General features: G+C 41.0%; 14 protein-coding genes, 3 long non-coding RNA genes and 1 other non-coding gene across 60 annotated transcripts in view; 8 read left to right on the forward strand and 10 right to left on the reverse strand.

The window, feature by feature from the left end:
- Window positions 1-11,805: 11,805 nt before the first annotated feature.
- LOC128313211 (uncharacterized) lies at window positions 11,806-51,182 on the reverse strand. Of its 2 annotated transcripts, none has more exons than XR_008293576.1 (3): window positions 50,774-51,173; window positions 46,539-46,609; window positions 11,806-12,098 (listed from the first exon to the last, which is right to left on the reverse strand). It is a non-coding gene; the product is annotated as an uncharacterized LOC128313211 (long non-coding RNA). The 2 variants fall into 2 exon arrangements; XR_008293577.1 differs by lacking the exon at window positions 11,806-12,098 and adding an exon at window positions 33,623-35,686 and having other exon boundaries at window positions 50,774-51,182.
- Window positions 18,084-29,351, forward strand: CHST4 (carbohydrate sulfotransferase 4). 4 transcript variants are annotated; one of them, XM_053210346.1, is made up of 3 exons: window positions 18,084-18,270; window positions 22,155-22,298; window positions 27,451-29,351. In XM_053210346.1, exon 3 carries the CDS (start codon window positions 27,466-27,468, stop codon window positions 28,600-28,602), a length of 1,137 nt encoding a protein of 378 aa, XP_053066321.1. In that variant the 5' UTR covers window positions 18,084-18,270; window positions 22,155-22,298; window positions 27,451-27,465; the 3' UTR covers window positions 28,603-29,351. The 4 variants fall into 4 exon arrangements, with proteins under 4 accessions (XP_053066321.1, XP_053066320.1, XP_053066319.1 ...); XM_053210344.1 differs by lacking the exon at window positions 18,084-18,270 and adding an exon at window positions 18,277-18,452; XM_053210345.1 differs by lacking the exon at window positions 22,155-22,298 and having other exon boundaries at window positions 18,085-18,270.
- Window positions 51,183-52,783: 1,601 nt separating the features above from the next.
- On the reverse strand, window positions 52,784-63,421 carry TAT (tyrosine aminotransferase). The gene is made up of 12 exons (XM_015085881.3): window positions 63,264-63,421; window positions 62,428-62,674; window positions 62,170-62,274; window positions 59,853-59,920; window positions 58,577-58,735; window positions 58,238-58,376; window positions 57,619-57,671; window positions 56,673-56,825; window positions 55,934-56,062; window positions 55,509-55,592; window positions 54,834-54,932; window positions 52,784-53,978 (listed from the first exon to the last, which is right to left on the reverse strand). Exons 2-12 carry the CDS (start codon window positions 62,660-62,662, stop codon window positions 53,838-53,840), a joined length of 1,365 nt encoding a protein of 454 aa, XP_014941367.1. The 5' UTR covers window positions 62,663-62,674; window positions 63,264-63,421; the 3' UTR covers window positions 52,784-53,837.
- A 20,258-nt stretch (window positions 63,422-83,679) lies between these two features.
- On the reverse strand, window positions 83,680-98,316 carry LOC128313305 (uncharacterized). The gene is made up of 3 exons (XR_008293817.1): window positions 97,977-98,316; window positions 97,104-97,270; window positions 83,680-83,840 (listed from the first exon to the last, which is right to left on the reverse strand). It is a non-coding gene; the product is annotated as an uncharacterized LOC128313305 (long non-coding RNA).
- Window positions 98,317-101,755: 3,439 nt separating this feature from the next.
- MARVELD3 (MARVEL domain containing 3) lies at window positions 101,756-117,755 on the forward strand. Of its 2 annotated transcripts, none has more exons than XM_015085976.3 (3): window positions 101,756-102,232; window positions 105,147-105,274; window positions 116,106-117,755. In XM_015085976.3, exons 1-3 carry the CDS (start codon window positions 101,847-101,849, stop codon window positions 116,741-116,743), a joined length of 1,152 nt encoding a protein of 383 aa, XP_014941462.2. In that variant the 5' UTR covers window positions 101,756-101,846; the 3' UTR covers window positions 116,744-117,755. The 2 variants fall into 2 exon arrangements, with proteins under 2 accessions (XP_014941462.2, XP_014941536.1); XM_015086050.3 differs by lacking the exon at window positions 116,106-117,755 and adding an exon at window positions 110,162-112,035.
- Window positions 117,756-119,889: 2,134 nt separating this feature from the next.
- Window positions 119,890-198,403, reverse strand: PHLPP2 (PH domain and leucine rich repeat protein phosphatase 2). 7 transcript variants are annotated; one of them, XM_027076132.2, is made up of 19 exons: window positions 198,246-198,403; window positions 191,242-191,504; window positions 179,867-180,000; window positions 164,906-165,096; window positions 155,717-155,842; window positions 154,245-154,399; window positions 151,540-151,686; window positions 150,931-151,161; window positions 149,045-149,247; window positions 145,823-145,883; window positions 142,284-142,379; window positions 140,158-140,313; window positions 136,970-137,170; window positions 132,975-133,137; window positions 132,623-132,753; window positions 131,880-131,990; window positions 130,854-131,048; window positions 127,735-127,966; window positions 119,890-124,728 (listed from the first exon to the last, which is right to left on the reverse strand). In XM_027076132.2, exons 1-19 carry the CDS (start codon window positions 198,342-198,344, stop codon window positions 123,574-123,576), a joined length of 4,050 nt encoding a protein of 1,349 aa, XP_026931933.1. In that variant the 5' UTR covers window positions 198,345-198,403; the 3' UTR covers window positions 119,890-123,573. The 7 variants fall into 7 exon arrangements, with proteins under 7 accessions (XP_026931933.1, XP_026931934.1, XP_053067084.1 ...); XM_027076133.2 differs by lacking the exon at window positions 198,246-198,403 and adding an exon at window positions 197,391-198,191; XM_053211109.1 differs by lacking the exon at window positions 140,158-140,313.
- Window positions 198,404-202,522: 4,119 nt separating this feature from the next.
- On the reverse strand, window positions 202,523-281,652 carry AP1G1 (adaptor related protein complex 1 subunit gamma 1). Of its 2 annotated transcripts, none has more exons than XM_015086470.3 (23): window positions 281,512-281,652; window positions 260,202-260,405; window positions 248,213-248,337; window positions 239,217-239,358; window positions 237,584-237,680; window positions 236,301-236,377; window positions 232,997-233,092; window positions 232,448-232,528; window positions 232,144-232,242; window positions 229,572-229,627; window positions 227,904-228,017; window positions 224,714-224,854; window positions 223,865-223,919; window positions 219,988-220,110; window positions 219,733-219,822; window positions 219,007-219,134; window positions 217,993-218,097; window positions 217,201-217,342; window positions 216,876-217,002; window positions 213,098-213,205; window positions 212,830-212,990; window positions 208,104-208,202; window positions 202,523-206,665 (listed from the first exon to the last, which is right to left on the reverse strand). In XM_015086470.3, the coding sequence occupies exons 2-23, from the start codon at window positions 260,400-260,402 to the stop codon at window positions 206,564-206,566; spliced, it is 2,469 nt and encodes an 822-aa protein (XP_014941956.1). In that variant the 5' UTR covers window positions 260,403-260,405; window positions 281,512-281,652; the 3' UTR covers window positions 202,523-206,563. The 2 variants fall into 2 exon arrangements, with proteins under 2 accessions (XP_014941956.1, XP_053066855.1); XM_053210880.1 differs by lacking the exon at window positions 281,512-281,652 and adding an exon at window positions 267,450-269,915.
- Window positions 227,533-227,618, reverse strand: LOC113604445 (small nucleolar RNA SNORD71). Its single transcript, XR_003426387.1, has one exon. It is a non-coding gene; the product is annotated as a small nucleolar RNA SNORD71 (small nucleolar RNA).
- Window positions 281,653-281,882: 230 nt separating the features above from the next.
- Window positions 281,883-309,408, forward strand: LOC128313274 (uncharacterized). Its single transcript, XR_008293749.1, has 3 exons — window positions 281,883-282,021; window positions 298,136-298,443; window positions 307,268-309,408. It is a non-coding gene; the product is annotated as an uncharacterized LOC128313274 (long non-coding RNA).
- A 1,831-nt stretch (window positions 309,409-311,239) lies between these two features.
- On the forward strand, window positions 311,240-322,128 carry ATXN1L (ataxin 1 like). 2 transcript variants are annotated; one of them, XM_027076119.2, is made up of 3 exons: window positions 311,240-311,384; window positions 313,261-313,328; window positions 314,481-322,128. In XM_027076119.2, the coding sequence occupies exon 3, from the start codon at window positions 314,601-314,603 to the stop codon at window positions 316,665-316,667; it is 2,067 nt and encodes a 688-aa protein (XP_026931920.1). In that variant the 5' UTR covers window positions 311,240-311,384; window positions 313,261-313,328; window positions 314,481-314,600; the 3' UTR covers window positions 316,668-322,128. The 2 variants fall into 2 exon arrangements, with proteins under 2 accessions (XP_026931920.1, XP_026931919.1); XM_027076118.2 differs by having other exon boundaries at window positions 314,484-322,128.
- Window positions 322,129-325,082: 2,954 nt separating this feature from the next.
- ZNF821 (zinc finger protein 821) lies at window positions 325,083-343,497 on the reverse strand. 11 transcript variants are annotated; one of them, XM_027076124.2, is made up of 10 exons: window positions 343,198-343,497; window positions 342,471-342,533; window positions 341,171-341,255; window positions 339,365-339,481; window positions 333,924-334,044; window positions 331,509-331,634; window positions 328,697-328,842; window positions 327,956-328,060; window positions 326,819-326,985; window positions 325,083-326,042 (listed from the first exon to the last, which is right to left on the reverse strand). In XM_027076124.2, the coding sequence occupies exons 6-10, from the start codon at window positions 331,588-331,590 to the stop codon at window positions 325,388-325,390; spliced, it is 1,155 nt and encodes a 384-aa protein (XP_026931925.1). In that variant the 5' UTR covers window positions 331,591-331,634; window positions 333,924-334,044; window positions 339,365-339,481; window positions 341,171-341,255; window positions 342,471-342,533; window positions 343,198-343,497; the 3' UTR covers window positions 325,083-325,387. The 11 variants fall into 11 exon arrangements, with proteins under 11 accessions (XP_026931925.1, XP_053066753.1, XP_026931922.1 ...); XM_053210778.1 differs by lacking the exon at window positions 341,171-341,255; XM_027076121.2 differs by lacking the exon at window positions 333,924-334,044 and having other exon boundaries at window positions 343,198-343,496.
- Window positions 343,498-353,075: 9,578 nt separating this feature from the next.
- On the forward strand, window positions 353,076-384,495 carry IST1 (IST1 factor associated with ESCRT-III). Of its 5 annotated transcripts, XM_053210780.1 has the most exons (11): window positions 353,076-353,204; window positions 353,624-353,780; window positions 373,637-373,739; window positions 374,150-374,330; window positions 375,542-375,629; window positions 378,206-378,289; window positions 378,797-378,907; window positions 379,799-380,005; window positions 380,645-380,737; window positions 381,844-381,892; window positions 383,089-384,495. In XM_053210780.1, the coding sequence occupies exons 3-11, from the start codon at window positions 373,652-373,654 to the stop codon at window positions 383,286-383,288; spliced, it is 1,101 nt and encodes a 366-aa protein (XP_053066755.1). In that variant the 5' UTR covers window positions 353,076-353,204; window positions 353,624-353,780; window positions 373,637-373,651; the 3' UTR covers window positions 383,289-384,495. The 5 variants fall into 5 exon arrangements, with proteins under 5 accessions (XP_053066755.1, XP_014942659.1, XP_026931932.1 ...); XM_015087173.3 differs by lacking the exons at window positions 353,076-353,204; window positions 353,624-353,780 and adding an exon at window positions 353,807-353,960; XM_027076131.2 differs by lacking the exons at window positions 353,076-353,204; window positions 353,624-353,780 and having other exon boundaries at window positions 381,830-381,892.
- On the reverse strand, window positions 383,088-459,337 carry PKD1L3 (polycystin 1 like 3, transient receptor potential channel interacting). The gene is given in 39 exon segments (XM_053211061.1): window positions 383,088-385,984; window positions 385,986-386,049; window positions 386,052-386,070; window positions 387,948-388,049; window positions 388,552-388,753; window positions 389,955-390,032; window positions 390,034-390,113; window positions 390,723-390,787; window positions 390,790-390,816; window positions 390,819-390,990; window positions 411,223-411,266; window positions 411,269-411,415; window positions 412,369-412,506; window positions 414,760-414,859; window positions 416,562-416,796; window positions 416,899-417,116; window positions 417,736-417,909; window positions 419,140-419,299; window positions 419,621-419,758; window positions 419,760-419,816; window positions 424,539-424,685; window positions 427,597-427,703; window positions 427,705-427,779; window positions 428,031-428,106; window positions 428,108-428,145; window positions 429,122-429,313; window positions 429,316-429,363; window positions 432,176-432,369; window positions 434,093-434,324; window positions 434,634-434,826; window positions 435,561-435,761; window positions 435,857-435,984; window positions 437,525-437,598; window positions 437,657-437,831; window positions 441,407-441,538; window positions 445,544-445,697; window positions 457,142-457,261; window positions 458,758-458,858; window positions 458,860-459,337. Coding segments are annotated over 39 exon segments (4,845 nt in total). The 5' UTR covers window positions 459,055-459,337; the 3' UTR covers window positions 383,088-385,941.
- Window positions 459,338-460,902: 1,565 nt separating this feature from the next.
- On the forward strand, window positions 460,903-470,986 carry DHODH (dihydroorotate dehydrogenase (quinone)). 2 transcript variants are annotated; one of them, XM_015087525.3, is made up of 9 exons: window positions 460,903-461,012; window positions 463,103-463,315; window positions 463,436-463,635; window positions 465,365-465,447; window positions 467,832-468,019; window positions 468,689-468,802; window positions 469,691-469,844; window positions 470,018-470,177; window positions 470,674-470,986. In XM_015087525.3, exons 1-9 carry the CDS (start codon window positions 460,992-460,994, stop codon window positions 470,726-470,728), a joined length of 1,188 nt encoding a protein of 395 aa, XP_014943011.2. In that variant the 5' UTR covers window positions 460,903-460,991; the 3' UTR covers window positions 470,729-470,986. The 2 variants fall into 2 exon arrangements, with proteins under 2 accessions (XP_014943011.2, XP_026931918.1); XM_027076117.2 differs by lacking the exon at window positions 470,018-470,177.
- Window positions 470,987-472,477: 1,491 nt separating this feature from the next.
- Window positions 472,478-518,195, reverse strand: TXNL4B (thioredoxin like 4B). Of its 8 annotated transcripts, none has more exons than XM_053211201.1 (5): window positions 517,863-518,052; window positions 514,729-514,897; window positions 513,324-513,475; window positions 476,651-476,791; window positions 472,478-474,665 (listed from the first exon to the last, which is right to left on the reverse strand). In XM_053211201.1, the coding sequence occupies exons 2-4, from the start codon at window positions 514,858-514,860 to the stop codon at window positions 476,686-476,688; spliced, it is 390 nt and encodes a 129-aa protein (XP_053067176.1). In that variant the 5' UTR covers window positions 514,861-514,897; window positions 517,863-518,052; the 3' UTR covers window positions 472,478-474,665; window positions 476,651-476,685. The 8 variants fall into 8 exon arrangements, with proteins under 8 accessions (XP_053067176.1, XP_026931917.1, XP_053067174.1 ...); XM_053211199.1 differs by lacking the exons at window positions 472,478-474,665; window positions 476,651-476,791; window positions 517,863-518,052 and adding exons at window positions 485,206-485,401; window positions 515,854-515,914; window positions 518,060-518,188; XM_053211197.1 differs by lacking the exons at window positions 472,478-474,665; window positions 476,651-476,791 and adding exons at window positions 485,206-485,401; window positions 515,854-515,914 and having other exon boundaries at window positions 517,863-518,053.
- On the forward strand, window positions 503,447-507,797 carry LOC106989536 (haptoglobin). The gene is made up of 5 exons (XM_015088063.3): window positions 503,447-503,521; window positions 504,669-504,751; window positions 505,058-505,159; window positions 505,897-505,971; window positions 506,884-507,797. The coding sequence occupies exons 1-5, from the start codon at window positions 503,517-503,519 to the stop codon at window positions 507,660-507,662; spliced, it is 1,044 nt and encodes a 347-aa protein (XP_014943549.1). The 5' UTR covers window positions 503,447-503,516; the 3' UTR covers window positions 507,663-507,797.
- A 201-nt stretch (window positions 518,196-518,396) lies between the features above and the next one.
- DHX38 (DEAH-box helicase 38) lies at window positions 518,397-537,693 on the forward strand. Its single transcript, XM_015087614.3, has 27 exons — window positions 518,397-518,551; window positions 520,556-520,895; window positions 521,244-521,431; window positions 522,083-522,184; window positions 522,986-523,133; window positions 523,288-523,406; window positions 523,557-523,633; window positions 524,100-524,255; window positions 524,769-524,930; window positions 525,123-525,230; window positions 525,578-525,690; window positions 527,251-527,388; window positions 527,995-528,181; window positions 528,317-528,502; window positions 528,888-529,028; window positions 529,378-529,488; window positions 529,584-529,700; window positions 529,884-529,991; window positions 530,535-530,647; window positions 531,375-531,583; window positions 531,707-531,861; window positions 532,291-532,446; window positions 532,543-532,677; window positions 532,879-533,004; window positions 533,748-533,843; window positions 535,266-535,387; window positions 537,217-537,693. The coding sequence occupies exons 2-27, from the start codon at window positions 520,573-520,575 to the stop codon at window positions 537,299-537,301; spliced, it is 3,681 nt and encodes a 1,226-aa protein (XP_014943100.2). The 5' UTR covers window positions 518,397-518,551; window positions 520,556-520,572; the 3' UTR covers window positions 537,302-537,693.
- PMFBP1 (polyamine modulated factor 1 binding protein 1) overlaps window positions 536,169-576,716 on the reverse strand; it is a 51,373-nt gene continuing 10,825 nt past the window's right edge. For 2 of the 8 annotated variants that reach the window (XM_053211192.1, XM_053211191.1), the window contains 18 exons: window positions 569,878-570,120; window positions 567,090-567,311; window positions 564,120-564,290; window positions 563,011-563,121; window positions 558,961-559,087; window positions 558,712-558,869; window positions 556,475-556,715; window positions 554,306-554,495; window positions 553,990-554,143; window positions 552,963-553,130; window positions 552,553-552,690; window positions 547,517-547,681; window positions 546,801-546,968; window positions 546,321-546,488; window positions 545,376-545,482; window positions 544,813-544,887; window positions 542,535-542,773; window positions 537,700-539,592 (listed from right to left, as the gene is read on the reverse strand). In XM_053211192.1, coding sequence (XP_053067167.1) covers window positions 539,489-539,592; window positions 542,535-542,773; window positions 544,813-544,887; window positions 545,376-545,482; window positions 546,321-546,488; window positions 546,801-546,968; window positions 547,517-547,681; window positions 552,553-552,690; window positions 552,963-553,130; window positions 553,990-554,143; window positions 554,306-554,495; window positions 556,475-556,715; window positions 558,712-558,869; window positions 558,961-559,087; window positions 563,011-563,121; window positions 564,120-564,290; window positions 567,090-567,311; window positions 569,878-570,120 — 2,949 coding nt within the window. In that variant the 3' untranslated portion in view covers window positions 537,700-539,488. The other 6 variants (XM_015087776.3, XM_053211193.1, XM_015087701.3 and 3 more) reach the window with 6 other exon arrangements.

Genomic DNA, 576,716 nt, shown 5'->3' on the forward strand with positions numbered 1-576,716 from the left:
TTGGGCTCTGTACTGACAGCTTGCTCACAGCCTGGAGCTCACTTCGGCTTCTGTGTCTCCTTCTCTCTCTGCCCCTCCCCTGCTTGCACTCTGTCTCTCTCTGTCTTTCAAAAATAAATAAATGCTAAAAAAAAATTTTTTTAAGAAGCTAAATCCAGAAAATAAAAAAGTAAAATTAAAACTTAAAAAATATATATATATCTATATTAAAAAATAGGTGGCTCAGTTGGTTGAGTGTCTGACTCTTGACTTCAGCTCAGGTTACCATCTCATGGTTCATGAGTTCAAGTCCTGCATCTGGCTCTGTGCTGACAGTGTGGAGCCTGTTTAGGATGCTCTCTCTTCCTCTCTCTCTGCCCCTCCCCTGCTTGCTCTCTCTCTCTCAAAATAAATAAACTTTAAGTTTAAAAGCAAACTTTTAGTTTAATAGTTTAATTTAAAAGTTTAAAAGTAAGAGAAACAATAAAACTCTATTTTTAAAAAAATTTTTTTTTCAACGTTTTTTATTTATTTTTGGGACAGGGAGAGACAGAGCATGAACGGGGGAGGGGCAGAGAGAGAGGGAGACACAGAATCGGAAACAGGCTCCAGGCTCTGAGCCATCAGCCCAGAGCCTGACGCGGGGCTCGAACTCACGAACCGCGAGATTGTGACCTGGTTGAAGTCGGACGCTTAACCGACTGCGTCACCCAGGCGCCCCGTAAAACTCTATTTTAAAAAAAAGAAGGAAAGCTAGATCCTAGATGTGTTTTGGTCTGCTTGTTAAAAGAGTATAGATCCAAAAAATAAAAATAAATTACAAAATAAGAAATAGAAAAATTAAAATTAAAAGTATATATATGTATATATGTACATATATGTATATACATATGTATATATGTGCATATATGCACACATATATGTATATACATGTGTGTACATGTACACACATGTGTACATGCATGTACATATGTATGTGTATATGTACATGTGTGTATGTACATGTGTGTGTATGTATGTATATATATGTATATATATATCTATACATACATACATATATATAGGGGCACTTGGGTGGCTCTGTTGGTTAAGTATCTGACTTCAGCTCAGGTCATGATCTCATGGTTCATGAGTTCAAGCCCCATATCAGGCTCCCTGCTGACAGCACAGAGCCTACTTCAGATCCTCTGTCTCCCTCTCTCTCTCTCTCTTTCTCTGCCCCTCCCCCACTTGCTCTTTCCCTCTCAAAAATAAACATTAAAACAATTTTAATGATAAAATAAAAATAAAAAGGAAGCTAGATCCATCCAATTTCAGCTCAGGTCATGATCTCATAGTTCATGAGCTTGAGCCCCACATCAGGCTCTGTGCTGACAGTTCAGAGCCTGGAGACTGCATCAGATTCTTTGTCTCTCTCTCTCTCTCTGCCCCTCCCCTGCTCACGCTCTGTCTCTCTCTCTCAAAAAAATAAATATTAAAAAGAAAAAATTTTTAAAAAGGAAGCTAGATCCTATTTCTCCTAGAAATGAAGCTTTGCAACACTCTATGATCAGTAGACTTGGGGCCCTGGAGCGGTTTGTGCTGGTTTTCTGGGGTGAGGCCTGTTGTGCACATTCTCAGGTGGACTTGCCCTAGTGGAGATGAGCCTGCAGTGTGCAGGGAGGCGGGGCTTGGTGTAAGCAGCTCCAGCCTCCACTAGGTGGCACTGTTTTGCTCTCTGAAGTCAGTCAGTGCTGCTGGGTGAGGTGAAAATGGTGTGTGGCTCCACTTGCTCATCCCCAGAGCTGAGAGCTCACACTGGCCACCCTTCAGGAAGCCCTCACAGAAGAGCAAACAATCACTTCTGTGTCCCTGGACTTCATCAGATCCTTCCTTCATCCTGTCTACCTCTGAGCTGTCTGCCTGCCAGGCAGCACAGCACTCCTAGGCTTTATCTCAGGTGATGGCTGGGTTCTAAAACTCCAGATTTTAGAGATCCCCACAGTGCAGTCCCACACCAATCCCCTGAGGGAGGGTCTTGCTGCGCTGGGGCCATCCACCAGTTCATCCCAGAAATCGGCTGCACACATGCGAGTTTAAGGCAAAGCACAGCAGAAAGCCAGCACCAAGGCTCACTGCCCTCAGCCAGCGCCCCCATTCCTATGCTACCATACAGGGCAGCTCAAAGGTACCAGCTCGATCCTTCGCCCCCAGAGAGGTCATGCTGTCTCTCCCGAATGCACTCCAAGCGGGGGAATGCCTCTTCTTGTGCAACCCAGGGGATCCTCAGACCATGCTGCCCACTCAGGGTTTCTGCCCTCCTCCACCAGGGCACTGCCAAGCCCACCGGGCACAACGCTGGCGATGGCGCAAACTTTCACAACTTCAGACTCTGTGCTCTGCTGTGTTTTTTTTTTAAATGTTTGTTTGTTTGTTTGTTTAGAGAGAATGTCAGCAGGGGAGGGGCAGAGAGAGAGGGAGAGAGAGAGAATCCCAAACAGGCTCTGCACTGTCAGTGCAGAGTGCAAAGTGGGGCTCGATTCTGACTAGGCTACTAGATAGATTTTCCTCTGCAGACTTTCTGTCTATATCACCTGGGAAAATATTTGGAAAAAAATGACCCTAAAGCTAGAGTCATGGAGCCACCTGGGCCCTGGTTTGTTACACATTTGAGGAATTCAAGGGGATAACAACACACCTGTCCCTCACAGTCCACCCTCAACCTCCCCTAACTGGTCCCTTGAACCTAGCCTGCTCCTTTCCTGGTTCTTTTGGCATCCTGAGAACTGGGATGTGTTTGGAGCTTCGTGACTTGGTGTCCCTAAGACCAACATGCCAGATTCAAGCCAGGGGTACCAGTGATTTTATCAGTAGGAAGCTAGAAGAAGCCGGAAGAGCCAACCTGCTAGTGTAGACTTCCTCCTCTCCCCCTAAATAAATTGTGCTCATGTTCATTTAGTCCTCATTGCCTAATGATTACAATTCATGCCTATCTGATTACAGTTTTGAAAAACTGGAAGGAATATACATTAAGCAAAAGGCCCTTTAAGAAAAGGGCCCAGAGGATACCCCCTCTTGTCTGCTCTTCAGGGAGGCAGTGGGTGGAAGAAGATGTGGTGGGGAGGGCAGATCTCCTCAAGAGAGTGAAAAAAGTTACTGTACAGAGGAAACATGAGAAAACCAAGACAAAGTGGAGTTAGCATCCACAATAGAGATGCAGCCAGGCAGAAAAAGTAATCACACTCTGCAGGGCTCCTGAGAGGGGTCAAAGTGTCATGGGAACTGACCAGCACACAACTGCAGGGAGTCCCCGGGGGAAGCCCTGAAGGGAACACCACAAAGGGGCAGCATTAACACTTCCTTGATGGCTACAGGAGGGCTGGGAAATGTCCTTTCCCAAACATTCTAAAGAAGAAAAACATGAATCTAAGTGAAGATGGCTTTAGGTGCTGTCCCTTAATCTTTTTTTTCTTTTGGTCCCTTATTCTTTTGCTTAGATTGTTGGAAGAGTTTAGAATTTTCCTTTTTGCTTTTCAATTCTTTCACTTTGGATTTGACATTAACCAAGCACCTAGTGTGTACCCCAGCTTGGTGCTGGGGACATAGAAGAGAGGAACCTCAAGGCTCTTAAAATCCAACAGGGGAGACAGACATGTAAAGGAATATGCATAATTACAGAAGTTTGTACATCCCAGAGAATGCTCACTTCTATGAGGGAAGGAGCGTGGATGGGAGGAGACAGAACTGTCCTTGGGAACAAGACAAGGTTGCACAGACAAGGCATGTCTAAGCAGTTTTGAAAGCTGAATCGGAGTTTGTAAAGTGGAATTGGGAGGAAGGTGGAGAGGAGAACATGCCAAAGAAAACAGGTATAGAGGAATGGAACACGAAAAGGCTTCTATCATTAACATGACAAAGGATTTGAGGTAAGATATTTACCTTCCTGACTCTAAGTTCCACTTGAATTAAAAGAAATAGTGACACCTATGTAGCAAATTCAATTAGTGGATTATGAATCATTTTTCAAGAACACAATGATACCCTCACACCCAAAAGGTAAATGCTACCAAAACTCAAGTGAAATGCATTCTTGGAAAAGGCACTTAGAAAAGTTTATACCAATATTGATTCTGGTTTTGGTTACATGGAGTCCCATTCATTCTGACTTCTGACTTTCACACCCGTCTGTAACTAGATTTTTTTTAAGTTTTATTAAAACTTTGTTTTAAATTTGAGAGAGAGCAAGAGAGAGAGATTGAGTGGGGGAGGGGCAGAGAGAGAGGGAAAGAATCCCAGGCAGGCTCCATGCTGTCAGTGCAGAGCCCAGTATGTGGCTTAATCCCACAAACTGTGACGTTATGACATGAGCCCAGATCAAGAGTCAGACACTTAACCAACTGAGCCACCCAGGTGTCCAGGTGCCCCCCATAAATAGTTTTTTTATAGAACCAGACAAGCAGAGCCAGGGGACTATATCAAAAGCACAATAGAAGAAAATGAGACAACCCAATAACCTGAGGGGGAAAAAAGTCATTCATGGACTCCTAATAGACAACAGGCCAAATGACTATCAGGAAGAGAAAAGCAAACCTTCCAAAATTTCAAAATAATTCCTTGGTCATTTACATCCAGTATGAACCTAGACTTCAATGAGACATGTGATTTTACAACAAATGGGAACATCATCTGCATAACAGTATTTTGGTATTAAATTATTTAATATAACTATGAAATACATTCCTGCAAAAACCATCCCACATAGTATTGCTAGAATCCAGCAGCTAACATTGACCCAACCCTTCATGATGTCACTTCTTTGCTCAAAAGCTGTTTATCCTCTGCTCAGTAAAAGGTGATGTTGAAATGTCCCTAACCTTATATTCAAGGATTTTCACAATTGGGATCCATCCTGCCCTGCCACTTCCAGCCTTTTATAAAAAATTTATATGTAATTGACATTTAACGTTAGTTACTGCCAATCTTACTTACAATTTCTCTGCAGAAATGCACTTCTTTGGTAAAATTACTTTCTGTGTCCCCAATACATGCCATACCATGTGACTGCTGACACATATAATAATATGTTTCATATGAAATATAAATATATATAAATAAAACATATATGTGTTTATATATAAAACATACACATATAAAACATATAATAATATGTTTTATAATAATGATATTCTCTAGCTAAAATAAAAAACATAAGAAATAAGTGTTGGCGGGGCACCTGGGTGGCTCAGTCACTTGAGCATCTGACTTTGGCTCAGGTCATGATCCCACAGTTCATGGGTTCAGGCCCTGCGTTGGGCTCTGTGCTGACAGCTCAGAGCCTAGAGCCTGCTTTGGATTCCATGTCTCCTTCTCTCTCTCTGTCCCTCCCCTGCTTGTGGTCTCCCCCCCCCCAAATAAATAAATAAACATTTTTTAAAAAGAAGAAATAAGTGTTGGCAAGGATATGGAGAAAAGGAGCCCTCAAACACTGTTGGTGGGAATGCAAACCGGTGCATCCACTGCAGAAAAGAGTATGGAGGTTCCTCAAAAAATTAAAAACAGGATTACCATATGACCCACTAATTCTACTACAGGGTATCTACCCAAAGAATATGAAAACACTAATTTGAAAAGATACATGCACCCCTATGTTTATTGCAGCATTGCTTATAATAGCCAAATTATGGAAGCAACCCAAGTGTCCATAGATAGATGAATGGATTAAGAAGAGGTCACACACACACACACACACACACACACACACACACACACACACAGGAATATTACTCAGCCATAAAAAGGAAGGAAATCTTGTCATTTGCAATAACATGGATGGATCTAGAGGGCATAATGTTAAGTGAAATAAGTCAGAGAAAGACAAATACTATATGATTTCACTAATATGTGGAATTTAAGAAACAAACAAGTGAACAAATAAGAGACAAACAGGAAAACAGACTATTAACTACAGAGAACAAACTAACAGTTACCAGAGGAGAGGTAAGTGAGGGCATGGGTGAAATAGGTGGAGAATTGAGAGCACACTTACCGTGATGAGAACTAAGTAATGTATAGAGTTGTTGAATCACTATATTGTATACCTGAAACTAATATAATACTGTATGTTAATTATACTGGAAAAAATAAAAGAACTATATTCTCACCTTCCCACTTCTCATACCTGACTAGGCCACTAGATGTATTATCCTTTACAGACCCCTAGAAGAAGTTATCTTTTTTTATGTTAATACAAATAATGTTTTTTTAAGTTTATTCATTTATTTTGAGAGAGAGAGAGAGAGAGAGAGAAGGGGAGGGGAGGGGAGGAGCAGAGAGGGAGAGCGGGAGAGAGGAAGAGAGAGAGAATCTGTGCTGTCAACGCAGAGCCTGACATGGGGCTCAAACCCACGAACTGTGAGATCATGACCTGAAGTCAGACACTTAACCAACTGAGCCACGTAGATGCTCCAAAATAATGTTTGTTTGTTTTTTTAAGGCAGTGCAAGTTTCTCAACATTATTTAGGAAATGTCAGTAATTACAATGGTTTGGTATTGTGTACTGAAGATCATAGTAAGAATATGTACACTGAGTCATATCCACTTACACTCTACCCTTTAAAGTGTATTTTGTGAACTGAGAACAAACTGAGGGTTGATGGGGGGTGGGAGGGAGGGGAGGGTGGGTGATGGGTATTGAGGAGGGCACCTTTTGGGATGAGCACTGGGTGTTGTATGGAAACCAATTTAACAATAAATTTCATATATTGAAAAAAAATAAAGTGTATTTTTTGGGATTTAGATTATCTTTAAACTGACTACACAATATAATAAACTATTAAATTGAGTGCCAATGTTTAAGAAATGACCACTGTACTTGAGGTAGAAAAGCACTTGAATCTGTGATGAGAGTTTTTTTTAATTACTAAAAAATATTTTTTTAGAGAGAGAGAGTGCAAGTGGGAGAGAGTGGCAGAGGGAGAGAGATACTGTTTTTTTTTATGCTTATTTTTTAGAGAGAGAGAGTGCAAGTGGGGGAGAGTGGCAGAGGGAGAGAGAGAGAGATACTCTTTTTTTTAATGCTTATTTTTGAGAGAGAGAGAGACAGAGTGCAAGTGGGGGGAGGGGCAAAGAGAGAGATGGAGACACAGAATCTGAAGCAGGCTCCAGGCTCTGAACTGTCAGCACAGAGCCCAACGCGGGGTCAAACTCACGAGCCGTGAGATCATGACCCGAGCTGAAGTCAGACACTTAACCGACTGAGCTACCCAGGTGTCCTGAGAGAGAGATAATCTTAAGCAGGCTCCACTTGGAACCCAGTGTGGGGCTTGATCCTACAACCCTGGGATCATGACCTGAGCCAAAATCAAAATCGGACACTCAACTAACTGAGCCACCCAGGAGCCCCGAGCTTATTTTTTATTGTAGTTTCATGCACCTTGTTGAATTCAACAAGTTCAACCTTGTGGTTGAATTCATTTCATCACATTGTTTAGTTATGGGGAATTTTGCACTTGTTGTGCACAAAGCAGAAAGTCCCTTTATAAAGCTTGAACAAAGGTTCATTCATTCATTCCTTTTGCAAGTTTCACAGCACTCTCAGTGTGCCAGGCACTATGCTAGGTGCTAGGTATACACAGATAAGAGGTGATCATGTTCTAAAGGAGATCCCCAACATTAGCTGGGGAGATAGAGCTAAGGCTTGTGACAGAGCTATGCTCAAGAGATTCTGTATCAATGATCCAATGGCACCATAATGCTGAGTAACAACCAACCATAAAACTTGAGCAATATAGGACAATAACTGTTTATTTCTCATACATCTGGGGTGGTTGCCTAAGCAGTTCTGCTGATCTTGGTTGGGCACCCTGGAGTGCATGGCTGCTGTTGGCTGATCTAGGATGCTCTCATCAGAATGATTCATCTTTGCTCATGTGTCTCTCATTATCCAACAGGCATGTTCTAATGGCTTAGACACAAGAAGTGCAAGCCCAACTACACAAGTGATTTTTTAATTTCTGCTTAAAAACCTCCCATTAGTCAAAGCAAGTTGCATGGGTGAGACTAGAATCAGAGTTATATGACACAGGGCATGGATACAGACAGGAGAACTGGGGTCAGTACTGCAATCTATTACAGGCTCTGAACACATGGACTAGGGACATCTAACAGCCTAAAGAGATAGGAATGGTTTCCCTCAGAAGGGATAGTGACTTGAGTTGAATCTTTTTTTTTTTTAATTTTTTTAATGTTTAGTTTTGAGAAAGAGAGAGAGAGACAGAGTGTGAGTGGGGTAGGGGCAGAGAGAAAGGGAGACACAGAACTCAAAGTGGGCTCCAGGCTCCATGCTGTCAGCACAGAACCCAACGCGGGGCTCAGCCTGAACTCAGAAACTGTAAGATCATGACCCAAGCCGAAGTTGGACGCTTAACCAACTGAGCCACCCAGGTGCCCCTTGAGTTGAATCTTGAAAGAGAATGGAAGTTAGCTAGATTATACAGAAGGGACGGTATGTTTAGCAGAGCAACCCACACGAGCTAAGAACTTCAGAGATTATTAAGTACTTCTACATGTTTGCTCCATAGGATGTATATACCCTTTATCTCTTTTCCTCATTTCCTATTTGGAATTTAGATGTGAGTCCTAGATGTATAGCAGTCTTCTTTTTAGCATGACATAATAATCATCAGATTGAAGGTCTACAGAAAGATCGCACCTAACAGCATCACTGAGCCACTGAAATGGCCTTGTCAATGGGTCAGCACCCAAGAACTCCTGCAAAATACCCTGGGGAACTACCCTGCTGCTTAGTGCTGCAAGCACAATTATGTCCCTTTCTTCCTTCAATGAAAACTCCAGTTCCTTCAGTCAAGCTGACTCCAGATGCTTTGCATCAATTGCAAAAGTGGTGACACTATTTCTCTCCAGGATGAAGTTTCTAAATTTCTGGAGTTTCAAGTGCTCTGGAAAAGACAGAACCCTTATCCTGGCCTCCACATCATCACTGCCAAACATCAACAGATGCACCTTGGACTCTCATGGCAGGTCCTTCTTCAGTATTCAGTTTGACCACCACTGTCCTCCTTGAGACCACTGTTACCTGTTATCATGATTCCCTTTATCAGGGTTTAGGCCAGTCACGCAAGGAGCCCAGGATCCTAGGTTGTTCCTTATCCCTTGCATTTCATCCCCAATGGCCTTGTACATCTGACCCCATTTCCCAGATACCCCACCTCCTGAAACCCTCAGCAATTCATTGTCAGAAGTGGCAAAATCCCTCTTTTTTCAAGGTCTCTGAATTTTTTCTCCACTTTTTTGCTCTAAAGGGACACTGCTTCCTCTGCTTCTCAAGCTGTGGCTCTTTTTCTCCCACCTCCCACAGTGGAATAATTGGTGTCCTTCATTATTCTTTAATATTCCTCATTGCTGCTTCCAGACTGTTCTGCTTCCCCCCTTCCGAGCAACTGCCCAGCTTTGATTCTGACATTAACCAGGCTATGCTACCCTCATTGCAGCCATATGGCCACTCTCACTTTTTGACTCAGCTCCTACACAATCTCAACATCCTTAAAGACGATCCTTCTAAAATACTAACTTCTGGGATACCTGGGTGGCTCAGTCAGTTAAGCATCTGGCTCTTGACTTCAGCTCAGGTCATGATCTCATGGTTCGTGAGTTCAAGCCCCACATCAGTCTCTGTGCTGACAGTGTAGAGCCTACTTGGGATGCTCTCTCTCTTCCCCACCTCCATTCATGCTCTCTTTCTCAAAATAAATAAATACACTTTAAAAATAAATAAATAAAATACTAACTTCCCAAATCCTTGACCTCCTCTGGTCAAAAAAGCCTGTCGTCCTCCTTAACTTAGTTATTCCCCTCAAGCCCTTGTTTCACCTCTTATCCTGCTTAGATTCCATGGCCCTTTATTACAATCACTCTTTTGAATTCACCCTTGGTTCCCTTTCCCCTCTCTCATTTCGTTACACTCTTCTGACAGCACACAAGCCTTAATTAAATCTAACTCTCCACTTATGTCTACACAAGTGCAACAGCTGAACATGGCTGGGACATTCACACACCTATGCTACTGCTCCCACTTTAAGTTCATGACCACGCACCTCACAAAGGCCATCAATCCTACTTACATTACCCCAGCATACCCATCCTCATAAAGGGTCATTCCACACCTTCTCTCTCTTCAAAATTTCCACAACTTTTTCCCTATCTTCAGACTCAGATGTCAACCTTGTTAACTAGTTCACTGAGAAAATAAAAACGGTAAGAAGAAAATCATCACAAACTCCCAGAACATCATTTCCCTACCTACCTGCATCTGGGCTCATATAGTCTACATCCCTCCTATTAATAAGGATGAACTCTATGTGCTTCTAACTTGGGACAACTCTCCACTTGTGTCCACCTTATTCCATCACTCTAACCATTCTCCTCTCTGTCCTGGACCATTTCCACCAGTAAATAAACAAGCTGTAATTACTCCCATCTTAAAATTAAAAAAACCAACAAACTGTCTTTTGACCTCACTTCCAACTACTGTCCCATTTCTCATCTCCATCATACAATGATAGCTGGTTATCTTCCCTACTTCCAATTCCTTTCCTCCCAACAGATTTTCAAGCTTATGACTCTATAGAATGTCTTCCTGTCAACGTCATTAATAACATCTTGCTATATCCAGTTGTAAATAACCAGTCTCTATCTTTCTTAATCTTTCTGAAGGTTTTATCACAACTGATTACTCCTTTCTCCTTGAAATACTTTTTCCTCCTTGCTTCCAGGACACCACATCCCCTTGTTTTCCTCCTAACTTGCTAGTGACTGCTTCTCCTGGTTTCCTTTGTTCTCTTCTCTATCTCCCACTCTTCCAGATGTTCTCCTCCAGTCTCTTGGCTCTACATACCATCTCTATCTTGATGACTCTCAAATGTGTGTCTCCAGACTGGACCTTGCCTTTGAACTCCAGGCTGTATATTCACCTGCCTACTCCAACATTCCCACTTAGGTGCCCAACAGACATCTTGAAATTGACACATCTCAAATAAAAACTCCTGATTTCCACCCCTAAACCTAATTCTTCCCATTTTTGAAAATGGCAACCATATCCTCGAGTTGGCCCAGACTCCCTCTCTTACTCTTATCCCCAAATCTGATCCATCAGTGAATTATTTGACTACCTTTAAAATATATGTTTTAATAGATACTGTGGAATCCACTACCTTCACTGCTACTACCCTGATCCAGGCCACTGGTCTCTTGCCTAGCTTCCTAGCTGATCTCCCATCTTCTGCCCTTAACTGTTTATTCCCCTCACTGTATCCCAAATGATCCTTTTAGAATATAAGTCATTCCCAAATTCATACCCTCCAGTAGCTTCCCATTTCATCCCAAGTGGGAGTCAAACTCCCACTAATAAAGACAAACACTCAACTTCCTTGTTTACTCCCCTATTACTCACTCTGATTACTCACTGTTTTCCTTGTGATTCCTAGCTTAGTACCATTGCACTTGCCTGTTTTCTTTGCTTGGAATGGTCTTTCCTGAAATATTTTGTTTGATTTTCCCCCTCAACTCCTTCAAGTCCTCGCCAAAATGTTACTTTCTCTGATCCCACAATTTAAAATTGGAATAACCCCCACCCGTGTCACAATCTCTCTCTTCTTTTCTTATTTTTCTTCATATCACTTATTGCAATCTGATAAACTACACATTTTATTTACATGCTTGTCCCCATCCAGTAGAATGCAAGCTCCACAAAGGCAGGGATTTTTCTCTTTTGTTCACTGCTACTTTTAGGGCCTACAGAAAATCCTGGTGTGTAATAAGCAACCAACAAATATTTTTGGAATTTATTGCATAAAGAAGATTATGATGGAGAGTAGAGAGACACCCACTCTTAAAAGGTGCTTAATGGCATGCCAAAAAATTTTCACCTTGTCTATAATGAGCTCAATTGCAGTTTTTCATCAGAGAAGTGACTGGGATTAGATCCATAAAATGAAAGCTCACTCTAGCTGTAGGGTGGAGGAGGTAGACTGGAGCGGGTAGGATTGGAGGTTGAGGGAAGAGTTGAAGGGCTTTTGGTGGAAATTCAGGCCAGAAAAATTGAGAGCCTGAGCAAATACAGTGTCTGTGGACAAAAAGAAAAGGGAAGCAAATGTGAGTTATATAGGGGTAGAACAGACAGACCTGGTGATCAGTGTGACACATGGGGTTGGAACCCACCAGAAAACACCTCTTTATTCTCCCCAGATTTCATCCCCAGAAACTCCTTGACTAGGTCATCATGGATCACCTATGTCAATCTGTGAAGATCTTTTGAAAGCCTGGAGGTAGAATTCTCAGATCATATTCTGGCCCAATTCCAGATAAGGCATGCACTGTCCAATAATGACAAACTCTTGAACCACCAACAGCATATAAAATTGAGCTTTATGAGGAACTCCTCTTTATTCCCCATTTTCTCACCCTCTCTGTCCTATTAAGGGGCCTCAAGAAAGTAAGCATCAACAAGAAACTTAACGCCATGTTTACCTTTTCCCTCATCCTGACCTACCCTAACCCAACTTGTTCTCCTACTATTGAAACGAATACTTTCAAACACAGAGATAAGGGCCAAGGGAATCCCCAGCCAGGTGTCCACCCCCAGGGCCCAGCTCACGGAAGCAGGTTCTACTGAAGGCATTGTCCATTTGATAAAAGGATTTATAGCAATCAAAATTCCCTTCCTGGCACACTTTTTCAGAAGGTGTTGGTTCCCTAGGATGCTGAGGTCCAACCTCTGTAGCCTGCAGATGTTTAGCCAGCAGAAAGTTCTAGTCCTCCAGAATCTATTCTCTAAATCCAGCCAATACCCTCACCAGTCCTGATGCTAGGCTTTGGTAAGTAACATAGGGCTGATGACCAATGCAGGGAGTATAATGTCACTCAAGTTTCAGGTCTTGACATTCATATTGCAGACTGAGGCATACTGAGAAAAAGCACAGAATTCTGGAGCCCTCATGTGAAAATGCACTCAAGGAAAGCCTGCTATTCTTTTAACATGACAGTGAACAGGAAAGACATGTAGCCAAGTACAGCAGTGAAGAAACTCCAATCCTAGTACACAGGGAGTGATTGTCTGGGTAAAGATAGGGATGAATAGTATAACCAGTGGAAAGATTCTTCCTGACTTCTGAGAAAATCAGACTCTGGCTCAGTGGCTGACTCTTTACCATTTGAGTGGGTCCCCAGACTATAAAGATGGCAAAAGTCCAAGGGATGGAGGGATGGATGGACACAAAGCTCTGCTGAACAGAGGGCCCTGGGAGACAACTCTCTTGAAATCATGCTTTGAGAAACACCTAAAGTACACACAACCTTTTGTCAGGATTCTTAAGGTAATTGGATATTGCAAGTTGATATAATTTTGTGTTTATATGATGATCAAATGTACATTTTTCTAGACAGATGGTATTTATCTTTCATCAGATTTTCTGACACTCAAAAAGAAAGAGAGTCAATCCATACAACCTTAACTGAATTTTCTAATATGGTCCATTTGCCACATTTCAAGTGTTCCGTGGTCTCATGTGGTAGTGGCTGCTGTGTTAGTGCACACACATAACATTTCTTTGTCACAGAAAGTTCTATGGATGGTGCTGACTTACAGAAATGGTGTTTTTCTCTATAAAAGTTCTGTAAGAAGGCTTGGATATCAGATACCCACATTCAAATTTCTTTTGGTGCTGTGGAATACCACAGATATGCTTAGAAGATGCATATCTGAACATGCTGACTACCACCAGATGCTAGTAACCAAATGAGACTTTTCTTTAGCTGGTTGGCATTCTACCAGCACAAATTGCTATCAAGAAAAAGATGGTGGGTGATATGAATTATTGAATGCCCTCATTATATTTGGGAAGGCTTCAGAAAAGCATGAAAAGAACAGCAGAAAAGGCTGGATTAAAATTATCAGGGTTCATCATTGACAAAGACTTGGTTTCTCTCTTTTTTCCTTTTACATGAGGCTAGTAGAATCCCCCACAAGGTCTTCAAGGACTGAGGATTACATGGTGATATAGGAAATTTGGGCAGTTATTTCCTCTTTATGAAGATTAAATTTCTATTCCTATAACTGTAGAAAGAGTTCTGCCCTGAATGAACTGTCAACTACTCTTAGGAGCACAGCAAAAGAGAATAGACTCAATAGTCCTGTCCATGATCATTCAGAGAGGCAGCATTGCCTGATGAGTAAGACTGGACTTTGATATCAGACCAGAGTTGAGATATAGACTTTTCCCCTACAAACCATGCAATTGTGGATACACTGTTTAGCTTCTCCATGCCTCTATTCTGTCATCTGGAAAAACGGAACTTATCTCCCAAGGCCACAGCAAAGACAACAATACTATGATCCAAATAAGCATGAAGTGCAGGGTTTAGCTTGTAGCCAGCCCTGAACAAGCAGGAGCTTTTAGTCTCTTTCATAGTCTTCATGTTTCCTAATTCCTTACTGGGAATGCCCTCTGTTTTGGGTTTTGGATACCCTGGGTTTTTTATTACTGTGAACACCTATTTTTCTTTTCTTTTCTTTTCTTTTCTTTTTTTTTTTTTTTTTTTTTTTTTTGAGAGAGAGAGAGAGAGAGAGGGAGAGGGAGAAAACAAGTGCGGGAGGGGCAGAGGCAGAAGGGCACAGAGGATCCAAAGTGGGCTCTGTACTGACAGCAGAAAGGCCGACACGGGGCTCAAACTCACAAACTGTGAGATCATGACTTGATCTGGATGGAGTAAGACGCTTAACTAACTGAGCCAAGCAGACACCCTGTGAATACCTATTTCTTAATGGCTGCTCCCAGCCGAGCCTTTCCAAAAATTCTTCCTGATTTATGAGTCACAAACTAAAGAGGCTAAGATCTGTGGTATTACATGTAGGGAAAGAGGTGGGGCAGCTACTTGTACTGAGAATTATGCCAGGTGTTTCATTAATTGTTAAGATCACCGTATCCATCACAGTGTTATATGTAATAGGGAAACTGGGAACAATCTAAATGCCTGACAGAACATTGGAACATTGGCTTTGACAAATCATTTCAAAGTAATGTCTCCCATTAATATTTGTTTACATGCATAAATGATTATTACATTGTATGAGGTGGAAAAATCTGAGCCAAACACCCCTCTGTCCCAGCATCCCCTAGAGACACTTGTGTAAATGCATGCCAGGAGGCATGTTGAGAATATTCAGTTATATGGGAATGCAAGCTGGTGCAGCCACTCTGGAAAACAGTATGGAGGTTCCTCAAAAAACTAAAAATAGAACTACCCTACGACCCAGCAATTGCACTACTAGGCACTTATCCAAGGGATACAGGTGTGCTGTTTTGAAGGGACACATGCACCCCCATGTTTATAGCAGCACTATCCACAATAGCCAAAGTATGGAAACAGCCCAAATGTCCATCGATGGATGAATGGATAAAGAAGATGTGGTGTATATATACAATGGAGTATTACTCGACAATCAAGAAGAATGAAATCCTGCCATTTGCAACTATGTGGGTGGAACTGGAGGGTATTATGCTAAGTGAAATTAGTCAGTCAGAGAAAGACAAAAATCATATGACTTCACTCATATGAGGACTTTAAGAGACAAAACAGAGGAACATTAAGGGAAGGGAAACAAAAATAATATAAAAACAGGGAGGGGGACAAAACAGGAGACTCATAAATATGGAGAACAAACTGAGGGTTACTGGAGGGGTTGTGGGAAGCCGGGATGGGCTAAATGGGTAAGGGGCACTAGGGAATCTACTCCTGAAATCACTGTTGCACTACATGCTAACTAATTTGGATGTAAATTTTAAAAAAAATTTAAATAAAATTTTAAAAATTAATTAATTAATTAACATTTTGTAACACCAAAAAAAAAAAAAAAAAAAAAGAAGAAGAAGAAGAAGAAGAAATTCTATATCCGTAACAGTTACAGGATGATTCAAATTATCTAACTTATGCTGGATGAACTGTAGTACCTTATGCTTTTTAGGGAATAGTCCATTTTATGTAAGTTGTCAAATATATGTGTGAAGAGTTTTTCACAGTATTCTCTTTACCCTTTTAATGTCTTCAGGGTCTATAATCAAGTTCCCTGTTAAATTTTTGCCATTAGTAATTTGTGTTTTATCTCTTCTTTGTCAACCTTGCAAGAAGTTTATCAAATACATTGATCTTTATGAAGAAAAAAAAAAGAATATACAGTCATAGCTCCAAACTACAAACATTTCAGATGTCCATTAACAAGACCATGGACAAATAATGGTATATTCACACACAGAATGTTACAAGGATAATAAAAACAAATTTTTAAACTGTAACTCTATGAAACAACGTGACGAATTTTACAAGGATAATATGAAATGAAAACAGCAAAGTTCAAAACTGATTCTATTTACATAAAGGTCAAAACAGAGAAATTATAATTGTCTTGTTTAAGATGATAAAGTACAAGGAAAAGCAAGGAACCACTTACCATGGCAGTGTAAGTAACTGAGTAACTAGGGTGGGGCGAGACTATGGGAGGCAGGGGACACTGAAACAGCTCTGACAAGGTCCTGGTTTTGTTTTGTTTTGAAGTGGTAGTTCCTATTTATATTACTTCTTAAACTGTACCTTCATGCCCTTATTATAATTTCATAATATAAAATGTTTTTCAATAAAGAAAAGGGAAAACAAGCACAAATCTATACTTTCCAATGTGATCTCAATTACAGAGATTTCTGCATGCATGGGGGAGAAAAGATCAACAGTGGTTTTCTCTGGGCAGCAAAATGTAAAGGGATCTATATTGCTTTCCTTAGAGATTTCGTATTTTTGAAATTTTTAATAATGAACAGTACTACTTTTATAATAAGAATAGGGGCGACCAGGTCACTCAATATGTTAAGCATCTGACTTCCCCCTCAGGTCTTGATCTCATGGTTCATGGGTGTGAGCCCCGCCTCTGGCTCTGTGCTGACCGAGCCTGGAGCCTGCTTCAGATTCTGTCTCCCTTTCTCTCTGCCCCTCCCCCGCTCACATGTGTCTCTCCCTCTCTCTCAAAAATAAATAAACATTAAAAAAAAAAAAAAAGAATAAAAAGCAAAACCACCAACCGCTCAGTTCTGGCTCTTCAATTTACATCTCAGCATGGAATCACTTTGAGAAAGAAAAATTTCTCTTCTCCTTTCCAGGGAGAAATTGGGAGAGAGGGAGAGTCACACAATTAAAATCCTACTACTACAGGTTGGTCATCTGTGTCAATGACGAGGCCTTGGGTAGCTCACTCAATGGAAATCAGCAAAGATACTTCCTAGATTATCCTAGAACTCCTATAACTCCCTGCCTGTTGTTTCAAAGTCTAGAAAATGAGCCAGAAACTGAGCAAGAAGAAAGAGGTATTGGGATTAACTACCACTTTTTAACTCATCATTGTCATAACATTAATTAATGTTGCAGGCATTAATCCTACCCTAACATTCACAAGAATTCAATAAAGTAGATACATATTTGACACTGATATTCTAGGGCTCAGAGGGGTGGAAGGACTTAGCCAGATGTCTGAATGCATTTCAGTGGCATTTTGGCCATGGTTTACATTTACTTGAGTTTTCTCATCTATTGTTTACACTCACAAAAATCATGCAAAATAGTTCAGAGTAGTTGTGTGATTTGCCCAAGGACACACAGCTATCAAGAAGCTATAATTTTTAATAACTTGTTTCTTTTTGTCTTGAGGGGGTAATATTTTTCCTGTACCCCAACTAAATGCCAATACATCTATGTTCTCCCATACTTTTAGTTATGACATCTACGTAATTATCTAATTATAATCTCCTGTAAGAAGCAATGAAGATGTTGAACATGACACAGAGGCCGCAAAAATGTTATGTCCCTAAATCCAGTGGAGTGAGCAGGCAGGTACAATCCAGAAATAGCATTCAAGTTTTCTCTTTTTTTTTTTTGCAACAGAGATGAGATTAAGGTATAAGAGTAAGGTTTAAGATCTTGTGGGTTAGTAATTGTCTGATTCCCCTATCGACCTCATCTCTCAGGTCTCCAGGGTTCGCTCTTCTTTTTCTACTTTGCCCTAAGGGAGTTAACCTTCGCAGCTGCCTTCAAGGACCCTACTTTCCGGCTCCCAGTCCTGAGGAGAACGCTTCCTCCTTGGCTTCTCCCGGCAAACCTCGAGCAGAATCTCCCAGCCCTTGAGTCTTCTCAGGGTTAAAGCTGCTAAATATCAAGGCTACCCAGGAGTGAGTGCTTTCTCAACACCGTCTTGGAAGGTGGGTCACTATTTTGGCAGAAGGGAGAGGGCAGTGGAGTTCGTTCTGAGTAGGGACGGTTACGCAAAATGCAAGGAGGAAGAGGAAGCTGATAGGGGAATTGGTGAGTCAGAAGAGAAAAGGACGACTTGGCTAGCAGTGAGCCTCTCTAAAGCGGTGGAGAAGCCTAAGCCATTATCAAGGTAAGAAGAGAGTTTTCTCTGGATCACCTCCACAGCAGAGCCACTGTCCTGGGGCTCCTGGAGCGGAGTATCAGAAAACCTCCGACAGCTTTGCTGGGGATTTTAATGGCAATGGGAGAAGAGGGGGTTGTGGAGGGAGGCTAAATCAGAATCACCTGGAAAATCTCCTCGAAAAAGCACAAGCTTCTTGCCAGCACCTTCCTCAACCCCACGCAGCTCCATTCCTGAAAGGATCTGGAAAAGCCTAGAATGCCAGTAGGGCTGTCCTGATAGATGTTTTGTAGATGGTTCCCTAATGCATCTAACTTGTTCAGATCCTGGCTTCTGAACTCAAGTTTCTATACTTCCTGTGGCTTCTCTGATCAGGTGCTGGAGCGTGGCAGGCAGGAGGTTCAGAGAGCTGTAGATTTTCTCTAGCTCAAGTGAGGTGTGATGTGATAATTGAAAGCTCTCAGACCTGAGACTCAAAAGACCTGGGGTCTGATTCAGGTAGAGCTATTTCCACCATGAAGTCAATCAATTAAAGTTCAGCTTACTTATTCTGAAAAACAGGTGTGTGGCTTATCACTGTCCTGTATATCTAGCTGGATTGTTGACAAATGGGGTTTCAAAGTTGTGGAGTGCTACTATTCAGATGTAAAATAGGATTAAGTTAGTAAGATTAAGTTATGAAGCCAGCACATCAGCCAGAGTAGAAGAGACTTGTGTCTTGTTTGGACTCAGACAAGTCTAGAACTTCTAGTTGGAATTGAAACACATTTATATGTGCCAAATAAAAATATCTTGCCCCATCTTCCTTACCCGGATCAATTAGGGCATCTCAAACAGGAAAAACTACTCTACAAATGTTCATCATTCAGTCATCACTCAGTAGATGTTTCTTGAGTGCCTACTATGTCCGGACACTACTGTTGGCACTGGAGTCACAGCAATGGTGAGGACCCGGGTCCAGACCTCTTTGTACTTTAGTCTGGTTAGTGTTTGTTAGTATAAGGTCACCTTGCCTAGGTGCTTACCTCCATGGTTTTCCTGGGTTTATGGCTATATGTGTGGATGCCACTTTCCCCAAGCCAGCTCTCATCTCTCGGTTTGTGAAAATATTTCATGCCATCTTTAATTTTGGGTTATGGGAGCATAATCTCACAGGGGAATCTAAGTTAGGAATGTGCCAATGGGTGGAATCCAGGGCTCTTAAATTGCCATCTGTTAATTTTTTCCTCAGAATTCTTCATTTTGTTTCTAAAAGGCTACATACACAGTACCCATTTGGGGGTTATCCACTATTCGGCCCTCTGGAATCAGGCTGAGGTCATCCACCCTGGCGCCTCATGGTCCCTGAGCCTGACATGGGTGCTCCCTCTTGGGGGACAGTGATGGTAGGATGTGATGAGGGTTTTCTCCTTTTTTTCTTCTTTGCCTGAGCTAGTTAGACAAGAGAAGTAGTCTGAGTGGTCTCATGCCCTCCAATATAGTTTTTATTTCTTCTTTAAAAATTTTTTTTTGTGGGCGCAGCTGGGTGGCTCAGTTGATTGAGCATCCAACTTCTGCTCAGGTCATGATTTCACCGTTTGTAGGTTCAAGCCCCGTATCAGGCTCTGTGCTGACAGCTCAGAGCCTGGAGTCTGCTTCGGATTCTGTGTCTCCCTCTCTCTCTGCCCCTCCCATCCTTGCTCTCTCTCTCTCTCTCAATCAAAAATAAAATAAAACATTAAAAAAATTTTTTTTTAATTTTTTTAATGTTCATTTCTTTTTTTTTTTAATGTTTATTTATTTTTGAGACAGAGAAAGACAGAGTGTGAGCAGGGGAGGGGCAGAGAAAGAGGGAGACACAGAATCCAAAGCAGGTTCCAGGCTCTGAGCTGTCAGCACAGAGCCCGATGCAGGGCTTGAACCCACGGATTGTGAGATCACGACCTGAGCCACCCAGGTGCCCCATTAATGTTCATTTATTTTTGGTAAATTTGAGCAGGCCCTGTGCTGACAGCAGGGAGCCTGATGTGGGGCTCAAACACATGAACTGTGAGGTCATGATCTGAGCCAAAGTTGGAGGCTTAGCCACCCAGGCACCCCAGGTTTTATTCCTTATTAATAAATATTTTTAAAAAATAATGTTCATGAGGGGCACCTGGGTGGCTCCATCAGTTGGGTGTCTGACTCCCTCACATCATGATCTTGTGATTCGGTTCATGAGTTCGAGCCCCACATTGGGCTCTGAACTGTCAGCACCAAGTGTCTCCCTCTCTCTCTCTGCCCCTCCCCCACTCATGCTCTGACTCTCTCTCAAAAATAAATAAACTTTTATTTTTTATTTTTTTTTCAATATATGAAATTTATTGTCAAATTGGTTTCCATACAACGCCCAGTGCTCATCCCAAAAGGTGCCCTCCTCAATAGCCATCACCCACCCTTCCCTCCCTCCCACCTCCCATCAACCCTCAGTTCTCAGTTTTTAAGAGTCTCTTCTTATGCTTTGGCTCTCTGCCACTCTAACCTCTTTTTTTTTTTTTTTCCTTCCCCTCCCCCATGGGTTTCTGTTAAGTTTCTCAGGATCCACATAAGAGTGAAAACATATGGTATCTGTCTTTCTCTGAATAAATTTTTAAAAATTAAAAAAAAAACTAATGTTTATAATTTTTTTCTAGTTTTCATTAATACACATTCAGTGTAGAAACTACTTTTTTTTGGAGTAAGGTTAACTGTACCATATTATCAAACCTATGCCTCTGACTTTCTTAATATCTTGCTCCATGTAATTGAGGTAGTATTGGTTCTGTGCTCAATACTCAATGGAATCACCTACACTTTATTTTATTATTTTTTGTATTTCACCTAAATTTCAGTAACTGATACTAAAGAGACATCTGTGTGCATTTTAAAGGACAAGTTTCTTTCTCTCAGTGAATCCCACTCAGTTATCTGCTCTCCAGCAATGACTATGCCTCACCCCATATGCAGCTATTATTTATTCAACAAGTGTTTAAAGAGCCTTAAGCAGTTATAAGTTTCATGTACCTGTAAATAAGATAAGACATACCATTTACCCTTAAGTTACAGCGGCCCAGTGGGAGAGACATTCACCTACAGTTATTTAAAGTGAGAGATGGATGGTACTGGAAAGTTTGGGGAACAACTAAATCTCAGGAAGAAGGGCTTCTAAATAACAAGGCAACTTTGAAAGACCTGAAAGTAAAGTATGGAGCCTCATGTGCCAAAAAGGAGGGGACTGACGGGGGGTCAGAGATCAGATCATGAAGGACTCTGGGGTACAAGACTTGGGGATTTTGATTTATTCCTATATGTACTGGAAAGTTATTGAAGGATTTCAAGGAGAGGAGTGATAGATTTGTGCTTTAAAATGATAGTTTTTGGCAGCAGTGGATGATGGAGAATAGAAACAGAAGACAGAGGCTACTTACTATCAAAGACCAGGCTAGCGATAAGCAGACCTCAGATTCTGACAACAGCAAGGGTGGAATTTGAGAAACTGAACAGCCAGGAAAGAACACTTGGAAAGGTGGACTAGGGTCTCTGGAATGGAGAGATCTCATGCCATACACTTCTCACAAATGCCTACCAGCTCCAAGGACTACAGAAGAGGTTGGTGCAGGACAGTGGGGGAGAGGCGGTGGTTAGATTAGAGATTGCCATAAAAAACTTGACTTGCCCTTTCTTCATGGAGCCATATCTGCTCATTTCTCCCAGGCCCTCAAGCCATCTCTATGGCTGATTACAGTCTCTGCAGAAATGAGCTTTGCCTACAGTATTCCCTGGCTGTCCTGGCTAGACCCAACACAGTGACAAGAGATGGGACTCACTCTATGAAAGCATATTTTCTTTCTGGCCAGGGTGAGTGCTCATGGTAAAAAAAAAAAAAAAAGGAGAGAACAGAATCAAAGGGTTTCCATGGGAATTCCTGAGAACCATGGATAACTAAAGCCTGGGTACAACTGGGGACAGAGTTAGAAGCCCTGGCTCCAGCTCTGAGAGAGAATGGGCATGAGGCCAGGAGCTACTGGCAGGCAAGGAGGACTCAGGGCCATTGATCCCACTCAGGATACTGAGTTGGCCCAAAGCCAGCATGGGGGAGAGAGAGTATTAACTTTGAAAAGTCTACATCCCTAATGCTTAGGAGATGCTAGCTTTTTCTTGAGTTGATTATAGGCCCTAGAGGCTCTGCATATAACTTTCTATCAGTTTCCTTATAAGTGTGCATGGGTCAAATTCTTCCCTTCTTTACTTTTTGTCTCTTTGCTGTGCTGTTTCCTATCTTTTTTCCAATTTTCCTTCATACTCACATTACCTCTGGGAGAAGATATCTTGCTAACGTCATTTCCTCAGTCTTTGGGGGTGGGGGCAGACCGGGGCATTCTTGGCCATTATTAGTAATAGCCTAGTTTTTAATCATTTCTTCTTGGGCTCAAGTTTAAAACACCTAAGCGTATATCTTAGCTGGTCCTGTTACAACCTTCAGGGCCAATAAAGGAATTACTGCTGATTGACATTTCCCTGGCATATAGCACGGTGATTTGGGCCATGAAGGAGACATGATCTTCACCGGATCCTTCTGGCACACAAGGAGGAAATATACTGTTGTAATGAATGGAAGAGAAGAGTTTCTGTGCCCCTGCCACACAAGGTTTGGCTTGGGTAAATACGCACTTCCCAGAAGGTTCAGGGGACTTCCAAGGGAAGCCCACGTGCTGGCAAAGCACGCTCCATCTCTTCAGGAAGCAAGTTATAAACTTCAAGAGTCACATTTGTGGCTGTCCAATTCCTCCTCTAAAATCTACCCTCTAGAATCTCTGCAGCTCTAGATATACAGGATGGTTTATGATCAGTATGAAGGCCATCTGGGTGACAGATATCAAAGCTATACACTTCCATATTTTTTGACTCCACAATCCCATTTCTGGGGATTTAGCTTACATACACATGTAATGATGTATGAACATAAAGGTCACTACTGAAGTTTTTGAAATGACAAAAAAAGCTGGGAACAATCCAAAAGCCTAACTGCAAGGAAACTAGTTAAATAAATCGTGGTACATGCATATAACAGAAATCTATGTAGTGGTAAAAAGGAATGAGGAAATGCTTTATGTGCTACCATGGAAAGTTCAGCAAAACATAAAGTTTATAAAGCAAGGTTTGGAGGGACGCCTGGGTGGCTCAGTCAGTTAAGCATCCAACTTCGGCTCAGGTCATGATTTCACAGTTTGTGGATTTGAGCCCAGCTTCCGGCTCTGTGCTGACAGCTCAGGGCCTGGAGCCTGCTTTGGATTCTATGTCTCCTTCCCTTGCTCTGTGCTCCTCCCCTGCTCATGCTCTGTTTTTCTCTGGCTCAAAAATGAATAAACGTTAAAAAAAATTTTTTTAAAGCAAGGTGTGTATAACTTGCTACTTTTTCTGTTATAAAGGGGAGGAGGGGAATTAAGACTACATATACATGTGCAAAGACAAAAAATGAACCCAGTTGCTACCTGGGGGCAAGTTGGGAAATCGGCAGATAGGGGACGTATATTGGAAGTAGACTTTCACGGTACAGTAATGACAAAACACCAGCTGGTAGATTAATTCTAGCTGTGAGCAGGGGCGCTTGGGTGGCTCCATTAGTTGAGTGTCTGACTTCAGCTCAGGTCAGGATCTCACAGTTTGTGAGTTTGAGCCCCATGTCAGGCTCTGTGCTGACAGCTCAGTATAATGAGTTACCATCTTAAGAATTCAAAAGAAAGAATTGTAGATTTCTTTGCTGCCACCTGAAACTTTTGCAAAGAAAGCTCCTGGATGGCTCTGTCCGTTAAGCATCTGACTGTCAATTTTAAGTCAGGTCAAGATCTCAGGTCGTGGGGTGCCTGGGTGGCTCAGTCGGTTGAGTATCCGACTTCGGTTCAGGTCATGATCTCACGGTTTGTGGGTTCAAGCCCCATGTTGGGCTCTGTGTCGACAACTTGGAGCCTGATGCTTGCTTCAGATTCTGTGTCTCCCTCTCTCTCTGCCCCTCTGCTGTTCATGCTCTGTCTCTCTGTCTCTCTCTCAAATAAGTAAACATTAAAAAAAAATTTAAAAAAAAATCCTATCCATGAGCAGAGAAGAGGTTACTGATGCAGCAACTGGTAAAATTCTTAGGTGTTCTTTCCCCCAGGAAAATACTGTGACCCATTGTCAAGGTATGTCATTACCCCTGTTCACAAAGAGCTCTAGCTGTTTTCTAATTTATGACTATAGGTTTCATCCACAGACACAGATGCTTGTCATAGTATTTCCCCTTGCTGTTAAAGACTTGGACTAGGACAGGCTCCGGCTGGCAAGCACCCGCCTTATTGCTCTCCTGCATGCGGAATTGTAGGAAGCCTTCTTTTAAATTCTAAGTCTGTGGATTTAATGTCCATGATAATGATACTTCTTAAAACAGTTTGAACCATGTGATTATTGCTTATTAAAAACTTTTTTAAAATTAGGGATAAGACCTGTCACCAGGAAACCAGCAAACCCTAAATCCAGCTCCAATTACTGTTTAGAAATACATTTTCTTTGTTAAAACTGGAAGGCAGAATATCTTAGGTATGTAGTGATATGTAAATTAGCACCTTGTGGGTGCCTGGCTGGCTCAGTCTGTGGAGTAAGCAACTCTTGACCTCAGGGTTGTGAGTTTGAGTCCCACATTGGGTATAGAGATTATTTAAAAATATAATCTTTGGGGTGCCTGGGTAGCTCAGTCAGTTGGGTGTCTAACTCTTGATTTTGGCTCAGGTCGTTATCTCACAGTTTATGGGCTCAAGCCCTGGGTTGGGCTCTGTGCTGACAGTGAGGAGCCTGCTTGGGATTCTATCTCTCTCTGCCCCTTCTCTGCTCACACTTGCTCTCTCTCTCAAAAATAAACATTAAACAAACAAACAAAATTTAATAAATAACCTTTAAAAAAATAAAAATAAAAATAAAAATTTTAAAAAACAAAAATTAGTACCTTGCTACTATTAATATTTTACACTATGTGAAATAGCTATTCTATCTCTCAATAGTTATTTATGCTAGGAAGTCACCCAAAATGATGATCCAGATTCATCTTAACCCATAACACTAACATATATATATGTTATATAAAAATAATGTTATATATATTATTATATATAAAATTATAAAATATATGTTATATAAAATATATAAACATATTTTATATATGTTACATATAAATATATAAACATATATGTTATATATGTTATATAAAATTATAAAATGTATATGTTATATAAAAATAACAATTATATATAATAATATATATTATATATAATTATATATAATATATATTATATAATTATATATAATATTTTATATTATATAATTATATATAATACTTTATATTATATATTATATATATTCTATATATATAATTTATATATAATATATGTATATATATAAATATATATACAATTAAAAATTATATATATATAAAATATATAAAATTATATATATATAATTTTTATTTTTTTTTAGAGAGTGAGTGTGTGCACACAAGAGGGGCAGAGGTATCTTAAGTAGGCTCCACACTCAGCACAGAGCCTGACATGGGGCTCATTCCCATGACCCTGGGATCATGACCTGAGCCAAAATCAAGAGTTGGGCACTCAACCAGCTAAGCCACCCACCTGGGCACTCCCATGGTCTTTTCATACAAAGTGAGCCTTGATTATAAAGGGATTAAATTGAGGGTTGCCACCAGTATATATGAGCCTTAGTGTGAATTACTAAGTGGAACTAATTTCTCTAGATATTTAACATCTAACAGCTGGAAAATCATCCTGACATTCTTATTCTGTTGGACTAAGATACTTTACTGTCACCTACCAGAACATTGTTTTTTAAAGTTTACTTATTCATTTTGAGAGGCTGAGAGAGAACAGGGGAGGGGCAGAGAGAGAGAATCTCAAGCAGTCTCTGTGTTCTAAGTGCAGAGCCTGACAAGGGGCTCAATCCCACAAACTATGAGATCATGACCTGAGCCAAAATCAAGAGTAGGACACTTAACCGACTGAGCCACCCAGGTGTCCCTCAGAGTTTTAAAGATTTTTTTTTATTTTTAAATAATTTTAAATAATAATTTTAAATAATAAATATCTTAAAGTTCTAATGAGATGGCATTCCCTAGGGTTGTACAGTATACAACCTGGCAATCTATACTGAGTAGCCCTGATTAGGTTGTGTCAAGCAGTTAAATATTCCTCCAAGCAGCACAGTGGCTAACAGGTCATGGCTCTTAGGTTGGCTTGCCACAACTTCCATAGGGTTGGCTATTAAAGAGACAACACTTCGAGACATATAGATTCAGATGTAAGGTCAGCATTGGGTCACTTCCTTATGTCCGTAGTCCCACAGGATGAGACCAAGCCAGAGGGGATCAGATGACAGGTGCCATGGACACTTGGCTCTGCCACTGAGGAGACAACTCCAAGCTCAAGCCAAGCACTTTTATAGCCTGCAACCATATTGTTCAGGGGATTGAAAGTCCTGTGCTTGCTTGAGATGAAGGAAGGTAATGAGAAATGGCCTATGGCAACCTCCCTCAAGATAGGGGAGGTGGGTGAGGTAATTCTTCATAAGTCAGCTGATCTCCCTTAGTTTCGGAAGGACATTTAACCAAAACTTGGGTCAGACTATGGTTAAGCTTTACCTAAGTGGCCTGTGTAGAGACATGCGTATCACCAAGGTGCCAGGGTGGAGCTGTTCCTCTACGTTGATGAAATATGACTGAGCTCAGTCATTTTTGGTAGGTCACTGGAAAAGAAAGACCATCAGGGAGGAACTAAAGAGCCTAAGATAAATAGAACTTACTGACACACTAACTGCAAAGGACAGGGATTGATTCAGAGAAGGATCTGTGCAGTTGGTTGTTAGAAATTTCCAGCACTCTAGCTGCTCCTTGCTCAGGATTAGGGAATAAAAGCAGATGGAAGGCAGACACCAAAACAGAAGCCTAACACAGCCCTTCTGCTTGTTCCTTAAGGTCCTCCACTTCAGCATGATGCTGCCAAAAAAAATGAGGCCACTGCTGTTCCTGGTTTCCCAGATGGCCATCTTTGCTCTATTATTCCATCTATATGGCCACAACTTCAACTCCCTGTCCACGAAGGAGGAGCCCAAGCCCATGCATGTGCTGGTCCTGTCTTCCTGGCGCTCTGGCTCCTCTTTTGTGGGACAGCTTTTTGGGCAGCACCCGGATGTCTTCTACCTGATGGAACCTGCCTGGCACATCTGGATGACCTTCACAGAGAGCACTGCCTGGAGGCTGCATATGGCGGCCAGGGATCTGATACGTGCCATTTTTCTGTGTGACATGAGTGTCTTTGATGCCTACATGAAACCTGGTCCTCGGAGACAGTCCAGTCTCTTCCAGTGGGAGGGGAGCCGGGCCCTGTGTTCCCCGCCTGCCTGCAATGTGTTCTCGCGGGATATGATCATACCTCAGGCTCACTGCAAACTTCTGTGCAGTAAACAGCCTTTTGAGGTGGTAGAGAAGGCCTGTCGCTCCTATAGCCACGTGGTGCTCAAGGAGGTACGCTTCTTCAATCTGCAAGTGCTCTACCCACTGCTGAGAGACCCTTCCCTCAATCTGCACATCGTGCACCTGGTGCGGGACCCCCGGGCAGTGTTCCGTTCTCGAGAACACACCACAGAGGAACTCATGACTGACAGCCGCATTGTGATGGGGCAGCAGAGGGAGAAACTCAAGAAGGAGGACCAGCCCTACTATGTGATGCAGGTCATCTGCCAAAGCCAGATGGAGATCTACAAGGCTGTGCAGTCCTTGCCCACAGCTCTGAGGCAACGCTACATGCTCATACGCTATGAGGACCTGGTCCGGGACCCCCTTGGCCGTACTGACCAAATGTATAAATTTGTGGGGTTGAAATTCTTGCCCCAGCTCCAGACCTGGGTGTACAACAGCACTCGAGGCAAGGGCATGGGTGGTCATGCCTTCCACACTAATGCCAGGAATGCCCTCAACGTCTCTCAGGCCTGGCGCTGGACCTTGCCTTATGCAAAGGTTTCTCGACTTCAAAAAGTCTGCAATGATACCATGACTTTGCTGGGCTACCACCTTGTCAGATCTGAGCAAGAGCAGAGAAACCTGTCACTGGATCTTCTGTCTACCTAGACCCTCTCCAAGTAAATCTGCCAAGAGGGTTGAGGAGACTCTGTCCCCACTTGGCACCAGCCTCAGCCACATTAACTGAAGTCTTCTGAGCCTTAATTACATTTCTATCAGTGTACATGTGAGCATGGGTTGTGTCCACACATGTTCAAGCTAGGAGATCTCTGTCTCTACTCATGCCAAGAAGAGATTCAGGAACCTATATGAGCAGCACATTACACTGCTGAAAAAGAAGTATCACCTTTCTTCTCTTCTTGGCCCTCCTATCTGTGTATACCTCAAAGACTTTGGGGCCTGGGGCCCTATTTGACACCACACAGTATCAGTGGAGTAAATCCATAAACTTCTCTGTCCCCAGCGGGACAGGAAAACCAGTGAAATGGGTCTTCTGCCAAAGAGCCCACCAGAATATTCCACAGGGATATGAACTCTGAGCCCATGGAGCTTCTGGTGGATTCAAAAAGGGAACAGAGAACAGGGTTGGATGCTTACTGGTGAGGCTGGCCATCACAGCTATCAGTTGTCACAAATACAAAGATCTCTGCACAACAGAGTGAGCTCTTAAACTCATAGTGTGGCTGGGCCCCTGTGGACATCATTTCCCCTCAGTGTTTTCCTATCACCTAGAAGATTTTGACTTGTGAAGCCGCCATCTGTTAACACTAAAATTCCAAATAGGATTCTGGTTGGAGTTTCCCCTTTTATGCTTTGTACTTACTTAGTAATAAACACTAATTCTTATAGAATCCTAACCTGATATCACAAACATCTTTATAGATTTTTAAAAATACTTTTTCTATTATCTATTACCCACACATTAAAAAAAAATGCTAAGACAGTGTTCGGTGTCAGATGATAAATTGAGTCTAAACTGATCAATACTGACCATCACATTATGTTCTTACGAATCTGTTGCTGGGGTACCTGGGTGGCTCAGTCAGTTGATCGTCCATCTCTTGATTTCAGTTCAGGTCATGATCTCATGGTTTGTGCAATCGAGCCCTGTGTCAAGATTCCCCTATTTGGGATTCTCTCTCTCCCTCTCTCTCTGCCCTTCTTCTCATACACACACTCTCTCTCAAAATAAATAAGATTAGACTTAAAAAAAAAAAAGAATCTGTAGAAAGTAGACAATCAGCAACTAAGCCAGACTCTCATTCTTGTGCAGGGTGTGAGTTGCAATAATATTGTATATATCACTCAAGGGTCTGAGCAAAGGGTTTTCTTCCTTCCTTCCTTCCTTCCTTCCTTCCTTCCTTCCTCCCTCCCTCCCTCCCTCCCTTCCTTCCTTCCTTCCTTTTTATTTTTTGAGAGAGAGAATGAGAGAGGGAAGCGGGGCTCATCCAAAGCAGGGCTTGAGCTCACCCAAACAAAGGGTTCTTTAATGTGATCCTCAGCCAGATGACCTCAGGTCTAGGATAGCTGGCGCTTTTCACCTCTTCCTGGTCACCTGTCCACATAACAGAGGTTGTTTCTCCCAGTCTTTGCAGCACCCCCTGGTCTAGTTATGCATCAGAATCTACTGTTAGACATTCATTTTGCTATGCCCCACCTGAGATCTGCTGGAATTGGAATCTGTCACAGTGGAGGCTGGGCTTTTGTATGTTGATCAAGCAACCCTGATGATTCTTTCATGGCCAGCCTGGCAAGACCACACCCTGCACAGAGCAGCAGCACTGTTTGCCTTCCTGCTCCAAGACAGATGTCTTTTCAGCATATGCCAAATATCCATGTTGCGTACTTTTGACATTGGTACTGTCCTCAAGTTGGAAGGAATAGGAAAAAGGTCTGTATCTGTCTGGACCTCCAGGGATCTCGGAGTCCTGACTTGTTTAAATTTCACCTTGGCCAAATCTGAAAGATACCATCATTTCATCTTTCCTTTTTTCCCACTCCCCCTTTGGACATGGTCCTCACTCCATAAAGTGTGCCCGATGTCAGATGGAAATTCTCACACTTGATTCTGCCGAGAAGCTCTCAGGCTGTGGTAGCACTGGTGACATGGGAGTAGCTACCCTTGCCAGCTGGATCTGGCAAAGTTCAATGACATGTGGCTCTAATGGAGTGAATTTATTCTAACATCCAAACCTAACCCACTCTAGGCACTCCTTAAGAGCCTAGGATCTCCCAAGCAAATGCTACTTGCCTCTACAAACCTTCCAAAACTGTGAAAGAGTGAAATTTCTCTAGCATTGGAAATAAGTCCAGAGCAGTAGGTTATGGTGCAAACAGAGTAAAGATCATTGGCGGGGAGCAGGGGAAGACAGCAATAGACTCAACCACCTCTGGTTTCCCCTTTGAAATTCCAGCCTTCACCTGAATTGTCTTAAAGTTAACAACTTCCTTAGGAACCACTTCTGTGGGATGCTGGAGTACAGAGCTGATTGCTTTTCCTTCTCCCAAGGAATCGTTATGTTCTCGTGAGTGCATGGGCTCCAGAACCATGCTGCCTGGGTAACCCTACCAGCTGGGTGACCGTTAACATCTCCATGCTTCAGTTCCCTCAACTGTAGGGTAGGTGGAATAATGGTGGCAGTGACTTCTGGCAACCCTTGGGAGGGCTGATGAGTTAATATATGAAACACGCTTAGCAAGCATCTGTCATGTAAGCAAGCACTCACTAAGGGGTAGTTGTGAATATCTTGATAACGACACTGGTTTTAGCCTTCTCAAGGACTATCTTCCATCATTTCTGGTAACATCCTTATTAAGGTGATGCTCAACAGCAGATCCAGAGCCCTTTATGGCGTTTCTGATCATAATGATACAATTAGATTTATAACTCTCTGATAGTCTAGTTTATGTATATCAGTTGTTTTCAACCCAAGGCAATTTTGTTTCCCAGGGGACACTGGGTGATTTCTAGAGACATTTTTGGTTGTCAGAACCGGTGGGGTGGGGTGTTACTGGCATCTAGTGGGGAGTGGCCAGGATGCTACTAAACATCCTATCGTGTACAGGAGAGCCCCCACTCCCACCCCCAACAAAAAATTCTCTGGTCCAAAATGTCAGTAGTACAGGTATTGAGAAACTTTATTCTACATTCATCAGATGGTGAATATATACAGTATGAAGAGCCAATGACTCAAACAGATTTCTCTTCTATCCTCACTCGGTCACATTCAGTCTTGATCAAATAGTACACCCCCAGGCCAAGCGTCCTGACTGGGCAGATGTCACAACCAGGGCTCTCCTGACACTCACTCAAATCATCTTAAAGGGAGTAAGTAGTGCAAGAGACATTATAAAAATACAGAACAGCATCACAGGGGTCTGACGAGAGGAAGTGAGCACAGGCAGGCTTCCTGAGACCAGTCATGCACTGACCAGTCTATGCCTTAACTGGTCTTGTCTTCTATCCACTCTAATTCAGTCAGCTGTGGCTAGAAGGGAAGACTTCAAAGAGGCAAAACAGTCATTTAGGTCCTCAAGGAGGATGGGCAGGACAAAGGAAGCAAGGAGCAGACACTTCACTTTGACAAACGAGCTGTCTAAAATGTCTGGGAACAGAAGAATCACTCATGAATGTCAAAAAGTTCCACAGGCACTATGGTAGTTAAACCATGGTCCTCCAACCTTTTCCCCATTATCACCTCCCACTGTTGGCAAGCCTATGGCAGACATTTTTGTTCCAATCGTCCTCTACCATGAATGTCAATACCACAAATTTACTGCATATTTTTATGTAGTTTTTATGGCCCTCCTAATGATCACAAATCACTGTAATACCTACATATTTTGCCCCCCACAAACCACGTTTTAACCCATTGGTGGCAATGGCAGCTCCACCGAGAATGCATGATCTAGACCACTGTTCCAGACACTTAGCTCCATTCCCAGCTACTATTTTCCTCACCATGTCTTCTCATTTGTCATCCCCCCAAACCATGTTCCTTGCTCTCACCAGTAAGACTTGTACCTTGCTCAACCATAATTAAATGTGATTATACAAAATAACACATATGAGAGCAACTTATAAACTGTCAGGACATATAAAAATGTTGTCTAGTAGTAGTAGTATACTAATAATACAAGTAACTCATTGCCCCCCTCCCACCAGGACTCATTCTAACCGTTGGCCATGGCCCTGTTTGCCTTGTCACATTTCAAGGTGGTTTCTTATGGTCCTGGTAGAATAATAAGGAAGCTAGTTTATTGTTTGTTTTTTAAGTTTATGACAAGAATTGAGAACATGTGGAACACAGGCATATAGTTGCTATTTGTAAAGAATGAGGTATGTAAGGAAGTAAGCTATTATTCCACCCAAATCAAACAGGCTTAAATGGCTAACGACAGTGTAAACAAACACATTGGATGAAAGGAATAAAGGCTCCTGTACTTTCAGGTAGGGTAAGGTGAACAGAGGGGACTCCTGATTACCTGATCCATCATAAACCAAACTACGAGACCTTAAGAGATACACACATACACAGAGCATTCTAGAAGCAAATAAGCTTGAAAAAGTTGACAATATGAAATTTAACCAGATTTTTAAATGCAAGACCCTTAGAACTTCAAATATGTTCATGGGCGTATTAAGAATAAAAAAGAGTAGATAGTGATTCTCCCAAACTTCTTTGAACAAGGAAGTTTTTTTCCTCTATATACCTATTAACATCTGTCAGGAGACTGTTTCAAGAAAGGCCAGTCTGAAAAATACTGAGTTGTCTTCAGCAATCCCAATCCTGGAGAGCCCCAACATGCTGGGTTCTCTTTGCTTCCTCCCAACCCCCAGTGGGCAAGTGCTAAATGGAGGACATCACATGAGCGCAGTTAATTCACTGGGGTTTTATGTTTGCCCACATCAATTTATGATCACTTCAACACTCACCTGCAACCCTTTCCCCCTCAGTACAAGAACTTTCCCCCATCGTCTTCTGGCTTCATACCTTCCCCTTCTTCCCAGAGAAGAGAAAAGCCATCTGATAATGGACTTCTCAAACCTTCACTACAAACATCTAAGGTTCCCATAACATTCTGTCTTCCTTCTTTAAAGTTTTTTTTTTTTTTTTTTTGAGAGAGAGAGAGAGAGAGAGAGAGAGAGAGAGAGAGAGAGAGAGACAGCATGAATGGGAGAGGGGCAGAGAAGAGAGAGGGAGAGAGACAATCCCAAGCAGGTTTCACGCAGCCACTGCAGAGCCTGACATAGGGCTTGGACCCATGAAGCCACAGGAACATGACCTGAGTCGAAACCAAGAGTCGGATGCTTAACTGACTGAGCCACCCAGACGCCCCTTCTGTCTTCCTTCTTCTATTGTGTTAACCAGATAGAGGTTGTTCTGTCTCCTGTTGAGTCAGCCTCCTAGTGGCCAGCCTCCCCACTATCAGAGCTTTGGATTTTATCCCCTTACCTTTTCAAGAACTGTATACTTTTAGTATTCGCTCTCTCTAAACTTCTCTTCGATTGAATCCTTCTCTTTGGCTTTTTAACTTACTCAGTATACTCCCATCTTGAAAAAACTCTCCCTTGTTCCCATATCATTATCCAACTACAGATCTTCCACTTAAAATGGGGTTAAATCCACCCCAGGTCAAAAATACTGGAAGTCAAAAATGCATTTAATACCCTTAATGAACTGAACACCATACCTTGGCCCAGCCTACCTTAAATAATCTCAGAACACTTACATTAACCTACAGCTGGGCAAAATTATCTCCCACAAAACCTATATTGTAATAAAGTGCTAAATATCTCATGTAATTCATTGAATACTGTATTGAAAGCAAGAAACACAGTGATTGTATGGGTAGAGATGGTTGTAAGTGTATCAGTTTTTTACCCTTGTGATGGTGTGGCTGACCAGGAGCTGTGGCTCACTGCCCCTATCCAGCATCATGACAGAACTGGACCACATATTATTAGCCTGGGATAAGATAAAAATTCAAACTGATGTTTGGTTTCCACTAAATGCATACTGTTTTAGCACCATTATAAAGTCAAAAACTCCTTAGTCACACCATTGGAAGTCAGGGACCATCTGTATTAGCCTCTCCCTCCTCACTGCACAGCCAAACTGCTCTAAAGAATAGTCTATATTCATTAGCTTTGTTTTTCTCACCTTCTACTTCCTCCTCCACCCACTTCAATCTGGGATTTACCCCCTTCTCTAAACCGCTCTAGTTAACAATAAAATTTAAGTTCCGTGTTACTCTTTTACTCAATGGACATTTCCAATTCTCATTTCAGCAACAAATTTGATGGAGAACTTCCTTGTTCTTGAGACACTGTACCCTAGTTTCCCTCCTCTTTCCCTGGCCACTTCTCAATTTTTTGTAGAATTATTCTCTTCTATCTAACTATTCAATGTTGGAGTTACTTAAGGCACAGCATAGCTCCTCTTCTTTTCCCACTCTATGCTTTCTCTCTAGACTATCTCATCCATGCCCATTGGTTCTTAAAAACCACCTACATATAGATGATCCACAAATATGTATATTTGATGTATATTTTCTCTGAGCTCCAGATTTGTAAATCCAGTCACCTATCCAGGTCCCTTAAACATCTCAAAAGATACCTCAGACTGAAACATGTCTAAACATCGCATTCACGATTTTCCCCTCCTCAACCCTAGACCACACCAAAGATCTTCATCCCTCCAGGGTCTTTTCCCCACTTTTTCAGCCTGTTGCCAAATCAAAAACTGTACTTTGCCTTGACTTCTTCCACCAATCAATCCCCACTTTTCAGCCTGTTGCCAAATCATAAAACTGTACTTTGCTCTTGACTTCTTCCACTAATCGATCCCCAACAACTGTTGATTCTACCCCATCAACATTTCTTAAGTTCTTTCATTTCTCTTTCCTTGTTCCTCCAATCATCCCCCGTTTTGTTCATGCCACCACTGTCTCCTTCCTGAACCAGTGACTGGTCTTCCTGCCTCCAAGCTTCCCACTTCCAATACAATCCAGGGGTGCCTGGGTGGCTCGGTCGTTGGGCATCCGACTTTGGCTCAGGTCATGATCGCACAGTTGATGGGTTCAAGCCCTGTGTCAGGGTCTGTGCTGACAGCTCAGAGCCTGGAACCTGCTTTGGATTGTGTGTCTCCTCTCTCTCTGGCCCTCATCTGCTCACGCTTTGTCTCTGTCTCTAAAAGTTAAATAAAAATGTTTAAAAAAATTTAAAAAAAATACAATCTACACTGTATTGAAAATTCAGAAAGTCCAAATTTTTAATATAGTTTAGATAGCCTTTTGTGATCTGGTTCTTGCATCCCTCTCTTGCCATTCCCTCTTGACTGTGCTTTCCTACCATCTCCAATTTGTAGTTCTACCAGTGTGCCACATATATGTCTAGATCTTAGATTATGCTATTTCTCCCACCTAGAGTGTGTTATTCCCTCCCACGTCCAGCTTCTCTGGCTCATTTTTTTTTTTTTTTAATTCCTTCTCAACTAAAACATTTCCTCTGGGAGTTTTTCCCAGCTTGACCCTTAGGCCTCTGTTGAGTGCCACTTGTACAAGCTTTCTACTCACAGAATTTATTACAATATAGTAAAACCATCCAATTTATGTGTTTTTGGAACTCTCTGAAGGTGGAAACTATCTTGTTTATTGTGTTATAATCAATGTGTCACACAGTTCCTGGCACATGGTAGGCTCTCATTAAATGTTTAATAAGTGAGCTTATCTGTATTATATGTAAAGGACTCATTTTCTATGTAATACTTAGGAAAAAAAAGCTGGTCACAGAACCTTCTATTCTGAGAAATATAGTGACATGTTTAGAGATTCAGATAAGAAAGCACCAACATTTAAAAGTTTCCTGTTTGAAAGAAATAAGGGAAGCTGAATCTCAAGGCCAACAGCTCAGAAGTGCTGGGTCAAGTGGAGTGGCAGGTAGGACGTGGGGGATAAAGCAGATATTCAGAAATTAAATTGACTTCTCTGGAGCTACTGGGTGGCTCAGTCAGTTATGCCTCCAGCTTTGGCTCAGGTCATGATCTCAAGGTTCATGAGTTCAAGCCCCATGTCAGGCTCTGTGCTGACAGCTCAGAGCCCAGAGCCTGCTTCAGATTCTGCATCTCCCTCTCTCTATGCCCCAACCCTGCTTGTACTCTGTGTCTCTCTGTCTCTCAAAAAATGAATAAATGTCAAACAAAAATTTAAAAAGGAAAAAGAAATTAAATTGACTTCTAATATTACTGTAGCAAGAGGAGCTTCAAATTATGCTGGTTTCTGAAGAGTCGCATGTGTTCACAGGGTGTAGCATATTATCTAATCAAGTGGAACCTGGAAGCACTTGGCAAAATCTTGCTTACTGATTGCTTTCCAACTGGCTTTTAGCCAAATATCCAAGCAGAAATATTTTTTTTTAATTTTTTTTTAACATTTATTCATTTTTGAGAGACAGAGAGAGAGAGAGCATGAACAGGGAAGGGGCAGACAGAGAGGGAGACACAGAATCCAAAGCAGGCTCCAGGCTCTGAGCTGTCTGCACAGAGCCCGACGCAGGGCTTGAACTCATGAACTGCGAGATCATGACCCGAGCCGAAGTCGGATGCTCAACCGACTGAGCCACCCAGGCACCCCCAAGCAGAAAATTTTATAAACCTTTAGCTAGGTGGAATAATTATAAAAGAAGACTAACATTACTAAAATAAAAAATGAAAGTGGAGATATTACTACTGACTTTATAAAAATAAAAAAGATTATAAAGGAGTGCTATGAACAACCATATGCCAACAAATTAGATAACAGACAAAATGAACAAAGTTCTAGAAAGACACAAACTACCAAAACTAACTCAAAAAGAAATAAAAACTCTGAAAGACCTATAACAAGTAAAGAGATTGAATCAGTAATTTGAAACTTCCCACAAAGAAAATCCCAAACCCAAATGGCTTTACTGATAGATTCCAACAACCATTTAAAGAATTAATTTGAATCCTCTTGAACTCTTCCAAAATAAAGGAGGAAATACCTGCCAACTTGTTGTATAAGGCCACTATTATTCTGAGACGAAACCCAGAAAAACATGTTATAAAAACCCCTACTTACCAATATCTCTTATAAATATAGATGCAAATCCTCAACAAATACTAGTATCAACTGAACCTCCACAACATGTAAGAAGGATTATACACCATGATTAAGTGGGAATTATCCCACTAATATAAGCTTGACTTTAAGAGTCTCATGCTCTACCAACTAAGCTAGCTGGGCAGTTTAAGCTTGACTTTACATCAGAAAATCAAGTAATGGGGGCACCCAAGTGGCTCAGTCAGATGAGTGTCCAACTTCAGCTCAGGTCATGATCTCATGATTCATGGGTTAGAGCCCTGCATCAGGCTCTATGCTGACATGACAGCTCAGAGCCTGGAGCCTGCTTTGGATTCTGTGTCTCCCTCTCTCTCTGCTCCTCCCCCACTCACTCTCTGTCTCCCCCTCTCTCTCAAAAATAAAAATAAACATTTAAAAAAAGTTTAAAAAAGAAAATCAAGTAATGTAATACACCATATAAATAGAATAGAAAACAAAAATCATTTGATTATCTCAATAGATGCAAGAAAAAAAGCACTTGACAAAATCCAAAAGCATTTAATGATTAAAAATACTCAATAAACTAAAAGTAGAAGGGAACTTCCTCAAACTGAAAAAAAGGGCATCTATTAAAAACTCACAGATAGGGGCACCTGGGTGGCTCAGTCAGTTAAGCATCTGACTTCAGCTCATGTCATGATCTCACGGCTAGTGAGTTTGAGCCCGCATCAGGCTTTGTGCTGACAGCTCAGAGTCTGGAACTTGCTTCTGATTCTTTGTTTCCCTCTCTCTCTCTGCCCCTCTCCTGTTCCGTCTCTGTCCCTCAAAAATAAATAAACATTAAGAAAAAAACCTCACAGATAACATCATACTTAATGGTAAAAGAACAAACCAGGAACTAGACAAAAATGTCTATTCTCACCTTTTTCATCCATCATGTATTGGAGGTGCTATGAAGGGCAACTGGGCAAGACATAAAAGGCATCCAGATTGAAAAGAAAGAAGTAAAATTATCTCTATTTTCAGATGGCATGATCTTACATATAGAAAATTCTGGGGTGTCTGGGTGGCTCATTTGATTGGGCATCCAACTCTTGATTTCATCTCAGGTCATGATCTCAGAGTCTTGGGATTGAGCACACCTCTAAGTGTGGAGCCTGCTTAAGATTCTCTCTCTCTGTCTGCCCCTCTCCCCTACTTGCTCTTTCTCTAAATACAATACAATAAAATAAAATAAAATAACTAAGAAAAAGAAAATCTTAAGGAATCCATTAAAAATATTAGGAGTAATAAAGGAGTTTAGCAAGGTTGCAAGATACAAGATCAATAAACAAACACCAATTCTATTTCTATATACTATACACAAAATGTATTATATATACACCAATTCTATTTAGTCTGTTTATTCTATCTTTACACCAATTCTATTTCTATGTACTAGCAAACAATCCAAAATCTCATCTGGATTCTTTGCAGAAATTGACAAGCTGATCCTAAAATATTGTGGAAAAAAAGTCCCAATTTCAAAACTTACTACAAAGCAATAGTAATTAAGACAATATGGTCCTAGTATAAAGACAAATAGATCAATGAAATAGCCAAAAAATGAACCTTTGCATATATTGTCAAATAATCTTTGACAAGCATGCCAAGACCACTCAATGGGGAAAGAATAGTCTTTTCAACAAATGGTGCTAGGACAATTAGATATCCATATGTAAAAGAAAGAAGCTGGACTCCTACCTCACACCATATACAAAAATTAACTCAAATGAATCATAGGCCTGTATGTAAGAGTTAAGACTATTAGAAGAAAACATAAAAGTCAATCTTCATGATCTTTGGTTGGGCAATAGTTTCTTAGATATGACATCAAAAGCACCAGAAACTAAAGAAAAAGAGATGAGTTGGACTTAACCAAAATTAAAAACTTCTATATTCAGGGTACCTGGGTGGCTCAGTTGGTTGAGCGTCCCACTACAGCTCAGATCATGATCTCATGGTTCATGGGTCTGAGCCCCACATCAGGTTCTATGCTGACAGCTCAGAGCCTGAAGCCTGTTTCAGATTCTGTGTCTCCCTCTATCTCTGCCCCTCCCTTGCTCATGCTCTGTCTCTCTCTGTCTCAAAAATAAATAAACATTTAAAACAATTTTTTAAAGAACTTCTATGCTCAAAGGACACCATCAAGAAAATGAAAAGATAACCCACAGAATGGGACAAAACATCTGCAAATTATATATCTGAAAAGGAAATTGTATCCAGAATACACACTTCAACAATAAAAAGAAGAAGAATCCAATTTTAAAATGGGCAAAGGAGGAGAATAGACATTTCTCCAGAGAAGATATACAAATAGCCAATACGCACACGAAAAGATGTTTGAAATCATTAGTCACTAGGGAATTGCAAATCAAAACCACAATGAGATACCCACTATGATGGCTAAAGTCAAAAAGACATAATAAATGTTTTGCAGTTCCTCGAAAGGTTAAACAGACTCACCATGTGACCTAGCAATTCCATTCATAGGTATATGCTCAAGGAAAATGAAAACACATACCCACATAAAAACTTGTACATGAATGTTTATAGCAACATTATTGATAATATCCAAAAAGTGGAAACAACCCAGATGTTCATCTGGGTTCACTAACCAATGAATGGATACATCTGGATACATCAACCAATGAATGGTAGTATATATACATATATATATATATATATATAGAGAGAGAGAGAGAGAGAGAGAGAGAGAGAGAGAGAGAATACATACATATATAGTGTAATGTTCTGCCATAAAAAAGAATGAAGTACGGATACAATACTACAGCATGGATGAGCCTTGAAAACATCATGCTAAAGACATCATGAAAAAAACAAAACACTAAAGACCATACATTGTATGATTCCATTTACATGAAATGTCCAGAACAGGCAAATTAATGCAGACAGAAAATAGATTAGGACTAGGATAGCCTAGGACTGGGGGGTGAGAATGGGGTATGAAGGTAGAAAGTGAATATTAATGGGTATGGGATTTCTTTTGGGCGTGATAAAAAATGTTTTAAAATTGATGGTGGTAATGGTCACACAATTCTGTGAATATACTAAAAACCACGGAATTGTATACTTTAAATGGATGAATTGTATATGAATTACACCTCAAAAAAGCCATTCAAACAAACAAAAGAGAAACCTCCAGGGGTTTCCCAGTCCACACAGTTGCTCTCCATTCATTCATTCCTATACATGCTCTTTCTATCAATTTTCTGGCCTTTGCACTTGTGGTTTCTACTTGGAACATTTTACCCCAAATTATCTGAAGCTGATCTTCTCATTACTTAGTCTCAACATTATTTAGAATCCTCCTTAGACACATTTTCCCACAAGTCTCTCCCCCTTCAATTATTTCTTCTCTATTCTGTCAAGAGTTAAAAAAATAGTTAAAAATATTTAACTATAAAAAGAGTTAAAAAAATAGTTAAAGTGACTCAGATATTTAGCCAATGTGTGTCAGGTAGCCCCTCAAAATGATGTTAACTCCCTGAGCTGAAGCAGGATTGGAATTCTTATATATAAGGCACAGAGGAGGGGCATATGGTTATGATACTGATACTGCCCCAGGTGCCATTTTTCTTTATCGGTAACGGCTGCCATTTGCAGCTGGAATGAGTGGGTTATGTTGGGGTTTTCATGCCTCTTTCTCATGATTGTTGGTGCAATCTTACTTCGGTAGCTTTTGAAACAGTTCTTTTGAGAGCTATCTTTGTAAGCCCTGTGAGTCACCTCCTGCTAGTTAAGCTTCAGGGGAAGGGGAGGTAGAAAGGGGGAAAAAGAGGAAAGCAGAGGAGAGAGAGAAGAAAAGAAGGAAAGGAGGTAAAGATTAAACAAAGAAAACTGGGGTCTTTTTTCATTCTTTCACAATTCTTTATAACACTTCTCAGTACCTACAGGTGTCTTAGTTATTTGCATGTTTATTTTCTGTCTTCCTTCTTCGGGTAGGATGTTTCTGCCTTGTTTGTCTGCATAGCAGATGCTCAATAAATACCTTATGGCTGACTGGCCAAATTCCACAACAACATGCTAAATCCAGGACGAAAGCATGAACAAACTGTTCTGACACTCTCTAACCACTCCTCTCATTTCTAACTTCTAAGGCAGCTATGGGCCGAGTCTCCATCACCTGGGTGCTTTTCAAAGTTACAAATTCTTGGGCTGCACTTCCACGGACTGGTTCATCTGTGCTTTTAACTGCATATCTCTTGCCTAGAGAGACAAATATATGTACAAAAGGTGAGATCAAAATTTGTCTAACAGTCTGTCCAGTGCTTCCACTTAGGGATCTGTGTGTTAAGAAAAAGAAGAGAGGCTGAAAAAAATAAAACTGGGCGGTTCAGTCAGTTGAGCACCTGACTCTTGGTTTTGGCTCACGTCATGATCTCGTGGGTTCGTGGGTTTGAGCCATGCACTGGGCTCTGCGCTGGCAGTGTGAAGTCTGCTTGGGATTCTCTCTCTCTCTCCCTCTCTCTCTGCCCCTCCTCCACTCACAGTCTCTGTATCTGTCAAATAAATAAACTTAAAAAATAAAAGATGTAATTCCAAAGCTTTGAATATGGTTTGGTTCTTAAATGACATTAACAGATTATTTTTAATTTTGTTAAATGTTATAATGGTACCATGGTTGTGTTGTATGTGTGTATAAATATATGTATGTATAAGTATACATACATATATACATAATCTCTATTAATGATGTAGCATGCTAAAGTACCTATGGATGAATTTATATATCTCGGATTTGCTTTAAAATGCACCAGCAAAGAAAAGGAGGAAACGAATTGGCAAATTGGTGGTAATTTTGGGAACAGGGTGATGAATACATTAAGATTCATTATACTACTCTCTCCACTTTTCTGTATGTTTGAAAGTTTCATAATAAAACATTCCTTAAACAATAGTCTCAAATTAGTGATAACTACCAGTCCCACCAAGAGGCGCTTGTGGTAGGGAAGTATAGTCGCAAATGTTGTCTATTTGCCCCAAAGTGAAAACTGAAGAGGAATGGGTAAGAAGTAAGGTTTATGGGCCAGACTCTTTGGGTACATTTCTTCATGGAATCCCCCCTTCACAACTCTGTTAGGTTAATGCCACCTTAACTGTGTGATTGAATTCAGCATCACTAATCATGGGACAAACTGGTATTGCATGCCTCCTGGTGGAGTGTATTAGGAAGTACCCATCATCACTGACATGGTCCTCTTGCCAAAAAAAAAAAAAAAATGTTTAACCAGAATCTAATCATGAGGCAGCAATCAAGCACTGAACATGGATATTCTGCCAGACAATGGGCCTGGACTCTTCAAAACTGTCAACATCATAAAAGGCAAACTTTTAAAAAATTTTGAAGTTTATTTTTTTTAGTAATCTCTACACTCAACATGAGGCTCAAAACTTGGACCCTGAGATCAAGAGTCACATGCTCCTCTGACTGAGCCAGCCAAGTGTCCTAAAGACCAACATTTTTTTAAAGACAAGTACACTGCTTTCAATTAAAGAAGACTAAAGAGATAGGACATCAAAATGAAATGGGTGAACTTTGATTGGATCCTACATTCAAAAAAGAAATGCTGAAAAAAGCCACGATGGGGAATATTAGATACTTTCAAAATGGAAAAAAAAGACATTTTCAAAATGGACAATGTATTAGATAATATTTTTGAAAAAAATATTAATGTAGTGAGTGTAACCAAAAAAACCAGACCAAAACCAAAACAAACAAACAAACAAAAACAAAAACAACAAAAAACCAACCAACCTTATGAAGTAAGGGGTAACCCTCTTTTAGAGACTGGGAACTAAGGTTCAGGGAAACAAAGGGACTTGCCCAAGAATCCACAGCTGGCAAATGGCATAGACCAGACAGGCCCAGATCACCCTGCCTCCAGAGCATAAGCTCTTGGCTGGTGGGTGCTTCTTCCTCTGCAGCATCCCCCAAAGATTAAGAGACAGGACTGTGATCTACAGTAACTCCAAGGGGATGGTCATACCTAAAGGTAGTAAAGAGGCACCATTCACTCTTGTCACAGCACCGGCAGTAACTCATTCATTCAGAATTTAATTGCTGTCTGAAGTGATCAGCAATAACAGGTAGTCCCTAGACTCAGGTTGCTTACAGCCTAATGAAGGAGACGAAGGTTACTCAAATGTTGAAACCACTCAAGGGAATATATAATAACAAAAGGAGGTAAGAACAATGAGGAAAAGAAAGCTGACCAAAGCTGAGGGTCAACAGAAGACTTCTATGAGTTGTACTTTGAAAAATGAATAGAGGTTAATGATACAGACAGAGGGAAGAGTGTGAACAAAAGGCCTATGGCAAGAGGGAAAAGGACTTTGCAGCAGGAAAACCCCCAAAGCTAGCAGGTGCCTAGTGTAAGGTGAAAATGGAGGAAAGCAGACAGAGTCAGACAATGCAGGACCCTGAAGGCTATGCAAGCCCCCCCGCCTTTTTTGGTCACATACACTACATTTAGTATTTTTTCAAATTATTGTCCATTGTCCATTTTGAAAGATTCTTTTTTATTAAAAGTTTCTAATTTTGTTGAATTTTGAAAGCAATGGAAAGTTACTATTTAGGCAGGTGACAAAATCTGACTTCAAATTTAAAAACAAACAAACAAAAGAAACACTTTAATTGCAATGTTGAGAGGACGGCTGGGCAGAATAGAGGTCATTAAGAGACTGTAGTAGCCAGTGATAATTTGGATTAGAGTGAGCAGTCTATAGGGATGGAAGTGGTCAGATCTAAGGGGTATTGGGAGTAAATGGGCAAATGCAAGTGAAGGAGGTGTTGAAGATGACTCTTCAGTTTCTAGCTTGGGCAGCTGGAGATGCCATTTCCTGAGAGACGGAACAGTGAACAAAGGCCAGATTTGGAAGATATGAGTGATATGAAGAATTGGTGGTACTTTTTACACCTCCAAGTGGATGGTAGGAGGGAGTTGGATGTGCGAGTCAGAAGTTCAGAAGTCTAGACTAGGGATGTACATCAGGGAATCAATCATCAACTTATGGTTACTGAAATATGGATAAGATGGCGTCAGAAAGGGAGGAGTTAGCAGATGAGAACCCCTGGGATTGGATGGTTCCTTTTTCTTTGATCTTTTTTTTTAATGTTTATTTATTTATTTTAATGTTTATTTATTTATTTTCGAGAGAGAGACAGAGCATGAACGGGGGAGGGTCAGAGAGAGGGAGACACAGAATCTGAAACAGGCTCCAGGCTCTGAGCTGTCAGCACAGAGCCCGACGCAGGACTCGAACTCACAGACTGCGAGATCATGACCTAAGCCGAAGTCGGCTGCTTAACCAACTGAGCCACCCAGGCGCCCCTAATGTTTATTTATTTTTAAGACACAGAGAGAGAGACAAGAGTGCGAGCAGGGGAGGGGGAGAGAGAGAGAGAGAGAGAGAACTCAAAGCAGGCCCCAGGCTCTGAGCTGTCAGCACAGAGCACAATGTGGGGTTAGAACGCACAGACTATGATATCATGACCTGAGCTGAAGTCGGACGCTTAGCCGACTGAGCTACCCGGGCACCCCATCAAGCTCCTTTTAATAGACATCTCTGCCATCTTCAGTTCAAGGCTTCTAGGAAGACACTGGTCCAGTATTCATAAAAGGATTGCTGAAACAATGCTGAGAGCCTGTGAGGCTGGAGACCATGTACCAATGGCACCAATTTACCTTTTTATGTATGTAGGTATTTATTTATTTTTATTTTATTTATTTTTATTTAATTTTTTTTTTAATTTACATCCATGTTAGCATATACAAAGATTTCAGGAGTAGATTCCTTAATGCCCCTTACCCATTTAGCCCATCCCCCCTCCCACAACCCCCCCAGTAACCCTCTGTTTGTTCTCCATATTTAAGAGTTTCTTATGTTTTGTCTCTCCCTGTTTTTATATTATTTTGCTTCCCTTCCCTTATGTTCATCTGTTTTGTCTCTTAAAGTCCTCATATGAGTGAATTCATATGATTTTTGTCTTTCTCTGACTGACTAATTTCACTTACCATAATACCCTCCAGTTCCATCCACGTCGTTGCAAATGGCAACATTTCATTCTTTTTGATTGCCTAGTAATACTCCATTGTATATATATATACCACATCTTCTCTATCCATTCATCCATCGATGGACATTTGGGCTCTTTCCATACTTTGGCTATTGTGGATAGTGCTGCTATAAACATTGGGGTACATGTGTCCTTTCAAAACAGCATACCTGTACCCTTGGACAAATACCTAGTAGTGCAATTGCTGGGTCGGAGGGTAGTTCTATTTTTAGTTTTTTGAGGAACCTCCACACTGTTTTCCAGAGTGGCTGCACCAGCTTGCATTCCCACACTAGAAATTTCTTATTCTTCCCAGTGTGGAAGCGCAACTGATGTTTTGCCCTGTTTCTATAATAAAATACCAGAATCAAGAAAAAACACTTTGTATCCTGAGATGAAACAACAATGATGAAGTCACCCCAATCTAGTTCCAGTTCCTAAGAAAATGTTTACTTTCATTTTTTTTAATGTTTATTTCTTTATTGAGAGAGAGAGAGAGAGAGAGAGAGAGAGAGAATCCCAAGCAGGCTCTGCACTGCCAGAGCAGAGCCAGACGCACAGCTTGATGTCACAAATGGAGAGATCATGCCCTGAACTGAGGTCAAGAGTGAGACACTTAACCAACTGAGTCACCCAGGTGTCCCTCTACAACAGCAAGAAAAATTTTAAAACTAAGTAATACCTAGTGTGGACTCCCTAATAAAAAATGGTGCTATACTTTTTAGAATGCTAATGTCTAAAATAATGTCACAATCTTTGTGGATATGGTTAACATGAGCAAAAGTTACCATTTCTCATCATGAACAGATAAATGAAGGTGGTAATTTCGTGGGCTTCTTACCTTTCTTAAAATTCCTTTAAATGCCAAACAAATATTTGAATTGATCTTCCTGAAATCTGATTTCTTTGTACCTTTAAAAAAGGAAAACAGTGTATGGAAATACAATTCACATACTGTAAACTTCACCCATTTAAGTGTAAAATTTAATGGTTTTTACTGTATTCAAAGTTATGCAACCATTAACACAATCAATTTGAGAACATTTTTATCCCCTCACCCAAAAAACCCTGTACCTGTAAGTATGCACTTTCTACCTTCCACCCCCCATATTACACCCTCACCCTCAACTCCACGCAACACTAATTTATTTTGTCTCTATGAGTTTGGCTATCCAGTACATTTGATATATATGGAATCACACAAAATATGGTCTTTTTCACTGGATTCTTTCACTTAGCACAGCATTTTCAAGGTTCATCCACAGTGTAGCATGCATCAGTACTTCATTCCCTTTTACTGCCAAGTAATATTCCATAGTATGGATAGATACATCACACTTTATTGTCCATTCATCATCTGATGGATATTTGGATTGTTGCCATCTTTTGGCTATTATGAATAATGCTGCTATGGACATTTTTTTTTTTTTTTAATTTTGAGAGAGAGAGAGAGAGGGAGAGAGAGCATTCGAGCAGGGAAGGGCAGAGAGGGAGAGAGAGAGAATGCCAAGCAGGCTCCACACTGTCAGCACAGAGCCTGCTGCAGGGGTCCAACTCATAAACCGTGAGATCATGCCCTGAGCTGAAACCGAGAGTCAGATGCTTAACCTACTGAGCCACCCAGGCGTCCCCCATCTTAACCATTTCTAAGTGTAAGTGTACAGTTCACAAATGTTCACTTTATTCACATTGTTGTAAAACAAATGACCAGAACTTTTTCATTTTGCAAATATGAAACTCTATACCCACTAAACAATAAACCTTCTTCCCCCCCACACTCATGCCTGGTAACCACCATTCTACTTTCTGTTTCTATGAAAGTGACTACGTTAGATACCTCCTAAACTTGGCATCATGATACATTTTTGTCATTTTGTTACTAGCTTATTTCACTTAACATAATATTCTCAAGGTTGATCCATGTTATAGCATTTCCTTTTTTGAGGCTGAATAGTATTCCACTATATGTATACACCACACTTTGTTTAGCCATTCACCCATCAGTGAACATTTGGATTGCTTCCACCGCTCGACTCTTGTGAATAATGCTGCTATGAACATACATTTGCAGACCCTGCTTTCAATTCTTTGGGATATATACCCAGAAGTAGTACTGCTGGATCATATGGTAGTTCAATTTTTAGTTTTCTGAGGAACTGCTTTAATATTTTCCATGGTGGCTGTACCATCTTAAATTCTCACCAACAGGGAACAACAGTTCCAATTTCTTCAAACGTTTCAACACTTCTCTTTCTTTTTTCTTTCTTTCCTCCCTTCCCTTCTCTTTCTTCCTTTCTTTTTTCCTCCTTCCTTCCTTCCTTCCTTTCTTCCTTCCCTTCTCCCTTCCTTCCTTCCATAGTAATCATCCTAATGGGCATGAGGTGATATCTCACTGTTGCTTTGTTTTGAATTTCTCTGATGATTGGTGAGCATCTTTTCACCTTTCATCTCCTTGGTTAGGTTTATTCCCAAGTATTTTATTCTTTTTGATACTATTGTAAATGAAATTAGTTTCTTTTTTTTTTATTTTTTTTAACGTTTTATTTATTTTTGAGACAGGGAGAGACAGAGCATGAACAGGGGAGGGTCAGAGAGAGGGAGACACAGAATCTGAAACAGGCTCCAGGCTCCGAGCTGTCAGCACAGAGCCCGACGCGGGGCTCGAACCCACGGACCGCGAGATCATGACCTGAGCCGAAGTCGGATGCTTAACCGACTGAGCCACCCAGGCGCCCGAAATTAGTTTCTTAATGTCCTTTTTAGATTGTTATTAGTGTATAGAAACACAACTGCTTTTTGTGGGTTGATTTGCTATGCAACTTTGCTGAATTCAGTTGTTGGTTCTAGTAGGTATAGGTATTTTTTTGTGTGATTTTGCTTTTTTCATATTTATTTTTTTGAAGTATAGTTGATATGTTTTAGTAGTTTTCTTATGGAATATTTAGGGTTTTCTACATATAAGATCATGTCATGTAATAATAGAGATAATTTTACTGCTTCCTTCCTAATTTAGATGTCTTTTATTTCTTTTTCTTACCTATTTGCTTTGGCTAGGACTTCCAATATGATGTAAATAGAATTGGTGAGAGTAGGCATCCTTGGAAAAGCTTTCAGCCTTTTACCATTGAGTATGATGTTAGCTATGGGCTTTTCATAGATGGCCTTCATTAGTTTGATATCATTTCCTTCTATTTCTAGCTTGAGTGTTTTTGTCATGAAAGAGTATAGAATCTTGTCAAATGCTTTGTCTGCATCAATAGAAACAATTGTGCTGTTTTGCCCTTTATTAAATTTTTAATTTAATTTTAATTTTTTTTTCGAGAGAGAGACAGAGCATGAATGGGGGAGGGGCAGAGAAAGAGGGAGACACAGAATCTGAAGCAGGGTCCAGGTTCTGATCTGTCAACGCAGAGCCCAACATGGATCTTGAACTCACAAACTGCGAGATCATGACCTGAGCTGAAGTCAGACATTTAACTGACCGAGCCACCCAGGTGACCTATTTTTTTTTTAATTTTTTTAACGTTTTTTATTTATTTTTGAGACAGAGAGAGACAGAGCATGAACGGGGGAGGGGCAGAGAGAGAGGGAGACACAGAATCGGAAGCAGGCTCCAGGCTCTGAGCCATCAGCCCAGAGCCCGTCGCGGGGCTCGAACTCACGCTAGATCGTGACCTGAGCTGAAGTTGGATGCTTAACCGACTGAGCCACCCAGGCGCCACCCCCTTCTCTTTTTTTTTTTTTTTTTTTAGAGAGACAGTGTGCATGAGCCAGGAAGAGAGGCAGAAAGAATCTTAAGCAGGCTCCATGCTCAACATGGATCCTGACACAGGGCTCCATCCCACGACCCTGGGATCATGACATGAGCCAAAATCAAGAGTCTGACACTCAAGTGACTGAGCCACTCAGGCACCCCTCATGATTTATTTTGTTGTGGTTGTGTATTACACTGATTGGTTTTCATATGTTGAACCATTCTTGAGTCCCAGGAATAAATCCTACTTGGTCATGGTGTATAATCCTTTTAATGTGCTGTTGAATTTGGACTAAGTTCAGGCTCATCTTCTCTGTATTGTTCCAATTTTAGTATACATGCTGCCAAAGCAAAAAACTTCTGTGGCTTTATTTTTCAAATGGGGCATAAAGTGGGGCACGTGAGTGGCTCAGTCACTTGAGCGTCTGACTCTTGATTTAGCCTCAGGTTATGATCTCACAATTGTGAGACTGAGCCCTGCATCGGGCTCCTCACTGAGAGAGGAGTCTGCCTGAGATTCTCTCTCTCTCTCTCTCTCTCTCTCCTTCTGCCCCCCTCCTTTGCTTTATTTATTTATTCGATAAATAAATAAATAAATAAGGCATAATGTACTTTGAATTACATAATGTACTTTGCATTTCAATTACCAAATGAGTCAATGTCTCAAAGAGCAAGAATTTTTTTCCATGCCTGAAACGCTGACAAAAATTAACACTTGTTAGTTCTTCTCCTTGTTTCCTTTGCAGAAGTGGCATCGCATCCTACATAATATACCTCAATTGTAACGTCAGAAAGTGACTGCCTCTTTGGAAGATGCTGTTTAACAATATGACCCACAAAGAGCATCCAGATTTGTAGATTCTAGGACACCCTATGAAACTTGTTGGTCAACATACCCAAACTGTTTAAAACAAATGAGAGTATGAATTAGATGTACTGGGAACTCAGTTCTCCAATGGATTCAATAATTCGACTTTTAGGGTACTTAAAATACAGCCCCTCCTCAAAATAATAATAATATAACATTACGTAACATAAAATACAGCCCCTACTGTAGTAATGTGCGCAGTGTGCGGAACATAGCGGTGGATTCATTTATCCGGCTGAGTAGGGATCCAAACATATATGCCAGGTACCAGGGACTCTGAAGGACACAATTCTTTGGAGAAAAGTTCCAGGGACCACACTTTTGTTGTCAGTTGACAACAGCTACTGGGAATTTCTGCTTCTGTTTCACAACTCATCGGACTGGCTGGGATTGGCCCAGAGCTGGGAAAAGAAATAAATGTACAGTTCACTTATTTAACAGGTATTTACAATACCTAGGGATGATGTGTCAGCTTCCGAGAAGCCTCCTGCCAGATGCGGCCCGGACAGGGGGTAAAGGGGGAAGAGAATCTCTCCACAGGGCGCGGGTCCGGGAAAGACGCGAAAGGAGGAAACAAAACCGAGGCCCGACGTTGGGAATAAAACCGGCATCTGAGGAAGGGATCCACCCTTGCCGACCTCTCAGGGATCTGGGCCTGCGCCCTGAGCGGCCCTTCGTGCCTCGCTCCGCCCCCCGACGACGCATGCGCCTGGAGCAGCGCGGCGCTCGCGCTCGCGCTCGCAACAGAGCCTACGTAGCCAGGTGTTTCTCCTCCCCACTCCGTTCCTACCCAGCTGTCTGGGAGTTGTTGGCAACTAGGGACGGGGGTGGGACGTGGAGTGACTCCTGGTCTGTGATACTGGCCAGTTACCCTATAGGCGGTGCTCTGGCCTAGAAAGAAAGGTGAAATCACAGAGTTTCTAACGCATTCACCTGCCACTGCCATCGCGAAGCATCTGGAAGCTGTCTGGGGCGGGGGGGGCGGGGGGGGGGGTACGGGAGGTGAGAATTTTAATCTTGTTTGGAAGCAACCAGGCACAGGGGTTCTTTTTATTTAGAAACACCCTGGAGGTAATGGACACCTCAGAAATATCATCCTTTGTCTTCCATAGGAAGCTGAATTATAAAGCTGCGTAATGGTTACTTTATGGGGCGCCTGGGTGGTGCAGTCAGTTAAGCGGCTGATGAGCACAGCTCAGGTCATGATCTCACTGTTCTTGAGTTACAACCTCACGTTAGGCTGTGTGCGGTGCAGGCAGTGCGGAGCCTGCTTGAGATTCTCTCTCTCCCTCTCTCTTCCCCTCCCTTGCTCGCTTGCTCTCTCAAAATAAATAAGTAAACTTTAAAAATTAAAAAAATAGTTACTTTGAAGAGAGGAAAGAAAAAAAGGAAACCTTCACACACACACACACACACACACACACACACACGTTTACAGGAATGTTTTTGTCTTTGTTTGTATCTTTTGAAATGTGTCCAGTCTGCGGTTTTTTTTTTAATGCTTGAGTATGTCCTTGACTCCTCTATCAAAATGTAGACACGAAAGAAACTCGCAAGTTTAAGAAATCTGAGTAGAATTCACTAAAGCTGGATAGAATTATATGTACGTGTTAAGATAAAACATCTTGTGTAAACCACCAAGTTTTCCTGAATATTTCTGGACAGATCTTCAGGGGATGGGGCAAAGGTGGTATAGGAAAAGAGGAACCGGACACTTTCAGAAAATTATTGGCAGTGGTGGCCTACAGGAAACAAATCTTTATTATCTCTATTGTTGTATGTTCCTTTTGGATTTGCCAAAGAAAATTAAAAGGTAAATTTTAGCGTGAACTCACTAAATGTGGGCATTTGATGTTTATTTTTGTAAAGGAAATTAAGTCAGTGTGATTGGCAGGGTTGAGACCTGAAGTTCCTCTTCCGGATAAGGAAAATTTCTCTTAGTAATCTGTAGACTGGTTATGGTATACTCCTGCCCCCAACCTTGCAAGATAACTTCATGCTCCCTTCTGTAAGGGAAGTTTTGAGAAAAAAAATTAGTCTACTGTGCCTAAAAGGATTTGCAGACAAAAGGCGGATGATGAAAGATGTCTGACACTTCTCATTCCCTGGGTCACCTGAACCCATTCAGTTTCATTCACCAGTGAGTGGTTAGCGGATGTAGAGCATAGGAATTTGGGACCAGAGGTTGGAGTTCCAAAAAGTTGAAAGTGTAAAGTCAAAGGCCAGAGGTTTATAATGTTGCTTCTTAGTTTGTCTTATTTATAAGTAGGAACCCAGAAATGAGCTCCCAAATAAAATATTTTAGGAATAGTGTTTCTTAAGTAACTCCAAATGTCAGTACATGGACAGGGAAATAAATGAAGTCTAGTGGGTAATGCATCAATCAGACTGAGCAATGAATAGGAATGAATAGCAATGAATAGGATAGGAATTCCCCACAGAGGAGAAAAACCACAGAAGAGCATACTTAGTAAAATTTATTTTTTTAAAAAAGAAGAAAAACAATAATTTATGCCCTTGGCAAAATAAAGGATCTTGTCAATATAAATGTTTCTTAGAAAACATATGAAAAGATAATATAATATACATATCAATAAATCATTATCAACCTTACAGCAAAAGCAATGATTCCATAACAATGATAAATGAGAATATTTCTGGTCCTTACACCACAGTATTTCTGGAAGGTCCTATGATTCCTCCTTTTTTTTTTTAAATACAGATGTGCCCTCATTTTAAGAAACGCTGATGCACACATATCTAAATTTAGAAAGTCCATTGATTACCTTTACAATCAACAATTCTGATTGATTGATTTATTGATTGATATAATCTCTGAACCCAATGTGGGGCTTGAACTCATGACCCCAAGATCAAGAGTCACATGCTCTACCAACTGAGCCAGACAGGCACCCCATACGATCAACAGTTCTTAAAAAAAAAAAAATCAACGAAAATGTTTCTGTAAGGGATCTTTCAAATTAGCAAACTTTCCTAATGTGTTTAGAAAATAATTAACCAATATATGTGTCCCCAACTTCTTTCATTATAGTTCTATTGCATAAAGCGAGGTATACCTGAAGTGAAGCAGTAACAGAATTAGGCCTCAGACCTGACTGGAGAGAGTGTATTCTTATTTATAGTATGAGGAAATGGTTGGGGCACAAATTCTCTCAATCTTTTGTTTCTCTTATCATGAGCTTTTAATTTTTTTTGTCTCTGGTGCTTTCTGGTAAATTTTGTTCACCAAGTACTCTCAATAAAAAAGGAGGAAGTCATATAGGAGGGGGCAGATTAATGAATGAGTGAGTCACTCCAGCAGAGCAGAGTGAGAGGACAATCTGGGATTCAGAGTGTGTATGTGGACACAGCTGGGGGAAAGCAGGAGCGATTCTGAACGCTTGACATGCTTTTGAGGCCCCTCTCCCAGTAGGGGCACCTGATTCCCCTTGAGGAACAGCAAGGCCCAGTCCAGCCTTCCCCGGATGGGACACATACTCAAGAGAACGGACTTGGGCCTATTTGTCACACTCCTCCTGGCTCCCTTCAGCACAGTGATAGTGCAGCTCGCAGAATTCCTGGATCCGGCTACAGGCCTCCAGCATCATCACTGTGGGGACTGTGATCACCACTCGGAAGAAATTCGGGTACTCAAAGCACTGCAAAAATAAGAGCCTGTTATTCTCATAGCAATTGAATCTGGTACTAAACCACCCTACGATGGCCAGGGTCCTAATCAGCAAGAAGCAGTGATGTCATTTACTCAGAGCTATTAGTTGACTCAGTTCCACTGTGAAAGGTGAAATAAAATGGGGTCACTTATGTCAAGGGGTTTTAAAATGGACCCAGAAGGCCATTAAGGAGATGGATCTTATGCACCTCTTCACCCATGAAACCATGAACTTTTGAACTGGGCCAAGCCACCAATCTCACAAGGACTCAGCCAGAGTCTTGAGACTTGCTACAGTGAGACTTCGTTTAGTGATAGCCTTAGTAACCAATTACAGTCAGCCAAGATTAGTTTTCTGCCACCAATCAATCAAAATTCTTTATAAATAGCATATACAAGCATTCCTTTTTGTCTTTAAAAACACTTGACTTTTGTTCTGGGGGGTGGAAGGACACTATTTGGGTCACTGCCCAGATCTGTGTTCCCCAAATTGCAATTCTGAGACACCGAATAAATGTTTTTGTTTTATTTTAGCTCCGCTTCTTTTCTTGGTTGACACCATCATTGGGGTGCTAAGTCTAGAAACAATTCATCTTAAAAGGGACTTGTGGGACAAGCCTGTTTCCCCTCACTTAAAATGTTCAGCCACAACGTTTCTTCCCGGTATGGATGGGATAATGATGAGGGAGAAACGAATTTTAAATAGACGTCATGAAACACATCAGTTTGAACCTTATCAAATGAGAATACACTTTGTTGAGGGGAAAAAAAGGCAGGCTAAAGACCAACTCAACCCGAGGCTCTAGAAACTGTTGGGAATGTCCTGAGAGACATGAACACTCACCGTTGCTGGGAGGCAGTGGACTGACTGCTCAGCAACTAACCGCTCTGTGAACTCCACATCATTCTCAAATTCTGGGAAATGTTCCATTTCAATGCCAACCTATACCAATTACAGGGAGAGGCAAACTTATCAGGAGGGAAAACAGGCCAACTCCCCATGCCAGAAACTAACATAGGGACTGCTCTAAAAAATATCTTGGAACTCTACTACTGATAACTAAGAGTTCTAACACTTAGGAGCCCATGGAATTTTTCATAGGAAAGACAGGATGTCTTTATATTAATATTTTAGTTTATTGAAGCATTCCTTCCTGGATGTTGATAAGTGAAAGCTGGAAATAGAATGTCAGTGTTTCTCTAAAAAGGCAACATTAACATTGTGAGCCGGGCAATTGTTGATTGCATGGAACTATCCCACCAATTACAAGACACTAGTGTCTCCAGTCCACAAAATGCCAATGCCCCAAGTTATTCTGGAAACAGGGGCACCTGGGTGGCTCAGTCGGGCAAGTGTCGACTTTGGCTCAGGTCAAGATCTCAGAGTGACCTGAACAGACATTCAGAACAAGGCGATTCCTAAACTAACAGGTCCGGAGGCTTAGCTGGTTGTCTTTGTGAGTCCTGCAGACCAGCTTCTGCTTGCCTTACAGAAAATGCCTGCCACCTACATACTTACCATGAGGTACATGGCCCCAGAAGGGCGGACTGGCCGGAGTCCAGGGATGGCAGCTAGTGCGTCATAGCAAAGATCAACGTTGGACTACAAGAGGAGGCAGAAGGATGTCAAGAATCAAAATATAAGTGAAAGAAAAGCACATCATTAAAAGTAGAGCCCACACTGGAGGCAGGGAACCTAAGTTTGCTCTGCTGGCATCAAGGGCACAGGAAGTAGGCGAGAAAAAAATCCTATCACTTTTGGCCAGGAGCAGAGTGAAGTGCCAGAAATGAGAGACATGGAAGGGTGGATAGTTACACTGATGCCATCTCCTGATTTGGAGGCCCCATAATGGCACACTGCTCCAGAAACGAGGACATGTGATTCCTAACTCCACTGGCGGCATTTCCTCACTCCCAAAGTAAAAGGCTACGGGCTGCCCTTACCTTCAAGAAGCTCAGAGTGTTGTGGTAGAAATCCTGAGGGGTGCGATGTAGGATGCTTTTCAGAGCTCCCTGGACAATGGTGCAGGGTCCCAGGATCCGCTGACTCAGTTTCACCAACCCATCTCGGATCTAAACGCCCCCAACCCGCAAACATATTATTTAGCCTTCCTTAAGCATTCCAGTTTTGGGGATTCTGGTTCTGGCCATTCTTTCCATCAAACCTGATGGAAAGTGATGGTGCGTGCCTACTGGCACTCTTAGATCAGACCACTGGGGTTTGTAGCCCAGCTCTGTCACACACATGCTGCGTGACTCAGCAAATTGTACAATGTCTCAGTGCTTCAGTTTTCTCAACCGTAAAAAGGAGATAATACTATGGCCTCCTAGAGTTGTTGGGAGGATTACAGTAAAATAATGTGTATCAAGTGCTGGCATATTGTAAGCCTGCAAACAAAATCAGGTATCATTATAGCTATTGTTTCCTTATTTGTGGTCCTAAAATTAGAAGCAATGGAACTTCTTCATAGAACCAGGTACAAGAAAACTGAGTTTTGGAGAGGAATAACTAAGTACGATCTTTACCCAGCATCTTTTGGCACCCAGAACTACAGGGCCAAGAAGAAAGAAGAAAAAACAACACTAAAACAACAAAAAAATCACCACCCAACCACTGTGCATGCAAATTAAATACACATATATATCCTAAATTAGACATACTGTATCACCTCATTGCTCTTACCTCATTGCCAAAAATGTCTCTTCGGTCATGGATGAGGATCCAGCCCAACCTCCAGCCAGGAACCAGCCAGCGCTTGGCCAGCCCTCCACAGGACAGGATGGGGACGTTGCTGCTGAGGGTGGCCAGAGGCTCAAATTTGGAACCCGAAAACACCTGAGGAGAAGAGATCCTTGCAGTTGTCTTCTGGCTTACTTTCCTCCAAATCCCATGCCTTCCAGTCTTTACCTTGTATAACTAGGAACAGGGCCTTGGATTTATGGACTCATCCTACCCTAAAGCATAACTGGGAGCCTAGGAGGCTTCAAAGGAGACTATACAGAGACATATAACCTGACATCTGGTCTGGATTAAAGGAAGCCTATGATGAGGATACTGATCCTGGCCCAGGAATATATACAACTCAACAAAGCTTGCTCTGGGGAATGAATGCTTGTTGGAATTAGACATTTAAAAATATAATAGGGGTCCACAACCCTTTACCTGAGATTCCTGGGCCCATATTTGTTGCAGAATGTAGGATTGTTTGGATTTTTGAGAAGTTTACCTGGATCATATATTATGTAACACCCCCAAGGCAGTGTGGGACGGCGCTCCTAATCAAGCATATTAACATTTCTTTCCCTTTCCTTACATTCTTGACAAATATATATATACATATATAAGTGAAATACATAGAAAATCTACAAATATCTTTACATCAAGTCAAGCCAGGTTTTTCCACCAAAGGAATTTCAAAAATCTTCAGATTTTTATAGCTTTTTGGACTTTGGAAAACTGGCTAAGAGATTGTAGAATCTATATGTACTTTTAAGAGTGTAGGGATACTGATATGCTGTACTGAAATGATTAGGAATTACTTCTGGTGTTTTTGATGCCACCTCTAAAGGTCCCATGAAGTAATTTGGAATTGAGATTATTGTAGTGATAGATCCTGCCCAAGACTTACCATGTCTCCATAGATCTCATCAGCTAAGATGGGGACACACTGCCTTGCAGCCACTAAAAATAAGAAAAACAGGCTGAAATCATTTTTGTTGTTGTTGTTAAGTAGGCTTCATGCCCAGTATGGAGCTCAATATGGGGCTTGAACCCACGACTCTGAGATCAAGACCTGAGCTGAGATCAAGAGTCGAATGCTTAACCAACTGAGCCATCTAGGGGCCCCCAGGCTGAAATCCTTTTTAATGTGAATTGCCTTAGCAATTAATATTCACCTGGACTTATTATATTTTGCATTTCATATTTATGTGTTTTGTTTTCCAATTTAAGAACTATAAATTCTTATACTCTTCCAGGATACAGAGGCTAAATATACCATTTAATTAACCAGATATTTCAAACCTGCTCTTCCACATATGGGAATAGTGAAGAGGCAAGTGCTGCCTTTTTCTCCTTCTTGTAGGTGAGGTCTACTGCTCCAGGGGCACACTATTCACTGGAGACCCCAGTAGAGCTCCCCCACCCCCATCCTCAGCTCGGAACTAACCCTCTTCTCATTCCAGGAAAACAGCTCAAGGATCCTATCCCCATATCTTCTCCTGTCAAATGAAGTCTGATGGACTTACCAGCCAGAATTTTCTGGAGATGACTTTTACTGTACACTGATCCACAGGGGTTTGATGGATTATTAACAATGAGACAAGCTGTCTTTTCATCAATTAGAGATTCCAGTTGTTTCAAGTCAATTTCCCAAGACTTTTCTGGCTGGGGAGGAAGAAAGGGTGAGACTAAGATGGTTCTGAAAACTTGAGGGGGAATATTCACTTAACAGTATATTCTAAATAATAAAATGTGTTTGTGGCCTCCACCACCCACTTCCAAATCTTTCTGTGCTAAGACAATTGTCATATATTTTTACAAAGCCATAATTGAACACTGGGGTCTAAAATTAAAAAGTTGTTTACCAATAAATTGTAGAGTTTGACCTCAATTCCCATTGATTCAGCCAAAGTCCTATAAAGAGAGAAACCAGGTCTTGGAACTAGGATGTTTTGTCCTGGGTTGGCCAACACCGCTAAACAAAGTTCAATAGCCTGACTGCAGCCACTAGTCAGAATGACATCCTGTGAAGAAATAAAAGGTACATTTTGTTAGGGGTTCCAACAGCAGTGGGAGAAAAGACATTGTCAGATAGGTGAGTGAGGAGCAATAATAAACTTACTTTTACAAGCTCTAAGTAAAGTAGTAAGGACTGTACTAAGCCAAAATTGGGGGAAAATGCTTATATATGTCCATATCTAAATGTTGAAAATATTGACCACTTAAAAGAAGTAAATCACTTTAACAAGTACATGTCAGCTATGACTCAGCAGACTTCCATGAGAGATCATTATGACCTTGGACTTTTTCACTTGGTTATTTGTTTACTTTCGACCAGAAATTTGAAGCCTGATTCTTCTCTGAAATACAGACTGAGGGCACCTCTTATGTTAAGAAATATCAACACACACAGTAGACGACAGAGGGAGAGTGGCATTTAAACTTGTGGCCCTGCCATCGATTGAATATTCCATAGTACCTCAATCTTCCCATCTGAGTGAGCTTTTTTTTTTTTTTTAATGTTTATTCATTTTTGAGAGATAGAGACAGAGGGTGAACGAGAGAGGACAGAGAGAGAGAGAGAGAGAGAGAGAGAGAGAGAGAGAGAGAATCTGAAGTAGGCTTCAGGCTCTGAGTTGTCTGCACAGAACCTGACAAGGGGCTTGAACTCATGAACCATGAGATCACGACCTGAGCCAAAGTTGGACGCTTAACCAAATGAGCCACCCAGGAGCCCCCCCATCTGAGTGGGGAAGTGAATGATGGAAGCTACAAATTTAAGAAAGAAATTTAAGAAAGATCTTATTGGTAAAATAAAAAGTGTTACTTTTTTGGTGTTATGAACTATTGTTTTTTAAAGTTCTTTTGCAGAGAATCAAATGTAGGGGAACCTCTGAATCCTTTGAGCCTCAAGACAGAACACCACATAAATTATATTCAACATTATCATCATACTGTAATGACATTAAATATACTCAGGGATTAAGTGGCCTCACTCTATGAGAAGTTCTCAAATTGCTAAAGGGAAATTCTTCACGCCTTTTGTTTCCCGAAACTGTTATTCCTTGTGGAACAGAGACAAGGAAAATGGTATAGTTTGCCCAGTATTACTTCAGAGCTGTTACCTTGGTTAAGCCCTACCTTAGCTTCCAGGGGTGCCTCGGGCCGGTGGTAATAAGAAGCAATATCCTCACGACTGGATAAGTAGCCTGAAAGAGTCGGAAGGAAGAAGCTGAAAGTTTGCATCTGGCAACTGACCACTATGCCCTAAAGTCAAAAGGACCTCAGGCTAACTCCTGCCCCTGCTTAGAGCACAAACTGTTCAGTTTAGCTCTCAGCCACTATAGATAAAGGAGTTATGTGTTACAATTTTATAATAATGTCACATGTGTAAATAATAACAAGGAGAACTTTCCAAAGTATAAAATACTCTGCACCATCTTGATTACTATGATTATGTTTTATTTTTCATAAAAAAACAATATTTAGATTTTTCCTAAATCCCTTCCAGGACTATATATTTTGAAGAGTTGTAATCAATGCATGTAATACATTGGGTGCCTTTTAAGTTTTTTACATTATATCATATACCTATTAGTGGTTTTGCACAAGTTTTTCTTTTAAATTCAATTCTTATACAATATTTCCAAATGTTGGCTTACAACTTTGACGTAGGGACAGCATCATGCAAATTGGTTTGCGAAACTGCTTTTAAGAAGACTCCATTCAATTATAAAGATACAATATTTCATAATGTTCCACCTAACAGTTAGAGATAAATGTCTTGAAGTTATATAAATCAGCACTTCCTTAATTACTAATAAGGAAGAGAATTTTCCTAGATAAATGTTATGGCCTATATTTCCTTTGGCATGAAATGTTCATATCATTTGAATATTTGTGAAGTTGAGAACTGGTTTTGGTTTTTCAGGTTGAATCTGTTCCCTAATACTTTGGGTATAAAAGTTATAAACTTGTTTTATAATCTAATTTTTGGTCTTCTTTTGTTGATTTTTGTTTTATGAAACTTTATAAAACATAAACAATCAACCTAAAAATTACGTCCCTCAGGCTCTTTGAAGTGTTTTTAAAATTCTATTTTAGCACAAAACTGGATTTGCATTCTACATTAGAAATATGTCACTATATCTTGTCATTTGCAGCAACATGGATGGATCTAGGGGGTATCATGCCAGGTGAGATAAGTTAGACTGAGAAAAACACATTCCATATGATTTCACTCATTGTGGAATCTAAAAAACCAGCAAACAAATGAACAAAGAAAAAAAGCAGAATCAGAACTATAAATACAGAGAACAAACTGATGCCTTCCAGAGGGAAGGGGGTAGGAAGATGGGCAAAATGGGTGAGGCGAGAGGAAGATACAGCTTCCAGTTATAGAATGAGTAGGTCATGAGAATAAAAGGCACAGCATAGGGAATACAGTCAATGGTACTGTCCTAGTGTTGTATGGTGACAGACGGCAGCTACCCTTGGGGTGAGCAAACATAAGGTACAGAGATGTTGAATCACTGTCTACACTTGAAACTAATGTAACATTGTGTGTCAACTATATTCAAATAAAACAATATAAATAAGTTTTAAAAGGAAAATAATATGTTGCTAGGTACATATGGAGACTGGGGGTGTGTGTGTGCAACACTGAAATAAAGTCAAAGGGTCACTTATTTTATCAGACATTTAATGTGGAAATGGTTAGTAGATGGAGACAGTTAAACCTAAATAAGAATAGGGATGGGCAAAAAGGGGTAAAGGGGCCAACTGTATGGTGATGAGCAGTAACCAGACTTGTGGTGATCACTTTGCAGTGTATACAGTTGTATTATACAGCTGTACACCTGAAACTCCTACTGTAAAAACATCTCAATAAGAATAACTTCTTTCTGTCAGAAATAACCTTCTCTTCTTCAATGGAACAGCCCATTCTTTGTATTCTACTTCATTTTTATCTCTTTATTTAAGCTGAAACAGCTATAAATGCATTTGAATGTGATCAGAACATTCAACCACACGGTGATATTTGACCATAGTTAAAATAAGGGTTGAATGTATAGAGAAAAAGAAATGAAGCCAAGAAGCTATCTACATAGTGCAAATAAGTAAATTAATGTAGGACCTAGAGGCTAAGTAAACAGGCACCTGCAAAATCCAAGGCCTTCATATGAAAATTAGCAATGTTGGTTGAGAAATAAGTACGTGAACAGAACAAAAGAGGCAGAGCCAGTGGGCCAGAGGAAGCCAGGAAAGGAGCTGAACCCTGCTGGCTGTGTTCAAGCATTCCGAGATCCTCGTCCCCAAATCCAAATGGCTATTTTATCTTAGCCTCTCCTTAGGATCTATGAATCAGGGAAGCAAAGAGAACTGCTGGAAACTTACTCCTAATAGAAGAGCACTAACAATTTGGACGCCACCAGACAGAGTCTCAGGAGAAGCTTACCAATGGAGGGGGCGTAGCCATTATACTTTCCCGAGTCTAGAGCATCTTTCATCGCTTGGGTGACTTCAGGGTCTGTAGGCAGGTTTCCAAACACAGTAGGGTCCCCTTTTCATGGAAGAGAAAAAAAGAGCCCCCAAGAGGTTACTCTTCCATGCCCAGTGCTCGGACTCCCTCTCTACTCCCATCTTCTCCAAGCAGTTGTGAGGATGGGGCTAACAGCAACGAGATCTGCCCCTCACCTGAGAGTCCCCAACTCACCAATTGACAGAGCAATCATGGTTTTGTTTGGATTAGGCTTCACCTTCATGCTGTCCACAATGGCCCGGATGGGATTGAAAGTTTTGTTGGACATGTCTGAGGGCTTCACGGACCATCTGGCCTTCCTGCCTTTCATTTTTCCTGGCACGGAGCTTCTCCCACCAAGGTTGACGTGCACATCCAGAACTGAGGGAAGGTTGCTGTTGCTGTTCATCTGAATCACATATGGGTCCATCACTAGTAAAGCCTATGGGGAAAAGGAGGTCCTTGTGACACTAAGAACAGAGCAGCATCTTGGCGGCCTATATTTGAACCTAAACGTAAGCATGATTTCGTTAGATGTCTTTCCAAACTGCTTTGTTGGCCACATTTTTCATGCTTTGCGAATAAGGGGAGTTTTAAGACTTTTTGCTGAGATGGAAAATAAAGCAAGAACCCATTTTATAATGTTAGCAAAGACCATGCACTGAATACTTATCTACTGTGAGACTACATGCAACCATAATGTCATTGAAAGTTTAACTGCTCTCAATGAGACTGAGGGGAACTGACATGAAAATCATGAAACAAAGCATATATATGTGTTGCCTCTTTTCCATGCAAAGCCTATCCAAGTGTCTCCCTAATGCTTCAATAGACTGTCTTGCCCTCTGCAAGAACCAGGAAGGACCATTCCACACTGTTAGAAATTTAGTGTTAATATTTTGTCATTAGTAAAAATAAAGCCCTATCCCACGAGCACCTTAGTGTCCTGTAGAAAAAAGAAGTCAATACACCATAAAGAAGAAAGCACACATCCCAGTTACCACCACATTAGCTGAGGCTTGAGATTTTACCTTCCAACTACAGGAGAAACTGCCCTCCCAGTAGCCAAACCTGGAAGCTCTTAGTCCTTCTTTGACAGGTCACAGTGACAATGGCCTCAGATGCAATTCTTAACTCCTGAAATAGTTTGCACAAATGGGCGTTGGGCCTGGAACTTTCCTGCTATTGGCTAGGGTGAGAACTGGGTGGCCGGCCCTCCTTTCCCTCCCCTTCCTCACTTGCTGCTTCTCACCTCTAACTCTTCCTCCACACACCCCCACCCCCCACCCCCCCACCATACCAGGAGTTTGTCCTCACTTCAAACCTCTGGAATTCTCTGTGTTAACTCTTTCTGGGCACTTTGTGAGACATTTGAGAGGACTGTCAGAGGGCTTGTTAGGATTACAGTTGACAATTTTTATTAAATCTCTTTTAATACAAATAACCTATTAAAATGTTAACAGTACAGACATGTGTAAAGTAAAAAGTGAAGAGTCCTTCCTTGCACCTTGCTATCTACACACTTCATTTTCACTACCCCCAGAGTCCATACACTCTCCCCAGGGGTAGGCAGTGCTACGTAATGATTTGACCATTTCTATCCATTCGCCAAGACAGATTAATAGGTAGGTAGATAGAGGATAGATACATAGATGGATACAAGATAGATACATAGGTACATCATTTTATAGATTTTTCAAAACACTGAAGGAATTAGTGAAGGAATTCATTATTCACTGAAGGAATAGTTGCACAATTTGTTCTGCAACATGTTTATTTACTTCCTGCATCCTGCACTCCTTTCCTTGTTCACAAGGTTCTTCTTCAGTCACAACAAATGGGCAGTTGAAACAAATTAAGTTTCACTCAACAAATACCTTAAAAGATAGTAGTAGCGTCTTCAAGGCAACTAAAACCTGTGGAACGTTATCCTGTACTGTGAATTCTCCTTCATTCACCTGCTAGGAAGTTGTGGGGAGAATAAGATGTCAGGTGAAGTCTAAACAAACAACCTTGCTAAGCAAGCACAGCAGAAACCTCAGCATTCGGGTGAGCCTATAAAAAAGACCATCCACTCAAGGGTTAAAAGAAGCCTCTGGGACTCCATCTGCTCAGATCTTATCTGTTTATTTATTGGAAGACAAAGAGTTGTTACATAAGTTCTTTCTTCTCCATTTACTTTTAGGTGATTGGAGTCTCCAGTGGGGGGTGAATTACCTTTTATTCTTCTGGACCTTTCATCTCTTAGTGCTTTGAAGAACTTATCTAACACATTCCCTTTCCCACCCCAGTGAAGCAATTAAGTGTTCACCACCTCATCTTACTGCGGAGCAGCAGAAGCACAAGGCAAGGGGCAGGAAGCCAGCCAGGTCATAGCGAATTTCAAATTCGAAAGCTGGAAGCCCTGCACCCTGAGCTAGATATTCAGGGCTGCTCTGTTGCAAAATGCAAGTACACAGCCTTGTCTACAACATCCAAAGGCACAGAGAAGGAAGAAAGAGTTGCATCAGTTCTGCTATTTGGCACCCCATGGCAAAAGGCACATGGCTTCTTTGTTTTACCTAATGGTAGTTAAACATTGTACAGACGGATGTATACTTTTGCATAGCTGCCAACACAATGAGAACACGGTATTGTTTCCAAAGCACACAGATTTTGTCAAGAAAGAAGACCTTTCTTTCCTAAATGCTTTTATTCCATCACCACCCCCATTTGAAATATAATACATGTGTACTGGACAAAATCAGAACAAACTAAAAGCATTTATAATTCTACCACCACTTTAACACATTACCCTTATTTCTCCCCCACAACATAGATCTCTTGTTCTTTACATATATTTTTCAAATTGAGATAAAATTCACATAACAAAATATTCACACCTTCATCTTTTCAGAGTATAAGATTCACTGATTTTTAATACACTCACAATATTGTGCAACAATCACCACCATTTAATGCCAACACATTTTCTTTTACTCTTACTGTTTTAGTAATTAAAATCCTCATATAGTAAACTGAAATACTGATGTTTGTAAACTAAACTCTGAACACCTTTTCCCACAACTCCACTCCATACAGATGGTTGCTTTAGCCATTTCTTGTATATCTTTTCAAGTGTTTTCTGTTTCTATACAATACTTAATACTTACATAGCTGGTTTTAAAGTTGTTTGAAAACATAGATACTACAAATTTGTTCTATATAGCTGCACTGTCCGTTATTACAGCCACTAGTCAAAAGCAGCTATTGAGTACATGAAATGTGGTTTGTCTAAAGTGAGATGTGGTGTTGGTGTAAAACACACATCAGGTTTTGAAGACTTATATGAAAATAATGTAAAATATCTCATCAATAATTTTATATTGATTACATGCTTAAATAATATTTTGGATACTTTGGGTCAAATCACTAATTTCACCTACTTCTTTTACATTTTAAAATACTTCTACTAGAAAGTTTGCAATTCCTGTGTGGTTTGCATTCTGTTTCTATTGAATAATGCTGTTTTACAGCTTGCCTTTTAAAAAATCTTAACACATTGTCTTGATATCCTTTCCATTTTCATACATGGAGATCAATTTCATTCTTTTTAATGGCTATATACTGTCCATTTAACCATTCTATTCTTGTTGGACATAGGGCAGCTTCTATTTTTTTCTCTCACAAATAAAACATTGAACACACTCATTATTGATAATTGAAAATTATTTTATAAGTATCCTATAATTTGTAGGATAGTTTCCTAGAGGTAGAATCACATTTCACATACCGAAAGACCTGCCAAATTGATCAACTGGTAGACTATAGGAAGAAGAGACAATGCAATATGTCTTATTTTGACAACCTCTTGGAGTTCAGACTACCTATCACAACTACATATCCTGCTTAAGGGCTGACAAAGGGAATCAACTGAGTTTTACAGCAAGGGTTCTCTGGGTGATCAGAATCTCAGAGGTTAAGATTCTTTTTCTTTCCTTTTTTTAAAATTTTTTTTTAACGTTTATTCATTTTTTGAGACAGAGAGAGACAGAGCATGAATGGGGGAAGGTCAGAGAGAGAGGGAGACACAGAATCCGAAACAGGCTCCAGGCTCTGAGCTGTCAGCACAGAGCCCGACACGGGGCTCGAACTCACAGACCGTGAGATCATGACTGGAGCCGAAGTCAGACGCCCAACCGACTGAGCCACCCAGGCACCCCTAAGATTCTTTTTCTTAATATTGGCCTTTGCAAGAGTCAAGCAAAGATGGGACTTTTTTAAAAGTTAGAAGCTGATTTCCGTCACTCAATGTTTACACTTTTTTTTTTTTTTTTGAGAGAGAGAGAGAGAGGGAGAGCGTGAGCAGGGGAGAGGCAGAGACCCAGAATCCAAAGCGGGCTCCAGGTTCTGCACTGTCAGCACAGAGCCCAACGTGGGGCTCAAACCCACGAACTGTGAGATCATGACCTGAGCTGAGGTCTGATGCTTAACCAACCAAGCCACACAGGGGTCCCTAGATTCAGACTTTTAAGGATCACAGCTACACATAAGACTCAGATTCAACTCCCCCTCCCACAACAGCCTGTGGACTTGGTGTCCTGTCCTCATCTGGAAGTTAACACAGGAGCCTTATATCATTCAGATAATCCCCTCGAGGGTAGGAGTAGTGTCAGCCCACCTATGTCTCTGGTTTTGAGTTCCTTTTCATCGTTTGGCCCATTGGGCATTTCCTTTTGTATCTTTGGAGCTCAGTCAGGCGATTTGCCTTATTTTATCCAACATTCCTAGATACGTACTTTTATTATTTTTTATTTAAAAAAATGCTTACGTGAGGGGCGCCTGGGTGGTTCAGTCGGTTAAACGTCCGACTTCGGCTCAGGTCATGATCTCATGGTTCATGAGTTTGGGCCCCGCATCAGGTTCTGTGCTGACAGCTGAGCCTGGAGCCTGCTTCCGATTCTGTATCTCCCTCTCTCTCTGCCCTTCCCCCACACACGCCCTGTCTCTCTCTGCCTCTCAAAACTAAAGAAAACTAGTAAAAAAAATTTTTTTTAATGCTTCTTTGAGAGGGGGTAAGGGCAGCAACAGAGCAGAGAGAGAATCCCAAGTAGGCTCCATGCTCAGCCCAGAGCCCAACATGCGGCTCAATCTCACGAACTGTGAGATCACAACTGGAGCTGAGTATTTTTAAATGGAACTGTAGTTGACACACAATGTTACTTTAGTTTCAGGTATACAACACAGTGATCGGACAAGTGTATGTTACACTGTACTATGTTACGCTATGTCACACAAGTGTAGCTACCATCTGTCACCATACAATACTATTACAATATCACTGACTATATGTATTCTATGTTGTACCTTTAATCCCCATGACTTATTCATTCCATAACTGGAAGTCTTTACCTCCCACCCGCCTTCACTCATTTTGCCCATTTTCCTACTTTCTTCTCTTCTGGCAACCATCAGTTTTTTCTCTGTGTTTATACATCTGATTTTGATTTTTTTGTTTGTTCATTTGTTTGTTTCTTAGATTCACATATAAGTGAAATCAATGGTATTTGTCTTTCTCAGTGTGACTTATTCACTTAGCATAATACCCTCTAGGTCTACCCATGTTGCCCCAAATGGCAAGATCTCATTTTTTATGGCTAAGTAATATTCCACTGTGTATGTGTTGTGTGCGTGTATCATACCTTCTTTATCCATTTTTCTGTCAGTTGGACATGGGTGGCTTCCATATCCTGACTGTTGTAAATAACGATGCAATAAACATGGGTACATATCTTTTTGAATTAGTGTTTTCACTTTGGGGGGGGTAAATACCCAGTAGTGGAATTACTGTATAATATTTCTAATTTTTTGAGAAATTTCCATACTGTTTTCCACAGGGGCCACACCAACTTATAGTCCCACCAACAGTGCATGGTGCATGCATATAAATTTTCTCCACATTCTTGCCAACACTTGTTATTTCTTGTGTTTTGGTTTTTTTATAATAGCCATTCTGACAAGTGTTAAGGCAATATCTCATTGTAGTTTTTGATTTGCATTTCCCTGATTAACGGTTGAACATCTTTTCATGTGCCTGTTGGCCATCCACGTGTCTCTTTGGAAAAACGTCTATTGAGGTCATCTCCCCACTATTTTCCTTTTTTGTCTTGAGAGAGAGAGAGAGAGACAAAGTGTGAGTGTGGGAGGGGCAGAGAGAGAGAGAGAGAAAGAATCCCAAGCAGGCTTCCCATTGTCAGCACAGAACCTGATGCAGGGCTTGACCTCATGAATCACGAGATCATGACTTAAGCCAAAGCCATATGCTTAACCGACTGAGCCACCCAGGTGCCCCTGCCCTTTTTTAGTTGGATGATTTGGGGGTTCTTTCGATATTGAGCTGTATAAGTTCTTTATATAATGTATATTAACCCCTTGTCAGATGTATCATTTGCAAATATCTTCTTGCATTTAGTAGGTATGTTTTCATTTTCTTGATGGTTTCCTTCAATGTGCAAAACCTTTTTTTTTCAGTGTAGTCCCAATAGTTTATTTTTGCTTTTGTTTCCCTTGCCTGAAAACTAGAAATATGTTTCTACAGGTGATGTCAAAGAGATTACTGCCTATGTATTCTTCTAGGAGTTTTATGGTTTGGGGTCTCACATTTAGGTCTCTAATCCATTTTTAGTTTATTTCTGTGTGTAATGTAAGAAAGTGGTCCAGTTTCATTCTTTTACATGTAGCTGTTCAGTTTCCCCAGCACCATTTATTAAAGAGTATGTCTTAGCCCTATTGCATATTCTTGCCTCCTTTGTCATAGATTAACCATATAAGTGGATTTATTTCTGGGCTCTCTACTCTGTTCTAGTGATCTATGTGTCTATTTCTGTGCCAGTATCATATTATTTTGATTATTATAGCTTTGTAGTATATCTTGAAATCTGAGATCGTGATACCTCCAGTTTTGTTCTTCTTTCTTAAGATTGCTTATTCTGGGTTATTCGGGGTCTTCTGTGGTTCCACACAAATTTTAGAATTATTTGTTCTAGTTCTGTGAAAAATACCGTTGATATTTTGATAGAGTTTGAAATGAATTTATAAATTGCTTTGCGTAGTATGGACATTTTCATAATCTGAATTTTTCTAATCCATGAGTATGGTATATCTTTTCATTTGTTTGTATCATTTCAATTTCTTTCATCAATGTTTTAGTTTCCAGAGTTTAGGTTTTTCATTTCCTTCATTAGGTTAATCCTAAGTATTTTATTCTTTGTAAAATTGTAAATGGAATTGTTTTCTTCTCTTTCTGCTATTTCATTATTCATGTATAGAAATGCAACAGATTTCTTAATATTTTTTATCTTACAACTTTACTGAATTTATTTATTGCTTCGAATAGCTTTTTGTGTATGTGGAATCTTCTGGATTTTCTATGTATAGTATCATGTCATCTGCAAATAGTGACAGTTTAACTTCTTTCTTACCCATTTGGATGCCTTTCATATCTTTTTCTTGTCTGATTGCTGTGGCTAGGACTTCAAGTACTGTGCTGAATAAAAGTAGTGAGAATGAACATCATTGGCTTGTTCTTGAGCTTATAGCAAAAGCTCTCAGTTTTTCACCATTGACGATGTTAGCTGTGGGCTTTCCACATATTGCCTTTATTATGCTGAGCAATGTTCCCTCTAAACCCACTTTGTTGAAAGATTTTATCATGAATGAATGTTAAATTTTGTCAACTGCTTTTTCTGCTTCTATTGAGATGATCATTTGATTTTTATTCTTCATTTTGTTAATGTGGCTTATCACATTGATTTATGGATATTGAGCCATCCTTGCATCCCCAGAATAAATCCCACTTGATCATGGTGAATGATCTTTTTAATGTATTGTTGAATGTGGTTTACAATACTTTGTTGAGGATTTTTGCATCTATGCTCACCAGGGATATTGGCCTATAGGTTTTTTGTTTGTTTGTTTGTTTGTTTGTTTAGGGGTGTTTTTTTGCAGTGTCTTTGTCTGGTTTTGGTATTAGAGTAATTCTGGCTTCACAGAATATATTTGGAAGCTTTCCTTCCACTCATATTTTTTGGAATAATTTGAGAAGAATAGGTATTAACTCTTCTTTAAATTTTTGTTAGAATGAATAGATGAAGGGATGGATGGCTGGCTGGATGGATGGATAGATAGATTCTGTTTGTGGGAGTTTTTTGATTATCAATTTAATTTCATTATGAGGAATGGTCTGTTCAGATTTTCTATTTCTTCCTGATTCAGTTTTGGAAAATTGTGTATTTCTAGGCATTTACTCATTTCTTCTAACTAATCCAATTTATTGGCATATAATTTTTCATAGTAGTCTCTTATAATACTTGGCATTTCTGTGGTATTGGTTATTAGTTCTCCTCTTTCATTTCAGATTCTCTTTATTTGTGTCCTCTCTTTTTTCCTTGGTGAGTCTGGCTAAAGGTTTTTTCTTCTTTTTGTAGCTTTTTTTAGGTGTAAGTTTAGATTGTTTATTTAAACTTTTGTTGCTGTTGTTCCTTGGGGTAAACCTGTAGCTCTATAAATTTCCCTCTTAGAACTGTTTTCACTACATGCAAAGATGTTGGACCATTTTGTTTTCATTTTCAATTTTTTTAAATGTTTTATTTATTTTTGACAGAGAGAGAGAGAGAGAGAGAGAGACAGACAGAGCATGAGTGGGGGAGGGGCAGAGAGAGAGAGGGAGACACAAAATCCGAAACAGGCTCCAGGCTCTGAGCTGTCAGCACAGAGCCCGACACAAGTCTCGAACTCACAGACTGTGAGATCATGACCTGAGCCGAAGTCGGACGTTCAACTGACTGAGCCACCCAGGCACCCCTTGTTTTCATTTTCATTTGTCTCCATGTATTTTTTAATTTACCCTTTGTTTTTTTTTTCTTGACTCACTGGCTGTTTAGGAGCATGTCATTTATTTTCCAAATATTTGTGTTTTTTCCAGTTCTTTTCTTGTAATTGATTTCTAGTATCATACCATGTGTCAGAAAAGATGCTTGCTCTGGTTTCAATCACCTTAAATTTATTGAGACTTGTTTTGTGGTCTTTTCATGTGATCTATTCTGAAGAATGTTTCATGTGTACTGGAAAAGAATGTATATTCTATTGTTTTTAGACGGAATGTTTTATATATGTCTGTTAAGTCTATCTGGTCCAATATGTCATTCAAAAACATTGTTTATTGGTTTTTTGCTGGATGACCTATCCATTGATTTAAGTAGGGTTCTAGATTTGTTTTTAAATTGAAGTACAGTTGGCACACAATGTTATGTTAATTTTAGGTGTACAACATAGTGATTCCACAAGTCCTAGATATTTTTCTACCTGAAAATTCTCTAGGTCATTCTGACCTCAATATTGCCAGATATCAAAGTCTCTCTCCTTGTTTTTTTGAAATGTCACCTTCATCTTATACTAAATTCCTATATCTTTCTGAACCTTTTATGGAATATTCTATTCTAGAACAAACATTTTTAGAGTTCTTGATGAGCATTGCCAGCTTGCTTTCAGAAGGGCCAGTTTCCTTCCTATCAGTAATTGTTTGCAAACCCTGGGAATTATTTTCTAAAGAAATCTTTGCCAAATTGATTGTCAGGGGGAGGGGAATGGTATTAAGGTATTGCTGTTATTTCTGCCCCTTCTAACTTTGATAAGGGTGGTCACTTCTCATATATTTTTTTTAGTTCTTGGTGTTTTGTGAACTACCTGCTCACGTCCATCACATATCTTATAGGGGGACTCATCTTTTTCTTAGGTGAGACCTGGACCTAGGAAGTGACTTTGGGGCAATGAAACAGCTGCTCTGAGATCACCTGCCCAGTCTCCTCTGTCTCAACCCGGCTGGCTCAGGCTCAGGTTTACAGATCAAAGAACAGCCAGAAGCACAGGATTTTGGTGGGTGGTCCTGCAAATAATGCAGCTGACGCAGAATGTGCAGCGTTAAGGGGGTGTGAAGGGGGCAGGGGCTGCTGTATCAGGTCATCCACGTGGGCACACTCTCTTTAGTAGCTGACAACTGAACCCAGATCAGAAAGAAAAACAGCCAAAGCAAACAAGTTTTGGTAACACCCCTCTTCTGGAGCTCATGTTTTCTCTCAATAGAAACCTGAGGGGGAAAACAAATCAGAGCACCCAAGTCTACTTAGGAAACCTAACTGGGCAATTAAGGTCCAATAAACTGTAGAAATACTCACAAAAAGCTACACCAACCAGCCATAGTGATTTTCATTTAAAAATCAAACAACTTTTACTCATTTTTTTCTTTTTCTTTATTATGTTGAGGGAGGGGGGGAGGGAGGGAGAGAGAGAGAGAGAGAGAGAGAGAGAGAGAGAGAGAGAGTGTGAGCCAGGGTGGGGCAGAAAGAGAGGAAGAGAAAATCCCAAGCAGGCTCCATACTGTCAGAGCAGAGCCTGATGCAGGGCTCAAACTCACGAACTGGGAGTTCATAACCTGGGCTGAAACCAAGAGTCGGACACCTAACAAACTGAGCCACCCAGGCACCCTTCATTTTTTTCTTAAGTATAAAACTTTGTGTTTGCCATGGAAAAGGCTTTTTTTTTTAACTGTGGTAAAAAAAAAAATAATAATAACATTAAGTTTACCATCTTAATCATTTTCAAGTGTACAGCTTAGTATTAACTATATTCACACTGTTGTGCAACAGATGTCTAGAACTTTTTCATCTTGCAAAACTGAAACTCTATAACTCTGTAACAGTGTTTAACTGTCAAACACTAATTCTCTCCCCTCTCTTCAGCCTTTGGCAACCACCTTTCTACTTCTGACCTTTCCACTTTCTGACAGAAAAATATTTTTAAGTAGTTTCACTACCGAGAGATAACTATTATCCATTTTATCCACATTTAACATTTTGAAATATATACATATTTTCTTGGTATACATCCAATAGGCTTCATGTAACAGAGTTTTGCATTCTGTGTCTCCTTTTACATGATATTGTGAACATTTTCCTAAGACTATAAAAAGTTTTGTAAACTTGCTTTATAATGATTGCCTAAAATCTCAGGCCCTTTATTTTTATACACCTTTTCCCATACCCTTCTTTTCTCTACCCATGCAGAGTGGCATAAACCTCATGCCGACTTGGCATCTGGCCCCTACCAACACTCTCCCTCAATTAACTCATCATCCTCACATCAGTCCTAGGAATAGGGCCTATTTTATCCCCACCTAACAGATAAAAACAAGGTCACACAGTAGCAAGTGGTGATTTGGACTTCCACTGTTGCCATGTGGCTCCAGACCTCACTACACAACTCTGCCTCTCTTTAGATGACAAAGTGAGTTGAAAACTATAGTCCTTTCTTCCCTAAATAGAAAAAAATGAAAATAGAAAAAAATGAAAATAGAAAAAAATGAAAATGAACAAAAACCCAGGGGGAGTTAATTTTAAGAAAATAATGGATTGGGGCGCCTGGGTGGCGCAGTCGGTTAAGCGTCCGACTTCAGCCAGGTCACGATCTCGCGGTCCGGGAGTTCGAGCCCCGCGTCAGGCTCTAGGCTGATGGCTCGGAGCCTGGAGCCTGTTTCTGATTCTGTGTCTCCCTCTCTCTCTGCCCCTCCCCCGTTCATGCTCTGTCTCTCTCTGTCCCAAAAATAAATTAAAAAAAAAAAAAAGAAAATAATGGATTAACTATGTGGATTAAGCATTGACTATTCACTTACCTTTTAAATTTAAAAAATAAAATTTTTTAACGTTTATTTATTTTTGAAAGACAGAGACGGAGTGTGAGCAAGGGAAGGGCAGAGAGAGAGAGGGAGATACAGAATCCGAAGCGGGCTCTGGGCTCCAAGCTGTCAGCACAGAGCCTGATGTGGGGCTCGAACCCACGAACTGTGAGATCATGACTTGAGCCCAAGTTGGACACTCAAAAGACTGAGCCACCCCGGCACCCCCAAATTTTTTTTAACATTTTATTTTCTGAGAAACAGAGAGAGACAAAGCACAAGCAGGGGAGGGCCAGAGAGAGAGGGAGACACAGAATCCAAAGCAGGCTCCAGGCTCTGAGCTGTCAGCACAGAGCCCAATGCAGGGCTCAAACCCATGAACATGAAATCAGGACCTGAGCCGAATTTGCATGTTCAACTGACTGTGCCACCCAGGCACCTCTCAACTACCTTAAAAATATTTTTTTAATGGAGCACCTGAGTGGCTCAGTCGGTTAAGCATCTAACTCTTGATTTTGGCTCAGGTCATGATCTCACAGTTCATGGGATCAAGCCCCACATCTGGCTCTTCACTGACAGCACAGAGCCTACTTGGGATTCTCTCTCTCCTCTCTCTCTTCCCCTCCTCTCTCTCTCTCTCTCTCAAAATAAATAAATAAATATTTAAAACCATTAACAATTTTTCTTAAAAAAAAATTTTTTTTTTTGAGAGAGAAAGAGAGAGTGGGGTAGGGGCAGGTGAGAGAGAGAATCTTAAGCAGACTTCATGCCCAGAACAGAGCCCAATGTGGGGCTCGATCTCACAACCATGAGATCATTATCTGAACCGAAATCAAGAGTCAGACCTTTAATCAACTGAGCCACCCAGGCACCCCTCACTTACCTTTTATTGCTTATTTCCTTACTAGTTACTATGTATCTTTCCATCTTGAACCATTATCAATGATCACTCATCTACTGGGTAGAGAAGAGGCATATATTTTAATTCCTCTGAAGAAGTACAAGATGAAGAACATTCCTTCTACTTTTCCATGTCCTCTGTCAATCTGGCATGAAGCTTTATATGAGTCATGCTTGATACTTGCTCACCGGTTGGCAATGAATAGTTCATAAACCAGAGGGAAAGAAATGGTAAAAGGAATAGTAAAGGAGGGGAAAACCAAAATCTCTGCATAGTTATGGAAGGTGGAGTGATGAATTTAGGAGGGATTAGGTAGCTATGCTGGACTTTGATAATTTATAATGCCACCTTACGTTTACAGAGAGAACTTTGGGTTTTGTTCCCACATTCATTGTCTCATGCAATATTTACCCCCCAAACCCCCACAAACCTGTAAGCTAGACAGAAAGAAGGCGCCAAAAGAGAGGCAAACCTGGATGAGCTTTTAAAATTTTAATTAAACCTTTTATTTTAGTATAATTTTAGATGTACAGAAAGTTCTGAAGATAGTACAGAGAGTTCCCTATACCCTTCACCCAGTTTTCCCTATGTTTTAAAAAAGTCTATTGGGGCGCCTGGGTGGCTCAGTCGGTTGAGCGTCCGACTTCAGCCAGGTCACGATCTCGCGGTCTGTGAGTTCGAGCCCCGCGTCAGGCTCTGGGCTGATGGCTCAGAGCCTGGAGCCTGCTTCCGATTCTGTGTCTCCCTCTCTCTCTGCCCCTTCCCCGTTCATGCTCTGTCTCTCTCTGTCTCAAAAATAAATAAACGTTAAAAAAATAAATAAATAAATAACAGGGGTCTATTTATTTTTGAGACAGAGAGAATGAGCATGTGCAAGTGGGGAGGGGCAGACAGAGAGGCAGAGAGAGAATCCCAAGCAGGTTCCCCAGTGAAAGCGTGGATCCCAGCGCAGGGCTCGAACTTACAAACCATGTGATCATGACCTGAGCCAAAGTCAGACACTTAACTGACTGAGCCAGCCCAGGGCCCCAGTTTTCCCTATTTTTAACATCCTATGTTACTATGATACATTCTTAGTCACAAGTAAGAAATAAACATTTGTCCATTAAATTAACAAAACTCCATATTTTATTTGGATTTCACAAGTTTTCCCACTAATATCCTTTTTCTGTTCCAGGATCCCATCCAGGATACCACATTACATTAGTGGTCACGTCTCCTGAATCTAATCTACTCTGTGACAGTTTCTCAGACTTTCCTTATTTTTCATGAACTTGGCACATAGAACATTCCTCAGTTTGGGTCTGTCTGATATTTTTTTTATGATTAGAAGGGAAGACCAGTTGAGCTTTCAATGTTAAGGGCTTTAAAGGTTAAAAGGAAATAAAACTTTACTCTGTTTGCTGATTGAAATGCCTGTTGGCCATTTTTTTTTTAATAGAGCGTAGCAAATAATATCCCATTTTGTTTTGTTCTTTGCGTAACCATTAAGCTATGCCCTATTAACCCAGTCACTTTTCTTTTATGAGAACTTGGTGTTCTTTCATTTGTGGGTGGCTAGAACCTCAATCACACTCCAATTCTTGGCATTCTTAGGAAGAATGTCATTTGTACTTACAGAGAGAGCCACTAAGCAAATAAGCCCAGATTCTTGGGAAATAATGTGTGTTCTTATCATTCTGATGTTCAGAATAATCTAGAGTTTAAGCCATATTCCAATTCCTCAGCCTTTCTACAATTACTAAATTTTGGGGGGGTAATACTACATTATTTGATGTGTTTTTAAAAGTTGAAACGTAATTCATATACCACAAAATTCATCCTTTCCAAGTGTACAATTCACTGGTTTTTAGTATATTCACTAGGTTGTACAATCATCAACACTATTTAATTACAGAACATTGCCATTACTCCAAAAAGAAACCCCATACCAATTAGCAGTCTCTGCCCACTTCATCCCTCCTATTGCTGCCCCTGCCTGACAACCAGTAATCTACTTTTATCTCTATGAATTTGCCTATTCTGGGTATTTCCTATAAATGGAATCATATAATATGTGGCCTTCAATATTCAATATTAATAATAATATGCTTATTTTTATGATACGAGTGACCACTTCTTGAGACTACTGAAAAAATAACACCTGTATCTGATGTTCTTTTGAAATGAGTCTTCTGGATTGGAAAACAGTTTTTTTTTATAAAACTACATGCACTTACCATACAACCCTAAGAGAAGACATTCCATGCCTAGGAAGAGAAAGAAAAACTTATATCCACATAAAAACCTGTATGTGAATGCTTATAGTGGCTTTATTCATAATTACCAAAAACTGGAAATAGCTTAATGTCCTTCAATTAGGGAATGAATAAACAAATTATGGGACATTCATTTAATGTAAGGGCTATTCAGCAATAAAAAGGAGGGAAATACCAATACACACATCAACATGAATCAATCTCAAATGCATTAGGCTAAGTGAAGGAAGCCAGACTCAAAAGGCTATATACAGTATGATTTCATTTACAGGATACTCTGGCAAAGGTAGAATTAAAAGGATAGAAAATAGATCCATGGTTTCCCAGAGGCTGGGAATAGGGGACAGAATGATTGCATGTGGGAATTTTGGAGGATGGAGGAACCCTTCTACATCTTGATTGTGGTGCTGGTTATGTGACTGCATGCATTTGACAGACAAAGACTGCAGAACTCTACACAAAAAGTGAAATTTACTGTTTATGAGTTATACCTCAATTATTTAAAAAAGGAAAAATAACAGGTTATCTCAAAAAACAAACAAAAAACCCACAAAAAACCCCAGACCAAACCCAAAATACCTGTGCTACGAAGGGTGACACTGAATCTCAGTCCCACAGGTCATCTTTCAAAGTAATTTTGCAGAAACAGGTGGGATATCAACTGGAGAGTGGCTTTTGCTCCTTTCAGAAAGTGGAAGCATGTTTTGCAAACAAAACATATTTTTTGTACACTTTGGCTGCAGTATTGGTGGTAGAATATACTATAATACGGATCATCTCTACTCCTGTATTTATTTATTACTAGACCTCAATCACAGTCTTCTTTTTCACTTTCTACTTCTTTGCCTGTAGGATGTACTGTATGTAGTCATGTACTTTGTATTAATATATTAGAAATTTATAAATCTGTGTACTTTTTACACCATTAGACACATAATCAAAACTTTCACTAGGGTATTACATAAATTCAGTCTTACTAGAAAATAAACAAAAACAAAAACATATCCAGTATCAGAAGGACATGGGCTTAGAGTGGTTTTACCACTGAGAATCTCCTGATTGGAGGGGCGCCTGGGTGGCTCAGTCAGTCATGATCTCATGGTTCTTGAGATCAAATCCCACATAGGGCTCTTCACTCACAGCGCAGAGCCTGCTTGGGATTCTTTCTCCCTCTCTCTCTGCCTCTCCCCCTCTTGCTCATGCTTTCTCTCTCAAAATAAATAAATAAACATTAAAAAAAAATGAGTCTCCTGATTGGAGTACATTTGCAAGCAGCATGGAACAGACTTAGCCTTGTCCTCATTGCCATTGCACAGTAACCAGCAAACCCTAGCTGAATTGCTAGCCCCTGGAATCTATTCTCTGTGTCTCACAGCCAAAGAGATTTCAGACTTCACACTCCCCTTCCAAACCTTTAGATGGCTTCTCATTGTACTTGGAAGAAAATCCCAACTTTTCATAAGACCCCACATGACCTGGCCCCCACCAAGCACTTCAACATCACGTCCTACCACATGGCCCTCACGCTCCAAGCTTGGCCATACTGGCCTTTTGGGTCCTTGAACAAGCCAAACTCAACCCCACTTGAAGACCACTGACCCAGATAGATTTGGATCACAATTTCACCCCTTCCCAACTACATAAATTGGGAAAAATACTTAATCCTTGTTCATCAGTTTCCTCATTGGTAAAAATGAGAATAATAACAGTACCAATGTCATAGGGTTGTGGTGATATTTGGGAAATTAACACATATAAAGCACTTTAAACAAAGCTGGGCATGTTGTAAATGTTCAATAAATGCTACTAGGGTATTTAATAAATTTAGTCTTAGTAGAAAATAAACAAAACCAAAAACATATCCAACATCAGGAGGACATGGGTTTAGAGTGGTTTTACCAGTAAAAGTCTCCTGAATGGAGGGATGTCTGAGTGGTTCAGCTGGTTAAGCGTCCAACTATTGATTTTGACTCAGGTCATCTCACAGTTCATGGGTTTAAGCCCCACATCATCTACGCTGACAGCACAGAGCCTGTCAATAAATGTTAGCTGTCATTATTTCTGGTTCTGGAAGCTCTCATCTTTTGTACCCTTTGTTCTTGTAATCCAGAATTGTTTGCATCCATGAGCTTGTCTACTGGGTAAAATATCTTACAGAGAAACTGTGTCCAAAAAGTCAGTTATTCCTTGGTAAACAGAGTGGTTTCAAGTACACTAATAACATTTTTATTTGTTTGTTTGTTAAACTTTTTCCTTGGGGATAATATTAGATTTACAGAATAGTTGGTAAGATAGTAGAGAGATTTTCTATATACCGTTCATCCAGCTTCTACTAATGTTAATATCTTCCATAAACACAGTACAATTATCAAAACTAAGAAATTAATATTGGTTCACCACCTACCTATACTACAGATTTCATTTGTATTTCACCTCTTTCTCCACTAATGTCTTATTTCTGTTCAAAGATCCCATCCAGGATACCACATTATATTTAGCACTAATAATGTTCTAAATTATTATTTTATTAAATACTGTGGCCTTTGACTTCTAAAATATGTGAATGTAAAGTTACAGAGGTATATTTAAATTGCAAAATTATACTATATTTAAGTTGCAAAACTTCCTTCTCTCTCTTCCTTCCTGCTTTATTTTTTTCCTTATCACTGATCACATCTAACGTGCTCTCACATTACATCCGATATGAGATGCCATTGACTGAAACATGTATCATCATTTTAGGTACAAAAGAAAAAATGCCAGCAATTACAATTGTAAAATGCTATCAGTTGTAAGATGTATACCAATTTCTGAGATATTAACACATGAAAAGTTGGGTCTTAAAATCTATAAAATATGATATGCATTTTCCATGCTCTATTTATCATCTATTTGCTTCATCAGAATGTTGATTCCATGATAGCAGGATTTTTGTTCTATATTCAATGGATCCCTGGTGTCTAGCACACGGTGCCCCAAAAGTATTTGTTAAATGAACAAATGAATAATAATATAATGCCAGACAATATTTATTCAGCACTTGTGCCAAGCACCATTCAAAGCTCTTTACTTGTATTCACTCTTCTGATTGTGTTGGATGTTTGATCAGAATGGGAATTTATCACAAATTACCAACAGCTAATTTTCAATACTTTTCAATACCTTGCCTAACCAGAATATAAAATTAAGCAACTGAAAGAAAAAGAGAGTGTCTAAGTATCTTCTTTAACAATAAACTGAAAATATAAAAAAAAAAATTGTATTCATCAACAAATATTAATTGAGCCCCTCTCTAGTCTTGGCACTTGCAAGTTCTAAATACCTTACAAATGTTAATTCATCTAATTCTCACAACTACAACAGGAGGCAGGTGCTATTCTAAGCCCCGTTTTACAAATGAGGAAGCCCAGACACAGAAAAGTTAAGGAACTTGCCAAAGGTCACACAGTGACTAAATGGCAAAGCCAAAACTTAGGCCAAGGCAGCCTATTCAAGGATCAGAATTTTACCCACCAGCCTACACTGCCTCAGAGCCACTAAAACATCCTGTCCTGTGTTGACGGTACTTAAGTGACAGTTAAAAAAATCAATAAAGCAAAAAAAATCACTAACTTTTGTGACCAAAGTGACTCCCCCAACTCCTGGTTAATTAGGCCATTTGGTTTTCTGGACAATTATCAAATGGCAAAAGGAAGGCAGAGCCAACCTGCTCAAAAGCTCTGGTTGGCTTTTGTTCTATTGACATTTGTTGAGTGCCCTTGAGATGACAAGCACTGTGTTAGGCACTGGGGACAGGTAGCTAAGAGAGGCTGGTAGACAGATGACTGCCACCATGGAAGCCTGTAGAAGATTCAGAATGCACCCAGTGGAACAGAGGGGACTTTGCTGACCCCTGAGTTGAAACGTGAAGGATTCCATTTGCCAAGTGCATGAGCAAAGGAAGGCTCTTCTCCCTACCTTGCAAACCTCCTGCCTTCTGGACCTGAGGCCGGGTGGATTCCTTCCCCTCTCTTTACAAAATTATTTTCAGTTCCCTAGAACATGACAGCAGCTCTAGTTCCCTATCTCTGCCAGAGCAAATATTGAGAAATGTCTGGCTTAGTGACTTCAGTGTTGCGCTCTATTGCGTGTGCCACAGGATGGATCTATTCCCTTGTCCCGACCTCGCAAATGAGAATCAGGTGGCCAAGGCTGAGAAAAGTCCTGGTAAACCAGAGTGGGGAATAACTAGGGGCTGTGGAGGAATGCAGAGAGTGAGAGAAGAACAGAAAAAGAGTGACCAGAGATTGATCCTGCAAAGTTTCCTGCACCCCCGGGCACGGGGAGTGCAGACATGGTGATATAATATCACCTGACATCAGATCAATAATCAATAATTCATAACTAGAAGGCAGGTGAATGTCAACTGTTCTGGGATCTCCCAGGAACCTCTGTCTCCTTTCTTAAAAAATAAATGAAATAATAGTTATAAGCACACACATGAACATACATCATTGTTTTCTTAAGAGATTTTATATATGGCCAATCTATCAAAGTGACAAATGAATTTGCTTACAAGTTACTGAGTTTTACTGCTCTATTGATTTTTTTAAATTACCATTAAGTTCCCACTTAGATGTCAATGAACCCTAACATGAAAATTATTAACTGCAATGCTTATGTGTCTTGTGAATACCTGATTGATCTGTTCCTGGCTTGTGCTTTGGCCAAAGTGTGGACTCTGGGAAAGTGTATATATCTTGATTTCTTTTCATGTTTATGCATTTCTGAGGGCAGAAACTTGTTCAAACTTGTTTTATGTAGTGTTATACAGTGTTAGTTCCATGCACAAGGGAGCCCTTAATTCAATTTAATTAAGAAGTGGATGCTTATTTCTAAGAAGGGATTAATATATGAGCACATTTACACATATCAATTTTTTAGAAAAAATTTAACGTTTATTTTTTTTGAGGCAGAGACAGAGTGTGAGCAGGGGAGGGGCAGAAAGAGAGAGAGAGGGGCACACAGAATCCCAAACAGGCTCCAGGCTCTGAGCTGTCAGCACAGAGCCTGACACAGGGCTCAAACCCACGAACGGTGAGATCGTGACCGAGCCAAAGTTGGACGCTTAACCAACTGAGCCACCAAGACGCCACACCTACACACCTCAATTCTTAAAAATTCATAAAAGAAATATAATTTACAAGTGCCAAATAAATCAAACCAAAATATGCATCCTACCGAAAATGACAATTTGGGCAAACTCATATATTTTAGCTTGTCAATATTGAGTGACAGTTCTCACCTGGGGATATTGACTTGGGTCTGATGTAAGCAAGGTCAGAAGGAAATTCCAACAGAGTAGTAGAGCTTCAACCTCCAACTGTTCTTCTCCATGCATCTTTAAGTCATGTCTATCATGATTTTTCCCTCTCTTTAAAAAAATAGGTTTTTTTTCATGGTTGTGGTTTTCCTCTTGTGCAAAATATGGGAAGGTTCAGGTGTAAAGGTATATAAGAGAAAATAAAAATGGTAGCTAACACTTACCTAGAACTTATTATATGTCAGTCTGAATTCTAGGTGTTTTATATATATTAACTCATTTAATTCTTACAACAACCCTATGAGTTCAGTTCTGTTATTATGCTCACTTTCAATGGAGGAAAATTTTTCATTTCATTGAAATGAAATTGAAGGAAACTTAGGTCCAGAAAGATTAAGTATCTTGCTCAAGTTCACAGATCTATCAGGTGGTGGATCTGGATTCAAACCCAGGTAGTCTGGCTCCCAGATTAATCTAAACCACTAATCAATGACCAGAAAGGACTACTTCAAGAATATGCCAGTCACCTTTATCTTTATCATGAGTGACTTTGAACTGGATGCCTAGTAAGTGGTACAATTAACTATGAAAACTTCTTTTAAAAATTTTTTTAATGTTTATTTTTATTTTTGACAGAGAGAGAGAGAGAGAGAGACAGAGCATGAATGGGGGAGGGGCAGAGAGAGAGGGAGACACAGGATCCAAAGCAGGCTCCAGGCTCTGAGCTGTCAGCACAGAGCTCGACGCGGGGCTCACAGATGGCAAGATCATGACCTGAGCTGAAGTTGGACGCTCAACCAACTGAGCCACCCAGGTGCCCCAACTATGAAAACTTCTTGAACACCACAACAAGACTACAGACTGAAAAGGAAAATTTTCGATGAAAATTCCAAAATATTGAAAACTTACTTTGGGGTGCTGGTTGGCTCAGTCAGTGGAGCGTGTGACTCTTGATCTCGGAGTTGTGAGTTCAAGCCCCATGCTGGGTACAGATTACTTAAAAATAAAAATATTTTTTTAAAAACTTATTTTAAGTTATCAGATGTGTTAGTGCATATGTCATGTGCATTTTGGTAACATGATAGTTAAGAATGGAGACTCCCGAAAGCCTGGGGACCTCAGATGATACACAAGCTATTTCTCCAGCTTTTTCCAAGCATCTAGTACTTACAACTGCCTCCTCCATATTTGATACCTCAGATATAACTTAAACTTAATGTGTATCTATTATCCAGACCAAGCAGCACTAATTGCTATAATGATCTCCAGTCTCAGTGGCTTAATACAATTAATGTTTATTTATCAATCACATAAAGTTCAAAGCAGGTGTTCATGGTTGGGATTTCTCATAGGAAGCTTTCTTTCAGGAGTGATTCCAGGATCCAGGCTCATTCCATCCTGTGGTTCTGACATTTTTCACCACATAGCCTCAATGATGCCCTGGTTTGGGGGAAATGGAGGTAGAGAAGACGGAGTGAATGTAGAAAAGGCAGAACCTTTCTTAATGGTTTCAAATGGGAAGTGACACATATCATTTCCTTTTAAATTCTATTGGCAAGAGCGAATTGTGTGGCCCCATATCTATTATACTGTCCCCTGAAACTTAGTTCTCCTTCAGGATTCACTTACTCAGTGGATAATATCCCCATTTAGGTTAGTTATCTATTATGCGAAACAAATTGCATCAGAAGTTAAAGGCTTAAAACAACAACAAAAAGTTATTTTCTCTCACAGTTTCTGCAGGTTAGGAATTCTACAGGTTAGGAATTCAGGAGGAGCTTAGTTTGGGGAGTATGCTCAGAGTCTCTCACAAAGTTTCAGTCAAGATGTATCTGGGACTACAGTCATCCACTTTGAACGTGGTTCACTCACATGGCCGTTGACAGAAAGTTTCAATTTCTTGGGTGCTGGCTGAAGACGTGAGTCCTTTTCCAAGTAGACCTCTCCAGAGGGATGCTTGAGTGTCTCGACAATATGGCAGTTGGATTCTCCCAGAGTGAGTGAGTGGAGAGAACAGGGCAGAAGCCTGGTGTCTTTTTTGATCTAGCCTCAGAGGCCACCCTCTAGCATTTCTATGTTATCCTACCGGGTAGCTAGATTAGCCCTATTCAGTAGTTTTGTGCCTATTTCATTTTTCTTGCAGTACTAATGTGAATGGTATTATGTTTTTTAATTTCAAATTTCACTTGTTCATTGATGGTATATATATATATATATATATATATATATATATATATATATATATATATATACACATACACATATATATACATATATATGTATATATATGTGTGTGTGTGTGTATATATATATATATATATATATATATATGTAGGAAAGTGGTTGATTATTATATCATAACCTTGTATTCTGTGACCTTGCCATAATTGCTTATTTGTTCTAGGAGCTTTTTGGGTTGAGTTTTTCTGGATTTTCTACATAAATGATCATGTCATCTGTTAACAAAGACAGTTTTCCTTCTTTCTTCCAAATCTGTATACCTTTTATTTCCTTTCCTTGTCTTATTGCATTAGGTAGAATTCCAAGTATGATGTTTAAAAGCAGTGATGAGAGGAACATCCTTGCCTTGTTCCTACCCTTGTGAGAAAGCTTTTGAGTTCTCACCATTAAGTATGATATAAGCTGTACATTCTTTTATAGGTACTCTTCATCAAGTTGAGAAAGCTCCCCTCTTTTCCAGGTTTACTGAGAGGTTTTTGTTTGTTTGTTTTGTTTTAAATGGTTATTTATATTGAGAGAGAGAGAGAGTTAGAGAATGTGCATGAGCAGGAGAGTGGCAGAGAATCCCAAGCAGGTTCTGTGCTGGCAGGGCACAGCCCAAAGCAGGCTAGATTTAATGAACTGTGAGATCATGACCTGAGCTGAAATCAACAGTCAGAAATTTAATTAACTGAGACACCGAGGAGTCCCTACTGAGAGTTTCTATCATGAATAGATGCTCGAGTTTATCAAATGCTTTTTCTGTATCTATGGATATGATCATGTGCCTTCTCTTCATTAGTCAGTTGATGTGATAGATTAATTAATTTTCAAATGTTGAATCAGCCTTGTGTATCTTAGATAAATCCCATTTGGTCATTGTGTATAGTTCTTTTTATACATTATTATATTCTATTTGCTAATATTTTGTTGAGAATTTTTACATTTGTATTAATGAGAAACATTGGTGTGTAGTTTATCAGGTTTGGGTATTGGGGTAATGCTGGACTCACAGAATGAATTAGGAACTATACCTCTGGTTCTATCTTCTGAAAGAGATTAGAGAGAATTGATATACTTTTCTTCCTTAAATGTTTGGTAGAATTCACCAGTGAACCCATCTGGGCCTGGTACTTTCTGTTTTGGAAGGTTATATATTGTTGAGTTGATTTCTTTAGTGGCTAAAGTTCCATTCAGATTATCTATCTCTTGTTGTGTGAATTTTGGCAGGTTGTGTCTTTCAAGGAATTGGTCCGTTTCACTTAGGTTATCAAATCTGTGAGCAGAGAGTTGTTCATAATATCCCTTTAACATCTTTTTAACATCCATGGAATCTGCAATGATATCCTCTCTTCAATTCCTGATAATAGTAATTTGGGTCATCTCTCTTACTTTCTTATCATGCCTAGAGTTAAATCATCTGATTTATCTTTTCAAAGAATCATCTTTCAGTTTTGTGATTTTCTCTATTGATTTCCTGTTTCATATTTCATTGATTTCTACTCTAATTTTTTAAAGGTTATTTATTTACTTTGAGAGAGAGAGAGAGAGAGAGAGAGAGAGAGAGAGAGAGAGAATGGGGGGGGGGGAGAGGCAGAGGGAGTGGGAGAGAGAGAATCCCACACTGGCAGCTTGGAGCCTGACACAGGGCTCGATCTCACCAACTGTGAGATCATGACCTGAACCAAAATCAAAAGTTGGACGCTTAACCAACTGAGCTACCCAGGTGCCCCTCGAATTTTTATTTCTTTTCTTCTGCTTGCTTTAGATTTGCTCTTCCATTTCTACTTTTCTAGAGTGGAAGCTTCGATCATTGATTTTTAGATCAGTCTATCTTAGTGAATGTTCCATGTAAGCATGAGAGGAATGTGCACTCTGCACACTGGATGAAGTAGTTTATAGATGTCCATTATATTCCTAATCTCTTTCTTTGTACATGAGCATAAATACAATCTGTGTGTGTGTGTGTGTGTGTGTATGTGTGTGTGTATGTACACAAACAATAGATATAATTTGTGTAAGGTCCCTTGAATATACAGATATAATTTCCATAGATATAATCTGATGGTATACTCTACGCACCAAGTTTTTTATCACACATTTTCATATTTTACTTTACCCTGCACATTCATGACTTTAATAATTCAAACTATTGACATACTGGAATATGGAACATATCAGAAAACTTTACCTCTGCCTGAGCACTACCACTTTCCAAAATGAGGAAAAAGGAAGCTAGAATCACCAAAGAGACTCCAACTCTATGGAGAACATTAATTTCCCAAGATTCAATGACATCTCAGTCATACTAGGGAGAGCATATTAGTTTACTAGGGCCGTGATACAAAGTACCAAAAACTACATGGCTTAAACAACAGAAATATATTGTCTCAGACTTCCAGAGGCCAGAAGTCTGAGATCAAGGTGTCCACAGGGTTGGAGGGAGGCCTGGGAGGGAGAATCTCTTCCATGCCTCTCCCCAGCTAAGGGTGGTTAACTGACAATCTTTGGCACTCCTTGACCCATAGAGGCATCCTCTTGCTCTCTGCCTTCATCTTAACACATCACTCTCCCTTTTAATAAGAACATGCATCATACTGGATTAGAGGCCCACTCTACTTCAGCAACTAATTACATCTGCAATGACCTTATTTCCAAATAACATCACATTCTGTGATACTGGTGAGTTAGGGCTTTAATATATGAATTTAGAGGGAACATAATTCAACCCAGAACAAGGAACAAACAGGAGTGTGGGTATGACAAAATGGAAGGGCATCCCAGAATTTGGATTCCAGTCTTAACGTGTCAACAATTTGTTGGTGACCTTGAACAAACTGGGCAAACAAGGGAGATCCTATAAATGATACCATTTTCTGGTCTTGTTCTTGAAATAGTACCGGTGTGAGAAGACTGAAAACATAAAGTTTTATTTTATTTTTTAAATGTTTTATTTATTCATTTTGAGAGAGAGAGAGAGAGAGAGAGCAAACAGGGGAGGGGCAAAGACAGAGGGAGAGAAAGAATTGCAAGCAGGCTCCACGCTGTCAGCACAGAGCCCGATGTGGGGCTTGAACTTACAAACTGAGATCATGACCTGTACCGAAATCAAGAGTAGGGCGCTTAACCGACTGAGCCCCCCACAGGCACCCCAAAACATAGACGTTTAAATAAGATGTTGGATTTTAAGCAAGCCATCAACTCAAAAGAGAGACCTTTTGAGAGGAATGTGGTATGAAGAGGCCCGACACACAAGGGCAGGGTCCCTGGGACTGGTTTGCAACAAAAGCTGCCCTCACACACACAAGGTGCCAGAGGACCACTGCCTTTGGGCCATGATCATTCCCAACTTTTCAGAGTTGCAACACCCAACATGTTACAGTTATTTATTTGATTTTGTGACACTGCCCGTTATTCTCCACCTCCCCGCAGGTTCCCTCTCTGCCGGCCCCAGACAAAGGAACTGCCAAACATGGACTTACTTTTAAAAATTAATTAGGTCTTGCACATTTTATCATACCCAGGATAACTCTATCCCCTTTGTCAAGAATATCAACAAAACAGATGGCCACTGGGCACAGAAATGGCTGGAGGAGATAATACTTAGGACTACCCAAAAGACCATTTTTAGGAAATTATAAATTAGTATTTTTTTAACATTTTTATTTATTTTTGAGAGACAGAGTGTGAGCGGGGGAGGGGCAGAGACAGTGGGAGACACAGAATCTGAAGCAGGCTCCAGGCTCTGAGCTGTCAGCACAGAGCCGGACACAGGGCTCGAACCCACGAACTGTGAGATCATAATCCATGCCAAAGTCAGACGCTTAACCAACTGAGCCACCCAGGCACCCCTTTAAATTAGTATTTTTTAATACTACCTTATACTTACACTATTTTGAAGCACTTTCACAATAGCCAGCATATAAATTTGGATGTCAAAGTTACTGGAAAAAATATATAAAACATTAACATATTTGGAATAAGGTAGTTATGGATTTATGGATGATTTTTTATGGGTGACTTCAATTTTTTCTCTACATTTTTCTTAATTTTCAAATATTTCGACTATAGTAAGTGCTGTTACTAATGCAAAATAATAGGGCACCTGGGTGGCTCAGTTGGTTGAACATCTGACTTCGGCTCAGGTTATGATCTCACGGCTTGTGGGTTTGGCTTGTGGGTTCATACCCTATGTGGGGCTCTGTGCTGATAGCTCAGAGCCTGAAGCCTAGCTTCAGATTTTGTGTCTCCGTCTGTCTCTGCCCCTTCCCTGCTCATGCTCTGTCTCTCTCTCTCTCTTTCTCTCAAAAAATAAACATTAAAAAAATTTTTTAAATCTGAAATAATAATAATAATGACCTTAAAAGATGAAGTTTATTCCTCTAGTCAACACTTGTTTATTGAGCACTTACTACATGCCAGGCACTGTCACAGCAGTTAAAAAAACAGCTCCTGTGGAGCTTCCGTTTGGATAAGGAGTGATATTATTGGGCACAGATTGCTTGTTCCTGTGTGTAAAAGTTTACTTTGAGCAGATTTTTGGGGGTAGGTGATACAAGGGGAGAGATTGCAGCCCTCTGAGGGTAACATGTGCCCACAAAGAAGGAAATGATGCTGAATGGAGAAGTGTGAAGGCGGTGAGCAACACTCTGTCTGTGTCCAGATTTCACTGGCAGCTAGCTCTTGAAGTCAGAGCTCCACCCTCCCTGGTCCCAGGCTGCCTCTTGTACTCAACTGCCTCCCGGGGGACATTGTGAAACCTGAGTTGGGAATCACCCACACCTGGGTGGTGCTGGTCAAGGTGGTGCTAAGAACAGGACAGGGCATTCTGCTGACGTCAGTATGCAGAAAGCTAACAGGGCCCATACTTATTAGTTGATGCAGGTGCTGTTCCTTGGTAGGGCAGTGGATTTTCTCTGAGTCACCTTTGAAGGCAACACGCTGCACATCTGGTGAGATGAATAGGCTGAAGGAACTTGTTTTTGGTTATTGCACACATATTACTGATGTCCTAAGATGTAGAGAAATGCTAGTTTTTGCTAGTGACTCGTGGACTTTTTCACTGAGCACTACAATGGAAACTGATGCTCGAAGCGCACTCCAAAATGCATGAAGCCCTATAGGGGCCCAGAATAGAGACAGATAATTACACAGGACTTTGATTTGCCATCACCATGTTTCAAACATGGACTATCAGAGTGGCCCTTTGAGAAAACAAAGTGGTAAGACACATCAAGACAAAAATATCCATATTCCCTGACCCCAGAAATCCCACCCCTGAGAATTTATCCTGAAAAAATAATTTATTTCTGCATTAGCTGTGATACTGAAGCACTGAAAACATCCTAAGTGTCACTATTGGGGAACAGCTAAGCAAGGTGTGATAACATCATTCATATAATGAGTATACATCATAGTAATTAGCATAATCACAATTGTAAAGATACATATTCCATCATAAGAAAGTGTTTGTACTAGCTTGCTAGGGCTGCTACAACAAAGTGCCACAAACCAGGTGGTTTACACAACAGAAATGTATTGTCTCACAGTTCTGGAAGCCAGAAGTCCAAGATCAAGGTGTTAGTAGGATTGGCTCCTTCTAAGGGCTGTGAGGGAAGAGTCTGCTCCAGGCCTCTCTCCTGGGCTTGTCAATGGCTATCCTCTCCCTGTCCCTTCACATTGTCTTCCCTCTGTGCATGTCTATCTCTGTCTTCAAGTTTCCCCTTTTTATAAGGACACCAGTCATATTGGATTAGGAACCCATCCTAATGACATCATTTAACTCGATTACCTCTATAAAGACAGTATCTCCAAATAAGGTCACAGTCTGAGGTACCAGAGGACTTCCATATATTCTTTTTTTTTTTTTTTTTTGTCTTTTACAGAAAGACATAACAGTGTTTTATGACATAAGTATTTTACAAGATAACGCTAAAAGAAATAAAAACAGCAGCAAACTCTCATTTTGCGCTTTCTACGTATCAGATAGTGTTATAAACACTTTTAAATGTGTTAACTCATTCAATCCTCACAGCACCCCTATGAGGCATTAGTATCCTCATGTTGCCAATAAGGAAATTGAGGCATATCAAATTTAAGTTATTTTCTCAAGGTCATATAGCTACTAAGTGGTGGAATCAGGCTTTGAACCCAGGAAATCTAGGCTTCACAGACCAAACATTTAACCTCCTCATCATACTGCAAAATTTCATGTGTTATGTTTACAACAGTATGAAAATATGCAAAATAAATTTTTTTTGCCAAGTTTTTTTATTTTTTTATTTTGAGAGAGAGAAAGAGAGAGAGAGAGAGAGAGATAGCATAAGCAGGGAAGGGGAAGAGTTGCGTGGGGTTGGGGCGGGGAGGACAGAGGATCTGAAGCGGACTCCAAGCTGACAGCAGTAAGCCCCATGCAGGGCTAAAACTCACAAACCGTGAGATCATGACCTGAGTCAAAGTCGGATGCTTAACTTGACTGAGCCACCCAGATACCCTTGCAGACAAAGTCTTAATAGAATATGCAAAAATGAAAGCAGTTTATAATTAGGAGAGGTTACTTTTTATGTTACATTCCTGGTTTTTAATGTTTTTAAGTTATTTATTTATATGGGGAGAGGGAACACAAGCAGGGGAAGGGCAGAGAGGGAGAGAGAGAATCCCAAGAAGGCTCTGTGCTGACAGCTGACGGTCAGTGCAGGACTTGATCTCACAAACCGTGAGATCATAACCTGAGCCGAAATCAAGAGTGAACGCTCAACCTACTAAGCCACCCAGGTGCCCCGATGTTACATTACTTTTACAATTAATACATTCACATGCACTCATAGACTTTTTCTAAAAATGATGCTTTGAAAACGTTTCCACAATCTTGAGAAATTTTTTACTGATACCATACATCAAAAGATGAGTAATAATAAACATTTGGGATGGCTGGCCTCCACGGAGGGCCCCAGTTACCCTTGCCTTCTGATAGTCACGCCCTAATATGGTCCTTTCACGTGCAGTAAGGGTTGACTTGCATGACTAATGATTCCATGGAAGAGGTGACAGTATGTGACTTCTAAGGCAAAAAAAAAAAAAAAAAAAAAAAAAAAGCAGGAGCGCCTGGGTGGCTCCAACGGTTAAGAGTCTGACTTCGTCTCAGGTCACCATCTCACAGTCAATGAGTTCAGGACCTGTGTTGGGCTCTGTGCTGACAGTGCAGAGCCTGGAGCCTGCTTCAGATTCTGTGTCTCCCTCTCTCTCTGCCCCTCCCTCGCTGACACTCTATGTCTCTTAAAAATGAATAAATATTTAAAAATTTTAAAATTAAAAATTAAAAAAAAAAAAGCATTCACTGCAGCTTCCATTTTGGTCTCTTTGATCTCTTGCTCTGGGAGAAGCCAGCCTTATGCCTTGATACCCAAGCAATCCTATGGACACCCCCTGTGAAGAGGAATCGAGGCCCCCTGAGAGTAGCTGCATTAACTTGTCCACCACGTGACTGGATGACCTTTGGAGCAGATCCTCTGGGCGCATTAAAACCTAGATGACTACAGTCCTAACCAAACTCTTGGCTACAGCCTCATGGGAGACCCACGAATGACCCAGTCAAAGCACTCCTGAAACTGACCCACAGTACAGTAAAGAGAAGAATGTCCCCCTCCGAGATGTCCACAGCCTACTCCCCGAGATTTCCACAGCCTACTCCCCGGAAACCGAATATGTCACCTCAGATGGCCAGAGCAACTTATCAGATATGATTAAGAATCCTATAGCAGGGAAATTATCCTGGATTATCTGGGTGGGTCTAGTCCCTGGAGACTGAACTCTGACCTGCCAGGGATCTAAACCTTTTGCAACCTTTCAAAATGATAGCTACTGTAAGAGGGGTAATTCTTCTTTTTTTTTTTTTAATTTTTTAAATGTTTTTATTTTTGAGACAGAGAGAGACAGAGCATGAGCAGGGGAGGGGCAGAGAGAGAGGGAGACACAGAATCCAAAGCAGGCTCCAGGTTCTGAGCTGTCGGCACAGAGCCCGGCATGGGGCTCAAATTCACGGACTGTGACATCATGACCTGAGCTGAAGTCGGACGCTTAACCAACTGAGCCACCCAGGCACCCCTTTGTTTTTCTTTTTAAAAATTTTTTTAATGTTTTTTGTAAGAGGGGTAATTCTTAATTATGCAAGTGAATGGCTTATACTGAGAGGAGTCCCCCCAGCTCTGAGGACTGAGCCTGCCCTTGATAATTTTTCTTTCCTCTACAGAAATGTGGACGAGGTACAGAAATTATTTTTTGTTTTATTTTGTAGAGTGTCAAAAATTATTCAACAGTTAGAAATGAGGCAAGAGATAACTTCATGTCTTCAATGCTATATGGAGTGCTGTGGAGCAGGTCCACACCAAATTACTGATTCTCTAGGGGGTAGTGTGCTTTTGTTTGACGTATCACTTGTCTTGATTCAGGGTCAGGTTCTGTAAAGCTGGATCCTCTTTTGGATTGGTCAATTGCAAGTGCTTTTTGGAAAGTAAAGATTGAAGTGACTTCCTGTCTAATAGAATAACTTCAAAGCTTATAGCTTATGGTCCTTTAGGTAAGATGACCAACTGTTCCCATTTGCTTTGGGACTGAGGGACTTCCCAAGACAAAGAACTTTTAGTGATAAAAGCAGGAGTGTCCTGGGCAAACTGGGGCTGTTGCTCATTTAACTCATCCAACCAGTAAGACACTAGCCAGTTTGGGAGCTGACTTGACCATCTTCTTTTGGTGTGTTGTCTTGCATTGTCTAGAAATACTTTGGTCTCTCCCATAGGCCTTTGAACCAATTTTCTCATACTGCCATTCTGTCATTAGTAATAAACAATCTAAATAAATAAGTAAAGCTAAATAAATCATTGATACACACTTTATAATTGTGTAAGAGTCATTCTGTTTAACCATTTTAAATGAGCACTTTGATAAGAGAAGGGGTTTCTCTGGTGAGGAGAAGTGGAATGATACTCTGCCAGGACACCAGGCCCTGGGGATTCTACTGGAGCAGCTGTTTCTGTTTTTCATCCCTTCATTGATCCCCTCTCTTTTGAGTCTATAGAGATGCTTAAGTCCCTTCTTTCCAGAAACGTAGCCTCCCCTTCCTCCCCGCAATGGTCCTGCCTCCTACCATTCTCACTCAAGAGTGTAGTCTGACTCCTTCCTGGCAAGAAGGAATCATCATCCTCTCATGACTCAGTTAAGGTCACCTTTACAGTCCAAATACAAGTGACAGTTTCCAATCTTGGACTTATATACTCTGTAATAAAAATTTATAGCTACCAACACCTGACAATTATTGGGTACCCGATGTTCTTTGAGTGTTTGTTTTCATTGAGCATTTGATATTCTATTCCCCATGCTCTTGGCTACCTGGCCACTTAGAGATTACTACTTCCTGTTAGTGGAACTAAATACTTCCTTGATATCACTCAAGTCCACATCTTTGCCATCCCCAATGCCAACGCCTCAACTTGGGCCAGCTCTCCCTGCAAGCTCGACCCTAAGCTCAAGAGTTGGACGCTTAACAGACTGAGCCACTCAGGTGCCCCTGAGATGTTATTTCTGTCATTTTCCTGGTTAAAAGCCAGCCATCTCTGGTGGTTCTGCATGACCTGTAGTCATAAACCTAGCATGCATCCCAATAGACAAATACAGTTAACCCTTGAACAACATGAGTCTGAACTGCATGGGTCCACTTACATGTGGATGGTTTTCAATAAATATAGTACATCACTGTAAATGTATTTTCTCTTCCTAGTGATTTTAATAGCATATTTTCCCTCTAGCCTACCTTATTGTAAAAATATAATATGTAACATGTATAACATACAAAACATGCATTAGTTGACTGTTATGTTACCGTTAAGTTTTGGGGGAGTCAAAAGTTACACGCAGATTTTTGACTGCACAGGGGCTTGGTGCCCCTAACCCTTGTGTCATTCAAGGGCCAAATGTATTTATTTATAAATTACATATGTGTACCATTGTATTCACATATTAGAAAATCAGGTACAGAAAAAGAAATCCATGGGGTACCTGGATGGCTTCGTCGGTTAAGCGTCTGACTCTTGATTTCAGCTCAGGTCATGATCTCACAGTTGTGAGATCGAGCCCTGTGTGGGGCTCTGTGCTGACAGCGTGAAGCCTGCTTGGGATTCTCTCTCTCTCTCTTTTTCTCTCTCAAAATAAATAAATAAACTTAAAAATATATGTATCCCCTTAAAAAATAAATAAATGCAAAAAAGAAAAAAAAGAAACAGAAATTCCCAACAAGATAGCATTTACAAATTAAAGCACTAATATTTTTCCCTCCCCACAGTGGAGGTTGTGTGCCCTTGCTTGGAGTCCACAGACCTGCAGCAGGAAGTCCATGTCCATATGGCTGACTTTCTTTTTTCCTTTTTCTTTTAAAAAAAAAAAATTTTTTTTAATGTTTTATTTATCTCTGAGTGTGAGAGTGTGAGCAGGGGAGAGACCGAGAGAGAGGGGAACAGAAGATCTGAAGCGGGCTCTGCACTGAGAGCAACAAGCCCAATGTGGGGCTCAACCCCACAAACTTGAGACCATGACCCGAGCCAATGTCAGACGCTCAACCAACTGAGATACAGAGGCACCCCTGACTTTCAAGTCTAGTCATGATCTGGCCCCTACCCATCTCTGTCTCCTTTCCCTTCACATCCTCCCTTGCTCCCAGGGCTGGCTCAAGTAGAAGGATTTGAACTTGAAGCTCCCCAAACCTGCCTTTCCATTGGCTGCCCCCTTTGTTTAGAATGCTGTCCCCTGCTTTTGCTCCCCAACTCCCAAGCCCCTTTGTCTTATATATTCCTAAAAGCACTCTGTCCTCTGGGAAGCTGTTTTTTGGTTACTTCTGCCCCCTCCATACCCCGTGTACACCCATGTACATCTTTTTCTTTGCCCTGCCTCAAGACTGTCTTTAAAAGACAGTCTCGTTCACTTAGGAGTCAACAGTGCCTGATAAACAATAACGGTGACGGTAAGAACAGTGAATACTTTTATAGTATTAACTCTGCCAACCACTGCTTCAAGTGTTTTACACATATTTACTTGATTTAATCCTAGGAGATGGGTACAATTATCCCTATTCTGCAAACACGAACACCTGGGCAAAGAGAAGTTGAGAAACTTCCTAAGGTCATTTATGTAGTATGCAAAGTTCAGGAAAGATTGAACTAAACTGAACTGTGTGCTTTTTCTATCACACCTCTGATGAGAGAAATAGTCACCCAGGCCAGTTGGGCAAGGAAATGCTCAGGCTGAGGAAAGGGGAGTATGGCGAGGACACCCCAGCCTGAGCCTGCGCTGCCCCCTGCTGGCCAGCTCTGCCCTTGCTGCAGGCTAAACAAGGTCAGAAGTCCTCTCTGTCACCAGAGCTAGAGCCTGGAGTCTGGGGACCAGCACAGGATATTCCGAAAGAGAGAGGGAGCCAGGAGATACAGGGAATATGCAGGAATTTCCTCTTGATCCACACACCTGAAGGACTGTTTCCCTGATAGGGATGGCTGAATGAAACCACTCAGAGTTAAGAACACAAGTGGGAAAGTCAACCCTCCACCCCCAAGTGCCATAGAACATACCCCAAACCAACAGAAATGTTTATTTTTTAACAAAAAATTTAGGTGAGGATTTGGATTATTCTCACATTAGGCTCTCCCTTCGGGTGGAAAATTGAATGCTAATTTATATTAACAGATTGATTCTCAAATGGGGTGCTTTGTGGAACTATTAAAAACTGCAGATGCCCAGGCTTCATTCCAAGCATGCTAAGTCATAACCAGCAGTGTAGGGGCACCTGGGGGGCTCCGTCGGCTAAGCGTCTGACTCCTGATTTTGGCTCAGGTCAGATCTCACTGTCTGTGAATTTGAGCCCCAAGTTGGGCTCTGTGCTGACAGCGCGGAGCCTGCTTGGGATTCTCTCTCTCCCTCTCTCTTTCTCTGTCCCTCCCTTGCTCTCTCTCCCTCTCCCAATAAATAAATAAACATGAAAAAAAAAAAAAAGAACCAGCAGTGTGTACTATTTTTCCTCAGAGCTAGCCTCCTGCTACATTTTCCCAAACTCGAAATCTCTAAGACCATTTAGCGTCCCACTTTTCCAGTTTAAGTAAAGGCAATGCCTTTCTATTTGTGCTTCAGCAGAAAACGGTGTTATTTTACAACTCTAAAATGTAGATAATCAATAGCACTGAAAAAAAGTAAAGTTTTACCTTTGGACATACAAATTCTATCTTGTCTGGTAGAGGTTCAACTGATTTTCCTTTTGCTCTTTGCAAACAATTGGTTTTGCCTCCTTTGTACACCTGTTTCATGATTCCTGATCTATACTGGGTGTGTTCTTCAGATTTTCTTTTGAACCTGTGGTAACATCTGCCTGATTTCCCCCCATGACTACTGAGTTAAATAAAAGGTTTAGCATGTGTCCGTTTTATATCTGAATGAGAGTTGTGATCATACCTTTTCAGGAAATTTCTCTAACACACCACTGGCGAGTACTTTCCTTTTCTATAGTCTTTGGCCATCTGCTACTGGAGCTCTTTGCTTTGGTTGAACATTCAACCTTCACAAGAGGGCTCCTGTCCTTGTAATCTTCTACTGTATGCATAATGTCTGTCCACAAGTTCCTGGAAGAAGGTAAAAGAATCAAAAGATTTTATATTTATATTTTATTCACCAATATCTTGCAGGTGACAGTGGTTGTCAGCTGGGACTAACAGCCATAACACCCAAACGTGGCTTTTTCCTGTAGCCTGAGATTCCTCACATTACTTGACTGGGTTCCAAGATGGAGCATTCTCAGAGACAGCCAGAAGGAAGCTGCACTGCCTTTTATGACAGGACTTAGAAGCCATTTCTATTCAGGGCCAGCTTCACAGAATGTGACCTGTGCAGTCACCCAGGGCTCCGTACTTAGAAGAGACCCACACTTGGTTTACCACTCTGTTGTCACCATCTTAAAATTCCCAATAATATTTAAACAAAAGGCCCCACATTTTTATTTTGCACTGGGCCCCACAAATTATGTAGCCAGCCCTGAATCTCTTTGTCCAGCAACCATAATGTCCTGCCCAGGCTCACAGGGTGGGGATTGAGACTCCCCATCTTGAGGGGGCAGTGCCAAAGTTTTGGAAGAGTATGTGGGGCTGGAAATACTGGTGTGGTCTTTTTTAGAAAAGGCAATCTGCTACAGATGGTTTGTGGAGAAGTTAAGGCACATTACCCGGAGATCGGAAAGACCTTCCTCCACGGCCTCCCACAAAGACATATTCGTGTCCTCCTTGTTCCACAAAGCATCCTAACAAGAATAAAAAGGCAAATGCATCTACCCACCTGTCTACTCAGCAAATCCTGACTGAGCACATAATGGGAAGCATTTGCAGATGACTCTTAGAGACCCTGCCCTTAGCGGACTTGGTAGTGATGGTGTCTGTGAAGGGAGAAGAGAAAGCAAAGGGTGAAGCACTATTTAAAAAGAGAAAACAGGGGCACCTGGGTGGCTTGGTCGGTTAAGTGTCCGACTTCGGCTCAGGTCATGATCTCACGGTTGTGAGTTCGAGCCCTGCGTCGGGCTCTGTGCTGACAGCTCAGAGCCTGGAGCCTGTTTCGGATTCTGTGTCTCCCTCTCTCTCTGCCCCTCCCCTGTTCATACTCTGTCTCTCTCTGTCTCAAAAATAAATAAACGTTAAAAAAAATTTAAAAAAATCAAAATAAAAAGAGAAAACAAGCTTGGGGCGCCTGGGTGGCTCTGTAGGTTAAGCATCTGACTTCAGTTCAGGTCATGATCTCAAGGTTTGTCAGTTTGAGACCCGTATCAGGCTCTCTGATGTCAGCACAGAGCTTGCCTCAGATCTTCTGTCTCCTTCTCTTCTTGCCCCTCCCCAGCTCATTCTCTGCCCAACCCCCCCCCCCAATAAATAAAAACATTTTTAGAAAGGGAGAGAGAAAACAAGCCCCAAATGGTTTGCCCCACATAGCAGCAAACCAGTAAGTAGCCGATCAAAGTAAAGATACATGGGAATGCAAGCTGGTGCAGCCACTCTGGAAAACAGTATGGAGGTTCCTCAGAAAACTAAAAATAGAACTACCCTACGACCCAGCAATTGCACTACTAGGTATTTACCGAAGGGATAAGGTGTGCTGTTTTGAAGGGACACATGCACCCCCAGGTTTATAGCAGCACTATCAACAATAGCCAAAGTATGGAAAGAGCCCAAATGTCCATCGATGGATGAATGGATAAAGAAGATGCGGTATATATGTACAATGGAGTATTACTTGGCAATCAAAAAGAATGAAATCTTGCCATTTGCAACTATGTGGATGGAACTGGAGGGTATTATGCTAAGTGAAATTAGTCAGTCAGAGAAAGACAAAAATCATATGACTTCACTCATTTGAGGACTTTAAGAGACAAAACAGATGAACATAAGGGAAGGGAAACAAAAATAATATAAAAAAAGGAGAGGGACAAAACAGAAGAGACTCATGGAGAACAAACTGAGGGTTGCTGGAGGGGTTGTGGGAGGGGGGATGGGCTGAATGGGTAACAGGCACTAAGGAATCCACTCCTGAAATCACTGTTGCACTATATGCTAATTTGGATGTAAATTTTAAAAAATAAAAAATAAAATTAAAAAAATTGTTTTTAGAAATGTATCATATGGTCATTGTAGAGATTTGGGAAATTAAAAAAAAAGGAATTAAGAAGAAAATTAAAACAGCCATAATTCCACCATCTAGAATAAATGATTTTAATATGCCACAAAATATAATATAAACATGTTAGCAAAGTGAAGATTATAATGGATACATAACTGTTATTTATGCTTTTACTACTACTGTTTGAAAATTATTATACATGTGAGTAGGGTGTAAAATAAAATGATGGAAAACAATTGGGAATTACAAAAAAAAAAGTAAAGATACGAAACAAAACAAAAACAAGGGAAACAAAAAGGTGAGCTGGTGAGGGGGGTTGTTTATTCAAAAAGAGGGTTGCAGAGCCCCAGAGGGAAGGTCTGAGAGGCAGCACTTTGCCACTTGAACCATCCTGTGTCTGCCCGTTCACCAGGCCTCCTGTATAGCCACAGTTGTGCCAGGCTCAGAACAGGGTATCGTTCAAATAAATATCTGTGGAAGGCCCTAGGATTAGGTCCACAGGGCTCCTGTGGGCTGCTGTGTGGCAGGTAGGCCTGTGATCTCACCCTCCTGGGTTTCCTACTACCTCACTCAGCACTTCTTAATCCTCTTAGTGTTGGCTCTAAATGTTAGATTTCCCAGGGACTCTGCCCAAGGCCTTCCTCTGCATTCTAACCCCTCTGTCCTCAGGTGAGTGCCTTTACTCCCACGGAGTGTCTCCACCCCACCCTCTCCCTGCTCCAGACTCATTCACCTATTCCTTCACAACTGAACACCTACACTTAGATGAATCACAGTCACCTCAAATTTTGCATGTCCAAAATGGAACTTTCCACTTTTCCCCATATCTTGTTGCCTCCAGTCTTCCCAATTCAGTAAATGGCTGCCTCCACCGCCCAGTCACTTCTCACTTGCCTTCACTCCCCTACATCCAATCCATCCTGTAAGTTCTTCCTGGATGAGAAGGAGGCAGCTTTGGGGATATCTGAGAGAATGTTCCAGAAAGAGAAGCTCCTCCACTACCCAGTCACTTCTCACTTGCCTTCACTCCCCTACATCCAATCCATCCTGTAAGTTCTTCCTCCAAACCACCTGGATCTGAACATTTCTCACCAGCAACTGAGTCACTATCACCCATCAGATTGCTTTGGTAGCTTCTTTTTCTTCTTCTTTCTTTAAAGTTTATTTTTTTATTGCGAGAGAGAGAGAGAGAGAGAGAGCAGGGGAAGGGCAGAGAGAGAGAGGGAGAGAGAAAGAATCCCAAGCAGGGTCCGTGCTGTCAGCGTGGAGCACAACATGGGGCTCCAACTCACAAACCTGAGAGACCATGACCTGAGCCAAAACCAAGAGTCGGATGCTTAAGTGACTGAGCCACCCAGGCGCCTCTGCTTTGCTGGCTTCCTAATTCATCTGATGCCTCTACCCTTGGCCTCCTGTCATCCACCCTCCACACAAAAGCCAGAGTAGTACTGTAAAACCATAAATCAGAACAAGTCGTTCTCTTGCTCAAAACTATTCAGTGTTTTCCCATTACTTTCAGAACGAAAATGCAGAGTCTTCACCATAAAGACCCTACATCACCTGCTCCACCTCTCAGCGTCATCCCATCCTCTCTCACTCCCCTCGCAGAAACCTTCCTCTCCAGCTCTCTGCATTATTCAGCTTCTCTTTCTGGAACGTTCTGTCAGCTATCCCCAAAGCTGCCTCCTCTCATCCAGGACTGAACTCAAAGTTCCCTTCTCAGACCTGCAGAAAGAAACCTGCCCTCCTCCTTGTTAAATTTTAGACATTGTCTTCTTTCTTCCTCTAGGGCCCTTTCTCTCTTTTCCCACACACGCCAGAAGGGAAGCGCCTGCAATGAGAGTTTGCCACTGTATCTCCAGGGCATGCTAGAGTAGGTGCTCACATATATTTGTCTAAAGGATTCATTAACAGACGGCAATTTTATGTTTTTAAATATCCTCACTTGACAAAAGAAAAAGCTGCCTATTCCGTGTAGGTTAGTCATTTTAAAAAACGTTCATAAGCCCAGGGCTGTTGCAGTAGACGAACTGGCCACAAGCACCCCCGAACAACACAGTTGTAAGGACAGCAGAAGAGGGAGGAAGACAGAGAGGGCCAGTGGAAGGGAAGCCGGCTGGGTGTTTGGAGGGCCAGAAAAATGGGTGAGCGAACGGATGGGCACGCTCCGGGAACGCACACCCACGGGGCTGAGAAAGCCGAGAACTCACTTCCCTTTGCCACCCACCTTTCAGGGTCACTGAGAGGATACGCCAAAGAAGAAGAGGTGTGGTGGGCGGGAGGTCGTCAGCTCCGCTGCGCGCAGAGCAGCGAGCCACACCCCCAAGCCTTAGCCCAGCACGCGCTTCCCGCTTCTCGAGCGCCCAGCCGCGCCCCCTGCCGGCAGCGCGCTTAGGTGAGCGCTCCCCGAGCCCGCCGTGCCGCTAGTGCGCGTGCGCGCAGGTGAGCGTCCCGCCCCGCCCCCGGGCTTGGCCACCTGCCCGGGAAACTTGTGGATTGTTGCCCTCGGGTCGCTCCGGGGTGGGGACGCGGAACTGGGCCATGGAAGATACGTCGGGGGCTCGCGAGCCCCGCGCCCGACCGAGAGAGCGGGACCCAGACCGGCACTCCCGCCCGGACCGAGACCTCCACCCCGAGCGACAGCGGGACAGACACGGGAACCGGCGCAGGGAGAGAAACGGGGGCGAGCGCAGGGACGGGGACCGGGACAGGGGGAGGGACCGGGACCCCCGCCACGACAGACACAGGGTCGAAGACCTTCGCGCGGGTGAACAAAGAGTTTGGGAAAAGTCCCGCCAGAGCCGGACACGGGACGGACCCCGCAAGCCGACCTGGGACTCAGCCTCGCCCCCCTGGCCCGCGCCTTGGGAAACCACGGAGCCGTCGCTCCCGAGGAAGGAGCGCTTCGGGCACCGTGACCCGGCAAGGTGAGGTGGGGTTAAGGGGCGCCCTGAGACCTGGGCACCCAGGAAGCCTGGGTCTGCGGCCTGTCTGCGCTGCTCCCACGCCCCCGGCTTCGTGGCCTAAGAGGCCGGCTTAAAGAAAGACAGTGCCATTCCTCCCTTTTGAGCTCTTAGAGGTGACCTGGGAGGGAAAGAAAACCTTACGGTGCCCCCACTTCTTGATCCGAACCTGATTAACAAAGTAGAAACCACTCCTGTTAGCAGTGGCAGGGCCAGGGACCAGGTAAGGAGGAAGAGAGGACTTCAGGACAGGAAAGGGAAGGGGTGGGAAGGAGACTAAGTAGGTGGTGTTAACTTGAGGCTCCTCCCACACGACTGCCCCTTGGGGCTTCAGACCCTGAGACCTTTGTCCTGTGTTCCCAAACCAGCCCACCTCCAGGTCCCAGTGCCAAGGGCTAATTAAAAGCCGCCCAGTGAAGGGTTAATAGTTGAATCTGCAACTTCTTCTAGGGGTGTATGCATTTCAAAACAGACAGCTGGGAGAGGCTACCGGTTTAGCCAAAGAACTAAATCCACCTAAAACTCCCACTGAAGGGCAGAGATTTCCCTACCTTTGTCATTGAAGTCTTTCCGGGCAGCCTCTTCAAATCCCATGATTGTTTCAGATCCCACCCCGCTGAATGAACACAGTATGCCATCCTTGCCTGGTAGAACACCGAGAATTCCATTATGGGCCTTGTGAGGTGAAAGCCTCTTGCTGTTCTGCAGGACTTAGTAGCTGAGAGAGGGTAAGGAGAGGAGGTAGTCCTAGACCCCACACCTCTTTCTAGGGCGTTGGTCTTTTTTCCCTCAAACATTCCATCCAACTCCACAAATATTACTGAATGCCCAGATTAGATTATGTGCCAGGCCAACAAGGAGAAAAGTACTAGAGTGATGGCTGCTTTCTGGTTGACACCTGCCCTCTTCTCTAAGGAGGAGTCAGGTTCCTCTCTGCTATAGGATTTGGAGGCTTAAGCTTGGCCTCCCTCCCTGTTGTGTCCACACAGCGGGGAAAGCTGTTATCTTGAGCTTATGTTACATTATCTAAAACCAACTAGCCAAACTATGAAAAAGGGTGTGCCCAGATATAGTCACAGGCACTAGTTATTGTTCATCCCTGACCAAAGCCAAATTGCTGTGGTAGCTCTTCAGAGCTACATTTTGGATTTCCTTCTAAGTCAGTGTCCCAGTCCTCCACTCCAGCCCCAAACGAGTGAAGGGAATACTTTTGTGTTTTTGGCTCACAGACAGTTGGTGGTTTGAAACCAAAGGACAATCTATTTCCACATTTCCTCTACACAATAAGCTTTTATTTAATCAGCAGGATGTAGGAGCCAGAGCTCCATTACTTAATGGGTGAGATATCCTGGCAGTGTCCACTGTCTGGTAGGAGACAGACAAGTAAACGGGCTCGTTGCAGCACAGTGTGAAATGTGCCACTTCAGGGGAAGCCAATTTGAAGAGAACAGATCCCCTGCCTAAGATCTGGAAGATTTCTTGGAGCACAATGCCCACAAAGCTGAGTTCTGGAAAAGGGGCAAGAATAGGAAGACTGGGAGAGGAAGATGAAAGGGGTTCCAAGCAGAGAAATAGCTTCCATAGTGACCTAGAGCATGGGAATGCTGTCATCTTTTTGGGGGGTGGGAGTGGGGGGTTGGGGGTGGAGAAAGGAAGTTTATTATGGCTGGGTCTGTGAGTATGAGGTTGTGAGTGAAGAGAGAAGAGCAAGGGCTCTCCTGTGTTGTGCTAAAAGTTTGGACTTTATCCAAGGCCATAAGAGTTTAAGGATTTCAAACCCAAGAGATCCATGATGAGAACATTAGAAGGATCCCTGGAGCCGAGTAGGTTGAATGCAGACCCCACCATTGCTTCTCGGACAAAGCTCAGGATATGCTGGCTAAAGGGGAAAAGAAAAAAAGTGCCAGAACTAGCAGAGGAAGAGAGAGAGAGATGACTTCCAAAGTTGTCTGTACTACCCATAGGTCTAGAGAGTTATTGCAGACTAAGATCTTTCTAAAGTAACAAGAGAATGAAGAGAATGCCAGCCTGGGCATCAGAGTCTTGTGAATGCAAACTAATTTGTTTTTGTTTTTTTAATGTTTATTTATTTTTGAGAGAGAGAGAAAGAAAGAGAGACAGAGTGTGAGGGACAGAGAGAGGGAGATACAGAATCCAAAGCAGGCTCCAGGCTCTGAGCTGTCAGCACAGATCCTGATGCAAGGCTTGAACTCACAAGCCATCAGATCATAACCTGAGCTGAAGTCAGATACTTTTTAAAAAAAAAATTTTTTTTTAATTAACATTTATTTGCATTTTGAGAGTCAGAGACAGAAAGAGCACTAGCAGGGGAGGTGCAGAGAGAGGGAGACAGAACTGGAAGTAGGCTCTAGGCTCTGAGCTGTCAGCACAGAACCCGATGTGGAGCTCGAACCCACAAACTGTGAGATCATGACCCGAGGTGAAGTCAGTCGCCCAACCGACTGAGCCACCCAGGCGCCCCTGAAGTCAGATGCTTAACCAACTGAGCCACCCAGGCTCCTTGAATGCAAACTAGTTTTAAAGAAAGCCGGGTCTGTGATGACTGAAAACCTAGGCTCACAAAGGTGGCTCCTGGCTACCTAGTTAGCCGCAGGTGGACAGACTAGCATCAAATCAGTGTTCAGAATTGTAGAGATATGTGATGTGGTAGCTTAACAATGTTGGGCCAAGTATTTGGATACCCTGTGGGACCACTAAACCAGGGAAATCTCTGGAATATGAAGTAGTACAACAAATTTTGTTTCTGTTCTGCCCATCTCTTTAATGTCTGGGCCCAGCTCGAGATGTTCAGTGTTCTAATACTGAACAAGCTCTTGAATTTGAAGCCCCTAATGACCATGTGTGTTTTTGGTTATAGTGAACTTACTTCAGGGAGATACCTGCCCTCGAACCCCAGGTCTGGACAAGAGGGAGTGGAATATTACCAGTCAGAGGCTGAAGGACTCCTGGAATGCCATAAATGCAAATACTTGTGCACTGGGAGAGGTGAGCCATTTTGACCATTTACTGTTTGCTGATGGTTCTCGAAGGGATCTGAGCTGGCGAAGCAAAAACTCAAGTAGATTTCCCTTTTGGGTCCCTAGCATTTTCATTTCCATAATTGCAATGAGGTTCTCATTCCCCCCACCCCGCCTTCCCCCCGCCTCCCCAAAAGAGTAGGAACGTCTGAAATGTACAGCTAGATTTCCGGTGCTTCTCTTCAGATGTGCCCTGGGGTCTGGCGAGGCAAGCAGCAATGCTGGCAGGTTTCAGGCCTCAGAGGTGGAAGAATGGCAGGCAGAACCAGCTATGAGCTGTCAGCTGTGGGAGGGCTGAGTTAGAGCCACCTGGAGGGGGCAGCCTGGTAGCATTTCATGTTACAGTTAATATTTGTTGACTGAGATCCATAGTAAGAAATGTATTGTACATTAAGACCAAGTTCACACACAGATGTTGTGAAACCATACTTACCTTATTATATACCAAGTACATGGGTAATTTCTATTGTACTGGTTCTTTTTTTTTTTTTTTAAAGTTTACTTATTTTTGAGAGAGAGAGAAAGCATGAGTGAGGGTGGGGCAGAGAGAGAGAGAGAGAGAGGGAGACATAGAGTCCGAAGCAGACTCCAGGCTCTGAGCTGTCAGCATCCAGCCCAATGCAGGGCTGAAACCCACAAACCACGGGATCATGACCTGAGCTAAAGTAGGATGCTTAACCGACTTTTCTAGCCACCCAGATGCCCCTGTTGTACTGTTTCATTGAGAACAAACAAAAAGAAAAAAAACACAGTTACTAGAACACACAGTTAGCAAAAACACTTAAATGATATCATGCATCAGCTCCAAATGTGGTTCCCAGAGTTCCCATCCAAACCTGAGTGTTTGGCCTTGCCAGCAATGAAGAAAATCTGGTTTGCCAGGGTGAGCCCAAATCACATGATTTGGTGAGAAGTTTTTCTAAGCTGCATATGACTAAGGGGGAAAACTTCTCAGCCTAAGGGTGAGAAATCAAGGAACTTGTCCCTGAAAATGTATTGTAGGATCATTCCAATGACGCACATGATTATGAGATTCTGTGGAACTTTCGTGAAAAAGCTCTAGGCAATCCAGATACAAGAATCTGCACTCTAGTTCACATATACGGGCACAACCTCATTGCTTCTAATTCACTTAGTAACTCGGGAGGCTCAGAGAGGTATCTAAGCTCAGGTGTTAAGTGGAAGAGCTGGAATACAAACTTAGAGTAACTCCAAGACCTAAAGTGGTTTACTCACTTGACCTTTCTTTTTTTCTTGCTGATAAAAATAAGAGGAATAAGCCAGAGGCTGGTTAACAGGTTTCTCAGTAGACGTATGTTTTCCTCTGTGATTATTTTACCAAGAGGAGAGGGCAGGACTTGAAGCTCCTGACCCAAATGCACCTTGATTTAGCTTTGTCTGCTCCTGGCTATTTGGCTTTGGGCCTAGAGGTCATTTCTGAGTCAAGATAGTGAAAGGATGGTTCACTAGTCCCAAGCTAACCATTGAAGGCTTATTAAGGATTCTGGATGTGCAGAAACCCACATCAGTACACAATACTTGGTGTTGTGTTGAAACAGCCATTAAACGTAGGAACTTGTCTCCAGCAGGAAATGCATGCCTGGATAAAGGCCACCTGAAGATTTTCAGCCCTGTCTTAGAGTAGATCTTTTGTGACTTCCTCTTTGGTGAAATCATGTCCTCTTCCAGCAAACTGGTGGAGAGGGGAGGAAGCTTTGTCCCTCTCTGACTTCCTAGGGAGACCGAGGAGTTGGGGCTGTGAGCCATGCTTTGGAAGAGTTCAGTAGAACAGTCAGGACACTGACACAAAGAGTGGGGTCCCACATTCACTTATGAGCAAGTCCCCTCAGATACTAAAATCTTCAGGGGCTGAGACTAAAGATGAGACAAAAAGCAGGTACAAATGCCCCGTTTGTATCTCAGGTCACCAGTGCATGTGCATGTACAGGTTGTACTCATTTATTGTCTGGAGGGACGGGTGAGGAGTTGCAAGTTCCCTGGGTGCATTTCCTGCTCTCCTTCTTGGCTCCCTGATTTGTCTGGAGCAGTTTAGTTTTGCCTTTGCTCTTTCTTTCTCCCCTTCGACCAGTAGTGCTCAAATCATGACATTTGCATTCAAGTTAATTGCGCATCTCTCTCAGCCCTGCTTATTCTTTTCTGGTTCTATAAAATTTAAAATAAGAATAAGGAAGGGTGCCTGGGTGGCTCAGTTGGTTGAGTGTCTGACTCTTGATTTTGGTTCAGGTCATGATTTTTGGGTCGTGGGATCAAGCCCCTTCTCAGACCCTGCACTAAGCATGGAGCCTGCTTAAGATTCTGTCTCTCTGGGGCACCTGGGTGGCTCAGTTGGTTAAACATCTGACTTCCTTTCCGCTCAGATCATGATCTCAGGGGTCATGTGTTCAGGCCCCACATCAGGCTTTGTGCTGATAGTTCAGAGCCTGCTTGGGATTCTCTCTTCCCTCTCTCTCTGCCCCTCCCCTGCTCATGCTCTCTCTCTCTCTCTTTCAAAATAAATAATTTTTAAAATATTTCATCATTTTTGAGAGAGTCAGAAAGAGAGTGTGAGCAGGGGAGGGTCAGAGAGAGAGGGAGACACAGAATCTGAAGCAGGCTTCAGGCTCTGAGCTGTCAGCACAGAGCCCAACGTAGGGCTTGAGCCCATGGACCACAATACCATGACCTGACCCAAAGTCGGACACCTAACCAACTGAGCTACCCACGTGCCCCAAAATAAATTAAAAAAAAAAAAAAAATTCTCTCCCTCTGCCCCTCTTCCCAGCCTGTGCTTGTTCTCTTTCTCTTTCTCAAAATAAAAATAAAAATAAAAATAAAAAATAAAACCTATAAAATAGGAATAAGGGACTTGTAGGGTCTCTGCTCTCTCCACACTGTATTAAGAAATATACATATTTGTTCCCATACAGCAAAGACATTGGGAAAACCCTAAATGTTCTTTACATTGGAATTATTTAAACTTGTGGTATTCTATACATCCTTTAAAAATATGAAGTATATTGATTTATATTTGCTGAGATGGAAAAAAATGTTCACACTATATTCTTAACTGAAAAAAATAGGTTAAATAATAGTAGAGTAGGTCCCCATTTTTCACCTAAAAGCAAATAAACAATAGAAAAATTATGCGTATATGACAGAAAAGTCCAGAAGAAAAAGTAATGGTCACAGTGGTTATTTTTTTAATTGGTTGGGATTTAGATACCTTTACATTATATGTTTCTGTCTATATTTTTTTAACAGTAAGTATGTATTACTTTTATAATTAAAGAAATAATGCTATCTGCATTGGGGGGGGGGGTGGAATTGAAGAGTGTTAAGATAATACTTGAGAGTGAATCATTCCAGTTACAGAACATGTAGATGTAACACAGCTTCATACAGCACACAGGCATCACCTGCTGGACCTAGGCACAAAATCTGGTTCTCTAAACCCCTGGGAGCTGCTGGGAGTCTACCCCGAGTCAGCTGACCTCTTGCAACCATTCAGGATATATAATTTCAGCTCAGAAGTGCCCAGCTTTATAGAATCCTGAGAAAAAGAAGCCACACACACACAACGATATGATTCCATTTATATGAAATTCTAAAGGGATGCCTGAGTGACTCAATTGGTTGAGTGTCCAACTCTTGATTTTGGCTCAGGTCATGATCTCATGGTTTGTGGGACTGAGCCCCACGTTGTGCTCTGCACTGCCAGTGAACAGCCTGCTTGGGATTCTCTATCTCCCTCTCTCTGTCCCTTCCCCACTCGTTCCCTCTCTTTATCTCAAATAAATAAACTTAAAAAAAAATTCTAGAAAGCTCAACCTACTCATTCCTAATGGCAGAGAGCAGATCACTGGTTGTCTGAGGAGGAGGGTGAAGGACTGACCACAAACAGTCTCTCGGGAACTTTCTGGGAAGATGAAAACATTCTGAATCTTGACTCAGATTGCATGGCATGTGTGTTTGTCAAAACTCAACAAGCTGTACATTCAATGTGGGTCATTTTCTTCCATGTCAGTTATATCTCAATGAAGTGGGTCTTAAGGAAAGCAGCCAACTTTGGCGGAAAAGCTGGAGCTCTTTCCTTGTTCAAGACAAAGAAACCAAGGGCCCTGAAGAGAATCTAGCCCTGAGAAAAAAAACCACAGCCCAAATTTGCTTTTTAGGGAAACTAAAGAAAACAAAGTTAAACTTTAGAACATACTTACTGAGTTGAAATCTAAGAACAATGAAACCTATTCATTTCTTTAATTCAGGAAGCTTTGTGGGTTTAATTGACTTAATCTTTCTTGTTTCTAATATATGTGAACCACAGTTGACATTTTGATGTATAACTTCTATACTATTTTCTGACTTCATTGTATTTTTTTAAGCTCTGCGTTATTTCCTTCAAACTTGGAGAGGTTTCCTCTTTCAAACTGAAGAAAGCCACAAAACGTATCTAAAGAGAAGATAACTATTTTTTAGTCTTCTTGGCATGGATGGGCTGGGGCTGAGAATGTTCTTGCCTTCTATCAAGGATGCCTTTCTTTCTGGTTGGTAACTGGTCTGATTTCTCCCACCCTCTTCCTGCACCCCACGAGGGGCAAGCTGTTTTGAGAGTTACTCTTTCTAGCCTAGAGTACTTCCAGCATCATTTCCGGAGCCCACAGTTGCACGCTAGCATCTAATGCTCATCAGGCGGCTTTGGCTGATCGGGGCCTCCCCATGGTGGTGGTAGGGGGTGTGTGTGCACGGAATAAAGAGACTGCTGTGGTGCCGGCTACTGCAGGGAAGATGAGCAGCAAGGTGGAAGTCTCCAAGTCTGAAACAGCACCTGTGAAAATGGTAACACGCCCTTCTTTTGCAGCCTGCTGTCAGATGCTGGAGGTTCTCCTGAACTTGTTGATCCTGGCCTGCAGTTCTGTGTCTTACAGTTCCACAGGGGGCTACACAGGCATCACCAGCCTGGGGGGCATTTATTACTACCAGTTTGGAGGGGCTTACAGTGGTTTCGATGGTGCTGATGGGGAGAAAGCGCAGCAGCTGGATGTCCAGTTCTACCAGCTGAAGCTGCCCACCGTCACTGTGGCCATGGCCTGTGGTGGAGCCCTCATGGCCTTCTGCTGTCTCCTGGTTGTTCTGGGTGTCCTACGGGTCCCATGGCACTGCCCCCTGTTGCTGGTGATCGAAGGCTTGCTGGACGTACTCATTGCTGGGGCCTACATCCCAGCTCTGTACTTCTACTTCCACCACCTCTCCGCTGCCTACGCCTCTCCAGTGTGCAAAGAGAGGGAGGTGCTGTACCAAAGCAAAGGCTACAGCGGCTTCGGCTGCAGTTTCCACGGGGGAGACATAGGAGTTGGAATCTTTGCTACGCTAGCCATTGGGGTCTTTGCTCTAGGGGCTGTGCTGGCCATCAGGGGTTACCGAAAGGTCAGGAAGCTGAAAGAGAAGCCTGCAGAGATGTTGGAGTTTTAGGCTTTGTAAAAAACCGTCCTGCCCAATATAGGTGATGGTAGTTACTCTGAACGACTGGAATACTGGAATACTTCACTGTGGGACTTGCCAGCCCTTGAAGACTGATGGGCCGACTTTGGTATCCTGCATGAAGCCCTGGGTTACACAGAGCAGTGTTCTCTGATGTACCACACTCGGGTTCTAGAGTTCTTTCTTGGTGAGCGATGACCCACAATTATTGAAACAGAACAAAACTGGAGGTCAGGACCCACAAGGAAGAGGCATGTGCGGTAGGACAAGGCACTTTTGATTAACTAGAGAGAGGTGACCAAGTGAATCTGAAGAACCTTATCTTTAAAGTCCCTGAAAAGCCATCTACCAGGAGACAAGCATTTCAGCCTGAACTTTTCTAAACACAACTGTTTTAAGCAGATGAGCCCCGAAGTTCTTCCACACTGAGATCTCCAATCCTACACGTCCTTAATGCTCTGGGTGCAGGGTGTAGTGATGGATGCTGTGGAGACACTGCCTGTAAAATTTAAGTTGGAGGTAGTCGTGGGCTGAACAAAGAGGAATACGATTAATTCAATGAGATGCAAAGAAGCTACTCCAACAAGCTGCTTAGAGTGGCCTTGAAAGCTCAATAAGTGTTTTGTACCTCTTGTAAATGTGCCATTGTATGAAGAATTCAACCCAACATCTGGGAGACAGGAGCCATCCAGAATAAAAGAATGTAAAATCTTTCCCAACAGTAGAATGCCACTTTTGGCCAGACAATTTAATGGGTCCTATTACATGTTAAATTATGGCTTCTGGAACATTACAATATATTCTTGGTACAAATGAATATGTTCTTTGCATTACATGAACCAAATAAAAATCCAAAGAAAAATTTTAACTTGGAGGTGATGTCTGCTTGAGATTCTCTCTCTCCCTCTCCCTCTGCCCTCCCTGGCCCATGTGCACACGCTCTCTGTCTCAAAAACAAACAAACAAACAAATTAAAAAGTGACTTCCATTTGGGTTTAGAAAGTGAAATATATGCTTGTATATGATTAGAAAATTTCTTGAAGAGGGGCACCTGGGTGGCTCACCCGGTTAAGTATCCAACTTTGGCTCAGGTCATGATCTCATGATTTGTGGGTTCAAGCCCAGCGCTGGGCTCTGTGCCGACAGTAGTGAAGCCTGCTTCGGATTCTCTGTCTCCTTCTCTCTGTCTGCCTCTTCCCCACTTGTGTGTGCTCTCTCTGAAAAATAAAATAAACATTTTTTAAAAAAAGAAAATTTCTTTAAGAATGTACAAAAGAAAGCTTTAGGAATATTTGCTTCTGGAGAGAAGGAGATTTTATTTTTCATTTTATGCCTGGCTTGACTGCACATGTTTCTGTTTTATTTAAGATAAATAAAAAAAATTTGATTTGCTCTCCAGTTTTTTCACATTTACTATATATATATATATATATATATATATATATATATATACATATATATATATTTAATTTTTGTTTATTATTTTTAATTTACATCTAAGCATATAGTGCAACAATGATTTCAGGAGTAGATTCCTTAATGCCCCTTACCCTTTAGCCCATCCCCCCTCCCACAACCCCCCCCCCCCAGTAACCCTCTCTTTGTTCTCCATATTTAACAGTCTCTTATGTTTTGTTCCTCTCCCTGTTTTTGTATTATTTTTGCTTCCCTTCCCTTATGTTCACCTGTTCTGCATCTTAAAGTCCTCATATGAGTGAAATCCTTTATTTGTATTTCTCTAATTTCACTTAGCATAATACCCTCTAGTTCCATCCATGTAGTTGCAAATGGCAAGATTTCCTTCTTTTTGATTGCTGAGTAATACTCCAGTGTGTACATATACCACATCTTCGTTATCCATCCATCCATCGATGGACATTTGGGCTCTTTCCATACTTTGGCTATTGTTGATAGTGCTGCTATAAACGTTGGGATGCATGTATCCCTTCAAAACAGCACTCCTGTATCCTGTGGATAAATGCCTAGTAGTGCAATTGCTGGGTCATAGGGTAGTTCTACTTTTAGTTTTTTGAGGAACCTCCATACTATTTTCCAGAGTGGCTGCACCAGCTTGCATTGCCACCAACAATGCAAAAGAGATCCTCTTTCTCTGCATCCTCGCCAACATCTGTTTGCCTGAGTTGTAAATGTTAGCCATTCTGACAGGTGTGAGGTAGTATCTCATTGTGGTTTTGATTTGTATTTCCCTGATGATGAGTGATGCTGAGCATTTTTTCATGTGTCGGTTGGCCAGAAATAGATGTATAATTAAGCAGAATATTACATGTTCAGCCACAAAACCAGCCTCACCCAGAAAGACCCCATTTATAACAAAAATCTCATGTCTGTTTCAGTCTCCACTTCCTTCTACAGAGCCTTCTGCTCTTTCTGGAGACTTGATCCATCCCACCATAGAGATAAACTCCTAGCTCTGGCAGTCAGCATTTTTTTTCCTCTTCTAATGGCTGTGAATCTTTCTGCACTAACAGCAAGGTTGGAAATAGGTGAGCCTGTTTGATATTAATAGCTAAGCCAGGCCAGGCCTGGCTGGTACTGTGATAATATTCAGTGGCTATATTCCTTCAACAGATCCCACATCACTGGACCCAGCAACAGACCATTATTCCTCTCAACTGTTGTAGCCCAGGGGGGTAGTTGACAAGATCTAGATTTATTTCATGTCATCCTAGCAGATACATGCTGTGTGGATCATGACTCTACTGTTTGGGCAGAATCTGTCCCAGAAGGGACAGCTTTCCCCATCTGGTAGAAGGATGGTGTTCCTGCTTCCCTTCAGGGGGAGAGATGTTAACACACGTACACAAGGAAAGCCAAGGCAGAGAGAGGTGTTCTATGTAGAGGATAACTACTCCCCCTGAATTAGAATGATATTTGGGCCAATTCACTTGCTCTGCTAGAGGGAGCAAGTGGCCGGTAGTTTATGGTGCTTGGGTGGAGAGTGGGCAGTTCTGATCTGATGTTATCTTCAAATTTAAATAAGAGGAATGTAGCTCCTCAACCGTTAAAGCCTTTGGCTGCTGTGTCCCATGGACCTCCTAGGAATTTGTGTGGGCCTTGCAGGAGTTAGGATCAGCAAAGCCAGTATGTTAGAGAAACTGGTATTTAGCTGCCCAGGTTTTTGTTTGTTTTGAGAGACAGAGAGAGAGAGCAAGCCAGGGAGGGGCAGAGAGAGAGAGAGAGAGAGAGGGAGACAGAGCAGGCATTGCACTGTCAGTGCAGAGTCCGATGCAGGGCTTGATCTCAAGAACCCTGAGATCATAACCTGAGCCAAAATCAAGAATCAGATAATGGGGAGCCTGAGTGGCTCAGTCGTTAAGAGTCTGACTCTTGGTTTCTGCTCAGACCATGATCTCACAGTTTGTGAGTCTGAGCCCCATGTCCGGCTCTGTGCTGACAGTGTGGAGCCTGCTTGGGATTCTCTCTCTCTCTCTCTCTCTCTCTCTCTCTCTCTCAGAATAAATAAACTTTAAAGAGTCAGATGTTTAACTGACTGAGCCACCCAGGCATCTCTAGCTGTCCAGTTTTTATACACTGTGGTACTGTCTAATGTATTAGAGAGGTTTCCTGATTTCTGGGAAACCACACTTGTCCAATTTCTTAAATCTCTCACTAAGCCCCTTCCAATACCATCCACTTGTTTAACATTTTATGATTTCCCAAGTATTTTCATGTACTTGCTTTCATCAAGTCTCACCCCACCCTGTGGGATAAGACAGGCAGGCAGTTTTCTTCATTCGTCAGATGAAGTGTGTGAGGCTTCAAGTCAGTGACTGGGGTAAGATCACCAGCAGTTAAGTGTGGGGATGTGAACCTGGTGTTCCCACTGGAGGGGTCATGTGCTTTCCTCTTAGTTCTCATCTCTGAACCCTGGAGAATGACAGGAGACATTCTCCCACAAGTACACCTAAGCAGAGGCTATGGCCTCTGTCCATGATGAATGAAAGCTGACCTTGGACAAGAAGATATTCAGTCTCCATTCGCCTGTTGATTCCTCCTGCCTTGCGGCATTTGTGAATCCCTTAAACTCAAAAGAAACCCCCAAGTGAACAGCCCATGTGTCCATCAGTTGAATAGACTGGGCCACCCACACAGTGACTTTGGAAGCTACTTAACAAAGTATGTGGACACTGTCGGAGCTGATCTGAAAACATCTCCAGGAATAGTTAAATGAACAAAACAAGACTCAGAGCAATGTGTGTGGAATGCTTCCTGGTGAAAAAAGCAGGGCAGGGGTGATGAAATGCTGATTTGAGTGTGCTTTTATTTGCATAAAGAACACTGGAAAATTACATCAGGAAATAATGAAGGTGGTTGGGGGTAGAGAGCAGGGTGGACAGGGACATGAGTGATTTTTTTCCCTCAGTTTATACCTTTTCATGTCATTTTTAGTTTAAAAAAAACTTGAAGGTTTGAAATAATTATAGATTCGCAAAATGTTACAAAAGCAGTACAGAGAACTTGAATACCCTTAACCCAGTTTTCCACAATGGCCACATCTTGCATTACCATAGTGTGATACTGTATCCGGGACATTGACAGTCTCCTGAGCATATTTAGACTTCACCAGTTTTACAAGCACTCCCGTCTGTGTGGTTTTGTCATGTGTTACATTCATGTGGCCACCACTACCATCAACTACAGAACTGTTCCATCATTAGGCATCCCGAGGGCTTCCCCCCCTTATAGTCACAATGCAACCCCTCCCCACTCGTCCCCATCCCCTGAAAACCATGGAACTGTGTGCTGTCTCCCTAATTTTGTCATTTTGAGACTGTTACATAAATGGAATCATACAGTGTGTGACCTTTGAGACTGGCTTTTTTCTCATCATAATTCCCTTGAGATCCACCCAAGTTGTTGCATGTGTCAACGGCTCCTTCTCTTTTAATTGCTGAGTGGTTTTCCACAGTATGGATGTACCTGATTAACCGCTCGCTACCGAGGGACATTTGGGTTTCTGACACTAGGCTATTACAAACAAAGCTACTGTGAGCTTTTGTGTACACAGTTTTGTGTGGACTTTGAAGTTTTTGTTTCTTGAGGATGAGTGCTCCCAGAGTACAGTCGTAGGGTCACATGGTAAGTATGTTTAGTTTTTTAAGAAACTGACAAAATGTTTTTCCCAGAGTGGCATTTTGTTTTTCGAACATATGAGTATTAAAAAAACAAATACCACGGATGTTAATGTTAAATCCGACCGTGTCCTTCAAATCAGGGCCCCAGTGGTACTTCTCTGATCTGACCTACAGTTTTCCTGGGTGTGAGTGACGTCAGTGTTAAATCCCGAATCTCTCTCCTCCTAGGTGTGGTACAGATAGTGGAGGTGATACTGAATGGGATGGTTCTCATGTGTATCGTGGCCTCCTACTTTGTCCTTGCTGGATTCAGTGCCAGCTTCACCAGTGGCGGCGGCTTTGGGAACAACTATTACTCACCCTTTGAGGGCACCGAGCTGGAGCAGGTTCGGCAGCTGGACCAGCAGTACACAGTCCTCCGGGCACCCCTGATATATGGCGGTGTGGCTGTTTCTCTGGGGCTGGGTGTCCTTACTATGGGCGTTTTACTCCAAGGAGCCAAAAGTCTAACCAAACTGTCGGCGAAGTGGCTCCTGCTGGAGGCCGCCTTCAGCCTCCTGGCGGCAGTGAGCTACAGCGTAGGCATTGGCACTTACCTCCATGTAGCCTTGCGGATCAATGCCACAGACACTTGCGGAGCCAGAGCACGGCTCTATGCCCGCAAGGGTCTCACCTGGATGAACTGCCAGCTGGCAGGTACTGATGGAGCAGCAGCCACCTTTGCTTGTCTTCTGGTGGTTACGTACGGTGCCAGCGTAGTGCTGGCCCTGCAGAGCTACCGGGAACAGAAGCACTACAAAGACAGCCAAGCACAGAACAGAAGTTACAATGACGCGCTTGAATACCTGTGGTCAGGAACGCTCTGAGACTTCTTCTGGAACCTAAATGGCAACCCACCTCCCTTGTTTCTCTCAAAAAGATGTGTCCCTTAAAGTGGCACATTACACAACTATGGTCTTCACATACTTGATTTTACAAATGTTCCCTCTGGTACCAGTGCAAAGCTAGATGATCATTTCATTTTTTTAATCAGTAAGTCTTTGTTGGCTGAGAGCTTGAAAAAGATGTCTCCACCTTTGCAACAAAGAGCAACATTGCAAGTCTGGGGATGCCTTTATGGTGTGGCTCTTTTACCAGATGGTAAGGTAATCATGATAATAGCTACATAGCCAGAAAAATTGTGAGAGATGAGAATTACACATCCGGGGTAGCAGGTCCAGTGTTACAGTAGAAATATCTTCCTGTCATAACTACTTAAGGTCGCCAAAAGAGAAGTGCCATTGCCCCCCGTATTTGGTCCCAGGGGAATGATTTTAAAGCAGTTGGATGATTGAGTTCTAAATGAGTAATTACATTCTGACTCTCTTAGAAGGAAGCCACTCTGTTGGTACAGCAGTGTGCCCTGACTGCCTGGGTCCAACGGAGCATTCCTCCCTTACAGATGAGAGCCAGGATTCCTGATGCATGAAGGGAGACGCTTTGAGAATGAATGTTCCCCCTCAGGATTCCTGCATTAGGGCTGAGAAAAAAGGGTTTTTCTGCCAGCGTCCAAGTTACTTTTTTGTTGCAAGCCATTCAATTGGATTTCACTTTCCTAAAATATCTTATAATTTTCTTAAATATGAGGCTTCCAGATAGAAACAAAATTCATAAACTTCTTAAATGTGTTATTCAACTGATATCAAAAATAAAATGTAGTGAATTTTATCAGACTAGAAAGGCTTACTGGAGGCTTCTTCATTTCTCCATTCCCTGACAGTCCCCTCTAGAGGAGCCCTTCAAAGGTAGATTGTAATCACTCAGGACCCTGGATTGTTTTCAGAATGTAATAGATCATTAACACTGACTATTAAAAATAAAGTTTTTCACTTATTTTAATCTAAAGTTTTATAGCTGTTCTTATACTTTACTAGTCTCAGATTTTCAGTTGTTAAATGCACCTAGAAATACATGCATTCTTATGACAGTTTTTTTCCCTAATTGCTCTCTTGCTTTTCAATAGCTAATTGTTTTTTTCTGTAATATCAGTTTTACTTTCGTATTATAAATGAGGTTAAACTATTAATAAGTTCAAATTCTTAGTACATTTCTAGGAACAATCTATTTCCACAATGCAATTTTGACATAAATCTCAGATTCTCTAATTTACAGTTAGTAAGAAATCAGCAAACATAAGCCTCTTTCAACAGATGTGAAAATGGCAATGAAAGAAAACTAAGTCAATGTCATTTTCCCCCTCCTTACCCCCCCAACTGCTCTCCTCCCTGGAACATATTACCTTTCCTCTCCTGTCCTTTCAACAGCTATTTCTGATAGAACCTATTGAAGGTGAAGGATCAAAACAAAACCTCATACAGAAATGAGAAAATATCTAATTATACTTCTACAAAAAGTAAAGCTTGGAGGAAAATAATCAACTGAAAATCTGCATTACTAGGTTAACATAAAAACACTGTGCCGCAGAAAGCTGCTTCTTCCACTGTCACCCTTGGCCTCAAGGCGGTGGCCAGAGTCCCACAGCTTTTAACTGAGTGGTACACAGGAAATTTAACAGCAGCAAAAATCAAAGAACCCGTTCCTCACACACACCCCAGAAAAGCTTTCCTGCACTGCCCCCGGCCCTGCATTATCTCCCGAGACATGTTCCTCTTATAGCTTTCCCCATGAAATGGGGACTCTGACCCATCTAGACCCCAGCACTGTGCCCAGGGCAGCTGCAATACTGTTCCCGAGATTCCCCTCCTTCTGAGGGATCGGAGTCCATCTCTCACTGTAAATCACAACCTTCCACGTGTGGAGTTTCATAATGTCCAAAGGCTTTAGCGAACCTCATCTTATTTTCTACTACTTGTCTGATAGGCAAATCAGGACTTACTGTTCACTTGCTACAGGTGAGATGAAGGTTCGAGGTTAAGTGGCTTACCTAACAGCTGACCTTTTGATGAGTGCTCACAATATACCAGGCCCAGTACTGGGCTAAGGCAGCATTTGTTCACACGATCTCATTCAAGCTCACAACTAACTGATGGGAGAGATGGTGGTATTTCCATTTAACAACTGAGGAAAATGGAGTCTTGGAAAGGCTATTTAACTTGCCTCAAGTCAAATTTTTTAAGTAGTAGACACAAAACTAACCCAATGTGTTCAGAACGTATTATGAGAGACTAAGGTACTCTTGTGGCCTTTGGGGTACCAGCGAATAATATCACACAAAGCAGAGAAGGAAGATTTGACTTCTGCCACCCCGAAATAGGGAGCTGTCTGTCTCAAGAAACTCAGGCATTAAAGCATATACAGATGGTGCCCTTGGGCCCAGCACATTGAAGGTGTTCAATGAACAGGTAATGAGCCCAGGTTTTAAAGTATTCATTCGGCTAGATAAGGAGGAAACCTGCAAAATGATTTCAATTTGGCTGTTATTTGGAAAGGAACCTCATCTTGCCTGCAAGTCCAGATTATGGGAGACGAGCAGCGGGGGGAAGGTGGGAGGACAATTTAGAGGCTTAACTGGATTGTAAGTATTTTGTGAGTCAAAACCACCACTATGTCTGAAGTTCTGACACCGAAACCATTACATTAGGACAAACACGTCAGACAGCTGGATTATCCAACTGGCTCTTCTGTGTTATCATCAGCTGTACGATTTAAGAACTGTAAATTACTTACAATTGAGTTACCTCTAGTCAGCTAACAATCTGCATGTGAACAAGGACTGTTTCCTGTCTTTGGGATTTCTTTAAACATATAAATCAAGTCAGAATAGGTTTCTTAATGTAAAAAACCTTTATTGCTATGTCAGCTTAAGAGGTGACCAAAAATATTCTTGCCTTAACTCACAGCTTCATAGAGTGCCATGGAATGTGGTTTCATCTGTTATCTTCCTCTAAAGCAAAAAAAAAAAAAAAAAAAAAAAAAAGGCAAAAAAAAATCTGTTTAAGAAACTAATTCTACATACAAGTTAGAGAAAATTACAGTTTCATGCCAAAATAAAATATTTATAAAACAATAGGTATTCCATTTTAAAACGAAGCCATGAAAAAGATACTCCATTTTATTTTATTTATTATTGTTATTGTTATTTTTTACAAACAATAGATTTGCTGCAACATGCTCTGGCTCATATTATTGAATTAAAAAATTTAACACATTTCAAAAATATCAAAAATACACTATCATGAGTCTTAGGACTACAATACAACAATGATTGCACAAAACCATAAGATATGAACTCACTGTCCGGATGACATCAACTGGCAACAGTGAGAGAAAACCCTATAGCATCTGGGAGAAGTGCATGAAATTTAGAATACAAGGAGCTTATGTGTGATTGAATGGTCATCAAATGAAGGAAACAGCAGGATTTACTGTAGCTGCTTTTCTCAATCTAGGAAGTGCTTACCCAACTATGGGGCAAAAGTCACTAACTGGAGAGAAAGATTAACTTGCCTCCGTGGTTGGGGGAGTCTGAAAAGACCCCACCCAGAGGGAAGTAAAAAGTGATGCAACACAGTTCTATAGTGATGCTGCAGACATCACTGAATGGCTTGGAGACTAATTATTTAATAATTGGTACATTTATCGATAACAGCCAAATGCTCCCTTATGGAGGTCTCTTCATTTAATAATTATTGAGTAGATAGAGAAGGTGAGCCTGTGGCTTGCAAGTACCTGCTTTTGCTGAAGGTCTACAGGGAAAGAAGAGCATCGTTTGATATTCAGTAGACAAACCAAACCTAACTGGCTCCATCTCCCGGAAAATAGCACTCGCTACAAACAACTATATTAGCACCCAGTGATTACCAAGCTGCTTGTGTTGGCTCTTCTATACACCAAGAAAATGAATTCATCAACTTATTGCACACATACACTCTACAGTAGTATTATAATAAAGCCCTCGCTTGTATCAGGAGTGCCAATTCAATGACTCTATGGCAGACTCTTTATGACACACTAGCATTCAGATTTTCAAATATATTTCCAATCCATTTGGATAAAAAGAATACGGTGGCTGCCAAGACTCATGTGTTTTTGCTTCTTCCATGGGACTCCTGAACTGCTCCAGAAGCAGGAGTGATACCCTTTCACAACTTCTCTTAAAGTTCTCTATTAAATGGGAGATACACACAGAGACCTGAGAATCATGCAGAGGCCCGAATCTCTGGGCTAGAGATCAACCGTACTCTGCCCACCTGGAGAACACATCCTCTGGGTAAAGTCCTGGGAAGTAGATTACATTCACCTGGAGACAGATTACTGGATTTTACCACCTGACAACCTAATCAACTCACACGACTGTAAATGACCTCATAGGTCAAGAGTTCTGTATATTTTTGGTAACAGGCGATGGCCTTTTTACCCTCTATTTTAATACAGAGCAATTATAGAGGGAAATGAATGAAAGGCAGTTACAGGAAAGAGTAGTTAGTTTGGTACAGCCTATATTAAAGGTTTTCAATGCAACCTAATGTTTCCTGAAAATAAACCTACCACATAAAAGAACATTTGGAATTTTACAGTTCTTCTGATGAAAAAACAAATGCATTTACTTTTGGTGAAATCACTTCAGAATGGGGTGTTCCCGATAAGTAGGGTGGGAAACAAAGACAAGAAAAGGGTTCACAGAGATAAAGGACTATTTTTAAGAAACTATACTAAGAAAGTGGTATATTCCCAAAGTAACTTTCTTTTTTAGACAGCATCACTATTCTGTAACTCAAAAGTTGTGCTGTCTGGGTAAGAAGATGTTTTACATCACCCATCACTATTATCTTGAGCTTTTTCTTCATTTTCGTTTCTCCTTCATTTTTTCCCCCATTTTCCCATATAAAAATAGGGCAGCAACACACTCTTTGTTCCCTTTTCCAGCGGCACCTCAACTTTATAGGAACCATTATATGCCCCACTTCAAATCAAGACCTGAGATCTAAAACTTTTTAGTAGCTGACCAGTAGTTTGATACACATTTTCCTGGCAATGTGGGGACTCAAACTCAGATTTTTGAGGGGTTGAACTCTAGACAGCTACTTGGAGTGGTATGGAGTCCCCCAAGAATGTACCCCACTGATGCACACACAGCTCTGGGGCCTTGGAGAAGATGAGGATACATAACCATTTGTGGAAAGATCTGGTTTTCTACTATTGCTTTAACAAAAACTTCCAAAACACCCCAAAAGATATAGACACATCTATATATATATCTCAAATCTATCTTTAACATTTTGTTTCTCATAAAGCAAATTAATGGTCCCACACTATTTCTTTTTAATTGTGAAAGTATTCTAAAAAATTCAAAGCACATTCCCCAATGGGTAAAATCAAGCAATGTCAAAATTTTGTAGGAGTAAGTAGGAATTAGTTTTCCTAAGTAAATCTTCTAGTGGAAAAGGCAACAGAACAGAAATAGGAAAGGAACTACATTTTGCTAAGGTTATGTGGAATGTGCAAAAAATACAGTAAACCAGGTTTTCTGTAAGCTTAGGATTTTCTCAATTAAGTCTTTCTTATATTAGTAATTGAGCCCAGTACTCTGAAACCATGTGAGGTGGATAAGCAGCGTTCAGAAGAGTACTCTGTTAAACATTAAAGAGGTGAACTCAACTCATTTCCGACACTTTAGAAAACTGTCCCTCTACTCTAGATTAAGAGAAGGGGCGTGTCTAACCCATGAGCTCCATCCATCCATCTGTTCGCATTCAGCCTCAGTCTGTGCAGAGTCCCCTGCTACACGCAAGGTTACTTGGACGCCAACAGCATCAGCCTTGGCCCAACATATGAGAAGGCTGGTGGCCAACTCCATCACGTGTTGTGGGAAGAGGCCAATCCCCAAATACTTCTCTGGAGATCTGCTGGGCGATTCCTCGCAGGGGCCACATTTGTCAAGGAGTTATTCTCTTTTTTCTGATGGGGGGGGGGGGGGGAGTCGTTTTAGTCCTTTCTCCTTCCCCATCTTCGTCCCCAAGGATGCTACTCTCCCCAGTTGGACATCCAACAGTTCAATGATTTCCCAAGGCCCTTCCTAGTCCCCCTCACAGAATGTGCCAACGCCCGATGATCACTGTGTCTACAGACAGAGGTGCCGGGCTGCCTCTAAGAAGACTGGCTCGAGTGCAGATTCAAAAATAAAAAGTTCACAGTCAATGAAAAGTGCTCTCATTACATTACATACATAAATTATCTGTTTGATTGGTTCTACATTTCCAATAAACATCATTTCGAAAGGCTGTATTCTCGTAGAGAAGAATGAAAAGCCATGTGACTAGTCACATCACATCCCATCAGTTAGGTTGAGATATAAGGTGATTTCTCTGTCACAGAGATCCATCAGCAGCAATTAGTAAAGAGAATCAATCTTCAGTTATTTCCTCCACAGAAATAGCCCCTTTCCTGCCCAGGCAGGCAAATTCTCAAATGATCCTAGGAGAGAAAGGGTTAATGGCAGGTGGTAGGATTGATACAGAAGAACATCTGCTCTCTTCCCAGTGACTCTGGGAATTCCAATGCAGGTTAAATGTGAAACTTAACACTGATGGTGTTTACTAGCTTATCCGGAGCAAGACCCTGATAGCTCCCACCATTTTTGGCTCCAAGTTCTAACCCTTAAGCTATGGTTTAGAAATGCAGAGGCAAAATGCCTCTGGAAGGATCTCTGCCCCGACACTACACAGCCTTCCCTGATACCACAGCTCCTGGGGGAGGATTACAGTGCTGTGTCAAACTCCTCCGGGAGCTCGGTCCGATCCTCTTCGCTGGGCTCAGGCTCCGGCCTGCCTTCCTGGTGCTGTTTCATCTGCTCCTTCACTTCTTCTTCCAGGTCACGAGGAACAACAAACTGATCCTCTGGCTCCAGCTGTGTCGGGGCAGCAAAATAGCCAGTCTTCTTCTTGGGTGCTTCTGTGGCCACCTCAATGAGGTTCAGGCTATCTTCTAGGGGCACAATAGAGCCGTTGGAGAGTTTCTTTCCATAGAGGCAGGAAGTAGAGGGGGACTTCTGCAACTCCATCTTGTCCTTGCTCACTGGCAGAAATATGCCACTGTTCACGCTGTTCTGTCTTCGGATCCCAAAAAATGATCCTCTAGCATGTTCTTCGGGACACGGGGTAGGAGAATTCTCTGTAAGAGTGGGGGAGTTCTCAAGATCCCTTCCCCTGCAGCAGTGGATATCTACTTCTACTTCTACCTTGCTGCCATTTGTTATGACTCCTTCCACAGGCTGGTCGTCATCACTGTCCAGGCCATTGTCAGACTGGTTACTTGAGAAAGTCGCACAAGAAGGCTGGCGCTGAAAAACCCCAGAGGTGGGTGTTGGATGAAGGCTGCAGCGCCTTTCTGGCCTTGGAAGCAAGCCAGCATCCAGGCCAACAGTGTTGTGTTCATCAGAAGCAGTGGACCCCACCTCACTGCTCACCTCTGAAGTGGACATCTCGCTGCCAAACTCAGAGGCAATACCACTACTGGAGGAAGGAGTGGTTGGTTTGGGGGGGTCTTTGATAATGGTGGTTGAAGCAAACCCCACAGGACCTGGGAGGGTGAGCCCATTCATTTCACACGTGCACCCTTCCTCACCAATGTTCAAATAAACCACCATTGCCCCCACATTGTCCTGACAACCATAGCTCTGGGCTAATGTGCACAGCTTCTTGGCAGCTGCTAATGGGTCCTGCACGTGGCGTACTGCATTGACAGCTTCTGTATATGACAAGTGTTCCCACAATGCTTTGTTTCCCAGAATCAGCAACTCATCTTGAATGGTAAGTGGAGTGGCAGATATGTGGGGCTTGGGGAGGATCCAAGGGTAGAGGTATGTACAGCCCAGCATCCGGGTACAGCAGGTTACCCCATTCACTTTGTTGTCCTGGAGACAAGCAGAATGCAAATTCTGAGAAACAAGCAATAATGACGTATAATTTTTTTTATCTTTCTAGATCATAATGCCTAGGGCTATACAGTAAAAGAGAACGGACATATTGTACGGTTTTTCCGAGGATTTCTATAATTTAAATGGACTTACAAAAATAAATGTACAGAATTCTAAAAGGATAAAGTATCCTGTGGTCGTTATACCAAATAGTTCACAAGACTGAAGTTAAAACCAATTAAAATTAAGTGGCTAGAAGGCACCTCCATCTCAAAAGGTATTTGCTCTCAGGGCACCCGGGTGGTTCAGTCAGTTAAGCATCTGACTCTTGAGGTCATGATCTCACTGTTTGCGAAATCAATCCCTGAGTCAGGCTCTGTGCTGACAGTGTGGGAGCCTGCTTGGGATTCTCTCTCTTCTTCTCTCTCTACCCCTTCCACACTCTCTCAAAATAAATAAATAAACTTAGAAAAAAAAAAAAAAGAGAGATTTGCTCTCAATGAAGCACAGGCCTCGGCATGTCCTTAAATAGAGGATTATCTGTCAGAAAAACAAGTAGAGGGGCACCCGGGTGACTCGGTTAAGTTGCTGACTTCAGCTCAGGTCATGATCTCACAGTTTGTGAGGTTGAGCCCTATGTGGGACTCTGTGCTGACAGCTCAGAGACTAGAGCCTGCTTTAGATTCTGTGTCTCCCTCTCTCTCTGCTCCTCCCCTGCTCGCTCTCTCTCTCTCAAAAATAAACAAACATTAAAAAAAAAGAAGAAGAAAAGAAAAACAGTAAGTAGAACAGTCATTAATTCTCCATCACTAGTGTTCTCACAGAGGCCAAAACTCAGGTGGGTCATTAAAAATGATTTCTCATTGGGGCACCTGGGTGGTTCAGTCAGTTAAGTGTCCAACTTCCGCTCAGGTCATGAGCTCACGGTTCGCGAGTTTGAGCCCCATGTCCACCTCTGTGCTGAGAGCTCAGAGCCTGGAGCCTGCTTCAGATTCTGGGTCTCACTCTCTCTCCGCCACTCCCTGCTCATGCTCTCTCTCTCTCAAAAATAAAAAATAAGCATTACAAAAAATTTTTTTTAATGATTTCTCATTAAAGGCACAGTTGGGACTGAAAAGATTAAGGAAGATATTAAATGGCTAAGAGAATCTTCGTAGCTAAAGCATTAAATAATCTCTAAAGCTATTTAGCTTAGAAAAGTAAAACCTGAATTCCATAGCATAATTTACCTACTGTAAGGATCGTATGAAGAAAGAATAGCGGATCAAGTCACAACTGATAGAATTCTAAACGTAGAGGAAAAGGAATAATCCTAGATGCAGGTGATTTCTCTTCAAGAGAAAAATCAGGGGTGCCTGGGTGGCTCAGTCGGAGCCTGCTTCAGATTCTGTGTCTCCCTGCCTCTCTGCCCCTGCACTGCTCTTACTCGGTCTCGGTCTCTCTCTAAAATAAACATTAAAAAAAAAAAAAAAAGATAAAAATCAGACAAAGCCTCTGAAGCCATCAATATATCTGTTTCACAGCTGCAGTGACTCTCTGGGTAACAATCCTGGCTCTCTCATTTACCAGAATTTGTCATAAACTCTATATTTTAATTTCCTCATCTGTAAAATGGAAATAAAAACACTTCTTTCATGGGGATTATTCTGAAAATTAAATAAAATAATAGGAGTAAAGTGCTTAGCAAATAATAAATGTCTGTGGTTAAACTAACATTTATAAGAATAATTCCTGCTTGCCTAGGACACCCCAAGAAAAATTACCTAAATTCTGAAAAAACAAATTAACCATAAAGTTATCTTTTGTTTGTTTTGACTGAAAGACCTTTCTAAGAGCAACGCCTCAGCTTTCCAGAATCTTCTTTGTATCAAGCCACATTATAATGGTACTTTTTTTTTAGTTTTGTGTTCCTTGGGTGGAGTCAAATCTGCGTAACCCATCCACAGAATTCTGACAGACAGCCCAGAAATGGGCCCACACAAATAAGGTCCCCTGATCTTTGCCAAAGAGGCAAAAGCAGTTTCTTAATGGAGAAAGGACAGTCTGTTCAATCACTGCCGCAGAAACAAGTGGACACTCACATGCAAAAAAGGGAAAAGGAATCTAGACCCAGAGTTTACATCTTTCACAGAAATTAATTAAAAACAGGTCACAGACCGAAATTAAAACATGAGAGTTCTGGAAGATAACACAGAAGAAAATCTAGGTGACCTTGGGTTTGGTAATGAGTTTGTAAACACCAAAAAGCATGATCCATGAAAGAAAAAAACTGTAAGTGGGCCTTCTTTAAAACTAAAAGCTTCTGTTTTGCAAAAGGTACTGTTAAAAAAAAGAGAGACTCTAAGAAAATATTTGCAAAACAGATATTTGATAAGGACTTGTATCCAAAATATACAAAGAACTCTTAAAACCCAACAATAAACAAACAGACAATCAAAAATGGGCAAAGCATCTGAGAATTCTGCTTTGTAGTAAACGGTGTTCTGTTTACTGCTAAAGTCTCTTTAAAAGCAAAAATGTTACTCTACTAAAAAAGGAGAGAAGCTATAAAATAGCACAGATATTGATGCTTCATTACAAAAAAACAAACAAAAAAACAAATTAAAAAAACCCACCAGAGCATACTAAGCCATACACAGTATACACAGGAAAAATATTTTGAAACTTTGCATTTCACAACAGGGATGTCAAACCGTAGAACTTTCTCTTTTTCTGTTTAGAGTAACAAACCAGAGGAATTAAAAATTAACCAAGGGAGACATTTACATTTATTTTACATGCCAGGTATCAATCTGAAGGATTGCAAACTAAGACTTTTCATTTCTAATTTGCCTTTTCTTTTTGCTAGTCATTAACTGCTCTTTAGGTTTTCTTCTAATACTATTATCTGGATTGGATACAATTTGCACGGCTTGATGGGAAGAAAATGGAAGTTCACTGCCTGTATGTAGAACAGCATTCACTAGATCTGGGGAGAAGTAACTGGCAATGAGTGAAATTCACCTCTGTTATGATGGCTTTCTGGTCCTTCACCCTTTGAGCCTCCTCCAGGTCCTGTTCCAGGCTGAATACTTTTGAGAGTGGCACTGGCTTTCCACCACGGCACAGGACTGCTTGGCACGTGCCGACGTTGGCCACAGTCAGACTGAAACTACTTGTTGGGTCAGCAGTGTCAGGGCGGATATAACAAAGGAGAGCGGAGGAGCCCAGCTTCTGTCCAGCCATTCCCAATTTTCTGTTAAGAAGGAAAAGAAAACAGGGGCACCTGGGTGGCTCAGTTGGTTACGCTCAGGTCATGATCTCACAGTTCATGAATTCGAGCCCTGCATCGAGCTGACAGCACAGAGACTGCTTGGGATTCTCTCTCTTCCTCTCTCTGCCCCTCCCTCTCTTTCTCTCTGTCAAAAATAAGTAAACTTTTAAAAAAAAAAGAAACAAAGAAAAGAAAGAAAAGACACGGTAGCTAGTTTTAGAAGCAGCAGTCCTTCATGTCCGTGATTTCCTTGTTTCTCTGCCACATGACTGTGAACCAGCCTCACCTGTATCCACCTAAAGGCAGTCCCTTGCTACAGATGATGGTGAAGAGTTCTGCCTTCCATGCTCAGTGGACTGAGGAAAGAAATTTTACAAAAAGGTTGGGGGTAGGGGAGACAGTGAACATACATCTTTCTCTACTGCTTCTGTTTGGGTCTGATCCTAGACTGCAGTGACCTCATTCAAGTCACTTGCAACTTCAGCACATCAGAATCACCTGGAGGGCTCTTTAGAACAGGCTGCTGGGCCCCACCCCCAGAGGTTCTGATTGGGTGGGTAAAGGGCTGGCCCAATAATCTGCAAGTCTAACAAGTTTCTGGTCGTGCTGAAGGTGCTGCTCCTGGAATAACCCCTCACTCGGTCTTTAAGTTCCTTGAAAGGAGGGCCACACTGTTCCTTCTAGATCTCCCATACACATGGCATCCATTCCCTAGCACATGGCACACAACGCTAACCACAGGGCAGGTGCTAGGAGAAAGATCTGGTTGCAAATTCCAGCTCTGACATGTGCTCATTGCAGATCCTCAGCAAGATATTTCTCTGAGAAACTTGCCTGATGAAATACCTACCTCTTTCGTTTGTTTGGAAAATTAAAGATATGGTATGAGGAAGACTTGCTCTTCTGGCTGGCTCTGGGAGGTGCTTCATAAACCAAGTTCTCTTTCCTAAACTCTTTATTTCACCAAGCTCCTAGCTCAATTCTATTACTGAAAAATAGACTCCTTTCCCAGCATCTTTGCTTTATGTTATAATGAGAGACAAAACTGGTTTGGGCTCCAGGCTATTCCATCTCAACCTCAGCGAGACAAGGTCACCACCGCTCAGCTGTGTGTGTCCTTCACAGAGCCCACCTGATACGCAAGATGTGATATTAGCTACTAACAGATCTTCACTAGTTTGGTTATGTAGAGTTTTTGCCCTTAAGTGGCTTAGAAGATTAAATGGTCAACTTTCTTACACCATACACAAAAATAAACTCAAAATGGATGAAAGACCTCAATGTAAGACAGGAAGCCATCAAAATCCTCAAGGAGAAAGCAGGCAAAAACCTCTCTGATCTTGGCCGCAGCAACTTCTTACTCAACACGTCCCAGAGTAAAGGGAAACAAAAGCAAAAATGAACTACTGGGACCTCATCAAGATAAAAAGCTTCTGCACAGCAAAGGGAACAATAAGCAAAACTAAAGGCAACTGATGGAATGGGAGAAGATATTTGCAAGTGACATATCAGATAAAGGGTTAAGTACCCAAAATCTATAAAGAACTTATCAAACTCAACACCCAAAAAACAAATAATCCAGTGAAGAAATGGGCAAAAGATATGAATAGATACTTCTCCAAAGAAGACATCCAGATGGCCAACCAACACATGAAAAAATGCTCAACATGACTCATCATCAGGGAAATACACATCAAAACCATAATGAAATACCACCTTACACCTGTCAGAATGGCTAACATTAACAACTCAGGCAACCACAGATGTTGGCGAGGATGCAGAAAAAGAGGATCTCTTTTGCATTGTTGGTGGCAATGCAAGCTGGTGCAGCCACTGTGGAAAACAGTATGGAGGTTCCTCAGCAAACTAAAAATAGAACTACCCTATGACCCAGCAATTGCCCTACTAGGCATTTATCCAAGGGATACAGGTGTGCTGTTTCGAAGGGACACATGCACCCCTATGTTTATAGCAGCACTATCAACAACAGCCAAAGTATGGAAAGAGCCCAAATGTCCATCAATGGATGAATGGATAAAGAAGATGTATATATGTATATACACACACACATACACACGATGGAGTATTACTAGGCAATCAAAAAGAATGAAATCTTGCCATTTGCAATTAAGTGGATGGAACTGGAGGGTATTATGCTAAGTGAAATTAGAGAAAGACAAAAATCATATGACTTCACTCATGAGGACTTTAAGAGACAAAACAGATGAACGTAAGGGAAGGAAAGCAAAAATAATATACAAACAGGGAGGGGGACAAAACAGAAGAGACTCATAAATATGGAGAACAAACTGAGGGTTGCTGGAGGGATTGTGCAAGGGGGGTTGGGCTAAATGGGTAAGGGGCACTAAGGAATCTACTCCTGAAATCACTGTTGCACTATATGCTAACTAATTTGGATGTAAACTTAAAAAAATAAAATTTTAAAAAAAGATTAATTGGCCAATCCTCAATAATAAGTATTCTAAATACACAAATCTGAGCAGTACTTTAACCCTTTGTAGGTCACTGACTCTTTGCAAAGAATCTTACAAAAGCTTATGCCATCTTCCTTCCCCTAAATGTACAAACTACATTGTACACACACAACCTTCTGCTCCCAATTTCTGGGCTTCCCAGATCCTCAGTGGCCTCTGGGTTCAACAGAGAAAACAGATGGCTCCCCAGGCTGGTTAAAGGACCAAAGTCCCCACATTCCTCAGTGCTGATATATAAAGAACAGTCACAGCAGGAGGAGCAAGATCTCACCTTGATCCTATACCTGTAATTTAGACCCTGACCTTCTGGCTTAGTGAGATTTAGTTTTCCAAAAGCAGAGCTGAGTTAGAGAATATTTAACCCACCTGCTTACCTGTGAGATACCAAGAAGGTGTTAGCCATGAAAACAGTGTCATTTGTTGACTGCTGTACTTCTTCCAAAAGCACATCTGCCATGGTGCACTGGAGTAGGCGAGGGAGCTCCTCATTACGGTCCCCGTCAAACATGCCATACACGGCTCCCACCCCCTCTGCAAAGTTATCCACAGCTAGGGCAGATACACACAGCCTGTAACACAAATATGAAAGAAACAAAGATCAAAGAAAGTTATGGTAAAAGCGTTATTCTCCAGGGAACCTTCTTTGAAAAGTATTAGTTGAGGGTGGAAAGAACAGTAGTAAATTCTAATCTACACATGAAATAAGTATTAGATAATTAAGTAGCATCTGAAAGAGGTGATGTCATAAGAAGTGGGGGAATTCAGCCCCACTCAGGAGCAGTACATACTAGCTTTGCAATGCTGCCAAAGGCTGGAAAGATGAAATGTTTTCCCTTAGCAATGATTAATGACTAGTATGGCCAACATCCTTCAGTCAAAGATCCCCAGAAGCACAATGACGGTTGGACAAGTTGGGTTTATTATGCTTTGCAGCAATAGAGAATGTGTACCATGGAACTCTGGGGTGAACAGGTTAAGAGCATGTTGGAGAGAATCTACTACAGGATTTGGGCTTTTGTTGGGTCATTTTGGGGACCGTCTAATGAAATAGGGGATCATCCGAGACTGGGTGCTATCAGAACATGGGGCCAGTCTGTGGTTGGCTATCTCAGTAAATCTTAACTATAGGGAAAGAAGATTAGCAGAAGGATAAAGCTGTAATTGGTAAAGAAAGTAGCAGTCACCATTTTAGCCTTGAGAGGGGCTGTTTGGTATTTTGTGGACTGTACATTCATCTTGTGTTTGTCACACTGCATCACAGTCTCAGGGGGACCTTCTCTGAGGCTGGCATTCTATGATCTGTTTATGTCCCAGAGGAGAACAACATGGCCTAGCTTTCAGCATCAGATCAGATGTCAGGGGCTGCCTTTTTCATTTCTCTCCATGGCCAAGATACTCACTTATTTCTCTGCCCTGCCATCTCAGCCAGTCCATGGCTCCAGAAGGTTGATGTAACTGTAGAATCGGTGGTTGGCAAAGGTTTCTGATCAATTTTCAGGGTTGTGATATGGCTGTGGGAAGTGCAGGAAGGGAAGGTTAAACCACATACCCTTCTGTGTTTTACAAAAACTATCCCAGCAAGAACATGTGTTTTTATAAAATCATCTGCTGACAGACCAAGATTCATTTACAGAGAGACTGCATGAAAGTAGTGTACTGATCTACTGGCCAAGAAGGGGGAGAAAGGAAAGGGGTAGGTAGGAGGAAGAAACAGGGGCCAAATATTGCTACAGCTGATACTGTTCATTTCAATGAAAAACAAAGCACAACAGATTTCAAAGTTTTAGCCAACTGTCTACTTAAATATTCTGATACAACAAAGTCTTGGTGCAATGAATGAGCCTGCATCATTTCTTCGATGACATAATATAATGTAATCGGTGTCACCTAAGATGTCTATGTGAAAATATTCAGTGTGTGGGTGTGGCTGAGCAGTAGCCATGACACTGAGTTCTGATATAAATGGGCTGTCTACTGGATACACTATCCATCCATAACTGAATTAAACGAGAGACTGAGGGGCTTTATGGCCTAATTCATTCTATTCCTTTAATTAATCAAGATCTCTACAGAGCTTTAGGAGATCCACACATGGCTGGTAGAACTAAGAGACACGTGGATTCAACTTCAAAATTTTTCCTACCTAAATGTGTCCAGCGTCTTGTGTTCCAGAATCAGATTTGTATTTCCGGTCAGGTCAAGGTCTTGTAAAGTAGCAGGCAGAGCCTCTGGAATCAAGATCTCTGTCAAGTCATTGCAACTTAGGTCTACAAACTGAGAGGAAAATGGAGAAATCAAAAGAAAATACATCACAGAGACTGAATTCTTAACTCCCTAACTCTCAGCCCCCTAGTGTATCCCCAAAGGAAACTTCATTTCTTCCCAGGAATCAATAAAATCTATTGTGATCCCAAACTGCCGCTTGCTTCCCCTTTATGAGAAGAGAACACCCTGCCATTTCTCCAGCAGGACACCATTCCATCACATAAAAGTACCTGGATCTGAGGCAACTGCAGAATTTCTGGGAAAATGCTGATGTTGTTGGAGTGTGCGACAAGGGTGTGAAGCCTTCTGCAGTTGGCTATGGTCGTGGGAATGGTTTTAAGCTTGTTGCCACTTAGGTTCAGTTCTTCCAACTGCTCCAATTTATTCAGTTTGCTGAAAAACAAATAACAACATAGCACAATGCACTCAAAATGAGAAGATGCCAAGCCAGTTTTATAGCAGCCACACACAGAGTACAGCGGCGACCTGGTCTGCTGCCAGAGGACTGGTCAGAGTGAAACAGCCAGACACCAACAAAGGGAACGGCTCCTCAAGGTGACTGTTCCTGCTGAATCTCAGCCTCATCTGCTTCTCACTGTGTTTCAAGGACTGAAGCTTCCCTTGATTCTCTTATAGCTGCTAGATCTTGTGGGTATGAACATTATCTGACTTATGGCAAGTGGCTGAATCAGCACTAGCCCACTGTTGGAAGATTATTATGGGACTTGCTTGGCCACTGACTAGTTGCAAAATACTGTGATATTTAATGTCAGTGGATATCAATATCCTCAGCTATAAAGTACTAAATCATGACTAAGATTCCATTCAGTGTTAAATTTCTACAGTTACCTATTAATAACATAATCCATCTTCAGTAGACATTTAAGGAGTGCTTACTATATGTATAGCCATGTGCCACAAACTGTGATATAAGCAAATCACATTGTTCTACAGGACTAAGCAAAGCTTTCTACACAACAAGCAAAATGTCTTCAGACAGCCTAACATCTTTATCTAGATTATTACAAACTGCTCTGATTTATTTATAATTTATTGATTTAAAAATTATAAATAAACTGCCATAATGTGGAGAAAGTTTGTAAAATAAATCAACAATACCACCAATCTGAAATTACTTGTCTCATTTTGCTAAATGAGATTCATATTTAGAATTTTCATATGCATATGTGTTTTATATAAAATTTATGTCCTACCAAAATTTTTATATGTGTATTTATTTTACATAAAATTTATATCCTTCCCTTTCTACATATCATAAACAATTTCTTTTTTTAAAGTTTATTTATTTTGAGAGACAGAGAGAGAGAGAGAGAGAGCGCGCATGAGCAGGGGAGGGGAAGAGAGAGAGAGGGAAAGAGAATCTCAAGCAGGTTCCACACAGTCAGCGCAGAGCCTGATGCGGGGCTTGAGCTCATGAACTGTGAGATCATGACCTGAACTGAAATCAAGAGCTGGAGGCTTAACCAACTGAGCCACCCAGGAGCCCCTCCATATATCATAAATAATGTCTATTGATAGAAAATTCAAAAATACTTTTTAGTAACCAAACTCAGTAAACTAAAATTGTTTCCTTTCTGATTACAAAAGTAATGTATACTCATTGAAAAAAAAAAAAAAACCTGAAAAATAAAGATGAACAGAAAAAAATTCTTTTAATCCTACTACCAGAGATAATCTCTTATAATAGTTTGGTGGAACGTATTCTTGTCCTTTTTAATGCAATAAACTACATTTTTCAAATTAAAAAATGATATTATATTATATATATTAATAACCCCACTCTTTTTAAATTTTCTTTTTAAATTTTACTTAACAATACATTTTTAAAGTGTTCTCCTGTCCAAATCTCCTGTTTTTTCTCTTATACTACTCCCTGCTTGGATCTAACTTGTAAGAAGAAATGCAGGATCCCTATCTCAGCCAGTTTCTTACTGAGCACCCAGAACTACTCTAGATTCTCAAAGTAGTCCAAAATAAACAAGATTCTGGGGCACCTGGGTGGCTCAGTGTGTTAAGCGTCCAATTCTTGATTCAGGCTCAGATCAGGATCTCACACTTGGTGAGATCAAGTTCTGAGTGGGGCTATGCTCTCTCTCTCTCTCTCTCTGCTCCTACCCCCCTCACACGCACATGCTCTCTCTCAAAATAAAACTAAAGAAAAAAAAAAAACAAGAAACAGAAGATTTGGACTATGCCTGTATAATTAAACACTGTTCAGGAGATGATTTGACAGTGGACTTATTATTCAGTATAGAACATACATTTTAATATACCGCTCCTAAATTCCATTTAGTTTTATTATCTGTAGAGTACTTTAATTTTGTGTGATCTCTTCTTAATTCTTATCTTTACTTCTAACCTATTTTCATAATCTTTAATGAGTTTTAAGTTTTGTATCAGCCTGCTTTTGACTTCCAACAATAAGAATGTCATCAGATTAGGAGGAATTCATTAGCTTCAGAGTATCATATCTGGTATCTCCCAATAGCTTCATAAGCCAATATGACTTGTCAATGGTCTGTTTTCACTTTACAGGAACGTATTTGAGGCCAACGGAATTAATCTGACAGGATTAAGATTCTGCATTCACTTTAAAAGCCATTGTTCAAATTCTTTGAAGGAAGTAATCTTGTCCTTGCTTGTCTTCTATAAGCTCCAAATACCTCATTTCATAAACATTCACAAAAATTATAATCTCTAAGGGTGCCTGGATGGCTCAGATACAGTGTAGTACTCTTGATTTCATCTCAGGTCATGAGATAGAGCCCCGGGGCAGGTTCCTTGCTGGGTATGGGACCTACTTGAGACTCTCTCTCTGCTTCTCCCCTGCTCATGCTCTCCTTGCTCTCTCAAAAAAAAAAAATTATAATATCTCCATGAATTTTTCTAAGTTTATCACATTTCTAAGAAAATGTGTAAAATATCATCAGAATCAAAACAGCTTTGTTTTCCAATTATATCAAACATATAATTTCAAATTATAGTACAAATGATATAATTTTATATGATATATATAATTTCATTCAAATTATATCAAATGTCATTTTCACATAGTCTTCATTTTTGAAAACATGATTTTTAATGAGTACTTTCATGGTATAGATGGATTTTTCTGGCATCAAATCTTCCCCAATTTTTTTTTTTATCAAATGTATTTTGGAAGACATTTATTTCTCCACGAACACTGTTTAAAACTTTGACAGCATTAAATATCTCGCTTATATTTTCTTATAGGTATAGCCTGGCTATATCACCTCTTCCTCCAGGAAGGCCAACCCCACCCCCAGGTACTGTATGGTGCCGTTAGCTACCTATGCATATTTTTAACATCCTTCATTCATTCATTCATTCATTCACTCACTCATTCAGATTTTATTTAAAAAAATTTTTTAAATGTTTATTTATTTTTGAGAGAGAGACAGAGGCAGAGTGTGAGTGGGGAAGGGGCAGAGAGAGAAAGAGACACAGAATCCAAAGCAAGCTCCAGGCTCTGAGCTGTCAGTACAGAGCCCAAGGCGGGATGGAAGAAACAAACCATGAGATCATAACATGAGCTGAAGTCGGATTCAACTGACTGAGCCACCCAGGCGCCCCCAGATTTTATTTTTAAGTAATCACTACACCCTTATGTGGGGCTTGAACCCACAACCCCAAGATCAAGAGTAACATGCTCTACCGACTGAGCCAGCCAGGCACCCCCAAATCCTGCATTTATTAAACTGCGTTGCAATTACCTATTGTCTATTTCCCTAATTTGACTGTAAGTTACTTGAAGACAGAGACTGTAACCTAATCACCACTGTTTCCCCAGTACTTATGCTGTACTTGAGATACAGAAGGCATTCAAGATATATATAAAACAAATAAATTATGGACTCAACAGTATATTATAAAACAGTTTCGACAAAAAAAGAAAAAACTTGTTTTCAGAATGTATTTCATAAGCTTGTACTTGTCTAGGCTGAAAATTCTCAGACTATTATTAAGTAATTACAACAAAAAATTAAATGGATTTCAGCCACGACTTCTGGTTATGGATACTTAACAAGTGGGTACAGATTTTTCCATTCAACTAGTAGAATCATAGCACTAGTAAGTTGCGCAACATAAAGCACGAGTACCCAGTAAGATAGCTGTAATGGAGACTGGCAAATGCAGATTTCACGCTATGTGTCTGAAATGACTGAAGTCTGCATCTGCTTACCTTGCAGGAAAGGTCTGTAGCTGGTTGTTTGCAAGATGCAAGATTCGCAGGTGTGGATGCCCCACCAGAACGGGAACACACTGGTCTGTCAGGAGGTTGTTTGTCAGATAAAGCAGCTGCAGAGCACTCAGACTCTCCTCTCCAGCGCCAGCGGATGGCAAAGATTCCAAACTGTTTGCAGATGCATTCAAGTATCTGAGACTGATGGAACACACACAAATCATCGTTTACTTTATGGTTATTTGTTACCGTCACACCATCTCGGTATGGGATGCTGTCGTTTCATGCTCCCCAACCTGTAACACAAGTAATTTTCTCCAGGGTTTTCTCTAATTGATTTTACCCACCCAGCCAAAGTTCCTTTTATTCAACTCCTGCAAGCCAAGCAGAGAGAAAAGAATTCAGGCTTGGTTGTGCTTCCTGGGCTTCTGGGTGGCCTGATTCTAACCTAGCTTCATCTTTTACTGTCTGTTGTTATGAAAAAGGTGTTGTTGAATGTCATGTTCATGAATATCTCAACTATGAAGACATCCTTCAGAAAAGTTTTTGATTTTAATAGGTCATTTTATTTAGCCAATCCCCTTTTTAGTCCCCTATAATGGGCATGTAGGCTGTTCATAACTGTTTGCTATTACAGACATCATAATGAGCAACTCTGTGTCCTTTTCTAATTGTTTCTTTAGACTATATTATCAGAAGCAGAATTTGTACGGTCAAAAGATACATGTATCTTTAAGATTTGTATACACATACTGTCAAACTGAACCACAGAAAGGTTATACCAAATTATACCTCCCACAAGAAGGATTTAAGAATGTCTGTTTGCTCAATCCTTTGTTAACACTGAGTATAATTCACTTTAATCTCTGCCAATCTCATAGGTAAAACAAGGTATGATGTTTAAAATTTGCCTAGCATGGCGTTTCATATATATAGAACATGCTCAAATAAAAGGTAGCTAATATTATTAACCTTGTTGTGTGTTCTTAAGTCTTCTTCATGTTATGTGATCCATATCCCTAACTAGCTCTTTAGGTGTTGAGGGTACTGTTTGTATGTGTGTCTTTGTAGGTCCCAAAAGTGCTCTGTGCAGTCAGTATTAAATAAATGTCATCAAAGGTTTGCTACAGCTACTCAGTAACTTCCTTACTACAAATCCTAAGGTTGTAAACTAATTTTATTCAAACTGTCATTAGAACTAAATGCAGTGGAGGGGTACCTGGGTGACTCAGTCAGTTGAGCGCCCGACTTCACCTCAGGTCATGAACTTGTGGTTTGTGGGTTCAAGCCCCACATTAGGCTCGCTGCTATGAGCGTGGCAGCATGGAGCCTGCTTCAGATCCTCGGTCTCCCTCCCTCTGCCTCTCCCTCAAACTCTCCCCCAAAAAAATAAATATTAAAAAAAAAAAAAAAAGACTAAATGCAATGTTATGCATTACTAACAAATACCTGTTAATTAACAAGTTAAATTTTACTGCATTAAGATCCCATATAAACATTCCATAAAGAAAACTGCACTCAAATATTTTCTAGATTTTCCAAAGATTTTACTTTTAGGAAAATCCAACCAAGTATATTATACATTAAGAGATGTATAAGATATAAATCCAAACTACATTGAGATACTACCTCACACTGGTCAGAATGGCTAAAATTAACAACAAGCAACAACAGATGTTGGCAAGGATGCAGAGAAAGAGGAACCCCCTTGCACTGTTGGTGGGAATGCAAACTGGTGCAGCCACTTTGTAAAACAGTGTGGATGTTCCTCAAAAAATTAAAAATAGATCTACCCTATGACCCAGTAATAGCACTGCTAAGAATTTTTCCAAAGGATACAGGAGTGCTGATACATTGGGGCACATGTGCCCCAATGTTTATAGCAGTGCTATCAACAATAGCCAAATTATGTAAAGAGACCAAATGTCCATGAACTGATGAATGGATAAAGAAGATGTGGTATATATGTACAATGGAATACTATTCGGCAATGAAAAGGAATGATATCTTGTCATTTGCAACAACAGGGATGGAACTGGAGAGTATTATGCTAAGTGAAGTAAGTCAGTCAGAGAAAGATAGTTACCATATGATTTCACTCATATGTGAAACTCAAGAAACTTAATAGAAGACGGACCATAGGGGAAGGGAAGGAAAAATAAGTTACAGAGAGGGAGACTCTTAAATACAGAGAATAAACTGAGGGTTGATGCGGACAGGGGGTTGGGGAAAATGGGTGATGGGCAGTGAGGATGGGACTTGTTGGGATGAGCACTGGGTGTTGTATGTAAGTGATATATCATGGGAACCTACTCCTGAAGCCAAGATTACACTGTATGTTAGCTAACTTGACGATAAATTAAAAATAAATAAATAATAAACCTTTAAAAAATGAAAAAAAAAAGAGAGATGTATAATCTGCCAAAGAACAAGCCAGACACCTGTGAGCTAAATGCTTTTTGTATATACCCTGTAGCCTTAAAGCACTACTGCTCATCTCCATTTTCTCCACTTCCAAACTGAAGACAATATTGCTTTCTCCCTACTGCAGAAGATTATAATTAAAACTAGTTTTCCCTTAATGGTGACATATGTATTAGACAGATAAACCTGATTACAGGAAGTAATTGGAAGACATACTATCTGTTAACTTATAATGAGAAAGCAAATAATACCTTTTGGAACAATTTTACCTTTAAACGCACAATTTTCAAAGTAGGCAGTAAAAAAGCAGTGCACATAAAGAATGTAACTTGAGGATAGATCGATAAAGCAAGAAGCAAAACCTAAATTAATTTCAGTGATATGTCCTTTTATCCCAATGCAAAAGCTGAACACTTCCCAAGAAAGCTCTATCAGAGTACTGTGATTTTTCTTTAAGAGGTCATAAATGTATTCATTTTCTGAAAAGAAAATCTGTTTGAAATTTCCCAACCCGCTTGAAATTGTTTACAACACTAAAACTTAAGTATTTGATGGTTATTTCAACCTTTGAGTTGAAGATTACTACGTCATACAACAGTGTCATATTTTATTTCTTATAAATTACAAATAAATAAATCTCTACCTACAGTTAGACCGTGAGATAAACACTGTAAATATAGTTCCAAAGGTCACTCCAATGACAAGTCAATGCAGTTTGTTGAGCCAATGATTCTGCTCTTCTAAATACACCTTATAGTACTTACTTTAAGGCCTTGGAGAAGAGAGTATCTGGCAGCCTGGTGAGTAAGTTATGCTGAATATCCAGCACCTCAAGAGGGATGTGGTCCACCAGGGCTGGCAGGCTCTGTACCTGGTTGTGCCCCAGCATCAGTTTTCTAAGACTCAAGCTACTAAGAATTCTAAGGGGAACAGTACAAAGAAACAAATAAAAAACTTACTTAAATCATTTTTTCTGAGTCTGCCCTTGGTTATTTCACTGAAATCAGTAAACTAATAGAAACATATTTTTCTAGACAGTCTAATCACCGGTAGGCACTTGAGCCAACAAAGCGGCCATGACCATATGCTTACCCACCTCCCACCAGGAAGTCATTAAAGCCATTCTGGGAAAAGGTGACTTAATGAAAGCAAACAGCACAGAATAGACCTAAACAAAAAAAGCAATCTCTAGAATAAATGGACTTACATTTTAAGTTTAGACAGCACCAAAAATTCAGTTTATTAATACACAGTTTATCCCTGAACAACATGGATATGAACTGCATGGGTCCATTTACATGCAGGTTTTATACACACACACACACACACACACACACGTTTGTGTGTGTGTGTGTGTATGCAGAACAGTATACCTGCTGTTCCTTAGGATTTTCTTTTCTTTTTTTCAATGTTTACTTTTGAAGGGGAGAGAGAGACACCGCACGAGCCGGGGAGGGGCAGAAGAGAGGGAGACACAGAATCCAAAGCAGGCTCCGGGCTCTGAGGTGTCAGCATAGAGCCCAATGCGGGACTCGAACTCACAAGACGTGAGATCATGACCTGAGCCAAAGTCAGACGCACAACTGACTGAACCACCCAGGTGCCCCCTCCTTAGGATTTTCTTAATGAGATTTTTCTTTTTTCATTTTAAGAATATAGTATCTAATACATACAACACACAAAATATGATGTTATGTTATCAGTAAAGTTTCCAGTATACAGTAGGCTCTTAGTAGTTAAGTTCTGGGAGAAGTCAAAAGTTACACATGGATTTTCAACTGTGCAGGGGTCAGGACACCCCATTGTTCAAGGATCAACTGTAACTGATTGTAATCAACAAAATTTATTATAGCAAAAACTACTACTATCACTTAAAACGTGCTAGGCCACTTCAACTATTAATTCATGGATATGAACTGCATGGGTCCATTTACATGAACATCAGGACTTGAATGAAGGTCTGATTCCAAAGGCTGCATTCACAGCTACCATGCTGTAAGCCTCCAGTTTACTTTAAAGACTACACTAGGTGATAACCACACATTTTACATCTCAGTGCTATTGAATATATCATCCCCTCAGCCCCAGCATTTCCCTCTCTCCCCCTCCACATACAGAAATCTCACCATCTTGTAAAGGTCAACTCAAATATGCAATTCTCTCATGAAGCATTCTCTAAATGTTCAAAGTTGTTAATTTCTAAAGCATTTTATTTTATTTATTTTTTTAAATATGAAATTTATTGTCAAATTGATTTCCATACAACACCCAGTGTTCATCCCAAAAGGTGCCCTCCTCAATGCATTTTATTTATACAGTGTAATGACGAAGAGTGAAGACTTTGGAATAAGAACGACTACATTGAAATGTCGGCTCCCATCATTTCCTAGTTAAGTGTTGCCTTGGACAAGTTACCTAACCACAAAAAGCCTTCGTTTTCTCATTTGTAAGATGAGAATAACGGCGTCTATCTAATAAGGTGGTTAAAGGATTAAATAATAAATGTGAAGTTCTTAGAACATTACTCAGTTCATAAAACTTATCCAATACAAATGATCTATTAGTACAATCAGATCGCTGATCTATGCCAGTGACCCTTGTTACATTTTATCACAGTTATCTGTGCACAAGTTTACCCCAACTATCCACTTACCAAGTTCCGTGCAGGCCAAGACTGTGCATTAGCCATTACTATTATGTAAGTAATATGTAAGGCTAATATGTATTAGCCTTACAGCAATTCACACTGCCCTGCACTAGACAGGTACTCAATACCTACCGAACAAACAGATGAAAGTACCTTTGAAAGGCAACACAAATCTAGGAAAATAATTATACATACATACGGACATATATATATTAATGCATACATATGTTAACACACACATACCTCATGGGAACCTCCGTCAGAAGATTACAGCTCACATCAAGTATCTCCATCTTCTTTGCTTCACAGGCCCAATCAGGGACACACTCCAGCAGGTTTCTACAGAAAATAATTAAAGGCATTGCTGCTGATGATGTGTGGAACTCTTTTCACTAGTCTGTAATGTATCTGTTAACCAGCCTTTGAGCTCCTTGCAGGCAGGAGCACGGGCCCCAAGGCATTCCTAGTGCATTACCTGGAATATAATACTAAGTGCTCAATGAATGCTGTTGACAGAAAGACAGAGACAAAGACAGAAACATGCATTATATTAGATCAATTATTTTACCTCCTCAAAGAAGACACAAAGCCTATGAGCAGTAGGAAAGCACACAAGTAGTGAGATGAAAGAGAGATGAGGAAAGACAATGAAAGGAGTGGCATTTTAAACAAACTTTCAAGATGAGAAGGATTTCCACAGGTAATGAATGAATGAAGGAGAAGAGAAAGAAATTCTGGAGAAAATGAACCAAATGAATAGAAGTAAGGAAGTAGTGACAAAAGACAAGTGGTGGGGGAAGGCTGCAAATCATTTAGAATTTGAACTCAAGCATTTAGCAGAGCACCGGGCAGATACTCAGTAAAAGGAATTCCATTTTCAGATGCTACTTAGCTTCGCTAAGGCTCAAAGTACCTACTGATTGATAGATCAACTCAAGGCAGAAAGAAGTTGGCACTGTAGGAGAAACTCAGATACTGTTACGACGGCTAAGTGAAGGGAGCACTTTGCTGACATGGATCAGGGCAAACTCCCCAAGAAATATGACATCTGGGTTGGAATTTGAAGAATGTTGTACAATGACCCGAGATGAGGAGGACAAACCAAGCAAGAGGTGACAACATGAACTAGAGCAGAAACAAGAAAGGAAATGGCATGACGTATGTGGGGAATAATAAGCAGTCTGGTGATCCCAGAGCAGCAAATACAGAGCCAAATGGTAAGAAACAAAGCCGGAAAGACCTAAATCATATCTAGAAGTTTGTGACTTTATCCTGCAGGTACAGGGGAATCACTGAAGGGTTTGTAAGCAGTGGGGAACACAGTCTTGTACTTTATTTATTTATTTTGAGAGAGAGAGAGAGAGAGAGAGCGAGCGCATGTACACATGAGTGGGGAAGGGGAGAGAGAAAGGGGGAGAGAGAGGATCCCAAGCAGGCTCCATGCTGTCAGCGCAGAGCCCAACACGGGGCTCAAACCCACGAACTGTGAGATCATGACCTGAGCCAAAATCAAGAGTCAGAAACTTAACTGACTGAGCCACCCAGGCACCCCAGTGCTGTACTTTAAATAGTTTACTCTGTGTACACACAGAGGTCTGACTGAGGTGCTCATATCAGTAAAAGGAAGAACAATCAGGAAGCCGTTACAGAATTCCAGACAAGAAATGACACGGGCCTAACTGGGTGGTGATACATACGGAAGGGAGGGGAGGGATTCCAAAAATACTTAGGAGGCAAAAATCAAAACAACTTGGAGATGAATTAGACATGGGAGTAGAGCAGAGGGAAGAATAAAAAATGACTTTCAGGCTTCTCATCTAGACTGCCAGGGAGAAAATCATATCCAGAGAAAGGAGTGGGAGGCTCCAAATGAGGCTGGATATGTGAGTCTCGAGTGGTGTCCATCTGAAATGACTATCTTACAATAATGCCAAAAGCTGAAACAGACACAAGACAACAAGCTAAGGCAGGGCTGGAGGAGTGGATACAGAGTTTCATTTTGCACATATTTGAGGTAGTTGGAGACAGGTAGGTCAAAAATGTCTAATGTAAAACTGGATACATGGGTCTGAGGCTGGAAGAAGAGGTGTGGGCTGGCAATCCAGGTGACGCTGATACCGAAGTGTAGCCGAAATCACTGGAATAGATGAGACCGTCAAATAAGAAAGCAGGAAGTGAGGACAGACCTGGAATAAGTGACCTGTAAAAGGCTAGCTGAGGAAGAAAAGTACGCAAGGGACAGGAGTGGTCGAAGTGGCATGAAAAAAATGAGATCATGTGAGCCAACTGAGGAAGGAGGTTTGAAGAAAAGAGCAAGATTAACAGTGTCAATATAGGAAAGTTCCACAGGAGAAGGTCCAAAGCAAGCTGTGGTGGGATAAACAAATGAGAACCAAGGAAACCCAGCCAACAAATGAAAATACTTACTGAGAAATTTGGACAAAAAGGAGATGAGAAGAAATAGATAGCATCTAGAAGGGCTGCAAGATAGAGCAGACTCTGTTAAGACAGAGGAGATTGAGTGTGTGTACAGACTGAGAAAAAAAAGACAGTGAACACACACAAGAGGTGAGAAAGTGGTGACTACAGAGCAAGGTGCAGAGCAGCAGAGTGGACGCCATCCCAGGCCCAGAGGATGGACTGGCCTTGAATAGAGAAAGAAACTGAAATTGGATATGAATTACATGAATTTAAGAAAGGTGACAGGATGCTCAGGGAGATCACCCAAGACGGTCTACTTTCTCGATCAAGTGGGAAGCTAAGCTCTAGAGTGAAGGAGTTGGGGCTAGTGCAGGTGAGGGTGAGGGAAGTTGGACAATGTGGAGCCAATGCCCAGGGCACTGATGAGGTTGGAAACTGTGAATTTACAGTGGTGTCCATATGATTGTCTTTGGTAATGATGAAACTCAGAGGAGAAGGTAAATCTTAGTGTTGATCCATGCTGGGGTTTTGCTGTAAAGGTATGAAAGAAAGAAATGGATGGGAGGGAATCTAAAACAACAGCTTAATAATAATGATAATAAAAAAAACAACAAAAAGAAACCTAGTTATATAGCAGCTAATATTCCCCCGAAAGACTATTTTATGCCAGGCACCGTGGTAATATTTTGCATTTATTACCTCATTTAATCTTTACAACAATCCTGGCCATATGTATAGGACCCCGTCCACTGCCACTTCTACCTGCTCTGTCATCTATAATCACACACTTACGATGCTGCCCTGTCACTGCTGGCTTGACTGTCACACTCTCCACTAGGCCCTAAAACTCAGCCACTGATTCCTGAATGAACAGTGTTAAAAATGAAGGAAAGAAAGCAAAACCTCAGTTATATCTGTTCTTGTCCACAAATGGAAGTAATAAGATCCTGAATATAATTAATATCTCTCTGAACATAAGACCAACATGGGTCATAAGAATATCAAAAAAGAAAATAAAATTGTAAACATAAAACCAAGACGAGTTCTCTGATTCCAGACAGCAAAAAGGAAATCACTGCCATGAAGGGAATAAAAGGTTTCCTTTGTTTGCATCTCATTCTAAATCTGCAGACTTTTTAAGAATATTTCACAGGCATCTTTCTGTTTCAAGAGGACTTTCCCTTTAAATAGATGGTACAGCCATTAAAAGTATTTCTCCACTCATTCTTTCTCCCTTCTCCAGGCTATGCAAATATTTTCATGTATTTAGATGTCTTACACCTCAAAACCACCAAAGTATCCACATCCATCTCTTAAATATTAAGAATCAAACAAGCACCACTCTCATGAGACACACTCACCGGGAAAGTTCTAGAGAAGTGAGTTGACTGGGTACTGGATAGACATTCACTGCTGTCAGCCCTAATCAAAAAACAAACAGGTGTTAGTGATACTCTCCAAAGAAGAAAGTAACTGAGAGGGTAAACAACAGCAAAGTGGTTTAGTGAAATCACCAGAGAAAAAACTGGTGTCATCTCCTGAGATGAACTAAAGACAAAAAGCTGGGTAACTGACACTGACTAACTTTACCTGATTTGAAACCCAAATGAAACAACTGATTAAAGGATCTTGTGTACTGGTCTGGACTCACACAGCACAGAAAGTTGCTAAATGTTAGCTGTGACTACTTAGCTTTCTAACTTAAAAAAAAAATTTTAATAATTGGATTTTTACGGGCAGTATCTTTTAATTAAAGTAAAAAACATACATACAGAAAAGTACAACAAGCTTAAGTGTATAGATCAATTGATTTTTACAAACAGAACACAATAGGGTAACCAGTACCCAGATCAAGAAACAGCATATTACCCGCTGCCCTGAAATTCACTCCCGTTTCCCTGTTTTGGTCACTGCCCACCAGGGCAACCTCCCTCCCCACCCCCAACTCCCAATACCACAGATGGCTTTTGCCTATCCACATAAATACACATGCACAGTCTGCATAATGCTTTCTCTGGCTTTATTTACTCTACATTGTGCCTGTGACATTTGTTCCTATTACTGCCTAGGGCTGTAGTTCATACATTCTCATGGCCATATAAAATTCTTTATGTAATTATACCACAATTTATGGACCCATTTTAGAGCTGGTGGGCATTTAAGTCTCTTCCACTTTGGGGTTACTGAGTACACGTTCAGCTTTAGTAGATAATTCCACACAGTTTTCCAGAGTGGTTGACCAATGTACAACTAGTATTTTCAGTGATTTTCAAGGACTATTCTAGTCATTCTGATAGGTGTGTAGTGGTGTCACACTGGGGTTTCAATGTGCACATCGCCGATGATCAGTGGGGTCAAGTGCCTTTTCCTATACTAACTGATCACTTGGATAATTCTTTTGTGAAGCTGAGTTCTTTACTTTTGGGACTCAGAACTGCAAGTGTTGGTGTGAATTTTTCCAGGTTAAGAACTTAAGGATTCTTTCTGTAAACAGAGTGGCTAACTTCAAACAAGCCCCGTTTGGTACAGCTCTGTGACAGAATCCCAGTTACCGAAGACAGCATTTATGTCTATGAGGTCTTTTCTAGCAGGGCCACTCATTCATTCTCTAGATACATTTAGAACACAGAATAGGGCTAATAGTAAACATTTCCACAACAAAAGACCGACTACCATCTCACAAGAATATCTAGAACTTGCACAAGTCGATACTCATCGGCTTTGACACTGTTTTGACCCAAGCAATTAATCTACGCTACAAGTTGAAATTTCTCTAACATGATAAAAGGCAGTGAAAAGAGAAGTCTATAACTATCTTTTATTTTAATAATGTATTTTAGGGATACAGAAAAGAGAATACAATAATGAACACTCTTTCACCCATCATCCAACTTTTAACAAATCTTCAAATTCTGTCTATAAGCTTCAGACTTTTTCAAGAATTAAAACACTGCACATACCAAGAGGTAAATATCATCCTGAATATTTTATCATTCCCATGGATCTTTTATAGTCTCTGGTAAACACAGAGCTAAGGAAACAACTTTTCTGTGTGTTTGAAATTTGATACAACTATCTTGGTGTACATACATATACTTATGCATTTTTTTTTTGCTAAAACAATGTTTCTAAGATTTATCCATATTAATACACAAAGCTTTAGGACATTCATTTCCACTGCTGTGCAGTATTCTATTGTATAAACATGTCACTGTTTAGTGTATACATTTTCCTATCAAGAGTCATATATATTTTTTTTTTCACCGTAACAAACAACGCCGTGAGAAACACTCCAGTACACATCTCCTGGGCACATGCGGGTGTCTCTGGGAGATATTCCAAGCAGAGCACCTGGCAGAATATGCACTACATGTATCTTTGACTTCTCTGAACACTGTTATAGTGCTTTGCAAAATGGCTTTACCAAATGACCCTCTCACTGGCAGTGTAGGAGAGCTGCTGCTTCTCCATATCTTCAATAGTGCTTAGTGGGAATTTTTAATTTGATGAGCGTAAAATGGAATTATCAAAATCTGCATTTCTCTGGCACTTAGTGATACTGCACATCTTTTCCCATCCTTCCTGAAACACAGGAAATGTAATTATAATTTCCTTGGTAAAGAACTCTGGGGCACCTGGGTGGCTCAGTTTGTTAAGCATCTGACTCTTGATTGAGGCTCAGGTCATTATTTGACAGCTCATGAGTTTGAGCCCCGTGTCATGCTTTGTGCTGTCAGCGTGGAGCCTGTTTAGGATTCCCTTTCTCCCTCTCTCTGTCCCTCCCCGCATCGTGTGTGCTCTCTTGCTCTCAAAATAAATAAGTAAACTTAAAAAAAAAAAAAAAAGAACTTTCCATAAAAATAATACGACAAATACAAGGTCTTTTACAATGAACAATATTCCTGGAGCAAATCACTACTGAAATAAGGGGCTTCTCATTCTAGAACTGAGGCAGTACAAACTTTTGGACTAGAGATGGGCAAACTTTTTCTGTAAAGGGCTAAATATTTAATAAATGCTTTAGGCTTTGCAGGCCATACCATGTCTCTTACAACTACTCAATCATGCAGTGATATGTAAACAAATGAATGTGGGTATCTTCCAATCAAATTTTATTTATTGATGTATCACTGATATTTGAATTTCATATAACTTTCCCAAGTCAAAATTATTCTTCTTTTGATTTTTTTTTAAATTTACTTAAAAAATGTGAAAACTCATTCCCCATGGGCCATATAAAAACAGGTGCTGGGCCAGATTTAGCCCTTGGGCTGTAGTTTACCAACCTTTGTTTTAGGCTATTCCTGATATTCTGTTTTGAACATGCTTGCCCACCCTTCTACCTTGTTATTTTGCAAAATGCCTCTGATTATACTCACTTAGGGAATCTCAAAGTAGTCTGCAATGCCTTTTCATGCTTATCTCAGCCAACTTAAAAACAAACTTAAAAGACAAAGCTGGTCTCCATGAACCTCAAACCACACTTTGCAGACTGGCTGAGGAACACAGATGCCACTGTTCTTAGAAAGCTCTTAACTGCGAGCTACAAGAGAAAAAAATAGGAGGCTGGATGGAGAACTCACTGTTCGAACTGGCGTACAGATTTCGAAGGGAGAAGCCACTGAGTGTCAGCTCTCTCAGTTGGTTCCGCTCACAATGCAGCTGCTCCAAGCTACATAAGGAGTTGAGATCTAAGTCAGCCAGTTGATTGTCCCGCAAATCCATGTGGGTGATGTATTTATTTCCCTCCAGATTTTCAGTAACTACAGTTTTCAAATGGTTCATCCTTAATAGAGAATAAGGAAATCATTAGAAATAAATTCTACTAAATGTGCTTATCAAAAGAAAAGAGGTATGATCTCTTTCTTTTCTAAACAACTAAAAAATTTCACTACTTGCTTTGGCTTGCAAGGTATTAATAACCCTGAAGAGCTGTACCTTGAGTTCTTTCTTTATGAACTAAGTTAGGCAATCCAGACTTGCAAATACATACACAAATTAAATAGAGAGGGAAGAGGGATCATGCCTACAAACAATTACTTAAAAACTTACATCCAAAGACATAATAAAGTTAGGTAGGCACGAAGAAGCACACCAAATGAACAATAAGATGAACATAACCTTCTGGGTTAATGAGCAGCAAAGCAGTCGTAGTGCACCATGTAGAGACCAAGAGGAAGCAGCCATACTTTCTCCCGTTGCTCTGCCTACTCTCTCTTATGCTAAGATTCACATTTCATTAATTACTAGAGAGGAAAATAATCTGTATCTATATGGAGTAGTTCAAGGGCAAATTATAGAAAATGGCTTCTTGGTTCTCTTCTACCCAAGTATAGGATTTAGTGCACGTAGCCATGTTCTCATTTTCTGGTATTTCAATACACTTTTCTGTTAACTATTTTTTTAATGTTTATTTATTGAGAAAGAGACACAGACATGAGTGGGGAGGGGCAGAAAGAGAGGGAGACACAGAATCCGAAGCAGGCTCCAGGCTCCAAGCTGTCAGCACAAAGCTGGACGCAGGGCTCGAACCCATGAACCGTGAGATCATGACCTGAACCAAAGTCGGATGCTCAACCGACTGAGCCACCCAGACGCCCCTCTGTTACTATTTCCTTACAAGGGACATCAATGGCTTAGTGTAAATGACAGACATTTACACTATGTGTATGTGTGTCTTTTATGTGTATGTGTCTTTTATCAGCTTTCTTTAGGAAAATATTATAACTTGAAAATAAAACTCATAAAAAATTCATAGGAAAACCTTTAACATTTAAAATCTAATATAATGGGTATCAAGAAGAAACCCAATGATTCAATAAAAAATGGTCAAGTTTAAGAAAAATACAAATTACCAATAAGCATATTAAAACGATGCTCGGGGACATCTGGGTGGCTCAGTCGGTTAAGCATCCAACTTCAGCTCAGGCCATGATCTCATGGTTCATGAGTTCAAGGCCCATTCGTGTTGGGCTCTGTGCTGACAGCTCAGAGCCTGGAACATGCTTCTGATCCTGTGTCTCCCTCTCTCTCTCTCTGCCCCTCCCCCACTTACATTCTGTCTCTCTCTCAACAATAAATAAACATTAAAAAAATTTTTTTGTTAAAGATGCTCAATCTCACTCATAAGTAAATAAATACTGATTAAAACAATGAAGTATTATTTTCTCCCACTACACTGACAATAAAGAATAAGGCTGCTAAGATCCAACATTGACAAGGATGTGTAGAAATGGGAATTCTTACAAAATGTTGCTGGGAGGGTACTTCAGAACAACCTTTGTCAAAGGTAATGTAAAAGTGTCTATCACATGGTATACCTACCTCACTCATAATCTCTCTGCTACTGAGTGAAAACTGAAGCTTTACTACAGCTTGGAAAATGTTTTAGAGAAGTCTTTATAAAGAGAAAACGTAAAAGGACATCAGAGGTCCACCCAAAAGAAGGCATGGTGAAAAATGGCCTCACCTTAAATCCACATGTTTGATATGGCTCATCCTATTCAGCACCCCAAGGTTTAGGACTTCCAGGTGATTTCCCGCCATAACTACTTTATCTAACATAGTGAGTTTCTCATAAACCTCAGGAATATGACTAAAGTTGTTGAAGGAAATTCCCAGGGAAGAAAGCTGTTGCAGATTTCCCAATTCCTCTGGTAAAGTTGTCAGAAAGTTGCCATCAACACAGAGGGTTTGAAGACTGCAGGAAGAAAACAAAACAAGACTTTATGAAAGGTTTTAATTGGAATGAAAAGAACTAGAAATATGGATTCTGACATACATCACTAATTTATTATGAATCCAATAATAAAAAAATGCCCTATCTATAGAGACTCAATGAAATACACATAACTGACATGGATGGTCCCTCCAACATCAACAATAGTCAGAACCTGTGCTATTGAAACTGAGGGACTAATAACTAGTTACTGCTGCAAGTAACTGCTGCTGACTAGAATCCTCAGACTTGCATGATTAATTTCACTGCAAGAGCTCATGGGACTACCTTCATTCCAAATGCCAGACAAGCTCCTTACTCTGCAAGTAAAAATGAGTCTAGCAAAAGTCAGATACTTACTTTAGCAGATTGCCAATCTGACTTGGTAGGTCATGAAATCCATTACAGGAGAGGTTGAGCTCAGTCAGGGTAGAAATCTCACATAACAATACAGGAAACAACCCAAGTTTATTGTGGGACAAGTTCAGGCCCTTCAGCTGAGAAAATCTAAAAAGCAAAGGTACAAATTATACTGCTGAATGAAAAAGACATCTATTAAAAAAATTTTTTTTTAATGTTTATTTTTGAGAGACAGCGTGAGTGGGGGAGGGGCATAGAGGGAGGGAGACACAGAATCTGAAATAGGATCCAGGCTCTAAGCTGTCAGCACAGAGCCTGATGCAGGGCTCGAACTCATGGACCGTGAGATCATGACCTGAGCCAAACTCAGACACTTAACCGACTGAGCCACCCAGGCACCCTAGCCATCATTTTAGATGTCCACTGCAGAATTTGTTCCACAAATATCTGTTGAGCACTCACTACCTGCCAAACATTGAGTACAGCACAGACACTAAGATGCCTAACACTGGGACCATACAATGAAGGAAATCAGGTCTAGTGCAATGGGAGTTCTTCTCTCTTCTCCTTAAAAACGGAGAAAATTTTAAAGAAAATCTCATATCAAAGTCCTATTGATATGCTTAAAACCTCTTCCTTTATGAAATTTCTACATGCAATATATAAAATTTTATAACAATTCATCAACGCACACAGGAATAGCTAACAAATATGTACATCAAATCCCATTATAAGCAACTTCTTTTTACATATTGAAATTTATATTGGCTCAAATATCACTTGAAATGAATGGGACACTTAGAGCTTTAAAGTATGTATGTATTAATGGAGTTTTACTGTAATAAGATCTAACAGAGAACATGAAATAGTAATTTTTAATGCTTCTGTTTTGTTCCTAGAAATAAAAGTATCTATGCCATCTTAACTAGAGATAATATCATCATAAACTGGATCTAAAGGAATCACTCTGCTAATTCTACTTAGGAATATTATACTTATGATTATACTAGTGCAAGATGGTAAGGCTGAGGTGGTGTTTTCCATGATACCGATCCGTATCACCTGCTCCTAGATTTGAGTCACTCTTCCAAATTTTCAACTTTTGATTTCCAATTGTCCTGACCTTGAGTACAGACTGTTCCTTTGGCTTGGTGCCTTGACTTGAGAATTCCTAATACAGCCCTCAAATTAGATAAAACCCTATTTTCACAGCAACTCAGAAGAAAACACTAGTAAATGCTAGAAACTCACTTAAAATGATAGCTTGTATTGTTTTTACTTAACAATATAATTAAAAGTATTATCTCATTACTAAATATAGGCTTAAATCTAAAAAACTTTGTAAAACACATCAGATGAGATAAAAATACAGTGCTTTCTCAAAATTATTTTAGAAATATTATTATTAAGTAAAATATGTACTTTTTTTTTTTTTTTTTTTTTAAGTAGGCCTCATGCCCAGCATGGAGCCCAACACAGGGCCCAAACCCACGACTGTGAGATCAAGACCCAAGTCAAGATCAAGAGTCAGATATGTAACTGACTGAACCATTCAGGTGTCCCTAAAATACGTACTTTCAATGTGTATTATCTTTCTAATCACCATGTAATCTGAATTCTTTAATGTCCAATTTCTCCCTTGCTCACAAGCCCAGACAATTAGTTATATCAAATATTTACTTAAAAAAAATTTTTTTTAATGTTTTATTTATTTATGAGAGTGAGAGCAAAAGTGGGGGAGGGACAGAGAGAGAGGGGAAAGAAGATCTAAAGTAGGCTCTGCACTGACAGTAGCAAGCCGGATGTGGGGCTCAAACTCACAAACTGTAAATCATGACCTGAGCTGATGTCAGATACTCAACCAACTGAGCCACCCAAGCAATCCTCTTCCATCCATTTTCAAAGGGAGGAGGGTGGTAACGTGGGTGGAGGGAGGGAATGGGGAATATATTCTAACAAAGATGGAAAATATATGGGCCATAGTCCCTAAGGAGTGGAATGGTTCTTTTATCAGAGGGGAGAAGTTTCATAGTTGTCTAAGGCTTAGAAGCTAGTGTTAATAGGCACACAACAAAGATAAAAGTCCCACACTGGGAGTGGAATTCTTGAAATTAGGCTTATTTCCTTTAAGTTATTTAAGTTTGATACTTAGGATTCAAAAACTTGCCATACACTCAATCTCTCAATTTACCCTGGTTTCAGATCAGGCGTCACTATCAGTGAATTATATCACAAGATTGTCTAGCTCAATGGCAGCACACTGTGGCCTCCGTAACAGAATATTTGCATCTATCTCCTGTCTTATGGAGGGAAAGGGGGAGTAAGAAAACTGCATAAATAGGGGCGCCTGGGTGACTCAGTAGGTTAAGCGACTGACTCTTGATTTTGGCTCAGGTCATGATCTCACAGCTTGTAAGTTCAAGCCCTGTGTCAGGCTCTGCGCTGACAGTGTGGAGCCTGCTTGACATTCTCTCTACGTGCCCCTTCCTCACTTGTGCGCACACGCTCTCTCTCTCAAAATAAATAAACTTAAAAAAAAGAAAACAGCATAAATAAAGCATAAATAAAAATTCAACTCTTTTTCAAAATAGAGAAGATTTTCAAATATGTGTATGATGTTAAGCATGCTCACCTTCAGGTACAACTAAGACAGTGATCACGATTTGGTTTGAGTAAGTTATTCTGGAAACCTATTCTCCACATACCTGTAGAGAGTGTCAAGGCCCCCTGGTCTTTCCAGCTGCATGAAGTTGTGTCGCAAGTTGAGGTAGGTGATATCTTGACTGTAGAAGAGATGCTCAGGAACCTCCTCAAGGCTGTAACACGAGAGGTCGACGGTGCTGATTCGCTGGGACACCACCTGAATAGGGTCAAGGAGAAGAGCCATCTCAGCTAGAGCAGCAGAACAAATGTCTCTCACCCAGCAAAGGAAGGAATGCCATTTATAAAAAAAGTGCTAATTTTAACAATTAGAAAGAAAAAAAGGTAATGAGATCCAACTACTCATTTATAAAAACCAGTTCATTTTTCCTTTTTCCTAAAACCATTAAGCTGCTTGAAACACACAATGGTGTAAGCTGTAAAGTGTCTGTAAGTAAAAGGAAAAAAAAAAATCATAAAGGGGAAAAGTTAACATTTCATGCAAGAAGATAAGATGATTCAAAATAACTATACAAAACTTTGGCAGGCTGTGTGATATTGAAAGCCATGGCCTTTTGTACCCACAGGCTCTGCTACTTACTAGTGCAGTTTCTTCATCTGTTGTGAGGATAAAATAAATTCAGCACACAGCACACTGCTTAGTATGCAAAAGGTACTCAAAAAATATTAACTTCTCTTATAAGGTCAAAAGAATGGAATAGCTATTTAAAACTGAGATTAGTTTATTCAGAACAGATTTCATTACCACTACAATAGAAGTACATAAAATTCAATAAAACCAAAACAAGTTTTTATTTCTATAATAGTCTGCTAATAAAAGATAGGTTGTGAAAATTGGTCTAAAAACCAAACAAAATCACTAGAAAAGTTATTCATGTTTTATGGCATCTCATTATACTAAAACAATACTTTATGCAACTATTTAGTTCCACAAAGAAAAATGTGCTAAAATTCTGCAAAGATAGCTGGGAGAACAAGAAAATTTGGAAACTGCAATACAATTTTAGGACACTGCATCTTTAAAGATTAAAAAGCAGAAATTATGCTGAAAAGCTAATTATCCTCAGCATAGCGGAACAATGGTTTGTAACAGGATCACAGGTCATGTCCCATAATAAGTTCAAATTTAAAGTGGTTCATCACAGCTGTACTAAATATATTCAGACCAAGAAGGACTAGTCTAGGAATTAGGGAATGGCTCCATCTATCCCTGACCACAGTGGTGGAGGGAAAGTGATTTGAATCTTATTGTGTCTCAATTCTTCTCAGAGATGGTATAAAGGTAAAATGCACCTGAAAACATGTTTGAATACATTTTGTACTATGCAAACATAAATAATAAGGTAAGGACCGGGTGGAATTCTATTATTTCATTCATTATAAACTTAGAGGAGCCTAAAGGAAGATACCTAAGAATTACAATTCACTCTCTTTGGAGTGAGTTCAGCTTCAAGATACATTTCTGTTGGGCTTTTACATTCTTATCACCACATCAGGACATTTGACAGCTTATCACCTTGGACGCTTGTCGCTGCCATCTCTGGCACTCAGCCAATGTCTCAAAGCTGACATGATAGGTCTGAGCCTGGGCTCCAGCTGAGCTGAATGCAAGGGAGTGCTGCCGTCGCTTCACTTCTTCCACCTGAGGAGGAAGAGGCAAGGAAACCAGGACCAAGACAAAAAAAAATCCTAGTCAGAGAGCAAAGGACAGTAACAAGAAAAATAAGTCAACTTTTTAAAATGGGGCAAAAGAGAGGCGCCTGGGTGCCTCAGTCGGTTAAGCGTCTGACTTCAGCTCGGGTCATGATCTCACAGCTCGTGAGTTCGAGCCCCACGTTGGGCTCTGTGCTGACAGCTCAGAGCCTGGAACCTGCTTCAGATTCTGTGTCTCCCTCTCTCTCTGCCCCTCCCCTGCTCACATTCTGTTTCTTCTCAAAAAATAAACATTAAAAAAAATTTTTTTTAATGGGGCAAAAGATCTGATCAGATGTTTCTCCAAAGAAGACTTGAGAAATGACCAGTAATAACGTGAAATGTTCAACATCATTACTTATTAGATAAATGCAAATCAAAATTGAAAGACACCACATCACATACACTAGGAGGGCCAAAGTTAAAAATAGAAAATAACAAATGCTGGATAACAAGTATTAGCAGGTTCTGGACCCCTCATACACTGCAGTGGGAACGTAAAATGGTTCAGCCACTCTGGAAAACAGTCTGGCAATTCCTCAAAAGGTTGAACATAGAGTTACCATGTGGCCCAGCAATTCTACTCCTACATATACACTCAAGAGAACTCAAAACATACATTTATACAAAAACTTACACATGAATTAGAGCAGCACTATTCATAATAGCCCAAAAGGAGAAACAACCTAAATGTCCATCCATCAACAGGTATGCGTATAAACACTGAATGTGGTATATTTCAGTGGAATATTATTTAGCCATAAACAGAAGATATTGCTGCACACTATATGAACCTTGAAAAGATTATGTGAAGTGAAAGTCACAACCATATACTGTATGATTCCATTTATATGAAGTCTTCAGAATCAGCAAATCTGTACAGACAGAAAGTAGATTAGTAGGTGCCCAGGACTAGGGAAGAAATGGAGAGATGATGGCTAAGTAGTGCAGGGTTTCTTTTCAGGGTGATGTGGTGATGGTCACAAAACAGTGAATACACTAAAAGTCACTGAACTGTACACTTTATATGGGTGAATTATATGGTACATGAATAAAATCTCAATCAAGCTGTTTAAAAAAAGCAAAGGAGGGGCGCCTGGGTGGCTCAGTCGGTTAAGCATCCGACTTCGGCTCAGGTCATGATCTCGCGGTCCATGAGTTCGAGCCCTGCGTCGGGCTCTGTGCTGACAGCTCAGAGCCTGGAGCCTGTTTCAGATTCTGTGTCTCCCTCTCTCTCTGACCCTCCCCCGTTCATGCTCTGTCTCTCTCGGTCTCAAAAATAAATAAACGTTAAAAAAAAATTTTTTTTAATAAAAAAATAAAAATTAAAAAATTAAAAAAGCAAAGGAATAACTTATTCAGCAACTATGTTGAAGGAATAGGACTCGGGCATAATCGTAAGTAAATGTATTAATTATTCTTTAAGTCACAACCCAGTCTCAATTTGGTAATGAAATATTAGCTGAATAAATACATTGTACTGTTCTGCATGCTGGGACAAGCAGAGGAGAAAACAACAAAGCGCCTACTCTAAGTGGGGTTTAGACTTGCGGAAAGACACTCTAACACCAAAATGGTGACATAGCATAGCATGATATAATATGTAAGATGTAACATCAAGAAAAATAAAGCAGGGGAAAAGCTTGGAGGACAGGGTGGGTGGTCTGAGTTATGAACAGGTCAGTAAAGGAAGGAATCGCTGAGGTAACATGTGAGCAAAGACCCTAAGGGGGTCAAGGCATGAAAACCTCCTGGGGGAGGAGCATTCCATGCAGGGCAAGAGCAAGTACAAGTGCCTGTGATGCAAGAAAGCATCCCATGTTTCGCAACAGGAGAGTCTCTAGACCCACAGGATAAGAGCCAATGTTGCCATTGCAAAGATATGACAGTTCCAACCCTTCCCCTATCCTGGGGCACAATGGAGGTAGCTGCCTGCCTACAAAGGGTGACCTAGCCTGCTTTTTGGACTCTCTTTCCTTACCTACTAAGTACTGGACTAGATGCCATTTTTTACCCCCTCCAGGGTTGAAGTAGATAGGAAGGACAGGAAAGATAAAAGCTCAAAGGTTCTTACTAGACAAGCAGAGTCATAACCTGACTTTGCAGTCTCCAGGCCTAACAGATTTTAAAGGGAGGTTTTTCCTCAATGGGGCCTTTTAAGGATTCTTTTGGTTACCCCCACCTCAAGCCAAACAATGGATGACTTCTTAGTTACAGATCCCTTGACCTGGCTAATGCATATTATTCCAGTAGTTGACTATGCCCTCCCAGACATGAAGGAATCTGGTGGTCCATTTACAGCCTGTCCTCCAGGGAAGCCTATTTGCCCCTCTGGGTGGCCCTGCTAGACAAGATCTAAGAGAATCCACCCACTCATCCATTTTTCCACCTATCCACCCACTGGTTATCACTTTCTCTCAACCCTTCTGGGTCACATACTAACAAACCCAAGGAGCACATGATGATCCCAATGCATGAGTCAGGCTCTTAAGCTACCTGGCTGCATTGGTAACTCATCTCTTGTCCTCAAGACTCCTTGGTCAGAAGGCAGGACACCAGTCCACTATGTTTTCCTTACTGTAGGGGATCCGTATCAAGCTCTCTTGAGTCCTGTCGCAACCTCTTTCACTAGGGTTGAGGAAACAGGCAGAAACCTTCTCTGTTCCCATTTGGGGCGGTAATAAAGATTCACTGCACAACAGCAGTTCTCATCAAAGCAATTCTCCCCCAAAACTCCAACAACCTACCTCACATAGCTTTGAAGAAGATAAAGCCTTTGTAGTTATGAAACCACTTATACCTTTCTCTGACATGTTATTTTGATATGTCATAGGTACTGAATCTTGGTGAGTCAGCTGGGAACTTCCAAATTATACTCGTAAATCATTAGGTTTCTGGTGCCAAGTAAAGACTGAATCCAATGGCAGAAACATGATAATACTTTAAGCGAAAGAGAATCATATTAAAAAGATCCAAATAAAATTACATAATATTCATAACATTCAATTGCAATGATCACAATAGGACCGCTTTTTATTAGTAATAAATCAAGGCAAGTGAATGAGTCTGTGTCAAAATAAAGGATCTTATTGAAATGAAGAATAGATATTAATGACTGTTTCAGAATAATCTTTTAAATATTTTATTACAGGATATTTGACACAGAACAATAATATATAATGTCAAATTTTTTTTTTAATATAATGTCAAATATTGAGAAACGATTGTAAATCTCCCACTGGAAGTTAATTTGTCAATTTACCTAATTATGTTAATTTTTGCATTATATATATTAAGACTACATCATAACACATGTACAACTTCAGAATTATTATATTCATCATGAAGTGTTCCTTTCATCCTTTTGGAATGAGCCTCTTTATACCTACTAATTCTTTTGCACCGAAGTCTTTTTTTAGATATTAGTTTTATTGACGTATAATTTTAATAAACTTTGTGATTTTTTTTACTTCACAGATTCTAAGTGAATAATTTAATAAGCTTTTATAAATGAATACAGCTGTATAAGCCCATCACCCCCAATACTTCCCTTTGTGCTTTTCTGTAATCAATCCCTTCCCCTCTGCACCCAGGCAAGTGCCTGTTTTCTATCACTATAGTTGTCTTTTTTTAGAATTCCATATGATAGAATCATACAATAAACAGACTTTTTTGTACCTGGCTTCTTTCACTTAAAATAATGATTTTGAGACTGATCTTTGTTTTGGAAAGTGTCGGCAGTTCATTCCTTTTTAGTGCTTACTAGTATTCCATTGTGTGGACATAACTCCTGTGTTTATCAATTCACCAGTACTCAATGAACATTTGGCTTGTTTCTAGTTTTGACAATTATGAATAACGCTGTGACGAACATTCACTTCAAGTCTTTGTAAAGATATGTGTTCATTTCCCAATATCTTGGAGAAAAGCCGGGTCATCTGATATACATATGTTTAAGTTTACAAGAAATAAAAAACTGTCTTCCAAAGAGACTGTACTCCTACCAATGACAAAAGCAATCCAGTTGTTCCTCATCTTGCTAAATCTGGTACTCATCAGTCTTTTGATTTTTAGTCATTCTAGTGGTGTGCAGTATCTCACTGTGATATTAATTTGCATTTCCCTAATGACTAATGATGGTGAGAATCTTTTTATGTGTCTATTTGCCATGTGTGTATCTTCACTGGTAAAGGATATGCTCCAATCTTTTGCTGAGTTTTTACTACGTTATTTGTCTTCCTATCACTGTGTTGTAAAAGTTCTTTATATATCCTGCAGACAAGTCCTTTGTTCCATATAAACTTTCATAAAATTATTTTGTCTGATGTTAATATAACCACACCGATTTTCTTTTGGTTGTTATTAGACTAGCATAATTTTCCCACCATTTCACATTCAACATTCTAATTGTTAGGTATGTCTCTTATAAACAGCAAGTACTAAGATTTTAAATAAGAATCTAACAATCACAATTTTTATCAATATTGATATATTTAGATATGTTTCTATCACTAAAATTTGTGGGGTTTTTTTTTAAAATATTTATTTTTGAGAGAGACAGAGCATGAGTGGGGGAGAAGCAGAGAGAAAAGAAGACAAAGAATCTGAAACAGGCTTCAGGCTCTGAGCTATCAGCACAAAGCCCGATGCGGGGTTCAAACCCATGAACCGTGAGATCATGACCTGAGCCAAAGTTGGACTCAACCGACTTAGCCACTCAGGTACCCCTCTATCACTATAACGTGTGATAATTTACCATGCTAATCATTGTGTTCCTTTTTCTCCACTCTTTTTCTGTCTTCTTTTAGTATTACAGAATTTTTTTTTTTTTTTTTTTAATATTTGTTTTTGAGAAAGAGAGAACACAAGCAGGGGAGAGGCAGAGAGAGAGGGAAATAGAATCTGAAATAGGCTCCAGGCTCTGAGCTGTCAATGCAGAGCCCAATGTGGGGCTCAAACTCACAAACTGTGAGATAATGACCTGAAATGAAGTCAGATGCTTAACTGACTGAGCCACCTAGGCGCCCGGCATCAAAGAACTTTTTATATTCTCTTTTTCCACTCTACTTTTTTTTTTAACCTTTATTTTTGAGAGAGAGAGAGTGAGAAAGAGAGACAGAGTGCAAGTGGGGGAGGAACAGAGACAGAGGGAGACACAGATCTGAAGCAGGCTCCAGGCTCTGAGCTGTCAGCACAGAGTCCGATGCAGGGCTTGAACCCACAAACTGTGAGTTCATGACCTGAGCCTATGTTCGATGCTTAACTGACTGAGCCACCCAGAGGCCCCTTTCCCACTTTACTTTTTTTAGTGGCTGTCCTTAAAATTTTTTAATTCACACTTTTTTTCCTAATGAAGTTGAACGTTATTTGGTGTTTCTATCCTCTTATTCCAAGACTATATCACATGTTACTTATTAAACATACCACCACATCTTAAATATCACTCAGGGTAGTTTGAGCTTTAGTAGTTTAAATTTATATTTAAAATATAAAAAAAAAGTTTAAACTTCTTACAATTAATATTAACTTTACCATCGTTATTTTATCAGTGTCTGCACTCATCGTTTCTTATTTCTTAAAACTTCCCTTTGAATTTACTTTCCCTTGTTGTATTCTTTTTTCTTTCTTCCTTCCATCTTTCCTCCTTCTTCCTTCTTTTCTTCCTTCCTCCCACCCTCCCTCCCTCTCTCTTTCTTTCTCTTCCTTCCTTTCTTTCTCTCTCTCTTCCTTTCTGGTGGGCGGGGGGCATTTTTTTTTAACCTATTTTCTTCATTCTGTCCTTCAGCCCCCAAGACCAGAACCAGGTCTTATATTGCTAAGTGGTAGGTTTCTGCCTCCTGGTGGATACTGAAGTATACACATTCATTTAGTGGCAGCTTATTCATTTCCTGGTTATGGGCCACATAAATGGGTCATTCCACCTCTCTAGGACAATAGCAACAACAAGACTTGGTTCCAGTCAGTGGTTAACAGCAGTTTTGGGCTGTTCTGTTTTTGTTTTTTCCAGCAGTCCTTCAGGGGCAGAATACCACTCATCTCTTACTTAAGCCTGGGCCAGGTTCCCCTCATAAGTAGAGGACTTTTAAACCCAAATACTTAGAGGAGCTACACATTTGGGCCGCCACAACCTTTCAGGCCCAGAACCCAGCAGGCCCTCAGATTCAGACCATTTCACCACATGCACTTCTATTCTACATTCCTAAGCCCAACTGTGCCTTTTGAATATTGTATATTTAAAACTGTATATTTACCTTTTGAATATATATATTTTATCTATATATAGATGATATATTGTGTATCTGGAGCAGATTGGCTGTTTCAACGCATGAATTCACTAAGTTTTGTCTGGAAGCTCTCTCAAATTCAGACTTTTATGATATTCAAAATCAAAAATAAAAGAAACAAAATGAGGTACAGCTTCATATAAATGTTAATATATCTGTTTCCAGTCATCTGTCAGTCTGATGGACTTGCAGCTGAACTCCTTGCCCAGGGTGGGGAATTCTCTAGTACAGACAAGAAATAGTGTGCTTCCCTGGCTGCTGGAGAGGGGCTTGTGACCATCCCAGACTCTGAATTTTAGTATAAATGAGGGAAAAGGAGAAGCTGGAGACAATCTGTTTAAGGAATGGATGCTGGCGGGAAGCTGGCAGGGCAGCATCCTCGATCTACCCAGGCGTTACCGATGGTAGCATCCAGTGCCTAGCAGTGGAGGCAGAAGTATCATCAACAAATGCGTTCTGCAGCAGAATTTGGGGTATGGGGGCACCTGTGTGGCTCAGTCAGTTGAGCATCTGACTTCAGCTCAGTTCATGATCTCACAGTTCTGGAGTTCAAGCCCCATGTTGGGCTCTGTGCTGACAGGTCAGAGCGTGGAGTGTGCTTCATATTCTGTGTCTCCTTCTCTCTCTCTCTGCCCTCCCCTGCTTGTGCTCTCTCAAAAAAAAATAAATATTTTAAAAAGAGAAGAGAAGAGAAGAGAAGAGAAGAGAAGAGAAGAGAAGAGAAGAGAAGAGAAGAGAAAAGAAAAAAGAAAAAAAAGAAAAGAAAAGAAAAGAAGAAAAGAAATTTGTGGTATGGATACTTTTTGACCTCCCAGAGAATCTGTGATGTAAATAAACCAGTTTTATGCTTAAATTAGGCTGAGTAGGCTTCTTCCGGACCTAACAACTCTAAAAAACAACGTTGTAATGCAATCTTTTTTTTTTTTAATTTTTTTTTAACGTTTACTTATTTTTGAGACAGAGAGAGACAGAGCATGAACAGGGGAGGGGCAGAGAGAAAGAGAGACACAGAATCAGAAACAGGCTCCAGGCTCTGAGCTGTCAGCACAGAGCCCGACGCGGGGCTCGAACTCACGGACCGTGAGATCATGACATGAGCCGAAGTTGGACGCTTTAACCGACCGAGCCACCCAGGCGCCCCTGTAATGCAATCTTTAAAAAAATTTTTTTTAATTTAATTTTATTAGTTTTAATTTTTTTAGTTTTAATTTTAATTTTTTTAATGTTTGTTTATTTATTTAATTTTTTTAAACTTTTAAATTCATATCCAAGTTAGCATATAGTGCTATAATCATTTCAGTAGTAGATTTCAGTGATTCATCCACTACGTATAACATCCAGTGCTCATCCAAACAAGTGTCCTCCCTAATGCCCCTTACCCATTTAGCCCATCCCCCGGCACAACCCCTCCAGCAACCGTCAGTTTGTTCTCTGTATTTAAGAGTCTCCTGGGGCGCTTGGGTAGCTCAGTTGGTTAGGTGTCCGACTTTGGCTCAGGTCACGATCTCGCAGTTTGTGGGTTCGAGCCCAGAGCGTCGGGCTCTGTACTGACAGCTCACAGCCTGGAGCCTGCTTCGTATTCTGTGTCTCCTCCTCTCTCTGCCCCTCCCCCGCTCATGCTCTGTCTCTCTCCATCTCAAAAATAAACATTTAAAAAAAAAGAAAAGAAAATCCTACAGAATTTACAAAAAACAACAACAAAGCAACATAGAGCCCTGCATCGGGCTCCAAAGACCCTGGAGCCTGCTTCAGATTCTACCTCTCTCTACCCCTCCCCTGCTCATACTCTGTCTCTCAATAATAAATAAACATTAAAAAAATTAAAAAAAAAAAAAAGAGTCTCTTATGTTTTGTTCCCCTCCCTGTTTTTGTATTATTTTTGCTTCTCTTCCCTTATGTCCATCTGTTTTGTATCTTAAATTCCACATATGAGTGAAGTCATATGTGATATCTGTCTTTCTCTGCCTAGCTAATTTTGCTTAGCATAATACCTCTAGCTCCATCCACATGGTTGCAAATGGCAGGATTTCATTCTTTTTGATTGCCGAGTAATACTCCATTGTGTGTATGTATGTATGTACACCACATCTTCTTTATCCATTCACCTGTTGATGGACATTTGGGCTCTTTCTATACTTTGACTATTGTTGATAGTGCTGCTATAAAACATTGGGGTGCATGTGCCCCTTCAAAATAGCACACCTGTATCCCATGGATATAGTGCAATTGCACTTTTTTTAATTTTAATTTTTAAATTTTAATTTGAGAGAGCACGAGTGTAAGCAGGAGAGAGGGACAGATGGAGAGAGGGAATCTTAAGCAGGCTCCTTGCTCAGCACAGAGCCCAAGAGGGGACTCAATCCCATGACCCTGGGATCATGACCTGAGCCGAAATCAAGAGTCAGACAGACGTTCAACCAACTGAGCCACCCAGATGCCTCTACAGTGTAATCTTTACACATGCTCATACTTGCTTCTTTAAAATGATGTGGGGAGTGTGGGGAGGGGCGCTTGGCTGGCTCAGTTAGTAGAGCATGCAACTCTTGATCTTGGGGTCATGAGTTCAAGCCCCATGTTGGGTGTGGAAATTAGCTAAATAAATAAATCTTCAAAAAAAATAAAATAAAAATAAAAAAATAAAAAGATGTGAGCAAAGTGCTGAAAAGATATGTGATTTTAATGAAGAAGATCAAACAAAAGAAGAATAATTCCATTTTTACGAGTCTTACCTTTCCCCCAACCAAAGGCAAAATGTGCATCTTTCCAGTTTGACAATCTTTTACTGAGGAAACGATGAGGCAGGTACCACAGAGAACAACTAGGCGTTCAGCCCACTTATGCAGCTGGGTCTTTCCCTTGCGTACATTATAGATACCAGACAGAAGGATTCGATCCAGATGATCCATCTGGCATGGTTTTTCTGAAAAGAAAACAAAACGAAAGAAAAAAAATTCAGAAGGCACAATTAAACTAGTATAAGACTACTATAAGGGAAAAAGAAAGTATTGTGTGTCAATACACAGCAACCTTGTTTACAGATTTAAGTGACCAAGCAATATAAGTATTACAAAATAAGATCTCAGTCATAAAATGTTACCCATCACTGAAGTTATACAATGGGAGTATTGTGAATTTGAGACTAAGAACAAGATTTTATTCTGGATGCCATTATTAATTCTTCTAACACAGTCCTATTTCCCATGAACACAGAGAAAAGCAAAATGGCAAAGTGACTAAGATCATAGACCTGGGGGCCAGACACGTAAACCTGAGTTCAAATCCTCGTTCTGCCACTTACTTTTGTTTCTGTGAACTACTTAATTTCACTGAGATTAACTTTCCTCATTTATACAGTTTGGATCTTAATACTACTTATCTTTAGAATTTCATTATGAAAAAATTAAGATAATTAATTTAAAGTACGGAGCATAGTTTTAGGTAACAAAAGAAGTACTGAGTAAATAACAGCCACTACTGTTGAGACGAGTCTATTCTAGAAGGAAGAAATAAATAACTATGGAAGCACTCTACTTCTGTACACATTGCTCCATTTTCCTGCTTCTTGCGCAGAAAAGCTTAGGGCTGATATTTCAGTCAACTATCCCAATCACGGTAGCAGAAGCTCATATCATACAAGATCTTTCTTTTTTAGTATGCTCCCTCCCCAACAGAAATCTTCGTAAGGCTGAGATATAGTGCACAAAACAGCACATTATGAGAGCAGACAGGTTGTTGATTAAAGCACAGCTAAAAACAGACAAGTAACTCTACAAAGGAACGAACAGGAGCAGCACTAGTATGAGATATTGCAGAGCAATAAAGTGGGAATAGAGAAAATTAGACCGTACCTGATATTATTACACAATTGATTATGGAACCTGTGCATCATGCCCCTTTAACTGTGTGTTTCCCACATATAATCTGAGGAAATGGGGCCTGAGGTCAATCTGAGGTCATGATCTTGCAGTTCATGGGTTCGAGCCCTGTGTCGGGCTCTGTGTTGACAGCTCACAGCCTGGAGCTTGCTTCGGATTCTGTGTCTCCCTCTCTCTCTGCCCCTCCCCAGCTTGTCCTCTGTCTCTGTCTCTCTTAAAAATAAATAAAAACATTTAAAAAAAAAAAAAAAAGGTCTCAAACTTTGTATGCTAACACTAGCCCTACCCGAGAGCCATTTCTCCTTCTATGTGAGGCCAGGCCTTTCATCTATATTCTAACCCCACCTTTCTCCGAGAATTTCTCTTCTCTCTTCTCAGTCTTCAACTCCACCCTCCTTATTGTTCTTTTCAAAGCTACAAAAGCATTCAAGTTTTCTCCCATACCCTCTCAGTCTCAACTGTAGAATTCCTTCAGTTCGGCGATTCTCCCATTTCTGTGTGCCCAAGAGTTATTATGTGACAACAGTTTAAACTGAAGGACGCTGAGACCCATTCACAGAGTGTCTAATTTGTACGGCCTAGGATGTAACATAGGAAAATGTCTTTTTGGTTTTGTTTTTGAGACAGACCACAAGCTGGGGAGAAGAGCAGAGGGGGTTAGAGAGAGAAACAAGCTGGCTTCAGGCTCAGTGTGGAGCCCAACACAGGGCTCAATCCCAAGACCTTGGGATCATGACTTGAGCTGAAATCAAGAGTCACACTAAACTAAATGAGCCACTCAGGCGCCCCAGGAAAATGTATTTTTTAACATCTATTCCAAGTAGTTTAAATGCAGATGGTCCACAAAATATATTTTGACAAACTCTAAGTTTACCCTGTTGAGGCTCTTTTCTTCTCATTTGTGCCTCTTTATTAGCTATCTCTGTTACCTCACCTCCTATTTACTCAATTTACTTCAATCTTGCTTCCAGTCTCCAAATTGTACTATTCATATGATGATAATGGCCCTCAAATTTCTATCTCCTGTCCCAATCTTCCCTTCCCTTGGTTCTAATCTCACATATCAAACTGTCTGCTGGTCATGTCCAACAGATGTTCCCATTTACCTCAAATTTCCAGGATCAGACTGGAAAGAAAGAAATAAAACTATCTTTATTTGCATATGATATGATCTTGTATACAGAAATTCCTAAGTGTGCCACTAAAAAGACAATTATAACCAACAAATGATTTCAGCAAGGTTGCAGGATAAAAAATTTTTTAAAAAATAAATTGTATTTCTATGCACAAGGAATAAACAGTTCAAAAGTAAAATTAAGAAACAAATTGCATCTGGGGCACCGGGGTGGCTCAGTCGGTTAAGCATCCAACTCTTGATCTCAGCTTAGATCATGAGCTCAGGATCATGAGTTCAAGCCCTGTGTCAGGCTCTGTGCTGAACATGGAGCCTGCTTAAGGTTCTCTCTCCCACCCTCCCTCCCTCTGCCCTTCTTCCCTGCTTGTGCGCTCTCTCTATAAAATAAAAGTAAATAAATAAAAAGAAACTAACTGCATCAAAAAGAATAGTGCATAACTTGTGCAGTGAAACTAAATAATATAGTTGAAGGAAATGAAAAGAAACCTAAATAAATGGAAGACGTCCAATATTCATGAGCTGGAAGACTTAAATATTGTTAAGATGGCAAAACTCCCCAAACTGATTTACAGCAATGTAATCCCTATTAAAATTCCAGCTGCTTTCATGGAAGAAACTGACAAACTGATCCTAAAATTCACATAGAAATACAGTGAACTCAGAATAGCCAAAACAATCTACAAAAAGAACAAAATTGGAAGTATAGTACTTGGGGTGCCTGGCTGGTTCAGTTGGTAAGAGCATCCAACTCTCAATCTCAGGGTCATGAGTTTGAGCCCCAGGTTGGGTGCAGAGATTACTTAAAAAAAAAAAAAAAAGTACAGTACTGACATAAGGATAGACATACAGCATTGTAATAGGATTCACAAATAAACACCTACACTTATGGACAACTGACTTTTGAGCAGGGTGCCAAGATAACTCAATAGGAAAAAAACAATCTTGTCAACAAATGGTGCTGGAACTGGATAACCACAGGCAAAAGAATAAAGTCAGATCCCTAACCTCACACCATGCACAAAAATTAATTCAAAATGGATTGTAGACCTAAACGTAAGAACTAAAACTAAAACACTGGAATAAATTTTGTGACCTTAGATTAGGCAAAGGTTTCTTTCTTTTTTTTTTTTAATGTTTATTTATTACTGAGAGACAGATAGAGACAGAGCATGAGCATGGGAGGGGCAGAGAGAGGGGGAGACACAGAATCTGAAGCAGGCTCCAGACTTTGAACTGTCAGCACAGAGCCTGATATGGGGCTCAAACTAACAGACCGCAAGATCATGATCTGAGCTGAAGTCAGACGCTTAACCAACTGAGCCACTCCAGGCGCCCCAGGCAAAGGTTTCTTAAGTATCAACACAAAAGTATAAGTGACAGGGGCACCTGGGTGACTCAGCTGATTAAGCGTCTGACTCTTGATTTCGGTTCAGGTCACAATCTTGAGATTTGTGGGTTCAAGCCCCACATCGGACTCTGACAGTGCAGAGCTTGGTTGGAATTCTCTCTCTCTCTCTCTCTCTCTCTCTCTCTCCCTCTCTCTCTCTCCTTCTCCCTCTCTCTCAACCCGCCCCTCCACACTCTCTCTCTCAGAATAAATAAACTTTAAAAAAAGATTTGAAACAAAGTATAAATGACAAAAATGAAAATATAAACGGACTTCATCCAAAAACAAAAACAAAACAAAAAACCGTTGTGCTTCTATAAACACCATCAAGAAATTAAAAAGATGACTCACAAAACAGGAAAGAATATTTGCCAATCGTATACCAAATAAGAGACCTGTACCCAGAACAAAGAACTGTTACAATTCCGTAATAAAGACAAGTAGCACAATTAAAAAATGGGCAAAGAATCTGAATAGGTATTACTTCAGAGAAGATATATAAAAGGCCAACAAGCACATAAAAAGATGCTCAATCTCATTAGTTACTAGATAAATGCAAATCGAAACCACAAGAAGATACGAGTTCATCGAAAAAAACAAACACTGGATAAGTGTTGGCAAGGACGTAAACAAACATTGCTGGGGTGATGATAAAATGGTGCAGCCACTTTGGAAAACAGTCTGGTAGTTCCTCAAAAGCTGAAACACAGAGTCACCATAAGATCCAGCAATTCCACTCCTACAGCTTTATCCAAGAGAAGTGAAAACATACGTCTACACAAATACTTATACCCAAATGTTTGTTCACAAAAATAGCCCAAAAGTAGAAATGACCAAAATGTCATCAACTGATGAATGCATAAACAAAATGTGGCATCATCTATACAATGGAATATTGTTTGGCCATAAAAGGAAACAAAGTACTGATACATACTACAACATGGGTGAGAATTGAAAACATTATGCTTAGTAAAAGATGCCAGTCACAAAAAGTCAAGTATATATGATTCCACTTACATGAATTGTTTAGAATAGGCAAATCCATAAAGACAGAAAGTAGATTCGTGGATGCCGGGTGCACTGGAAGTGGGAATGGAGAATAACTGCTAATGGATATGGGGTCTCATTTTATAGTGATGAAAACATTCTAAAATTAGACTGTGGTGATGGCTGCATAACTCTCTATATATACTAAAAAGCACGGAATATACTAAAAAGCACTTTTAAAGGGTGAATTTTATGGTATGTGAATTATATTTCAATAAAACTGTTTTTGTTTTTTAAATCTCATGATTCGCCCCAAAATGCTAATTGATTTTAGATTCCCCATCTTGGTTAACAGCATCACTTACTACAAAGTTGGCTAAATTATGTAAAAATGGGACTTTATAATAGTTTAACAGGCTTCCAAATTGCCTAATGATCTTTTTACAAGTTTACATGAAACAGATGTTTTAACAATTGATAGATAATTCTGAGTCTCTTCTTTCTTTGCCTTAGTTCTATTTTATTACAGAGAAAACTCCTGAATCTATACACCACCAGTCTCAGAAGGAAACATTAAATTTTGTTTTGGATAAGTTATTTATACACGAAACAACATTCTGTTTTATTATTAATTTTGGAGTATTTGCTAGACATCCAAAGTGCCTCCAGTCTCTGATCTTCTGAAAGGTGACAAAAAACAGAATGAGAAAGTTCTAATAAGTATTCAGAATGTGCAACAGTTCTAATTAAAAAATTGTTTTACAATCTCAAAAGCCAAGATTCTAAGTGGAAAATTAGGGATAATTTTCATTTCCTCATGTATGTATACTTCCAAATGTTCTATAAAGAAAGTAGATTGTTTTTATAATTTTAAAAAGTTGCTAAAAAAAAAAAAAAACGATCAAGGGCAACCCTGTAGCAGTGAGTTCTTCTACTGCCCAGAGTATAATCTCTCAACATCATTTTTCATTAATATGAACCAGGAGTCCTTAGAAAAAGTCTATTCCTGGTCTGATTCAGACAATGAAAAGATGAACTTAGGACATCTTGCTGTGCCAGAACTTAATGGGAAATCCAGGGTGTATCAAAAACTGGGGTCATGTTGGAAGGACAAAAGCCAATGTGAAAAGCTCCCACGAGGAAGAAACTGAGCAACAAAAAAACAACCAGTAATGGTCAAAATGAGTCACAACAAATATACACAAGCCCATGAGATCACAATGATACTCAGACAAAAAAATTATTAAAAAAGAAATCATATAGAGTCTGAGTAAGATGGAGAAAGCACACCCCAGCCCTGTCTTTCTCACTAAATACACCTATAAAACCTGGACAGAATGCACAGAGCCGCTATATGAGGACCCCAAAAAGTAAACAGTAGCAGGCAGACTAGGGAAAAAGAACATAATTACAAATACAACTTAAGCAGTAGTAAGTTAAGCAGTAGTGTAGTAAGTTTATCATTTTTCCATCTCTGACATCTCCCAGCTCAGGACTCGAGAAAGCCCAAGATCCAGAAGTAGGCATTGGTGTGGAAAGCTATGCCTTGAGGAGTGTTAAAAGGGTCTGCGAACACTCAGAGAGAGTGGGAGAAATCCCTCATTTTCCCTTCCCCGACCTTTTCTTCATTTTCTCAAGTCCCAGCCTCGAGGAGTGGCTGCAACAGTGAGGGACACAGGCACCTATAACTTTGAGGTGTGTGAACTTCCTTCTGTGATTGGAAGATCTGCAGTCCCAAAACAGCGGACGGAAAACCTGTTGAATTTTTGGTCTCATTGGGGGCTGGGCCGTGTGGATGCAGTTGTAGGAAATGCCCAAGAGGGCAGGTTAAATAAAGTCCCAGGAAATCACAAAGAGATTGGAGCTCTGGAAAATGACCCCATAAAGTTCCCTATGAACCCCTGGGCTCACCCTTGAGGTATACAAATGGGGATGTGTTCCCAAGCAGCATGCCAAAAATGAAAATTCAACGGAGGGATAGAGAGCCAAAGGGAGAGAAGAGTGCAATGCTAAAAAATTATTTGAAGAAATAGGGGAAAACTCCCCAAGTGAAATACAAACTTATAGATTCAAGAAGTCTAGTGAACCCCAAACCCAAAGTCATTCAAGCCCAGACACTACATCGTCAAACTGCTGAAAATTAAAGACAAAGAAAAAGTCTTGAGAGAAGTCAGAGAAAATGGAAGCACTATTTATATGGGAACAATTCAAATGACTGCATGAAGGACTGCAGGAGGTCCCTGTGCTATCCCTCCAACTGCTCTGAAAATCTAAAGTTAGCTCCAAATAAAAAGTTAAACAAATAAACACTGGTTAAGAGGTTGGGAGGTAAAAATAAAATATTTACTTACATTTAAAGAACAAAATAGGAAAGCTCAGAACAAATTTCAAACTTGCAATAGGCTCCCATACAACACAGAAAACTACTTGAAGTACTCCACTAGAAAACTTGGCAAACCAGTGGTGGCTAAAGCAATTCCACCCTTGGGTTTCATGATCCCCAACAAATCCTCTTACATCTTCAGACCTTAGTTTCCTGAGATTAAGACGAAGGAGTTGAATGAGATGACTCCTAATCCTTCCCAGGTCTCATTTTATGGATTCCTCATACTCCTCTAAACTCTCTCTCCAAAAACTAAATGGTGGAGTATCTTAGAAGTTAAAAGGGTGAGATTTAGAAGCAAACAGATTTATCTGCTTCCTGGCTCTGCTATTTGGGGCAAGTTATAGCCTCTCTGGAATAGTAACATCTCCATATGGGACTATAAGGATTACACAAAGCAAGGAAACAGAGTGCTCAGCACTTGATAAAGCATTCAGCATAGAGGAGGGGAATTAAACAAATGCTAGTTATTATAATGAAAGTTTTGTCTGCCTTAAGCCTCCTTCTCTTCCTACATACAAGGATTCTTTTCAAGATAACTTAATCTTCCGGGACACCTGGGTGGCTCAGTCAGTTAAGCACTTGACTCTTGATTTCAGCTCAGGACATGATCTCACAGTTCATGAGTTCGTGCCCCACATGAGGCTCTGCACTGTCACTGTGGAGCCTCCCTGGGTATCTCTCTCTCTCTCTCTCTCTCTCTCTCTCTCTCTCTGCCCCTCCCTGCTCAAAGGTGCTCTCTCTCTCAAAATAAATAAATAAACTTAAAAAAAAAAAAGGGTATCTTAACAACTTACACAGCTTTAACATCCCCATGTACCCGACTCTCAGATCTGTACTTCCTACGCTCTGGTTCCACATTTACAACTACCTGCCAGACACCTCCAACAGGATACTCGTCACCACTTAAAATGAAATATTCCTAAAACCAAGTCATCACCATCCCCATGAACAACTCCTTTTCATAAATCAAGTCCTGATATTCTCCTGAAGTAAGCCAGGCTCAAAAACTCAGTTTCAGCTCCAACTCTTAGGTTCCCTTCCTCAACTCCCCTTTTTAATCAGCCACCAACTCTTACTGATTATCCCTTCAAAAAGTCTCTCACAGGAACAATTCCTTCCCATTCCCCATTTCAGACCCCTATTAATTCACATCTGAATTACTGTCCACACTGGTGCCAGCTTCACCTTCTCTGGCTCACTTGGATGCTCTCACTTCCTGCTATCATCTGCCAAACAAAGACTAAGCTCCTGATACTGAACTCAATGCCCAGAACAATCTGGACTCAAATTATCTGTGATTCACAGAACATACACTGAAGTGTCTAATCTCCCATCCCAGGTCCTCCTTTTCCTTTCAGCTTAATGAAATTCTGTCAATTTTTAAAAAACCAACTCAAATACTACTTCTTCATAAAGGCTTCCCTGATTCAAGAGATCTCCCTTTTTCAGAGAATAGTGGTAAGGTAGCTTCCCTATCAGCTATCAAAATATATCATAGAGATATATTAATTAAAATAATTTTTGGTATTAGCACAGTACAAATTAATCAATCTAATAGGATAGAGTCTAAAAATAGACCCCTGCCTGTATAGGAACTTAAAAATAATAAAGATAATATTTCAAGTCAGTAGGAAAAGGATGAACTCTTCCATAAATGTTGTTGGGACAAATGGCTACCTACCCATTGAGAAAAAGTAAAGTTACATCCCTATCTTATGCAGATTTTAAAAATATAAAAGTACTGAAAATATAGAATACATTTATGAGCTAGAATAAGGGAGGAATATAAATACATTAAAGAAAAAGACTCAAAAAATCTGACTAAAACTTCTGCAGAATAAAAAACAATAAAACTTAAAGACAAGTTACAGGCTGGAAAAAAGTTTTGCCACAAATACAGTATCCAAATGATGTATACGTAGAATATAAACATCCTTTAGATCAATATGATAAAAAGACAAACACATATTTGCACAGAAATATCAATGGGTTATTCAAAGAAATCTAAAGAACCAATGAAAATATCAAGCAATATTCAACCACATTAGTAATCAGGGAAAGAAAAATTCAAACAAGGAGACCATCATTTTATCTATCAGATTAGTAAAAATTTTAAATGCTAATAATATTAAAAGGTGATATTGTGGGCAAAGTGGTACTCTGATATACTGACGGGATATACAGTGTTCCGCAATAGTATTATTATTTTAAACACAAATATCCAATGACCCATTAATTTCATGTTTACAGATCTCCTCTGAAGAAAAGGGCACAAAGAGGCAATTTTATTATAATGCTGTTTGCAATAGTCAAAACTGGAAATACGGTAAGCGTCTATCACCAGTGAAATGGCAATATAAACTACATAAACTATAATACACACATGATATTCAGTGCTATGCAACTTAGAGAAATGTATATAGAAGACAGCTAAAGAGGGGCACCTGGATGGCTCAGTCGGTTAAGCATCCGACTCTTGATTTCAGCTCAGGTCACGATCTCACAGTTTTGTGCGTCTGAGCCTCACGTCGGGCTTTGCATGGATCCTGTGGATCCTGGGACTCTCTCTCTCTCCCTCTCTTCTGCCCCTCCCCTGCTCACTCTCTCTCTCTCTCTCAAAATAAATAAATAAACTTAAAGAAAAAAAAAAAAGAAGAAGAAGAAGACAGCTAAGGAAAGATCCAAAACATATGGTTGGGTAAAAAACCATGAAGACCAGTATCAAATAATACCGTTTATGTAAACAAAATATATTTCTACAAATACCTATTAGATAAGAATATAAGTTAGAAAACCTTGAATACATATACACCAAGTTGATAGCAGTGGTTATCTATTAAGCAGTCAATTGACCTGGGAGGTGTACAAGAGATTGAAACACTATAGATAATGATTACAAGAGATTGTAACACTTAGATAATCAAACTATATCCACCTTTTACTTGTGCAATTAAATTTTTTACAAAGGAAAAATATATGGACACAATGATTATAAATGTGAAATATGTATATAAAATATGACTAGGAAATGTACCATAATAAATGTAATTGTATAAGGATGATGAAATATTTTTTAACATATTACTCCTATAGTTTAACAATCAAGTTTAAAATATGCAGATTAACATGAGACAGTATTTTTTACAATTTAGGACAAAGAATAATTTTAACAATAATACCTGATATTGGCAAAGGGACAAGGAAATGAGTACTCTCAAACACTACTGATGAAAGCATCCATCAGTATCGCCTGTGCAATTTAGGAATAGTCACAATTTTAAATATATATATGTACTGACTCAAAAATTCTACTTGTAGGAATCATGTCCTCCTTCCCCCACCCTAGAGGTCAGCCACTCTCCTAACTTTTATAATAATAATGTCCTTGCTTTCCTTATATTTCTGCCATTTATGTATGTATCCTATACTAGTTATAGCAGGTTATAAACTACTATAACAAACAGCACATAATGGCTCAAGCACAAGAGAAATTTAACTCTCTGTTAGAGTACACACTGTGGGTTTCCAGGGGGTCACCTCTGTCAAGAAACTCAGGCTGAGGGAAGATCTATCACTTTCGACACATGACTTACAATATTACTCTGATGACTGCCATCCCAGCCTATGGGAGAGCAGAAGGACACTGAGAAGCGTGCCTGGGAAGTTTTAGGAATGGTGTGTTGAAGTGGCACAACAATTCCACTCCATACCACTGAAGCAAAGTGTGTCACATGTGCATACCTAGCTGCAAGAAAGGCAGGGAAATGAGGTATAGCTGGGCAGCAATGTGCCCAAATCTAATTCTCTTATTATGGAAGAAAAGAACAGATTTTGATGGACAGACAGTAGTTCTGCCACACATCTCTAAACAACATGGCTCAGTTTTAGCTGTTTTTGAACTTTAAATGAATGGAAACATACCATGTGATTCTTTTGTATCTGGCTTCATTTGTTTGTGCTTATGCTCTTTGGAACAAATGGTCTTAAACAATGTGTGCACAGAATATGGTACAGAAAGAAATGCTCAGGCTGGGACTCATGCTGAGCCACAGAGTCCCCAAACTACCACTTCACTAGCAAATCACATCTTGTAGACTCCCTTTCCTCATACACAGAGTTCATTAACATGCTCTCTTAATTTCTGTGATTGTTCATGCTACCTACTCATCTTTAGTCAATTGTATGATTTCCACAGTTTTTATCATGACTTGCACTGAGCCAGTCATTCCACTAACTCACTTTTCCCCAGAATTCCCTTTCCAGCAAGACTGGTAATGGACATCTGCATAATGGCTGCATAATGGCGAACTGGGTACCTTTTAGACCCGGCAAGCACAGCAACATTAACTGGTTTGAACTTTGGCCCTTATGACCCTGGCCTCATATAACACTGTATTCTAACTAAGCTTACTCCTCAAAGACTCTACACACAAAATATTTAAAGATGACTACTAAGCTATTTGCTTTAAGAGAATATTTCACAGATATCTTTCCTTAACAGTGGTTGTCTCTGGATTCAGGAATGGGAGTAGTTAGAGGAACATGATGAAAGGGAAGCATATTTTTTGTGATGGTTTTAAGATATGTCCACAAATTCTTTGATAGTCCTCACTCCAGAAGTTGGGGCCTAATGTCCCTCTCTATAGGGTGGGCCATATTTGGTGACTCACTTTTAGTAAACAGAAGGTGATGAAAATGTCTGTGACTTATGAGGCTGGGTCATAAAAAACACTGAGGCCTCCCTGTGTGTGTGTAGGTGCATGCGTGCGTGTGTATGTGTGTCTGTGTCTGTCCGTCCATCTATCTGTCTCATCACTGAGGGAAGCTAGCTGCTATGGCATGAAGATACTCAGGCAGCCCTATATAGAGGTCTACAAAGCAAAGAACTGAGATCTCCTGCCAAAAGCTGGTGAGGAACTGAGACCTACCAACAGCCATTTGAATGAGCCAGGCTGGAAGTGATGCTTCAAGCCTCAGTCAAGCTTTTGGATGACTACATCTTTAACCAACAGAGTGACTACAATCTCATGCAACCCCAACCAGAACTAAAGTACTCCTGGATTTCTGACCCACAGAAACTATGTGAGATAATAAATATTTATTCATTTTAAATCATCAAGTTTTTTTTAATAGAACTGGAGAAAGGCATTATTTATTTTATTTTTTAAGTAATCTCTACACCCAACGTGGAGCTTGAACTCATAACTCCAAGATCAAGAGTCACACACACTCTTCTGACTAAGCCAGCCAGGTGCCCCATCCCGTCACTGTTTTTTTGTTTTTGTTTTTGTTTTGTAAGTTTATTTATCTATTTTTGTTCTTTAGTAATCTCTACACTCAATGTGGGGCTTGAATTCACAACTCCAAGATCAAGAGTTCCATGCTTTACTAGGGCACCTGAGTGGCTCAGTCTGTTAAGTGTCCAACTTCAGCTCAGGTCATGATCTCACAGTTCATGAGTTCAAACCCTGCACTGGGCTTTGTGCTGACAGCTCAGAGTCTGCAGCCTGTTTCAGATTCTGTGTCTCTGGCTCTCTCTGCCCCTCCCCCTCATGTGTTCTCTCCTGTCCATCTCTCTGTCTCTCAGAAATAATAAATGAATAAACTTTAAAAAACAAAACAAAACATTTAAGAGTTACATGCTTTACCGACTGAGCCAGCCAGGTGCCTGAGAGGTTACTAAGTTTTGAGGTAAATCATTACATAGACAATAGATAATTAATACACTTACTGATATATATATATATATATTTACTTGTGTATTTTGTGCCATATATATATACTGTCTAATTTCAAATATAGTTAGCTTTAAACACCTCTTTCCCAAACAAAATTTTCTCACTCAAAACATACTAGCTTCTCTAAATTAACAGAGGTCACTTTTGGAAATGTTCTTTGTTAAAGACTCCCCCTCCCCTTAAAAACAGAGTAAGTATGGGGTTGCCTGGGTGGCTCAGTTAGTTGAGTGTCCGACTTCGGCTCAGGTCATGATCTCTCGGTTTGTGGGTTCAGGCCCTGCATCAGGCTCTGTGCTGACAGCTCAGAGCCTGGAGCCTGCTTCCGATTCTTTGTCTCCCTCTCTCTCTGTCCCTCTCCCCCTCACGCTCTTTCTCTTTCTCTCAAAAATAAATAAACGTTAAAAAAAATTTTTTTAAGAAATAAATAAACATTAAAAAAAAAAACAGTAAGCACTAAAAACTGGTACTCTTTTGGACTCTACTAAAAATATCCTCTTAAGGGTATATGCAGACCCTGGGCATGCTATAGTTTATCAGGTGGTGGTAGAAAATTAATGTGTGGATGCCAACAGCTATGCAAATGCAATCTCCATGGCTCAGGAGCCCACTGGCACTTTAAGGCTCAACTTTCACTCCAGAATAAAACATATAATGAAGAATTCACTTTCAACCACAATCACAAAACGAGAATGTTACTGCTCCAAGTTGCTCTTTTTTTTTTTTTTTAACCAAGTTTTATAGGTTTAAACGGGTTGTGTTCCTCAAATTCACCTTAAAGGATTTTAGTACTTAATTTCAACCTAGCAACTATTTTCCTTCCATGAACTAGCAAAGAAGAGAAATTAATGGAAATAAAATAATACCAACTTTTAAGGAACAACATATCACAAAATAGTGTTGTGATGAAAAATTATACATAAAATCTTTGGTGAAGTGCATTTAATAAAGTTGGTTTGTGACAACTTTATTATCTTACAAGGTGAATCTGAGCCCCATGTTGGAGGCAGAGATTACTTAAAAATAAGTAAATACAACAACAAAAAAAGAAAAAAGAAGTATACAGAAATTTAATCAGTAATTTGAGGAATGAGAGCAAGGGATTTTAGTAAACAATTTTGCCTATAGACACAAATCATTTAGTTATTATTTCAATTGTTTGATAAGTGGGTCATATTAATTAAAAATTGTTAGGTGTTAAAAGATTCCGTCACTAGTTGTATGATCTTGAATGAGTAGTTTAACTTCTCTGTCTCAGCTTTCTCATTTGTTAAATAAGATCACAGTTCCTATAGCATAAGGTGTTTCTAATGAGTAAAGTGGGTAATTCACAAGCATAAAAGCACACAGTAAGCACTCAATCAATGGTACTCAGTACCATTAGTATTAGTAGTAGACTATGTATATTTGGAAAGTAATATTCAAAAAGTATTTAATTTTAATAAGTCTAACTTTATTACTGAAGTGACCAGGTGAAAAGTTGATGGGGGTGGGGGGGTGGGGGGAATGCACCAAAAGACAAAGTAAAAAATCCTAGATTTCAAGCCCACTCAATTTAACAATATACAGCTTTGACAGATGGAGTCATCAAATGTTAAGTCATATATAATAACGACCATCTAGCTCTCAACATTCTTGAGCTATCCAGAAGTTCATTGTTTTTATAAGAAACTTGAAAATACAATTGATACTAAAAAGCATGATGTGATGAAGATTCTGCAAAGACATAAAATAATTCTAGTAAGTCAGCAAAAAAACTAGAACAAAAAGAGCAAAAATAAAAAAGGAAAGATATTTTGGCTAATACTTTGAAGTCTTCCCTTAACTACACCCCGCTTTCTTGTTTTTGTTGTTTTTTGTAACCACATTAGTTAATTAGCTTAAACACACCTTTTACAAAAATACTTTTGAAAAGCTGAAGACAAGAGAGGCACAAATGACCAACCTAAAAGTAGTTAACACACTCACAAAGCCAATGATAAGTTCTTACCACCATAGGGGCACCTGAGGGTGGCTCAGTCGATTGAGCATCCAACTCTTGATTTCAGTTCAAGTCATGATGTCACGGTTCATGGGTTAGAGCCCCACATCGGCCTCTGCACTGACAGCATGGAGCCTGCTTGGGATTCTCTCCCCACTCTCTCGCTCAAAATAAATAAATAAACATTAAAAAAACACTTCTTACCACCATAAAATCGAAGCATACAGCCAAGGTCAGGATCTGTTGCCTCCTCCTGTATGCGCACAGGGTCGTCAAATCCCAGCCTGGCTAAGTAATCATAAACAATCTGAAGAGGTCGTTCAGTAGGTTCCAGTCTCCTGCTCACACAATTCAAAACAAAAGTATTTAGTAAGAAATAAAAATGCTTCCTTTAATTTTAAAAATCTTTTAATGTTTTAAATTTTGTTTTACTTCTGTATCAAGATTTTCTTTAATATCATATGATACAACTAATCGAAACAAGAGGTGCTCAAAGGTTTTGACTCAGAAGCCTCCTAAGGTCTTGAGAACCCCAAAGAGCTTCTTTTTACATGGGGTATATCTATTGATATTTACTGAATTAGAAGCTGAAGTTAAGAGTTTCTAAATATTTATTCATTTTTAAAAGTAATAAACCCATTATATGATAATGTAAGTAAAATTTCTTTAAAAATATATTTTCCAAAATCAAACAAATTTAGTGATGAGAATGGCAATTTCAATGGACAGCTAGATTCTCAGATCTGCTTCTACATTTAATCTGTTGTAATAACATGCTGTGTAGCCTCTAGAAAACCTCACTATAACTCATGAGAGACTGTGAGTAAAAAAGAATATTATTAACTTATTATGATTTGAAATAGTTGTGACATCATGTACTTCCTCAAAGAGTCTCAGGGACTCCTACAGGGTGCTTTGAGAACCTGTGGCCCAAATGGTAGTGAAATTATGAGATATAAAAGATCACACTTGGCCATAAGTGATTTCATATAAATTACACACATAGTCAGAGACATAGTCTTTGAGTTGCCTACTATGTCTCAGGTACTATGTATTTCCACTGGCTTCAGAGATGATTTCTTCCACAAGAATTAGAAGTCAACAGCCCAATAATTCCCCAGAAATCATTCTACTATGTGGTCCCAACTGAACGCTAAAGTAAAGTCAGAATGTCTAGTAATTATTTGTGGCCTCTGGTGACACTGCATATTTTAGATCATACAGACCTAAAGCACTTCAAAATATTTAAAAACCAAAAATGTTCAATGTGAATTTTGATAGAAAGGGCTACATCAGTAATAACAACAAGAGAGTCCTTTTACAATTGTTTCATTAGAAAGCAGTTATAGAGGCACCTGTGTGGCTCAGTCAGTTGAGCGTCTGACTCTTGGTTTCAGCTCAGGTCATGATCTCATGGTTCATCAGACTGAGCCCTGTGTCTATCTGGACTCTGTGCTGACTGTGCAGAGCCTGCTTGGGATTCTCTCTCTCTCTCCCTCTGCCCTTCCCCCACTCATGCTCACACACGCTCTCTCTCTCTCTCTCTCAAAATAAATAAATACACTTAGAACTTAGGAAGGAAGGAAGGAAGGAAGGAAGGAAGGAAGGAAGGAAGGAAGGAAGGAAGGAAGGAAGGAAGGAAGGAAATAGTTATAAATACAGTGACTAATAGCCTAAGATCCCAAAGTCAGACTGACTGGGTTTGAGTCTCAGTTTTGCTCTTGGACAAATTTAGTTAACCTCAGTCTTAAATTCCTCATCATATATAATGGGAATTACAGTAGTACCTACCTCACATAGTTGTTCCTAAATTTATTTACTTACAAGATATTCTACAGTAAGGAAAGTGTTTAGCAAAATAGCTCGCATTAATGTTCAATAACATATTGACAACAATTCTTAGGATTGGATTCAAATTTTAATTAGAATAAAAATAGAATTATCTCCCCTGTCTGAAACAACAACCAAAAAACAAGTATAGGAAAACATGTGTGTGTTCAAAGGTCATGAGGAGCATTCGTCTTTATGTCTTAAAAGGATTCTATTTAGAAAAGTTAAGGGGCACCTGAGTGGCTCAGTCAGTAGAGCATGCAACTCTTGATCTCGGGGTTGTAAATTCAAGCCCCGTGTTGGGTGTAGAGATTACTAAAAAATAAAATCTTTAAAAAAAAAAGAAAAAGAAAAAGAAAAGAAAACTTAAGAATTGTATTAATTAGGGGCGCCTGGGTGGCTCAGTCGGTTAAGCGTCTGACTTCGGCTCAGGTCATGATCTCACGGCTGGTGAGTTCAAGCCCCGCATCAGGCTCTGTGCTGACAGCTCAGAGCCTGGAGCCTGTTTCAGATTCTGTGTCTCCCTCTCTCTCTCTGACCCTCCCCCGTTCATCCTCTGTCTCTCTCTGTCTCAAAAGTAAATAAACGTTAAAAAAAAAAAAATTAAAAAAAAAAAAAGAATTGTATTAATTAGAAGAAACATGATACACTCCCATCACTGCAAAAAGATACAAAGGACATCTATGTTTTATGGTTAAAGAAGGAGAAAATACTGTTGGGAGTAAGATTTAGGTCAAAATAACATAAAATACTAATAGTACCAAGCTGAATGTAAACAACAACCAGAATTGTAGAGGCTGCTTTTAGGTAACAGGCTTGAGCAACAGAAACTTGAGCAAGGCTTTAGGGCCCCAGGTGACTACGGACACAGAATTGATGCAAAAAGGCTCATTAAGCATACACCCTAACCAACCAATGGGTCACTTACAACCAGGCACAGTTCTTAAGATTACCAAAAAAGGGAAAATTCCATATGTCCCTGTATTCCCTCATCCCACCCTGTAACTATAGCCCCTCACCACTCCCTCGTGGCGGACAGTTTTTCCTTTGCTGTCCTGACCGCTGCTCCCTTACGGTGTAGTCAACAAACTTTTACCTCTTTTGTTTTGCCTTCGGTGAATTCTTTCACCGCCGGTACCTCTGGCCCTCATCCAACCCCATCCAATTGGAACATTCCACAAAAACAATAATTTAGGAATGGAAATCATCCTGATGAGCACAAAAACACAAAAATAAAACGACCACCTGGCCCCTCCTGACTGCACAGTGCAGACTTTTATCCATAAACTCAGAACTACTACAGGAGGAATGACCAAAGAACTAAAACCCTCAATGATAACTAAATACTGAATTTAAGAGAAATAGAACATAAACTTATCAGAATAAAAACGTCAGTTACAACTAATCTCCAGTCAAAATAAAAATTCACAAAGGGGTATGGCAATATTAGCCATTTTCCCAGTATAATGGTAGAATTCTTCTAAGGAGGATGTGTTTTAAGAGGGACTTCTAATTAGCTATATCCTGGAGGGGTTAACTAGCCATGTAATCTGAACACTAAAGGATTAACTTGGGCATAACAAGGGTATAACAAGCTATCTCTATCTTCCAGTGTCAAGAAGGATTAGACTTACTCTGGATCACTCCAAAGAATAGGACTAGGAACAAGGAGAAGTTACACAGGTAAGCCTGGATCAAAAATGAGGAAGAACTTTAATAATGAGAGATACCAATAGTGAAACACACTGCCTCTCAAAATAGCTCATGGAGAGCTAGAGAGCCATCTGTCACAGATAATTTAGATAAGAGTCTCCTAAAAGAATCAAGTGGGGCCAGATGATCTTTAGTCTTTTAGAACCCGAGTCTGTGAGGTACCAAGACACCTTCCTAATATAATGCAAATTCTACCTGAATCCTGCTATTATTTCCAGATACAGAGCTCAATGTACTTAAGTATCATAATTCCATATAATGATCGCATAGCCAGGACCAAGAAATAATACTTTCAGGCTAAATCTACTAGCTCAATTTTTCAATTTCTGTCTAGAAAACCAAGAGAAATGGTAACATCCTAATTCTGACATATTTTACACGATCAAATTTCCTTCCTAAAAAGGCTCTGTAGATTTTTAAACCCTCTATATACATTTCCACCTAAGGAAAGTATTTTCCTTGGTAGGAGGGAAAAAAAATCAAGAGAATCTCAACATCTGCTCTTATTAACTTAGCATAAATGAGTAAACAAGAAGTATTTTAAGAACTGCAAAAACAACTAAAATGAGGGACTAATTCCATTTACTCATTAAACTCATCTGCTTAAGAAAGTAGAGAGTATGATGGGAGGGAAATGTGTAATATGCTTACTGATCAATTTTGTGTTTCAAAGTTCCAAAACTTGAACAGGTTGGTACTTAGCTATTTGTTAAATCTCTCACAAATCAAAGGAAAATTATATACTGCTAAATCAGGTGTAGGAGAGAGTAATATTGGCAGTGAAAGGTTCTGTTCAGCATTTGAAATACTTCGGCTTCTGCTTTAAGGAAAGACAGTAAGACTAAGTTTTAGTTTGCTTCTAAGGCTCTAGGAGCTACTATGGTTCTTGTAAATCTGAATATATGTGATTATTTCTCTCCAAACCACCCAACTAATACCACAATGCTATCAACAGACATTTACAGCTCTTAGCCAGGAGTAGCAGCCAACAGTTATTCTAAACGGTGCCCATAGGTAAGACACATGTAAGAGAAGAGAACGCTTCATTCCATGTATCAATCATTTCACAAGGATTCTAGTTAATAGTAGGAGGCAAAAGTACACATTATTAAAATATAATACAGGGAATAAAACATTTTATCAAAAACCTTAACAAAGCACAGCAGCATTCTCTACCTCAAATTGAGATTAAAACTCAATCTCTGGCCACCTATAAAGGTAAAATCTGTAAATGTTAAGATCAACAATACAGATAATACAAACAACAACAATACTTGCCCGAATGTCTACTCCATGCCTGACACTATGCTGTAAGTGTTTAACATTTTACGAAGCTAACACATTACAAAGCCTAGCTTTTTTTCGGTAAACCACACTATTTTATATAGTTAAAATAACTTACGCAGAAGAGAGCTCAAAACACTTCATATGTTAATGTATACAAAAAACTTCAAAAGTTATGTTTGAAAATAATTGTATTCTATCAGTCTAATCCACCATCATTTGAAAGATACACTATTTTGTGTGAATCGTTATATAATACAGAATCTTACACTAACTAGTCTTTGTCTATGATTCCTGAGGGGAGATTCTAAAGCCTTGGAATTTCCTGAATAATAGAGGTGTCTTGTCATTCATGAGCCCCTGGCATTACCTCTAACAGATGAGATGACTCAAGATGGGGGCTGGTCACGATAAAGACCAACCAAGTGAAGAGAAGGTTGGGGTTTGGAGCCAGCCTGACTATGGGGAAGGAAGAGAGGGCTAGAGACTGAATGCCAAGCATGTGGTCAATGAATCAATCAAGCCTACCCAAGAAATGCCAATATAATCTGTACCGAAGTTCCATGGACCTTCCTGGTGGGTGAACAAACTCATGTGCTGAGAGGGTGACACGGGGAGAGGGCATGGAAGTTCTACATTCATGACCCACTCAGACCTCACTCTATGTATCGCCTCATTTGGTTAGTCTTAATTTGTATCCTTTAGACTAAAACTAATCATAAGTACAGTTCTTGAGTCTGACTCATTCTAGTGAATTAGTGAACCTAAAAGGATCATGGGAACCCCCAAATTTGTATCCAACCTGGTCAGAAGTGTAGCTAGAATCTGAAGGGCAGTCTTGTTGGGGACCATGCCCTTTAACTTGTGTAGTCTGTGAAAAGTCTGGGTAGTTAGTATCAGAATTGTATTTCAGAAAACCAGATGGTATTGCAATAACCATTAAGAAACAAAAAACAAACTGCCAATTAAACGACAACCCATCAAAAACCATAAAATACAAGCTGATTTCAGAAGTACTAAGATGTAAAAAACAGGGGTGGCTGGGTGGCTCAGTTGGTTGAGCGTCTGACTTCAACTCCGGTCATGATCTCGCGGTTAGTGAGTTCAAGCCTGGCATCGGGCTCGCTGCTGTCACAACAAAGCCCACTTCAGATCCTCTGCCCCACTCTCTCTCTGCCCCTCCCCCGCTTGCACTCTTTCTCTTGAAAATAAACATTAAAGAAACATGTAAAAACAAAATTAACAAAAACTATTTACTTAGTGTATAATACATTATTTTTAAGTTTTAAAATAGCACAGAAATATGAAGCACAAAACAAAATTAATCTCTTTTTCCTTCCTCAATGGTAATCAGTTCAGTATGCATCCTAAAACAGGATTGTTCACTCTACTTTTATAACATCAAAATATGGTAAAGATTTTAGTGACCTGCATGAAGTCACTCAGCAAGTCAATGACAGAAAGGTAATTAGAATGCAGTATCCCAAAACCCAAGGGTATTTTCTGTTATAAACACCTTACTGTCTCCAAGCTTATCTTAAGAGATAGTCTATCAAACACAGAAATCTTACTCATTTTGATGACTAAGAATAAAAGTAAATATATGACCATGAGCCAAGGGGCACTTCACTTTGTCACGTATGATGTCGTTATAACTTTTCAGGCAGAAGGCAATGATTATACTAAACTTCACTAGTGAGTCAGTAATCACTTAAACAGTTCAATTGAAAAAAGACAAACCAGGGCGCCTGGGTGGCTCAGCTGGTTGAGTGTCCGACTCTTGATTTTGGCAGCTCAGGTCATGATCTCACTGTTTGTGGGATCTCCACGTCGGATTCCACACTGTCAGCATGGGATTCTCTCTCTCCCCCTCTATCTGACCCTCCCCAAATCATGTGTGCTCTCTCTCAAAATAAATAAATAAACAAACAAACAAATAAATAAATAAATAAGGGCACCTGGGTGGTGCAGTCAGTCAAGCTCCTGATCTCAGCTCAGGTTATAATCTCACAGTTCGTGGGTGCAGGCCCCACATTGGGCTCAGCGTTGATGGTACAGAGGCTGCTTGGGATTCTGTCTCTCCCCTCTGTCCCTCTCCTGCCTTGCACACATGTGCATTCTCTCTCTCAAAATAAATAAACTTTAAAAAAATAAATAAATAATTTTTTTAAAAGACAAACCAAACATTATCATGTAAGAGCAATGGACTGGGACACCAGGTGGTGGTGGGAATGTGCTATCAACTGACCCTCTCCAGGCCTCTGTTTCACATTTATGAAACAAAGAGAAATGGTCTCGGTTATTCCCACTGGCAAGTTACTGGCCTTTCAGGCAAGGCCATTTTTTGTTGTACAAGTCTATCCCACACATTGAGGACATTAAGCCTCTCTGGCCCTTGCCCCCTACATGCTGGTAACTCTCTCTATTGGATGTGACAACCAGCAAACCCTGCCCCAATGGAAAGGGCATGGGGTCATTAAGTTTGGAAAACTTTCTTTCCCTAGTAGATGATCTCTTTCAGTTTCCTCAAAGTACTACAATTCTATAAATAAATAATCCTCAGTCTCACTGAAGTGACAAGTCCATGACTGAAAAAGAGTATGGAAAGAAAAAGTCATGGGTGACTTAGAAAAAACTTACGAGGTAATTTTCGTCCCAGTAATCCCATTTCTAGCACGGAGCCCAGGGAGAGCAACAATATAGCGATTCATGAGCTAAGATTCAGTCATCACAACACCACTTTGAAGAGTTGAGTGATTTGAAACAACCCAAATAGGTAACACTGCGGACTTACTGGGTGCCAGACATCAAGGTAAGCACTTTACTTCTTGACACTCCAAGTGAAGCACATCTCTTAGGAGCTTCATGCAGAATCTCAGGCCCCACCCAACCTTCTGAATCAGAATCTTTATTTTAGGATATGTGCTGCTGAAGCGAGCACTAGAATATGTATTTTAACAAGCTCCCCGCCGTAAACATTAGATTTTAAAAAGCACTACTTTGCAAGTATTAATTCACTTGATCTTTATAACGTGTAATTTTCATCATGACCGCTCTATAGTGTAAATATAATCATTCTCCATTTTATACATTAGTAAACTAAGGCATAGAGCATTATATAACTTGCATAGTGACGGTCAGAGCCAGGATTTGAACCCACACACTCTTGTTCTAGAATCAAAGCTCTAAATCATTATTGCCTATTATTACTCAATTTTTAAACAAGTTATAGTATTTCCAGAAAATGGAATCTTCTGTAGCAATTAAACTGATGTCTAAGGAATTTTTAATGACACAGGAAATTAACTGAAGAATACAGTAAACAAAACTGAATATATGGTATGGGCCCAAATAAGTAATTTTTAAAAATTACGCACATTTACTTTGAAAAAGACCTGAAGAAAAATGTTGGTGTGGGAAGTCAAAATATGGGACCTGGTGTCAGAATGCTGGAGTTCAAATTCCAGCTCCTCTTATTAGCTCAGTTATGTAGAGGCGGCTTTTAGGCAACAGTCTTAAGCACTGGAAACCTGAGCAAGGTAAAAGGGCCCACAGGAACCACCGCACTGGACTCCAACAGGCTCATTAAGCCATAGGCTCTAACCGACCAATGGGCTACTTACAACCAGGCAGTTCTTAAGATTACCAAAAAAGGGAAAATTCCATTTGTCCCTGTATTCCCTCATTCCACCCTATAACTATAGCCCCTCACCATCACCTCATGCCAGGCCATCTCTCCTTTGCTGTTCTGCCCTCTGCTACCTTACATTGAGTCTAGAAACTTCTCTCCCTTGCTCTGCCTTGGGTGAATTCTTTCACCGCATGCACAGGTGGCCTCCATTCAAATGGAGCACCCCACATTTAGAGAACCCCCATCTGACTGAAATACTCCACAAGTGATCTTACGTGAGATTCTTAACCTTAAGCCTCATTTTCCCAAATGAAAATAACATTTACCTCACAAGATCATTGTGAAAATTAAATGAGGTAATCTACAAAAAGCATAAGCATTGAATATTATTATTTCTCTTTATACTTTTTCATCTTCCTAAATTTCTACAATGACTGTGTTACACCAGTAAATAGCAAAAATAAAAAAATAAAAATAATGCCTTAGATTGTCAACTATCTTACAGGCTATTAGAAAGTACCTATTCGTGTGATTAGATAACACAAGACTGAATTCAAGCAATTAACAGTTGAATAAGAGATCTAAAAAAAATCTTTAAATAAGTATGCTTATATAGTAAAACTGAGTAAGGGACGCAGCACCAGTTCCCCTCCAGGAGGGACTGGGTGAAGAACGAAGTCCACCACCTACTTTGAATGACTGAGGCATTCCAACTGCCTGGCAGTACCTGACTTTGAACAGGTTCCAGGACCTCCGGCAAAGCCTCACTCTTCCTCATCTGAAAGAAAGGATGCTACTTCCCTTGGAGTTACTGTGAGGATTTAATGAGAATAGGAGCGTTAAGCACTAAGCACAGTGACTGGCAAAACAAGCAGTCAATGTTAGCAAAAATCCACCATCATCACCACCATCATCATTCTCTGGCTGAATTAAACTTCTCGAGCTCCTACTCCAGGAATTGAAGTATATTCATTCTTTTCAAATGGCAATTCAATAGTGTTTTCATTATTTTCTAATCAATTAGATCTACGAAGACCTATTTCATTACAAAATTATCAAGGCCACAGGGCTAAAAAAAAAAAAAAGGCCAAACTTTCCATTTTAAGTAGTTTAGATTCACAAGTTATTTCACATTTGGATTCTTAACTACACAGGTAGTAGCAGCAAGCCAATTCAGAGTTTCTCCACTTTTCTGTATCTCTGCACACATACACATTAGTATACAAATGAGTAAGTCTTATGCTTAAATACATGAACTCCATCAATCACTACCAGCTATAATGTAGGTCAAGGCTTTGCACCTGATATAATTAGATCGGAATCGGTGTTAAGATTTAGAAAAGCCTAAGGATCACCCAGTCTGATCCTTACGTTTTGCAAATGGATTTAGGAAATTTAGTTAACTGGTGAACAAGGAAAACATTCACATGCTAATCTACTTTTTCAGGAATTAGTCCAAACCCTAAAAGAAGCACAAAGTAAACTTCAGTTTAAACTTTTTAAGTGACATCAATTTTTAGCTCAACTAAAGGTGTTACTATTATTACCACATGTTGAGGAGTAAGTGGGAGCTTCCTTTCTCACTTTCACGAGCCGCTCACTCTAAATCTACAGCTCTAACTTCTGTTTCAAGACATTTGTTACAGGGAGGGAGGAGAGAAGGAGAATGGTCAGGCATTTAAGCTCTTATTTGATGTCTAATTCAAAGAACCAGCCATTTTTTTTTTTAATTGAAGCAAAGAGTTCATAAACACAGTATAAGACTACTATGAGAATACTTTTTCACATTTATATAAAAAATTCTAAAGAACACAAATGGCATTTGAATCTATAAAAATATGCTCAACTTCACTCATTAAGATAAATGAAAATTAAAATGACAAAATAACAAAATTCCTACCAGATTTGCAAAAATCTAAGTCATTGGGCTTGAAAACAGATTTGTCCTTGGAATGCTGACTTTATGATTCTCTAATTTAAAAACTGTTGACAATCAGGTCTATTCACAAGCAAGTATGTGCTCACATGCTTGAGTATGTATTTATATTTACATATAAAATTTAATCCTAACATGATCTGGAGAAAGGGGAAAATAGGCATATTTTTATTATTATTTGTCAAAGTTTAACTTCTATGAAGAGACAAGCCCGGCACTGGGTTCTGTGCTGGGCACAAAGTCTACATACAAAAAAGCAAAACAAAAAAACGGTAAATGCATATATCCTTTGGCCCAGCAATTCTACTTCCAGGAGTTTATCCTACAGATTACCTCCACATGGGAGAAATATCATAGGTAAAAGAATATTTACTGCAACACTGCTTGTAGAAGTAAAAAGTAGTAACTATCTGAATGTCCATTAATAGGAGATTGGCTGGGGCACCTTTGTGGCTCAGTTGGTAGAGTATGCCACTCTTGATCTCAGGGTGGTGAGTTCAAGCCCCACATTGGGTGTGAAGCCTACTTAAAATTAAAAAAAAAAAAAAAAAAAAAAAGATTGGCTAAAATGATGGTAGACTCATAAAATGGACTATTATACACGCATTAAATAAATGTAAATTATATAAATATTAATACAGAAAGATCTATAAGAGATTTCCAGTCAGCAGTGTGCTGGATATAGCACCATTAGTTTTAAAATTTATATACAGGGGTGCCTGGCTGGCTCAGTCAGTAGAGCATGCAACTCTTGATCTAGGAGGTAGGAGCTCGAGCCCCATGTTGGGTGTAGAGATTACTTAAAATTTTTTTAAAAAATAATTATAAAATAAAATTTATACAGAGAGATACATATTTATGCATGAGCATATATACTTCTCTATTTCTTTCTACACATTTCAATTTCATTCTATTTACATGTATTATTTTTTTAAATAACTTTAAAATATTTAAATTTAGACATCTGACCCATGGTGTAATCCAAATGAAGTAACCATCACATTTTCCTTCCCTGATGGCTTTTAAATTCAGGAATCATAATGTCAGCATTCCAAGGACAAATCTGTTTTCAAGCCTAGTGACCCCACAATCAACATCAGTTCTAAACACAATGAAAATCCTAGAGCCCACTTCCCATCACAAAGAGTAATGACTTACATCAGAGTGGTAAAACTCAGACCATACCTGACTAGGTCCCCATGAAGCTGTAGATACAGACTTTCCCTTCCCTCTCCAGCACAGATTTCCGACGCGGGGGTCTCCACTGTACACAGGACGAGATGTAAGTCAGAGGAGGCAGAGGCGGTTGTAGAGGCAGTGGTCGTGTCTGCTCCATAAAGGTAAACACAACCTCTCTTCACATCTTCTCTCAGCCAGTCTCTTTCTCGAGAACCAAACCTACTTCTCCTATTCAAACAAGTTCTGCTCCCATTGCGTTTCATATTTCTCTAAAAAACATCAAGAAGAAAGAAATCATTAGCTATAATGTCTGGCTGAGTTAGACACATTCAGTCTTCACCCCACCCTTCCACTCTACATTCACCAAACACCTCCTCTCTTGGGGCTTTCCACATCCACCATGCCCATTCCTAAGCTGGAAAATGGTTTTCTCTCCTGCTAGCTGTTCGGGACTCTGTCCATTAGCTTCTCTGACCCTTTCTTTTTCTTATGTTTTCAGAAAAATGTCAAGAATTATCTGTGCACCTATTACCCACCTTTCATAAAATTTAACATTTTGTCATATTTATTTCAGATCCTTATTCTAAATTTTTTTTTCAACGTTTTTATTTATTTTTGGGACAGAGAGAGACAGAGCATGAACGGGGGAGGGGCAGAGAGAGAGGGAGACACAGAATCGGAAACAGGCTCCAGGCTCTGAGCCATCAGCCCAGAGCCTGACGCGGGGCTCGAACTCACGGACCGCGAGATCGTGACCTGGCTGAAGTCGGACGCTCAACCGACTGCGCCACCCAGGCGCCCCTTCAGATCCTTAAAGAACATACATACAACATATTCTTACATATACTGCTGAAGCTACCTGATACCCCATCAATTCCATTTCCTTCCCTCTCTCCGCAGAAACACTCTATTGTATTTGGTATTCACCATTCCATGCATTTTTCTGTCTGCCATATATATATATCTATAAATGAAATTTTATTTTACATGATTTAGAACTGTAAATGCTAACATACTTATGTTTTACCCTGCCATTTTTGCGGGGGGGGGGGGGGGGGAGGGGTCAATCTTGGTCATGCTAATACACCCAGCTCATTCATTTGAATATATCCCATTATATGAATACATTGCAATATATCCATTCTCCTGTTGATGGCATTTAGTTTGTTTCTAATTTCTCACTGTTATAAACAATGCTGCATTAGATGTTTTTGGACATGTCTCTATAATGCAAATTGAGAGTTTCTCTAGGGTCCTGACCCTCTGCCTCACATCCTAAATAAGTATAGAATATTGTACAAATGGTTTTTATATTCTAATCGTGTTCCCAAAAAAATTACTGTTGCATTTGATAATTTAGGTATGTGAAATTCACACACATTGTGGTTACCTCAAAGCAAAAACAACTGCTACAGCAATAATATGACAAGGCTCTAAAGATCAGTATTTACCTGTTCTTTTTTATGATGGGCCATTTCTATTCCTTTTAATATAAAGGCATTTCCACTAAGGCTTACACTGCCATACCTCTCTAGTGTCAGTCTCCATTACCTGTTACTGTTTCAGTCATATCCAGCTACCTATAACTCCCAAACATGTCACGATTCCTTAATTGTGTGACTTGTCTGAAAGGTCCTTCACCTTGTCCCTCTGATGAGATAGGCTTGAAAACTCTACTCATTTGTCACCCTGTGTTCTCTACGGAGCCTTCTATTTTCCCATCCCCAATCTCTCTGCATACATAAAATTAGCGACTCTACTCTCTCCACAGCAGAACCTCTTCACCTTGAATATGCATCTATTACTATGGGGATCACAATGGGTTTTAATAATGTATTTGATATTTCTTCCTCTCTTCTACACTGAGAATCTATTACGGTGCCTTAATACCTGAGTGGCAAACTGATGCATTCAGAACTGAACTGACATCACAGAAATGTATTGCCAGTCTATACTTTAGCCCAATTCGCTCTGGCAAGAAGTTGAATAAGCTTGGGGCGGAGGGGGGAACATCTCCTTTTTTACAGAGAACTAAAATCTTTTTGCCAACCAGAAAGTAAATAAAACACTTTTGTTACTATTCCTCATTGGAAATCAGAAATACCTATAAATAAGCAAATATTATTTTTGTAATTACCAAGATTAAATATTTGAGGACAAATGTGGCACCTAAGGTTCAATTTCTAAAGCTGATAAAGGATGGGCACTTGAATGGCTCAGTCGGTTAAGCGATGGACTCTCGATTTCAGCTCAGGTCATGATCTCAAGTTTCATGAGAATGAGCCCCATGTCAGGCTCCGCGCTGACAGCACACAGCCTGCTTGGAATTCTCTACCTCCCTTTCCCTCACCAACACGTGTGTGAGCGTTCTCTCTCTCTCTCAATCAATCAACAAACAAACAAATAAATAAATGGAAGGAGAAGCAAAAAGGTATTCCCAGGGAGGAAGAAAGAAAAATATGAGAATGGCTTCATTGTTCAAGGATGACAAGTAAATCAACTGTTTTACAGATATTAAGGATTTGAATATAGCTATTTAAAACCATGAGGATTATTACTGATTCTAACTTTAGATAAGTAGGATAAACCCCTGCTACAAGTGGGAACTAGGTCTCTCTCTTCTCAACAAGAGCATTTTCTCAAAGCTGAACATCTCAGAATTAACAAAGGGCTTTCAAGCACTTATTTTACAAAGACAAAGGCCATCATACTTGTATCACCAAGTAATTTTAACCACTGATTAATTCCAAATATTCCTTATTTTTTAGTCTCTGGGAAAGATTAACAACTGGTCCATCTAAAAACAGCATTCTAGAGGGCGCCTGGGTGGCTCAGTCGGTTGGGCGTCCGACTTCAGCTCGGGTCACGATCTCACGGACCGTGAGTTCAAGCCCCGCGTGGTGCTTTGGGCTGATGGCTCAGAGCCTGGGGCCTGCTTCTGGTTCTGTGTCTCCCTCTCTCTCTGCCCCTCCCCCGTTCATGCTCTGTCTCTCTCTGTCTCAAAAATAAATAAACGTTAAAAAAAAATTTTTTTTAATAAAAAAATAAAATAAAAACAGCATTCTAGGGGCGCCTGGGTGACTCAGTCGGTTAAGCATCCGACTTTGGCTCAGGTGCTGATCTCACAGTCCATGAGTTCAGGCTCTGTGCTGACAGTTCAGAGCCCAGAGCCTGCTTTGGATTCTGTGTCTCCCTCTCTCTCTCTGCCCCTCCCCCCACAAAAGAAAATAAAAACATTAAAAAAAATCAAGGTGATTTAAAAAAAAAAAAGTATTCTATATGTACAGTAACATCTTTACAAGGAAGCTCTGTGTTCTGCACCAAGTGGAGAGAAATTTAGCTCACTGGAGAGAGCAAGTGGATACTATTCCACACAACCACCAAAAAGCTTCTTTTAAAAAACTTTTTAAGGTCAAATAAGGCCCAATGATCTCATCAATCTTAAAAAAGTCAAGAGAAACCCCAGGAAGTTATTATTTTAGTCCATCCATGATTTTTCTTCTGTGAGGATTTTTAAAGACATTTTTAAATGTTTATATATTTGTATCAAGACTATAAATTCCTGGCAGCTCCTTTTGCCCAGGGGTCATGTCCCTGTGCTTTAATAAAAACACCTTTCTGTACCAAAAAAAAAAAAAAAAAGACTACATTCTTTAAGAACTTTGCTGAACACATGTGTTGTTGGTCAAAGAATGTGTCTCCTACATATATGACATATTACACCCTATAAACTGCTGAATTAGAACTTGAGTAGATATCATCCTCTTAAACCTGCTCAATGGGCATTTAAAAGGCCTAGATACCAAACAAGCATAGCCTTCTAGCAACAAATCTAGATGGACTGTTCAGCTGTTATTAGCTATTGCTGAATTACCTGTGCTTTCTTCTCCACTGTGTAAATCATCAGATAACTGCTGAAGGCCAGTACTGTCCTCTGATACATTTTCAGCTTTTAGAATCACTTTTCCACTGAAATTGCTAGATTAAGAACATTCTATTGCTTTCCTTATTCTTAAATAAAAACTGTTGACAAACTTTTCTAAAAGGGAACAGAACTATAATTACCTCTCACATCAAACAAGTATAAAAGAGCACATTTAAGATTTAAATGTATTTCTAGAAAGTACAAGTCTTTAGAATAAGCCATGAATTAAGTACCTACTTTAAGCTTTTAACTCTCTAAAAAGGAAAATAACCTATGAGGGCTGTATCCGTTCAAAGGTGATAAAATATTAAATGCCCACATACAATTAGCTCTAATATATGCATGGTAAAAACAAGAGTCTGGTCAGGTAACTCTCCCTATGCACTGAGTTCTATTAGAATGTGAAATTCTCTAAGGTAGGAGATATACTCCCCAGTTCAAAACTTTAAAACAATATAGCCTTGTCTCCAGGAATATATATGTTAAGGAATATTTTGGAAAGGGTGGGATGAGATAAGGATAGGAAGAATATTTCAGTTCATTAAACTCATTTTGGTATTCACGGATTTTTAAGAACCACATACACACATTATTTGGATAAAAACTTGAAGCTAGTTCTGACAAAAACGGATCTCATGGCACTCACTGTCCAGTTGTAACTAACTTCTTATCTTGTACAGTCTGAGTAAAACAATAATCCCAAAGTTGTAGGAAACATCTGGAAAATGATGCTTCAAAGGTACTCCCAATAATCTTACGAGTATTACCAATTACCAGTATCGTATTTATATTCCAACAACAGTAAACAGGTACATTCTAATTAGCAATTTGCTAAATAAATCTGGGAGAAGAGTTTTGAATCAACTTTCCAATATCCCATAAAGATGGACCTAGATCTAACCTGGCTAAATTATACTAGCTTAGCTATACTAGCCTTTTTTATGAAGATCTATATTAGACAATAATGATGCTCACAATTAGGCATTAAGTATAATAAAGGCATTACAAAAAAAAGAATAATAAGCCTTTTCCAAAGGTTCTTTAGAGAAGAACAGGTAGGAGACTATGACTTTCTTCTACCTATAGATTCTTGTCCAGTTTCACTTGACACAAAATTCAACTACTCAGCTACTTAAAGAAACTTCTGTATGCAGAACACACAGCACCTATTCACCATTGATGATCCCATTAATTTACAAGGATTATTTAAAATGTTGACCGTATGCAATAAAGCAAGAGATGCAAGGGCATTAGACACTGTCAGCCTCCCACCAACTCAGTACTATAATCAAAATCAATTTCTGGAATCTTTCTAATGGTCCCCAGACTGGAACCCCAGGGAACCAGTGGTAAATAGGATCACTTCCTGGAAGTGCAGGAAGGTAGGACCCTTGAATCAAGAGCCTCCTTTCTCTCAATTCCTCCCCTCTCATAATTCACTCCCTCCCCAACAAAAAGTTGCTATAAAAAAAGCCAAGGTTGTTTATCTTCTAGGCCAGAGGGCATTACCTATCTCTCAGACCTGCCATTTCCTGATAAGCCAGGGCAGAACTTTTCTTCATTCACAATTTACACTTGGTGACCTTATAGTTTTAAATAAATGTCTAAAAGTAATTATGCCTTAAATGCCTTAAAGTAAATAAATACCTTAAAGTAATTATACTTAAGACTTAAGGTTAAGTAAGTTAAAATAGTACGTACAAGGTTTATGCAGAAGTAAAGGTAAACTATGAAAAGTTATTTCTTTAAGTCACTGCACTAAGACTGGGAGGTAGTAGCAGAAAAAAGTGTTTCATATTCTACAGAGTTCTATTTTTCATGGATGGATTCACCAGATACTTTACGTCTATCATTTTTTTCATTGTTCTCACCTTTGTAGTGTCCTACAAAAAAAACTCAATAATACAATGCTCACCCTTAATCCCATTTAACAACTATTAATGCATTTTTAACTTTAAGTATTTTCACTGTTTTGCACAGTATTTTTAAAGACATCAAATCCTCTAAATTTTCTTTTCTCTCCCATCTCGCTGGCAAGTTTTAAATTCTGCCGATTTCCTCTTCTAGAACTCTAGAAAGAATTCTATTCCACCTCCAGAAGGACATCTAGCTTATATATTTGACCTACAGAAAAATTTCTCTCCAACTATTTCAGAGGCCAGTAGAAAACTCCATCCAGTTAATTTCCCACAACCCCTCCTTTAAACCATCTTTACTGTTGCCTCCCGACCTTACATCTCTTGTGCGTTTAAACTTCTTGTCATCCCCTTCAAGTCTCCACTCTCCGCCTTGCTTGCATCTGCTTTCATTTTCCTCCTACTCCCCTCAATTCCTGCCCCAAAATCCTGCTAGATGCCTGTTGCATAACTGCTCCCCCATCGCCGTCTCCCTGGATTGTTAGCCCCACTCCCAAAACAGGAATGCCCGTTCTGCCAAACCCCTCCTCCCCGCTGCAACGAGACCAGAGATTCCCGGAGATTAAGATCCTCCGGGGATTCTCTCTCCAGGCAGGCAGGTCGAGCGTGTAGGCCTGCGCCTCGGAGCGCAAGCCGGGTCCTAACTTCGGTGGTGAGCCCCGGGGGCAGAGTCAGCCCGCTCCACCCAGCACAGCCCGGAGCACACCGCAGCGCCCGGCCAATCACCGCCGCCATCCTCCCGCTGGGGTGATGTCTTCAGGTGTCCGGGGAGAAAGCCCTGCGTACTTACAGCCCTGCTCTCGGGCCACGGGCGACCGGCCCCCGGCCCCCAGCGAGGCCGAGGAAGGCCGCGGCTGGCCCCCGGGTCCTGAAGGAGCCGGGTGGGCGGCGGCGGCTGGGCGGACGCCGGACCGAAGGCGTGGGCCTGCGAGGCGGGTGGCGCGCGGCCAGGGATGGGCAGTCGAGGGGAGACAGAGGCGACCGAGGCCTCGGCGGGGGCCAGTCGCGGAGGCCTCTGCGGGGTCCGCGGCGCCCCTAGCCAGACTGCGGGGCAGCGGGGCGGCGAAGCGGGCTGACGCGGCGCGGGGGTCGCCGCCTGCCTCGGCCACCGCGCGGGGCAGGGGCGGCCTCTCTCCTTCCTTGCTCCCTCCCCAGCCCTCCCACCTCACCTTCAGGACCCGGATCCCGCCCGGCCGGCGGCTCGCGGGCGCTTCGGGCGGCTCCGGGGGCTCCAGCGGGCCCGCGGGCCCCGGCTCCACCTCCCCCATCGGCCGCGGAGGCTGCACAGGGACGCCGGGCCGGCGCGACGGCGCGCGAAGCCTCGGCGGCGCGCGCGAGCAGCCCCCTGGCCCCGCCCCCGCGACCGCGGGCCCCGCCCCGGGCCCCGCCCCTCCCGCAGCCCAGCGGGACCTGCGTAGCTGCGGGCCCCACGCGGCTACGGCGAAGAGCCGAATCCTGGCTGGCCGGTGGCGCGGAGCCCACGGGTGGGGCCGGGCGCTACCGAAAGGCTGGGCCTGAGTCACCCGCTGCCCTCTGTTTGGAGGACTGAGGGTTATTCACTGCTATCACCGGCTGGACTAGGGGCTGGTGGGGTCTGCACCTGTCAGTAGGGACCGGACGCTGCCCTCCGCAGAGGGTGGCTCTTGTAACTTACCTCTCCCAGACGTTTCCTCTTTCTGCTTCAAAACTGGCCTGTCACCCTCACATGCGGAGCCACTGAACGGATTGTCGAGAATATTCACCTTAACAAGGCCCTTTCTCTTCCTAAAGATGCTCACGACGTTCTTTAGCAAATTAAACCCAACCTCGTGTACAAAACGTCACTTCCCTGCCTCAAGTCATAATATGGTCTAAGACCATTTTATTATTTGTAAGGCTAATTTAGAAAATCTTTACAAGTTAATTTATTATTTTAATTCCTGAAGGGACAGTAGTTTTGTGACTAGCCAGTAGGCCAGATTTGGAGTCAGCCTAATTCCAAATCTGAGCTGTGCCTCTTATTACATCTATACCCTTGTGCAGTTTATTTGATTTGAGCTTTTGTTTCTTAGCTGTGAAACAGAAATTCATATCTAACAGTTATTATCAAGATTTTTAAGGGCTTACATTTTATTCATTCATTCATTTATTTATGTTCTCCAGTTAATATACAGTGTAGTCTTGGCTTCAGTAGTAAAACCCAGTGATTGATTTCTTGAGATTTTTTGAATGCATACAAAGTGCTTAGTAGGAATTCACAGTAACCATTTATAATTCTGATTTTCCAAATTTAAGATTTGGTTCATCATTTAAGAGGTTCATCAGACCTCTCCTCTTGTTAATTCTGCTCTAAATTTTCCTAGGAAACCTTTTAGACTTTTGGATTTTAGGGTTTTCCTCTTACACAGGTGTTAGTGAATCTTCAAGCAACATGTAGGGAATTAAGCAGCAAAATCAGTAATTTCCGGAGGTTTGAATAATTGGTGAAAAGTTATCTCCCCATTATCCACTGCTCCAACTTGCCTAGCCCAGACTAACTGTATGTCTAAAATATTTTAATTGAGGGGTGCCTGAGTGGCTCAGTTGATTAAGCATCCAACTTCAGCTCAGGTCATGATTTCAGGGTTCGTGAGTTTGAACACCACCCCCCACCCCCCAACCTCCCTGGACTCTGTAGTGACAGCTCAAAGCCTGAAGCCTGCTTCAGATTGTGTCTCCCTCTCTCTCTGCCCCTCTGTCCAACCCCCTCCTCAAAAAAATAATAAACACTAAAAAAAAATAAAATATTTTAATTGTAGGCTTAGTACAAGAGTTTTGAGATCTCCCTCCTCAGAAAAGAAACACTAAAAAAATTAAAACATTTTAATTGTAGGCTTAGTACAAGAGTTTTGAGATCTAACAGCATAGTCTGTGCCCCCTTCTCTACTGTGAGATATATATGCATTCGGAGATCTTTTAAATTCTAAGATAAAATTTGACTCTTGTAAAAATTCTCTGTACAAATGATTTATTCTGTAAAAGTTTGGAAACTACTTTCTCCCTTCATGAGCTACTTTGCATATGCCAAAATTCGATCTCCAGTAATCTTCATTTGTCTTATTTTAATAAATTAAAAATGACTTTGGCAAGTCTGATATAAAGTGAAAAAAGGTCTTAGGTTGGCTACCTCCTGGGTCTTCCTTCCACCTTGAAACTACTTTCATGAAAGCTACTCAAAGTAGTTGAATCCTGGGGTGCCTTGGTGGCTCAGTTGGTTAAACACCTGATTCTTGGTTTCGGCTCATGTCATGATCTCATAGTTTCACGGGTTTGAGCCCCACATCAGGCTCCATGCTGATGGTGCAGGGCCTGCTTGGGATTCTCTCTCAACCTCTCCCCTGCTCTCTTCCTCTCAAACTTAAAAAAATTATTTAAAAAAATAAGTAGTTGAATTCCCATTTCAATGCTTACTGGGTAACTTATTCCAGCAAGAACACTGGTATGAAGGTTATAGGCACCCATATAGAGAGAGAAGTGAACTTTAACCAAGGGCAGATGGGCAGTGGAAAGACCAAAATGTGGTTCAGAATTAGGGTTTCTAAAAGCTTGTTTCTTGAGGTTTTATACATTGCCTTTTCCAGATCTCATGAGAAACTCTTTATTGATTGATCCCTTGAACAAGGGCAAAGGATCCTATCCCAGGATCAGCATTTTGAGTTAATGCTGGGGAACAGCAGTGGTAGATTGGTTTTCGGTTTTTTTTAAATCAATGGAATAAAGGCTAAAGCATCAATTCAGAATACAAGCATATACTAAAATTTATGTATTTACTATTTTTTCATCAACAACAGTAGTACCCCTTTCATAAGGAAAACAAACAACAACAAAAGAATTTCCAGCCCAGATGTTGCAGGGAATCATTTATGATGCAGCTCTTTAAAGGTCTCCATGTTTTAAGATCCAATTTAGCAGTCAAGCAATTGATTCTCCTTTTTCAAATCATGTACTACCATTAACATTTTATACTGTTTCAAAGGTCACATATTCATGTTCTTCCCCAGTTCAAGGCAATGTGCATTATGTATGCCAAGGGTTATGTAACTATGGTTTCTGGAAATGGTAAACAGCTGAGACTAACCCTAAAAATAAATTCCTCTGGGAATTTCTGTAGAAAAATCCATCTGCCCTCACTGCAGGTTCATCATTACAGAAATTACTGTTTAGATCAAGCCAAGAGACAGACAAGTCATTACTGCTTCCTCTCTGTATCGTTTTAGAAGTACATAACTCTCTCTCTTCACCTGGGAAGGACACACACACACACACACACACACACACACACAAATTTATCCTAGGAGCTTTCCCTAATCCTCACTACAAAATACAAAGTCTGGAGAAGAAAAGTCTGTCAAACTGGTAGAAGAGCCATAAGATCTTACTACATTCACTTATTTATAGCTGGTTCCCACTCCTTTAATGATCATCACAAAGTCATCTTTAGGCCTAAATCTCTTATTTCTAACACAGGTTGAGCAGATTTTCTTTATTTTAGTTCCAAAGAAACAGGTAGTATTTACCTGGCTTCAGGATTTGAAGGAATGTTTTTTTCTGTGAATGTTTTCATTATTTCCAAAATAAAGGGACAAATAAACTAGGGGAGGAAACAGCATGGAAAACGCTTATAAGTGATAAAAATTAATTCGGTCCTTCTGGACTAAAGTTCAAATCTAAGCACTAATCATTGTATTGTTAAGTAAATGTCTGAACTCTATTATTACTGGGTAAACTTCTCTAATGTAGCTTTTAGATTTTCCTCTACATGAAATTATATGGAGATGAAAGTGTTAACCAAATTTAGTATTAAAAACAAAGATGAATTTTAACTAATCCATATATAAGGAAAGGTTACAGAAATGTCACTTATCAAACAGTGCCAAAGGGCACTTCTGCATAAACTAGATAAAGGCCACAGGCTCTATTCTCCTCCTCACTTAGGGGGCTGTCACACTCTCCCACTTCTCAATCAAGGGACTATAAGGGATCACCTGAGTAATAGAAAACCTACAGCTTCCAACTTCCAACCATTCTTCTATGGAAGAATTCATATAAAATAGATCATGAAACAGAATTCATTTTGGCTGGTCAATCTTTCCTCTTCTCAGTCACAGATACACTTAAACAATTTACAAAGAGAAGCTTATAACTAAAACCCCATCCTGACCCCTAATACACATTTCACCCTGACATGCTTTGCCTTGTTTGAGAATTCACCCATGTGGAGAAGTAAGCATTAGTTAATAATCATTAGTTAAAAATTTCCAATTGCACTACTGACTGTCTCTAAACTACAGATTTAAGTCATTCAAATTCCTCTAGGTGAGATTTCTGTAAAGGAAACATTAACAGGTCAGTAAGTTTAGCTCAAAGCTCTGGAATAAGAATTCATTCAAGCCTTTTCTAATCTACTTGTAAGAAGCAAGGAAGCAAATTTTAAATCATTTGAGTATTGACTTTTTATTATTAGTCACTGTTCATAATTTGTTTCAACCAAAAGACAATACACACAGAATTCTAATGCATCCCATGTAAATGTTTACATCCATTTTATTCCTCACTCACCTCTAAGACTTATCATTTAATTTTAAATTTTTTTTTACATCTCAAAAATATGTCTGCAATAATTAGAATTAGCCGTCCCACTTAGAAACAGCCTTTAATATTTTTACAGTAAAGAAGATGTGATGGGGCTTAATGAAAATGTAACTTACAACAATTATGAAAGAAAAGGACTTTACAGGGACACAGTGGGAGTTCACAAAGGAAAGAGTTCAGAAGCTCTTTCCCATGAGCCCCTCCCCCCCCCAGATAGAAAACAAAAACAAAACACACAAAGCCCAACAGCAGGTTCCAAAAACAAAAACGAAAAATCTCCAATGCTCCATCCTGAAGCCAGAATCAGCCTCATGGAAGTTCATGAAGCAACCATGCAAGCTGCTTCAGCACGTCCTTCTGTTTAAGTGTCCGGGTCCTGGAACCCTGCAGATGGAGCCCCCTCACTACTATTGCTTGAAAAAGAGTGATTCACCTTCCACTTCTACAAGCAGCCCCACCTTCCTGAGCCAAAGCTGGTCAAAGTGTTTCAAACTTCAGGTCTTTTCCTCTTCAGTGACCCTCCCCACTCCCAAACGCATAAACACACAGTCATGAACCACCTCTCCACCAACCACAAATTTGTGAATATCCACTTTTTGCTCTCTAGCTCTCACTTGGTTTAGGACCGTGTGGATAAAATACATTCACTAGAAAAAAATATACACATTCAAACTCTTTCTTCCCCCTAGTTCTTGTGGCCCAAATATTTTCCAATGCAGAAAATAATCAAGTTGAACCTCAAACAGTATCCCCTTCCAATCTCTTCTAGAAGAATGTAAAAATGTAAAGCATGTTTATACAGTAGATGGAAATACTCAAACCATTAGTGCTGAACAGTTTTAAATGTCTACTCTCTTATATGAATGAAATACATCTTTAACCTAGTAAGAGGAAAGAATCCCCTCCCAACTGTTACACTGAGGAATGTTTCTTTAAATGAGAAAGACCTTAAAAGGAACAGATGATCACTACACACAGCATAAAACATTCCATGACTGTCCAAATCACCTCAAGGTAACAGCACCAGAGCATTGTGGGAGAAGCTTCTCGGGTAGAGCACCCTTCCTACAGTTTTTTGAGATTACTTAGATTAATTCTCCCTTAGGATTACTTTGGGGCTGGGGGTAGGAGTGACAGGAAAGAGGGGGAAAATGAGGTAAAAGTGCATGTGAAATTGTCCAAGTATGTGTAGGCTCACTGCTTATCACCCTGGAGTTATTAAAACAGCCATGGAAATCACTCTTTCCTCACAATGGCTCTGAAGTTGTAAATCTATTCAAATTTGCTCCCCCTCGAATGGTCATACCAGGGAAAGAAATTACTGAAATGTGTAAGTATTCATAAAAATTAAGAGATTTCTCCTTTTAGCAGCAAGGCCAAGTACGAGGAGAACTTATTCTGATCCTAGAAACTAAGGCACGCTGAAGCTTTCAAAGATCCAATTACTTGGAACAGTCTTCACAACCATCAGTATCCTAGGCAGTTTTTTGGCCACTAGTTCTTCAGTGTGGTGCTCAGTTTCACTCTCCAAAACCACTTCATATTCTAGGCAGCACCCCTTGTGTTAAGGCCATGATTTTTATCCCTTTATCTAGACAAAGCTATGAATAATCCTATAACTCTACCTCGAAACTATAATCACCCATGGAGATTTGTTACTAGAGTAGACCCCTTCCTGCTCCATTAGCTAGCACTATCTTCTAGCATGGTCTTCAGCAGGTTTCTGAGATCCAACTCAGTCCAACTAAAGAAACTTGAACTGGTCAACTATAAACGTGAGAGAAAATAAAGCCTCTAACACAAAGAGGAATGTTAGATAAATTCTATTGAAGAAATCCACCAATATTATGTTAACCCTATCATGTTTCACAGCATTAAGTATCCATCCAAGGAAATCAGTCTGCAAAGAAAGCTTAAAAGGCTGTATTTTTCATCGCACAGGCAGAGCAGCTGTTGGAAATATACACTAGTCCGCACTTGCCTTTACTGAAAACTATGCACAAGGTAATATCCTGTTCTTGACTCAATCAACCATTTACCCAGTAGAGTAAATTTTAGCAAATCTTGCTCTTATATAAGACCAGAAATCTTCCCCTTTGGAGCCTTTTAGTTCAACCCCCATTTGTCAAATGTTAGGAATAATCTAGCATCTGATACAGAGCTAGATTTGACAAGACACTGAAAATTTTAAGTAAAGGCTTGGGGAAGTGAAGGGGGAAAAAAGATATTTGTACCCAGGTTTAAGACCAGAGCCAAAGTAGTCATTATACTGTAATCAATACAGTAATGATTGCAAACATTGTAAGAGCAAGGTGGGCCTGACTTTTTCTTTCTTCTTTTAGTGTATCAGACATGGCACCTGTGCACCTGAACGTACACGGTACATTCAATATGTGCCACAGGAGTCATCTTACCTCACTCCGGCAACTCAGCGTTAAGGTTTGATAACACAAGGGTCCTTTCTAAAAAGCACTCGGCACTCTCACTAGTTTAAAAAGCTCCAGACCTCAGGTCTTTGATGCAGATATTCATGAGATTGGCTACTCTCAAGACACCAACTTCTCAGACTCAGGAAAGGATATGCCTACCCTATGGTGTCCATAAGACCTCCTCTCATACGGGGGCAAGGAAGCTACAAGGCTTCATTCCAACACCATAAAGTACAATATAGGAAAGATTTCTTTAACCGCGTGGTCTTTATTTCAGTGCCAGTGTTACAGATACAACACAAATGTTCCAGTTAGAAGAAGGAATTCAAACGGAATGCCAAGGTCCAAGCCAGGCTCAGGAAATAAAAAGGAAGGTTTGAATCATGAAGAAGATGACTCCAATATGCTCTAGGATGAGTCTGATACTCACTCTTCCTATGGGCAAAGGTGCTTTTTTAAAGGAGTCTGATCTTAAAAAGCTAACTCCTCTTTCCACCCATTTACCATAGTTCAACAGGCAAGTTATGGGCTTAGGAGAAACTTAAAATTTGTGGTGGGAACAGGGGCATTAATAACAATATATCCTTTAGAAATTGTTCACTTTGCACTTTCAGGGGAATCAATTCTGAAAATCATGGAGAATATTCATGACTACAGCTAAAGAATGGAGAGAAGGGGGAGCTGGAAGAGCCTTGGGAGTTTCTATTACAAATAGAGCACCATATCCTTCATGCCAAATCTCAACAAAAGCTCTTTTTAACTGCATCTGTCCAGTGTTTAAAATAACCTCTCCAGGTCTACCCAGTTCTTGGTAACAAACATACATACATGTGTGTGTCTGTGTGTATACAGCAATGCACAGAAAAGGCTACCAGGAGCCTAATGCCTCTTTCAAACATTGGGGGAACCAGTAGAAAAAGGCAGGGCTCCCTAAAGTCCATTTTTACATTTCCGTTCTGAATGCCTGATGTAAAAAGCGCCTGAAGATAGTAACCCAGCTAGTGAGGAATGAATACCCCACCTCGCCCAGTCCACAGAAAAACACAGTAGAAAGAAGGGGCAACTCTTTGCTGCACAGACAGAGTGAGTGTTTTCTTGCCATGGATTCTAGTCCTCTCCTCCAGACCAGCTGCTTATTTCCTCAGGGGCCCAGGGAATGTTGATTCTGGCTGTAAATGTGGGACGGGTGGAGAAGTGCGGACAAAGGAGAAGAGGAGGAAGAGTGCAAAGTAGCCTCCAGAAGCAGCCAGCCACAACAGTGGAGGAGAGGAGATTCGTCTTTGACAATGCTTCAAGGTCAGCGATAACTTCAGGAAAATCCTCCTCAACAGTTCTCTTCAGCTCCTCATGCCCATGGTACAGTTGGGGGGGACTTGCCAGCGATCACAACCTCCTTCCCAGAGTTCCTTTGATTGAGTGGGACAAGAATGAGAATGGTGCCCAGGCCCTCATTGCCAGGACTGAGGGGGAAAGTTGTTCACCTCTGCTAGATCTTGCATTGCTGAGCCCTTGTGGTTATATGTGAGCTTGATCCGCATTCGCAGCTGTTGCTGTGGAAGAACAGAGAATTACAAATTATACACTGAAAGGAAATCTCTAGAATCTATGTGGGCCACAAATAGACTTTTTTTTTTTTTTGACAGAGAGCACATGTGCAAGTTGGGGAGGGGCAGAGACGGCGGGGGGGGGGGGGGGGTTGGGGGGGGGAGGGAGAATCTTAAGCAGGCTCCAAGCCCAACAGAGGGCTCAATCTCCAACCCTGGGATCATGACCTGAGCCAAAATCAAGAGTCAGACACTTAACCAAATGAGCCACCCAGGCACCCCTACAAAATAGACTTTTAATCTCAAAGGAAACAAATTATTTTACAGCAAAGCTGTCTCTTAAAAATGAAACAGGCAAACCACCACCATCCCTACTGCCTAGTACTCTGGCCAACATCATGCAGTCGAGTAGAGAAAATGCATCTCCAAAACACATCATCAGCTCCAATCCTAGAACTGCATTAATGGGACAGAACCATTTGGGAGCATTTCATAGTCACACTGGCTGAGTGCTTTTCAAAAACATTCAACCTTTGGATCCAAGCTTCTAGAAAAATGAGGTAACATAGTCATCTTACGCTCTACATTCAGAGATACTGATGTTCTCTGTAAAACCAATAGTAAATGTGAACATAAACTTTTTTGTTCCCAGGACAGAAAAAAAAGAGTTAACTTATGGTAACAGAAGTCATTATAAGACAGCTCAATTATAAATCCTTTTGACTTTATGTGGCAGATTTCAAATATTAATGCACTAAGAAAATTTGTACTTTTATGTATCAGATCATCAAAGGAATCTATGCTATGCTATAGGCAGATACTCCAAAATACATTGCATAGCAGAGGAAACGCAAAATGTTTTGTGAGAAGGAAATATCGGGGTTGTTAGACACTGCTAGAAATCTTTCAAGGTGAAGAAATTCTCTTAACCATTTTCAAAACCTGTTTGAAAACGAGTCAATTGATGACTATTAAAGAGTCAATTTACTTCTTTGAGAAGATGTAATGAAAATATTGCTTAATTTCAGTTTCTAAAGCTACTTTTCATTTGGCTGGTTCATTAAAAATGCTTCTACTTTTGCTGTGAATACTTACTACAGTAGTAAATGTGGATATATGGGGTTGTACAGATACTCTTACCCTAGACTGCAACTTGTGTAAAGATTAAAATGTCTAACCTTCCACTCTTCTGCAAAGAAATTAAACCTGTAAGCCTCCAAATTCTTTAAAGCTGCATTTTAATAAGTTGCCACTAAACCATTTCATGTGTCTGAGCTGCATTTATTATCTAATCTACAAAAGAATAAAGAGGTTAGAGTAGACCTTTCCCAGATTTCTTCTATGAATATGAGTCAAAAAAAAACCTAGAGAACCAAAGCAAAATTTTATTTCAGGAAATATGCTTATACTTCACTCAGATACTGCCTTCAAATGTGCTACTCACCTTCTGTGGGTTCAGAACTTTAATGACTTGTGTGATGGTCCCCGTATTAAATGCTGGGACAATGCTGCTACTAGGAGACAGAAGCTGCAGCTGGAATGTCTGTGGGGAACAAAGGGCACTCTTCAGAAAAAATAATACACTCAATACTGTGTCAGAGATGTCAACAAATAAAAATGTCAAGACACTAAGATGATCATTCAAGTAACAGATTTACCTACTACTATGCTCTATTTGTTTTCCAGATACCAGCAATTCATAGTATGTGGGCTGACTATAACCTTCATGTTATTAAAAAAAAAAAAAAAAGCCACCGTTAGGTCTTTGATCATGAAAACTAGCAATGAGCCACTCTCCTCTTTACAGCAAAAGGAACTTTAGCCTACCACTTTTCAAAAGGTGACCAATTCTTGTTTTGGCAACCTCACTTAATAGTAACTGATCAACTACGCAGGTAAAAAATGGGTGTCTGTGGCTAAAGAAAGCTAGAAAAAAAGAAAAAAACCTTCTAGAAATAACAAACCAGCATACCATTCACCAACTACAGCCCTTTATGCTTTGGTGTGAGTGGGATCAGGAGAGTTGACCTTTTGTTTTCTAAAGTCTACATAATCTGGAATGTGTCAAAGGCTACATGACAGAGGTAAAGGAAAAGCTGGAAAGAGCCCAGATGTTAATATGTATGTGGAATACACCAGGATCTCTCCATTAGTGACACAGGGATTAAGAGAAAAATTACGTGCAGAACTAGCCTATACAGCAAAAGACCTGGAAAAGCCAAATGCCACAATTTTTAGTGTAAGTTTCATGTGTTTGTTCACAGAGAAGAGATAAAAGTGCTGTAAGATAGGTCAACGATAATTTTTAGCACAATATAGTATATATATGTAGCGATTCTACATACTAGGATTTTTTCTAATTCAAGTTTATTTATTTTCAGAGAGACAGCACAAGCAAGGTAGGGGCAAAGAGAGAGGGGAGAGAGAGAATCCCAAGCAGGCCCTGCACTGTCAGCGCACTGCCCGACATGGAGCTGGAACTCATGAACTGTGAGGTCATGACCTGAGCTGAAGGCAGATGATTAACCGACTGAGCCATCCAGGTGCCCCTATACATTAGGATTGTTAAAATCTTTCCTGAATAGTGTAGTCTTCTAAAATACTAGAGAGTGATCATCATCAGGGAAACACAAATCAAAACCACAATGAGATACCATCTCACACCTGTCAGAATGGCTAAAATTAACAACTCAGGCAACGACGAGAGATGTCAGCAAGGATGTAGAGAAAGAGGAACCCTTTTGCAGTGCTGGTGGGAATGTAAACTGGTACAGCCACTCCAGAAAACAGTATGGAGGTTCCTCAAAAAATTAAAAATAGAACTACCGTACAACCCAGCAACTGCACTACTAGCTATTTATCCAAAGGATACAGGTGTGCTATTTCAAAGGGGCACATGCACCCCAATGTTTATAGCAGCGCTATCAACAATAGCCAAAGTATGGAAAGAGCCCAAATGTCCATCAATAGATGAATGGATAAAGAAGATGTAGTATGTATGTGTGTGTGTGTGTATGTGTGTGTGTATGTGTATATGTATAGGTGATGGGAGTATTACTCGGCAATCAAAAAGAATGAAATCCTGCCATTTGCAACAAAGTGGATGGAACCAGAGTGTATTATGCCAAGGAAAATTAGTCAGAGAAAGACAAGTATCATATGGCTTCACTCATACATGGAATTTAAGATACAAAACATGAACATAAGGAAAGGGAAGAAAAAAGAATATAAAAGCAAGGAGTGGAACAAAACATAAGAGACTCTTCTAAAAAATTTTTTTTAATATTTATTTTGAGAAAGAGAAAGAGAGAAAGAGAGAGAGAGAGAGAGAGAGAAAGGGGCAGAGAGCAGGGGAGGCACAGAATCCAAAGCAGGCTCCAGGCTCTGAGCGGTCAGCACAGAGCCTGATGTGGGGCTCGAACTCACGAACTTCAAGATCATGAGCTGAGCCAAAGTTGGATGCTTAACCGACTGAACCACTCAGGCACCCCAAGAGACTCTTAAATACAAAGAACTGAGGGTTGCTGGAGGGTTTGTGGGTGGGGGGAAGGGTTAAATGGGAAAGGGGCATTAAGGAGGACACTTGTTGGGATGAGCACTGGGTGTTACATGTTGGGGATGAATCACTGGATTCTACTGCTGAAATCATTATTGTACTACATGTTAACTATCTTGGGTGTAAATTAAAAAATAAATAAAAATTAAGGAAAAAAAGAAAAAATATTAGAGAGGAGAAAAAAGAAAGAGGGGAAAAAGAGGAAGAGGAAAGAAGAGAGAAGGAGAGAAGAGGGGGAGAGTGAGAGAGAGAGAAGGAAAGGGGGAGAGACACAGAAAGATGGGAAGAGGTGGGGCTGGCAGAGAATGAGAGGAGGGAAGTCTAGCCATCTGTAAGGACCAAAACTTTACTGTAAGAGTAAAGAGATTTAGTATCAACTCACAGACTTATCATGTTGGGTCTTATCATAATTCTATTGTCAAGATGGATGATGTAAGCTAAAATATTCTTTATTTATTTACATTATTTCATCAAATGTAAAATGCCATTAATTGTAATTCACACCATTTTATGTACCCCTGAGAAAGATAACAGGTTACCAATTAAACTATGACAAAGTATTAATTTTAAAATGCATCTCAATTTCAGAGATAATAAAAAGTGAAAACAGTAATAGAACCTATAAAATATGGTATTTTGAAGTTCAAGATACATCATGACATGCAAGGAGGTATTTTAGAGTACAACACCAAAAATAAGGCTATGCTTTAATGGCAGAGGTGATATGTTGCTAGTACACAGCCTCAGGTAACAAGTGTAAAACCCTAAGTTGTAGCAGCTAACATTTACTGAGCAATGAACACATGAAAAGTGCTTAAAACAGTACACAGCACATAAAACTCATCTAATCCTCAAAGGAACTCTAGGAAATAGACATCATTATCACCATCCCCTCTTTGTAAAGGAAGAAACTGAGGCACACAGTTTAAGGAACTTGCTTAATGTCACACAATTAGTACTGAAACCACTCCATTCTCCTAAAACATCTACATTACTCTAGTTCCTAAAAAATGCAATTAAAGGAGGCTTTTGCAAAATCAACAGTAACCACAAATAAAATGTCTTCAGTTTTCAAAAATGTGTGGTTTGAATGTCACACTTCACATGTCACTGCAAAGATAAGGTTAGCTTAGTCTAAACCAAGGGCTGGCAGAGGTGCCTGGGTGGCTGGCTCAGTTGGTTAAGCATCCGACTTCGGTTCAGGTCATGATCTCGCGGTCCGTGGGTTCGAGCCCTGCGTCGGGCTCTGTGCTGACAGCTCAGAGCCTGGAGCCGGTTTCAGATTCTATGTCTCCCTCTTTCTCTGACCCTCCCCTGTTCATGCTCTCTCTCTCTCTGTCTCAAAAATAAATGTTAAAAAAAAATTTTTTTTTAAACCAAGGGCTGGCAGACTATGACCCATGGGCCAAAAATGACCTGACATCTTTTCTGTAAATAATGTTTTACTGGAACATTTACTGTGCAACAAAGCCACACTCCTTCATTTACATGGTGATTATGGATTTTTTGTTTTGAGAGAGAGACAGAGAGAGAGAGAGAGAGAGAGAGAGAGAGCGCGCGCTCTAGCAGGGAAGGGAGAGAAAGAGGGAGGGAGGGAGAAAATCTTAAGTGGGCTCAACACTCAGCAAGGAGCCTGACACAGGGCTCAATCCCATGACAATGGAATCATGACCTGAGCCAAAATCAAGAGTTGGTCACTCAACCACACAGGCACCCCCCTTTTTTTCACTATAACAGCAGAAATGAGTAGATGCAACAGAGATCATATAGCCTAAAATACTTACTATCCTATCCTTTACAGGAAAATTTTGTCTATTCTTCATTCTCAATACACCGAACTTTTCATTATTCAAAGATGGGACATAAATATTCCTTAAACTAAGATCTGGTATAAATAAAACTAAGCAGTCATTGTATCAATAGTAAACTAGGTATTAATGAAGGAGGAATGACTGCTTCTTTCACTCAAATACTGAGATGAAAACTGTCAATTCTGATCCAGTGACTAGAAGAGAATACCAAATAAAGTCCTTCGTCTTAATGAACTTTAATTCCATGTTAGTATTTGTGTTTTTCAGGTGTTTACCACTGTATTTCTGAACTCCAACCTACCCTACATGCCCCTGAGCATTAGTAGACCACCTCACAGAATTCTGCTGTGAATCTCATTAGCTATAATCAGAATGTCCTTTATCCTTCAGGAATAACTGTAAAAATATTTAAAGTATTTAAAGTAATATTTAAAGTAAAAAGTATTCATTAAAAATGACATACTTTGGGGCACCTGGGTGGCTCAGTTGGTTGAGCATCTGACTTCGGCTCAGGTCATGATCAGTTTGTGAGTGCAAGCCCCACGTCAGGCTCTGTGCTGACAGCTTTGAGCCTGGAGCCTGCTTGGGATTCTGTGTCTCCCTTTCTCTCTGCCCCTCCCCCACTCACACTCTCTCAAAAATAAACATGCTTTAATGAACCATAATAGTTACAGTACTGTTAATTTGGATTAAACCTGCAAATTTGATTTAACCTCTAAAGCTTAAAATATATCCCTCAACAAATGTGTGACAAAAAATCAATCTTTAATCAAAGGAAAAAGACAAAGACAACATTGTAGTACCTTTGGTACTGCAGCTTGGAAAACAAAGTCTGTCATGTCCAGCTCTGTGCTGTTGGAGGCCTGTATCGTTATCACTGTGACACTAGGGTTGGTATTTGACCGTTCAAAGGTGAATTCTATCTTCAAGCCATTCTTACTGTATGCTGTGATGGAGGGGATGCCTGGAAAGCACGGGAAGATCAGTCTAACTGCAGTCAGCTTAAGGCTTGCAGAATTATTTTCTTCTTCAAGAATCACCTCTCACTGATGGTGATACCAGTAACCATACCTGTAGTGATGTCATTGAAGAGAGGCTGTGATGAAAGCCCATCCAATAAGAAAGGAGGCTGGGATATCTGTGGGACTGAGGCAGGAGCAGGAGTAGCAGCCGGAGCACCTAAATGAAGCATTCCAATGGTAAGTCAATCTTAGCCAGCATGACAAAGCTCACCAAAAAAATACAGGAGAAAATTATTGGATCTCAGATTAAGAGAAGGATTCTTTTTAAACAAGATGCAAAAAGCATAAACCATAAGAGGAAAGAACTAAACATTCAAATACTTTAAAAAGAGTAACTCTTATTTAAAAATACTAAAATAAAATAGAGAGACCACAGGCAGGGGAAAAATATTTGCTACAAAACAGCAAATGGATGTGTATACAGAACTATAAGGATTTTCTACAAATTGGTAAGAAAACAAGGTAACTCAATTTAAAAGTGGTAAGCACCTATACAGGATGCCTGGGTGGCTCAGTCGGGTGAACATCTGACTCTTGATTGCAGCCCAGGTCATGATCCCAGGGTTGTGGGGATGAGCTCTGCATTGGGCTCCGCACTGAGCGTGGAGCCTGCTTAAGATGCATAGTCTGTCTCTCTGCCTCTCTCTCTCCCCGCCATGCCCCTCTACCCCCTCTCCCCTGCTCACACTCTAAAATAAAATTTTAAAAAAGAGTGGTTAAGACATATAAACAAGCAATTTGCAGAAGAGGGAACCTGAATGAAAAGAGAATCATATGTAAAGAGATACTCAACATTACCAGTAATGAGGAATACAAAGTTTAAAACCACAATGAGATACTATTTCACATCCAACAGAATGGTGAAAATTTCAGTGTCTGATAATACCAGATACTGGTAAGAATAAGGAGCAATGGGGACTTCTAATCTCTGCCATAGAGATGTAAACTGGTACAAACTGGAGAACAATTTGGCAACAGGAGAGCCGAACACGATTATTCCTCTAAATTTCCTCAACATCAGGGTACCTGGGTGGTTCAGTTGGTTAAGCATCCGGCTCTTAGTTGCAGCTCAGGTTATGATCTCACAGTTCATGGGTTCAAGCCCAGCATCAGGCTCTACATGGACAGCACAGCATCTGCTTGGGGTTCTCTGCCCCTCCCTCTCTGCCCCTCCCCTACTCACACGCTAGTACTTTCTCTCTCAAGAATAAATAAATTTTAAAAATTTTTAAAAATTAAGTTCTTTGACCTCAAAACTATTGAAATTTTAGGCTAATTGTTTGCTGTGGGGGCTTTGTGCCTTGTAAGATATTTACCAGCACCCCTGACTTCTACCCATTAAATGACAGTAGCATCCTCCCAGTTGTGACCATCAAAAATATCTCTAGACACTGCCAACCCCTGATGGGCAAAACAATATTTTCACCATCATAATAATTTAATAATATTTTTATGTTTTTACAAGCTAAGTAGATCAATACATTTATTAAATTTTATTATTCTTTATTTTTAATTCTTTTTTTTTTTTTGAGTGTGTGTATGTATCAGTGGAGGAGGGGCAGGCAGAGAGGGAGGCAGAGGATCCAAAGGGAAGCGAGCTCTGCAGTGAGAGCAGAGAGCCCAACGCAGGGTTCGAACTCATGAACTGTGAGATCATGACTTGAGTCACCCAGGTGACCCTAAATTTTATAAATGTTAGAATTTTAACACACACATACACACAAACCCTGGGAGGGGTGGTATAAAATGGGTGAAGAAAGTCACCAAATTACCATTTTTATTTGATCCTTCCAAACAAGAACAAGTTGAGGATCATGCAAGTGATAGTAATGACCATGAACTGAGAGAAATCAGGAATACAAGAAGACGCATAAGAAAACACAGCAAAATAAAGAGTGCCTTTTAGGTGTAAATAGATTTCAAACTACTTATGAAATTAACTGCATATATATATACCTTTTCAAAAAGGATTAACAAAGTGAAGTAAAAGAAGGCTAGAATCTTTTTGTTTTTTAACTTATTATTTGAGAAAGTGTGTGCAGACAAGCACTAACAGGAGGGGCTCAAAACCATGAACCATGAGATCATGACCTGAGCCAAAAATCAAGAGTCAGACTTAAGCTTAACCGACTGAGCCACCCAGGTGACCCATGAAGCAAACTTTTTAATACAATGCTAGACAACCATTTAAAACTATAACTGTGAAAATTATGTACTAACATGGAAATGCTAGTATGTCAATAAGTAAAGTGTATCATCTATACATTGTGGTTTTTTTTTTTCAATGTTTTATTTATTTTTGACAGAGAGAGAGAGAGACAGAGCATGAGCGGGGGAGGGTCAGAGAGAGAGGGAGACACAGAATCCGAAGCAGGCTCCAGGCTCTGAGCCATCAGCACAGAGCCCGATGCGGGGCTCGAACTCACAGACCACGAGATCATGACCTGAGCCAAAGTCAGACACTCAACGACTGAGCCACCCAGGCGCCCCTATACATTGTGTTTTAACTAAGGGGTTGTTTTTTCCATATAACCAGTAGAGCTATGGCATTTGAGGATTTGGAATTACTTGTGAATGACTCAAAAATATATGACAAGTAACATTTGGAAATTTTGTTAAGACATAAATATAAACCATAAGCTCTGGGAGGATGCTGTTAGGGAAAACCATTTAGCCAGTCTAGATGACCATCCAAAATCTTTATTCTATGGCTATTTTCTATTTGAGGCCATGTATGCAGTAACACGTCATTATACTTGAGACAGCAATTATATGTGGGGCGCCTGGGTGGCTCAGTAGATTAAGCATCTGACTTTGGCTCAAGTCATGATCTCGTGTCGCAGTTCGCGTGTTTGAGCCCCACATTGGGTTCTCTGCTGACAGCTCAGAGCCTAGAGACTGCTTCTGATTCTGGGTCTCCTTCTCTCTCTCTGTCCTTCCCTGGCTTGTGTCCTTCCTCTCTCTCTCTCGTTCTCTCTCTTTCAAATAAAACTTAACAACAACAACAAAAAAGACAGGAATTACATGCTACAGTGATACTCTTGGACTCAGAGGTTCATAATATCACCGAATACATCAGCAATTACTAATCTCTACTATATATAAACAAACATAAGAAAAAAACATTCCCAAATAAAAAGTTAAATTTGAGTATTATAATTATGGACAATTTTCTCCATCCACTGCTTTATTAAGAGAGAGAGGAAAATAGGTTAACATCTCTCCACTCTCCTTAGCCACTGAAAACTAATCAGGAGTAGAAAGAAGTGTAGGAAAAGTGATGTATTACAACAATAACTAAAAGCAGAAGTGACTTGGGATCTATTTCTTTTGTAGCCTGAAAAAGAAGTCCTTTCTATCTTAGGGGCGCCTGGGTGGCTCAGTCGGTTAAGCATCCGACTCTTGATTTTAGCTCAGGTCATGATCCCAGGTTCATGGGTTAGAGCCCCACTTTATGCTCTGCACTGACAGCACAGAGCCTGCTTGGGATTCTCTTTCCCCCTCTCTCACTGCCTCTCCCCCACTCATGGTCTCTCAAATAATAAAAACAAAAACTTAAAAAGAAAGTCCTTTCTATCTTAAATACAATGGGAGCAATTTATCCTCCCAAAACTAAAAACTGGATTTTAAGGAATTCCTATGAATTACCTCTAGAACATTAGCATGGTAGCTTATATCCCAGATATTCTGAAGATTCTATTCCTACTTCTTACTTAGCCTCTCCCATCTTTAAGTGATTCATGTGCCAGAAAGTCTATGTTCAGTGCAGTTTTTCCTGAAGGCCTTTATCCCCAGCCAAGCATTAAATAGCTCCAGTCTGCTCTCACCTGTAAGGTTGATGTCTCCCAGCAAATCGAGAAGTTCTCCACCAGCAGAAGCTGGTTTGCTTGTAGGTACAGTTGGAATAACAGGTGTTATGTCATTTCCTCCCAACAAATCCAATAAATCATTGGCCTAAACAAAGAAATAGTATCTCAATTCATTAATCATTTGTCTAATCTGTATCTAAGGCAAAGCTTTTTCAAGACTTAAAAATAAGGAAGAGAACCATGAATCAATCTAGGAACACTGAAGGGAATCAGCTAAGAGATAGGTCATAAAGAACTAACTATAATATCATGAGGATTCCCAGATTAGCAAGTGAAAAGCTACCTGGCTGGTGGGCTGTGGCCCAGAGGGTGGTGGTTTGGTCTCTAGTGGAGCTGGTTCTGTCTCTCCATTTGTCTGCACAATCTCAGTAGGGCCATTTGTGGTCACTTTTTCCATGACAGGCATTCTCTCAAGCAGGGCAGACCTAGAAGAATCTGAAGTGGTTAAACTCTAGGCAGTTAACCTAGATTCCCTACCCAAGAAAATCACTGTTACTATATTGGAGTCAAACATGGACAGCCATCTCCCCTCCCCACCCTGTAACACACACACTAAAATAGAAGGTGGATTACAAGAATACATGACCTAAATTCCTAGCTGGATTAAGGGCAGGCAAGAAACCTTGAATAGACAAACTGTCCACCTAAATCCCAAGAGACTGGGATTTCTCAGTGGTAGAGAAATTGGAACGAAAGAAAGGTAAATAAGTAGGTATTAACAATCTCCAATCACGAAGATACTGCGTAACAGAGGGGGGAAAATAATCACACATCACAAAGTTAAATATATGAGATTCTCTTGAAAAAACACAACTTCCACTTCTTAACCAAATAAAATGGAAAATGAAGCAAACATCTCATACCAAAAGAAGAGAAAGGGAATGATAGAACATGGTTAACTTAAGTGTTTACAGGTAGGCAGAACAGAAAATGGACAAATGGAAGCAATTAGGACTAAACAGACTTGTGAAGCCCAGTTAACAAAGCCTGAGGAATGAGTCTCCTTTGTGGATTATCATGACAATTTGCTCAGGATGCTAACAGCCACATGCATTGCTTGGTTTCTTTCACTCACCTCATATGATCATATTTCTTAAAAAGTGCATTATATTCTACTGCCCTCTGCTGGAGTTCCACATCAATGCTGCTTCCATAGATGGAAACCACTTTCTTAATTCGGCTTTGGGATAAAATGACAAACAAATTCAAATACCCGAAAGAAAGTTCATAAACAAGTAGAGTGAATAAACAAACCAGAGTTTTCTGGTTAAAAATATGAAATACTCATATTTCCTTAATTCATGCATCTTTTCAAAAACAAAACACCTCTCCTTTATCTTCTTTATCCAAAACACACCTCAACACCATCACTTACCACTGTACTTATTCTAACTGTAATGCTAGATTTTGTCTGTTAAATATCCCATACCCTGAAATCTGCAGGAAAAAGTACCCATTATTAATTTGCTACAAAAGAAGTGTGTAATATTCATTCTCTTCTTTAAGGGTCACAGCATTAGACTTTTATCAATAAAGGGTTATTACCTGACAGCAAATTCTTCTAGCTCACAATTTAAAGAGTTAGTAAAAAATATATATATCATTTCTTCACAGGACCTTACACAAGATCTAAGAGAACTAAGTTTGCCTTAAAAATGCTTGGCTGGAAAACTAGTCCAACTGACTTTTATTCAAAATAGTGAAGAGCAGAATTTAAAAATTTAACCACCAAAACCTTCATGATTTTCTTCCTATTCAGACATCTCAAAATATTATAATAAACCCTTATATGGGGAAAGTAACTTCTTACTTTAAAAAAAGAGAAAAGGCATTAGAACTCAGATTTTGAAAACATAACTTTTCACCTTCAAAATAATAAATGGTGGGGTGTGGGACTAAAGCAAAGCAAAGTATAGATAAAATAAGGATGAACTACAAATTAATAATTATTACTGTGGATTGACAGGTGTATACAACTCATTTTACTATCCTATTTTCCTATTTTTGCCCCTGCTTGAAATTTTCCATAACAAAAAGTTTTTAAAAATTACAAAATAACATGTTCATCCTACTTTTTCTCCATACTCACTTTACAGTACAGGTGAATCTAGTAGAAAGCTTCATAATGGCAGTGAGGGCATAACCTCGCGTCACAGAGGTGGACATATTAGAGATGAGGACACTTTCTAAAATATCCAACACTTCATCTTCTGTTACCTGGAGAGAAAAACAAAACAAACAAACAACAAAAACAAAACAAAACAAAAAAACGCAGGATGAATCCTAACAGTAAAGATCTAAATCAGATACCAAGTCACAGGATGCCACCATCATTACCAAAACTTTAACACTAACTGTGCTTTGCCAGAGTAACTGTAAAAACTGATCCATCATCAATCAGAAGCACGTAGGAAGGAGGTTTTAAAAAAAAAAAAAAAAAAAAAGGAAAACACCCAGTGGGTACTGAGACATATATAGCTTCAAGAGGTAGAAGTAAAGAAAATAACAAGATAAACAGAGTTCAAGTGTTGTTGCCACAATTTCTCCTAAAGCCAGTTCTTTGATAAGCAAATGCAGACATGGATAGGTCTCATTTCTTATCAAGCCAAAGGGTGAGAAGTAGATCTGCAGATGGTTTTAAATCTCATCAGGGCAGCTAAATTCCATCTCAAAAACTGGCAAGTTTCCCAATATAATTCTGGGATTACTTCTTTAAAAGGTTTTCAAGGAATCAACCTCAACTCCTCATTAAACACTATCCTTTCATAAACCAAAACACTATTTTCCTCCCTCCTTAAAGAGTGACAGGGAGTACCTGAATAGGCTCTTCCTCTTCACACTGGCCTGATACAAGAAGATCTCCATATTCACCTATACACCATGCAGCGACTTGTACCAAAGGTTGCTGTCAAAAGAAAGTCACCATTTGTCAAAGGCTTTCAATCCTTGCAAGGATTAATGCAGATCATCTAATCATAAAAGATGAAACCAAGGCACATCTAGAATGTTAGTAATAAGAACACACCAGGAACTAACGGGTAATTTCCCCACCAAAGTAGAAAGTACCTACTTGAGAATAATCACCAAGAATTGCTTTGTACAAGCGCTGGACAGTATAGGCATGCATCTCCACACTATTGGTTATTAGCTGGATCAAGTTAGGGACTGCGTCATCACGAACATAGCTTCCTGCCTAAAAGGAAATGCAAACAGTTATCCCTAGAAACACATCATAATGATAAGAAGTGTTGGCTACTGCTTCTATTCAAAGGAGACTACTACAAAACACCCTCCACGATAAAGTTGGTTCCAATTCTCAGGTTCATAAGCAGCTCAAACTTCAAAGTCTTACTTATTCAAATTGCTTACTTCTTATTTAAATGAATATTCTAAGTTTTTCAATTTTACAAAAAATAAAACAAAATGTCCTTTGTCAAAGGAAAAGTAAAATATAAAGGATTAAAATTTCAAGAAAGACCTTTTCTACTCAAAATAGATTAAGCCTAAGATTTCAAAAATTTAAGTAGAATATTCACTGCAAACTCTCCCTTCTCACAACTCCCCAGTACAGTTAAAATCACACAGGCTACCTATAGCAGCCACATCACTCTGGGGGAAGGAGACAGGGGTGTATATCAGAGGTCCAAAAGGGCAGCATGTGAAATAAGAATTAAATAAATAGTACTCTTTTTAAAACTTCGATTTAAAACATCACACTGTCCTTTAAAAACTAGAATTTATAAACATTATAGAACCATCAGTCACACAAATGGGAAGTATTTTGTACTTAATCATCCACGCTTTAAAAACAAAAATAAACCTAGTCTCTTTAATATTCTCTTGACTAGTGGAATCTGAAATAGTATTTGCAACCATGAAACAAAGTAAAGCTATTTAACACCAACAAGGAAGCTAAATCTCATCCTTGTCAGAGCATTATAACAAGGCTGTACAGGATTTAAAAACAGTGGAACCTGTGCCTATCAGCCCACCTTGATCAAGCTCCCATTACTAGACAGAGCAGCAGATCTGATTTACGAGTGAGACCAGGAAAAGGAAAAGGAAAAGGAAACAGAGAGAGAAAGAGACAGAGAAAGAAAGAGGGAGCTTTTCAAGAGTGAGACCAGGAAAAGGAAACAAAGAAAGAGAGAGAGAGAGAGAGAGAGAGAGAGAGAGAGAAAGAAAGAAAGAAAGAAAGAGAGAGAGAGAGAGGGAGAGAAAGAAAGAAAGAAAGAAAGAAAGAAAGAAAGAAAGAAAGAAAGAAAGAAAGAAAAGGAAACAAACCCAGGTGATTGGGATACCCCTCACTCTTGTTAAAAAACACAAAGACTCAGAGAGAAGTTTGGAAAAAAGGTCAAAATGCTAAAGACAGAAGCTAAAGAACAGGTAATTTGTTTCATTCTTCCCAAATGGGAGAAAGCAGAGTGTTGTTTATTTATTTAATTATTATTATTTTAAATAGTTTTCACATCCAGTGTGGAGACCAATGAGGGGCTTGAACTCATGACCCCGTGATCAAGACCTGAGCTAAGGACAAGAGTCAGACGCTTAACTGACTGAGCCACCCAGGCACCAGAAGGCAGAGTGTTTTAAATAACAGAAAGCATCAACATGATCTAAATGACATTTACAGCCCACTTTATCCAACAGCAAAATACACATTCTTCTCAAGGTCAAATGGAACATTCATCAAGACAAACCACATTCTGGGCCATAAAAAACATCTCAAATCTAAAAGAACTAAAATCATACAGGATTTAACTAGAAATCAGTAACAGATAAGAAATCCCCAAATATTCAGAAATTAAATTAAATAACACATAGATCAAAGAAAACTATAGACCACTATCTCTATGAATATAGATACAAAAATCCTAAAAAGTGTATTAGCAAATCAAATAAAACAATGTATAAAAAGAACTATACACCACGACTGTGTGGGATTTATTCCAGGTATGGAAGGTTAGTTCAACATTCAAAAATCAATTAATGTAATCTAGCACATCAACAGGTTAAAGAAGAAAAACTGTAGGACACAATAAGATTATATAACTGGAAAAATGAAAAGTAGGAGCATTAAAAAGAATGGCTTTGATTTTGACAACATTTTTCTTCAGAAGCTCTTTTTTCTCTTCTTTTGATCCTTATAAAAAAACCCAAAATGCATCCTGATTCGTATCTTTTGTTAAAATGTAATTCCCCTGGGGCGCTTGGGTGGCTCAGTCGGTTAAGCGTCCGACTTCGGCTCAGGTCATGATCTCGCGGTCCGTGGGTTCAAGCCCCACGTTGGGCTCTGTGCTGACTGCTCAGAGCCTGGAGCCTGTTTCAGATTCTGTGTCTCCCTCTCTCTCTGACCCTCCCCCGTTCATGCTCTGTCTCTCTCTGTCTCAAAAATAAATAAATGTTAAAAAAAAATTTAAAAAAAAAAAATATATATATATAATTCCCCTGTTACTAAGTTCATGTATTAACCTTTTACAAAGTTAATTCATTGCAAGTAAACTAGAAAACTACTGTGTCACAGACAGAACTCCACAACAACAAATACACATACACACATCACAATTTTAATGATATCATTCCTTCCTACAGATGTTTCATAATTTCCTTAACCAATGCCTATTTGGAGACTTGTACTTATTTCCAACATTCCCCCATTATAAACAAGATTGGGATGAACACCTTTGTATATACATTTCTGTATACTTGCCCTTTTATTTTTCCAAGATAAATTCTTAAGAAAAGAATTAATGAGTTAAAAGGTACAAACTAAGACTTTTGCTATAGGCTACCGAAGTTTACTCCAGAAAGCACCATTTTATATCCAATATGAAGTGGAGACTACACCACCTATTTCTCTTTCCTAACACTAGGAAGTAGGTTAAAAAGTATGACAAGTGAAAAATGATACCCCACTTGTAATTTTACTTACTATTTATTTATTAACAATGGTATTTTTCAATGTTAACTAGCCATTTCTTTCTTCTTTTGTGAAGTATCTATTCAAATGCCAATTTCTCCATTACAGTATTTGATTTTTCCTATTAACTGTAAATTATTTATAAAGATATTACCATGCTGTCATATGGTATAGTGTTTTCCCCCTAGTTGTCATTTGTTTCAACTATGTAGATTTTTTTCCCTTTTGCTATGCAAGTTTCAAATTTTGATGCGACCAAATGTGTAAAAGTTTCCCTTAATGGGATCTACTTCAGTGACAATAATTAGACATAGATACTTGTGTTTTCTTTATATACCACTACACTTCCATTTTGACTGTTAAATTTCTAATCCCTATTAACTGAATAATAAACAGAGAAGCTCCAAAACTCTGAAAGACTGCCTAAAAAAGAATATCTTATAAAACCATACTTTTAAATCCATAATAAATTTATAGTCAAGCAAAAGCTTCCAATGGCTTCCTATCATATTAAAAACAAAAATTCCCAACTCCTATGAGGCCCTATATAATGGAGGCCCTGTATCAATCCTACCATTCTCTGCCTCTCATGCTACCTACTGGCTTCACTTGCCTTCTTGTTGCTCTCCAAGCAGGCCACACTTGTTGCTACTTAAGGGCTTTGCAACACTTGCTGTTCCCCCAAATCTTTGCACGGCTCCTCATTTCATCAAGCTCTCTCCTCAACTGTTACCTCCTGTGAGCGACCTGTGTGGACTACTCTACCTAAAAGACTTGGCCCTTTGCCCCACCTTCCATTCTTCGCTGCTGTCGCTGGAGTCCTTCATGCTGCTTCAGTCAGCTTCACTATTGTTCGTAGTAGTTTTTCCTGCCTAACTGGATAGTACATATTTCTCCACGGAGTTCCTATCTCCCCCACTAGAACTAAAATGTAAGCTTTGTGAGAACAAAGGCTTTGTCTGCCTCATCCAGCACTTAGTATATGTTGACTAAAAAAAAAAAAAAAAAAAAAAAAAAAGCTACTTACCGTTGTCAGAACACGCATAATTGTGTCTATATGCCACCGTTTGGAAGGTGCATACCTGAGAAAATAATGGCACCAGATAAAAACATTGGAACCTGTGAAGTATACTGTGCTCAGTGACTTTCAAAAATCCTGTGCTACAGTCTTTTTTAGGCTTACTGGTGAAGTGATTATTTTTGACATATTTCATCTTCAAACCTAGCAGCTACCTCCATTTCAAAGGGTAATGAAATGGGGCAAAGTCAAATTTAGATGTTTCACATAATAATTGCAATAGGAGTTGCTGAACTGAGAAATGGGACTCCATCTCAGTTTTTCAGAAAACAAATCATCAAGACAAAACAGGAGGACAAAGAAAAAGAAGAAAAGGGACTGTTCCCAGACCCAGGCAACACCAGGACTAGAAACTCATTCCCTTAAAATCACAGTGCAGAGAGGAGAAATAACCATACTATCAAAACTGAGGTACTTCTTCCTAAGTTTTACACAGAACAATTCAATGCTGTAATTTTTCTATTCTCTACCAAAAAAAATCCAAACACTTTTGTATTCTCTTCTTCACAGATGAGAAGTTAAAAAATAGATATACAAAGAGATTTTATAAAAGTAGGATTCTTTTTGGTCTTAGATACTTAATATACTTAAAATACTTAAATACTGGTTAGAATGGCCTTCTAACGAAGCAAATTTCTTTCTTTTCTTTATTTTTTAAATGAAGCAAATTTATAATTGGGAGCCTGAAATAAACATGACATGTTTTAAACAGGTTTACAATATTTTCTCCATGTTTTAAAGATGCTTTCAAAAAGTTCCAAGCATCTTTTACCAATAAATGTAAAAATTAAGTCTTACTTTTCTGCAGCAAGAAAGATTCCAGATGCACAGTCTGCTTTAAATTCTGGCTCACATGAATCCAGAAAATAAAGTAATTCCTTCATCATGCCTCGGATATTATTCCCATTTACCAGGGCAAAACTCAATTCCATTGCACGCCTTGCAGAGGGAGGGGAAAAAAAGTTATGATATTTATAGTGGGAATGAAACAAAAACCCAGGTGTGTTGTTTCTGAACACTGGCAGATGGGTTCTATGCCCTTGCACGATCTTGTGATCCCCATCTTCATACATACATGATAGCCAAAGTTATCAAAGTTACTTTTAACATTCTGAATTTTCATTCAACACTTTTCTTTACAAAGATCCAAGAGACACACTACTAGTCACCAAAAATGCAGTCTGGGTTCCAAAGTCTATTCTATGCATCTGAAATTTTGAACACTCAAAAGGCTAAACAAGGGAAGTAACAAAATGAGTACCCAATGAGAATACCTCTTTGCATTATTTCTTAAAAATGTGATAAAGTCACCATATTCTTTATTACATCCACTTCTGTCTAAAAATGATGTAACAGTTTACATCAAAAGATATGTAAGAAAATTAGAATAAAAACACACCATGAGGGCGTTATGGTAAGTGAGATAAGTCAGAGAAAGACAAATATTGTATGGTATCACTTCCATCTGGAAGGTAAAAAAGCCAAAAGCATAGAAACAGACTAGAATGGTGGTTACCAGGGTCTCGAGGGTCGGGGGAAAGGGGAGATGTTGGTCAAAGGATACAAACCTCAACTATAAAATGAGTAAGTTCTGGAGATCTAATGTGCAGCATGATGACTACAGTTAATAATAATAGCATATTATATAATTGAAAGTTGCTAAGAGAGTAGATCTTAAATATTCTTATCACAAAAAAGAAAAGGTAAGTATGTTAACTAAGCTCCAGTGGTAACTATTTTACAACACATAAGTATATTAATTCAATGCACCTTACACTTACACAATGTTTATATTAATTTTATCTCAATAAAGCTGGGCAGGGAAAATGAAACAATGAGGGCCATGAAAAGGAAAAAAGGGCGCGTACCATGAGAGCAAATAAGAGTTTCTTGAACTGCCTTATCAAATTTGGCAATCAAAGGAAAACCAAAATATTTAACATATAAAAGAAGATTACTGCATGAATCTTTTCATATTTGGTCAATAATTTCAAACATAGTATATAATTTGACTTTTAAAATACCAATTTAATAAGTATAAAATACTTTTATCTTGGCTAATCTATAAACAACATTCAATCTTTACAGAAATCCACTAATAGTTAATTCTTAGATGGTGCTTAAGTCCTTTACATATAATAATCCAATTAGTCCTGCATAACCTTTGTAGTGGGTGCTCTTGTATTTGCATTTTACATATGGGACAACTGAGGCAGAGAAAGTTTAAATAACTACATCAAGTTTAATAAGGACATAGTCAGGATTTTAAATGAGGCATTCAGGCTTCAGAGTCTGAACTTCTACTGTTAAATACCCTGTCAAAGAGACAGGGATTTTATGTTTGATATGCAAAGCCCTTTCATGAGTAATAGAGAAATAACACAATAGGAGTCAGAAGGTCTGATTTCTATTCCCAGGTCTGCCCTGTCCAACACATAGGTTTAGAGGAAATCATTTGATTCTTTTGGGCCTGTATTTTAACTAATCTGTTAACTGGGGATAGAAGTTAAGTTAATCGTCTAGTCTGTCTCACTGGCTCACTCTGAGAACCAACTGAGAGGGTGTTTATACATTCTGTGGAAAGCACACACACAAAAAAAATCCTGGGTTGGGGCACCTGAGTAGCTCATTTGGTTACGGGTCTGTCTTTGACCCAAATCATGATCTCATGGTTCGTGGGTTCGAGCCCCATGTCGGGCTCTGTGCTGACAGCTCGGAGCCTGGAGCCTGCTGCGGATTGTGTGTCTCCCTCTCCTTCTGCCCCTCCTCTGCTCACGCTCTGTCTCTCTCACTAAGAAGCAAATAAACATTCAAAAAAATAAAAATAAAATAAAATAAAAAATCCTGGGGCACCTGGCTGGCTCAGGTGGTAGAACATACAACTCTTGATCTCAGGGTTGTAGGTTTGAGCCCTACATTGGATGAAGAGATTACTTAAAAATAAAATCTTTAAAAAAAAATTTTTTTTTTTTAGGGGTGCCTGGGTGGCTCAGTCGGTTAAGCATCTGACTTTGGCTCAGGTCATGATTTCATGGTTTGTGAGTTACAGCCCTGCATCGGGCTCTATGCTGACAGCTCCCTCTTTCTCTGCCCCTCCCCCGCTTGTACTCTGTGTCTCTATGTCTCTCAAAAATGAATAAATGTAAAAAAAACTTTTTTAAATTTTAATTAAAAAATTTTTTTAATTTTTTAATTTTTTTAATTTAAAAAAATTTTTTTTAATTAAAAAAAAATCCTGTGCAAAGCACTAGGTGAGTTATTGTTGCTGAGTTTAGCTTGTATCCTTAGATTGCCCATGTACTTAGCATATGCTCTCTGCAAATAAAGGAACTCAGTATGAATAGATATTTGTTAAATGAATGGTTTCAGATATCATTTCAAATCTCATTTATTCTGAATTTGAACATACAACCAAAAGTTCACTGAGGCCAACTAAAATTAGATTTTACAAACATCTTCACTTCTTACAATAGGACAATCAGTAGAGTCAGTCTGTCGAGGAAAAGAATTGATGCCTTTGCAAAGTGCTATCTGCTGCCTAACAGTCATTCCTAGATGTGCTGTTCTAAAAACCACAGCTGCCTCTAGTATCTTGGGGCAGAAGTACTGTGAGAAAATGTGTGCTGTCAGCAATATGAGTTTCAGCATTGTGATAAATCACTTAGCCGATGGATCACTCCGTATTTTCATCCTCCAGCACACAGAGCGCAGTACCTCTGTTAAGCAGACTTTCGCCCAGCTTACCTGTACCTGTTTATTTATCAAAGAACCAAGGACAACTTCAGTGTGCACATTAGTATTCCATATTGGCCTCCTTCACTGACCTAACCTTCTCCCTACCAATCCTTTCTTAAAAAGGATTTACTCAGCAGGGAGTTCATCTGTGCAAATAATGAGTAAAAAAACAAATGTCAACATTCTCACTCTCAAAACCATTACAAAGTTATCAAGTGGGGGCTGGGGCAGAGAACTATCAACAATCTATTACCGTTTTATTGAGACATCCAAATCTTTTAAGCAGTCCACAATTGTGCTTCTGTGCCTCTGTACTGCATTATGATCTGTCTGCACAGTCTTCAACAAAGATGTCAAAGCTACGTATCTGGATGAAACAAAGTTGCAGAAGACAAATTAAAATGTGAAAGTCGGGATAGTTCTTCTCTAAAATAATGACAAAGAAAACATCTAATGACTAAATATTTTTAAATATTTAAAAGACAAGACAGAGTTAGTGAGTATAATGGTATTATTTTAACGGTGTAAAAGACACTATAATCTTAAGTAGTGGTAACCAGGAAAATTCAGACTTGCATTCATGGTCAAGTCCATTTAAACTTCTAAAAGTAACTAATTCCATCCTTTTAATTCTTCCAAATAGTACAACAAAATAAGCATATATTATGCCTTTCCTTAGACCCAAAATGCAAGAGGATATTATTTCAATTTACCATTTATATTTTCTTGCTTTTGATACTGGTACCAAAACTGCCCCTATAAAGCCTTCACTTTAAGGTTTAAGTATCTGAGAGGTGCCTGGGTGGAGCAGTCGGTTAAGCGTCCGACTCTTGGTGTTGGCTCAAGTCATGACCTCACAGTTTGTAGGTTTGAGCTCCACATTAGGTGCTGTGCTGATGTTGCAGAGCCTGCTTGGGATTCTGTCTCTCCTTCTCTCTGCCCCTCCCCGACTTGTGTGCGCACACTAAATAAATCAATAAATAAATAAACTTTTTTAAAAAAATCATTCAAGTATTTGAAAATTCTTTTGGGGGGTGCCTGGGTGGCTCAGTTGGTTAAGCATCCAACTCTTCATTTTGGCTCAGGTCATGATTTCATAGTTTGTGGGACAGAGCCCTACCACTGGGCTCCATGCTGACAGCAGGGAGCCTGCTTGGGATTCTCTCTCCTCTCTGTCTGCCCCTGCCCCTGCTTGTGATCTCTCTCTCTCTTTCAAAATAAATAAGTGAACATTTGAAAAAATAAATAAATAAATAAAAATTCTTTTGGAAGGAGGAGATAATTCAGGTGTTATTTACATATTTTTAAATGCTCAACATAAGAAATTTTTTTCCTGATTAAAACAGGAAAAAGGGCAAGCAGGATACACTACACAAAGGAATATAACAAAATAAAATACCAATAAATTGATCTACCTAAAAAAATTAGCTAGAGTTCACACATTCCAGGTTTGCTACACAAAATGTTATTTTTCTTCTTAATTTGGAGCAGAGGTCAGCAAATCACAGCCTCTACCTACAAGACTCTAGCCCTCTGCTGTGTGGTTTTATAAATGAATTTTTAATGGAATATAGCCACACTCATCATTTACATAGTCTGTGTGCTTTCATACCAAGAGGCAGAGTTGAGTAGCTGCCACAGAGACTCTAAGGCCCACAGAGCCTAAAATATTGACCATCTGCTCCTTCACAGAAAGTCTGCTGACTTCTAATGCTAACACTGTAAACAAAAGTAAATTTAGTCATGAGGTAAATCCTCATATTCTTTACAAAACAGTAGTCTTAAGATCAGGCTAAAAATAAAAATCCTGAGTTGAAGTTCTAGATAAGTCATTCAATCCATGTGCAATTTTGAGCAAAGTCACTCTTGAAAACACTGAGTTTATAAAACCAAAGTACAAGATATTTTTCAGTTGACTTACCTAATATTCTTATCATTGTTCAGTAAGAAACGACCCAGGATGTTTATGGCTAGGACCTACAGAGAAACAGCACTGGTTAAAAATGGAAGAAAACAAAATATTTGTATCATTTAAGGATCATCACCTGGCCTCTGATGGTGCAAGCAATTTAAAGGTGGTAGTTGGTATTTCTACAGATGGCTAGCAAAACACAAAAACAAAACAAAAATCTGAAGGCAAACTCTTAAAATCATATTCTATTTCAACAGTAATTGCTGAAAGATTATATTTTAAAATTATATTGTTAGTGGGAGAATAATATTGGTACAGCCTCACTGGTGAAAAATCTGGCAATATACATATACATATACATATATATATATATATATATATATATATATATATATATATATAATTCTTTTTTTTTAATATTACTTCTGCCTCAACAATTCTTCTAAGAATTACCTGACAAACACACATGTACATATGCACATATTTCGGCTCAGATCATGATCTCATGGTTTGTGAGTTCAAGCCCTGCGTCAGGCTCCCTACTAACAGTGTGGAGCCTGCCTGGAATTCTCTCTTTTTCAAAATAAATAAAATAAACTTAAAAGAAAAAAAAAGTGGATTCCTTCATGAATGAATTCATTCATGCTACGACATGGATGAACCCTGAAGACATTATACTAAGTGAAATAAGCCAGCTACAAAAGGACAATACTATATGATTCCACTTATATGAGGTATCTACAATAGTCAAATTCACAAAGACAGTAAGTAGAATGATGGTTGTCTGGCATCGGAGGTAGAGAATAATGGAAAGTTATTGTTTAATGGGTACATAGTTTCAGTTTGGGAAAACAAAGGATTTCAGAAGATAAATGGTAGTGTTGGTAGCAAAACAATGTGAATGTATTTAATGCCACTAAACTACAGTTAAAATGGTAACTTTTATATTATGTATATTCCACCATAATTATTTTTTAATGGGAATGGTCTCTCTACATGAATATAGTTTATCTACATGAATATGGACTAGCTCCAAGATAACATTAGGTGAAAAGAGTAAGGTACAGGGCAATATATATATGTTACCATTTTGCTCGAAAGGTAGGGAGAAGAAGAGAACTAACCTAAGTTACTTTAAGTTATCTGGATACTGGAATGTTAAAGACAAAAAGAACCATATACAAAATACTGGACTGTCTCTAGTAATGTTTCTCATAAGGCTATGAGCTACCAATTCTTTTATCATTAAGTGATTGAAAGAATGAATAAATTCATGAGGGGGAACTCTCCTTACAGGAGAATTCCAATTATTTAATGAGGAAAAAATGAGGAAAAGAGAAAAGTATGATTGGAACACCATCCTAAATAACTACAGCAGACAAGATTCTCTGATGGATACTAAAATTGGTGGGCAAAAAGTCTAAGAACAAGGTATTTGCATAGCCTCAAAGTGTCTCCTTCAAAGTATTTTCAATTACAAGGGAAAAAAATAACTTTACAGTGGAGAGACACAACAGACACCACTTTAACCAAATGATCAAGGTTAATATCACCAGTAATGAGACAAGTAGATAGCATCCTGATATGATACTGAGAAGGGTACATCATTTCTGTGGTGGTCTTGCCAAAAAAAGCATAACCTCAATCTAATTATGAGAAAATATCAGAGAGAGCCAATTTGAGGGGCATTCTACAAAGTAACTGATCAATACTCTTCAAAAATGTCAGTCATGAAAGAACAAGGAAAGACGGAGGAACTGCCACAGATTGGAGGACACTAAGGAGACATGACAATTAAATGCAATGTGGGATTAGGATTGGATCCTGAAGAAAAAGGACAGAAGTAGAAAAACTGGTGAAATTTGAATAAAGTCTGTAATTTAGTTAACAGTAGGGTACCAGTATTAACTTCTTAGTTTCAGTAATCATCTATAGTTATACATGATGTTAACATTAGGGGAAACTGAGTGAAGGGTATATGGGAACTCAGAACTAATTCTTGCAACTTTTCTGTAAGTCTAAAGTACCAAAAAAAGGTTTCAAAAAGTGGGTAAGAGAAGAAATACACATGTACACAATTTAAATATAAAAATTTCTGAAAAAACATGTTACAAAAGGATACCACATTCCCCACTAGAAGAATGTGAAAGCTACCCACAGACATTTTCCTCCCTGCACACCTTTTGTACTGTTTCAGTTTTTTAAGTGTTTATTTCTTAAAAAAAAAAAAAACACACAAATATTTAGGAAAAACAGATTAACTCAAATATGATGTCTTGTTCGAAGTGATGGAAACGACTCAAATCACAGCCCTAGTAAAAACTTTTTTGAAATGTCTCCTTCACTCAACAGCATCTATTTATCTACCTGTACCTAAGATCATCCAAACTTTATTATAATCTATACCAAAAACCTTCAATGGAGGGAGTGATACTTTAGATATCAAAACACAGCATTATATATTCTGTATCGCTTTCCTAAAGTTAATTTCCAAATGCAATTCATTTCCAAAGTACTCAAGTCTAATTATTCTAATTGGAATGCATGTGGGGGGGGGGAGGGAAGATTTAAAAAGACTTACTCGCAGTCCACTCTCTGACTTTATATCCATGATAGTCAAAACCGTTTCATAAAGAATAGCATTTCCTACATTTTTACTAGTCTCCGTATTTGTGGCAACCTGAAAAGTCACAAGAGGTCAGTACATAAGTGATAAAACAACACTTCTGAAAAATATCCAGAGGTAACAAGAGGCATTTTGTGACTAATTACAGCCACTGATGAGGAAACACAAATAAATACTGCTCATCTAACCACCATCAATCACTCGGCTCCCTGCTCTACTAAAATGAAGATTCATTATAATGCAGATTGAGTCTACTCACCTGTGCTAATATATCATTCATAGCTTCACTTGAGTCATCATCATTTCGTCCTAAAATTCTTAATAACCGCAAAATTCGTACCTAATGTGCAAAATACGAGAAGTGTCAATAAATAATGTCTGACACAAAGGAATTTACTTGATATGAAACTCAAATTACTTAAATGAAGTCTTAGATCCCATTAGAAATGGCCAAAATTCAAACAGAAGAATTTTAAACATGATCTTTAGAGAAGTAATGTATGCTTCTATGCCCTAATGAAGTAATGAGACAAGGCACACTTCATCACTTTACAGCTAAAGGATACCACCACCTGCAGGGATCTACTACATTGGCAAGTCAAGTCTCTATGCAATACATAATTTTGACGATTACAACTATAATTTTATCCTGTTAATTTAGCACAGAACTGTGTCACTATTCACTTATTAATGTAATTAGTTTAATCAATCAATTACCAAATTTCTACTGACAAAAACTTAAGAGGAAAGAAACAGTCTATTTCAAAAGTATTAAATTAATTTCTCCAAAATTCTCTTTCAACCTCACCTGCAAAAAGGGGTCACTGATACCAGAAACATCATGTTCTGGTGAATATCCCGACATGATGAGGTTCTTTAGAATACGAACTAATTGGGGCACAAGCTGCAGAGAAGAAAGATGCATCAAAAAACAGTGCACATCAAAGAATTTCTCATGAACAGGCAGGGGATTTGGCTTAAGAAGAGGGTGCAAGGGTCTGAATCCAAAAAAATTCTACTGATACAATATGCTGGTATAATACTGCTGACACTTGATGAATATAACTTAGGAGTATTTAGGCCAAGAACTCAAGAAGGAATATGTATTTTTATGTGAATTAAAAACAAATGACTTATTTACTCCAGAGTTATATATACAAAGATACTACAAATACAGTACATCAGAAAGCCTATGGGAAAAAAGTAAAACAGATGCCTACGGGGCATACTACATTTTTACTTCTATAGAACTTGACATACCTAGGTAACACATGCATGTTCAGTTTTTATCCATTCAAACATTTGGATATAAAATGTGATCACCAAAAATACTGGTGATCTTATTAAAATTATGGTTTTAAAATGTACTATCTTAAACAGAGAAAAAAAAATTCTCTGCTCTTAAGATAGACTAGTTATAGTCTTTTCCAACAAACAACAGGAATACAAACGCCTTCAGCACTGACCAAGGGGAAAAGACACATGAAAAAATTGATTTTCACCTCAAGAAGATACCAAGGCCATGAATAATTTCCTTTCCCTATTCTCAACTCCTAAGATACAATTTTTGGTAAAATTTTACTTTAGGATTTAATTATACAGACTGATTTGTTGCCTGCTTTCTTGTCTTATTATATTAATATACATTCCTTACGGTCAGAATTCCTTTCTTGTCCTTCCTTTACTTTGTCCATTAGAGTCGTAACACATAGTAGAGGCAAGTCTATGGCCAAGCTGAACTTTAAAATGCTTTAAATATTATCATTCATTTCATTCTGTTGATTGAGCACTTAATATTAAACCCAATTCCAAAACATTTGCCACAACAGGAATTTTTCCAGGCTCCAACTGAAAACTCAATTTAGCTACATAAACAACTCTAAGCACATAAAATTAAGAAAACAAGTGTCCAAAGTGAAGTGAATCACATCTCTTTTAGAGGCAATCAGAACAGCCCCAATTTTGTTGCAGCTCAATTATTTTTTCTCAATTACTGTTCTGGCTCTGCTCCCTCCTTATTCCCCAACTCCAAAAGGAGATCAAGATCAAAACAAAAGCCAAGCTATGCCCAATGTATGCACTCCCAACACGTAAATCCCACTTCTAAATGTAAGAGAACATAATCTACATGAATTTAAACAAGTGTGGCCATAACACTTCAGAATTAAGTGACTCTTAAGTCATTTAAACAAAATTCTAACTTGGACAACTCCAAGATTAAAACAAACTAAACTATGGTGACCTGTAAATTCTAAACAGAATCCTCATTAAATGTGTCATCCATAGGCAGATTTATATTAAAGGTAAAAATAATATAAATTTATAAACTGCTCTAAAATGTGATTAAGCTGGAATCATCCAGTTACCAAGCTCTGCACAAAAAGCAGCTCGCCTTGCATACTTTCCAATGGCCTACTTTTTTGTACTACACGTATCCCTAATTATTTGTTTAATCTGATTTCTTGGAGAAATCTTTTTTCCTTGGGCTACTAAATTCAGAAATTGTTTTGCTCACTGACAAAAAACCAGCACACCACCTAAAACTGCCTTGGGGCAAAAAGCACAAATGTCTAAGTGTTCAACATACAGATTCTTGGAACCCAGCTTTATTTTTCAGATGAAAATGTAAGTTGTTAAAACTGATGACAAAAATAAGATGACAAAGGGAAGGGCTGCAGCCATGAAAATCAGTCGATGCCCACCCACTCTACCTCAAAATGTTTTTCATATTCCAAAACTTCCAGAAAAGATTAAGTGCAGGTAAGGGGGAAATAAAGGCTCTAAGTCTGAACTGAGAGTTCAGAAATACATACAGAGCTTTTTAAAGTATGAGGTTACCCACACATGGCTTTAAAATATCTACTTCAAAAAGAAGCAGTGTTTTGTGCCAAGTCTCCAAACTGATCTGGAATTGCCATCATCAAAGCCACTGGGAAAGTGTTCAAAGTTTCTCAAGTGAAGATGAAGAAATGGCAAAGAAGGAGGTTTAGAATTCAGGAAAGGCTGCAACTGAAATCCAAGGCTGATTTTGGAGTTGGGAGTTTAAACGACAAGACAAAAACTGGACTAGGGAGTTAGCCAAAACTGCAAGAACAAATAACTCATAGTATTAAGCACAGCTGCAGTGTTAGTGTATTTTTAAAAGCCACATTTGTGGATGGATGCACAAAAGCTACTAAGGACCTAATGCCAGCATGCACCATCTAAAAGAGGGTTAATTCTTACCTTTTCATTCTAACATACAGCAGGATTCCAAACAGACAACAGGAACAAAACATACAAAGCAAGCATTAGGGACAGATACGGGCCTCATACTATTTACAATTATTTAATCAAGACATGAACATCTAAGGGAAAAAAAAAGGCCAAAAAAAAAAAAAAGAACTGCTATTAGAGCCTCATGATAACTGAAATACAAAGTAGGCCCCATTTATTGAGTGATCAACACCTTATAAAAGGAATTAAACGCATGTAACTACCCAAAGTATAGCTTTCAAGTCCTTACTACTGTCTTCTAAAAGAAAGTGGAGAAAACAAAAATTTCCACTTTAGAATGCTGTAAGAAAGGGAGGGACTTAAGAAAGCTAGACTTCCACCACCAGTCAACAGCCTAAAATGAATAGAAGGTGACCCTGTGTTACATAAAAGTAATGTCAAATTCCACTCTGTAGTTTTCACCTTAAAAAAAAAAAAAAATTACCTGTCTTTAATACACACACACACACACACACACACACACACACACACATACAGGGCACCACACACACAGGGCGCCACTTACACACACACACACAATTTCTGTTTGTAATCTGACCTCAGGTTACATTTCGTGACTTCAATGTGAAAACAGCAGATAAAGCACAAGAGAGACTGGTATGTCTGCCAACAATGAGAGAAGACTTCTATTATGAAAGAGAAAACACTGTACTACTGCCAGTTCTTATATGCCTAAATCTGGCTCCCAGCCCTACCACGCAGCAGGGCTGGTCAAGTCCTTTATTCAGTTCAATAGCTTCCTTTCAAAAGAAAATTCATAACTGAGAAAACCATGTGTTTCTCACGAAAATCATTTTTCAATCAAGAAAGGCTTAGGCATACAGAATGGTGCCTACCTTTCTGAAATGTGCAAGCATGTCTGGGCTTCGTTCACACATTTCTGTGAGGAGGACTACAGACGTGTGAAGGACACCTGAAATAAAAGAGCAAACAAAAACTAAAAATGAGGCTCTATATTCAGCTTCATAGAAGCTTTGAGGGCTTTGAGTTCTGAAGGTCAATTCCAAAAGGATAGTTGCTACTTTTATTTTTTACTCTCCCAAAGAAGCTAAGCATTGAGGTGAATACAAAGGAGGTGTTTAATAGATGCCTGATTTAATACTGGCCAAGTCAGTCAAACCAGAATATTTTAAACAATTATGTTACCAAGATAATTGCTAAAAAATGACAACCAACACATGTGTCTCTCCATCTGAGAATATCCATAAGGACATGCTCACAGTCAAAATAACCTAGGTATCATCTGCTCCATACTTTATAAGCTGTTAGCTGAGTTCTGATAATTCTAGAAGCAGAAATCTTATTAAGACTGTAAATTTCCAAATAAAATATATCACAACTCCAGGTAATTATGGATGACAAAGTGAACATGCTTGTTCCACAGACAATAAAAAGGATCTCACAACAGTTCCCACTAATAATAAATAAGTACCCTAACCATTAATTTGTTCAACAAGTATATTCTGAGCCTTCTGGGCACAGGACTGAATTAATCCTTTGGATTAATTAATTAATCCAAATTAAATATACCTTACCATTTTTTCTCTTAGCATTTAGTAGGACACATGAATTTTCTTTACTCAGAACTTGTTTCACTGACTTCAAAATAAGAATAAAATGTTTGGGAAAGAATACCCATGTTCCATTTAATTTCTCTCACATTTAATATGAAGGTATCTAAGTACTTATTATAAATTCCTATTACAAGTAACCTAAAGTATTTTCATAAATCTTACATTCCTATCACCAGACAATAAAAAAATAACTTTTTCTCCTATTATAATATAGCCAGGAAATCAAGGTGTTTTACACATGAAAATCAAAGCTAGGCTATTTTGTACATTATGCTAAATATTAGTAACTAAACATAGTACTTTTAATATAGTAAAAGTAGACCAAAAATGAAAAACAAGTTAACTATGAAGGCACCAATCTCTAATTATAAAAGCAGGTTATGAGAGTAGAAAGAGATCTGATCAATCAGCCCTTCCCGGAAAAGTGTCTATGCACAGAAGAAAGACAACTCCACTGCACTGAAACAGAAGGCCAACACTGCCTGAAGCCTTTTCTCATTCCTCTTTTCCCTCAGTACTTCACAAGTACATCCAAATCACATTACCATGGTTCTTTTCATTCAATAAATTTTTTGTTGCTGGTAAAAACATCTCCATAAGTTCAGGAACCTTCCTGATGACATGAACAGCACATAGTGCTGCCTATAAAAAAAATAAAAAGGACAAAAGATTTATTTCAATTAAGTCAGGGCAACCAATCTTACAAAAAAAAAAAAAACCACCAACAAAAAACCATATCAACTAGTTCACCTACTAAAACAAGAAAGAAGAAAGAAGTCAGATATCAGATGTATTATATATTAACTGATTAGGGCTTTCCAATTTATACTATTTCATTAATGAGAACTTCTAGCTCACCTGTTCCTTAGTTCATACATTACTAAATAAGTGGACAAAAACTTCCTAGAACATGGTTAACATGAACTTATCAGACAAATATAACTTATGTGGGATTTTACAAAGTTTTGCAGAGACTTCCATCTGTGATAACCATTCTTCTGAGTAAGATACCGAAAGGTTTTATAAAAAAACACAATGCAACTGAAAGATATACTACTGCTGTTACTATTAATAATATCTATACCTTCCCCAATTCACTCTCTGCTGATATCAAGAAAACCATTTGAACAATAATTAGCTAGTCTCTACTGAAGAAAAGATGGTCTTGGCTTGTTCACTGGAAAGAAACATACAAAGACTGACTTTGATTCTGCCCACCAAAAGTAACCATAACTACTATTTGTTGGAGTTAAATACCATACAAGTTTAGACATATTAACTAGAAAAGATTTCAGCTAATTCTTCCCAAGTTATATTTGGGAGAAAAAGATTTTTACCAGTCCAGAGAATGTTTTATTTAATGAAATAATGTATTTTCTGAACAAGAGCAGCCACACATTCTTTAAGAGAAAGCACTGGCTTTGGTTTGCAGTCATCATCAACAGTGTATGATCCTGGAAAACAGCGTGGTCCTTGCAACATCTTGCCTCACACCATTAAAATGGACGCAATATTAAGTGTTCACTTCTTGGGAGTTCTGAATTTTACATCCTTTGTTTATGAAGGTTATAGAGTTCAAGCACAATTTTAAAAAACATAAAATGTTTATATCAACATATAAAAGCAAGTTAAGAGAATGAGATCATTGTCTTCCAATACTATTCCATTTAGACACACCAATTTAGAAAGTGTGTTCTAGAGCATGATTCTCTATAATTCTCTAGGTCCCAATGGAACTGCACTTCCAGAGATTCAAAGGCACTAATGCAAAGACACAGGCACTAACTATTAGAATAAAAGTAAATTCTTAAAGTTCTGTTCATTATTCACTTTGTTTAATACTGTTTAGAATCCAGTAAATTAGGAAGTAATTAGGTTTCTAGGATACCCAGTAACATGTTTGTCTATAAATCATTTCCTTGAAAAAAGAGGAATTAAGAGAATTAAGTAAAGTCTTCACAATTATCAACTAGAGGTAATTAGCAATTAAAAAAACCACCTCCAAAATTAGTATAAAAATAGATTTTGATTTATAAACACTTGATTCATATATAATCATTTAAAATACACTGACTGCAGAGAAACAGATTATCATCAGAGCTCTCTAAAATAATTTGCCTTCTCATCTCTGTAATATTCCCTAATCCAAACGCAGACATTTGGTTTCATTAAAGTTACCTTTTTTCTTAAGTAAGAATTGGAGGTTTTCAGGAGTTTCTCTACCTCTCCTGCAAGATCTCTGCACATCTCTGAAGAGCCCATGCAGCCGAGGGTACATAGTGCTAGCCCCTGTACATACTGCGTGCTATGATTAAGATCACTGCAAAAGAAAGAGGTAGAAATGAACATGCTTTGCCCGGTGCTCCCCATAAAGAAGGTTCACGTTCACAATCTAATGAGGTGCCTCTGAATGACTCATAATTACTACAATAAGGAAAGTAATTAATAGAATTATTTATTGCAAAAAATGTTTCCTTTAACTTTATTAGACTACCAATAGAGTAAACTGATTGAGAGTGTCTCCTACATACTTATAATTCCATGTCTCCAAATACCAAAGTAATAGAACTTTGACGGGTTATCTGTCAAAGACAAACTACTTTAGAAAACTTAGCAAACCACTAAAAATGAAAACTGACAAAAACAGAAACATGAAGCACACCTGTATCTTTAAAAGATTTTTATTTTTTTTTTCCTCCATTTTTTTTTTTTTTTAAGTAGGGTCCACATCCAGCTCGGGCCTCAATGTGGGGCTCAAACTGACAACCCTGAGATCAAGACCTGAGGTGAGGTCGAGTCAGATGCTTAATCAAATGAGTCACAGGCACCCCTAAAAGATGTTTAATATCCTCTACCACTAACTACCAAAGAAACTAGGATATTTACATAAACCAAAACCTTTTTTAAAAAATCAGAAAAGAGTCCCCACTACTAAAGCATTTAAGATGACTTAAACAGAAATACGTTGAAACCTTTAACCTTATGGTATAGTATTAACCTTGATGTCAGGTTAACTTTTGTTTTTATGTATTCAAAAGAAAAAATAGTAACTAAAAAAATTAGCTAAATTAAGCCACCTTTAACAAACTAAGCTAGATATTTACAGTGAGACCAGTAGCTAGTGATACAGATAGACAAAATCCTGTTTCTAGCAGACATTGATTACAGTACAAAACTATTTACAAACCAGCCAGGAAGTGTACCTTCAGAAAAGCTGAAATATTAAAAACTTGAATCAGTAACTCATCTGTATATTATAATCAATGCTTACTATTCAGAAACTGAATTATTATATGAGTTATGCTACTTCAACCAGCTTTATGACCATTTTACTATCCTTTAGTAAGGCGGTTCTCAAGGATTTCAGTGGTTAACAGATCTCTGGAAGCCCCCAAGCCTGTCTCAGGGGGTCTGTGAGAACCCAACTATTTTCACAATACTAACTCATTATTTGCCAACTGTACCGACATATACACTAAGGATGCAAAAGCAGTGGTGGAGAAAACTACTGGCACATTACAAGTCAGAGTAGTGGCACCAATGACTAGTAGTCATTGTATTCAATGCCACACAGAGGGAGGAAGGGAGTTTGTTTCACTTAAGCCCGCTTGTGACAAAGCAGTAAAAAAAGACTCGTTTTATTAAATCATGACGTGAGTACACACTGCTATCATGTGATGAAATAGGAAGTATGCAAAAAGAACTGCATACTGAAGTGGTAATCTCAGAGAAAAAGCACCTGGGCACTTGTAAACTAAACTATGAACTTTTCAAATGTACATGATTTTTTTTATTTGAAAAATAACTGACAACTATAGTTATTAAGATTTGGGTATTTGACAGACATTTTCTGCAAAAAGAGCCAACTAACCCTATCACTTCAAGAGCAACAACTGACAGTGTTGGTTGCCAATGATAAAATCTAAGCTTGAAGTGAGATTCAGAATTTTGGAAAATCTGTCCTGCCACAATGAACTTCACAGTCTACCAATACTTTAACTGAGAGAGCAATTTTTTCGAATGACTGAGGCATGGTGTTACAAACGCATACATGAATACAAGATTCAAAGTGCAAGAAAGACCAATGGGTTTAATATAACAAAGTACTAAACTCACTGTTTCAAATTCCACACGGTAACTAATCCTTAAGAAATTACCCTTAGGGAGTTTTGGTATAGTATCAAACAAGAATATCCAGTTATTAGAAAGGTTATTTGATGGCTTCCTTTTTCTAACTATATTATCTGTGAAAGGCTGGATCTTCTTCATATACTTCAATCAAAACAGAACACAAGATATTGTATGCAGAAGCAAATACGACGTCTAGCTGTCTTCCATTAGGCCAGAAATTAAAAAGATTTACAGAAATGTGAAACAATGCTATTTTTCTTGTTTTTGTCTTGCAAACTAGTTTATTTTTCATTAAAAAACGTTATCTTTGTTAACATTTAAGGAGTTCATTACTGGTAATTTTATTGATTGATTTTTTTTTTTAATTTACACACAAGTTAGTTAGCATATAGTACAATAATGATTTCAGGAATAGAATCCAGTGATTCATCCCCTACATAGAACACCCAGTGTTCATTCCAACAAGTGTCCTCCTTTTTAACGCCCCTTGCCTGTTTAGCCCTTCCCCCCACCCACAACCCTTCCAGCAACCCTGTTTGTTCTCTGTATTTACGAATCTCTTATGTTGTCTCCCTGCCTGTTTTTATATTATTTTTGCTTCCCTTATGTTCATCTGTTTTGTAGCTTAAATTTCAGATACGAGTGAAGTCGTATGATATTTGTCTGTCTCTGACAATTCTGCTTTGCATAAAACACTCTAGTTCCATCCATGTTATTGCAAATAGCAAGATTTTGTTCTCTTTCACCGCTGAGTAATATTCCATTGTGTGTATATATACCACATCTTCTTTATCCATTCACCTGTTGATGGAAATTTGGCTCTTTCCATACTTTAGCTATTGTCAATAGCGCTACTATAAACATTGGGGTGCAGGTGCTCCTTCGATACAGCATATCTGATTACTTTGGATAAATACCTAGTAGTGCAATTGCTGGGTTGTAGGGTAGTTCTATTTTTAATTTTTTGAGGAACCTCCATACTGTTTTCCAGAATGGTTACACCAGTTTGCATTCCCACCAGCAGTACAAAAGGGTTCCTCTTCCTCCACATCCTCGCCAACATCTGTTGTTCCCTGAGTTGTTAACATTATCCATTCTGACAGGTGTGAGGTGGTATTTCATGGTGGTTTTGATTAGTATTTCCCGAATGATGACTGATGTTAAGCATTTTTTCATGTGTCTGTTAGCCATCCGGATATCTTTGAAAAAGTATCTATTCATTCACTTTGTCCATTTCTTCACTGGATTATTTGTTTTTTGGGTTTGAGTTTAGTAAGTTCTTTATAGATTTTGGACACTAAACCTTTATCTGATATGTCACTTGCAAATATCTTCTCCCATTCCCTTGGTTGCCTTTTAATTTTTCTGATTGTTTCCTTCACTGTGCAGAAGCTTTTTATCTTGATGAGGTCTCGATAGTTTATTTTTGCTTTTGTTTCCCTTGTCTCCGGAGACATGCTGAGTAAGAAGCTGCTGCGGCCAAGGTCAAAGAGGTTTTTGCCTGCTTCCTCCTCTAGGATTTTGATGGCTTCCTATTTTACGTTTAGGTGCTTCATCCATTTTGAGTTCAGTTTCGTGTATGGTGTAAGAAAGTGGTCCAAGTTCATTCTTCTGCATGTCGCTGTCCAGTTTTCCCAGCACCATTTGAAGAGACTGTCTTTATTTTATTGGATATTCTTTCCCGCTTTGTCAAAGATTAGCTGGGCATACGTTTGTGAGTCTATTTCTGGGTTCTCTTTTCTGTTCCATTGATCTATGTGTCTGTTTTTGTGCCAGTATCAAACTGTCTTGATGATTACAGCTTTGTAATACAGCTTAAAGTCCAGAATTGTGATGCCTCCAGCTTTGGTTTTCTTTTTCAGGATTGCTTTGGCTATTCAGGGTCTTTTCTGGTTCTGTACAAATTTTAGGATGGTTTGTTCTAGCTCTGTGAAGAATACTGGTGTTATTTTGAGAGGGATTGCATTGAATGTATAGATTGTGTTGGGTAGTATCGACATCTTAACAATATCTGTTCTTCTAATCCATAAGCATGGAATATTTTTCCTTTTTATGTATCTTCTTCAATTTCTTTCATAAGCTTTCTATAGTTTTCAGTGCAGAAATTTTTCACCTAGGTTATTCCTAGGTATTTCTTAGGTTAGGTTTATTCCTAGGTATTTTATGGGTTTGGGTGCAATTGTAAATGGGATCAATTCCTTGATTGCTCTTTCTTGTGCTTCATTATTAGTATACAGAAGTGCAACCGATTTCTGTGCATTGATTTTATATCCTGCGACTTTGCTGAATTCATGGATCAGTTCTAGTAGTTTTTTGGTGGAATCTTTTGGGTTTTCCATATAGAGTAGCACATCGTCTGCAAACAGAGTTTGACTTCCTCCTTACCGATTTGGATGCCTTTTATTTCTTTGTGTTGTCTGACTGCTGAGGCTAGGACTTCCAACACTATGGTGAATAACAGTGGTGAGAGTGGACATCCCTGTTTGTGTTCCTGACCTTAGGGGAAAAGCTCTCATTCTTTCCCCATTGAGGATGGTATCAGAAGTGGGTCTTTTTCATATATGGCTTTTATGATCTTGAGGTATGATCCTTCTATCCCTACTTTCTGGAGGGTTTTTATCAAGAAAGGATGCTGTATTTTGTCAAATGCTTTCTCTGCATCTATTGAGAGGATCATGTGGTTCTTATACTTTTATTAACATGATGTATCATACTGATTGATTTGTAGATATTGAACCAGCCCTACATCCCAGGTATAAATCCCACCTGATCACGGTGAGTAATTCTTTTAATGTGTTGTCGGATCTGGTTGGCTAGTATCTTGTTGAGAATTTTTACATCTATGTTCATCAAGGAAATTGGGTCTGTAGTTCTCCTTTTTAGTGGGGTCTTTGTCTTGTCTGGTTTTGGAATCAAAGTAATGCTGGCCTCATAGAATGAGTTTGGAACAGCTTGAAAAGAATAGGTGTTAACTCTTTCAATGTTTGGTAGAATTCCCCTGGAAAGCCATCCAGCCCTGGAGTCTTGTTTTTTGGGAGATTTTTGATTACTAATTCAATTTCTTTACTGGTTGTGGGTCTGTCCAAATTTTCTATTTCTTCATGTTTCAGTTTTGGTAGTTTATATATTTCTAGAAATTTGTCCATTTCTTCTAGATTGCCCAATTTATTGACATGTAATTGCTCATAATATTCTCTTATTACTGTTTGTATTTCTGCAGTGTTAGTTATGATTTGTCCTCTTTCATTCTTGATTTTATTTATTTGGGTCCTTTCCTTTTTCCTTTTTGTTCATTCTGGCTAGGAGTTTATCAATTTTGTTAATTCTTTCCTGATTTCATTGATCTGTTCTACTGTTTGTTTTTTAATTTTGGTATCATTGATTTCTTCTCTAATCTTTATTATTTCCTATCTTCTGCTATTTTGGGGCTTCAATTGCTGTTCTTTTTCAACTCTTTAAGGTGTAACGTTAGGTTGTGTATCTGAGACTTTTTCCTTCTTTAGGAAGGCCTGGATTGCTATATACTTTGCTCTTATGACGTCCTTTGCTGTATCCCAGAGGTTTGGGGATGTCATGTTATTATTTTCATTGGCTTTCTTGTACTTTTTAATTTCCTCTTTAATTTCTTGGCTAACCCATTCATTCTTAGGAGGGTGTTCTTTAATCTTCAAGTATCTGTGGTCTTTCCAAATCTTTTCTTGTGGTTTATTTCGAGTTTTATAGCGTTGTGATCTGAAAACAGGCACGGTATGATCTCGATCTTTTTCTACTTGCTAAGAGCAAGTATCCCAGTATGTGATCTATTCTGGAGAATGTTCCATGTGCACTCAAGAAGAATGTGTATTCCACTGCCTTAGGATGAAATGTTCCGAATATACATGTTAAATCCATCCAGTCCAGGTGCCATTCAAAGCCACTGTTTACTTGTTGATCTTCTGCTTAGATGATCTGCCTATTGCTATAAGTGGGGTGTTGAAGTCCCCTACTATTAGTAATATTATCAATTAGTTTCTTTATGTTTGTGATTAACTGATTTATATATCTGGCTGCTCCCACGCTGGGGTCATAAATATTTACAATTGTTAGACCTTGGTGGATAGTCCCCTTAATTATGATATAATGCCCTTCTTCATCTCGTTACAGTCTTTATTTTAAAATCTTGTTTGTCTCATGTAAGTATGGCTACTTCAGCTTTCTTTTGGCAACCACTAGCATGATAGATGGTTCTCCATCCCCCTACTTTCAATCTGAAGGTGTCTTCAGGTCTAAAATGGGTCTCTATAAACAACACCATTACTAGTAATTTTAAATGAACTAACAAATGGTTTTAATCTTCCCTGAACAAAGAAAGGAAAAGAAAGTAAAGTATAAATTAGCCAGGTTTGCTACTCTTTAACAATTTGAGTATTTAAGATAAAAATTACCGGTAAAATAATGTTTAAGGATTAACTATGACTTTACCATTTAGTTTCCCAGTTCCCAAAAATATTTAGGCAACTTTTCATTTTTCAATGGTTAATCTTTGCATACTGCAGGGGCGCCTGGGTGGCGCAGTTGGTTAAGCGTCCGACTTCAGCCAGGTCACGATCTCGCGGTCCGGGAGTTCAAGCCCCGCGTCAGGCTCTGGGCTGATGGCTCAGAGCCTGGAGCCTGTTTCCGATTCTGTGTCTCCCTCTCTCTCTGCCCCTCCCCCGTTCATGCTCTGTCTCTCTCTGTCCCAGAAATAAATAAACGTTGAAAAAAAATTTTTTTTTAAAGAATCTTTGCATACTGCAAACTTTTAAAATATCATATACAATTTTTTAAATGTTTATTTTTAGAGAGACAGAGAGCATGAGTTGGGGAGGAGCAGGGAGAGAGGGAGAGAGAGAATCCCAAGCAGGCTATGCTCTAACAGTGCAGAGCATGATGCGGGCTCAATCTCATGAACCATGAAATCATGACCTGAACCAAAATCATGAGTCGGATGATGTTTAACCAACTGACCCACCCAGGTGCCCCTATCATACCCATTTTTTAAAGATTCCAAGATCTTTAATGTCTTAGAGCTTTTCTATGCCAATGAACAATGAAGGAAACATTCATTATTAAACATAAAAACTGCTGGTACATTATGATGCCCTATAATACAAACAAAAAACAAACATTTTTTTTTTAATTTTTTTTAACGTTTATTTATTTTTGAGACAGAGAGAGACAGAGCATGAACGGGGGAGGGTCAGAGAGAGGGAGACACGGAATCTGAAACAGGCTCCAGGCTCCGAGCTGTCAGCACAGAGCCCAACGTGGGGCTCGAACTCAAGGACTACGAGATCATGACCTGAGCCGAAGTCGGCCGCTCAACCGACTGAGCCACCCAGGCGCCCCAAAAAACAAAATTTTTAAAAACCCAACATAAAACAAAAAAAAACCATTAACAAATGTTTTAAAAAAACAAAAATAAATGATCCAAAGTCCTTTAACTTGAGCTTAGACTGAGTGCCAGCCAGATCAATTCCCAACAATTAATTCTCTCTCACATTCACTTGGAGCTTGTCTAGGTTTCATTAAAAGAAAGGTTTCTTCTTTACCTATGTGCCTCAATCTTCAACTTTTATCAAGCTATAAACCTATACCTGAGTTTGACATTAACTCTTTAATATGAACTTGCTGCTAAATAGAACTGCCAAATCATCAGCATGTGATTGAAGGCTTAAGTAATAAGGTCAACAGAGCATGCAAGAACAAAAATTAAAGAAACTCTCAGAGACCTCTCCAAAGAAAATGTATGCAAGATTCGTGTAGAATGTAACCTCTATGACACCAAGGATCTCGGTCCATTTTTTTTTCATTCTCCCTTCCCAGAGTTTATAGCAGCTCCTGGCATGCAAAAGGTATACAATACATATTTGTTGAATAAATGAATCAACTTGGTATTTTCATCAGCAATGTTTATTTCAAGGCCAAAAAACAAGATTCTCCCAAAATTAAGTTTACAGACTCAATGTATTTACATTATACACACTGTATTTACAACCAAATCATAATTCTCATTTTGGAATTTTCCATTATTCACTGGGAAATTTTAAAGTTGGACATTACTGACCACAGAAAAGTATAAGAGTTCAGTATCTATAAATCTGATCGCCGATACCCCCCTGCTTCTACTTTCTATCAAATAAAGAAATACTGCAAATGAAAAAGCAATCTACAAAAGGAGAATAACTATGAATTGACACACCAAAATCAAACTAAAACAAACCAAAAAGTACCGTTAGCCAGTAAGGCCCTCAGAACTTTTATAAGGTTCTAACAGATATTTGCTGTAAGATGGATGCTGGGAAAAACTGCTAATTCCCTGCTTGGGTACTCTAATTCCTCCAAACAGTAAGCATTCCTCAATTTGTAAGTTGAACAAACATAATTGGACTAGCCAAGCATCCATTAGAGAAAAAAAGACATTCACAAAAATTCACAGGACTAAGTATAACCTCATGCAACTGAAATCTTGGATTAGACCACTGACATGCAAGACCTCTATTTTTACCTTTAAATAGTATTTACTCAGAACATACACTGGTAATTCTTTAATAAATGTAACATTTCATTACTCATGGTATTCAAGGTCCTGGAAATATAAGAAAGCTGTGATTTACCAATGCTTTTTCTATTCTATGAAGGCCTAAATTCTTGTCTCATTGCTAAACTGTGTTCCTATGCCTAAAGATGTACAGCAACACCTTCATTTAATTGTCCCCTACGGAAGGTTTAAACCTTTGCTTAGCCTCTTTACGTATAAACTACAAGAGCAATTCAAACATACTTTTTTCTTTTTAAAGTAGGCTTCATGCCCAGCATGGAGCCTAACGCAGAGCTTGAACTCATGACCCTGAGATCAAGACCTAAGCTGAGATCAAGAGACAGATGCTTAACTCACTGAGCCACCCAGGTGCCCCAAACATATTCTAGATGATAAATAAAATCAATAAACAGAAGCTCTTGGTATTATAAGAAAAACCTAAAAGCACAAAGAGGTCCTTAAAAGAAGGAAAGGTAAGACTTACTTCTTGATACAGTTGGTCATGAGAAGATGGACATCTTGTCTTTCATCTAACAGCAGCATTGCCCCTAAATAGCCAATGCGTTTGTCTGTGAATTTTTGAGAGGCGATAAGCTTCAGGCACTCCAACTGCAAATTAAAAAAAAAAAGAAAAGAAAAAGAAATTAAGAAATTGTTACCACAATCAGGAAAGCAATGTTTTTAACCCAGAGTCAGTGGATAGCTAAAATAAATAGTTACCAAACTGCCTTAATAAAAGGGAAATACTAACATCTTTGGAAATCTTGATAATAGCTACCAAGTTTTAGAATAGATCTCAGCAAGGTCCTATGATATTTGCTATCCAAATAATCTGTGAGATTTACCTTAGCTCCACAATTTAAATAAATACTAACTAGTAAAATATTACAATAAAATATTAATAAACCCAATTCCTAATTTAATCCCCAAGTTGTACTAAATGAGCACTCAACTTATGTGTATATTTAAGGTCTGTTTCACATTTTGAATATCAAAAAACGCAGTAAATGGAAATACATCAAATTGCCAAACACTACCTTAAATATCAGGAATAGGGGTGCCTGGGTGGCTCAGTGGGTTAAGCATCCGACTGTTGATCTCGGCTCAGGCCACTACCTCATGGTTCATGAAATGGAGCCCGGCATGGAGTTTTGCACTGACAGCATGGAGCCTGCTTGGGATTCTCCCTCTCTCCCTCCCTCTCTGCTGTCCCCAACAAACGTACATGTGTGCACTCTCAAAATAAATAAACTTTAAAAAAAATCAGGAATATACAACAAGAAAGAACAACGAACTTTAATATAATGGGGAAAGTGCTACATTTAGGGCTTGAGCCATGTAGTAGGGAGAAGTGAGAGTTTAGTAGGATATGAGTAATAAAAATATAGAGGGGAAAAAAAACCCAGAGGAACTCTCTGGAGTGGAGTTAACCTAATATATCTTACGCAATTTCTTCTTTACATAACTATTAAAAATCCTCAGAGCTTAAGAGTCTTTGTAGTTAGTCTCTCTACTTAGCTTTTCTTGAATGTCACAACTACTTCAATATACTTTATCAAACTATCAACTAACATGGAAAAGGCCAAACATTCCTTCTATAGCAATGGTTTCCAAAGGTGTACATAAGTTAGGCTCTCCAAGAGGAGTTTTGTGAACTATGTTCCCATTTAGAATCATTTCATCCCAAGGAAAGGGGCCCAAATGCAGACCTGCGTACAACAGTCTAAAATCATGTGAGACTACTCCCCATCTGAATTTGCCTCTAAGTTCAAAAGCAAAATTGAGTAATGAAAAAAATTCACAGAACTGTTTCAAGCTATTTAAAAATTGCTCTCTCAGTGTATCTGCATTAGAAACACCTAAAGTTGAGGCACCTGAGTGGCTCAGTCGGTTAGGCATCCAACTCTTGATTTTGACTCAAGTTAGGATCTGACAACTCATGAGACTGAGTTCCACGTTAGGCTCTGCACTGACAGCATGGAGCCGGCTTGGGATTCTCCCTCTCGCTTGCTCTCTCTCTCTCTCTCTGCCCCTTCCGCTCTCTCTCAAAATAAACATTAAAAAAAAAAAAAAAAAAAGAATCAGCACCTAAAGTTAGCAGAATGGCTATACCACCATCAACAAATGAAAGAAGTCTCCAAGAAGAACCAGGATCCAAAAGGGGAACTGAAATGCCTTCTGAAACTGACAAAGATTATATAACAACCCTTCATTTCCTTCTATGCATTCAATTTAAATTTTAAAAAACAATTTCTGAAATAGAAGACGAAAGTCATTTTCACAATGTCAGCAGAAAAGTTACTGCTGAGGTGAATGAGAAAATTAGAAGCTAAAGTATTATCAGAACACCTTACTTTTTCAAATAGAAGGCTTTTTTAACCTTCCCATTCAATAATCCTATAAATTAATATTTTAGCAGTGAAGAAAAGTTCTAATAATCAGGTATCACTAAAATTTTTATCATCCTTATTGAATCATGCTTCAAATAAATTATCTAAAAATTCTGTATTAAGATGAACTAATGAGGAAGATAGACTTTACTCTTATATGTTAATACTACTTTGTATTTTTTTAGGGCCAAGTTTTAAAACAGTCACAGTAAAAGTCATCAGTGACTAGTGAGTACAGTTGTTGCTTTTTGTAACACTTGTTTATTTTTTAAAAAATTTTTTAATGTTTATTTTACTTTTGAGAGAGAGAGAGAGACAGAGAGAGAGAGGGTAAGGGCCAGAGACAGAGGGAGACACAGAATCCGAAGAAGGCTCCAGGCTCCGAGCTGTCAGCACAGAACGCGATGCGGGGCTCGAACTCACAAACCTGATCATGACCTGAAAGTAGGACGCTTAATTGACTGAGCCACCCAGGCGCCCCAGCATTTGCTTAAAACTTATCTAAAAATTAAACAGTGAAAACAAAAACTACAATTTAAAGGGACAAACACATAATTAATTCTTTTTAATATTCCCCATTGGTACAGTAACTTTGCACCAAGAATAAGCATTTACTTTATGAAGATGGCAAATTTGAGAGGAAATATAAGATTACAGACTGGAAATGGCATTTTAAAAACATGCTCCAATGAAGGATTAACTCTGATCATATCTACACTTAGGCATCAGCGGCCAGCAATAGTGCTGAGAAAGTACCATGTTTCATCTTTAAGAACAGTATCTAAGTTTTCAGATGTTGAAAAAGAAAAAGGTCAGAGGAGTGTACAATGGGGTTTGGGGTAAATATGAGGGAAGAGCATCCATTTTTGAGCAGCAACCACTAAAACCACAATTCTCATGTGAGTTACATTAGAAAAATAGTAAAATCAATTAAATGCTTCTGCCTCTTAGGTAACAACCTCAAATTCAGAACTACTACTCACTGAAAGCTACCTGAAAAATCTCACCTAAACACTGCTAACTCACAAATCTAGCATATGCTTTAAGACCACAGTAAAGAGTTTAACTTTTATATTCACACAACCACAGAGATAAAAAATAACTTTTGCTTTTTTACACCAAACTCTGTAAGCAAAGTCAAAAGACAAATGACAAAATTGGAAAAAATATTTGCAACCCATTTCACAGATATGAAATCCTATATAACAGAATCCTAATTGATTTTTTAAAAGACAAATTGATTTTTAAAAAGACCAACAACTCAGTACAAAAATGGACAAAAAATATGGACAGTTCAAAGAAAACAAAAATAATTCAAACATGAAATGGAGTTCAATCGCATAAAACAAATGCAAACCCAACTAGGTAAATTTACTTTTTAAAAAAATCACTGAACTGTACACTTGAAAAAGACGAATTACATGAGATACAAAATATGCCTCAGTGAAGTTATTAGAAAAGACATGCAGACTGAAACCATAGTGAGATGCTACTTTTTAACCTATTTTATTAGCAAAGCTTCACAGTTATAACAGTGTGAGGGCATTAGTGATTGGACATAAACTGGCACAAGCTATAGTGAGAAAGTTCTAGCCTATCTACATTACAAATACACATATCATTTGACTTGACCATTCCACATTTAGGAACTTACACACTTACATTCACACATGTGCAAAATAATGGGCATTATTCAATTGTAGTATTACTTTAAACAGTAAGACTGGAGGGGCACCTGGCTGGCTCAGTTGGTAGAGCATGAGACTCTTCATCTCAGGGTTGTGAGTTCAAGCCCCACAATGGGTGTGGAGTCAACCTAAAATAAAAAATTTAAGGGGTGCCTGGGTGGCTAAGTCAGTTGAGCATCAGGCTCAGGTCATGATCTCAAAGTGTGGGTTTGAGACCCGCATCCGGATCTGTGCTGACAGCTCAGAGCCTGGAGCCTGCTTCTGATTCTGTGTCTCCCTCTCCCTCTCTCTCTTTTTGCCCTTCCCCCACTCGTGCTGTCTCTCCCAAAAATAAACATTAGAAAAAAATTTTTAACTTAAAAAATTAAAAAAACAGTAAGACTGGAAATAAACGTCTATTAATAAGGCATCAGCTTAATAAATTATGATTCATAAACATCATGGACTACAATTCTGGATACGCTACCATCAGTATGTCCAAAGAGCTGGAAAAACGGAGGAAGCTGTTTTATATTGATATGAACTAATCTTCAAAACAGATTAATAAGCAGATAGTGCAAACAGTGTGCTGCAATACATATTTTACAGTGGAGGGGACATTTCCATTGCCTGGCGATGTATAAAATATCTGAGGGATAGACAAGAGATGGTTGCCTATAAAAAGGAAACTAAGTGACTGGAAGAGGACAGAAAGTGGAGTTTTCATCTTCTATTCTTTGTTTTTATTTTTTATTTATTTTTTTTTTTAGAGGCAGGGGGTGACAGAGAGAGAGAAAGAGAGACAGAATCTCAAGCAGGCTCCACACTCAGCACATAGCCCAACAAGGGGCTCGATCCCATGACCCATGACCTGAGCCGAAATCAAGAGTTGGACACTAAACTGACTGAGCCACCCAGGCGCCCCCATTATCTATTCTTTTGTATCTTTTAAAGTTTGCATCAATGAACTACCATTATCTATTCACAATATAAGTAATATTGGACTAGAGGAAAAAGTTTAAAACTGCAGGATGAAGGGAACTTTCAACTATGGTTAGAAAAATTAATGCTATAATTAAAAAGAAAAAACAACCTAGGGAAATTATTCCCTCTCCAAAATTGAATAATATGTGATTTGAAAAACTAACAACAAATCCCTTGAGTCTTGGAATTGTTTTATGAAAACGACTTTGAAAATTTAAGACCAAAATCTTATGAAAATACAACTCAATAAATGGGAAGAATCAGTTTTAAATAACTTAATTTATGATAAAGGATTACTGTGCTATTCTATTATTCCTGTAATGCTGCAGGAGTTTAAGAAGTATGTCCATTCCTTATCTCTAATCCCCATGATGGCTATGTTTTTTTCCGCTGGCAGTTATTTTGTATTTTTCACTATCAGTGTCCTTCTTGTCAACAACACTCTTAACTACCACTGGCTTTTCAACAGCAACCTTCTCCCTCTCCCTGCCACCTTCCATCCCAAAGGTCTCATTGTGGTAACTCTCAGCTATTCACTGATTTTCTTTATACAGGATTTACTTTCCAATTGTTTTTGAGATGCTATGGTTTTGCTTTAATTTCGTAAATTACTAGCTTACGAAACTAGTACCAATGTATCAGACATTCTCACAGATACCCAGTTAGAAAGGCACACAAAAGGAAACCAACATTTGGATATATATCATAAGTGTGATACATATATACTTATCCTATGAAACATATATATAAATATGAATATTTATATACTTATATATTTTATTTACATAAATATTTGTGACAATTATGCACAAGCTACTATGAAAACAAATTAGGAAGGGCACTCATTCAGGTTAGAAACAGTAAAAAAAAACATCAGAGAAAGATTCCACTCTCTTTATGTAACACATAGTGGAACAGAAAGAAGCAATTTGATTTAGAGTCATAATCCTGGGTTTAGTTTAAGAGACCTAAGCAAGTTATTTCAACAACCTGGGCCTCAGTTTCCTCATCACTAAGATAATCAGGCCATGTCATGAAAGACCACCCTAACACTGCCCTCCACGCCCTGCTTTCAAGGCAAATACAGTAGTCACTAATTCTCTACAGCTGATCCTTAAAGTGGCCTAGGAATTTTTCTCAGCAGAAACATTCCAGGCAGCCATTAGCAACAAGCCTAAAAAAGTGAAGTTACCAGCTCCCTCTGGAATAAATACAATGCCTTAAGAAAGTGGTTTCCAAACATGACTGATCAAAAGCACCTGGGAAAGTTTTGAAATAGGTAGGTCACCCCCAAAAACATCCTGATGGAATAGGTTTCAGGTAAAGCCTGACAATTTGATTTTTATAAACATTTTCCAGATAACTCAGTGTTTCAATTTTCTCCAAATTTCAAAGCACTTTCTTTAAAAAGGTTTCTGGCCTTGTTACATTTTTCTACAAGTACAAATATTGCCCTTTATCAACATTTAATCTGGTTGCCCTTTAAGAAAAAAGCTGCACCTATTTTGTTAGCCTTCAGAACAATTTCCCACAAGGTCAAATGCACATGTACATTTGCTTTTAAATTTAACATTTGAGCTTTATGATATAAACAATCACCTTGATAAAAAGATACACATAAACATTAATGGATCTGCAACTGACTGGTTAGGTATTTTAAAAAGCTACCTTTATTTCAATATTCAGAAAAAACTTTCTAGTTTATACACAAACACACACACATTTAAAAGTTGACCCTGTAACTGCTTTACCACTATGTAGTCTGGCAACATAAAAATCCGTATTTGAGACCAGTCTATTTCATTCTTCCGGCAGAGGGGGGAAAAATAAAACATTTAACACGGTGCTATTGCATTCCATTTCTCTTCTTCAGAAAATTATGAAACATTTCACTCCAAAATACACAAAAATCATGTAACACTCCTAACCCACACCAACCAGCTTTATCAACTCTTAACATTTTACCCTTACTTTTACATTTTTTCAAATTTTTACAAATTCAATGGAAGCCCTCTATACACTCTGCCTCAATTCCATTTCCTTCTCTCCATCCCACAAGTAACCAAAACTCAAAACTGCTGTTCATCATTGCATTGCCATGCCGTATGTCCTTACTACACATGTTGGTTGTTTTTCAATGTTTTACGGTTTATATTAAGTATCATACCATATTCCTCTTTTCACTCAAGATCTTTGAGTATTACTCACATCCAAACAAGAAACTCTAATTCAGTTATATTAATTGCTAATACAGTATCCCACATGTAAATATACCACAACTTACCTATTTTTTGTGGACATATAGATTGTTCCCAATATTTTCATATTAGAAACAATGCTGCAATGAACACTCTTATAAATGTCCCTTGTTAAATAGACAAGGATTCTTGATCAGATTCAGGTTTTTCAGTTTTTATTTTGTTTCCATTTAGCAAATACACTTCATAGGTGGTGGTATAAACTTTCATCAGGAAATATATAATTATTCCTGGTGGTTGTCTCTCATTTGTGATATTAGCATTGAAGATCATCAAGGATTGCAGAATGGTAATATTCTAATTATTTTATTCTTTATTTACTTATTAAACTTTCCTCTAAGGAGCAACTTCTCTATATGTACCACTGGGTTAACAATAGTTCCTTCAGAAAGTTTAGCAAAGGCAGGATAAATGTCAGTTTTCAAAATGAGTACCTAGTATCCTCCAAAGATGACCAATGGAGTTTTTTTTTATAATTTGTTTAATAATTATTAACTCACTGATATAAACTAACTGATATAAACTTACTTGGTATATTCCAACTACTATTATTATCCTTATTAATGCTCAAATTTTCTCATTTGGGGGCACAACAAAAAGCCACTTTTGGTGGCTACTAAATCCTTTTAACACGACCTCTGTAATTTTTCTTGTTCTCTGGCACAGTAAGACAGTTCAGGCTTAATTTGTGTATCTCCTGCTCCACATTTCGGATCAGCCATCTTTCTAATGGGTCCTGGCCCTTTTAGAGTAAAATGGGTATTTGGAGACCACAATCTGGGCTTATGGGTGCTCAACACAAAGATGCCTACTATCACCATTATACTACAGGTACAGTGTGGTAAAGAAATTAAAAATGTGGATAAGGATGGAAACTTAGGGAACTGACATTATTTACAGACAACAGCACTGACTATATGGAAACAATGAAGTCCACAGGGACTCTTAGAAGTGCAATAACGTTGCTAGGGAGAGAAATACGCAAAAATCAATGATGTATTTCTGTATAACTAAAACCTAATTATTCAACTTTTAAGACTGCTATTTGCAATAGGAAGAAGAGCTCCAAGGAACCTATAAATTTCACCAAAAGTGTGTAAGACCTTATGGAGAACACTGTAAAACTTTAAAAAACATAAGGAAGTGGAGTGCTATAAATACTCTATTGATGGAAGGGAAGACTATTGTAGACAGATAATTGGGTATAGCAGGCCAGGCTGGAAATGGGAAGAAATAGAGAATTTAAGCCCCACCTAGAGAAGGTCACCAGCCTACTAGAGCTCTGGGAAAATGTTCATCCAGTGTTGTAAAATCCTCTAATTTCTAAGAGGAACCAGAAATCCAGATTTCTATGATAAGTTCCTTGATTTTTACATTGGCAGCAAATTCAAAACAATTTAATGTACTCTGCAATACAAAATACATCTGTGGAAGAATTTGGACCCCAAGCCACCATTTTTTTACTCCCATACATTTACTCCCACCTCGTAACTCAACTTTATTTCTAGGTTGTGTTTAAGCCAAACACATGAAAGGTTACAAACCATACAGGAAATCTATCATGGCTTTTGTTGTAAAAATGTTGAAGATACACTGTTTTACATTACCAAGAGGCTCCTAGATAAAAGACTCACATAAGAAAATCTATTTTAGGGACAATTAGCTGGCTCAGTTGGAAGAGCATGAAACTCTTAATCTTGGGGTCATGAGTTTGAACCCCACACGGATGCAGAGATTATATACAAACATATATACATAAATAAATAAAAATCTATTTTAGAATTCAGTGACTTTCTTTTAAAAACTTTTAATATTTATTTATTTTTGAGAGTGGGGGAGGGCAGAGAGAGAGGGAGACCCAGAATCCAAAGCAGGTTCCAGGCTCTGAGCTGTCGGCACAGAGCCCAAACAAGGGGCTCAAACCCACAAACTGTGAGATCATGACCTGGGCTGAAGTCAGACACTTGACTGAGCCACCCAGGTGCCCCAGAATCCAGTGACTTTTCAAAGAAATTTTTTTGCTGTCCTTGAGGGAATGGTAAAATCAGTAATACTTGAATTATTTATGTAGAAAACGTATATGTTTAACATTTAGTAATTTATTAATCTTCATAATAATAATCCTATAAAAGAGTATGAAAATTGTCCCCATTTTACAGATGAGGAAACTGAGACAAGAAAGGTTAAAGATCTTGCTCAAAATCACTAACAGGAGGGGAGCCTGGATGGCTCACTCAGTTAAGCATCCAACTCTTGATTTTGGCTCAGGTCATGGTTCGTGGGACTCTCTCATACCCTCTCTCTGCCCTTCCCCCCCTCAAAATAAACATTAAAAAAAAATCAGAGATAGTAAAGTAACAAAGCCATAATTCACATCCAGGCAGTCTGGTTCCTGTAGCTGTGCTTTTAAATTCTGGTTATAACAACCATATAACTGGATTTTTTTTCTTGCCTTAGCTGCCTCACCATCACCAAGTACAGTGGCTTTGGGTTCTGCATTCTTCCTTTTCCCAACTCTTATTTTCTACCATCCTTTTGTTTTGTTTTTTACAGACGCTGGTCATGTATGTTACCTCAAATCTTCTGTACAGCAAGTCAGGACTAAAGTAATTAAATAAATAGTTAAGAAACATATTTAAACTATATCCAAAGAATGAACAGGTTTTAGCGTTATACAAAGTTGAGTTCTAATCCTCTCCCTAATATTTACTAGCTGTGTGAATTTAAACAAGTCAATCTCTGAATTTCAGTTTTCTCATCTGCAATATGAGGATATTACCCACCTTGTGGGTTGTGGGTTTCATTGTAAAGTTTAAAACACTTTTCAAATGTGGCTAGTAGGAAATTTTAAATTACATATCTGGCTCATATTTTTATTTCTATTGAACAGCATCATGCTAGATACTGCAGTAAAAAGTAAAAAGAAACAGGTGAAATTAGTTTTAATAATATATTTTATTTAACCCAATATATCTAAAATACCATTTCAACATATAATCCACATAAAAATTATTAGTTAGATATTTTACAGCTTTCTTTTGTACTAAGGCTTCTAAATACAGTATATATTTTACACTTACAGCACATCTCAATATGTACACTATATATCCATCAAAAATATTTTAACTGTATTTAGACTTCATTAAATGTACAATTGATAAAGTATATTCACATACTCAAGTTGTCTAAAACATTTAAGTTTTCCAGTAACTGCATCAATATCCCCCCAAATTTATTTTCCTTTAATATTCGCCTCAGTTGAACGAGCCACATTTCAAAAGACCAGTGGCTATACAGCTACTAGCTATCATAATGAACAGTACAAGTGCAAATAAAATAAACAAATAAAATGCAATAAATGGTAGCTGTTTTTACACATAGTTAAGTGAAAATAGTACTGTGATTCATACATGCAGGTGAGAGAACCGAGATATGAATCTTTTTATGGATATGTTATAAAAGAATTCTGATGGGCAAGATTGGATAGGGCCAGGATTTACTCCAAGAGGAAATAGATTAAGGGACTTAAAAGTGGGATTCCTATTCTCACTCAGAAAAACCTTTTTTTTTGGGGGGGGGGTACAATTTTAGTACAGTTTCCTTGAGTATTAACACTTTCCACCTAAGAATTAAATGTCTTATCAAATAATTAAATTCCAGAATGCCCCCCAAAAAGCCATCTAGTAAAGCTGGAAAGCATATTTTATTTACATACAGTATAGAAATGACTCTTAGAAATATAGAGATTGCTCTTTCACAAATGAAATATCATCAGTCTTAAATCTATCCTATTATTTTAAATTCAACAACTGGTCTTAAAAGAACTCCTTTAACTCCATGATGTTAACAGTGGTTACCTCGAGTGGAGGGCTTAAGAGATTCCCCACGCCTTGCCATCCTTGACTATCTTTTACAGCTCAACATATCAGATTTCTATAAATATAACCAAATGGGTCTACTTAAAATCAACCAACAAAAACGTATAAGTATCTATTTGCTTTATACTATGACATGCATTAAATGTATAACCACCTGGATCACTTTTTGATGTGGTAAAAACATATAACATGTTTATTCAGAGGAGATAGCTGTTGTTTTTGTCTACCTAGTACCTGGTCCGTTCCTCTAATACTAACACCTGAATCTTCCTTTGGGAAATTAATGGTCTTCCACTCTCAATCATGTATTTCTAGTGAGGGTGATCTCACTCCCAGGCAAAAGATAAGCATAAAACTAACCCAAGTCAGTCTGATAAGATTCAATCCCATTACTGTTTTAACTCAGAGGTGGGGTGATCTCCTTTCAATGGAGTTACTGAGCTGAATAAAAGATAAATGTGGCCATCTTCCTGGATAAATTAAATAAAACATTAACAAAAGCTATCTGTGAATAATGGAAACATGGATGGTATTTTTCTCCTTCTACCTAATGTTGCACATTCTTTCAATTTTGCAATCTTTTCCTTAAGAACACTATTTAGTATGTAATACAATTCTTAAATTATCTAAGATAAAATTTAATGGCATTAATAAGAATTTAAAAACCCACTAAACCCTTCTCTGTGACTCCATCCCCATATGTATAAACATAGAAGAAAGCACGTCTTGCTTGAATACCAAATACCATGCTCAAAACCTAGACTGGCTATAGCTAATAATATGCATTTGTGTGTAGTAGAAAATCAGGAGGCACAGTCACTGTAGCAACCCAGTAACAAAGTAATTAGGACAAAATCCATAAATGCCATGATGTGGCAACTTATTTTACTTAAAAACATCTATTTGGAGTTTTCCTCCTTGTATCATTGTGCACACAGAATATAATTAAGGAAACATTTAGCAAACATTTCTTAAATATTCATTATAGTCCAGCCACTCTAACAGACCAATCACAATCTAGTGGTTATCCTGGTCAGTCTTTAAGTAAGCTAGCTGCCACCATCAAAACATAGTCTAATCCATATAATGAGAGAATCTCAATGGAAAGCACAACTGACAGCAGTATCATGTGTTTCCAGGTCTGCAACTTTCTCACTTCCACCCTCAGTTCCACAATGATCAGATTACAAGACTATCAAGAATATTCTGTCCTCACTGACGGGGAAACATCTGCCCTCCTTGAGCTGTCATTCCAACAAGAACAGCCTTGCTAGATGTGGTCTCAGCCCAGCCTACCTGTCCAAAGTGAGCAGGGTAGCCCAGCATGTGCATATATAGTAATTTTGCCACATTCCGACACCGGTAAGTATTGTCTTCTTCTCTAAAAGATGATCGGATTGCAGCACATTCTTTCTGGATCATTTCTCGTTCTTCGGCTTGGGTTCGGGCTGTCCGGATGGTCCGGATCAGCTCCCGCAATCTGATGGGGGCTGGCATCCTCTGTTTATAGAAAGACATTAAATAAAAATGTTCACATTTTTCACTACCAAAAGCATTCACACAACTTCTCACATAAATTTCCAATTTTTAAGAATTCAAGACTTGCTCAGTCCAACAACATAAAGCTTCAGCATAGCTATTACATACAAACCCATTAATTCGGTAAATTTCTGGAAAAAAATATAAACAAAAATGTTAAGTATTAAGCAAGATAAGACACAGAATATATCAGTATGTAAAATCCATCATTAGTATCAAACTATGTTAAGAACTAACTCAACCCAAATATTTACTCAAGAAAGAGAAAAGACATATTTTCTATGCCTAACCTTAGAGAAGACAGATTATTTTCTGCTGAACTGTTAACAGAGCTCAATAAATTATCAGATAAATACTGAATATGATCACAATCAAAGCTCAACTCAACTGGGGCGCCTGGGTGGCTCAGTCGGTTAAGCATCCGACTTGGGCTCCGGTCATGATCTCGCAGTTTGTGAGTTCGAGCCCCACATCAGGCTCTGTGCTGACAGCTCGGAGCTTGGAGCCTGCTTTGGATTCTGTGTCTCCCCCTCTCTCTGCCCCTCACTCACTTGCACTTTGTCTCTCTCTCAAAAATAAATAAACGTTAAAAAAAATTTTAAGAAAAAAAGCTCAACTCAACAAAATGAGAGATCAGGAGAGACCAATTATCAGATTTAAACACTTCCAAGAAACAGTAATCATCTTGGTACACTGGGTACTCTGAAAATTGTTATGAGGAAAAAAATAATAAACCAATCTCAGAGGATAAGACTATTAGAATCATATTCTCACGAAAAAATTTTAAATAATAATGATAAACCTGTAATAGCCAAAATTAAGGGGAAAAAAGAACAAAGTTGGAGAATCTGCACCACCTAATTTCAAGAAATACTACAAAGCTACAGTAATCAGGACAATGTGGAACTGAATTTAAGGGCAGACTCAGGATCATGATGCAAAATAGAAAGTTTAGGAATAGACCCACACATATAAGCTTAACTGATTTTCAACAGAGAGGCCAAGGTTATTCAATAGGAGAAAGGGTATTCCTTCAACAAATAGTGCTGGCACAACTACATATCTATATAAAGAACCAATTAACCTTGAACCCTAACCTCACATAATATACAAAAATTAACTCAAAATGGGTCATGGACCTAAACATTAAAGCCAAAACTAAAAATCTTCCATAAGAAAACATAGGAGGAAATCTTTGGGAACCTTTGTCTCCCTACCTTCCCACCTCTCTTTCTGTCCTTCCCCTGCTTGTGCTCGCTCTCTGTCCCTCACAAAAATTAAAAAAAAAAAAAAAAAAGAGAGAGAGAGAGAGAGAGAGAGAGATACCACCCTACAGTATTAGAATGGCTAAAATTTAAAAGACTGGCCATACCAAGTGCTGGCAAGGATACAAAACAAATGAACTCTCACAAACCACTCATGGGAATACAAAATGGTTCGACTACTTTGGAAAATAGTTTGGCAACTTTTTGTAAAATTAAACATATACTTAGCATAGGATTCAGGAAATCCACTCGGTATTTACCCAAAAGCAATGAAAACATATGTTCTCACCAAGATTTGTACACAAATCTTTATAGAATCTTCATTTATAATTACTAAAAACTGGAAACAACTCAAACAACATCCATAAATAGGTGAATAATAATAAACGAATACTTCCCTGAATGAAACCGAACCAACACAACATGGAAGAATCTCAAAAACATTATGATGAGCAAAAAAAAAAAAAAAAAGAAAGAAACAAGAAAGTACATACTTTATGATTTTACTTATATGAAACTCTAGGAAAGACCAGGCTAATCTATAGTGATGCTAAAGAGATCAATGACTGCCTAGGGTTGAGGGTAGGGATGGTGATCAACTAGGATGCAAGGAAACCTTCTGATGTGATAGAAATGTTTATGATGGTTGTATAGATCTCTCTCAAAATTCACAGAAATGCACACTTAAAACAAGTGCATTTTACACGCGCCTGGGTTGCTCAGTTGATTAAGCATCTGACTCTTGATTTAGGCTCAGGTCACGATCTTACATTTCATGAGATCAAGACCCACATTGGGCTCTGCACTGACAGCACAGAGCCTGCTTGGGATTCTCTCTCTACCTCTCTCAGCTCCTCCCCTGGGCACACGCACATTCCATATCTCTCAAAAAATAAAAAGATAAACATTAAAAAGAAAATAAGTGCATTTTATTGGTATCTTATACCTCAATAAGTTAAAAAAATGATAAAATTAGATACCATTACCATCATCTTCAGTACATACAAGCTGTAGAACCCTTAAACCATTAATTCTCAATGTTCTAATCGCACAAACCAGGAGGATATCCCACTCCCACCAGTTCACTATGGCATCACTCCTCAAGGTAGGGATAGTACATTAGGAATTTACCAAGTTCTCTAGGTATTGGTTGTGTTCCTCCGTTAGCCCTCTTAAGATCACGTGTACTAAACTATATAAAACTACGTGTATACTGTTATTCTGTTATTTTTTAATAAAAATACTGAGGGTCTAGTGTTTGAACATTCTTATATTCACTATCTTCATTATTTCACTTGTTCCAGACCATTTTTGGGCCCAATGTGGGACTTGCACTCACCACCCTGAGATCAAGAGTGGGACACTTAACTAAGTCACCTAGGTATCCCTGGTCCAGACCCTTTTGAAGGGCAGAAATCATTATACCTGCTTTGCCTATGAAGAAACTTCGTTTCAAATCAATTATGCAACTTGCTTAAGATTACAAAGGTGGTAAGTGTCAGAGCCAGCACACAAACCATGTCTTAGAACTCCAGGGCTAGAGTTCTTCTTTATACTTCAAAAATGAACATTATCTTTACAGATAAAATTTTATGACTGCTAGGATTTGTTTCAAAATACTCTAGAGGAAAAAAGTATTAAGGAAGGAAAAAAGGAAACAAAATGGGCAAAATGTTGATCACTCTGAGGGGATATGAGTATATTAAATTATACTGTATTATTCTCTATTTTCATATATATTAGAAAATTTTCATAATCAAAAGCTTTTTAATTTTTTTTTGTTTGTTTTTAATGTTCCTTTTTGAGCAAGACAGAAAGACAGACAGCGTGAGCAGGCAAGGGGTAGAGAGAGAGGGAGACACAGAATCCAAAGCAGGCTCCAGGCCCTGAGCAGTCAGCATCAAGCCTGATGCAGGGCCCAAACCCACCAACTGCAAGATCATGACCTGAGCTGAAGTTGGACTCTTAACCGACTGAGCCACTCAAACACCCCATCAGAAGCTTTTTAAAAATAAAAAGCTTCCACAAACAAAGCATTTAAATCCTTAAAATTTTTTATAAATAGTTTTTTAAAATCTTCGTAGCTAAACTAGAGATCTACTTGAAGAACTACTTTCACAATGACTACAAATACAAATGACTTTAGGATAAAAAATTTAAGAGTAAGGGGTGCCTGGGTGACTCAGTTGGTTGAGTGTCTGACTTTGTCTCAGGTCATGATCTCACGATTTTGTGGGTTCAAGCCCCGTGTCGGGCTCTGTGCTGACAGCATGGAGCCCTCTTAGGATTCTTCCTCCCTCTCTCTCTCTCTGCCCCTCCACTGCTCACGCTGACTCGGTCTCTCTCAAAAATAAATAGACTTAAAAAAAAGAAAAAAAAATGTCTTAGTAGGCATGAATGAAAAACAAAATTTACATAATAAAGAGTTTAGTATATTTCAGAATACATTTTAAGTTAGAAACGAAACAAAAAATTCCAGTTCCAGGGAAGATGGAATAAACATACTCCATGGAGGCTCCTGTCTCTCCCTCTGACCCTAACTATAAATCCTGGATAAAATGCATGCCACAGCTACCCAAGGATGCTAAAAAGTAAATGACAGCAAGCAGATTCCAGAAAGAGGAGAATCTGAAGTTCCATCAAAATGGAAGAGGTTATCATTCTTCCTCCAGTACTGCCCAGCCTGGACCCAATGACAGCCCCAAACCCAAAAGTGCTCAGGGAGTACAGACAAGGAGCTCTAAGAAAAACCCTCTGTCTCTGATCCAAGAAGCAGGAAAAGAAGGACAATGGGAGAAATTCTCTCTTTTGGCTTTCTATATTTTCCTTCCCTCCACCACTGCCTCTAGGCAACACTGCAATGGCAGTGGCTGTGCCATAACAGCAATGGCAGTAATAGGCAGCCATATAAAAATTAGGGAAGGGGAATTCTCTCTGACCAGAGGAGCTGTGATCCTAAGAGCATGGAGTAAGTCACTCTCTATTCTCCCACTGCATGATAAAAGACTGAATTCACCAAGAAAATACAACAATCCTAACTGCAAATGTATGTAATAATATAGTTTAAAAAATACATGAGGCAAAAACTGACAGTTATCAAAGGAAAAATAAACAAACCCCCCAACTACAGAGACTTAAACATGCCACCTAAGTAAATGATACAACTATGGAGTATCAGCACAGATATAAAAGACCTGAATGCCATCTTCAATTGACTGGATCTAACCCAACATTTATGGAACACCTCAACCAACAACAGAATTACATTCTTCTCAATTGCATACAGAACATACACAAAATGGGCCATGTCCTGGTCATTTTTTTAAAAAGTTAATAGGGGCGCCTGGGTGGCTCAGTCGGCTAAGCGTCCGATGTCAGCTCAGGTCATGATCTCACGGTCCGTGGGTTCGAGCCCCACGTCGGGCTCTGTGCTGACAGCTCAGAGCCTGGAGCCTGCTTCAGATTCTGTGTCTCCCTCTCTCTCTGACCCTCCCCTGTTCATGCTCTGTCTCTGTCTCAAAAATAAATAAACGTTAAAAAAAAATTTTTTTTAAATAAAAAGTTAATAAATTAAATTAATGGAAATCATATAAAATAAAGTACAGTCTCTGGCCATAACAGAATTAAAACTAGAAATCAGTAACAGAAAGCTAACGGGAAAACTTGCGATGGCCCTGGAAATTAAACAATACATTCCCAAATAATCCATGGGGGAAGAGGAAATATCAAGGGAATTTAGCAAATATATGGAACTGAACAAAAACATAAACCCATTTATTAAAATCTGTAGTACAACTAAAGTAGTGCTTAATGGGAAATGTATAGCATTAAATGTTTGTGTAAGAACAGAAGAAACATCTCAATCTAAGGTTCTATTTAAGAAACTAGAAAAAGGGAAATATAAATCCAAGTAGGAAAAAGCAAATAATGACAAATAGAAATCAATGAAATTAAAAAACAGAAGGAAAAAAACAGGAAAAGGTCAAGTCAATGAAATCAAAAGCCAGTTCTTTGAGAAGACCAATAAAACTGATAAACCTCTGGCTAGATGATAAAGAGAAAGAACACAAATCACTAGTATCAGTAATGAAAGGGACTATTATCACAAATACTAAAAGGATAATTAGGTGATACTATGAACAATTCAATGAATATCACAACTGGACATCATATGCCAAAAAACTGAACCTCTACCTAAATCTCACAGTTTATACAAAGATTAACTCAAAATGAAGCATAGACCTAGATGTAAAACACACAACTATAAAACCATTAGAAGATGATAGAGAAAACCTTCTTGACTGGGGTTAGGCAAAGAGTTCTTGGAGATTACATCAAAGGCACACTCATAAGAGAAAAATGTTAAAACTGGATTTCATAAAAATTATAAACTTTTGCACTATGAAAAACACTGTTAAGAAAATGAAAAGACAAGTTACAGAGTGAGATATCTGCAAATCACATATCTGACAAGGACTTGTAACTAGACTATAAAAAGGAATTCTCAAAACATAGCACTTAAACGCAGTTTTCAAAATTGGACATTAAGTTTGAGAATCTTGAATTCAGAAAACTGCAAAGTCTTTAATCAAAAAAAATGAAAAAAAAAGTTTAACAGTTCAGGGCCCATTAGACTACAGAGTAAATAGTACCATAAATGATATCAACATAAGCATCATTTATATCTATTTCAAAGGGGGAAAGGAGAACAAAAACTACGGAATTAGAAGTTACCGTCATGCATGCATTATCCAATTCAATTAGTCATACTATCCCATAGATGACCTAAGTAACAGGGAAACATGTTATACCAAAAAGTGCCAATCACTCATTCAACAAATATTTGCTGAGCCTTCTCTATGTCAGGCATTGCAAAAGGTGCTGACGACTGCCAACATTGTAATCTCTACCCTTAAGAACTCAAAAGTCTAGTGAGGAAAACAGATTTTTACAATTCCAGCCATATAAAATAACAGCAAAAACTACTGACCAATGACAGAACAGAAAATTGTATTTAGGGTAAGCTAAACTGTTTCACAGCCAAACTAATTCAATATACTTAGAAATTTTTTCTTTTCCAAAATTAAGTGCTTTCTGCATCAGCTCAACAACTCCTAAATCCCATGTAGAAAGAGATCTGTAGCACAGTACCAACCTACAATTTGTTTTCCAAAGCTATTAAGAGCAAAACTTAGAATTTTCTGAATTTTAGAAAAGTAATACAGTGCATATTTTTTATGTCATAACTCACCTACCATGACTGGAGCAACAGTTTCATTACCAAACAATATTTCTGAAATAACATATGAATATTCACACCAAATGAGAAAAATAAACTACTACAGTGTCATGTCTGGTCAAATCAGATTTTAAGACCAAAAGAATTATGAAGAACTCCTGGGCATTTTTGTTTGTTTTTAATTTCAGAAACTGAGATAAAGGACTGTGCAGCCTTACCCTTATCCAATGACCCTAAGCACTGTTAAAAATGATGACCCTGGGGCGCCTGGGTGGCTCAGTCAGTTAAGCGGCCGACTTTGGCTCAGGTCATGATCTCACTGTCCGTGAGTTCAAGCCCCGCATTGGGCTCTGTGCTGACAGCTCAGAGCCTGGAGCCTGTTCCAGATTCTGTGTCTCGCTCTCTCTGACCCTCCCCTGTTCATGCTGTCTCTCCCTGTCTCAAAAATAAATAAAATGTTAAAAAAATAAAATAAAAATGATGACCCTGAAGTAAAATTACCTGAATTTGAATCTCAGGTCTACCACTTATCAGCTATGTGTCCGTGAGCAAATGACAACATCCCAGAGCTTCAATTTCCTCATCTGTAAAATAGGAAGAGTACCTACCTCAAAGGATTGCTACAAGAATTAAAAGAGAATACATGTAAACTTCTTGCGCAGTGCCACACACATTGTATCCAATAAATAAATGTTGGCCATAATGGTTGCCTACATAAACTATCCATAATAAATTAATTTTGAGCAAAAATAAGTTGCAGAATAACACAGTACTAATATTCATAAAGGTTTAAAATGTGTAAAAGAACCTATTCTTTAGAGATACAAAAATGCAGTAAGAGACTAAGAATATGCATAAAATGAACATGTAAAACATGCATAAAGATCAACACTGTGGTACATCTGGGAGGGAGGGGAATATGATGTGGAACAGAGTAACACACAGAAGGCTTCAGCTATACTGGTGATGCTTTATTTCTGAGACTAGGTAGTGGATAATTGAGTACTTATTATTATTCTTCATATATTTTATGTCTGAAATGTTTCATATTAAAAACTAAATTCAAATATATCTAATCCATGTAGCGAATGTTGTAGAATATATAACCTGGAAAACACAACCTACTTGCTCTTATTACAATGTTGAGGATTTCCTTATTTTAAGAGTTTTTACTTGCCTTTCAAAATACTCGAAAGCAAGATTCCTTAAAATACAGTAACTTAAACATCTATTATTGCTAACAATAACAAATTATCCTTTTTTAAAAAATAAAGTATGAATATGATTATAGTGATGACTTAGCTAAACATAGCTGAGAATCTGAAACCTATTTTTATAACGTCATGCAGCAATATAGAGAGCATCACATCAACACACGAAAACATCCACTTTACTCTATTTGCAGGTTCTGATTTACAAATTAGAAAACTGAAAGGGAAACAGAGGAGGGTGGAGACCAGGGGACAGAAGCTGTTTTAGGGAAGAAGACGGACAGTCAACAAAATGTCATCTTACAGTAAGGGAAGAAACAGCAGCAGCAGCAAAGCAAAAAAATAAAACCTACATAGAGCAGAAACAAGTATCCAAACAGCATAGTAGCAAGATTAATAAATTCTACAGATTTGCTATATAACATTGCGCCTACAGTTAACAATACTGTATTGTGCAACTGAAAACTTCAAGACAGATCTGCTTGTACTCTTTCCACAATTCTAAAAAGTTTGTGCCCTTTACATAATGGATTTTTTAAAGTTTTTTTTTTTAAGCTTATTCATTTATTTTGAGAGACAGTGACAGCGAGGGGTGGGGGGGCCGAGAGCGAGCATTCCAAGCAGGTTCCAGCACTGTCAGTGCAGAGCCAGACACAGGGCTCAAACTCATGAACCCTGAGATCAGAACACGAGGGGAAGTCAGACACTTAACCAGCTGAGCCAACCAGGCGCCCCTACATCAGATTCTTACCCTGTAAAAAATTTTAAGTGATTAATCAAAAAGAAACAGACCAGGAGTGCCCGGGTGGCTCAGTCGGTTAGACGTCCGACTTAGGCTCAGGTCATGTTCTCACAGTTAGTGGTTCAAGCCCCACGTCAGGCTCTGTGCTGACAGCTCAGAGCCTAGAGCCTGTTTCGGATTCTGTGTCTCCCTCTCTCTGGCCCTCCCCCCGCTCACGCTCTGTCTCACTCTCTCTCTCAAAAATAAACATTAAAAATAAATAAATGAATAGAAACAGATCAAATCGCTGGTACATCTCTGCCTTTGAGTTCCATAGTAATTACCTTAATTTATAATTTTTTACAAATCCAAAATTAAAATACTTACCTTAACATAGTTTATTTTTTTTAATGTTTATTTATTTTTGAGAGAGAGAGAGAGACACGCAGAGTACGAGTGGGGGAGGGGCAGAGACAGAAGGAGACACAGAATTCAAACCAAGCTCCAGGCTGTCAGCATAGAGCCAGACGTGGGGCTTGAACTCACGAACCATGAGATCATGAACCAAGCCAACGTTAGATGCTTAACCGACTGAGCCACAGACGCGCCCCTAAAATACTTATCTTAAATACACACACACACACACACACACACACCCACCCACCCACCACAGTAATCTGAGCCTATTTAGTGTACTAGCAAAAAGCATTAAACTCTCCCCTAAAGTCTTAAAAGTATTAAATTACAAAGAGTACCATAATTATTTTACAAGACCCTGATTTATCAATAAATGGTTCAATAACATAACATTTAACATTTAATGCAGAGGTGGAAAAACCTGGATATAAAATTGTATCCTAACATCTAATTCTATACAGTAAATATGTGCATTAGGACTTTTATATACATTACATATAATTCATAATCCAATCCATAATACATTTATAATCCCATTATAGACTTTAAATATTGTGTATACCTCAAAAAAGTCAGTTTTTTTCTTTTTCTTAGAGTGGTTGTAGGAAATATAAAGGTTTTTTTTTTTTTAAGTTTATTTATTTTTAAGAGAGTGCATGAGCAGGGGAGGGGCAGAGAGAGAGAGAAAGAGCGAATCCCAAGCGGGCTTTGCACTACCAGCACAAAGCCCAAAACAGGGCTCAAGTTCACCAACCAAGAGATCATGACCTGAGCCAAAACCAAGTCACTCAACTGAATGAGCCACCCAGGCATCCTATAAAGTTGTGTTTTAAGACTAAGATGACAATTAAGTGAATAAAAAAATAAAACTGTACCTGAGAAGTAACAATTTCTAAAATATAGAGTTCAGATACTATGTGCTCCTATTAATTTAACTACTTGACCCTTAAAAAGCTGAGAAAGATATGTCAAAGTCTACCACTATAATTGTGTTTATATCCATTTCTCCTTTTATATTATTTACATTTAGTATTTCAGTGGTTTTAATGCCTAAGTGTCCACATGTTTGACATTTACATGGCTTGTACATTTTATAAAAATAAGATGTCCCTTTTGTTCTCAAATACTCATTAGGACAAGGATGGAAAAAGGACACAGAAAAATTAAAAGTCTGACTTGTTAAGATAAACAGATTGTAGATAAATGTATTTCATTAATGGTTTTTTAATACATAATGTTGAAAAATAACAAAAAGAAAAATAACAAAAATGAAAAAATTCATTTTTTAAGTTTCTACCCATAATGTAAACAAAGTGAGGTTTTGGAGCTTAATTACTTTATATACCCAAAGAGTAACCAAAATTATGAATGCTTACTATAGGAAAGAAACAGAAAAAACAATGACTGCATATGTTCCAATTCTCCTAAAATTTATACCAAAATGGAGAAAATGGTTATTTTCCAAAATCTCCACAAACCTCTTTAGTTGATAAAGATTTTCATCCTACTGCAATACCAACTCCAGGCCATGATTACTTTTTCTTTGAAAAGCCTATTTTTCCCAGTCAAATATAAGCTCCTAAAGACCAGATCTTGTTGATATTATTTATTCTTGTATTCCCATTACCTAAGAGTAGGAACTTGATAAATACTGCATTTAACTAAATTCTAAATGCTAGAAGCATCTTAGATAAAGAAAATGCATTTGTCCTTTCCAAAGCACACAAAGTAAAGAATGTGCACCAGCTACTTACCAACAGCAATGGGATAGGCACCAGGACTCAACCCAGTCCTCTATTCTACCCAGCTGAGTTAACTAAGCTGAACTCCCACTGTTTCTGAACTCCCACTACCTAGCTGTGAACTCTGAATCACCACCAGCCAACAGTTAAGAATATATAACCAAAAAGCTGGGGTTACTGCTGCTACATTGTCCTTCTTTCCCTAAACCTGAACCTATGTGAGCTCTAACCTAAAAAGAAATCTTAAATTAAAAGCAATTGTTCAATATTAAAATTACCTCCTTTTCTATCCAACACAAAAACTGTACTTGAAGTCTTTCTTGCTAAATAATGAGAAAAGATACAAGAAATTAGATTTCAATTAACTTTGCCAGTGATTACCCTGTAACATCCGCTTTCTGAGTTCTTAAGTATGGCTAAGAACACTCCAGGGACTTAAGTTAATACAAGGCAAAACCCTCCAAAAGAAGTTACTGTGCTTTCTGTCCTGCATTCTCCATATGGCCTATATTTTTATATGCTCCACACAGAAGCCCTATTTCAGATTTTTATTGCATATGAATATCTGAATTGCTTTAATGCATTTACAACTTGCAAAACACTATGACCAAAGTAGTAAGAAAGTTTTCACCAAATTGATCAACAGTATTAATCTTTGATCACACTTTTACTTTCCGATATATCTTACAGATACCAGCTGTCATTCATCTGACTTAACTAGGTTCTTTTCACCATCTTTGTGTTTTTGTGGTTTTCTTTCTTTTGAGTATTAGGCGACAGGGAAGGGGAGGCAGTGCAAGCCTATTTCCACAGTATGAAGAAATGTGCTCATAGAAGGGAAATGTTCTACAGTGTGAAGAAAAGGGAAGAGAAGTGTTAGTACATCACTGTTTGAATAAGGGAGATTAAATCTGGGAGTAAGTATTTTGGTCACTACAGATGTAAACACCATTGTGGGACAGGGATAGTTCTTTCATCAGGTTTCACCATGGCCTAGAATGATGAAACGTTCAAGACCATTCAACTTTATACACTCTGGCTTCAGGCTCATAATGCAACTTGGTGATTCTTAATCTTTTCAAGTATCTTGTCTCCCAAATTCCTTCAAGGGTGCCCTGGAAAGTAGACACAAAATCCAGAAGAAAGCACAGCCCCAATGTGAATTACAACATTGTTATTCTAATTCACACATCACTGAGTTTGATTAGGCTAACTCATCCCTAGATGAAATACTAAAATGGACTTTCTCGATCTTCCAGGCTAAGGGAATGCTGTGAAATGTGTGACCACATCAAGATACCACCACACCCTGTCTAGGCACCCAGCTGGCATTCCTCTAAGAAGTCTTAAGTTCTATTCTCCCTAAAATGCCACAATAATTACAGCCATCCCCTTTAATTATCCATAACCAAAATTCACTGAAAATGAGAATTTAAAAACAGATGTATATAAATGCAAATATGCCTACTGAACAATTCAATTGCATTAAGATGCATGAAAATAAAGGCCAAATAAATGATAATAAACACAATCAATATCTAATTTGACACCGATAAAATAAAAAGCAAATTTTTACTCTCTCAACCTACTATTAGCAAAAGTGTCCCAAGGAGCCCACACTTATCAAAAATTGTCACAAAATTCTCAGAACAAAAATCTTGGTTTTTTACAAGATATGCCCCAGGGCACCTGGGTGGCTCAGTCACAGTTAAGCCTCTGACTATGGCTCAGGTCACAATCTTTGTGGGAATGAGCCCCATGTTGGGCTCCATGGTGACAGTGCTGAGCCTACTTGGGATTCTCTCTCTCTGTCCCTTCCCCTGCTCACATGCACGTGCTGTCTCTCAAAATAAAAAAACTTTAAAAAAATAAATAAATAATAAAAGATATGCCCCAAAGGATATAATGTATGTTAAGCAAGGTAGATTTTCTGTGCCATGTAGAAATGCAGATGCCTTTTTAACTTCTGTACATTTTCTGCTGTATTTTAAATGAACATATATTACTTGAGCAATCAATTGTGCTTTGAAAAATCAAAGTACTAAAAATCATAATGGATTAGTAAAGCAAAACTGTAAACTTTCAAAATAATAAGATAACATTCGTCCTGAAAAGACAAAGTCACATTTATCTAAAGGTCTTTTCTGCAGGATGACATTAGAAAGTTTACTAGAAAATTACTAGAAAATGATTTCATGCTAAGATAACAAAGCCTCCCTAGCATATTCTTCATAAATTCAAAGTTCTGTTCATTCTGGATACCAAGAAAGGGGGGATAGGGATCTGGTCCACAGGAAATTAAAGGTCCATTTTTAACCCATGTTGCTGACATTAGTTAGAAATAGAGGGGGAAAGTCCCATTGACGATAGTGTCAAAAACTATAAAATATCTAGGAAAAAATTTAGCAAGAAAGGCGTTAAGAACTACATGAAGAAGACTATTAAATCTATGAAACCTTTACTGAAGGACCTAAAACTGAAACAGGATCTAAACAAATGGAAAATCACAAGGAAAAATTATCATAATTAAAAATGTCAGGCCTCTCAAAATTAATATATGAATAATGCGATTCTGAACAGTAGACTTTTTTGAGGTTTTGTGAACCCGAAGAATTATTTTTTTTTTAATTTTTTTTCAACGTTTATTTATTTTTGGGACAGAGAGAGACAGAGCATGAACGGGGCAGGGGCAGAGAGAGAGGGAGACACAGAATCGGAAACAGGCTCCAGGCTCTGAGCCATCAGCCCAGAGCCTGACGCGGGGCTCGAACTCACGGACCGCGAGATGGTGACCTGGCTGAAGTCGGACGCTTAACCGACTGCGCCACCCAGGCGCCCCTAGAATTATTTTTAATCAATAGATAAGAATAAATGTTCAAGAATAATCAAGAAAATAAAAAAGTACAGTGATAAATGCTTTTCTTTAAAAAAAAAAAGTTTATTTATTTATTTTGAAAAAGAAAAAGTGAACACAGGCATGCAAGCAGAGCAGGAGTAGAGAGAGAATCCCAAGCAGGATCCACACTGTCAGCACAGACCCCGACATAGGGCTCAAACTCACCAACTGTGAGATCATGACTTGAGCCGACACCAAGAGTCAGATGCTTAACTGACGGAGTCACCCAGGAATCCCAGACAGGGGCTTTTGTTTTTTTAATTTTTTTTAACGTGTATTTATTTTTGTCTGAGAGACAGAGCATGAGCGGGGAAGAGGCAGAGAGAGAGGGAGACACAGAATCCGAAGCAGGCTCCAGGCTCTGAGCTGTCAGCACAGAGCCTGACATGGGGCTCAAACGCACAGACCGTGAGATCATGACCTGAGCCGAAGCTGGACACTCAACCGACTGAGCCACCCAGGCACCCCTAGAGAGGAGCTTTTCTTAACAGTGTAACTTTTTACAAATATATTATACTCAAAAAAGTAAAATAAAAAGAAAAGTAAAGAGAAAAAAAGAACCAGAAGTGGAGTAAACATACATGGAAACTTATAAGATAGCATTTAATTCATTGGAGAAAGGATGGTTTATTTAGTCCTCATGTAGTTGTCTCTCTGTATAAAGGAAAACCATATAAGACTCCCTGCTTCATATAAATGTTAATTCCAGATGAATAAATACATGTATTATACAACAAAGAATTAATATACCATAAGGTGTTCCTAGAAGATGAGGAAAAACAAAAGTAAATCAAGAAAATGCACAGAAAAGTAAGCGAAAAAGGAACCAAAGACATGAAAATTCTAAATAAAGGAAATCCAGATAGAAATAAAAAAAAAAAGCAGAGGCTAGCTCGAATTATGGCCAGGAAAATTAAAATTAAGACAAACTGAGAGAGTAGTCATCATCTGACAGACCAGTAAAAATTATTTACATCTAATGATGTGATGACATAGAAAGCCCACGGCTAGTGGAGGTAGAACTTATGACAACCTACTTAGAAAATAATCTGGCAATAAAAACATTTAAAGTATATTTCCTTTAACCCAGAAATCCTACCTCGGAGACTCTAGTCTGTATAACTAAAAGTGGCAATAAATAAGGTGACATGTACAAGGATTTTATTGTATCACTGTTTGTGTTAACAAAATCTAGAAACAACTTAAATATCCATAAGAAAATAGCCAAATAAGTTATGTATGGTACACATTCATACTATGAGACATAATAGGGACATTTAAAAAAACAAGATCAAATTATATTTACTGACCAGGATGTATTAAGAAAAGCTTGTTACAGAGTGATGTAAAATATGATCTCCCTTTTATAAATATAAAGAATCCATATAGAAGTGCACATTTATGTTAGTATACACTGCACTTGACTAAGCATGGAGGGAAATAATGAAGTATACCCATAACCGGGTTAAATGGCTGGGGACAAACACTGAAGAGAACGAATGAAATGATAACTTTAAATATGTTTTTAGATTTTTTTTCATCATAATGGACACCTATTATTTTATAAATTAAAAAGATTAAAAAAAAAAAACCTTAGCATTATAAAAGTATATTATCCAAACAAGAGGGGAAAGACAAGAAATCACTGAACTGTATCAACACATTTCCATTTGGGGAGTAAAGCCTGTAATGCTCAACTTACTATTAGTTTCTTTAGTATAATGCATTACCATATTAAGAACTCAAAAGAAAGAAGATGGCGGGAAGTGTAGATTTCTTTGCTGCCACTTGAAACTTTTGCAGAAGAAAGCTCCTGGATTCCCCTGTCCATTAAACATCTGACTCTCAATTTTAAGTCAGATCAAGATCTCAGGTCATGGGGTGCCTGGGTGGCTCAGTTGGTTAAGCATTCGACTTCAGTTCAGGTCATGATCTCACAGTTTGTGGGTTCAAGCCCTGTGTCTGGCTCTGTGCTGACGACTCAAGAGCCTGATGCCTGCTTCGGATTCTGTGTCTCACTCTCTCTCTGCCCCTTCCCCACTCATGCTCTCTCTTTCTCTCTCAAAAGTAAACATTAAAAATTTTTAAAAACAAACACAAGATCTCAGGTCATGAGATCAAGCCTCACGTTGATTCCATGCTGGGCTTGGAGCCTGCTTAAGACTCTTTCACTCTGCCTCTACCCAACTAGCGCTATGCTCTCTCTCAAAAAAGAATCAGACTAAATCACAAAGAGGAAAGAGCAAGGTCAACTTCAGAATTAAACATGTAAACGCTATTTTCCAGGGTAAAGACACAAGGTTTTATATAGGTTTTTGCTTTTTTGTTTGTTTTTCTTTTAGAGAGAGAGCAAGCGCGTGAGCAGGGAAGGGGCAGAGGGAAAGAGAATCTTAATTAAGCAGGTTCCATGCTCAGGGCTCAATCCCGTAACCCTGGGATCATGACCTGAGCCGAAAGAGTCCTACAAGAGTAGTCCTACAAGAGCCCTACACTCAACCTTTTGAGCCACCCAGGCATCCCTATGTTTTCTAAACCTGAAAGTAAACTTCACTGACATCAATTCTGTAAGTCACAAGTAAATGACCTGTAGTAGCATCTCATAACTCAGGGCTCTGTTTTTGGCTCTGGCATTAACCAATCACCATATATTTGAGTACCCAAACAATTTTTCCATATTATTTTCATCCATAGCATCTATTCCACAAAGTAGCTACTAAGTGCCAGGCACTGTGCTATGTACTATGGATGTCATAAATTATATAGTTCTTGTCCTCTGAAAGCTCAAGAACAGGTAGACAATTCAAGTACTTTAAAGAAAGCACTACACTATACCCCTCTGCCAGGGGGCTGAGAGGAAAGAACAGGTTTACTAGGTGGAAGGGAGAAAAGAAAAACATTCCAGGTATAGGCATAACAGGTACAAAGAGAATGAAAATGAAAGAACCTGAGTATTCAAGAAACAGTAAAAAGTTCAGTGTGTGTAGGGGTGCCTGGCCAGCTCAGTCCATAGAACACACAACTCTTGATCTTGGGGTCATTGAGTTCAATCAAGCCTCACATTGCATGTAAAGTTTACTTTTTAAAAAATTTTAAATAAAGTCCAATGTGTGTAAATAAAATAACACAACCAAATGCTAGTAAATGCTTCCTCATTCTACTTTCCTAAATAATCAACACGATTTATTAAGCTTTCATCATGGAATGTTTCTAAAGAAAATATAAAGCCCAACTTTCACTAGTAGAGACAAACACACATTTAAAAAACATCACACATATTGAGTACTATCAGAAAAAGAAATTCTTGGGGCGCCTGGGTGGCTCAGTCGGTTGAGCGTCCGACTTTGGCTCAGGTCATGATCTCACAGTTTGTGGGTTCGAGCCCCGCATCAGTCTCTGTGCTGACTGCTTGTTCAGAGCTTGGAGCCTGCTTCAGATTCTGTGTCTCCTTCTCTCTCTGTCCCTCCCCTACTCACACTTTGTCTCACTCTGCTTCTCAAAAATAAATAAATGTAAAAAAATAAAAAGAAAAATACTAGGCAACAGAAATTTAAAAAAAAAAAGAAAAAAGGAAAAGAAACTCTTCTCCCAACAGCTTACTGTCAATAAATCATACCCAAAATCTCGTACCTACCAAGATACAGGCTACCTAAGTATTTTCAGTTAGTTTCCCCATTCACCTGAAACCAGTATTTTCACCATATTTTAAAAGTTTTCAAAAATTTCAAAAAGTGGGAAGAAAACCAAATCTTCTGTGCACACTTTAAAAAGGGATTAAAAAAAATTAACTTCCCTTCCTTTTCTTCAGCTTAAAACGGAATAATTTCCCAATCATGAGGATTAGTAATGAGCTTCACTAAATTGAGCTGTAAAAACAATAATGGAACTCTTTTGAGTTGTACCACTATATGATCATTTACTAAAGTTAGATCCTTTAACCCAATAGTGTACATCATCTATTCTAGATCAGTCTCATTTTTAACCCGAAGTTTTGTAAGGAGAGGAGTACAAATATTTTACAGTTCCAAGGATCTAAGTTCATGTCTTTCTCATATTTGCTCTTCACAAAAATCATTAACATTAATCTCAAAATCAAACAAGCTGAAAAGCCTAGAATACTCAGTAAAACACATTACAATCAGCTACAAGAAAGCTACAGTGAGCAAAGCACCTGCCTATCAAGGTTACACTGTGACTTATTGCAGTGTAACAGAGAAAGGAGGTAAAAACTACTTGCCTTTAAGATGTCTTTCATTATTTATAAAGTACAAAGGTCACATGTTTTCTTCCTCTTTTAAAATACGTTGTTTTTTTTTTTGCTCTGAAGACTATTTTACACTGACAACATTTATAACATCAATTTTCTCCAATTGCCTAAGTAAACAAAAAATGCAAAACCTCCAAGTACCTAATGAAAAAGCACTTCTCATTTCCATCATATTATCTTAAATCTTGCCCTTATACAAAAGTGTTAGTTAATGCTGACTCAACAACTTTGGCCAAGAGCAAGGTTGTGTTGTTGTTGTTACTTCCGGACCCTTCCAACTTTGACAAGAGATTGGTTTTCTAGCAGCCAAAATACATGCCAAATTAACTGTTTTGTGTTACTCCTTCAAAGAAGAAAAAAAAAAAAAAACCACCTTTCATGTATTTTCAAGGTAGAAATGAGTGCCTTCACTGATATAAAATTTTCTACACGAAAAAGCAAATGAAAAAATCCTAATGCTTTTTGACAAAGATACAATTTTCAAAACTTGTAAGCCAAGATATATAAGAACTTAGACATACCCATATGTTCTCTTAATTTTAAAATTAATTGTTACTTTAAATCTTATCCTTCATGAAAGAAATTGGATAAAACAAAGGGATGAAAGAATGCCAAAATTAAGAACTAAAAATTCATAAAGCTGAAAATGAATGAATTTTAAGCAACAAAAATAGCTAAACAAGTAGTTGCAGTTTACAGAAAAGGTAATAGTTTTAGATTCTCTGAAACTAAATCTAAGTAAGAGTTTTAAAGTTTTGCTATCAATTAAGTCCTGCTTTATACATAAAACTTTTTAATCCTCATCAAATGCAAATAAAGAGATTAAGCATTTTGAAAATCTGTTTTGGTATGTAGTTTTCTAATTCAATTTTTTTAATTAAAAATAATCTTTTGGAAAATACTCATTCAACTTTTTCAATATGTATAGTTTTTATAAATCACACACAAAAAATTGCACTTTTGTTTTTATACATCACTGATTTCAAGACTATTTTTAAAATAAAGAGGGGGTGAAATATCACCAAGATATTTCTGACAATCTTTGTACGTTACAATTTCACTCTAAAATTTACTCTCAAGGGGTGCCTGGCTGGCTCAGTCAATAGAACATTCAACTCTTGATGGCAAGGTCATGAGTTTGTTTAAGTCCCAACTTGGGTGTAGAGTGTACTAAAAAATAAATAAATAAAATTCTCTCAAATCTAGAACTGATAAGAGTGAAACAGATCAAAGAACAAGCAACTGTACCCAAAAGAAAATGAATTGAAGTTCCCTAAACAATAATGTTAATTTCAAGTATGATTCCCACAACCTTAGACAAAGTAGACATTCCAGTATGTGATCAATCAACAGTGCACTAAACAGCACTTTGCTTAGAATTTGTAAGGCAAAAAGACACTCCAATTGAATGCAAACCACCCAAGAATGAATGACGTTTGACTACCAATACATCATACCGCAAAATGAACGGAGTTAAGTAACACGTACTTGATAGCTCTTCTAATAACTTTGTTTTAAAAAGGTAAGTCAGAAATGGAGTATTTCAGTAACTACAAAGGAGTACTTAGTTTATGAAAAAGCATTCCCTAGATTTCAGGGGATTGACAGTTCCTTTAAACCAAAAGAGAAACTCCCTATCTTGACAGTAAATACACAAATACTAACATTTTTTAAGTCTCCTTAAAATAAATAACAAGAACACTATTTACAATGAAAACAGTCAATCTTCTATGGAGACATCATATGACCAGTACAGGAATTTATCTACCTGATAAGAATAATGCACTTAGACACGGATTAGAAGTATTAAAAGATTTGATCCAAGTTCAAGTTACAATTTTATTTCACTTTTCTCTTCATCCCTCTGCAATGAGTCCATCAAGTTACAAATTTAAATTTCAGCAGTCACTAGGTTGTAATCACAAATTATTTCTCTTTCGCAGATTAAAAAATCCAGGCTGAGATGAAATAGAGGCGATTCAATCACACTCGCCTAACCTGAAATGTAGGAAGTAATCAGTAAATTACTATGAAATGCTATTTATTCAAACATGCTATTTTGCAAACATACTTTAATAACAGCATGAAGGTAATGAGATTATGGATACCTGGAAAATCTGTATTTTTAAGCCAAAAGTTAACGTATATAGTCTGACAAGTATTACGGGAACGGTGGAAATGAATATTTAAAATTCAACTACCCCAGAAAATTCTAACACATGAAGTCAATCTCCGTATTTTTTAGAATCAGGTAACAAGTATCATTACGGTACAAAACACCTGCAAGTTAAGATCACTAACTCCTTCACTCGCTCCTCTCTTCTGTTAACTAATCCTTTCAGTCGCCAAAAAAGTTACTTCCCTTTCTACCTACGTCAAATTAAGATCCTTCTCAGGCAATTTCCATGCCCAGGGTTAAATATCACCAATACAAATACATAAGTTGTCAATAAGCACCAAATAACTAAGTGTTCAGCACACGAAAGGAATTCACCAATGAAAAAACATGACACCTTCCTCCCTAACCTCCCCCCCAAAAAGCCATTTCATTAGCTTCACAAACATTTACTGCTGAAGTATACTCTGAGCGAGTGGTTCGATGGGTCTCCTTCACCAAACCCTAACTAGGAAACATAACCAATCGTCCGGACTCTTTCAGACAGTCAAGATGATTCGGAGAATTATTAGAAACTGACGTCCGCAGGATCAGGAGTTTGAGAGAAAGGTAAGCAGTGTACTCGCAGGTGAGTTGGGGGTAGGGAGGAAACCCTGAAAATCGGAAACGAAGTTGGTCGGAAGGTTAGAGAGAGGCGAGGCCGATGTCCGGTTCGGAGAGGACGCCACTGCAGGGCAGACAGCGATTAATTAAGCATTTGGAAGAGCTAAAGAGAGTTCTACGAAAGACCTGACCCGAGTACAAGATACAAGAACGCTGATATACCGCTCAAAGAAGACACGCGGGGGTGGGGCCCGCCCCGCTAACCCTGCTCCCTGAATGAACCCTCAAAAGAGAATCGAAGCCCGAGAAAGTCAATGGGTCCAAAGGAGGCCCGCACCGGCCGGGCAACGCCACAGCACAAAACGCAGAAGCGTGCAGAGCCTCCTGGTCTGAGGCCTCGGGTCGGCCCTCAAGAAAGTCGGAGCAGCCCCTGGGGCTCTGGGCCCCTCCTGGGCCAGCCTCTGTCCTCTCTTCTCACCCCCAAAAGCCTAGAACCGGACTCATGAGATTGACAGGAAGCTTCCGGCCGAGCGCTCCCGGCAGGCGCGGGGCAAAAGGAGCAATATGTCCTTAGCGCCGCGAGTGACACTCACCGGCCCGAAACCTCGAATGAAACCAGCAGCTCCGGGGGCGGCGGCAGCAGTGGCAGCAGGAACCGAACATCCAAAATGGCGGCTCCCTCGGCCTCACCACCGCTACTGCAGGCGGAAGGATCCTTTTAGGAAGGAGGGAGTTTTTAACTAACTTCAAATACTATCGCAAAAACTTTGGCCTCTATCTCCCTCTCCTAGTCGATTCCGTCTTCCCTAGACGTAACTTTTTGTGCCTCCGCTCTCCTACTACCCAAAAACTCGGACCCCACCGAGGACTATTTGCCAAGGAGGAGGTGACTGCTCTTAGCAGAGCGACGCAAAGCGTAGCAAAGTACTGGGCGGTCACTGATGACGCGAGACGCTGCTGCCGAGTCACCGCTGCGAAGAGTCTGGGAGAGAAAGAGCCGGCTGACCCTGGAAGCCTACGAACTTTGGTTCCGCTTGCGGGGGAGGAGGAAGCTGAGCTACCAGGAAGCCGCGGGGCCACCTGAAGAGAGCCGAGCTATCAAGGTATAGAAAGACGTGGGTGAGGCGAGGCAGGTGGGGGCTGGGAATTAATACAGAAAAATCTCGAGCTGTTTCCAGTCGTGTTTGAAACTTTAGCTTTCTCTAGGCTAACTTCAGGAACATGCTCCAAGCGGTCTTGGAGTCTACAGTTTTATAGTATCTTTGCAAGGTGTTTTTTAGAGTTAGAGGATGATACAGAAGAATATATTTCAAACGCAGGACAACCGCTCAACGTCCTGCTTTGGATAATCATTTAAACTCTCAGGGCCTCAGTTTCCTCGTATGTAAAAACAAAGGATTTGTACTAGTGAACGCTAAAACTCTTTAAAGAGTGGGCTATGTCTCCATAACCAATAACCTGAGCCAAAGACCGTCTACCCAGACATTACCTGGCTTGATAAATAATTATGAACACCTAACACAAATATTTTCCACGTGAACGGTGAAAAGAGCCGTGATATTTTGGCTCATTTAAAGGAAAAGTGACCCACCTAAACTAAAATCCTTCACGTAGATTGGCGGCAAAGAAGTCCTGAAAGTTAATAAAGCACAGCACCTGGCGGGATGCCAAACAGAACTGAACTAACCAAATCTTAAGTTTAGAACCTGTCATAGGAGGTTGCTCTTTTTTCCTCAGACAGCCACTTTCATGCAGAGATTTCAAAACATTTTACAAAAATTGAATTCAGGAGCACAATTTTGCTCTTGAACTATTCGGGCTTAACAAGTGACAAAGGCCAGGGGGCGTGATAAAGTAATTATCATTTACTATTATTAAACATTGATATCACATTGTTTATAAAAGCATCTTCCTATGTGTGACCCAGTGTGACCCTCCTACCAACCTCCTAAATCAGATTAGTCAAGGATAAGTAACTTAGTTTTACAAATAAGGAGACTGAGGCTCAGAGAAACTATTAATATAGAAACCCTCCCTCCCCCCTCCCCCACTCTGATTCAGCTATATGGTGCCACTTCCTGAATTAGAAAAGAGTATACACACACACACACACTGACTCCCACACTCAGGGTGGAATCAACCCAAATGGTCTGGGGAGCAGAAACCTCATGGAATTCAGTTGCCTCATCTCCCCCTCAATGCACTACTGTGCAGTGCAACCTTGGATCACACAGCTTGTAGGTAGTAGCATAAAACTAGAACATAATGATGTTGCAAGGCATATTCCTCTGAAGTATAGCTAGGCATGAACACATGCTAAAGAACAGTTTTGGACTCCCTCAAAAGTAAGGAATTTGCAGGTCACAAAGCAATTAAAGTATTTTGTTTGCAACATCACAAATATTTGTTTAGAGGTTGAATTTAAGTGTTTATACCACTGCAAACCACAAAAGAAAAATTAAACTATTCTTAAGAAAGAGGAAGGAACTTTTTTAGTACCATGCCAAATGGCAGAGCATTAAAGAGAATACAGCAGACATTATGAGATGTAAACCCCCTCCATGTTTCTTTTTTACTTTTATTACCTTTATAATTACCAAACTCCTCCTCCAATGAAACTAAAAAATAGGGGCGCCTGGGTGGCTCAGTTGGTTAAGCGTCCGACTTCGGCTCAGGTCATGATTTCACAGTTTGAGTTTGAGCCCTGCATCGGGCTCTGTGCTGACAGATCAGAGCCTGGAGCCTGCCTCGGATTCTGTGTCTCTGTCTCTCTCTGCCCCTAACCCACTCACATTCTGTCTCTGTCTCAAAAATAAATAAACATTTTAAAAAAAATTTAATTCAATAAAAGCAATTGACTTAATATATAGTGTGGACATCATTATCCTAAGAGTTTTGGTTTCCGTGGTTAGCATTTAAAGGTTAAGAAGACTGGGGCGCCTGGGTGGCTCAGTCAGTTAAGCGGCCAACTTCGGCTCAGGTCATGATCTTGCATTCCCTGAGTTCGAGCTCCACGTCGGGCTCTGTGCTGACAGCTCGGAGCCTGGAGCCTGCTTCTGTGTCTCCCTCTTTTTCTGCCCCTCCCCCATTCACGCTCTGTCTCTGCCTTTCAAAAATGAATAAGTGTTAAAAAATTTTTGAAAAAAGTTTGGGAAGACTTACTCCCCATCTAATCAAGCATAATCTCTAGTTTCAGGTAGGTTACAGCACGTGAATAAAATGGAGTACTATGCTGCTAATAAAAATGAAGCTATAGCTCTATCTTTATTATCATGGTATGACAGGTGTTTTTGAACATTACAAAATGGTTTTATAATAATATTGCAAAAAAAGCGTATATATACATAGAAAAAAGTTGAAGGATAAAACTAAAATGCGAAAATGGTTATTTTTGGATGGTGGGATTATATAGGATTTGTATATTATGATGTTTTGTTTTTGCAATGAGCATAATGTACATTTTGGGAAAAAAAGACTTACATTTTGAAAAAAAAAGTTTTTACAAAATAATGCAGTTTTATAGATCCAAATGTTAAAGGAGATCTTTGTTTTTATTTCTTTATTTTAACATTTATTTATAGTTTTGGTAATCTCTACACTCAGTGTGGGGCTCAAACTCATGACCCTGAGATCAAGAGTTACATGCTCGTCTTCCGACTGAACCAGCCAAGCACCCCAGGAGATTTTTGTTTTTAAAACGGCAACATCCCAAAAATTAACTAAACTTTTAGGAAGAGAGAATGGCTGGGAGAAAAGATCATTATTTTTATAGTTTTGTTTATTATTGAAAAACTCATATGCTCCAATTTAACAAATAATAACAACAACAAAAAACAAAACTAAAGATGCATCAGCCAGGAGTCAGACATTCGGATGGCAGTCCTGGCTGGGTTACTAACTTTGTGCTGTAATCAGGGTATTTAACATCTCTGGGCCTGTTACTTCAGCTGGCCCTGAAGTATTTGAGAATAAATACTTTATAAATATTAACATACATTATTTAATATATAAGTATTATGAATGCTTTCTTTATGACTAGACTTATTCCAAAATGGATTTACAGTGGCTTAATTTCCAGAGGGATCAAATGTGTGAAAACACTTTGAAAAGTATGAAGGATTTTGCGAACATAAGTATAAAACAGTTTTTATGCCACCATACAATTCATCTCAACCATTTCTTGATTGTCCACTACCAAGTAACAGTAGTGCATTGTGTCTTACAATTTACAAAAGTGTTTTTATATACAGTTATTCATTTGCTCCTCACCTGTCATGAGCTTGTAAACCATGCGGGCATTATAGCATAGTAGTTAAAAGTGTTGGTTTCTGGTGCTAGACTGCCTGGGTTTAAAATGCTGCTCTTCCTTGGGTGCCTGGGTGGCTTAGTCAGTTGAATGTCCAACTTGATTTTGGCTCAAGTCGTGGTCTTCTCGTGCCTGAAATCGAGCCCTGCATCAGGCTCTGTGCTGATAGCTCAGAGCCTACTTGAGATTCTCTCTCTCTCCCTCCATCTCTCTCTGCCCCTCCTCTGCTCGAGTGTGCTCTCTCTCTCTCAAAATAAATCAACTTCTTAAAAAATTTTTAAATGCTGCTCTTCCTTTATTGTATGACCTGTAGAAAATTAGTAAACATCTCTGAGGATTTCTGAACCTCAGTGTACCTGTCTATAAAATGGAGTTAATGAGAGTAGTAGCATTGGCACCTTAAGGCTGGTATAATAATCAAATGAGCCGATACACTTAAAGTACTTAGAACAGTGGCAGGCACGTGGTAAGGGCTCAATAAATAGGAGATGTCTTTAGGATAAATATTATCTTACTTTTAGCATAGTTTCCAGGTAAGAAACTTGGCCACTATCACTGCTCTGTGTGCATACTGCCTCTGTAAAAGCTTACTGCAGAACAAGTGCTGAATGCCGTTTTCACTTTTTACTTTTGTGTGTGTTTGTGTGCGTGTGTTTAATTTTAAAAATTTTTTTAAATGTTCATTTAATTTTTGATAAAGACAGAGCACAAATGGAGGAGGGTCAGAGAGAGACGGAGACACAGAATCCGAAGCAGGCTCCAGGCTCTGTGCTATTAGCACAGATCCTAATATGGGGCTCAAACCCACGAACTGTGAGATCATGACCCGAGCCGAAGTCGGACGCTTAACTGACTGAGCCACCCAGGTGCCCCTTATTTTTTTTTTTTTTTTTTTTAGTGTTTATTTATTTTTTGAGAGAGAGAGACAAAGAGACGAAGAGACAGCATACAAGCTGGGGAGGGGCAGAGAGAGAGGGAGATATAGAATCTGAAGCAGACTCCAGGCTCTGAGCTGTCAGCACAGAGCCCAACGCGGGGCTCAAACTGACAAACTGTAAGATCATGACCTGAGCTGAAGTCGGACACTTAACTGACTGAGCCACCCACGCGCCCCCTTTTTTTTTTTTTTTTTTTTTTTGGTAGAAGTGAACGTTTTTTTCAAATTTCCTTTGATTTGCCAAAACGGGTACTAATGTAGGTCATTCATAAAATCGAAGTGGCCTAATGTGAACTTTTGAAAAGTGAGGGGTAACTATATATCTTTTAGCCTATATAATAATCATTTAATAAATATATTGCCTGAGTGTACTACACCACACTGTCCTGGGTGCACAGAATCTGTTATAGACATTTCATTTTTTTTTCATGTTTATTTATTTTCCAGAGAGAGAGTCAGAGACAGAACATGATCAGGGGAGCAGCAGAGAGAGAGAGGGAGACAAAGAATCCGAAGCAGGCTCCAGGCTCTAAGCTGTCACCACAGAGCCTGACTTGTGGCTTGAACTCACAGACCATGAGATCATGACCTGAGCTGAAGTCAGAAGCTTAACTGACAGAGCCACCCAGGCACCCTTGTTATTGTCATTTCAATAGAGACTGCCCTACCCTCTTTATCTCATTAAAGAAAACTAGATTTTTTAAAAATCCTCCAATACATAGAAATATCAATATTACCACTCAGGAGATAAATGATAGTTCCAAAAGAAGCAGAAAAATGAGAGGTCACTGGGCGCCAGAGCTGAGAAAGAAGTCTTTTGGAAGACATGGCATATCAACTGGAATCGTGGTATCAGAGAGAACCCTCTTTTGGAGGCTTAGTTGCAGTGGGGTTCTTAAATGACAGTATCAGCAGCTGAAGCCATAAGACCTTTACAGCAGATAGGGAAAACTCTCCCTACAGAAATGTGGTCAGCGTCTTTCACAAGGAATTCTTCGTGCTTCTCCACATGCCAGAGATCTCAGCTGAGAAAGGAGAGGGAAGGAGATCCAACCCTGTCGGAAACAGTGACGTGTGTCAAGGAGGTGGCTCCACTTGTTTGAATCACCTGAGTCTATAAATAAGCCTGAGAGTCAGAAAGAAATTAGTCCCTCTGTTTATGTAATGTTTTCACAAAGAGCATTTTTACAGTTCTTTTAGGCATGGTGCCTAATCACAATTTATCCTGGCTTGAGAAAAGTTTAGGAATTAATCTTTTAGTTGTGGCAAAAGAGCTAGAAGTGATGTAAAATTGAAATTCTAATAGCCAACTCCATACACCCTTTGGCCTTGTACCAAGACCATTAGGAAATCTATATGCCCCTTGAAACTAAAGATCAAAACGCATACGATACAAGGTTCAGCCCAGCTCCTTCTTTGATTTAGAGATTTAAAAGAGGCAGTCCTGGGGTATCTGGGTGGTTCAGTTGGTTAGGTGTCCGAATTCAGCTCAGGTCATGATCTAATGGTTTGGGTTCAAGCCCCTCACCCGGCTCTATGCTGATCGCTCAGAGCCTGGAGCCTGCTTCGGATTCTGTGTTCCCTCTCTATCTCTCTCTCTCTCTCTCTCTGCCCATCCCCCACTTATACTTGCTCTCTCTCTCTCTCTCTCTCTCAAAAGTAAATATTAAAAAAAAATTTTTTTTTAAGAGGCAGTCCTGGGTGCCTGGGTGGCTCAGTGGGTTAAACGTCTGACTTTGACTCAGGTCATGATCTTAGGGTTTGTGAGTTCAAGCCCCACGTTGGGCTCTGTGCTGGCAGCTCAGAGCCTGCTTGGGATTCTCATTCTGTCCTCTCTCTCTGCCCCTTCCCCACTTGCACTTTTTCTCTCTCTCTCTCCCAAAATAAATAAATACAAATTGAAAGGAAAAAAAAAAGGCAGTCCAGAGTTTGCCAATGGAGATGTTTTATGTCATCCTGGTTTTGTAAATCATTCTATATTATGTTGGCACTTTTAGAGTAAAAACTCTTACCAGATAAGAGGTTGCAACCAACTCAAACCCCAACTTGAGGAAGTGGTGCCATTCTCTAGTCTAGGGAAGACAAAACTGTGGCCACCAGAGAAGGATGCAGCACCCAGAAAGTCAGCAGGGCTTCTGACTCATTTCCTACTCAAGTAATTCTATTTCCTTTATACAAGCACCATCATTTGCCTAGAAGTTTCCATGGTAAGGAAGGTTTTGTTTGAACAAACACGGTTTTGTTTTATGTGCCTAGCCCCATCCTTACTCCTCTAAAATCAGGCAGTTCTGCAGTTTGCTTTAAAGTTAGCCTTGGGGCACCTGGGTGGCTCAGTCAGTCCTTCTTCAGCTCAGGTCATGATCTCATAGTTCATGAGTTCGAGCCCCACATCGAGCTGTGTGCTGACAGCTCAGAGCCTAGAGCCCGCTTCGGGTTCTGTGTCTCCTCTCTCTGTGTCCCTCCGTGCTTGTGCTCTCTCTCTCTCAAAAATAAATATACGAACACACACCCACACACACACACACACACACACATAGTTAAAAAGTAATTAAAATTAATTTGGCATTTTGCTGTGAACCAAAAACTGCTCTAAAACATAAAGGTTATTAAAAAGAAAACCAAACAAAATGCCAGTTGTACAAGAAACAATAATCTGACCATCTTGTTTTCTCACCCTCTCCTTTATCCCATAGAATCACTAATATTTAGTCCACTAGAACTCAGCAAATAGAAACTGAAAAGGAAACTAATATTTATTGAGCACCTAATAAGTGCTAAAGGGCTTTACATAAATTCTTTTAATTTTCATTATTGTCCCCATTTTATAGAGGAGAAAAAGGAGGCTCACAGCTAGTAAGTGGCAGAACTCAGACATACAGGATTCCACTGATTTCCTAACAATGCCTTTTCTTCACTCTGTGTTGCATTCTTTCTTTAAAATACTTTTTTTATTTTATTTTTTAATGTTTATTTATTTTTGAGAAAGAGCAAGCAGGGGAGGGGCAGAGAGAGAGGGAGACACAGAATGCAAAACAGGCTTCAGGCTCTGAGCTGTCAGCACAGAACCCAATGTGGGGCTCAAACTCATGAACCACAACATCATGACCTGAGCCGAAGTTGAACACTTAACCAACTGAGCCATCCAGGCACCCCATTCTTTAAAATACTCTTTTTTTTTTTTTTTTAAGTAGGCTTCATGCCCAGCATGGAGTCCAAAATAGGGCTTGAACCCATGACCCTGAGATCAAGACCTGAGCTGAGATCAAGAGTAAAATACTCATGGGCTCCTGTGCAGCTCAGTTGATTGAGACTCTGGATTTTGGCTTAGGTCATGATCTCGTGATTCATGGGTTCAATCCCTGTGTTGGGCTCTGTGCTGATTGCATGGAGCCTGTGTGGGAGTCTCTCTCTCCCCCTCTCTCTTTGCCCTTCCCCCACTTGTGCTTTGTCTCCCTCTCTCTCAAAATAAATAAACTTAAAAAAAAAAAAAAAGAATAGGACATTTAACCAACTGACCCACCCAGGTGCTCCTAAAATACTCATTTTTAAAAAGACACATATTCCTCTAGTTTCTTTGCACTTCCATGCACATCTGACAGAAGGTACCATTTACCAAAAGTCTTATAGCTAGTAAGTGGGTAGGATTTAAATACACACCATTCCGTCTCCCTGGAAAAAGTGATCATTATGAGAGAAGTAAGGATCCAAGAGAAAACAAGAGTTTATTGACTATAATTAATAAAATTATTTAGGTCAGGAATCTTCATCTAAGAATTATAGAAGTTTCAGAGACAGGAATAATTATATGTGTATGCATGGACACACATATACATTATTACAGACAGAGAACCAGAGACTTTAAGGGATGGAAGAGGTTGTAAATGAGAACACTTCAGACTCACACACAAGTAGCCACATTAACATTTGTGCTGAAGAGCCCTGATTCCCAGGCAATTAATTAATCCAAGACCAAGGAATTTTGTGGTTTTCTTGAGGATTTCAAGTCTCCGGTTAAGATCTTCAAAATCAACTTCCTCAGAACCACAAGGGTCAATGGATAGGCTTGCTTGAGGTTTTTCATCAGGCAAATCAGGAGGCATAAAGTTATCAAAACCCATCTTGGATCTTGATTCTGGCTTTGGAGAAGTTGGGAGGTTGAATCCTGTACCTGTTCATTTCAATAAATATAATTAAAAGTCACAATAATACAGCCTTCCAGAAAGAAATCCCAGCCTCAAAGGCGGTAGACTATTATTACTTTTGAGAGGGCAGCATATAATCTGGCTGGAAAACTAGACAACTCCCCCGTCATGCAAATGGTGGTAGTGGTGACATTTTGTTGGCCCTTGCTTCAAAAGCAATCTGGACTTCTAAAAAAGGCACAGTTTTTCAAACTATGTGCCATGATTACTGTGATGGTTGTTTTAAAATTTTTTCTGTGTTAAAGATCTGAGATCTATATCCACTTTGAAAACTGTTAGCTACTATAAAGGAACCCACTGTACTCCTGGTAAGTCACTAATAACCTTCTGTCACCTATGGAGGAATAGTCTTATAAGAATTGAAAAATCTTGGGGTGCCTGGGTGGCTCAGTTGGTTAAGCGTCCACCTGTGGCTCAGGTCATGATCTTGCGGTTCATGAGTTCGAGCCCCGCGTCGGGCTCTGTGCTGACAGCTCAGAGCCTGGAGCCTGCTTCAAATTCTGTGTCTCCATCTCTCTCTGTCCGTTCCCCACTTGTGCTCTGTCTCTCTCTATCAAAAATAAATAAAATGTAAAAAAAATTTTTGAAGAATTGAAAAATCTTCAGTGAGTAGTAAGCAGTTCCAGCTTCTACCAGCATTCCCTATACTTACTAGGAAACAGTGAAGGACACAAATCACTCTTCTTATAGGAGTCATTCTGAAAGAAAAAATACCGCTGGGTTGTGATTGGTCTGAGCGCCAAACACATATTTTGTTCACAGTAAGCCTTCAATAAATATTTCATAAAATTAACTTATCACAGTCCAGCTTCCTTCTTGTGAAGGTGAAGTTTCTATTTATGCCTTCTGGAAATTAGCCTTAGGAGCAACTATGAGTTTTGCTGCTTTTGTCACCTGTGGTCACATACAAGAAACAGGAAATCTTAAAGTCTGGAGATGCTACTTGTGAAAGATGATTCAGTTTAATAAAGTCTGAGGACTCTTTCTCCAAGAAATGGCAAGGAGAAAACAACAGGCAGGAAGAAGGAACTGTTAGAGATGAGAAGGTTTAGGAGATATATCAACCAAATACAATGTGTAGATCTTTGGTCCTGATTTCAATAAAATAACTATAAAATGCATTTTTGAGATAATCAGCAAAATTTTTCAAAGTTTATTTATTTAGAGAGACAACCAGTGGGGGAGGGGCAGAGAGAGAGGGAGGACAGAGGATTGGAAGCAGGCCCTGTGCTGACAGCAGAGAGCCCGATGTGGGGCCTGAACTCAAGAACGTGAGATTATGACCTGAGCCAAAGTTGGACATTTAACCGACTGAGCCGCTCAGGCACCCTAGCAATTAGCAAAATCTAATGTGGATTGAGTATTATATTATAGTAAGAAATTATTTTTCATTGTACTGAGCATCATAATGGCATGGCATTTTTTTATATTATAAAAACAAAAGGTATGTGTTAGAGATATTTACAGAAATATTTACAGGTGAAATTATATGATGTCTGAGATTTGCTCTAAATTCCTCCTTCCCCACAGGGGTGCCTGGGTGGCACAATTGGTTAAGCGTCTGACTCTTGGTTTCAGCTCAGGTCATGATCTCATGGTTTTGTGAGTTCAAGCCCTTAGCCCTTAGTCAGGGGCTCCAGGGCTCCGTGCTATCAGTGCGGAGCCTGCTTGGGATTCTCTGTCTCTCTCTCTCTCTCTGCCCCTTCTCCACTTGTGCTCTCTTTGTCTCTCTAAAAATAAATAAATAAACTTTTAAAAAATAAAAATAAAAGATAAATTCCTTCTCCACCCCCAAATAAAAGTGTCAGGAAGAGAGAAAAGAAGAGAAGCAGAAACTGATAACTTTAAAACCAAGTGATGGGTATATGGAAGTTCATTGTATTATTACCTCTAATTTTCAATATGTTTAAAGTTTCCATAATAAAGTTTTCTTTGTTTTCTTTTTTTAAGTTTTTATTTTAATTCCAGTTAATATACAGTGATATATTAGTTTCAGGTGTACAATGTAGGGATTCATCAAGTCCGTATATCACCAGATACTCATCACGACAAGTGTACTCCTTAACCTCCATCACCTATTTAACCCATACCACACCTCCCTCCCCTCTGGTAACCATCAGTTTTTTTCTCTATATTTAAGAGTCTGTTTCTTTCTTTTTTTTTTTTTTTAAGTTTATTTATTTAAGAGTACATGCGCACGAGCAGGGGTGGGACAGAGAAAGATAGGGAGAAAAAGAATCCCAAGTAGGCTTTGTGCTGTCAATGTGGAGCCCAACATGCGTCTCAATCCCACAAACCTTGGGATCATGACCTGAGCTAAAATCAAGAGTGAGATGCTTAACTGAGTGAGCCACCCAGGCACCTCAATTCTTTCTTATTTTAAATCAGAGGACTTGCATTCCAAGACTGGAAGCTGAGCAATTCACAAGGTGTCATTCAGATAAATAATTTCAACAAAGAAAATCAGAGTTAAATTATGTCTGAAACATAAAATCTTAAAAAAAGAGTTTCATAGGGACACCTGGGTGGCTCAGTTGATTGAGTGTCCAACTTCAGCTCAGGTCATGATCTCACAGCTCGTGGGTTCGAGCCCCGCTTCAGAGTCTGCGCTGACAGCTCAGAACCTGGAGCCTGCTTTGGACTCTCTCTCTTTCTCTCTCTCTCTGCCCCTCCCCCACTTGTACTCTCTCTCTCTTTCCCTCTCTCTCTCTCTCAAAAATAAATAAACATTAAAAATTTAAAAAAGAGTTTCATGGGGTCAGAAATATCTTGCAAGTTTAAAAGAATAAGACCATTTCTCTTTATTCATACTGAAGGAACAGAGTACAGAGAATTAATGTCTATGGCTCTTTAGCTTTTACTTATTTGACTTCTCTAGATTTATGTCTACCAAGTTTTGAGATCTTTATACTATTTTCAATAAGAGAAGACAACTGTTTCCCCTACATATAAATTAAATATTGAAATATGTGTCTGAATCATTGTACATGAAAGACTTTCAAATTTGTCCAGCTCATAAAAATGTTCCTTGCAGTCCATATTGTGGTATTGTCAAGAGATTGATAAAAGACTACAGGCCTATTTTCCTATGAGTTCAGCATAAAAACACATCAATTGGGGAGCCTGCGTGGCTCAGTCTCTTAAACCTCTTAAGCGTCCGACTTTGACTGAGGTCATGATCTCATAATTCGTGAGTTTGAGCCCTACATTGGGCTGTGTGCTCACAGCTCAGAGCCTGGAGCCAGCTTCAGATTCTGTGTCTCACTCTCTCTCTCTGCCCCTCCCCTGCTCATGCTCGGTCTCTCTCTCTCTCTCAAAAGTAAATAAACATTAAAAAAAAAAAAATCAAATGTCAGCTAAATGACTGCAAATATGCCCCCTAGCCTTAAAAAACATCACTAAGATTTTTCTACCATTCAAAAGGCCCATGTAGAAATATATTTTAACACTACTGGTAGTCCCATCCCAGAATCAGTTTCCCTCTCTGTACTGACCTGTCTTTCAGGAGGAAGGGGTAAAAAACAAGAGGCTGGGGGTCTCACAGGAAAGGGTCCCAGTGCAGATATTGGTGATGCCTCAAGTGGATCACCAGTTCCTGCTAAAGTTCCACCTGCTCTGTCAACAGCACCTTTCTTAACATCCTCAGTAAATCCAATACTGACCAGGTCTGCCAGGGCTTCCACCTAAGGCAAGAGGGTAAGAGTCACATTGTGTTCTCAACTTATCACACATTTGTTTATCACGTACCTACTAGATGCCAAACATTCTTAGAAGCACAGGGGAGGAAATGGTGAGCAAGGAGACATGGTTCCTGCCCTCATGAAGTTCATACTTTAATGTAAGTTAAGTTGATGACAGATAAAGCAATCAAGCTTCTGACCCATACCAACTTCTTTCTCTCTCTTTCAAAGACTATATTTTGAGTGCCTATGCGGTCAGACATTGTAGTACATCAATGATTAGGAACCGCACATAAACATGCACAGGTAGGTCTACAAGAACATTTATCAAACTTGAGCAGTGGTAAACTCTGAATTTATTCATTCTTTTGACAAAAATCTATTGACAGTGCTAGGGATGCTACAGTGGACAAAACAGATAAAAGTCCCTGTCCTCATACAACTGATATTCCAGTGGAAGAAATAGATAATAAACAAAATCACTAAGTGAACTATATAGTATGTTAGAGTTAAGAGCAATAGAGAAAAAACATAAAGCAGAGAAGAGGGAAGAGGTTGACATTTTGGAGACAATAGCTGAGAAGTGACTCACAGAGAACACACAAGTACAGACCTGAAGGAAGTGAGGGAAGGACGGGGAAGATAGCTAAAGAACACAGAGTACTGGAAGTACAAAGGTTCTGAGGTGGGAACCAGCATGTGTGCTTGAAGAAGCACAAAGAGGCCAGTGTGTCTGAGGCAGAGTAAATAAGGGGAAGAGTAGAGACAATGAGGCCAGACAGAAGAGGTGAGAGTGCATTTCCTCCTTCATCACAGGAAAGTTGCTGCCTGTTACTCGTAAGTGAATTAAAAAGACATTGTAAGGGTTTAAAAGAAGAGGAGTAACGTGATCTGACTTAGGTATTAACCAGATCTCTGTTATATTGGATCAATTAATGGGGAAGAGGAGTAGAAGCAGGAAAACCAGTTAAGAGGGTATTGCCGTCATTCAGGCAAGAGATTAGGTTAGATCAAAGTACCGTCAATGGAGGTGGTGAGAAGTGGCAGAATTCTGGATATATTTAGAAGGTAGAGTGACCAAGATTTGCTGAAAATTGGTTGGGGGCTAGGTAGGGGTTGAGAGAAGGGGTAGAGTCAAGGAAGATATCAAGATTTTGCCCTAGCATAGAATTGCCATGAACTGTAAGAAGGAGTAGGTCCATGAAAGGGATGAGAGCACTTTTCGACATGTTAAGTTTGAGATGCCTCTGAAACATCCACGTGAAGATGTCAAGAAAGTGGATGGATTTATCAGTCTGGAGTTCGTATCAACCTAGAGCTCTTAGCTAGTGATGGAGATATGGAAGTCTTCACCATAAACATGGGATTGAAAACCATGACGTAGGATGAAATCACCTAAAGAATAGAGAAGAAAGGGAAAAGTCTAGAGACTGAGCCCTTGGGCACATCTCTAGTGGTATTTCATGTGGCTTTTACTTCTTCAAAGTTCTTTTCTGTATTGTCTAAGTTTGTACAATATGTCCTTTTTCAACAAACCATGTAACTCTTTGGAAGAGGGGAAAAAAAGGAGTATAAGAGTCCTAGCAGGAAACAATCAGCAAAACCTCAGAAAAGTGTGCCCCTTAACACTACCCAACTTGTTACATGCCTCTTCAGCAATTCAAAGGCATTAGGGGAAATCCCTCTTGTCCTAAAACCCTCCATGACCACCTTTTAGAAGCTTAGACTACCTTGAGTGATGATGACGATGATGATGATGATGATGATGATGATGATGATGGTGATAGAAAGCAAAACTTGATTACATTGGCTAAGTGCCAGGCATTGCATTTAACTTCTTTATTCATATTAGCATGTTTAATCATCTCAACAAATTATGAGATTTGGTGATAACTATTAACTCTTATTATCCCCCTTCTTAAAGTCCAGAGAACTGAGTCTTTGAAAGGGTGAGTCACTTGCCTGAGGTCTCATGGTTAATAAATGGTGAATCTAGGATCTGAATATGGGTCATTTCACTACTGAACTCATACTCTTAACACCAAAATATAGTGCCTTATACTACACTATAAAATTGAGATCTTAAGAAGTAAAAAAGCTTTACACACTTCCGTGTGTGTGTGTGCGTGCGCACATGTGTTTGGGTGTTTTTTTTTCCCAATATATGAAATTTATTGTCAAATTGGTTTCCATACAACACCCAGTGCTCATCCCAAAAGGTGCCCTCCTCAATACTCATCACCCACCCTCCCCGCCTTCCCACCCCCCATCAACCCTCAGTTTGTTCTCAGGTTTTAAGAGTCTCTTATGCTTTGGCTCTCTCCCACTATAACCTCTTTTTTTTTTTTTCCTTCCCCTCTCCCATGGGTTTCTGTTAAGTTTCTCAGGATCCACATAAGAGTGAAAACATATGGTATCTGTCTTTCTCTGTATGGCTTATTTCACTTAGCATCACACTCTCCAGTTCCATCCACGTTGCTACAAAGGGCCATATTTCATTCTTTCTCATTGCCACGTAGTACTCCATTGTGTATATAAACCACAATTTCTTTATCCATTCATCAGTTGATGGACATTTAGGCTCTTTCCGTAATTTGGCTATTGTTGAGAGTGCTGCTGTAAACATTGGGGTCCAAGTGCCCCTATGCATCAGTACTCCTGTATCCCTTGGGTAAATTCCTAGCAGTGCTATTGCTGGGTCATAGGGTAGGTCTATTTTTAATTTTTTGAGGAACCTCCACACTGTTTTCCAGAGCGGCTGCACCAATTTGCATTCCCACCAACAGTGCAAGAGGGTTACTGTTTCTTCACATCCTCTCCAGCATCTATAGTCTCCTGATTTGTTCATTTTGGCCACTCTGACTGGCGTGAGGTGATATCTGAGTGTGGTTTTGATTTGTATTTCCCTGATGAGGAGCGACGTTGAGCATCTTTTCATGTGCCTGTTGGCCATCCGGATGTCTTCTTTAGAGAAGTGTCTATTCATGTTTTCTGCCCATTTCTTCACTGGGTTATTTGTTTTTCGGGTGTGGAGTTTGGTGAGCTCTTTATAGATTTTGGATGCTAGCCCTTTGTCCGATATGTCACTTGCAAATATCTTTTCCCGTTCCGTTGGTTGCCTTTTAGTTTTGTTGGTTGTTTCCTTTGCTGTGCAGAAGCTTTTTATCTTCATAAGGTCCCAGTAATTCACTTTTGCTTTTAATTCCCTTGCCTTTGGGGATGTGTCGAGTAGGAAATTGCTATGGCTGAGGTCAGAGAGGTCTTTTCCTGCTTTCTCCTCTAGGGTTTTGATGGTTTCCTGTCTCACATTCAGGTCCTTTATCCATTTTGAGTTTATTTTTGTGAATGGTGTGAGAAAGTGGTCTAATTTCAATCTTCTGCATGTTGCTGTCCAGTTCTCCCAGCATCATTTGTTAAAGAGACTGTCTTTTTTCCATTGGATGTTTTTTCCTGCTTTGTCAAAGATGAGTTGGCCATACGTTTGTGGGTCTAGTTCTGGGGTTTCTATTCTATTCCATTGGTCTGTGTGTCTGTTTTTGTGCCATGGGTGTTTGTTTTTAACACACTTGTAAGTATAATACTTAAGGTATCTTCATCCTTGTTTTCTACCCTATTGTTACCAACTTATAAGGGTCATGTGATAGCAGAAGTCAAGCTCTGTTAGGAAAAGTATGTGGGTGGAGAAAAGGTGCAAATGCACCTGCTTTACAATCCTGGCAGAGCTACTCTGGAAGCCACATTCCTAAGTAGAAAACAGATCTTCTGGTGCACAATAAAAATCTCAGCTTTAAGTCCATTCTTTGTTCTTGAAAGTATTCACTGTAATGGTTGCCGTGGATTTATATGGCACATTATAGTTCTTAGCAATTTCTGTCAGGTACTATTCTACTACAACCTGGGGTAGAGTAGTCACATTTAATTTTACACATTAGCTGCAAGATAAAGAGCATAACAGAATTTGGTCACACACATATCCACAAACTCAGAAACAAAAAGAGTTGAGGTGGTCTTTCACCTCTAAATCACTGTCCTTTATTTTTCTAGTATCTGTTCTGTAAAAGTACAATTAAAAACTTTTTTTTTTTAATTTAGGAGGTGCCCTGCTTATATCATAAAGACAGCCTGATCCTGGGGAGAAAGAATCTCAATCTTTGAAAATAAGAGGAAGAAAATAAACCTAAGAAAAAATACTTTAAATTGAAAGTTCTGATTTTGGAAGTATTTGAATTATGTCAAAGGCGATATTCAACATACTCAGCAACCAGTACAGCAAGGCACCATCCAGTCAGAATGGACACCCTGAAACAACTCTGAAACACCACCAGCCTGAAACAACACTGCGGCTAGATCTCTGTGTCTCAGCTGAATGTCAGTCCTGAATTATACTGTGTGGTCATGATGTAAGATGTTCAAAAGTTGAAGCTTCTAAATTTATAAACTTCTTTCATATTACTAGGCCAGTTACATTTAGGAAAATGTATGCTTTCTTCGTAAAGAAATAATCTCAGATTGCTTGACACTAGCTTTTTTATAAAGATCTGAGTTCCCTAGTCCAAAATGTTTAAACAGGTTATTCTGCCTCCAACGTGTTTGGGTGGCTCAGTTGGTTAAGTGTCTGACTTTTGGTTTCAGCTTGGGTTATGATCTCATGGTTCGTGGGTTTGAGCCCCACATTAGGCTCCACGCTGTCAGTGTGGGATTCTCTTTTTCCCCTCTCTCTCTGACCCTCCCCTGCTTGTTCTCTCTCCCTCTCTGTCTCTCTCTCTCAAAAATAAATAAATATTTTTAAAAGTTTTAATGTTTATTTTTTAGAGACACAGAGACAGTGCAAGTGGGGGAGGGGCAGAGAAGAGAGAGAGAGAGAGAGAGAGAGAGAGAGAGAGAGAGAGAGAGAGAGAGAAAGAATCCCGGACAGGCTCTGCGCTGCCAGCTCAGAGCCTGACACAGGGCTCAACCCCAGGAAACTGTGAGATCATCACCTGAGCTGAAACCAAGAGTTGGACGCTTAAGTGACTAAGCCTCCCAGGTGCCCCAAGACTTATTTCTAAACATCTTTCAGTCTGCACAAAATTATGCATTCTGAGTTTGTTTATATTTGCTTTTCCTGTATTTCTTGGCTTAGAAAAATGTGTGTCTCTGGAAATGTGTCTACCTGAGAGGTGACAGTTCCGATCTCATTGGTTCGACACAGTTGAGCATATTCTTGGCTGTACTTTGCACACAGCTGATTAGATACCTGAAGCAAACCATCGCCAAGAAAAAAATAAAGGTGAAATCCATCAAGTTATGGCAAATTTGAAGATGAAGAACCACGAAAAGAGCAAAAATCACTTTCATCTTATCTCATTGGAATTACATTCTATTAGCACCAAAACAACAGCAATAGCAACAGAACAAGTGTTTTGTTCTTAAGTATCTGATAAATGTGAAACTTAAAACTTCTAATTCTAAATACCTTATAAATTATGACTCCTGTCTCCACACGAAAGAAATCCACTGTCAAATTTTGCTTTATTTTTTTAGGTAAGGTTTATTATTTTTTTCTACCATTGCCATTTAAAAAAATTTTTTTTAATGTTCATTTATTTTTGAGAGACAGAATGTGAGCAGGGGAGGGTCAGAGAGAGAGGAAGACACAGAATCTGAAGCAGACTCCAGGCTCTGAGCTGTCAGCACAGACCCTGACGTGGGGCTTGAACCCACGAACTGTGAGATCATGACCTTAGCTAAAGTCGGACACTTAACCAGCTGAGCTACCCAGGTGCCCCTCTACCACTGCCATTTTTTTTAAGTATTTTTTCACTTACACACTAACAGCAGAAAATATTTCTATGGTTGTCCTTTAAGAGAAAAAAGGATTCCTCTAAGTAATCCTACAATTCTAAACAAGTAGCAAGAGTGATACTCTCACCTACAGTTGTGGCACAGGCAGTGAAAACTTATCAAACTTACTATCTTCAACTCAGGCACCTCTGACTGGAGGTGAGGAGTTGCCCAGATTAGTGTAGATACAGATTAGGTCAGACCAGAATCCAGTTCCCTAAGAGGAACACAAAGTTATGCAACACAGAGCTTTATGTTTCCATCTTTTCCCTACTTCAAAGATAGTCCATGGACAATGTTCGAAATATATTATCAAATAATTCTTTTTTTTAAGTTGATTTATTTTGAGAGAGACAAAGATGGCACAAATAGGGGAGGGGCAGGGAGAGAGGGAGAGAGAGAGAATCCCAAGCAGGCTCATCACCGTCAGCATGGAGCCTGACATGGGGCTCAATTCCACAAACTCCAAGATGATGATCTGAGCCAAAATCAAGAGTCAGATGCTCAACCGACTGAGCCACCCAGACACTGCTAATGTTAAATAATTTTTAAGTGAAATTACAATATATACCAATATATACAATTACAGTATATACACATAGGTATATATAACTATATATATATATATATACCCACACTGTGTGTGTATGTGTTTATACACACATAGATAAATAAAGAAATACATATATGTACTGAAAGAAATGTACCAAAATTCTTATCTCTAGATTTGGTGATTATGGGTTCTTTTTTTGTCTGTATTTCACCACTCCTCTACAAACTCAAGGGGAAAAAAGATAACTATATGGTTCTTTTTTAAGAACAACTTTAATTATTTAAGGCATCTCTACACCTAACAAACTTAAGACCCCACGCTCAAGAGTTGCATGCTGTTCCCACTGAGCCAGCTAGGTTCCCCAACAACCATATGGTTCTAAACATGGCTCCTTGGACTACCATATTCTCTTCAAACAGCACTACTTCTTCTATAAAAATTAGAGACAAAGTTCTTTGGCATAGTACCAGCAAGTTAGAGTGTACTCTCCCCCTCACTAGGTGCGGGGATGCCTTCTCACTCCTTTGAGCCTGAAAAATGTGCAAGTTCAATAGGTCTTACTTTGTGGCCTGGATCAAGCTGAACCAAGCCAGCAAAAGGTCACAATACAGCTCCAGGATCTCCATGGATCCTCTGTGGTAGTCTTCTCAGATAACATGTTCCACTTGGATCCGAGCTCGTTCATCTTTCCCATTAGCCAGATAGTCAGCAATCTCTTTCCTGGCTCTCTGGGCCTGCTCAGCTGCAGCACAAAGCACACGTATAGGAAAGTGCATGTATGGGGGCTTCTGGGTGGCTCAGTTAGTTGAGCCTCCGGCTTCAGCTCAGATTGCGATGTCCCGGTTCTTGGGTTTGAGCCCTGCGTCAGGCTGTGTGCTGACAGCTCAAAGCCTGGAGCCTGCTTTGGCTTCTGTGTCTCCCTCTCTCTCTCTACCCCTCCCCTGCTCGTGCTCTGTCTCTTTCAAAAAATAAAACATTGAAAAAAATTAAAAAAAAAGAAAATTAAAAAAAGAAAAGTGCATGTACAAAGAGAAGTTTATTGAATAAAAAAGGCAGGTGACACGATAGTGTGAAACTGTTTTTATAAAAACAATAAAAAATATATACCATATGTGCACATATGAAGTTATCAATGTTTTGCACTAGGCTACGGTTCTCAAAGTGTCATCCCCAGATCAGCAACGCCAGTATCACCTGAGATTCTGTTAGAAATGCAGATTCTTGGAGCCCACTGAATCAGAAACTCTGAAAGTGAACCCATAAATCTGTGTTTGAACAAGCCCTCCAATTTTGACACCTGTTGAAGGTTAAGAATTGCTCTAGGGGGTGTTCTGTCAGGTGATCTTTGTTTTATCCTTTCAGCTAGCCTTGCTTTTCTAAAATGTCCCATAGTGAACATTTCTTATATTTGTAATAAAAATATTATTTAAAAAAGAAGAATAGGGGATCCTGGGTAGCTCAGCCAGTTGAGCATCTGACTGTTGATTTGGCCCAGGTCATGATCTCACGGTTTGTGGGATGGAGCCCTGCAGCCTGACACTGACAGCACAAAGCCTGCTTGAGATTCTCTTGCTCCCCCTCTTTCTACCCCTTCTCCCCCTCAAAATAAATAAGCTTAGGGGCGCCTGGGTGGCGCAGTCGGTTAAGCGTCTGACTTCAGCCAGGTCACGATCTCGCGGTCCGTGAGTTTGAGCCCCGCGTCGGGCTCTGGGCTGATGGCTCGGAGCCTGGAGCCTGTTTCCGATTCTGTGTCTCCCTCTCTCTCTGCCCCTCCCCTGTTCATGCTCTGTCTCTCTCTGTCCCAAAAATAAATAAACGTTGAAAAAAAAATAAATTAAAATAATAAAATAAAATAAATAAGCTTAAAAAATAAAAATAAGAAAATAAAGAAGAATGCATGAAGTGCTCTATATTTAGAAAACTGTTCTTGGGGCGCCTGGGTGGTTCAGTCGGTTAAGCAACGGACTCGTGATTTTGGCTTAGGTCATGATCTCACGGTTTGGGAGTTTGAGCCATGCATTGGACTCTGCACTGACAGAGGATCCCAGCCCGCTTGGGATCCTCTGTCCCCCTCTCCGCCCCTCTCCTGCTGACTCTCTTTCTCTCCAAAATAAATAAAATATTAAGACAAAAACTGTTCTCAAGGGTGCCTGGGTGGCTCAGTTGGTTAAGCGTCAGACTCTTTGGCTCAGGTTGTGATCTCAAGGTTGTGAGATCAAGTGCCACGTCAGGCTTCATACTGGGCATGAAGCCTGTTTAATATTCTTCCTCCCTCTCTCTGTCTCTCTCCCCCCCACCCCCCAATCACTTGTGGGTGTGGGTGTTTCATTTTATCCTATAACACCTGTGTGAGGTGTTATTTGCATTTTACAGTTGAGAAAATTGAGATTCTAAGAGGTTAAATGGCTTGCCCATGGTCACACGATTAAGAGTAACTGGTTGAATTAGAACATGGCCAAATCTTCAGACTGTAAGCGCCTATGCTTTCTCACCATATTATGCCAATAAAATGAACAAGTAGAGTAATGCTGGGGACGTAACAAATGTAGCCTGTCCCAGGCCAATCCACCGAGATAAGTCTTACCACCTTGTATTATCAACTGATGACTGAGCCTGGGGAAACAGACTTTTCACAAGTCAGGAAAACCTGAGCCTCTAAATTATGTAACCTGTCTGTTCACTGAGTTATACTCACCTCCTAATCACGAAAAGACAGAGTTACTCTCTGCAAGCAAATCTTGACATGAGACTACATTTAAATCTGAAATAAACACAAATCTCAGTGCTTGAAAGGTTGCTTAGCCGAGTACAAAGGAGGAAAATGTTCTCTGTTCTAGACATCACAGGGAAAAGAAATTATAGTGGAATTGGACTTGTTTCAGATAAATACTGAACTGTTGTTACACCATTACTAATATTAGGAAACATTTATTGTGTGCCCAGGTTATAGTTTGTGTTACAAATAGATCCCTGGAATGATAGAAAACCAAGATCATTATCTCCCTTTAAAGAGGAGTAAGTTTAGTTAAGGAGGGCTAATTTGCTTTATATACCTCAAATCACTCAGGCACTCCCAAGTTTAAATTAAATTTGTTAAAAGAAGATATAATTTATCTGGATAATAATATGTGTCACTGGATTGCCAGGATCTAATAAAAGGACATGTGAGCATGCAGTTTAAAATTCACAAGCTCAGGGCGCCTGGATGGCTCAGTCGGTTGAGCATCTGACTTTGGCTCAGGTCATGATCTTACAGTTCATGAGTTCAAACCCCACAGTGGGCTCTGTGCTGACAGCTCAGAGCCTGGATCCTGCTTCAGATTCTGTGTGTCTGTCTCTCTGTGGCCCTCCTCCACTTGTGCTCTGTCTCTTTCTCAAAAATAAATAAACATAAGAACAAATTTTTAAAAATACAAACTTCAAGCTGTATTACAAAGCTGTAATCATCAAGACAGTATGGTGCTGGCACAAGAACAGACACTCAGATAGATGGAACAGAATAGAGAACCCAGAAATGGACCCACAAACATATGCCCAACTAATCTTTGACAAAGCAGGAAACAATATTCAATGGAATAAAGACAGTCTCTTCAGCAAGTAGTGCTGGGAAAACTTGACAGTGACATGCAGAAAAGTGAACCTGGACCACTTTCTTACACCATACACAAAAATAAATTCAAAATGGATGAAAAACCTAAATGTAAGACAGGAAGCCATCAAAATCCTTGAGGAGAAAGCAGGCAAAAACCTCTTTGACCTTGGCCATAGCAACTTTTTACTCAACATGTTTCCCGAGGCAAGGGAGACAAAAGCAAAAATGAACTATTGGGGCCTCATCAAAATAAAATCTTCTGCACAGCAAAGGAAACAATCAGCAAAACTAAAAGGCAACCAACAGAATGGGAGAAGATATTTGCAAACGACTTATCAGACAAAGATCCAAAATCTATAAAGAACTTACCAAACTCAACACCTAAAAAAACAAATAATCCAGTGAATAAATGGGCAAAATACATGAATAGACACTTCTCTAAAGAAAACATCCAGATGGCCGGGGTTAGTATCCAACATCTATAAAGAACTTACCAAACTCAACACCTAAAACAAATAATCCAGTGAAGAAATGGGCAAAAGACATGAATAGACACTTATCCAAAGAAGACATCCAGATGGCCAACCGACACATGAAACAATGCTCAACATCGCTCATTATCAGGGAAATACAAATCAAAACCACCACGAGATACCACCTCACACCTGTCAGAATGGCTAACGTTAACAACTCAGGCAACCACAGATGTTGGTGAGGATGCGGAGAGGATCTCTTTTGCATTGCTGGTGGGAATGCAAGCTGGTGCAGCCACTCTGGAAAACAGTATGGAGGTTCCTCAAAAAAATTAAAAATAAAACTACCCTATGACCCAGCAATTGTACTACTAGGTATTTATCCAAGGGATACAGGTATGCTGTTTTGAAGGGGCACATGCACCCCAATGTTTATAGCAGCGCTATCAACGATAGCCAAAGTATGGAAACAGCCCAAATGTCCGTTGATGGATGAATGGATAAAGAAGATGTGGTATACATATACAATGGAGTATTACTAGATAATCAAAAATAATGAAATCTTGCCATTTGCAACTACATGGATGGAACTAGAGGGTATTATGCTAAGCAAAATTAGAGAAAGACAAATATCATATGAGGACTTTAAGACACAGAACAGATGAACATAAGGGAAGGGAAGCAAAAATAATATAACGGGGAGGGGGACAAAACATAAGAGACTCTTAAATATGGAGAACAAACAGAGGGTTACTAGAGCGGATGTGGGAGGGGGGGTGGGCTAAATGGGTAAGGGGCACTAAGGAATCTACTCCTGAAATCACTGTTGCACTAAATGCTAACTTGAATGTAAATTTTAAAAATAAATTAAATAAAAATTAAAAAGAAAGTGTAATTACATGGGGTGCCTGAGTGGCTCAGCCAGCTAAGTATGTGACTCTTGATTTCAGCTCAGGTCATGATATGATGGTTCCTGGGACTGAGCCCCGCATTGGGTTCTGGGCTGACAATACAGCACCTGCTTGGGTTTCTCTTTCCCTCTTTCTCTCTCTCTCTCTCCCTCAAAATAAATAAATAAATTTAAAAATTAAAAAAAAACCAAATTTTAAAAAATAAATAAAATTCACAAGTTCTGTGTACACCATCAATCATCGTCATTTTCATGGTAAAAATGATGGGTACCATTGAGTTTGCCTAAATTTCATTTGTGCATTTTTCTTAGGCCCTCCCTGTTATCTAATGAATGCCCAAAAATCTATCTGGAAGTTTGAGTAACAGCTGCCTCTCCACCAATAGATTATAGTAATTCGAGTAAGTAGTGCTATTTATGGAGCACTCAGAAAACTGTATGCACACACAATACTTATTTTACCTGAATCCCCCTCATAATCAGAGATCATTGGTTTTTCAGTTTATTGAGGGGTTAATGGCTCATGTGACTCACTGAAATGAGGAAAGAGCAAAAGGCAACAGAAAATAAGTTGAATTTAAAGAAAGAAGACAAAACTTGTCAGCTACTACTTCCACTCATGGGTGTAATTCTACTTGAGTCGTCACCTGACAGAAGAAATAGCTCCCTCCCCTCCCCTCCCCTTCCCTTCCCTTCCCTTCCCGTGTGTTTAAAAAAAGGTAAGGAAGCCCTTCCAGAAAAATGTGTCCAGCAGCTCAGACTTAATAGCTATTGCACATTTGAAGAGGCTTGACTAGATAAAGTTCTCTGCTATGGTGAAGAAAAGTCCAGTAATCTGGACATTGTTTTACATTTTAAATCTTTGGAAACTTCTTTTTAAATTATACTTCTTATTTTGGGATAATTGTACATTCATATGCAGTTTGTAAGAAGCAATACAGAGAGATCCAGAGTAATTTTTACTCCGTTTCTGGTGGTGATAACATTTTGCACAACCAAAATACTGATATTTAAAAAAAAATTTTTTTTAATGTTCATTTCTTATTGAGAGGGATAGAGCACGAGCTGGGGAGGGGCAGATAGGGAGACACAGAATCTGAAGCAGGCTCCAGGCTCTGAGCGGTCGGCACAGAGCCTGACGTGGGGCTTGAACCCACAGAGTGTGAGATCATGACCTGAACTGAAGTTGGTCCCTTAACCAACTGAGCCATGCAGGCACCCCCCAAAATACTGATATTGATACAATCAAGATACAGAATAGTCTTTGGAAACTTTTACATGATTTAAATTTTTTTAAGTGTTTATTTTTGAGACAGAGAGAGACAGAGCATGAGCAGGGGAGGGGCAGAGAGAGAGGGAGACACAGAATTCCAAGCAGGCTCCAGACTCGGAGCTGTCAGCACAGAGCCCGACATAGAGCTCTAACTCAGAGTGAGATCATGACCTGAGCTGAAGTTGGCCGCTTAACCAACTGAGCCACCCAGGCACCCCTTAAGTGATTTTTTTAAAGTTTATTTATTTTGAGAGAGAGAGTGGGAGCATGAGTGGGGGAGGGGCAGAGAGAGAAGGAGAGAATCTCAAGCAGGTTCAGTGCCATTAGCGCAGAGCCTGATGTGGGGCTTGAGAGAGAGATCATGACCTGAGCCAAAACCAAGAGTCAGGACACATAACCAACTGGGCCATCTAGGTGCCCCAAACTTTTAAATGATTTGAGCACTATAATAATTTCCACAAGTCAGAAACATTCCTTTGAATTCTAAAATTGCTAAGTAATGTCTTAGGAGATATATGGGGTGTGGGAAGGTAGTGCTCAGTGATGACAGGCCACTTACTGTGCTGTCTAGAGTATTTACTCACTTTTCTTTTTTTCCAGGAGTTTTAGGCAATTGACAACCAGTTGCAAGTTGACCTGAAGGTGATCAGCTTTGAAGGCAGAGATGAACATGATTTCACCAGGAGGCACTGCAGGCAGCTTGCAAATCACCTTGCTGAGCCAGTTTTGCAGAGAAAGAGTTATCAATGTCATGGGGGCATTAGTTTTTCGACATTTACTTTATGCATTCAATAGGCCCCTGTAAGGAATTTCTGGCTGTTTGGCAGTGGCCTAAATGTACTTGCTTCTCTGTGGCCCAATTCCCCAGATACGATTCTTGCAATTCAAGTAAGGGTTAGTTAGGTTTCCTTCAGTTTATTCCAATCTATGTTCTGACTGCAACTTTTCGGAGTTCTTCAGGAAGTTTCTGACAAAAATGAAAGCCTTTGGCAAGTGTCTGAGGAAGTAGACAACAGATCAGGATTCCCCTCCCCAAAGGGTATATTAGTCACTTATGGAGAAATTCCAAGACCTCCTTGAAAATAAAACATTAATGAATATGAAGGGGGGATCCCCCATTGGAATCAGGAGAAAGCACATAACATGAAAATCATATGGAGGGGCGCCTGGGTGGCTCAGTCGGTTAGTGTCCGACTTCAGGTCATGATCTCACGGTTTGTGGGTTTGTCAAACCCAGCGTCAGACTCTGCTGACACCTCACAGCCTGGAGCCTGCTTCGGATTCTGTGCCTCCCTCTGTCTCTGCCCTGTCCCTGCTCGTGCTGTCTCGCTCTCAAAAATAAATAAACATTAAAAAAATTAAAAAGAAATAAAAATAAAAGCATGTAGAAATAAGGACACAGAATTGTTCAGAGAAATAGATAAAACAGAAGCTTGAAAACTGCACATTTCTACATTTGGACATCTAGAAAACTTCTGAAAAATAATCTAATACCAGGCACCAACACATTTCTAGGGAAAGCTAAATCTGCTAAGTATTTCTATAATTTCAACATATACTTGAGATGAATTGTTGTTTCTGCCATTGGCATCCAAAGATAAAGTTATTTCCCAAAATGGCACCCTTGCATGCTGAGCCATACAAGCAAAAAGACAGGACAGTATGAAAACCATCTATTTTTCTTGTGATGACACACGCGGTTTCCTAAACTGCCAGCACTTCTCTCTGGTTTGATCCCTTAATGTCAAAAAAGAGTTGGGATAGTTGTCTAAACTTCCCCTGCCATACTATAGGTCTAGAAAAATCAACAATGAGGAGCTAAGCAACACTGACAGAGCTGGTTTGAAACTCCTGCCTGCTTAGGGAGAAGAATAACTAGCTTAGCAGGGTTTTGTGGTCACTTGTTTTCCTTCCAAAGAGTAGCTCAAACTCTCCCATCACACAAATTCAATCTACACACATCAAAGAAATTCATTGGGAATCCAAGGAAAGAGAAGAGGTAGACAAAACAGACTGAAGTATAACTTTTCAGTTCCCAAATGTCTCAACTAGTTTAAAATTTTTCCTTTCATGGGGCAGGAAAGAAATTTTTTTAATGAAAAAAAAATCCTTTCACTTCATCACTTCTTAAAACCCCATGGAAATTAAACAAACAAACAAACTTGGTAAAAGAAAATGAAGGACTTTCAGATGAGAGAGACTGAAAACAGGTAATAAATAGGCAAAACTGGAGTAGAAATGAGGAATTGAGAGCAAAAATATTAGCAAGGAGAGTCTCCCAGTTCGAGGTATCTTTTTGAAATTTCATTCAAGAATTATTTTTTGAGCCAGTTACAGTGAATAAGACCCTGGGTTTACTTACTATAAATAACTTACATAGAGAATGATACAGATTCCAGACAATAATACAGATTTCTGGAGAAATGAGGTAACTTTTGGTTATTTTAGTGTCTTAAATCCAAAAACTATGTTAGTTTACTTATCACTAACATTCCTGTAAAACTGTCTCTATGGAGCTTCCTACTGTCAATATGTACAACCAGAGAAATGAAGATTGCTTGGAGTTCTAGAAGAGGATACAGCAGAGATATGACCCACTCTTTTGGGACTGCAGCATCAAACCAGGAAATCACCTGTGTCTCACCGATCAGAACATCCTGTGTTTTTTTAAAAATCAGACACACCTTTGTACTATGTAATCATGTTAATGGCTGGTAACCAAAAAATTCTTTTTGCTTGCATCTACCTGTGTCTGCTCTTTCAATTTTGTCTGAAACACTGGCTCTCTGAGAATGTGTCTTGATCTGGGAGAAAATGGCTATCCTTGAATACACCTGGATGATCCAAGGGTCTATCTTGGCCTGTTTTTTAAAATAATGATTTGAATTTATTGATATGGAAAAAATTGGCAAAGACAGCAGTACATGTATCATTTTCATGTAAAAAAGAGTATAGGCTTATTTATTTGTTTATCTTGGCAGTTTTAATGCCAATTTAGTGAGCTAAGCAATGAACTAGAAACCAGAATGCCAGTTAGTGCTAAAACGGAGTCACTGAGTGACCACAGGACTTCCTTCTTGGCCAAATTGAGGGAGAAGACAACTGTCATGAGTAATACTAATATCCTTGAAGCACGGCCCTCTGCTGATTTAGATGGCTACAGATGAGTAGCTTCAGTGTTTCACCCACTGGTGCAAGGTATGTGTGTGCGGTGGTGGGGCGGGATTCTATGATTTTGATAATCCTTTGTGACCTGCCAGGTCAGAAAATACCAAAACTGAGGTCTAATGATTCCCTAGAAAGAATCTTAGAAGAGACCATATACTCTATTTGTATTTTAACTTACTCATCTTAATATTTCTAAGATAACATTCTCATAAAAAATCCAAATAAGTCCCTTTTTTATCTTTTGATTACCACCCAGTGCCACTTTTCTCTCCCAAGATAACCAATGTTAACTAGTTGTTACATATCCTTCCATTCCTTTTCTGTATAAATACATAAAGATGACTTTATATATGTTATGTTTCACATTAAATGCAGGATATCACATTGTACATATTTGCTTACATTTTCACTTACAATGTTTATAGAGAGCTCTTTTATCTACATTTTACTACCACCCTTTCATCTAATTTAAGCTCCTCATTTTCCAGAAGTGGAAACCTAAGTCTAAAGTAGTAAAATGACTTTCTCCTAAGGTGAGATAGCTACAGAGTAGGGACCAGAGCCCAGACAGTACTTTTAAAATCAAACAGAAATCATTCATTATTTGGTGAAAAGAGTTTGCAGAAACTGAACAGGGGAAAATCCACTCAGAATCCAGTCTCTCCAATAGTTAAACTTATTTTTTCCCTCTGGTTTTTTTTTGTATACAGAACTACTTTTTTACACAGTTGTAATCAGAGTACAAATTCGACTGGCTTTCACTTTTTGTTAATCAGATGTTTATGTTACTATGAAGATGGCTAATTAATTGGCAATGAATGGTGACTTAATATTTAATCGAGTAGTCAAAACCTCTTCCTACTAAATCAAGCTCCTTCCCACTGTATGAACCCCCTTCCTCTCATCCCGCAAATTCTCACCACTGTTTCGTCTTCCCCTAAATCCTAGGTCCGGTCCATTCTCATGCCCCTGAAAGCCATTTCTCAACTCAGAGAGCTCCCATCTCTACCCTGGGTCTCCAGGGAGATCACCTTACTACTCTCCTGGGCAGGGGGTCTCCTCGGAGTTCCCCGAGGTTCCCAAGAAGAGGCTTCACGAGTTAGGCCTGGGAAATCCAGGACGTGAGGGTCGCTATTGGCCACGCCCCAGGCTCTGTTTGGGAACCCCCAGAATTTACAGGAGTACAGAGACTGCAGGGGTCATGGTGGGGTCAGGGTGAGAGGGCCGGCCCAGCCTTCTTCACGTGACCCTGTTTCCCCAGGGGAGGAGTTCGTTTTTCCCACCAGAGGGGGCGCTGGGGGCGAGGGGTGAGGGGCGACAAGGGCCGGCTCCCTCCCTTCCCGGGTACTCCTGGGCGTTGCTCCTGGGCTCGGGCCCTGACGCCATCTGCCTGCGACGGGGGCGGAACGCACTTGACGCCATCTCCGGGCGCCCGGCTGGGGGGGGCGCTGGGTGTGGGGCGGCTCCGGGGCCGGGGATGGCGGCGGCCGCGGTCGCGGTGGCTCCGGGACGAGCGGGAGGAGCCCGAGGAGCGCCGTGAGATGGGCCGGTGAGTGTCGCCGGCAGTGCGGGCCGCTGGGCCTGCCTCACTGAGGCCACGCAGGCCTGGGCTCTAAGCTCTGGAGGAAGTGGCCTCCTGGAACCCATTGCCCCGCCGGACCGGGGCCCAAGAACCGCGAACCCGGGGAGCGAAAGAGGCCGCGCCTAGAGTCCCGCGCGCTTTTCTCCGGCCTGGCCCAGAAGGCGGCCTCAGGCCCTGGAGCCCCTGCGGCTGTGTCCCCGAGGGCCGGGGTGTCCCAGTCTTTGGTGCGGGAAGGGGCCCCCGAACAAGGAAGCATCGTCTGCAGGGCCTTGCCTCTGCCCCTCTGTTTGAAGGGTCGACCCCCCACCCCTAAACGCTGAATTTCTAATTTCGGGCCCTACCCTTGTGGAAGCAAGGATTGCAGGATCACGAGAAGCCATAACACGTAGTCTCTTCCAAGCTCCACTCTTTTCTGGCGGGCGCACCTCACCGAATTTTGGGCTCAATCTCTTGATTCTGGACTCTGGCAACGTTGGCAGCTCTCCAGGACTGACCCCCATCCCCGTTAGCTCGGTCAGGGTCACAAGCCGCGTCTACACCCTGAGAAGTCCTCTTTGAGCCCCTCCTGAAGCCGAGGTTTCGGATTCCGAAATGTGTTTTCCGTTGTGGGAACCTGGTGCACAGGCTTGACTCTTTGTTGTCATTCCCTCACATTTTGCCTCTTTTAATTCTTTTATTAGGCTATGTTTGGCTAACCCAGAGGCAGGTTTTCCTTCAGGTTTTAGTTGCAGGAAGCAAAGATCGTTCAGGGATTGGAGATGTGACCCCAATTTCTGTTGCCAGTGAGGGAGAAAGCTAATTGCTTTTCAGCTGGAACTGAAGCTGCCAAAGAAGGGACGCAGGACTTGTGCCCACCGTGTAATTTGTGTTTATGAAACTGAGAATTTTTCTTTCCCCCAGGTTTTCCTATCTCATCACCTTTTCCTGTACATACACACCTTGCCACTCGATTAAAGAGATAAATGTTGCCTTCAGTTTGATTAGAGGCTTGCAGTTCTGTAGGACTTGGACAGGACAGTGGGTAGTTTCTCGGAGTACTGGTCAATATTACTTTAGCTGTTTTGAGAGATTAAGGTTCCTTTCTTGAGTGCTTGATGTTAATGGCATGTGTAGATTAAGGTATTGATAGTTTAATGTGAGTTTTGTTTCCCCATTGTTAGCTACATGAGGACCAAGGCAGTGTTTTCATTTTCTGTCACACCTGATTCAGCACTTGGTACGAAGCTGTCACTCAGAACATTTTACCCACACACACCCAAAGGATCCTTTTTTTTTTTTTTACACTGAAAATCCGTTAATAAGGCTTCCCCTTGAGTGACTCCCCCTTGACCTCTTTTTCTGCCCCAGAAACATAAATAATTGTTCTTTTTCTCTAGTGCCACTTTTGTCATTTAAATAACCTCCACATCTGTTTTCATCATCCCTGAATAAAGGTGAAATCAATACAGTTGATTTTTCCAGCTTCCCATTGGTCACATGGGAATAAATGTTGAGTCTTCCATTTTTGGTTGTGCATTTACCTGAAATTGGGATTGGAAGTATATTTAACCTTTGGGAATGGATACAGGTAGAGAATGAAGAATATGACATTAAGGAAAACGACGAAGCTTGAAAATTTTTCTTCAGGGATGTCTTTCTACAAATTAGAGCTTAAGACATAGCCTTTTCTCTATTCAAATGCCCACACACTCTGGATAAATGTACTGTTACCTCAGGAGCAGAGGATGAGGCAGGGACTCATGGACTTTAATGTTTTTGTGGCTTTAGAATTACCTTTCTGGATGACTCAGGGGAAAGTGAGAGTCTAGGCTCCTGCTTACTTTATCCCTATTTCTTTTTCTAGGCTCCCAAGGCAGTGGGGAGGACACTGCTTCTTACTACAGCTGCTCAGAGGCACCACTGGAAGCTCAGGTAATAACAGGAGCTTTGGACACCTTCTTGCAGAAAAAGCATCTGGGATTCAAGAGTGGAAAAACAGAACACACTGTGATACCCAGATCTAAAGAACTGGAGCCTTGATTGGAAGAAATAGGTGACAAAGTTTGTATGCATTGAAATGTTCAGAACAAAAGGATACTTTATGACAATGGACAAAAGCACGTATGAAAGGTGACAGAAAGGGGAGAGAGAGCTTTCTTATGAATCATATAGGCCTATGATAGTAATAAGCAGTTTGAAGGAATGGAGCCAGAATTTTAGGAAATTGTTCCTAGAGCAGACCTACAATGGAAAAGGAGCCATTGGCAAAAGAAAATACACAGGACAATAGAAAGAGAATGAATGAAGAAAGTACATTGAAGATGGCCAATGAGAAGAAAAGAAGTCTTTCCAGACTGGGGGTAAAAAGTCTATTTGAGGTCAGAAGAGTTTTGTTGCTCTTTAGGGAGGAGGAGAAACGATAAATTATGAAACACACTAGTACAATCATTCTCCCCATAGGGCCCAAATTTGAATGTAGTATTTCATGCGGCAAAGAAGATACTATTTTTCATTGGCACCTGGGTCTTTGAGATAGTGGTGATATGAGGCAAAGGAGGATGAGAATGTAACCAGGTCTGGGGTGGGGGTGGGGGTGGGGGGATGGGAAAAGGTGAGATCATAACCCAAATTAGGCTGGGGAAAGGAAGCAAGGATGAGGTCATATGTTCAGGAAAGAAGATAGCACGGTAGTCTTTGGTGACAAAAGGAGAAGCTTAGGAAAAAGAACCAGCAGCAAAGACCATGTGGTCAAATCTTCTCTTAGGGAAGAAGGCTGGGAAGAGTCAAGGTCCCTGTCAAGGCACAACTAATCATGAAGATGGTGGTCTCTCTGGGGTTGTAGAGCCCACAGGTTATTTACGTATCATTGAGTGTTTATTCTTGTAGCTGTCTGTGGTTTCCCTATTTCTTTCATGTCCTGGGCTGGATGGATAGGGGAGTGGCATCCTTGTTTGCCCCTTTCTCATACATTTTTCCCCTGCAGCACCCTTTGTAACATCTTCCTCCATAGGCATGGTTTCTGCTACTTCCTTTGACTTAGTTCACCCCTAGGTTACTTTTCTTTGCTTCTGATTTGTTCCCTAGCAGATGTGGGCGCCCCAGCCAGCAGCAGAGAGGGGTGCAGGGGAGCCACAGAGAAGCCCCTTCTGATGCCCCAAGGAGCAAGCCGACCCCTTCCAGGCTCAAGGAACACCACAAAGCAATATGAAACCTGTTCATGAGAGGAGTCAGGAATGCCTTCCACCAAAGAAACGAGACCTCCCCGTGACCAGCGAGGATATGGGGAGAACTACCAGCTGCTCAACTAACCACACACCCTCCAGTGATGCCTCTGAATGGTCCCGAGGGGTTGTGGTGGCCGGGCAGAGCCAGGCAGGAGCCAGAGTCAGCCTGGGGGGTGATGGAGCTGAGGCCATCACTGGTCTGACAGTGGACCAGTATGGTATGCTGTATAAGGTGGCTGTGCCACCTGCTACCTTCTCCCCAACTGGCCTCCCATCTGTGGTGAACATGAGCCCCTTGCCCCCCACATTTAATGTAGCGTCTTCACTGATTCAACATCCAGGAATCCACTATCCCCCAATCCACTATGCTCAACTCCCGTCCACCTCTCTGCAGTTTATCGGGTCTCCTTATAGCCTTCCCTATGCTGTGCCACCTAATTTCCTACCAAGTCCCCTCCTTTCTCCTTCTGCCAACCTCGCCACCTCTCACCTTCCTCACTTTGTGCCATATGCCTCACTCCTGGCAGAAGGAGCCACTCCTCCCCCCCAGGCTTCCTCCCCAGCCCACTCATTCAACAAAGTCCCTTCTGCCACCTCCCCACCTGGGCAGTTGCCACATCACTCGAGTACTCAGCCGCTGGACCTTGCTCCAGGCCGGATGCCCATTTATTATCAGATGTCCAGGCTACCTGCTGGGTACACTTTGCATGAAACCCCTCCAGCAGGTGCCAGCCCAGTTCTTACCCCTCAGGAGGGCCAGTCTGCTCTGGAAGCAGCCGCTGCCAATGGACAGAGACAGCGAGAACGAAACTTAGTAAGACGGGAAAGCGAAGCCCTCGACTCCCCCAACAGCAAGAGTGAAGGCCAGGGACTGGTGCCAGTGGTAGAATGTGTGGTGGATGGACAGTTGTTTTCAGGTTCTCAGACTGCACGGGTGGAGGTGGCAGTGCCAGCACACCGAGGGACCCCAGACACCGACCTTGAGGTCCAGCGGGTGGTTGGCGCTTTAGCTTCTCAGGACTATCGTGTGGTGACAGCTCAGAGGAAGGATGAGCCCAGCCCTCTCAACCTGTCCCATCATACACCCGACCATCAGGGTGAGGGGCGAGGGTCAGCCAGGAACCCAGCAGAGATGGCCGAGAAAAATCAGGCCCGAGGGTTCTACCCTCAATCCCATCAGGAACCGGTGAAACACAGACCTTTACCCAAAGCAATGGTTGTAGCCAATGGCAACCTGGTGCCCACTGGAACTGACCCAGGTCTGCTGCCCATGGGCTCGGAGATCCTGGTGGCATCAAGTTTGGACATGCAGGCCAGAGCCACCTTCCCAGATAAGGAGCCAACGCCACCCCCCATTACCTCCTCCCACGTGCCCTCCCATTTCATGAAAGGCGCCATCATCCAGCTGGCTACAGGGGAGCTGAAGCGGGTGGAGGACCTCCAGACCCAGGACTTTGTGCGCAGTGCCGAAGTGAGCGGGGGGCTGAAGATTGACTCTAGCACGGTCGTGGACATTCAGGAGAGCCAGTGGCCTGGATTTGTCATGCTGCATTTCGTGGTTGGTGAGCAGCAGAGCAAAGTGAGCATCGAGGTGCCCCCTGAGCACCCCTTCTTTGTATATGGCCAGGGCTGGTCCTCCTGCAGCCCCGGGAGGACTGCACAGCTCTTCTCTTTGCCCTGCCATCGGCTGCAGGTGGGAGATGTCTGCATCTCTATCAGTTTACAGAGCTTGAACAGTAACTCAGTTTCTCAGGCTAGCTGTGCTCCCCCAGGCCAGCTGGGTCCCCCCCAAGAAAGGCCTGAGAGGACAGTCTTGGGACCCAGAGAGCAATGTGACAGTGAGGGGAAGAGCCAGCCGCCAGGTGAGGGCTCCCAAATGGTAGAGCCCTCGCAGCCGGAGCCTGGTGCTCAGGCCTGCTGGCCAGCCCCAAGCTTCCAAAGATACAGCATGCAAGGGGAGGAGGCACGGGCTGCACTGCTCCGTCCCTCTTTCATTTCACAGGAGGTAAAGCTGTCCATCGAAGGGCGTTCCAATGCAGGAAAATGAACCTCTCTCCCAGACCAGGACTGGGGCTTCACCCCAGAGCTGGGCCTCACCGTGAGCAGGCAGAGGATTTGCACATGCCGAGCAGGGAATGGCTCTCTTGGCAGTGAGATTGGGGGGAAAGAGGAGGCATGAAGGCAGCCTCCCAAGGCAGGGTCTGTTGCTCATTACCCCATGGCAGCCTTTCAGGACAGCCCCAGAGGGTGCTGCGATGGAGAGCAGCAGGCTTGAGCCAAGGAAGGATGGGGGTGCACACAAGATAAGAAACATTCCAAATATCAGGGCCTCCCTGTTCTTTCCTCCCCATCCCTAGCTCCTGCAAGGGGAAAGTTGGGCTTTGGGGGCAGGTGGCAGAGGGAGGGAGCAAAGAAAGAGCCAAAAATGATGATCCACAGCTTATAGTAGCAGTTCAACTGTCTGAAGTTTTTTTCCTTAAATTTTTTGTGGTGGGAGGGCAGGAAGCCCCATGATTGGGATTAAGAGGGTTCCCACCCAGAACTCTTCTTTTGAGAGCTGTGCACTTTAAAGGGTGATTTTGTTACAGATGTCTGTGGGTTTGTGGGGGAGGAGCACTCATCTACAGGACTCTGCTTGATTCTGTGCTTCAGCCCTTTCCCATCTCCCCACCATTCCTCCCACAAGGCTTCTAGCACCAGGAGAGAGAGAAACCCCTCCAGGGTTCAGAGTGAAGTACTGCTTTGGCAGGGACCCAGTCGGGACTTTAGGAGAAAGACCTGATGGCCAGGTGACCGGGTTCTAGGCAGGGCTTCTGGAAAGGTAGCTGATGTAACAAAGCTCCTCCTACCCAGCATGCCAGACCTACTTCGAAATTGTACTGAATTTCTAGTTGGTAATGGTGACTTTTGAAAGAACCAGTGGACCTTTTTACCCAGTCCCCTACTCTCCTCTGTCTATGTTGTGCCTAAGTGCCTGCGCTGTCCCCACCCTTCTGCTGCCCTAACCTCTGCATGGTGTCTTGACCTGGGCCTGATTTGTAGCTGCACTGCCTTTCCCCTTCTGCACAATTGTTTTTGTCTCCTCTGACCAAGACCTCTTGTTTTTGGTGTGTAGGGGTCTCTTTGATTTCCTTTTTAGTTATATTTCCTATTTTTAAAAACTCATAAAGAATCATGTCCCCTCCTCTTCTGCAGCTGAACAGCTTGGTAGAGAAACAAGAAGGGAACTGTGCCCTGGGTCAGGGCAAATACACCTGGCTGGGCAGTGCCCATCCTGGCGTTTTTACATAGCCCCTCCCATCTTATTCCACTTCCTGTCAGCAATCAGGCTTCTCGGAGCCATCCCCTCCCACAGCCAGCTCTGAGGTTCTGGGATAAGGGTCTTGATAAGTTTCTAGTACCTGAAGTCTTCTAGATTTCATTTCGTGGTGGAGAATTCCTCTGCAAAGAGCATTCTTAATCTTAGTTGCATTTGTCCCCTTGTGTCCTAAGCCCATGTTTTCTTCACAACTTTTAGCATCAGCTTGGACTGTGGGTTTCCACTGGGTATTGAGAATTAGGCTCCCCCACCAGCTTTCAGGTGGGTGGGTGGGTTTTTTGTTTGTTTTTCAGGGGTCTTCAGACTCTTGAAGCAACTCAGGGTATTGTCCACCCAGCTCTCTGGTGAGGCTTCTCCCATAATATGATCCTGGCATTTTCTTTAGAAATGTACTTGGACTGGCTGAGGCCTTGCCTGCCATCAGGAGTCCCAAACCTCTGAGGTCTGATCTCCGCTCTGTCAAGGACTTCAGGCAAGTCTTGTGACCTCTCGCTCTTTCACTTCCTCCCCAGCTGCCAAATGGGGATTAATAATCATACCTACCTCCTGGGGGGAGGGGGAGTTCTGAGAATGGAGTCATTCTTAGTGTTCTGGTGCTAAAGGTTGTTCTCCGGGGGGAACTAAGTGACTGAGACCGGCTTGTTTGCTCCAAGCCCTACATGCCACTGTTTCATTCCTAGAGAGCAATTACCTGGTCAGTCAGGTTTTAGGGGCCCATCCAAAGGAAGCTGCTGACCTGACTGTGAGTACTTAAGTCTCCAGGTCACCTCAGAACCAAACACCAACTGTGTGTGATAAACACTCAACCTTGTATGCATGTGGGATCATCGCCTTTCCCTTCTCTGTCCCGCATTTTCTCTGAATGCTGCTTTCTCTGGCTTTTCCTACAGAGGAGGCCTGTGGGAATAAGTCTTGAGGAATCCTCTCGGATGACAGCCCCAGGAGAAGGCCTCATCTCTGACTGTTCCGTGGTCAACTCATTCCTAGGGATTATTGTTTGCACGGGTTTCTCAGAAACATCCTTCCTCATAGGAAGGCTCACCAACTGAATACAGTGGCATTCACACAGTAGACACTCAAGAAGTGTTCCCCGAGGACACCAATTGAGCTTCCTCTTGTGGGAGCAAACCTATGTCCAACCAGATATAGTAGTTTGTCCACTTCCCAGCCTGGTAATTTCCACTGAATCCTGGAAAGAGAAAATCTTGTGCACAAATTGGGCCCTGACCTTTCTGCTGCTGTTCTCTTCTGTCTCTTGCTGGTGAAGGAATATCAGCAGCTCTTCTAGTACCATGCCATGTGTATGTAATTTATTAATACTCGGTTTTGCAAAGCTGCAGAGGTGTGTTTTGTCAAGTATGGGCTCCCAGGAACAGAGGCTCTGTGCTCTAAATCTTGGTCAGAACTGTGGCATTCTGCTTGCCTTTTCCTTCTGGTTCAGTCTTTTCTTCCAGGCATGAGAAATAAAAGGAGCCTGTGGTGTATCTGTTCTTCCTTAAAGGAATTTCATACGTCTGTAAGAGACCTAAGAGCAGTTTGGGGATAGTGAGCATTTTAGTGGAAGCTGTCAGCTTTTTGGGAAATGGGCAGTTGAAGCAGGCCAGAGCCACTCCTTTGTCAGTAGTAGGAGATTCCCACAGTTAAGGAGTAGAAAGGAGGCCTGCTAACTCTGGCACTGAACAGGAGTGGCTTTGTACCGATTTGGGAGTAGAGTGACTAGGTAGAGGATGAGTAATATGCCCAAGTCTTGGATCATCATTCCTATCAAGATTAGTGTACGTGGGGAGGGGTGGGGGGCATGGAGGGTGGTGGTGTGGGGGAAGGGAATTCAGAGCTGAATGCTTGTACCCAAGGGGAGGGCCCCTAGCAGATCTGGACTGACCCTTCTACATTTTTGGTCCCAGTCAGTTGTAACACCAAGGGCTTTGGTCTGTGCTGCTTTGCCACTGCTGCTGTCTGCTCACTGTCCTGCCTGCCACCCTTTATAGCTCCCTGTCCTTCCATGTCTGAGCATAGAGGGGAAATCCAGGCATCCTGTCCACTCTTACCTGTGCAAGTGTTACTTTATAGCAAAGTCCTATTGAATAGGGATAGTATGAAATGCTGCTGGTGGGCTGGTGAATCCAAAGGGCTATGGCTTCAGTGCTTGCTGGGAGCCCTTTGGCTCCAAAATCTGACTGTCTTGAGGGAGAAGCAAGCAGGTCTTCTTAGTGGGCGTTTTCTATGTATTAATCGCTTTCCTTTGTGGTATCTTGTATCCTGTTTTTAAAATAAATGATGAGGAACCAGGTTAGGGCCTGTGTCAGCATCCTAGGGAGGTTCATCTGGCTCCAGTTAAGTGGATTCTGGGACTGGAGAGCATTTAAAGTTTGACTGAAATAGCCCCTCTATGGGTTTAGTTTTATTTTTACTAGTGGACATCATAGGAGATAAACAGGGTGGTGATATGATTTAGACCTGCAACAAGCAGGCACATTGGAGAGGTGAATGATCACACTGGAGATGAAGGGTGGATGTGGGTTGACTGGGAAAGGGCCTGGGTCCATTGGAGTAAAGATACCTGATTAACTGAACTGGCCATGGAGATTAGGTCACAGTCTTAAGAGCAAAGGGTAGAGGTCAAGTTTTAGGGAGACTTCCTGGCCTCCTAGGGCTAAGTTCAATAAACCACACCGAAGCTACAATACTTTCCAGATGAGAAGAAGTGTACACTACAGTTGAAGAGCTGGACTATGTAAGGTGGATGTTGACCAGGAACCTATTAGCCCTTTGCTGGGAAGCCTTCACCATCCAGCTTCCCTGGGCTAGGGAAGGCCTCCCACATTATGCAATAATAAAATAAGCATCTGGGTCTTTGCAGCTATCAGTTGCTCTTTCAACTCTAGGGTCCATCTTTGGGCCAGAAACCTGGTCTGGGCCTGGGATGACACCGGCCCTTGATGCTAGAGTTGACTGCACTCTCTCCTTACCTGCAGACTATGCACAGTGCCTGGGGTGGAAGGAGGAGAGCTGGTGCGGTTTGCCCTGCTGAGCCTCCCCAGCAGGAACAGTAGTAATAAATGCACTTTTCACACTAAGGTTTCTTTATTAGTTCTCCTGTTAAGCCTAGATCCTCCCCTGGTAGATTGCAAACTCAGTCTGTGTGATCCCAAAGCCATTCTACTGCAGATGCCCAGCAGTGAAGATGGCCTCAAATTGGGTTCCTGTCTGCAGTGTGTATGGCAGCAGCCCATGTGCCTTTACCTATTGTCAAACTTGCAAGCATTTATTTCCGTCTTTATGACTGTCACGGGGACTGAGGTTCTTCAGATTGAGGGAGCTGGTGACACAGTGGTTTTACACCCACTCCCTAGACAGGGAGTTTGCACGTGGTTGAGCTGTGAGTGGTTAGTGCATTGCTAGTATTGCTGAAGGCAGGGTGCATCCCTCATTTGCTTGATACACTCAAGAGAATATAGATTGTGTTGGGAAGAGACTGTACTCGTGGCAAACTTGAAGTATTAAAGTAAGGCTGTCCCCTACAACCTTCCTAGTCACACACAGGATCCCTGTAGCCAAAACAGTATATGTTCCAGCTGCAGAGAGCACACTGCTCTCAGCTTGCACAGCACCTTAGGGGAGGGAAGAATATATGGATAGGGAATGGGGTGGAGATAGGAAAGCAGGAATGTTGTCATCCAGGTGGCTTTAGGGTCCTGAGGAGTAAAGAAGGATGGCACTGGGGAGGTCTGGATGGATCTGATTTGTGTAGGAGTTCCCTGTAGATAAATTACTGATCCCCCAACTACTATCCCCAGTATGTAATGGCTGAATTAATATGTAATCAACTGCATTGTATCTAAAGCCTTAGAACTAGTCAGGTGCTCCCCCCACCCAGTACCATTTCTTACCCTCTAATCCTACCTGATCTTTAACAAAGCATTAATAATTCTAAGGATAATCTCTATTTTGTTGTGCTTTTTTGTAACTGTTTTAAATAAATCAATTTGTACTGTATATTTGTACTTTTGTGAGATCCTTTTTGCTGTTTTACCATTTTAAGTCTCTGTACTTGGCTACACACAGATTGTATTTTTATTGTTAATGCTCTTCTTATGGATACCTGCATTTAACTTGTGGACTATGTAAACACAATATATATCAATATCTATATATCTATATATCTATCTATATAAACTACTAGCTTTTCCTTCTGGTGTTGGCGCCTTCTTCTTATCCCAGCCTTAGATGGTGGCTGCTGGGTGGGGGATAGCTTGTGGGAGAGCTTGTAATATACCAAATTGTTCCCATCTTTATGTGGTGGACTCTGGGCAGATTGTGCAAGCTAGTCCTGAAGCATGGCTGCACGTTTTGGTATGTATTTCAATGATCCAGAAGTCTACCTATACACTTAGATGTTAGCATGATCAATCACAAGGACTTGTAGATATCCTCACTGCTGGCCTTTTCTCCAATTCTTTCCTTTCCTCGGGAATATTGCCAGAAATTGCTGGAATACATCAGCAGCAATCGTAACTACTGCTTCTAAATTAGAAAGCTTGCCAGTAGTAGGAGGTGAAACACACGTTTGTGACTCAGATCAGTTTATTGAGCACTTACTAGGTGCCACAAACTATCCTAAGTTACATTTATTATATTAATATATATTAGTTATTTATTAATAGTCACTTGTTGCTAGTATTTTTATTTTGTGTTTGGGGAAACGAAGACTAAAGTAACTTCCCCCCAAAGTTATAGTTTGTTTTAATAAAAGTTATAGTTTTTAATTTTTTAATGTTTATTTTTGAGAGAGGCCAGTGGGAGAGGGGCAGAGAGGGAGGAAGACAGAATCTGAAGCAGGCTCCAGGCTCTGAGCTATCAGTACAGAGCCCAATGTGGGGCTTGAACTCATGAACTGCAAAATCATGACCTGAGCCAAAGTTGGACGCTTAACTGACTGAGCCACCCAGGCACCCCAAAAGTTACAGATTTTAAAGGGGAGTGCAGAATTTTAAATCCAGGCATGAGATTCCTGAGTTTGTATTAACCACCAGTTTGTTGTGATACTTAGCAGAGATAATCTATATAAAATGCTCAGAATAATCTTTGACACAGAGTGACTACTCAACCATTTTGAAGCATCTCAAGTAAAAGTTCAATATGGATCTTTGTGAGACAGGCACTTGGCTCATTAAGAATTTTCTTTTAAAAGTCCAGTACTTTGAAATAAGTTTATTAAAATTTTTGTGTTCCCCAAACAGAACTATCTCAGCCTGTCTGGTAGGAATTAACCTGTTTGGTGGTGGTGGTTGGGGGGCGGGGGCTGTCAGTTAACACTATTTAATAGCCTTAAACCTATGGAGGTCGGAGAGGAGTCCAAGTTTCCTTGTTATGATATTGGAAGAGGTCCACATTCCTGGCATAGTTATTTTTCTGGCTACAGCTTAACTAGGGCACTTCCTTCTGGACCTCAAGATCTATAATTATCTAAACTGTACACAACCTTTGGTGCAGGCTAAGGAAAGTTCTGTACTTGTTCTGTACCATCACAGACAATTTTAAGAAATGACCTCAGCTCTGGGCTCCTCGGCTTGGCAGACCTACAAAATGGTCATTTTGCTTGGGCTTTGACCACTGTCAACTTCAACTCTCTTCTCACTTTAATTCTGGATTTTTCTCAATGGGTTTTATTCTACCTTGGCTCTGGGCAATAAATAAGAAGATGGATCACTTCTCTCAAACAAGAGTTCCTTGGTACTATAGATCTTAATATTGGAGCTATTTAATTTTTTTGAAATTTTAGATTTTCTTAAATATTTATTTTGAGAGTGAGAGAGACAGAAGAGTGCGTGCACGAGCAGGGGAGGGGCTGAGAGAGAGAGAGAATCCCAAGCAGGCTCCACATTGTCAGCACAAGAGCCCAACATGGGGGGTGGATCTCACAAACAGTGAGATCATGACCTGAGCTGAAATCAAGAGTTGGACACTGTGGGCTCCTGGGTGGCTCAGTTGGTTGAGCGACTCTTGACTTGGGCTCAGGTCATGATTTCATGGTTTGTAAGATCGAGACCCACATTGGGCGCAATACTGGCAGCACGGAGCCTGCTGGAATTCTCTCTCTCTCTCTCTCTCTCTCTCTCGCTTTCTCTGCCCTTCTCCCCAGCTCGTGTTCTCTCAAAATAAATAAACTAAAAAAAAAATTTTTTTTTAATTACAAATAGAGTTGGATGCTTAACCAAATGAGCCATTCAGGTGCTCCAATATTAGAGCTACTTCTGTGAACATATTCCTCAATAAAGCTGACTGCTGTCTAGGATAGGATTAAAAAATTTTTTTAAGTTTATGGGGCACCTGGGTGGCTCAGTTGGTTAAGCGCCCGACTTTGGCTCAGGTCATGATCTGATTTGTGAGTTCAAGCCCCATGTTGGGCTCTGCTGACAGCTCAGAGCCTGGTGCCTGCTTCGGATTCTTTGTCTCCCTCTCTCTCTGCCCCTCTCCTGCTCATGCTCTTTCTCTCTCTCAAAAATAAATAAACATTAAAAAAATTTTTTTTAATCTTTTTTAAGTTTGAGAGAGAGAGAGAGAGACAGCGTGAGTGGAGGAGAGGCAGAGAGGGAGACCTAGAATCCCAAACAGGCTCTGCACTAGCCTGTGCAGAGCCTGACATTGGGCTCAATCCCTTGAAATGTGAGGTCATGACCTGAGCCAAAACCAGGAGTTGGACGTTTAACCGAGTCACCCAGGTGCCGCTAGGATAGGATTTTTAAAGTTTGACAAATTGAATTCCGCTGGGAAAAGTAGCCAGCCCGTAGCCTAAATAAATACTGCATCTCTTTAGAAAATGCCAGTTATGAGGAAAGGTGTCTACTTCTGAGTTTGGAAAAAGTACGCTAGGTTTAAATGGCCTTTGGGACTATAGAAGATCTTTGTTAGGCTGTTGGGAATGGACTCTCACAAAGTCAGCAATGGTTCTTTCTTGTCATAGGTATGCCTTATCAGCTTGTAAAGGCCCAAACAAGGGATCTCTGGGCCACCTAAATTGAGGAGTGCCCTCCCTTTAGAAGACAATCTGCCAGAAGTCCCTGCCGAAAACTTCCACCTGGGTCTCTCCTACATCACTTCATTTGCTAGAATGAAATGGAGAGAAAAACAGAAAAAGGCCAGTAAAGATAAAATTAATTTATTTGCCCTCACAATTCCGTGGGCCGCACCAGGCCCTGCAGTCCTAGAAGCATGCCCTGCAGCAGTGGGCTGGGGAGTCCAGTTCTCTGGAGTGCCTGCCTACTCCCTTGTCCGGAGCCGTGTTAAGTCGGCTTCTGGCTGATCCCAGCATCCCGCTCCCACATGCAAAGGTACGCAGGTCCACCTGCAGCCAACCCAGGCCTGTCTCTGGCAGTAAGGACAGGGCCCTGTGGGTGGCTACCACACTGATCCCTGGGGACCTGGGTGAGTGAGAGGGCAGGAGGGGTTCAGTGCAGAGAGCTGCTGTTCTGCTCTTCAAAGGCCATCTTGCCCAGGAGCTGGCTGTCCAACTCCACCCCACTCACAGGTAGCTGGAAGAAGTTCATTTCGGCTGCTAAGGCTGCCATGGCAGAAGGGTCCTGGCCAAACTGAGCTCGCAACATCATGTCCATTTTCTCCAGCCTCCTCTTGAGCCGCTTGGCTTCCCGCTCCCGGATGAGCCTGGCCTGCCTCTTCTCTGGGGTTTCATTGGCCCGCTTCAGCCTCATGGCTTCCCGATCCCGCTGCAGCCTGCGTGCCCGCTGCTCATCAGTCTCCTGCATGCGCTGCAGGCGCTTGGCTTCACGGTCCCTCATGCGCCTTACTTCCCGCTCCTCCGGGGTCTCATTGTCCCGCCGGCTTTTCTTGGCCGTGCGCTCTCGTTCCAGCCGCTGCAGCCTTACTTCCAGAGGCTCATTCTGTCGACGTAGGGCCCACTTGCGAACACTGGGGGTCTGTGCTTCCAGGAGCTTACGGTAGGCAGCACAATTGTTGCACACAAGCAGAATTCCAGCAGGGTACACTGGAGGACTGAAGGCAATGTCCTTCCCCTCAGCACTGGAGGGGCCCTCACTATGGGCTGGGGGTAGGGATTCCATATTAAGTACTTCAGGAAGTTTCTCGCTGGAATACAAAAATTTTGGATCGTTAGTGTCTCTTTCTAGTCTAGCTCAGGTATCTAGCTCTGACTTACTCTTGTCCTACCAGACCAGTTGCTCCAAGTTCACAACTAGGAGTCAGTTTGAGTACTTGGGAGACCTCTTCTAGCTCTCCGACTCCCCAAATTCTCTGGGCTGGGGGGTCTATCAAGTTATAAAGCCCACCTGGAGTTGGACACAAAGCCAACAGCCAGGTATCAGCTGGACCCCCACAAATATGCAGTTTTCATTCCAGCTGGCTGGTGGTGTTCCTAAGAGCCAGGCAGGGCAGTCCTCCTGTGGAAGCAGCAGTCCTTGAAGTAGAAGCTGCCTTTAGGGTAGTCCACTGGCTCAGCCCCTCCTGCCTTGGACGACTCTGCATTGTACCCTTGGCAAATGGAACTAGGACACAATTCACATAGTTCCAGTCTTCCTCGGACACAGTGGAGACTGTGTCCTCATATCAGGGGCCTCTTAGCACTTATTCCAGTGAACTTTATTATGAATGTTCTTGGACTTCTCCCCCACCCCTATCTCTTATGAAAATATTATCCTGATAGAGGAAAGAAATGGGAATTCATTTCTCTTTGGGGATATCTAATGGAATGGGCATATTTACTAGCTTCATTAATTTTATTTCCAAGGAGTCAAGGGTCAGTTGCCTTTGCATTACCTATCTCTAGCCTTTGTTTTGATTTGGGAAAGCAGAACCCACACCCAGTAATTTGTTCCCAGACCAAGAGGTTTAGGTGGCCAGCTAACCTGTTAAACGTGGCATGGCTGGTAAAACGGGCTCCACACACAGCACAGTTAGACCTCTGGTCCTCCGAGTGGATTAGGAGGTGACGACCCAAGGACCCTGGGGAACTTAGGGCCCGGCCACAGACAGGACACATATAGCTCTTGGCGCTCACCACTGCTGCAGTGTGCTGCAAAACAGAGCCTTAATCTGTCAACTCATGCAACCTTTAAGATAAGTCATACCCACTTAGAAGCTGCTTTCTAAAAAATGTCCCCTTTCCTTAGTCTCAGAACAAGGGATTTGCAACAATTCTCCCCGTTAAGCACCTGGAAAAGTAAGAGTCTTGTGTTAACAGGCCTTTAGAAGGGCCAGGCCATGCCGATTATTGTTCAGATTTCATTAGCTTGAGTTTTGACTATGTTCTGGAACGTGCAGCTGGCCTGATGAACAACAGGGCTCCAGAGCAAGAGCCCTCTTCAAAACCTGCAAAGAACTCATGCTTGGGATAATTTCTGTCTGCTTGCCTCACACTGTGCAGACACAAATGCACGGTAAGGAGGCAATGAAGGCCAAGTGTAGAAGCTAGCTAGAAAGACTGGTATCCAAAAGAGATTTTGTCCTGCCTTTTCTTCAATCTTTTCAAAACAATCTTCTAAAGAAATGTGTCTGTTTGTTAACCAACTCCCTTTATGGTAAAGCTCAGGCTGCCATGTGTGCTGATGCCTTTCTAATATAGATCACAAGGCAAAGGTGCTCTGCGATTGGATCATGGAAAAAAGAGCACAAAAGCTCGTGTTCTTCCGATCCCTTCATTTACACTTTCTCTAGTATAACAGAAACATTTATGAGAACTCATTTTTTTCTTCTTTAAAACAAAGCCCTCATTATTAATGGATCTTAGCTTCGATTTAACTATTTAAATATGCATTAATTTGGGAAAAAAAATTATACTTAAGTTTTCATAGGGTGTCTGCCTGGGAACCGACAACGGTTTTACCCAACATATCCCACTTAGTCTCTAAAATGTTCTGGGGCCTGGAGTGGACTCTTATTGGAAGCACCAGCCCAAGGTTCCTCTGGGAGCTGGAGGCAAAGGCTAACCAATAAACAAGCTGCTGACGCTCGTGTTCTGGAGCAAGTGGCTCCCCAGCCCATACCTGGTACACATGAGCAATCAGCTGCTCGCGGCTCCCACAGTCTAGCTGGCAGAGGGGACACTGGCAGAGTCCAAGTAAGGGGTCAGAATTCAAGTTCCCCGTGACCTGCAATTCAACAAGTAGGCAATTCATTAAGACTGTTTACCACTCTTTTCCCTGCCCCTACTTCTTTTAATAGGGTATCCTGTTAAAAAGAACACAACCTGGTATCACATGTTATTCTTAGGTTTCCACTATGGACTGAAAGAAAAAGTAATAGGGCAAGGGAATAAAATTTGCTCCTATCTTTATTTTCTCCAAGGCTTCCTGCCATGAGGACATAGGGCTGCCCCAGGGACAGCTTCTCTGTTTTTTCCCCTAAGGTTAACTCTCTCGGATTAGCTTCCTTCCGGCTGTCCTTCTTGCAGGAATCCTCAGGAAACAATTTAGTGAGAAGGTGGCACCTCAGGTAACACTCTGACTTAAATTTGCAAGCATATTCGAGAGTACACTTCAGGAAGTCAGCCGACAGTCTTGCAAAAGTGGATATTCCGTCTGGAAAGAAGTGGGGGAGCTGTACCTCAGTTAGTGACATGTGGGTGGACAGGAAAGCTGGTGTGATGAGAGTTGTGTCTGAGGTTTGGGTAAATGGATCTGTGGAGGAAGATGGGCTTCACATGAAGGTCCAGGAGACCATCAGGCATCAGGGCTGAGCAGAAGGGTCGGGGGGGTTCCTGGACTCAGGAACCATTTGTCACTTGCCTCATGCTCTACCACTTCACTCCCACCAACAGGCTGCTCCACATTTTCTAACTCTTTTTCCACTTTGACCACCCCTCCATCTTCCTCTGATGTGTGGGAAGAGACTTCATCTTGTGTGGTCTCCTCTTCATCACCCTCACTGTCACCTAGAACACACAAATTGGTCACTAGTTCTGATTTTTGCATAAATAGGCCTTGAGTTGCTTTCCACCTTAGAGTTTGTAGCTATAATGAAAACATTTTCAGATCTTCCACAACAGAGTTTATATCAATGAATAGTCTATATAGTTGGATAGTGGATACAAATCATGTTAAGTGAAAGAGCTGCTAGCTCTTATTTATAATGCCATTTGCACACTAAAGAGAAAATCTCAGGCAAAACCATTAGACAATGGTTATTGGGCCCTGTATGTTATCATAAAAATAATTCTTCTTACATGATTCCCAAATACCTCATACTTCAAATCATACCTCCTATGCACCTCACACCATGCTCATTCATTCCCACAACACATCACCTCTGACCTACCCACACTTCTCACTGATTTTATTACTTACTTTTCTCCATAACCCCCTGCATGATTTTTTCCTTGGTATCACATACACTATTCTATTCTGTGTCCCACTAATCTTTTCTCTCCCAAAAAACCCCAAGGCACACAGAGAAACAAGGAAGTTTTTCCTTCCTCTTAATCAATAAAGGAGATAATAGTCAATTAGTTAAAAATAATGTCTACTTTATAGGGAAAAGTTTGTTCAGTCCAGTGGAAAAAACAGCACAGCAACCAACCTCAGGCCATTTGTTGTGGTACCTGACTCAGTGGGTTCTTACTCTGCTAGTAACTCAGGATTCCAGGCTAAATAAATCCATTGTTTACATTGGTTCTTTGGATTATCTGATGGATAACTGACTGCATTAAGTGGAGGGAACAGGACATTCTTTAGGATGAAATACAATTTCTTAAAACTAAAGTAAGAATTGAGTTTATTTTCATTTAGGGGGTAGGATGTGGCTGTGGGGAGGTCTACTTGTGGCTGAGGGGTCTGCAAAATTTTTGTGGGTTGATTTTTGTTCCCTCATTATAAAATACATAGAAAAGAAAAAGATTTTTTAAAAACCACGATAATAATAGGGAGTTTGTTCTGAAAGGGAAAAAAAGTATGAGTACCTTGAAGATCACAAGAGAAAGCCAAGCCTAGGGAAGCTGTCAGACTCCAACCCTATCCCAACCACCCTTAGATTCTGGATTCCTGGGCCTGACTGTGAGCAAGAGAAATACAGGGTAGACTGTCACCTGTGAGACTCAGCTTTCCTAGTTACAGTGCTTCTTGTCTTCTCTCTACCACCCCTCGTGTAATTTTTAAATCCACCAGTATCTGGCAAAACTGGTTACATTCTTTGTCTTCATAAGAAAATCTAACCAAATCATCTGCTAGTAGTTATGTGGGTCTCTGTTAGATACTCTGCTTGGTTGGTGGACTGGATTTGGGCCCTGGAAAGATCTATATCATATGTATGCCTTATTCCCTAGCCCAAAGCTTTTGTGGGAATTTATCTCAACGATGCAGGATTTGAATAGATTAAATCATACCATATTTTCTCACCAGTTTATCCAGAGTACTTGTAAACTTAGTCTAAGACACTACTGTATCAAACACGCTATGTGACTGATCAAAAATCCAAATATAGAATTCCAAAGATTTAAAAAAAAATAAGTATGCCATCTAGAGGGATGATTCAGCTTTTCCAGAATGGAAACCTATTAAACTTTTATAGACATTGCCATTCCTATCCTGTTATTCAAACTGGTGGCTCCCATAGGTTTTCTAAAAATCTTTCGTTTTTTCTGTACCTGAGCAATTAGATGCTAATTTTTTTTTTTTGCTAAATTATTAATTTGAGTGAAAACTAGTTCCTAGAAGGCCCCTGAATTCTTTCCCTCTTTGTTATTCTTTAATCCCAAATGTACAGAAAAATTAAAAATGTCACTCTGAATTGACAGTAATAATATCCAATATCAGATGGATATGATTAGTAAAGTATGGAAATCATCCTAGGAAATTTGTATTTCAACAAATATATCTCAAAATGTATTTGTTCAGGCAGGTCATGGAACAGATGATCCATCAGGCTCAGTTAGTTACCAATCACTGTCTTTGCCATCTCCTTCCAGGGATCTACTTAGGACTTGGTGTAGAAAGACACTGACTTTAGCACTTTATTGCTTTTCTAAAAAAATTAATTTATTCTTTTAAAAGTAGTCTCTATGCCCACTGTGGGGCTCGGACTGAGATCAAGACTCACATGCCCTGCAGAGTGAGCCACCCAGGTACCCAGACTTTAGCATTTTATATGATGCATAATCTCATTAGTAAGCAAATCCTCTTGTGTGACATTCAAACTGGGTCCTCAAGCAAAAATTTCATTAATGCCACTCTTATATTTTGTTAACTTTAAGTAAATAGATTCTAGGAGACAGGGATTATTTTCATTTCACCTAACCCAGGGACTGCTCCTGTACGAATGATCTCTATACCCCTGTCTATCACAGTCATCACAAACCTATCTGTGTATGGCACTGTATCAAGTACTGCAGTCCATGAGTTAAAAAAAAATATAATGCCAAACCTGTCCTCTCTCTGGATAAGCATATGCTCATACACCTTGGAACACCTTTGGGAACACTGAGGATCCACAAATCTCTTTCTTCATGTCTTCCTCCCAACCCCCATGCAAAATCCCCAGAGCACACACACTCTGATAATTCTTCTCCCATTGCCCTGAGTCATTACCAGAAGGTGCAGAACTCACTGCTACTGGAGTCCTGATCTCTTAGTTGTTGGATAGCTTGTCGCTGACTGCCAAGGTCTCCAGGAAAATCAGTTTTCATCATCGCCTGGCGGGCTTGCTCTTCTAGCCCAGCAAATACTTGATCCCCTGGTGGTCACAAGGAAAAACAGTCAGGCCACCAGCTAGACAGCATATCCCAGGCAAGCTGGGTGGAAAGTCAGACCATTCAAAGTTGGGAGACAGGCAGGTACCCTATTGTGGGGTCATCCATCTCTTAGCTTGCTGCCTCCTGGAGTTTCTGGGCATGGCTACTCTTCCTGGGCAGTGAGCCAGATGCTCTAGAAAGCATCACTTGCTTAAATCCTCCCAATCCTGACTCCTTTCAAAAGGTAATCAATTGCTACTTAACAAATTTAACGTCAGAATATCAATTCCACGGATAACCTACCATCAGGATTGGGGAGACAGAGGCAGAAGAGGCAAAGTGATGGGATAATACAGATAGGGCAACAAATGTGGGCACAATCTCTGAATCTTAGCATACTAACATTATGGCCCTGACTCAGAGTTCATCTCTGACTATAAACAAGTGCTTCAAATAATCCTTCCAAATAACAATCTCTCTAATCTCATCTTTCATCCATTCCCCTTGCGAGAGATACTTTGGAAGTTCTGCCTTGATTTTCTTTGTCTACCAGAATTAGCCACAAGCAAATCAACAACTGGTTGAATGACAGACTAAATGGAGAACAGATAATATATGAACTCATTTTTGCTGAGGAACAAACTTCCTGAAACATACCAACTAATTTGCAAGAAATAATATTTTATCTAGTCTCCCTGGTCAATGAGGTATTTTTTCCTTTTTCTTTTTTCATATGGGGTATCCAGAAGCCCAGGACCGTCCTTGATTATGCATTCATTTGCAATGAACTCTGCCTAGGATCTTTGTGGTTATTGAAGAGTTAATATTTAAGTGCTCTTTTATTTCCAAGAGGCCAGGCATAAGGAGAAAAGAGAATTGGGTTTCTTGAGGTTTCCATTATCTCAGTCAGAGTGGAAACTACAGTTCCCACTCCCAGCCACCAAGAGAGAATAAAAAGCCCTAGTGAAATGTCTGACAACAGGCCAGGCACTTTCTTACTGAAAAGAAAAAAGGAACATAAACAGGTTCAGGTTCCAAGACAGGATACAATGCGGCAGGAGAAATGGTCAGTTGACCTGTGCTATCAGTCCTTGGACGATGAAAGAACTGATGTAAAGGAGGCTTCATGTGATTCACTTTGGCATTTGTTCAGCAAAAATTCAGTGAGCATCTAGATGCTAAGTGCTAAACACTAATAACTACTATTTGGCATATCCTGGTTCCAGGCTCTAAGCTAAGTGCTTTATAGTTGTTGTTGTTGTTGTTTTTAAGTTTATGTATTTATTTTGAGAGAGAGAGAGAGAGAAAGAGAATAAGCAGGGGAGGGGCAAAGAGAAAGGGGGACAGAGGATCTGAAGCAGGTTCTTTGCTGAGAGCAGAGAGCCCAATGAGGGGCTCGAACCCATGAACCATGAGATCATGACCTGAGCTGAAGTCGGACACTTAACCGACTGAGCCACCCAGGTGCCCCAGTGCTTTATAGTTTTTATCTTAATTCTCTGCAAAACTCTATGTGGTAGGTATTCCTACACATATTTTACTTAAGAGAAAACTCAAGTCTATAGAACAAAGTATTCAAACCCAGGTGTGTACAATTTTAATATCCATATTTTGAAACTGCTTTTTAGCAGTGATGTAAGCAGTTTAAATTTTTTTTTTTAACGTTTATTTATTTTTGAGACAGAGACAGACAGAGCACGAACAGGGGAGGGTCAGAGAGAGGGAGACACAGAATCTGAAACAGGCTCCAGGCTCTGAGCTGTCAGCACAGAGCCCGACACGGGGCTTGAACTCACTGACCGCGAGATCATAACCTGAGCCGAAGTCGGCCGCTTAAACGACTGAGCCACCCAGGCACCCTTGATGTAAGCAGTTTAGATAGTTCACCAGAGTTGTGCTGCTGAAAACAAACACTTGTCTCTGTGTGAGAAGAATGGCTCTGATCCTAGTGATAATGTTACCTTCGAACCACAAGAAACTGATGCTACACCTCAAAGATCAAAATAATGTTCTTAGGGCCAGTAAATGACAAAGGGACCCATCATTTTGATGGTTCTGATACCCTATGATGAGTTACCATGCTGGGGCCAGAGTAACTAATACTGTGGCTACTCTGATTGCTACTGGGAATGGGAGTAGAGGTGGCAAGGGTTCAAGTGAACTTCTAGCCACAGAGCACTCAAGTAAAAGAAAAATAAGCTGCCTTAAGTCCATTTCCAAAATATCAAGATCATAAACTGGACATAAATTACTGCAAGGAAGAACAAAAAAAAAATTCTGTGTTATAGCACCTTCTCATCCTTCTTTGCAGAAGTAAAATAGTTTTCTTCATGGTGGTTCCACTGTAACCACAAGACCATGGCCAACTGGATTAGTTACTGAATTCTTCTGGGTAGATGCATGCTTTTGGACCTGGAAACCGTGGGTAGAAATGGCACTGAGGAACACGTCATGTACCAACATATGATTATCAAAGGGTAGACCACTCTCATCAGTGATACTTCTCATCTCTAAAGAAACCTACCCAGAAAAAAACTAGGTTTATAACATATGAAGAATACACTTTTTCCCCCCTTAATAGGTAATTGCATTGCATTAGTAGAAGGGCATCTAAAAGGATAAATACCTCTCAAGATCTACCAGTGATTCAGTTTAGACCCACCAACTTGAGCTGAAAATTTTTGTCTATTGATATTGTCTAAATATTTGGGCCTTCACGGAACAGAGAAGAGTTAATTCCATACAACGTCTTTATCTAGGACTTTTGCTGGCAATCTCACTTAGGATAGTTAGAATACATTAATTGTCATTCCCTTTTGGCAGTTTGGTTCTATTCCTGACTCCTGGAAAAGGCTAAGGTAAACTTTATTCCTTAGGGCCATTCTTATCTTAAACATTGACAGAAAGCAAAATATATAAAAACCATTAAAAAAGCGATTTGGGCATATCATGATCTTCCAGTAGGCCCTATATACCTAAGCTGTAAATCTGACTGCCCAGAATTATCCTTTCATAAAAAGGTAGTGATATCTGCTAAAATTATGTCATAGTAACTCAAATATAATGTGATCCATAGAAATACTGGCACTTGAGAAATGTTATACAACAGCCTGCTTTTCTTTTTTTTTTTATTAAAAAAATTTTTTTAACGTTTATTCATTTTTGAGAGATACAGCATGAGTGGGGGAGGGACAGAGAGAGAGGGAGACACAGAATTGGAAATTTGTCTGCTTTTCTAATGTAGAATTATTATTTCCTTCTATCTTGAAACTATTGGAATAGGTTAAAAAAACACTCAGGTCTCTAGATATTAATGTAGGGCAACCATCTTATTTAACATGGGTATTTATTTGTCTATTAATAGTTAAGAACAAGTAATCTAAGCTCTACAGTAAAAAACAAGGTGCTACCTTTTCTTTTTTTTGGTATGAAATCAAGATACTGTTTGTCTGATTTGGCTAAGGTGTTCCAGACTAGACAAGAACAAGGCCATCCAAGCAAGTCTGTAGAACAGAGGAGAAGCCTGGGATAAAAGTTACTAGAAAGGCAAAGATTTTACAATTCTCTTTCTTGAGTCACTGGTGCAATTAAACACATGCAATTTCTGGCTGACTGAAATTAAAGAAAGCAAAGCAGCTGAAAAATATTCCAACAGAGCAGAAGTCAAATGCAGAAAAAATGAGCTAGTCTTGGGAGTGAGGGGCTTAGGATTCCATTCCAGCTGACAGTCTCTGTGACCCAAGGTGCTACCACATGCCGGGAACATAGCCATTTACTTCACAAGGATGTTGACAGAATGAACGAGGACAAAACAAGTTGCGTTTTTTGGAAGAGAAGGCACTTTAAAGGCTTTTTTTCCTACTTCTCTATAAAAGCTGAGAAGCTTTTATTGAAATTCAAAGTTTTTAGTCTTGTATGTACTTTTCAATCTGAAAACAAAAGCCTCTGAAGAAAGAGTTCTCCTTTTCTTAGTGGTTTGCTTGGCATAAACACATCAAATGAGAGTGTACAAGGGACTCTATTTTCAACCTCTCTAGAAAACAGCTGACAGAAACTTGTACTCAGAAGGAGGTGAGATGAGGAAGGAGGGGCAGAGGAAGGTCTAATACCCCTCAGCAGTTTCTCTGAAACCAATAATTCTGGGCTTTTATTCCAAAAGCTCTGTATCAAATCTATTAATGAACTGAGCAAACTACAAGAGTACGTGTGGATGTTTCTGGGGAAAGGAGAGATCATGATGGTAATTCAGATACAGAGACAGTCCTGAGGAAAGCCAAGTAAATGCCAGTGCATCCTGCCCGCTGGCTTCTCAAGTGGATGTGATAAATGCTGCCAGGCTACAGCAGTGGGATCGATCCTTCCTTCCTTCCTTCCTTCCTTCCTTCCTTCCTTCCTTCCTTCCTTCCTTATGTTTATTTATTTATTTGGGGTGTGGGGGGCAGAGAGAGAGGGAGAGAGAGAATCCCAAGCAGGGTCCACAAAGTCACTGCAGAGTCTGACATGGGGCTTGAACCCACAAACCATGAGATCATGAACTGAACTGAAATCTAGAGTCGAAAGCTTAACGGACTGAGCCACCCAGGCACCCCTACAGCAGTGGGATTCTTAATATACTCTTTTAGGTGGGCTCTGAGTTTCATGACTCAATCTTCTTCCCAGAAGGCAGATGTAATGGAGCTCAGCCATTACTCAAGTGCCGACTGGCTTTAACATTTCAGCAAAGCTTCTGCAGACATTCTTGCCTCCCAGACCTTGAGTCCATTCCACTTATTTTAAATAGATAAGCAGCATTAAATTCAATACATTTGATTGGTTCCATTTCACTGCAAGGGAACAGGAGACTCAAGCGGGCAGAAGACTGAAACTACCTATTTCTACCTGCCACTTTTGTCATGGGCAAGGAGAAAATGCTGTTTTTAAAAAGGCAGGATCTGCTTCAGTCCCCAAACAGTAAATAAGCACAAAGTCCCAAGACACCAGCAAATCTCAGTGTCTTTTCTTCTTTAGTCAAGCTCAGTCTATTACCTGAGAAGCCTTCATGGTTCCCCATCCAAATACATCTCCGAAAACAGTCCCTCCCTGGGGGTCTGCTTTTTAGTTGCAGCTGAACATTTCTGTTCATGGCCCTCATAACGGTCACTTCCTCAGAGCCCGCACAGCCCCACCCATTCCACCACAATATGATATTGACTCGGCTCTGGAAACTACATTTCTGCAGCTGTGGATGTGTAATACTCTCTTATCTTCTCCATGGCCTGTTTGTCCATCTGTTTTCTGACCCAATACCAACTCACCCTGGGTTCAACTATGGTGGGAGGAGATTCAGCTGATGGATATACGCTACATGGACACAGGCAAAGGCCATACAAGCCTAGCTTCCCTTGGCCTTATCACAATCAGGCCATCATTCCCTGCCACCTACTCTCCTTAAATCTAACCAAGTCTCTTTGGACAGATGGCTTAAAAAAAAAATTTTTTTTTAATGTTTATTTTTAAGAGAGAGAGAGAGAGAGAGAGAGAGAGAGAGAGAGAGAGACAGAGCATGAGCGGGGGAAGGGCAGAGAGCGAGGGAGACACAGAATCTGAAGCGGCTCCAGGCTCTGAGCTGTCAGCACAGAGCCCGACATGGGGCTCAAGCCCACAAACGGTGAGATCATGACCTGAGACAAAGTCGGACGCTCAACTGACTGAGCCACCCAGGTGCCCTGGACAGACGGCTTTTTTAAGTAAACACCCAACTCCTATGACCGCCTTATTTGTGAACCCATCTACTAAGAATACCTTTCCTTCCCTGCCTTCTTGGGGTCACATCTGTGTCTTTTACTGATACTTGTTTTCAATCAGAGAGGAGAAGACAACCCTCCTAAACCTCTGAGTTGGATCAAGAGATGTCTCTCTTGACAATCTTCACATTCAGGCCCACTACATTTTATTGTTGTAGCATCAATTTCTAAACCCTTCCTAAACCACTCACTCACCTTTATATTAAGCAGACTTCCACATCCACCTATTCCAGAACATACTCCTAGAAGCATCCAACTTGTTCTCTTCTACAACTTTTCCAGGAGTTAAGTTGAAGAATTAATTGTAAATGAAGGTGTGCCACCCTGATCTCATTAACTTATAAAATATTCAAGTCCACCTAATTCCTCTGTTCCTACTATTTCTTCTCTCACTCTTGAAATTACCCAATAAGATAAGGTACAGAGTGCCTGGTATGCAGGATATTTTTAATGAACTTTAGTCCTCTTATCTTAACTCTTTGACGAATCTACCCTCTCATATGTAGAAGAGTGTTTTCCTTCAAAATAACCGTTATGTATTATTTCACTGAATTCTCTTCGCATGCTGCTGTACTTTATTTGGTCAGTCCTCAATAATAAAAGGTGCTATGTGACTCTTTTTTAAACATTTGGGGGGCGCCTGGGTGGCTCAGTCAGTTAAGCGTCCGACTTCGGCTCAGGTCATGATCTCGCGGTTCGTGAGTTCAAGCCCCGCATCGGGCTCTGTGCTGATGGCTCAGAGCCTGGAGCCTGTTTCAGATTCTGTGTCTCCCTCTCTCTCTGACCCTCCCCCGTTCATGCTCCGTCTCTCTCTGTCTCAAAAATAAATAAAGGCTAAAAAAAACATTTTTTTTTTAATAAAAATAAATAAATAAATAAACATTTGGGTGAGGATGCTTATCTTCCCAGATCATAGGAAACAGGTCAATTATATAAAATCTGCATAGATAGACATATTAAATGTTAATTTAAAAGGCACTTTGAACATCCTTTATAAGCAGTGCTAGAAGTAAAGAGGAATAGCAAGAAATATAAATGGGACATAGTCTCTGCCCTCTAGAATTTTACAGTCTAATTACTGAAATAAAATATACATACATACAAAACTGCTGAGAAACAATGCAAGGCAATAATGCATACCTAGTTTTCCTGTTACTAGTCTTTCTCATGTGATCCATCACACAAACTGCTTCGTAGTCCTGACACACTGCATTCTAAATGCCCCTCCCCTTCTCTGCCTGAAAACCCTTAGTAGCTCCTTATAGTCCACAGTATGAAGTATGAACTTGGCCTGAGTTAAACATCTCCAAACTCATGTCCTAGAATATCTGGATAAATATAACGTCTGCTTCATACAAAGTCTCCTTATCCCCTGAACATGTGCTTTCCTTCTTTTATCTTTGCTCACATAATTTTCCCTACCTGATTTTACCTCTTCCTTCTTCCTTTTTTAAAAATCCACTTCCTACCTTCTAAGGCCCAGTTTAAGCTCACAGTCTAGGGCCTTTTCCATGAAGCATTCCCTTGCTACTTCAGTCTATGGAACTCCTTCCTCTTCTGTAGTACACACAGTCTTAGCATCCCTATATGGCACTCAGCATATACTATCTTGTGTTTTTAAATATTATTTTATGTATCTGTGGCTCCACTATAGTCTTATATATCCTTATGCTGTTTTACAGTCCTGGCATCTAGCACAAGGCTTTGCACAGATATCCTATAAATGTCTGTTAATGTGAATACTAAGGATGAATCAAGTGCACTTACTCCTAAGACAGGTTTCTAATACTTCCTCCAGCAACCAGACACACTTTAAACCCATCACGTTCAACCTCTTTAACCCTTTTTTCCTACACAAATTAGTGTAAGCATCTCACCTAAATTGAGATTACTCTTTCATTTCAACCCTCAATGTTCCCAGGTTCCAGAAGACAAAACCCAATACTCACAGTGAACTTTATTTGGATTTGTCTGTTTCCGACGGGACATGTTTTCCTGATCCAAAAGTTCTGGCCTTTCCCAGTTTCACAACTGGATATGTTACTACTTCCTTGCAGGGTGCTGACCTACAATAAAAAACATATTGTTACCACGTGCCATTTTTCCCAGAAATTAGACAAAATTAAAGATAAAAAGACTTTTAAAAAAGTTATTGAGCATATAAAACTCACCAGTTATAAATAATTGAACTAATTAAAGAAAGAAAGAAATGGGGGCACCTGGGTGGCTTAGTTGGTTAAGCATCCAACTTGGGCTCAAGTCATTATCTCACAGTTCGTGAGTTCAAGCCCCGCATTTGGTTGTGTGCTGACAATGCGGAGCCTGCTTGGGATTCTTCCTTTCTCCCTCTCTCTCTACCCCTTCCCCACTCGTGCTTTTTATCTCACTCAAAATAAATAAATAAACTTAAGGAAGGAAGGAAGGAAGGAAGGAAGGAAGGAAGGAAGGAAGGAAGGAAGGAAGGAAAGAAAGAAAGAAAGAAAGAAAGAAAGAAAGAAAGAAAGAAAGAAAGAAAGAAAGGAAGGAAGAAATTTCTAGCACAACATCCAGGTCCCAAGAAGTTTAAGAAGGGACTCCTTCAAAGGATTTAGAGAATTCTACTCTAAATCTATCTGTGGAATCCAGAACACTGTTATGTGATCATGATCAAGGTCACCGGATAGAAAAGGAAGCAAAACACTTAGGTAACAGTTTTAGAAGCACTGCAGGCTCAAATGGATAACCCCCATGAATGTAAAAGGAAGCAGATGGAAGCTAAAGAGGGTGGCAGCTCACATGTTACACGCCCACTGGAAGTCAAGCCCTGCAATCTGCACAAATGGGAACCTCCAGATGTTTTTTCAAGAAGTTATCTTGCCTGGAGGTGACAAAGCACCACATCCCTGCGAGACAGGAAACATCTCAAAACTTTTAGGCATCTATAAACGAAATCAGCACAGGAAATAGAGCCTCTACCTAGCGAGGTAGGCACAGTGCTAGGCACTGTGGATGACAGGGCACTGAATCAAATCAGGCTTCCAATGTTGAAGATGAGCTCTCACCAGAAGAGCCAGATGCTATCCACACTGTTGAGTATTAATTCAACATTCCAGTGTGGAATATCAACCTGGCCCTGCTCACATGCTCTGGAGTGGCAAAGTTAATAACTTTAGTGCCTCTTTTTAATCCAGCCTCTGTGTAGCAAAGAGATCAGTGGGAAGAACAAAGAGAAAAGCTCCCCAAAGGAGACGTGCTGCAGAGACCTGCATCTGCTTCCCTGAAACTGGAGGGAACAGATACATAAGCCTGGAGGTTCCTGGTTAGTTTCTAAGAAAGACTTTCCCAGCAGTAAGTGTTGTTAAAGAGTCTGAAATGGATTAGTAGTGAAAACTGAAATTTTCTATGAAAGGCACAGTGAAGTTGTATGGAAACCAATTTGACAATAAATTTCATATATTGAAAAAAAATAAAAATAAAAAAAAATTTAAAAAAAGGCACAGTGAATAAACAGATTAAAAAAAGAGATTCTCTTCCCTACCAAGGACAAGAATATGGATTTGGTCACCCTCTAAGTTTTCTTTCACTTCCTGCCCTTTCAAATTGTACTTATACTGAATAAGCAAGTAGTTTAATGCCTTAAGAAGCATTCTGAGAGGCCACTGCTAGCTATACTCTGCACTCCAGTTAGTGAAGACTCATCTCCTGTTATGCCAACTAACTCCTCCATGTAGCTAGAAAGGATCTCAGACCTGTAATCAGATCCTGCCTCCCCTTACCAAAAGAAAGAAACCGCAAATGGCAAAGACAGGCCTCCACAGGAAGTGGCAAAGGAAGCAGCTTTCAGGCAGTCTTCTATCATATCTGCATATCAAACACAGTTCTTTTTCAGACCTTTAATTAAAACAACAACAACAAAAAACCAGCTTCAAATGTATACAGTAAAATCAATTTTAACTAGTTAGAGGGCACTTTCTGTGAGCTAATGCTAATGGTATGTATTCTCTGTTCTAAGTTTTGTTTGCAGAGATCATTTCTTTCCAATCAAGTAGTTATTAGCATAAGCAGTGAAGGAATATTCACTTTGGGTCTTTTCCTGTGGAATCATAAAATGGAAAGTTGAATGAAATGCACATTATCATTTTTTCCCAACATTTGTAGAGCTACACCTCTCTATTATATAAGGAAAAATGAAATATTAACTAATCTTTAAATTTTCTCCTAATCAAGATCAGAAATTGAAACTGTGTGATAAAGGTAATGAAGATCCTTCTGAAGGAAGGCCAAATAACTTGAGACATGCTCAATTCAGATCATCTTGGTGAGGCAACAGTTCAATACTGAAGCCACAAGTCAGAAACAGAGATGAGCATCTGCATATTGAAATAGGCAGTATCCACTGCATCTCACAATCCTCCTAGCGGCCAAATGGGGAACTGACCAGATGGTACCCAATGGGACTTCACACCTGAGGGATTACGTGGGGGAGGGGGGGATAAGCAAATACCCTTCTCTACCTCAAAAATAAAAAAAAAGTCAGTGGGTCGTGGACTCAATAAGGAAATAAATAAGAAAAGACATACATACATACATACATACATAAATGGCAATATAAGTGCATTCTTGACTACATAGCAAGATCTCAGAGGTTAGACGACCGTTTTATAGGCCATAAAAGGTAATAAAATTCATAGACGCGTTGCCCTAAAGATCATGCATTCAGTTCTTCTTTTAACACTGCCTCAGTTCCCAAGACTGAATCTGAAACTAACACAAAAATGTAAATGGAGAGCCGCCTGAACATCACCACCATCTGGAAGAAAAAACGTAATGGGAAGAAAGTAAACGGTGAGGTTCAGGTTTACAAGGGATTCTACGTAAAAAGGAAGGAAGCTTTGCCTTTAGAACGAGGTTAAGAGTCCTTTGGAGGGAGGCCAACATCGCCCCTTAACATTGTCCCTGCTCTCCCACAGGTGTTAGGTTGCAGCTTTCAGGACACACCACAGACTTTAGCATGGGGGAAAAAAACAAAAGGAGCAGGTGAAATCCAAGCTTTATGAAAAGAGGGTGCACTCCCACCTCCAGCTCTGGTGCAGTTCCCACGGAGCAAAGTAAACTCGCCCGAATCCCAGTGATTTGTATCTGCCAAAAAGGAGAGGACGAGAAAGCTGGTCACGTAGCTGCCTCACTGTTCACCCTGTTCCCACTTTCTTTGGTCTGGAGAAGGTGTACAATCAATCAGCCGAGATGGTCCCTCTGGCTTCGATCTTCTGAGCACAGGTAGATACCCGGGAATTACCGACAAAAGCCAGAGGTCTTCCGAGGCGGCTCAGACAAACCCTCAGACGACACAGTCTTCTCAGAAATCTAAATTTAGAAGCCGTTCTGCGAGACCGCGACGCGGGACTGACACCCGGGTCTGCACTCCCACGCCCATCCTCCTCCTCCCCCGGCTCCACCCCAGCCTGTCAGACGCCGGGGCCGCCCCGGTAGTGCCCGGCCCAGCCCGACCTGGGCCCACCGCGGGAGGGCGGCGGCGCGGACGTCCCTCCCGCGCCCGAGACCGCCAGAGGGACTGAAAGAGGAACGGCCCGTGGGGAGCCAGCCGGGTCCGGCCTCGTCTGGGGAACCCGGCGCAGGGGGAGCGTCGGAGCCTGGGCTACCCCCGCCCTCCGGCCAGAGCGAGCACCAAGCCCCCTCCCCAGACACAGACAAAAGGACCGACAGCGGGCGAACAAGGGAGAGAGCGGGGAGCCCCTGCATCCTCAGCCTAGCCCCGGAGGAAAGGAGACGGGGGTCTTTTTACCCGGAGCCTCGGCGCACCGCGGCGCGCCGCGTCCCTGGGCCCCGCCTCCGGACAGACGGACCGCCGGACAATGGGCCCCGGGCCGCAGCTCGGGCCGGCCGGGCCGGGGCTCTCCGAGACTGAGCCCCGGCAGGCGGAGGGCGGTTTCGGGCCGAGCCGGTGGCGGGGAGCCGAGGGGCGGCGCTGCAGACGGACAAAGCCAACGGCAGACAGACAGACGGAGGGGGAAAAGATGGCGACGCGGGCGGCGGGAGCGCGCTGCTCGCGCACCCGCAGTGAGTGGGGCGCGTGCACGAGCCTCTCCTCTCTCCCTCCCCCCTTCTCCGGCTTGGTCCCCCTCCCCGCTCCCCAGGCGCGCGCCCGGCGGTGTGGGCGGGGCTTGAGGAGAGGGGGCTCTGGAGAGGCGGGACTAAAGGAGCATCCAATCACAGACTTTGGAGGGGGGCCTCGCCTCCATCCTCGCGCCCCGGAGACCACCCAGCCTCGCCCCCTCTTTGGTCTTTCTTCAGCCCCGTCAGCACCCCCCAGCAACCTAACCTTTCCTGGACCTGTGAACTCCACCCTGACAGTCAGCTCCGATCCTGGTTTCTTACCTCACCTTTGAATTCAGCCACAAAACCCACATCCCCCAACCACAGCTCCACCGCAGGCTCCCCCTCTGCTTAGCCCAACCTTAGTCTCTCCCCCAACCCAAACCCTCTTCTCTTGCTTTCCCCGACGCTTCACGGTTTCTTCGTCCGCCTAGACATTTAATGTGTACCCAGACCTAGGGGCCACAGGCCTTTGTAGGGGGAGCCACGTTCTGCTGTCCGAACTTCAGAGGAGAAAAATCTTTAGACTTCAGGAAAATCTTTAGATTTATTTTAGGCATTTAAGTCTCCAACATGCTTCTTAACTAGTAAAATAACAGCTGTAGACCTAGGGGCATAGGATATAGAATAGCACAGGATATAGAATAGAGTAACTTTGGCACTGTTATCACTTAAGGGGCATTTGAGGCAATAGAAAGTGGTTAGATTCACTTCCTAATAAGACACCTCCTTCCCTTGTCATCATCCCTGCTTCTTCACTACTTTGTTTCCTTCCTCTTATTCTGTCTTCTTGTAGAACGCCTAAGCTTGCCTCTGACAGAGCTTACTTGAAGTAGGGAATGCGGTGAAAAGCAGATGGGATCTGGTAAGAGCAGATCTAGCCTGGAGTCCCAGCTCTGCCACTGACCAGCCTGGTGGCTTTGGACAAGTCCCTATTCTGAACCTCTGCTTCCTGAAATGTAAAATGGATAATAAGGTAATAATTCCTAACCTCTATTCTCATAGGGTTGTTGTAATCATAGGATTAAGTAAAATGAAGATATGAAAGTATTGTGTAAGTAGTTCTTGTGCTTCCTGGCCCCTGGAAGGCAGCAGAGCTAATGTTTTTAAAGCAACAAGGCCTGGTATTTGCATAAAGGACTCTTGCAAAATGTTCTTCCCATAAATCTCCAGTGAGATGATATCATTGTCTGCATCTTGTGTTTAATGTGAGAGAATGGCTGTATTGAAAGAACTTCATACTTCACAAGTGTGTAGTAAATAGTTTCATTCATTCATTTATTGTGGCTGGGATATTTAAGTAGAAATTATTCTTTAATTTCATTTAAGGAGACATTTTAATTCCTAAGTAGCCAGAAAATGGAATATTCTCATCTAACCAGAAGGTTTTTAGACAGTTTCATATCAGAATGCAAGCTGAAGGAATGCCTGGGTGGCTCAGTTGGTCAAGCATCTGACTCCTGATTTCAGCTCAGGTCATGATCTCACCGTTCATGAGTTCCAGCCCTGCATTGGACTCTGAGCTGACAGCACAGAACCTGCTTGAGATTCTCTCTCTGCCCCTCCCCTCCTTCTCTCTCTCTCCAAAAAAAAAAAAAAAAAGTGCAAACTGGAATAAATTGCACTACTAGGTATTTACCCAAGGGTTACAAAAATATTAATTCAAAGAAATACATGCATCCCAATGTTTTTAGGAGCATTATCAACAATGGCCAAATTATGGAAAGAGCCCAAATGGCCATTGACTAATGAATGGATAAAGAAGATATAGTGTGTGTGTATATATATATTATATATATATGTATATATATATATATATATATACATATATATATACATATATATATACACACAATGGAATATTACTCAGCCATCAAAAAATAATGAAATCTTGCCATTTGCAATGACATTGATGAAGCTAGAGAGTATTAGGCTAAGTGAAATAAGTCAGAGAAAGACAAATAGCATATGATTTCATTCTCATGTAGAATTTAAGAAACAAAACAAATAAACATGGGGAGGAGAGAGACAAAGCATAAAACAGACTCTTAACTATGTAGAGAAGAAACTGATGGTTACTGGAGGAGAGGTGGGTGAAGGGATAGGTTAAATAGGTGATGGGTATTAAGGAGGGCACTTGTGATAAGCACCAGATGTTGTATGTAAGTGTTGAAGCAGTAAATTCTACACCTGAAACTAACATGTGGACTAATTAGAATTTAAATAAAAACTTGAGGAAAAAAAGAATGCAAGCTGGAATATACACTGGCTTTTATACTTAACAGTAATTCCTGATGAGCTGAGACTGAGAGATGCAAATATAGCTTTATTATGTCACTCTAAAGTTGACATAGATGATATTTTCTTTTAAAAAATGTTTATTAAAAATGTTTTTTAATAAAATGCTTATTGGGGTATCTGGGTGGCTCAGTTGGTTAAGCACCTGACTTTGCTTCAGGTCATGACCTTGCAGTTGTGAGTTTGAGCACCCTACATGGGGCTCCACACTGACAATGCAAAGTCTGCTTGTGATTCTCCTTCTCTGTCCCTCTTTCTCTCCGCTCCTCCCTGACTTGTGCTCTCTCTCTCTCTTGCTCTCTCTCAAAATAAATAAATAAACTTTAAAAATATTTATTTTGAGTGAAAGTGAGAGAGAGAATCCCAAGCAGGCTCTGTGCTGATAGCTCCTCAATGCAGGGCTCAATCCCATGAATGTGAACTCATGACCTGAGCTGAAATCAAGAGTCGGAAGCTTAACCCACTGAGCCACCCAGGCGCCACAACATAGATGATGTTTTCAACATGAAAAAAGTAAGGAGATAAAACATTAAGAGAAAGCCTCCAGTGAGATTTCTTGGCCTCATCATTAAGTTAGTATGTGAAGCTGGGCAGCTTGTTCTGATTCCTTGAGCTGCAAATAAAATAGGATCATAATGCTATTCTTATAACCCCCCTGTGTCTCCGATGTGGTGTGACTCAGGGTTATAATCAAATAAGGGAAAAATTACTAAATAAGGAATTAGTTTCTTTTTCCTCTGTTCTCACCTAAATTTGTGTATCTAGAAGTCTTTTTCATTAGTCATTTTCAGCTTCATTTTTTACTTCTACTTTCCCAATCAACTCACAGAGCTGTGCTATTCTTTTGCCATTTCAACCCTATAAACTTTTCCTTGAAATAGCTTCCTAATCTGTTTTATATTTACGGGCTTCTACAATGACCTTGTTAGGGCTTTACATTACAACTGTGTTGGTAAGATAATTTTAAAAATTAATTTAAAAATTTATTAAGATGGAAAATTTTATTAAGATATAATTCACATATCATGAAATTCACACTTTTTGAGAGGGAGTAAAGATTTTATTTTTAAGTAATCCCTCACCCAACATGGGGCTCAAACTTACAACCCCGAGATCAAAAAGTCTGCTCTACCAGCTGGGCCAGGCAGGAGTCCCTTGAACTGCACACGTTTAGAGTGTGTATTTCACTGGTTTTTAGTATATTCACAAGGTTGTGCAACATCACCATTATCTAATTCCAAAACATTTTCATTGCCCCAAAAAGAAACTCCATACTCATTAGTAGTCATTCCCACTCTTCCTCCGCCCCTCCCCCATATCCCTTGGCAACCACTCATCTACTTTCTGTCTCTGTGGATTTGCCTATTCTGGATGTTTCACATAAATGGAATCATACAATATGGGGCCTTTTGTGTCTGTTCCTTTCCCTTAGCAGAATGTTTTCAAGGTTCATTCATGTTATAGTATGTGTCAGTACTTCATTCCTTTTTTTTTTTTAAATTTTTTTGAGTAAATTCTACCCCTAATATGGGTTCTAACTCATGACATTTGGAGTCTAACTCATAACCATGATCAAGGGTCACATGCTGTACAAACTGAGCCAGCCAGATGCCCCAATACTTTATTTCTTTTTATGGCCAAATAATATGACAGTGTATGGATATAATACATTTTATTTCCATTTACCAGTTGATGGATATTTGTGTTGTTTCCACTTTCAGGCTATTCTAAAAAATGTTGCTGTGAACATTTGTGTATAATTTTTGTATGAACATACGTTTTCAATTCTCTTAGGTATATACCTAGGAGTGAAATTGCTGGGTCATATGGTAACTCTATGTTTAAATTTTTTGAGGAGCTGCCAAATTGTTCCCAAAGTGCCTGCATCATTTTATATTCCTACCAGCAATGTAGGTGGGTTCCAATTTATCCACATCCTAGACTATACTTGTTATTATTTTTCTTTTTCACTATAGCTATTGTAGGGGTATGAAGTAATATCTCATTGTGGTTTTGATTTACCTTTCCCTGATGGCTAAAGATGTTGACCACCTTCTTACATGCTTATTATTGACCATTTGGAGAAGGTTTTAGCAAGACATGGGCTCAATGACACTTTCCACAGATCTTTACTTTCATGGTTTGAACAAAGTTGCAATAATGTCAACTATTCCCAAAGTTATCCAAACACACTATGCTACTGAGGGCATGGGGAAATAGAAACTCTCATACATTGGTGGCAATGTAAATTGAACTACCTCTTTCAAGGGTGATTTGGCAATATCTATTAACATTAAAAATATACCTACCCTTGATCCAGTTCTGCTTCTGGGAATTTACCTAATAAATACAATCCATGCAGGCCAATATCTAGTCATTGCAGCATTGTTTACAGAGGCAAAATATTGGAAATAATCTAAATTCACATCAATAGAACAGTGTTAAAAAATTATAGTATACGTATATATTGGAATATTATTCAGCCCTTTAAAAGAATGAGAATTATTGAAAACTGCTGATATGGAACAATCTCCAAGATATATATCTTAAAATTTCTCTTTATTTTTATTTATTTTTGAGAGAGAGAGAGAGAGAGAGAGACAGAGTGTAGGTGGAGAGGGGCACAGAGAGAGAGGGAGACACAGAATTGGAAGCAGGCTCGACTCCGAGCTGTCAGCACAGAGCCCAATGCAGGGCTCTAACTCACAAACCTCAAGATCATGACCTGAGCCGAAGTCAAACGCTTAACTGACTGAGCCACCCAGGTGTGCCTCTAAGATGTATATCTTAATGTATGTTGCAGTACAAGTTATAGGTTACCATAAATAGTATGCTAGTAGTACATGTGTAGAAGAAAGGCATATATATTTATATAGTTTTATGTGCCCATAATATCACTGGAAGGATTTTGAAAGCATTAAACATTATCTGTTTAATACACCATTCTAAGAGCTTTTTGTTATTAGCACATTTAATCCTCATAACAATTTTATTAAGGTAGGTGGTGGCATTCCCATTTTACAGATGAGGAAACTGAGGCACAGAGAGATTAAGTAACTTGCTCTAAGGCACCAGAATCTGGTAACAACAGTTCTTCTATTTCTAGAGTGAGGGACTAAAAGACTAAGGGGCAAAGGACGGAGACAGTATTTACTGTAAATCTTTTTCAGCTGTGTGTGTGTGTGTGTGCGTGTGCGTGTGTGCGCGCGCGCGTGTGTGTGCGTGTGTGTGTTTGTGTGTATTGCTGTTTATGCATTACCGTAAAAAAATTTATTTTAAAAGTTTATTTGCACCATTAGGAAAATGGGCAAAACCTATAATGAGCACACTATTTACAGGGTAGTCAATCTTACTAATGTTCAAAGATATGCAAATTAAAATAATTTATTAGTTTCAAAAAGATTAGAAAGATTGACAATGCCCACAGTTGGGGAGTATGAGGAAATGGGCATGCACATATACTATTACTAGGAGGATAAAATTATAGAACCTTCTGGGAGAACTGTCTGGTAACAGGTTGTACTAGTTTGCTAGGGCTGCTTTAACAAAGTCCCACAAACTGGGTGGCTTAAACAACAGGAATTTATTGTCTCATGATTCTGGAGGCTAGAAGTTCTACATCAAGGTATTAATAGGGTTAGTTCCTTCTGAGGGCTATTAGGAAGAATTGGTTCCAGGCCTCTCCTGAAAGCTTCTGGTGGTTTGTTGGCAATCTTTGGTGTTTCTCAGTTTGTAGATGCTTTGCTTTTGCCTTCATCTTCACTTGGTGTTCTCCCTGCATGTGTGTGTATCTCCAAATTTCACCTTTTTATGGGACACAAGTCATATTGGAGTAGGGCTGTCTCTAAGGACCTCATTTTAATTTGACTACCTCTGTAAAGACCCAGTCTCCAAGTAAGGTCACATTCCGAGATACTGGGGATTAGTATCTCAACATACGAATTTGGAGGGCGGGGGGGCACAGTTCAGCCCATAACGTGGGCATCAAAAATTTAAATATGCATACCCTTTGACCAAGCATTACCACTTATGGGAATCTGTCTTGAATAAATAGTCTGAGGAAAAATAGTCTGAAAGTATTCATATATATATATTTAGAACAATATTCATTATAGTACATTGCAGAACATTACTGGAATCAGCCTAAGTATCAATAAGAGATGGTTGGCTAAATAATGGTGTACCTGCTTCCATTGTTAAAGATGGATCTATATGTATTGACAGGAAAAGATATGCAGAATGGAGTGTGTGGCTGGCTCAGTTGATAGAGTATGGGACTCTTAAGTTCTAGTTCCATGTTGGGTGTAGAGATTACTTTTTTTTTAATGTTTATTTACTTATTTTGAGAGGGTGGGAGGGGCAGCGAGAGGGAGGAAGAGAGAGAATCCCAAGCAGGCTTCATGCTCAGTGTGGAACCCAATGCTAGGACTCAGTCCTATGACCATGAGATCATGACCTGAGCCAAAGTCAAGAGTCAGACACTTAACTGACTGAGCCACCCAGGCGTCCCTGTAGAGATTACTTAAAAATAAAAACTTTAAGTGTCTGACTTTGGCTCAGGTCATGAACTCACGGGTGGTGGGTTCGAGCCCCGTGTTGGGCTCTATGCTGACAGCTCAGAGCCTGGAGCCTGCTTTGGATTCTGTGTCTCCCTTTCTCTCTGTTCCTCCCCCACTTGCACTCTGTGTCTCATTTAAAAAAAACCTTAAAAGGGGCGCCTGGGTGGCTCAGTCGGTTGAGCGTCCGACTTCAGTTCAGGTCATGATCTCGCGGTCTGTGAGTTCAAGCCCCGCGTCGGGCTCGGGGCTGATGGCTCAGAGACTGGAGCCTGCTTCCGATTCTGTGTCTCCCTCTCTCTCTGCCCCTCCCCCGTTCATGCTCTGTCTCTCTCTGTCTCAAAAATAAAAAAAATTTAAAAAAATCTTAAAAAAATGATATATAGGATATATTAAGTATAAAAAGCAGGTTTACTGACAGTTTGCATATTATTATTTGTGTTAAATTTAAAATAATAACAAAATTTTAAATAATGTATTCCAAAAAATTAATAATGGCAGGAGGAGTCTTTCATTAAACCCCACACATACACTTTCAAATTAGTAAAAACAAACATATTTTTACTTTCAAAAAAAAAGAAGGTATTAAATTCAGTCCCCTTTATCCTGCTTTTAAACTAAATGCAGAACAGAATCATAATATATTTATTGCTGGGAACTTGGTTTAATCTGGTAGTTTCTGGGGGGAAACTACTACTTCCCATGGAGATATATAATAGCCTAGTATAAACACACACACTTTTTGTTTTCTGAACACTTTGAAAGTAAGTTGCAGACAACATGATCCTTCACTTTTACATAGTTCAACATACATCTCCTAAGAATAAGGGGACTCTCCTACACTGTGATTACACTTATGAAACAATGATTATGCTTATGAAAATTAACAATAATTTCATAATGTCTAATATTAAACACACATTTGAATTTCTTAAGTTGTTCCCCCAGTATCTTTCCTTTTTTTTAACCAGGATCCAATTGAATTTTATGTATTTTATTTGGTTATTATGTCTCATTAGTCCCTTTTAATCTAGAGCCAGTTTTCTGGTAGAAGATTCCACATTTTCCATTTAAATGATTAGTATATATGCTGTTTATTTAATCCCCTTCATGACATAGACTTAATTTAAAAAACTTTGTTAGGGGGCGCCTGGGTGGCTCGGTTCCTTAAGCGTCCACTTCTGCTCAGGTCATGATCTCATGGCTCATGGGTTTGAGCCCCACGTTGGGGCTGACAGCTGACAGCTGACAGCTGACAGCTCAGAGCTTGGAGCCTGCTTTGGATTCTGTCTCCGTATCTCTGCCCCTCCCCTGCTCGCACTGTGTGTGTCTCTCTCTGTTGAATGTAAGTAAACATTAAAAAAAATTTTTTTTAATTTGTTATGAACTGTTTTTTTTTTGTTGTGGTAAAATATACATAATCTAAAAGTTAGCATTAAAATTTTTTAAAAAATGTTTATTTATTTTTGAGAGAAAGAGAGAGGAAGAGCACGCAAGGGGGAGGGTAGAGAGAGAGAGGGAAACAGAGAATCTGAAGTAGGCTCCAGGCTCTGAGCTGTCAGCACAGAGCCTAATGCAGAGCTCAAACTCATTAACTGACTGAGCCACCCAGGCACCCCTAAAAGTTAGCATTTTAACCATTTTTAATTGTACAGTTCAGTGGCATTAAGTACATTCACATAATCATAGCCATCACCCCCATCCACCTCCAGAACTTTTGTTTTGCCAAACTGAAACTCTGTGCTTATTTAACAATAATTCCCACTTTCCCCTCCCTCTAGCCCCTGGTAGTCATGATTCTGCTTTCTCCCTCTCTGAATTTCTACTTTCTCCCTCTCTGAATTTGACCTCTTTAGGTACCTCATATAGATGGAACTACGCAGCGTATGTCCTTTTGTGACTGGCTTATTTTCCATACTAGAATGTCTTCAAGGTTCGTGCATGTTGTAGATGATGTGTCAAAATTTCCTTCCTTCTTAGGCTGCATAATATTCCATTGCATGTATGTACCACATTTTATTTATCCAGTCTTCGCACCATGTAGTTGGGCTGCTTTCACCTTTTGACTTATTGACTATGAACATTTGAAGACATGCTTAAGGGTAGAGATAATTGTACAGTAACCCTCATCCAATTCAACAATTATCAAGATTTTTGTGCCATTTTACCCCTTTGCAAAGTATTCGTTTCTTAAAAAATTTAAAAAAGACATTTTCTTACAAAATCTCAATGCCATTTTCATGCTTATAAAAGAACAACTCTTTGGTTAGTTAGTATCTTGTAATACTTCGTCCATAAAGTAATTTCCCTGATTGTCTCAAAATGTCTTTTATAGTTGGCTTGTTTGAATCATTAAACAAGATCCACACACATTCCATTTGATTGCAGTGTCTCCAAGGCTTTTTAAATTCAAGCAATCTGCCTTCACTTCTATTTTTTTTAGATGCCATTACCTTATTGCACAACGGGCTGAATTATATTTGCATGCATTTACAGGGGAAAAAAACCCACACATTTTAAAAGAACCAAACACTGTATTTTGAGGTTCTGGAACCGGTTTAATTTAGAAATACTGCAAGTGGTTATAAAAACAGTATATCTAAATTCATAAAAACCTCATACAGTTACGCATAGTCCATCCTTGTCATATGACCGCATTATAATTTAGCAAACCACAGTGTTGATCCCGGTAGATGAAGCCTTTACGGCAGGGGGCAGGGTTACCTCCTTCTAGAAGCCAAGAGCCTAAGAAGCCCCTTCCAATAGTAAGCAGAGAATAGTTTTCAAGTGGAAAACAAAGACAACTATATCCAAGTTTCCTCTGAACACAGAGATATGGTAAGTTTCTGGAGAACGTGGTGTTGAGGAAACATACTAGTGAATTATATAATACAGGCTAGAGAGTCTGGTTAAAATAGTAATGAGACTTGGTTTTAAAAGGGGGCAAGACTATTGGAGGGGATCGATGGAGTGATGGTGGGCAACTAAGGGAATAGGGTGAAGGGTCGGATAAGAAGCTTTTAAAGGGTGGAAACATGCTCAGTCATTGCCGCCGGAGGAAAGAAACGGACACCAGGGAAAGCCCCCAGGGCCACTGGAGTTGAGCGAGGCACGGGAGCAAATCTCTAGGAGTAACACTGGGTGTTTAAAAGGTAGTGCTGGAGCGGATTTTTCGAGGGAATGGAACAATGCGGAAAAAGGAATTGAGCACAAAGCAGGTGAACAAACCACTCCCTCCTGCCTCCCCGCGCCCAGGTCAAGCTATGCGATACCCAGGACACGCCTCTACCGGAGAACGCTAATGCAGATGGCGTGAAGTCTTAACGCGTCACCACCCATGCCTCCGCCGCGGGAAGTAGTCCCCATTGCACCGGCTCCGGAGGGAGCTCAATGAGGGAGCTTCCCAGTGCCTTCGAACGTGAGTTCCGGGCGGGGCGGGAACGCAGCCAATCCCTGGAAAGGGGGGCGTGGCTAGCTTGGCCTCGCAGATTCCTCCGCCCGCGCTTGCTTGTGCTGAGGCTGAGGGACCCGCCATTTTGGATGCTGGTCTTTGAGTGCTAAGTCTGTCTCAGCCGTTTTTGCACCTGAATTCAGCCAGGTGAGTGTGGCAGCCTCAGTGTCAAGGGTCTTTGTTTTCCTCCTCCCACTGCGCTCCGTATTTGGAAGTCCCAAATCTGGGGTTCAGACGACCCCCAGGTGGCAGTTGAGAAAGGGAAGGATCCTGGGTTTGGGGGTCAGACCCTAGGTCAGGCCCGAGAGTCCGCGGTGCGGGAGGCCTAATGGAGGCCGGGGTTGGGGGCGTGGCAGGGCCTCGAGCAGCTCGGGAGACCGCTGGTCTTGGTTACTTGAAGCGGCGAAACTTTCCCGTTGTCATTCCTGCCTCGAGGCGGAAACGCCACGGCCTCGGCTCTGCCTCCCGATGGTGACAGGGCTCGTTCTGCGGTTTCGGTGACACCCTTGTGCCGTTTCCATTGGTTCAGAGAGACTTCGGGAAGGTCGGTGTCTCCGGTGTGCGTGACAGTCTGATCGCCTCCACCTGGCGGGGCGGCCCCCTGAGGTGGTGCCTGGGGGGGGGGGGGTGGGGGCCCTGGACTTGGGCCCCCTTTGGCCAGAGAAAATGGCCTTTTTCTGTTTTGAGCAAGCAGCGGTCTTCGTCCCTTTTCGCAGACCCCTACGTGTGTTATGAGAGACCTTGTGAGAAGCCTGAGGCCCTGTCCTTGTCTCTCTCCTCTTTGTGTTCTCAGCGCTCCTCCTCCCGCGTGCCGGAGTTGAGGATTTGAAAACTCTAGCAGCGTAAACTTCTGCAAGGATAGGGATCCATGGAGGGTCCGTTTACAATTAGACAGTAGGAAAGACAACCAGTTTCATTTTCTGTTGCAGTAAAATAAAAAACAAAAGCCGGTCATAAGTAACTTTTTGGGGACTTGTAGTTTTCTCTATTATGAATATATATTTTTAAGTTTTCATTTAAAGTTTCAGGCAGACAAACGCAGACAGTATAATGAATTCCCTCCTCTTCCAACTTCAGCGATCAATTCAGAGCCAATTTTGTTTTGTTTGTGTCCCTCCTTGTGTATGTTAACAAAATAGTGGTTGAGATATGTGTGTGTGCGCGTAAGCACGTAGAAGTTTATTGACTACCTACACTCCAGTAGTCCATGGGAAATTTTCTTTTTTTAAAATGTTTATTTATTTTGAGAGCGCGCCAGTGGGGTAGGGGAAGAGAGAGAGGGAGAGAATCCCAAGTGGGCTCCGTGCTGTCTGTGCACAGCCCAAGACGGGCTCCATCTCAGGAACCTTGAGATCATGACCTGAGCGGATATCTGGAGGCGGAGGCTTAACTGAGACACCCAGGTGCCCTGGGAATTTTTTTTTTACAGCTTCCTCAGAATTACATCTTCTGGGATAGGAAGACTTGGTAATATCCTTTTGTTAGAAGATAAAGGAGTGTTTTGAAAATTTAGTGTTAGTATTGCATTTCGAAGTCACCTAGTTTGTTTGTTTGTTTGTTTGTTTGTTTTAACTTCATTTGTTTTGAGAGAGAGAGTGAGAGCAAGGGAGGGGCAGAGAGAGAATCCCAAGCAGACTCTGTGCTGTCATTGCAGAGCCCGACTGGGGACTCCGTCTCTGGAACTCTTGAGATCATGACCTGAGCTGAGATCAAGAGTTGGACACTTAACAGACTGAGCCACCCAGGCAGTCCTAAAGTCACCTAGTTTCTTAAATGCTCTCATTTTTAAACTAGTGTTACTGTTTTGTCCAAATTATTTGTTTTTATTCTCTTCCTGTGCCTCTGGGCTTCTAAGTGATCAGGACCCTCCAGAATCCCCAACTCTAGTCTGCTTAAGTTCTCATTCCTTTTTTTTTTTTTAATTTTTTTTATTAAGTTTATTTATTTATTTTGAGAGAGAGAGAGCACAAGCAGGGGAGGGACAGAGAGAGGGAGAGACAGAATCCCAAGCAGGCTCTGCACCATCAGCACAGAGCCTGATGGAGGGCTCAAACTCACCAACTGTGAGATCATGACCTGGGCCGAGATCAAGAGTCAGACGGTTAACCAGCTGCGCCACCCAGGCACCCCAAGTTCTCATTCCTTTAAAGTTAGAATCAAGTCCCAGCTGTATGCAGTCGATGCTGATTTAAAAAATAAAGCTAGAAATTATAGTCTAATGAAATGATTTCAAATACAGGAAAAGTAGTATGCACATGAATACTAATTTCAGCATTATATAACAAATGTCAGAAAGGGAAATAATTTAGAAATTATTACTCATTGGAATATTAGGCAGCCATTAAAAGAAAGTTACAAACACTGTAACAGATTCTGTGTCACTTGATAAAAAGATTCAGTAGTGTCAGAGTGCATGATTACAGGTTTGTAACAGTATGAGGAAAAATTTGGTAAAATGTATACCCACTGAATTTTTTGTGATTTTTTTTTTTTTAAATACTAATTTCATTGAGAAACAAGATAAAAAACACTTTAATAATGCCTACATATTTCAGTATTTATAGCTTCTTCCAGAAAATCTTGATGGTCTCTGAATTCTGTAGCCTATACGTTTCTTGTGAGTTACACATGATGCTACAGGTCTTGTGGCCCTTTATTAATTTTTTAATCTTGATTAATTTGGTCAGTGAAGTTTTTGTTTTGGTCAGTGAGATTAGGTAACAGTTTACTGTGTGAAAATATAGTAAAGTTGGCATTCTGTAAGTGAAAGGTTTTAAGGATTGGACTATATTAACTTGGAAATGCCTTCTAGCTTGTTTGTACTTTAATGTGACATCTTCATAGCTGAAATACAGAGGTCATACCTAAATCTGTTCATATAATTTATTTTATAAGGAAGAAATATTCAAGATAAGTAAAATAATACATTTCAAATATAAAAACTTTTTTTTATATTGCATAATACCATTCTAGCCCACTATTCACTCTACTTCCTCCCTTACCCACTGCACTTTTGGAGCTACATACTCGAAAGCTGGTCCTTTAGAAATTCAGGATCTTTTTTGCTCTTTTTAGCTACTTCAGTAGAGCTTTCAGGATTACTACCTCTGGGCAGCTTCATGATTTGGGGCAGCAGGTATGAACTGCAGCAGTCTCGCCTTTATCCTCCAAACAACATGAGGAATGACTCAATCCATGGTTTTACACCTTCCCTTTTTCAGAATGAAGAGATTATCCTTTATTTACTTTGACTCATTTTCATTTTTTTAAGTTCTTGTTACATATTTCTGCTTATTTTTATTTATTTTTATTTATTTTTTAAGTTACATCCAAGTTAGCATATAGTGCAGCAATGATTTCAGGAGATTCCTTAATGCCCCTTACCCATTTAGCCCATCCCCCCTCCCACATCCCCTCCAGTAACCCTCTGTTTGTTCTCCATGTTTAAGAGTCTCTTATGTTTTGTCCCCCTCCCTGTTACATTATTTTTGCTTCCCTTCCCTTATGTTCATCTGTTCTGTGTCTTAAAGTCCTCATATGATATTTGTCTTTCTCTAATTTCGCCTGGCATAATACCCTCTAGTTCCATCCAGTTCCATCTAGTTGTAAATGGCAAGATTTCATTCTTTTTTGAGTGCCGAGTAATACTCCATTGTATATATATATACCACATCTTCTTTATCCATTCATCTATTGAGGGACATTTGGGTGCTTTCCATACTTTGGCTATTGTTGATAGTGCTGCTATAAACGTTGGGGTGCATGTGCCCCTTCAAAACAGCACACCTATGCTTGGATAAATACCTAGTAGTGCAATTGCTGGGTTGTAGGGTAGTTCTATTTTTAATTTTTTGAGGAACCTCCACACTGTTTTCCAGAGTGGCTGCACCAGTTTGCATTCCCACCCACAGGGCAAAAGAGATCTTCCTCTACATCCTTGCCAACATCTCTTGTTGCCTGAGTTGTTTATGTTAGCCATTCTGACAGGTGTGAGGTGGTATCTCATTGTGGTTTTGATTTGTAAGAGATTATCCTTTAAAAGACTTCTGGAACTGAATGATAAAAGAGGGACTAGATGGATTTGTTGTTCCAGAGTTAAGAATTGGGATAAAGTGAGGATTTGGGAAGAACCAATGTGTGACATAGTGGTGTTACACTAATAAAAATATTAGTAGATCAGTACATGCCTTCCCTGGAGATATTGTGGGTTCCGTTCTAGACCACCACAGTGAAGTGAGACAAATCAGTTTTTTTGTTTTCATAGTGCATATAATAGTTAATGTTTATATTGTAGTCTTTCAAGTGTACAGTAGCATTATGTCTAAAAAAATATATTTTAATTAAAAATATTTTATTGCTGGGGCACCTGGGTAGCTCAGTTGGTTAAGCATCAATTCTTGATATCAGCTCAGGTCATGATCTCATGGTTGTGAGATTGAGCCCTGCATGCAGCTCTGCACTGGTTGTGGAGCCTGCATAGGATTCTCTGTTTCCTCCCTCTGTTCCTCCCCCCACACGTGCAAGTGCATGCCCTCTCTCGCAAAAAAAAAAAAAAAAAAAAAGTTAAAAAAAATGCTAACTTTCAGCAAGCTCTAACTTCTGGAGGGTCCTCCCTACATGTTGATGGCTGCTGACTGATGCAGGTGAAGCTGAAACTGTGGCAATTTCTTAAAATTTTAAGACAATAATGGAGTTGGGTGTTTTTGTTTTTTTGTTTTTGCATCAGTTGACTTCCTTTCATGAACAATTTCTCAGCATATGATACTGTTTGATAATATTTTACCCACCATAGACCGTTTTTTTCAAAATTTGGGTCAGTCCTCTCAAACCCTGTTGCTGCTCTATCAACTAAGTTTATGTAATATCCTAAATTCTTTGTTGTCGTGTCAACAATCACAGCGTCTTCACCAGGAGTAGAATTCATCTCAAGAAACCACTAAAGAACGTGGTTTATTTATGAGGAACACGTCTCGGGGTACCTGGCTGACTCAGAAGAGCATGTGACTCTTGGTCTTTTGATCTTGAGTTTGAGCCCCACATTGAGTGTAGAAATTGCTTAAGTAAATAGATAACTTAAAAAAAAAAAAGAAACAACTTCTCATCAAAGTTTTTATCATGAAATTGCAGCAATTCAGCCACATCTTCAGCCTCTCCTTTTTAATTTTACTAGTTTTGCTTTTTATACACTTGCAGTTACTTCCTCCACTAAAGTCTCAAACCCATCAAAGTTTGGAATCAGTGTTTTCCCAATTACTGTTAATATGGATATTTTACCCTCTTGACATGAATCACAAATCAAATGTTCTTAGTGGCATCTAGGATGGTGAATACTTCCTAGAAGGTTTTTGATTAACTTTGCCCAAGTCCATGAGGGGAGTCACTCTCTATGGCAGCTCTAGCCATGTAAGATGTATTTCTTAAATAATAAGATTTGAGGGGCACCTGGGTGGCCCAGTCATTTGAGCGACCGACTTTGGCTCAGGTTGTGACCTCACTGTTTGTGAGTTCACGCCCCTCATTGGGCTCTGTGCTGACAGCTCAGAGCCTGGAGCCCACTTCAGATTCTGTGTCTCCCTCTCTCTGCCCCTCTTCGGCTAGCACTCTGTGTCTCTCTCAAAAATAAACGTTAAAAAAAATTTTTTTTTTTTAAATACTAAAGAAAATAGTAATAAGACTTGAAGGTTGAAATTACTCCTTGATTCAGGGGCTGCAGAATGGATGTTGTATTAGCAGGCATTGGAAACATTAATCTCATACATCTCTATCAGAGTTCTTGGGTGACCAGGTGTGTTGTCAATGAACAGTCATGTTTGAAAGGAATCTTTTTGTTCTGAGTAGTAGGTCTCAATGGTGAGCTTAAAATATTTAATAAGCCATGTTATAAACAGATGTGCTATCATCCAGGCTTTGTTGTTCCATTTATAGAGCACAGGCAGAGTAGATTTAGCATAATTCTTTGTTTTTTTTTTTTTTTCCAAGTTTTATTTAATTTTGAGAGAGAGAGAGAAAGAGAGAGAGAATCCCAAGCAGGCTCTGCACCGTCAGCACAGAGCCCAATGTGGGGTTTAAACTCACAAACCACAAGATCATGACCTGAGGCAAAGTCAAGCGGGTAACCGCCTGGGCCACCCAGGCTCCCCTAGATTTGGCATAATTTTTTTTTAATGTTTTATTTAATCTGAGAGAGAGAGAGAGAGAGAGAAATAGAGACAACCAGCATGAGCAAGGGAGGGGACACAGAACCCAAAGCAGACTCCAGCCTCTGAGCTGTCAACACAGCCCTATGTGGGGCTCGAACTCGCAAACCATGAGATCATGACCTGATCTGAAGTCAGATTCTCAACTGACTGACCCACCCAGGCCCCCAGATTTAGTGTAATTCTTAAGGGCCCTAGGATTTTTAGAATGGTAAATGAGCATTGGTTTCAACTTAAAGTCACTGGCTATATTAGCCCTTAACAAGAGTCAGCCTTTCCTTTGAAGCTTTGAATACAGGCATTGACTTCTCTTCAGCTATAGAGGTCCTAGATGGCATCTCTTTCCAGTGTAAGGCCATTTCATCTATATTGAAAATCTGTTGTTTTAGTCACCTTCATTGATTATCTTAACTACATCTTCTGGATAACTTTTTGCAGCTTCTACATCAGCACTTGTATGTTAGGGAAATGGCTTCTTTCTTTAAACCTCATGAATCAACCTCTTCGAGGTTCAGGCTTTTTGTCTGCAGCTTCCTCTCCTCTCTCAATTTGTAGAATTGAGGAGAGTTAGGATCTTCCTCTGGATTGGGCTTTGGTTTAGGGAATGTTGTGGCTGGTTTGATCTTTTATCCATCCAGACCACTAAAACGTTCTCCATGTCAGCAGTAAGGCTGTTTTACTTTCTTATTTGTGTCTTCAGTGGGGTAACACTTTTCATTTCCTTTAAGAACTTTTCCCTTGCATTTACAACTTGACTAACTGGTGCAAGAAACCTAGCTTTTGGCCTGTCTCAGCTTTTGACGTGTTTTCCTTATTGAGTTTAATCATTTGTAGTTTTTGATTTACAGTGAGAGGCATATGATTCTTCTTTTCCTTGAACACTTAGAGGCCGTTGTAGGGTTATTGATTGGCCTGATTTTAGTATTGTTTCTTGGGGAATAGGGATGCTTAAGCAAAGGGAGAAGGATGGGGGAATGGCTGGTTGGTGGAACAGTCAGAACACACACACTTACAAAGTTCAGTGTCTTACATTGGAGTGGTTGTGGAGTGATTGGTGGCACCCCAGTTACAATTGAAATATTAACATCAAACGTCACTGATCACTCGTCACCATAACAAATGTAATAATAATGAAAAAGTTTGAAATATCGTGAGAATTAACAAAATGTGACACAGACTTGAAGTAAGCAAATGCTTTTGAAATAATGGTGCTGATAGACTTGCTTAATGCAGGGTTACAAACCCTCAAGTTGTAAAAAATGCAGTATGTGAGAAGTGCAATAAAAAGAGGTATGCCTGTATATAGACAAGGTAGAATACTGAGAAATAGTATTGTATTCACTAGTTATAATCCTTTCATAGGGTTTGTATTATAGATGTTTGCATATCTTACAGTTTATTTTTTATTTAAAAAATGTTTTTTAATGTTTGTTTATTTTTGACAGAGAGAGAGACAGCATGAACGGGAGGGTCAGAGAGAGAGGGAGACATAGAATCTGAAACAGGCTCCAGGCTCTGAGCTGTCAGCACAGAGCCTGACGCGGGGCTCGAACTGACAAACCGGGAGATCATGACCTGAGCCGAAGTCAGACTCTCAACCGACTGAGCCACCCAGGCGCCCCTGTTACGTTTTCTTTTTCTGTTGATTTTGGTAAATTAAGTATAAGAGATTTGTCCATTCTTGACTCATTTGAATTTATAGGCATAATTTGATAATAATATCCCCCCTTTTTTTAATGTTTATTTAGAGAGAGAGAGAGAGAGACAGTGAGTGAGTGTGTGTGAGCAGGGGAGGGACAGAGAGAGAGGAAGACACAGAATCTGAAGCAGGCTCCAGACTCCGAGCTGTCAGCACAGAGCCTGACGTGGGGCTCGAACCCACAAACCATGAGATAATGACTTGAACTGAATTCAGACACTCAACTGACTTGAGCCACCCAGGCACCCTGATAATGTCCCCTTTTAATTAATGTCTGTAGGATCTGTAATGATGTTTCCCTCTTCATTCCTGATAGTTTGTTTTTTGCCAGTTTGCTATAGATGTATCAATTTTTTAAAGTAATCTTTATGGACAACATGGGACTCGAACTCACCACCCTGAGGTCAAGAGTCACATGCTCTACTGGCTGAGCCAGCCAGGTGCCCCCAAATTTGCCAATTTTTATTTAATTTTTAACTTTTTAAATTTTAAGTTAAATTTATTTTTGAGAGCGAGCAAGTGAGCATGAGTCAGGGAGGGGCAGAGAGAGGGAGACAGATGATCTGAAGCAGTCTCTGTGCTGACAAAAAGAGAACCTGAAGTGGGGTTCAACCTCATAACGGTGAGATCATGACCTCAGCTGAAGTTGGATGCTCAACCGACTGAGCCACCCAGGCACCCCTTAAATTTTTTTCTAAGTTTATTTATTTTGAGAGAGACAGAGTGTGAGTGGGGGAGGGGCAGAGAGAGGGAGACACAAAAGCTGAAGCAGGCAGGCTCGGATTCCAGCCATCAGCACAGAGCCCAATGCAGGGCTGGAATTCACAAAGAGATCACAACCTGAGCTGAAGTCTGATGCTTAACCGACTGAGCCACCCACGTGCACCAGGACTACTTTTTAAGCTACATGTACAAGTTTCAATATTTTCATTTTCTTGCAGTTCATACCTTTAAAAATGTTTCTGCTTAGGGTGCCTGGGTGGTTCAGTTGGTTAAGCGTCTAACTTCAGCTCAGGTTCTCATGGTTTGTGGGTTTGAGCCCTGTGTCGGGCTCTGATGCCAGTGCAGAGCCTGGAGCCTACTTGGGATTCTGTGTCTCCCTTTGTCTCTCTCTACCTTTTCCCCATTCATGCTCTCTGTCTCTCGAAAATGAATAAACATTAAAAAATTTTTTTTAATTAAATAAAAATGTTTCTGCTTGCAACTTCCTCTTTGACCCATGGATTATGTAGAAGTGTGTTGTTAATTTCCAAGTGTTTGGAGATTTTCTGCTGTGTTTTGTTGTTACTGAGTTCTATCTAGTTCAGTTCCATATGGTTTAAGATCATACTCTGTGTGACTTCTGTTGTGTTCTGTTAAGGTTTTTTTTTTTAGCCTAGGATATGGTCTACATTCAAGTGTTTTCCATGTACATGATTACTGGGTTGGCTGGAGTGTTTAGTAATTATCAATGAGATACAGTTTTTGTATTTCCTTGCTGATATTCCACCAGTTTGATCAGTTACTGAGGAAGGTATGTGGAAGTCTCCATCTGTAATTAGGGATTTATTTCTTCTTTCCTGTCATTTTTTGTTTCATGTATTTTAAAGCATTACTTTTAGGTGCATTTATTATTAGGATTGTTGTATTTCCTTGGTAAATTCACTTTTTTATCATTATTTAATGTTCCTTTTCTATTCTTCGTTTTCCTTGTTCTGAAAACTACTTGGTCTAAAATTAATATAGTCTCTACAACTAACTTTAACTTTTTTCTTTTTAATTTATTATTGGTGGAGGGGAGTGGGGAGGAGGGAGGCAAGCAAGCAGGGGAGGAGCAGAGAGAGGGAGAGAATCCCATGAACCTGAGCCAAGATCTGAGCTGAAGTTAGACACTTCACCAACTGAGCCACCCAGGTGCCCCTTTATTTTTTTCTTTTTTAACATTTTTTTTTTTTAAGTTTTTTTGTTTGCTTAGAGTAAGAGCACAAGTGGGAAGGGGCAAAGAGAGAGAATCCCAGGCAGGCTCTGCACTGACTGTGCAATTGTTGGGACTTGAACTCAAGAACTGTGTGATCATGACCTGAGCTGAAATAAAGAGTCAGACACGTAACCTACTGAGCCACCCCGGTGCCCTGTCCCCCCCCGCCCCCTTTTTTTTCTTTAGTTTATTTTTTAATTTATTTATTTTGAGAGAGAGAGAGAGAGAGAATAGGAATCCCAAGTAGGTTCTGCACCATCAGCACAGAGCCCAATTAGGGCTCAAACTCACAAACCCTGAGATATGACCTGAGCCAAAATCGAGTCAGATGCTTAACTAACTGAGCCACCCAGGCATCTCATGATAACAAATTTTAAGATCTATTCTCAGCAACTTTCAAATATGCAGTGTAGTATTATTAACTAATCCCTACATTTACTTCCTCATGACTTTATTTTACAACTGGAAGTTTGTACTAAAATAGGTGGAGGGGTGTCAGAAGATAGAAACTTCCAACTTTTTTTTTTATGTTTGCATGATACACCCCTTTTCATCCTTTTACTTTTGCTTTTTATTTTTTAAATGTTTATTTTTGAGAGACAGGTAAGTGCGAACATGGGAGGGGGCAGAGAGAGAGGGAGTCAGAGGATCTGAAGTGGGCTCTGTGATGAGAGCAGACAGCCTGATGCGGGGCTTGAACTCATGAACTGCGAGATCATGACCTGAGCTGAAGTCAGACGCTTAACTGACTGAGCCACCCAGGTGCCCCTCATCCTTTTACTTTTAATATATTCATTATATCAAAGTGAGTTTCTTGTTGATAGTATATAGATGGACCATTTTTTGGATGATTGAGACAATCTCTGTCTTTAAATTGTTGTTTTAGACCATTTCTCCGTAATTAGGTCCATTGAATTTAGGTCCATTTTATTATGTTTTCTATTCCTCTGTTTTTCTTTCTGTTTCTGCTTTCCTGCCTTTGGGGTTGTTTGAACACTTTAGTATTCTAGTTTAAAGTCACAAGTTTTTTGGTATTTTTTTGTATGGAATGGTTTACAGGTCACTCTAGGGATTATAATAGATGTACTTTCACAGTCTACTTGTAGTCAGTATTTTGCCATTTATTTATTGTGGAATACAGGAACATCATGTTTTAGCTTTTAGTTCATTATGTTGTACTTATGCATTACATCTGTATACTTCAAAAACCGCATTAGACAATGTTACTAGTTTTGCTTTTAACTGTAAAATAAATTTTAAGAGACTCAAGAGTCATCTGTTAGATTTCCCAGATATTTGCCATTTCTTCCTTTATTTTAATCTTCCAAGTTTCCTTTTGATATCACTTCCTTCTGCTTGGAAAACTTCTTTAGAGCAGGTTTGGTGACAAATTCTTTTATTAGTTTTCCTTCATCTGAAAATGACTTTATTTCACCTTTATTTCTGAAGAATATTTTCAGTGGATATACAATTCCTGGCAAACAGTTCTTTCAGCAGTTTAGAAATACTGTTCCACTTTTTGGCTTCCATGGTTTCTGAAGTGAAATTCATGGTCATTGAATAGAATAGGCAATGCATTTTTCTCTGGCTGCTTTCAGTATTTTACAAATTTGTATTTAGCTTTCAGCAGTTTGATTATGAGTCTGGGCATACATTTCTTTGGGTTTATTCTGATTTGAATTTCCTAAGCTTTTTCAGTCTGTAGATTTAAGCTTTTTGCTAAATTTGCAGTTTTCAGCCTATAGTTTTTTACAATTTTTGGGTACCACAGTATTTTTTTCCATCTTTCTGGGACTCTGAGGGCTTTTGCTGTTGTGCTACAGGTCTCTGATACTTTGTTCACTTTTAAAAAAAAAATTTAAATCTCTTTTTCAGATTGGCTACTCTATATTGATTGATCTATCTTCCAAGTGCCCTGGCTCTGTCCTCTGTCATTTCTATTCTGCTACTGAGCCCACCAGTGAGTTTCTTACCTTGGTTATTGTCTTTTTCAGTTCTAAAGTTTCTGTTTCCTCTTTGTATCTTTTATTTCTTTCTGAGACTTTATATCTATTTATTTCAAGAGTATTCACCTTTTTGCAGCATTTTTTAAAAATGTTTTTTTAATGTTTATTTTTAAGAGAGACAGAGCACAAGCAGGGGAGGAGCAGAGAGAGAGAAAGAGACAGAGAATATGAAGCAGGCTCCAGCCTGCAAGCTGTCAGCGCAGAGCCCGATGCGGGGTTCAAACTCATGACCTGAGATCATGACCTGAGCCAAAGTTGGACACTCAGCCAACTGAGCCACCCACGTACCCCTGTTGCAGCATTTTTTATAGCAGTTGCTTTATAAAGTCTCCCTCATTTTTTTTTATTTGTAATTTTTTTTTTCAGTGTTTATTTTTTTTTGTGTGAGGGAGAGAGAGAGATGAGCTGGAGCAGGGGAGGGGAAGAGAGAGAGGGAGACAGAATCCAAAGCAGGTGTCATGCGCTGAGCTGTCAGCACAGAGCCTTATGCAGGGCTGAAATTCCCGAGATCATGACCTGAGCCACCCAGACGCCGCATAAAGTCTTTGTCATTTAATTCACAGTTCCAACATCTGTGTAATCTCAGCATTGATGGGTGATAACTGTCTTTTCCCAGGTGAGTTGGTATTCCTGGTTTGATGTAGTTGACCCACTTTCTGTCTCCACCAGAGGACCCCTTTCCAGTTCCTCAAACCAGGATTAGAGAGCTTCTCTTAATGTTTTTTCCTTTCCGTGCTGATCCTCAGTTTTGGTTTTCAGGCTGCCTTGCTTCTAGGCCAGGAAATATATCAGAGGGAGGAAAAGTGATAAACTCACTGCCATTTTATGGCTCTTCAGATTCTGGTCTTTTCCATCTAGCTACTATTATAGTTTTTTCAGGGTCTTCAAATAGCTGCTCCATACATTCTGTTCAGGTCATATAGCTTTATTCGGCTGGAGAGGCACTGAACCTGGAACCCTGTTGTTTGCTTTTTGCTTGTTTTTTAAAGGACTACACATGTTGCTCTGAGTATAGCTAGTTCGTTAATCTGACTGCTGCATGAGCAGTCTGTCCTATGCTTCTGTCACATTTTATTTGTCCTCTTCTAATGGACACTTTGTTTTCCTCTACCACCTTACTACCACAGAATCCTTATACATATGTTTTCATGGCCCTCTGTACACGTTCCTTTTAGGGTATATGTTCAGGAATGGATTGCCAGATCCTAAGGTATATGTGTACATTTATCTTACACATTAAGGCATACATTTTATTAAATACTAATAGACTTGTATTTTAGAATATTAGAATAATAGAATATCATTCATCCCTTTATAAAGGAAGGAAATCCTGCTACAACATGGACACAGATTGTACTAATAATAATATCCTATTGTATGTGTGTCAAAACACATAAACACAAATAGTGCTTTTTGTTTATCCATCTGTCAGTGTACATAGGGGTTACATTCACCTCGTGTCTGTAGTGAATAATGCTGCTATGAATATGGGTGTGTGTATATCTCTTTGAGATTCTTTTTTCACTTCTGTTGGATATGTACCCAGAAGTGGGATTGCTGGATCACATGGTAGTTTTATTTTCAATTTTTTAAGGAACTACCATACTGTTTTCCATAGTGGTACCCCTCTTCACAGTCTGACCAACAACGGTACACAAGGGCTCCAGTTTTTCCACATCCTTGCCAATACCTTTTTTTTGTTTGTTTAATAGTAGCCATTCTGATGGGTGTGAAGTGTTAGCTCCTAGTGGGTTTGATTGCATTTCTCTAATGATTAGTGAAATTGAGCATTTTTCATATGCCTGTTGGCCATTTGCATATTACTTTTGGAGAAATGTCTCTTCAAAGTCCATTGCTCATTTTTTAGTCAGGTTATTTTTTTATTGGTGACTTGTTTATATGTTAATAACTTTAAGATATATGTTCTTTATATTCACGATGTTTTAGTGTTTCATGGATCTGAAATTTTTTGTGTGTGTGATAGCAAGAAGACTGATAATTTTTATTTTTTTACATATAGAACTTGCACATTGCTGGTATATAGTAAAATGGTTAATAAATACTAGGTGCATGAAAGACTGTGTAAAATGAGTTGCTGAGTTTCTTTTTCCAGGAAAACAATGTTATGTTATTTTTTTAATAACTTTTTAAGTTTATTTATTTATTAGAGAGAGAGAGTGAGCAGGGAGGGGCAGATGGAGGGAGATGGAGAATCCCAAGCAGGCTCTGCACGGTTAGTGCGAAGCCTGATGCGGGGCTTGAATTCACAACCCGTGAGATTGTGACCTGAGCCAAGTGGGATGCTTAACCAACTGTGCCACCCAGGTTCCCCTTCAATGTTATGTTATTTTTTTAAATAAGTTTTTTTTTTTTAGCGTTTATTTATTTTTGACAGAGAGACAGAGCATGAGTGGGGGAGGGGCATAGAGAGAGGGAGACAGAATCTGAAGCAGGCTCCAGGCTCTGAGCTGTCAGCACAGAACCTGATGCGGGGCTCTAACTCACAGACTGTGTGATCATGACCTGAGCCGAAGTCAGACGCTCAACCAACTGAGCCACCCAGGTGCCCCTTAAAAGAAGATTTTTAAGAGATGTCTTGAGGATTAATCTCCGTTGTCTATGGCTTTTTGCCTGTTCCATAAATTCACTGTAATTGGATATCTAGTATCCTGCGGAATCTTAGAGTTGAAGGGACTTTAGAGATAAGAGACTTAAATTATGTTCGTCATACTGTATTTAGTGTGGAAAGGACATAAAGGACTCAGTTTTCTTTTTTTAGATAATTCATTTAACTTCAGTTTTCTAGTCTGGTTAGTTGAAATCTTACTACAGTGTAATCTGGGGTTGCTTTGGTAGATCTAGGTTCCTGCTTGTTTAGTCCTGTGTGGTATAGTCTTTGTGCTAGATAGCTTCTGTTTTCTTTTCCAGAGCCACATAGCCTTCTTTCCTTTTGATATTGTGTCCTTGGAGGCTCACTCTTGGGCACTGTCTGTAGGCCCCTTTCCTTTCTGCCTTCCAACTGGGGGTAGGTAGATGGAAGTACCAGGAGACCAGAGGGCGGGAGGAATGGGGACTAGGTATTTATTTCCCTTCTCCTTTCCTGCCAGATTGCTGCAAATTGTCTGCATGCCTCTACCAATGACCTTGATTTCTGTCTTGGAGACCCTTTTCTTATAGCTACCCTTGCCAGGTTTCACTTCCTCATCTTGCCCTTCAGGCCTGGATGTGTTAGTGGGCAATACACTATCCTTTGTTGGTTTCTTGGAGCCTTCCCCACATCTTTGTAAATAATCTATTAAATTCTTCTCAGATTACCCAGGATGTGGATGCTATCTGTTTTCAGCTGGAACCCTGATTGTTAGAGTCCCTGAACAGGCCCTGTGATTTTACTTACTTTTTAAGATTTGAATAAATGTTACTACTGAATGATAAGATTAGTAATTTGGGTTTATTTTTATCCATCTTCCACAGATGTTTACAGTAGGCTTTCGGAGTTTCTTTTCCCCAAACATTCCCAGCTAAAAGATTAGGATTGAAATAAAAACAACTTTGCCACATTTCAGTATTTTCAGCTTCCTTCACAGAGTTGGGTTTCTAATTTGCAGCATAAAACATTTGTTAAGTGTCTCTTTCAGAGAATTTCAGCATGGTCCTAAACTAGCATTTGTGGATGCTGCCCATCTTAGGCAAATATGTGAAAAAAAGATGTCTTTACAACTGCCAACATTTCATGTTGCTAAAGTCACTTCTTTGTTAATCTACCTTCTCTGTTAACCTGTGTCTTTCATTGTCTAGCTCACTTTAGATACCTAATCTAATTTAGGGGGTAAACTTTACTTTCCTAATATGTATTAATGTATTAGTGTATTAATCAGCTGTACTCTTTTTCTGTTCACATCCTCATTAATTTTTACTTTCATTGAGATGGGAAGATACATTGTTTTTGCTTTGACTTTAAAAAAATTTTCTTGTTCCTGACAGAACTCTAAATCTCTCCCTTTTGCCCTTTTGCTCTTAGCATTCTTCTCCCCTCCCTTCCTGCTAACATTGTTCTCTCCCAGGCATTCCCTTTCCAGAACCTCATTTGTGCATCTCATGCACTTTAAAATGTTCCTTCTTTGGAGTTTAGGCACTTGTCTCTCTGGACACTTGGTCTTTAGATTTCTGGTTGTGGTTTAATATCCTATTAGACCTGCTGCTAGTTTTCCTCTTTTGTCCACCACAAACTTTCTTGCCTGTTTTGCTTTCTGCTGAGGCATATGGCTGATGCTTTGTGCATAGGAGAGTGCCTGATAGGATTTGATGGTTTGTTCTTGTGTTTGTTTGTTTAGTGATATCTGCTGTTGTCTTCATTTTAAAGGTAAGGTAAATGCCGCTCAGAGTTGTTTAATGGCACGCACAAAGTCTGTTAAAAACAGAAGTGAGTATTGAGAATCAAGCCTCTGTTACCTTTGCTGCATTGCCTCTCTGTAGAGCCCTGCTTGCACTTCAAGCTTAGTGCTCATCCTTCCTCTTCTTGGAAACTTCCCAGAGCTCCATGGCAGAATGAAGGTCCTCCTGCATAGCTCTCCCCTTGCACTGGCCCTTGATGGAACAGCATCTGAGTTAAAAGGGATATCAAGACCATGTATACATTTTTAATCACACTTGTAATATTACTGTTTTGTGGGTAATGCCGCATTTGGGCTTTGAACCCAAATCTTGCCCTTATACATCTGTTGACTTCGTTTCTGGAGTAGTGGTTAGACAGGCTGATGGATGTGAAAGCCAGGAGCTGGCACCCAGTGAGGAGATTTCTCCTCCTTTTCTTGCATTAGCTCTTTGTCACAGGCTCACACATGGTATGCATGCTCTCTCTCTTTAATGTTTGTTTAAGGAGATGGTCATAAATTACTAGATAGTTGTAAGCTTGTTGCTCAGTATTGCACCATACTTTTTTTTTTTTTGTAGTTTTTCACACACACACACACACACACACACACACCACCTGTGGCAACCACTGGTCTGTTCTCTGTATCTGTTAGTTTGTGGTTTTCCAGATTCTACATATTTTCCACTTACAATAAGGTGATCTTGATTGTTAATGTTTTCTGATGAGTTAATGTTTTGTTTTTCCCTTTTTAAAAAAATGTTTATTTATTTATTTATTTTGAGAGAGAGCACAAGCAGGGGAGGGGCAGAGAGAGAATCTTACATGATCTCCACACTGACACCACAGAGCCCAACGTAGGGCTCAAACTTAGGAACCGCGAGATCATGACCTGAGCTGAAATCAAGAGTTGGATGGTCAACTGACTAAGCCACCCAGGCTCCCCAATATTTTTTTTCCTAAGGAGGCAAATGAATTTATATTATTTGTCTTTGATAGAAATTCTAAATTATATGCTCCTGAGGTGGTTTTTTTTTTTATTTTTATTTAAGTTTATTTACTTAGAGCAAGCTGGGGAGGGGCAAAGAGGAGAGACAGAATCCCAAGCAGACTGCACACTGCCAGCGCAGAACCTGATGGGGGGGCTCAAACTACTGAACTATGAGATCATGACCTGAGCCGAAATCTAGAATTGGGCACTTAACCACCTGAGCCACCCAGGTGCCCCTGTTTAATATTAGCTCTATTGTTAGTCTAAATTCATTGGGTTTGAAAAGAGTTTACATATAACAATAATTACAGCTTTTTCTTTTTAGTTCAGCCTTTGTCTATATGTATGTATATATGTGTGCTCTTTTAAAATTCAGAAAATTCAGAATTAGGGGCGCCTGGGTGGCTCAGTCGGTTGAGCGTCTCACTTCGGCTCAGGTCACGATCTCACGGTCTGTGAGTTCCAGCCCCGCGTTGGGCTCTGTGCTGATGGCTCAGATCCTGGAGCCTGTTTCGGATTCTGTGTCTCCCTGTCTCTGCACTTCGCCTACTCGTGCTGTCTCTCTCTCTCTCTCTCTCAAAAATAAATAAATAAAAATTTAAAAACTCAGAATTTAAGGTCGTACTTCATATATATAGTCCTGCCTTTTTAACCAATATTGTTGATATATTTTTACTTCAGTAAATATGTTTCAAAAAAATTTTAGTGGCTATGTAAAAATCCAGCATAAATATACTATAGTTTGTTTAATAAGCAATATTCTTTGTTCATATAGTTCATTAGTCTAGTTTTTTGATCCTAAAATGTGTTGATAAATATTTTTGTATAAAAGTCTGCATGAATCTGTTTCTTTTTTTAATGTATATTTATTTTGAGAGAGAGTGTGAGAGTGTTTGCATGAGCTGGGGAGAGGCAGAGAGAGAATCCCAAGCAGGCTCTGTGCTGTCAGCTTGAGCCCAAGAAATGTGAGATGGTGACCTGAACTGGAATCAAGTTGGATGCTCATCTGACTCAGGCACCCAGGTGCCCCTTGGGCTGGATAATTTATTTGTTGTGGGGGGCTGTCCTGTTCATTATAGAATTTTTAGCAGCATTCCTGGATCTACCCACCAGATGCCAGTCGCATCCCCTCCGATGGTGACAACTTAGAATGTCTCCAGTCATTGCCAGATATCCTTATAGGGGGCAAAATCACTTCCAGTTGAGAACCACTGTAAAATCATAGTTCTAACCAGTTTCATAGTTGCCAGATTCTTTTAGCTGTTTTTTCCAATAAAATATAAGTTCCTTTAAGGGCAAGGATTGTAGGGCTATTGTCTAATGTAGAGATATTCAATAAGTATTTGAATAAATACTCAGTATAATGGATCCAAGGTATCTCGTGACATAGAGACCCCATTATAAACTGGGACTTAGGTTAATTATTAAATGTATAAAGGCTTCTGGAGGTAATTTTACAAAAGGAAAACATATCTGATGTTTTTTATTAGTGGTTTTTGCACAAGCAGACAAATATCCGTAGTGTTTTTCTTTACGTTGGATATCTTCTTTGGTTTGTCTGTTTATTGGTTACTTTGTTAGACCTAGCTTTTGTTTGGATGTTACCTGTTTTGAAGTTCAAGTCCAGAATTAATTGAGAAACATAGGATTTGTGCCTAATATGGAATGCACAATGATATACCCCCTTGTGGGTGGAGGGGAGTGGTTTTACTGACTGTAACTCTTCTGTTCAGTGAAAGTCTTGGTAAATAGCCTTCTGTTGAATTTTAAAGTTTTTTTTTCCTTGGACTTTTCACCCCTTTGTATATTTATTTGTACATGAGTAAAATATTAATATTTCTGTACACTAGTTTTTTTCCCAAAGGCTGAGTCAGGAGGATATGAGGAATTGAGGGGAAGAAATTAAAAAAAAATTTTTTTTTTAATGTTTATTATTTATTTTTGAGAGAGAATACGAGCAGGGGAGGGGCAGAGAGTGAGGGAGACACAGAATCCCAAGCAGGCTCCAGGCTCTGAGCTGTCAGCACAGAAGTGATGTGGGGCTCGAACTCATGAATCATGAGATCATGACCTGAGCCAAAGTTGGACACTTAACTAATTGAGCCACCCGAGTGCCCCAAGGAAAGAATATTTTTGAATTTGGTTCTAAATTTGATAATCTTTTCTCATCACTACCCTGATGAGATTTTTGGGAGAGGTAGGAGGCCTTCCTGCTACTTAGTTTTTTTATCAACCTGCTCCTACAGCAATATATAATACTCGTTTTAACCATCGCCAGCATCTTTGAGCTGTGCCTTCAAGATATCAAATCCAGTCACTCTCCCCTTACCACTGGTACCTACCCGATTCTAAACTATTTCCATCTCTTGTCTGGACTATAGTAATAGTCTTCTCCTTAGTCCCTTGCTTCTATTCTTTTTCTCCCTCAGTCAATTCTTCACACAAGCCAAAGAGATCTTTAAGAAATGTGAATCACATTATGTCATTTTGCCTGTGGAAAACCATTCTGGTTTATAGTGTCAGCTAATCTACCTTCTAATTGATGTTAGTTTCTAAACTAATTTCAATTTGAAGGTAGTAACTGTGTTTCTTATCTTTTTCCAGGAGGAACAACACAGCATGCTGGGCTCTGGATTTAAAGCTGAGCGTTTACGAGTCAATTTGAGATTAGTCATAAACCGTCTTAAACTATTGGAAAAAAAAAAAAGTGAGTAATGCATGATTTCCTTGTATTTTATTTCCCAGAATACATCACCAGGTTCTAGCACCCTAATAATTTGGCTCTGTTAGGCTACTACTATGAAGTGTTAGGGATCCCATATCCTTGAAGCTTTAGATATATTACTGTTGCCCTTTGTGACAAGTTAGACTGAATCACTTTGTTGTCGGGAATGGATAACATGACTCCTGAGGTGGAAATTTTTGGCTACACAAACAGTAGTCTCACCTAGATAGTGGAGGAAGTTCTAGAGACTAGATGAGTTGGGACTAGATTTGCTAACAGTGAGCTAGGATGTAGAAGAAACACGCACTTCTCTCTGTCGGAGTGGAAGTCTCCTGCAGGGCAGGCGGCTCAGTGTACTGCTACTATGTAACTGGATGCGATTTGTGACTTAGCGGAATTGGCCCAGAAAGCAAGGAAAGAGATTGCTGACTATCTGGCTGCTGGGAAAGATGAACGAGCTCGGATCCGTGTGGAGCACATCATCCGAGAAGACTACCTCGTGGAGGCCATGGAGATCCTGGAGCTCTATTGTGACCTGCTGCTGGCTCGGTTTGGCCTCATCCAGTCTATGAAGTAAGATATTTTGTATTTTTTTTTAAAATCTACATTTAGGTATGGTTTATAGAAAAAGCTGTACATATTTTATGCATGCAGTTTGATGAGTTTGGACATATGCATACATCCGTATACCAGCACCACAATCAAGGTAATAAAATTTGTTTCCTCTAGAAGTCCTTGTGTCCCTCCTCTCCTCTCCCTTTATTGGTAAGAATACATGACATCAGATCTCTACCCTCTTAACATTTTTTAATTTATTTATTTTTAAGTTAGTATTTTGGTTTTTAATTTTTTTAATTTAATTTATTTATTTTGAGAGAGAGAGCAGGGGAGGGGCAGAGAGAAGGAGGGAGAGAATCCAAGTAGACTCTGCATTATCCGCACAGAGCCTGATACGGGGGCTCAAACTCATGAACTGTGAGGTCAAGAGTCGGACGCTTAACTGGCTGAGCCACCCAGGCACCCCTGTTTTTTAATTTTTTAATGTTTGTTTATTTTTGAGAGAGAGCACGTGCGCATAAGATGGAGAGGGGCAATGAGAGGGAGACATAGAATCCGAAGCAGGCTCCAGGCTCCAAGCTGTCAGCACAGAGCCCAGAGGGGATTTGAACCCACAAACTGTGATATCATGACCTGAGCTGAAGTCGGACGCTTAACTGACTGAGGCACCCAGGTGCCCCATACCCTATTAACATTTTTAAGTGCACAGTACAGTATTGTTAACTATAGGCACAGTGTTGTTCCAGAAGTATCTAGAACTTAATTCATTTTGTGTAAGTGTAATGAAATAATGCATTTTGAAGACCTAAATCAAATCATCTCTTTGAGAAAGGGAATCTGTGAAAGCATTAATAGTGATTTCTTACTACATGTGGGCAACTAGCACTAGGGGACTACTTCACATACCCAAGGACCTTTTTCCTAATGGCTTTGCTGGAAGGCCTGATTTTGATATAGACAGTTTTTGAAAAGAAAGGAAGGAATCTGAAATCAAAAGGCCTAAGTTTGAGTCTTGGCTCAACCATTTCCGGACTTTGTGACCTTGGGCTTGTCAGTTAGTTTGAGTTTCCCCACAAGTAAGATAGGAAGCCTAGAGTATTTTATGAGAATTCAGTGAGATTTGTGAAAGAGCTTTCCAAGGCTATCAACTATATGATACAAATGCTAAGGTTTGTTGGTTTGTTTTAAAGAATGTTAAATTTTATTAATTTTTCTTCCTTAATTAGGGAACTAGATTCTGGTCTGGCTGAATCTGTGTCTACACTGATATGGGCTGCTCCTCGACTCCAGTCAGAAGTGGCTGAGTTGAAAATAGTGAGTACAACCAGTTTCACTGATGTCTGTAGTTTGTTAAATTGTGAGGTTGGTTAACATAAATCATTTCTGCTTATTTGACAAGATATTTTGTACACTTCTTATGTTGCCTTTGAAACAGGCTTTGTAAATTTGTAAATTTGTCTCTACCTCCTTTTCAGCCCTTATATAATGCAACAGAATAGTGTTTTGCAAACATGAATAATTTTTTTAAAGAGCAAAGTGTTGTGTACTTTCAGTTTTGTCTTATTTTTATTGTAATGTTATTTAAGTATATTCAAATAGGAAAGTTCTTACACAACTGTAAACCAGTTAACATTAATTTAAGGTCACATATTTTGCTTCATTCATTAATTCCACAAATATTTATCAAGTTGATGTTATGAGCTAAGTGGGCACTGAGGGTGCAGCAGTGGGCAAAATATGACAGTAACCCTACTCTTGTAGCGTAGAATCTAGCAGAAGAGCTAGACATTAACTAAAAACTTTCACCTCACAACACAGATATAGTACTGACTGCTAGTATTCAAATTCATTTGAGTTGTTACCTGTTTTCTGCATCTTTGCCTTTTCGTTTTATTCTGTAGATTGTCTCAGTCTTACCTCCTGACCCGTCTTTTTTCTTTTTTTTTTTTTTAAGTTTATTTTTGAGAGAGTGTGTGTGTGTGGGTGGGTGGCAGGGGCAGAGAGAGAATCCCAAGCAGGCTTGCAGTAATAGCCTGAGCCACAAACCACAAGATCATGACCTGAGCCGAAATCAAGAGTCGGACAGTTAACCGACTGTGCCACCCAGATGCCCCTTGAGATTTCCTTGTCTTCTGTGGGTTTTCATTTATTTATTTAAAAAAAAATTTTAACTGTTTATTTTTGAGAGAGGGAGTGGGGGAGGGGCAGAGAGGGAGACACAGAATCTGAAGAAAGCTCCAGACTCTGAGCTGTCAGCACAGAATCCTGTTTTCTACCTCAAGGGTGTAAGCTGGCTGCCAGAATTTCTGAGAACCATGGGAGGACGAAGCCAAAGGTCTCATTCTTGTCTTAGAGAAGACTTAAAATTTTGGTTGTCAGTAAGTATCTTTGCTCTCTGCTGTGCGTGGAGTTCAGAGTCCTATTAGTTTAACCTCCCCAGAGAGTAAGCCTCCTGTATTCTATTCCTGTAGGGATGGTAGTCCTAGAGTTTTGTTGGTAGAGGAATGGGAGAGTAGAGGCAACAGGTTCTTCTTTTTTTCTTTTCTTTTTTCTTTTTCTGTTGTTTTCTTTTTAAGTAAGTTCTACGTCTGTCATGGGGCTTGAACTCACAACCCTGAGATCAAGAGTCACATGCTGTACCAGCTGAGGCAGCCAGGCAGTTGCTTCTTATATAGACTTTTAACTTTTTTAGTCTCTGTCTCTCTTTTTTCTTTTTCTTTTCTTTTTTCTTTTTAAGTAATCTCTTCACCCAACGTGGGGCTTGAACTCATGATCAAGAGTTGCATGTTTCCCCAACTGAGCCACCCAGGAGCCCCAACCCGGGGTTAAAACCTCGTTTTAACCTCTTCTATACTTTTCCTTTATATGAAGATTTATTCAAGATGAAACAGATTTATACGTTTGTTTGTTTTTTAATGAACTCATTAAAAACTAGAAGAAAACTAGGCAGATTTAAAAAGATAATCTCATAGTGGAAAAGGCCACAAAAGCTATGAACAAAGTGATTACATTAATATAATAAAAAATTTCTGCATAGTATAATGCAACCAAGAGCGTTATCAAAAGACAAAGGACTAAATTACATCATAAATACCGGGTCTATATATTGAACAATGAGTGCCTCCTCACTGAGCTCTCAGGTGTTGGGACCACTCTGGTTCGATGCCAGTCATTTCCTGCCTGGACTATTACAGTAACTTCTTGAATCTTCTTTCTATACCTACTTTGGTTTCCTTTAGTCTCTTCACCATTCTGTCAGAACAGCTTAGGGTTCTATTCAAAACACAGATCTGATCCTGTCACTACCTCTTGCTTTAAAGCCCTTTAGTAGCTGTTGTTCTTGTGATAGAAACAAAACTCCTAATATGACCTATATGATTCTGCATTTTCTGGCCCCCACATGCCTTTCTTACTTCATTTCTTACTTCATTTCTTACTCCTCCCTTGGGCTCAACACTTAATTTATTTCAGCTTGAGGATTGGCCCTGTTTTTCCACCAGAGGCCTTTGCACATGCTGTTACTTTGCCTTGGTGGCATTTATTACAGCTGCATTTGTATCTTTGTGTGATTCAGTAATGACTGTTTTCCTCAGAGATTATAAGCCTCTATAAGAACAGTGTCTGTTTTTGTTCATTGTGTTTATAGCATATATCATAATGTCTGTAATAGAATTTGGCACATAGTTACAGCTCAGTGGATGGCTGGATAAACAAGTACGAATGTGTACCCCTTAAGGCTTTATAGACCCTGGTTGTTTTGAATTCTTGTAGTAGAAAGAAGCATGTTTACTATTGTTAGGAGGAAGCTTGAAGTAGTTTTTAAGAATGGTTTCCACTTTTATTTACTGTTTTGCCTTTTTTTTTTCTTTTTTTTTTTTTTCTCTCTGTAGGTTGCTGATCAGCTCTGTGCCAAGTATAGCAAGGAATATGGCAAGTTATGTAGGACCAACCAGATTGGAACTGTGAATGACAGGGTAATTAACATACTTGTTAATAAACATGATGCAGTAGACAGGGATGTGGGCATGTTATGCTATTGCCTGTGTTGATTCTCGTGGGCTCTGCTGTATGGCTGAGTTAATCTAGGGTTGCATATTTCATAGGGTGAGAGGCTTTCTGGTTGGCAGTGTCGTCAGCTCCTTACTCCGTCCCTAAACTTCTGATTGTGAGGCCCCCCCACCCCCATCCTTTGTGCCTCTTGTGATTTGTGGATGTAGAAGCGAGGAGAGAAGTGGATGAATTCAAATGTGGACGGCGGTGGTATCAGTCTTAGCAACACCTGGGTTGTGTGTAACCAGAGAACATGAAAGAGGCATGGTTTTGCAATATGTCTCGTGACTGAAAAAAGAAATCATGTAACTAGTCTGAACCCCTTTTTTCTCAATTTACATATAAAATAAGAGGAACAAAGTTTAAAAGTGAGACAAGTTAGGTTTAAGGCTAGTTGGCATAGATGTTAATCCTGGGTGTTTTACTTATAGCTAATGCACAAACTGAGTGTGGAAGCCCCACCCAAGATCCTGGTGGAGAGATACCTGATTGAAATTGCCAAGAACTATAATGTGCCCTATGAGCCCGACTCTGTGGTCATGGTGAGTTTAGAGTCTTTCAGAGTACAAAGGGAAATGAGTCTTTGGATATCATTTTCTTTAAAAATAACCATATTCTTTTCATTAAAGTTTGTGTGTGGGAGTTTAAGCCTTTCTCTGCTTGGGCAACAATAAATATGCCTGCAAAGAGTATTTTAAGGATCAGATGAGATGAATGATGAAAGCACTTTGAAAAGTTACAGACCTTGATACAAATACAAAATGGCATTGTTGGTTTTCAATGAATTTCACTGAATTGAAGCAAGAAAGGATCCTGAAAGATTTATTGGGTGCCTGCCCTGTGCCAGACAGTACACAGAAATACAGAGATAAAAACAAGGTCACTGTCCTAAAGAGGCTTATAGTGTAAGGACGGCAGATGTACAAATAATAATCACTCAGTTAAGGTTGGTGGGGTGTAGTGTGTGGTTTAGTATGCTGTTTAGACAACCTCCCCCCCATCCCAAATACACTTCAGGATAAAAGCATTTATCCTCCCAGCTCTTGAGAATATTCGTGACTGGTGCTCATACACAGCTGAGTGCTCCTCCAGCAGTGGCTCTCAGAAGAAAGCTGCTTCATCCAAAGTCTTTCCTTAGGGGCAGCCTGTAGTTAGTAACTGGGATTTTAGACTCTGCCCCATTTGAGGGCACCTGCTGCAGACCCATCCCAGCTCCAGAGCTCCCTAAGGAATTGACTGAGCAGTTGCTATGACTACATGGCAGCCCAGCTTTTCCCTTTGCCCAGCCCTGCTTCCTTCACTCCCCACAAGTCTTTATCCCAAGAGACTACCCCAGTAAACTTCCTCCATGCTGACCTGCATCTCTGAGTCTACTTCTGGGGGATCTGGCCTGCAGTGTGGGTTAATGATACAGGTTTCTCTCTTCTTCTCAGGCAGAAGCTCCTCCTGGCATAGAGACCGATCTTATTGATGTTGGATTCACAGATGATGTGAAGAAAGGGGGCCCTGGAAGAGGAGGAGGGGGTGGTTTTGCCGCACCAGTTGGTGGACCTGACGGAACAGTGCCAGTGCCTATGCCTGTGCCTATGCCCATGCCCTCTCCAAGTACTCCTTTTTCCTACCCACTTCCAAAGGGACCAGTAAGTATACATATAAGCGTGGATATAAACTCTAGAAAATGTAACAGAAGAAGAGACACATTGGCTGTATGAATACACACAAAAGTTGTAGGTTGTCAAGATTGAGCAGTAAGAACATTGGGTATTAGTGATCATATTGTGGAAAAAAATACCGGGATTTGGAAAAAGTCTTTTGGTTTGTCTATAGTTAATGATGTGGGAAAATACAGAGAGATGGTGTTAAAGAAACTTTTTCCTATAGGTTTACTGGTAAATAACCTTTGGGACCTTTTGCAGCCATACTAGTTTTTTCCAAAAATGAATACTGCTTATTACCAGGTGGAAAAACCTCTTTTGTAGACATATTGTAGACAAGGTCATTACTAGTAATAGGAGAGTTTGATTATAATCTTTCCTTGTCAACATGGAAGCGGTTAATTTAGTAATTTGAAAACTAGCCTTTGGCTATAGATCTTTGAAGATCTAGAATTCTTCTAGGCATTTTTTTCTCTTTTTTGGCTCTTGAATATATGTATATATTCAATATATATCTTGAATATACACTGAATATATGTATATCTCCCTTACCATACAACAAACCTCAGAAAACTCAGGGGTTTTTGGGGCCGTGTCTCTGATGTTACCTTTCTCCTCTTGCAGTCGGATTTCAATGGATTGCCAATGGGGACTTACCAGGCTTTTCCCAATATTCATCCACCTCAGATACCAGCAACTCCCCCATCGTATGAATCTGTAAGTGGTTGAGCCTCTTTTGTAAGCAGCAGGAGAGTGACTCCCATGAAGAGAGAGCAAAATAATGGCCACAGGGAAGGCAAAGTTTTGATCAATTCCTGGTACCATCATTGCTCTTGCTTTGGATTCTTGTGTTGCTTTAACATTACCCTGGAAGTTGGGTGGTGGCGGCCGCAGCAACATCATCATTGGTGGCAATGCTTTGTCTGCAATTAAGCCAGGAATCAGGAAAGAGCTGAAGGTCTCTTAGAAAGTTCATGTAGGGCACTGGCCTAGTTTTTTTGGAGTAGGGCAGAGAATTATTTTGAGTTGGTATAGTCCTGCTGTTGGAATATCATAATTAAAATACCAGTTTTAGGAATTCAACACTGTGTAAAGGAATAGTGGCCAGATTTTTGTCTTAAATAGAAGTGTCCAGTTAGTAAATTTCAGTCGATATTACTAATTTTACATTTTAGTTTTGTAGGTAAAACTTATTATAAATATAATCATTCCTTGAATTGTTGGTGGTTGCACAGCTTTGATTCCAAATTAGAGGGCTCCTTTTCTGTCAGCTTTGTTTCCTTAGCTAGTATGTGCCTTTTGAGACCTATTTCCTTCCATCTGATGAATTACAGAGAAAACAAATTGATATGGCGTTTGCTGGGAGATCCTCCTGTTCCTGAACTTGTTTAGTGTTCTTTCCTTTGGTTTTCCCCTTGGGCTTGGGTTTTTCTTAAGTTTGGTCTTGCATGCATTGAAGCATTGCCCACAGCTGTTTCTAGGAATGAGGTAGAAGATCTTCAGTATTTGAGGACTTGGTTCTTGGAGAGATGAATTCAGTGGGTTAGTGCTTTCTCTCTGCACAGAAGGTGAAGGTATCAAAGAGAGGTGTTATGGTGTGGTAAGAATTTCCTTTTTCTCTGCTTGGTGGTTTAGAGTTTAATGTGGTATCTGTCTAGCTGGAAGATCAGAAAAGAGTACAGGGGGTGGAGGGGCAGTTTGTTTGGAGTGGTTCTGTTGCTTCTGCTTAGCTTTTGGAAAACACAGGGGCTTATACCAGTATCAGTACTTTCTCTCTAGTAATGCCTTTGCTTTCTCCCTTGGTAACAGTATTTGTGTTTCAGGTTGATGACGTTAATGCTGATAAGAATGTCTCTTCTGCACAGATTGTTGGTGAGTGTGAGTCAGAAACCCTCAGTGCTGAACCTTTTTGCTGTTTTCTCATTACTGCTTCCCCCTCAGAGAAAGTTTTCATGTCCGTGGCATTTTACCCACATGCCCTGTCCTTTCCCTGAGTGTAGTATGACAAAAATAGAACTCAGGATTTCCCTTGTCCATAAAGAAAATACCTTTCTGGCCCCAGAGAATCTTTCAAGTTCCTTGTTTCTGTTGGTGGTATTATTCTTTCAACCTCAAGTTCTTGATGTTCTTGCTGCTTCAACTTTCATTGTATTAGAAGTATCAAAATTATTTGTATTTATATAAATACATGTTTATATTAACAAACTTGGGCATTAATGAGGGGGCAGTAGATAAAACCATAGTGAATAGCTCAGTGACTTTTCACAAAGCAAGCATGCTGTGTGGCCATCCACTCAGAAAATAAAACACTACTAGCACTTCAGAAGCCCAGGGTGGGGGGATGCTTTTAAAATTTGGGGATAGTTGTTTTGTTGAGGTATAATTAACATAGAAAAAAATACACAGAAGTATATATTTTGATGAGTTTTGATTTTACATAACAGTGACTTCAGTCAAGGTGTAGAAAGTTTCCATCACCCCAGAAAGTTCTCTTATGTTCCTTCCCAGTCCATTCTACCCTGGAGGCAAATACTGTTCTTATTTTCTAAAACTATAGTTTAGGTTCACCTTTTCTAGAACTTAGATACAAACGGAAAGGGGGATGATTTTAACTTGTAAAATACAAAATGGAAGAGTGGAAATTCTGATTCTATTACATCAAACAATGTAGACATTAATATTCCTTATAAAATTTTTCTTCCCCTAATCCTTAAAGAGAGGCTCATTCCAACAGAATTTTAGTGCCACCCCTTGGACTTTGTTGTTATGGGAGCAGACCTTTGTGAAAGGGCATAGTCTAAGAGAATGCATTGTGTACCTGGTTTCATGTACCACACCTGGAATTTCTCTTAATCTTTCTTCTTACCATAGGAAAGTAAAACAGGATTCAGCTGTATTAAGGGAATGTAGATCTTAATTGTACTGAAAATTTTATTGATCTTTAATCATATTTTTCTTCTGTGTTTTGATAGTTACATTGTTTTTGCCAAAGGGGATTGTGGGCTTTGAGGATCTGAGCCCCTTCTCTGGCTTTTGTAACACTGGGCTCCTTACCCTTATTTAATTAGGTCCTGGGCCCAAGCCGGAAGCCCCCGCAAAGCCCCCTTCCAGACCTGTGGACACCTGCGACAACTTTGTACTACCAGAGTTGCCGTCTGTGCCAGACACACTACCGACTGCATCTGCTGGTGCCAACACCTCAGCATCTGAGGACATTGACTTTGATGATCTTTCCCGGAGATTTGAAGAGTTAAAAAAGAAAACCTAGATCTCTTAAGCCAGGCAACCTCCAGGCTCTGGGATTTGAGACGGCACTGTTTCTCCTTGTAACAAAGAATCTCCGTGCAATTCTTTTTCATCTTTTACCATCACTGAGCACACTTTTCCTTTGGGCTCTCTTCCTGCTCTAAATTCTGCTGCTTTCCAGTTCTCTGTTGCTCTTAAGAGACTAACAATTAGAGTCAACGAGGCCAGAGCAGCCTTGGCAACCTTGCTTGTTCGTCTCCTTTGAGTGTGATCCCAGGTTCGCCCGTCACCTGTCCTTCTGTCCCTCCGTAGGGAAAAGGTGAAAGCATTGTGAGGAGAGCTGCCAAAGATGGCTGGACACGGAGGACATTACTTCATGAAGTCTCTCTCAGTCCTGTGCTGAAGTTCTAGATTTAGAAACAAACCCCTCTGTACAGAGGGATTTGTGGTGAGCAAGAATCAAGACAAAAAGGTGTAATATGAATGGGAAGAGAGACTGATGCTGGAAGCCTCTTTAACAGTTCTTGGAAGCTGGGTCCTCTCATTGGCATATACACACACTACTTCTTGCTGCAGGGCATTGTTCTACCTGGATCCAGTTGCAAAGTTTATTTGGAAAGTTGAAGGCTTCTCTTAGTTCTGCTGGATTCTCAGGGAGCCCTCCGTGGCCTTTTGCTTTGAGTGCTGTGTTCTCCTTTTACCAGAGGGCAACACTGCATAAATTCCTGTTTTTCCCCATAGCGTGTTCTGTTGGATTGCATTTACTGGCAAATGGCGGACAGGTCACATGTTGGGCAGAAGTCACCATTCAAGGCTAAGGTGGGCTTCCAGTTGCCTTAATAGAAGTACTCAAATCTCTTGGGTAGTGAGCTGGAATGCCTACAGGAGAAGAAGGGTTCTTGTTTTCATTTGAAAACTTTATGATTAAGAGAACCTTTAAAGACTGATTTCAGAAAATTTTTTGGTGCCCATAAAAAACGTGGCTGTAGTTCACTACTTTCCTAGATGGATGAGACTATTACTATTGTAACTTAATGTGCTCCTTTTCCCTGTAGATAAGGCTGTCCTTCCCCAGAGGGATGGTTTTGGGATCAGAAGGTAGGACTCTGGCTTATGTGTAGTGTAATGTATATACTTGTTTCAAGCAACTTTAGTGTTTTTGATTGGTTTGTATCTATCTCATAGCTCAGTAGCTGATAATAAAGTTAAAAATTCTGTACCTTGCTGAATTTGGTTTGGTCAAATGATGAGGTGCATTTAGTGGAGATTATTTTAAGCAGTGACCCATGCTGGGCACAAGCCAGACCTTAACTCTTTGGTTCCCTGGGTCATGGGGACCTGCAGCAGCCAGGAGCCCATTTCAATCTGTGTGTGTGTGTGTGTGTTTTAATGTTTATTTTTGCAAGAGAGTGAGCAGAGGAAGGGCAGAGAAGGAGACAGAATCCTAAGAAGGTTCCACACTATCAGCACAGAGCCCGATGTGGGGCTTGAACCCATGAATCATGAGATCATAATCTGAGCCGAAATCAAGAGTCAGACGCTTAACTGACTGAGCCTCGCAGGCACCCCTCAACTTCTGTATTTAAGCCTAGATAGCATTTGTGAATTTGCTTGGTTACTCCTCTGGGACAGGGCTCTCCATTACCCAAACCTCATGCATTTATCTTTAAGCTGCTGTCAGGGCGCCTGGGTGGCTCAGTCAGTCAAGCGTCTGACTTCAGCTCAGGTTATGATCTCACCGTTAGTGGGTTCTAACCCCTGTTGGGCTCTGTGCTGACAGCTCAGAGCCTGGAGCCTGCTTCGGATTCTGTGTCTCCCTTTTCATTGCCCCTACCCCACTTGTGCTCTCTCTCAAAAATAAACATTAAAAAAAAAAGTAAGCTGCTGTGAGCCCACTTGTGATTCATTTCTATTTCCCACAGCCATACTGAAACATTGGTGATGAGTGTTTTTTTACTTGTTGTTTGGCAGCAGAGCTGGATTATTCTGTATCACTCTTACAGGGTTAACCCTTTCCTGACCGTGCTCTATAAACAGAAGAACTTGCAGCCACAGGGGATTTTGATTCCTCAGTGATTTACAAAATTAACAGTGCATTATATATAAACATTGGTAATTTTCTGAACTGTGCCATGCAAAGATAAGTAATAATATGCTAAGTAGTAATAAGCCAGGCTGGGAATGGAGCCAGGCTCCATTGTTAATGCCCATTGCTATCATGACCATTTGCTCATGTGTTCTGGTGCCGCTGGATTCCTAGCAAACTCTCTGCAGCACCATGTGTGAATGCACCTTCTTTTTAGAGTCTGTTCAAAGACAAAAGGAGAAAAGTGGGGGAAATTAACAATTGATCCTGATGTTGGAGAGAAAAAGTACCACAAGATACCAAAAAAAAGTATGAATAGTAATACTGGAAATTTCCTTTTATGATTTACTGTCAGGCATTGGAGTGTTTCTGCTAAATAGCGCAGGACCAGGTGTTTATAGGACAGTGGATATAGAACATAATATAGTCTTGGTAAACTGGGTTTCCTATAAAAATGGTTGGCAGAGACCAACAAAGGGAATATGCTAATACTGTGCATGATGTCTGCCTAAGAGCAGCAACAGTTGAGCTTTTCCAATGATAGAAGAATCATGACATTTATATTTCAGTTACTGAGCCAGAGAGTTACCTACCTTAAGGGACTTTCTTTACCAAAGGCCATGAGGATGACAAACAAAAAGGTTAATGATCACAAGTACTATCAAGATGACACTGGTGAGGATCAGAAAAGAACCCGGATTGGCTCTAAAACAACAACCTGGAAAGAGACAATAAAATTTTGAGTTTAAAGATTGTCAGTTTAATTTCTACTTTAAAAATGTAAGTTATATGCTTATGTTTGGGATATAGTCACATAAAATATTTGGTGGAAACTTGGAGAAGCAAAATTATTAAAAAGGAAAATACTTTTGAGTGGACAGAAGAGAAAGAATGATAGACTGGGTGGGTATAAAAATAATTGACTTCAGTGTTTTCACAGGTAAACAGGTGAGTCACAATAGCACTATAATTCAAAACCCATGTGAGTTTTGGCAGTTCTGGAAAATATAAACATGGAGGTTTGAAAGAGTAGCAAAAGGTTACTGAAAAAATACATCAGAAATCCTGAAAACTGTCTCTGCCGTTCTATGACCTCTACTTTAAACACAGGAGCATTCTAATAAAATTTAACAGGTTAACCATAAAAATTGGCTTTTTAGTCTTTTTTTCTTTTTATTTATTTAGAAAATCCCAAGCCGGGCTCAAACTCATGAACTGTGAGATCATGACCTGAGCCAAAATCAAGAGTTGGATGCTCAACTGACTGAGCCACTGAGGTGCCGCAAAGTTGGTTTTTTTTTTTTTTTTTTTAACGTTTATTTATTTTTGAGACAGAGAGAGACAGAGCATAGTTGGTTGTTTTTTTAAGTGTTATCTTTAAAAGTGTAATTGCTGAGTTTTGCTAGTCTTTTCAGCATAAAGACATCTCTCAAATACAGGGTTACTAGAGTGGTTTCCATAACAGCATTTTAATTTACATGTTCATTTTAACAAATGATGCGCTTTTTCTCTTGATATTTTGGCTCATTCACTGTTGCCACTAGGGTACTGCTAAAAAAACAAAACAGCCCAACAACTTAGAGGGTGAATATTTATAATAAATACCACTGTGATGGAAATATGTATGACCAAATATATCCTAGTAAGAATACATCATCCACTTAAAAGTGCTTAATTATAGCTACTCTATCTAAGTCAACAAGTAACTTGGGACAATCTCAGATTGTGCTGTTAAGACTTTGCCCAGTAAGTATACTCCATTTTCCCTTCACATTGTATATGATTATGATTAAAGCAGAAAAAGAGTTAAGTCACAAAGGAGGTGTTAGCAAAAGCTTATTGTTGTGATTGTTACTTCCTTAAGAGCTTTAGTAAATAAAGTGTTCCAAGAGTGACGGCTTCATTCACTAATCTGAATTGTAGTTTTTTCTGTCCTAATCAAGTCTATATATGCTAGGGCTACAAATCCTCATCTAGGTTTCCTTGTTCTGTCTTTTTTAAGTAGGCTCCGCACCCAATGTGGGACTTAAACTCCTGACCCTGAGATCACGAGTCACATGCTCTACTGACTGAGCCAGCCAGGCGCCCCCCTCCTTTATTTTTTATACTTTTTATACTGAATAGAAGAGACTTGTGTTGGTAGTTCTTAGGGGGAGAATACAAGCTGTCTGAAATGAGCATTTATTAACTATAAACAAATATTGCAGTTCTTTCTGGAATTATACCTGCCGAATTTTCTTAAAAGTATACTTCATTGTATATTTAAAAGGGCCATTGAGACAGAAACAGCAAATAATGTTAATCTGGGTAGGTTATGAGAGTATAAATTGAGGCCTAGTATCCTGGCAATAAGTCTAAGAATATAAGAAATGAGGAAAGTGGGACCAGGTGCTTGAAAAGGGCACATTTCTGAAAGTAACAGCCACTCAAATTGTATTCATAGATAGCACCATAAAATGGAAAGGCAAAGGATCTACACTCCCTTTTCCAGTGTGCAGTGGTGCAGAAAGGGCTGCTTTTTTTGTAAGCAATTCTCCCCTTAAGTATAAAAAACCAAAGAGAATCCTGCAGGAAAACCGTGATGGGGTTTTTTACCTCCTTGTGATGAGAGATTCCCATCTTGAGAGCAACAGCAGTCACTGCTGAGCTGAAAAAAGTTTGGTAGTCCCAGATGCTCCATCCAAACAGCAGATTAAACTGGAAAGGACAAAGACCAGTCAGGAGAGGGCAGACCGTAATGAAGCTGGTTTCAGTTCTTTCCCTCCTGAGGTGCTTGATAAGGAGGCCAACACAGAACCAAAGAGAATGGAAATGAAAGAAATGCTTTAGTGGCCATTCAAATCACTATGCCTAAAAGAAACCCTCCCCCACCAACACACACACACACACACACACACACACACACACACACACACACCCATACCCATATTTCCTTTTTAATTACGTAGTGTTTTCATCAATTTATTTGACCTTCACATCAACCTGTGAGCTAAATTTTAGGAGATGAGACAAATTTCTGCATTTAAGTCTCACTACCAGTTAAGTATGGAACTATAACTAAAAGATTTCTTCCCTCTTTTCTCCAGAACTCATTGCTAACTTGAACTAATGGTTTCTCATACAGTGCTTTTTCAGGGAGGCAATGTGATTCCAAGGCCAGCACTGCTTTTAGGAAAAGGCAGTGGGAACGAGGGCTTACAGCAATGGCATAGCCTGTCAGCAGGATCAGGATGAATAGCAGGAAGCTGTCCCAGGCTTTGCTGGGTGCTCTACTGACGACCTGCAGCCTGGGGTTAGGATCCAGCAGGTTCCACAGCTGAACAGTTGCCAGTAGAACCAGGAAGCCCATGAGGTGAACGACTGCTGAGTTTACTATTATTGCCTCATGGAAGCTGATGAACCTGTACCCAGCAAGGCTGACAGTCAGGTGAAGTGTATGCTATCCACTTCTCCAGCTGAAGTGTAGCATCTCTGCAAGTCCTATTGGGTCAAACACTTGTTGATGTCAGAACTCTTCTTTTCAGTGTCGCCTCTGGTACTTGTGGATGTGAGAGCACTGGCAAAAGGCCATGTATTTGGTTGTGAGATCTCCAGAAGCCCTGAAGTGCAACCCCTAGGAGATTACTCCAAATTCATCCTGCAAATCAAGGCCAGCCTCGTCCACTGCCCCGGTTTGAGTTAAATCTCTCCTCAAAAGGAGAGGAGTTAGCCTAAGGAGATGTGCCCTTATGCTGCTCTGTTTTCTGTAGGATAATTAATAGGTTTAACAGTGCTGAAAGTAGAAAGATGATAGGTAAACTAGATGGAAGGGTGTTATATGAGAAAGGCGTTCACAATCTTGTATTGCAACTTGGAAAGACCCCATAGAGCAAGTTGGTGTCTGGTCACAAACTGTTCTAGTGTCTAAGACCTAGGCAGTGCCATACAGCACGATGGACCTCAAGTGTCAACACGATTTAACTGCACAGACACACTCCCTACATAAACAACCCTCTGTAAGTCTGACCTGGAACATTGCTTCATTACACAGATCAACAATCCAGACTAGTGACCACTGAAAAAGTCAAGTACCACATGGCAATACTTGGCCTGGGAAATAGATGCTCCTCCCCATGGGAAAGACCAGAGAAGGTGCCCAAAGGGGCACCAGATGTCTCTTAAGTAATGGACAAGCTAATGCATGAACATCCCTACCCAGAAAGCAACCCTCTTTGGATTTAAAAAACGCACTGTGTTGCAGTTTTATTTAAAGCATGATCATTTTTCATGCCTTAGGCTTTATTCTTTGGTCAGGGTGCAAAATATAACTAATTCCAGGTCCTTGCTGTGTGAAATTTGAATGTATTATCCTTGACAAACACATACCTAAGTATTAGGAAGACAGAGGACATTTTCAATATGATTAGCAGTATAAATGGTTTCTTGTTAACTGTCTTCTCAGCTGTGGACATTAGTCGGAGTTCTGTTTTTAACTCTGGTATACCAATATAGGTCTGATAGAGCAGTGGAGGAGGAAAGGGAGTTTGAAAGGATACTTGTGAGTAATCAGGAAACTCTGGACGTTGACTAGGAATAGGCTTCGCTCCTTAGTCTCCTTTTTACCTGTTACGGTCATAGTGGTATTGTGCTATGTTTTTCTTATGCAGAGAAGTAAGCTTCATGTCAAGACCCAGGATGACAGGTATTGAGGCTTATGCTCGTGTCCAGGATGTTTCTTTTCCTAGTGAAGAACCGCCACCTCTGCTGTTTCAGCCAATGACCCTAAACACAGACGCCACAGTCACTACTGCTTGCCTTAAAGATTAGCCAGGTCTCTCCCTAACGAAGTATTTTAATACTGGCAAAACACTAAGCTGAGCACTTGTCAAATCTAACTTGAACACACTGGGTTATGGTCTTGGTCTGCTCTGTAGTAACTCAGAGCCGCTGCTTACAGAAAAGTTCGCCTTTTCCACTACAACTTTCATTGGATACATTATTTCATTTTTGTTGTTTACATTTTAAAAAGTTTCCAAATTAGTTTTCAGGCCTGAAAATAAGACAGGTATTGGCTTACGACAGATTCTCTTTTGGTGCAGTTACCTGTACTTTTGAATACTTGCTCTATTTATTCATATTTTCAATTCTTGCTATTACCTTATATAGGGATAATGCAACTGTACACAAAAAATATTCCTTCTAGAGATTAATCCCTTAGCTCTTGAAAACTGGAAGAGCTACTTGGTGGAAAGCCAGTCACCTTTTAACTGAATTCAGGCTCTGGAAAGGACCAAAGTCATAGCCCTAATTCTAATAACAGCTCATTGTAGAGCTCCCCTGATAACATCTGGAAACTTCAAGAATCTTTTACATCTAACACTTTAAGTTCACCTGTACGAAGGCGTAGTAACAGACTAGGAGATAACAGAGGACTTGTGAGATAACAGACCAAAGTCCTTCTTGGATGCCTGAAGGGAACTTAAATGTCCAGCCTCAGAGAGGTGAAGAAGGCACCTGAGAACAAAGAATACCTGGAGTCAAGAGTCTTTAAAGCTTGTGCCCTCTTCCTTTCAGACTCTGTCTTTGAAATCAGTGCAACTATTCCTGGATTATCTATTACAAATGTTCCTGAATCTCTACATTTTACTTGGTATTTCCTCTAGAGCTGTCACTGGATATTAGCTGAGATCATGTATGTGCTGGAGAAATGTGCTGGCTGCACTATCAATAGAGTGAATGGGTATATTGGTGACCCGACCATGAGGGCAGTGTCTGACTTCAGAGCTATTAAAGGTGTTATCCTTGCCAAGCCAGAACAGGTGCAGAGATACACTGACTAGTTGTACTCTTGCAATATGATGTTTGGAAGAGAACTGATGAGCGTGATGTAAAGTGTGGGGAGAAGGGAACGCTACTTAAAATACACTTTCAGAAATCAGTATGCTTTGAGCCATTTCAAATTTACTAAGTGTAAAGCACTAATATCCCATGAATACTAACAGTATCCTGTGAATACTCAGATGTTTCTATGATAGACTAAAAAGCCTCAGATTCCACCCAGGACAGTGAGACTGTTGTGTATAAAATCATGACAGGTCTTGTGACTATAAACTTTCATAAGGCCCCAAAATACTAGAATTAAGATGTGTCCCTTAGTAGAAAGTACATTTAAAAATAAAAGGAATTCCACTTCACAGAGTTACCTCTTAAGACTGGGACTTTCCCATGTTTACCCCTTTTTATTATTATTTATTTTAATTTTTATTTTTTGGGTAGTTACTACTAATGAAAAATCCTACGAAGACCCACAGGAAGCCTTCACGCTTCATCTAGAAATACATATAGAAGTCTAAAATTCCTGATTAAACACCTGATAGTAAAATGGAAGGATACTGGGGGGCAAATTCTGGGGAAGATAAAGAGAAAATGAAGTTTGACGAGGACAGACTTCCTGTTAAACATAGGGGAACTGAACATACTAGTTTCCCTCTAATCTCATAAAAAGGCCACTACAGTAATAGTGAAGGCATAAAGAAAACCCAAAGAAAAAGAGGAGGGTAGAGACAGCAACAAACTGCTGGAAGCTGGACAACAGAAGGATGACACTGAAAGCAGAGTCAAGAAAGCTGAAACCTAAATCAGCTGTGTAGAAAACCCAGAAGCAAGACTAGAAAGGAAAATTACAGGCATCAGATACTTTTGAAGGTAATGTCAGGTGGAACTGAAAATACAAGAATTGATTGCAAGATCCCAGATTTCCTTCCTCATCATTTGCAACAAGGTATTAGCTACCCATCCTGCCTTCCACCACCCTAAAATTAAAGGTTTATTTCCTACTGATGTTGAACTAGAGAGAATCTGAAGTCAGGGGCACCAGGTATGATCTACTAGAAAAGAATTAAGAGAAAGTTTTTATACCGCTTGGTGAGATGCTTCCCAGGCCCCTTTCTCCACAGGCTCTGAGAGGTCCAACAAGCCTATATCCTCAAGGGAGGAGTTTGGAGGGTCCCTCTATGTGAAAACTGTCCCATAGACAGACCTAGATAACAGTTGACAAGCTCTTTCCATATGCAAATAACTTCTAAATAGCATTTATTTGCTTTTTACTGTCCCCCTCTTCAATATGAAAAGCTGGCCACATATTTGAACCTCTTACACTGAAAACTGGAGATCAAAACAAAACAACAAATCAAAAAATAAAAGCTTGGCAGCTCTTTCTGCCCAAGGGTCCTCCTGTCTCTGTACTTTAGTAAAATCACTATATAAATAAATAAAGCTCGGAGGCATCAGAGAAAGGGAGCAGGGGAGGAAAAGGAAACAAACCCTGTAACATCCTCACAGTTCAGAGGATACTGCATCCATAAAAGAACAGGACACTATGAAAAAAAAAAAAAACAAGGGCAAACAATTCTTAAAAATTGAAATATAAAGATGAATGCTTCAATTCTAAACCATTTCCAAACCATTTATTGAATTTAGTTCCCAGAAACTAGAAGAAAAAAGATGGAAAAGCAAAACCAAGAAAATCAAAGGATCAGTCTGGTCACTCCAATGTCAAAATGCCAGGAATACCAGAAAAAGAACAGAGAAAAATAGAGAAGAAATTAATAGAAGTCTGTAAGAAAATTTCTCAGAGCTTAAGGACACATTTCCAGATTAAAAGACTCACCTTGAAGAGAGAAAATTCTAAAAACTTTTGAGAGCTGGGGGCATCAAACATCATTATACATCTTAACAACAACCTGAGAAGCTAGAAAGCAATGGAGCTATACTTTTCAAATTCCGTGAAGACAACTGTTTCCAGAATTGTTAGCCATCAAATGTTATGGCAGAATAACATTTTGAGACATGGAAGGCTTCAAGAAATTTACTACTTTTGCACCCTTTTTACTAATTTTGCACCCTTGCAGTAATTTCCTGGATGATGTGCTCTAGCTTAAATGATAAAGTACAGCAGCGGAGGAAAAATGGGATCCAGGAGAAAGATCCAGCAGAGGAGAGAGGTCAAGATAATCCCTAGGGAGATTCCAGGGTGAGTGCTATAATGCAGACCTAGAAGATAACCAATCTTTACTGTACCAAAAGGATGGAGGGCCCTAGAGAAGTCCTTTTATCTTTTAAAGGTTAAAATGAAGGTTACTTGACACTTTTTGAACAGAATGAGATTTTTACTTTTGGAGGAGTTTGGAGATGACTCAGTGATAGATCCATGCAAAACCAAATGGAAAAAAAAAAGGGGGAGGTAATTATAAACTCTAAGGAAAAAGCTGTAGAAGAAATTTAACTAATATGTTACATGGCTCATCTTTGAAAAATCATTTATATGGTCACAATTTATGGTTAGTTTAATATTTATTTTCATTATTACTATATTGGGATAAGGAAAGAGAAAAGGTGTGTATGTGTGTGTTAGGGATATGCATTGGATATAAGAAAGTTAAATGTTCATCAGTAGAGGAAAAAAGAAATAGATAATACCTACAACTAAAAATTCATGAAATAGTTAATCATGTTAATTTTTAAATTTCAAAGAACCAGTTTAAAAAGCTGGAAGGAGCTGTCTCTGGGAAGGGCCATGAGGTGGGGAAGAAGAGAGGACTGCTAGTTTTTGCCTTGAACTATTTGACTTTTAATAACTTTAACTTTTTTTGTTTAATGTTTTTATTTATTTTTGAAGGAGAGATAGAGCATGAGTGGGGGAAGAGACAGCATGAGCGGCTCCAGGCTCTGAGCTGTCAGCACAGAGCCCGACGCACGGCTCGAACTCACGAACTGTGAGATCATGATCTGAGCTGAAGTCAGACGCTCAACCAACTGAGCCACCCAGGTGCCCTGATAACTTTGTCTTTTAATGGTATGAAGAAACTGAGCCTTCTCCTGTGATACGCAGGTCAGAGAGAGAGGGGAGAAGAGGTCTTCATACCCATGTTGTTGGACTCCAAAATCAGGGTCCCTGCACACAACAGGTTCACATTAGCAGTGAAGACCACAAATTGCACAAAGAGGCTTTTGGTGCAATGGTCAAGCCAGTGGCTCTGTTCAAGATGCTGCAGAACTCTGGGAAGACGGAGAAGCACGCTACAAGCTACCTTCTCCATTCAACCCTGCAAAGGAGAAAAATGCCCTGGCATCTCCAATATCACCTTCGTACCAGTAGTATGCAAAGCTACATCTCCAAATCTAGTTTACCTATTAAATACTATTACTAATGTTCAAACTGTCACTAGTGTTAGTTAACACTAATATAAACTTAGCTACAAAGATGAAGGTTTTCATAATAGTATTCACACCAAACTTCAATGTTCAAGAAAACATATTTGGCATTTAACATCTAGGGTAGAATTAATTTTACGTCAACCACCTATTACTCTACTCCTTCTACTTCTAAATGTTAAGTGCTGATCTTAACAGCTATTCAGGTTTGAGAAGGGTGGAAATGTCATTATTTGGTTGGCATCGTTGTTGTTTTGTTTAATTTTAGAGAGAGAGAGAGCAGGGGAGAGAGAGACTCTTAAGCAGGGAGTATGGAGCCTGACACAGGGCTGGATCCCATGACTTTGGATTCATGACCTGAACTTTGGATTCATGACCTGAATCAGATGCTCAACTGACTGAGCCACCCAGGCGCCCCAGCATCATTCTTTTTGAGTAAATTCTTGCTGTAAACTTAAATGAAGAGATAATTTAAGCTTTTTCATACATAATGACAAAGATTTTTATCACATACACATATAAAACCATTCTACAAATCTCTGGAATTTAACTTTGAATCTTGGATGATTATGGTTCATAAAGGGCAATGATGACTCTTAAATTTGAAGATTATAGTTTGCCTAAACTAGAGATACCTGAATTGAAATTGGTAGGTGTTTTTCCAGATGAGAAAAAAAAATGAGTTTGGGAAAAGTGCCAAACCAAAACATACCTACAGTTTGAGGTTGAACAAGGAATTTTCAAACTAAAAGATACATTTCCTTAAAGTCTAAAAAGTATTACAAGTGTAGGAGACAACAGAGTAGCATTATAGTGGCTGTAGAAATTACTCAAATGGGTCCTTAATTCCTAATTGCCCTAAGAATGGACAAAAGTGCACATCCTGGTTATCCCTCCAGGCTTCAGCCTTGCTCACCTGGCTGCAGTACTGGAACTTCTTCCAAGTCTCACAACATACCCTCCTCCTGAGTAAATGGCAAATTCCCCTTGGATAGGATAGCCACCCAGTATCTCTTGATCCTGATAATGCCAAATGCTGTCTGACTTTGTGATGTTCATATCAGGGGAGCCCCCGTTGACTCCACAGTTCTCTGTATCCTCCTGATCTTGTGAGATGGCTTCACTTGTTCTTGGGGAGATACTCCAGTTGGGAGAAGTATGGCACCAGGAACGTGAATGTGATGAAGCAGAACATTGCCCAAAAGAAAGGAGTTTCCATCAGTAATAAATCCTAATGAAAGAGTACAAGAAACTGTTTTTAAAAATACTTCAAATTAGTAACAGAAAATGCCCTTTTTTGCTATTTTAAAAAACAGAATTTGGAATTTCTGCTCATGCAGCCGGACAAGAAAATGACTGAAAGCCGTCAGTAAGATGGTGAAACGGGAGGCCCTCTGCTTGCGTCTGCTCTTAGCAACAATAATTTGGCAACCATTCTCAGGAAAAAAAAGTATGTTTGTGGGAGCCTTGGGATCCAAAGGTAGGGAGTTGTGAAACCCCAGTGGAGTCCAAGACTGACAAAAGGCCATTCTGAGAAGGCAGGTCCGTGCCCAGGTGGCTGGCTCACAAACTGTGGTCCTGACGACAGACTCAGAAATAGCTTTGTCCCCCTATGCACTTGGCTACAGCACCTTTCGGTCTTGGTCCTGCCACCAGCACCATGCACCAGAAGACTCCTGCCTGTGTCTTGGATAATAGGCCTGCAGACCTCAGTCCTGACTGTGGACCATGAAACAGCTTGTGACCCAGTGCCAGTCCCTCTCAGCCACAGTTCAAAGGTTCCTGGAGACAAACTCACCAAACTCACTGGAATGGCCCTCAACTAGACTCCAGCCCCTCCTGGCTGTAGAACATGAGCAGTCCTGCCAGTCCAGAGACCTGCTGGGGGACACACCCGTTAATGCTCCTGGAGACAAGCCTAGCAACCATGTCTGAGTTTAGATCCTGAAACTTCCTTCTAACTTGGCTCCAGGCCATCCCAGCCATTGTCAGGAAGCCGTCCCGCCCACTGTGGGATCGGGTGGGGGACACACTCATCCATCCCTCCAGAACCAGGTCTGTAGACACTGGTCCTGGCTGTGGATCCTGAAGAGCCCTGGGAGGTGGTTCCAGTCCTTCTCAGCCACAGTCCAGGGCCCATCTCACCTGCCCAGGGACCCAGCAGGAGCCCTTCCAGGAATCTGGTGGGAGCCACACTCATTCTTGCACCTGGTAATAGGTAATAGGTAATAGAGTTGCTATATGCCAACTCTGAAGCAGACCCATGTCCCAGTGCTAGTCCTAGTGAACAAGGTTCTGGAGTAAGTCCTGTTCACCCAGAGACCAGATAGAATCCACACCCACCTAAGCCTCTGGTAACAGGCCCACAAATTGTGGACCCCATTGCAGATTAACAATAGCCACAAGACATGGCTCCATCCCAACTCAACTGAGATTCTGGAGGTAATCTCATTAGCCTTGGGAAACGACAGAAGAAGGTCTTTACTTGCCAAAAACAGTCTGGAAAGACTGGAAAATGTGTTTGCTCTTTCAAGTGCACAAATACCAATGCAAAGCTATATGGGTCACAAAGAATGACTCCAAAGAAATGAAGATCTATGAACTGCCTCACAAGAATTCAAAATAATCATCTTAAAGAAACTCAGTGGAATACATGACAAAACAAATAAATGAAATTAGGAAAACAATGCATGAACAAAATGGTAATTTTAAGTTTATTTTGAGAGAGAAAGAGCATGTGTGCATGTGAGCAGGGGAGGCACAGCAAGAGGGGGAGAAAGAATCCCAAGCAAGCTCTGCACTGTCAGCGCAGAGCTTGACGCAGGGCTCGAACTCATGAACCATGAAATCATGACCTGAGCTGAAATCAAGAGTTGGATGCTCAACCATTTGAGCCACCAAGGTACCCCCCAAATGGTAATTTTAATAAAGAAGTAGAAACCACAAAAGAGAACTAAACAGAAATTCTGGAGCTGAATAATACAGTAATAGAAATGAAAAATTCAATACAAAGCTTCAACATCAGACTTGATCATACAGAAGAAAGAATCAGTAAATTTGAAGATAAGTCATTTGAAATTAGCCACTTCAAGGAACAAAAAGAAAAATGATGACAAAGAATGAAGAAAGCCTATGAGAATTCTGGACATTGTGAAAAGAACAAATATACATATTATGGGAACCCCAGAAAGAGGAGAGAGAGAAAGAGGCAGAAAACTTATTTCAAGAAATAATAAATGAAAACTTAAAGATATAAACATGTGGGTACATGAAGCTCAAAGGACCCCCCAAGTCAGATCAACCCAAAGAAGCTTATCCTGAGACACATAATAATCAAACTGTTAAAACTCAAAGCTTGAGAATTCTGAAAACAGCAAGAGAAAAAATAACTTTACATGCACAAAGAAACCCCCACAGTCTATCAGATTTCTTAGCAGAAACCTTGCAGGCTAGAGGGAACAGAATGACATATTCAAAGTGCTGAAAGAAAACAAAAAACTGCCAACCAAAGCCACTAAACCCAACAAAACTGTTCTTTGGAAGTGAAAGAGTGATAAAACCATTCCGAGACTCACACAAGATTAGGGTAGCTCATCACCACCAGATCAGTCTTACAAGAAATGCTAGAGGAAATTCTTCAAGTTGAAAGGAAATGATGCTATGTAACAAAAGGAAAGTATACAACTCACTGGTAAAGGTAAATACATAGTCTAATTCAGAATATGGTAATAATATAATGGTTTATAAATCACTTTTATCCCTAGTATAAAAGTTAGAAGACAACAGTATTAAAAATAACTACCACTACAATAATTGGTTACTGGATGACAATATAAAAAGAAGTGTGACATCAACTGCATAAAGTGCAGGGGAAGGAGAAGAAAAAGTATAGAGGGTTTTTCTTTCTTTTTTTCCCCAATATACAGGCAGCACAATCTTGTTTATTTTTATTTATTTTTTAAGTAATCTCTATGCCCAGCAGGGGCTTGAACTCACAACCCTGAGATTAAGAGTAGCATGCACTACTGACTGAGCCTGCCAGGTGCCCCAAAGTATAGAGTATTTGTATGTGATTGAACATAAGTTGTTATCAGGTTATAGGATGTTTCATGTAAACCTAATGGTAACCATAAAGCAAAATCTATATAGATAGATACAAAAAAAGATATAGGGAAGGGAATTAAAGCATACCACTACAAAAAATAAATAACAAAGGAAGGTAGCAAGAGAGGGAAAAAGGAACAAAGGAGCTGAGAAATAATCAGAAAACAATAAAATGGCAACAGTAAGTTCTTATCAATAATTCCTTTAAATGTTGAGAATAAATTCTTCAGTCAAAAGACAGAATGATTGAGTCTGGTAAAAATACAAGATCCAATAATATATTGCCTATAAGAGACTCACTTTAGTTTTAGGTACACACCACAGGTTGAAAATGAAGGTGTGGAAAAAAGATACTCCATGCAAATGGTAACCAAAAGAGACCAGAAGTAGCTCTAACTTATAACAGATAAAATAGAATTTCATTTAAACTCGGGCACAACAGACAAGGAAGGTCACTTGTGATAAAATGATAAAGGGCTCACTTCATAAAGTGAACAAAACAATTATAAATATATATGCACCCAACATTGGAACACCTAAATATTTAAAGCAAATGTTAACTGAAGGAAGAAATAGACAGCAATACAATAACAGTAGGGGACTTCAACAACCCACTTTTAACAATGGGTAGATCATCTAGACAGAAAATCATTAAGGCAACAGCAGACTAGTTACCACTGTGGACCAAACGGACCAAACAGATCTATTCAAAACACTCCATTCAGCCAGAATACTTGTTCTTCTCAAGTGCACATGGAACATTCTCCAGTATACATCCTAAGTGGGGCCACAAAGCAAGTCTTAACAAATTTAAAGATTGAAAGCATGTATATCAAGTATCTTCTCTGACCATAATGGTATGAAACTAGAAATCAATAACATGAGGCCAACTGGAAAATTCACATATACACAAAATTAAACAATACAGTTCAGAACAACAAATGGATTAAATGAGAAATCAAAGGGAAATTATAAAGTACCTTGAGACAAATAAAAATGGAAGTATAAATGTTGTAGAGAGGTCCTAAAGATGCGATGACAAGAGAATTGGAAAGCAGGGCTGAGACTGTCCAGGAGCTGAAGCAGCGGTCCCCTGGCTCAAGCCTCTTTTATTTTTGCAAATTGTCTGATAACAGCAAGCACATACAACGTAGTATTTGGCATCCTGACAGGTCCTGCACCTGCAGCGTATTCCATACCAGGTCATGAGTACATCTGGTGCCAGACAAAACATTCTTATCCCAGGCCTGGTGCCCATATGATATCCTTCTGGAGAGAACGTGCAGTCCCAATGGCTTTCCACCTGGGAATGGAACTGCTTTTAGTTCCTTGCCGCTCTGTCCCTTTCCTTCAGGACATTCTTACAGTGCCTCCAGCTTCTTGTTCTCCAACAAAATGTCATGCCACACTTAGGGGATGCAGCAAAAGCAGTCCTAAAGTGGAAATTTATAGTAATAAACACCTACTTTATGAAAAAGGAAAGATCTCACACAAACAAGCTAACTTAAGTCTTCAAGGAACTAGTAAAAGAAGAACAAACTAAGTCCAAGGTTAGCAGAAGGAAGGAAACAATAAAGAGCTGAAATAAATGAAATAAATACTAGAAAAATAGAAAAAAAATGTTTTTTTGAAAGATAAACAAAACTGACAAGCCTTTAGACTGACCAAGAAAAAAGAGGATTCAAATAAATAAATTAATGAAAGAGGAGACATTAACATTGGTATCACAGAAAAACAAAGGATTACAAGAGACACTATGAACAACTGTATGCCAACAAACTGGACAACTTGGAAGAAATGGATAAATCCCTAGAAACACACAACTTATCGAGACTAAATAATGATGAAACAAAAAATCTGAACAGACTAATAACGAGTAAGGAGATTGAAGCATAAAACAAAAAAACGCCCAACAAAGACAAACCTAGGACCAGATGGCATCATGGATGAACTCTACCAAACATTTAAAGAATTAACATCAATCCTTTTCAAATTCTTCCAAAAAATTAAAGAGGAGGGAGCAGTTCAAAATTCACTTTATGAGGCCAACAATGCCCTCATACCAAAGCCTACAGGAAAAGAAAATCACAGGCCAATATCGTTCATGAACACAAATGCAAAAAAATCCTCAACAAAATGCTAGCACATGAAGTTCAAAAATACATTAAAAAAAAATAAAACATACATTGCGGGGTACCTGGGGAGCTTGGTCAGGTAAGTGTCTGATTCTTAATCTCCACTCAGGTCTTGATCTCAGGGTTTTGAGTTCAAACCCCACTTTAGGTGCCACGCTGGATGTGAAGCCTACTTACAAAAAAATCATACATTGCAACCAAATTGGATTTATCCCTGGGATGCAAGGATGATTCAACATAAACAATTCAATAAACATGGTATACCACATTAGCAGAATAAAGGATTAAAAATCATGTGATGATCTCAATAGATGCAGAAAGAGCGTTTGACAAAATTCAACATCCTTTTGCGATAAAAACTGTCAACAAATTAGGCATAGAAGCAATGTACCTCAACATAATAAAGACCATGTATGTCAGACCCAAAGCTAACATCACAACTGTGAAAAGCTTAAAAGCTTTTCCTCTAAGATCAAGAATAAGACATGGGTGCCTACTCTTGCACTTCTATTCAACATACTATAGGAAGTCCTAGCCAAAGAAATTAGGTAAGAAAAAGAAATGAAAAGAATCCAGATAGTAAAGGATAAACTTAATTGTCTGTTTAAAGATAATATGATCTTATATAAAGAAAATCCTATAGATCCCACCAAAACAAAAACAAATACAAACCTGTAAAACCTATAAATGAGTTTAGTAAAGTTATAGGATATAAAATCAATACACACAAATCAGTTGCATTTGGTTACACAATGAACTACCCGAAAAAGAAATCAAGAAAACAATCTCACTTACAAGAACATCAGAAATAATAAGATACTTTGGAACAGATTGAACTGAGAAACTGAAAGATACAAAGTATAAGACACTGATGAAAGAAATGAAAAAGACACAAATAAAATGGAAAGATATCCCATGTTTATGGATTGGAAGATTATTGTTAAAATGTCCGCACTACCCAAAGTGATCTACAAATTCAGTGTAATCCCTATCAAAATTTCAAAGCACTTTTCACAGAAATAGAAAAAATAATCCTAAAATTTATATGGAATCACCAAATATGCCAAATAGCCAAAGGAATCTTGAGAAAGAAAGCAAAGCTGGAGGCATCACATTTCCTAATGTCAAACTACAGTATAAAAGCTATAGCATGGCACAAAAACAGACACATAGACCAATGGAATAGAATAGAAACCCCAGAACTAGACCCACAAACATATGGCCAACTAATCTTTGATAAAGCAGGAAAGAACATCCAATGGAAAAAGACGGTCTCTTTAACAAATGGTGCTGGGAGAACTGGACAGCAACATGCAGAAGGTTGAAACTAGACCACTTTCTCACACCATTCACAAAAATAAACTCAAAATGGATAAAGGACCTGAATGTGAGACAGGAAACCATCAAAACCCTAGAGGAGAAAGCAGGAAAAGACCTCTCTGACCTCAGCCGCAGCAATCTCTTACTCGACACATCCCCAAAGGCAAGGGAATTAAAAGCAAAAATGAATTACTGGGACCTTATGAAGATAAAAAGCTTCTGCACAGCAAAGGAAACAACCAACAAAACTAAAAGGCAACCCACGGAATGGGAAAAGATATTTGCAAATGACATATCGGACAAAGGGCTAGTATCCAAAATCTATAAAGAGCTCACCAAACTCCACACCCGAAAAACAAATAACCCAGTGAAGAAATGGGCAGAAAACATGAATAGACACTTCTCTAAAGAAGACCTCCAGATGGCCAACAGGCACATGAAAAGATGTTCAACGTTGCTCCTTATGAGGGAAATACAAATCAAAACCACACTCAGATATCACCTCACGCCAGTCAGAGTGGCCAAAATGAACAAATCAGGAGACTATAGATGCTGGAGAGGATGTGGAGAAATGGGAACCCTCTTGCACTGTTGGTGGGAATGCAAATTGGTGCAGCCGCTCTGGAAAACAGTGTGGAGGTTCCTCAAAAAATTAAAAATAGACCTACCCTATGGCCCAGCAATAGCACTGCTAGGAATTTACCCAAGGGACACAGGAGTACTGACGCATAGGGGCACTTGGACCCCAATGTTTATAGCAGCACTCTCAACAATAGCCAAATTGTAGAAAGAGCCTAAATGTCCATCAACTGATGAATGGATAAAGAAATTGTGGTTTATATATACAATGGAGTACTGCAGGGCAATGAGAAAGAATGAAATATGGCCCTTTGTAGCAACGTGGATGGAACTGGAGAGTGTGATGCTAAGTGAAATAAGCCATATAGAGAAAGACAGATACCGTATGTTTTCACTCTTATATGGATCCTGAGAAACTTAATAGAAATCCATGGGGGAGGGGAAGGAAAAAAAAAAAAAGAGGTTAGAGTGGGAGAGAGCCAAAGCATAAGAGACTCTTAAAAACTGAGAACAAACTAAGGGTTGATGGGGGGTGGGAGGGAGGGGAGGGTGGGTGATGGGTATTGAGGAGGGCACCTTTTGGGATGAGCACTGGGTGTTGTATGGAAACCATTTTGACAATAAATTTCATATATTGAAAAAAAAATGAGCACTTTGGAAAATAATTCTCCCAGAAAAAAAAAATAAAAAAATAAAAGCTATAGCAATCAAAATCGTGTGGTACTGACATAAAACAGACACAGAATGATGGAACTGAACAGAGAGCCCAGAATCACCTCATGCACATACAGCCAATGAATCTATGACAAGTGTGCCAAGTAAAGACAATAGGGAAAAGATGGTCTCTTCAACAAATGGTTCTGGAAATACTGGGTATCTATATGCCAAAGAATGAAACCGGACCCTTTTCTTATGCCACATAAAACAATCCATTCCAAAAGTATTACCAACTTAACCCAAAAGTATTACCAACTTAACTCTGAGACCTGAAACTGTAAACTCCTAGAAGAAAACAGGGGCAAAGCTCCTTGATGCAGGTCTTGGCAATTCTTTGACTAGGACATCAAAAGCAAAAACAAAACAAAACAAAACAAAACCAAGAGGGACTACAACAAACTAAAAAGTTCCTGCACAGTGAAGGAAACCACCAAGCCACGATGAAATGGGAGGAAATATTTGCAAATTATGTATCTGGTAAGGGGTCAATAACCATAATACACAAGGAACTCATACAACTAAATACCAAACAAACAAACTTAAATGACTGATTAAAAACTGGTCAGGGGCACCTGGGTGGCTCAGTCAGTTAAGCATCCAGTTAAGCATTTGACTTTGGCTCAGGTCATGATCTTGTAGTTTGTGAGATCAAGCCCCACATGGGTCTCTCTGCTGTCAGCGTGGAGCCTACTTCAGATCCTCTGTCCTGCTGCCCCCTGCTCCTCCCCTGCTTGTGCTCTCTCTTGATCACACAAAAATAAACATTAAAAAATTTTTTTAAATGGGCAAAGGACTTGAATATACATTTTTATCAAGAAGAAAAGTGGCTAACAGTGTATGTAAAAATCACTAACCCAAACCACAATGAAGTATCACCTCAGACCTATTCAGATGTTGTGTTTTTTGTGGTTTTTTTTTTTTTTTTTTTTTTTTTTTTTTGTAAGTAGGCTCCACTCCCAGTGCAGAGCCCAATGCAGGGCTTGAACTTACAACCCTGAGTTCAAGACCTGAGCTGAAATCAAGAGTCAGATGCTTAACCAATTGAGCCACTCAGGGACCTCATGATGGGCTTTTATCTAGAAGATGAGATACTGAGCGTTGGTGAAGGTGTGAAGAAGGGAACTCTGTGCAAGGCTGCTGGGAATGGAAATTGGTGCCATCATTATGAAAACAGCATGGGGTTCCTTAAAAAATTAAAAACAGAACTACCATGTGATCCAGCAACCTCACTCCTGGGTATATATTGAAAGGAGATGAAGTTAATATCTTGGAGAGATATTTGCACTCCCATGTTCATTGCAGCATTATTCATAATAGCCAAGATATGGAAACAATCTAGGTGTATGTCAGTGGGTTACTGTATAAAGAAAATGTGACACACGCAAAGAAAATCTTATTATTTGCTACCACATGATGAATATGGAGGACACTATGCAAGGCAGAATAAGCCACACAGAAAAAGATAAATACTGTATGATTTCACTTACATGTGGAATCTAAAAACGTCAAACGCATAGACCAGAGAGTAAAATGATGGTTAGCAGGTGCTGGGGAGAGGGAAGGGAAAATGGGGAGATATTGGCCAAAGTGTACAAACTTTCAGTTTTATTTAAAATGAATAATTTTGGGGGCGCCTGGGTGGCTCAGTCAGTTAAGCATCTGACTTCGGCTCAGGTCATGATCTCGCAGTTCGTGAGTTCAAGCCCCGCATCGGGCTCTGTGCTGACAGCTCAGAGCCTGGAGCCTGTTTCAGATTCTGTGTCTCCCTCTCTCTCTCACCCTCCTCTGTTCATGCTCTGTCTCTGTCTCAAAAATAAATAAACGTTAAAAAAATTTTTTTTTAAATGAATAATTTTGGAGATCTCATGTACTGCATAATCATTATAGTTAATAGTACTATATTGTATACTTGAAAGTTGCTAAGAGAATACATCTTTATGTGTTCTTAGCATACCAAAACCAAAATTGGGGCACCTGGCGGGCCCAGTCAGAGCATGTGACTCTTGATCTTGGGGTTGTGGGTTTGAGCCCCATGTTGAATACAGGAATTACTTAAAAAAAATCTCAGAGGCACCTGAGTGGCTTAGTTGGTTAAGCATCCAACTCTTGGTTTTGGGTCAGGTCATGATCTCACAGGTTCCTGACTTCAAGCCCCTGTTAGGCTCCCCAATGACAGTGCAGAGCCTGCTTGGAATTCTCTCCCCTCCTCTATCTCTGTCCCTTCTCCACTCACTGTCTCTCTCTCTCAAAATAAATAAATAAATAAACTTAAAAAAAATAAAATCTAAAAAAAAATGCAAAACACGTAACTTTGCGATATGATGAATATGTTAATTAGCTTGACTGTGGTAAATATTTTACAATGTATTCATATATCAAAACATCACAGTGTACCTTGGACACATATAAATTTACTTGTCAATTATACCTCAGTAAAGCTGGGGAAAAAGAATCAACTGAAAAACTACTACTTACAAAAAGATAATGGAGAGCCACCGGATAATGTATGGAATTGTGGAATCACTGTATCATATACGTGAAACTAATATAACCTTATATGTTAACTAACTGGAATATTTTAAAATAAAGAAAAAAGAGAACTCAACAAGGTGGTTGAGTGCTAATATACAGAAATCAACAGCCTTCATACATCCAAACAATATTTACTTAAATGGTAAAGACAGATAAAATATCTCACTCATAATAGCTACACAAAGATAAAATAAACCTAACAAGAGATTTGGACTATTAATGAGGGATCCATGGAAGATGAGGGCGGAAAGGCATACCATACTCCCAGGGAGATAGCAGTGTGAAGAGAACATCATACAGATATCAGTTCCCTGAATTAATCTTTGTAAGTTCATAGTTTCTATCTATATAAATATCTATTTTTAAAAATTTTTTTAACGTTTATTTATTTTTGAGACAGAGAGAGACAGAGCATGAACGGGGGAGGGTCAGAGAAAGGGAGACACAGAAACTGGAACAGGCTCCAGGCTCTGAGCTGTCAGCACAGAGCCCGACGCGGGGCTCGAACTCACGGACCGCGAGATCATGACCTGAGCTGAAGTCAGCTGCTTAACTGACTGAGCCACCCAGGCGCCCCTCTATATAAAAATCTAAATTTAGATCTACAACCATATAAGCTCGCTATTTATTGATTTATTTGGAGAGAGAGAGAGAGAGAGAGAGAGACAGAGAGAGCAAGCAGGGGAGGGGCAGAGAGAGGGGGACAGGGGATCTAAAATGGGCTCTGTGCTGAACAAAGAGCCTGATGCGGTGCTCAAACCCATGAACTCTAAGATCACGACCTGAGCCGAAGTCAGACGCTTAACTGACTGAGCCACCCAGGCGCCCCTATAAGCTCTTAATATATAAAAAGATTCCCCCCGGGGCACCTGGGTGACTCAGTCGGTTAAGCATGCAACTCTTGATTTCAGCTCAGGTTGTGATTTCACGGTTCATGGGTTTGAAACTCATCTCAGGCTCCACACTGATAGCACAGAGCCTGCTTGGGATTCTCTCTTTCCTTCAGTCATTCTCTCTCAAAATAAACACCAACAGGGGCGCCTGGGTTGCTCAGTCGGTTAAGCGTCCGACTTCAGCTCAGGTCACGATCTCACGATCTCGCGATCCGTGAGTTCGAGCCCTGCGTCAGGTTCTGGGCTAATGGCTCAGAGCCTGGAGCCTGCTTCCGATTCTGTGTCTCCCTCTCTCTCTGCCCCTCCCCCGTTCATGCTGTGGTTCTCTCTGTCTCAAAAATAAATAAACGTTAAAAAAAATTTTTTTTTAAATAAAAAAAAATAAAAAAATAAACACCAACAAAAAATTCCCATATATCCAAACAGTCTAACAAAATCAAGCAGCCCAATGAAAACTGGGCAGAGATTAGGAAAGGACATTCGTTCATTCATACATTCCTTCAATTGATATGTATGGAGTGCACACGTATGGCAGGTCCTGCTCTAGGTGCCAGGAGCATACTGGATGAAAGAGAGTCCCTGTCCACAGAGAACACACATTTGAGGAGGGAGACAGAGAGACAAGAAACGAACAGTATTCAGGTAATGATAGTGCTAAGAAGAAAAATTAAGTAGGAGGAGGAATAGAGGGGGCTGGGGAGGGAACACTACTATTCGTCTACAAGGGATGACTAGAGAAAGTTTCTCTGAGGATGTGGCTTGTGAGAGAGACCATAATAACGTTCGGAGCACCCAATGCAAATATCTATCAGGGCAGCGGCACGTTCCAAGGCCCTGAGTTGAGAACAGGGTTGGTGTGTGGGAGGGCACAGAAGTGTGCATGGCTGAAGGACAGTGGAGGAGGGGTGGGCATAGGAGTGGAGATGTAGCTGTGGGCCAGGCTGGGCAGGCCTCTGTAAGCTCTGGAAAGGGTTTGGGATTTTAAGTATGATAGCAATCTACTGGGAGGTTTTGAACAGGGGAATAATACTGATTTATGTTTGAAAACAATATGGGAGGATGGAATGAGGCAGGGCAAGGGCAGAGGCAAATTCTGCCCAGATGAGAGGTGGAAGATGGTACCTTACTCTGGTTTTGACTTCCATTTTCTCATGAGTGCACTTGCAAAGCCTTTCTTCTATTTCAGAACTATGGGTATTGTTTGAAAACACCAATTTTCAGTGGACTGTTGGGGATGTGGCCAGACTCATACATTGCTCATGGGAGTGTTAACTGGTACAATAAGGAGAAGACTGGGGCAATAACTTTCTTTTTTTTTATTTTAGAGAGACAGTTTGAGAGCAGGGGAGAGGGGCAGAAGGAGGGGGGAAAAGAGAGAGAAAGAGAGAGAGAGAGAGAAGGAAAGAGAGAGAGACAGTCTTAAGCAGGCTCCATGCTCTGTGCAGAGTCCATTGTGGGGCTCAATCCTATGACTCTGGGATCATGACCTGAGCTGAAATCAAGAGTCAGACACTTGGGGCGCCTGGATGGCTCAATCAGTTAAGCGTCCGACTGATAGTGCAGAGCCTGCTTGGGATCCAATCTCTCTCCCTCCCTCTCTCTCTGCCCCTCCTCTGCTCACACTCTCTCTCAAAATAAACAAACAAACTAAAAAAAAAAAAAAAAAAAAAAAGTATCTCATAGGTTCAGGAGGCTAGAGGAAAGATTGAGCGTACAAATACAGACATAGAGACATTATAAAAAAAAGTCACTGGGGGCGCCTGGGTGGCTCAGTCGGTTGAGCGACCGACTTCGGCTCAGGTCATGATCTCACGGTTTGTGAGTTCGAGCCCCGCGTCGGGGTCTGTGCTGACAGCTTGGAGCCTGGAGCCTGCTTTGGATTCTGTGTGTGTGTGTGTGTGTGTCTCTCTCTCTCTCTGCCCCTCCCCCACTCATGCTCTGTGTCTGTCTCAGAAATAAACAAACATTAAAAAAAAAGTCACTCAATTGAGCCACCCAGGTACCCTTTGGCAATATCTTTCTAAATTAAGAATGCATGCACAGGGGCGCCTGGGTGGCCCAGTCGGTTAAGCGTCCGACTTCAGCCAGGTCACGATCTCGCGGTCCGTGAGTTCGAGCCCCGCGTCAGGCTCTGGGCTGATGGCTCAGAGCCTGAAGCCTGTTTCCAATTCTGTGTCTCCCTCTCTCTCTGCCCCTCCCCCGTTCATGCTCTGTCTCTCTCTGTCCCCAAAATAAATAAACGTTGAAAAAAAAAAAAAGAATGCATGCACATTTTACCACATCTTTTCCAGATATTCATGTTGTAGATATACTTGTACATGTGTGAAATTATGTACACAAAAGGATATTAATAATAGTATTATTAACAATGAAAGACTGAAAAAAATCTCAATGTCTATCAATAGGGAGCTGGTTTTACAAATTATGAGACATGTGACCAAAGGAATGCTACACAGTAAATGAATAAAACATAGGGGCGGCTTTACGTATACTGATGAAACAATCTCTGGTGAACTGTTAAGAGAAAAACACAAAATTCGTGGCAATGTTTATAAGTGGGCTACCACTTACCAAACATATTTGCAAATGCACAGATTACCTCCGAAAGAATATATAATAAATTGGGAATGTCATTGTGTCTCCGAGGATTAGGGGACAGAGGAGAGCTGCACAATATACCCTGTGGCACATTTGAGTTTTCTCCATGTATGTGTTTTAATTATTTAAAAAACCTGTTTTAACATGAAAGATTATTGAGAGAAATCTGACAGGGAGAGGCTGAAGACAGAAGAGAAAGGTGAGGGCTAACAATCTTCAAAGATGGTCTCACTTTATATTTCTTTTTTTTTTAAGGTTTATTTATTTTTGAGAGTGACAGACACAGAGACAGAGCATGAGAGGGGGAAGGACACAGAGAAAGAGGGAGACAGAGGATCAGAACAGACTCTGCACCCACAGCACAGAGCCCGATGTGGGGCTCAAACTCGCAAACTGTGAGATCATGACCTGAGCCAAAGTCGGATGCTCAGCTGACTGAGATACCCAGAGGCCCCTCTCACTCTGTGTTTCTTAAATGAAAAGTACATGAAATTATGATAGAATTTTGATCAGTTGTTTTCAGCCCAGGAAGAAAAGTCAAGAGAGAAAAGGCAAGCTCATACTGCTACAAGATTTTTAATTAAATCCTACCAAAAAAAGAGATCCTTCCCTATATGTGATTCAACACTGCACCATGCTATTTAGGAAGATTGAGTATTTACAAGAAACAGATTATCTGCCATGAATAGCTTGGGCTTCAATATTCCTGAAAACAACTGGACTAGCAGGACTGGCCTACATCAATCCTGAAAGTAAAGATTTGTGGGGTGCCTGGCTGGCTCAGTTGGAGGACCATGCGACTTTTGATCTTGGGGTTGTGAGTTCAAGCCCCAAGCTGGGTGTAGAGATTGCTAAAAAAATAAATAGATAAATAAAATTGAAAGTAAAGATTTGCTAGTAGTTGAAGAGATAAACCACGTTAGTGCCAAGTTTTAGTGCTTTTCACCTCAGGTCTACTTAATTCTATTTCTCTGTCTCCATCTACCAATTGCTGGGGCTTTTCCTTAGCATGTCTAGGTAACTCATGTACACTTTGTGGTTCCAGTAGATTAGCCAGAGCCCCAGCTGCCCCAGTTAATAATAATAGCTAACACCTATCCAGTAAATACTCTGGGTCAGACACTCTTCTAAGCATTTACATCTACTGAGTTTTTAATCTTCGCATCAATCTTACAGGGCAGGTCCTAAGAGTATCTCCATCATGTAGGTAAAAAACTGGGGCCCAAGAGATTGAGTAATTTACCCAAGAATACACTGCTAACAAGTGAACCTGGTCAGTCTTGCTTCTGAGTCTGTGCTTTTGGACCAAGACACTAGACTGCAGAGCCACGGAGTCCAGAAGGAGGACCACGCCTACCATGATGGCACTAGCCTCAGCCACCCAGGGTTCCATTCACTTTTAATTTGGTCAATACTTCATTCCGCACATAGTAACAGACTGCAAGCAAACATGCCCTGAACCGAGAAGTATCACCATCCAGAAGTGAACTAGAAAGGATCAACATGCAAGGCATAGGAGTTGCCATCTGTTAACACTTGCCTAAATGGCCCAAAAAAGCCTTTACTGAGATGAACGTGTCTTTTAGGGCTCTCCCTGCCGCCACCCCAGGAACCATGGCCGCCGCCACCCCAGGAACCATGGCCGTGTTCCAAATGCCCAAAGGAAACTACCAATCCTGAGATAAATGAATGCAACAATTTCCAAAATACAGCTTACTTAGGACAGAAAGGTAGGACAAAGTGTTGGTCACTGGTAGAAAATTTTGAACACGAAGCATCCCAGAAGTGGGGCCCCAGGACTGTGTCCATACCTCTGTAATCCCCATAAAGGTTAGGAAGGTGAGATTGGCCTGTGGGTAGAAATGCTTAAGAAGTCTGATCTCTGAGAAACGGTGGGAAAACCTCTTCCAAATAGCTTGATGGAGGTAAAACCTACTGGAGTTCTGTGCTGAGTAGACCGCAGTCATCAACAAGATGAGGAAGAGGATTTGTACTAGGAAAGAATAGGAAAAAAAAAATTACAGTTGAGTGGTTAGCTTAGAAATTCTCTACACCTTCTCCTTCATGGTTCCCAAGCCTTGGCAATTTCATTCAACCCAACAACTGAAAACAGATGAGCCAACGTATTTGGCTCATGGTGGTGCCTATACATATCTACAAATATTTATATATTCCTTCCCAGAATTACTCTGCCACTGATCAGAAGTCTTCCTTTAAATAAGATACACAAAATCCTACACAAAAATTGCTGTATTTTAGTTCTTAAAACTAAATGCATCTCCGCCCCCAACCTTTCTCTCTCTAGCTATCTCTGGACTGTGTTCACAAGAAAGGGAAGGCAGATAAAAACAGAATTGGTCTTCTTTGGTCCAGGAAATGCGATAACCCAAACATGATATGTGCTGAACCAGTTCCCCTGTACTTAAAGGACAGCGACTTTTTTTTTTCATTTTTTTTAAACAATTTATTTTTGAGAGACAGAGATCGAGCATGAGCAGGAGAGGGGCAGAAAGAGAGGGAGACACAGAATCCGAAGCAGACTCCAGGCTCTGAGCTGTCAGCACAGGGCCTGACATGGGGCTTGAACTCAAACTGTGAGATCATGACCTGAGCTGAAGTCCGATGCCCAACGGACTGAGCCACCCAGGCGCCCCGAGGACAACCACTTTTGAAAGCATATTCATTTTTCCTCCTGTGAAGTATATAGATCAAGTTGTTACTCTACTCTGTAGGCAGAGGAAGGTGCTTATTCAAGCACATAATGACTTCTCATGACTCCAAAGTTCAGGCGTCTGCCCATTTACCACACTCCCTGGAGTCCATATTTTTTTCAAGGGGAGTATTTTAAGACAGCTTCTCACTCCCCTGTATTTTCATTTACTTCTCACTCCCCCTTTGCTGGGAATTGTGCTACAGGATCAACACATTACTGTTTGCTTTCCATGCCCAAAATATCTCCCGTCAGCTTGAAGTGTTTCTTCTCTTTCAAGGTCCTTTCTGGTCACTTACCCGGGCTGTGGAAAGCTGGAGCTGTATAGACGGGGTTATTCTTATCTCTCGAACCAAGTAATGGTGAACACTGTGCTGTCAAAAATTCAAATGTAGCCCAAAAAACAGTTATATTTCATTAAGCAGTTAGTCATCAACATTTGCTGAAACTCTACTATGAGTACCTCCTCTTAAATGCTGAAAACACAAAGAATAAAGCTACAGCAGTGGCACTTCTCAAACTATCATGAAGGATGTAAGAAAAATTCCAGTCCACTGGGGACAGATACTTTGATAAAATACAGTAACAAGGAATTGCTAGAATAAAGAAGTAAAACAGGAGCATGTAAAATACAAGTCCCATTTTTTATAAGTTTATTTATTTTGAGAGATGAGGGGAAGGGGAGAGAGAGAGAAGACAGAGAGTGCAAGCAGGCTCCATGCTGACAGTGCAGAGCCCAACTTGGGGCTCAAACTCACGAACCTCGAGATCATGATCCGAGCCAAAATAAAGAGTCAGTCACTTGACTGACTGAGCCACCCAGGTGTCCCCAAGTCCTACTTTAAAAATTAGATTCAGGGGCGCCTGGGTGGCTCAGTCGGTTAAGCGGCTGACTTCGGCTCAGGTTATGATCTCGCGGTCCGTGAGTTCGAGCCCTGCATCGGGCTCTGTGCTGACAGCTCAGAGCCTGGAGCCTGTTTCAGATTCTGTGTCTCCCTCTCTCTGACCTTCCCCCGTTCATGCTCTGTCTCTCTCTGTCTCAAAAATAAATAAACGTTAAAAAAAAAATTAAAAAAAAATTAGATTCAATATGTCTAAAATTGGTCTGCCCGATTGCTATAAAACTTTCTAAATACTTCCTCTCACTTTCTGTTTTCATCTTGGACTAGAAACAAGCAGTGCTAGTCGGTGAACCGCACGTGGGGAGCACTGTTGGAGAGCAGGGCTCCTCACATTTCAATGTGCACAGGAACCGCCTGGGAATGTGGTTCAAATGCAGATCCTGGGGTGAGGCCTAAGATTATGCATTTTCTAAAATTCCAGGAGATGCCAAAGCTGCTGTCTGCGGACCACACCGTGAGAAGTATCTAGAGACATGTAAACCAAGATGGAGAGAGAAGGAGCCAGAATAGGACATGAAACTTGCTAGCACGTCTGTGCCAAATGCTTGGGAGTCACGGAAGAGAAAATAAATCTCCCTGAGGAAGTCAGAGAAGGTGTCATAGAGGTGAAACTTGACATTTGTTGTGAAGGATGAGTCAGATACAATTCTCCAAATGGACAAGGACAAGAAAAGAAAAAGTTCTTTTTAGGCAGAGGGAACAACAATTCCAGAGCATGGAGAAATGAAATGAGGCCTAGGAAGGCAGTATGAAACCAGATTAATTTCTACAAATCTCATAAGGAATGGGGTGCCTATCCCTTAGTAATGTATCTACCACTCAGCTTAAGAAATAAGTTACCACTACTTAATAAAGGTGGTTAGTGTTTGTCTGTGATAGTATTCCTTTCCTTCAGAGAGCTAATCCAATGCTGAATTTTAGAGTTTATCATTCCCATGCATTTCTTCACAGACACAAATACATACATACATACATACATATATATATATTATATATATGCACACATACATGTGTATGTATATGTGTATACAGAGATCTATATAGGTCTATATAGGTCTATATAGATCTCTGTATACACATATATAGACCTATATATGTATACAAATATGTATAGATAGATAGATATGTCTATGTACACACACAAGTGTATATATGTGCTGTTTTCCATGATTAAAGTACTATGTTAATTTTTTTGCTCACCATTGTGTTTGTGAGGTTCATTTGCATAACAGGAGCAGCTCCAATCAGGTTTTTAGAGGGTAGTTTCCCTCAGGCGTGGTGACTGAATGTGACGAGTAAGAATTGAGGATTATTTTGACATTTTTAGAGAGTGGGCATGTACTTAAATGAAAGGAGAAGAGTAAAGAAGTGGGTTTGCAGGCCAGGCAATCTGGATTGGGGTATGTCTGATCAGAGGTGTCCAGATAAAGATGGTGAGCAGCTGGAAACAGCCTCTGGGGCTCAGGGGTGAGACAGACACTTGGAAGGAGATGCAGGACCCGGACAAGAGGCACAGCACTGAGAGAGCACGAGAGGGTCTCAGGAGGAGCACGAGTGTGGTGACACAATGGTTTTCCATGGGCAGCAGAGAAGGAGCAGCCAGCTAAGGAGAGACAAGGTCCCTACATAGATGACTGACTCGGTGAGGTGGCTAGATGTCCAGTATTTCAATACAATTTGCTCTCTGCAAAATCAGATGTTGGTACTCAGAACTACTTAAATTACCCAAGAGTGCCAAGATCCTCCTTGTTTGTTGTTCCTTCTCTTTGGTAAGACACGGCATCCTGTTCCGCATCAGTGAGATGGACAATGTGAGGACGATCGCCTAGACAGAGAGATCACAGGGGAAACAGAGAAGATCACAGAAGGAGCAGACAGTACAGGATCCAAGGCGACTATGGTTAATGCATTTCAATTATTTGACCCTTTATTATCATGAAAAACCAAAAATTAGGTGGTTTCATAATTATTTTTGCATAATCACAGGGACCTGGTTAATACAATGTTAACATTTCTAATTTTGCTTGTAGTCCGTAAGCTGCTTGATAGGAAAGTTTAACTATCAGATGATTTGCGATGATCTGTGTAAGTTACTTAAGAACATCTTTCTTGGAGTGCCTGGTGGCTCAGTTGGTTAAGTGTCTGACTCCTGATCTCAGCTCAGGTCTTGATCTCAGGGCCATGAGTTCAAGCCCCATGTTGGGCTCCAGGCTGGGCATGAAGCCTACTTAAATTAAACAAACAAACAAAACCCACCTGTCTTTGGAAGACCTCTAATGAGCTGGACTGGAGAAGCTACACTTCTTAAAAAACTTTTTTAAAGTTTATTTATTTGAGAGAAACAGAGACAGTATAAGTGGGGGAGGGGTAGAGAGAGAAGAGGACAGAGGATCCAAAACAGACTCTGCACTGACAGCAGAGAACCCAACCAAGTTCAAACTCACAAACTGTGAAATCATGTTCTGAGCTGAAGTTGGCTTCTAAATGGACTGAGCCACCCAGATGCCCCTGGGGATAAAAATCCCAACGATTAAGTCTCTCTTTTGCTAAAGTAAGCATGGACTCTTGTAACTAAGACTTTAAAAGTATCTGTTACATGTGTAATAAGTATACCCCCTCCACCTTGTCCTTTAATCTCCATGGAGGGGAAGAAAGCGCTCTAGTCCTCAGGAGAATAAAGACAAGGGTGCTATTTCCAGCCTGTTGCCACACACCCGATTTTAGACACTCCAAAGAAGAGGCCTAAAGGCTGCCTGGGTGGCTCAGTTGCTTGAGCATCTGACTTCCGCTCAGGTCATGATGTCACGGTTTATGGGTTTGAGTCCCATGTTGGGTTCTGTGCTGACAGCTCAGAACCTGGAGCCTGCTTTGGATTCTGTGTCTCTCTCTATGCCCCTCCCTCGCTCATGCTCTGTCTCTCTCTCAAAAAACAAAAAACAAAAACCTTAAAAACAAAACAAAAAAATAGTCTTTTTTTTTTTTTTTAGAAATATACACACTAAAATGTTTATGGATAAGATGATATGAAGTGAGGCATTTTTCTTTTCAAAATAGATGATTGACTTGTTCTGGTAATGAAGTAATGGTTGAAGCTGGCTAACAGAACGGCAGAATTCGTTATACTATTCTCTACACATTTCTGTGGGGCTTGACATTTTCCTTAATCCAAAGTTGTTAAAAATTAAGTTTTCTGTTGCTTTTTTAAAAAGTAGTTTGATGCCGATTGATTTTTTTACTTGTCCTTTTTAACTTGGCAATGCTTTTCTGCTCTGTTTCTACTGGTCTCTCAGTTCTGGTTAGTTTTTTCTGTGACTACCTCACTCATATCTCAAATCCCATTCTGCCTATTTCTGTGTGTGTGTGTGTGTGTGTGTGTGTGTGTGTGTGTGTGGTCAAATTGGCAGAAACATTAGGCACTCTGAATTAACACCCAAGGGTCTCACTGTTCCAAACTACCTGCAACTAGAATGGGTACCTCCCCTTCACCCCCCCGCCTACCATGCCACTATGACCCATTTTTCACATACCTTTACTAGCTGGCTGAGGAAGATGTTCTGAAACACTGATAATATCACTGAAATAACCCAGTTGGTGGCCTGGTTTTTGTTCAGTTCCTGACTATAAAATGCAGTAAAAAAGGCTTCAGCTGGGCTAGTGACACCCAGAGGGAGCCAGGAGATGCAAGTCAACCATCGGGGCAGGCCATTAACGATGGGCTTCTTCCCTTCTTCCGGGCTCAGGAGGGGGGAACTGGTTGCCTCTCTTAAGAACAGAAGTTGAAAGAATAACCTGCTAGCCCACAGCTCAGAGAGAAGCACAGGAAGACTATAAGTGATAAAAGAAGCCAGGGTGGTGCATTATTACCTGAATGGCCCCTGTTCTGTTGGAAGAATATGTATGTCCAAGAGCTCCTGGAGTTCTTGCAGTTGACTGGTGGCATCTAGGATGTCACAAGGCCGGTCAGCCTGAGTGGGACCCAGTGCGCTTAAGTGAGATTGAAGCCTCTGCAGAACTCTGAGCAGGTAATGACAGAAATGATGCTGGCCTTCAGGAACCATTGAAAATACAGGCCGAGGTTCACACTTCAGCAAGTGGGAGACTTCAGCAGATAGTAATTAACTGGCAGAGATTAGCATCTCACTCGTTGATGATGAGGTTAAATTGCCCAGTCACTGGAGATTAGACCACAATCAGTATTGTCTTCTCTGATCATCCTGGCCAGCTGGTAACAATTTCTAAAATTCTACACTGCGATCCAGAATAAAAACAACTTTTGCTCTAGAAGTAAATAAAAATTTAAACCTAACTGGGCTTTTTCACCAGAACCACAGTACATGTACAACTATATTAGATAAGTGCCCAGGAGGCCCCAATTATATTCAAGAATCCATAGATCACATAATGTCACCATTCCAACAGAAGAAAAAGAATGACATGTTTCAAGAGCCCCCAACAAAGCAGATGGAATATGGGGGGGGGGTCTGAGGGCATTTTTGTGGGCTCTTCCTTAATCCTTTACTTTGTTTCACCAGATCTATTTTTTTAAAAGCTCTACTGGAAGCATAAGGAAGCTGGGTCAAGCAGAAGGCTGTACCGTGCCGGTTGGTCATGCTGAGAGGTAGGAAGGATAAGCAAGAGGCAAGCAAGGGAGGAGGTAGATAACACATCAGTTACTAAAACCTGCGGAAGTTTACCGTTTACCCAATGGGGTCCTGCCCGCTGATGAGAGCCGTGACCTGCTACGTGAGAACAGAGGAGGCTGGGTAAAAGCTTCACCTGCTTGTTAATGTTGGAAGGACTCCATAAAGGTTGTTCCAACTCTGAGAGTAGGTACATATTTCTCCAGAGTAGGAATCCCACAGTCTCCTTTAATTCCTGAATATGGAACCAAAAGGAGAAAAGTCAGTTTTACATTCACCCAGGACTGGTCGCGGTTATAGATGGTGAGGTTGTCCCTTGACTAGGAGAGGCAAATACTTAGTGCGAAGAGCCTCCATTTTTCATTTTCTTTCTCCTTTTTCAGAAATACGTCACCTCACAGTAGCTTCAAAACTAATTTTAGGAGGACCACCTAGGTAGCTTAGTTGTTTAAGTGTCCGACTCTTGATTTCAGCTCAGGTCATGATCTCATGGTGGTGAGATCAAGTCCTGGGTCGGGGTCCATGCTGAGTGTGGAGCCTGCTTGAAAGTCAGTCTCTCTCTCTCTTTCTCGGTCTCTCTCTCTCTCTCTCTGTGTCTCTCCCTCCCCCCCCGCCCCTCCCCCACTTACACTGTCTCAAAATAAATAAACATTTATTAATTTATTATTTAAAAACTTTTTTTAATGTTTGTTTATTTTTGAGAGAGAGACAAAGCATGAACAGGGGAGGGGCAGAGAGAGAGGGAAACACAGAATCCGAAGCAGGCTCCAGGCTCTGACCTGTCAGCACAGAGCCTGACATGGGGTTCAAACCCACGATTGGCAAGATCATGACCTGAGCTGAAGTTGGACACTTAACCGACTGAGTCACGCAGGCTCCCCTAAAATAGAAATTTAAAAAAAGAAAATAAAACTAGTTTTAGGAGAATACAGAATGAAAGACTGGACCATTTGCTCAAACATCAAAAATGAAAATTCCAGAACAGTACCTTCTGCATTCACATCCTGTCCTCACAATACTTCACCATTAAGAGGAGAAACAAAAGGGTGCCTGGGTGGCTCAGTCGGTTAAGTGTCCGACTTCAGCTCAGGTCATGATCTCGCGGTTTGTGAGTTCAAGTCCAGCATCGGACTCTGTACTGACAGCCCAGAGCCTAGAACCTGCTTCAGATTCTGTGTCTCCCTCTCTCTATGCCCCAACTCCCGCTCACTCTCTCTCTCTTTCAAAAATAAATAAACATTAAAAAAAAAAAAAAGAGGAGAAACAAGGGGCATGATGCATTGTGGCCCAGAGGACAGAAATTAGGGAAAAGCTATCAAGATTAATAGGACCCCATGAGCCTTCCAGGAGATCCCCTCTGCTGGCCTTTCCTGCTACATGGGGAAACAGGGCCCACCATCTACCTATACAGTTAGATACCAAGCTTACTTCAGTCACCTCTGTGAGACAGAGGCTCACAAGGAACATACGAGAGGCAGGAAGCCTGGTCGGAAGGAAAAAGAGGCAGGGGTTCCTGAGGCTAGATCAGCAGGAAGAGCCTCCCGATTACGAGACTGACAGGGAAGAGGAAGACAGCGGTTTGGATGCTGATGAACAGTTGGGACCAGGTCATAGCAATGGACCCACTGGAAGAAGAACATCACATCAACCTGTATCCTCAAGAGCGGAAATCATCTCAGACTCCTTCCTCTCCTAGCTTTAGCCATCTGTTTGGCAATTTAACCATGACTATCTAAGGACAGGACATCTTCATGGCAGTAAAGATCCCGATATGTTCCTAAGGCTGCTTCATTCACTAATGAATGGGAACCCTGAGGAAACCTGTTAAGAGTATTCAAGTGTTAGAGTAGTGAAGGAAAAAACAAAGGCACATCAGGATTGTGTTTCTGACCCTGCAAGGAAGAAGAGTGCAGTACTTTGAGAGGATTACACACTACAAAGGCTACACATCGGGCTCACCCATACCTTGCTCATCTCTCTGGGCAGTGGTGCCAGTTTTCCTCCAGAACATGACGTTGATGACCATGTCGCACAGAAGCAAGGTCATGCAGCAAGAGAGCCTCTGGACTCTTGTAAACTGGTTCTCCGAGCCACAGATGATCCTGGGTGAGCTTTCCTACAATCATGGAGGAAAACAGGTGTCTAAGAAGAGAAATTAGAAAAGGACAGAAGTGAGACTTCATTCCGACAGCATCCTAAAGGGGCGGTTTGCCCGGCAACACGCTTACACCAACAACTAGGCCAGTATCCAACACCTCTATGAAGACTTTCAAATTCATGGCAACATGATTCTTTTGTAGCTTTAGGACAAAAGGTTGTCAAGGATAAGGTTAATTTATATTGTATGAGAGTTTAAAATTAAAAACAGTCTTTTAAACCTGAAACATATTGTCCCCTCGATCTCAGTAAAATTAATTTAACTTCTCCAAACCTCAGTTTCCTGATCCGTAAAAAAAGGGCTAATAATATTTTCCAGATCACAGGACTGTGGTGAGCATATAAAGAACTGAGCACAGTCCAACAAGAAGTGCTGAGCGGGGTGCCTGGGTGGCTCAGTGTGTTAAGTGTCTGACTTTGGCTCAGGTCATGATCTCATGGTTTATGGGTTCAAACCCTGCATTGGGCTCTGCACTGACAGTGAGCAGCCTGTTTGGGATTCTCTCTCTTGCCCTCTGTCTATGCCTCTCCCCAACTTGTGCTTTCTGTCTCTTTAAAATAAATAAACTTAAAAAAAAAACAACGGTTCTTTTAGCTGTCTAAGAGTTTTGATAAATCTTTTACTCTTCACAAGTTTGCATTGGGCTTCCACTCAACATAGTTTGGTAAATTTATAGTTTGAGCCCCTTCTCTTCTCCAAATGTGGACGAACTATAAATAAGGCATAAAAAGAAATAACCAGGGGCACCTGGGTGGCTCAGTCGGTTGGGCGTCCAACTTTGGCTCAGGTCATGATCTCACGGTCCGTGAGTTCGAGCCCTGCATCGGGCTCTGGGCTGACAGCTCAGAGCCTGGAGCCTGTTTTGGATTCTGTGTCTCCCTCTCTCTCTGACCCTCCCCTGCTCATGCTCTGTCTCTATCTGTCTCAAAAATAAATAAATATTAAAAAAAAAACTAAAAAAAAAAAAAAAGAAATAACCAAAGGCACGCCTGGTTAGCTCAGTTGGTTACGTGACTGACTCTTGATTTCAGCTCAGGTCATGATCCCACAGTGGTGGGATTCAGCCCCACATCAGGCTCTTCACTGACAGTGTGGAGCCTGCCTGAGATTCTCCCTTTCCCTCTCTCTGCATGCATGCACACACTCTCAACATAAATAAACAAACATTTAAAAGAAAAAAAGGAAGAGCCAAAAATATTGGCTGGGTTTCAAAACAAGATAAACATCTATGAGGAGGAGAAATGGAATGAAAAAAAACATGGAGATGAGCAGGGAAGATTTCTGGGCTCCAGAAGAAAGCAGTATGCAGGCAGGAGTTTGGTTCTTCCAAGGTAATTGGAAATGAAAGTATTTCATAGGGTGGGGTAGGGAGAGTAAAGCCAACTTCACTGCTTGGAGCCCAGGTTCAGGCTGGAGCTCATGAAGGGAGACTACAGAACAATAAACTGCCAATTTGTGGGTAAGGAGGTGGGCGGAAAAAGGACAGCCCCATAACCAGGAATTGAGCCAAGAAATCCACTCGTTCCAGACAAAATCTGCAAGAGCCCTAGTTTTGTCAATTCCACTAAGGAATAGGAGATCCAAAATACTGTAATATAATAAGGCCTAATTCTAGACTAGCCATGTGAAGAGTTACATGGAAACAGCAACAAGACTACTAGTCAGGGATGAGGGAGAGAGAAAGAAATTTAACAATACCCCCCCCCCCAAATAAACTTATGATCCCAAATTCCTAAACTCAGGAAGAAATCAAATGCAGAGAAAGGCAACCAAAACAATCAATAATTCAGTCCTGAAGAAATTAATTTTATGGGACAGTCTGACGAAGACTTCAAAATAAGTATTTCAGGTTGCTCAAAGAGACGAATCAAGGCATAGCATTCACTTAAAAAGAATAAAAAATTCTGAGAAACAGAAATAAAATTAATTAGAAATCTTATAACTGAAACATACAGTCATTAAAATGGCTGTCAGAATGGCGAACATTAACAACTCAGGCAACCACAGATGTTGGCGAGGATGCGGAGAAAGAGGATCTCTTTTGCATTGTTGGTGGCAATGCAAGCTGGTAAGCCACTCTGGAAAACAGTATGGACGTTCCTCAAAAAACTAAAAATAGAACTACCCTATGACCCAGCAATTGTACTACTGGGCATTTATCCACGTGATACAGGTGTGCTGTTTTGAAGGGACACATGCACCCCCATGTTTATAGCAGCACTATCCACAATAGCCAAAGTATGGAAAGAGCCCAAATGTCCATCAATGGATGAATGGATAAAGAAGATGTGGTATATATACACACAATGGAGTATTACTCGGCAATTGAAAAAAATGAAATCTTGCCATTTGCAACTACGTGGATGGAACTGGAGGGTATTATGCTAAGTGAAATTAGTCAGAGAAAGACAAAAATCATATGACTTCACTCATATGAGGGCTTTAAGAGACAAAACAGATGGACATAAGGGGAAGGAAACAAAAATAATATAAAAACAGGGAGGGGGACAAAACAGAAGAGACTCATAAATATGGAAAACAAACTGAGGGTTGCTGGAGGGGTTGTGGGAGGGGGGATGGGCTAAATGGGTGAGGGGCACTAAGGAATCTACTCCTGAAATCATCGTTTCACAATATGTTAATTCGGATGTAAGTTTTAAAAAATAAAAAACAAAACTAAAAAAAAGAAAAATGAAAAATGAATATCAGTAAAAGCAGTTATCTCTGTGGCATTGTCACTTGCCCTGTTCCCATCTCCCTTTCTCTAGCTCTACGGTGACCTGACAGCCTTTAATCACAGAGAAAGCCAGGGGCCACTAAAAAAAAGGCAGAACAGGACTGGAGCTCCTTTAAGGTCTCCTTCCCAGATAACTGTGATGATCTGAGCTGTCTGGTAGTTCCCAGGAAAACCCCACTTGCCAGGCTGTCCTTACTTGACCTGACTGGGTATTCACTAGCTTCGAAAAGCTTTTCCCCTGAGGGCACTGTGAAAAATACTCAGAGGCGGGGCACGTGGGTGGCTCAGTGGGTTAAGTGGCAACTTCAGCTCAGGTCACGATCTCACGGTTCCTGAGTTCGAGCCTTGTGTTGGGCTCTGTGCTGACAGCTCAGAGCCTGAAGCCTGCTTTGGATTCTGTGTCTCCTCTCTCTGCTCCTCTCCTGTTCGTGTTCTGTGTGTGTCTCTCTCTCAAAAATAAATACACATTAACAAAAATTTTAAAAATATACTCAGAGGCAACTGTTTACCTTCATAGCTGCCTGCCATGGTGGGTGAACAACAGGCTAACCAAAAAACTGAAAAGAAACTGGGAAACAAGAAGTCTGCAGGAGTTTTGAAAGCTCTGACATAACTGCTGGGAATCCAGGGCTGTGTGTGGGCTCAGGAGATGCCAGAGAACGTCCTGAGCCCTCACCCCTGCATGATATTGAGGCTCTCAGCAAGCAGGAAGTGAAGACCAAGGCAGAGCTGGCCGGTGCCTTGCTGAGGGCTGAGGGTATGACACAACATGCACACAAATCCCCTTGGCAAAGACCGGGAGACTTACTGGCTCCAGGTGTTTAGGGAATCTCTATCCAAACTTTAGCTGACCTCCAGACTAACTGGGCAGACACTTCAGCTGCACGCCATGACAAAGGATACAGAATTCATTCAGAGAAGTCATGAAACAGACAACAACAACAAATTTGTGTTAGAGAACAACAAACCCCAGGGAAAGGGAAGAAAATCTGATTTCCAGAGTTGCCACATTCTATTATTTAAAGTGTCCAGTTTTTGGGGTGCCTGGGTGGCTCAGTCGGTTGAGCGTCTGACTTCAGCTCAGGTCATGATCTCGTGGTTGGTGGGTTCGAGCCCCGTGTTGGGCTTTGTGCTCACAGCTCGGAGTCTGGAGCCTGCTTTGGATTCTGTGTCTCCCTCTCTCTCTGTTTCTCCCCCACTCACACTCTGTCTCTTTTTCTCAAAAATAAATAAAGATTAAAAAAAGAATTTTTAAATAATAAAATGTCCAGTTTTCAACAAAAGATCACAAGACACTAAAAAACAACAAAGCATGGCTTGTGTGTGTGTGTGTGTGTGTGTGTGTGTGTGCGCACACAGGCACACACACACACAGAGTAATCAATACACTGTCCCTGAGAAAGCCAAGACACTGGATACACTAGAAAAAGCCTTTAAATCAGCTATTTTAAATGTGTTCAAAGAATTAAAGGAAACTATGTCTAAAGAACTAAAGGAAAGTAAATGAGAATGGTGTTTTCCCAAATAGAAAATATCAATAAACACACAGAAATTATTATTATTATTTTTAAAATGTTTTTTTCTGAGAGACAGACTGCAAATGGGGGAGGGGCAGAGAAAGGGAGACAGGATCCCAAGCTGGCTCTGCACTGTCAGCAGAGAGCCCCACGTGGGGCTCGAACTCATGAGCTATGAGATCATGACCCGAGCTGAAGTTGGACACTCAACCAACTGAGCCACCCACGCATCCCTAAAAATTATTTTTTTAAAAGAACCAAACAGAAAGTTTGCAGTTGAAAAATACATTAAGTGAAATGAAAGGCTCTACAGCAGATCTGAGCAGGCAGAAAAAAGAAGCAGAAACCCGAAGATGGGTCAATTGGAATTATCCAGTCTGAGCAACGGAGGATGAAGAAAAATGAACAGAGCCTCAGAGACTTGTGGAACACCACCATTTCCCCACCAATACCTAAAGGAAAAGAGTTCTTTCTTTGAGACTGGTTTGAAGACCCGGTCATGCTCACTCTCTCCAAGGTCCATGGCCAGCCAACAGTTGGACAGGAAGTGCCATTTCCTTTTACCTGCCACGTCACTGGCAATTACCCGGTTTCCATACCTATAGTAAAATGAAGATAAGCATGGTAGGGAGGTGGGCATGAACCAGTTGTTGTAACAAGAAGTAATCTTGCACTATCAGTAAATGGATTCTTTTCATTGTGAGGCAAGAACTAGACAAAGAAACAAAAGCTGATCCAATTTCTTCCTTTGCAACCTCTAAGAGAATTCATGTATCAAAACCAGAATGCAGGGGCGCCTGGGTGGCTCAGTCGGTTGAGTGTCCGACTTTGGCTCAGATCGTGATCTCATGGTTTGTGAGTTCGAGCCCCCATCAAGCCCTGTGATGAAAGCATGGACAGAGCCTGCTTGGGATTCTCTCTCTCCCGCTCTCACTGCCCCTCCCCGCTCTCTCCCAAAATAAATACACTCTTAAAATTTTTTTGAAAATATCTAAAAATATAATGAAGAAACAATTTTAAAATTTATAAGCCTACTACTCAGAGATAATTATTGGTAATACTTAGTATATATAACTCTAGAATTTTTTCTACATGCATACTTAAAAAAATTTATTGTGGGGGTGCCTGGGTGGGTCAGTTCATTAAGCATCCGACTCTTGATTTTGGCTCAGATCATAATCTCAAGGTTGTGAGATTGAGCCCCATGTCAGGCTCTGCGCTGGGCAGGGAGCCTGCTTGAGAGTCTCTCTCTTCCTCTCCCTCTGTCCTTCCCCCACTGGTGCTGTACCAAAAACAAAACAAAACAAAACAAAACAAAACAAAACAAAACAAAACAAAACAAAAACTTTATTGTGGTATAATTTACATATGATAAAAGGCACCCATTTGAACATACAGGTCAAGGGGTGCCTAGGTGGCTCAGGTGACTAAGTGCCCAGCTCTTGATCTCAATTTAGGTCTTGATCTCAGGGTTTTGAGCCCATGCTGGTCTCTGCTCTGCCTGTGAAGTCTACTTAAAAAAATGAATAAAAGGTACAGTTCAGTACAGTTTTTTAGGTCTTTAATTTATTTTAGCAACCTCCACACCCAAGATGAGGCTTAAACTCGCAACCCCGAGATCAAGAGTTGCACACTTTTCTAACTGAGCCATCTAGGAACCCCCCGTCCAACACATTTTTCATAATGTGAACACTTGTGTAAGTACCACCACTGCCAAGCTATCACCGCCAAAAGTCCCCTTGTGTCCCTTTGCAGTCAACCCCCCTCAGACTCACCCCTGGCCCCAGGTGGCCGCTGATCTGCTTTCTGTCTCTTGCACTAGTTTGCCTGTTTTAGAATTTCATATATGTAGAATCATACAGCATGTTTTCTTTTGTTCTGGCTTCTTTTGCTTGGCGTAACATTTTTGAGATTCATCCGTGTTACTGTGTGTATCAGTAGATTGTTCTTTTTGTTGGTGAGTAGTATTCCATTCAATGAACATGCTAATACTTGCTTATTCATTCACCTGATGGACACTTGTGTTGTTTCTAGTTTTTTAAAAAATTTTTTTATGTGTTGTTTCTAGTTTTGAACAGCTATTAGTAAAACTGCTATGAACGAATGTGTATACATTTTGCAATGGACATATGTTTTCATTTCTCTTGGGTGAATACCTGGGAGTGGAATTTCTGGGTCAGATGGTAAAGGTGTATTCAACTTTACAAGCCTTGCCAAACTGTTCTCCCACGTGGCTGCACTGTTTTGTGCTCCCAGCATTGCTTGTGAGTTCCAGTTGCCTCCAACTTCACCCAAACTTGGTTTTGTCAGACTTTTTAATTCTAGTTATTTTGGTGGATGTTTAGTGCTCTCACTGTGGCTTTACTTTGCATTCCTTGATGACTAGCAAAGTTAAGCATTTCTTCAAGTACTTATTACACATTATTCACCATTATAATCAAACTGGAATGATAGTGTACAAGCTGCTCTGTTAGATGCCTGAACAGAGTGGGGACAGCAAACAAACTATTAGACTCTACTGGCCTAGTGGTCTAGCATAGCAGGGAAAGACTCATTTTGCTGACAAACAGGCAAGCTGTACACCCTTTTCAGGTGGACAATATTCAGCAACAATTTGAACACCTGGGCCTTAGACCCTTGACTTCATTCCCTTCTTTTTCCCAAACCCCAAACAACCAATCATCTTGGTCCTTAGTTAATTTCACCATTACTCTCTCCACCCACCTCTTCTCACTCCGCCTGCTGCTGGAGAAAAACAGGTCATGAGGACCTCGCACACATCAGGTTCATGCACTCATCACTGACCTTTTCCCTCTCTAGCCCCCTGGGCACATCCCATAACATGATTCTTCTATTCTTTCCTTCAAGCTCTTAATTTTTACCCCAAGTATACTTAGTGAATAGTCATTCATTACATTTAATCTTGAAAGATCTTTTTTCAAGTTTATAGGTACTTTTAATTTATAACACTTTGGGGCAGTAAGTGGTTGTTATTTGCTGTTTTTACAATCATGACAATATTAAATGAAGATAAAAGAAAAAAACCACCCATCACTTAATCACCCATACAAAATTATATTGTTAACTTCCCATATTTCTTTGCAGGGTTTCTTCTTTGTAAATGTTTTGAAATTTATTTTATTTTTTTTTAAAATATTTTCTTTTTAATGTTTATTCATTTTTGAAAGACAGAGAGAGAGCACGAGCCGGGGAGGGGGAGAGAGTGAGACACAGAATCTGAGAAAAGCTCCAGGCTCTGAGCTGTCAGCACAGAGCCCGATGCAGGGCTTGAACCCATGAACTGTAAGAGCATGACTTGAGCTAAAGTTGGATGCTTAACTGACTGAGCCACCCAGGCACCCTGAGCTTTGAAATTTAAATCTAACAGTCATTGGTTACAATTTGGCCCAAAGCATTATTGTCATTTGTTGTGATGGCATGCTGGTCTTGCCCAGAATGCCACAGATCCACGGAGGAGAAAGGCCAAGGCAGCCTGACGCAGGGACTTACCGAGAAGGGCTGGCCCCCGAATCATCATGCCAGAACCACAGGCTGTGCAGTTCCCCTCAAGAGGACTGAGTACTGAGGAGGAAGATATCCAGACGCTCTGGCTCAAAGAAAGACTGCCTTCTCGGGGTCACAAAGGTGATGGGTCTCCCTCTGCCCCTCTGATCCATAGAGGGTGATAACCACCTAAAACATGATAAGCAAAGATAAAATGCAGGAAGCTCTCAGAGGATTCTTGGGGTTTATCCCTAAGGAGAAGGGGGAAGATAGAGTTGTACTGAGATGAAGTCTTTGGGGGGTTGGGCAAGTATGGCAGACTCTGCCGATGTCCAGTGTAGAACTAGGAGCTACTCTCGTAAGTGCTCCTGGACACCAGGGCATCACTGGGTCAGGGCACATCTCGGGCGATAGGAGACACAAGGCAAGGAGTGAAGAACATTCATTTTGTTAAGCTTAGCTGGCATGGCGGCCCTTCTTCGATAGCCAGTGGAGACCTGCAGGAGGTAGTGAAACAGAGCTGGGGTCACAATCAGCCAGGACAGTGACCTTCACCTGTAGGAACAGCAGAACCAAGAAGGATCTTCACCTAGTGTAGACACTGCTTCCTCCAGCTAAGAAGCAGGAGGATGCACGGCTCCAGCTTTGGCACCTCGGTGAACATCAAGGGTGGCGTGCGGGTACAAGATAAACAAACAAGAGACCTAAGTGATGAAGCAGGGGATGAGGGCTCAAGTCCTGGGTTGATGCCTCTGAAATGAAATATTCATAGAATCAGCTGATCAGGTCTTGGCCTTAGAAATCCTTCCACCTCCCGCCCGCCCAGGTAGGGTGATCACACCGTATAGAGGACACCTAGTTAAACCTGAATTTCAGGTAAACAATGAATCACTTGGGAACAGAAGTACTAAAAATGCATGAGTTACATAAAATTCAAATTTAACCGGGTGTCCTATATTTTTGTTTGTTAAAACTGGCAACTCTATACCCATGGCTAGAAAGAAATGGACGGCGTGTATTCTAGAATCCCCAAGTGTAAGAACACATAAGAATAAGGAATGCAGGGAACAGAAATTAACAAGAGGCTGTCATCAGAAGATTTGTTGTTGCTGTTGTTCCAAAATGAGATTCCATACAGGTTTTTTCTATATTGCAGTTACATGGAATTCTAATTTTACTTACACCTGACTTTCACATCCAATGTATAAAGTGAGATAAACTTCCATTTGATTTTAAGTTCTCTAGATGTTCGGGCTTATTCCTAACTTAAATGAATCATATGAGAGTTCAACCTCTGCTAAAGAAAAAAAAAAGAACATAAAGAGTTAAATTGCGAAGCCCTGAGACAGGAAACGTGAAGAGAAATTTAAGAAAAAAGTCGCACTCGAATTCCTATGCCACCGAGAATTCCTACCACTCTACCTGCCTCTTCTGGTGAAGGTTTGTTGTTGTTGTTGTTGTTGTTTTTCCATCTTGTTCCACCTACTCAAGACACAATGAAAGCTTTTGGAATCAAAGTCATGACTGTCACCTTCTGCATGTATGTTTGATCCTTCCTCCAAGCCCGCACAAAGGTGAGCATATAGAATCCTAAAAGGCTGGCTAGCAATGACACCCCAGCAGGGTTGCTGGTCACACGAAGGAGCAGCTTGATAGTGTCTTCAATGTTCACCATCCGGGGCACAATGAAGAAGTTGCTGCCAAAGTAGGTCAGGCAGTTACAGTGACCTCTGGCAGTTACTGTGTCCTCAAAACTGTACTCTGTGGCCCAACCTGCAATTAGAATCAAGATATTGATTCTAACTGAACAGAGTGCTAAGGAAGGGACAAACATAAAACACAAACACATGCAATTTAGGGAGGGAAAACAATGTCCGGGTCGTGTATTTACCACTGGGGGTCATGTAAAATAGTGTATGTGGAGAGCAATCGGGAAACCTCTAGCAAACCTGGAGAAGCACAAATTCTCTGAATCCTACCATTCCAGGTCTGAACCCACATCTCTGGGGAACTCTGCACATGTGCACAAGGAGACATGAGAAAGGTTTCTGTCAGCATTGTTCATAACTAAAAGATTGGATGGAGCGCCTGGGTGGCTCAGTCGGTTAAGTGTCCGACTTCGGCTCAGGTCGTGATCTTGCGGTCCGTGAGTTCGAGCCCCGCGTCGGGCTCTGTGCTGACAGCTCAGAGCCTAGAGCCTGTTTCAGATTCTGTGTCTCCCTCTCTCTGACCCTCCCCCATTCATGCTCTCTGTCTTAAAAATAAATAAACGTTAAAAAAAAAAAAAGATTGCAAACAACCTATATATATGTCCAGTAACAGCAGAACATACAAACAAACAAGTAGAGGACTCCTACTGCATGCTGATGGAGTAATCTACAGCAGTTAACACGAATGAGGTAGAGGGGCTTCTGGGGGGGCTCAGTCAGTTGAGCGTCTGACTCTTGATTTCAGCTCAGGTCATGATCTCATGATTCACGGGTTTGAGCCCCAGTCAGCTTCTGCACTCACAGCATGGAGCCTGCTTGAGATTCTCTCTCTCTGCCCCCTCCCCCACTCATGCTCTCTCTCTCTCTCTCTCTCAAAAATAAAAAAATAAATAAATAAAATAAAGAGACAACTTCCCCTTTAAGAAAAAAGAAATTGTCAGAGCTAGATATAGCAACGTGGATAAATGCTGAGTGAAAAAAACAAATTAAAGGACGATACGGTATAGATGATGCCATTTACAAAGACACCAAAAGCATGCATGCAAAACAACACTGTCGTATCTATGTTTGTCAGTCTCCCTCCCTGGAACGTAAGCTCAGGAGGACACTGTCTTGTCCATCACTGTATCTGTAGTTCCTAGATATGGGCCTGGTGCGTAGAAGATGCCCGGTAAATATGTGCTGAAGCAATCAGTACAAATGCTGAATTCAGGACAGTGGTCGCCCTTTGGTAAGTGGGAGAAAACAAGACTGGACGCGGATACATAGAGGGCTTTGATTATTCCAGAGTGTTTTATTATTATAAAAAAATCTGAACTATACAGAGCAAAATACCAACTTTGCGATAAAGCCAGAGTATTTAAGGTTTTTATTATATTATTCCCTATAACTTCCTTGTAACTTCCACATGTTGTAACATTTCTTCACAAAAAAGTATCTTCAGGGACACCTGGGTGGTTCAGTCAGTTAAGCGTCCGACTCTTGGTTTTGACTCAGGTCATGATCTCGAGGTGTGTGGGTTTGAGCCCAGAGTCGGGCTCTGTGCTGACAGCATGGAGCCTGTTGGCGATTCTCTCTCTTCTCTCTCTCTCCCTCCCCCACTTGTACTCGCACGTGTTCTCTCTCTCAAAATAAACTTTAAAAAATATGTATTTTTAAAAATGTTACTAGGCAATCAAATGAAAATTACCAATTCCACGTTCGATTGTGCAGATAAAAAGCTTCAAATATTGTCAGTATGACTGGCTGCTTTCCAAGGCACAAGGTTAAGTTCTGGGTGCCGGGTCTATCTCTCACCCTCTAACTGTCATCCTGCTCTCGACAGCTCTCTTCCCCACATGGGGTCCCAGCGTTGTGCAGGGGGCTTGTTAGAAAGGCCACTCAGGTCTTGCCCCGATTTATTTCACCAGAAACAGCAACCTAAGGGGCTCCCAGGTAGAGGATTTGCTCGAGAGGCTCTGCTCCAGCTCTTCCGAAATCCCTGCCGAGGCCACGAATGGCGCAGCTGCCTTCCACAGCATCCTCTTTTCCTCTCTTCACATGTGAATGACCCTCTCTCAGCTCTTAACCAACAGCTTCATTATTTCCAGAACTTTACACCAAGGTCTTGGTGCAAATGAACCAGGACTTAAATCAGATGGGATCACACAGAATCACCTGTGCGAAAATGCAGGGCGCCATTTTAAAGTGAGCAGACCCCTGGAACGAGGTGACAATGAGAAAAGTCCCCACCTCGCCTGGAATGTACAAGAATCTGCCAGCTTATTTTTACAAAAGCTGTCTTTAATTAAGCAGGAAATTTGTTTACTTTTACCCGCAACATATTTAACACTTGCAGAATTTAACAGAGTCCACCTACTGCTTTTTTAAAAAATTGTTTTAAAGTTTATTTATTTTGAGAGAGAGAGAGAGAGAGAGAGAGAGAGAGAGAGAGAGCGCAAGAGCGCGTGAGCATGCACAGCTGGGGAGGAGCAGAGAGAAGGAAAGGCAGAATCCCCAGCAGGCGCTGTGCCATCAACGCATAGCCCAATGCAGGGCTCGAACTCACATACTGGGAGATCATGACCTGAACTGACATCAAGAGTCAGACGCTTAACTGACTGAGCCAGACACCGCTACGTACTGCTTCTTTTATCTAGAACTGTCAGATTCACCCTGGACTGAATATTTGAGAAGCAAATAACAAATATAAAGTGTAAGCCTGCTCCGAAGAGACACACTTTCCTGGCCCGCTACATGCAATCTTCTTTTTTGCCAGGCCGATTTCTCTCCCTCCTGATGCTTTTTCTTTCCGGGCCCCTGGAATGAGGTAACAGATGCTCTGCATTTCATGCCAGCTGGGGCAGAAGAGAAAGAGAAGTGGTGTGGCTTCTTACCTGGCACGCTATGGTCTCCCACGTGCTGTTGTGGCTGTCCCAGAAATGACAGCGAGTGACGGCAGTTGCCGCCTAGAGCAGGGTGGGTGTGCGCTGGGCACTCTACTGGCTTTTATTCAGCACAGCTGTTGTGTAGTAGGCGCTGCTCCCATACTGCAGACTCTCTGGAGCCAGCACCCCTGTACATTCCTCATCTGAGAACAAAGAACAGGGCTTACTTGCATTTCCAATGGGACAAAATTACTATCAGAACGCTCCTTCTGAAGGATCTATTGTTATTATTATCATTATTTTACAAGTGGGGAAAGGATTAAGTTCAGAATTACAAATGACTTTCAAGAAAATGACCAGTTGCACAACCTGGGGTTCTGAGTTTCTCCCATTCCAATAAAAAGCTGTGTTCTTTTGATAGATGAAGATTTAGGTCTAATGAGTCAGAATATATGATGAGTTTTAGAAAAATGAATGAATCACACACCCAAACGAGTAGCTACAAGACGGAGCTAAAAGAAGAAGCCCAAGAATGAAGCAAGGATGGGAAGAGTGTGGTTCCAGGAAAGAGCCCTGATTCGAGGCCCAGCTCTGTCACCAGATGGCTGTTAAGGGCTAAGGCAAGTCACACCATCTCCTTAATGTTCTCATCTTTCCGACAAAGTCTCCGGACCAGAGGATGTCTAAGATCCCCAAGGGACATGATATTGCCACGACTGGCAAGGAAAATGGGGCGCATGTTCTGAGTCGGAAAGAGCTTGTCTGTAACGCAGACAGAACTTTATACCCGGGAGCCCAGGATGAAAGGTGCTGCCTCAGGTACTGTGTCTAAGAGCAGGAATCACCTAAAAAGTGATCATTCGTGTTAGCGAGGCCTACAAAACAGTCAGAAGCTTGTTCAACATGAGAAGACTGTAATGAGAGGGGATTATAACATGCTTTATATTTTATAACATGGTTATTGCCACTCCTCCACACATTTTTTAAATGCAAACAGTAGCTCTTTATTAAGATTCTTCAGTATTACAATAAATTGATTTTTAATGTTTATTCTTGAGAGAGAGAGAGAGAGAGAGAGCGAGCATGAGTGGGGGAGCGGCAGAGAGAGAGAGGGGGAGGGAGACACAGAATCCGAAGCAGGCTACTGGCTCCAAGTTGTCAGCACAGAGCTCGATGCAGGGCTCAAACTCACGAAATGCGAGATCATGACCTGAGCTGAAGTCGGATGCCTAGGCGCCCCAGTACAACATTTAAAGTTGATATCCAGTGAATATGTTTTTTGGTCAAGTACATCTAAGGCACTATTTATGTATCTCAGGAATTCTTAACTTTTTATATATGTCTCAAATTCTTCACTTTTCTAAGCCACAGTGTAGTCATTTTGATATTAAACCAAGATTTACTGAGGTATCTCTGGCCTGACCCAAATCTAAGATTAGAAATAAAATTGGAAATATATGTGTATGTGCAGGAATTTTACTTCTCAACATTATGCAAAGTTTCAACCATATGGAAAGTTGACCCATTTAATCACTAACCAGATTCTAGAATTAACATTTTACTAAATTTGCTTTATCACATATATATCTGGATCCATTCCACAATCCATCTTTAAAAAAAAATGTGTTTCATGGTCATATACATTCCCACGTGTGATAAAATTACATGGAATAAACATACATACAGGAGTACAGGTAAAATTGATGAAATCCAAGTAAGGTCAATGCTTTGTATCAATGTCATTTTCTGGTTAGGATATAGTGGTATAGTTATGCAAGATGCCAGCATGAGGGGAAACTGGGTAAAAGGTATGAGCTCTTTTATTTTTCACAATTGCATGAGAATCTAAAGTTATCTCAAAATAAAAAGTTGAAGAAAAAGAAGAAAAAAATGCATTTCAAAGTAAGTTTCTGATTGGGGTTTTACCTTTTTGCCATACCTGATTCTTTGGAAGGGTGATGTTCAGGTTGAAGTGGATGTGGTTAGGCTGATACTGGAACCCCAGGTAGAGCGTCATTAAAAGGGGACTTTCAGGTTCTATGCACACGATCAGGGATTTCTCCAGGGAAGTGATGCTCACTGTCATAACAAAATGGTCTGAGCTCATGTTGATGCTGGTGGGATAGATTTCCACGCTAACATTTCTCCACAGCATGATCTAGAACGAGACAGTTAACCAATCTTCAAGATGGTTCATCTGTTGATGCCTTTCAGTCTCCTTTCTAGTGATAATGGAATGTAACTTCCTAGGTATTCCTCCATGAATATCTGTAGGGATTAAGGGAGAGTATATAATCTCAAACCTAAAACACCTCCTAAGGGTAAGGTAGTTCTTGTAAAAGTTTCCAAGTGAAGATGTGAATAATAAAATAATGGCACTGCCATGAATCTAAAATGGCTTCCTTCTATCCTATTCTCCAAGAATTCCTATTCCCTTCTATTTCATTCCTTTATAATGAAGTCATACCTCAATATCTTCCACTAAATCATGGACTTGGAAAAATTTATGATTAGAGCTTAGCAACACACTTTCGATACTTCCAACAATGTTGTCATCAAAATCCCTGAAGGAACTGAAGCTAGTCCTATTACCTAGAGACAAGAAAATTTGTTTCATCAATTGCTGAAATCTATTACCTAACACCCCGAAAGGTAATAATGTATCAGATATCAGAAATCAAAGTAAATGTTGGGATTTTCCCCTTGCTAATATCTCAACTGAAATAATATTTCTCATTATAACATCATACGAGGAAGAATTAAAGATGAGTCATTTACTTGTGACCCTCAGAATTATTATTTTTTAACATTTTTATACCTGGAGGATTCATTATTACTAGCAAGGAAGTATTCTGCTCTCCAGGATAAGACAGCAATCTTGCTCTTGTTTGTTAGGTAAATGCCAAAAGAGATACACTATATACTGATATGGATAAGTTGGTATAACGAGTCAATACTTATTCAGATATTCCTAGCTTCATATATAAATAGTGAAGAGTTGAGATCAATTCAAACCATAACACAGAAACTCAGTTAAATCCAGAGGTCTGTTTAATGCTTCCCACCTCTACAGTGGCTCATTTTTTTTAATGTTCACTTATTTATTTTTGAGAGAGAGAGTACAACAGCAAGCACACACATGCACATGAGCAAGGGAGGCGCAGAGGGAGAGGGAAACAGAGAATCCTAAGCAGGCTCTGTGCTGTTAGTGCAAAGCCCAATGTGGAGCTTGATCTCACGAACCGTGAGATCATGACCTGAGCTGAAACCAAGAGTCAGACACTTAACCGAGCCACCCAGGCACTCCTCCATTTTTAAGAGACCTCCACTTCAGCCACTGTAAAACAGAAATCCATGGCACCCAGCCTTCTCTTGTTTGGTCTGGCCAGCTTACGTATCATGGTGCATCCAAACACCTGTAGCCATCAATCCCAACTCCATTTGGGTCAGAATCAATTTGACACTCACTTGAACATTAAATCCTGGTTGTCTGTTCAAGAGCTCTTCAAAAGCTGAAGCCCTTGGAAAGCCTAACCTCACAGCTGCTGGGGACCCTAGAGTATAGGAGCTCAGCGGCCAGGTTGACATGTTTTGGCTAATGAAGGAGAAATTAAATGGAAATCAACCTCTGTGTGTTTTCTAAAGATCAGAAACCTAAAATGAACCACTCTTCCCCTCCTCCTCTGTTACCTGCTCAGCATCAGAGAAGCAATGATAGAGGTCAAAGTCACTGAAGACTCAGAAAACTGGTTCTGCTGTAGAAATGTTCCCTTGATCTTCCCAAGGGCCAGCAAGGCCATTTCCAGCATATTTTCTACCTGCATTGAGAAGGAAATACCATGTGACCTGTGTGGCCTTTGTGGATAATGGTTTTGGAGGGGTTGGAAGGAGGACAAAGACCTGGACAGTGACATATTGAAAGATGACATTCTTTTTTTTTTTTTTTTTTTTAACGTTTATTTATTATTGAGAGACAGAGAGAGACAGAGCATGAGCATGGGAGGGGTAGAAAGATGGGGAGATACAGAATCTGAAGCAGGCTCCAGGCTCTGAGCTGTCAGCACAGAGCCCAACGTGGGGCCCGAACTCACAAACCGTGAGATCATGACCTGAGCCGAAGTCAGACGCTTAACCGACTGAGCAACCCAGGCGCCCCTGAAAGATGACATTCTTTGCAAAGGACCCAAAGAAAGTATTTGTAGTCTGGCTAAAGCCTCGCCATCCTTTGTATCAACTAACAGGGCCATCCAAGAAAATATTTCTTTGTCCCATGATATAAGCTTCTCTAGACCTACTTAACATTTTTTAAAAAAAATTTATTTTTAGTAATCTCTACACCCAGCATGGGGCTGGCACTCATGTCCTGGAGATCAAGAGTTGCATGCTCCACCGACTATGCCAGCCAGGCACCCCTGCCTGTGACCTACTCATGAGAGGTTTTCACAAACAGTTTTATTACAATGCAATTCACAATACAAATCACCCACTTAGAGTATACAAGTCAATGTTTTTTTGGTATATTCACAGTGCAACCATCACCATGATCTAATTTTAGATCATTTTCATCTCCCTAAAATAAACCCAGTACCCAAGTACCCAGCAGCCAGCTGTCTCTGTCCATTCTCCTGTCCCTATGCCCCCCGCCCCCAGCCCTAGACAACCACCAATCTACATTCTGCATCTAGAGATTTGTCTCTTGTGGACATTTCATAAAATAGAATCACAATACGTGGTCTTTTGTGCCTGGCTTCTTTCACTTGGTGTAATGTTTTCAAGGTTCACCCATGTTGTAGTGCTTCATTCTTTTTTGTTGCTAATGTAACAAATATAACACATTTTACTTATCCATTCGTTGGATCATGGACATTTGGGTTGTTTCCGCTTTTTGGCCATTCGACTACTTGAATCATGCTGCTACAAACACGACTGTGCAAGTTTTAGTGTGGACGTATGTGAGCCTATTCCAAGGAGTGGGATTGCTAGGCCACATGGGAAGTTCCTTTTTTAACCTTTTGGGCAACTGTCAAACTGTTTCCCAAAGTGGCCGTATCATTTCACAATCGAATAATGTACGAGGGCTCGAATTCGTCTGCCTCCTTGCCAACACTTGTTACTGTCTGTATTTCTGGGTACAAAGTGGCATTTTATTGTGGTGTGATTTGCATTTACATAGACCGATGATGGTGAACATCTCCTCAAATGAATACAGAAATGCAAATCAACACGAAAATGCAAGTTTAACTTACTGAGTGTCTACTATATGCCAAACACCATACTGAGCTCTTCTCACTGGATTATAGCACTAGGGAGGTTTGGCGCACAGATGAGACACTGAGGAAGACCCAGAGCGGGTCTAACGGTGGTCTCTTCAGTGGTGCCACTTGGCCGGAGACTCTTTAGAGATCGAGGAAGAGGCCGTGTGATACCTGGATCTGCCAAGATTTAAAAAGTTTCTAAACCGAGTTCGACATCAGCATGTACTGTACCTACCTGCTCGATGGCATGCTTGGACCTCTGTGGACTTGCTCCAGCAGCTTCCATCACAGTGTCGAGGGACTCGGAGAGGCAGGCAGTTGGGGGTTTTTGAAACCCAGACTGCTTTGCTCTGAAATGTGCTCTCTGGTGACTTCTCACTCAGGTAAACATGAGGACTGATGACACTAACCTGGGAGATTTTGGAAGCAAACACACAGCCCCGAGCTGTTTCTGACTGTTTTAAGTTTACTTGTGTTCTTCTTATAAGGAGTTCAATTTCTTTATGCATTTCAATGCATTTTTAAAAATATTTATTTATTTTGAGAGAGAGAGAGGGGTGGGCATAGGGGCAGAGAGAGAGAGTGAGAGAATCCCAAGCAGGCTCTGAGCCATCAGCATGGAGCCCAATGTGGGGCTCCATCTAATGAACCCTGAGATCATGACCTGAGCCGAAATCAAGTGTCACATGCTTAACCCACTGAGACACCCAGGTGCCCCTCAAACACATTTTTATAAAAAGCAATATTACAGGAGTGTGTGGCTGAACATGGAGCCTGCTTAAGATTCTTTCTCTCCCTCTGCCCCTCTCCCATCCCTGCACTCTCTCTCTAATAAAAAAAAAAAAGAAGAAGAAGAAAAAGGAAAAGGGAAAAAAAAATTCATAAAAAACCCCAGTATTACAACTTGGCAGCCAAAGGAAATATATTACATCTTACCTATAGGAAGGATTTTTATTTTATGTTATTCTTTTTAAAAATAAAAAAAAACCTTTTAAATGTTTATTCATTTTTTTTGAGAGAGAGACAGAGTGCAAGCAGGGGAGGGGCAGAGAGAGAGGGAGACATAGAATCCAAAGCAGGCTCCAGGCTCTGAGCTGTCAGCACAGAGCCTGATGTGGGGCTCAAACTCATAGACCATGAGATCACAACCTGAGCCGAGGTCAGAGGCCCAACTAACTGAGCCACCCAGGTGCCCCTAAAAGTTTTAAAAAATATATTTATTTTTGAGAGACAGAACATACAATTGCGCATACACATACACACACACACACACACACACACACACACACACACACACGAGTGAGGGAAGGGCAGAGAGAGAGTGGGACAGAAGATCTGAAGCAGGCTCCATGCCCTGACAGCAGAGAGCCCAATGTGGGGCTTGAACTCACAAGCCATGAGATCATGACCTGAGCTGAAGTTGGACGCTTAACCAGGCACCCCTGTATTTCAGGTTATTCTAAGGAACTCACAGAACCCTCCTGGAGTGGTAAGTAGATCAAATACCTAGTTAACAAAACTAAGCTAAAAACAGGCAAAGAGCAGTACTGGCTTAAACACCAAGTAGATGATCCTTTGAAACTCAAAAAAGCACTCAAGATAGACTTAAAATAGAGATCAAGAGAAGTTCTGAATGAAACTGAAAACCCCAATTCTCCTTTCTGGAGGCTGTTCTTATGCAAAACAAGTGAGAAGGTTAAGCAAATTGACAGAATATCCACTGCGAGTCCTACTATTTTTGTTTTGAAATGTTATTTTTGTTTTCAAAGTTACATTTATTAAAGACTTCTGCATTTAAAAAAAGAAATAATAAAGTTATAAAAAACATGGGCACAAAATATTTGCAACATCTGTAACGAAAGGTCAACATCAACAATAAATAAAGCTCTCTAACAGACAAGTAAGTAAAATGACAACCCATTGTGGGGGAAATGGACAAAGGACATGAAGAAGCCACTGAGAGGAGAAATACACATGGTCAGTCAATATATAAGATGACGTTCGGCCTCCTTTGTAATCAGTAAAATGTTCCTTCCTTTTCTTTCTTTTCTTGCCTTTGAAATTAGAAGTGTGGGGCAACAGTTGGTGGGGATATAAAACAGTGTCCTTTAAGAGACTTTGTCATCCACTGAAAATTTAAAAGCCCCTCAATTCTATTTCTGGCATTCTATTCCACAGAAACATGTGCGTAAGTACTTAGTGATGTAGGTACATGGAGGCTCGTGGATATGCTATTTGTGAGAGGAGACAAACAAAAAAATGTCCAGATGCACATTAAGAATAATTGGTTCACTTATGTGTACTGGCACGAAAAGATATCCATGACACAGCATTAGGCAAAAAAAACCAAGGGGCTGGGGCTCATGGGTGGCTCAGCTGGGTGAGCCTCCAACTTAGGCTCCAGTCATGATCTTGTGGTTCATGAGTTTGAGACCAGCATTGAGCTCTCTGCTGTCAGTGCAGAGCCTGCTTCAGATCCCCCATCCCCCTCTTTCTACCCCTCTCCTGCTCTCTCTCAAAACTAAATAAACATTAGATATATTTTTAAAAAGGGGGGAGCTGAAAAATGTGTATACTTTAATGCCATTTTTGTTACAATAACAAACCTGTTTACACATAGAAAAAATCTGGCAGGCTATGTAGAGCAAATTAATAATAATCTGATAATATGGGAATACAAGCTGGTGCAGCCACTCTGGAAAACAGTATGGAAGTTCCTCAAAAAACTAAAAATAGAACTACCCTACGACCCAGCAACTGCACTACTAGGCATTTATCCACGGGATACAGGTGTATCGAAGGGACACATGCACCCCCATGTTTATAGCAGCACTATCCACAATAGCCAAAGTATGGAAAGAGCCCAAATGTCCATCCATGGATGAACAGATAAAGAAGATGTGGTATATATACACACAATGGAGTATTACTCGGCAATCAAAAAGAATGAAATCTTGCCATTTGCAACTACGTGGATGGAACTAGAGGATATTATGCTAAGTGAAATTAGTCAGAGAAAATCGTATGACTTCACTCATGTGAGGACTTTAAGAGACAAAACAGATGAACATAAGGGAAGGGAAACAAAAATAATATAAAAACAGGGAGGGGCACAAAACAGAAGAGACTCATAAATATGGAGAACAAACTGAGGGTTCCTGGAGGGGGTGTGAGAAGGGGGATGGGCTAAATGGGTAAGGGGTACTAAGGAATCTACTCCTGAAATCATTGTTGCACTATAGGCTAATTTGGATGTAACTTAAAAAAAAAAAATCTGATAATAGTGATTACATCCTGAGAATGGGATTAGCAAGAAGGATAAAGACAGTGAGGGCTATTGCTTTATAACTTTATATGCTTTAATTCAGATTTTTAAATAACAAGTATGTATTATTGCCATAATTAAAAATAAACCAACCCAAATAAACCAGCACAGATTGTATATATATGCTTATCACAGATATCTGAAAATATAGGACATGGAAAAGAAAAAAAATGAAAATTCTCATGAATCTCATTCCCTTAATTTATTTATGTGTAGGGAGTAGAGACAGGCATGAATAATTACTGGGAGTAACTTGGCAAATGTGGAGGGAACAAATGTAAACATTGCGGGGGCACTGATGGCCCATGTCTGTTTCGAAGCTGAACTGCTCTATCTCGGGCAAGGAGTGGATCTATTTCTGTCTCCCATTATGTCTAACAAATGTATCAGAAAGACAGTAACTTGATAAATGATCAAAAGAAAATAAACACAGCATATCTGAAAAGGTCATTACTGATCAATTTATCCGCAATCTTCAGACTTAGAGGTAAATATACCCTGACTGAATGTTAAATTGGGTCTCTACAAAATGGTTCACAAGGCTAAATTCTGCACAGGGCACAATCTCTAGATTACGTATTTTCTACTTTATACACATTTTGTCTGCTTCACTTCCCCCTTTCTCATATCTCGTTTCCTCCCGATCACCCTCTTGCTTACTTGAGCTGACTTAGAAAATTCTGGCATAAAGGCCGTCAGTTTCTGGAGCACCTCACAAGCTCTCTGTAGTTTGCTGTGACTTTGCAAACCATGAATCACTTCGTTCAAACTCCCTGCTGGCTCATCTGCGACCTGTTGAGAATGAAGGATTTTGTCAACATTATCTCTAGAAAATGGCTGCACTTTAGTAGTTTCAGACCTTGTTTGAGTAAGAATTGACCTCCAGTAACATTACAAGCTCAATGAATCACAGGCTCCCCCTAACAGTTACTACTTTCAGAAGCTTTTCTGCAAATGCATAGAATGTTCACCTCTTCCATGCAATAGAGGAAAGAGATACCTAGGTCTTACAATGATAGATACAGGGACAGATGGGTCTGGAAATAAGATCTGTAAGAGAAATTTAAATCTCATGGCCATGATCAAAAGTGGGGGATACATGGAAATCAAAACACTGAAAACGAACTTTTCTATTCAGAAGTATGCTTTCCTCAGGTTTCCCGCTGGTTCCTGTCTCTCAATTCAAAAGTTCATGTTCAAGAGGGAAGCACAGGTACTTGAAATTCCACATGGCAGGAGGTGGGAGGCAGAAATTCTGAGAAAACAAACCCAGAACTCTGGACATGGTCTTAATACTTTTAAGAGGCCACTGCTTTTGAACTGGAAGTCCTGACTGAGAAGATCTGTTTACACCAACTACTTGACGCAATTTCTAGAGAACAGCCCATTGCAGCTTAATTCAGTCATGTATTCAGTTAAGTCTTTTTAAAAAAAATGTTTAGTTTAGAGAGTGAGAGCATGAGCGGGGGAGGGGCAGAGAGTGAGAGGGAGACACAGAATCCAAAGCAGGGTCCAGGCTCCGAGCTGTCAGCACAGAGCCCAACATGGGGCTTGAACTCATGAACCATGAGATCATTCACGAACTAAGCCAAAGTCTGCCATTTAACCGACTGAGCCACCCAAGCACCCCTCAATAAGTCATAATGAAGGGCCTACTGGGTGCTGCTAGGCTCAGGAGTCAGAGCGGTTAAAGTCAGTTATGATCTGGCCCTTGTGGGCCATGCAAGTGAATAGGGGTATTCCTAATTCGTAGGGTTTATAGGGGGTTGGAGCAGTTACAGAATGATCTTAGAATTGAGGACCACCCAGTTTTGGTATTATACTTTGGGACCAAGGTGTAAATGAGCAGGAATAAAGGTACGAGTGAGACCCAGCTGCCACGCAACTTCACATTTTCCAATGAAGGTCAAGGTCTTATCGAATGCCATTCTACTTGCAGCCAGGATGGACACCAAGGGCGCCTTATCTGATGTTTTAGAGCAGTGTGAACCTGGGCTGAGTCATGGTGGATCTCACCATTCATTTTACCTTTCTTCATTAGCTCTTTTTTTTTTTTTTTTAATTTTTTTTTTCCAACGTTTATTTATTTTTGGGACAGAGAGAGACAGAGCATGAACGGGGGAGGGGCAGAGAGAGAGGGAGACACAGAAACGGAAACAGGCTCCAGGCTCTGAGCCATCAGCCCAGAGCTTGACGCAGGGCTCAAACTCATGGACCGCGAGATCGTGACCTGGCTGAAGTCGGACGCTTAACCGACTGCGCCACCCAGGCGCCCCTCTTCATTAGCTCTTAATAAAGTTTTACAGTTGTCCCCATATAAGTTTTGCCCATCTTTCGTTACATTTCCTCTTAGGTACTTGCTATTCTATCTTTTTTTTTTTTTTATCTTAGTTTCTAACTACTGCTGATGTGTAGAAGTACAATCAGCTTTTGTCTATTGATCTGGTAGTCTCTGAATATTTCCAATAATTTATCTGTACGCCCTTTTGGGTATGCTATACTTCAGACTTCTCTTTATTTAAGGAAAACAAAACCCTCTCTGTTGAAGCCACTGTAGATCAGTTTTTCTGCCAGGAGAGCACAATGCTAACCGCAACAATAGTGAATGTGTAGTTTCAATTGCCACTGAAAGCAGATCCAGCATAAACAGGATTACCTTTTAGCAAGGAAATGTTAGGTTGCATGTAGGTAGGGCTTGGGTTTAAAAAAAACAAAAAAGAGAGAGAGAGAAGGATGATTTTCTTCACTCAACATTATCAAAGTGGCTTTGTCTTTTTTTTTTTTTTTTTTTTTTTTTTTTTTAAGTTTGTGGGGAAAAAGGGAACTAAAAGAAAAGGAGCACTGAGGTGGTGAGTAGGAATAACAGTCCGGAAGGGTGTGCCATGGCTGGAAAAGTGTGGCAGGTGGACAAAGCGTCCCCCCCATCTGAAGCACCAAAAATAATCGTATTGAATAAAAATAAGACATTAAATACTGAAGTGGGTATAAAACCCACTGTGGACTTGTTTAGTGCTTGCTTTTGATCGGGACATGTGCTTATGCATCAGCATAAGGTAGAGTTCTGCTCGGATGTAAGTGGTGAACTAGGCCCGTTCCTCACATGGCTGTTCCTGCAACATCACAAAATAGAATAGGAACGCTTTTACAGTGCCACAAAGGTACCCAGGGTGACCTCAGTTTTCCGTATTTACCTGATCAGATGCCTCCTGAAACGATGTTTTTTTAAAAAAAAATTTTTTTTAACGTTTATTTATTTTTGAGACAGAGAGAGACAGAGCATGAACGGGGGAGGGGCAGAGAGAGAGAGAGGGAGACACAGAATCAGAAGCAGGCTCCAAGCTCCGAGCCATCAGCCCAGAGCCCGATGCGGGGCTCAAACTCACGGACCGTGAGATTGTGACCTGAGCCGAAGTCGGATGCTTAACCGACTGAGCCACCCAGGTGCCCCCTGAAACTATGTTTATCGGTGAGAAGTAAAGATCTCGGGAGGGAGTCTACTATGGGGCTTGAGGTCATCTCCACCAGAGCTTTCCCAGCCTGTGTTTCAGATGCAGGCCGGCTGCTAGGCACCGAGGTGACAGACAGGACATGCCCCATGACTCTGGGTAGTGAAGGAAAGGGGCTGATGGAACGGCACAGGGTCTTGGACTGAAAGGTACGTAAAGGAAAAGGCTGAAGCCAGTTTTACCAAATGAAAATGAAGGCAGTGTTTCCAAGACAGCGGGGGCTTTGAGGAACAGTAGCATGACTTGGGTTATAAAGCCTCACTCCTGTGACTGCTGTGTTGAGCACGGACAGGAAAGGGCCGAGGGTAGAAGCAGGGATACGAGCAGGAGGTGGATGCAAAGTGCAGCCAGGAGATGATGGAGGCTTAGACTACAGCGAGATAATGGTGAAGCTGGTCAGAAGTGGTTACGTTTGGCCATATGGAAGGCCCTGAGAAGTCCTGCAGGCAGCAACATTTGTTTTCTTTCCTTCTGGAAACGTTTTAGGCAATGTTGGTTGCTGTGCTGCAGAACACCGCTTGGAAAATACTGACTTAAGGGGCACGTGGGTGGCTCAGTTGGTTAAGTGTCCGACTTTGGCTCAGGTCATGATCTCATGTTTTGTGGGTTCAAGCCCCGTGTTAGGCTCTGTGCTGACAGCCTGGATCCTGCTTCAGATTTTGTGTCTTCCTCTCTCCCAGCCACTCCCCAACTTGTGCATGTGCTCTCTGTCTCTCAAAAATAAACATAAAAAAAAAAAAAAAGAAAATGTTGACTTAAGGGATTTTTACTTCATCCCTGTTCTCTTTTATACTGCTAGAAAAGCTTATTTTTGGCAGTGGGTCAAACAAAAGTAAATCTATATTTAGACATCCACTGAAAGGTTTCTATATAGGACACAGAGGCAAGAAGGCGAAGAAATTTCTAGAATGTGAACTTTTATAGATTATGCAGAGTTTCTACTTTTATTTCCCTTTCACTCAAATTTTTTTCCTTTTTAAAAAGAAATCTGAATTTTATGACATTGCAATATCCTTTTGTAAGATGTCACAAGTCCTTTTTGGAATGAAGCAGGGAATAAACAACCAGCCAAGAAATGATAATTATAACAACATGAAAGCCAGAGCTAGGCTTTAAAAATGTTGTTGGTAAAGCACCCATTAAACCTGGTTCCTTCCTGCACATAAGTACTTTCCTTATCAGAAAACTACATCCAGAGAACTCGGGGAGACCGAGCAGTATTCTGGCAGGACGGACCAGGAAAGACAGAGATTGATAACCCCAGGTGTCTACTGTCAAGGGAGGCACTTACAAGATTAGCACCAGCAGTGTGGGGACATGCCATTGCTGGGTGAGCAGCTGCCACAGAAAGAAGAAAGCAGGTTGAGTCCAAGTAAAAGTGTAGGATAGAAGTATCTCTTTCTATTTTACCTAAGGATGTTTCACTCTTGGTGAACAACAGTATAAATCATTTTATATGGACACCAAACTGATCATTTCCTACTGTTGATAATTCTGTAGACAAGCTGGGATTCTAGAGCTGAAGCATCACAAATCACTAATGTCTCATCTCTGCTTCTTTTCCAAAGGCTCTCTGTATAAAAACATTAAATCAGAGCAATTGTGAAGTTGCCAGTACACAAATATTACTGCAGAAGTATATGATTCATAATTTTAGCAAAAGGAGGAGCTCTATTAATAAATCAGAGCATTTTTCTGATCTTTCCTCCCTCCTTCCCTCCCTTTCATTCTTTCTTTCCTTATGGTACTTTTAGATGACATTGGCCATGTTGAGGGTGGTATGGCTGTAGTCTGATTTTTCTAGAAAATGATCATTTACAACATTTCACCAGATCACCATTATCGCTTTCATTCCCTTTCCACATTTTCCAGCAAGAAAACCGTAATCTGAAGGCACTATCAGTGTGTTAACATGGCTATTTGAGGAATGCTTGGGTGGTTCATTTGGTTAAGGCTCAGACTTTGGCTCAGGTCATGATCTCAAGGCTTGTGAGTTTGAGCTCAGCAGGCTCTGTGCTGACAGCCCGGAGCCTGCTCTGGATTCTCTGTCTCTACGCCCCCCCCCCCCCCCCCCGCTTTTGCACAGGTATTTATTTATCAAAGATAAATTAACATTAAAAAACCGACATAGCTATTTGCTATTAACTTAAGTTGATCTCTTTCAAGGCATGCGTGTCTAGACCCATTACAATTTATCTGGCTATAGCAAGCCTGCTCTCTCTATCTCTTTTTGTAACATTCCCTTTGTTGTTGATGGGAATCATTGTAGCCACTACTGCTGGGGGAGGACAGAGTTCTGAGATGTTAACTGCCATGTTTTTCTACCAAGGAATGCAGGATGGAAAGTAGAAGAAAGAAACTGGATTCTGAGGGTGCCTGGTGGCTCAGTCGGGTAAGCACATGACTCTTGGTTTCAGCTCACGTCAGGCATGATCTCACCATTCATGGGTTTGAGTCCCATATCAGGCTCTGCAGTGACAGCACAAAGCCTACTTGGGATTCACTCTCCCTCTCTCTCTGTACCCCCCCTTTCACTGTCTCTCAAGATGAATAAACTTTAAAAAAAATTTAGAAACTGGATTCTGAGGCAAAAGACATGAGCTCTTGACCTGGTCTACCTTTTACTGTAACTATGAAGCCTTAGACAAATGACAGCCTACTAGCTCTCTCATCTGGAGAATGAGTGTAATAATATCGAACGATGTAAAAATCTAACCAATGTATTTAAGGTTGAGAAAAATGTCACCTTGGATTAGGGTCATTACTTCAACAGCTCACGGGGAACCAGCAACTGATCCTGTGCTTCAACTGGCGATCTGAAAGGGGTTATGACCACTAGGTGGGTCAACAAGCTGCTGAACCAAGGGTGATCCAGTTTCTTGGTCTATGGACAAACACTGTGCTTGGACAGGCCTTGCCTTAAAAGATGAGGAAAAAACTGGAGCACCTAGGTGGCTCAGTCAGTTGAGTGTCTAACTTCGGCTCAGGTCATGGTCTCGTGATTTGTGAGTTTGAGCCCCACATCAGACACTTGTTGCAGTCCCCAAAGAGCCTGCTTCAGATCCTCTGTCCCCCTCTCTCTGCCCCTCCCCTGTTCCCTCTTCCTCTCTCTCTCCCCCCACCTCAAAAATAAATAAACATTAAAAAAAAAAAAAGATGAGGGAAAAAACCAACAAAAAGAAGCCCATGAATGTCACTCTGGACCCTGGGAATTGAATCCAGAGGACTTAGAGGAACATATACCTCTGAAAATTATCAACAGCAAAATCCAGAAAAATATTTCACAAAGCTGGTTAACATCCTTAATATAAACAGGAAGTCTTAAAAATAAACCAAGTGAAGCTAACATGCACAAGAATGAGATAAATTAAAGGAGAAATAAATGATACTGGAGGATTTCGAGAGAGCTAAAATGCTTGAGAAAAGTTAAAATCCACACTGGTAATACAGAACCGACTTGGAAAAATCAAAACAGTGAGACGGAGGAAAAAAGTGAGGAGTTCGCCCTGAACGCAACAGAGCAAAGCATACAAAACCATTCTTTTCATTTAAAAGAATGACAGGAAAGATATGGAGGACAGAAACGTGCAATTTAGCACATGGATAACTGTTCTTTTTGTTTTTGAGATAAAGAGAGAGTGTGTATATGTACACATGCACGCAGGGGAGGGGCAGAGGGAAAGAGACAGAATCTTTTTTTTTTTTAAGTTTATTTCTTTGAGGGGAGGGGGGGAGAGAGAGAGGGAGAGAAAAAATCCCAAGCAGGCTCTGCACTGTCAATACAGAGTGCACTGTGGGGCTCAAACCCACAAATTGTGAGTTGGAAGTTGGATGCTTTAACCGACTGAGCCACCCAGGCACCCTGAGAGAGAGAATCTTAAGCAGTCTCCATGCTCAGTGTGGAGCCTGATGAGGGGATTGATGCCATGAACCTGGGATCATGACCTGATCCTAAGTCAAGGGTCTGATGCTCAACTAACTGAGCCACCCAGGTGCCCCGATAACTAGTATTTCTTAAGGACAAAATCAGAACTAATGAAACAGAAGTGACAAATAGGTGGCAGAGAATAAAATTTTTACAAGTCAAGAACAATGTGTATATAGAACATCACATTCTAGACAAAATCAGTGAAAAGTGACCTAGATGCATGCTAAGAGAATTTCTGTATTACACAGATTAAAACATTTTACAATCTAAGATGAAAAAAGGCTACCTGTTATTTAAAAAAAAAAAAAAAAAGGCTAACAGTAGTCTTTTCCACTATAGCATTAAATGACAAAACACAAGGGAATGATGTGTACAGAGTTTTGAGGGGAAGACTGAGGAAGGAAATGTTACTTATAGTGCAGAGACTATTGCTTATTCCACCACCGTGCCTTCCTTCCAGGGAAACATAGTAGCTCCACTAAGGACTACATTTCCCAGCCTTCCTTGCTTGCAGCAGTATGGCCATGTGATCAGGTTCCGGCCAATGGGATATAAGAAGTAATTGGTGCAATTTCTAGACTATGCCCTTAAAGAAAATGATCAGGCTTCCCACTTTCCCTTCTCCCCTTCCCACTTGATAGAATGTGAACATGAGGCAGGAGCTAACACAGCTTTTATAGACCACGATATTCAATTACAAGTTGACAGCAGAACAAGGCAGAAAGAGCTTGGGCCCTATAAACTGTGGTGCCATCTTATCAGCCCTGGACTGCTTACTTACACTGTTATGTAAGTGAAGAGAGAAATCAACTTCCACTTTGTTCAAGCTACCATTTTGACTTCTGTTAGAGCGCCTGACCCTGTTTTAACTTGTAAACCCTGCTAAAATATGGCTTATTGGGAAGGGACAAGAAAAGACTTTTTGACTATTCATGAGTTCCCAAAATATTTCCACCAGTGGATCTTGTGAAAACAACTAGAATAGAGATGATACAAAATTAAGATTTCAAGATGGATAAAGTTATGGTATAAAATGATTGGACATAAACATCTCCAGTTAAAATTAATATAAGTTCTAAATTGTTAGAAACCTTGCTTTGCTAAAAGTTTTTAAAAAGTATTCTTGGGGTGGGGCACCTGGGTGGCTTAGTTGGTTAAGTGTTTTACTTTGGCTCAGGTCGTGATCTTGTGGTTCGTGGGTTCAAGGCCCGAGTCGGACTCTGTGCGGACAGCTCTGAGCCTGGAGCCTGCTTCAGATTCTGTGTCTCCCTCTCTCTGTGCCCCTCCCTCACTCACGCTCTGTCTCTCTCTTTCTCAAAAGTAAATAAACATTAAAAAAATTTTTTTAAAGGTATTCTTGGGGTGTCTGTCTGGCTCAGTTGCTAGAGCATGTGACTCTTGATCTTGTGGTTGTAAGTTGCAGCCCCACATTGGGTGTAGAGACTACTTAAAAAAATACTCTTTAAAAAAATTTTTTTAATATATACATATATACATATTATTATTATTATTTTTCTTTGAGAGAGAGAGACACAGAGTGTGAATCAGGGAGGGGCAGAGACAGGGAGGCACAGAAACTGAAGCAGGCTCCAGGCTCTGAGCTGTCTGCGCAGGGGCAGACATGGGGCTGGAATCCACCAACTGTGAGATCATGACCTGAGCTAAAGTCGAATGCTTAACCGACTGAGCTATCCAGGAGCCCCAAAAAGATATTCTTAATCTTAATATAGATTTTAAAAACCCAATGTAACAATAACCTGAATAAAACTTACAGACTATACTAACAAAATCTAGGAATAGAGGGTGAGGAAGGAAAAACTAACATGTGCTATATTCCTTTAACCACATGAGGGGGCTTCTAAAGAGACTTTCATTCCTGAGCCCAGCAATTAGGCAAACACAGGTGAAGGAATGTGTTTTCAAAAAGAACAACTCCTTGAAGGTAAATAATTAAAACGAGAGTCCTGAAGAACAAAAGTCCAACAAAGACAGAAGAAAATAGCAAGAAGCATTAGAACCAGAAAGCACATAAGAAATGACAGATTATTAAAATAAACTTAAATGTGATAAACTGTACTATAAAAATATTTTCAGAGTCAAATAATTAGACTCATTTACATGAAATTTAATAGGAACACATGTAAAAAAAAAAAGTGACACAAAAATTTCAAAGGACCCTGAGAGGCATCTGGCTGGCTCAGTCGGTAGAGCATGTGACTCTTGATCTCAGGGTTGTGAGTTTGAGCCCATGTTGGGTGAGGGAAGGAATAGAGTAGAAAGGACAGAGATGGAATTTAGTTTTTTCCTGGTTTCATAATTTTGACATTGAAACTCTATCAATGTTTTACATAATTAGAAAAAAAATTGTTTCCTAAAAATAAGGAAAAAGAGCAAGAGAGGAACTGGATGTAGCAAGTTTAGACAATTTTTAGGGGAATTTTGCTCAAGATCAGGAAAGAAGTGGGGCAGTAGTTCATGAAGCAGTGTGAACTGGTGCTTTGTCTTAAGACAGAAAAAACAGCAGCCAGCACAGTGTCCTTGATCTGAGCCAGCGTGCAGCTAGAGGGATTCACTGTGGGTAGGAGTACGGGGAACTTGTAGGAACAGGACAGAAGACAAGCATCTGTGGGTGCAGATGCTTGCTGCTCAGTGGACACATTTGGTGGCAGGAGTCTGTGGAGAGGATTCTTAATTGCTTCTATTTTATTTTTGAAACAGAAATCAAGGTTATGACCTGACCTGAGAATGAGGATCAGGGACTTCCTAGTCATTGGAGGTAGAGGAGGAAGTGAGAAGTAGTCCTCTCAGAGTAGAAGCACAAATAACCCCCAGGGTACAGTGTGATTGTCAGGCTCATGATCCGAATTTCAGTTGACATATAGTCAGTGAGGTTGTGTGGTTTTGCCAAGCCGTGTTGGGCAGCGTGTGTGAGAAACAGGAAGTGTACACGATGAGGCACATTCAAGAACATTATTGCTCACCTACTGAGTTCCTATCTATCAATAGGAATTATAGAACACAAGAAGAATATTGTGCTTACAATGTAATTCTTTTTTTTCCAGTTTATTTATTTTGAAGGCGGGGAGGTCAGAGAGAGCGAAAGAGAGAGAATCCCAAGCAGGCTCTGCACTGTCAGTGTGTAGCCCAATGCAGGGCTTGAACTCACAAATTGGGAGATCATGACATGAGCTGAAATCAAGAGTAAGCCGCTTAACTGACTGAGCCACCCAGGAGCCCCTAGAATGTAATTTCATAAAGTGAACTTAATTCTATCTTCTTAGTGTTGACCCACTTGGTCGACCTCATTTTGGGACATTGGATAGTATAAGGTGATGTGACTATTCCAGAGCACAAGATCCCCTTGAGAATTCCTACGTTATTGTTCTTAAAAAACAAATAAAATCTTTGTGTTGTCTTGATTATCATATATGTGCTAGTAACAACTATTTTATAGACTTAAAGCTAGAGCTATATACTATAAATTACCTTTTCCATTGGCTTCCAAATAGATGCCTTTTCAGACCAAGATGAAAGAAATGGAAATAGTTCTCGTTTAGGCTGGAGACCCAAGAAGAGGAAAAGTCGCAATACCAAGAAACAAAATGACTTCAGGTAATGTGTAGTGAAATCAATTCGTGCCTGAAAGGATATACAAGATTAATTAATACTGAAATATGTCATCATAACATGTACCCAACTAATATTTGTTGCTTTGTGTTTTGTCTCATCTTTTTTAAAATGTCTTTTTAAAATTATTATTAGAGCATGAGTGGAGGAGGGGGCAGAAGGAGAGAGAATCCTAAGCAGGCTCCATACTCAGCACAGAGCCCAGTATGGGGCTTGACGCCCACGATCCTGGGACCATGACCTGAGCCAAAATCAAGAGTCAGATGTTCAACCAACTATGCCACCCAGGTGACCCCCTTCTTTTATTTTTTATTTTTTTAATTAGAACATGAGCAGGGGAGAGGGGCAAAGGGAAAAAGAGAAAATTGTCTGCTCTTATTATTGGAATCTTTGCCCTAATTTTATATATACTTATTTTCTTGATAGGCCTTTGGCCATCTTCTTTTTCACATGTGCCCAAATAAAGGACAATGTATTCTCCCACATTTTTCCATCTAAAAAGAGTCTTCTTAAAGTCCTTGCAGGGGCACCTGGGTGGCTCAGTTGGTTAAGCCTCTGACTTCAGCTCAGGTCATGATCTTGCGGTTCCTGTGAGCTTACAGCTCATAGCCTGGAGCCTGCCTTGAATTCTGGGTCTCCCTCTCTGGCCCTCCCCTGCTCGTGCTCTATCTTGCTCTCTTTCCAAATAATAAATATAAAAAAAAATTTAAAAATAAAAAAATAAAGTCTTTGCAGAGTCTTTCAAATGAAGGAAGTGTTCTTTCTCATATTTGAAAATAAATACTATTTGGGAAAGATGCATTAGCCTGAAATGACCTCAGTCAATACCAGTCTGGGATGATTATATAGAGAACACCTGACCAAAAGGCTGGAAAAGAGACAACTCAAAGTGCATCTAGTGTTTAGTCTTAGGGGTATGACCCCCAACTTCAAGTTTTAGATGTCTTTGTCAACAAGCCCTCTAAGTATCCCTTAAAAGAGCAATTTAGAAATTGTCATTGTAGAGACATGAATATTTATCTAAAGAACAAATGTAAAAATCAGCTTTTCCAAATGATTTTGTTTTTTGGTGTTTGGTGTGGGTTTTTTTGTTTTTTGTTTTTTAAATTTTTATTTATTTTGAGAGAGACAGAGAGTGTGAACAGGGGAGGGAGAGAGAATACCAAGCAGGCCCCACACTGTCAGTGCAGAGCACAACACAGGGCTCGAACTCACAAACTGTGAGACCATGACCTGAGCCAAAGTCAGATGCTTAACCAACTGAGCCACCCAGGGACCCCCAATTGCTTTTGTAAATGGGTACTTGTGAGTTGGGGAAGAAGTGTTTTGTGATGGCATTAGATGAAAGTAAAGATGGTGTACTTTGGAAACTTAAATCTTTACCGAAATCACCCTGATGGTAATTAAAGCATTGAGGCTGAAGACGCATTTGAAAAGTTTCAATAAAGCTATGTCATAAAATGCGAGTTTTGAGAGAGCAGTGCTCCTAAATTAATATACTATTTTATATAACATCTGCTTTTAAATATCCCTTTGTAGAGGGGTGCCTGGCTGGCTCAGCTGGAAGAGCATATGACTCTGGATCTTAGGGTCATGAGTTCAAGCCCTAGGTTAGGTGCAGAAATATTTTTATAAAATAAATAAATATGCCTTTGTAGAACAAGTTACTAAGTTAATAAATGAGACATTTGACTGTTTCACCTATATCCTTAGATATGATATAGTCAAGTTTACCCCAAAATAATTGTCTTTAAATCTTCTCATTGAAGAAGGAGATTTGCCTTATCTGGAGTTGCCTTAAGTTTATGTATGTCAGGTCCTTTGAAAATTTTTTTTCTTTAAATTTTTAAGTAGTCTCTACCTTATAAGTAATCATTTTCATTAGTTTTTGTTTGCTTTTCCATTATGTTTATACAGATGTGTGTGTTGGTATATACACATATATATTCATGTTACCCTCTTTCTTAAAGTTAGCAATACATTACACATTTTCTGCAGGGTTTTTTCCACAAAAACAAAAACAAAACAACAAAAAAACCAGAAGTAACCCCACTGCAGTACACAGAGATATGCCTCATTTCTTTTTACAACCAGGACCCCCCTATATGGGTATATGGATTATTTCTATTTTTTTGCTATTACAAAGACAGCCACAATGAATAGCCTCGTGTGTGTACCTTTTTATATTTTTGCCAGTGTAACTTTGGGATAGATTCCCAGCAGGTGGAAGGCTCAGTCAAGGGGTAGATGTCAATGCTATTTTGCTAGAGATTGCCAAATACCTCTCCCTAGAAACCATCTTATTGCATTTCCATTAGCAATGTACGAAAGTACCTACTTTTCTAGAGTCTTGCCAACAGAATATGTTGTTAAGTTTGTGGATTCATGCCTATCTGATAGGTGGGAAATGGTATCTCAGTTTTAATTTGCATTTCTCTATTTTTTGAATGTTAAGGAACAAATTTACAAATACTTTTCCCACCAACATATTATTTTGGGAGAGACACTCCTTAAGTTCACAATAAAATGTATAAACACTAATGCAACAATAGTGACTTCTGAATACTTCTAAGCAATTACACGTGTCAATACTTTAGTTTTAAAGGTAATTAGCAGGGGCACCTGGGTGGCTCGGTAGGTTAAGTACCCCCTGCTCTTGATTTTGGTTCAGATCATGATCTTGCCATTTTCTGAGTTTGAGCCCTGCGTTGGCCTCTGCATTCTCTGGGAGCCTGCTTTGTATCTCTCTCTCCCTTTCTCTCTGTCCCTCCCCCACTCGTGCTCTCTCTCAAAATAAATAAGTAAACTTAAAAAAAAATATAAAGGTTGGGGCGCCTGGGTGGCTCAGTTGGTTAAATATCCGACTTCAACTCAGGTCATGATTTTGCTGTCTGTGAGTTCGAGCCCCACACCAGGCTCTGCGCTGACAGCTCAGAGCCTGGAGCCTGCTTCAGATTCTGTGTCTCCCTCTCTCTGCCCTTCCCCCGCTCACGGTCTGTCTCTCTCTCTCTCTCTCTCAAAAATAAACAAACATTAATATATATATATGTGTGTGTGTGTGTGTGTGTATATATATATATATATATAAAAGTAATTAGCAATATTGGATCTCCAATGACCTTTGACATGAATGTGATGCCATCTAGAAGCAGAAAACACACTTTGCATAAAAAACAGAAATTTCACAATATTAGCACTAAGAACTATAATATTCTGCCGGGCACTATTCTAATACTTTACTTGTATAATTTTACAGATCCTCATAACAATCCTTTGAAGGACTTGCCAGGTGCCACAACAGGAAAGTTCCAGAATCAAGACATGAACTCAGAAGTCTGACATGAGAGCCTGAGCTCCTAACTGCAGAGACTTATTTAATATGATTATGGGAAAGCAGGCTCCGAATTTGCAGTGCTGGCTTAGATAATTGAATATAATTCTTTAAAAAAAATTTTTTTTTTTGGTTATTTTTCTTTCAACATTTTATCTTTAAGTAATTTCTACACCCAACATGGGGCTTGAACTCACAACCCCAAATCAAGAGTCTCATGCTCCACCAACTCAGCCAGGTTGCCCCTAGAATTTTTTTTTTTTTTTTTTTTTTTTAATTTAAGTAGGCTTCATGCCCAGCGTGGCACCCAGCATGGGGCTTGAACTCAAGACTGATGCTTAACTGAGCCATTCAGGCGCCCCACCCCTAGAATTCTTTTTGCCCCAGATTATCCTCTGTACAAACATTCTCTATTTCACAACAGTAATATCTTGCAAGTACATGAGTGATAAATATCAGGAAATGCATTTCACTCCAAAATGAAGAGTAAGTGAAAATGTCTAAAAACTCAAATGTTGGAGAGTGAAAAATGGACGGAAAAATTGTCATCATTTAGGCTATATTAAGGGTTGCTTTTCCTATCGTGGAGATGGGCTGGGCCAAACAGCCTGCTGTGAAGATGGAGAACAGTTCACAATCACTCCCATCTGTGACAGTGAAACACAGGACCACTTCATTTACGCAGAGACCAGCCTCACAACCTTGCCCTTGCCAACAACAGCATGCTATCACAGCAAAATCGGACAAACATATCACAGGGAGCTTGAAAGGGTGGAGAATGAGAGGCTGGAAACCAAAAATTTATCAAATTGAAATACTGAGTCCTTTCAATACCCAGTATTTGAGGACGGTGATCTTTTATTTTTCTCATAATAGATAAACATTGCAATGTATTGTTTTATGAAGCACCCAAAGATGCTTCATATTTTAATAAGAATGTATTTGCATTTTTTAAAGTGGAATAAAATTTTTACTCAGATTCGGAGGCATAGTAAGGTCTCCAAGAATTCACAGAGTTAAGACTGAATGCTGTATGTAACACCATGAAAAATGCTGATTCAAAGAAAAACCACACACACATTCACACACACAATTTTCATGGCCTACTCCTGAGAAAAACTTATAGACAACAGCCTCCTCACCCTTCACCCTCACATCTTCCTACACCATACTCTATTTTCCTCCTTTAGCTTTTCTCATCTTCCTTCCGAAGCCCAAGCACTGAATGGATTCAGGGTACCTGAGGAGAAGGGAGTTTACTCATACACTTTCTCCCACACTCCACCCAAGTCAAGACATGAAGGCAACATCAGGCACAACTCTACCTACCAGAGTAGGCTGCATGTGAAAGTCATTCCAGATGAACAGTTACTTACTGTAATCAGTATCATGAAAATCAATATCTAATCAGTATCATCAAAATTCCTATATCCATCCTATGGACTATCACTCACAGACTCTGTGACATGGAACCTTCTGGAGCACTCCAACCTTCTTTTTGTTGAACCACACCCTTAAGTAAACCTCAGGGCATAATGTCCTTTATCTGCCCCTGAGACAGGACTAGGACACAAACCCATCCTTTTTATTTTTTTTAATATGTATTTATTTTTGAGAGAGAACGAAAGAAAGAGAGCACAAGTGAGGGAGGGACAGAGAGAGGGAGAGAGAGAGAATCCCAAGCAGTGTGCGGCCTGACACTGGGCTTGAACTCATGAACTGTGAGATCACCACCTGAGCTGAAATCAAGAGTTGGACGCTTAACCAACGAAGCCACTCAGGTGCCCTGAAGACACACCTATTCTTAAACATTCTCCTCTTGGCTGGTTCCCCCTTAATACACCATTTCTTGTCAAGCTGGACTTGTCAGCCTTTTTCTTTAGTTTTTCTTTCGGTCCTCAGATGTCACTTTGCATATACCTTTCATGGAACAGACTCCTTAACCAACATACTGTAGGTTTCCAGAAATTATGCCTTTGGCCGCATGTGGCTTCATCACTTACCAGCCTGGCAACTGAAAGAATGCCCCAGTGAGCCCAAGTGCACTGTTGATGAGATCCAGTTGGAGTTTCTGGACATGTAAGTGCATCTGGTGGGCTTTGTGACCCTGCTGGCTGCGACATCTGTTGAAGGAGGACCAGACACAGATCCTCATACTCCAAAGTCAACCTTTTTAAAAATTAAATATGAAAACCAAATTTTACTAGCTTCCAATAGGTGAAACTTTAGGATTTCTCCCTGGTACTATGTATTGTTGGGGTCTGGGAGCCAACAGTTAAGAAATAATTCTTGAGACAACTTTGGTGCCAGAAAGGTGATTTTATTAAAGCATGGGGACAGAACCCACAGGCAGAAAGAGCTGCTGGGGTATTGTGAGGAGTGACTTACTACATACCAATAATATATAATATATTATATATGATATAATGAAGAGTGACTGACTTTATCTACCTCCCTACCTACCTACCGGAAGGGGGTTAGGGATAGAATAAGTCTCCAAGCAATCAAGACCTTAGTCATGAGACCCTTCAGATGTGTATCAGTGGGCCATATGCTTGCAAGATGATTGTTAACATGTATCTTGGGTTGGGGGTAGAGATAAAGGAAGTTTCCAAAGGGATTTTTATATGTTAAAGACTTACAGGATCCTGGAGGTGGAGCTAAGTTTGCCTTTTGCCTCTAGCAAAGTACTAACATTGAAGCAGTTAAGGAGGACACTGAAGCAGTTCCTCCTGGAGGAAGGTCACTCAGACTGTCTCAAGTGTTGTACTTGTCACTGGGCTGCAAGTTTTAAAGAAGTTTAATATTTTCTATATTTCTTTTGCCTTTGTTCTCCACCTCACTTCCACCTAGTATAGATTTTTCATATATTATGTGTTATCACCAGGCTTAGTATTAATTTACCTAGACTTCAATGAAGACGATGATGATATAATTGCACCTTGGATTTTTCCGTAAGATCACAGTATTATGGTGCATGGTTTTGAAAATATCTCTGTAAGACAGATAACAGGCAAATAATTTCTCTCCTGGTTTCTGAGTTAGGAAACTTGGAGCCAAGAGTGATGAAGAAGTATTTACCAGGAAAAAAGTGGCCATAAAAGGTTTCCCACTTCAGAAACTTGCACAGTACTTGTAGTGAAAGATCAGGTATGTTACCTTTTGATAAAACACTAAAAAAAAAAAAAAAAAAAAACTCATCATCTTTGCTACACAGACAATTCAAAGGCTGAAGCTCAAAAGTGTAAATATTTCAGAAGAACTGTGGTAATGAAGTAAGTGTACAAAAGTGGAAAGATTTAAATTTTTTTCTTACTCCTATTCCAGAGTCAAAGTAAGGAAGTTCCCTTCATTTTTTTTTAACCTTATTGATTTATTTTGAGTGAGTGAGTGAGAGAGAGAGAGAGAGAGAGTGAGAGTAAGCATGAACAGGGAAGGGGCAGAGAGAGAGGATTCCAAGCAGGCTCTACACTGTCAGCACCAAGCCCGATGTGGGGCTCCAACTCATGAACCCTGAGATCATGACCTGAGCTGAAACCAAGTCAGATGCTTAACTGACTGAGCCACCCAGGTGCCCCAAGGAAGTGTCCTTCGTACATGCTAAGTCTCAGAGCCTTACCTGGGTTGTTTTTCTTCTTGATGTTTTCCCAGCAGCATGAGATTTTGTCCAATCCACCACTTACTCCTCTCTTCTAGAAAGTCCCAGAAAAGATCCCGAACCTTCCCGGTTCCAAGTGTAAGCAAGGTGTCCTCCCTGGACACAGCAATAGTTTTCTGCTTCCTCAAAGCTACAGTGAAACTTGTTAAGCTGATAACAATTATTTTTACCATGTTGCTCTGGGCTATTTAGCTCACTTCCTAGAATGATACCTGTTCTGACATATAACCAAAGACAGATTCTTCCTCTTAAGAACATTTTCTCTGTGAACTATGAGCAACAACAGTGCAGGGGCTCAGCAGCTGCCTGGTCCTTTAAAAATGTTCTTAGTGGGTAAGTCATATTTGTTAGTATTATTCTTTTAGGAATAGGGAATAATTAGTCAAGGAGATAAAAGATGTTTTGTGTGTTTTTAATTTAAGAACCCAGGTGGAGTTCCTATAAGCTGAAAACAAACAGCAAAGATCAATAAAGCGACGAGTCTTTATAGGGCACCACCACCTGTGTCTACACAACCAGATACGCTTTTAGCTAATTACTTGCTAAGTAATTGAGAAAAGTATTGTGTGGTTTTTTAAAAGGAAACCATTCTGGCAGACCCCCAGGCTGTGTCTAAGTTATTGTATTTTGTTTTTTAAATTCACTCAGCCATAAAACCAGGCATAAACTATATGCTAAAGCTCTTACACAACCATGAACGAATGAATACAAATTAATACAAACAGAACTGAAAACTAATGAAATGAAAACGTGCTGAACTAAACAGTTACCTGACATAAAAACTGTACTGGCTTATGACCACACAGGTTCTTTTGATTTGGCACACAAGCTATTTCATGCTGTCGGGAAAAATCAGTTCTCTCACCACTTTATTTAGCTTGCTGAAAAACCTTTGTTCATACAGCATGTCATTTGTTTTGCACCTGTGGCACATCTATCATTTAGTTTAGCCAGTTTTCTTTCTTGGCACCAAAATGTGATAACAAATACAAATAACTGTGGGCACTGACATAGCATGGTAGGTTTCAGGGTTCAGTTGGCTATCCAAATGGCCTAAATGCTTATACTACCTTTAAAAATCATTAGGGAAAGATACTAGTATCAACAATTCTCTTAAGTGTATACTCCAAGAATACGCCTCCCTCAGTCTGAAAAACACTGCAGTAATCAAAAGATAAATATGGTGTGGTCCCTACTTTCAGAACGTGTACAGTCTAGTTAGGGGAAAAAAGATATAACAATTGTAGTTAATAAAGACAGTGTCACTGGACAGGTACAGCATATATCTATCTATAAAAGTTCAGATGAGAAAGAAATTATTTCCAGCACGTGTCCATATTGAGATAGAAGAAACGGTCATACCGGGAGAATCCAATGTGATTTAGTAAACGCATAGAAGAGGAAAGTATTTATAAAGAGAAATAATTCTGGGGGTGGGGCAGGGTGGGCACTTGTGGAGACAGCAGTGGGAAGGGAAACTAGAAAACTGAAAAGTCTTGAAATGGCAGGAAAAAGAGTGTCCAATTAATTTGGAAGGCTTCTGACTAGGAGTCCACTAAGTCTTCGCTGCAATGGAATCGTTGTGGGTGTTACAAGACTTTGTAACAAAGTGTTGATTTCCTAACACTTTCATTAAAATACATACTTACGCACATACATACGTTTAAGGCATTTTTAAGTGAAACCTGAGGCTGATGGAAACTTCTCTGAGGTCAACTCCACAGTGCCGTAATTCATTCCAACCTTTTTTTCAGTGCCTGATATATGGTCTCAATACCTGCTTTACCTAGAGCGCAAGCATATCACATGTTCAACTTAAATGATCAAGATATTGGTGACAGTGTTGCTTAGAACTGAAGCTCTACCTATGCGTATTCTCTCGCCGAGGTCGCAGAGCCGCAGAACAGCTACACACACCACCCCAAGCCGAGTGTATCGCAACCCAGCTTAGCGCGGCGGCAACACCTGGACTCCGGCGGGCGGAAGGAGCGTGACTGCCGTGATTGCGCGCGCCGGCACCAGCGTCTAGCCACACCTCCGGGGCGGAGCGAGGCCTTTTCGACCGCTGGGAGGCCCGCCTCACCCTCCTGTCTGGCGATTGGTGAGGTGGCAACTGCAGGGGCGGTGATTGGAGGGCTCACCACCATCTCTTCCAATGGAAATAAGCCAGAGGCGGGCCCAGTGGCGGAAAGAGCATGGCGTGGAGACTGCTGAAAGTGAGTTCAGAAAGCGGGCTCTGCGGCAGCAGAGCCAGGAGTTGGGCGAGGAGTGGGGCTAAAGCACTTGGAGGGCTAACCTGGGGCGAAGTGCGGCTCCAAGATGGTGGGCCCAGTTTGCACGTCTGTGCGTGTCTGGAGGCACACGTGCGTGTGCATTTACACGTGTGCTTGGCCAGTGTGCATAAGGGCACGTTCCTGTCTGGGTAGATGCAGGTCTGTGTCAGCGCACGTGGGCCAAACGTTTATTGACCCTGGCACACGGGCGTTTAGTGAACACATGACCGCATAACATTGTGTGCAGGATCCTTCGTGCAGTGAAGTTACACTAAAACATGGCCCCAGCCCTTCTAGATGAAATTTTAGGGCGGGGGCTTATGTAACTGTGTTCAGATACTTGTTGACCTTAAGGAGCGTTCCTACAATCCGCTGGAGACTGGAAGCAAGACAATAAATACTTGTTCTGTATCGACACTGGGAGTGACTTTCAAAAGGCAAATCTGATCATGCCACCAAGTTGTTGAGGGAGAACCCGAATCTTCATTTTGGCCTACGTCTCTGTTTATCTCCCCAGCTTCTTTTTAAGCTGTGCTTTGCCTTGTTCCTTGGTTCCAGACAAACCTTTCCCCTTCCCCCATTTCTTGGGTGCATCTCCTTACCCTGTACCACTGTGAGCGCCTTTACACTTTTTCATACCCTTCCACCGCGTCCTAGTTAACTCCTATTTATCTTTTGGACATCAGCTTTAAGTCACTTCCTCAAAGAAGCCTTCCTCTACCTCCGAGATTGGGTTGGGGTGTGTTATTACCGTATGTTAATTCATAGCTATTGGCAGTTACATATTTACGTGATCATTGATTAATGACTGTCTCTTCATAAGATTGTCGTCTCTTTGAGGGCGGAGACTGTTTCGCCCACCTCTGAGTGCTCGATTACTGTTGGGCAGATGACTGACTGACTGACTGATGACTCATCATCTGGCAATGATAACTATGAACCACTTTTCAAGTAGGATTCTTTGTTTTTGAGAGAAAGAGAGTGGGTGAGGGGCAGAGAGGCGGAGAGAGAGAAACCCAAGCAGGGGCTCCATCTCACAAACAGTAAGCTCATGACTTGAACCCAAATCAAGGGTTGGATGCTCAACTGACTGAACCACCCAGGTGCCCAAAACTAGATTAGTGATTCTTGACTCAATAAGACCTGATGCTCCTTAAAAAAATATTTTGCAACTGCTTTTATTATCCTGACGTGGAATTTATGTATAATGTAATCTATCTACGTATAATTTTAAAAGATTAGCATAATGTCCTAACTGGAATATAAAGGAGACATTAAAGGAATTCATAATAAAATAACATGTATTTTGGTATGTAAATGTTGGGCATGACTCACTTAGTGAGAGACTCAGGTGTTTAAGCCTCTATTTGGAAATTCCAGCGCCTCAGGTATGTTTTCTTGTCAAAACCCAAACAAAGCATTATACCATTCCTGAGATCTCTGAAACGGTGAACAAGGCTTAGTAACGTTCTGTGCAACACAGTGCAGTCATCTCTCAATTTATGATGGAACTGCATTCCTGGAAAAGTCAATGCATATGAAAACTGTGCATGACATAGTTGGTGTTTATGTGGTGGAATACAGGCTCAAATAATATGAATAGATTTTTTTACATACTGAATGTCAGTAGTATCTCCAAAAGTCATGCAGGACAGGGACACTTCATCTGTCAGACAGCCTAAAACAGTGCAGGTGTCTACCTTTACAGATTTCTGCCCACTTAAATCTATTAGCATTCCTCCAAAATGCCTACCACATGTCCCCCAGGGGGCAGTACTGCCTCTTTTGAAGCCTCTGGCCCAGAGTCCTTCAAGGCCAGACAAGTATGGGTCAGCAGAAGTGTGGATACAGCCTCTGAAAGTAGAGACCAATGTGTGAGCAAGACTAGAAATGAAGGAGACCAGTGTTTGCAGAAGGCTAGGGATATCGCTTCATATCACATGTCATTATGTCCTGTGTGCCTGGGTGTATAGGGCTCAGAGAAGTTACTGCGGTCTGGCCCCATTGGGCCTTTTTCTTTTTTTCCCCCTCAGAAGCGGGCCCAGGATGCTGTGGTCATCCTGGGGGGCGGAGGACTTCTCTTCACTTCCTACCTGACGGCCATGGGGGATGAACATTTCTATGCTGAACACTTGATGCCAGCTCTGCAGAGGCTGCTGGACCCGGAGTCAGCCCACAGGCTGGCCATTCATTTCACCTCCCTGGGGCTCCTTCCTCGTGCCACATTTCAAGACTCTGACATGCTGGTAGGTGCTCTTGGAACACCTTCTGATTAACAAGCTCCACAGGCACTTCTGACACAGACGTGCTGGGGCCTGCACTTTGAGAAACACCAGGATAGCCTGGCTTTGTTTCCTTCTCCCTAGGAAGTGAGAGTCCTGGGCCATAAATTCCGAAATCCAGTTGGAATTGCTGCAGGATTTGATAAGCATGGGGAAGCTGTGGATGGACTTTACAAGATGGGCTTTGGTTTTGTAGAGATCGGCAGTGTTACTCCAAAACCTCAGGAAGGAAACCCCAGACCCAGAGTCTTCCGCCTCCCAGAGGACCAAGCTGTCATTAACAGGTGTGTGAATGGACCAGAGGTCACAGGGGATGCTTTCTTCCCAGGAGGGCGCGCAGCGATGGGAGATCTGCCTGTTTTTTTTGTCATACAGTGTGGACATTTTTCTGCTATTGGGAATGTTCGAGAACCATGTTGAGCATCTCCTGTGTGGAGGCATAAAAGCAGATTTTATTATTCTAGTTTAACACATATACACCCCAGGGGCTCAGAGAGCTACATGACTTATCTCTAATCATGAGATCATAAGTGGGAGATCTGGGGTTGAGATTAATACATTTGACTTCAGAGTTTGTGCTTTTTTCACATTGTTATTCCAGTGCTCTTGCCCAGCACTGTCCAGCAGAAATATGATGTGTAATTTAAAATATTCAGGTACGTAATTTAAAATATTCAGGTAGTCACAATAAAATAGTAAAGAGAAATGGGTGAAATTCACTTCAATAATATATTCTATTTAATTATTATTTATAATTATATCTAATTATAAATACTTAACATGTTCTGAATGTCATTTTAACACATAATCAAAATAAAAATGATTAACTATTTACCATCTTTGGTAGCAAGTCTTCTAAATCCAGTGTGCATTTGACTTAAAGCGCTCTCAGGGTGTACTGGCCACATTTCAAGTGCTCAGGGGCACATGTGGCTACAAGTTCTTGAACTGGATGGTGAAGCCCTACCCTTTAGTAAACTGGAAATTTTAATAATCCATATGGATAGCTGCTTTTAATAAGAGAGATCCTTCTAGATTGTGTAAAGCCCTTCTCTTTGCAATCCCTAGGCAGTATTCACTATAGCAAACTCAGAAAATGAAAAAGTGTCTGCTTTTTGGTAACAGAATTTTGAGAGTCTCCTTGAGAGAGTTTAATAGGCATCTTTGGGACCATTGATGGCCTTCTGGAAGATGAACCTGTGGCCGCACTTCCTGCTTTATTGTACTTATTTCAGGGAAATTTTCCAGCATTAGAGATGAAGTTATTGAGCTTTCTGTTGCATTGCAGGCTGGGATCGGTATCTTCAGAATTTCCAGGCAAAATATACTTGTTGATGATTCGGCTGCCACAAGTAACTGCAGGTACCAGGACAACGGTACTGGGCAGAATCCATAAACGAGAAGTGGTTGAGGGAGGAGAGCCTGTGTGTTCGGTCTCCTTGCTGTGGGTGGCTTGGAGTGGGTGCCCAGTAAGCGCCTGCCAAGTGAATCGAGCAATTTATTCATGAAGTAAACAAAACAGGTGCTCCTCTATCTGTTCAGTGTTTTTGGCTGCAAGTAACAAAGTGGCTTAAACAATAGGCATTTGTTATTATTTCTTCTCTGGGAGGGAGCTTGTGGAGCACAGGCAGGAGGAGGAAAGATGGGTTGTCAGGGAGGCCCCGCTGCAGGGGAGGGGTACATAAGTGAGGAGGAGTGTGGGTTGGATTCAGACAGGTTGGGGGACAGCTACCTGGCGAGTCTGGGCTATTTCCAGTGCTAGGTACCTGAGCGACTTGTTTGCAAATTTAAATCTTTCCCTCTGTGTTTGATGGTGTTCTGGCAAGTTTTCTAGGAATTCCAGGGGTGTTTAAACCTTGAAAGTCTAAGAACTGACTCTGATTTTTTTTTTCTTTCCTGTTTTTAAAAGTCCAAAGTATAGTAGAAGTGGCCATGAAACCATCTCTCCAAAGTGTCTGCCTTATGGCCGAGGGCTCTAACCTCGTCCCCTCCCCACCTGCTTATATGTTACAGATATGGATTTAACAGTCACGGACTCTTGGTGGTGGAACACAGGTTGCGGGCCAGACAGGAGAAGCAGGCCAGGCTCACAGAAGGTAAAGTGGGGTTGTGCTAATGGGCTTTTCTCCATTTGTTGTGAGGAAACCTGTGGGAGAAAGGTCAGGAATTCTTAATGAAGTAAATGTGACTGAGCAATAGGGAAAAAAATACTATGGAACTCAGGAATTTTCCTGCCTTTATCACAGTCAGCAAGATTGTAACTGAATTTCATAATTTAGTAAAGACTTGCTTAGTTTCTCCCTTGTTATATAACCTGTGTTGTGTCATAACTGGGGCCGCTTGGAAGTGAGCAAAGCAGTCCCGCTGTGGTCACGTGGGTAGTTGAGATGTGAGCAGAACTTGAGCTCCATCTTCCTCAGTCTTCCTATGATGTCCTTTTGTGCATTATGTAAACAATACATGTTAATTATAGAAGCATTAGTAAATACAGAGAAGCATCAAGAAGAAAAGTGAAATTAATCATACCCCTCCCTACTCAGGGAGAATTAATCTTGACTTTTGGGAAAATATCCTTCATGACTTGTTCAGAAAACACCATGCATGTTGTAAGGCTGCCTTCAGAGATGCCGATGTCTGTTCTCTGGGGCTCTGCTCTCGCTCCAGATCCATGTAGTGCCTATAGCTCTGTTTTGTCCTCACCACCCCTTCCCAGGTGTCTTCTGAGATTGTGTGGGGCTGTGGCCATTTTCCTCTAGAACTCTTTCCAGGAATTTAAGTGTCATTAAATGTCCTGGTAGTGAGATAAGAAAAACCTATGGACATCGGATTCACTTCAGGAAGTAAGGTTGAAAGGGCCGAGGCAGTTGGCAATCTCTGATTTTAGGAGAAGGAAGTTACCTTGTTTGGAAATCCCAAGCTTTGGTAGGAGCAGACCCTGCTATACTACAGACCTTTCCATTTGGGGAACTTTGAAGCTTATAATATGACCTCCATAGCTTGTGATACTCTCCTGCCTTCTTGCTTCCCTTTCTTCTTTTCATTGTCCCCAGTGCGAGCTTTAGCCCCTTTTCTTCCTTGCCCCTCCCTCACCCCTACTCCAGCACTAACACTGATTGAAGCAGAATCTTCCAGCAGATTTGTTCATGTTTTCCAGCATCTAGAAGCCTTGAAGACAGCTTATTGCTAGCATAAGTTGACAGAAGCTATGGTGCCTTTTGAAGATAGAGTAATTGAGAAATTTCTAACTTCAGAGTCTTGGCCCTTTGGGCAGCTAACTGCTGATGGAAGGTCCCTTAGCTGCATGAAAGTAAGGCTCCCTTTCAAGCCAGCTCATCTGTGCAAAGAAGAATCAGCTTACAAATGGCTTGGCTTGATGGACTTGGGAAGCTTGGAGGCCTTGTGTAGCTTTTGTCTAATTGGATGCTACCCACCCCCCAACCCCCACCCCCGCCACCCCCAAGGGAATCTCATTTACTTTCAAGCTGGTGATTAAAAGGGTGACTAGTTTTGGGAATGAGAAGGTGGTTAGCAACACTAGATGTTGGTCTTTGATCCCAGTGACCTGACACACCTTTTGGGAGCTCACTTGGTGCTCCAGGTCTTTTCCCAACTATTGCACGGTAAAAGCAGCTGGCACCACTGACCTATCAGTGACCTTTGCAGATAAGGTGGTATCTTAGAAGCCAAGTACAGACAACCTCTGGCTTTCAGGCACAGCATGTTTCTAAAATGTATTTTTCTAACAGTCCAAAATGCAAGTCAATAATTCCATGGATTTTTAAATTGGGTGGCATAACACTTATCATGCAAACTGAGACATTTTGGGGAGTGAAGGGTGCAGGCATTAATAATTATGCCCAGGCTACAGGAGCAATGAGGGCTGTTCTGGGAGCACTGGGACTTGTGCTCACTCTAGTTATGAGCTGGAGCCCCTTCTCAGAAAACTGAAATTCCAAGTTCTAAAAGATTTATGCCTCTATATTTTAGGCATGGTTAGTGGAAAACATTTTCCAGTCTTGTATACATATTCTTTAATTTTGCCTTTTCTTCCCAACTGCACACCCTGTCACTCAAGTCCAGCAGACAGCCCTTGAGAATAAACAGCTGTCCCCTAACATGCCTGTTGATTTCTGACTGTCCTCATTACATTTATGAGCCCTTACTTTTTATCGCTAGCATTTGCACTCCTAATTTCTCCATTTTCCATTAAATTTTAAAAAAGGAAAAGAACACAGTGCAGTAAAACATCCTAGTAGTTGCCCAAACATGCTGCGCAAAGATGGTGACCTCTTCTTGGTCAGCAAGACCAAGGCGGCAACACCGTGCAGCTTCCATGGTGTTTGCCGGCTGGTCCGGGAAGTTCACACAAAGAGGTGGAGGTGTACGGGGCTCTTCGTGGGCTGTTTAGTCAAGGACATCTTCAAAATGTTGCACAGGGAATGGTGTTTAGGAACAAAATCTTGACAAGCCATCTTTACAGGGGGGCTACCACTGGGAATAAACCTGGGGAAGAATAAGACCTCCGTGGACGCTGCTGCGGACTACGTGGAGGGGGTTCGAGTCCTGGGTCCCTTGGCCGACTACCTGGTAGTGAACGTGTCCAGTCCGAACACCACTGGGCTACGGAGCCTTCAGGGAAAGGCTGAGCTGCGCCACCTGCTGACCAAGGTAGGAAATTACATCTCCAGGCTCCGTTCCACCAGCCTGTCCTACCCACTTCTTTCCAGTTGATTCTTCAGGAAAAAGCTTCAATGTCACTATCAAGGAGCTGTCCTTAGCACCTGGACCAGATAGGACCCCTTGCTATACCTATAATCCCGTCATAACACTGATTATGCTTAACAGTAATTAATGGCTTGGTTACCTGTCCCTGTGTTAAACCATAAACCCTGTGAGAGCAGGGACTGTCTCTCTCTGTCCCTAGCATCGAGCACACTGACTGAATAAATTGGATGACTCTTATTTTTTTTAAGTAGGCTCCATGCCCAATGTGGGGCTTGAACTCACGACCCTGAGATCAAGATTTGCATGAAACAGCAAGGCACCCCTGGATGAGTCTTTATCAAACAGTACTTGTGACAGTATTTTCTTCTTATCTCTTTTAGGAAAAAAAGTCTCAATAAGCCTTAATATATTAGCCAATACCAGTGACAACATTAGGGACTTAATCTTAGGGATCCCTTTGTTCAGGAGAATCAGATCTGTTGGATGGGTCTTTGGCATAACTGAGAGCTGTATTTTCTGAGAAGGAGAAGTCGCTGGTGCTTCATCGTGAGAACATGCTGATCTGTGGCTACAGCCTCCAGGGTCCCCGTCTCTGGCCGTGTGTTGTTCTAGGTGCTGCAGGAGAGGGACGCCCTGCAGGGAGCGCGCAAACCGGCTGTGCTGGTGAAGATCGCACCTGACCTCACAGCCCAGGACAAGGAGGATATTGCCAGTGTGGTGAGAGAGGTAGGAGTCGGGCTAGGCCCTGGGACGCCTCTCACTGCCTGGGAGGGGCGGGGGTGGGTGCCATTTGGCCAGCTGGGCTAGCCTGTGACTTCCTTTCTGTGGTAGTGAGAGCTGGTTTGATATGTCATGATGTAACTCATCATCTAATGAAAAGCTCAGTTGGTTGAGCATCCAACTCGATTTCAGCTCAGGTCATGATCTCACAGTTTGTGGGTTCAAGCCCCACATCGGGCTCTGAGCTTACAGTGTGGAGCATGCTTGGGATTCTCTCTCTCTCTCTCTCTCTCTCTCTCTCTTTCTTTCTCTCCCTCTCTCCCTCTCCTCCTCCCCTGCTCACACTCTCTCAAAACAAATAAATAAACTAAAAAAAAAAAAATTTAGAGAAGCAAATGTTTGGATGAGTCATTTACTTGTACCCATTCCCTTGTCTCTTTCCTCACATTCATCCAGCAAGAGCTCTAAGGCTTGTGCTTGCATTCTTGGTCAGTCTTGGTCAGACTGTTCTGTCACTCTCTCCAGTCTACCCCAGGCCCCTGTGTTACAGGAGAATGGTGGAAACACGGACCAAATCTGGCAGTCCTGGGTTCAAGTCCTAGTTCCACCATGTACTACCTAGGGGCCTTGGACAAGACTAAAGTGAGTGGTTCTAAGGACTAAATCCTGTCCTTGTGGAACATTACAGGTGATCGATATGTGATGGCTGCTACTGTTATGTTGAGGCTCATTCAGACCCTTTTTCTAGAAGCATAGTGAGCTCTGGTATAGCTCTTGCTTCCAGGGGCTGTAGTGTGGGCACCTGGCCCGGCTGCTGTCTCAGACCCTCAGGGAAGCTACTCCGACTGCATCAGTGCCACCACTGGAGGGTTCTTTCTCTGTCTCACATTGCAGTTGGGCATCGATGGACTGATCATCACGAACACCACAGTGAGCCGCCCTGCCGGCCTCCAGGGTGCCCTGCGCTCTGAAACAGGAGGGCTGAGTGGGAAGCCCCTCCGGGATTTATCAACTCAGACCATCCGGGAGATGTATGCACTCACCAAAGGCAAGAATTCGGTGCCTGTGTCTTCAGATCTGTGTGTGGCTCAGGCTCTTGGGTTTGATCCGAATCAGTGTTCCCTGAACTGCTGCATTTAGCCGGGGCCGGAGCGGGGGAAGCCAAACTAAGGGTCTCACGTTGCCTGCCCTTCCTCACGATGTTACGTGTGCTTCTTGCAGGCAGAGTCCCCATCATTGGGGTTGGCGGTGTCAGCAGTGGGCAGGATGCCCTGGAGAAGATCCGGGCGGGGGCCTCCCTCGTGCAGCTGTACACGGCCCTCACCTACCGGGGGCCGCCCGTGGTGGGCAGGGTCAAGCGGGAGCTGGAGGCCCTTTTGAAGTGAGTGGGGCCACGTGTGGCTTGACACAGGCGAAGTTAAGGTGGCATCAGTTGAGGATGACTCACAGGGAGGAGGAGATGCTATTTACCTGTCTATTTATTCCTCATTCAGAAAGGATTCAAGAATGCGGGGGGGGGGGGGGGGGGGGGGGAATTACTCTGTTGCTCCTAAGACAGAGGACAAAGAGGGCCAAGGAATTCAAGATTAATGGTGTTTATTGGCCTGAGGGGTTCTGGCAGCATCCCTGCTCAGTAACATTGTCTTGATGTCAGGGAGCTGTGAATACTTGAAATTGATTCCTTTCCCAGTGTGAAGACCTAGGTGGAAACACCTCTAGGTTCCTGAGTGAAGACGATGTAGAAGGCAGGAGGCACGCCTCTGCGGGAGACAGGCAGGCATGGTTATGGAGCTGACAGCCTAGGTGAATGTGGGCTTCCAGCGAGAGCAGGGCCTGTCCTTCCCTATTTGCCGAAATTGCTTTTCCTCTTTTTTCAGGGAACAGGGTTTTACGAGAATCACAGATGCCATTGGAGCAGACCATCAGAGGTGAGGATGTTTTCAATAAGAAGCCTGATCTGGAATCTCCCCACTAAATGAGACGGGTCTTTGTGGCTGGATTGAGAGAGGAGAGCCACATCCCCCAAACCACGAGAGCCCTTCCTCCAGCCCAACTGTAAACCCAGTCAGGAGCATCACCAGAATCAATATGAGGCTTTCTTTAATCACTTGTCGGACCATGAACTGCATTCATGAGTCTTTTTAAACTCAAATCCCTTTAATATTGCAAGGACATTAAATATTTGAGGGAGGGGCGCCTGGGTGGTGCAGTCGGTTAAGCGTCCAACTTCAGCCAGGTCACGATCTCGCGGTCCGTGAGTTCGAGCCCCGCGTCAGGCTCTGGGCTGATGGCTCGGAGCCTGGAGCCTGTTTCCGATTCTGTGTCTCCCTCTCTCTCTGCCCCTCCCCCGTTCATGCTCTGTCTGTCTCTGTCCCAAAAATAAATAAAAACGTTGAGAAAAAAAAATAATTAAAAAAAAATATTTGAGGGAAAAAAATTATAGAAAAAATAAAGCCATTTAAAACCTGGATTTAAGGGTGCTTGGGTGGCTCAGTTGGTTAAGCGTCCGACTTCGGCTCAGGTCATGATCTCAAGGTCTGTGAGTTCGAGCCCCACATCGGGTTCTGTGCTGACAGCTCAGAGCCTGGAGTTTGCTTCCGATTCTGTGTCTCCCTTTCTCTCTGCCCCTCCCCTGTTTGTGCTCTCTCTCTCTCTCAAAAATAAATAATAGGCATTAAAAAAAAAAAAGTTTAAAACCTGGATTTAAATCCCAGCCCTCAGTGAGGGCCACGGACCTCACATAGATGCTGCAGGGCCTTCTAGGCCTCTGCTGCCTGGGGTCAGCTGTAGGTCCAAGGAGCTTGACTCTGTTTCATTCTGCCTTTACTTTTATTTAAGTTTTTGACTTTACTTGAAAATATTTCAAACACAGATAAAGTTGCAAGAATAGGGCTTGAGGGTGGCCATCCTCTGTCTTCACACTGCCTTCCCTCTGTGAGTCTGGGTCCTCATCTTTTCTTAGAAGGACCCCAGTCATGTTGCATTGGGCCTCATGCCCCGCTGACCTCAATTTAATTTGATGACCTTGGTAAAAACCCTGTCTCCAAATAAGGGCACTTTCTGAAGTTCTAGGGGGTTAGGATTTTAATATGTCAGTTTTGGGGAGACACAATTCAGCCCATCACAGGAAAGTGTGCTTGCTGTGCCCCTTCTTTATTATCTGTGGCTTGGGGTGCCATTGGGCAGACAGCTTCTCAAGGTGCTTGAAGACATTAGACAAGATGTGAAAGAGGTGTAAAAAGTTGTTAAAAGTAAAAAGAGGTGAAAGAAAGTCGTTAACTGAAGAGAGAGCAGCGCCAGTCTTTTCGATACCGGAAAGCAAATGGGGAAGAGAGGCTGGAAACCTTATCTAGGAAGCGCTGTTGATGTGTGGCATGCCCTCACAGCCAGCAGAGAATTACCTTTGTTCCCATCACCTCAGTACAGATTTTTATTCTAAATTTGATTTCTCGGTAGCTCTGCGAGAGGCATGGAACTATAACAGGGGTAACATGTTTTGTTGCCTCATCATTTAATCTTGGCCTCCGCCTATTCCTCCTTGTGTTCGCTCACTCTGCCACAAAACCAGCAGCCAGTCTCCTGCTGTCCTTTTCAAAGATCGTTCACCTGTTTTGACTTTTTTTTTAACTTTTTAAATTTATTTTTTAAATGTGTATTTATCGAGAGAGAGAGAGAGAGAGAGAGAGAGAGAGAGAGAGAGAGAAAGAGAGAGAGAATCCCAAATAGGCTCTGTGCTTATCAAGAGTCAGCTGCTTAACTGACTGAGCCACCCAAACGCCCCCTTTTTTTTCTTTTTAAAAAAATAACCCCCAAATAAAAGTTGTGTACCTCTCTTCCCTCTTAAATAACTCCATTTCCCACAGGTAATCACAGATAACTTTTGTATCTATCTTACTAGATGTTTCCAGATATTTTTCTTTTTATTATATACAAACACATGTAATCCATAGGTATCTTTTTATGTATCTGCATACTTATGCATAGAAAAAATTTAGGAGAACTGTTTTTTAATACCAAGTGATATGAGAGTAAATTTAAATTTGCTGGTCTGATTCTCCATCCTGAATATTTTTGTGTGTATTTCTCGCAAACGAGTATATTCTGCTTCACAACCACAACACAACCGTCAAAAATCAGGAGATCGGTACTGACATATCGGTTCATCCTCAGGCTGTGTGGCAGGCAGAATTTCTAAAATGCCTTCCCCCTTCCCAATGCCCTGTCCTAATTTCTGGAGCCCAGCAATGTGATGAGATATCCCTCTCATGACTGTTATGTTACATGGCTTAACATAGGAGCCTCCTTGAAGGTAGGTTATTCAGGTGGGTCCAGTCTGATCACATGAGCCCCTTTAAAAGCAAGTTTTCTCTTTCTAAGAAGCATAAGGGATCAAAGTGTGGTTGCCATTTTGAAGACTGGTTTGGGGGGCATGAGAAGAAAGGTGTTGGCCCCTGGCTAACAGCCAGCAAGGAAATGGATGTCAGGCCTATGGCCACAAAGAGCTGGATTTTGCCAACAACTTGAATGAGCTTGGAAGCAGATTTCTTTCCAAAGTGTCTGGGTGAGAATCCCATCTGTCCAACACCTTGATCTTGGCCTGGTGACACCCTGAGCCTAGAACCCAGCTGAGCCTCAACTCCTGATGCAGAATGGTGCTGACAGTGACTGTGTTTCAAACCACTGGAATTTGTGGACTGTGTTTCACACAAGAGAGAATGAACACAGGCCAGCTTCGTGGTTCACCAGCCGTCTGAATCGTGTCCTTCGTTGTAAAAGTATCCAGCTTAGAATGACATGTTGCATTTGGTTGTCATGTCTCTTTAGTCTCCTGTCTGGAAAAGTTCCTGCTAGTCCTTGACACTTTTGAAGATGACAGGCCAATTATTGCATAGAATTTCCCTCGTTTGGGTTTGTCTGGTGGTGTGATTGGAGTCAGGCGGTGCAGCTGTGGCAGGAACATACGGCAGCAGTGCCGGGTCGCTGCGTCCTCCCAGGTGACACACGGGGTCAGTTTGTCCCAGTGCTGCTGATTTCACATGGGTCACTCGAAGGTGTGTCTGTACCACTTGTCCACCGTAAAGTTACTCATTTTTCTTTGTAATTAATAAGTACTTTATAGGGAGGTCCTTTGAAATTATGTACTTAAACTGTTCCTCATAAAACCTTTGTTTCATTCATTTATATTATTGTGGCCTCATAATTTTCAGTTTTATTGAATGGCTCAAAATCTATTATCATATTTTGATGCCCAGTTGTCTTATATTTGGCCAATGGATGCCTCTTCAGGTGGCTTGTGTCCTGTATACATGTTTCCATTATTCTTTTAGCATCTTCTTGCTTTCTGGCACAAGCTGTTCCAGGCTTATCAGATAATATCCCTGTCCCAGCCCAGGAACCAGCTATTTCTACAAGAAACCCTGGTTCCTTCTATTGGACAGTGATGTTTAGAAACTAACATCTAAAGCTTCTGCACAGCAAAGGAAACAATCAGCAAAACTAAAAGGCAACCGACAGAATGGGAGAAGATATTTGCAAACGACATATCAGATAAAGGGTTAGTATCCAAAATCTATCAAGAACTTGTCAAACTCAACAGCCAAAAAACAAATAATCCAGTGAAGAAATGGGCAAAAGACATGAATAGACACTTCTCCAAAGAAAGACATCCAGATGGCTGACAGACACATGAAAAAATGCTCACATTACTCATCATCAGGGAAATACAAATCAAAACCACAATGAGATACCACCTCACACCTGTCAGAATGGCTAACATCAACAACTCAGGCAACCACAGATGTTGGCAAGGATGTAGAGGAAGAAGATCTCTTTTGCCCTATTGGTGGGAATGCAAACTGGTGCAGCCACTCTGGAAAACAGTGTGGAGGTTCCTCAAAAAATTAAAAATAGAACTACCCTACGACCCAGAAATTGTACTACTAGGCATTTATCCATGGGATACAGGTGTGCTGTTTCGAAGAGACACATGCACCCCCAGGTTTATAGCAGCACTATCCACAACAGCCAAAGTATGGAAAGAGCCCAAATGTCCATCGATGGATAAATGGATAAAGATGTGGTATATGTAAATATATATACAATGGAGTATTACTCAGCAATCAAAAAGAATGGAATCCTGCCATTTGCAACTACGTGGATGGAACTGGAGGATATTATGCTAAGTGAAATTAGTCAGAGAAAGACAAAAATCATATGACTTCACTCATATGAGGACTTTAAGAGACAAGACAGATGAACATAAGGGAAACAAAAATAATATAAAAACAGGGAGGGGTACAAAACATAAGAGACTCTTAAATATGGAGAACAAACAGAGGGTTATCACAGAGGGTGTGAAAGCGGGGATGGGCTAAATGGGTAAGGGGCACTGAGGCATCTACTGAAATCATTGTTGCACTGTATGCTAACTAACTTGGATGTAAATTAAAAAAATAAAATTACTTTTAAGATTTCTTTTTGGGAGAGGGTAAAAGGGCTAGAAATGCAATACTTTTTTCTTTTCCTGGCAGAAGAGAGTTAGATGTCTTTGGATATATCAAGTGAACTACAGGAAATAATTTAACATTGTATACCTTAGTTGCCCAATTGTTAAAAAGAATATATTGCTCGCTACCAAATGACATTACATAAATAACCTGAAGGTCTGTCCATAAAATATGGGGAGTGCACATTGCCACTGAGGGGTTGCTGCTCCCAAGCTGTTGCATTGAACAGAGCTAGGGAATATGTATGTGTGTACACACACACAGACACATACACCTATATTTCTATATCTCTATATGTTGAAAATCATGAGTTCAGACTGATACCTTCAAATCCGGTCCCAAACCTAACATTCATTCTAGTTTCTTCCCTTCCTATATTTGTAACTCCCTTCTCTGACAATGGAAACTCTGGCAACTCCCTTAATATGTATTCTGTTTTCTTATTTGATCCACCCTCTCATATGGAACTTACTTCCAGTTTCTACTCCCTGCAAGTGTGTGGGTGCCTTTTCCCTTGCTCGGGGCCTGACACCCTCACCATCCCCCACTGCATAGGCACCCTCCTGACTTTGTGCAGCTCTGACACCTGCTCCAGGCTGCTCCCTGCAGCAGACATTGTCCTCAGACCACTTAGGCTCGGACCTCTGTGTTGGCCTGTCCCTCCGTGTGGTCACTTTCCTTATTGACTGGGGCTCTGATGCTGCGTTCCAAGGGCCCCGCTCCAGGCGGTGGACACACTCCTCACTCTGTGTGGGCTTTGGTTCTCTGAGTCACTTGCTCCTCTTTTGCCCATGGCAGGCCCCTCCCTTCTCTGTGCCACCCAATGGCTTTATGACTAACTGCTCAGAAAAGGGAAGGGATGAGGAAGAGCAACACTTTGGAAGGTTCTCTGTTGGAGACTGACATTCTGTCAGCACAGCTGTAGCACGCTGCTGCTTCTCCCTTGAGGACCAGACTAAGTAGTTGGCTTGCGTTCAAGGGCCATGTGGTATAAGGAGTACCCATTCTTCTTAATTCTCAAAACCACGCTCAGAGCCCCGAGAAGCTCACAGTGCTGGGAGACAGACTGACAATGCCCAGGTAGCCCTCCGGGGCTCAGGATCATCGAGGGGAATGACACACAGAGTTGCTAATACCATTTACACTGTTCACACTTACATTTTGTGTTCTGTGCATAAATAAATAATTAGCATGGTCATTTCACATTAGTTAAATATAGGCAGTTAATAAGTTAAATCTTATTCTGGAATTTGCTTTTTTCACATATCATCATGGAATTTTTCAATGTTCTTCCCTTAGATATGTGTGTTTTCTAATAGAACTGTGGTTTTCCACAGCACAAACATACCAACATTCACTTGTGGCTGCGTGTGTAGGCTGACTTCACTGTTCCACGTCACAGGCAGTGCTGGAGGGGGTCTCTCGGTTCATGTGTCTTTGTACTCTTCTAGTAGAATTCCTGTAAAATAGACTCCCAGAAGTGCTATCGCTGGGCAAAGGTTATATACACTTAGATTGTTAGCAGTTACTGCCAAAATGCTATTACAGAGAAATATGCCAATTTATACTTTCTCTCCAACTTTGTGAGAGAGGGTACCCTTTCCTCTTAGGTCCCACACTGGAATTTCCAAGTATGGGTCTGGGATAAGCTGTTCTTTCTTCTCTACTTTCTCCCTGGGAGTAGTTTACATTATTTCTCTGCCTTGTGGAAAAAGCAAAAAGGAACTGTGGGTTTAGCAAGCCACTTTGGGCCTCAGCCAGAGTGATTGCCACATCCATTTCTGTGTGTGTGTGTGTGTGTGTGTGTGTGTGTGAGAGAGACGAGAGACAGAGAGACAGAGAGACAGAGAGAGACAGAGAGAGAGACAGAGAGAGAGGCTTCCACTAAGTTCCACTAAGACCCCAGGGAAGGAAACCAGAAGGGGACTCGTTTTCCCTAGCTTCTCCCATTCTTATTGTTCAGGTCACCCTCCTGACAGTGGGGCCGACAAGTAGGCACATCTCTGTATCAGAAGGAGCTGAGGTTCTTTCTGGCAGCAGTTTCTTTCAAAGGGGTAGATACATCAAGTCACATATATCCGGTGTTTTGAAAAAAAAATCCATTTCTCTGCTGACCTTCTGATAGGCTGCCTTGGCTCAGGTTCTGTAGTCGATACTTTCTGTCCAGTTTTCTATGAGGATGGGAGCAGGAGAACATCCCATCAGAATGCTGTTCTCAATGTCAAGCAGAAGACTGAGACACAGAGTTGAGATGATTTCTCACTTCATCTCAGGGCCAAGGCTGTGACTGGGATAGCTCAGGAGGTTATTGGTGACATTCAAACAGTGCCTCTCGACAGGAACATTGAGTGTGCAGGACACCGGGGGCCCATCATGTCTGCTGTCAGTGGTGCATGGGAGGGCGTGGGCCCCATCTTGAAAGAGACTGTACTCCTCTGCTCCAGGGGCTTGCCACCCAGGAGGGCCAGCCAGCATCTCATTGGATCAGAGAATGCAGAAATCTGCATGTTTTATATAGCGGCTCCTGTATTTAAAATCTGAGCTGATGTTGTACCAGTCCATTAAAACTGATCTGTGGACCAGATGTGAATCAAGGTCTCCAACTGAGGTATCTGGCTCATTCCATCCTGTGGCAGCAATTAGAAACTCTCATGAGCCAGAAGCACCAGCAAGGGGAAGGTTGCAGGAGGAGGAATAATACCAGGAGAATGACCACCCCAGCCAGGGTGGGGGCCATGAGGGCACCAGGGGGTGCTGTTCACTCCAGGACTCACTGCGGCTGGGGGGAAGAGGGCAGGCAGACGTTGGAGTTCGACCTTGGGAGATCCACTAATCCTGCTGATGCCCCATTTTTTTCACCAGGAAAAATAATGGTATGGAGGATTAAATGATATCCTAATAGTATAACTTTTACAAAGGTGTGTTCTATGTGTCAGGCACATTAGGTACTTTTTAGCTGTGTGCAGTCATGTTAATTTTGTGTGCCTCAGTTTCCCAAGTGCAAGAGGAAGAGAAGGACATTACCTATCTCAAAGGGTTGTACAAGGATTAAATATAAAGAGCAGTAGTGCTACCTGACTAAAAACATTATTTTTGATATTTCTAATCACCATAAAATTCTGGCAAATTGGTATTATTATGCCCGTATTTACAAATAAACCTAGGGTTTGAGAGATTAAATAACTTCCCCAAACCAAGCAGCCAGAACCAGCAGAATTAGGCCCCAGGGCCGAAGTATCTCCTGATGCACGTAAAGGACCTCACAGGACCTCTGAAAAGTATTACTTGTTCTTTTTCACTGTTGCTTTCCCCCTCAAAGTTCATCTTCTTTTAACAGATAGACTTCCTACTGTGGACCATTAATTTTTTAAAAAGCCTTCAGAGATACTTGTCCTGGGCACAGGATTGGTCTGAAATAAGGTGGTAGAATGGGGAATGTGATCAAAGCTCGGAGCCTGGGAGGGGTGGAGAACCTTCTGTAGAAACCTCAGCTCTAGCCGGGGCTGGGCCTGAGGCTCCAACATATAGCAACTTCAAACAACAATCATTTATTACCTCACAGAGTGTCTCAGGAGCAGCTTAGGAGGGTGGTTCTGGCTCACGGTCTCTCATGACATTGTAACCAAGACACTGGCTGGGGCTGCAGTCAGCTGACCCTTCAATGGGGCTGGAACCACTTCCAGATGGTTCACTCATGTGGCTTGTGAGGAACTGCTGGCTGTTGCCAGGATATGCTGGCAGTCTCTCCATAGGACTGCCCGAGTATCCTCAAATCATGGCATCTGGTTTCTCCTAGAGAGAGGGATGTAAGGAGGAGCAAGGTAGAAGCTACAATGCCTTTGATGACCTTGTCTTGGAGTCCTATACCGTTACTTATGCCACTTCATTGTATTCATTAGAATAGGGCTGCCAGTATTAGCAAAACTAACAAACAAAAGCAACTGGTACAACCCAGTTTAATTTGAATTCCAGATAAACAATGAAGAAACTTTTAGTATAAGTATTCCCATGAAATATTTGGGACATACTTACACTAAAAATTTGTTTATCTGAAATTCAAATTTAATTTGGTATCATGTATTTTATCTGGCGACCCTATGTTAGAAGCAAGTCATTTGGTCCAGCCTACACTCAAGGGGAGGGGAATTTGTTTCCATTTTTGGAGGGAGGAATGCCAAAGAATTTGTGGAGATATTTCCAAACCACTACAAGCAGCATTTTGAAAACTTGCATTTGCCCCTGGTATCTGTGGTTACCTGCATGGGAACCTAAGGGGATGAAGCAGTTCTGGATAAGAAAGTTCACTTTCTTAATAATCTTGTACATTTGTAAGTTTACAGAAAATTGTGCACAATCTTTTCTTTGCCTCTCAGATAGCCCTGTGAAGTAGATGAAACAGTGATCATGATCCTCACTTTACAGGTGAGGAAGCTAAAATGCCTCCTCCAAGATGTTATGAGCAGAAATGGTGGAGGGAGGATAGATTTTTTTAGTATGAAGCCTAGCATTTGTTCTACTCTACCCAGTAGTGTCCTGATACGCTACTCATGCCTTCACAATAGAAGGTGCCTACATGTAGCAGACTCATGTTCTCCCTTCTGCCATGTTGTTATCTCAAATGGGTAATGGCATTTGTGGATCCTCACTGCCGTGCTGTATCCTGGGTAATGGGGGAGGACCCTGGGAGAAGCTGAGGGCCCAGATGCAGTCCTCTCTCAACACCCACAAGTTCTGGTATCCACCAGAACTGGCTGGACCACTGGCTGAACCACTGGCTGACTGTGGGAATCCAACCCACTGTAGACCCTCTGAACTGCGTGACTCAAGAGTGCCCTTGGGAACATCATTCCCTTTCTCCAGGAGGCAGCCAACCTCACATGAAAGACTGTGGGATAGCCAGACCAAATGGAGAATTACTCTAGCCTAATTTTTATTATAAGAAATTTAGACATATAGAAAAGTTGAAAGAATAGTATAATAAATATCCATACCCCTCCACTTAGGCTCAGTAATTCTTACTATCTTTTCCATGTTTTCTCTATTGACATTCTTACCTATTGATATATTGTATTTTGAGGCATCATTTTTTTTCAATATATGAAATTTATTATCAAATTGGTTTCCATACAACACCGAGTGCTCATCCCAAAAGATGTCCTCTTCAATAGCCATCACCCACCCTCCCCTCCCTCCCACCCCTCATCAACCCTCAGTTTGTTCTCAGTTTTTTTTTAATTTTTTAACGTTTATTTATTTTTGAGACAGAGAGAGACAGAGCATGAATGGGGGAGGGTCAGGGAGAGGGAGACACAGAATCTGAAACAGGCTCCAGGCTCCGACGCGGGGCTTGAACTCACAGACCGCGAGATTATGACCTGAGCCGAAGTCGGCGGCTTAACTGACTGAGCCACCCAGGCGCCCCTGTTCTCAGTTTTTAAGAGTCTCTTATGCTTTGGCTCTCTCCCACTCTAACTTTTTTTTTCTTCCTTCCCCTCCCCCATGGGTTTCTGTTAAGTGTCTCAGGATCCACATAAGAGTGAAAACATATGGTATCTCTCTTTCTCTGTATGGCTTATTTCACTTAGCATAACACTCTCCAGTTCCATCCACGTTGCTACAAAGGGCCATATTTCGTTCTTTCTCATTGCCACGTAGTACTCCATTGTGTATATAAACCACAATTTCTTTATCCATTCATCAGTTGATGGACATTTAGGCTCTTTCCATAATTTGGCTATTGTTGAGAGTGCTGCTATAAACATTGGGGTACAAGTGCCCCTATGCATCAGTACTCCTGTATCCCTTGGGTAAATTCCTAGCAGTGCTGGGTCATAGGGTAGGTCTATTTTTAATTTTCTGAGGAACCTCCACACTGTTTTCCAGAGCGGCTGCACCAGTTTGCATTCCCACCAACAGTGCAAGAGGGTTCCCTTTTCTCCACATCCTCTCCAGCATCTATAGTCTCCTGATTTGTTCATTTTGGCCACTCTGACTGGCGTGAGGTGATATCTGAGTGTGGTTTTGATTTGTATTTCCCTGATGAGGAGCGACGTTGAGCATCTTTTCATGTGCCTGTTGGCCATCCGGATGTCTTCTTTAGAGAAGTGTCTATTCATGTTTTCTGCCCATTTCTTCACTGGATTATTTGTTTTTCGGGTGTGGAGTTTGGTGAGCTCTTCATAGATTTTGGATACTAGCCCTTTGTCTGATATGTCATTTGCAAATATCTTTTCCCATTCCGTTGGATGAGACACCATTTTGAAGGAAGTGGTAGATGTCAGGACATTTCATTCCTAAATACCTCATAGCCTGAATCTTCTCAAAATAAGTACATACTCCTGTGAAGCCATAATTCTAAGATCACACCTAAGGAAATTAGCCATGATTCTCAAATATCCTCTGACATTCAGTCCATATTCCAGTTTTCCTTATTACTTTCAAAATATCTTCCATAGTCAATCAAGGCTCACCTATGTGTCTCTTAGTCTTTTAAAATCTAGAACCGTCACCTCTGAAGAGATCAGGTCAGTTGTCTTGCAAACAGTTCTATATTCTACATTTATTCCCAAAATAAAGGTTATATTGCCTTTAGCCTTTGAGTTCCATTTCATTGGGGTGTGAATATATGACCAAATCCTACTGAAAGAGATAAAAGTGAAAGTATTGTGTGCAACTTCTGAGAAGTCTTCTACTGCGCGGAACATGGATATGACGGCTGGAGCTCTGGCAGCCACCTTCCACATGAGAATCAGAGTCACCCCAGAGGCAAAAACTGGAAAGGGGTTGTAGAACTTCCAACATCAGCTCTGTCTGCTTATTCCCCACCTCTTTTGAGAAAATAAAAACTTGTGTGCTTAAGTCCCTGTTAATTGGGGTTTTCTTTCATATATATCCAAATTTAGTCCCCACTAATAAGCCAGATTACGGCCTACTGTAATCTTGTATTTGCCTGAAAGATATGTTATCTGCTTTCTACTTGGCTAAGACACATTTCAGGATTTCTTTTTCCTTCAGGCGTAGATCTCTGGTACCAGTGCACTGTGAGAATGTGGTCAAACTATTATGTTACCTAACCTCTAGTGTTGAATGAATCTTGGCAGCCAGGAAAATTTTCTGTGAGAACTTTGTGGTTATAAATGTGAGAAATGAAGTTAGTATGGCTTGTCATGTGTAAGAGAACACCAGGGGACTGTGTGTGCAGAGTGAGAATGACCTGGCATTGGCACAAGGCAAGTTTGTGAAATACAAACCTGAGCAGCAACACAGGGGCAAGGCTGCAAAGGGCAGGGCCTTTAGGAGAGAAAAAGCACTGGGTGTTGTATGTAAGTGATGAATCACAGGAATCTACCTCCAAAACCAAGAGCACACTGTATACACTGTATGCTAGCTAACTTGACAATAAATTATATATATGAAACAAAAAACAAAAAACAAAAAACAAAAGCAGATAATGACAGAGAGAAAATAAAAGAATAAATAATGGCACAAAAGAGTAAATGTGTACAGGACCAAGGAGTATAAGAAAGAAAAAAAAAATGGCTATTTCTGGGGCATAATGTATAGTATCTCAATTGTACAATAAAATATACATATTTAACACAATTAAAAAATGAAACAAAAAACCCCAAAACATGCAAACTCTGCATTCTTGCCACAGCCCAGGAGAGGTTTTCTGTGTGTTGAGAACTCCATTTGGGAAGTGTCCCACAGGAAACAAAAGGAGTTACAGCATGTGAAGGCAATCTGGTTGCACCACTTTATCCCCATGGACCACTAGAGTTGACTTAATGGGTCCAGGAACAAAGCTATGCCTGGAGGGTCAGAATAATTCCTGGGTCAGCTACACCTCCCCGCCCCAAGCCTGTGGAAGACATGTAACTTTGATGCTGTCATTTTAGTCCTTGATTATTTGAGAAGCTGGCCAGCCTTTTGAGCTTCAACTACTCTCTTGGATGTTGAATTTATAGTCCTATGATGAATTCAGTGACATCTTCCTACCTCAAAAGGGTGAAAAGTATGGATCCCAAGTCTGGGAATCTGAAAGAAATCATTCTGGTTAGGGCAGGATTTCAAATATATTTGAGACTCTGGTACAACCACTGAAACACACACACATGTGTATATATGTGTTTATGTGTATATGTGTGCATGTGTGTTTGCATGTGAGAGAGAGACACGGAGAGAGAGAATAAGGCTGACCTATAGATTCATTTATTCTTTCACTCATTCATTCTTGCAAAACCATTTACTGAGATTCTGCTTCCTGCCAGTGGCTGTGCTGCATATTGGGGATGAAGATAACAGAATTTTCTACCATCTCTTATGTCTCAGAAGAGACAAATACAAACACAACTGACCAGAATCCAGTGGGGCACACTCTACAACAGTGGGAGGAGCCCAGTGCTTCCCTAGCAGAGAGGGACTCCTCTGGGGGCATGGCCTCACACAGCTGCAGTGATTTCTCTGTGTGGCTAGGACTAATTTCATACTATTTCCTGGGGTCATCATTATGCAAATCACTAATTTCTTGGAGCTTGAAGTAGAATTTTAACACCATTCCTTCTAGAAAGATCTGTCATGGGACCAGAATGGATGGCTCAACTCTTCCCGGAACCTGGTTGGCACTCAGAACACTGTTCCCAAATGCTTTGCCAGACAGTTTCCTTGATTTATTTCCTAATGCTTTTGCAGTCATGGCCCACGTGGTCTTTGCCTGCTTCCTGGCTGTGATGCTCCCAGGGCCCCAAGTGAGGGCAGGGTATGAGTGAGGGCGTGTGGGAAAACTGGGACTGGGGATTGGCTCATCTCAAAAGTAGCCTCCAGTTTGCAGCATCAAGCTTCTCCTGCCCTGAGCAACAGTACTTTTGGGTCTTCCCTGAAAAACAGATGTGGAGCCTGAGAAACCCCTTTTGAGTTCAGCCTCTTTCTTACTGTTTCCAAGGGCCATGAGTTCCTCTCCATTTGAGCTCCATTCTCTTTTCCTCAAGCTCGGCATCTAATTGGCTTTCTAAGATGGGGTCAGTCTAGAATCACTGGAGGCTCAAACCAAGTGCCAGTCCTTAGCTCTTGGTTCAGTGTTCAATTCTATACTGAAATCCTGTCCCCAGTTCTAGTCCCCAGTCCCCATTTACTGGGGTTTGCTGGTGTAGTCCTTTCCCCAGTTCCAGTCTGCTATTTCCACTAATGGAGTTTGCTGATTTAGTCCACACTGGGAACTGCTGGAAATGCACACAAGGGGATTATTATGATCATAATAATGTTAAAAAAAGAAACAAGCCCAAAATGGAGTCATTTCCACCCCCCTTCTTCCCTGCAACAACAAACTAAGACTTAATTACAGTTTCAACCCATTCCAGGAATGTGACTTTTTACCAATTAATGTGAAATTTCCTGATCAGCAATGGTGAGGTCATCTGTATGATGAAAACCTTGCCCGTTCCGTGTATCCAAAGAAGAAGATGTCCTGGCCAGAAACAATCAAATCCTCCCTCCCTCACTTCATTGGTGTTTCTTTCTTTTTTGCTAATAACTTCTTTGCCCACCCTTCTTGCTATAAAAACCTTCCATTTTGTAAAACTCCCCACAGCATGCTCTCTACTTGTGAGATGGGATGCTGCCTGATTCATGAATCACCTAATAAAGCTAATTCAACCCTCAAATTTACTTGGTTGAATTTTGTTCTCTAACAATATCTTCATAACTTTGACCTCTGGCCAATTTCAAACTGGCAAATTATATTTGAAGTTTTGGTAGACTCTGTGGGTTGACCAGGTCTGGTTGGCTGTCTTACTGCTAGAAGCTGCTTTGAGAATAATATTTGATTTAAAAGCTTGGAACCTAGAAAGAAGTTCCTCATTTATAAAGTGTCAGGGTCGATGCTTCTTCTTCTTCTTCTTTTTTTTTTTTTTTAGGGTTGAGCTACTTTTGGGAGGCTTTTTTAAAAGCTTGAAAAATCAGCATGTATGTCTCCAGTGACCCAGTTTTCAAGAAGAGAATTGGCAGAACTAAGGGAGTACAGCTGGGAACCAATGTCCATGTTCCTGGCACAGCAGGATCACGTAGTCCCTGCCCCCTGGTGACAGAGGGAAAGTGAGATAACCTAAAAAGAGGCAGAAGAGTGTGAGCATCTATGTTTAATTTTCTTATTGAGCCAAACTGAAATTTTGAACAGCATGTGCTGTTCTGGATTCAACACTCAATTATTCATTCTGTTCTAAGGTCATGTACACTCCTGGGAACATTCAGCAGTTCTCATTCCATGGCTGCTCGTGCACTTGTGTCCACAGTATTCCACCACTTCTGAAATGCTTATTATTTTTCCATTTTTGGCATCGCTGAAATTGAGATGCATCTTAAATTGACGGCATCTTAAGCATTTTATCAGAATTTAATTGGCAGAGTTTTCTCTTTCTTATAATTCATAGCATATCAAATTTGATGAAATATGCCAATGGTTCCTGATGCAGAGCCACCAAGGGCAATGGTCAAAAATTCTTGGGATGTTTTACGGTGTAAAAAGCTGATTTTATTATAGTATGGGGATAGGAACTGTGGCCAGAAAGAGCTGCACTTGTGTTTGTGAGGAGTGACTGATCTCCAGGTCTCCAGATCTCAAGGTCTCCAGGACTTTGGAGGTCTCACTATTGTCAAGATAAGGTTGCTTTTAGCCTCCAATGAAACATCAATATGAAGGCAACCATGAGTTCCTTGAGCAATGTCACACTCTGCATGTGTCAGGTATTTATCAGTGGGCTGCAAGTTGTAAGGAGATTTAATTTTAGCTACCTTTCTCTTGTCTTTGTTCTCCTCATTAGTTTCCCCACTTTGGCTATCTTAAAAAAATATCAATGGCCAGTGCACCCTTGCATGCATTTTTATGTAAGAGGGATGTAGTATGATCTGGGCATCAGGATTTTTAGAAGCTCCCAAGAGACTTTAAAGTACAGCAAAGTTTGAGAACTGTTAAAATAAGGTATTTATGCCTTATTCAAGCTTTTTTCCAACTCCTAAGCTTCATGACCAGCATCTTTACAGATTCTATTTATTATATATGGTACACTCCTCTGTCTCAATTAATCATGTCCTTCCAACTCCATCCACTGATCATCCTTTATTTTCTCATTAGAATGTCAGCTCCAGGAGGGCAGGAATTTCATCTGATTTGTTCTCAGTTATATCCTCAGCACCTAGAACACCTAGACATATTGTAGACACTTGATAAAGATTTGATGAATGAATGGATATTTCTTCTTTTAAATTCAGTACCCTGATACACTCATTTCTCCCACAATTTCCAGTAAAAGTGGTATATGTTTAGATGATTTCCAAATCTGGTCCTGTTTCCAGTGGTCATCTTTCAAGCCTGAATTTCACATTAAAATTCATTTAAAAACTTGAGCTCACCGTTTTCTATTCCCAACCCAAACCCTAACACCATCTCAGCCTGCCATATGTATCTACAGAATCAGTTTCCTCCCTGAGTCTCAAGCTTAATACCTTGAGTTATTTTCAAGTCTTGTCTTCCCCATATTTAGTTACTCACTAAGTTCTGCAATTTGCTTTTCTGAAAATTCTCTTGAATTTGTTCCTTCCTTTAAGTTGCCACAACACTGAATTTGTCTTCTTGGCTTCTGTTTATTCACATTTAAAATGACTTCACATCCACCTGCTAGCAATTGTTTTTTTTTAATGCTTATGAAGGTTAAATATATGACACAAATAGCACAAAGGATGGGAGAATGTAAAGAGAATTACATTGTTGTAAAGTTCTTGTATTATTTGGGAAGTGATAAAGACAGTAACTTAAAGTAGATTGTAATAAGTCAAGGATGCATATCTTGAAATCTCTGAGATAACCACTAGAAAAATAATAGAAGAATATGTAACAAAATAATGAGAAAACATTTTAAAAATTGAGTAATACAAAAAAGGCAGGAAAAAAATAAAAAGAAAATGTATGATTAAATATAAAACAAAGAGCACAATGGTAGGCTTGAAACCAGCTCCATTAGGAATTACATTAAATGTAAATAAACTAAACATTCCAGTTATAAAAGGCAAAGATTGTCAGAGTTGATGAAAAAAATCAGTATGGAGAGAAACATTGCTAAGACTAACGTCAAAGAGCTTGCTATGTTTTCTTCTAGGAGTTTGATCGTTACAAGTCTTACACATCTAAGTGTTTAATCCATTTTGAGTTAATTGGTGTATATGGTATAAGAAAGTGGTTCAGTTATTCTTTTGCATGTAGCTGTCTAGTTTTCCCAACACCATTTATTGAAGAGACTGTCTTTTCGCCATTGTATATTCTTGCCTCCTTTGTTGTAAATTATCTGACCATATTTGCATGGGTTTATTTCTGGGCTCTCTAATCCATTCCATCGATCTATGTGTCTGTTTTTATGCCAATACTACACTGTTTTGATAATAGCTTTGTAGTATAGTTTGAAATCAGGGACCATGATACTTCTGGCTTTGTGCTTCTTAAGATAATTTTATCTATTCAGGGTGTTTTGTGTTTCCATACAAATTTTAGAAGTATTTGTTCTAGCTCTGTGGAAAATGCCACTGGAATTTTGATAGGGATTGCACTGACTCTGTAGATCACTCTGGGCATTATGGACATTTTAACAATATTAATTCTTCCAATCTATGAGTATGGAGTATCTTTCCATTTATTTGTGTCTTCTTCAATTCTTTCATCAATGTCTTTTTAAAATTTTTTTAAATTTTTATTAAAAAAATTTTTTTTACATTTATTTGTTTTTGAGAGACAGAGAGAGACAGAGCACAAGTGGGGGAGGGGCAGAGAGAGAAGGAGACACAGATTCAGAAGCAGAATCCAGGCTCTTAGCTGTCAGCACAGAGCCTGACACAGGGCTGGAACTCACAAACCATGAGATCATGATCTGAGCCAAAGTTGGACACAACTGACTGAACCACCCAGGCACCCCAATGTCTTTTTTTTTAAAGTTTCTTTCTTTCTTTTCTTTTCTTTTCTTTCTTTCTTTCTTTCTTTCTTTCTTTCTTTCTTTCTTTCTTTCTTTCTTTCTTATTTGAGCATAGGTGACATACATTGTTACATCAGTTTTAGGTGTACAACATAGTGATTTGGCAAGTTTATACATTAGGCTATGTTCATTACAAGTGTAGCTACCATTTGTCATCATACATCGTTATTATAATATTCTTGGCTATATTCCTTATGCTGTGCCTTTTATTTCTGTGACTTTTTCATTCTAAAACTGGAACCCTGTATCTTCCATTCCCTTTCACCCATTTGCCCATCCCCCCACACTCTCCCCTGTGGCAACCATCAGCTTGTTCTCTGTGTTTACATGTCTGATTCTGCTTTTTATTTATTCCTTTTTTTTTACATCCACATATCAGCTAAATCATATGGTATTTGTCTTCTCAGTCTGACTTATTTCACTTAGCATGATATCCTCTAGATCCTTCTATTTGTCTCAAATAGCATGATATCATCCTTTTTTATGGCTGAATATTCCATTACATATATATATGTGTATATATATGTATATATATACATATATATACACATATATATGTATACACACACACACACACACACTACATCTTCCTTGTCCATTTGTCTATCAATGGACATTTAAGTTGTTTCCATATCTTGGATACTGTAAACAATGTTGCATAGGGGTGCATATATCTTTTTGAATTTGCGTTTTGTTTTCTTTGGTAAGCACCCAACAGAGGAATTATTGGATTATATGTTATTTATATTTTTAATACCTCCATGCTCTCTTCCACAGTGATTGTACCAATTTATATTGCCATCAACAGTATACAAGTGTTCCTTTTTTCCACATTTTTGCCAACACTTTTTAGTTTTTGTCTTTTTTATTTTAGCTATTCTGACAGGTGCAACACATCCCTTTTCATTTCTTATATTATTTATTTGAGCCCCCCTTCTCTCTTTTTTCTTCTTTGTGAGTCTAGCTAAAGGTTTGTTGATTTTATCTTTTTGAAGAACCAGGTCTTAGTTTCATTAATCTTTTCTTTTTAGTCTTTTTAGTCTCTATTTCATTTATTTCTGCCCTGCTTTATTATTTCCTTCCTTCTACTAATTTTGGGCTTCATTTGTTCCTTTTTTAGTCCCTTTAGGTATAAAGTTAAATTGTTTATTTGAGATTTCTCTTATTTCTTAGATTTTGGTATGCCATATTTCTGTTTTCATTTGTCTCTAGGTATTTTTTAAATTTCTTCCTTGATCCAGTAGTTGTTCAGTAACATGTTGTTTAATCGCAATGTATTTGTAGCTTTTCCAGTTTTCTTCTTGTAATTGATGTCTAGTTTCATATCAATGTAGTCAGAAAAGATGCTTGATAGAATTTCAATCGTTTTGAATTTATTGTAACTTGTTTTGTGGCCTAAAATGCGATCTATCCTGGAGAATGTTCTGTGTGCACTTGAAAAGACTGTATTCTGTTGCTTTTTTTTTTTCCCCTTAAAAGTAATCTCTATGCCCAACATGGGGCTTGAAGTCATGACCCCAAGATCAAGAGTCACATACTCTACCGACTGAGGCAGTAAGATGCCTCTATTCTTCTGTTTTTGGATGGAATGTTCTGTATATATCTGTTACGTCTGGTCTAATGTGTCATTTAAAGCTGATGTTTCCGTAATGATTTTCTGTCTGGATGATCAACCCATTGATGTAAGTGGGGTGTTAAAATTCCCTACTGTTACTGTATTGCTGTCAATTTCTCCCTTTAGGTCTGTTAACATTGGTTTCACATATTTTGGTCCTTCTATGTTGGGTGCATATATAAGTGTTATATTTTCTTATGGGATCAACCATTTCATCATTAGGTAGTGCCCCTCTTTGTTTTTTGTTACAGTCTTTGTTTTAAAGTCTATTTTGTCTGATATGAGTATAGCTGCCATCAGCTGTCCTTTTGTTTCCATTTGTATGAAATATTTTTTTCCGTATCTTCACTTTCAGTTTGTGTCTGTCTTTACTTCTGAAGGGGGTCTCTTCTAGGTAGCATATAGATATGTCCTTTTAAAAAAATTTTTTTAAGTTTATTTATTTTGAGAGACAGAGAGAGCAGAGGGGGGCAGCGAGAGGGAGAGAGTGAATCCCAGGCAGGCTCCATGTTGTCAGCACGGAGGCTGATGTAGGGCTTGCACTCATGAACCGTGAGATCATGACCCGAGCTGAAACCAAGAGTTGGACGCTTAACTGACTGAGCCACCCAGGCACCCCTGTCTTGTTTTTTTTTTTTTTTAAATCCAATCATACACTGCACATCTCTGCTCAGAGAATTTAATTCATTTACATTTAAAGTAATCACTGATAGGTATGTATTTATTGCCATTTTGTTAATTGTTTTCTGGCTGTTTTTGTAGTTCCTTTCTGTTCCTTTCTTCTCTTTCTCTCTTCTCTCACAGTTTGATGACTTTCTTTAATGTTATATTTAGATTATTTTCCTCCTCTTCTTCTTCTTTTCGTATTTACTTTGAGGTTACTATGAAGTTCACATATCTTACTTATCCTATGTTTGTAACAGTCTACTTTAAGTTAATGGCAACTTAAATTTGAACACATCCAAAACTACATTTTTATTCTCTCTGATGTTTAATGTTTCTGATATCACTTTTTATGTTTTAATTTTATGTATCCCTTAACTAATTATTGTAGTTTCTGTTACTATTTTTGTCTTTTAACCTTCTTAATAGCTTTATAATTAACCCATTATCTTTACTATATATTTACTTTTTTCCAGTGAGATTTTTACTTTCATATGTCTTCTTATTATTAGTTAGTGCCATTTTTTTTCCAGCTTAAATATGTCTCTTTATTTATTTATTTTTTTAAATGTTTATTTTCGAGACAGAGGGAGACAGAGCACGGGTGGGGGCAGGCAGAGAGAGATGGAGACACAGAATCTGAAACGGGCTCCAGGCTCTGAGCTGTCAGCACAGAGCCCAATGCGGGGCTTGAACCCATGAACCGTGAGATCATGACCTGAGCCGAAGTCGGACACTTAACTGACTGAGCCACCCAGGCGCCCCAATATGTTCCTTTAATATTTTGTGTAAGACTGGTTTAGTAGTAATGCACTCCTGTAGCTTTTGCTTGTCTGGAAAACTTCTCTTTACTTCCAATCTGAATGATAACCTTGATGGATGGAGTATTCTTGGTTTGAAGCTTTCTCCTTTCAGCACTTTGAATACGTCATGACACTCCCTTTGGCTTGAAAAATTTCTGCTGAGAAATCTGCTGACAGCCTTATGGGGTTTCCCTTGTAGGTAACAATCTGTTTTTCTCTTGCTGCTTTTAAGAGTCTCTCTTTAACTTTTGATGTTTTAATTATAATGTGTCTTGTATAGCTCTTTTTGGGCTTATCATTTTTGGAGCTGTCTAGATTCCTGGACCTAGATGTCTATTTCTCTCCCTAAGTTAGAGAAGTTTTCAGCCATTACATCTTCAAATAAGTTTTCTGACACTTTCTCTTACCCTTCTTCTGGGAACCCTATAATGCAAATGTTATTCTGCTTGATGTTGCTCCAGTGGTCACTTAAGTTACTTTCATTTTTTAAAATTGTATTTTTCCTTTTGTTACTCTGTCTGGGTGAGTTTCATTGCTCTATCTTCCAGGTTGCTGATTCATTCTTCTGCTTTATCCAGTCTACTGATGAACTCCTCTAATGTATTTTTCAGTTCAGTTTTTGTTTCTTCAGCTCTGCGACTTCCGTTTGGTACTCTCTTATGTCTTCTATGTCTTTGTTGAAGTTCTTACTGTATTCATCCATTTTTCTTCTGAGTTTGGTGAGCATCTTTGTAATCATTACTTTGAGTTGCTTATCAGGTAGATTACTTATCTCCATATCATCAAGGTCTTTTTCTGAGGTTCTATCTTATTCTTTCATTTGGAACACATTTCTTTTCCTGCTGATTTTGCTTGATTCTCTGTGTTTATTTCTGTGTATTAGGAAACAACATCTATCTCTCTGTCTTGAAGGAATGGCCTTGTTTAGGTGATGATCCTTTTCATTCAACCTTGCCCTAGTTCTCGGTTGTCTCTTGAACCTTTGTCTAAACTGCCTGATTTATTCTTATTTATTTATTTATTTATTTATTTAGCGAGTGTGAGTAGGGGACAGTGGCAGAGAGAGAGAGAGAGAGAGAGAGAGAGAGAGAGAGAGAGAGAGAGAATCCCAAGCAGGCTCCATGTTCAGTGCACAGTATGATGTGTGGTTTGATCCCACAACTCTGGGATCATGTCCTGAGCCAAATCAAGAGTTGGACACTTAAACAACAGAGCCACACAGGCACCCTTAAATTTCCTGATTTATTCTTGATATGACCCTGTTGTGGGAGATGTGCCAAGACCTGTCAGTGCTCCAAGGGGAGGTATTTCACTTAGCACCTGGTTTCAGGTTGATTGGAAGCCAGACTCTGAGGAGCAGCTTTTAAAATATGCATATATACACAGTCCTGTGGGGTTGCAATTGTAATGCCTGCTGTCCTTCAGACCAGGAGATCTGGAGGTGTCCCCTGTGTGACAACTCCAAAAATCAGGGTTCCAGATGAGTGTATAAGCTCCTTTCTGGGAAGTCTTGTTGAGCTGTAGGAAGGCCATGGGGGTATGGAATGATGATATCTCCCTGTTTACATTCCCTGGGAGTGCCTCCTTAGCCTCTAGGTTTGTGGAAAGCCTGAAGCTTGCCTCTCAGGCTGAAGCTCCAGGCTAAGGAAATAGGTTTTTTCACAGGAAGACTGCGAGTTGTAGCCTGTCAAGAACTGTCTGATTGTTACGGTCATATTGAGCTCTGGAACAGCCCTCTTGGCTACCAAGGCTAGGCAATCAAGAGGTGTCCCCGTGTGGGCTGAGTGTGCCTGCGAGCTTTGGCAAGACTGCTGGAGAGTGTTGGGGGTGAGGCACCCTAGCACCATCTAAGAGGCAGCAGGAACATGTCTTAACTCTTCTCACCTATGAGTTTTAGCAAAGCAGCAGGATAGTGCCTTGTCTGCACACATGCTGGCTTCACGCTGAAAGCAGGAGAATGCCATCGCCTCTTGCACTTGCCAGCCCTGGCCACGGGGCAGGGAAGTGTTGCAACCACCTGTGTTTGCAGACTTTAGCTATGGAGTGGGAGAACTCTGTGACTAGTCAGGGAGTGGGGGAGTGCTGCAACCATTGTGCTCTCTGACCTCAGTAAATGTCATGACCCCCTGGCCCTGACCATCCCAGCAAGTTGGCAGGAGAGTGCTCTGAGCTCACCTGCCTGCGCTAGCAGGCCATGTGGAAAGAGTGCAACAATGGTGTCCTCCAGCACCTCCATCTCCATAGAGCATCTCAACTGTCCCCTGGCCCTCTAGCTGATGTCACCATATCAGCATATATTTCCCTCACATATGGTCTAGGTGCTTTTCAAACTGCTATTTTATGCTGGGTCTTGGGGTGAGAAAGACCATATGTGAGCCCTCCAAGAGGGAAATTTCAGTTTCCTATACCACTTTAGGACCTCCAGATGTCAGCCCCACTGTTTTTCCAAGTTAGACATTCTGGGGCTTGTCCTTCTGTTACAGATACTAGAGGTTGGGGTGCCTGATATGGAGCACCAACCTCTTGCTCCTCTGAGAGAAGCATCTGCCTGGTGAGATCTCTCCTTATTGTGTTCCCGGGCTGGGGGTGGGTTTTTTTGGTGAGAGTGTGTCTCTGACTCTCTTATCCATCTTGATGTGGTTCTTTAATCCTTTCTTTTGCAGAGCAGTTCATTTAGTTTTCAGATATTTTTCAGAGGGAAATTATCCATATGCAACTGTAGATTTGCTATGTCTGTGGGAGGACAGGAGTTCAGGATCTTCCTGTGCCACCATCTTGGACCCTTCCCCCAACCCCATTTATAATCTTCCCATAAGAGAACCACAGGCCTGTATGACTTCATTGGAAAATTCCCCCAAACAATTAAGAAAAATATTATCAATCTTACACAAACTCTTTCATGTAATAGAAAAATAGGGAACACTCTTCATATTTCATTAAGAGATCAACATAAACTTAATATTAAATCCTGATAAGGATATTGCCAGAAAGGAAATTTATAGATTGGTATTTCTTATTTCTTATGAACTCAGATGGAAAAATCCTAAAAAATAATCAATAAATCAAATACAGCAATATATAAAAATTATATTACATCATGAGAAATTTAAGTTTATTCCAGAAGTGAAGGTTGGTTTAACATTTAAAAATTGAGCAATATAATTCACCACATTAACAAAATAAATAATCTTATTAATAAAGAAAAATATTTGACACCTCTTTATGTTAAAAAAAACTCAACAAACTAGGAATAAAAAGGAACTGCCTTAATCTGATAAATGATATCTACAAAAAGAAACAACAAACACAACAAACAAAACAAAAAAGCCTAGAGCTAACATAATACTTAGGAGTGAAATTCTGAATGCTTTTTGTCTCCCTGAGTTTGGGAATAGACAAGGATGCTCATTTCCCACTTATGTCTAACATGGTAGCAAAAACCCTAGTTAGTGCAATAAGGTGAGAAAAATAAATAAAAGATACAAAGATTAGAAAAGAAGAGGTAAAAAAAGTCATTATTTGCAGATGACATGATTGTATACCTAAAAAAATTAGATTAAGGAAACTATTAGATTTAATTAGTGAATTTACAAGTTTGCTGGATATAACATCAATATACTAAAATCACGCATAACTTTCCTACCTTCACTATAAACAATTAGCAAATTAAATGAAAATATCATTTATAGTAGCCATAAAAATTGCATGCTTAGGAGTAAATCTAATAAAAGGGGTGCACTAGATGTATCCTAAAATGTACAAGGCACTGAAATTAAAGACAAGTTAAATAAATGAGGGGATATGCCATGTTTAGGGATTGGAAGACTCAATATTGTCAAGACGTCAATTCTCCCCAAATTGATCTAGAAATCTGATGCAATCCCAATCAAAATCCCAGCAGGACATTTTCAAATCAATAAGTAAAAGACATTTCATAAAGAAGATATCTAAATGGACCAATAATAATATAAAAAGTGCTCTATAGGGTTGCCTGGTTGGCTCAGTCTGTTGAGCATCCAACTTTTGGTTTTGGTTCAGGTCGTGATCCCAGGGTCATGGGATTGAGCCCTATGTTGGGCTCTGCCCCAAGTGTGGAGCCTGCTTAAGATTCTCTTTCTCCCTGCTTCTGCCTCTCTCCCTCTCTTGCACTCTCTCTCTCTCTCTCTAAAAAAAAAAAAAAAGCAGCAATATATATCATTCAATATCTGTGAGATGCAAATGAAAGCCATCATTATAATTTGCTGTGTATGTATCAGAATGGCTAAAATTGAAGTGTATTGGCAACGATATGGAGCAACTGGAATCTAAGCAACTGGAATATTACAGGTGGGAGTGTATAGTGGAGAATTGTTTGGCAGCATCTACTAAAGCTAAACACCACTGGGGCACCTGGGTAGCTCAGTGGGTTAAGCGTCCAGTTTTTGATTTTAGCTCACGTCATGACCTAAGGGTTTGTGAGATTGAGCCCTGTGTTGGGCTTTGTGCTGACAGGTTGGAGCCTACTTGGGATTCTCTCTCTCCCCCTCTCTCTCTGCCCCTTCCCTGCTCATGTTATAAACAAACAAACAAACTTAAAAAAAAAATCTAAACACTGCCTACCCTATGACACAGCAAGATATTTATTCAAGAAAAATGAGCACATGTATTCACCAAAAGACATGTGCAAGCAAGTTCATAGTAGCTTTATTTATAATAGCCCAAACTGGAATAAATTCAAACACCCATAAACAGGGAATGGATAAACCAACTGTGGTTTATCCATACAATGGAATACTTCTCAGGAATAAAAAAGAAGCAAACTAATGTGACAATATGGATGATTCTTACAGACATATGATGGGCAAAAGAAGCCAGAAACAAGTGACTACTATTTGATTCTATTTATATGAAGTTCAAGATCAGGCAAAACTATCATGACAGAAGTCAGAATACTGGTTACTTTTTGAGGGTTGGGTGTTCATTGCAAGGAACTCAAAATAGTCTTCTGGGTGCTAGAAATATTTTATTATCTTGACCTAATGTTTTAAGATTTGATGTTTGTCTAAGATTTGATGTATTTAGTAAATGACGCTAGATCAATTGTATACCCATATGGAATAAAATTAGCCTGGCCTCCTACCTTACTTCCCTGAATTTATGTAAGGTATTTATAACAGACAATTTAGAATCATAAAGTCCCAACAATGAAGGAATATTTAAAGTATACATGACACGTCTTTAAGTTAGGACTATGATGTGGCATTGAAAGTGTTTTAAAGAGTTTGCTACAACATAGAAAATGCCTGTAATATTGGGTAAAAAAGGCAGACCACAAAAATTATAGATATAGATATAGATATAGATATAGATATAGATATAGATATAGATATAAGGAATTATCAACACGATGTGAAAGAATGTACAGAGAAAAGCCTGGAAGAAAATGACACTAAAGTGTTAATAGTGGTTATTGGTTGTCTTGGGGTGGCAAAATAATGGGAAGACTTTTTTCTTATTTTTATTTTTCTGTAGCTTGCAAAATTTCAAGACTTCAATAACGGTAGAACTTTTAAAAAACAATTTTTTCCTTCCAAAACCAAAACTCTACCCTTCAAGTTTCTCTGCCAACTGCTGTTCTGCTTTATGAATTTTTTAAGCTTTTCTGCTTTCTGTTCTCACCACAAAATGTGTTTCCTACATCCTGTGGCTGGCTACTCTCAGCTGTCACCTCCTCATCTTGTCCCATCCTAATTCCAAGTCAGAAGGCCTTTGGGCTGGATACTATTTTTTTCTTTCTTCTTTAAAAATTTTTTTTTCTTAACGTTTATTTATTTCTGAGAGAGAGAGACAGAGCATGAGTGGGGGAGGGACAGAGAGAGAGAGGCAGACACAGAATCTGAAGCAAGCTCCATGCTCTGAGCTGTCAGCACAGAGCTCGATGCAGGCCTTGAACTCAAGAACTGTGAGATCATGACTTGAGCTGAATTTGGATGCTTAACTGACTGAGCCACCCAGGCGCCCTGGGCTGGATACTCTTAATTGTCAAGTTAATAAAGGATGCCAAAGGCAGAGAGCCTATGAACTCTCCCTTGTCCGTTATAATAGAGCTCAGGTTTTGTTTACAGGCAAATGCAATTTTTTTTTTTTGAGAAAAAAAGCTTTATTTTCAAAGTCACAAGTAGTCTTCATTTTAATTTTTTTTATTAACTTGTTTTTTTATTTTTTTGCATTTACATCCAAATTAGTTAGCATATAGTGCAACACTGATTTCAGGAGTAGATTCCTTAGTGCCCCTCACCCATTTAGCCCATCCCCCCTCCCACAACCCCTCCAGTAACCCTCAGTTTGTTCTCCATATTTATGAGTCTCTTCTGTTTTGTCCCTCTCCCTGTTTTTATATTATTTTTGTTTCCCTTCCCTTATGTTCATCTGTTTCATCTCTTAAAGTCCTCAGATGAGTAAAGTCATATGATTTTTGTCTTTCTCTAATTTCACTTAGCATAATACCCTCCAGTTCCATCCACATAGTTGCAAATGGCAAGATTTCATTCTTTCTGGTTGCTGAGTAATACTGCATTGTATATATATACCACATCTTCTTTATCCATTCATCCATTGATGGACATTTGGGCTCTTTCCATACTTTGGCTATTGTGGATAGTGCTGCTATAAACATGGGGGTGCATGTGTCCCTTTGAAACAGCACACCTGTATCCCGTGGATAAATGCCTAGTAGTACAATTTCTGGGTTGTAGGGTAGTTCTATTTTTAATTTTTGAGGAACCTCCATACTGTTTTCCAGAGTGGTCGCACCAGCTTGCATTCCCACAAATGCAAATTTTCATGCATCTAGTGGGTAAGCATTTATTCGAATTACAGTGGTGGTGAGAAATGTCTCATTTTAGATATTCTAGGAGGGGCATTTGCAGCCCAAAGAGAAAACTTCCACCTCCGCTTCACAGGATCACAGAGCAGTGCAGTCATGTTGCAGCATGTATACACAGTGGGAGAAGTTGTGGCCGTTTATAATGCAGATTCTCAGACTCTGCTCAGACTGGATCAATTCTCTGCAAGGAGGGGCCTGGGCTTTGCCTCTTAATGTCTGTCTGGTGATTCTCCCCCACCCTTCTTCACTTTTTACATGTTATTTGATACCAACATATGTTTTGAAAAATTATTTATTTATTCATTCTTGTTCTATTCTATTTCTTAGAGAAAGAGTGTGAGTGGGTGAGACAGGCAGAGGGAGAGAGCCCAAAGCTGGGTTGTTAACAATAATTTATTTATATTTACATATGTGATTTTCTCTTATGCCTTCCTCCTGCCTCCCTATGAGAAGTAACATTTTACATTTTGTGTTTTCCATTCTTTTAAAATATTTAAAAATACAGTTTTTGTCTTCTTGGCATCTAGGCCTATAAGACATATTGTTTAGTTCTGCTTGTTTTTAAAAAATTTTTTTGGCCTCAAGAGAAAGAAGTTTATTATTTTTTATGAATTTTTTGTGATAAAGTATATATAACAAATTTTCTGGTAACAGTTCTAAAGTGTACAATTCAATGGCATTAATTACATTTGCAATGTTGTGTAATCATCACTACCATTTCCAAAAATTTTCATCACTCCAAACAGAAACTCTGTACCCATTAAGCAATAATACTCCTCTGTCCCCTCCCCTAGGCTCTGGTAACCTCTACTTTGTGTCTATGAATTTGCCTTTTCTAGATATTTCATAGAAGTAGAATCATACGATATTTGTCTTTTTGTGTCTGGTTTCTTTCACTTAGCATAATATTTGTAGCATGTGCCAGAACTTTTTATAGATGAACAGTAGTCTATTGTACATATATGCCACGTTTTGTTTATCCATTCATTTGTTGAAGGACACTTGGATTGTTTCTACCTTTTGGTTATTGTGAATAATGCTGTCAGGAACATTGATGTACAAGAATCTTTTAGAGACCCTATTTTCAATTATGTTGGCTATATACCTAGAAGTAGAACTGCTGGGTCATATAACAATTCTATGTTTAGCTTTTTGAGGAACCATCATAGTGTTATCTACAGAGACTACACCATTTTATATTCCCTACAGCAGTATATGGCAGTTCCGACTTATTCACACCCTTGCCAACATTTATTATGTATGTATATATGTGTGCATATATATGTATATGCACACATATATATACACAGATATATGTATTATATAATTTCAAACATATATTTTGAAAATATGTATATTTTAATATATTTACTTTATTTTGTTATTTTGAGAGTGAGAGAGAGCACACACATGTGCAAACAGGGAAGTGGCAGAGAGACAGGGAAAGAGAAGAGAATCCCAAGCAGAGTCCATGCTGTCAGCCCAAGGTCTGACACGGGGCTTGATCCCATGAACTTGAGATCATGACCTGAGCCAACATCAAGAGTTGGATGCTCAACTGACTGAGCCACTCAGGGGCCCAACATATATTTGATTGTAGCCATCCTAGTAGGTATGAGTGCCATGCTGTGTGTGTGTGTGTGTGTGTGTGTGTGTGTGTGTGTGTGTGTGTGTTTATATCAAAGTTTTAAAATAATCTCTACACCTCATGTGGGATTTGAACTCATGACTCTGAGATTGAGAGTGGCATGCTCTTCCGACTGAGCCAGCCAGGTGCCTTGGCATCCTGTGGTTTTGACTTTCACTTCTGTAATGATATTTCCAGTGATGGCGAGCATCTTATCATGTGCTTATGTGCTTATTGGTCATTTGTGTATTGTCTTTTGAAAAAATGTTGGTTCAAATCATTTGCCCATTTTAAAAAGTAATATTTATTTATTTATTTATTTATTTATTTATTTATTTATTTAAAAATTTACATCCAAGTTAGCATATAATGCAACAATGATTTCAGGAGTAGATTCCAGTGATTGATCACCTATGTGTAACACTCAGTGCTCATCCCAACAAATGTCTTCCTTAATGCCCGTTACCCATTTAGCCTATCCCTCCTCCCACAACCCCTCCAGCAACCCTCTGTTTGTTCTCTATGCTTAAGAGTCTCTTATGTTTTGTCTCCCTCCCTGTTTCTATATTAATATTTAAAAACTTTTTTTAATGTTCATTTATTTTTGAGACAGAGAGAGACAGAGCATGAACGGGGGAGGGTCAGAGAGAGAGGGAGACACAGAATCTGAAGCAGGCTCCAGGCTCTGAGCTGTCAGGACAGAGCCCGATGCAGGGCTCGAACTCACAGAGCGTGAAATCATGACCTGAGCCAAAGTCAGAAGCTCAACCGAGCCACCCAGGCGCCCTCTATATTATTTTTGATTCCCTTCTCTTATGTTCATCTGTTTTGTATCTTAAACACCTCATATGAATGAACCCATATGATATTTGTCTTTCTCTGACTAATTTCACTTAGCATAATACCCTCTAGTTCCATCCATGTAGCTGCAAATGGCAAGATTTCATTCTTTTTGATTGCCGAGTAATACACACACACACACACACACACACACACATCACATCTTCTTTATCCATTCATCCGTCAATGGCATTTGCCTATGTTTTCATTGGATTGTGTTTTTGTTGTTTTTGTAGAATATCTGGATATTAAATCCTTGTCAAAGATATGATTTATAAATATTTCCTCCCACTCATAGATTGTCTTTCCCCTTTCTTGATATTGTCTTTTGATGCACAAAAGTTTTAAATTTATCTATTTTTTGTTGTTGCTTGTGATTTGGATCAAAGAATCTTTTTCCAAGTATGTTTGTTTTTGAGCTCTCTAAAAGTGTTATCATTCTTTTTCTTTAAAATTTTTTTTTAAATGTTTATTTATTTTTGAGAGAGCGTGAGCAGAGGAGGGGCAGAGAGAGATGGAGACACAGAATCTGAGGCAGGCTCCAGGCTCTGGGCTGTTAGCACATAGCCCAATGTGGGGCTCGAACCCACAGACTGTGAGATCATGACCTGAGCTGAAGTGGATGCTTAACGGACTGAGCCACTCAGGTGCCCCAAAGTGGTATCATTCTTAACGTAATCTCCTGAAACTTGCCACTTTCTTTCAAACTTATGATTTTCCATGTTTATTCATTGTCTGTTCACTCTCACAGCTGTGTAATACAGATTGTTCCTGACTGAAGATGGTTCAACTTAACGGGTTTTTTCTTTCCTCCTTTTTAAAAAAAGTATAGTTGATGTACACTATTCTATTAGTTTTAGATACATAATGATTCAACATTTGTATATAGCATGAAATGCTCATCATGGTAAGTGTAGTTACCATCTGTCACCACACAAAGTTATTCCAATATTATTGAGTATATTCCCTATGCTGTACATAACATCCTTATGACTTAATTTATTTTATAAGTGGAAGTTCATATCTCTTAATCCCATCACCTGGATCACCTAGCTCCTCACCCCCGACTTCTGATTTTTTGACTTTATGATGGTGTGAAAGCAGCATGCATTCAGTAGAAACTGTACTTTGAATTTTGATCTTTGCCCGTGCTAGTCATATGCAGGATGATAGTCTCTTGTGATGCTCGGCAGTTTCCAGTCAGCTACACGATCATGAGGGTAAACAATCAATACACTTAACGACCATTCTTTACCCACATAACCACTTTGTTTTTCATTTTCACTACAGTATTCAATAAATTACATGAGATATTCAACGTTTTATTATAAAGGAGACTTTGAGTGAGATGATTTTGCCCAACTTAGGGCAATGGGATTGTTCTGGGCACATTTAAGGTAGGCCAGGCTAAATTTTGATGCTTGGTAGGTCAGGTGTATTAAATGAATTTGTGACTTACAATATTTTCAACTTAAGATGGTTTATCAGGATGCAGCCCTATCACAAGGCGTGGAAGATCTGTATTCCATTATATGAATATACCACATTATTTAGCCATCCCCCTATTAAAAGTATTTTGAGTACAGTTGACACACAATGTTACATTAGTTTCAGGTGGACAACATAGTGATTCAACATCTCTATATGTTATGCTGTGCTCACCACGAGTGTAGCTACTACCATCGGTCACCTTCCAACACTATTGCAATATGATTAATTGTATTCCCTGTATCTTTTATTCCCATGACCTATTCTTTCCAGAACTGGAAGCTGTATCTCCCTCTCCCCTTCACCCATTTTGTCCATCCTCTCAATCCCTTCCCTCTGGCAGCCATCACTTTGTTCTCAGTATTTATAGGTCTAATTCTGCTTTTTGCTTGTTTGCACCCATTCCCTACTGATGGACATCTATGCTGTTTCCAGTGATCTTGCTGTTACATCAGTGCCACCACCAATATCTCAAAGTGATTCTTTTGTACATTATAACTTAAGAACCACTGATCTTTTTTTTTTTTTTTTTTTAATGAACAAAGCAGTATTTTATTGAGTTCAATTGAGTAGGACTTGGAATATAGAGTGCAGACATTTGACTGAAGCGTACTGATTTTCCTCACCTGCTGTCTGTATTAATTACTGGATTACAATACCATGAGAACTACTGCCATTGAGCATGGTTTGCAGCAGCCTACAGTACAGCTTTAACCATTTTGTGTGATTTCTTGCAAAGAGCTATCAGAGAAGACAATAAATACATTTTACTGATTTCAGGTTGGAGAAGTTTTAAGCAATAGGGAGATGTCAACACAGGGTGAGGAAGATGATTGTGAAAAGGAAATGCTTTCTTTAGAGCCCTGTCTCAGCCAGGTTGCAGGAACATCTATAAGGCGTTTGAAATAATGCAAAGAAGGGTTTTTTTTTTTTTTTTCCTCAGTGCTGAAAACTCTCCAAAACAAAGAGACACAGATTGACGTTTCCTCCCCCACTCCTGCACAGTGGCTGATTTCGGGAAACACTTGGGCAGCTACAGGGGGTCATGGCGTGGCCAGGCTTCTTTGGGGTTTGTAAAGAAACACCAGGGGCAACTCAAGCGTGAAGCAAGAGCTCAGCTCTTAATAGGGATATTGTTTGTGGCTCTGTTACTGGAAAATGCAGTGACCTTAACAAGGTCAAAGTTGTGTAGACACAGCAATTACGAAACCCAGAAGGGGGTGGAGTGAGATACCGGAGGCATAAAAGCATCAGCAGGTAGCCCCCACAGCACTGCTCTTCCAACCAGCAGGACAAACCAAAGATGAGGTGAGTCCATGGTTCTGCCACTTCCCTCCTTGCCTTGCTCATGTCATCTTTCTCTGTGCACATCTTGTACCCACGGGACAGCTCAGGTATGGGGGGAACCAAAGGAGAGATGGAAATCAAGAACAAAGAAATAGGGCCACTGGGCTAAACTATAGCAAATTAAGGGGTTTAGTTTAGCGTGCTAAATCTTCTGCTTTTCTGTGTCCATGAGAATGTGACTTACTCTAAACAATATCTTTTTCCTCGAGGTTACAAAATTTTCATCTTTACAGGGGATGCCAGAGGCTCCCATAGTAGGCTTTCTGGTACTTAAGATATGTTTATTAGCAGATGTTTTGTTTGTTTGTTTTAAAAAATGTGTAAGACCAATAGTAACAAATTTGAGTGACCCAATTAAGGCACTGAGATTTTATCAAAGCAAAAAACCCCAAAAAACAAACCTTTTTTAAAGGTTGAAATAACAAGACTACATACTTAACTAAGCAATCTCTGTACGGTTGGCTTCTGTCAGCGAAACGATTACCTGGTAGTGTCGCCTATGCGTCAATGCCCATGTCTATGGTCATGCTTTCAGGAAGCCCGTTATCTTCCTGGTGACCTTTTGGTGTTTTGGGGTTTCCTAAAGGCATATCATCATAAATAGGAAAACCATAAATTCTGTATATTTAAAACATCTACTTATGGAATAAATTAAAAAGTCTAGGGAATAGCATAAGAAATCCCTACTTTTCCGTCTTCAAGTTACCCACACTTTATTAGCTATTATCCTGTAGCCCAGCGCCTTTGGTGTCTGAGGCTTTTTTTTTTTTTTTTTTTTTTCAGGAGAGCTCATTTATTATTAGCAACTTAATGTTTCCTAAATGCTGCCAGAAATTGAGGCCCACATGCCTATGTACCTTCCTATCTTGGTGGTTCCTCTCTGAGGCTCATGTAGAATTCCCAGCAGCACGGACCACACTGGAACCCAAGTGGACTGTGTATATGGGTGCTGGCAGGAGGCAACTTCTTGGTTCTAACACTTCCATGTAGCTTCTTCTCTGCTGGCTAATGGGAGGGGTGTGTGTGTGTGTGTGTGTGTGTGTGTGTGTGTGTGTGTGTGTGTAGCAAGGAGACCAGTTGTGCACCCCTTCTTGTCCTGTCTCTGCAGAGCCCTGGGAGCTGTTGTTGCCCTCCTGTTCTGGGGGAAGCTTTTCGCAGTGGACACTGGCAATGAGGCCACGGATAACACAGGTAGGTCTTTGGGTTTGGGTGGGAGCTGGATGTCCCAGCACTGCTGGGTCTCATTGACCCTATCACATCTGCACCCTCTCTTTGGGAAGAGCCACTTCCTCCTTCTCATCTTAACCTCTGGTATTTCAGTCCCATGAAGAACACTGGAGAGCCATCCAGAAAAAAGGGGAGATGGCCTTCCCTTTGGCTTCCATTTGAGGTGGAGGGCAGTTGATACGCAGAACAGCTTCTTCTCAACTCTTTTCATGGGTCTCTGGGATGAGTTTCTGAACATGAACCCCTCTTCCTATTGCATTTCCTTTGCAGAGGTCAGCCTTCCAAAGCCCCCAGAGATTGAGAATGGCTATGCGGAGCACTTTGTTCGCTACCAGTGTAATCCCCTCTATAAACTGCGCACTGAAGGAGACGGTAAGACCTGGACCATGTCCCTGCATCCTCCTCCATCCCGGCCTTTCCATGATGAGTGGGGCCAAGGGTGATGGGCCAGAAAACTTACATGTTCTCCTTGGAACCAGAAGAGGTAGATTCTAATAGCGATTTTGTCACCAGTAGCTGTGGCCTTTTGGGCAAATTAACTTTAGCTCTAAGTTTTCTCCTTTGTTAAGGGGAGGTGATAACATGTAGCCTACTCATCTCAGAGTGAGATCTACATCTCCAAAAGGAGATGTGGTAAAAAAAAAAAAAAAAAAACAAAACAAAAAAAAACAAGGGTGGTGCCAGTGATGACAAGGGGTGGTCCTTACTAGTGAGTACTGTGTTCCCAGCACTGTTCTAAGTTCTTGATGTATATCTGCTCACTTAGTTCTTACAAAACCCTCTGAAGAGATACTGTTACTCTCATTTTGCTGATGAGGACACTGAGGTACAGACAGGCTAAATAACTTGCTCAAGTTCAGGTAGCCTGTAAGGTGAACAGGCAGAATTTGAACCCTGGTTCCTACTCTGTACTGTGTCTCCATGACAACAAATCTGTCCTGCTGGGCTTCACTGCCCCTCCCCCCCCCCCTTGGCTTCTAGTACACTGCTCTTCCCTTCCTCCCTCCCTCCCTTCCCCTCTCTTTCTCTGATTCTCTTTAAACACCTCCTCTCCTCATGCTGGGTCCAGATTCAGTGTCTTTTAACTCTTTTCTATCCTTTTGCTTCAGGAGAGTATACATTAAACAGTGAGAAGCACTGGACAAACAAGGCCATTGGAGAGAAACTTCCTGAATGTGAAGCAGGTAGGAAGCCAGGGGCCCTGGGAAGCTGACCAAAGGTAGGTGTTGAGAGTCTAGTGTGTGGGCAGGCACATCCTTCCTGAGTGGCTTCCTCTGAGCATCACAGGGCCAAGATGAGGGACCTGGGAGAACCCAAAATGGCCAGGCCGATAAGTGAGCATTTGGGTGATGGCTCTCCAAAAAAGTGCACTAAGGATCTCCTTCATTTGGGTCTTTGGGGTATTGACTGAATCCACTGTCCACATTGCTCCCAGAGAATCAGAAGGCCCTGTGTATACAGAGAGGCCGCCTAGGCAGCCCAGGGTCAAGTGTACAGCCAGCTCCAGGAAGAACTAGTCATGGGAGGACAGAACAAAAAGAAATCCATGGAAGTATGAGGCAGCAGGTTGGAGACGGGTTAGGACTTCTAGTTCCTGTTATTAGGAAAAGCTACTGCTCCTTCCCTTTCCCTCCTGGGACGGGAGGATTCTGTCTGCCCTCTTCTATGACTAGTGGTGTAGAATCACTAAGCTGCCTTCTAGCTAAAATCTGAGTTCCAGCCAACGCTGCAACAGATGGCTCTTTATTTAGGGAGAATGAATTTTTATAGCTTCTCACCCTCACAATGACTTTTAGGGAAAGTCTCAGCATTGAGATTTGAAAATCTCAGCACTACTTGTTTTTTTTCATGAGTTAGAAAAGCAGGAAATAGAACTGTGCCCTACTGATGTAAACAACTTTATAAAAAAGAGCCACTTTAAACTGTCAACAATGGAAATGGGGGGAGCAGGTGGTAAGGCAAGGAGTGTAAATATTCCTAGCTGTGCAGAAATTAACACAACAGTTTAGACAGCAGCAATTGCCAATGCTTTGCCCCTCTTTCCTACACTGGGAGACTCACATTTCTGCTCCTGACTTTCTTGCTTTCCTTGACAGTGTGCGGAAAGCCCAAAAACCCGGTGGATCAGGTGCAGCGGATCATGGGTGGATCAGTGGATGCCAAAGGCAGCTTTCCCTGGCAGGCTAAGATGGTCTCCCACCATAATCTCACCTCGGGGGCCACACTGATCAGTGAACAGTGGCTGTTGACCACGGCTAAAAATCTCTTCCTGGGCCATAAAGATGATGCAAAAGCAAAAGACATTGCCCCAACTTTGAAACTCTATGTGGGGAAAAATCAGTCTGTGGAGATTGAGAAGGTGGTTCTCCACCCTGACTACTCCAACGTAGACATCGGGCTCATCAAACTCAAACAGAAGGTGCCCATTGATGAGAGAGTAATGCCCATCTGTCTACCTTCAAAAGATTATGCAGAAGTGGGGCGTGTGGGCTATGTGTCTGGATGGGGGCGAAATACCAACTTTAATTTCACTGAGCTACTGAAGTACGTCATGCTGCCTGTGGCTGATCAAGAGAATTGTGTGAAGCACTACGAAGGCAGCACAGTGCCCGAGAAGAAGTCATCGAAGAGTCCTGTAGGGGTGCAGCCCATACTGAATGAGCACACCTTCTGTGCTGGCTTGTCTGAGTTTCAGGAAGATACTTGCTACGGTGACGCTGGCAGTGCGTTTGCCGTTCACGATGAGGACGACAACACCTGGTATGCAGCTGGAATCCTGAGCTTTGATAAGAGCTGTAGGGTTGCTGAGTATGGCGTGTACGTGAAAGTGCCCTCCATCCTGGCCTGGATTCAGGAAACCACAGCTGGCAACTAATGCTGTCTGGCTGGGAGCCCTAGCCTGACAGCAAGACTTTACTCTGGAAGAGAGGAAACTAGATGGGAGGAGAGGGGATAAAATGGGGTATGAAGCAGTGCTGAGTCAATCAATAAAGGGATTTCTTTTGAGTCATTTCTGTGCTGTTTTTAGCCTCAGGCCTTTTTTATTCTCTCATTTATGGTACAGCAGCAGCTAAGTGGTATAGAGTCTACTAGGAGTGTGGCAGAAAACACCCCAAGCCAACTCAAAATCCGTAAGACGAAACAAACTTTCCCACCCTGGGGATCATACTCATTGACTGAGTGCCTACCAAACAGCAGGCCTCAGAAAGGTCACTGTTACCCTGGTTTCATAGACAAGAAAACAGACTTGGAGAAGTTAAGTGATTTGTTTAAGGCCATACACCTATTAGATAGTGAGGCTGAATTCACTTTGAACCCAGGTCTGTCTGGATATGAACTTCAGCTCTCTACACGGTATCCTCTTCTTTGAAGTGTGTCAGGGGAAAGAGTGCGGGCTGATGAGGAAGAGGCTAGCTCAACGTGGGATGAAAACAAGGGTTTTGGCACAGGCAGTATTTTATTATTTGTGCTCCAACACACCAGCACTTCAGAAAACAAAGTAAGATGGGGTAAAGGCAGGCAGGACTTCTGGACTTGCTGAGTCCAGATCATAGTGTGGCCACATGTTTGCCAAGTGCCTTCAGTTCCCTGCCATCAGTCCCTGGTTTCCTTCCAGAGGGTCTTAAAACAGCTGATCCCTAACATCCCTATGAACATTCTGGAACTTGGTAAAAGAGTTACAAGTCTCTTCCTCAATAGGGTATGCTTTTCCCAGTTGGAAGAAACCTATCCTTTACTGGGAGCCAAATGCAAGCCACCTGAGTCTTCCCTTTCACAAAGACAGGGTCTTGCTATTAAGGGTCTCCCAGAAGAAAGGTTTCAGAACCCCTGTAAACAGAAGGCTCTTCTTCTAACTTCTTCTATTCCTTCCTGCTGTTTAAGGCTTCAGTACACTGACCTTTCATTAATGTACCTTTGTGTCCTATGAAAATATGGCCTCTCCTTCTCATGGTATAAAATGCTGATGTCAGTATTCTCGCACCAGGATCTGCCCTTCACTGTGAAGTTGTCCTCAGGTGTACTCTCTAGATCCATCCACACTTTTCAACAGGTTAGAGCTAGTAGAGACCAATGAAGATCTTACATCTATATTCTAAAAGCTGTGAAAGAATAGCCAGAAACTGAAGAATTATACACACACATAAAATATCTCTCAATACAGTTCTTTTTCGGTTGGTATAGCTTTAGCACTAAATTTTCTTGAAGAAAAAACACTCCACTTGTCTTGAAGAACTATCTGATTGCACTAAGTGGCTTCTGGCCACTGTCCTGAAGGAAAACAGTAAGAAAAAACTTTCAGCATTTTCTCAATTCACTTATCATTTCCAGCTTCCTCCCCAGCAGCACCTCCTGCCCTCCTGGTCTACCCCTTGGATTTTAGTGACACTGAACTCCACGTGGCTCTCTGAACATGTTCTGCTGTCTCCAGCATCTGGGCTTCTTCCTCCTGGCACCCTCTCCTGAATGCCTCTCCCTTTCCACACAAGTACGTCCTACCCTCCTTTGAGGTTTGGGCATTGTCTCCACTACAAAGCCTTCTCCCATTCAGGAGTCACTTGTATTTCTGTAGCATGGAGCACAGGGAAGGGCATTTGGTATGAACTCAATCAATACTTGTGGAATGGAAAGTAACTAAGATAGGAACAAAAACAATAAAAAAAAAGGGGTGCCTGGGTGGCTCAGTTGGTTAAGCGTCCGACTTGAGCTCAGGTCACGATCTCACAGTCTGTGAGTTCGAGCCCCGTGTCGGGCTCTGTGCTGACAGCTCAGAGCCTGGAGCCTGCTTCAGATTCTGTGTCTCCCTCTCTCTCTGACCCTCCCCGTTCATGCTCTGTCTCTGTCTCAAAAATAAAAAAAAAACATTAAAAAAAAATTAAAAAAAAATCAGGACTTCAGAGAAACATTCCTTAAAGACCTCAGGAAGAAAGAAGATATGAGAATTTTATGCATGCAAGTTCTAAGTTTTTGTTGGTATCTGAGCACCTACCACATGTCAAACACTGTGTGACTGAAGTTGTGACAGAAAATCCAACTAACAGTGACAGGCAATGAAGACATTTTATTCTTTCTGGAGGGAGGCAGGTTTAGAGTTCACTAAGCAGCTCAATAGCATCATCAAGGACCCAGGTGTTTATTGTTCTTCTCCACACATTCACGTTTCACCCCAGGGCTGGTCCTAATGGTCCTGGGATGGTTGCTACGGTTCCATGTCTTATCCCTGGAGTGGCTCTCTCCTGTCGTCAGCAAAGGATGCAAAAACCCACAGTGGCCTTCCTTCTATGCCACGTCAATGAGAACCAGGACGGGTGGTCATCTCTTCTTGCAGAAAAGGCTTGTAAAGGAAGCGCCCAGTAAGGGGAGAATGAACTTGCAGAGACAGTGTTGGTCTGCACAGAGCTGGGACATCAGCGTCTGGCGAGCAAATCCACGTCTGGCCCACTGCCCTCTGGGTCTGCATCTATTCTTTTGTTCTACAAAGTCAGTAGCCAGAGGCCCAGCGAGGTTTTGAGAGAAGCAGGGACTTGTCAAGTGGTGGCAGGTTATGCCAGGGCTGCTGGCAGAGCAAGAATTCTTCATAAAGTTATTAAAATGGGCAAATACCACAAAGATGTTATTTCTAACGATTCTGACATCTCTTTCCAGTCTTGAGTCCTTCAAGTAAAATCCTCTGCTTCAGAAAGCGGCAGAACTTGGACTTCTGGGAGAAATCTGCTGCTACTTACTAATTTGTTTAGCTCAAATTGGGTGCTGGATGGTAAAGGTTCAACGTCCCATTTCTTGGGCAATTTAATAAAAGCTAGTCAAATGAGCAAAGTGGGATACTGTTTTAAAAGTTCAAGCCAGATGGGGCACCTGGGTGGCTAAGTCAGTTAAACGTCCGACTTTGGCTCAGGTCATGATCTCACAGTTTGTGAGTTCGAGCCCTGCATTGGGCTCTGTGCTGACAGCTCAGAGCCGGGAGCCTGCTTCAGATTGTGTCTCCCTCTGTCTCTGCCACTCCCCAGCTTGCAATCTCTCTCTCAAAAAATAAAAATAAATAAATAAAAGTTTAAACCAGAAAGTTTCCAAAATAAAACATTTTTTCACTATCTGTAGAGAAACATTTATTCCAAGAGAAACTGAGATAACAGGGACTGGAGACAGGAGAGCATGAGATAAATACATGAGTGGAGAAACGGGTGAGGGGGAGGGTGTGTGTGTGGGTACATTTAGGGTAAAAAAAATAAGTACTTCTGCTCTTACGGGAAATGATTTTCTATTTTACTTGTATATCAAAGTCAACATAAATATACTAGCCAATGTTTAGAAGGATTCTGTATCATCTTAAGGAATAAAGAGAAGCACAATAAAAATTAAAAAAAAAATCACGCTGGGGAAATTGACCCCGGTGGTCTTGACTGCTCTGGGGTTTGCAGGGAATAGACATTTAAGCATCTCTGCCCATTGCAGTGCCAGCGTGGTCTTCTACTTGAGGGTGGGGTATTTTCTACCCAAGTCAGCACTCTTCTCTGCTGGGATGCTGAACACATGTCCGAAGGACTCCAGGAAAACAGCACATCTGGGTTCAGGTACTGTTTCAAGATGTGCTTTTTTCTTCAACTTTGATAGTCATGAATGCGTTAAATGTCTTGATAGAGAAGGTCATATTTGGGAATATTCTTGGGATCAATAGGACTTTGGACAATAAGCTTTCCCCTCATTGCTCCTCGATAAATTACTTCAACCAAATCTATGAAGTCTTGCTTGGTTTTGAAACTTCCCACAAACTTAGTGTGATCGGGAGACCTAGAGAGCACGGGAGAAAAACAACCACGCTCAGAACTTTTAGCGATTTCTCGCTGCAGACCTTCAGGATAAACAAAATGAAGCACAGTTCTGATACTTTCTGTTTCTGAGGGAGACTTCAGACATAAAGCCCAACATTGATTTCTCCGTTTGTGAGTACAGGGCCCATTTGATACAGGATTAAATGCAGAGCCGTGGGCCACTGGGAGGGCACGTGAGCCCTACCAGGTGAAGAGCCTTCCCTTCAAAATCTACCTCAATTTCTTCTCAGTTCCTTATCAAGTAGAATTCCCTGGGCGTTGGGATGGGCATAGTTGGTTGCCGCTGCTGTTGGCCGTGCCGTGAAGAACCCGTTAACTGGTCACCGTCTCTGAGTTCCCCTCACTTATACTTTTGAGTGGGGGGGTACAAAATCGTTTTTTTTTTTCCCTATTTCAAACATCGGTTATGTTTATTACAGAAATTTTTTAGAAAAAAACATTACCAGTGAGGTCAAAGGCCGCATTTTGGTACATATTCTTCCAAAGTGTGTGTGCGTGTGTGTACACACGTGTGTTTCTTTTTTCAAAATCATGGTAATTATATCATGCAAACTATTTTGTAATGTTCCAACTAACATAAAACCTATTTCTTTCAAAGTCATTAAACTTGTATTTACAACATCATATGAAACTGACATCTAGTGTCCTTCTGTGAACATCTAGTTTCTTTCCAAGTATTTTGCTTTTTAAATAATGGTGGGATGAATATTTAGGCAGCCAATTTTGCCCACTTTCATGATTATTTCCCTTTAGATAAATTCTTGGAAATGCAATTGCTAGGTTGAAATTTTTACATATTTAAGTTGGCAAATAGTGTCATAAATCACATTTTAAAAAGACTGCACCAGGGGGGTGCCTGGGTGGCTCAGTCGGTTAAAAGTCCCAGGTCATGATCTCATGGTTGTGAGCCCTGTGAGGGGCTCCACAATGGGCATGGAGCCTGCTTAAGATTCTCTCTCTCCCCCTCCCTACCTTGAGCATGCTCTCAAAAAAAAAAAAAAAAAGATTGCATCACATTAACTTCTATCACCTGTATCCTAAGAGAATAAACAGCTTTAAAATAAAACAGGTAATGGTTAATGCACTTTCAAGTAGATAATGACAAAACAGATACACAGATCTAAACAAGCAGACACCTGAACCACAGTGAGAAGTGTTAAGAATTATGGACACACTGAAAATACATGTTGAGTGCTAGGATGCTGACTGGATACAACGGAAGGTGTTAAAGATTTCATGGTGCTTATTCTTGACAGAATTGAAGAATGACATCAGAATTCTCTGAGTGGAAGAAGATAGGACACTTGGCCAGAGAGAAACATATCTCAGTTTGCCGGAAGGAACGCTTCTTTCATAAATGCAGCCTACCAGTCCCAAAAGTTTAAGAACAATGACACATTTTGTATTAAATGAAATTCCTAAGAAACTTTTAAAAAAGCTGTTCTGTATTTTCTACACCAAAGGGTAGTTAGTGCTGCACAAACTGTTCAATTGTTTCCTACTTACGTAGGAGGTTAACATTTGCCAATCATACTGGATACGCTGTCATTTTTGTGCCAAAGTTTCACATGACCAAGGAGTGGGTCACCGGAGGACACAGCACCAACACAGGGCTCACAGAGCCACCCTCATAGGCAGGTGAGTTACTGGAACTGCTTGGTTGAAAGAACCCCTCACAGCTGCAATGACTTCAGGTCAATCTAACTTACCCATAATCCACTTTCATGTGCTGCCCATTGAAGAAGAACACAGTAGATGGAATATAACTGATGTCAAAATAGTGCGTGTAAACGGGAGTTTGGTCCACATCTACCAGATATATAGCAGCCATTTTACTCAGGTCAGAAGACGTCTTAGAAAGCTGCAAATAGAGACATGTAGGTTACAATGAGAGAGGCAGCTAAATCTCCCCTGAGTTCCACATTAGACACAATGTAACCTTATCATTCAGACAGGGCCATGGGTAAACCGTGTAAACTGTGTGAATACATTTCTCTCTTTTTTTTTAAATTGATTTTTGGTTGTAAAAAGCTTTTATAAACTTCTTATAGATTTATGAAATCCATGTTCGCTTAAACAAAAACAACTCAGAAATATACACGGCAGACACTGAAATTCCCCCCAATCTCCTGCCTTCCAATCCCCCCTTAAATGATAATCATAATAAAAACAGTGAAGGCTTGTCTGGCGGGTTATTACACGTTAAGTGTCCAAAGGGCTTTATGCTTATTAACTCATTTGATCCTTACAACATTCATATGAGGTTATTATAGTCCCCACTTCTTAGATGAGGAAACTGGGTAATCTGCCCCTGGTCACACAACTTAAGCAGTACAGCTGGGATTTGAACTTGGGCAGCTTGGCTTCAGTCTATACTCTTGGCCTCTGATATTCCCTTCCCTCTATGGCTGAGGGTATAATCCTCTGGCCCATTCCTCCCTCAGATTAACACATCAGCATTCATTTTTAATCACAGAAATAAAGATTCTTATACTGGATCCACACTGTGTGTGGCAGTAATAGAAATGGTGTGAAGAGGTGTTCGTTCTGGGATCAGTCTCTCTCTATAACAGAGACAAGAATAACCACATTTTGTCCCATACTCCCCTCCCTACTCATCAGAGTATGAAGACATGTTATGAAATCAGATTACCATCAGGCACACACTGGAGGCACCACACTGGAAAAGCTTATTTGCAGGCAGAGAAAAAGAAGTTCGAACCCCAGCTCTGCAAGTTACTGGTCTGTCCTGTGGGAAGTCACCTGACGTCCCTGGCATTCATCTCCCTGTGTGGTAGTAGTAACAGTGATGGTAATTATTCCACTGTTGTGAGCACAGAGTAAATAAGTGCTTCTGGTCCTCTACTGCTCTGTTGGTGAAACTGAACTTGGATGGCTACTGGTGGGGAGGGACGTCTAGGACAGATTCAGCAGGATCACGGGTCTGGGGGCTTAGCTCAGGGCAGGCACATGACCAGCTCCTAGTGAAAGAGTGCCAGCAAATGAAAAGCAGTATCTCCAGGCTCGGCCACTGCCTTTCATGCACTTTGTAGATGTTGAAGTGAGAACATACAGATTTTTAATAAAAACCATTTATTTAAAGAATTCACTTACAATATCATCTAGCTGCAGACAGACTGGATCCTCATCTCTCCCAAATCGGAGAACCAATACCTTCTCTGCAGTACTTTTTATTGCTTGGTCTACTTCTTTTTTGCTAGTTAGCTTGGGCAACAGGAAGCTCATCTTGCCATAATCCAAATATTTATCCTTACTGTCAGTCCTGAAATACAGTTGCAATATTTAAAGACAGATTAAGTGCATGAGTCCTAATTAAAAAAAAAAAATTAATTTTGTAGTAGTTAATACACATATATTTTATTCTCAGAGGAAAGAAATAGTTTCATACAACATAGTATCACAACAGTAAAAAAAACAACAACACACTAAATGCACAAACTGCTGGCAAGTCCACCAGCTTGAAAAGAAACATAAATACAAAAAGGCGTACTGTGGGGGCGCCTGGGTAGCTAAGTCGGTTGAGCGTCCGACTTCAGCTCGGGTCATGATCTCACAGTCTGTGAGTTCGAGCCCCGTGTCGGGCTCTGTACTGACAGCTCAGAGCCCGGGGCCTGTTTCAGATTCTGTGCCTCCCTCTCTCTCTGACCCTCCCCCATTCATGCTCTGTCTCTCTCTGTCTCAAAAATAAATAAACATTAAAAAAAAAATTTCAAAAAGGCATACTGTGAAAAATCTCCCTCCCTCTCTCCGCCCTCAACTGGCCCTGTTAGTACTGGCCTGTTTCTCCCCACACAGCAGGTAGCTACTTTCATTAGTTTCTCATGTATCTTCCAGTTTTGTTATGCATTTACAAAAACATACAAATGTGCATTCCTATGTTTTTTCCCTCTTTTACCCCAAAGACAGGCTATTCTATCTGCCAGGGTTCTAGCAGGAGAAAGATAACATTCTCAAATTTGGTAATTTCGAAAGATTTTCATTAAGGCAGGGTACAGGCACACACCAGGTACAGTGCTGTACTCGGGCTAGTAAGAGCAGGGCGCCGTTCCCACCCTGAGGCCTGAAGGAGCTACAGCAGGGAGTAGTTAGCACAAGTGTGTGGTGGGGAATGCTGGGTGGAGAAGGCTGTCATATAGGAGGTCAGCCTGCAGTTAAGGGATGCAGCCACTCTTCTCCATCTGTCTGATCTCCTCCTAATGTGCCCACTGGGTGACTCACACTGGAACCAGAGGGCAGGGGAGATGCAGAGGGCATCCAAGACTCGTGGTCCTGGAGCAGTCTAGAGAAGGAAAGAGTGCATCTGGAGAGGCAAATGACAGATGTCCGGCACACATACTTTACCCACTCTCCTTCACTTTGCGCTTTTTTACTTAGCATGCATAGACCTTCCCATATCTATACACACGTTGTCACAGAGACATACTATTTCACACACGCACCACACTTTTAAAACCGTCTTTTACTGATGAAGTATTATCATGAGCCCCCACCCCCACGTGACAAACAGATAGATTAAGAGTGTGTGTGAAAACCACAAAATAAACAAATCATAGGGGCGCCTGGGTGGCTCAGTCGGTTAAGCGGCCGACTTCGGCTCAGGTCATGATCTCGCGGTCTGTGGGTTCAAGCCCCGCGTCAGGCTCTGTGCTGACAGCTCAGAGCCTGGAGCCTGTTTCGGATTCTGTGTCTCCCTCTCTCTGACCCTCCCCCGTTCATGCTCTGTCTCTCTCTGTCTCAAAAATAAATAAACGTTAAAAAAAAATTAAAAAAAAAATCATAAAATACTCAGATAAAAGGGAACTAATCGAATTCCCTCATTTTATAGACTTGTTTGCTTATAGTTTTGGTTCTAGCTACAGCATGGACTAGAATCAAAGCCACCAAATTTCTTTCCTTCTAAAGTTTTTAATTTTATTTTAGAGAGAGAGAGAGAGCACGCAAGCGGGGGAGAGAGAATCTTAAGCAAGCTCCACACTCAGCACGGAGCCCATCATGGGGCTCGATCCCACGACTCTGGGATCATGACCTGAGCCGAAATCAAGAGATGGATGCTTAACTGCCTGAGCCATGCAGGTGCCACCAAGCCACCAAATTTCTAGTGCAGTGTTCCTTCTGCTATAATAAGCTCCTGTTCTTATGGTTGAGAAACTCTATTTTTGAGTCCATCCAGAAGAACTCCACCGGGGTACCTGATATTTTATATTTGGCCCCCAAGTTGGCTAATGCTATGAAAAGGGAGGATTTCTTTATGTGTGTGTGTGACAAGTCACATTTTAAGACAAGAGTTAATAAAAATGTATATAGGAAATTAAATTGTTCCTGTAATAAGTCATACTTTAGACAGGCAAGCTGATTGCTAGGAAGGACTTCATCAAATGTCAGTAGCAGAAAAAATTACTGATAAAAGGGAAAGTCAAAGTGAGGATGGATCTATCCCACCCTAGATTTCAAACAGCAACTCCAGTTCTGATAAAAAGGAGGAAAACTAAAGCCACACCTAAGAAAATGTTCATAGCAAGGGATACCAACAGAGACTTCACAAAAAAAGAGGTACAAATAGGCAAAAATATTTGGAAAGTTAAGCTTTACTAGTAAACAAAGAAAAGCAAATGGAAGATTATTTAACAAAGCCATTAAGTTGGTAAAGACAAAACAATATTGCAAGAGTGTGAATAAAGGGCCACACATTCTTACTTGCTGCTGGAATGCAGAGAAGCAAAAACTTTTCCAGAAAGAAAACAATTTGAGCAACAACTCCATTTCTGAGAATCAACTTGACATGTCCACAATGATTTATCACATTCTTAAGGTGAAAAACTGCAAACAACTTAAATAGCCCAAAATAGGAGATTGGAAAAAAAAAATGACAGTACAGTCCTGGGACATACTATTACACAGCCGCTAAATACTGTTACAGATGAACATTTCACATACTGAAAAGTTCTCATGATAAATCAGTTACAAAAGAGTATATAAAGTGTGATCCCACTGCTGTACAAAACCTAATACAAATGTATACATTTACATAGAAATAACTAGAAATAAATATCCCAAAACACATAGTGGTTATCTCTGTCAGTGAACAGACAGGTGACTTTTATTTACATCGGAGTGAGAGTCTTCTTCCAAACTATTCGCTATACATACATACTTAATATATATATGCTTAATGATGCCTGTGGTTGGGCTGCTCCTGGCCCACAAGTGCTAGGGAAAACGACACCTACTTTCTTTGTACAAGTCACCTCCTTCTCTTCCACTTGACTGTTCGCAACCCCGACCACTTCTCCGAAATGTCGGCACACAGGCGGTTCCCGTCTTCTACACCAAAAGCAGCGACCCTAACTCAAAGTAACCCAGGGGCTGCTGCCCGCCAACTCTGGCGGACCACTTATAAAACCGGAAACGGAAAAAGAATACTCACTGGCAAGTAGATAAACTTGCGGTCCTTCCCCTCAATAGTCCCACAAGCCAACGAGATTATTCGTTACTCTAGTCACCGCCCACTTTGCCCGCCTTTGACAGGAAGCCTATCGTCACTTCCGCCCTTATTAAACATGACCGACCTCCTTCCCTTTCTTCTTAGAGCCGAGGCGGGGCCTCGCCTTCCAGGCTAACTATGATTGGTCGCGATGAGACTCGGAAATGTCTCTGACCAGGGTTCCAGAGGAGGATACTCTAGCGTTGAGTGCTTGGTTGCTTTCTATACCACACTTGGCGCCAGGAACTGGCGGTTTCCGGGCTGCTCTCGATGGTTATCTCTGGACGGATAGAGGGGATCGCGCAGGGTATTATGGGACAATAATGGCTGCGCTCAAGGTTTGGGATTGGCTTTCTGAGGCGATCTGAGTGAGGGGTGGCGGTGCCGGCGCCCCGAAATCTGGGACAGGAGGTCCCAAGAGTCGGATTTGGTGAGGTGAGTGTCCTTTCTTTCTTCCTGACCTGCCCTTCGCCAATTACGGCAGCTCCAAGCGGCGGATATGGGTCCTTCGCTCAGGTTCCGGTCCGAGTTTGCGGTCTCGTCCCTGTCACCCAATTTGCCTTTCTTACCCTTGGGATGCTGCACCGGTCCGGGCTTTCCTGTCCTTTCTCCTTGATCTGGTCAGTACTGCTGCCTGGCTGCCCAGGGGTCATCCTGCACCCTTCTTTAGGCCTCTGCATTGGCCCCCTCCCAAGCAGAGGCCGAGCCTAAGTAGGGCTCCTTGTGTCTTTCTTCTCTGTCATAGTGGTATCTTTACTATGTGATCTCCTCTACTAGAATGTCAACTCCAAGAGGGCCGGATTTTTGCCTGTTTTGTTCTTTGTTCTTTTCCTATTGCCCAGAACAGTGATTGGGTCACATAAGGTATTCGATGAAAAATTGTTGAATGAGTAAATCTAGTTTTTCTAAATTTTCTATTCTTAATTGGCTTCTTTGCCACTAATCATTCTCCAGAATCCAGTCCTTTTAATTCCTTATTTGTTCTCATCAGCTAGTTAAGTCCTATCAGACTCCTTGTCTTGTGCTATTGGGATCTTCCTTTGCTGTCTCTAGATATGTTTGTTTTCCTGTTCTCCATTAATCAGTTTAAATTCATTCATTCATTTATTCACCAAACTTTATTTCACTAAGTGCTGGCTGTAGTAATAGCAAGATAGACAAGGTTCTCTTTGGCAATCTAGGAGTATATTTTTTAGTTTATGCTACTGTTGAGCATAGCGTATATATGTTTACCTTCCTGTTTAGATTTCCTCACATGCACAGAAGTCACCGATATGCAGCTCTGTCTTTTCTCTTCTGCCTGATGGCATTTTTCAAAATGCAACTCTTGTGTCTGTGTTGATATTATGTTTGGCAATATTTCTCTGTAGAGCCGTGCATGTTAATTAGAACTGAGCAAAACATCCTGGATTCTGGTGGTACCCTACACCTTGACAGTTCCTTTGCTTCACTGACTTGTTGAAAGAGGAAAATTATCCAAGCACCTAGAATCGGTGTATAAGTGGATGGTGTGTAATGGGATGTAAAGAGGAATGAATTTGATACACGTTGAGTGTCAGAAAATCTTATAATCACCTTAATATTTTTCAGGAAACCATTTCATTACCTAGTGTTTCTCGTTAATATTTTTGGTGAACATGGATTGTTATTAAACAAGATCCCAACTGCCGGGAGGTAATTCTTTTCTACAAAACACAACTGGTCCAAAAAAATCCACTAGTATATGGATCACATAGTATATGGTAGCTTTATACCCCAGCATGTCTACTCTGCTGTATCTGTAGTTTAAACGGAGGGAGAGGTAGAAGGGCTCATGTAGAAAATGTTGAGCCCCGATTAGTACAGAGAAGCATGGCAAATAAAATAACGTGACAGTTACTTTTATGTATGGCTTTATGGTTACAGAGAGCTTTCGCATACACTTTCTTGTGGGATTCTTATAATAATTCCGTGGACTAAATAAAGCAAAAAATATTTCTGTTTCACAGATACAGAAATTATGCCTAACCAAATATTAAGTTATCTGCTTACAATCATACAAGTAGAAAATATCAAAAGCTTGCATTCTAATTGAGGATTCTGACTTCAAATCTAGTGGTATTTCCCCTACAGTCCCTTTCTAGATGCCATCGTGTTCTAGTAAGTGTCCTTCGTGAGGACTGTGCTTGCCTGGTATCCTCTTGGATCCCGGTGTTTGGTGGGTGTGTGAATGTGTGTCTCTGTTTCTGATGTGTATCAGAGTGGGAGTAGGAGGATCTTTTGAGATTGTCAGTGACATAATGGAAAGATTTTGGCAAGAGGTAGCTAAGCAAATCCTGGTCTTGATGGGGAGGTTAACTCCCTGAATATCCCTGTAACTTCAGTTATCCTGGGATATAGCAGAGCTATACCTTTTCTCCTTTTATATCCAATACAAAATGGGTTGTCTTCCTTCCACAGAAATCCCAGAGCCTGTCATGGAGGACACCAGCGAGGATGCCTCGATCCATCGATTGGAAGGCACTGATCTGGACTCTCAGGTTGGTGGTCTTATTTGTAAGACTAAAAGTGCAGCCAGTGAACAGCATGTCTTCAAGGCCCCTGCCCCCCGCCCTTCCTTGCTGGGACTGGACTTGTTGGCTTCCCTGAAACGAAGGGAGCGAGAGGAGAAGGACGATGGAGAGGACAAGAAGAAGTCCAGAATCTCTTCCTACAAGGACTGGGAAGAGAGCAAAGATGACCAGAGAGATGCTGAGGAGGAAGATAGTGACCAAGCTGGCCGACATAGCCGAAAAGACAGGTAAAGGCTTTTGGATGGGTTGACCAAAAGGGAATGAGAATGGAGGCCAGGGAATAACATCCCATGTTGATTTCTGTTTTCTTGTTGGACATATAGATCTTTATGGTTTTATTATGATTCTGTAGTATTGAAGTAGATAGGAAGTGATATTTTCTTCAGATGTGTGGGGAACATTCAAAGGTGACTAAAGAGTAGAGCACAAAGATTAGAAATGATTTGGGTTGTTGCCATCAGTAAGCCTGTAGGGAGATTAAGTGGAAAAGGTCAGGTCACCCAGCCAGCCCCCCTTTGGGGGCAAGGTTTTTCTCCTAAGGAGGGGCGTTTTACCACTTGCCCTCTCTGTTTCAGGCATTATCGATCTGCTCGGGTAGAGACTCCATCCCATCCTGGTGGTGTGAGTGAAGAGTTTTGGGAACGCAGTCGGCAGAGAGAGCGGGAGCGGCGGGAACATGGCGTCTATGCCTCGTCCAAAGAAGAAAAGGATCGGAAGAAAGAGAGATCACGGGATCGAGACTCTGACCGCAAGAGAGACAGAGGTAACCAGCCCAGCCTAGTTCCTATAGCCCAGTAAGCATTTGAGTGGACATATCAGCTTCTTTCCTGTTGCAGGAGTTTTTCTAATGCCTGATAATTAGGGAGCCCTGTTGGTGTTGATAGTGTTGGGGTTGGGAATAGCAGGCTGTTTAAGAACTGTCACTTGCAGCATAGCTGCTTTGCTTGAGTGTGTAGTTCTCGTTTAATTATGAAAATTGGTGATAAAGGCAATACCAGGCAGTGTGTATAAGAAACCAGAATTTACACAGGTGTTGCTGACAGAGAAAGGACAGTGCTGTGAAGCAAAGCTGGACATAGAATCCAATGCTGGCTTTGCTCAGTATTATTTAAATTTTATAGCTTATAGACTGGTAACCATTAACAGCTATTCATTGTAGACTTATAACTATTGTTTTTTGAATTCTTGCAGGAAAATAACTGTTACTGTGAGTTTGAAACTTTGTAGCCAGTAACTATTTTTTCCCCCTGAAAGAATGGGGATATGTGAGTTTCAGGAGCCCATGGATCGCATTAGAGCAGTGCAGGTTGCACCTGTGAGTGAGTGGGAAGGCCTGTCCTTTCTCTAGGGTGAAGATGGGTGGAAGTTAGGATGGGACACACATTTTCTAAGCTCTGCACGTGGCTCTTGACAGATGAGAGGGATAGAAGCAGACACAGCAGCAGATCTGAGCGGGATGGAGGGTCAGAGCGCAGCAGAAGAAATGAACCAGAGAGCCCGAGACACCGACCTAAAGGTAGACCGAGCCGTTGCTTGTGGTGATTTGTCAGGGGTCAGTGTATACAAGGCAGCGTCCTCAGTTGATATGCTGTGGGCAGAGTCAACTGCTGGTTCCACTATGAACTTCTTGGAATACTTGGTTCTGAGTCAGGTTGGAAGGCCCTGGACCTCCCTGTTGAAACGGATATGTTCCTCTAAGTTGGTAGGCCAGTGGACTGAATGGCCAGTTTTCCAAATGGCAGGAAAGAATAGGGAGCTGGGGAACAGAAGAATTGATTAAAAATAATTATTTAGGGGTACCTGGGTGGCTCAGTCGGCTAAGCATCCAACTTTGGCTCAAGTCATGATCTCACGGTTCATGGGTTCGAGCCCCGCGTCGGACTCTGTGCCGGCACTGTGGAGCCTGCTTGAGATTCATCCTCTCTCTCTCTCTCTCTCTCTCTCACTCTCTCTCTCTCTCTCTCTCTCTCTCTCTGCTCCTCCCCCACTTGTGCACACACAACACACACTCAAAATAAATAAATAAACTTAAAAAAGTTGTTTATATTCAAGAGGAGTATGTTTGCTGAGAGAAATTGAATATTCTTCAAGATGTTGTAAACACGTTAAAAAAAAAGAAAAGTGTTATAAATACGTGAAAACTGGCCTATTAAAATCCAGATACCTTAAAAATTGTCAAGATTGTGTTACAAGTAGATATCAAGTCTATCGATAGTGAAAGAAAGAGATTTGGGGAATTCACTTTTGGCTGATAGCCCTAGAGCCGTGTCCCAGTGAAGTTAGAGGTTTCCGGTGGATGTGTTCTTTGTCGCCCCAGATGCAGCTACCCCTTCAAGGTCTACCTGGGAGGAAGAGGACAGTGGCTGTGGTTCCTCAAGGCGCTCGCAGTGGGAATCGCCTTCCCCGACACCTTCCTATCGAGATTCTGAGCGGAGCCATCGGCAGTCCAGTCGAGATCGCGATAGGTGATGTTCTGGGCAGAGCAGCCCAGTTTCTCTGGGTGGGTGGCAAAGGGTGGACGTGATGAGGGCAAAGGGATCTGGGCTGGGGGAACAGATGGCAGCTAGGGAACATGTCTCAGCTTAGTGACTTAGTGATGCTGGTTACACGGTCTCCCAGGTCCGTGAGGAGCAGGTACTCAGATGACACACCTCTGCCAACCCCATCCTACAAATACAACGAATGGGCCGATGACAGGAGACACCTGGGGTCCACACCCCGTCTGTCCAGGGGCCGAGGTAAGGCAGGGGGAGGGAGGGGGACAGGGAAGCGGGATCACTTGTCCCAGTGAGGCTGAGCAAAGCTGCGCTTCTGGAGCTGTGCGGTTTTGCAGGGCTCTTGGTGGGGCTGGGGGTGTTTGGACTGACCTGCTGCGTGTTCTCCTTCAGGAAGACGGGAGGATGGCGAAGAAGGAATTTCATTTGACACAGAAGAGGAACGGCAGCAGTGGGAAGATGACCAGAGGGTAAAAACCTTATGTCTTTGAGGCACCGAATGAGGAGTGGTGGACCTCCATGGGTGAATGGGCCACGAGAGACGCTCTAGTGGAATTGGACTTCGATGAGGGCAGTTAGCACTGGACAGTCTCTAGAGCCGAGCTGGATTCAGTCCCAAAGCCTCGGAGTCTCTCCAGAGGCACAGGCTCGTCTGTGAAACTTCTCACCTGCCACTGGCAGACCTGTTTTAGTTAAGCGTTGGTGCCACCGTGTGGTGAATGTAAGAAGTGCCGTCACGATGGGCGGCCACATAGTCCGTCCCCGCCTGTGTCCTCCACATGGCTCGTCCTAGAGCACATGGTCTTCCTCCTGCACCTCCCACAAACATTGCTCCACCACACCAGTGACTTCTCACCAGACACCTCCCCTCTGGTCTTGTCTTGCACATAAACTCGATCTGTTCCTTGTTTTCACCGCTCTGTCACATCGCTGCAGCAAGCTGACCGGGACTGGTACATGATGGATGAGGGATACGATGAGTTCCACAACCCCCTGGCCTACTCCTCCGAGGACTACGTGAGGAGGCGGGAGCAGCACCTGCATAAACAGAAGCAGAAGCGCATTTCTGCTCAGCGGAGGCAGATCAATGAGGTGGGCTGCTGGCGGTAGCTGGAGTGAACCCGGCTGGCGTTGGGCATGTGGGAGAAGTGCGGGCCTTGTGCACATGGTGGCAGCGCAGCTGGCCTCTCGTCGCTGAAGTATTGGGTGTCGCTGTGCCTCTAGAGTCTGAGGAGGGTGGGCGTAGAACCTTTCAGTAGTTATCTCCTAACCTCTCTCTCTCGTAGTCCTCCTTCCGTGCTGGGATGGGAACTAGTAGGGTGTTCTTTGTGTCTGCGTGGGGCTGTGGACGCTTGCCATTTGTGTGTCCGTATAGAGGTTCTGACTCACATCTAAAGGGCTGCTGCTTGGAAAAAATGTCGCCGGTGGTTTGGGATCAGTCACTTTTCTTTCTTAGGAGCCACAGGGTACAGAGGCCTGTGACATGTCTACGGCCCAGGCCTCGTGTGGCCCTTCTCTCAGGACTTGATGTGTGGACTCTCCCAGTGACCTTTCAGATGCCTTGTGGTTGCAGTCTGAGCACGGCCCCCCGTTGTGTTCTCATAGGATAACGAGCGCTGGGAGACCAACCGCATGCTCACCAGTGGAGTGGTCCATCGGCTAGAGGTGGATGAGGACTTTGAGGAGGACAGCGCAGCCAAGGTGCATCTGATGGTGCACAACCTGGTTCCTCCCTTCCTTGATGGACGCATCGTCTTCACCAAGCAGGTGAGGCCGCTGGGGCCTGAGAGAAGAAAGCTCAGATAGAATTGAGCTGAGGGTGGGGGGGAAAAAAGAGGAAAAAAAAGCCCCCATCCCAATAGGATAGAAATCCTTTCATTTATTAGGGCTGTCATGAAGTGGACCTTCCTGTTGAGTGTAACGATCAGTGGAGAATTCCTCTTTTTCTCCAACCTACAGCCGGAGCCTGTGATTCCAGTCAAGGATGCTACTTCTGACCTGGCCATTATTGCCCGGAAAGGCAGTCAAACAGTGCGGAAGCACAGGGAGCAGAAGGAACGCAAAAAGGTTGGTTTCTTGTCCTTTGGGGCCTGGGAGTCTGTTTTTTTTCTTTTTAGAAATTGCATGAGATCTCATGGGTAGAGGTCCTCTTGGAAGTTCGAGGACACTCACACAGCAAGAACCAGCTGTTGGAGGAGGGCTTCGTGTTCCTCCACCAAGGCCTTTGTTAAGACAACCACAGGGCCCGATGCTCTGGTGGCTTGAGGTAGAAGAAGGGAATGTGGGCGCCGGGCCACTGTGGCTTTGTGGGAATTTACCATCTGCTAGATGGAGCCTCCTGTGCAAGTGGGATTGGTTTGCCATGGACCACAGTCGTGTTACACGATGGAGCAGACTTTCCGTATTTTTTTTAGGCTCAACACAAACACTGGGAACTGGCTGGAACCAAGCTGGGAGATATAATGGGTGTCAAAAAAGAGGAAGAGCCCGATAAAGCGCTGACAGAAGACGGTAAAGTGGACTATAGGTAGGAGTCTTGGTCAGCAGTGGGCTGTCTCCTGAGCCAGCGGCCCTCAAGGACACTTGCTGGGGAACTGAGAGAATTTGTGGCTCATGAACAGAAAAATTAGGTCACTTTGGATCTTCTAGTCTGTTCTCATCCCTTCCTCCTGGTCTCTCTTCTACCATCTTCAGCTTTTCCTGATATTATTCCTGCCACCACCACTACTACTGCTATAGGAGTGACCTCAGTGCCTGTCAGTGTTAAATGCCTCGCAGATACTGACTCAATTCTCAACGACAGTCCCACGAGATAGGTGCTCTCCTTCCCATTTTTCGTGTGTAGAGGATGAGACCCAGGGAGGTTAAGTAACTTGTTTGAGGTCACCCAGCTGTAAATGGATCGATGCTCAGACCCAGACATTGTAGCTTTGGAGCCTGGTGTCTTAGTCATGGTGCTGAAGTGCACTTCTGATGTTCAGTGTTGGAAGGTAGGCTTTGCCCCCTTAGATTTCAGTTTAATGGAAGGAAGAACCACTTTTAACAATGTTTTGAAAATAGGAAAGATTGTTTTTACCAGGGAGTGGCTTCCCTGTTCATAGAGGTATTTAAGCAGATGGTAGATAGCTGCCTGTTGGGGTTCACACGTTGGGTAGATGGCTGGACTCAAATGTCCCTCCTGAATCTCATCCTTTGAACATACTGAAGTCTTACTGAACTGGCATCCAAGTGAATAATTCCCTGCACCCCTCTGAGAAATAACCCAAATGAGAAGTCAGTACTGATGGTCAGCCCTTGTTAGTTTATAAATGTAATCCCGTAGGCATTAATTGTTAGCTGACTGAGAGTGACGGAGAAATTAGAATAGGAAGCCTGACAGGGTGTGGGGGGAGGTCTGAAAGGGGGACAGGTCTCTCGGGAGAGTGGCGGGCAGCAGACATGTGGACGCCCACTGGCAGCACTGAACCACTCTCTCTTTGCAGTTTTGGGAAAATTACAAAGTTCTTTGGAGTCTAGGCATGTATACATGTGTCAGATATTTGTGTGCTTTCAGTAGAAGCTGGAGGTCACTACTAAGTGGGACTATTTTTTCTCACAATTCTTTGAAAACGAAGCTTTACAGACCGTGCCATCCGCCATCCTGCCAGGAGGAGAGAGGAGGTCTGACCCTGGTCAGGACTCTGTAGCCATGACTCCTCCATTTAGCCTTTCGAGCATTGAGCATTGTGCTGAGTATTCTGTACAAGATAATTACCTGGTGATCTCAGTTCCTCTTCTGGTTGAGCTTTTTGGGGCAGAGAACTGGCCCATTTGTTAACCTGAACTCCTCTGAGTCATACTTAGTTTTCTTTGCCCAGGGAATGTTGGGTATGTTGTAGATGATGGTTCTCAGACCGCAGTTGTAGTCCCTTAGGCCAGAGGAGACGAGAAACATCTTGGATCACCTGGCTGCTCTAGTGTCTCAAAGATTTCTTGCGTCTTGTTGAGGTGGGTCTTGTTCTTGGATGTAGGAAGAAGGACAGTAACCCAGTCAGGAAAAACAGTGTGGGAAATTGTGCAGGGTGCTTAGGCTGCTGTGTGTTCTCAGGACGGAGCAGAAGTTTGCGGATCACATGAAGAAAAAGAGTGAAGCTAGCAGCGAATTTGCCAAAAAGAAGTCGATTCTGGAGCAGAGGCAGTACCTGCCCATCTTTGCTGTGCAGCAGGAGCTACTCACTATTATCAGGTAACTTGTCTAGGAATTCCAGTGTTGACTGGGTGTCCCTTGGGTCCCTTGTGTTTACTCGGTAGCTCTTTTACTTTGGGCTGTTGCATCTGGTAGAGAAGGGAGAGAATTTTTTCTTATCTGACCTCCATACCCTGGGCTACTTTGCATGAAGTAATAAGCAAAATGACTTTGCTCTGTTATATTTCATTTGTTTAAACCTCACCATCTTCTTTTTTTTTAAATGTTTTATTTATTTTGAGAGAGGCGGGGGGCATGAGCAGGGAGGGGCAGAGAGAAAGAGAGAATCCTAAGCAGGCTCTGTGCTGTCCATGCAGAGCCCGATGTGGGGCTCAATCTCACAAACCATGAGGTCATGATCTGAGCTGAAACCAAGACTTGGATGCTTAACTGACTGAGCCACCTAGGCACCCCTAAACCTTACCATCTTCTAGACATTGTAGGGGGTGTCTTCATTCGGGGCTGTTTTCCCAGGGAAATCTGCCTTTAAGCAGGCGTGCTCCTTGGATAGCCAGACATAGGCATAGGAGGTGGCAGCGTCTTGTTGGAGGATTGGAGGTGGCCATCCACCTGACCTGTTTGCCCTTCGTCTTCTTTCCCTTGTAGAGATAACAGCATCGTGATTGTGGTTGGAGAAACAGGGAGCGGTAAGACCACCCAGCTGACACAGTACTTGCATGAAGACGGTTACACGGACTACGGGATGATTGGGTGCACCCAGCCTCGGCGTGTGGCTGCCATGTCGGTGGCCAAGAGAGTCAGTGAAGAAATGGGAGGAAGCCTTGGTGAGGAGGTGAGTGGGCACGAGGGCTGAGCTGTACAGCTTCCGTCCTTTTGAGCTGACCTCCTAAGGCCTGGGCCCAGCATGGGGTATGCGGGCAGTGAGCTGGGGCCCAGAGCTTCTGAGCTGTCTCTCCCTGACTTTCAGGTGGGTTATGCCATCCGCTTTGAAGACTGCACCTCAGAAAACACCTTGATCAAATACATGACTGACGGGATCCTGCTCCGGGAGTCCCTCCGGGAAGCAGACTTGGATCACTATAGTGCCATCATCATGGACGAGGCTCACGAGCGCTCCCTCAACACTGACGTGCTCTTTGGGCTGCTGCGGGAGGTGAGGGCTGTGGGGCACAGTCTGTCTGTACCCGTGGGGCTTTGATGCATGCCCTGTTGGTAGTTCATGACCGAGGTACTCCGGGTGGGTTGGGGTCTCGCCTGGGGGATCCAAGAGGGTCTCTGACAGGCCTGAGTTTGCTGAGGCCTCCAGGTTGCCAGGTTGAGACCTGGGTTGTAGTTTATTCTGTTCATGCTCAGCTAAGAGACTCCGGGTTCTCTTGGCCGTGGCTCTATGGGTTCGGTCCTCAGGAGTGTTAGGAATCTAATGTGCCCATCTGTCAGCTTCAGCTTGTTTCATCTGAGAGTAATGTTGCTGAGATTGGAGGGAGGGAGCCAAGTGTTCCAAATCTATAGGGAAGCCTCGGACTGACCTCTTCTCTCAGGTGGTGGCTAGGCGCTCAGACCTGAAGCTCATTGTCACATCGGCTACTATGGATGCAGAGAAATTTGCTGCCTTTTTCGGGAATGTTCCCATCTTCCACATCCCTGGTCGTACCTTCCCTGTTGACATTCTCTTCAGCAAGGTATTGAGGCCTCCTTTTTGAACCATTCCTGACCTCTGATGAGAAGTCAGTTGGAGGGCATGGGGTAGGGAACTGAGCCAGGAAAGGTTTTTGGGGTTACCGTGGGGCAGATGGGGCACTCTAGCTCTAGGTCTGAGACACAAAGGACTGTACTCGGGGGAGGTCTAGTTTTATTCTTTCATTAGAGCAGCAGTGCAGGGTCCAGAGAGGGCAGTCAGGCCCATCTGTAGCCCTGAAAGTCCACTGGCTCTATCCCTATACCAGTGACTGACCACCAGTTCCTGAGGGATGTCCAGCCTGCATTTCTCTCGATGCTTCCCTTTGACCATGTCTCTGACTGGTGTTGCAGACGCCGCAGGAGGATTATGTGGAGGCCGCGGTGAAGCAGTCCTTACAGGTGCATCTGTCGGGGGCCCCCGGGGATATCCTTATCTTCATGCCTGGCCAAGAGGACATTGAGGTGCGTGCCTTGGTCATGACCATGATGAGCAGGTAGTATCCTACATATGGGAGTTTGGGGCTCTGGTATCTCATGGCTCCTCTCTGTGCCCTCAGGTGACCTCAGACCAGATTGTGGAACATCTGGAGGAACTAGAGAATGCACCTGCCTTGGCTGTGCTGCCCATCTACTCCCAGCTGCCTTCTGATCTCCAGGCCAAAATTTTCCAGAAGGTGTGATAGCAAGAATATCTGTCTTGGGTACCCACCTTTGGGTCTCCCTGGATTTTCCCAAGGAAGGACTAGAGAGAGGGTGTTACTTTCCCTGCAGGGGTGGGGTGTGCTCTTTGCCCTGTGGAGTCTTTCCTACCTGAGGGCCTACAGCCTTCCCTCTTTGTACATCCTGCCTGGTTCTAGGCTCCAGATGGAGTTCGGAAGTGTATCGTTGCCACCAACATTGCCGAGACATCTCTGACTGTCGATGGCATCATGTTTGTTATTGACTCTGGTTATTGCAAATTAAAGGTAAGAAAAGACACAGGCACTAGGGCCCTGGGCCTTCACCTGAAGCTAACTCAATGTAGTAGGTGGTGGGAAGGCAGGCCCTGGGTCTTTAGCCCTTAAACGAGGGATGGACTTGGATTTAAGAGGCTAACATTTGAGTGCTGATTTTGCTGTGCACTTGATTGACTTAATCTTTGTGATAACACCATGAGTTAGATGATTTAATAACTCTGTGCAGATCCACAGAGCTGGTATTTGTGGGGAAATTTCTTAAGGTTCCTGGTTTCAAAAGGATGGCTGCCAGGGCACCAAGGTGGCTCGGTGGGTTAAGCGACTGACTTGTTAGCTCAGGTCTTGATCTTAGGGTCATGAGTTCACCTCCTGTAGTGGGCTCAACACTGGGCATGAAGCCTACTTAAAAAGGAAAAAGGATGGCTGTCTGCATTGCTAAAACACTGTACTTCGTGCTGCGTAGCAACCAGGGTTTGTCTGTCTTTGTCTCAAGGTTGCCTCCCGCTTTCCCCTTACTCTATGCTTAATCAGCTCTTTATTGTCCCCTCCTAGGTCTTCAACCCCAGGATTGGCATGGATGCTCTACAGATCTATCCCATCAGCCAGGCCAATGCCAACCAGAGGTCAGGGCGAGCCGGCAGGACGGGCCCAGGTCAGTGTTTCAGGTAGGAGCCCTGTGCTAGCCTGCTCTCTGGGGCAGCGCTGGGATTGCTGAGTGTGGAGCCCAGGCTGGGGCAGTGGGGACTGGACTGTGATCCAGCAGAGGGATGCTGGCCCTAGGATCCCTGAGGCTCGGGACTGATGGTGGGGCTGCCACTTGGTTGTTTGCTCCTCATATGCTGCTGAGCCAAAGAGTAGCCTTTCCAGATGGCTTGGAGGTCTGAGCAGCTTTGGGTGTCAGGCAGTCCCATGTTGAACGTACCTGCACCTGAAGACTCTCACAGGCTAAGTCTGAGCAGATTATATCTTGGCTTCTGTTACACTTCTGCAGTTAGTTTTTCTGATTTTCGTGTTTTAAAAAATAACGTATTCGCTACAGAAATTCAGAAAATACAGAAGAGCATAAAGAAAACAAAACCGAGCCATAAATCTCGTCCCAGGCTCATTGGTTCTAGAATTGAAACAAATATGTAGGAGACTCCAGCAGAAGAGTCAGTTGGCAGGACTGATTTGAATGGGTGGAAATCCGGGATTCAGAGAGAACAAGGCAGGTGGGAGAAGAAATGAGAACTTGTCCTCCCTGCCTGTGGCTTTCTTCCGTACTGACCTCTGTGGGGTGCAGGTGCAGGGCAAAGCTGGGGTAGCATTGGGTCTTCCACTGCAGGGACCCCTGCGCGGGCAGCTGGGCCCTGAGGCGGTAGATGCAGCAGAGTGTGGTCTTCTTCCCGGCAGGCTCTACACCCAGAGTGCCTACAAGAACGAGCTCCTGACGACCACGGTGCCCGAGATCCAGAGGACTAACCTGGCCAACGTGGTGCTGCTGCTGAAGTCCCTCGGGGTGCAGGACCTGCTGCAGTTCCACTTCATGGACCCGCCCCCCGAGGACAACATGCTCAACTCCATGTATCAGCTCTGGATCCTTGGGGCCCTGGACAACACAGGTGCCGAGCCCCGGGAGCTGGAGATGGGGGTGGTGGTGGTGTGCTCACGGGCTCTGGCGGTCGGTTTCGCTCCTCGTTTACTTCACTGTGTCCACCGAATGTCTGGATTCGCTCCTCTCCCAGGTGGGCTGACCTCGACTGGGCGGCTGATGGTAGAGTTCCCGCTGGACCCGGCCCTGTCCAAGATGCTCATCGTGTCCTGTGACATGGGCTGCAGCTCCGAGATCCTGCTCATTGTGTCCATGCTCTCGGTGCCAGCCATCTTCTACAGGCCCAAGGTTGGTGGTGGTGGCCGCTCTGGTCTCCTTGAAGCTGCAGGGGGCTTTACCGGGTTGAGGAAGGGTTAGAGAGGACTGGTTTCTTTCTGTATCATTAAAATGGAACAGAGGCATGGGAGTCAGAGTTTCCAAAGAGTGGTATTACTGCTTTCTGTTAAGCAGGTTGGGGTAGGGGAAAGCATGGGCTAGATCAGTGGTTTTCAGGTGATTTGGAAATTTCTTATCGTCTGGTATAGTTGTGCCTGAGCTGTCACATTTTAGAGTAGATGTTTTGTCAGAAGCTACGTTATTTTCCCTGGATCGTTAGGGTAACACACTGATGTGTTTAAAGCTGTGCGTGCAGGCAGGTAACAGTGTGAAAAGCTCCGGGATCCTTGCAGTGGGCCTGGACTCCCTGTGCTTACAGTAAGGGTCCTTTTTCCTTCCTAGGGCCGAGAGGAGGAGAGTGATCAAATCCGGGAGAAGTTTGCTGTCCCCGAGAGTGATCATTTGACCTACCTGAATGTCTACCTGCAGTGGAAGAATAATAATTACTCCACCATCTGGTGTAATGATCATTTCATCCATGCCAAGGCCATGCGGAAGGTGGGGGCAGTCGCCCAGATAAGCAGGATGTTGGGGTGAGGCAGGGAGGCAGGAGAAGGCGGGCTTCATCCTTGCCTGCCCTGTGTCCTTCTCTAGGTCCGGGAGGTGCGGGCTCAGCTCAAGGACATCATGGTACAGCAGCGGATGAGCCTGGCCTCGTGTGGCACTGACTGGGACATCGTCAGGAAGTGTATCTGTGCTGCCTATTTCCACCAGGCAGCCAAGCTCAAGGTGAGCCCAGAGGAGCCTGAGGGAGTTGTGGCCCTTTCCTGGCCTGATAATCATACCAGCGCGGAGTTCTTTCATTCTCATTGTACAGTCCTACAGACCTGGGTTTTCCCCACCAAGGCCTTTGTCAAGACCTGGGATGGAGTGGCTGCCCAGATGAGCAGTATTGTCCTGATGTGGCCACCTTTTGTGTCTCTTCCCTAGGGAATCGGGGAGTATGTGAATATCCGGACAGGGATGCCCTGCCACTTGCACCCCACCAGCTCCCTCTTTGGAATGGGCTACACCCCAGACTACATAGTGTATCACGAGCTGGTCATGACCACCAAGGTGAGTCTTCTCTGACACAGTTTACTTGACGTGGGCCTACCTGGCTGGGCTGGGCCTTTGTAACCCTTCATTGCCTTCCTGTGTGAGCTTTGAGCCTGGGAGACTTGAGGCCACATGTGTTGCTTTGAGACGAATTGAGAGATTTGAGGATTTGAGGATGCTTACTTGGAATTGACCTTCAGATGCCAGTGACCTCAGCTATGCCAGCAGGATTGTTTGTTACTTGCTGCCAGGGATGAGCAACCCCTGTTGGTATCATTAGAAGGGCTTTCTGGGGAGCCTGGGTGGCTCAGTTGGTTAAGTGTCTGACTTTAGCTCGGGTCATGATCTCACGGTTTGTGAGTTCAGGCCCCACATTGGGCTCTGTGCTGACAGCTCAGAGCCTGGAATCTGCTTTGGATTGTGTCTCCCTCTCACTCTGCCCCTCCCCCGCTCACACTCTGTCTGTGTCTCAAAAATAAATAAACATTTAAAAATTAAAAAAAAAAAAAGGCTTTCTGAGGGGTTAGGCCTTTTCTCTTGGATACTGGGCGTGGGGGAGGGGCATTTTTTCAAGCATGGAGGGATTTGGGAGAAAAGATTAAAATTCCAGTGTCTGGGGCTTATGTCTGCCTTTTTCAGCCTCACAGGGCTGGGGGTCAGGCCCTTCCCATGTAGGTCCCGATTGTGGAACTACTCGGCGAGGGACGGCCCAAAGCATTGGCCTTCCTGTGACCACCGCTTTATGACCCTTCTGCCTGCAGGAGTACATGCAGTGTGTCACTGCTGTGGATGGAGAGTGGCTGGCGGAGCTGGGCCCCATGTTCTACAGCGTCAAACAGGCGGGAAAGTCTCGGCAGGTAAGCATCCCACGCTCGCCACGGAGGTTCTGTTTGCCTGTGGGACCCATTTTTCGCACAGCCCGGGATTGAAGACACGTCCTCACCTGACCCCTGTCCTCCTTACTTCTCTCTCAAACATAAAAGCTGTGATGGAGCCAGGTTGGTATGGTAGATTTTCGCCCATTTGCTCCAGTTGCTTGGTCGGATGAGCCTTTTAAAAAAAACCTTATCATTGAAAAGTCCAAATATTCGTAGAGGTATAAAAAACAGTATAGGGAGCCGTCATGTATTCCTTACCGAATCTCCATAATGTTCAACATGTTGGTCAGACTTATTTGGCTTATTCCTCCTCTTCTCCATACGCTAATTTTTTTTCTTAGAAAAAATATTAAAGCCTCTCTCTGACACTTTATTTCACCAATAAATACTTGAGTAAACATCTCTAAAAAGACTGGTTTTTAAAATGTAACCTTTTTGCCATTATCACTCAACAGAATTAATCCTTAATGTCTTCCAGTCCTTATTCATATTTTGTCATTTGTTTCAAAGATAAACTCGTATGATTTGATTTGCTCGAATCAGAATCTGAATGTTACAGTTAGTTGGTATATGTGTAAGTGTTATGTTCTAGAATGTGCTCTGTTCTCATTCTTTATTATGGCATTGATTACTTGGAGAGACTAGGTCACTTGTAGAATATTCCATTTTCTGTATTTGGCCGATTGCTTTTTGTGATGGCGTTTAACTTGTGCCTGTCCCATGTTCTTTCTGTAAACTAGTAATTAATCCAAAAGCCTGATAAGATTCAGGTTCAGCTGTGTTTGGCAAAGATGCACAAATGCGTGCAGTGCCGTGAACTTCCTTTTAGATCCTATCAGGAAGCACGTAAGGGCTGGTGGCCCCACTTTTGGGGATGCTGAGAGTGGTCAGTGGTTCTGCCTGATCCCTCCAGGATAGATTGTCTCTCTGCCACTCCACCTCCTCATGGTCTTCGCGTACGTGGATGGCTGCTGCCTCGAGCTGTCCTTCAGGGCTTCAGACTGTGGGGGGCTTTCCTTCCTCTCTTGTCTGTACTGTCCACACTGGGTCTGTGCACACCTTCCTTATGTCTGTTCTTCCCAGCCAGCTGATCGTGTCTTCCCTATTTCTTGTACTTCCTGGCATTACTGTGAACTTGGTAAGAGAGTGAAAGTACTTACGGAATTGAGTGGAGAGCTGAGACACGATAGGGTTAGGACTGAATCGTGTCGTGTCTGTCTTGAATCAACGAACCGGCCTCGAAGAATAGATGGCCGTGGTGTTGGGGCAGGGAGCCACGTGGCCCTGCCTCTGGGAGCTGGCACTGTGTACACGGCACCTGGCTTGTGGTGGGGAGATGGGTGGGACGAGGCTCTCCACCTGCCGGTGGTGGTCCCCAGTACCTCGCCCTCCCTTTTCTAGGAGAACCGCCGACGGGCCAAAGAGGAAGCCTCTGCCATGGAAGAGGAGATGGCACTGGCTGAGGAGCAGCTGCGAGCCCGCCGGCAGGAGCAAGAAAAGCGCAGCCCTCTGGGCAGTGTCAGGTGGGCTGCGGCCTCGGGACCCTGGCTGGGATGGTGCCTGCCCCTGGGAGGCTCTGGGGAGCAGCCCGATAGACTGAGCAGGTCCCCATGCAGGCCGGTGATCTAAAATTTGAGTGTGTGGAGCTGAGCTGGTCACAGAAGTTGACTGGTTCCATGGAGGCGTGGGAGGAGTTCCAGACATACTCTCAAGGGGCAGTGATACATCTGCAGCTCCTGGTCATTGTCATGTTGTACTGAGGCCTGCGGTGGGCTGGAGAAGTAGGCAGGGCTTATAGCTCTACCGACAGGCTAGGGCTTGGAAATCACGTGCAGACGGGAGGAGAGTCTTGGGCTTCTGTGTCTGCTGGTGCCTGGAGTCAGGTCAGACTTCACAGGTGAAGGGCACAGTTCTCCACAAGACTGCCTTCACTTCAGGGGCACCTGGGTGGCTCAGCCAGTCAAGTGTCCAACTGGAGCTTGGGTCGTGATCTCACACTCTGTGAGCTCAAGCCCCGTGTCAGGCTCTGTGCTGACAGTTTGGAGCCTGGAACCTGCTTCAGATTCTGTGTCTCCCTCTCTCTCTCTGCCCCTCCCCTGCTCACGCTCTGTCTCTCTCTGAAAAAAAAAAAAAAAAAAAAAAAAACTGCCTTTACTTCAGACACCAGCTATAACTTGGGGTGTGCTAAAGATCCCTCTCACTTCTGACCACCTTGCTACATATTTGGGGATCTGCATGGACTCCCCCGCCATTTGATAACTTGCTAGAATAAGTTGCTAGAATAACTCACAGAACTCAGGAAAGTACTGTGTTTGAGATTACAATTTTATTATAGCCAAAGGTTACAAATCAGCACCAAGGGAGAGATGCATAGAGTGAGGTCTGGGATGGTCCCAAATGAGAAGCTTCCATTGTCCTCGGGGCCGCATTACCCTCCTGGCCCATTGGTGTGTGATAGTATGCACAGAGCATTGCTAGCCAGGGAAGCTTCAGCGTCCAGAGCTTTATTGGGGTTTCATTACATAGTCACGAATGGTTGAGTATGTATCCATGTGATTGACTCAGTCTCCAGCTTCCTTTCCATAGGGGCTGAGCTGATATCATGAGTCTCAAAGTATAGCCTTCTGGTCACGTACTTGGTTTTTCTTTAAAAAAAAATTTTTTTTAACGTTTATTTATTTTTGAGACAGAGAGAGACAGAACATGAACGGGGGAGGGTCAGAGAGAGGGAGACACAGAATCCGAGACAGGCTCCAGGCTCTGAGCTGTCAGCACAGAGCCCGACGCGGGGCTCGAACCCGCGGACCGCAAGATCATGACCTGAGCCGAAGTCGGCCGCTTAACCGACTGAGCCACCCAGGCGCCCCACGTACTTGGTCTTTCTAGCTGGGCCAGCCCTTATCCTGAGTCCTCTTGTTAGGATAAACTATCAGATGTTACCATGTGTAACAGAGACACTCAATCCCTCTGGAAATCTCGAGGTTTTAGAGATGACCTCCTAGGACTGGGGACTAGGGCCAGCCAGATTCTTTATTAGAAGGTGGAGTGGCCGTCTGGTGAGGTGGCTGGAAGACTGCTTCCATAGCTCACCTGGGAGGCATGAAAGGAATTGTTAAAAAATTTAGCTGCCAACAGTCCTTGGTGGGTATCAGAGTCAGGTGGTGCTGTTACTCTGCTCCCCATCACAAATGGGGATGGCAGCAGGGGGGAAATGTGCTGGGGGAGAAGACCGTTCAGCCCCAAAGCCTGCTCACACACAGAAAGAGCAAGGCCTCAGGCTCCTTGCTGTGCTGTGCATCCTGGTTGGCGTGAGTAGCAGTGTGATTCCTCACCCCTCTTTCCGTGTCTCCAGGTCTACAAAAATCTACACTCCAGGTCGGAAGGAGCAAGGGGAACCCATGACCCCTCGCCGCACACCAGCCCGCTTTGGGCTCTGAGCCGAGGCTCTCCCTGCAGAGGATGCGGCGTGTGTTGAGTCCTGAGCCCTGTGGCCAGAGCATCCGGGGCCTGCCAACAAAACCCTTTCATCTGCGCACTTTCGTCTGTGTACATCATAGCCCCCGGGGAAGCTCCTGCAGGGGCCAGCTCTACAACAGAGGGAGTGGCAGTTCCTTGGTGCAGGGGTGCAGGTCAGGGTGCGGAGCAGTGAGAGCTGGCCAGACCCACTGTGTCCAAATAAACCATTCCTGGGACGCTTGGTGTATAAATGACTTGGCCGTAACTATGGTTTTTTAAAATTCTGTGTAAAGCAGCAAAATAGACCTACAGGGAATTGTAATTTGGTTATAATTCAGGATTTGGAAATAAATTTATTGTTTGTAAAATGTTATTGCATTTTGGACTGTTCCTTTTTCCCTCGCTGCCCTAAATTACATAATGATAGAAGATGGGCAAGACGCCGACTTGACTTTCTTTAGGTGGCTCCTTCTAAAATCTCACCTCACCTTATTTCTGTTCTCCAGGCAGTCCTCTTAGAAGAGGGTTGGCAGGGTGGGACACAACTGGCAGGGACAGATAATGGCCTGGGGCACTAGGCGGGCCAAACTCTGAGGGCGCCTCACTGTTCCCAAGGCTGGTGGGCAGGACAAGGCTGGCCAACGGCCAAGTGGGAGGGAGGTGAGTAGCCATGCGCCCTCTTCCCTTCCCCAGGTGTGGGTTGGCTGCTCTCTTGCTCAGAATGGCAGAAGTTTGCTCTGCGTGTGTAAGGGTGCTGTATTGGCAAAACTAGTGTAACATACTGCTTCTTGATTTTTGTGTAAAGGATGATCCTTGCACTGAAATCACTAAGCTTTTCTCTTGTTAAGCAGCCTGTATCTGCTGAGGTGGCTCTTTGGGTATTTGGCCCTTTGCATCACGCACGGTCTTTATTTTGTGATCCCCTGGGGTTGGGCTTCTGCTGGGTGTGCTGGTTGCAAGGTTCTGTGTCGGGGCTGAATCACTGCTGGGGTTGGCTTGGGGCTCAGAAGCACCTTGATCCCAGGCCAGCACTCAGCTCCAGCCCCTTGGGTCATGCTGCTATTACTTCTATTCCCTTTCTCACTTTGTTCCTGGGATGTGAATTTAAAATTTAAGTCAATTTTACAGATGAATTTGGAAGCTTGGCTTTGCCAGCCAGCACCAGCTACCACCTCCACTTCCATTCTTTTTACCTCTAACTGCCTTTATTGGGAATTCAGGTAGAAACGGATTTTTCATGGCTCTGGAGTGAAGAAAGGGCTTCTGGCTGCCCCTCTGGGAAGGCTTCTAATCATGGCACCGAGTTGAAGGGCTAGCAGAAGGTGTCTACCTGCTCTGTGGAAAGAAGTAAGCTGGGTATGTGATCTATTTACAGATGTGGGCTTGGGATACAGAAGAACGGGGGAAAATGGAGGTTCCAGTGAATGGCTTTGTTACTAACACACAGGCTGTGACCTTGGTCATGAACTTACCTTCCGATTCCTTAGATCACAAACATGAAGCCAGAGATTATGAAAACCATGGGTCAACCCAAACTTCTCATTTAAAAACAAGGAGCACCTGCAAGGACACCTGCCACACACAGGTGCCACAGGGTACTTGGGGAGGCTCCCCACCCCCCAGCAGCACTTCCCAAATCTGTTTTGGTGTTGGAACTTCTGCACAAGAGTCTGTCTGGACCTCTGTCTCTAATATTTTCTTTTAAATTATGGATGCTTTCTATTCAGATCCACCTTAAAGTTCCTTCCCACTTTAATACTCTGATTCTTACCACCTCTTCCTCAGATAATAACTGATTTCTGCCTCCAGGGATACAAAAGCATGTCTTTGACAAAAACCTTGAAGGGGATTCTGGAGATTGGCTTTTAGGTTTTCTCCTGGTGTGAAGGAACAGTGAGGCTGTTGAACTGGACATCTTTCTGGGGGCCCCCTGTTGCTCTCAGTCATGGGCATCTATCCTTAAATGCCTAGTTGATGGTACTTTAGACACATGTCAGCAGTTGTGGGTCTTGGGCTGAGATGGGGGTTCGTTCTGGGGACTCCAGAGCTTGTTTGCAAGGTCCTGTCTATGGCAGGAAGCTTCCTCCTCAGTTGAGCTGTGGAGAGAAGGCTCAAAAGACAAATGCTTATGGGGCAACATGGTGATGCCAATGAACTTCTCCTTCCCTTTAGTAAGACAGCCTGAGGGGGCTGATGTTTGCTCTGGGTTTCTTCAGCTCAGTGGAGAAAATTATACTCCAGGTGGATCCAAGAGAATCTGTTGCAAAGGATTCTGTGGGCCCAGATATCAGAATCTGAGTGACATCTTCTCAATGGGTGGCTGAAGCACTAATTTTTTTTTTTTTGGTTACTTTTTAGGACAGTTTCCGGTGTGCAGCAAAATTGAGCAGGAAGTACAGAAATTTCCCATATACCCACTGCTCCCACACACGCATAGCCTCCCCCACCATCAACATCCCCCACCAGAGTGGTTCACTTGTTACGACTGATGAACCTACATTGACACATTATCCCACGGAACTCATAGTTTACATCAGGCTTCACTCTTGGTGGTACATATTTGATGCATTTGAACAAATTTATAATGAACAAGTGTCCACCATCGCTATATCCTACAGAGACCATTTCTAATATCAGCTATTCAAAGTACCTTTTAGAAACCCCTTTGGTTATTTCTTAAAGAATTATAATTAGGCCACACTCAACTTCCCTGCCCTTTGCCTTATCTTTAGAGAAACTACATTTCTATAAGTTCAACTCCTCTACCCCATCAGATCTCCTCCCTAGCTGGGCTCACAGGGCCAGATGGCTGGGGTGACATATCTGTGTTTTCCTGCTCTGCCCTTTGCTCCCCGTAACCCACTACCTGCCATGCTCTGGTGTAGTCACCCCACAGGAAGTGAAAGATAACTTTGAAAAAATGTACAACATTCAAAGTATCCAGCTATTGGGGCGCCTGGGTGGTTCAGTCAGTTGAGCATCCAACTCTTGATCTTGGTCAGGTCATGATCTCACAATTGTGAGATTGAGCCCCATGTTGGGCTCCATGCTGGGTGTGGAGCCTGCTTGAGATTCTCTCTCACTTTCCCTCTCTTTAAAAAAAAAAAAGTATCCAGCTATTATTATCTTGGCCAAAATATATGAAACCTTTTCTTTTAATTTATTTTTTAAATATTTATTTATTTTTGAGACAGAGAGAGACAGAGCATGAACAGGGGAGGGGCAGAGAGAGAGGGAGACACAGAATCTGAAACAGGCTCCAGGCTCTGAGCTGTCAGCACAGAGCCCGACGCGGGGCTCGAACTCAAGGACTGTGAGATCATGACCTGAGCTGAAGTCGGACGCTTAACCGACCGAGCCACCAGGTGCCCCTGAAACCTTTTCATAAATATAGAGACTAAATGTCTTTTTTAGTGGATTGTAGTAGGGATTTTAACGACACTGAACTTTTGTTTGAGTGAATGGGCTACAGGGTAGAAGCAGGAAACCATTTCATTAGTACCAGATTCTTCAGTCTTTGTTTACTCTGGAAAATATATCCTTACTCTAAACCCAATGGGGGTACATAGTTAAAAATAAACATAAACAAACAAACAACACTGTCACAGCAGAGACTGTCAGAGATGCCCGTCACTCCTGCCTCAAACTGCACCTCTCGTATTTGCTTTTCCCAGGTATCGGCATGTGCATTCTGTGCAACATGTTCCTATTTGGAATGAATTTTCTTGGCTTTTGTTTGGCTGCGGAGTGAGGCAAGAATATTTAAGAATCCTTACCAACCCCTTACCAAGGAAGTGGGTTTCTTCCTTCACTTCTCCTGTCCTCTACCCCAAGATGCAAGCTCTTTCATTTCTTTCTCTAACTTTATCTTAGTAGCTATTTCTGTAAATCTCCTACAGACTAGGAATATATATTCCAGACATATATTCAGTTTAACAAAATCTTGCCACAATAAAATAGTTTAGTTGTGCTTGGAGTTTGTTATAATGGAATTTTACTTGTACTGAGCTGGCTGGGGAGAAAAACAAAATATTAGAAGGAGAAATGGAATATGGCGGCCAAGGAGAAAGCAGATGCTTCTCTCTCCCTCTTCCATTTGGAAAATGTATCACTCATTTCTCTTCCTTTCTTTTGGGTCTCAGGATCACTCTCCTTTTTGAGGTCTTTAGATATTTTTTTTTCCTTAAAATTGCAGACAGATGGAAATAAAGAAGGAGTTAATTATCTCTTGTTGTTTTAAAAACTAATACAGGTAATCCAGAAGCTTGCTTTGGGAGTTAGAGCTTCCCCATATATGTGAGAGAGACTGTATCTTTTAGAATACTAAGAAAACAGGATGAACATGTTGCTGGGGGTTTGAGGGGGCAGAGATGTCTGCAAGACGCCGAGAGCTCACTGACACTGCTATGCTCATGTTTTTATTTTAGAGTTTGGGTCTGGAGATGGTAGTACGGTTCCAATGCTCACTCCACTGCAGAAAGTGGACAAAACTCAATAAAATGTTTGCATCTTGCAAAATAGGCTGGGACCTTGAGGCATTCCCATAAGAGCTGATCCAAGAGAGAGGGGTGGGAAATCACTGTCCTCTGAAAAACGTGCGTGGAAATGATGCTCAGGGCAAAGGCGCTGATTCTAGCAATATGAGGAACCTGAGGGAACAGGGAGGAAATGATAGTCTTGATTTGAGGAGAAATTAATGAGGTGATTCCTCAAGGACTGGCCTCATGGCCAGGCATCTCAGCTGTGGGGTGACTTCTTCCCTTGGGGGTAATATGGAGTCTATAGGTGACAGAAAAGGTAGCCGTGGACCCAGGCTGAACAGGGGACTGGGGTGCTCTTTTGGGGTTTTCCGAACATATTATGGGAGGAAGATGTCTATTCTGCCTGTTCCTTCCTTGTCCCTACACTTCCCAAAAGGGACTGGGTCAGGGAGAGGGATGGGTCTGACATATGATGCACTTGGGTATCATCAAAGAGTCTTAGATCAGAACGAGCCTTAATTCACTCACCTCTTCTCTCTACAGATGAGGAAACAATTATCTTTGGTCTAGAGTAGCTGAGCAAAAGATCTGTCCCCCAGCTCCCACTTTGAATTCCCAATGCAGTGATCTCTTGAAAAATAGCATCAGGCTGTTGCTATTTTTTTTTTTTTTTGAACCATGGGACTAAGTGAGATGATATCATATAAGTAGCAAAAGATAAATGGCAGAATACCTGAACAGTGGGGTATCCCGACAAACTTGGTGATGTCCATTCTTTGGTTCATGTCCTGGGACATCCCCCTCCAGCCCAAGGTGGCACACACTTTTCCCTTTGGTATGGGCTCCGTTTTGCTCGGGCATAGGGCTTTGGTGTATAGCCTTGGGTGCCCGGTTTTCACCTTCTTCTCCTCTATCTCAGTCTTCAGTTTCTTGTTTTCTTGCTGCAGATGGACCATTACATTGTGGAGGTGGCTGAGGAAAGGACAGAGGATGTTCAGTCTGCTTCAGCTCCCGAGCCACTGTGTCATGTCAGCTCAGGGCCTGTTTTCCTATCTGTCAGATGGGGATAATTAAGTCTGATCTGCCTTCTGTGCTTCATAGAAAGATCCAGTTTGACAAATGATAGAAATTGGATTTGAAGAGCCAGAAGGCTATTATGAACAATCACATGTGCTTGGGCTGTCCCGGCTGGCCATACCTGGGAAACACTCTCATCCAGTTCTGATGCCAAAGTCCAGGTTCTTTTGCCTTCCTTTGCTGGAAGGTTGAGAGCACAGGGGATCCCAGCTCTGTTGAGAGCTTGGACAAGTAACTTATCCCCATTTTACAGATGAGGAAATGGTGGCAGCAATGTAGGTGAGGTGAAAGAACTTAGCATATCTCCTGTGGCTCAATAAATGGTCATATTTCTCTAAACCAATGCTCAGGGCAGTGGGTGACAGTGGGCTCTGGAACTAGACTTCCTGAGTTGGAATTCTGGCTCTGCCATTTACTATTCATGAGTTATTTAGCCTTTGGGTTCCTCTCTTTCTTCCCCCATGACAGTTTTTTACGGTTTTATGATTTTAATGGTACTGAACTCATGGTTTCTTATGAAGATTAAATAAATTAATACATATGAATCACTTAGATCAGTGTCTTACACAGGAAACTGACAAATAGTATTTGCATTATTATTATTATTAGAAGATGGTTTTCCTTCAAATGGGTTCACTTAAGAATGAGTTCTTTGTGAAACAGAACTTCCTGGAACTGGGCACAATATAAGAAAAAGGATGAAATGCTTTTTTCTGTTACCTTCAGATTCTTACAATTTTTCTTTCAGTTAATCCCTTTCAGAAAATGCTTTTGTCCTAGTGAAAAATTTCATGGTCTTTTCTAGAAGAAATCAAAGAATTCATTCCCAACTTCTCTGGGACTGTGGTTTGTCCTCTTGCTCTCTATAAACCTGGCTGGTGTCCAAGACACTTATTCCCTTGGAGCCCCACATGTCATTGCCATACTCCATATGCCACTGGGCCTGGAGGAGGGGTCCTCACCATGCCCTCATTCCCTGGCTCTCTGCTACTCTCTTTGGTCCACTTCTTTCAGCATTCCCAAGTGTCTTCAACATCCTGCACTTTCTGTCTAAGTCCTGGCCTCTCAGTTGCTTGACTTCTGTCCAATGATCTTACCTTCTCCTTAAACTCAGCCACCCTCCTAAGGTCACAGCTCAGAGCTTTCCAACTGGGGCTGAGATATGGACACCCCCAGCTCTTGGGGCAGCCACTGGTTGGTCAACTTTATCATAAACAACCCATCCCAAATCCTTCCACTGTGCCAAACAAATGTGGTTATTTTCTAAGTGTTCCCTGACAAAGGGTTGAGAAACATTGCCCTAGAGCTTATCATGACCTGTTACCTGTACCATCTCCAAAGTCTTGGTTTTAGACGTCCATATGTTCACTTCTGTTCCCAGACTTCCAACACTCCTCCTACACTGCACTCTGCTGACCCAGCTTTGACCAGGAGGGTGAAATAAGGCCACAGGGGAGGTTGGAGCAGCAAGTAGAAGGAACCTCCATTCCCAAATGACCATGTGAGACAGAGGAACCCCACCACCCTGGACTGTTCACTTCCTAGGGATGTTCCTTCCATGTTCTACATTCTTTCATTCAGAGGTCTCTTTGTTACAGCAGCTTTGTCTCTACCCTAACTAGTAGTGTCTAACTTTCAGTTCATGTTTCCTTCTTAGAATTTTTGACCTCTGATAATCGCAGAAGGTAACAGTGAGAAGGGGCATAGGGACCATTAACCCCTTCCTGTATTGTTGGTGAGGGAACAAAGGCCCAAAGAGGTAGTGATGTGCCCAAGGTCACATAAATGTGGATTCACTACTCAGAATCTTTCCAAAGCCCCAACTCTTTCCTGAGGTCAGATGCATGTATCTAATGGAAAAGCCAGCCCTGGCTCGTGCCTGACCCTTCTCCTTGGGGCTCAAGCAGCAGCCTGGGTGGTGTGGGATGACTTACTCTTTTTCTCCAGTTAGCTTGGCAATGTATTTGACCTGTTCACGGAGCCTGTTTCCTAGTTTCTCGTTGGCGATCCTGTAATAAAATCCAAAAGAGAAACAGTTCCCAGACCTCCATGTAGAAGGGCGTGAGCTGGATGGATGGGTTGTTGGTGTTTTCAGTAAGGTGTCTGCTGAACCCTAGACCCTGTTCATTACCCAGTCCCCAGAGCTAGAGCCTCCTTAGCACCTGGCAATTAAGGGGACCCTCCATTCTCAAACTCCCATGCAAGATCACCATGATCTCAGGTGATGTCAAGGGATTCAGGCAGCGAAGCCAGATTCCAGGTTGGGAAGAGGGACTATGACCCACAGCAAAGCATCTCTTTTATCTTGGAGCTGCTCTGTTTCTAAGTCAGCAGATCTTTCTGATTCTGACTGACTAGTTGAGGCCCCTCCATCTTATTCCCAGCCTCTGAATGTGGGCTGATACTGGATCCATGTCCCCAGAGGGCAGTGTGTGTGCAGGTTCTCAGCTCAGCCCAGGCCCTGGAACCCTGCCTTACTTTTTTCTCCCTTACTTACTTCTGCTCTTTTGCCCATTGCTCCATGTTGGACATAATCTGATCATTCTCTTGGTGCAGCCTACAGGTAGTATCTTTAGGTGCAGACCTCTGGGGCACACAACAGGGCTTTGGTACAAGAAGAAAAGGAGATGGTTAGGGGTCGGAGCATAGGCCTGTCATCTCCTTACTTCTAAATCAGGCCTCTTCTCTCTTCCTGGAAGAAGAAACATTGATTCTGCCATCCAACCCCTAGGCCAGAGTTGGGACTGCCACAGCAGAACCTCTGCCTCCAGCAGTACAGGCACACAAGGTGACATCTCTGCCAGGGCACCATTTACAGTAGAGACAAAGGACACATGTATGCTTACAATAATGATTTTTGGGCAAAGGAATTAAAACAGTTTGTTCTACAAAAGCAATACATTAAGCCGCTTTTTTTTTTTTTTAACAGATGGAAAAACAAATATCTTGAGGAATGGATGCCCTTTTTTTTAATGCAAGCTAAGGCCCTGTGGCTACCCTGAGATATCCTGTGGCCTCCTACCATGCACTTCACTGCTCAGGGACCAGGGCATAGGGCATGCCCAAAGATCTCTTAGCAGATTCTACTACAGGGTAGGTGAAAGTGTCAGGATGGGCTCTGGAGGGGGACTGCCCTGTGGGTTATCTAAGTCAGGGCAGGTGGTATACCTGACAAGGAGATGGCACTCTCTTCCCTGGAATAGGCCTTTGTTCTGCTCAATATCGCTGTCAACAAAGGCACAGGAAGACAGTTGGGTTGAGACAACTGCCATGGGACTTAGAACATTGAGACCCTGCTTCACACTGAATAGAGTGTGGGCTGGGGGTGTCCTTGCCTAGCTCTTAGGTGCCCCCATCCCCACAAGGGCTGTTTGGTATCCTGGTGGTCGTGGATGTGTTGGGAGGGTCTGGGAGGAGGTGTCAGAAGCTGAGGAGTACCCACCTCTTTCTCGTCTGCCAGGAGGTTCTCCTTCAGGGCGGCCATTTCCTCCTGGAAGGCCCTAAGCTGCTCCTCTTTAGCTGCCAGCATCTTGAGGTCACTCTGGTGCTGCTTCTGCCACTGCAGCACCTGGTTGCTCATCTCCTCCAGCTTCTTGTCGAAGGCATGCACCTGCTCAGGGGCGCAAAGTGAGAAGGGAGACCCTGGCTTGCGGCCCTGACCCCAGAGCACCCATGACAAGGCCTAAGAGAGCTTTCTCAGCTTTGGGGACTCCTCAGGGGGGCAGTTTACTTCCAGTACCAGCAGAGGGCGCCCCCGCTCTGACCGTTGCCTCCTCTGCCTGAGGCTCGCTGGGCCAGCCAAGTGGAGGGAGGGAACCGGTCAGCGGAGGGGAATGGCTCAGTGCTAAAGAGTTCGAGGGGCAAGAGGAGACCTTGGAGACCTGGAACAGGAAGGCAGCCTGAGCTCCTGACTGCTTCCTACCTCTAGCTCGCTCTGCTCATGGAACCCCTGCAGTTTTCTTAATTCCACGTTGAGCTTTTTCATCCTTTCCTCATAAGCAATGATTTCATCTTCCAGCTGAACTTTCCTCTCTTGGGCTTGTGCCAAGCTTCGGTGCAGGCTCTTGGTCTCCGAGGTCGCATGATTGAGCTTCCACAAAGACAAAGGGGATGAGAATGGCTGTCAAAGCCATTTAGCCCTTTCTGTTGGGTGCTGAATGGAGAAGCATTCCAGTCCCTCCCCATCCTCTCTGTTCAGGGTGGCAGAGACACCCAGTCACTTGCCTAGGGTCCCAGAGAGGGGTGGGAAGTGACAATGGTTGGTTTTCTACATCCTCCCTTTCTTCCTGTTTCCTCTTTTTCCAATTCTATGAACTGATCAGCTAGGCATGATTGGTACTGAGTGGGGCACAAATTACCCAGACAATCTAGGTTTTGGGAAAACCTCGCCCCTGGGTCACTTGTGGCCAGAAAGACTGATTGGATTTGGCCTCCATCTTTGTCTCCCCTTCCTCCCCTCAAAAGAAGCCTCATTAAGAGGAAGCAGGCCTTCTCTGGAAGGATATCGCAGCTTGTGCAAGGGTTTGCAGATGGTCCTGGTGGCAGCCAGTCACGCAGGGGATTGACTCTTACATCTCTCATGCTACTCAGATGTTTCTTTGCCCAAAACAGTCCTGGAGATGAGAGGGTATGGCTTACCTTCTCCAGAGCTTGTGTCAGGTCATCTTGGCAGGCGAGTGACTTTCTGGATAATTCCTCATAGGCTTCTTTACTGACCATGGTCTGGAGATATTGCTTCTCTTTCTGCACAGTCTTGTCCAGCTGGACCTGCAGACTCTCTAAGGCCTCCTTCTGAAGGACTAGCTTTAGGGAGGGGAAATATCACTGTCAAGATTTATGCCAGTAGAGGCATTCTCTGTCTGTAGGAAATGGATAAGAGCTGGTCTCTCTTCTCTCTGCACTAGCCTGCAGAGCAGTCTGTGATAAGGCCTACACCCTCCTCTCACTGTTATAAAAGGAACAGCTGCCTTTCCAGGCTCTTCTTCACCCCTCCCCTGACACTCCCCTTCTAAGTTAGCAAGTCCCCCAGATACAAAGAGTACTGGCAGTACTGGACCATGATGTATCAAGCACATGAATAGTCCCTTTCACAGACTCTGTAGCCTTTGATAAAGAGCTGGAACTCAATTCTAGGTTAAGAGACATGATACAACATTTCATTTGTACATTTTGTGCCTTTCTTAGTTCCTGACATAATCCACTAGACTTGATACACCATGAGAGTGGGACTGTGTGTGCTTCCTTCACTGCTGTATCACCACTGCCTATATAGCTCAGGGCATGGCACATAATATGTGCTCAGTAAATACTAAATAATTTTTTTGATTGAATGTAATATTATACATAGCAATGTTTGGAATTAGGGATACACTGAACATATAGTTATGGTAGAAGTGTGTTTAAAAACCAAAGTCCTTGGGGCGCCTGGGTGGTGCAGTCGGTTAAGCGTCCGACTTCAGCCAGGTCACGATCTTGCGGTCCGTGAGTTCGAGCCCCGCGTCAGGCTCTGGGCTGATGGCTCGGAGCCTGGAGCCTGTTTCCGATTCTGTGTCTCCCTTTCTCTCTGCCCGTCCCCTGTTCATGCTCTGTCTCTCTCTGTCCCAAAACATTGAAAAACAAAACAAAACAAAACAAAAAACCAAAGTCCTTGTTGTAAACTTAGTATTCATGCCAAAGCTAAAAGGAATTAAGATCTGGAGTTAGAGGTCCAGGTTCTGTCATTTACTTAATCTCTCTTAGCCTCAGTTTCCTCTTCTGCAAACCAGGATACTTTCAATGGTTTTGTAGAGTTTTGGTGATGATCAAATGAGATTATGTAGGTAAAAAGGGCTTAGTAAGGTATACATTACTATATAGCTGTATGATCATGAACATGCTAAGTAACTAGCCATCTTATTAAATATTTCTAAGTACAGGGCAGAGATCTACTTCCAAGTCCAGAAGTAGGAGAGAGACCTTAGAAATTCACATGCCCAACTTCTGTTCTTTGGTATTTTATCTGTTCTTTAGTATTTCAATACACCCACATCTTCTATGTGGCCATATACACAGAAACACACTCTGTTGAGTTTTCTTCAGTAGCTGCTCAGGGCTTGAAGTTTATTATTGTTTCAGATGGAATTTTGAGTATCTTTGACTCTAGGAATTAGTGAGATGAGAAGTGTTAGATTGCACTTCTGACCCTATATTTACATGTCCTGGGAGTGAAACCATTTCTAAAGATAGAATAATTTGGTCTTCTGGAAAAAGAAGTGCATCTTTTTTGGGGACTTCTGAAAACATGAAGTCATCTGGGTCTCCCCAGTAAACCAGGGGAATCACTGTATGTGATTCATTGTAAGTTTTCAATAAATGGTGGCCAAATCAAGATGTGTAACCACAGAGGTGAGATATTGAAAAGAAGGGTGGGACATAAATCACAATGATGCTAGAAGCTAAAATAGAAGCTTAATTAAATTAATTTTGTATTATTTATTTATATGTAATAAATATGTATTATTTATTATTTATATTATTTATTTATTTATTGCTTTATTTATTTTTTAAAATTTTACCAGCAAAAGATGGGTTTATTTGGGAATGAAAGAGAATTGCAATCCAGGACAAACAAGCTGTGGCAAAACCATAGGCAAGTCTGGGGGACAAAGGAGAGATATGCTGTTTTAAGGAGAAAGGGGTAAGTTGGGAAGGCTGTTAAGAACTAAAAGTCCACTGGAGTTTGGAGGCTCTATTTTAAATTTCTCTAACATCAGTGGTTTAGCTTGGAGAAAGGTACTGGAGACATATATGTAGTTATACATAAATTATAGAATCAAGGAGTTTTGATAAGAGTTCTCATAAAGATATACTCTCTCCCTGGCTAAAGACATTAGGCCCGGAAGGTTTTACAGGTGAGTTCCACTAAGTCATCCTGATTCCTCTCTTGTCACATTCAGTCCATTGTTAGTCTGGTTAATTTTGCTGCCAAAACACATCATGAATTTGCTAAAACCCTAGCTTGAATGGCAATAGCCTCCTCACTTCCATACCTACTCCTCTCTGCAATCCATTTCCACACATTAGTCACAGTTATGTTTTGAAAACTTAGATCAAATCACCTTACCTGCTCTTCTGAGGAAATGTCATCAATGTCCTTTCATTGCTCTAATAATAAAACCCCAAATTGCTTAATAGAGACCATAATGTCCACCCCTAACTATGTTTCTACTTTCATCCTATACCAATATCCTCCTCAATTACTACACTTCCATCATACTGGCCTTATTTTACTTCCTAGAATAGTCCAAGTATTGTATTAAAAGAGTAATACATGACACACAGTTAGGACTCATACTAGGAATGTAATGATGGGCCCAAATTAGGATCAATTAATTAATTTCATTCACCACATTATAAAGAACATCATACTGAAACAGATGGGTTCCATTAATGTTCAAAGCAAGAAAATGATCCTACTGTTGAGCACTAAATTATAGGTACTATCTAAGGCAATAAGGAAAAAAAAAAGAATAAATATTACAAAAGTTTAGAGAATTGTTGTTGCTTGCAAATGACATAACCACCCACCTAAAAAATCCATGAGAAACAACTGAAAAATTATTACTGCTTAGAAGTGAGTTCAGTAAAATGTCCAAATACATAATAAATATATAAAATTAGCTTTCTTATTAACAGTAATTAATTATAAAATATGGTGGAAAAATGTCCTAGAATCAAAGAGATGAAAAAAAAATCTCAGGACCTATTGCTTTCAGATGGGAAATTTCAAAATTAAGACATGGAGTGCTGATGAAAGAAAATGCATTTTAGAATGTGAAACTAAACCTCTTTCTAATGACTGTTTCACTTGATAATACGTCTACTATATGTGAGGTATGCTTTTAAAAAGTTGAACATGCTTACACACCAAAAAAACCCCTCTAGCCTCCTGGTTTCCATCAAAGGAATTCTGAAATTAATACTTTTTACTTCTAATGGCTATCTTTCTTTTGGCAAACGTGATTAACAGGTGCATATTAAATATTTAGGTAATACCCCTTATATTTAGGGAGGTTCCTTAGGGATCTCAGTAATTCAAAGATCAACTCTGGACCACAGCAAAGGAGAGATTTATATCTCTGGAGGACAAAACTCCAGAAACGTCAGCCTCTGTGTTGTCTAATATGGTAGCCACTAGCCACATGAGGCTAGTTACATTTAAATAAAACTAAAATTAGTTAATATTAAAATTAAAAATTCAGTTCCTGGGGCGCCTGGATGGCTCAGTTGGTTGAGCGACTGACTTCAGCTCAGGTCATTATCTTGCAGTTTGTGGGTTCCAGCCGTGTGTCAGGCTCTGTGCTGATAGCTCGGAGCCTGGTGCCTGCTTCAGATTCTGTGTCTCCATCTCTCTCTGCCCTTCCCTGTTCTGTCTGTCTGTCTCTCTCTTTCAAAAATAAATAAGCATTCAAACAATTAAAAAAAATTCAGTTCCTTAGTCATACTAATCCATATTCCAAGCACTCAACAGCCACATGTGGCTAGTAGATACAGTATACAAGAGAGCTCTAATATAGAATGTTTCCATCATCACAGAAAGTTCTATTGGGCAGTGCTATTACTTTTTTAAATTATTTTTTAAATGTTTATTTATTTTTAAGAGAGAGAGAGAGACAGAGTGTGAGTGGGGGAGGGCAGAGAGAGAGGGAGACACAGAATCCGAAGTAGGTTCCAGGCTCTGCGTTGTTAGCACAGAGCCTGATGTGGGGCTCGAACTCATGAACAGAGAGATCATGACCTGAGCTGAAGTCAGACGCTTAACTGACTGAGCCACCCAGGCGCCACTAGGCAGTGCTATTCTTATACTTTGCATAGTCCATAGTCTTTTAAGGTTAACATTTTTTCTTCTTAAATTATAAAGGAATGACGGCTGCTTGGTCTTTCATTTGCAACCCGAGAGACCACCTATCAAGACGCTGTATTTGTTTCTTGCAGAAAGATGAAATATATTCAGTTGGGGGAAAGTATTGACATTCATGATGAAGGGGAAAGAGGTTAGTGTTGGAGCTAGATGATCCAGGTTCAAATACTGGTCCAGTTCATCACTTAGTAATCAGTTACTTTGAGCCTCAGACTTTCTTTCCTCTGTAAAATGAGGATCATAGAAATCTATATGTTGCGGGGAGTAAAGCAGATGGAAGGCATGTGAAGGACTTAAATAGACAGTCAATAAATGATGCCTGATGTCAAGCACAGTACCTTGCATACGTTAGGTACCATTTACATTTTTCTTTCCTCTTCATTTGTGTGATGATAAAGAACTGTCTCTCTTTCCATCCCCTTTTTGAGCTTTGGCACTATTTTTGGAAGTGTACCCTAGCAAAGCGCTCCAAGCCATGGACTCACCCAACTCCGGTCTGAAATGCTGTAGTGGAATACTTGTTGCCAAAGCCCAGGTAGTTTGGGAGCTCCAGCAGATATTAAATAAGACCTTCCACATGTGGAAGAAACATTTCTTTGGCTGAGCAAATGGGTGTGTAAGGGTTACGACTTCAAGGAGAGAAGTGGCGCTACAGGCACCACGGATGATGCACGTGGGCTGGGCCTTTAGCTGTGTTTCCGTGGTGCAGGAGAGACAGGTCCGATTTCAGGTCAAGGGTCACAGCATTTAACTTTCTGGGTTTCTGCCAACTCACCTCATTATTTAGCTTTTGGATCATTTGCTGGGAGGCGTTTTGTTTGCTGAGAGAGGAATCCAGTTGTGTGGAATATTGCATTAACTGTGCTTTGACATTCTCATTTTCCTCCTCCAATATTCTCAGATTTTCCTTTGTCTGCTCCCCCATTAGAGAACAAAGCCCAGAAAAGAGGTGTTACCTCAGATTCCTTTAGAAGCCTGCTCCCCCTTCCCAGCCTGTAGCTCCATCCTGCAGCCTGCCTTCTCTTAGGCCTTCTGTCTCCTCCTCACTTGCCTTTCTCACCTCCCCCCCCCCCCCCTTCTCTCCTGAGATTTGAGTCCCAATGGCCTCTGTATCCTACTAGGCTCAGTGGGGCTCAAGTCTTGCCCGGATTCATGACCCAGCTCTTCTTGGGTTCTCCTTCTCACCATCTTTTCTTTCCTTTTTTCCTCTTGTCGGAATGTCTCCAGCTCTTGCTCCAGCAACTTCTCCTGTTCTTTGCTCTTTTTCAACTGCTCCCGTTTCTCCTCCAGTAATCTTGTTACCTCCTGAAGCTCCTCTTCTAGATTGCTTTTGGCGGAGGCTTGCTCCCTATGCTGAGAAGTAAAGAGACTGGCCTGAAAGACAGTCTTAAGGCTCTACGCTTTTGAAACAAAACAAAAAACAAAACAAAACAAAACCCCCTTCCCCTGACAATTGTATAAAGGGAATGGCTGAAATAAACATGAGGGCAACTCCTTGGTTATTTAGCATAGATAATAACAGATTCCTCTGATGTTCAGCAATTTTTTTTGTTCGATTAGATATACCAACTTATTTTATTTATAGATCCAGTTCCCACAGCATCAGCCTTCTCTCCCACTTACTAAATCTTTCCACATAAAAACCTCTTTGAATAAAGTTTTTAAAAAAAATCTTAGAAAATCACAGAAAGAATAATTCAGAGATCAAAGACTTTAAAATGACTGACAATGGGGCGCCTGGGTGGCGCAGTCGGTTGAGCGTCCGACGTCAGCCAGGTCACGATCTCGCGGTCCGTGAGTTCGAGCCCCGCGTCAGGCTCTGGGCTGATGGCTCAGAGCCTGGAGCCTGTTTCCGATTCTGTCTCTCCCTCTCTCTCTGCCCCTCCCCTGTTCATGCTCTGTCTCTCTCTGTCCCAAAAATAAATAAATGTTGAAAAAAAATTAAAAAAAAAAATAAAATGACAAGGATGGCTTTTGAATCCTATAAAAAAAAAAACCAACATTGTCCTCTGACTGTTTTTAAGCTTAGCCCTTGAAAATGCTTATTATTGGTCATGGAAACTAGAGCTGACAGGCTGGCTTAGCTTTCTAACACAAACTCTGGACAATGAGTTTGAATGGATTGGTGGTGGCATCTTCCCAAATAAAGACTAATATATTTAATCTGGAGCAGAGCAAATGCTTGAGCTGGCAGACTGCTTGCCCTTAATACCTGGTGTTGAAGGAGTTTTAGACGATCTAGCAGGTCAGTCAGCTTCGCGTCCTGCTCAGCTGTTGTCTTCTGAAACTGCCTCTTTTCCTTCTCTGAATGTTCAAGCTTCCTCCGGGCCTCAGAGAGTTCTGACGTCAGCTCCTCTATCCGTTTCCTAAAGCAACATGGCAACAACAGGAGGACAGACTCAGTGTCTATGTTGGCGGATCATGAGCCACCTGCACGGGGCTTGCTGGCCCACTCCCGGGCAGCTGCCGCGGTGTCCCGGCTGGCTCGCAACGGACAGAGCCTTTCTCTAGAGGTGGCGTGGTGGTACCTGTTGGGTGCGAGTTCCTCTCCGGCCATCAAGGAATCCTTCTGCAGCTTCTGAAGTTCTCTCTGCAGCTCCTGGATGGTCTCCGTCTTCTGCTTCTCCATGAATAGGTAGCTTTGCAGTTTCCTCTGGGAATCCTCTAGGTTACTCTTTGCCAGAAGGGCCTCTTCTTTATACTGGGCTGCTTGCTGAGCTGCAGAACACAGGGGACAAGCCAGGCACATGTGCATGTGAGGAGGGAGCGTGCATGAAGACCAGACTCCCAAATAAGACCAATCTGTTCCTTCATTTTGTGCCCTACCTCAATTTCCAACCTGCCCTCATTTCTCTCCATTTCATTATCACTCCTAAGGAACTCTGCTAAATTATCTGTCTTCAGCTATCCCCCAGCCATGGCCTGCTTCTGGACTAAAGTTCAACAAATCAATATAAACTGCTTGGTATCTCTTATGTGACTCATCCTGTCATTATGGACAAATCCTGACCCTAATGGAGTTTAGAGTCTAGTCAGGGAGACAGACTGGCCCACATGACATAGAGGACACAGTAAGCGTGCACTCACTGTGAACTCCTGTGAAGCAAGATTGGTGGGGATGGACTTATGGAGGAATAGAGGTTGCGCTGAGCCTGAGAATAAGGAGGAGGAAAGGGATTCCAGAGGAGGGGATTGTTAGAGCAAACACATGGGAAGGGAACAGGGGAGGCATGTGGGAAGAGGATGGGAAGAGACTGGTTTGATTGGAAAGAAAAGTGGGAAGGGGTGCCGGGAGACAGCTGAGCAGGTACATGGACAAGAGAGGGCTTTGGAGGACTTGGAAAGCCAGAGAGAATGTTCAGAGTTAATTTAGTGGGTTCTTGAGCAGGGACCTGACATAAAGAAAAGACTATTTTAGGAAAACTAGAATGTATTAAATGGGGAAAAACTTCCTACAAATATCTTTTTAGTCCATTCCTTTGCCCCCACTGGGTGTAAAGGGAGAAACCTCAAATACGTTGCTTACCGGAGTTTCTCTACACCAGAATATGCTCCTATATACTAAAGTTTCTACTCTTGTTTCTAACTTCAACCTCACCCTAGTCTCTGTTTTTCAGCCTTGGAGACTGGAAGAAAGATGGTATCACTACAGAAATAATTATATAACTTGGAAGAAGAAGGAAGATTTTCTGTTTTTAAGCAGAGAAGAGAACAGTTTCAGTTTTGGGAATGAAGAATTAGAGGGCTAAAGCCCAGAGCGGGCTGCTCTCCAAAACGAGTGACCACAGGTGCCAAGTCAGGGTGGGGGCTCTAGGTTCTAGAGTTGTCCAGAGAACTAGAGCAGAGGGAGGAGGGCAGAATGTAAGGGGCAGGTGACTACTGCCAGAGAAGGAGGGAAAAGAGGAAACAATGGTGACGTTTGTGAAAGAAGGGACCTGTTATGTCTCCAAAGCTGGGAAACAATGGTTGAATGTGGGAGCCCAACCACACACAGACACACACTGTTACAGGAGGGGAGGAAGGAGGCTACACTTGGGACCCTTTCTTCCCCCGAAATTGATATGTCACTCACATAACATAAAATTGAACTCCTTAAAGCATACAGGTCCGTGGCTTCTGGAATACTCTCAAAGGTGTGCAACCATAATCAGTGTCTAATTTCTGATCATTTTTCATCACCCCAAGAGGAACCCCTTACCCAGGGCAACAAGTTATCGGCCACCTTTGAGAAAGCAGTCTCAGCAGTGGAGCAAGGACACAATTGACAGTGCAGGCTGCACAGAAAGGATGCGTTTGGAGGCAAAAAAAAAGGGGAGAGAATGTGTCTAAACCGGGGAGAGGAGAGGTAAATTGTATGATGAAGGTCCTGGAGAAGATGGGGAGGAAAGCAGTGCACTGAAGCAGAATACGGAGACCTGTCCTCCCCAGGATGGGGAGAGGAGAAGACCTTCACCTGAGGCAGTTGGGAAGGCGGCGGGCATGTGAGCTCAGTAGTCCACTTTCCCACTTAGGGGTGCGTGCAGGAGCTCGAGAGGGCATTGTGATCCCTGGGAGATGTACCCTGAGGTCACTGAAGGTTTGGAGTGAAAAAGTGGAGGAAGGAGAGGAAAGTGGCCCGTTAGAGAAAAAAGGGACTGCTCTGGCCCTGTGGGTTTGAAGCGTGCTGGGGACAGGGACACCACCTGCCGGGGCCTCACCAATCAGCTTCTGTTGCTGTTGAGCATCTTCAAGACAGTCCTTCAGCTTCTGGATCTCAGCCTGCAGGGCTCCACACTCTGCCTTGGACTTATCTTGCTTCACCTCCTGGATGGTGATTTCAAGTTCTGTTGTCATTCGTTGCTGCTTCTCCAACTCCATCTCCTTTTTCATGAGGCTGTTCTGAACCTGGGCCAATTCCTTCTCAAGCTCGTGCAACATCTCATCTTTCTCTTGGAGGATCTGAGGAAAGCAAAATGTGGATGCTGATAGAGGCCTCAGTAGTGCCCTGGTGAGGCCAGTTAGAGATTGTCTAGAGTCCTCTCCAGCTGCCGTCTTCTCTTGTGTGGACATCACAGTAGTCTCCTACCTCTGCTTCCTGCCTTAACTCAGGCTGCTCTCAACGCAGCAGCCAGGGAAGGGGTGGAGGGTGGGGGTCTCTGAAAGTTTAAGTCAGATCTCGTTCTGCCTCTACTCAAACCCTCCGCTAGCCACATTCACTTAGTAAAAGGCCAAAGTCCTCACAATGACCTCCCAGGATGCTCATGATCTGGTCTGACCTCACCTCATGGCGCACCCCTACCCCTCTTGCCTTCAGCCTATCTCCTAGAATATTCTAAGCAGACTGCCGTATAAGGGGGCTCTTGCACTTGCTACTCCCTCTGCCTGGAATATTCTTCCTTAAGACCTTTGCCTGGGTGGCTCCCTCACTTCATTCAAATCTCTGCCCAAATGTTACCTTATCACAGAGGCCTTCCCTGACCACCCTGTGTGAAATAGCCACAAAGCTGTTGTAAGAATTTATCAGTACCTGATATTGGCATTATATTATATATGAGTTCTGTGATTTGTTTATCGTCTGTCTCTTGGTATTAGAATGTAACCTCCAGGGGAGTAGGGATGTTGCATGTGTTATTATATTCTTTTTAAAAATGTTTACTTATTTATTTTGAGAGAGAGAGAGAGAGAGAGAGAGAGAGAGAGACAGAGAGGGGAAGAGCTTGAGCATGGAAGGGGCAGAGAGAGAGAGGGAGAGAGAGAATCCCAAGCAGGCTCCAGGCCATCAGTGCAGAGACTGACAAAGGCCTCAATCCCAGGAACGTGAGATCATGACCTGAGCTGAAACTGAGTCAGACGCTTAACCAGCTGAGCCACCCAGGCACCCCTGTGTTATTATATTCTTAATGCCTAGAATGGTGCTTGGCATACCACAGGAACTCAAAAATATTTGTTGACTGAATATATGAATGACTCAAAGCTGTTTACCCAGACTCCTTGCCTCTTGTGGTCATCTCTCTGATATTTCCATTTTGACTAATGGATCCCCTCTAGACCTTCAAATGGGAGGTTTGAATGACCAGCCAGTCAAGGGGTTGGATGATTTCTATTAGCTCTGATGGAAGTTTAGAGTTGGAATAGCACTGACTACACAAGCTTGCATTGGTTTCACAACCTTTCTGTCCTTACTTCCATTCGTAGGCTTTTCCAGGACCTTGACTTATGTTGGCAATTATAGATCTTCCAAGGCATAGTTCCATTAGTATTTTCAAACTGCCTGATTTGCATATTCATAAGATATTTGTCATTTTATAAATTGAAATTTCTTGAAATTCATAATAAGTTTACCTTACAGAATTTCTTTTTTTTTAAATATGAAATTTATTGTCAAATTGGTTTCCACACAACACCCAGTGCTCATCCCAACAGGTGCCCTCCTCAATACCCGTCACCCACCCTCCCCTCCCTCCCACCCCCCATCAACCCTCAGTTTATTCTCAGTTTTTAAGAGTCTCTTATGCTTTGGCTCCCTCCCTCTCTAACTTTTATTTTTGTTCTTCCTTCCCCTCCCCCATGGTCTTCCATTAAGTTTCTCAGGATCCACATAAGAGAGAAAACATATGGTATCTGTCTTTCTCTGTATGACTTATTTCACTTAGCATAACATTCTCCAGTTCCATCCACGTTGCTATAAAAGGCCATATTTCATTCCAGAATTTCTTTCCACTATCAAGTACAAACAAAAGTATTTTATTTATTTATTATGTGCTATGAGAAATCCCAAAGAAGTGCTCAGAATTGCCTCTGGGCCTAAGGACCCCACAGTCTCACTGCTCCTGTGTTGACGGTCCCTGGGCTGTCACAGGGCGTGGGTACAGAGCTGCAGGGCCTGCTCTGGCCGGGGTCCAGCCTCTCACCTGTCCCACTGGTGGCTCTACCCAGAGGGCTCCTCTTGCCTTACCTTGTCTTTCTTCAAACCCAGCTTCTGGGTCTCAGTGAACTGGATCTGTAGCTCTTGCAGCCGCCGTTGCAGGATGATGACCTCCTTATCCCTCCTCTCCATGTGGGCGGATGTCTCCTCCCGCAGCCCGTGCAGGTCCAGCTCCAGCTTCATCATGTCTACAGCGGGATGGGGCATGTGCTTCTTGCTCAGAGGGGGGCTCCGGCTTCCTTCTGCCTCCCTCCCGGCCCCCACTGCTCCCTGGCTCACCCTTCATGATGTTCTTCTTCTGTTCGGACACGGTCTCTAGCTCCATGCGCAGGTCCTTCACCAGGTTCTGGTACTCCTCCACGTGCAGGCACTGACTGTCTTTCTGCTCCTGCAAGTGCTTCAGTATCTGGGCAGATGGGAAAGGAGCAGGGCGGGATGAGGATATGGGGGAACAGTGCTTTCTAAAATGCTGACTCTCAGGCAACCTGGGTGGCTCAGTCGGTTAGGCATCCCACTGATTCAGGTCCTGATCTTACATTTGTGGGATTGACCCCATGTTGGGCTTTGTGCTGACAGTGCAGAGCCTGCTTGGGATTCTCTTTCTCCCTCCCTCTCTGTACCTCCCCCTGCTCTCTCTCTCTCTCTCTCTCTCTCTCACACACACACACACTCTCTCTCTCTCTCTGTCTCAAAATAAATAAACAAACATTTAAGTTGCCAAATGTCTAGAACTGGTGAATCCAGAGAAACAGAGAAGAATAGTAGGTGCCAGGGGCTGAGGGAAGGAGGATGGGGAGGGACTGCTCGTGGATATGGGGTTTCTTTTTAGAGTGATACAAATATTCTGGAATTAGTGGGGATGGTGGCCCAACCTTGTGACTATTTTTAAACCACTGAACTGTATACTTTAAACAGTGAGTTTTAAAGTATGTCAATTATATCTCAATTTAAAAATATTAAAATAATAAAAAAATGTGGCAGACTTAGCATCCTCATGTAGAATGTGCACAAAAGCCTCCAGACCTTCTGCCCTGTAACAATCAACAGTCACTGATGGAGCACCTACTATGTACTAGGCCCTGTCTCCTTCTGCCCTGTAACAATTGACAGTCATTGATGGGGCACCTACTATGTGCTAGGCACTATCCTAAGTGCTGGGGACAGTGGAACAAAAAAACCCCACAGACATGAATCCTTGCTGCCATTGAGCTGACCTTACAGTGGGGTGAGACAGACAAAGAGCCTAAGTAGTCACTTGCAGACAATGTTAACAGTTGATAGGTGCTATGGAAGAAACAGAGCAGCAAGAGGGGAATGGGGGTGTATGGGGGGATGGGGTTGTCATTATAAATAGAATGGACAGGTTGGCCCCACTGAGAAGGTGTCTCTGAGCAGGGAGTGAGCCATGCTGTAGTGTCTCTAGGTATCTGCAGACAGGGGAACTAGCCTGTGACCAGACTTTGGGGAGAGAACATGGGGAGGTCATGTGGTTAGAGGGATAGGTGATGGAGAGAGTAGGGGGACATGAGGTGAGAGGTCAGTGGGTGGTAGCATCATGGGGGGCTTGTAGTCCTCGCGCAAGGACTTTGGCTTTTTACCCCGAAGCAGGAGGCTGTAACTAAGAGAAGGTAGGAAGATGTGGTCGAGGAGGAGCAGTTAGTCATCTGGACATCAAGGGAGAGTTATGTGATTTCAGAGTTGTCAGGAAGAGGAGACTGCAGCATGAAGGTGGGCAGAGCAGGGGACAGCTGGAGGAATATAGGGTAATCACCATATGATCCAGGTGTGGGCACTGCAGAGGCTCAAAAGCTCACTCTATGGGGTGCCAGAGTGGCTCAGTTGGTTAGGTGTCTGACTTGGGCTCAGGTCACAATCTTGTGGTTTATGAGTTCAAGCTCTGGATCAGGCTCTGAGCCAACAGTGCAAAGCCTTCTTGGGATTCTCTCTCTCTCTCTCTCTGCCTCTACCCAACCTGCTCTCTTTTGCTCTCTCTCTCTCTCTCTCTCTCTCTCTAAATAAATAAATAAACTTAAAACAAAAAGGCTCACTCTATGCCAGGCCAGCTGGGACCTGGATAGTGCCATTCCTAATAGAACATCCAGGTAACATGAAAGCTTTGGATAGGACACATAAAATGGTAGTGGAAAGTATAGTCTGTTTCATAGGGAAGTCTGCATCAATTTAAAAAATGTAGTGGTAAAAAGGCATTAGTGTTTCATTGGTATAGAGTTTTGGTTTTGCAAGATGAGAATGTTCTAAAGATTTGTTGCACACAATGTGAATATAACTTAACATGACTAAAATGTACACTTAAATGTGACTAAGATGGCAAATTTAATGTTATATGTATTTTTGCTATTATAAAAAATAAGAGTATGGGAGAAATAAAGACATTTTTCAGACAAAAAAAAACAACCCAGGAGTGTTATGAGATCTTGCTGTAGGTCAGGACGTGAATAATATGGAACTGACCTTTAAAATAAATATTGACAGATGTCCAAGGAAGAACTCCAAAATTCAATACTGATCCTTCATTCATTTAAACTTTCTGGTGTCAGAAAGTCCTGGAAAGAGAAGAGTCTCCATCCCTCCAGTAGAGGACTCTTGGAGAGCTTATATGTGTTGTTCACTCTCTCTGCTACCTGCCTTTGCCTACCCACAGTATGGCCTCAGGTGGCTGCCTTTGCCTTGGATCCCAGGTTCAGGTATGACTGGCTTAAGATCTCACCAAGGAAATGCAAACTGGTGCAGCCACTGTTGAAAACAGTATGGAGGTTCCTTAAAAACTTTTTTTTATTAGATTTTTAAATGTTTATTTATTTTTGAGACAGAGAGAGAGAGACAGTGTCTGAGCAGGGGAGGGGCAGAGACAGAGACACACACAGAATCTGAAGCTAGCTCCAGGCTCTGGGCTGTCAGCACAGAGCCTGATGTGGGGCTCAAACCCATGAACCACGAGATCAGGAGCTCAGCTGAAGCTGGACGCTTAACCAACTGAGCCACCCAGGCACCCCTGAGGTTCCTGAAAAACTTAAAAATAGAACTGTCTTATGATCCAGCAATTGCACTACTGGGTATTTACCCAAAGAATACAAGGAGAGTAATTCAAAGGGATACATGCACTCCTATGTTTATAGCAGCATTATTTACAATTAGCTGAGATACGGAAACAGCCCAAATGACCATCAACTGACGAATGGATAAAGAAGATATGGTATATTCCATATACAATGGAATATTATTCAACCACAAGAAAGAATGAAATCTTGCCAGTTGCAACGACATGGATAGAACGAGAGGGTATAATGCTAAGCAAAATATGTCGGTCAGAGAAAGTCAAATGCCATGATTTCACTCATATTTGGAATTTAAGAAACAAGACAAATAAGCAAAGGGGAAAAGAGATAGAGATAGAGATAAAGAGAATCAAAAAACAGATTGTTAATTATAGAGTACAAACTGAAGAAGGGAGGTGGGTGAGGGAGTGGGTTAATAAATAGGTGATGGGGATTAAGGAGTGCACTTGTCATGATAAGCACCAACTGATGTACAGAATTATTGAATCACTGTATTGAATACTTGAAATTAATATAATGTTGTGTGTTAACTAACCGGAATGAAAATAAAAACTTAAGGGGCACCTGGGCGGCTCAGTTGGTTAAACATCTGACTCTCGGGTTTTGGCTCAGGTCATGACATGTCTGGTCTAACAGTGCAGAGCCTGCTTGGGATTCTCTCTCTCCCTCTCTCTCTGCCCTTCCCTCGCTATCTCTCTCTCTCTCTCTCAAAATAAATAAACATCAAAAAAAAAAAGTAACTTAAAAAAAAAGATCTCACCTAGGAGAGCACTGAACCTAGTTTTGGCTACTAGTTGGTCAAATCTTGCTATTTGTTTACATGGTTTAAATGCTTATTCACTGTTAGAAACAATTTTTGAGATGGCTTTGAATTTTGAAAATAATGAGTTTTTGAAAAAAAGGACTGATTGTGAATAGATAAGCTTCCCTAAATTTGGTGCTCTTCGACTCCAACCAGAAACTAGAAAGCTGGATGGTCCTTTTGAACCTAGCAAGCCAAGAGGAGTCTCTGTCTTATTTAGGAGGACTGTTGAAAGGGGGTTAAGAAGCAGGTGCAATTCCAAAATTCAGCCACAAAATTGAATACTGCCAGACACATTCGTTGGGACTTGGCATACATTGCATACAGTATCTTTGTGACAGGGCCAACCAAGGTCACACAAATATAGAAATGAAAAATAAGCAAGAAAACCCAGAATCAAACTCAACTCCACTCGACACCCCAGGCACAAATAAGCAAAAGTTCGCCTACCTTTTTAATGTCTTCACAATCTTCTGAGGAGCTAGGAGGATGTCTGTGTGTGGCTGTATAGGAAGCAAAATCTGCTTGTAATTTTATCAAAGCCTCTTCACGCTCCAGAACCTGCGTATAAGTGTAGGTCAGTCATGCTGGGTGATCAACAGAATGTGATTATTACTAGACTAATGTTGCAGGGTGTTCCTTTTTTCAGCCTAAGTTCATTGTAATAGTATACAAGTTATCACACACTTCCTGTGTGCTTAGTTCAGAGAAAGAATTAGGTTCTCAATCTTACATCAAGGTTCAGTAAGGCATAGGCAGTTGTTTGTCTCAAGTCTGTCAGTGGCCACATTTTGGACTCCCTCCTGAACCTCTGTGTGGTCTAGTTTATGAGGCAGAAGGTTCTTTAAAAACTGTGATGGAAAAACATACCTGATGTATCAGAGGACAGGATTCAAAGTTCAAGAATTAAAGAAGGAAGTTTCTTATGCAGTGGGTGGATGTGTATGTACTTAAAAAAAAATTTAAAAAGCATGAAAATTTTGTTCTTGTTGGTTGAAAATAATTCAAACAAAACCCAAATCATCAAAAATAAGTGAAATCTCCTCTCCATTTAGTCTCCCTTCTCTCCCTTCCACTAGGGGGCAATGGGTACTATGGGCAATTTACTGTACGTACTTCCATAATATGATCAAAGAATTTAAAAAACAAAAGTGGAACTGAACTATTCATAGTATTTTGTAACCTTTCTCAACAATATATCACAAACATCCTTCTACACAGTCCTTACAGATCTACTTAATACTTTTTCTTGGCTGCATATTACTCTACAGTATGGATATCTCTTTAACCATTTTAAAAAAATTTCTTCAACCATCTCCCTATTGATGAACACTTAGGTTGTTGTGTGAGAGATTTTAAGTCTCTTTAGAGTCTTGAACTTAGTGTGGGTTCGGGGGATGCATCCATGGAGAATATGAACAAAAGGTGGGGGCAAGTATAATTAAGATATTTGAGGAGTCTTGAGGAAAGAGATTACTTTGGGTGACTCTTTTTCCCTCCTTTCTTTCTTCATGGCATTATTTTTGGTGTCTCAGAAAAATGTTCTAGAAGTCACTTACCAAAGCATTACTGCAGGCTAGTTTATTTCGAAGTTCCTGGATTAGATCATCCTGTTCAGAGACCTTTTGCCAGACTTCAGACAGTCGTTTCAGGGTCTCCTGATGCTCTTGAATCATGCAGGAAGAAGTATATATACGCACCTTTGAATGGTCACCCTTATTCTCAGGGTCCTGGGATATTTAGAAATAATGGGTTGGTTTTGTTCATGATATTTGAGTTAACTTTAGAATAACAGAAGCATGGAAAATCTCTTTGCTCTATATTCTAAAAGTTCATGTTCATATATGTGAATCATATCTCCCTAAGTTAAAGAAAAAAATTAACCAGTGCATACACATGGTGAAAACTTCAAACAGTTCATAAGAGGATACACTGAAAAGTTAGTCTTCCATCTTGACCCTCCATGACCCAGTTCTCTTCTTCTATGACAGTCTGTGTTACCAGTTTTGGGGGGTATCCTTCCAGGGATATTTTATGTATATACATATATATACATCAGTATATATACTGAGTTGGCACTTCAGAGTAATGGGAAAGAGGTTCAACAAATCAAGTTGGGACAGCTGGAGACCCCTCTTGGAAAACACAAAATTATGTATATCTATATTTATCTATCTACCTATATATGTAGATTCTCTCTCTCTCTCTATCCATCTATATCAATTCCAAATAGACTAAAGATAAAAACATGGAAGTACAAATCTACAAAAGTGCTAAAAAGAAAATGAGGTAAACTTTTATGATCTTGGGGGTAGAGAAGGTCTTCCTAAGCATGAAATCAAACCTCGAATCTATCAAGGAGGCCTCAGAGATTTAACTCCATAAAAATTTAAAATTTCTGTATAGTGGCGTGCCTGGGTGGCTCAGTCAGTTAAGTGTCCGACTTCGGCTCAGGTCATGATCTCACAGTTCGTGAGTTCAAGTCCCGCATCAGGTTCTGTGTTGACAGCTTAGAGCCTGGAGCCTGCTTCAAATTCTATGTCTCCCTCTCTCTCTGCTCCTCCTCCGTTCATGCTCTCTCTCCTTCAAAAATAAATAAAAACACTAAAATTTAAAAAAAAATTTTTTTTTTAACGTTTATTTATTTTTTTGAGACAGAGAGAGACAGAACATGAACGGGGGAGGGGCAGAGAGAGAGGGAGACACAGAATCGGAAGCAGGCTCCAGGCTCTGAGCCATCAGCCCAGAGCCCGATGCAGGGCTCGAACTCACGGACCGCGAGATCGTGACCTGAGCTGAAGTCCCACGCTTAACCGACTGAGCCACCCAGGCGCCCCTAAAAATTTTTTTTAAAACAATAAAAAAATTTTTTCTATATAGTGACAAATACCATTAGTAAAGTAAAATGAAAAGGTACAAACTGGGAGAAGGTATTTGTCACATATGTAATACAGCACTATTACACGTAGTATATTAAGAAGTTCCTGTAAGTTGATACACAGAAGACTAAATACCCAATTAAAAAATAGGTTAAGGATTTAAATAAGTAATTCATCAAACAGATATCCACATGACCGATACACTCATGAGCAGTGCTCAATATTTGTCAGCATGGAGGTATGGGCACTGTGATGTGCCTCCCGGGCTGGGAGGTCTGCCCTGAGACAGCCCTCAGTTGTCAGCCCTTTTTGGGGATTGCCTGGGCTGAAGAAAACTGCTTTGCCCAAAGTCATGCCTCTTCCTAGGGGCAGCTCACACTCAAAACTGATCAACATGGAGCTAGACGGTTAGCTCCTTTCCCCCAATTTGGGCCCGTTTTGAAGGTCTGTTCAGCCCCAGAGCTCCCCACAGGGTTGGCTAAGGCCTTTGTTGGGACTGCATCACAGCTCAGCTTCTCCCCCTGCTCAACCTTGCTTCCTTCTCCTTCCTGTCACAGGTGATGATACCCAGGGATCTCCCTACCAAAATGTGCTGCTTGCCAATTTGTCTCAGAGTCTGCTTGGTGGGGAGCCCAACCTGCAACTGTTAGAGTTAAAGGAAATTAAAACTGTAATGAAAAACTTTTTTTTCCCCATGCATCAGGTTAGCAAAATGTAAAAAGACTGAAAACATAACCATGGGAGTGAGAGGAAGTAAGCTCCCTTTATTATTGTTGGTAAAGGTGTAAACTGGGAGAACCTTTTTGACATTCAATTTAGAAGTATCTTTAAACATTAAAAATAAGCATATCCTTTGACTCAGCAATCCCACTTCAGGAGATTATCCCATAGGAATAAGGATGTTCATTATAGCTTGTTTGTAATAGACAAAATAGGTCAGTAGATGGTATAGTCATACCATAGAATACAAGGAAATGGAAATTGTCAAGATCTACATTTAAAAGGCAAGGTGGAGAACCACATTTATGAAATGACCCATTTATATAAAAAGAAAATCCTAACCATTTATATATGTAACTGCATAACAAAAGACTGAGGAAGATTCCCAACAGATTTTTCAAATGATTACCTAAGGGGAGGAGGGGGTGGGTAGAGGAGGCTGAAGGCAGGCTTTCAAATTTAATCTCTGTAATTCTGTCTAGAGAGCCTACATTGTTGTATTACTTGTGTAATTAAAAAAAGCAATTAAAGGAAAAAAAAGGGATTCAGGCATTTTGGCTCTTCTTTGTTATCTTTTATGGGTTTCTCCCCGTTTGACCCTGAGGTATGGTATGCATGAGTCCTGTGACCTACATGAGCCCCCCAGCCAGAACCCCCCCATGAGAACATGGAAGATTTGAGAGTTCAGTTATTAGAAATGCTGCATCTTTATATTAATTAAGGAGCTTCAAAATTCCTAGGGAGGAATCTTAAAGGAGATGTAAAGGCTGGAAATTGAAAGCTGAGGGCTCCAACACTGAAGGGAGGGAACGACATCTGGTTGAAGGTTTGGGTTTCCCTCAGAGGAAGCAGGGACTGTTAGCAGGGACAACCAGGAAGCACGTCCACTTGCTGGAGTGCCTGGTCTGAGTGGTCTGGGGTGAGTCCTACCTGACTGACGATCCCGCTGAGCTCCCCCTCCAACATCTTCACTTGGCACTCCAGTAACTCAATGTTGCTTAGGGAAGTCTGGTATTTATCCCTGTAGAGGTTTAGGCTCCTTTCTAGGGAGATGATCTTGTCCTCGGCCAAAGCAAGTTGCTCCTGTGCCAAATGGAGCTTCTCCCCTGTGTTCTCATTATGATTTCCCATTTCCTCCTCATAGAGAATCACCTGTTGGTGTAGGAATGAAACCACACTGAACTCATGGAGGCATCTCATGAGGAAAGAGCACGGCTATCAGACCCCACGCAGAGGAGTCTTATGTCTTAACTAGAAGCCCAGATGTTCAGAATAGGCCCAGCACAGATTTAAAAGCTATGATATACAATATCAGAATTTAAATGATTAGAAATAAAAAAAAAGATGGTCCTATTTGGATGGTAAACTTCTTAAAGGCAGGGGCCGTTTTCTATTTCCCATTCTGCCTGGCATGTAGTAAAAACTCAATAACAACTTGTCAGTTGATTAATATGAATGCATTTCTATAGCTCCATTTTTTTAAGGGCTTGAAATGCCAGTATTCTTTCCTTCCCAGGTATTCTCTAGAGATCAATTTAGAAAAAGTGGAGCCCCTCATGCACACAGCAAAGTTCCTGAGAGACCATGAGGGAACAACCCCAAATTCCTCTGGGACTTGCACAATTCTTATCTAGATTCCTTTCCTTCCTAATCAGTTAATTAGTCAACCAACTGACAGGTATTTATTGAGTGCTCATAAGCAATGTCTTGGGTGTTGAGGGGATATGTTGAGGGGATAATTTGGGGGAATATGTGATTTATAACTAGCAAACAACTGTCTAGAGTTGAGTGTGCTAGGTTGTATGGCTAGAGTTATACGTATTGAAGGAGAAAAGAGCGGGAGGGTCATCAAGGAATGTTTCATCTTGGTTCAAATAGTTCAGTGTAGAAACTGGATAGAACGCATTCTGTAAGTCTAAGCTATTTATTGCCATTTGAAGTTCCTCTTAGGAAAAGGTCACTTAGTTTGAGATGTTTATTAGATAAGGGAAAGAGGAAAGGAATATTTATGTTCAAATGTCTATAACCGAAGCTGTCAGTGACTTGCTCACATCCCCTTGGCACTCACCATTCCTTTGCATGCTAAATGCATTCCAACCACAAACATCTTCAACTCATTGCCTGAGGGATGCTCTGGCCTCAGGAGCCCACTCAAGCAGAGGAGAAAGACAAGGCACGTTACAAGTACTGGGGAGTTAAAAGCCTCAGGTGCATCCTTCAACCACTGACTGGGTGGGTTGGCATGGGATCACCATGTTCTACACTTTCTCCCAGGGTTCTCCAGAGGGCATGAACCCCAGGTGCCCACAGCAGGGGTCTTGTGATTTTCTTTATGGGCTTCCTGCCTTTCTTTGACTCACTTCCCCACTCTCTCTCCAGGATCACCTCCTGAATAAACTACTTCCATTCATTTCCTTGTCGTAGGCTCTGCTGTTGGAAACACAACCTTCCACAAAGTTTAATGCTACTGAGTAACAAAGTATTGAGGAAACTTGGCAGAATGTTGAGAGTAATTTTTTCCAATGCTTTCCTTGTGTGAGATCTTTGTCAGTGACTGCTACTTGCCAGATCCCACATCAACTCTCCCCCTCCTCCTTCATAGTTGAAACTTGACTTCATTTGGGATGGCAGTGCACCTCACTAAAATACATTTCCTTGGCTTTCTAGAAACTAGCTGTAGCCATATGACTAATTCTGGCCCATGATGCATAAATGAAAGTGTTGTATGGGGCTTCTGGAAGGTGTCCTTAAAAGAGAAGAGTGTCTTTTCCTCTCCTCCTCCTCCCTTGCCCCCATCCTGATTATTTGCCACCATCACAGGATGTGAAGTTTGGAGCTCCAGCAGCCATCTTAGGAGACCTAAAAAATGGAAGTCTGGAGCTGATGATGGTGGACCCAAAAGATAGGACGCTAGAATTGCAGTTCCCGAAATAGTCCTAGACCATCCACCTCCAGCCATCTTAGCACTATCATAGAGAGTCTCTGGAATTTTATCTCAAAAGGCAAAGGAAGAAAATACCAGGGGAGGCTGCCTGTGGCTGCCTGTCTCATTACATAGAACCTATAGTTTTTACTGCTGCTAGTGCTACCACTGCTTAACTGGCTTAAATTCTATAGTTTTGGTCTTTGGAATTGACTCGGGATTTCACAAGGATGCTCTTTCTGGTTTCAAAAATACTATCCTGGCACATGAATAGAAATGAATGTACAGAATATACTTAAGTCTCTATGATCTAAAACTCCAGTCTGAAAAAGTGACCAATCTGGTACTCTCAGTGATTGACTCAGACTCAATGTCTGGTTATCTTATCAACTATCAAAGTGCTAAAAATTTATATATTATCAAAATCTGATTTTTCTAAAAATGGTCCATTTAATGGATTTTATGCCTCTTTTTTATAACCCTCAGAGACCTAGAGTCTTTTGCATTTAAATTGCAATGGTAATAGGATGGAAATGATGGACCTATATGCACACCACACATACACACATCGTGTGCCCCACATGTATCGTTAGTGGAGCTCTCATTTATGCCATTCTGTTTAGTTCCCTCTGTTTGGTTTCAAAAAGAATGAGAATTAAAGAGGGAACATTGATAAAACCTGCTCAGGATATTGGGAAGTTCTCTGTAAGCCCACTGTCTGTTTTCTAGTAGGTACGACCTGATTTCTGTAGGTACATGGGCAAGGAGACATTTCCATAGTTATTCTATGTATACCTCATCTTCTTTTAGTTTGCAGTGATGGTGGAGAAGAACCAGGTCAGAAGTCTGCTTTTCTAGGACGGACTGATACTGTAGGAGGGAACAGTAAGAAGTCTGCAGCTCTTCTGTGCGAAACTCCAGTTCTTGCTGGAGAGCAAGCAATTTTTTCTTGAGTTGTTGGAGTTGCCTCAGATGGCACTGCTTACTGGGCTCAAACTCCATCCGCGGCTCCTTGAATGCTAGCACTTGCTTCTTATTCTGAAATTGAGATCAAATATATGGAAAGAACTTTAGGTTGTCGCTCAGTTTGCATTCATTCTTTGATTTTTTTCACTTGTCCAACAATTCACATCCATCTATAGTCATCCTTTCATCCACAGAACACTTACTAAACACTTCACTGTATTCACAGTGAAAAATCATTTTATATTTCCATCCGGTAAGGAGGATTTGAAAGAAAAAAAAACCTAGGTCTTTCTTACTATTTGGATCTACCAGTCGTATTATTTGGGCCAGAAGAAAAAAACATACAGCTAAAGAATCTAGAAAGTAGTACAAAGATACACATGTTAATATGGGTTTGTTTGTTTGTTTGGTCTTCAATTTAAAAATAACCTAAATGACCTAGAATGTAGTGAATTTCTGGTCAGTGTTCTTGGACTGAACTCGATTATTAAAAATGCTCAGATAAAAAGGTAAACTCGGGGCGCCTGGGTAGCTCAGTCGGTTAAGCGGCCGACTTCGGCTCAGGTCATGATCTCGCAGTCCGTGTGTTCGAGCCCCACGTCGGGCTCTGTGCTGACAGCTCAGAGCCTGGAGCCTGTTTCAGATTCTGTGTCTCCCTCTCTCTGACCCTCCCCCGTTCATGCTCTGTCTCTCTCTGTCTCAAAAATAAATAAACGTTAAAAAAAAAAAAGGTAAACTCTTGGGGAAACAGCTTTTTGGAATGCTGGGAAATGGGAGGCAGAGCTATCATTCAGGGACATCTGGGCACAGACTCTGTTGTCTCCTCCTGAAGGAAGATGTGACCCTGTAGATGCTGAGTGTGTGTGTGTATGTATGTGTGTGAGAGACACAGACAGAGAGACACACACAGAGAGAAATAGAGAGATGGAGATAGAGATAGAGATAGAGATAGAGATAGAGATAGAGATAGAGAGAGAGAGATTTCTTCCTGCTAATCCACAGTCAACTTGAAAAGCTGCTATAGACCCATCTTATGTTTTTACTCATTCATTGAATAAACATACATTGAGCACCTGCTTTGTATCAGGTATACTGCTGGTAGGATGTATCCCTGAGGTATTTATTACAGTACAGTTGAGGTCTTTGCACTCAAGTTTCTATATTTGCTTGCCCAACATCCTTGATGACATATGAAAGAGAGGTGGATGAAGAGGGTGGCCCATGGGCATTCCTTAACTCCCATTTCTGCTTATTATTCTCCTATTCATTCTTTAAAACTGTCCAATTCTTGCTTTCCTTGTTTTCCCTGCAAAGTTGCCTTTGCACCAATACCATACACTTTACTGTCACGTCTTTAATATGGCATTTCACATTCCATCTTGCATTGCAGTGACCTCTGTATATCTTAACTTCTAATTAGATTATAAACTCCTGGAGGCTGGGGCCATGTCTGCTTCTATAGGACATAGAGATTTATACACAGTTAGGTATTAAAGGAAAGTAGGAAGTAAAACAGAGAACAGACAATATCATTGGCTCCCAAAAATGTGAGCTTGTGGTCTCGGGCTAATTAACAGAGTACTTTCAAATTTTTAAAAAATTAACATTTTTTTACAGGGTTATTGAAGTATACTTTATATATCATAAAATTCAACCATTGTAAGTGTATAGTTCAATGATTTGTTGAAAATTTATATAGTTGTGCAACCATTTTACAATCTGGTTTTAGAACATCTCCATCACCTCAGAAAATTCTCTCATGCCCATTTGTCACTCCTGTTCCTACCCCAGCTCCAGGCAACCACTAATCTGCTTTCTGCCTCTATGGATTTGCCCTTTCTAGACATTTCATATAAATGGAATCGTATGTCATCTTTTGTGTCTGTCTTCTTTCACTTAGCGTAATGTTTTTGAGGTTCATCCAGGCTACAGAAAGAATCAGTATTTTGTTCTTTTTTTTATTGCTGAATAGTATGAATATACCATATTTTGTTTATCTGTTCACCAGTTGATAGATATTTGGATTGTTTCAGCTTTTGGCAATCCTGAATAATGCTGCTATGAGCATTAACATAGTAGCCATCTGCAGATGTGATATTTTCCTTTAATTTGTTTAGCAAACATTATGGTGTACCTACTATGTGTCAAGCACGGTACCAGGTATTGGGGATATAGAAGCATATAAAACAGAATACCTGCCTTCATGCATTTTTCATCTAGTGGGGAGGGGGGAGTCAGCAAATTAAGTAAGTAAATAATGTAGTGTATTAAAAGGAAAAAGTGCTATGGAAGAGAGTAAAGCAGGGGAGAGGGATGAAGAATGCTTGCATGGAGGGAACTGTAATTTTGAATTAAGAATTTTAACGGAGGACCAAATTGAGAAGGTGGTATTTGAGCTAAGATTTGAAGGAGGCAGGGAAAGAGCCTGGTGGGAATCTACAGCAGGAACATTCCAGGGAGAGATAACGGCTTGGACTAGGGCTTGGGCTACGGCTTGGGCTAGGGCTTGGAGGTGGGAGGTGCCTGGTGGTGTCTGAGGAATCACTTTGTTCTGGCTGGAGCAGAGAATGGGGGAGAGTGGTACCAGATGAGGTGAGAAAGAAAGAGAGGTGAGGTCCTTTCAGGGCCACATAGTCCATTCTAAAAACTTTAACTTTTCCTTTCAGTGAGATAAAAGGTCATTGGAAGGTACTGAACAGACAAGTGAAATGATATCCTTTAGATGTTACAAAGGCCCAGATGTTACACACTGCCCATTCTACTGAAAATCAACTGTAGGGAGGCAAAGACTGAAGCAGAGAGACCAGCAAAGAGGCTGCTACAAGAATCCAGGCAAGAAGGGATGGTGGCATGGACCAAGGTGGAAGTTGGGAGAAATGGCTGGATTGTAAATATGTTTTGAAAATAGATTCCATAGGATTGGTTGCTGTGTTGGATGGTCGGAGATGATGATCATCCAAGGCAAATCGACTCCAAGGTTTTGGTCTGAGTAACTGGAGAGACTGAAGTTTAATGAGATTAATTTTGTGAGAACTGGGACTGAAAAGAGGGAAAACTTTCTCTAGTGAGAGTGAGTGGGGTGGCTCAGGTAAGAGAAGGGAAGCTCAGCCCAGCTCAAAAGGAGAAAGACAAAAGCTAATTGTGTCAGTTCATTCTGAATGAGAAGACTGAAAATGCACCATTGTGGTCACCAGCAAAAGAAATCCTAGACAAAGACAAGCCAAACTTTTGGCCTGAATATCTGGTGTATGTGGCTGAAGGGAAGTTAATGATGACTTCTTTCTTAAGCCAAACAAAGCTGAATTTTGTATTTACTCTGTGCAACTATAATTGCCAACATTTAGATGGAATATTTTTAGTTAAGTGTTCTCATTCTTTTCAAAATAAGAATGTTGCTATTCTTGGGGTGCCTGGGTGGCTCAGTCGGTTAAGCATCCGACTTCGGCTCAGGTCATAATCTCATGGTTCGTGGGTTTGGGGCCTGCAATGGGCTCTGTGCTGATAGCTCAGAGCCTGGAGCCTGCTTTGGATTCTGGGTCTCCCTCTCTCTCTGCCCCTCTGTCCCCTCTCCCACCCCCAATAAATAAACATTAAAAATTTTTTTTTAAATGTTGCTATTCTCAGAACTCATCGAAGAATGAGGTTCAAAGAGAAGGGACTTGGGAGTGGTATGTGGGTGTGTGTGCATGCACACATACATGTATAGGGGGATGTTCTCAACTGCCGAAGTCTTCTGTCTCTGCAGGTAAGCTGGGGGTAGAAAGCTACTTGGAAAAAGACATGGTCAAGAATAAATATTAAATGTGGCTAGAGCCAAAACAAGGGGGTGAACATCCTGGGGTAGGGTTAATTCAGAGGGCTTATTTTAGTGAAGCAGATAACCAACAAAATCCTTATCAAATTTTTCCCAAATTCAGTTTTTCTTGGCTTTGTTGAAGTTGATTTGATCTCTGAAAATTATAAAAACTGGATTCCTGGTCCCTCCAGTACTGTGTGTAACTGTTGATTTGGACCTGCCTCTCTACTGATGGGTATATATGACCCAGTTGAAAACAAACTGTGCTCTCTTCACTGTTCATTCTTTCTTAGTTTCCCCTTATTTCCAAGTTCCTATTTTCTCTTCATCACACAAAAGAATGAAAGAAGTGCTCTTTGTTCATCTTTTTTTAAAGTCAAACTTTTTCTTTAGGGTTTCCCCTCCTAGAATGTGGTACATCATCTAATCTTAGGTGTGTTCATAATTGTTCTGTGGCTTGAAAGCCTCCTGTAGATAAAGAATGTCATTTCCTATGTGTATAAAGCTCAGCAAACTGTTAGTGATACTGGTGAACTGTTAGTTCCAATTTCTCTTCCCCAGAGGTCATGTTGAGTCTTCTGGGTTTAATTTTGGTTTGAGGTAACATGATAGGCCAATCAGATGATGAGAGTTCATTCAAATCTTCCAGTACAGGGCAAACATAATGCCTGGCCAAATTTGTCTGGTTTTGAAGATCCAAAGAACTGCCCATATCTGCAGAGAAACTAGAGTTTCCTTGATGAGAATTTTAAACATTTGTACACTATAGATACCAATGTGTTTAGAGGTCAAATTTCAAAGTCTTGGAGAAATGCCTGGAATTGTTTGAGACCTATTAAATTTCTACTTATTTATTCTTAACTATTCAAAAGATTATTTTGTCTTAATTCTAAATTAATAGAAAATGACATGTTATGGATTAAGTCTGCATTTCACTTATAGATGTGCCAAAGAGCAGTATGAGAAAGGCATCAGTGCATTTTCTGCTGCCTCTTTGTCTTCTTTGTTTTTTTTTTTTTTAAGTTTTCTTTCTAGTGAAGACATAGATATTTTATGAGATTCTGCTTTGACCTTTAAACTGAGATTTGGAGAAAATAAGCAAGTTGGAAGTAATCTTCTGGAAGTAAGATTAGTTCTTGAAGTTACCATTCAGAGTTGAATGGTTCCAGAAGGCTGTCAGGTCCACCATGTTTCTCAGACAGATTTCTATCCAGGCCTCAGGTGTTTTAAAAGATGGAGAGCACTGGCCACCTGTAGGAACCTGTTGCCATATTTAGTCAATTTCTCAGCCCTACTTATGGTCAAAGAGATTATAGCTACTGCTCTTTCCTTGCCTATGTGGCTACTTGATCACAGAAGGAAATTAATTGGCCTGGCATGATTTGCCTTTTGAGAAGTCACTTTGGTTTCTATCCAATACTTTGTGCTTTTCAAGTTGATGCTAATTGATTGATGTTAAGTTCTATATTTTCCCTGATATTGAAGTTAAGCTGACAGGTCTATAATTACCAGGATTGTCCTTTTTCCCTTTTTAAAAAGATGAGCACTTCATTTACCCTTTTTCAGTCTACAGGGACTTTATCCTCTTGAGTTCTCAAAAATAATCGCTAGCAGCTATGTAATAACACCTGCCAATTCCTTAAGTACTCTTCAAAGTATGTCATCAGGTCCTGCTGATTTGCCTAAAGCCGGCTTTTCAAAATACTTTTTAACCATTTTATTCCCTATTCTAGTTTGCACTCTCTTCTGTCTCAGGTTGGCATTGCTCTGATAACTGGATCCCTGCTGCCTTTTCCCCTCCATTTAAGAACTGAAACTCTCATCTTTCCCCAGTCATTGTCATGAACTTCTTTATTTTAGAGGTGTTAAGCGAGGTATTTTCTCTGTAACTCTAGTTTAGCCTTTTATCACTAGATTAGTTTATCTGTTACTTTTCATATCTTCTACAAGTTACATTTCTTGTACTTTCTTGTATTGGTAGAGTGTAAAACTGTGTGTTTAAGTGACATGCATTTCTTTTGGATACATCTTCATGGTTCAGACATTTTTCTTATCAGTGATCTCTGCTTATCAGAGATTCCCTTTAAAGAAAAAAAACTATTTTGGAATAGTTTTAGATGTACAGAAAAATTGCAAAAGTAGTATATAGAATTCTCATGTGCTCTTTACCTGTCTTCTCCTAACACTAACATTTTACATAACTATAGTACATTTGTCCAGCTAGAAAATTAACATTGGTAGGTTACTATTAAACTACATACTTTATTCAGATTTTATCTGTTTTCCCACTAATTTTTTTTTTCTGTTCGAGGATCCAATCCCAGATTCCACAAGGCATTTAGCAGTTCCACATAAAAAATTGTTTTTCATTCCCAATGACTCAATATCAGTCATATTTCTGTGCCATAATTTCCATCACGGATGTATTAACCTGTATTCAACTGGTTACTTTTATTTTCAGAAATCAAATTTCTTGCCCAGTTTTATGCTAAGAATAGTGTCCTACATCCACTTCAAAGATGAGTTTGATAATCTAAGCTCTACTGAAAATCAGGGTGTTCTCCCCAGGCCACCACTGGGGCCAAAGGGGCCTGGGAAATTGCACAGAAAGACCTTTCTTTTTCTAATTTGATCATTCTTTTATTATGATATCTCTGTTGTTGTTTTCTCCTTTCACGTTAATTGAAAGGTTCCTGGGCAGGTTCAGGGCTACAGTGAGGCAAGTGCAGATTTTAAGAAGGCATTCAGTCTCCAGGTTAGCACTTGAGGGTGAGTGCCCTATAACATTTGTACCCTCGGTACCTCATTTGCTTTAGCTATCTCTGTTCCTGGGTTTTGGAGCATGACATATTCTTGATTTACTAGGTTACCC

The sequence above is a fragment of the Acinonyx jubatus genome, chromosome E2, assembly GCF_027475565.1.
Source record: "Acinonyx jubatus isolate Ajub_Pintada_27869175 chromosome E2, VMU_Ajub_asm_v1.0, whole genome shotgun sequence".
NCBI classification, from domain to species: Eukaryota; Metazoa; Chordata; class Mammalia; order Carnivora; family Felidae; genus Acinonyx; species Acinonyx jubatus.

What these genes read in the sequence shown, in the direction of transcription:
- LOC106989536 (XM_015088063.3), top strand. An exon ending in TGAGGCCACGGATAACACAG is followed by an intron (nt 504,752 to 505,057) that starts GTAGGTCTTTGG and finishes TTTCCTTTGCAG; the next exon opens with AGGTCAGCCTTCCAAAGCCC. An exon ending in ACTGCGCACTGAAGGAGACG is followed by an intron (nt 505,160 to 505,896) that starts GTAAGACCTGGA and finishes CTTTTGCTTCAG; the next exon opens with GAGAGTATACATTAAACAGT.
- PHLPP2 (XM_027076132.2), bottom strand. Translation starts at nt 198,344, where the DNA reads ATGGGGGAGGTGGAGCCGGGGCCCGCGGGCCCGCTGGAGCCCCCGGAG. An exon ending in GGCAGCGACAAGCGTCCAAG is followed by an intron (nt 154,400 to 155,716) that starts GTGATAAGCTGT and finishes GACCCTATTCAG; the next exon opens with GTGGTGTCCCAGCGAATCAG. An exon ending in CTCTTCTCCAAGGCCTTAAA is followed by an intron (nt 137,171 to 140,157) that starts GTAAGTACTATA and finishes GTGTTCCATCAG; the next exon opens with TCTCAGATACTTGAATGCAT.
- ATXN1L (XM_027076119.2), top strand. Translation starts at nt 314,601, where the DNA reads ATGAAACCTGTTCATGAGAGGAGTCAGGAATGCCTTCCACCAAAGAAA.
- AP1G1 (XM_015086470.3), bottom strand. Translation starts at nt 260,402, where the DNA reads ATGCCAGCCCCCATCAGATTGCGGGAGCTGATCCGGACCATCCGGACA. An exon ending in ACCCTGCTCACTTTGGACAG is followed by an intron (nt 248,338 to 260,201) that starts GTAGGCTGGGCT and finishes TTTAATTTGCAG; the next exon opens with TTGGAGTGCCTGAAGCTTAT. An exon ending in AAGTTCTGAACCCACAGAAG is followed by an intron (nt 206,666 to 208,103) that starts GTGAGTAGCACA and finishes GTTCTTCCACAG; the next exon opens with CAACAGCTGCGAATGCGGAT.
- TXNL4B (XM_053211198.1), bottom strand. Translation starts at nt 514,860, where the DNA reads ATGAGCTTCCTGTTGCCCAAGCTAACTAGCAAAAAAGAAGTAGACCAA. An exon ending in GTCTGCAGCTAGATGATATT is followed by an intron (nt 513,476 to 514,728) that starts GTAAGTGAATTC and finishes CTCTATTTGCAG; the next exon opens with CTTTCTAAGACGTCTTCTGA. An exon ending in CACATGAAAGTGGATTATGG is followed by an intron (nt 485,402 to 513,323) that starts GTAAGTTAGATT and finishes GCCTCTTTTTAG; the next exon opens with GTTATCTCACTTTCCCTCTG.
- CHST4 (XM_053210346.1), top strand. Translation starts at nt 27,466, where the DNA reads ATGATGCTGCCAAAAAAAATGAGGCCACTGCTGTTCCTGGTTTCCCAG.
- TAT (XM_015085881.3), bottom strand. Translation starts at nt 62,662, where the DNA reads ATGGACCCATATGTGATTCAGATGAACAGCAACAGCAACCTTCCCTCA. An exon ending in AGGCACCCCTGGAAGCTAAG is followed by an intron (nt 58,736 to 59,852) that starts GTAGGGCTTAAC and finishes ATTTCTTCACAG; the next exon opens with GATGTCATTCTGACTAGTGG. An exon ending in TCTCCAGAAAATTCTGGCTG is followed by an intron (nt 57,672 to 58,237) that starts GTAAGTCCATCA and finishes TCTTATTTTTAG; the next exon opens with TGGCTGCAAGGCAGTGTGTC.
- DHX38 (XM_015087614.3), top strand. Translation starts at nt 520,573, where the DNA reads ATGGAGGACACCAGCGAGGATGCCTCGATCCATCGATTGGAAGGCACT. An exon ending in ATGCCAAGGCCATGCGGAAG is followed by an intron (nt 532,447 to 532,542) that starts GTGGGGGCAGTC and finishes GTCCTTCTCTAG; the next exon opens with GTCCGGGAGGTGCGGGCTCA. An exon ending in ACCAGGCAGCCAAGCTCAAG is followed by an intron (nt 532,678 to 532,878) that starts GTGAGCCCAGAG and finishes TCTCTTCCCTAG; the next exon opens with GGAATCGGGGAGTATGTGAA.
- DHODH (XM_015087525.3), top strand. Translation starts at nt 460,992, where the DNA reads ATGGCGTGGAGACTGCTGAAA. An exon ending in TGGCGTGGAGACTGCTGAAA is followed by an intron (nt 461,013 to 463,102) that starts GTGAGTTCAGAA and finishes TTTCCCCCTCAG; the next exon opens with AAGCGGGCCCAGGATGCTGT. An exon ending in GCAGGCCAGGCTCACAGAAG is followed by an intron (nt 465,448 to 467,831) that starts GTAAAGTGGGGT and finishes CCATCTTTACAG; the next exon opens with GGGGGCTACCACTGGGAATA.
- IST1 (XM_053210780.1), top strand. Translation starts at nt 373,652, where the DNA reads ATGCTGGGCTCTGGATTTAAAGCTGAGCGTTTACGAGTCAATTTGAGA. An exon ending in ACTATTGGAAAAAAAAAAAA is followed by an intron (nt 373,740 to 374,149) that starts GTGAGTAATGCA and finishes TTTGTGACTTAG; the next exon opens with CGGAATTGGCCCAGAAAGCA. An exon ending in CTCCCCCATCGTATGAATCT is followed by an intron (nt 380,738 to 381,843) that starts GTAAGTGGTTGA and finishes TTTGTGTTTCAG; the next exon opens with GTTGATGACGTTAATGCTGA.
- MARVELD3 (XM_015085976.3), top strand. Translation starts at nt 101,847, where the DNA reads ATGGAAGATACGTCGGGGGCTCGCGAGCCCCGCGCCCGACCGAGAGAG. An exon ending in GGGCACCGTGACCCGGCAAG is followed by an intron (nt 102,233 to 105,146) that starts GTGAGGTGGGGT and finishes TTTTGGTTATAG; the next exon opens with TGAACTTACTTCAGGGAGAT. An exon ending in ATACTTGTGCACTGGGAGAG is followed by an intron (nt 105,275 to 116,105) that starts GTGAGCCATTTT and finishes CTCTCCTCCTAG; the next exon opens with GTGTGGTACAGATAGTGGAG.
- ZNF821 (XM_027076123.2), bottom strand. Translation starts at nt 339,404, where the DNA reads ATGTCCCGTCGGAAACAGACAAATCCAAATAAAGTTCACT. An exon ending in AAATCCAAATAAAGTTCACT is followed by an intron (nt 331,635 to 339,364) that starts GTGAGTATTGGG and finishes TGTGACCACCAG; the next exon opens with GGGATCAAGTATTTGCTGGG. An exon ending in TGATTGCTCATGTGTACCAG is followed by an intron (nt 326,986 to 327,955) that starts GTATGGGCTGGG and finishes TCTGTTTTGCAG; the next exon opens with CACACTGCAGCAGTGGTGAG.